The sequence below is a fragment of the Canis aureus genome, chromosome 15, assembly GCF_053574225.1.
Source record: "Canis aureus isolate CA01 chromosome 15, VMU_Caureus_v.1.0, whole genome shotgun sequence".
Lineage (NCBI taxonomy): Eukaryota > Metazoa > Chordata > Mammalia > Carnivora > Canidae > Canis > Canis aureus.
The window spans coordinates 59876045-60357002 of NC_135625.1; the positions used below are offsets into that span (position 1 = coordinate 59876045).

General features: G+C 41.9%; 6 protein-coding genes, 5 long non-coding RNA genes, 1 other non-coding gene and 2 pseudogenes across 39 annotated transcripts; 7 read left to right on the plus strand and 7 right to left on the minus strand.

Moving 5' to 3' along the window:
- Positions 1–1207: 1207 nt before the first annotated feature.
- MKRN1 (makorin ring finger protein 1) lies at positions 1208–23334 on the minus strand. The gene is made up of 8 exons (XM_077850150.1): positions 22994–23334; positions 14950–15078; positions 8874–9103; positions 8198–8424; positions 4896–5110; positions 3994–4104; positions 3303–3441; positions 1208–2937 (listed from the first exon to the last, which is right to left on the minus strand). The coding sequence occupies exons 1-8, from the start codon at positions 23179–23181 to the stop codon at positions 2725–2727; spliced, it is 1452 nt and encodes a 483-aa protein (XP_077706276.1). The 5' UTR covers positions 23182–23334; the 3' UTR covers positions 1208–2724.
- Positions 23335–51682: 28348 nt separating this feature from the next.
- DENND2A (DENN domain containing 2A) lies at positions 51683–155987 on the minus strand. Of its 7 annotated transcripts, none has more exons than XM_077850156.1 (20): positions 155793–155987; positions 125762–125863; positions 121207–122376; positions 111385–111512; positions 110441–110562; positions 99788–99988; positions 96427–96520; positions 95609–95659; positions 94097–94284; positions 87943–88052; positions 86697–86766; positions 84819–84896; positions 80672–80812; positions 79143–79291; positions 66966–67143; positions 65473–65514; positions 57348–57465; positions 56314–56559; positions 54572–54658; positions 51683–53510 (listed from the first exon to the last, which is right to left on the minus strand). In XM_077850156.1, exons 2-20 carry the CDS (start codon positions 125830–125832, stop codon positions 53479–53481), a joined length of 3276 nt encoding a protein of 1091 aa, XP_077706282.1. In that variant the 5' UTR covers positions 125833–125863; positions 155793–155987; the 3' UTR covers positions 51683–53478. The 7 variants fall into 7 exon arrangements, with proteins under 7 accessions (XP_077706282.1, XP_077706283.1, XP_077706279.1 ...); XM_077850157.1 differs by lacking the exon at positions 155793–155987 and adding an exon at positions 154501–154878; XM_077850153.1 differs by lacking the exon at positions 155793–155987 and adding an exon at positions 139888–140026 and having other exon boundaries at positions 99788–99985.
- On the minus strand, positions 62303–62409 carry LOC144285158 (U6 spliceosomal RNA). Its single transcript, XR_013353543.1, has one exon. It is a non-coding gene; the product is annotated as a U6 spliceosomal RNA (small nuclear RNA).
- LOC144284951 (small ribosomal subunit protein eS27 pseudogene) lies at positions 102347–102717 on the plus strand (annotated as a pseudogene).
- Positions 155988–155993: 6 nt separating the features above from the next.
- Positions 155994–159625, plus strand: LOC144284952 (uncharacterized). Of its 2 annotated transcripts, none has more exons than XR_013353336.1 (3): positions 155994–156091; positions 158906–159025; positions 159200–159625. It is a non-coding gene; the product is annotated as an uncharacterized LOC144284952 (long non-coding RNA). The 2 variants fall into 2 exon arrangements; XR_013353334.1 differs by lacking the exon at positions 155994–156091 and adding an exon at positions 156221–156663.
- Positions 159626–168363: 8738 nt separating this feature from the next.
- Positions 168364–186239, plus strand: ADCK2 (aarF domain containing kinase 2). 2 transcript variants are annotated; one of them, XM_077850167.1, is made up of 8 exons: positions 168364–169299; positions 171198–171344; positions 173836–173964; positions 174971–175066; positions 177837–178088; positions 180148–180276; positions 181299–181352; positions 185804–186239. In XM_077850167.1, the coding sequence occupies exons 1-8, from the start codon at positions 168364–168366 to the stop codon at positions 185942–185944; spliced, it is 1884 nt and encodes a 627-aa protein (XP_077706293.1). In that variant the 3' UTR covers positions 185945–186239. The 2 variants fall into 2 exon arrangements, with proteins under 2 accessions (XP_077706293.1, XP_077706294.1); XM_077850168.1 differs by lacking the exon at positions 177837–178088.
- On the minus strand, positions 185787–191438 carry LOC144284957 (uncharacterized). 4 transcript variants are annotated; one of them, XR_013353338.1, is made up of 5 exons: positions 190941–191436; positions 189072–189234; positions 188013–188221; positions 187722–187863; positions 185787–187637 (listed from the first exon to the last, which is right to left on the minus strand). It is a non-coding gene; the product is annotated as an uncharacterized LOC144284957 (long non-coding RNA). The 4 variants fall into 4 exon arrangements; XR_013353340.1 differs by having other exon boundaries at positions 185787–187863; positions 190945–191438; XR_013353339.1 differs by having other exon boundaries at positions 185787–187863; positions 191009–191435.
- On the plus strand, positions 191126–203243 carry NDUFB2 (NADH:ubiquinone oxidoreductase subunit B2). Its single transcript, XM_077850169.1, has 4 exons — positions 191126–191285; positions 199946–200090; positions 201271–201374; positions 203161–203243. Exons 1-3 carry the CDS (start codon positions 191188–191190, stop codon positions 201343–201345), a joined length of 318 nt encoding a protein of 105 aa, XP_077706295.1. The 5' UTR covers positions 191126–191187; the 3' UTR covers positions 201346–201374; positions 203161–203243.
- Positions 203244–212727: 9484 nt separating this feature from the next.
- Positions 212728–225156, plus strand: LOC144284958 (uncharacterized). Of its 6 annotated transcripts, XR_013353343.1 has the most exons (5): positions 216840–217687; positions 219396–219546; positions 220605–221223; positions 224233–224338; positions 224980–225156. It is a non-coding gene; the product is annotated as an uncharacterized LOC144284958 (long non-coding RNA). The 6 variants fall into 6 exon arrangements; XR_013353342.1 differs by having other exon boundaries at positions 219396–221223; XR_013353344.1 differs by lacking the exon at positions 220605–221223 and having other exon boundaries at positions 217179–217687.
- Positions 215455–387218, minus strand: BRAF (B-Raf proto-oncogene, serine/threonine kinase). 7 transcript variants are annotated; one of them, XM_077850161.1, is made up of 21 exons: positions 387042–387167; positions 358872–359024; positions 309930–310031; positions 298785–299048; positions 281737–281840; positions 280811–280913; positions 276341–276489; positions 275288–275407; positions 270205–270364; positions 262833–262869; positions 258877–259013; positions 258515–258632; positions 256164–256248; positions 254785–254961; positions 237410–237456; positions 236475–236593; positions 232768–232899; positions 224941–225075; positions 222270–222320; positions 221039–221192; positions 215455–215624 (listed from the first exon to the last, which is right to left on the minus strand). In XM_077850161.1, exons 3-21 carry the CDS (start codon positions 310011–310013, stop codon positions 215602–215604), a joined length of 2199 nt encoding a protein of 732 aa, XP_077706287.1. In that variant the 5' UTR covers positions 310014–310031; positions 358872–359024; positions 387042–387167; the 3' UTR covers positions 215455–215601. The 7 variants fall into 7 exon arrangements, with proteins under 7 accessions (XP_077706287.1, XP_077706285.1, XP_077706292.1 ...); XM_077850159.1 differs by lacking the exon at positions 358872–359024 and having other exon boundaries at positions 387042–387217; XM_077850166.1 differs by lacking the exons at positions 222270–222320; positions 358872–359024 and adding an exon at positions 261354–261473 and having other exon boundaries at positions 387042–387217.
- On the minus strand, positions 359910–360064 carry LOC144285150 (U2 spliceosomal RNA; annotated as a pseudogene).
- A 307-nt stretch (positions 387219–387525) lies between the features above and the next one.
- LOC144284961 (uncharacterized) lies at positions 387526–447017 on the plus strand. 5 transcript variants are annotated; one of them, XR_013353347.1, is made up of 6 exons: positions 387526–388637; positions 389217–389330; positions 429704–429775; positions 431899–431975; positions 444963–445249; positions 446530–447017. It is a non-coding gene; the product is annotated as an uncharacterized LOC144284961 (long non-coding RNA). The 5 variants fall into 5 exon arrangements; XR_013353348.1 differs by having other exon boundaries at positions 387526–388628; XR_013353349.1 differs by lacking the exon at positions 431899–431975.
- MRPS33 (mitochondrial ribosomal protein S33) lies at positions 440039–449944 on the minus strand. 2 transcript variants are annotated; one of them, XM_077850171.1, is made up of 4 exons: positions 449789–449875; positions 448975–449262; positions 444990–445224; positions 440039–440797 (listed from the first exon to the last, which is right to left on the minus strand). In XM_077850171.1, the coding sequence occupies exons 3-4, from the start codon at positions 445202–445204 to the stop codon at positions 440692–440694; spliced, it is 321 nt and encodes a 106-aa protein (XP_077706297.1). In that variant the 5' UTR covers positions 445205–445224; positions 448975–449262; positions 449789–449875; the 3' UTR covers positions 440039–440691. The 2 variants fall into 2 exon arrangements, with proteins under 2 accessions (XP_077706297.1, XP_077706296.1); XM_077850170.1 differs by lacking the exon at positions 448975–449262 and having other exon boundaries at positions 449789–449944.
- Positions 447420–476336, plus strand: LOC144284962 (uncharacterized). The gene is made up of 7 exons (XR_013353352.1): positions 447420–448788; positions 448923–449031; positions 449170–449299; positions 449464–450072; positions 453861–454089; positions 470456–470642; positions 475994–476336. It is a non-coding gene; the product is annotated as an uncharacterized LOC144284962 (long non-coding RNA).
- Positions 476337–480958: the final 4622 nt, after the last annotated feature.

The window sequence follows — 480958 nt, forward strand, 5'->3', positions numbered from 1 at the left end:
TGCCTCTGCCTATGTCTCTCATGAATAATAGAATCTTTCTCGAAAAAGCGCAGAATGTAATGTTTTTCCTAGTATCTGCATACCAAATACAATTTTATACAATAGTTTGTTGGTTCATGGATACAGCTTACCTAATCTTACAATGCAGCTTTTATTTGATAATCTTGAATAAAGGTGCCGTAATAATACAGCTAACAATTATTTTTAACATCAGAAGCCTTAGTTTTCCTTCTAAAATGATGGTTAAGTTCTTTAAACAGATGGTTTTCAACTGGAGACAGGCCGTTATGCGGTAACCAAAAGGTGACCTTGATCCATATCCTCTACCTCCTCCCTCTCCCAAATCTTGGGTAGTATTTGCTTCACTTTCCCCACCACCACAAGCTTTTCTTAAAAATAGAATTCTGGGTGTTCATAGAACTGCTCCCACATAAACCCAACTTCCCGAAGTAAGTGATTGCCACCACCTGCCTACACCATTCTCCCCACCAACCACTGAGATATGAACAGGGCAATTACTGAGGAGCTGCTTCGTAAGTCCAGACACCAAAAGGCAGAGGCTTTTAAGTCTCTTCACCGCTCAGTGCAGAATACTTCTACTTCCCAGAATGGCCTGATCAGTAACAGCAAGACAAACCTGGAAGGAAGCAGCAGATACTTGAACTTAGGGAACAGACTACTCCTGAACCTCAGGCTACTGCTAGGACTATAGTTAAGTCACAAGACCTACAATTCCTAGAAATGGAAACCTTCTCATCAGCCTAATTCCCAAATACAGATATTTAAACTACGATGTAGTATTTTTACAAATATGCAACGCAAAAATGTCACCACAGAACAGATATTAATGAAAATAGTATTCCTATGTTATAACCTACCTGTTACTTGCAAGCAGGAATCAAGTTCAACTACAGGGACATGTCAGCAGAAAACCAGCAGTGCCTTTGGCCACTAAAGGCGGCCTAAAAAAAAGTCTTACAAATCCTAAAATACAAAATAGTTGGATGATCCCAGCTGTTAAGATTTCCCTTTTTATTGCTCCAACATTTCTCAGCAGGCCAGGTATCTTAGAAAAGCTACCACTTTTCTCAATCAAACCATATCTACAAAACTGATGTACTGATCAGAGCAATTAAAAGAAACAAAGGTTATCCCTTGACATCTGCACATTTCACAACAGCTCATTACACAAAACAGAAAGCCAATATGGTTTTTTTATTCTTTTATTTGGGAAAAGTGCTTCTTACAAAAGGGCAGCTGCAAAATACAGAGACCTCTGCAACAATTACTCGTTTTTTCTTAAAGTGGAAGAATGGGTGGGATCCAAGGATCAAAGCAGAAGATGGACAAATGAGGAGCATCTTCCAAGTTTATTTTAGGACTAGAGAGACAAAACTCAAAGCTAAAATTTCCAATCAAGAATTTCCAATCAAGAAATTCTTCTAACTTAACTTTAGCTCATCTCGTGGATAACCACCCCCGCCCCCCCCCCCTTTACTGGAAAAGCATGACTTAACTCCTGCCAACCAATGACTCCACTACAAGAAACACCTTAAACTTAAGTTAGGAATCACATCTGTCTACCTGCGAAGCTCAGGGATGGAATGAGGCAAATACCCACAAAAACAAACACAAAAACCGGACAACAAAACCTCAAACAAGGACAAACATTTGTCCAAAAGTGCCTGGGCTGGAAAGGCTGGGAGACCATTAAACATTAAATACAACTGTGTATCCAAGCCCTGCTTTTTGTTAATATATGGGACAACCAGACAGTTTTAAACCTCTGTGGCTAAGCCCATTTCTCTCTATATATAGACAGAGCTAGCACTGCTCTATTTACAGCTACCAATATACTGTTTTGTCCTTTACAATCTATTAGCCACACTAGGCTGAAACCACTAACTCGAGTTTTTCCACTAAGGCTAAGAACACAGCATCTATGCAGGGACAAGAAGCTTATCACACATTCACACTCATACACGCCAAGTCTATCAGCCCTTAGAAGTCCACTTCCAGCTCAGCATTTCATTTATGCCACTGTGTCTTATTTTTATGTGTTCTTTCACCAATTTTCCTATCGTGCTAAACACAGTAAAACTCAACACATTCGCACCTGGTTCTGGTTACCCAGTAGTATTACTTCTGTGCAATTAAACAAGAGACCAAAACCACAGAACAAGTGCACAGGTGGGGGTTACGGGGGAAGGAAGAGATAAAAACACAGATGTGCAGATTTCAACAGAAACCTCGAGTATCCACCTTGTGAGTCTGTAGCATGCTACTTGCCACAGTTCTGATCCGTCACTGGTCACCTCTATTCTTGGACCCCAACGTAGGGCCACTGCTGTTATTTATTTTTGAACCTGGGGTCCTCAAAGTTGAGTGTGGAGAGTCCATAAACTACCCTAGAACTAACTGTGTGAATCTGGTTGAAAACAGATGACGCAACAAAACTATGCTAACTGTCTGACAGTTAAATTCATGTTACAAAAACAACTAGCTTTAAGGTTTATTTTTGTAACTTTTTTTTAAACAGAGAAAAACGACACACTCCTTGGGGGAAGGTGAGGGATTGAGAAGACAGGCCCTGGGTAAAAATAATCACGACAGCACCTGGAGTTGATAGGCCTGCCTAGGAGAGACACGGGCACTGCCACACCAGCACAGGGGACAGCTACTGTCTGAAGCTCAGCAGACCAGTTCACACGCCACGCAAAGCTGCTATAGATCCAAGTCATAAAAATCTTCCAGCTCATCATGAAACAAGTCCCACTCGTCTTCAGAGTCTGTCAGGTCGTCGTCCCCACCTGCAGCCAAAAGCATAAGCAACATCTCGCCCAGCTCAAAGGTGACAACCTCCTCTTCTTCGTTGTCAAAGGGGTTGCTGTTCTCTCTTTCCTCAATGAGCTCCCAGAAGTGGTTCCTTCGTTGGGCCTGTAAAAAACAAGGCCATGATAGGGATGGCACTGTCCAGTAGGATCTTGTATTCTGTAGTTTCTAAGGCAAAACGTCCAGCACACCAGAGGGCATGAAGAACCAAGACTTCGTATTTAGGGTTTCGACTTTATCAACTCCTCCCCTCTGTCTGGTTACTTGAGGAAAACGTTTAGGCTAGAGCTGTAAGCGCTCTAGCTGTTCCTCTCCTATCCCTCCCAGTTTCCTGAGGTTGCCGTCCTCCTTTCATCCGCCAGTCTCACTCCCAGACCTGAGTGTTAAGCTCCTTCCCCTACCCCAAATCTGTGAAGGCCTTCACTCATCACGTGGCATTTCCCCTCCTTTAAAAAAACAGCGAGAGTTACCCGGTATCTGCTTGATGTTCCCACTTTCTGTCTCTGTGGCTCCTCTCTACGGCCATCAGGGTACGCATGCTTGTAAAAACAGTTCCCTCCAAATGGGCAGCTCCCACGTCCTTCATCAAAATACCTGCACGCCTTGTTGCTGGAAAGGAAAATATCGCAACCCTTATTCACGGTGGATTTCAGGTCTGTATTTGACTATCATCCGGTATTTCTTTAAAACATGTAGGGATAGAACCACCATGTCTGTTTCCAGCCCTCCCCAAGGTGTGTTCTTAAACGTTGCGTGCTACTGCATGAAACACTCACTACAGAAACAGACTCTGTTCAAGGGTGTGCTGCTTAACAGCTCCAGACTGCAGATCCAGCAGAGAGAGATTTTCTAGGAAGCCCACACACAAGCACATAGGACAACTAGAACATGGACTCAAAGAGATAGGACCCTGCTCATGGGGCATTAGCTAGCAGTACAGACTTCGTTATAACACAGTCCCTCGGCATGCACCCCAAGGACTGCATTATAGCAAGGTACATATGGGTTCAGTGTTATCAGGGGGGACAAAAATAAACCGTACTGGAAGTTCACAGAAAGGGTAGGAAGGAGGTAGGAGTATATAATGCAGCACTGTTCTTTTCAAAGTGAACCCAAGCTATGTTGGGATCTTAGCTTGAGAAAAGGCTGCAGTGCTCATACCTCATTGCCTCCTTGTATTTCTGAATGAGTTTCTGCTTCTCTTCTTTCTCCTCCACCCAGTACTCACTTGGAATGACAAAGTTAGATGTGATCCGGCATTCGGGGCAGGACCTGGGAAACAATGAACAGGCTGCAATGCATATCCCCCTTTACAGGCCCACTCTTCTTCAAGGACACACCCTGGTGTGTCAACTCCATACTTAAAAGACTTTAACTGAAAGCCAAATAGGCATTTCCTGAAAGTGCTCCACACACTGTCACACAACTGACCATTTCTTTTGAGCCGAACAAACTCCTTTATAAATTCAAATCAATGGCTAGCCAGTTCACTCAAAAAATTAACTTCAGTAAAAACAACAACAACAAGAAAAAATAACAAAACAAAAACAAAAAACAAAAAAAAAACAAAAACAAAAGAAGACATTTCACACGGACTCCTTTTTCTTTCGTTTAAATAAATTTATTTCTTGTAACTTTACTCTGTTTAGATTATGTAGTTTTTGTTCAGTTATGAGAACAATCTTTAAAGGATGGTGGATTATTGGCTAGCTTAATGGATGGAATAGGAAAGTGGAAATGTAAAATGTCAAGGAAACATACATTCAGAGCTAGGTAAGTTTGTTCACTGAGCCTAAACTGGCTAATCCATTAAATACAATCTCCTCAGAAAAAACACGAAGATTCTACTAACTGATACATAGGGTTTCCTCATTCAAATAAAAGTAGATATACCAACTAACCTAGAAGCTAGCTGAAATACAAAGAAATCCCAATTAAAGTACCCCAGTTTCAAGAGAAAATGCATGCATTTAAATGCGGTCCATCTGGTTGAAAGTTGGCACAAGATACTAAATTCTTCCCCAAAATAGAAAGCACAAACGAAGATTGGGGAGGAGTCTCACTTTATGATCTTGCTCTCAAATTGCTTAGCACTCCTCCACTTGCGAATACACTTGAGACAGTAAGTGTGGTTGCAGTTGGAGAGAATCCCAAAGCGACGCTCACTGGGGTTGGCTTTCTCATAGACCACCTCCATGCAGATCCCACACACCATGTCCTTACTGCGTTGGACAGCAAATGAGAGCTCCATGTCCTTCTCATGGGCCTCAATGCAAGACTAGAAAAAGTGGAGAGATTAAGGGTTATCAAGTCACGAATAAAGAAAGACTTCAATTTGACAGTTAATGACTTGTGTTCAAAGAATCAATAGTCAACTGAAAAGTTCCCAATGTGACATGAAAAGCAGCTCTTTTCATCATAAAGTGAATACAGGTGGACAGACACTCTGGGTCTTTACATCACGAGAGTCAAACTGTAGGAACTCTAGAAACTGGGGGGGTGGGGGGAGGAGATGGGGTTAGATTTTTTTTAAAAATCTCTCAATTATTTTTACTCTCCATGTTAAGACAGTTTTTCATACTGTTTGATCTTCTGGTTTCCAGATGGAAAAGTAATTAAGATTAAGGTCTTATTTTTAAAAGAGATTAAGGTCTCATTTTACACCTATCAATTAAGGATGAAGGAAACCAACATTAGGTGACAATTATGTGCCAGGAACCTAATTTTCACATAAAAAACAGCTTTGAGATATACTTCACACAATTTCATTTAAAGACTACAACTAAATGGTTTTGATAGATCCAGAGTCGTGCAACCTTCACACCACAATTACTAGAATGTGTTCACTACCAAGATAAACCCACAGCAGTCAATCATTTATTTCCCGGGAAGCCACCCCAGTCCTAGGCAACTACTAAACTCGGTCTGTCGCTTATTCAGGACATTTCGTATTAATGTGCCTTTTGGGACTGGTTTTGTTCACTTACCACGTTTCCACAGTTGTCTAATGTAAAGGGTATCAGTATTCTTTTGATTGCTAAGTAATATTCCATCACATGGACAGACCACAATTTATCCATTCATCAGGTGATGGATATTTTGGTTGTTTCCACTTTGGAGGTAAAGAATTATGTAGCCACCTGGCCAGATCAGTTGAAACAGAGATCAACTCTTGATCTAAGGGTTGGGAGTCAGGAGTCCCATGCTGAATGTATAGATTACTTAAATTTTAAAAAGGAGGGCATCTGGGTGGCTCAATTAGTGGAGCAGCCAACTCTTGAATTCAGGTTAGGTTCAAGCTCTCAGGGTTAAAGGATTAAGCTCCATGTCTGGCTCAATTCTGCGTATGATTTTCTCTCCCCTTATCCCTTCCTCTCAACAAAAAAAATGTTATCTGACTGGCTCAGTGAAGCGTGCAGCTCTTGATATCTGGGAGTTGTGGGTCCCTGCTAGGCATGAATCTACCTAAAGGATGCTACTGCAGGCCCACTGAACATTCATTCATGTACAAATTGTGGATGCCATATACTTTTTTTTAAGGATTTTTTTTAAGATTTTATTTATTCATGAGAAACACAGAGAAGGGCAGAGACACAGGCAGAGGTAGAAGCAGGCTCCCTGCAGGGAGCCCGACGTGGGACTCGATCCCGGGTCTCCATGATCACACCCTGGGCCAAAGGCGGCACCAAATGCTGAGCCACCCGGGCTGCCCGCCATATACTTTTTAATTGAGCTGTAACTGACACATTATAGCAACACAACATACTAATTGTAGGGAATGGAAAAACCAAAAACATCCCTGAATTCCACATAACATCAACACTTTAAATCCTCAGAAAGACACTTAAAAAGATAAATGGATGCTACTATTCCCAATACCCAGCGTAATACCTGAAGACTTGCAAGGATTTAACTTGCTTAAATTCACACAACCAATAAATTGTGAAGGGAGGACTGAAAAATGTCCATCTTGGGACACCTGAGTGGCTACCAGTTGAGAGTCTAGTCTGCCTTTGGCTCAGGGCATGATCCCGTATCCTGGGAGGAGTCCAGAATTTGGCTCCTTCTGAGGATCCGGTTTTTCCCTCTGTGTCTGCCTACTTTCTCTCTCTCTCATATACAAAATCTTAAACTATTATCTGCGAGCACCTGAGTGTCTCAGCTGGTACCTGCCTTCCACTCAGGTCATGATCCTGGGATGGAGCCCTGCATTGGAAATCCTGCTCAGTGCTTCTTCCTCTTCCTGTGATCCTCCCTCTGTTCACTCTCTTTCAAATAAAATCTTTTTAAAAAATCATTTTAAGGGCAGCCCAGGTGACTTCAGCCTTCAGCCGGGGGTGTAATCCTGGAGACCAGGGACTCCCATGTCAGGCTCCCCACAGGGAGCCTGCTTCTCCCTCTGCAGGGGTCTCATTTATATTTTATATATATATATATATAATAAATAAATAATCCATCATTTTAAGTCTGAAATCCTCATCCATTGGGACTTGGAATGTAAAATGGTAGTCCTTGTAAAGTATGGCAGTTGCTCAAAATGTTAGTCAGAGTTACCAGATGACCAACACTACAAGATAAATTAAAACATACCGAAAAGACTTACACATGAATGCTCATGGCACTATTCACAATAGCCAGTGGGTAAAACAATCCAAATGTCCATCAACTGATGGGTGGAAAAAACAAAATGTGGTATATACCTCTACAGTGAATTATTATTCACCCAGAAAAAGGAATAAAGCACTGATGATACACACTGCAACGTAAATAAACCTTGAAAACATTATCCTAGGATGACCTGTGGCTCAGTGGTTGAGTGCCTGCCTTTGGCCCAGGGTATGATCCTGGAGTCCCGGGATAGAGTCCCACTTCAGGGTCCCTGCATGGACCCTGCTTCTCTCTCTGCCTTGGTCTCTGTGTCTCTCATGAATAAATAAATAAAATCTTTAAAAAACATTACGCTAATGTTTGAGCCAGTGACCATAGGATTCCATTCATACCCAATCTCCAGAACAGGTAAATCCAGGAGGGAATGTAGGTGAGGTGTTGCCAGAAGTTGAAAGGGCAAAATAGAGTAATCCAGCTAAGGGGCATAAGGTTTCTTCCGGGAATGATGTAAAGGTCCTAAAATCACAAAATCGTGGCATGGTTGCAGTCTTAATATATTTAAACACCTGTTATTTAAAAAAGAAAAAAGCCCATGGTCTGAGGTTTTGAAAGTATGATTTCTTGATAAAGCATACAAGAAGCCCAGGAAAGAAAACCAATCAATCTACCAAGTATTTTTCTGAAATGAACAGACAATGCTCCAAGAGGGAAAAACATGGTCTCGCACAATTAACATAATACCTCCCTGAAGACTTACTTTTATATGTTGTGATCTCTGGGCGGCATCCATTGGATGGAGGACCTGCAGCCCACACATGTCACACGAGTCTCCGTGGAGATATACACAGTTCTCCCCATACCGGCACTCTCCCACTGCAGCATAGGGGCAAAGCTGCTTCTTGGTTTCCACTGCTGTCTGTTCTTTCTCAGATTCTTCCTTGGTCACAGAGCCCTGTGGGGGTGCTTCAGTGCAGGAAGGGGCAGCTGAAAATGTTTAAGAGGGTAGTAAAGGTCCAAAATGGGTAAGGCAGATATGTGAACCATAAGATAACGGAGAACCTAACTCAACAAGAAAAAAGGAGAACTTCAATTAAAACTCCAAAACAGTCTACTGAACTAATCCCTTTAGTCTTGAAAGAAATCATCTTTTTCTTTCCAGGATTAGGCTTATCTAAAATTTTTTTTCATGTATTTCTGTGCAATTGCACTGCTTAAAGAGGCTTCGGGGTTTTCAAAACATTCTAAAATTACTATTGGGATTCAAAAAGTTTCTTTAACTCCATCGGTAACTCTTAGGTAACCCATTAGGTAATCCAATTTAGAGTATTAAGATCAGGCTATGCAGAGTGAAAGCAGGACAGATGTGAAAACCGGCTACCAGTTGGACTATGGCCTACGGCCCTAAATGTTTTTTAAGTCTTCAGAATACTCACTACGGCCACAGTAGGGCTGCCCGGGAACAAACTCAATGGCATTCACCCAGTCTTCTGAACCTGCACCGACAGTAGCAAAGTTTGAATTTCTGGACTCTGCTTCACCCATATTCATTTCAACAACTGGTCCAACTCCCGATGAGAGACTTGAGGAAGCAGCAAGAGATGATTTTGCAGTTAGATCTGCAGCAGTCACTTCTTCCTGTTTCAATGGCTTGCTATGTTCATATCTAAAATATATACATAAAAAGTCAGCAGTCACTGTAGAGCCAGCAGACCCAAAGGGTATTTATTTATCCCCTGATCCTGTCCTTGGGTGCTTTTCAAACAATTACACCTATGAATCACCTGGGCAATTGTTTAAAGGTAGCTCTGTAATTTCTACGACTGGGACACAGCCCATGATTCTGCATGTGTACCAAGCCACCACAGGATAATCCTGCTGGCCCAAGGACTACACTGAGTACCAAAGTCATAGACCAGGGAAGGTGGTCAGGAAACCTCAGAGCCTTCAGTCATGTTTGGTCTGGGAGTCTGTTTGTCCACCCCTGCAACAGACCATCTACCACCCCTTAAATTCCACTCTACTCTGCAGTCTCATAGTTGCATGGCAACTGATACAGAATTTGTGTATCCAAAATTGAATAAAAGCAAAGCTGACCATAAATTCAACACCAGAAAAACATTTTATCACCTATAGTAGAATATCTACAATAGTAAATGGAAGACACAACATTCACAAAACATACAGTATATATTCTTCCCCTATATCCATTCTCTTGACCTACTTTTATAAAACGCTATTCCCTTCAAGAACCAACTTTCAAAAAAAAAAAAAAAAAAGAATCAACTTTCCAGGGATCCCTGGGTGGTTCAGTGGTTTGGAGCCTGCCTTCGCCACAGGGCATGATCCTGGAGTTCCAGGATTGAGCCCCCCAAGCTTCTCCCCTCTCTCTCTCAGGACATGAATAAAAAGATAAAGAACTAACATTCTGTCCAACAAAATCCCCAAAGCAGACATTCAGATACTATTATGCCTCACGAATGGACTTTAGCTGTTTTTACTTCTAGTTCTTGCAATTAACTGGGCCATCCTGACCATGGGCCAGCTGTTTTACTGGGGTCTGTGTTTACATCTAAAAGATAATGGCTAAACAGAGACCATCCTCCTTACTGCAAACATTTGCTGATATTTATCATTGAATTCTATCAACTCAAACCTTCATACTCCTACTCTTACAGCATTGGGGAACCTACTTAAATTAACTTTGTATTACAAGTAACTGGAGTACCTCGTCATCAGCTACAAAACCCAGACTGCCATCCTGGATCATGCAAGTTTAGAGTACAAACCACTGAGAATTCAATCCATATTTGCTTGCACCACCTCACTTCATTGTCAAACTATCCTAAGTATTCCTTCATCATTTTAGAGAGGACCAGACGATATAAATTTGTCAAGTAAGTGGTGTTCTAGGTCTAACAGGACTCTAAACTGCTCTGTATGATGGCAGCCAATGGCCACATCTAGCTATTCACACTTCTATAAAATGTGAAACCAAGTTCCTTGCCATTTTCAAGTGTTTAACAGGCACATGTAGCTAGTAATTACCGTATTAGACAGACAGGGCTTCTGTCATAGTACAAAGTTTTACTGGATAGCACTTTTCTCAAGTTTATTTTAGAGCCCTGGGGAACCTTACACATCTAGCCCCAAACTCTCACTTTGACTAATTCTGTTTAGAAATTTCAGAAAAACATTTTAATTATTTTCACAGCCTTTATGTTGTTTTCTAAAGATTTTAGTGATTTATTCATGAGAGACACAGAGAGAGAGAGGTAGAGACACAGGCAGAGAGAAGCAGGCTCCATGCAGGAAGCGGGATAGGAGACTCAATCCTGGTCTCCAGGATCAGGCCCTAGGCCAAAGGTGGCGCTAAACCTTAGAGCCACCCGGGGTGCCCCTGGAAAACTTACTTTTAAAATATAATCTGCGTAGATGCCTGGGCGGCTGAGCAGCTGAGTCTGCCTTTGGCTTGGGGCGGGATCCTGGGGTCCTGCATTTGGCTTCCTGCGGGAGAGCCTGCTTCTCTCCCCGCTTGTGTCTCTGCCTCTCTTTCATGAATAAATCTTAAAAAATTAATAAGGGAATCCCTGGATGGCGCAGCGGTTTGGCGCCTGCCTTTGGCCCAGGGCGCGATCCTGGAGACCCGGGATCGAATCCCACGTCGGGCTCCCGGTGCATGGAGCCTGCTTCTCCCTCTGCCTGTGTCTCTGCCTCTCTCTCTCTCTGTGACTATCATAAATAAATAAATACCTTAAAAATTTAAAAAAAATTTTTTTAATAAAATAAAATCTGCCCATTTATACAATGTTACTCATTTTAGTGCAGAAGAAATCTATATAGGGATCCCTGGGTGGCGCAGCGGTTTGGCGCCTGCCTTTAGCCCAGGGCGAGATCCTGGAGACCTGGGATCGAATCCCACATCGGGCTCCTGGTGCATGGAGCCTGCTTCTCCCTCTGCCTATGTCTCTGCCTCTCTCTCGCTCTCTCTCGTGACTATCGTAAATAAAAATTTAAAAAAAATTTTAAGAAATCTATATAGAAAGTAAATAAATAGGGCAGCCCGGGTGGCTCAGCGGTTTAGTGCTGCTTTCAGCCCAGGGTGGGATCCTGGAGACCCAGGATCGAGTCCCACGTCAGTCTCCTTGCAGGGAGCCTGCTTCTCCCTCTGCCTCTGTCTGTGCCTCTCTCTTTCCATGTCTCTCATGAATAAATAAAATCTTTTTTAAAAAGTAAGTAAATAAATAGAAATCTATATAAAAGGTCTCTGAAGGGATCCCTGCGTGGCGCAGCGGTATAGCGCCTGCCTTTGGCCCAGGGCGCGATCCTGGAGACCTGAGATCGAGTCCCATGTCGGGCTCCCGGTGCATGGAGCCTGCTTCTCCCTCTGCCTGGGTCTCTGCCCCACCCCCCCGTGTGACTATAATAAATAAAAATAAAATAATAAATAAAAATAAATAAATAAAAGGTCTCTGAAGTGAAGATTTCCAAGTAAGCACTATGAAACATAAATGTACAAAAAGGTAAAGGACTAAAGCAAAAGAAAAAGACTCATTTTGAAAAATAGGTTTCGATGAACCATGAATAGGTTTCTTTTTTTTTTTTAAGAACTTATTCATGAAAGAGAGGCAGAGACACAAGCAGAGGAGAAGCAGGCTCTTTGCAGGAAGCTTGATGCAGGACTCAACTGGGGTCACATGCCCCAGCTAAAGGCAGATGCTCAACCCCTAAGCCACCCAGAGATCCCAGTAAAATCTCTGGCTAATCTAGAATCAAGCTTTGAATGATTACCTGTTAACAGCCTGTCTCAATTACCACAGTAGCTTCCTTTTCAGGTTTCCCTAAATCCTTTCACTTCAACCAGAGCTCTAAACCCAGTTCAAACCAGGATGATCTCCAAAGGAGTTGCATATTCACTGTAAACTATAAAGAAAAAAGCTGTTCGCCTTGCCATCTGCCTGTGTATCAAGAGCCTCATCAGAAGAGGACACTTTCCTCACTTCTGGGTCTTTAACCTCGGTCTCCCACAAGGAAGCCCACTTATTACATATAGGGTTGTGCTGTAGACGGGCGGCTTCCATGTTTACTCCCAAGGAGAACAGGAAATGCCACTCGGTTCTGGCAAAGCTACCTGAAAAATAAGCTGATTAACAAGTATTGCCTAGGTCTTAGCTTGGATTTCTTCAATTTAACCTTATTTCTTTCTTTCCACCTTTATGGTCAATCAGATGAGTAACCTCTTCAGAAATAAGAGGCTGATCTGTTCACCAGCCATACTTTCCTTCTTCCTATCAGAGCATACTCTCCACTTCCCTCCACTGGACACACCAGAGTCTCATCTCTGCTCTTAACCATTCATTTCCTCTCCCTGAACAGGTTTACAAAGATTCTCAACTGACTACCTATGCAAAGAACCCAGCTCCCCTATAATTAAGTTGGCCTAGAAAACCCACAGACATTATCCTACTAGAAAAGAACTGCTCACTCGCCCGCGCTCTCTCTCTCTATATATATATACATATAAATATATTATTAGTTCCAACCCTCCCCCCCCTACATACTGAGACTGAAAACATTAACATTGGGTTTGGGGAAGGAGTTATTGTGTTATCTCTCCCCTTTCCAGTAATACTACCAAAAATTAGCAGAGGGTGGGGATGCCTGGGTGGCTCAGTGGTTGAGTATCTGCCTTTGTCTCAGGGCAAGATCCTGGAGTCCTAGGAGTCCCACATCAGGCTCTCTGCATGGAGCCTGCTTCTCCCTCTGCCTAGGTCTCTGCCTCTTTATCTCTCTCTCTCATGAATAAATAAATAAAATCTTTATAAAAATTAGTAGAGAGTAAAAGGAGTGACAAACTCAGCCATCAGTGGTTCCATTTCTGAGCTTACAGTCACATGAAAATAATCCATTTTTCTCTATCCTTTACTAGATTTCCTAGTAAAATGCATATGGATGACTGAATATTAATATCCCACCAACCAATCATTCCTTAGTCTTTTGAACTAAGCATGTGAACACAAGGTGACAGAATTCCTTTGATAGAATGCTAAAATTGGCTGACATCCCCCAAATGTCTTACCCTAAATCAATTCTTTGATAGTCCTCATTTCGAAAGGTGGGGCACAATCTCTCTCCTCTTGAACATGGGCTAGACGTAGTGACTTGCTTTTAATATTGTACAGGAGAAGCACATATATGTGGGGCTTCTGGTACTAGGTCATAAAAGGTATTGTGAAGCAGCCTGGGCTGATTAGTGGTTTAGCACCGCCTTCAGCCCAGGGTGTGAACCTGGAGACCTGGGATCAAGTCCCAGGTCCAGCTCCCTGCATGGAGCCTGCTTCTCCCTCTGCCTCTCAGTCTCAAATGAATAAACAAATAAAAACTTAAAAAAATAAAAAAGGCATTGTGTGTCCTTGCTGGCTCAGTTGAATCACTCCAGGGAAAGACAACTACCAAGTATGAGGACTCTGAAGCAGCCCTGGGGAGAGGTCCATGAAGTAAGAACTAAGGTCTTACCTTAGTGTATGAACCACCTTCTCCAGTCCATGGGGAGGGGTCAGATAGTGGCAGCCCAGCCCCAAATTCTAACCAAAATGTCTTGGAATCTCAAAGCTAGAACTATCCAGGGTCAACCATGCCCAGAAATTAGGAGATAATGTACATTACTTAGATAATGAATCTCTATTGGTTCTTTAACGTTCTGAGATGGTTACTAGAGACATTCCTGAAACATTTCCCCTAAATCTAAACTGGTAGTTAGTCTTACAAGCTGAAGGGCTTTAGTAGAGACCTGGAATAAGAAGTTCTCATAACTAATAACCTAATACACTATTCCAAATGCCTATGATCCCATTTTCTCTCCCTGATTAATAGAGATCTGAAAAATAGACTTGTGGTCAAATATGCACATCATTCTTGGTCTTAGAAATGCCAGTTGGAGCACCTGGGTGGCTCAGCGGTTGAGCATCTACCATTGAATTGGCTCAGGACGTCCTGAGGTCCTGGAATCAAGTCCAACATCAGGCTCCCCACATGGAGCCTGCTTTTCCCTCTGCTTGGATCTCTGCCTCTAGGTTTCTCATGAATAAATAAAATATTAAAAAATAAAAAAAGAAAGAAAAGCCAGGGATGCCTGGGTGGCTCAGTGGTTGACCATCTGCCTTTGGCTCAGGCCATGATCCCAGGGTTCAGAGACTGAGTCCCCCATCAGGATCCCTGAGGAGCCACCATCTCCTCCTGCCCCTGCCTCGGCCTCTCTTGGGGGCTCTCATGAATAAATAAAGCCAGATATAAACATACGTTCTCCACACCTTATCCCTAGGCTTACAGATGGGGCTCCTCAGGAAACACACATTTCTTCCAAGCTAGAGATTTAGCAGCATAATAATACTGCTAAGGAGTACTTTTCAAAGCGTTTATCTTAGATTATTTATAAAGTTCTTGGAATTCTGTATTTTCCTGTCACTATCTCCCTCTCCCCCTCTAAAAACCGATCTGCAAACCAATCCTTACCTGCAGCGGTCTCCGTAAATACAGTATCCTCGCTGAAAATACTTGCACACTACACCATAAGGACTGTCAGAGAGGTCATGCGAATAGCGACAGTTATCTCCTTCTTTACAAACCCCGTGCATGAAATACCTGTGAGGAAAAGATCCACAATGTTATATTTAAAAACACTAAAGCCATTCCTAAAATAATTCATGGTCAATGTATTCTACAGTAGCATACTTATAAATACTGTACAGTGTAATTTAACCTAGTACTATATAGCGTAGGTCTTATTCTATGCAAATGTGAAAAATGAACACAAAGCAAGGAGATTATGACCAGTTTATCTGTTATGGTACCATCGGCAGGCTGCCTACATATATGTGCACCAAATTAGATTTCAACTCTGAGGTCATCATAAATTTATCTCTGCAGGTTAAGGTTTTTAAAGATTTTATTTGGGAGAGAGACACAGATAGGGAAAGAGCACAAATAGGGAGGAGAGGGGGAAGCAGGCTCTCCACAGAGGAGTCTGAGGCAGGGCTCCATCCCAGGACCCTGGAACCATGACCTGAGCTGAAGGCAGACACTTAACTGACTGAACTACCCAGGCACCTTTTTTACAGTCCTAGGGAGGTAGCTTGTTTTTTACTCACTTCAGCCATAATGAAATAGCTGTTTAAAAAAAAAAAAAATCATAGATAAAGCAGCAAGAACTAATGTAGACCAGAATGGGTCAGACTACTATAGGTTTCACTACTGTGAGAAGCCATTTTAATTCCTCAAATGTCACTCGTGAATGACTTAGTTGGCTAAGCAACTCTTTCCTTGGCTCAGGAGTCCACCTCAGGGTTGAGTTCAAGACCCACACTGGACTTCACGCTGGGTATGGAGCCTACTTAAAAAAATCAGGGGCACCTGGGTGGCTCAGCGGTTCAGCATCTGCCTCTGGCTCAGGTTTTGATCCAAGATTCCTAGGATGGAGTCCCACCATCAGGCTCCCTGTGTGGGAAGCCTGCTTCTCACTCTGCCTTGGTGTCTCTACCTCTTGGTGTCTCATGAATACACAAAGTCTTTTTTTACATGATTTTTTAAAAAGCCACATGTTAAAATATAAGCAAAATTAGTTTCAAGCTTAGAGGCAAAGGGAAATCACTTTGTCCTTTTGGTTAGCAGACTATTGTTCTTGTGCCTTAAAGGATTACATGTGTACCAAACTAGCAGTTTCCAAAACACCAAATACCAGAGTGTGACTTAGTTCCTAAGGGGACCTGGACTTGCAGCAGCTTCAGGGAATTTTTCTAGAAATGCTAAGGTGGAGAACTTACCTCATACCTATTAAAGAACCTAAGGATGGGGGAAGAAGGAGTAGAGCAAGAAAGCAATCTCTAAGTTAACAACATATCCAAGTAATACGGGTCTGATCATGTAAAGTGATTTCCAACCTCCATGTTCAATCTTCCCAGCACAGACTTCCCCCAGGGTTCTTGAAGATTAATGTATACCCAATGTGGGGTTTGAACCCAAAAGCCTGAGCGTCACATGCTCTACCCACTGAGCCAGCCAGGTGCCCCAGGGCTTATTTTTTAAATTCACTGGCCCCATAACAAAATGTAATATACTATAGAGAATCAAGGTATAATTGCAATTAACCTAACTTCATCTGTTACTAGGTTTCATAATCTAACTCAGGTCTGAACATTTGCTCAACTACAGGACAACTCTGAGTCAAACCACTTGTTTTTCAATAGTAATTGGGGGTAGGGGGATGCGCCTGGGTCGCCCTGTCACTTAAGAGCCCGTCACTGCCTCAAGTCTGGATCTCACAGTGCTGGAATCCAGCTCTGAACCCGGCTACCCACTCAATGGGGAGTGGGCTTCTCCCTCTCCCTCTTCCTCAGCTCTTCCCCCTGCTTGTGCTCTCTCAAAATTGGTCAAAAACTAACTTGGCTGCATAAAAGAAATCCCAGACATCCCCATAACAAGCCAATAATTACATTGTAATCACTACAGTAAAACCATGCTTCAAAGTACATATAAAAAAAAAAGTACATATAAAAGTATCCAGCTGGTAACAGGTCATCCTTTTGAAACAGTGTCAATGTTTGAATACAGTAGTTGCAGGTCCTCCCCAGTGGGAACTTTCACTTTGGGATCAACTTGAAGTCTGAGATATATATTGATAAAATCTCTACCTAGAAATACCAAGCTGGGAAGACAGCACCTAAACCTCCAATACAACTCAAAATTTTAGGTAATTTTTTTAAATGTTATGTAATTTTACATTTGTGCTTAAATCCCACTGTCAAACTTCATTCAATTATTGGCTGCACTTGGGTTTATGGTGCTCTTCACAAAGTCAGATTAGGTCTCCCACCAATCACTACCTGACAGTTGATCTTAAACTGCAGAACCTTAACCAGTTGCTTCAAGAATCTCCACTCCATAATACCTGCATCTTAATTCACTTCCTCAGCACCTCTCCAATACCTTCTCTAGTACTTACTTGTTGATATGCATGATGGGTAAATACTGTTCTTCAGAATCCAAAAGGATAGTGAAAATTTAAGTGAACACTGATTGGCCCTCCTCAGAGCGTGATGTATGGACTATTAGCACTTTCTGGTCAAGAGCACAATACAGCATATAACCAAGAGGGATGATAAAAAAGACAAAGGGGGGAGGGGGAAAGAGACAGAGCTGAATAGTTATGATCAGACTCTGCAGGGCCTTCTAAGCAGAGTTATCTTTTAAGATTTCATTTATCGGGATCCCTGTGTGGCTCTGCAGTTGGGCATCTGCCTTCCGCTCAGGGCGTGATCCCGGGGGTCCTAGGTTCAAGTCCCACATTGGGCTCCCTGCATGGAGCCTGCTTCTCCCTCTGTCTGTGTCTTTGCCACTCTCTCCTCTCTGTGTATTCTCATGAATAAATAAATTTTAAAAATCTAAGAAAATAAAAAATAAACAAAGTTACTACATTAAACTGCCTTCCAAGTGACTGGTACTGACCAACTGATATATTTGCATCTAGGCACTTTAGGCTGATCCCAAGTTTCATGAGCCAGTAGGGAGTGCAACTACTAGAACAGTCAACACAGTCAGGCTACGCTACTAGTAGACTAAAAGGATGGTCTTTTGGGGCACTCTTCTTGACAAAGTGAATACTGCAGAAAGATACATCATATATCTGGTTCAACTTGATGACTCAGAATAAAAACTACGCAGCCATTAAAGTTTGAGGTCCAGTACTAACACTGAAGGAATTCAAGCAGACACAAAATCACCTGATACTGCCGAATCAACAGAAACCCTAGAATACAAGCCCTAGTTACTGCCAAATACTAAGCATTATTTTACAAGGGTGTTTAGTATGTATGTTCTGGGATTTTCGTTTGTTTTTCTTGCCTTTTATCTCTCAGTGACAAGAACACTATTAGTATATTCAGAATTCTGTACAATCCTCACAGTAAAATCCCTCCTGGTCAACCCATCTCTGAGATAACATGATAGGGGAAGGCTATAAAACAGAAAGTGGAAAAAGACAAACCTCTCCTAGAACTTCTTCCCCAAACAAAAATCAAGTGCTTTTATGTTGTTTTTAAATGCCACCACCAAAAAGCCACATCCAAATCCTGATGCCACTGCCTAAATAAAGCTTCCTTTGGTAAAAGGCTGGGCCATGAGATTTTTTTAATTTTTTTAAGATTTTATTTATTTCTTCATGAGAGAGACAGAGACAGAGAGGCAGAGACATAGGCAGAGGGAGAAGCAGGGTCCATGCAAGAAGCCCATCCCAGGTCTCCAGGATCTCACCCTAGGCCAAAAGTGGTGCTAAACTGCTGAGCCACCTGAGCTGCCCAAAATAATTTATTTTAGAGGTAAGTAAGGGGCGGGACAGCAAATCTCAAGCAGACTCCTCGTTGAGCTTTGAGCTGAACGTGGGACTCCACACCTCCACTGAGATCATGACCTGAGCTCAATCAAGAATCAGTGGTCCAGGGATCCCTGGGTGGCGCAGCGGTTTGGCGCCTGCCTTTGGCCCAGGGCGCGATCCTGGAGAACCGGGGTCGAATCCCACATCGGGCTCCCGGTGCATGGAGCCTGCTTCTTCCTCTGCCTGTGTCTCTGCCTCTCTCTCTCTCTCTGTGACTATCATAAATAAATAAAAATTAAAAAAAAAAAAAAAAAGAATCAGTGGTCCAGGGCAGCCCTGGTGGCGCAGCGGTTTAGCGCCGCCTGCAGCCCAGGGCATGATCCTGGAAATCCTGGATGGAGTCCCACATCAGGCTCTCTGCATGGAGCCTGCTTCTCCCTCTGCCTGTGTCTCTGCCTCTTTCTCTGTCTCTATGAATAAATAAATAAAATCTTAAAAAAAAAAAAAAATCAGTGGTCCACCCCAGGTGGCTCTGGGCAATATGATTTCTAAGGTTCCTTCCTCCTAGATTCTAGGTAGGACTCCAGTTCACCTGTTGGCTTAGTCAAGTTAAGCATCTGCCTTTGCATCTGCCTTTGCTTCATCATCTTGAGGGCATCAGATCAAGCCTGGAGCTTGCTCTCCCTCTCCCTCTGATCCTTCCTTCCTATTCATGCTCTCACTGAGAGCTCAACTGAAAAATCTTAGGACTCCAAGCAGACATTATCCAGTAATAAAGACAAATACAGGGGGCAGCCCGGGTGGCTCAACGGTTTAGCACCGCCTTCAACCCAGAAGGAGTCCCACGTCGGGCTCCCTGCACGAAGCCTGCTTCTCCCGTCTGCCTCTGCGCCTCTCTGGGTCTCTCGTGAATAAATAAATAAAAATCTTTAAAATAAATAAGGCAAATAGAACCACCAGAATCTTCATACTGCTCTACCTCCTGAAAACCCAAGCATGTTTGCCAAAATATTACAAAATTCCACTTAGCTTTGAAGACTACAAAAGAACCAAACAATACCCTCAAAGTACCTCTAGGCATAGTAACCTGCCTATGGACTTACAGAAATTACAGAACTTGGCATTTACCACTTAGTTAGCTAGGACATTTATTACTTAAGTATTTAATTTCTCCTGAGTGCATGTACCATTTCCCAGACTAAACTGTAAATTCTTGGTGGCTGAAGACCATGGTTCACTCTGGTTTTTATCTCCTACAATACCTAAGGTTAGCTAAAATTAATTATATGTTTAATGAAAACTGTAGAAGACACCTAGGTGTCATGGCAAATCCTAATGCCAACGGCAAATTAGTTTCTTATTTAATAGGCTGGTCACTTTTTTAATGTTACCCCTTCAACAACAAAAACCTCTATGGGACACCTGGGTGGCTCAGCGGCTGAATCTGCCTTGGACTCAGGGCAGGGAGTCCCAGAATCCAGTCCCATATCAGGCTCCTGCCGGGGAGCCTGCTTCTCCCTCTGCCTGGGTCTCTGCCTCGGTCTCTGTCTCATGAATGAATAAATATGGTCTCATGAATGAATAAATAAATTCAAAAAAAAAGTCTAAATCCAAAATACAGCTTCCAAGTTCTAAGTATTATTTTGCAGAAACATTTTTCATAATATTCCTCCAATAAAATATATGAAAAATGGCCTGGTGGGGGCAGCAGAATACAGTTCCTTGTGAAAGGCCTATGTATTATGTTTTTCTTAATCTGCAGAACAAAATGAGATAGGATTTAGAAATAAAATAGTAAATGAGAAAAGGATTCAACAACTAAAAAATATCCAAACTTCTAACTTCTATGAGGATTATGCCCTAAGTAAAGAAAATGGCCTTATCAAATTAGTTAAGTAGATGTAAGCATTATCTTGAATTCTCCAGGGAGATTTAGCTATCAAACACAATGAAAATATTTATAATACAATGGATTTTTTCATTCCCTTGAACATCTAGTGCAGTCTCATCATAAGCACTACTAATTCATTAGTCCTCAAAAGATACACATGTTCTATTAAGTCCTTTGTCTTTGCTCTATTAAGTCCTAGGTCTTTGCTCTATTCAGTCCTTGGTCTTTGCTAATTTAGAAATTTGTTCTTTTTTTAAATAGCAGAGGAATCTTCAAAGCAGATATTAAAATGGGCAATTTTAAGTGTGGATTTACCAACATCAACTCAAGGTTTTACTAAGTACAGACAATGAAATACCTAAGGGTCCCTGCTCTCAGAAAGCTCAAGGTCTACAATAAATGATCATTTGATATTTGACTCACTATCCAAATTAAATTTTTTATAAAGAATAAGGTCATGTTGGTACCCAGAACTAAAAATGTCAGAAAGACATACTAACCTGTACTTTTTAAAGTAACTTCCTCAAAAGCTACATAGGTTTATACCAAAAAATTAGTGCATCTAAGCTTGGATCTTTCACATAATGCCTTTCTAAAAATATTAGGTTACTGAGCTATGCAAATTTTTAAATAAATAAATCTATTGGCTCATTGGCAAAATATTCCCATCAATCCAAGAACAGTCTAGAATACTGCATTTACTCAAACTCAAAAATCCTAAAAAGCAATGAAATTATTAGTCTGGTAAACTATTTTGAATTCCGATTATATACTGATGAGGAACTAGAAAAGGGGAAATAACAGGGAAAAGTGGCTAACAGGAAAGTGTGAAAGTGACAATGAGCTCTGTGCAATGCCATATAAAGTTGGGTTCAAGTTACAGCTGCAAGATAAAAAGGAGATATATACAGTAATGCCAGGTTGGTGATTGGGTATTCAAGGCTATACTATATGGAGATTGGAGATGGTAGGCTTCAGGAAAAAAGAAAGTCTTTGTATGGAGTTCTTAAAGGAACTCACATATTCAAGAAACACTATTTTCAGAGGTAGATTGGTAGGTACTGCAGTGTGAAGGGCTAAAAGTTCAGAAATAGGAAGGTCACTTTTTTAAGACCCAACTAGCATGTATAAATCAACAGCACCATTTCAGAGAAGCCATCTAACTGGTTTCATTTTTTAAATACTCATTAAGATACCGCACTTGATTCCATTCTTCTGATCTCCAAACAACGGGAGACTACCTAAAACAGCTTTTTTTGCTTCTCCACCCAGCTACTGAAAAATAACTTACTTAAGCTTATTATTCACCCCTTACGTGCTTATTAAAGGCAGAGAATGCCCTTCAATATCGCTGTCAACACCAGGACTTCTGTATACCAAGACTATTGTTGTTCCTATTGCGTGGAAATTATCCCACAGGGGGGTGGCGGGGTGGGGGGGGAAGACTGGTGTTGGCGGTGGATTTCTTTTTGGGGGAAAAAGCTGCCAGTCGCTATTGCTCACTTCTAAAAAAAAATCCAAGTAGAACATCCAATAAAATGCACTCCTGTGTGTACAGGTCCATGGTTTTTTTTTTTGTGTTTTTGTTTTTTTACACACATCCACACCTAAGTATAACCACCATCCCACTATTTTTTTTCAAACTTGCACCTGACCTACCAAATCCAACCCAACCCGCTGTCCTGGGAGAGGGACGAGCTGCTGGGTTTCCTGCTCCTTCAGGAGGAGGATGCGTGTTATTTCCAAGAGGGGACATTTTCGCCGCAGGAGGGAGTACCATCAAGGTCAGGCGCCCCCCAGCCCGGTACTCGGTTCTAAGACAAAGCTCGGGACCATACAAAGAAGTAGTAACAAAAGCTACTCCTCTGGCGGGGGGGGGGGAAGCAGACGTTACCAACGGGTGCCACGGGGCCGCCAGCCAGGCCGCGCTCCCGGGCTCCGCAGGGCTCCGCAGGGCTGCGCAGGGCTCCGCGGGGAGGCTGCGGGGAGGCTGCGGGGAGGCTGCGGCGCCGCAGGCGAGGGATGCGGGACCCGCGACAATGAACAGGGGGGAGGAGCCAGGAGCCAGCCCACCTTGCGCTCTGCGCGGCGCCGGGCCGGCGGGGGGGGGGGGGTTCCGCAGCGGAGGCGCGCGCTCGGGGCCGCGGCGGCGGCGGCGGCGGCGGGGGTTGACGCAGCGCGGGGGGAGGCCGCGGCGGCCGGCGCCGCGCTCCTCCTCCTCCTCCTCCGCCCGCCCCTTCCTCCGCGGCCCCGGCCCCGGCCCCCTCCCCGCGCCGGCGCCCGGCTGCGCAGCGTCTCACCTGCAGGTGACCTGTTTAGTCCAGCCGCCGCCGCCGCCGCCGCCGCCGCCTCCCCCGCCCCCCGCCCCCGAGGACGGGGAGGTGACTGTGGGGATAGGGGTGGGGGAGGCCGCCGCCGCCGCCGCCGCCGCTGCCGCTCCTGCTCCTGATGTTGTGGCTGTTGTTCCGGGAGCTGCAGCCTCCGCCATTACTGTTTATCCCACACAGCAATGGCACCGGAACTTCCGGGATCACATAGTTCCGGTCCGGCTGCGGGAGAAGGCGGCGAGGGGAGGGGAGGGAGGGAGACTGGGGCGCCCGCTCGCTCCCCGCGGCTCCGCGTCGCGTCTCCCGAGCGCTCTCGGCGCTCGCAACAGCCGGCAGCAGCCGCAGCGCCCGCGGCCCGCCCCCAGCGCCCTCTGATTGGCGGACGCGGAAGCTCCGCCCCGTGAGGGCGGGGCGAGGGGCGGGCTCCGCCCCCTGGCCCGCTCCCCCCGGGAGGCACGTCTCGGGATGTCAGTGGGATCTCAGTCCACACCGCGAGCGAGCGTGCTAACCCAGAGGGATACCTGCTCGCAGAGGCTGCTGCAGCGCAGGGCCGGAATGGGGGACCTGGGGTGGAATGCAGGCTTTGCCATTGCCTGGCTCCACCAGATGGGAGCTGAACGAACCGGGGATGCATACCCGTTCTCAGCCCGGTTCTTCAGCTCTCAAATGGGAGGACAGTAGGTCCTCCCCACCCTGACGGGGCAAGAGGAGGCTTATAGGACAAGCCTAGCCATCACTGAGCTTCGTGCCTGCTACACCGTAAACAACTCTCGCCCTACTGCTCCCATCAGGGTGTCCTCTGTGAGCCCAAGAGACTAGCACAGGCTCCGGGGTCCTCCTGTCTCTCCCATTCCTGGCTCTGTGCCTTTGAGCAAGTGAATTTACCTTAGTGCTCCTGCTCTCTGTAAATAAAGTGATAATAATACAGTCCTCCCCACTGGCAATCAGACCGTGATGCACCTAACCAACACAAAGACAGGGACAAAGACAACAGAGAACAAGGTTTCCATCAAGGCCACGCCACAGCTGCCACAGCTGCAAAGCAATCCCTTTTTTTAGGAATAGGTTTTTTAAAAAGGGCCTTCCGGGTCCCACTTCATTGCTCCCTCCAACCTCCCAAAAAGATCACGGGATATCCAGTCCCTAACCTACTCCAACTCATGACAGATCCCCATGCAGAGCTGGTTCCTCTAGTGCTGGTCTCCCTCAGAATCACCCCAAGCCAGCTTCAAACCCCCCCCACTATCCTTCCATGTTGCCAGCCATTTCTTAGCCGCACAGCCTCCCCTGCTGCACCAAGTTCATAAATTTTTTTTTCCAAGTTCATAAATTTTAATAGTTGGACCACAGGTATATTGTCCAAGTCTTACATGTAATAATTTTTTTAAAGATATTATTTACCTATTCATGGGACACAGAGGCAGAGACACAGGCAGAGGGAAGCAGGCTCCATGTAGGGAGTCCGATGTAGGACTGGATCCTGGGACTCCAGGATTTGCATCCTGGGCCGAAGGCAGATGATCAATTGCTGAGCCACCTGGTGTCCAGTCATGTAACAATTCTTAAAAAAGGGAGGTGGAAAAAAAAAGGGAGGTGGAGGGGCACCTGGCTGGTGCACTAGAGCCTGCCCTGCTTGATCTATTCACCCCCATCCCAATGTGGGTTATGCATCTCATTCCTTCATTAAAGGCTCAAAAGCGGGGATCCCTGGTGGCTCAGAGGTTTAGTGCCTGCCTTCGGTCCCAAAGTCCTGGGATAGTGTCCCACATCAGGCTTCCTGCATGGAGCCTGCTTCTTTCTCTGCCTATGTCTCTGCTCCTCTCTGGGTCTCTCATGAATAAGTAAATAAAAATCTTTTAAAAATAAAAAATAAAGGCTCAAAGGCCTCCTGTGTGCCATGAGGTGAGGGTCCCTAGAACCTGCTCATATTAAAAGTGCTGTCTTAGATGCCAACGTCCAGATGGGGATGATCCTGGGCTGGGGAGCCAGGGATCCCTGGGAAGGACTTGCATGGGAGCACTCACTCTATCCACCTCCACTGGGCATCAAGGCCTGTTTAAGAATGCTTGGCTGAAAAAAAAAAAAATGCTTGGCTGACAAAGGAAGGTAAGAATACGCAGGAAAGGGAATGGTGGACATCTTCACAATTCTGTGTAAAGCTATCGTCACTTCCTGATATACTGATCATATTTATTAAAACAAAAATGTTTGTGTGGCTTGACAAGGACATGAGGTGAACTGGTCAAGAAAACAAGCTCAGGGAAACCTGGGTGGGCTCAGTGGTTGAACATCTGCCTTCAGCCCAGGGAATGATCCCATGCTCCTGGGATGGAATCCCACGACAGACTCCCTGCATGGAGCCTGTCTTCTCTGCCTGTCTGTCTCTCATGAGTAAATAAAATCTTAAAAGAAAAAAGGAAAACAGAAGCTTTAAGTCAGGGTTGAGCAGAAAACCCAGGTGACATAGGAATCATGAGAACTTTATGGGAATCCCTGGGTGGCTCAGCGGTTTAGTGCCTGCCTTTGGCCCAGGGCGTGATCCTGGAGTCCTGGGATCGAGTCCCACATCGGGCTCCCTGCATAGAGCCTGCTTCTCCCTCTGCCTGGGTCTCTGCCTCTCTCCCTCTCTCTCAGGAATAAGTAAAACTTTTTAAAAAGGGGGCGGGGGGGGGGATCGAGAACTTTAGTGCCTGGACCTAGTGGTTGTGGGACATCAGGCAAGTTCCTCACTGATGAAATACCTGCCTTATTACGAATTAAATGGGTTAAAATAAGGGCAGCCCTGGGTGGCCCAGCCCTTCGACCCAGGGCCTGATCCTAGAGATCCAGGATAAAATCCCAAGTAGGGCTCCCTGCATGAGGCTTGCTTCTCCCTCTGCCTGTGTCTCTGCCTCTCTTTCTCTCATGAATAAATAAAATCTTAAAAAAAAATAGATGCTCAAAGGACAGTCGCTGGCCTTACTAATTCCTAGATAAAGATTTGCTAGGTTTCCATTGGTGTTGGAATTGGATATTAAAATAGGCTTGTCAAGGGATCCCTGGGTGGCACAGTGGTTTGGTGCCTGCCTTTGGCCCAGGGCGCGATCCTGGAGACCCGGGATCGAATCCCACATCGGGCTCCCGGTGCATGGAACCTGCTTCTCCCTCTGCCTGTGTCTCTGCCTCTCTCTCTCTCTGTGACTATCATAAATAAATAAAAAAATAAATTAAAAAAAATAAAAAATAAAAAATAAATAAAATAGGCTTGTCAAATTTATCAGGAACACAGGATGCCCACTTATATCTGAATTTTATTAAATTTTTTGCTGGGGATCCCTGGGTGGCTCAGCGGTTTAGCGCCTGCCTTTGGCAGGGAGCAGGATCCTAGAGTCCCGGGATCAAGACCCGCGTTGGGCTCCGGGCACGGAGCCTGCTTCTCCCTCCTCCTGTGTGTGTCTCTGCCTCTCTCTCTCTGTGTCTATCATGAATAAATAAATAAATCTTTAAAAAAAATTTTTTTTGCTAAGTAACAACCTCTACGCCCAGTGTAGGGCTTAAACTCCCAGCCTCAAGATCAATAGTTGCATGCTCTGCCAACTGAGCCAGCCAGGCACCCCTATATCTGAATTAAAAATTGGAGGCAGGGGGATCCCTGGGTGGCTCAGCGGTTTGGCGCCTTCCTTTGGCCCAGGGCATGATCCTGCAGTCCTGGGATCGAGTCCCACCTCGTGCTCCCTGCATGGAGCCTGCTTCTCCCTCTGCCTGGGTCTCTGCCTCTCTGGGTCTCTCATGAATACGTTTTTTAAATCTTTAAAAAAAAATGGTTCACTCTTTGTCTGAACTTAAGCATAAAGAGGCCTCCTAGACTTCACCGGACAACCCTAAGTTAGAACCACATGGTTTTCAAAAGTGATCCTAGCAGGCCAGGTGTGGAGGACCCAGAAGGGACCCCACCCCATCCCTACCCCCCTACCCCCAGAAATAGCCAATGAGGGTCCTTGGCTTCATGCCCCATGGAAATCAGAGGTAAGCCAGCAGGGTTTAGGGAGTATCTATACTGACATCAGGGACAGAACAAAGGAGTCCCACGTTGGGCTCCCTGCATGGAGCCTGCTTCTCCCTCTCTTGGACTCTTCATGAATAAATAAAATCTTTATCTTTTTTTTTTAAGATTTTATTAACTCATTCATGAGAGACAGAGAGAGGCAGAAACACAGGCAGAGAGAAACCGGCTCCACGCAGGGAGCCCGATGTGGGACTCGATCCCGGGTTCAGGCCCTGGGCTGAAGGCGACACTAAACCGCTGAGCCACCCAGGCTGTCCAATAAAATCTTTAAAAAATAAAAAAATACTAAACTATCTGCCCAGGGAGCCTCAACCTCACTTGAAGTAGGTTTGAAGTATGTATGGGCCTGTTCCCTTAAGGGGCCGGTAAGGGACACTCAAAAGCCCGCCTGTGCCTGGGAGGGCAGCCTTCCCCTTCTAAATTATTCATCCTAACCCTAAACAAAAGCAATCTATTCATCCTAGGTAGGGAGTCAGATTTGGAAGCCATTCCCCATGATCACTTCACTTGCTGAAAATAAATGTTGTGTGGCAACTCAAACCTGCTAACAAATTGGACTCCACGAGTGAAGGCGCAAAAATCATTCCTCCTGGGATACCTGGGTGGCCTAGTGATTGACTGTCTGCCATTGGCTCAGGGGTCGTGATCCCGAGGGTCTCCCATCTGGCTGCCCACAGGGATCCTGCTTTTCTCTCTGCCAGTCTCAGGAATGAAATCTCTTTAAAAAAAAAAAAAAAAAGATTTTATTTGATTTTATTTATTTATTCATGATAGACATAGAGAGGCAGAGACACAGGCAGAGGAAGCAGGCTCCAAGCAGGGAGCCCGATGTGGGACTCGATCCCAGGTCTCCAGGATCACGCCCTGGGCCAAAATCAGGCACTAAACTGCTGAGCCACCCGGGGATTCCCCAGGAATAAAATCTCTGAAAAAAAAAAAAAATTCTCCTTCCTATTCCTACCTCCTGGCCTACCAGCACCTCGTCCCCCACACCAGCCCCAGCTAACTTTTGTTTTCCATTAATTTGTATATCCTCCCAGATACCTTATGCATATTCAAATAAACATCAATGTACTTTTTCCTTTTTATTTATTTATTTATTTTTTTTTTTTTACTTTTTCCTTTTTAAAATAAACTAGTGGCAGGCTATACACCTGGCTCCCACCCCCATCTAACAAGCAGTATAGTTGTCCCTCTTTCTATGTGGGACCTAAAGGAAATCTGTTGCTTCTTATACATGCATAGTTCTCTGCTGTGTAGATATACCCCATCTTTTATAGGGCTGGCCCCCACTATTAAGGACCAACTGGTATGTTTTATCATTAATTACCAATACTTCAAGTAATCACACTTTATGTATATTTTGCACATTGGAGATTATGTCTGTAGGATAAGCTATAACTGGTATTACTAATGAGAGTATGGATATTAGGCAGGTCAACAGATTTTGAGAAAACATCCCCCTTACAAGCTATTCATGCGTGTCCAATTCCAAAGTATACCAACACCTCTTTGCAAACAACCTCACCAATCCCACAAGCAACGACGTATTTGGCTACTTGCCAATCTGATGAGAAAAGTAACATGTAAGAGTAATTTTTTAAAGACTTTATTTATTCATAAGAGACAGAGAGAGAAAGAGTCAGAGGCAGAGGCAGAGGGTGAAGCAAGCTCCTCGCAGGGAGCCCGATGTGGGATTCGATTCCCGGACTCCAGGATCACGACCTGAGCCGGAGGCAGATGCTCAACCGCTAAGCCACCCCGGCGTCCCAAGACTGATTTTTAAAAGATTTTATTTAAAAATTCAGGAGACAGGGCAGCCTGGGTGGCTCAGCGGTTTAGCGCTGCCTTCAGCCCAGGGTCTAGTCCTGGAGACCCGGGATCGAGTCCCACATCGGGCTCCCTGCGTGGAGCCTGCTTCTCCCTCTGCCTGTGTCTCTGCCTCTCTCTCTCTCTCTGTGTGTCTGTGAGTAAATAAATAAAATCTTGGGAAAAAAATAGAGAAATAAATTCTTTAAAAAAAATACTAAAAATTCATGAGACAGAGAGGCAGAGACCTAGGCAGAGGAAGAAGCAAGCTCTCCATTGGGAGTCCGACATGGGACTCTATCCTGGGACTACAAGATCATACCCTGTGCCGAAGGCAAACGTTCAACCATTGAACTACCCAGGCGTCCTGAAGTGTTAAGTTTTTAAACAGATTTCACTTTATGTGCAATCCCTACACCCAATGAGAGGCTCAAACTCACAATCCTAAAAATCAAGAGTTGCATGGTCCACCAACTGAGCCCTCAAGATGCTCCTTACTTTTGTTTTTCAGAAGTGTTCTTTTAGGGCCCGGGGAGCTCAGTTGGTCAAGCGGCTGCCTTTGGGTCCAGTCATGATCTCAGGGTTCTGGGATCAAGCCCCATGTCGGGCTCCTTCCTTGGTAGGCAAGTCTGCTTCCCCCTTTTCCCCTAGCCCACCACCCCCTCCCCGTTCTCATGCTCTTACAGCCTCTCAAATAAGAGTCTCAAATAAGTAAAAAGAACTGTCCTTTTACAGATAAAAAAGTAAAATCTAATTTTCAAATCCTGTTATTTTTGTTGTTAACATCAAACATTTTGGAGGGACCCTCCTACCTCCCTCTGCACACAATGTCTGGAGCTCAGTCTCTTCAGCATTTTAAATCAAAGCCTATCTCCGGCTAGGGAACCCATGTATTTGTCCAAATAAACAAATGATAAACCAAGGAAGGATGTGGGCATGGGCCAAAATTAGATTTATGGCGCCTTACCTTAGCTCCTAGTTTTTCTTCTTGCTTTTGGTATGGGTTGAAGTGGTGGACTCGGAGCTGATGGCCAAGAAAGAATTCTTAAGAGGTCTTCAGTTCAAAAAAGGTGGTTTTACCAAAACAAAGGGACTGGGTTCTTGGGCTGAAAGAGCTGCGGCCCAGGGATTGCGAGCAGCAGCTGATTAAATACTACGGGGTTGGGTGGAGGAAAAGATAAGGGGAAGTTTCCAAAGGGACTTTCATATGCTAAAGAAGACTCCAGGGGATCCCGGAGGCCTGGCAATTGTCGAGCTAAGGTTGTTTTTCTCTCTAGCAAAGCATTAACATGAAGACAATTGGGAGTTTCCAGGAGGAATGTTCTACTCTGCCGGCCTCAAGTACTTGTCAATGGGCTACAGGTTATAAGGATATTTAATTTTCCCTACATTTCCCTCTGCCTTTGTTCCCCATGGCACTTTGACGACACAGAAACTAAGGTTTTAGGGAGAAGAGTTAGGAAAATTTAGGGGTAACCCAGCACCTCCTCTTTAAATGGCTACCTCAGCTCTTTCATTTCTAAAAGATTTTGTGTTGGCCAGCTAGAGTTTGTTGCTTGAGGACATTCTCTCAGAGAAGGCCAGAAAGGGCCAGTTTCCAACTTACATTATTGCTTTTGCTACTCGTGGTGAAAACAGTTGATAATCTCAAAAAAAAAAAAAAAAAAACAGAACCCACCTGGGGCCACCTGTCTATAGGAAAAAGCTAAACTAGATTCTAGAAAAGGGCTCCTAGTAATCTTTCAAAATACAGAGACTTTGTAGTTAGAAAAATCTTGTCAGCTTTAGCCTTTATTGTCTTGATTTGGGGGGTGGGGGTGGGGGTGGGGAAATAGTTAGAAATTGCAAATGAGGGACGCCTGGGTGGCTCAGCGGTTGGGCATCTGCCTTCAGCTCAGGGCGTGATCCCGGGATCCGGGATCAAGTCCCATATCGGGCTCCTCGTGGGGGTACTGCTTCAGCTTCTCCCTCTGCCTCTGCCTCTCTTCCTCTCTTCCTCTCTGTGTCTCTCATGAATAAATAAATTAATAAAATCTCTTTTTAAAATTGCAAATGAAACTATGAGATCGACAAAGCAGCCTAATTGCCATGGAAATGATCCATCCATTTCAGAGAATCCTGGAGTCCTGACCGAGAAGGAGATGCTGAGAATGACGTTGAGAATTTCCCAGTCTTTGGTTAAAATGCCACATTTTGTCTTTTGAAGAAAAAGCCTCTTCCACCTACAGCCTAAAGGCACCTCAGTTTTAGGGGATAATGGCCTCAGCGAATGCATTCACTGGAGCATTCACTGAGGCGCAGCAGGGAGGTCCTTTCCACATATTTGAACAGAGACCTAAAGGATTCGAAGGAATAAGTCATGTGAAAATCTAAGGGACTAGTAGACGGGACAGAGGGATCAGCAAGTGTACATGCCGTGCATTGAGGCCTTGGGGGATGAGACGCAGGAGCTGTTGGCACTGGTGTGGCTGGAGCCCAGTGAGCCAGGCCCAGTGTGGTGAGAGGCAGGCAGTGGGGAGATGGAAATGATGGGGGAACACGGGGCTAGCTGGGGACAAGGCACGAGCCTGGGACAGCACGTTGACAAGCCCTTGACACAGGCGGAGGGACATTCCTCTACAGACTCAACTGCTTCGATGTTAATACTTTGCTAAGGGGGACAGCCCCTGTGGCTCAGCGGTTTAATGCCGCCTTCAGCCGAGGGCGTGATCCTGGAGACCCGGGATCGAGTCCCAGGTTGGGCTCCCTGCGTGGAGCCTGCTTCTCCCTCTGCCTCATAAAATCTTTAAAGAAAAAAAAAAAAAAAAAAGAACTTTGCGAAGGGCAGAAGGCAATTCTAGTCCGACCCCAGGAGACTGTAAGTCTACTCTAACATATAAAAATTCCTTTAGAAATTTCCCTTTATCTCTAAAGCCCCAAGGTACATGTTGGCAACCACCCCCCAAGCACAAGGCCCACTGATACATATCTGAAGGGTCTCATGACTCAGGTTTTATTAGACGATAATAAGTGACCTTTTCCCGACCACAGCTGGCCCCCTCGACGTCCTGGAAACCTGCTTCCAAAATTCCTTAGAGAGCACGCCACCCTCAACCCTCTCCCAAATCCCAGATCTAGAATCAGCTGCCCCTCAGGGGCCTGGGGCAGCAGGTCTTCCTAAGAAGAGCTTCTTCTTTCTTCTTCAACAGATCCTGTCCCCGGACTTGAATAAAGCCACCACTTTGCACCAAAGACACCTCAAGAATTCTTTCTTGGTCATCAGCTCCCCCGGATCTCACCTATATTCCAAAACTTCAGTAAGAGCTTGTGCCCTGGAGAGCAGATTCCTCCCAACATCTCAGTGAGTTAGGCACAAAGGGTGGCAGGCCATGAAAGCAAACACAAAAATCCCAAAAATGCTGAGGTGTAAGGAAACCAGAGATAAAGGAATAAGCCAGCCCACCCTGCCCTAGGTGTGGGTGGGGAGGGTGTCTTGTTATAACAGCTCCTTGTGACCAACAAAGAATAACCAGACCCCAAAGAAGAAGTGAGCCATTAAAGATGTTATCAATCGTCCTTCCTCAATGGTGATGTCAATAGATAATATTAAGAGGATTTAGGTTCCCTGATTGGGCTCTCAATAAAAGGCCAACCCTACAAGCCCTCACTGGCAACCCTGTCGGGACCCCTCTCAGGTTCGAGAGCTTTCTCTGTATCTTTACTTAATAAACTGCTATCCCTTTACTCACTTTCCTGTGTCCGAGAGACTCATCCTTCGACTCTGTGAGTCAAGAACCCAGCTCTCCCGTGTCATCAGCACACAGCATGCTTCTGTGGCCAGGGTGTGGGGGTGCAAGAACACCCGGGACCAGGGGGTTCCCAAACAGACCAGGTTCGGCCACCCATGCTGACAAGATCCGGAGGCAGAGAGATTGGGGGGAGGGGTGAAACAAGATGGGATTTTATTTCAGAAAGGCCCACATGGGGAAGACAGTAGACTAGGGTCTCAAAGACTCTCTAAGGGCTAAAACTATCCCAGGTTTATGGAAGGAAAATGCGAGGCACAGGAGGGTGGGTACCTGCAGCTGGGCAGCCCAGGTCAGGTGGATCCCTCCTGCCTTGGGGTCAGTCACCCAGGGCCCTGCTGCCTCAGGACAGTCCTTGTTGCTTGAGGGGGCAGTTTCGGTTCTCAGCAGGGGATATCACTTGGGGTATCAGGTGTGACTCTACCAGCCAAGCAGAGGTTATCAAACCTGGGGGCGCCTGAGTGGCTCAGCCCTTGAGCATCTGCCTTTGGCTCAGGGCGTGATCCCGGGTCCTGGGATCGAGTCCTGCATGGGGCTCCCCACAGGGAGCCTGCTTCTCCCTCTGCCTGTGTCTCTGCCTCTCTCTCCCTCTCTCTGTGTATCTCATGAATAAATAAATAAAATCTTTTTAAAAAGAAAGAAAGAAAGAAAGAAAGAAAGAAAGAAAGAAAGAAAGAAAGAAAGTTAGTTCACGGGGCGCCTGGGTGGCTCAGCAGTTAACTGTCTGCCTTTGGCTTAGGGCGTGATCCCAGGGTCCTGGGATCAAGTCCCTTATGGGGTTCCCTGCAGGGAGCCTGCTTCTCTCTCTGCCTGTGTCTCTGCCTCTCTCTCTCTCTGTGTCTCTCAATAAATAAATAAAATCTTTAAAAACAACAACAACAGGGATCCCTGCGTGGCTCAGCAGTTTAGGGCCTGCCTTCGGCCCAGGGGGTGATCCTGGAGACCCAGGATCGAGTCCTGCATCAGGCTCCCCCCATGGAGCCTGCTTCTCGCTCTGCCTGTGTCTCTGCCTCTGTGTGTGTGTGTGTGTGTGCGTGTCTCGTGAATAAATAAATAAAATCTTAAAAAATATAAAAATAAAAACAACAACAACAAAAGAAAGCAAGTTCAGTGTTCTTGTGAAGCAGGTTCGGATGCCAAACTCTAAGGCCTTTCACTACAGGACTCGGCTTCCTACACGTCCTGCAAAGTACAGCACAAAGTCACGCAACCGACGAGAGACATTGAGGGTAAGAAGTCAACCCAGCAAACTGGAAGTGGATCTGCGAGTGGACAGTGGGGGCGAGGCCTCCGCCTGGCCTGGAGGGGGAGGGCTCACCCACTGCTGCTTAAGCTCAGGCAGCGGCCGATCACTACTAGGCTTGGAGGTCCGGAGGACCAGCCTTTGGTTGCGGCTACGGTCACATGTGTCAGTCTGATGCTTGGCTGCAGAAATCTTCCCTTTTTAAAGGAGTTTGTTCGGTCTTCGGCCTTCCGGACTTCTTCTGGTCGGGCGATTATCAGTTCTCAGTCCTTCCAGGCTCTCTTGGTTTTGCTGGTTATCAGTTCTGGATGCTGCCAGTATGTTCTGGTTCTAACGATATCTATTCTCAGCTCATCAGCCTTGGCTGCCTTCCTGATTCATTATGTCATTGCTTGGCATGAGTCACTGCTTGCCATCAGTGACTCCATCTTGTTCTCTACAAAGTGACACAAACCCCTTTTACACCTTTCTTTCTTTTTTTTTTTTTTTAAGATTTTATTTATTTATTCATGAGAAACACACAGAGAGAGGGAGGAAGAGACACAGGCAGGGGGAGAAGCAGGCTCCATGCAGGGAGCCCGACGTGGGACTCGATCTCAGGTCTCCAGGATCACATCCTGGGCTGAAGGCAGGCGCCAAAGCGCTGAGCCACCCCGGCTGCCCTACACCTTTCAATAATCACAAATGTGCAGTATCCAGCTTTCTGACTGCTTTTGCTCCTGGCTTCATACTTATCAGGGAGCTTGGATCTGAAGGATTACAGCAATGCATTCTAGGTTTGGTAGTTATTATACAGGATTATACAGGAAGAAAAAACTTCTCTACCCTGTTAGGTTCAGTAACTGGGGCTTGTGAATTAAATTGACAAAAGACACTAATAGGAGAAAAGAGTTGTTGTTGTTTAAGATTTTATTTATTCATCAGAGACACACAAAAAGAGGCAGACATAGGCAGAGGGAGAAGCAGGCTCCTCGCAGGCAGCCCAATGCGGGACTTGAATCCCGGACCCGGGATCACGCCCTGAGCTGAAGGCAGACGCTCAAGCACTGAGCTACTACTCAGGTATCCCAGAAAAAGTTTATTTCATAAGCATAAGGGGAACCGACAAAAGAAGTAGCTAGCTCCTGGGGTACCTGGCTGGCTCAGTCAGAGGAGCGTGTGACTCTTAATCTTGGGGTTGTAAGTTTGAGACCCACACTATGTGTAGAAATTACTAAAAACAAACAAACAAAAACACTTTTTAAAAAGTAGCTGGCTCCTTATTTTTTTTCTTTAATTTTTATTTATTTATTCATGAGGGACACAGAAAGAGAGGCAGAGACACAGGCAGAGGGAGAAACAGGCTCCATGCAGGGAGCTCGATGTGGGACTCGATCCCGGGACTCCAGGATCACACCCTGAGCTGAAGGCAGGTGCTCAACTGCTGAGCCACCCAGGGATTCCCTAGCTGGCTCTTTAAATGGCTAAAGAGGTCTTGCTGTCCTCTCCAGGGTTGTAAGGGGATTTATAGTAGTTTCATTTTCCAGAAGTTGTTGCTTTTAGTCAATAAGAGAAACACTGAAAAGGTTTTTTTCTTCATCTGTTGAATATCAAATGTCTTCAGTTTAAGATAATCTTTATATCAACTGTGGGGTTCTGAGTAGGTCCCCACATTATCAACATACATCTCACAGAATCCATTTCCCCAAACTGGAAATGCATGTATGATTGGTGGATGAAACCAATGCTCTTGGAAAAGAGTGATGAGCAGAAAATGCTTGCATTTACACATCCTACTAGGACTGGGATCTCAGCTGCCAGAGCTCACTCCCAAAGAGCAGTCCCAGACCACCTGCCCCTTGGCCTGAAGGGGGGACTTGAGCTCGCCTACCCCAGCCTGCCCTGGTGCCTGCAGCCCCCTGCTGCCTCTCACAGCACTGGCCTGGCTCCCAGAGCACTAATTCCCCATAGAGGCACTACCAGCAAGGCCCAGAGGCTGCCTCTGCCTTTCTCTCTTGCTCTTTCTCTCTCTCCCATAGCAACCCAGGGCCCCAAGTCTTGGTCTTTTCGCTGCTGAAATCTACCTCCAATTTGCCCACTTACCCCTAAGCCTCGGCACTGTTGCTACTTGCTGGCCTATTTCAGTGGCCTCATAAGTGGTCTATGGGCATCCACCCTGGTCCAGTCCAGTCCTCTGCATTGCAGGCAGTGATCCTCTAAATCTAAAGATGCTATGGGGGCTCCCTGGGTGACCTCAGCAGTTTAGCGCCTGACTTCAGGCCAGGGCCTGATCCTGGAGTCCCAGGATTGAGTCCCATGTCGGGCTCCCTGCATGGAGCCTGCTTCTCCCTCTGCCTGTATCTTTGCCTCTGTGTGTGTGTGTGTGTGTGTGTGTGTGTCATGAATAAATAAATAAAATATTTTTAAAAAATAGAATACAAAATTTATTTATTTATTTATTTATTTATTTATTTATTTATTTATTTATTTATTATTTATTGGGACACCTGGGTGGCTCAGCAGTTGAGCATCTGCCTTCGGCTGGTGTCATGATCCTGCAGTCTCGGGATCAAATTCCGCATCAGGGGCAGCCCAGGTGGCTTAACGGTTTAAGTGCCTGCCTTCCGCCCAGGGTGTGATCCTGAAGACCTGAGATAGAGTCTGATGTCAGGCTCCCTGCATGGAGTCTGCTTCTCCCTCTGCCTGTGTCTCTGCCTCTCTCTCTCTCTCTCTCTCTCTCTCTCCTCTCTCTGTGTCTATCATGAATAAATAAATAAAATCTTTAAAAAAAAAAATTCTGCATCAGTCTCCCTGTATGGAGCCTGCTCCTCGCTCTGCCTCTGTCTCTGCCTCTCTCTCTTTGTGTCTCTCATGAATCAATAAAATCTTTAAAAAAAAAAAGATTTATTTATTTTTTTGACAGAGAGATGGAGCACAGGCAGGGGGAGCAGCAGAGGGATAAGAGGAAGCAGACTCCCCACTGAGCAGGGAGCCAGATGCAGGATGTGGGCAGGACCTTGGGATCATGACCTGAGCCTAAGCAGACACTTAACCTACTGAGCTACTCAGGTGCCCCTGGAATAAAAATTTTAATTATTAACATCATATTTAGGGGATCCCTAGGTGGCTCAGTGGTTTGGCGCCTACCTTTGGCCCAGGGCATGATCCTGGGGTTCTCAGATCGGGTCCTGCGTCAGGCTCCCTGCATGGAGCCTGCTTCTCCCTCTGCCTGTGTCTCTGCCTTTCTCTCTCTCTCTCTCTTTCTCTCTCTCTCTCTTTGTGTCTCTCATGAATAAATAAATAAAATCTTTAAAAAATAATCTAAAAAAAAGATCATGTTTAGAGCCTTTTGAAGCTTGACCCTATTTTAGACTGAACTGTACGTCTCTCTCCAATTCCTGTGCTGAAGCCCTAACCCTTACTACCTAAAACGTGACTGTATTTGGCAATAGAGCCTTTAAAGGGGTAATTATGGTTGAATGAGGTCATTGGGGTGGCCCCCAATCCAGTGACTGGTCTCCTTATGAGAAGAGGAGCTTTTGACACAAAGATACACAGAGGACAGAATTTGTGAGACACAGAGAAAAGACCTGCAAGCCAAGTCCTGAAAGGACTCAGGAGAAACCAACCCTTGAGCTTCCGCCTCTGGAGCTGGAAGACAATAAATGTCTATGAAGTTACCCAATCTGGAGTACTTTGTTATGGCAGCCCTAGCAAACCAACACAACCCCTACTTACCCCCTCAGGTCCAGGTCTCTACAAAGCTCCCTCTCCTCAGTTTCTAGAACTTGCTTTAATCCTTCCCACCAGGTGGCTGTTCCAAGCCATTTCCAACCTTCTCTCTTTTGCCCACTATGGGAGCCAAATACATACCAGCCTTCTTGGCATCCCTTGCGGCAAAAGATAGCTGAGCTGTGTGGTCAGCTCTGGCCAATGAGCTAGGAGAGCAGACTGCCAGAGGCTTCTGGGAAAGGCATCCCCGGATAGGAAGCCGGCTCCCCCTTGGTCCTCCTGCTTCCCGCCTTGGAAAAACCTCAATCTCTGGAGCTGGGCTGATAAGAGGACTAGCCTGAGAACAAGCCCTCATGCATGAAAGATGGCAAGCAACAAAAAAAAGATGGCAAGCAGAAAGAGGCTGGCTCCTCACTGATTGCATGGAACAATGGGACCAGGCGCCAACAGCCACCACCTCCATACTTCTTGTGCAACAAAATAAACTCCATTGGTTTAAGCCACCAGCAGTCAGATTTTGTGTTTCCTGGAGCCAAACCCATTTCTTTTCTTTTTTAATTTTTTTAAAGACTTTATTTATTTATTTATTTATTTATTTATTTATTTATTTATTTATGAGAGACACAGAGAGAAGACAGAGACACAGGCAGAGGGAGAAGCAGGCTCCATGCAGGGAGCCCGATGTGGGACTCAATCCCTGGACCCCAGGATTACACCCTGAGCAGACGCTCAACCACTGAGCCACCCAGGAAACCTGACCAAACCCATTTCTAGCCAATCTATGATTCAAGGCTTTGCACAGGCAAATCCCTCTTTCTAGAACGCTGTTTCCTGCTCTCCTCAACCTTCAGATCTCAGACAAGTGCCACTTTCTTGGGGAGGTGTTCTCTAAACTCTAACCAAGTCCAGTCTCCTGTGATCTACCCTCAGACTTCCAGTTCCTCATCCTTCTTGGTGCCTCTCATGATGGCAACATTACATTTGCTGGTGCGTGATTATTTGAATGTCTTCTTATCCCCCAGAAGCTCTTGAGACCAGGAGCCATATCTATATTTATTCACTGTGGTATTTCCAATATCTATCGCACTCAATGTGTGTAGAAATGATGAGGGAGCAGGAGGCCAGCTGAGGACAAAGTACAAGCTGACACCCCGCAAACCTCCCGCCACTCCCGGTGGGGGGGATGTGTGTGACATTCCTCAGGCCCTCCTGCCCCCCCTAAAGCTAAGGGAAGGAAAAACAAATGGTTAACTTAAAGAGATAACATTCCTGCAAGACAAGAGCCACCCTCTGTTTACAAATGTCTTAGTGATTTACACGAAAAAGCATTCTTACCCATTACCTGACTTCCAGGAGGAAATGTAGATAAAATTAAATGCCCTTATAATCTGCAGCCCATTGACAAATACTTGAAGCAGACAGAGTGTCAGGTTCCTCCAGGATGCTCCCGACTGCCTTAATGTTGATGCCTTACAAGAGGGAAAATAACCTTAACTTGACAATGGCAAGGCCTCCTGCATCTTGGAGGTCCTCTTTAGCAATGAAAGTTCTTTGGAAGAAAAGAAAGAAAGAAAGAAAAAAGAAAAGAAAGAAAGAAAGAAAGAAAGAAAGAAAGAAAGAAAGAAAGAAAAAGAAAGAAAGAAAGAAAGAAAAAGAAGAAGAAAGAAAGAAAGAAAGAAAGAAAGAAAGAAAGAAAGAAAGAAAGAAAGAAAGAAAGAAAGAAAGAAAGTTCTTTGGAAAACCTCTCTATTCCTGACCTCCCCCAATTCCCAAGTATATAATCAGCCACCCCTCAACAAGCCCGGGGAACAGCAATTTCTGCCCAAGGGTCCTGAGCTCCCACCTCCCCATCCCCACCCCCATCCTGGGCTAAAAACCACCATTTTGCACCAAAGGCATCTCAAGAATTCTTTCTTGGTCCTCCATTCCGGACCTCAACCTCGCCAAACCTCATCTACATTCCAAAACTACATCATAATGAATGAATGCATGAATGAGTGAATGTCAAGAAGGCCCAACATCAAGACATGCATTCAGGGACACCTGGGTGGCTCAGCGCTTGAGCATCTGCCTTCAGCCTAGGGTGTGATCCTAGGGGCCCAGGCTGTGGTCCTGGGGGTTCCTTATCGAGTCCCACATCAGGTTCCCTGCATGGAGCCTACTTCTCTCTCTGCCTGTGTCTCTGCCTCTCTCTCTGTCTGTGTGTGTGTGTGTGTCTCTTATGAATAAATAAATACAATCTAAAAAAAAAAAAGACTTGCATTCCAATTTTTTTTGAATTTTTTTAAGATTGTATTTATTTATTCACAGAGACACACAGAGAGAGAGAGGCAGAGACACAGACAGAGGGAGAAGCAGGCTCCATGCAGGGAGCCTGATGTGGGACTTGATCCGGGGTCTCCAGAATCACACCCCAGGCTGAAGGCGGTGCTAAACCACTGCGCCACCAGGGCTGCCCTGCATTCCAATTAGAATAATGTTTGGCACGTCATCATAGTTCAATAAATATGTCTAATGAGTAAATGAATGGATGGATGGGGGATAAAAGATGCAAAGAAAATAGCACTTGTCTTGGAGGAGCTTAGAACAGAAGAAAGAAGAAACCAAGCAGAACCCAAAGCGGAGCATTTTACTGGGGACTTGGGGAATGTGCAAATACAGAGGCACCAGTAAGGTGCCCTCAGAACTCAGATGCAGCCTGTGAGTTGGACTTGATCAGGAGTGAGGGTAGCAGGTACTTTAGCAGGTACATGAGTGGAGAGTTTTTTTTTTTTTAGATTTTATTTATTTATTCATGAGAGACACACAGAGAGAGAGGCAGAGACACAGGCAGAGGGAGAAGCAAAGGGAGAAGCAGGCTCCATGCAGGGAGCCCAATGTGGGACTCCATCCCGGGTCTCCAGGATCAGAACCTGGGCCGAAAGCCGCACTAAACCGCTGAGCCACCTGGGCTGCCCAGGTAGACAGGTTCTGACCATTCACTGGGACTTTGGCACCTGCCTGGCAGTCTCTCTACCCGAAACCAGATCACAACACTGGGTGTCTTAAAAATCCACAGGGACCACCTTGACCTCTGGTGTTCCACACCCTTAGCCCCAGTGGCCTGCTTTCTCTCCACCCCCTTACCTTTCTTCCTCTTTTCCTTTCTTTCTTTCTGTGGCCCAGACACCATCTCCGGCATCTACACCCAGGTCTCTTCAGCCACTGTCCTTCCTCTATCTCCATCCACTGTTCCTTGCAGCCCATTCTCTGACCACAACCCACACACGTCTCCTCTCTGAAACTCTACATCATCTAGTAGGCCTTTCTGGGACAGTCATCTTATAAGCCTGGGACCTCCAAGAAATGCAGTTTGTGGGACACCTGGGTGGCTCAGCCCAGGACATGATCCTGGAGTCCTGGGATCGAGTCCCATACTGGGCTCCCTGCATGGAGCCTGCTTCTCCCTCTGCCTATGTCTCTGCCTCTCTCTGTGTGTATCTCATGAATAAATAAATAAAATCTTAAAAATAAATAAATAAAAAGAAATTCAGTTTGTTGTAAAATCTTCTTACTTGGTCACCAGATGGTCCCCTAAATCAGTGAGAAGTTGCAGGCTTTACATGTAGAAAGCTGACGGATCCCATGGGAATTCTGTACCAGCACCGCATTTGAAATACAAAAATGTATGGTGTGACCCCAACATCCATCGACAGATCAATGGATAAACCAAACATGGTCTATACATATACTGGCATGAATATTACTCAGCTTAAAATAGAACAAGATTCTTTTTTTTTTTTTTTTAAGATTTTATTTATTTATTCATGAGAGACACTGGCAGAGGGAGAAGCAGGCTCCCTGCAGGGAACCAGATGTGGGACTTGATCCTGGGACTCTGGGATCACGACCTGGGACCAAGGCAGACACATGCCACCCAAGTACCCCGTGATAATGATGAAGTTTTGGAATATAGGTGAGATCTGGGGGAGCCGATGACCAAGAAAGAATTCTTGAGAGTCTTTGGTGGAAAATGGTGGCTGCTGCCCCAGGCCCCTGAGAGGCGGCTGACTCTAGACCTGGGAGTTGGGAGAGGGTGGTGTGCTCTCTAAGGAATTTTGGAAGCAGGTTTCCAGGACGTCGAGGGGGCCAGCTATGGTCGGGAAAAGGTCACTTATTACCGTCTAATAAAACCTGAGTAATGAGACCCTTCAGATGTGTATCAGTGGGCCTTGTGCTTGGGGGGTGGTTGCCAACATGTACCTTGGGGCTTTAGAAATAAAGGGAAAAAAATTTTTTCTAAGATTTTATTTATTTATTCATGAGAGATACACAGAGAGAGGCAGAGACACAGAGAGAGGGAGAAGCAGGCTCCTCACAGGGAGCCCGATGGGGACTTGATCCTGGGTCCCCAGGATCACCCCCTGAGCCAAAGGCAGATGCTGAAAACACTGAGTCACCCAGGCGTCCCTCTAAAGGAATTTTTATATGTTAAAGTAGACTTACAGGCTCCTGGGGGTCTGGCTAAGATTGCCTTCTGCCCTTAGCAGTTGAGTCCCTAGAGGAATGTCACTCTCACTGTTTCAAGGATTTGTCAATGTGCCCAGTCCTCAGCTCCCCCATCAATAACACCTTTAATGGCTTACTTCCTTTTTAGAGTCTGGTAATTTTTTGTTGTTGTCGGACACAAGTAGCTGTGATAACAAGACCCCACCTCTAACACCTAGCACTGGATGGTCTGGTTTGTTTCCTTATCTCTGGTTTCCTTTCACCTCTGCATTTTTGGGATTTTGTGAGCGTGATCCCATGGCCCCCTACCTATCTCTCCCTACCTAGCCCTGTCTGTCTGTACCTCAGGTGCACAATAATGTGACTACAAAAAATCATAATAATAATGTGACTACAGTTAATAGTGCTAACTGTACACTTAGAAATGATGAAGATGGTAAATAAATAAATGAATAAATAAATAAATAAATAAAATTTTAAAAAATGATAAAGATGGTAAATTTTTTTGGTAAAGATTTTATTTATTATATCTGAGAGAAAAAGAGACAGAGAGCATGAGACAGCATAAGCAGGGTGAAAGGGCAGAGGGAGAGGGAGAAGCAGGCTCCTCGCTGGACAGGGAGCCCCATGTGGGGCTCCATCCCCTGATCCTGAGATCATGACCTGAGCGGAAGGGAGATGCTTAACCGACTGAGCCACTCAGGTGCCCCAAGGTGGTAAATTTTATGTTTCTATATACTTTAACACAATTAAAATTAAATTTTAAAAAGATTCTATTTTTAAGAAATCTCTACACCCAACGTGGGGCTCGAACTTAAAACTCTGAGATCAAGAGTCTGTGGGGCACCTGAGTGGGGCACCTGGGTGGCTCAGTAGGTTAAGTGTCTGCCTTTGGCCCAGGTCATGATCCCAGGGTCCTGAGATGGAGCCCTGCGTCGGGCTCCCTGCTCAGTGGGTCTTCTGTTTCTCCCTCTCCCTCTGCCCCTCTACCCACTCATGCTTTCTCTCTCTCAAATAAATTTTTTTAAAAATCTTAAAAAAAAAAAAAAAGCATCACATGCTCTATCAACCAAAGCAACCAAGTACCTCTAAAAACTATTTTAATATGAATGGATTTGGGCAGCCCCGGGTGGCTCAGCAGTTTAGTGCTCGTCTTCAGCCCAGGGTGTGATCCCTGGAGACCTGGGATCGAGTCCCACGTCAGGTTCTCTGCATGGAAACTGCTTCTCCCTCTGCCTGTGTCTCTGCCTCTCTCTCTCTCTCTGTGTGACTATCATAAATAAATAAAATAAAAAAAAATAAAATTTGAAAAAAAAAAAAAAAAAACATGTTTTGAGCTGAAGGCAATTGCGAATCAAAAGAGTTAAAAAGTTCTTATTTACTTCTTAAAGTAAGCTTTAGGCCCCAGGTACAGCTTGAACTCTGGATCTCTAAGATCAGGAGTCACATGCTCCACCTACTGAGCCATCCAGGCACCCAAGTGTTCCGCTCTCTATTTGCCCACCTGGCATCTGGTCAGAGAACTCACCCACCTTCAGGTCAGAAAGACTTTCTCCTGTCTTGGCTTCTGAAATTAGATCTAGACTTTTGATTTTGGTTTTTTGTTTGTTTTTTTATTTTTTTTTAAATTTTTATTTATTTATGATAGTCACAGAGAGAGAGAGAGAGAGGCAGAGACACAGGCAGAGGGAGAAGCAGGCTCCATGCACTGGGAGCCCGACGTGGGATTCGATCCCCGGTCTCCAGGATCGCGCCCTGTGCCAAAGGCAGGCGCCAAACCGCTGCGCCACCCAGGGATCCCAATTTTGTTTTGTTTGAACAAGCTGTTAAGTGGTGCTTACCAATTAATAAACCTTATAAATATTAACTGATTTTAACTTCATAAAAGCTATTTTTTAAAGATTTTATTTATTCATTCACGAGAGATGGGGGGGCGGGGTGCAGAGGGAGAAGCAGGCTCCATGCAGGGAGCCCGACACGGGACTCAATCCCGGGTCTCCGGGATCACGCCTTGGGCCAAAGTTTTGGCACCCAGGCTGCCCATAAAAGCTTTTTTTATTTAAAAAAAAAAAAAAAAAAGCTCTCTTTATTATTTCAATCTTCTAGAGGAGGAAACAGAGACACAGAGACAGACCATCAGTAAGTCACTCTGAGTCCCACAGCTAGTGAGGGGAGCCAGAATTCAAACCCACAGTCTCCAGAATCTGTGACTTGTAGTTGGCACACTTTGTTGGATACCTGGAATTAATCTGTATGCAGGGGCTGAGGTCGGGACCAATTTTCTTCTTTCTCCTTATGGAAAACCACCAGATAACAATGTGATTCAGGGATACTTTTTTTTAATGTTTTATTTTTATTTATTTAAAAAAATTTTTTAAGATTTTATTTATTTATTCATGAGATACACACAGAGAGAGGCAGAGACACAGGCAGAGGGAGCAGCAGGCTCCATGCAGGGAGCCCTATCTCAGGTCTCCAGGATCATGCCCTGGGCTGAAGGCAGCGCCAAACCGCTGAGCCCCCCGGGCTGCCCTGTTTTATTTATTTATCTGAGAGAGAACACTTGTAAGTGCCAGCAGGGGGAGGGGCAGAAGGAGAGGGACAAGGTCCCAGGACCTTGAGATCATGATGGTCCTGGTCTTGCCTTTTCAATATGGTGCAAACACCCCAAACGTCCTCCTCAGCCACAGAGCAGTTAGTGTGGGGAAAAGCATGGAAGAAACATTAAAGGGACACCTGGGGGGCTCAGCAGGTGAGCGCCTGCCTTTGGCCCAGGGTGTGATCCCCGGGTCCTGGGATCAAGTCCCAGGTCGGGCTCCCTGCATGGAGCCTGCTTCTCCCTCTGCCTGTGTCTCTGCCTCTCTCTCTGTGTCCCTCATGAATAAATAAAATCTTTAAGAAGTGAAAACACACGGGCCTTCTCGTGCCCTTCGGGAAGGATGAGGCTGATTGCCCCCAGTCCTGTGTGGAGGGCACGGTCCAGGGTCCACTGCCGCGAGCCTGGCAAGGACGGTGGGGAAGGGGACGGGGCTGCAGAGGAAGGGAGGGTCGGGCCCAGGACAGAATGTTAGAGCCCTTCTGGGTTTCTGGGCTGGAAGCAATGCCAGGATTCAGGGAATGTTCCACGACAGTCCCGGGATGTGGCCCGGGGAAGGGGGCTGATGCAGAGCCGGCGGGAGAGCGCTGCGGGGCTGCCACCGGCTGTTGCAGGGAACACAGGCTTCTGCAACACGCGGTCTTCGCAGTCGTGTGAGGGTCGTGGGGCGCATTGGTGGCAGCCACGCCAGCCCAGCCCCCTGGGCCTCAGAGCAGCGCCCCCCGAGGGGCTGCCGTTCTCCTGATGCTGGCGTGGGGGCTGCGGCCCCGGTGGCCACGGCTCAGCCTATCCCGCTGGCCAAGCCTCAGCCCGCGTGTCCCCCCGTGGCTGGTCTCCACTCACCCTCCATCAGGGACACCCTGTCAGGGCGCACAGCTCGGTAGTCTGCAGAGTGGTCAGGTCGTGCGGCCATCAGCACTATCGAACCCCAGAATAGTCTGGGCCTTCGCAAAGACCTCGGGCCTCTTCTCCACTGCTGTGGGTGGACGCATGGGCCACCCCCTGCTGGAGGGGCACCGGCTCCCCGACACCCGGTCCTTTGTCCACACACTTTAAAGTGGGAGGTTAGGGACCCCTGGGTGGCTCAGCGGTTGAGCATCTGCCTTTGGCTCAGGGCATGATCCTGGAGACTCAGGATCGAGTCCAGTGTCGGGCTCCCTGCATGGGGCCTGTTTCTCCCTCTGCCTCTCTGTGTCCCTCATGAATAAATAAAATCTTTAAAAAATAAATAAAGTGGAGAGGCTTGAGTGTCCCCCCCAAGGCCACTAGTGTGCACGTGTGTGCATGTGTGGGAGTGGGCCCAGGGCAAGCTGCGTTTTGGAGGTTTCGGCGGTAGGGAACCTGTGTGGGTCGTAGGTAGAGTTCGGGGGGAGATGATAAGTCAAGGAGAACATTCGGGACCGCTGCCCACCCCCCACAATCTCGCCGCTCACCACGGATCTCAACTCTGTGACCTGCACTTTTGGGGGCACAGCTCAAGGGTCAGTGGCTGAACTGAAGCCCAAATGCCTCGGAGGGGCCACTGCAACTTGTCACCCAGGTAGCTTGTATCAGGACCCTAAGAGAAGAGGGGAGATTGAACTCTGGGGGCAGGAGGGGAACAAGGGGGCCTGACCTGCCTGCTGCCCACTTACAGAAAGGAGAGGGCACAGGGAAGACCTAGTTTTAGCACAATTCTGTCCCCAGCACAACGCAGGAGCCTTGTCCGAAGGCTCCATTTTTCACCCCGAAACCACAGAGGAGGGCAGGGAAGACGCGCAGTTTCCTGGACCAGCCCTGGAATAGTAAGAAAATAAAGGCTGGGCAGGACCCAGGGTCCCGGTATCAAGTCCCACATTGGGTTCCCTGCAGGGAGCCTGCTTCTCCCTCTGCCTGTGTCTCTGCCTCTCTCATGAATAAATAAATAAAATCTTAAAAAAAAAACAAACAAACTTTAGTCTGAAGATTTGGTAGGATATTGCACGGAGGAAGATATTGATGTTTATCCTATAGAAATATATGTGTGAATGATATATGTCCAAGGTTAAAATAACTACACAAGAATATAAATGCACTGCAACATTATTGCCGTGGGTTTGTGTGTGAGTGTCTTGGAGGGGGTTTAACAGGTAGACAACACTAAATGTATCATTTTAACTGTTTTTAAAGTATACAACTCAGTGGCATTGAGTATTCATGTTGTACAGTCATCGCCTGGTTTTTGGTTTTTATTTTTTATTACATATTTTATTTTGTTATTGTTTTCATTTTTTAAAAGATTTTATTTATTTATTCATGAGAGACACACAGAGAGAGGGAGAAACATAGAGGGAGAAGCAGGCTCCATGCAGGGAGCCTTAAGTGGGACTCAATCCTGGGACTCCAGGATCACGCCCTGGGCTGAAGGCAGGCGCTCAACCGCTGAGCCACCCAGGTGTCCCTATTTTTTATTATATATTTTACAGATTTTATTTATTTATGAGAGAGAGAGAGAGAGAGAGAGGGAGCATAAGCAGGAGAAGGGGCAAAGGGAGAAGCAGACTCTGGGTTGAACTGAGAGCCAGCTCATCCAGGTCCCTGGGATCATGACCCCAGCCAAAGGCATACGCTTAGTTTAGCTCACCAAGCTTAACCAACTGAGACACCCCAGGTGTTTTTATTTATTATTTAACTTTAATTTTTATTATTTTTTAATGATTTTATTTTCTTATTCATGAGAGACACAGAGAGGCAGAAGGAGAAGCAGGCTTCCTGTGGGAAGCTCGACATGGGACTCAATCCCGGGACTCCAGGATCACTCCCTGGGCCGAAGGCAGGTGCTCAACCACTGAGCCACCCAGGCATCCCTTTTTTTTTTTTTTTTTTAAGATTTTATTTATTTCTTCATGAGAGACACACAGAGAGGGGCAGAGACATAGACAGAGGGAGAAGCAAGCTCCAAGCAGGGAGTCCGATGCGGGACTCAATCCCTGGACCCCGGGATCATACCCTGAGCCAAAGGCAGATGCTCAACCGCTGAGCCACCCACTGAGCCATCCAGGCATCCCGGTGTTTGTTCTTAAAGTGCAGTATTTTGACATGGCTAGAAGTGCAGGATGGTGACGAGGGTCCCACTTGGTGTAGCATGGCCCTAACCCCACTCGCTCCCCCAGATGGCAAATGCTCCAGGTCTGGCTGCTTTGAGTGTCACTCTGCCTTCAGGGCACCATCTCCTCACTCCGAAGGGACTATACTAGGCTCGAGGGGCCACCTGGCTGGCTGGAACCAAGGACATGAGGCCAGTGGAGCCCACACTGCTGGGACCCACCTCAGCCCAAATCGCCTTAGCATCTGAGCCCCACTCGGGTGCAGGCTGCTGTGCCAGCTCCTGCTCAGGGCTTTCCCCAGGCTGGATAAAGTAAAGGCGCCATGGGCAGAAGGGTTGCCTGTGCCCTAGGACCCAAGGGAAACTCTAGGTACTGGGGCTCTAGCCTGCTTAGGTTTGTCTGCCGGTCAGACCACCCAGAGCTGCCACCCAGGGCCCCACTGGATCAGCCCTTTCACACCGGAGAGAGTGATGGGAGAGTCCACAGGAATGTGGAGTTCTCTGCCAGAAGGACACCTCAGTCCACATTCTGCCCATGGGGGTAAGGGCAGTAAGTCTATTGTAGGAGGAACAACCTGTGGTGAGGTTTGGGTGCAGGACTTAACTGTGTGCTCTCAGGATGACGGTTGGGGTGGGGCGGGTGATAGTTGCAGGCAGAGGTGAGTAAGAGGGGCAACTGAGGAGCCCAGGGTTGACCAAAGGTGAGACTGCTTGCTTTTTGGCCCATTGCCGGGGAAGCTGGCACCAGGCCTCTCTGTTGATTGTAACCAAAAAGGAGTCAGAGGTTGACAGCTGTACCCCACCCAAGATCTGGGTGGGTGTGGGTGTGGTCACTGGACAAGCTGGGGAGTGAAGTTAATTGGCCTTCACAGGTGCCAGCAGGCCAATGGCCCCTCTCACCTGTCTTTTGCTTTTCTTACCAACCTTTGCTCAGGCTGGAATCTCCCTTTGCTCTGCCTGTTTCACTCAAGTTGGGTTGTGAAGGCAGCTCATGTCAACTCCCGGTGAAGTCTGAGCACCCCTGCTCTCACCCACCTCGCCCTCCTCTGAGCTGACCCTCACAGCTATCTCTTCTTGGGATTTTTTGGGACCTCGTATGTACTGCCTTGGGTTTGCTTTAAGCCTATGCAAGGTAACTTGAGTAACAGGACCTTTTTAAAAAACTAAGTTAAAAAAAACAAAAACAAAAACTAAATTAATCAGGTTTGATATCTCAGACGAGTGTGGGTGGCTCCTTGCAAGCTTATACCCATTTCATTTGTTTTTTATTTCGCAGAGCATTTTAGGAGCTCTTAGGTAATGCTGAACTCAGGACATACATGCAAAAGTCTTATTGCCCGGGGATCCCTGGGTGGCTCAGTGGTTTGGCACCTGCCTTTGGCTCAGAGCCTGATCCTGAAGTCTCGGGATCGAGTCCCACATCAGGCTCCCTGCATGGAGCCTGCTTCTCCCTCTGCCTGTGTCTCTGCCTCTCTCTCTGTCTCTCTGTGTCTCTCATAAATAAATAAATAAAATCTTAAAAAAAAAAAAAAGTCTTATTGCCCAAACTCGGCCCTAAGATGATTCTGTGTCAGTGAAACATAAGGGAGAATTTGCTTATAAGGGAGATCAGTCACCTGAGAAAGTGAGTCACCTAACACAGAGTCCTTGTGAATGTCTGAAGATATTTGGGGAGCTCCTGAACTATGAAGTGTTCTAGGGCTCTAACCAGAGAGGTTAAGGTGGATCCCAGGAATCTGCATTTCAATCCAGTATCCCAGGTGAATCTGATGCAGGAGGTGCCAATCATCCCTGAAAGGCACAGGGTCCTCTGACAGGTGTGGCTGGAAGGCGATGGATATAGCTGAGAAAGCTGGAACCCGTCCAGAGAAAGGGAGCATTGAAAGGTGGGGTGCCCTCATACATGTGGGTGGGAATGAAAACTGGTGCAACCATTGTGGAGCAGTTTGATGGTCCCTCCAAACTGAAATGTACACATTCCTATATGACCCAGCAATGCCACTCCTAGATATATCTACTCAAAGAAACTGAAACAGGTATGAAAATAAAAACATGTGGACACGTTTGCAGCAGTACTGTTCACAACAGTAAAAAGGTAGCAATAAACTGAGTGTCCATTGATGGAAGAATGAATGAACAAAATGTGGTCTATCCATACCCTGTATATCATTCAGCCATAAACAGAAATGAAGTACTGCTTTGTCCTACAGTGTGGATGTACCTCGAGAACATTATACTAAGTGAAAGCAACCAGACATGAAAGGTCACATACTGTGATCCCACTTATGTACAATACCAGAATAGCTAAATCCCTAGAGATGGCAAGAAGCCTGGTGGCTGCCAGGGGCTGGGGGGAGGAGGGGTTTGGGAGTAACTGCTTGATGGGGACAGGGTTTCCTTCTGGGGTGATGAAGATGTTTACTGGTTGTTGCTGACATTGCGAGTGTACTAAATGCCACTGAGTTGTTCACTTAAAATGATTGATTGTGGGATACCTGGGTGGCTCAGCGGTTGAGCATCCACCTTTGGCTCAGGGCATGATCCAGGGATCTGAGATCGAGTCCTGAATCGGGCTCCTTGCAGGGAGCCTTGCTTCTCCTGCTGCCTGTGTCTTGGCCTCTCTGTGTCTCTCATGAAGAAATAAGTAGCATCTTTAAAAAAAAAATTGATTGTATGTTCTGTGAATTTCACCCTGATATTAGAAAAAGGGGAGGAAAGAGACTGGGCAGGTAAGAAGTTAAGTCCCCAGGATCAGGAGGCAGCAGGATTCTCCAGCATGGCATGGGGGGGCAGGGGGGGGGGGCGCAGGTCATGTGATTCTCTGGAACTGAAACCCAATAATGGAGTGCTTCTAAACACATACACATTCTTATGGAAGATGTGTGCTTCTTATTGGCATTAGACGACTGCATTTTTGGACAGATGCTCTGTGTGTGGTGAGACACGAAGGCTGGGGGCAGGGATCTGGTCTAGCCCACTGGGCCTTACAGCCGCACTTTGTTTCTGAACCCAAACCCTGCTATCCATCCAGAATCTGTCCTAAACTGTGAGCTGGGATTACAACTCTGTTTCTCTTGCTTTTGACACTCCCTAGCCTAACTACCACTTTGCAAGTTGTTCACAACTTTTCAGTTGATTTAGTTTAAATGTAAGCAGAGCAGGATGGGAGGAATACTGGAATACTGTAAAGATGGGTAGGTGGGCTCTCCAGGGTCCGATGACAGTCTCTTCTTGACCTGAGTGCTGCTTACACGGGTATGATCATTTGCAAAAGTCTGTTACGTTGTATACTCATGATCTGGGCACTTTTCTGTATGTCTATTTCACTTTAGGCAAAAAATGTAGATAAGGCAATGTACTAAGATGCTTAAACAAAGTTGCTTTTCTATTTTTTAATTTATATTTTATTTACTTATTTTTTAAACATTTTATTTATTTATTTATTTATGAGAGACACACAGAGAGAGGCAGAGACATAGGCAGAGGAGGAGCAGGCTCCATGCAGGGAGCCCGATGCAAGACTCGATCCCAGATCCCTGGATCATGCCCCGAGCCAAAGGCAGATGCTCAACCCCTGAGCCACCCAGGCATCCCCAAAGTTGCTTTTCTCAATGCTCTTTATGGTATTAAAAACTGGAAATAGGGTGCCTCGGTGGCTCAGTGGTTGAGCATCTGCCTTTGGCCCAGGACGTGATCCTGGAGTCCTGGGATCAAGTTCCGCATCAGGCTCCTTGCAGGGAGCCTGCTTCTCCCTCTGCTTATGCCTCTGCCTCTCTCTGTGTCTCTTGTGAATAAATAAATAAAATCTTTAAAAACAAAACAAAACAAACCTGGAAACAGCCTGCATACATAAGAGTAGAGGATTGGTAAAAATAACTTCTAATACGTCTATAAAATAGAGTGTTACAGAGTCATTAGAAATGTTGACAAAATTGTATTTATTTACTTGGAGGTGTTAAGTAAACAATATGAAATAAGTTAGAAAAGAAGGTATATTCCAAAATATTAAAAGTGATCATCTCTGGACAGAATACTGGTATCATAAAATTAACTAATCTGAGGAGCTTGTCAGGTACGAATTCCTGAGCCTCTAACACTCAGATTCCCCCACCCCAGTCTCACCACACATACCTACCCAGGCTAACTGTGATGCACAGCCTGGTTCCAACCATTTTGGGGGCCTTGGACCCCTTTGAGACTCTGATATAAACTACGGATCCTCTCTCCTCAGAAACAAATGGATGCACCAAGTCTTAGCTGTAACTTGCAAGGGGGAGAGGGTCATCCGGGACCCCAGGTAAGACCCTCTACTGTAGAGAGATCAACTGTGCCATCATTTTCCTCCTGTTCTTTTTTCCTCCCCACTTAGAAGACCCCTTGCTCCCAACTCCCTAAAGGAGAGAATCTCTGCCAAGTGGCACAGGCCCTTGGGCCATTGCCCAGGTCAGAGCACATCCCTTTTGTGGGGACCTTTTTGTGGGGACAGCAGGTGTCATCCAGAGGGGATCCGCTGGTGCGATGTGCAAGCAGCGGGGTTGGCCGCAGTGCTGCCCACCTTCTCTTCCTGCATCTTTGCTGCGACCCTTGCAGGACCGGACTTGGGGTGCAGCCTTTTCCCCTACCTCATTGCTTCTGGTCCCAGGGAGGCAAGCCGCCTAGCTGGCACAGTCTGATGAAGGCAACCCCCTGGTAAACATCAACACCGCAAGCCTCTCCATTCATTCTGCACATGTACCATTTCATTTATGCTAGTCTGGGTCCCTACAATGAGATGGGGAACTGTCCATACAATATTAATGGGAATAGGGTCAAGGCTGCGGCTTACATATTTTAAGGACCCCAAGCATATTTTATTAACAGATCTTATGAGGAGATCTCTTTTTTGTGTGTTCCTCCTAAAAGTCACAGACTGCTCCGGCAATGGGTGGATCTATGGCTTCCAAGAGAAAAAAGGCCACCGGGAAGTGTCAGGTCCATCCGGGATAAGAGTGGGTAGCACGAAAAATGGCCTCGGCCACCAGGTGGCATCACTGGCTGGGCCTCGAAGTGGAGCTCTTCCCAGGAAGCCCAAGGCCTCTCGTGTTCCCCTTCTTCCTTCAGACCGATGTAAGGGCACTGCACACACAGGCCAATGCTTTCCCTCGGAGGACTTGCGCCCTGATACCCATGAGCACAAGTGCTGCAGGACCGCCACAGTCCTCCTCCCCTAAACACCTGCGTTTGTCCCCAGCTCTACCCGCAGGAGTGCCTTGTTTCTGGGTCCTTGGTCACTGCTCCCACCCTCCTCCTCTCCTCTTGGCTTCAGAGCCCAGCTGCCAGGCAGGATGAACCAGGGCACAATGGTATAGGGCAGGAGACAGTTTTCTTAGCCCTGGCATAATAAAAAGAAAACCCAAACACTTTTCTTTCTTTTAATACCTAAGATTAAAAATATTTAAAAAAATCCCAAACCCGACAACCCAAACAATCCATTTGAATGTTGGTGACCTGCCTGGTTTCGGGTTCTCTTTCCAGTGCTGTTCTGAAGAAGCTGCCCCCGCTGGGCAGCTCTTGGGCCCTCAGTCCTGGGGAGGCCTGGTGACAGTCAGAAGCCATCCTAGTCTGTAGCCCCACTGGCGACAACCAGGATCCAGCATTTCAGAAAGGCCACTAGGACTGTTTTTTTAAAAATATGGTTGCAACTTGGAGGAAGCTTTTCCTTTAGGCTGAGCTGAAGGTTATTTCTTGTGGAGAAACTTCATCTTATTGCCTAAAAAAAAAGAGAGAAAGAGAACATTTCACTAGGCAGACAAAAGTTAAACCCTACCCTTTCCAGGACGTATGTGGGGAGAATGACTGTGGCCTCTCATGCCACCTCTGGAGCCTTGCCTCATGTACCTCCCCAGCACAAAGGGATCTTCCTCAGATGTGAGGAGGTTTGTTCATTTTTTTCAAATTTATTTATTCATGAGAAACATACAGAGAGAGATGCACAGACATAGAGACAGAAACAAGATTCCTCGCATGGAGCCTGATGCAGGACTCAATCCCAGGACCCCAGGATCACAACCTGAGCCAAAGACAGATGCTCAACCACTGAGCCACCCAGGTGTCCCATGTGGGGAGGTTTGAAAGGAAGAACGTCAGAGCTGTAGAGGAGCATTTGCTCCAGGAAGGTGACACAGGAAGCAATGAATGTAACGTGTCCTTGAGGAGCCACATGAGGAGAAACCCCCAGCAGCACGGGAAGGTAGGAAGGCCTTCTCCAGGAAACCATCTGTCCCATGCAAGGCACGAATACGGCCCACTGACAGCTCCTCCTGTGTTCCTTATCATCCTCAATTAAACCAAAGTCCTTAGTAATTCCTTTGATTTTTTTAAATTTTATTTTTTATAGTAATCTCTACACCTAATGTGGGGCTTGAACTCACAATCCCTGAGATCAAGGTTGCACATTCCACTGACTGAGCCAAAGCCCTTATAATTCTTACATTCCCACTTTTAAGGCTATTTGGAGGCTGGTCCAGGTCTTCCCTGCCAGATACCCCCTTTGGTTCCCCTCAGGCTTAAGCTCAAGTCCCCAGCAGATTTAAGAGTGTGGGAGAGAAGAGTGAAGGAAGATAGCGGGAGGGCCCAGGGGCCAGTGAAGCAGGGAGGGGTCCTCTGTGTCCCTTGTCTATCCTTTGGGGCCGGAGTAGACAGGATGTTAAAATGCCGATGCCACAGTCACAGCCAGCTCTGCATTACTGAGCACCCGCCCAGGTGGAGGGAAGCCACCGGGACTCTGTGGACCAGAGGCTGGTGACGGGGAACGAGACTGCAGGGTCTTACCAAGTCCCTTCAGGAACTTATTGACACCACTGTGTTCTCCACTGGGGAGTGTTTCCAAGTATTCTTGGGCTCGGACCTCAAACAGACCTGTTGGCAAGAGAAATCCCAGCCATTTTAGTTCCTTCTCTCTCCCTCTCTGCTAAACATATTCATTTCCCTACTGCCATAAAAAAAGAAACCTTGCTTCTGAGACGAGCTGCTCCTATAAACATGCTCCGAATCAGAAGGTTTATGAGGGTTTTTATTGCCCTTATAATTGCCCAGCCTTGTGCAATAACTGTCTTTGGAAGACTGTAAAGCTAGCTCGTACATGAAATCCTATTTTTATTCAACAAACACCTTCCAAGTGTCTATACTGTGCCAGGCACGCAGTTTCACAGATGAACCAGACGGCCCTGGCTTTCAGGACTCCTGTAGTCTCCCTTTTCCTCAGTCTCCCCTAAGAGGAACACTGGCCAGGTGGTTGAGCTTCCTGGGAATCCGTCTGCTATCTGTCAGCTCAGGAAGGCCAGACAGGCACCTCAGAGGTGCCTTCAGCTGTTACCAGGGTGTGAGCCTCAGCTACTGTCTTCCTTTCTCCCTCATCTTCCCTGACAGGGGATGCCTTCCATGCTACTTTTAAGCTTTTGTATCTCAACCTTTCCATCAGATAGTGATCTGGAAGCAGATGTTCTCGTAAGCAGAGCAGAGCTTCGATTTCAAGGAATCCTGCCGTCAGCTGTGTGAGCCAGGCTCTAATCAATTTCCGTTTGTCTCTTCAGATACCACTCCTCAGAATAGCTGGAGTGTGGCCAGCCTCTGCTTTTACTTTGCAAAGAGCTCCAGGAATGTAAGGCTTCGGTTCCTTGCCCCAGCCTTTGCCATCACAGCACCGGAGGACCCACACCAAGGCCTGGGGCCAGAGGCTCTCCTGAGACCCTCTCTGCTCTCCCTGCCCACCACGCTGGCTTCTCCCCACACTGTGGTAAGCATCTACCCCACCCAGGTCTAATTCCCATCAGTGCTAGACTTTACCAACATTTCTAGCTTTTCGATTCCCAAAAGGACTTAAGATGATGCAAGAAAGAGAGGGGAGTAATTTGATCCTCCTTCACATATTTCCCCTCCTCCAGCCCTGGAAGTGTGATGGAACCCAGCCAAAGGGGACAGGAAAGGTAAGGAGAGAAGAGTGCAGGAGGGGACCGGGCAGGTTCCCTGGTGAGATGAGCCACAAGCTCCCCAAGTTGGGAGAGTCTCTGCTGTCCTACCTCTGGTGTGGCCAGTCCGGCTGAGTGTGAGGAGGCAGTGACACAGAGTAAGGGGCACAGCCATCCTCTCTCTCCCCGTTCCATTCTAGCCGGCTCCTGCCTAGGGCCACATTCCGGGGAAACCGGGAGGAAAGATGGGAAGAAGGGAGGAAAGGCCTGAGGAGAAGATGAGGGGCCAGCGAGAGATAGGAAAGCGTGTTCTCCAGAGTTGTATCAAGTTGGAAAGATGGAACAAAAGGAGAACCTGCCACCAGAAGCTGGAATGTGGTTCTGGGAGAGGTTGTGAGAAGGGAAAGAGATGGCCAGAGAAGACAGGCAAGACACTGGGGCAGTGTGACCAGCTCCAAGGGGGCAAGAAGGAACCTTCTCTGAAGGGGGCCGGGCTGCTGCTTCCACCTGCGCCCTGGACCCATGACCTTCCTTCTTGCTCCTCTGCCTCTTGGGGCCTGGTATCTCTAGCTGCCTAGGGCCCCCACATAGAAGGTACCCCCTAACCTTTGGCATCCTGCTGGCGTAGCTCTCGCTCCTGGATGAAGCCCCGAAAGGTCTGGGTCTCCATGAAAACCTCCAGGAAGCGGCGGAGGCTCTTGGAGGAGACAGCTTTGCGGAAGGCCTCTCTCTGCAGGGTCCTCTCCTCGCGCTCGCCCGCTGTCAGGAACAAGGAGTAGTGGCCCACGATCTCCACAAAGAAGCGGACAAAGGCCTCGGACACCACCTCATTCAAGGGACTGGACTCCGGGCCTGAGCAGAGTAAGGACGGGTCAGCACTGGTGAGGGCAGAGGGCAGGGGCAGAGCACAGATAGCCCACAGGCACAAGTAACTACTAAAGCGAGTCATAATCTTCCGTGACAAAGGTTACCCAGAGTAATGAAACCATCTCTTCTCCCCACTTTATTTGAGCATTTTAGGGCCAAAATGGGGGAGGTGGGAAACTCTCACAATTCTTTTTTTTCTTTCTTTTTTTTTTTTTTTTTAATTTATTTATGATAGTCACAGAGAGAGAGAGAGAGAGAGAGAGAGGCAGAGACACAGGCAGAGGGAGAAGCAGGCTCCATGCACCAGGAGCCTGATGTGGGATTCAATCCCGGGTCTCCAGGATCGCGCCCTGGGCCAAAGGCAGGCGCCAAACCGCTGCGCCACCCAGGGATCCCCAATTCTTTTTTTTCTAAGATTTTATTTATTTATTCATGAGAGACACGCAGAGAGAGGCAGAGATGTAGGCAGAGGGAGGCTCCCTGCAGGGAGCCTGATGCAGAATTCGATCCCAGGACCCAAGGATCACACCCTGAGCCGAAGGCAGACGCTTAACCAACGAGCCACCCAGGCATCCCTCTTTCTCACAATTAATTGTTAGCATAAGACCCAGACAAAGGGCTCACACACCCAGTTTCTCTCCTTGCACGCCTCTCTGCGACAGTTTTCCTGCTTAACTCCATGCCACGTGGAAGGACTAGTCACCTGCCCATTTGCTGCCCAACTCTAAAGACGGAAGAGTGTTATGCAGTCTGGTAGGCGGCTGACCACTTACCACGCTTGCAGTCCAGGGGTCCTTCATCCTGGTCACTAGCCAGGTCATTCCTCTGCTCCAGAATGTGTTCCAGGGCTACCTGAAGCTTCCTGGGGAGAATGGAATCCTCATCATCCATCTGTAAAGCAGAAAAAAGCAGGTGGGCCAGTGCCCCAGTGCTTCTGGGGATGAGAGTGGCATCCTGGCCAGCAGGTCACACTGGATATGCTGCAGGGCAATCCTGGCAGTTTCTGTTTTAGTGGAAGAAACATGATTTAGAGATAGAGATCTGAGGTTTGAGTCTTGATCCCACATTTTATTTTTTTATTTTTCCACATTTTATTTTTTAAAGATTTTATTTATTTATTCATGACAGACAGAGAGAGAGAGAGGCAGACTCCTTGTTGGGAGCCTGATGCGGGACTCAATCCTGGAACTCCAGAATCACGACCTGACCTGAGCTAAAGGCAGATGCTCAACCACTGAGTCACCCAGGCACCTCCATGATCCCACATTTTAAAAAGGTTTTATTTATTTAAGTAATCTCTACATCCTACGTGAGGCTCACACTCACAACCCTGAGACTGAGTCGCGTGCTCTTTCCACTGAGCCAGCGAGGCGTCCCTCTTGATTTCATTTTTTTACAAGCAATGTGAGCCTCAGTTTCCTCACCTGTAAAATCAGGTACTAATCAATATTTACTTCATTGTAAGGATTAAATGTTATATAGAAGACAGTGATGAAAGAATTTGAAAAATATATAAATAAATGGAAAGATATTCTGTGTTCACGAATTGGAATAATCAGGGCAGCCCGGGTGGCTCAGCGGTTTAGCGCCGCCTTCAGTCCAAGGTGTGGTCCCGGAGACCTGGAATTGAGCCACATCAGGCTCCCTGCATGGAATGGAGCCTGCTTCTCTCTCTCTCTGCCTGTGTCTGTGCCTCTCTCTCCCTGTCTCTCATGAATAAATAAATAATATCTTAAAAAAAAAAAAAAAGAATTGGAAAAATCAACAGCTATCTATCTATAGATTCAGTGCAATCCCTACCAAAATTGCAATGGCTTTTTTTTTTTTTTTTTTTTTTAAAGATTTTTATTTGGGACTCTTGGGTGGCCCAGCAGTTAAGCACCTGCCTTTGGCCCAGGGTGTGATCCTGGAGTCCCGGGGATTGAGCCCCACATTGGACTCCCCGCAGGGAGCCTGCTTCTCCCTCTGCCTGCGTCTCTGCTTCTCTCTCTCACGAATAAATAAATCTTAAAAAACAAACAAACAAACAAACAAGAAACAGTATGGGACTGACATGAAAACAGACACATAGATCAACGAAACAGTCAAGAGCCCAGAAATCAACCCATGCATACACGGTCAACTAATATTTGACAAGGGGGCTAAGAATTTAGTGGGGGTAATGATGGCCTTTTCAACAAATGGCCCCAGGAAATTCATGCAGAGGCATGAAATTGGATCCCTATCTCATACCATTCACAAACTTACACGTGAAACAGATTAAAGAGTTAAAGATAAGACCTGAGGGGGCCTGGGTGGCTCAGTCTTAAATGGCTGCCTTCAGTTCAGGTCATGATTTCATGGTCCTGGGATGGAGCCTGGAGTCAGGCTCCGTGCTCAGTAGGGAGTCTGCTTCTGCCTCTGCTCTCCAAAACCCCCTCATGTGCGCTCTTGCTCTCTCATTCTCTCTCTTTTTTTAAGATTTGTATTTTCCCATTCATGACAGGCAGAGAGAGAGAGAGAGAGAGAGGCAGAGACACAGGCAGACGAAGAAGCAGGTTCCACGCAAGGAGCCCAATGTGGGACACGATTCCGGATCCTGGGATCACGCCCCAAGCTGAAGGCAGATGCTCAACCCCTGAACCACCCAGGCATCTCTCTCTCTCAAATATTAAAAAAAATAAATAAATAAAGATAAGACCTGAAACTGTAAAACTACTAGAAATAAACAGGGAAAAAACTCCTTGACATTGGTCTTGGCAATGCTTTTTGGATATGACACCAAAAGTTACAAGTAACAAAAGCAAAAACAAACAAGGACTACATCATGCTAAAAAGCTTCTGCACAGGATACAAAATCAGTGCACACAAATCAGTGGCATTTCTATACACTAACAATGAGACTAAAGAAAGAGAAATTAAGGAATCAATCCCATTTACAATTGCACCCAAAAGCATAAGATACTAGGAATAAACCTAACCAAAGAGGTAAAGGATCTATACCCTAAAAACTACAGAACACTTCTGAAAGAAATTGAGGAAGACACAAGGAGATGGAAAAAAATTCCATGCTCATGGACTGGAAGAATTAATATTGTGAAAATGTCAATGCTACCCAGGGCAATTTGCACATACAATGCAATCCCTATCAAAATACCATGGACTCTGGCAGCCTGGGTGGCGCGCAGCGGTTTAGCGCCGCCTGCAGCCCAGGGCGTGAACCTGGAGATCCGGGATCGAGTCCCACATCGGGCTCCCTGCATGGAGCCTGCTTCTCCCTCTGCCTCTCTCTCTCCTGCTCTGTATCTCTCATGATTAAATAAAATAAAATCTTAAAAAAAAATACCATGGACTTTCTTCAGAGAGTTGGAACAAATCATCTTAAGATTTGTGTGGAATCAGGGGTCCCTGGGTGGTGCAGCGGTTTGGCGCCTGCCTTTGGCCCAGGGCATGATCCTGGAGACCTGGGATCGAATCCCACGTCGGGCTCCCTGCATGGAGCTTGCTTCTCCCTCTGCCTGTGTCTCTGTCTCTGTCTCTCTCTTTCTCTCTCTGTGTGACTATCATGAATAAATAAATAAAATCTTAAAAAAAAAAAAAAGATTTGTGTGGAATCAGAAAAGACCTAGAATAGCCAGGGGAATACTGAAAAAGAAAACCAGAGCCGGGGGCATCACAATGCCAGATTTCAAGTTGTACTACAAAGCTGTGGTCATCAAGACAGTGTGGTACTGGCACAAAAACAGACACATAGATCAATGGAACAGAATAGAGAACCCAGAAATGGACCCTCAATTCTATGATCAACTAATACCCGGCAAAGCAGGAAAGACTATCCACTGGAAAAAGGACAGTCTCTTCAATAAATGGTGCTGGGAAAATTGGACAGTCACATGCAGAAGAATGAAACTAGACCATTCTCTTACACCAGACACAAAGATAAACTCAAAACGTATGAAAGACCTCAATGTGAGACAAGAATCCATTAAAATCCTAGAGGAGAACACAGGCAACACCCTTTTTGAATTTGGCCATAGCAACTTCTTGCAAGATACATCTATGAAGGCAACAGAAACAAAAGCAAAAATGAACTATTGGGACTTCATCAAGATAAAAGGCTCCTGGGGATCCCTGGGTGGCTCAGCGGTTTAGTGCTTGCCTTCGGCCTGGGGCATGATCCTGGAGTCCTGGGATCCAGTCCCACATCAGGCTCCCTGCATGGAGCCTGCTTCTCCCTCTGCCTGTGTCTCTGCCTCTCTCTTTCTCTCTCTCTCTGTCTCTCATGAATAAATAAATAAAATCTTAAAAAAAAAAAAAAAAGATAAAAAGCTCCTGCACAGCAAAAGAAACAGTCAACAAAACTAAAAGACAACCTCCAGAATGGGAGAAGATATTTGCAAATGACATATCAGATAAAGGGCTAGTATCCAAGATCTATAAAGAACTTATTAAACTCAACAGTAAAGAAACAATCCAATCGTGAAATGGGCAAAAGACATGAGCAGAAATCTCACAGAGGAAGACATACACATGGCCAACAAGCACATGATGAAATGCTCCGCATCACTGGCCATCAGGGAAATACAAATCAACACTACAATGAGATCCCACCTCACACCAGTGAGAATGGGGAAAATTAACAAGACAGGAAACAACAAATGTTGGAGAGGATGTGGAGAAAGGGCAACCCTCTTGCACTGTTGGTGGGAATGCGAACTGGTGCAGCCACTCTGGAAAACTGTGTGGAGGTTCCTCAAAGAGTTAAAAATAGACCTGCCCTACGACCCAGCAATTGCACTGCTGGGGATTTACCCCAAAGATACAGATGCAGCAGTGAAACGGCAGGACACCCGCACCCCAATGTTTATAGCAGCAATGTCCACAATAGCCAAACTGTGGAAGGAGCCCCGGTGTCCATCAAAGGATGAATGGATGAAGAAGATGTGGTCTCTGTATACTATGGAATATTACTCAGCCATCAGAAAGGACGAATACCCACCATTTGCTTCAACGTGGATGTAACTGGAGGGTATTATGCTGGGTGAAATAAGTCAGTTGGAGAAAGACAAACATTACATGGTCTCATTCATTTGAGGAATATAAAAAATAGTGAGAGAGATTAAAGGGGAAAGGAGAGGGGGATCCCTGGGTGGCTCAGCGGTTTAGTGCCCGCCTTCGGCCCAGGGTGTGATCCTGGAGACCTGGCATTGAGTCCTGCATCGGGCTCCCTGCATGGAGCCTGCTTTTCCCTTTGCCTGTGTGTCTGCCTCTCTCTCTGTCTCTCATGAATAAATAAATAAAATATTTTTAAAAAGGGGTGGGGAGAGAGAAAGGAGTGAAAATATCAGTGAGGGTGAACCTAACTCTGGGAAACGAGCAAGGGGTGGTGGAAAGGGAGGTGGGTGGGGGGTTGGGGTGACTGGGTGATGGGCACTGAGTGGGGCACTTGACAGGATGAGCACTGGGTCATATGCTATATGTTGGCAAATCAAACTCCGATACAAAAAAAAAGCTTCTGAACAGTGAGAGAAACCATCAGAAATAGATGTACACTTGTGCACTGTTGGGAGGAATGTGAATTAGTGCAGCGGCTATGGAAAACAGTATGGAGGTTCCGCAAAAAATTAAAAATAGAACTGCCATATGATTTAGTAATCCCACTTCTTGGTATATATCTGAAGGAAATGAAATCATCAATTTTTTAAAAATTTTTTTATTATTTTTTATTTTATTTATTTATTTATTTTTTTAAAATATGGAATGCTTCACGAATTTGTGTGTCATCCTTGTGCAGGGGCCATGCTAATCTTCTCTGTATCGTTCCAATTTTAGTATATGTGCTGCCGAAGCGAGCACTTTTTTTATTATATTTTATTTTATTTATTTTTTTTTTTAATTTTTATTTATTCATGATAGGCACACAGTGAGAGAGAGAGAGAGGCAGAGACACAGGCAGAGGGAGAAGCAGGCTCCATGCACCGGTAGCCCGACGTGGGATTCGATCCCGGATCTCCAGGATCCCGCCCTGGGCCAAAGACAGGCGCCAAACCGCTGCGCCACCCAGGGATCCCTTTTTTTATTATTTTTTAAAGTGGCTCAGCGGTTTAGCGCCTGTCTTCGGCTGAGGGCCTGATCCTGGAGACCAGGGATCAAGTATGGCATTGGGCTCCCTGCACAGAGCCTGCTTTTCCCTCTGCCTGTGTCTCTGCCTCTCTCTCTCTCTCATGAATAAATAAAATCTTTAAAAAAAATTATTAAAAGGCAGATGCTCAACCACTGAGCCACCCAGTGCCTCTTTAGTTTTTTTTTTTTTTTTAGAGAAAGTGCGGGAGGGGAGGGGCAGAGAGAGAGGGAGAGAGAGAATCATAAGCGGGCTCCACACAGAGCTCAATCTCACCACCCTGAGATCATGACCTGAGCTGAAATCAAGAGTCAGACACTTAACTGACTGAGCCACCCAGGCGCCCTGAAATCACTATCTTGAAGACATATCTGCACCTTTATACTCATCACAGCGCTATTTGCAAAGGCTAAGGCATGGAAACAACCTAAGTGTTCATTTGTGGATGAATGAATAAAGAAAATATGATTGTGTGTGTATGTATACACACATGATATATATATATATACATACACATGCACACAATGGAATGCATATACACATATATACACATATAATAGAATTACTAGGCAGTTATAAATAAAAGGAAATCCTTGGGATGCCCGGGTGGCTCAGCGGTTTAGCGTTGCCTTCAGCCCAGGGCGTGATCCCAGAGACCGGGATTGAGTCCCACATCGGGCTCCCCGCAGGGAGCCTGCTTCTCCTTCTGCCTGTGTCTCTGCCTCTCTCTGTGTGTCTCTCATGAATAAATAAACAAAATCTTAAAAAAAAAAACAACCATGAACATGACAGGACTTTCCAGCAGGATGGCAATGCCAAGTTTAAAACCAATTCACCAGAACGCCTGGAAAACCTTTCTGTAATGATTCTTTGCAAGATCTGATAGGATTTAGCCCTCTTTGACAAGTGATAACAAGAAAGTGTATTTTTTTAAAAAAGATTTTAGTTATTTATTCATGAGAGACACAGAGAGAGAGGGGCAGAGACAGAAGTAGACATCCTGTAGGGAGCCTGATGTGGGACTCGATCCAGGGACTCCAGGGTTACACCCAGGGCCAAAGGCAAGGCGCTCAACTGCTGAGCCACCCCGGCATCCCAGAAAATGTATTTTTAAAAAAGATTTTATTTATTTGGAAGAAAGGGGGAGGGAGAGAGAGAGAGAGCAAGCTCAGGAGCATGAGAGCACAAAAGCAGGGGGAAGGGCAGAGGGAGAGGGAGAACTGAGCAGGGAACTCAATGTGGAGCTCAATCCCAGGACCGTGGGATCATGACCTGACCAGAAGGCAGGCGCCCAACTGACTGAACCATCTGATGCCCTGATAATATATGAAAATATTAAAACAATTTAAGATCACTCATTCACTGTCTCCTTTTCAGTCTTCTACCCCAAGACAGCCAACATCCATGTTTTGGTGTTTTCCTCTCAATCTCTTTTATGGATTTTTTTTTAAATTTTTTATTTATTTATGATAGTCACACAGAGAGAGAGAGAGAGAGGCAGAGACACAGGCAGAGAGAGAAGCAGGCTCCATGCACCGGGAGCCCGATGTGGGATTCGATCCCGGGTCTCCAGGATCGTGCCCTGGGCCAAAGGCAGGCGCCAAACCGCTGCGCCACCCAGGGATCCCTCAATCTCTTTTAGAGGCAGGTGCGCACACACACCTGTGCGTGCACACATGTGCACACACACACACACAGTTGACCCTTAAACAACATAGTTTTGAACTGCACAGGTCCAGTTATAGGCAAGTTTTTTTCAATAAATCCAGTACAGTCCTATGAGTTTTTTCTTTCTTATGATTTTCTTTATAGTATTTTCTTTCCTCTAGCTTAACTTACTGTAAGGAGACAGCATATAGTACATATAATATACAAAATATGTGCTGTTATCAATAAAGCTTTTGGCCAAGAGTAGGCTATCGGTAATTAAGTTGTTGGTAAATCAAAAGTTATACAGATTTTTAACTGCAGGGGGTGGTGGGGCACCTGTGTTAAGGGTCAAACTGTTTTTTTTTCTTTACTTTTAATAAAAAATAAGATCAAGACAATAATGTCTATAATCATGTGTCCTGATTTTTTCCACTGATATAAACTTTGTTAACAGATATTTTTAAAAAACATTTTGAAAAAGATAAGCATCTATAGATATAACCTTTACAAAGCTTCTAATTGTTAGAAAACAATTTTGTGGCACAATACACAAAGACTAAATCCTTTGCCTAGCCCTTCCTCTTTGGCCCTTGCCTTCAGTCCTGTTCTCAGCCCAGCCCTGGCCAGGGATCACCCAAGCCCACTGGCCTGTTTTGTAATCCCAGGCCCATCAAGGAAGGAGCCTTTCCAGACCTGGAAACCTGTGTCCCAAATAGCAAAGAGGTGAAAAAAGAGCAGCAGGTTGGAGCTGGCTTTTTTTTTTTTTTTTTATAGATTTTATTTATTTATTCATAAGAGACACACAGAGAGACAGAGAGGGGCAGAGACACAGGCAGAGGGAGAAGCAGGTTCCATGCAAGGAGCCGGATGTGGGACTCAATCCTGGGTCTCCAGGATCACACCCTGGGCTGCAGGCGGCGCTGAACCGCTGCGTCACGAGGGCTGCCCCCCCCTTTTTTTTTTTAAGATTTTATTTATTTATTCATGAGAGACATAGAGGCAGAGACAGGCAGACGGAAAAGCAGGCTCCATGCAGGGAGGCCGATGTGGGACTCGATCCCGGGACTTCAGGACTACACCCTGGGCCGAAGGCAGGGGCCAAACCATTGAGCCACCCAGGGATCCCCGAAGCTGGCCTTTTTACTCACCTGTCTGAGGAAGCGATTATTGACGAGGTCGACCACAAGGACCTGCAAGATGAGGAAAAGGGCTGATTACTGTCACCAGGGCTTCCAGGGTATAGTGATAGACTCTTAGCCTTCTTCCTTCTTGGCATCCAGACAGGCAGCTGGGGTGGAAGGTGGAGTGGCCCATTTGTGGTTTCCTGACGTTGCCACTGTAGCCACAAATGATGAAGAGGGGAGGTAGGGGGTGGAGAAGAGCTTTCCAGAATTGCATGCTTTCAACACTGAAACCACAGGCTGGGCCATGTGTCTACCACAGACTGGACTCCTTGCCCCGTTCCCAGTCTGGCTAAGGCAGAGGCTCTGGGATGGATTTTTAGTGTGTGGGTTTTTAGAGGTGGGCGAAAGATGCTATAGGGCCCATTATTCCATTCCATTCAACTCTGTACTTCCCACTCCTAAGGGTCTCTCTCCTCCCAGCTACCCACTTGGCCTTGTCATTTCTCTTAGTGGGAGAGGAGGAGAGGAACCCAGAGGAGTGGATCCAACTAGAGAGTACAATCAAGCTGCAGGGCCTTAGAGAGGCAAGTCAGGGCTTCTTTCAGGTCTCAGCATGGGCCACTGGCTATGATGGAGGAAGAGCACAGGCCTGCACAGCCACCATGTTTTCACCAACAGCTGGAAACACAGACTGTAATACATCCCAGATGATGTACATATCCAGGAGCTGAGGCAGCTCTCTCCTTTCTTCTCAAACACACACGTGGGGTTAAACTGAGCCATTGCAGGAATCACAGGGTACCCAAACTCCTTGCCGTTCAGAAACACATGCTCAAAGACCTGTATGTGCTGGTGAATACTTTAGGCCTACCTAGGCAATTAGAGGAGCCACATCTGGGGGCTTGGGATGAATTTCAGGGACAGGCGTTCCCCTGGGGATTCAGAAGTTAGTGGTATCATTTAGGCCCCTATGGTTCCCTTGCTGACTGCTGGGAGACATCAGTACATGGGATAGAGATTATTTAGAGGAAGGGACTGGGGCTAAAGACCCACAGAAATGCCAGGTAGGACTTTCCTCATGTGGGTGTAACCTGAAAACCCAGAAGGGGATCATTAAAAACATTTTAGTGACTGTCTTTTTTCACATCAGTGTTTGTAGGGGCGCCATCTTCATCAGCTTTGTTATTAGTCCAAATATAAATTCCAGCAATTGTTAGCTCCTGTGTGCTTTCTTCCTCAGTGTTGGAAAGAGGTGGGAGGGCAGGATAGGGTGGACGGCTACTTACAGATCAAGTGTTTTAACATCTGGCTAAGTTGTGGATTGTTGCCTTTCTCCATGGGTGTTCAGGCCAGTGGGTTCATTTAGAGAAAACTGAATTTGCAGTCACCAAGGATCTACTGAAGCAGGCTTGGGGGTTGTATCCTCTGACGTGGCATGCTTGCGGTGCCTTAGCCAGCACCTCCCCTCTACCCTCTGGTCCCCACCAAAAGGGAATAGGGATGTCCCCAGAGCTCACCTCTTCCAGTGGAAGCTCCCTGAGCAGCGGCAGTGAGCTGGTGAGCAGCCCGATGAGGAAGGGGGTTGGTGAGCAGACGATGTCGATCATGGCAGGTGGCAGCACGGGGATGTAGGTGTGGTGCCAGGTGAAGGGGTAGATGACAGCCACCATGGCGTGGCAGCACTTGGACAGCGTGCTACAGCAGAAGGTAGAGAAGGGGAGATGGGGCAGATTCAGGGAAAGCTCTGGACAGGGCCTGCTCAGCCTCACAGGGTGGGCAGCCTCCGTGGAGGAGGCTGGAGAGAAATGTGGGCACTCCATCCCATAGGCATGTTTGTCAGAAAAGGTGTCATACACGTATTAGGTACATTATGTAACACAGTCCTAACACAGATTATCCAGGCACATGGAGCCTATGTGAGGCTTTAAGACACAGCTAGAAGGATGAATTTCATGCCTCAGCTAATTTTTGCTAGTGTTCCTTCACACGTGAGCTACATTCTTGTGACATTTTGATCATTCACTTCCACCCCTCTTTCCTAAAACCCTTCTATATCAACTAAAGTCTCTTTTCTCATGGATGCTTATGAATTTCTTATGCTTCTATATTCTAACACTAGCTTTCTCTTTGTTCTCTTCCACACATTTGCTCAGCCAAGCATGAACACCTAGGTGCAATCAAAAGAAATGGGGCAACTCTGGTATTTATATGGCAGCAGTCAGCTCCAAGGCTCTGTTGTGTAAAAGTGAAACTCATGTACAGTTACCCCTTACCCAGCATTCAAAACTTAAAAAAATAACAACACTGGGAGTCTCCCTTAAAGAAGAACAATCATGGAACAGCCTTTATTGGCAAGCCCCGAGCTCCTGTGATCCCTATCCCCCGTGCTCTGCGCGGAGCCTGGGTTCATGCATAGATGACTAGCTGGATTACCCGGGACTATCAGCTGGAATGTCAGCCCCACCGTGCCACACACAGGGATGCCCGGCAGCCTCTCCAGGTGAGCAAGAGCTGACTTTCTCTTCTTCCCTGCATTTTCTTGTCACTGGTGAGCCTGCTGAGGGCAGACCCTCTCTGCTCCCATTCTAATATGCTGTTTCTAAAATGCCATGGGATTTAAAACTTCAGAAGCTTGTTAGAAATATCTGTAAGAATAAAATATAGGCAAGGGCCTCCTCTGGGTTCTCCTCTGATTATATTGCATCTTCCGCAGGGCACAGGCCTTGTAACCAGCATTTTGTTTGAGTGTTTGCACCAGTTCTCAGCTCTGCTCTGTTAGGCATAACTGCAAGGGAGCAGAGCCGGATAGATGAATGCTTCCTTACTGGATTCCACTGACGTCAAGCACCTATACAGGCAGGCATACTTTGGAATTCTGTGCCAGAGTGCTGCAATCAAGCAAGTATCTCTATAAAGGCAGTCAAATGACTTTCTTTGTTTCCCAATGCATTTTTCCTAAGGCATCCATTTATCTTTTTTTTTTTTTTTAAAAGATTTCATTTTATTATTTATTCATGAGAGAGAGAGAGAGAGGCAGAGACACAGGCAGAGGGAGAAGCAGGCTCCATGCAGGGAGCCCGACCCGGCCTCCATCCCCAGTCTCCAAGATCACACCCTGGGCTGAAGGCGGCGCTAAACCGCTGAGCCACCCGGCTGCCCGGCATCCCTTTCTCTTAGATATTCTGGAATGTAAATACTGTTAGTGACTTGCTCACCCTTTGTGTTTAATTTCCTTGATCACTGGGACACCTGGGTGGCTCAGCGGTTGAACCTTTCTGCCTTTGGCTCAGGGTGTGATCCTGGGGCACAGGGTTGAATCCCACATCGGGCTCCATGCATGGAGCCTGCTTCTCCCTCTGCCTGTCTCTCTGCCTCTCTGTGTGTCTCTCATGAATAAAATCTTACAAAAATGTTTTTTCTTGATCACTGAATGTGTGGAATTTACCTTGTTCTAAAACTTTTAAATTTTAGGACTAATCTGTCACTGTGTGAGCAGTATACAAAGTTGATCTGCTCGCTCGCATACTACAGTTGTGAGGACACAGCTGAGGAAACTAGGATGTTAAAATAAAAAGGGGATAGTTGGGCTAAAACAGGTCTTCTCAGACTACACCCTGCAGCCCATTACTGAGTCCTGAAATAATTTTAGTGGGCTGTAATCAGCATTAGAAATACCAAAAAAATAGATGAGAAGAGAGTATGCTGCATTTTGTTCCAGGTGTAAGTGACTACCTGTGTGCTTGCATGTGGTGTTTGCATTAAGTCTCAACGTGAGAGGCATTTCTCATGACACGGCCTGCAGTTAAAAGGGTCTGACGTCAACGATTTGGACCATAGAACAGGAGGCTGGAGGCAGGTGGACAGTGATAGTTCAGTTGGAATTCTGGTATGTGGGATGCCTGAGTGGCTCAGTGGTTGAGTGTGTCTGACTTTGGCTCAGGGCATGGTCCCAGAGTCTCAGGATCAAGTCCCAGGACAGAGTCCCATGTCAGGCTCCCTGTATGGAGCCTGCTTTTCCCTCTGCCTATGTCTCTGCTTCTCTGTGTGTCTCTCATGAATAAATAAATAAAATCTTTAAAAAAAAAAGGAATTCTGGTATGTTCCATGTTTTACGAGGATGTTGGCTTTCATCCCCAAGTGACCAGGGGGACTTTAAGGACTGGAAGAAAGAATTCCCTGAATGGAGCCTCATGGATTAAAACCCATCTCTTCTGATAGCACATTTGCTATAAGCTCTTAAATGTGACGTGGAAGAAGTGTGGCTCCCGCGTGGGCTGCGGCGGTGGGAGCTGTCATGTGGAGCCCATGTCAGCAGTCTCTGAAGCTTTTCACTTCCACTTGCTCCCTAACAGAGAATTCAAATGCAGTGCTCACACTGAAGCATTTTCAGAGTTGTGGTTTAAGCACTTTTGACCCCAGGGAAATTATAGGATCACAGAATTTTAGACACAGAGCCACCTTACAGATGGAGTTCATCTTATTTTGAATCTTTTTTTTTTTTTTTTTTTTTTCTTGGAAGCTTTACACCTACTATGGGGCTTGGACTCACAATGCTGAGATCAAGAGTCCCATGCTCTACTGACTAAACTGGCCAGGCACCACCCTTCTTACAAATTTTAATAGCTAAAAAGACCGGGAGGAAGCTGACCTCTGCAATGGGGTGGGGAGAGCCACGAGGAGAGGAATGGAGGCATGAAGAGGCATAGTGTGAAGCCTTTGTGGTTTCCTCAATCACTGAGATAGAAAAATAAATGTGTTTAACTTTTTTTTTCCAACTCAAAGAAAATGCCTTCTGCCCTCTTGCTTTCTTGCAGCCTCATCCCTGGAATGAGAAAGTGTAATCAGTTGCTGGCTTCTCTCTGTGGCCAGAGCACCCTGTGGCTCCTAGGGGAGGCCTAGGCAGTCCAGCAGCTCTGGGAGACTCCCCGCTATCCCTGTTCAGCTGCAGAGTGGGAACCGGCTGGATGAGGAAGGCAGTTGGAACAGGTCAGGAAGAATGATAAGCAATGCCAGCACTAGCCAGATACACACAGTGGATGAATAAATGTTCCAGAAAGATTGAATTCTTTTATGCCACTGGAATGCACTGAATGAAAGGACAAATGAATTCAATATTGATGGGGACCAAAGATGACAACCTAGCTGGGTACGCTGCTGACCACTAGGTAGGTGCTGCCTCTGCTATGTCTCCTAACAAGTGGTTTTTGTTTGTTGGTTTTTAAATCATCTGATGTGCTGTTGCAGCTGGAGCCAAATGTTTCACACCTGGCTATCATTAGCACCTCACTGGCAGGCACATATGGAGCATAGGGCGCTCATGACAACAGGTGGGCAGTGTTTGAGGAGTGGCTCATTCCTCTCGCTTATTAGCCCACATCAATATGCTGGAAAAAAAAACCCACCTCTCCCTCTTGAAACACTAGGAGGAAAGGTCGAATTCTGCAAATTGTATAGTGACAACTGTTCCCCCAAAATAAATGGTAGAGGAGAAAAAGATGGGATTATTTTGAGTGTAGTTTGTGTTTTTCTCAGTCTCTCATGCAAGTGCTAATGGAATTTTATTCCCAGGCTCAAAAAGGCTAGAGGAACCTTCCATGAGGGGTGAGGTGTGGGCACTGCTAGGATGGGTGGTCTCTTAGGAATATGAAAGAACAGGCTTTGGTTTGGGCGACACTGTGGATAACTTTTCAAGTGTGCTTGCCACACAGCTTTCCTGAGCATCTGCTGGCTGGAGGAGAGGCAATGTTTTGGAGGAAGTCCTAGGACCAGAGCCCTCGCAGCTGGCTCTCGTTACTGTGGGGGTAGAGGAAAGCAACACCAGCGTACAGCTGTGATCGATTTGTACAGAAGGAGGGGAGGGAGGTGATGCCCATGTGGGAGGCTGGCTGGGCCACAGGGTTTAAAGAAGCGCACAGAGGAGAAGAGTCAGGTCCCAGAATGCTTTGCTATTTGGTGGTGCCCCATAAGGGCTGAAGCACTAGTCTAGAGCCATCAGGATGCACTTGTGTGTACTGAAGTTCTCCTAGGGAAGACACTTTGGTTCTGGCTGCTAGCAAACCTCTGTTGCTATATGTGGGGTTACTATGCTCAGCAACCTTCCAATTTATCTAGGAACCAGTAAGAACTGAACACAGAGCCTTCTCTAAAATGCTACCAGAAAAGTAAACAATGTGTTTGCTAAGTTAGACTCCCCAGGAATTTGAAGAATGATCCCATCAGCATCTGTTGGTATCCCAAGCAAAGTATCTCTGCTAGTGTATCTATTATTCCCAGGAATATGAGCGAAAGGCAAACTTCAGTCTGGTCTGGTACTTGGGGAGACCTAATGGGAGGTGGATGTCACATGCACCAGCTACCATATTTCCATCACTGTACTTTCACACCTGGAAGTAACATGTTGCCAAACTTTAAAAAAACATAGGCTGGGCCTCAAGAAAATGGGCTCTGCTACCCTCTGTATGATCTCAGGTAAAAGCCCTGAACTTCCTCATCTGTAAAATAAGTAGAGTGGCCTAGATAATTTCTAACTTCCTTCCAGCTTTATTTTTTTTTAAGATTTTATTTATTTATTTGAGAGATTGAGCAAGAGAGAGCATAAGCTAGGGGGAGGGGTAGAGGGGGATGTGAAAGCAGACTCCCCACTGTGCAGGAAGCCCAAGTTGAGGGACTCCACTCAATCCCAAGACCCTGAGATGATGACCTGAGCTGAAGACAGAGGCTTAGCCATTTGAGACACCCACGCATCCTTTCTTCCATGTTTAATGTTTACAAACTACATATCTATGAGAGAGAAAACCAGGCACTAGAAATAGCTGCAAAGTGAAAAGAACCAGGGCCATCAGAAGATAATCCAAGGCTCATTAGTGGAGACAGGACAGAAGAGTAGTGAAGTTGCCTCGGACAAACTAATAGATAAAAGTACCAGAGAGGTTTTGAGTCCTTGCAGTGAGCTCCACATAAAGGTGGCAACACAAAGCAAGCACAGCCTGGGAGCATGTGACCCTGATGGAAGATCTGGAACAAGTTTTTAGCCCAATATTTTGCTAGTGATGGGTCTGAGGTAGAAGACAATTGTGGTTATGCTAGTCTCTAAATCTTGCTCCAGGGACGCCTGAGTGGTTTGGCAGTTAAGTCTTTGGCTCAGGGCTTGATCCTGGAGTCCCCAGATCGAGTCCCACATCAGGCTCCCTGCAGGGAGCCTGCTTCTCCCTCTGCCTATGTCTTTGCCCCTCTCTGTGTCTCTCAGGAATATATATAAAATCTTTAAGAATAAATAAATCTTGCTCCAAATGTTATCTTCTTGCTGTTCATATATTTAATATTTAATCAGACTGATGCCATTATGTTACTAAGTTGTGTTTTGCTTAGGGTTTTGCTGAATTAAATATATGTACCTCTAAGACTGTTAGCCACTCTGAGGACTTCTGAAGTAGTATTTTGGACGTCAGACCACCCTGCAGATAGGCCTTGGGCAGCTGTTCTGCCTAGAGAGGGAATGTTCACAAACTCTACCTTTTCCTTTATTTTAAAGATTATATTTATTTATTTGAGAGAGAGATAGATATGCAGGAGTGGATCCCAGGATTCTGGGATCGTGACCTGAGCCAAAGGCAGACAATTAACCGATGGAGCCACCCAGGTGCCCCTACCCTACCTTTTTCTGAGATGGCAAACATCGCCGAGCACAACTGATTCTAGACAGGACAGGGAATCCCCATTTAGGCTTACAGAAACTGATTTAAAAAAAAAAAGCAAAAAGGAGCACATAAAAAAATGAAGGTGCATAGCTACCTAGGAACTCATCTGTGCAGTTGCTCATGTGCCGAAGCTAAGGGCAAACTCCACTATTTATCAAGATTCGACCACCTAATCCTACTTATCAGTACTCATTTGGCTTACAATCTTCATATACTCTAAATAAAAAGATAAAAAGGAAATTTCTTGAATGTTAAAAATTTTGTGGGGATCCCTAGGTGGCTCAGTGGCTTAGTATCTGCCTTTGGCTCAGGTCATGATCCCAGAGTCCTGGGATTGAGTCCTGCATCGGGCTCCCTGCATGGAGCCTGCTTTTCCCTCTGCCTGTCTCTCTCTCTCTCTCTCTCTTGCTGTGTCTCTCATGAATAAATAAATAAAACCTTTAAAAAATGTTAAAAACTTTGTGCCATAGGGACACCTGGGTAGCTCAGCGGTTGAGCATCTGCCTTTGGCTCAGGTAGTGATCCTGGGGTCCTGGGATTGAGTCCTACATCGGGTTCCCTGTGAGGAGCCTGCTTCTCCCTCTGCCTGTGTCTCTTGTGAATAAATAAATAAAATTAAAAACAACAACAACAAAAACGTTGTTCCATAAAACTTTTGGACAAATTTGTTTATGTGCAGCTCTGACTTTATTATTCGGCCTGGTCTGTAGATTAGTCAGAATGTTGGGAATTGAAATTAATAAAATAAAAAACAAATGTTTATCATTGGGGAAATGAAGAAAGGGGTATAAGAAAATATTTATTTGGGTTGCTATGACAACAGAACGAGCCATCACAACAACATTCTTTCTTTTGCATCTGTCAAACTTTGGCTTGACAGTGCCTTAAGAAACACTCAGTGTCCACCCTGAAGATGAAACGGAGCAAAAATGTTATTCTAAATTTGATAGATTTTTGGCTCGACTTAAAAACCCTTTTATAACTCATTCAGTATTTGCCACAAGTCCCAGCTACTTCCTCTTGCAGTGGGCAGACTGACTAGCAAGGGGTGGGGGTGGGGGAACCACAGGCCAAATGCAGGCTCACGTCCACAATGGCTGCCATGCGGCCACTCACTGAGCTCGTGGCATGTCCTGCACTCATGTGTTCTGCGGTCTCACAAAGGTTGGGGAGAATTAGAAGACTGTGGAGGCTTGTTTTCACTTCTAGCTGAACAGGGCTGGAAATGGGATCACACATGGCATGTGCAGTACTGTGCCTGGTGATGAGGATGAAAGCCCCCATGGGAGCATATGTGGAAGTCTCTCTTGGTAGGCTTTCCCAACTCAGACGACTTGCAGCCAGCCACTGTCCCCCAAGCTCTAGTTTGTCATGGTCTAGCCAAAGAACCCTTCAATTCCTTCTGGCTCTTTGCCGGTAAATCAGACAGCATTAGGTGGATGGAGATTCCTCCTGGAGGGACACCCCAGCAGAGCAGGCTGGAAGAGGGAAGATGGGTTCTGGCTTTTTCACTCATGATGTTCTATGGTGGAGTTTCTGCGCTTTGATCACCAGCTATGTCACTTTCTTTTTTTTTTAAGATTTTATTTTTAAGTAATCTCTACACTAACGTGGGGCTCAAACTTACAACCCTAAGATCAAGAGTCACATGCTCCACTGACTGAGCTCCAGCCATGTCACTTTTTTTCTTTTTTAAGATTTTATTTATTCACTCATAGACACACACACACACACACACACACACACACACACACACACACACAGGCAGAGACACAGGCAGAGGGAGAAGCAGGCTCCATGCAGGGACTGGAGCCTGACATGGGACTCCATCCCGGGTCTCTGGGATCACGCCCTGGACTGAAGGTGGCGCTAAACCGCTGAGCCACCTGGGCTGCCCCTGTGTCACTTTCTTACAGGTGAGCCAGACTACCCTATCAGGGAAGGGGTTACAATTAAAGGTCAGAGAGCCCCAACCCTGAGGCCTCCAGAAGTACAGAGTGTAGGCTGCAAAAGGAGGTGCAGAGGCATCCCGACTTCTGAGCATAGCCTAGAGAGAGGCCTGGGAATCCTGGAAAGGACTCACAACATGGTATTTAACTCTAACCCAAGTCACATGTAGAGGGGCATTAAAGGAGCACACACAGTTACTGGGGCATCACACCAGCTCTGAAGAGTCCAGGATTAGAACCACTCTAAGGGAGGCCACAGTAGCAGGGACAGGCTGCACAGGTGATTTTTACTGAACCAGATGAGGCCAGGAGAAGAGTGAGCCTGGGGAGCATGGGGAGATGTGGGGTGTTAGCACTGACTTTCTCTCAACAGCATGTTCATGGCATCACACAGCATTTGAGTCGGAGGGGTCCTGCAGGAATTAGATAGTCCTCTCCCCCATTGCACAGATGGGCACATGAGGTGGTCATCCCCCAAGTCGTCCCCTGGGACACTCTGGAAAGCACAGGATGCCTGAGGAGGTGGGTCGTGGGGCAGGAATGGGGCCATTAGAAGGTTCTTCCTCAGTTATCAGAGGCCCGGGGCACTCTGGCCCAGGGAGTTGGGAGAATTTCAGAGCTTGGAAAGACTGTGGGGTCGCCCAGCTCCACCTGACTAACTGGGTCCCAGCTGAAGGCCGTAAGGGAGGGAGGTTCTAGGGAGAAAAGCATGGAGGTCTTGGCTTCTTCAGTACACAATACAAGCCTGCCTGCCAAGCACAAATAGGGTCTCAATGGCATGTTTTATTGTTTTATTTTTTTAAGATTTTATTTATTTATTCATAGAGACACACAGAGAGAGAGAGGCAGAGGGAGAAGCAGGCTCCATGCAGGGAGCCTGATGTAGGCCTCGATCCCGGGTCTCCAGGATCACACCCCAGACTGCAGGCAGCGCCAAACCGCTGCGCCACCGGGGCTGCCCTCAATGGCATGTTTTAAAAAAGACTTTCCTTATGTATTCTGTTAAAGGGGTCACAGGCACTGCCCTTCACCCACCCACCCCCACCACGTGACCTGCTCCTCCTCCTCCCTTCTCATCTTCTCTGGAGCCAGGCTGCCTGTGTCCCAACTCTCCCACTAACCACTGGCTGATCAGAGCAAAGTGACTTAACCTCTGTGTGCTCCTTAGTTTCCTAACAATAAATGCTTTCTGACTGAGTTGTCAGGAGCCTGAAAGAACACAAGTCAAACCCTTCCGAGAGCCTGGCCCAGAGGTGACATTCCAGTCCACCTTGTGGTGGCCATGTTGTTACTGTCGGCAGGCTTGCTCATGCTGTTTCTTTCTTTTCCTGCCTCCACTCTGTGGGCCTTTTATTTATTTTTCCACCTCTTCAGGTCTGCCTGGAATGCTTACCGGATGGAAAGAGAATGTACTGGGCAAGAGAGAACCCTTTGAGCCATCTGTCACAAGAAGAGCATGGGCTGCCTTTGGGGACAAGGTGACACAGGAGCCATATCAAGTCTCAGTGATGAGGGGCCTGGGTGCAGATGAGCACTGGTTTCATAAATGAGGAGCCCCAGCGCCCACCACTGAGGACATTCAGGCATCCTCCTTCCTCCTAGGAGCACCCTCAGCCCCTGCGTCCTTTGTGATGAGATGAATGTGCAAGTCTGAAAGCTATAAACACACACACACACACACACACACACGCACACACACACACAGAGTAGTTAACTGCACGGTGGCCTGGCTCTGGACCCAAGGAGAGAACCGAAGTTAGCCCTGTCTGTGCAGCAGCCACAGCCAGCATTTTACCCCTGCTCGTGGGCATCTGCTGTTCCAAGGGACTCAATCTCTAAGAGCAGAATATCAGGCATCATGGAAGGTGGGGCGAGGAGAGACACTCCGAAGTCCCCTCCAGTCAGACAACATCGACGACACCCCAATAAAGCTGCCCCAGGACAGGAGGGGAGGGGCTGGGAGAGCTAACCCAGATGCAGCCACCACTGGGCACAGTCCATTCACAGGGACGGCAGTTTCTTCGCTTTCCTTTGTCTCCTGTTAGAGCAGCTCTGGGGGAGGGGCTTCAGCCTGTCAACCCAGAAATCTGTCCAGGCAGGAGGGAGTGGTGGTCCCTTCCCAGACATCTTTGTAACGAGTGTTTCCTGGTGTCTCAGCACCTGAAGCCTGACTCGTCCCCTCTGGTGTCCTTAAAGGATGCATCTGTCTTTGACCCTTTCTGTTCCCACCTTCTCTCTCATTGTACTTTGACAAGAAAAATAGATGATACTTGGATACTTTGCCAGGGAGGGAAGCCAGGAGAGGGCACGCTCCTCTCCAGCCACGCCCATCTTTCTAGACATTCTCTCAGGCTGCACCTTCCCAAGCTTCCCATCTTCAACCCAGGAAGCAAGCTCCTCGTGGGACTGTTCGGCCCTATCTCCAGTCTGGGCGGGCAGCAGGTTTACATGGCTGGCCTTTACTTCTTGCATGGGCCTTTCTGAGATCCACTACGTTCCCCTCCCCCAGGTTGAGCCTGAGAATTCTACTTCCGGGGGACAAAGTGAGGGCTTCCAGAGAATACAGACAGCATCTAGATGAAATCCGACCCCGGTCACTGAAGGGTTATTACTCATCTTTAGCTTCCAGAGCCCCAACCTTAGAACTCTCCAGTCTGAATTCCCCAGTGCCCAGCACCAGCTGCAGGCTGAGAGTCAGCCTGCTTCCGCAGCGGACCCCAGTGCACAGGGAGTGCAATAAGCATGACAGTAAAAGTGAATAGCTCGCTAAAAACTGGGCTGGGAGCAAGCTGGGAATAGCCAAATGGCTGCTGTCCAAAGAGGAGTATCACTGAGATGACCAGATGGGCTGGAGTGGGAGGAGAGGACTGGATTCCATTTCCTACCATGTTCCTGATGAGCTCCACATTCATACCTTCTGTCCTTTCCATTCTTCTTTCCCTGTTCTTCTTCCTTCCCTTGTGTTTTCCAGATTTGGGAGTCATATTTCCTCTCCAAATCAGAGTTCTTCTACTTTTGTGTTTTTGGTATTTCTTCTTTCCAGATGGACTCCTTGGTTGGCCTCATCTGCTTTCCCTGGTTGTCAGGTCTATCTCTGGCCAGACCCCACATCTCAGCCCTTCCTGGAGTGGCACTCACCACCTGTGCTGCCGTGCCCTTAGTTCCGAAGCAAAGAAGGCTCTGATTCAGTATTGTGAAGTGATGAAAAAGCCAGGAATTCTTTTTATTTTTAAAGTTCATTCACTCCAATGCCTATCTGCATCCCCTCTGGCTCTTCTCTGATTTGGGCTTTGCAAATCATTGAATGTGACCCTTTGGACATGGGGGGCATCCTACCAAGCCATGAGCAGGTGTGTGTGGTTCTATGTAACTTATTTCAACACTGAGAGGAAGGGCTGCCTTTGGGATCCATCTGTGCTGAAGCATGGCCCTGCAACCCTCTGTGAACCTTGGCTCCTTGCCTCCTGCTCTGCCTGCCACTCTGCTTAGCCACCGTGAATGGCTTTCCAGTTTCTGAAGGTGACATGCTCGGCCTCCTGTATCCTTGCCTGTGTATCTCAGCCTGGAGTGTGCTTTCTACTTGCTCTTAGTCTTAGGACTCAGCCAAAACTGGTCTCCTCTGAATGAGAGCCCTCCTTGGTTCTAGAACACACTGCTCTAGTAAGTCTTTACAGCATAGTACCCGGTGTCCTGCTCCCTTCTCTGCCCTCCACCCCCCAACCTCCGGCCCACCGGGACCGAAAACTCTTGAGTACAGCTCTGCTCTTTTACTCTCATCCCTTTAGCGCATAGCAGAGTGCCTAGCACACAGCAGGATGAATGAAAGGCAGCCAGAATATCAGATAAGTAGTGCACAGAAGCACAGGCTTACCTGTGCTTTACAGAACTCGTGTGCCTCTTAAACCTCCAGGCCTTGCAGCCCGCTGACCTGCCCTCTTCCCTCAAGAGGTGTTTCCTTTGTAGTCCCAGGCAGTCACCTGCCCTGCACAATCTAGACAGTTTAAGACTGTCAGGCAGACACTTTAGCAGAAGTAGCCAAGATTGGTACCTGAGCTTGTCTGCGATGAAGATGACCCTCCTCTCCAGAAGCAGGGAGGCGAAAACACAGAGCAGGTGGCGGACGCTGAGAGAGGAGAAGAGGGACTCAAAGTCTACATGTTCCAGCCTGGAGTCCAGGGGGCGGCACAGTTCAATCACCTGCCAGAGAATAGGGCAGCCATGAGGAGGGGCCGCACCCCAGGCCTGTGGCTCTGAGGTCCTCAGGAGAAAAGGGAAAGAAAACAGGGAAGGCCAAAGTGATTGGGGAGAAGAAAGCTTCTAGGACCCTGGGGGGCAGGGGCAGGTAGACTTGGTACGAACTCTGTCTCACAGTGGAGGGTAAGGAAAGTTCAGATGGAGCTGGGGAGACGGGATGGCAGGACCAATGGCCCTGGGCCCCAAAGCTTGGAAGCTCTGCCTGATAGTGATGTGTTGGGACTGCCCCCCTCCCCAGGAGTTCATTATGGTTGATGTCCTATCATTTAGAGTCCCATAGGAAAGTGTCTCTGCCTCACCAGGAATATCACCTGCTGGAATGGAGTCACAGGATCACACAGAAGGACCAACAGATCCAGGCAGCACTTTCAAGATTCATCTCCTCTAGAAGGCATTTCTCAATAAACCCCACCTTATACCAATCCTTCCCTTAGGATGTGTCTTACAGCTTGTACACTTAGTGGGCACATCTTCTCATTCTGTACTTGCTGAAATGTTCTTGAATTTATCTCAAGTCATTGCTCACATGTGTGTTTTTCTCTATAAATAGCTGGCTCCTTCACAGTGAGCAGAGACTGGTGATTTACTCCGAGTATGGCACCTGCCCAGTGCTGTACACATAGTGGGGCTCAATAATGTCAACATCTCCATGGCCAAGCCATCTGCACCTGGCATAAGGATAGTGTAGGGTTCCCCAGCAACATGGAGAACACTTCTTTCTGTTCTGGGAAATTGAATTATTCCAGAATACCCCACTTATTCTTACCCTTCTCCTGTCTCCAGAAGTGACCTGCTTTTTCAAGGGCTCTTGGAACTAGAGACTCGAGGCTGAATGGGATCTGCCTAGTGATATCCACAGAGCCATATAAAGGGAATGGGAAAGATGAAAAAAAAGTTCTGCATTAAATTCCAATCCAGTCAAGGAAGGAGGCGTACCTCAAAGTCCTAAACAGGTGAATCAAAAGTAGTACCTAAGCTTGTCTTCCCTGAAAATAATCTGTTTTACATTATGAAATTATAAGAGGTGACAGAGACCAAAAAGGTAAATAGGTTCCAATACAATCTATGAATGTAATGGGCTAGTAAGAGAAGCTAAGGATGTTCAATGCAGGTCCCTAACTGTAAGGCCAATGCCATGCAAAGAAACACTATGTGCTGCCATGGCATAGCTCTGGGGGTTGCTCTCTGTGACTGAATCGTGGAATGGATGGACAGGACTTAGGGTGGATTTTACGATGTCTAATGTCACATTCAGTGATGTGACAGCCCACTTGGTCTGGGCCGTTCTCTCCTCTAAGAGACAATAGGAGTCTGTTGGCTTACCTCAGTTCCTGATCCTGGCAAGAAGTTCTTGACAATGATGGTTTTGCCCAGTGCTGGGAAAGGAGCTTCCATGACACTCCTCATAAGGGGCTGCACCAGGGCAGGAGAGATGCCTCGCCGTTTCTCCACCTCATCCAAGATCTGCAAGGGGAAGATGCCTATGTCATTGCCTCAAATCTCTTCTCTATGTGCCCACTCCTTTGCCATGTGCCTTTACAGTTCTTCCCACTGAATTTCCTTGACCCCCCTGGACTTTGGGTTTGGCCATGTAACTTACTGGGCTAATATATGCATTCTCATTGGTAGTAATATTGCCCCCGAGGGGATAACTTACTGGGCTAATATATGCATTCTCATTGGTAGTAATATTGCCCCCGAGGGGATTGGGTGTGGTGCTAGAAAAAATAAATATTATAATGGTTTGTAGTCCTTTACAGGCCCACAATATATAAGAAGATCTACAGTGTAACTGTGGAGTTAAAATTTCTCTGGGGGATAGCCATTAGGGAAATGCAAACTGAAACCACAATGAAACACCACTTTATAGCCATTAAGATGGCTAAAACCAAATGATAGACAGTAGCATGTGTTGGCATGGAAGTGGAAAAACTGGAACCCGCATGCACTGCTGGTGGGAACGTGAACTAGTGAAGCCCATTTGCTAAGCAATCTGGCAGTATCTTAAAAGGTTAAACATAGTGTTTCCATATGTCTTAGCAATTATTTTTCTGGTATTTACCCAACAGGAATGAAAACATGTTCACACAAAAACTAGTACATTGGGGTGCTTGGGTGGGGCCATCACTTAACTGCCTGACTCTTGATTTTGGCTCAAGTTATGATCTCAGGGTTGTGAGATTGAGCCCCATGTCAGCCTCTGCACTCGACATAGAATCTGTTTGAGATTTTCTCTCCTTCTCCCTCTGCCCTCCGCACTGTACACTCTCTCTCTCTAAAATAAATAAATAAATCTTAAAAAAAAACAAGAACAAAGATTGTGCATTAATGTTCATAGCAGAATTATTCATGGTAGTCAAAAAGGAACTAGAGACTCGAGGCTGGATGTCCATCAACTGATGAATAGATAAGCAAAATGTGATATTCCATTATATGCCATAATTAGCTGTAAAGAGGAATGAAACACTGATTCATGCTATAACATGGATGAACATTGAAAAGATAAGGCTAAGTCAGTGCTTGCTTCGGCAGCACATATATTCAAATTAGGTTAAGTCAAAGACAACAGCCACAAAAGACCACTTATTATGATTCCACTTGGATAAAATATTCAGAATAGGCAAATCCATAGTCATCAAAAGTAGACTGATAGTTTACTAGGGCTTGGAAGGGAGTGCTCTTGGGTACAGGGGTTGCTTGCAGGGTCATAAAAATGCCCTATAAATGTGGGGATGATCACACAACTGTGTGGATATGTTAAAAGCCACTGAATCCTAGATTTTATTTTATTATTATTATTTTTTAAAGATTTTATTTATTATTTTTAAAGATATTATTTATTTATTCATAAGAGACAGAGAGGCAGAGACATAGGCAGAGGGAGAAGCAGGCTCCATGCAGGGAGCCCGATGTAGGACTCGATCCCAGGACTTCGGGATCATGCCCTGAGCCAAAGGCAGACACTCAACCAATGAGCCACCCAGGCGTCCCAAGATTTTATTTATTGATTTAGAAAGAGAGAAACAGAGATAGTGACAGAGAGCAAGCAGGGAGGAGAGGGAGAAGCAGGCTCCCCACTGAACAGAGAGCCCAATGGATGCAGGGCTCAATTGGGGGCTCTGTGATCATGACCTGAGCAGAGGCTTAACTGACTGAGCCACCCAAGCACCCGTAGAAATACTATTTATAATACCACGTGTACATACTGAACCTTTGAAATATGGCTAGTCTCGGGATGCCTGGGTGGCTCAGTGGTTGAGCATCTGACTTCAGCAGAGGGTGTGTGATCCTGGGATCTGAGATCAAGGCACATACTGGCCTCCCTGCAGGGAGCCTGTTTCTCCCTCTGCCTGTGTCTCTGCCTCTCTTTCTGTCTCTCATGAATAAATAAATAAATAAATAAATAAATAAATAAATAAATAAATAAAAAGGAATATGGCTAGTTTGATTTGAGATGTGTTACAAAATACTCAGATTTCAGAATACAAAATTAAGAATATAAAATATCAAGGACTATATTGAATTATATGTTGAAATAATATTTTGGATTTATGGGTAAAATGAAATATATTATTAAAATTAAAAAGATTATATATATGGTAGTTCCTCAAAAAAAAATTAAATATAGAATTACCATATGATCCAGTAATTCCACACTTATGGGTACATAGCCCAAAGATTTGAAAGCAGGGACTCAGATATCTGAATGGCCATGTTCATAGTAGCATAATTCACAATAACTAAAACGTGGAAACAACACAAACATCCATCTAGAAAAACAGATAAAGAAAATATGACATATACAAACAATACCATGCTATCCAGCCTTAAAAAAGATGCTTCTCCCTCCTCTTGCGTCTGCCTCTCTATGTCTATCATAAATAAATAAATAAATAAATAAATAAATAAATAAATAAATCTTTAAAAAAAAAGGGGGGGGAATCCCTGGGTGGCTCAGCGGTTTGGCGCCTGCCTTTGGCCCAGGGCGCGATCCTGGAGTCCCGGGATTGAGTCCCGCGTCAGGCTCCTGACATGGAGCCTGCTTCTCCCTCCTCCTGTGTCTCTGCCTCTCTCTCTCTCTCTCTCTGTCTATAATAAATAAATAAATAAATAAATAAATAAATAAATAAATAAATCTTTTTTTTTTTAAAAAAAAAAAAGGAAAGAAATTCTGACACATGCTCCAATATGGACGAACCTTGAGGACACATGCTAAGTGATACAAGCCGTTCACAAAAGGATAAAAATTAGATTCCATTTACATGAGTAAATGCAGTAATCAGATTCATTGAGACAGACAGTAGAATGGTGATTGCCAGAGGTCTAGGGGAGAGGGGAATGGTGACTTAGTGTTTAGTGTTGCAGAGTTTTAGTTCAGGGGTATCAAAAGATTCTGGAGGGAGGCCTGGGTGGCTCAGCGGTTAAGTGTCCACCTTCAGCTCAGGGTGTGATCTGGGAGTCCCAGGATCAAGTTCCACATTGGGCTCCCTGCATGGAGCCTGCTTCTCCCTCTGCCTTGTCTCTGCCTCTCTCTCTGTTTTCTCATGAATAAATAAATAAAATCTTAAAAAAAAAAAAAAGATTCTAGAGCTGGATGATGGTGACAGATGACATACAATGTGAATGAACATGTTAATCAACTGTATACTTAAAAGTGGCTAAAATAGGATGCCTGCATGCTCAGTCAGTTAAGTGCCCATGGGTCATGATCCCAGGGTCCTGGGACTGGGTCCCACATCAGGATCCCTGCTCAGCGGGGAAGTCTGCTTCTCCCTCTGCCTGTGTCTCTGCCTAGCTCTCTCTGTGGGTCTCTTATGAATGAATAAAAAAAAATCAATTTATGGATTAGATATTCATGTCTGGTTAAAGTAAGAAATTAATGTTAGATTATATCTAAAATTTTTGAGATTATCATCATACACATTAGTAATTAGCTCTTTTCTATCCACCCAGAATAGTGGGGTGGATTAGACAATTCAGTATGGCAATTCCTAGGTCTTGATACATTGGCTCATCTTCCCAAAAAGAGGGCCAAATTATATAAAGATTTTGATACATTAAGAGTATGACCACAATAATAAATATCTCACACTAACAACACATATGTACATAGACATTTATACAACCATCCATCATAGTGGCCTTTTTGTCATGCAAAAGCGAATATGAGAAAAGTTGATGCTTAGAAGAAAGGAAAACACGAGGAATATTCTGGAAAGATCCTCTGCCCCTTCTGTCCTCTGAAATTATTTTGACTCTCCCCCCACCAGCTGCTTCTGGTCCCTGACCTTCCTCAGCTTTCACTGAGGGTACTAATGATAAAAGGACAGAGGAGGAGATGTGGAGAGGAAGTGGGAAGGAAAATGTTAGGATACGATTACAAAAGTACCAGGAGTCAAGGTGTTTCCTGTATCCTCCTGGGCTCTGCCTTGCCTTCCCTTCCTCCCTTCTCTGAGACCCAAGTCCTTACCTTTGAAAAGAGGCTGAAGCATCCCAGGCGGCTCACAATGCAGTAAACTTCAGGGAGACGCTTCCCTTTGCCACCAGGCTTTTTAGAGTGAAACACAAGGAAATTATGTGTTACTGCTTCAAAGGAGAAGAGAACCCAAACAGTTTTAAGTGCCTATCATGTACCAGATGTTTCCCCACACTGTAGCTTTTGAAAACCCATTTAGGTAAGTAGTTACCAATACCCCATTCTATAGGTGGGAACCACTCTGGTCACGTGGTATATGTATTTATATTCTCCTGAAGGACCAAATCAAGAGTGTTGTGCACACAGTAGGTGCTCAATATGGCCTGTGGGGCCATAAAGTAAGGAAGCTTAACTTGTTTACCCAAATCACTGTGGTTCCTCTTAAGGAGCTACCTTGAAAACAAATTTTATTATAATGATAATTCCAATTCAGAAATCATTTCAGAACATCCTTTTTGGAAACTGCCTTTTAAGTTAATTTTCAAACCTAAATGAAAATCAATCTCCATATGTCAAAGTAATTTTATCAACAAAACTTATTATATCCCACTTAACTTTTTATTTTTTATTTATTTTTTCCACTAACTTTTTAAATTTTTTTTTTTTAAGATTTTATTTATTTATAGAGACACAGAGAGAGAGAGGCAGAGACACAGGCAGAGGGAGAAGCAGGCTCCATGCAGGGACGTGGGACTCGATCCAGGGTTTCCAGGATCACACCCTGGGCTGCAGGCAGTGCTAAACCGCTGCGCCACCGGGGCTGCCCAACTTTTTAAATTGTTATCCACACTGGGATCCCTGGGTGGCGCAGCGGTTTGGCGCCTGCCTTTGGCCCAGGGCGCGATCCTGGAGACCCGGGATCGAATCCCACGTCGGGCTCCCGGTGCATGGAGCCTGCTTCTCCCTCTGCCTGTGTCTCTGCCTCTCTCTCTCTCTCTCTCTGTGACTATCATAAATAAATAAAAATTAAAAAAAAATTGTTATCCACACTTTTTATTCACTAATTAATTCAACAAATATATATATATTTTTAATTCAACAAATATTTATTGAATATCTACCATGTGCTGTGTATTATCTTGACTCTTAATTATATCAGCTTATTTTGAAGATTCAAAATCACTCAGTGGAAAATGATTTGCTCCCACTAAAGATTTTCAAAAGAATGGGTCTCAAAAAGACAAGCTCGGGCAGCCCGGGTGGCTTAGTGGTTTAGTGCCGCCTTTGGCCCAGAGTGTGATCCTGGAGACCCAGGATCAAGTCCCACGTTGGGCTCCAGGCATAGAGTCTGCTTTTCCCTCTGCCTGTGTCTCTGCCTCTCTCTCTCTCTCTCTCTCTCTCTCTCTCTGTCTCTCATGAGTAAATAAATAAAATCTGAAAAAAAAAAAAAAAAAAAAAAGGACAAGCTCTGGGGACACCTGAGTGGCTTAGTGATTGAGTGTCTGCCTTTGGCTCAGGGCGTGATCCTAGGATCCTGGGATCAAGTCCCACATTGGGCTCTCTGCATGGAGCCTGCTTCTCCCTCTGTGTGTCTCTCATGAATAAATAAATAAAATCTTAAAAAAAAATAAAAGGAAGGACAGAAAGGTCTTTTATTTGGCAGGGAAAATACTGGAGGAAGTATTTTCTTTCTAAAGGAGACAAAGTTGTTCCCTTCTACCAGTAAGACTTAGGTGAACCCCCAAATCTTCCATGGTTTTATTTATTTTATTTTATTATTATTATTTTTTTAATCTTCCATGGTTTTAACTCCCCTGATTAACCAGTCACACTTCCCACCTCTTCTCTTGTGGCACATGGTGAAGCCCCAGGAATCCAGCTCTGCCCGGGGCTGCCCAGAGTTCTGGCAGACAGACAGCAGAGTATACTAACCAGTAGTCTTCGGCAGTAACCAAATCTTCTGCTCCCATCTTCTCCAGTTAAGACAAATGAGAAGGTTTCACTGCAGTTGGGGAAACAAAAGTGCATTAAACAGCAAAACAAAACAAAAGACACATGACAGCATTCAGGAGACATTCTGGAGGGGGCCATCAAAAGGGCTGCTCCCTGTCCTGCCCATCCATCTCTGTACAGGGACTCTGTGTCAGGGATAGGGAGACCTAAAGTGTCAACTGCATCCTGAGAGGACAAGCTCTCATAGCATTCTGTCATCTGAGCTGTCCCATCACCCAAAGCATGGCTGGGTAAGTCACTTACAAAGCATCTGCTGGGACTACTGTCCTCCATGAGCTAGGAGATGAGATGGCATCTGCCACTTAAGGGATGTGACTCAGTGAAGGAGCAGCTGAAGAGTGGGGCTGTTCTGTGTCTCTCTTGGAACTGCCCCTGGGGTGACCCTCCCTGAGAACTGTCTCTTTAGAGTTCCTCCGACCTCAACCTCCTGGCCTCGGCTCAAACTGCCCTGGAGAGACTGCTAGGCCAACTTCAAAGAACACAGCATCCCTGAAACACAGGATATGCAGCCCTCTGAGTTTGATCAATTGCTGAAATATCTGATAACAAAAATACTGGTATGTAACAACATGGTTAAAGCAGAAATGTAAACCTATCACAATCTGAGTTAACAACTGAATGGGCTGCTCTTAAAGAAATGTTTCCAGAGCACGGGACAAGGAAGGGTGATAGGCAATGCTCCTCTAGCTTCTCCTAGACTCAAGAATTACTTCTGCCCCTCACAGGGGCTTATGGACCAAATAGGCCCAGATTTAATGGGAGGCCTGGGAATTTGCCTATTTAGCAAGGTGGTTCTTATCTTCAGGGAAGTTTTAAAACACAGGTGGGGAAAATCTCTAGCCAGGGGCCCATCAGGATCGCTCAGCAGGGACTCCTGGGTGGCTCAGTGGTTAAGCATCTGCCTTTGGCTCAGGGCATGATGCTAGGGTCCCAGGATCAAGTCCTGCATTGGGCTTCCTGTATGAGGCCTGCTTCTCCCTTTGCCTGTGCCTCTGCCCCCCTCTCTCTCATTCTCTGTTCTTTCATGAATAAATAAATTCTTAAAAAAAAAGGATCGCTCAGCAGCAGAAAGACTGAACTATGGCCTCTATCCTCTCTGGCACCCCTCCCTGGTTCCTGCCTACATTAGCCTTTGGGGGTAGAGAAGGGAGATGCCAGCACATACCTGGTAAATTGCTGGACAGGTGTCCAATCCTTGGCATCAGGAAAACAGAATTGAGGGATAGCCTTCAGTTGGTCCTCAGCCTCTCTCATGAACTTGAAAGACCTTTCCAACTGTAGGGAGAAAGGTGAGAGAAGATTGGGAATTGAACCCCAGTATGGGAGAGAGAGGCAGACGCTTCGCAAGACCACATCTTCCACACTCCCATAGTTGAGACCACCACCTTAACCTTAGGAAGCGTTTGCAGGTCAGTCTGCTGGGGTCTTTTTTTCCTAGGGCATTATCAACTCTAGCCTTACGGGGAAAGTCAGGAGAAAAAAAAAATTAGTGTGTTTTAGAGAAATAGTTTTCATGTCTAACATTCTGGAATATAACTACTTAATTTTTTTGTATATATATTTTTGGACTATATTTTATTTTATTTTATTTTATTTTATTTTATTTTATTTATTTTTAAAAGATTTTATTTATTTATTCATGAGAAACAGAGAGAGAGAAGCAGAGACATGGGCAGAGAGAGAAGCAGGCTCCATGATGTGGGACTCAATCCCAGGACTCCAGGATCATGCCCTGAGCCAAAGGCCAATGCTCAACCACTGAGCCACCAGGCATCCCAGACTATAACTATTTTAATCAATAAGGAAAAAGTGTCAAAGTTATCCTCTTCAAATACGAAACTCATAGATCTGCAAGGTGGAGCTGCGAATCTGGTCTTCTAATCTCTGGGCCGATGGAAGATGCCCTTCCTTGATCCAGGCAGACATTTTATAACACTTCTTAGCGAATACAACCAGTTAAATTACATCATACAGTAAACTTTAATTAATTTCAATGTCCTTGGGACACCTGGGTGGCTTAGTGGTTAAGTGTCTGCCTTTAGCTCAGGATGTGATCCCAGGGTCCTGGGATTGAGTCCCACATCAGGCTCCCTGCAGGGAGCCTGCTTCTCCCTCTGTCTATGTCTCTGCCTCTCTCATGAATAAATAAACAAAATATTTTAAGAAAAATAATTTCAATGCCCTTGAATGTCAGAACCAAAAGGAAACTAGACATCATCCAGTCTCACATTCCTATTTTAGAGATAAGGAAGTAAGCCCTGACATGTTAAATGATTTATCCATGGTCACACAACTAGTGTGGAATCTAGTAGGAATTTTAATTTTTTAACTTTTTTTTTTTCTTTTTTTAATTTTTTAACTTTCATTTATTTTTTTTTTAAGAGAGAGAGTGTGGGGAGGAGCAGAAGGAGAGAGACAAGTAGACTCTGCTGAACATGGAGCCTGATGCAGGGCTCCATCCTATGACCCTGAGATCATGACCTGAGCTGAAATCAAGAGACGAATGCTCAGCTGACTGACCCACCTAGAAGCTCCTTTAGCTAGGAATCTTCATCTTTAGTGTCTCTCTCTCTCTCTTTGATTTGACATCACAGACTGGATGAATATCCTCTTGTTAAAAAACAACAAATTTACAAAGTTTGATTAGAGATTGTATTTATTTATTATTATTTTTAAAGATTTTATTTATTTACTCATGAGAAACACAGAGAGGAGAGAGAGGCAGAGACACAGGCAGAGGGAGAAGTAGGCTCCATGCGGGGAGCCCGACCTGGGACTCAATCTCGGGTCTCCGGGATCATGCCCTGGGCTGAAGGCGGCGCTAAACCGCTGAGCCACCCGGGCTGCCCTCACTTCTGTTCTTATTGATAAATTTATATTCAGCTTTTGTTTATAAAGAGGTTTTTAAAAATGATTTTACTTATTTACTCATGAGAGACACAGAGAGAGAGACAGGCAGAGGGAGAGGCAGGCTCTATGCAGGGAGACTGATGTGGGACTCATCCCAGGACTCCAGGATCACACCCTGGGCCAAAGGCAGGCACTTCCCGCTGAGTCAATGGGGAAACAATGGATCCCCATTGTTTATAAAGAGTTAAAGAAAAATTATGCTCAAGTTACCTTCAGTAATTTGATGTACCAAGTATTTTAAGTGGAGAATGAAATTTCTTTTTTTTATAGTATTATCAACTTTAATATTTGTATTTAGCCTTATAAACAGAACAATTAATATTTAGTAGCATTTAGATTAATATCACTTGTATTTAACACTGTTGCTTTTTTTTTTTTAAATAAATTTATTTTTTATTGGTGTTCAATTTACCAACATACAGAATAACACCCAGTGCTCATCCCGTCAAGTGCCCCCCTTCAGTGCACGTCACCCATTCACCCCCACCCCCCGCCCTCCTCCCCTTTCACCACCCCTAGTTCATTTCCCAGAGTTAGGAGTCTTTATGTTCTGTCTCCCTTTCTGATACTTCCCACACATTTCTTCTCCCTTCCCTTATATTCCCTTTCACTATTATTTATATTCCCCAAATGAATGAGAACATACACTGTTTGTCCTTCTCCAATTGACTTACTTCACTCAGCGAGAATGAAATTTCTGAAGTTAGAAAACTATAATGTCTAACCTAAATTCTTTCTGTAATATTTTCCATCAATTTCTTATTTTGTCCCTCAGAGCTTGCTATTGACCTCCACCTCAAACCAGCTTTGCAGACAGCTTCTGAAGTCTGCAGACCAGCAGCTCTGTTGAATGCATCCCAGAGGATCTGCAAGCTATCTCAGGACACCAAATCAGAGAGGGGAGGTCTCTAAAGAGAGTGTCCAAAGGAAGAGAGCACCAGGCTGATTATTTTTTTTCAACTTAAAAACCTACTTCTAGTATGCTTCCCCTTAGGTTAGAGCAAATATAATTAAAACTGTTATTAATATTAATGGTTTAAACAACTATCAATGATTAAACAGCTACCATTTATAGACTTAAAGCCAATTATTAATTGTCCTTTGGTTTTCCTTCTTTGAAATCAGTAGTCACTGTCTCTTTTCTATATAATGATTCTCTCTTTCATCCATGGCCCAGAAGATACAAACTGATCCTGGAGCAGTTTTTGAGTTGGTAATTCACTAGCTTGGACTGTTGCCAAAGCAATAATTTTCATTACCCTTGGACAGTCTCACAGAGAAGCAAATATCAGTTGGATGTAGTTGTTGGAAGGGGTCATTAATCACCACAGAGTGAAAGGCCATAAACTATATTAGAAAACTGAAGAGCGGGCCTTGTAGGTAGGCAAGTTCCAGCACTTTTCGATATAGCCCATCCGTTTGGGTGTACCCACCCTCAGATCACATACATGACACACGCAAATATGTGTGTTCACACATGTGCCTACACATGCTGTCATCAACATAGGAGTTATCAACACATATGTGCACATATGCTCATTTACAGGAAGTGAGACATGGAGATATCTCTCGCAAATACAAGCCATCAGAGACGCCTGGGTGGCTCAGCAGTTGAGCATCTGCCTTCGGCTCAGGGTGTGATCCCAGAGTACCAAAGTACCAGAGTACCGGGATTGAGTCCCACATCAGGCTCCCTGCATGGAGCCTGCTTCTCTCTCTGCCTGTGTCTCTGCCTCTCTCTGTCTGTCTGTCTGTCTCTCTCATGAATAAATAAATCTTAAATCTTAAAGAAAACCCAAAACAAATACAAGCAATCATAAATGGCTGGAAAATTTCCCGATGTCCATGAATTGTCATAAAGATAATTACATGATATTGAGCATTTTAATGGAACATGGCAGACATGATCTTTAGTGTGCAAATATGGAAGGTAAGTCTTGGTCAAGGTGACTATAGAAGTGGGGAATAAAACTCATGAGAAAGAGAAAGGAGGAGAAAGAAGAAGATCCTTCTGATAGAGAAAAAGAGCAAAGGCAAGAAGATACAGACTGATCTGCAAACATGCGTCTATAAAATGATCACATAACATTCAAAATATATATCTAAAGAAACACAGACAACAAGATACATTTCCAGCAGAAAGAGACCAATTAAACAGATTAGGGCATACCCACATAACAGAGCTTTATATGATTTAAAAAATAATGTTCTAGACCTTGTATTAAATATGTTTCTAAATAATGATATGTTTAAAAAACATGATGCAAAAATTATACAATGTACAACACCAGCTTTGTCAGAAAATTATACTATGAGAAAAGATAAAATGCTAATAGCAATGATCTCTGTGAAGTAAGAGTATAGATGACTTTTTCTTGATTCATTCCCAGGTCAGTCCCCTTTCCAACAATGATTATACAAGTTTCCACTCAAAAGAAGCGTATTTCTTTTAAGATTTATTTATTTGAAAGAGAGCAAGAGTGAGAAAACAGAGGGAGAGGGAGAAGCAGCCTCCATGCAGGGAGCCTGACGTGGGACTCGATCCAGGGTCTCCAGGATCATACCCTGGGCTGCAGGCGACGCCAAAGCGCTGCGCCACCGGGGCTGCCCTGTTTTTTAAAATATCTTTTTTATTATTTTATTATTTTAAAAAATATTTTATTTATTTATTCATGAGGGAGAGAGAGAGAGAGAGAGAGAGAGAGGCGCAGAGATACAGGCAGAGGGAGAAGCAGGCTCCATGCAGGAGCCTGATGCGGGACTCGATCTGGGGACTCCAGGATCACACCCTTGGCCAAAGGCAGGCGCTAAACCGCTGAGCCACCCAGGGATTCCCTTTTTTTTTTTTTAAGATTTTACTTATTTATTCATGAAAGACAGAGAGAGAGGCAGGGACACAGGCAGAGGGAGAAGCAGGCTTCATGCAGAGAGCCCGATGTGGGACTTGTGGGACTCCATCCCAGGTCTCCAGGACCACAACCTGGGCCGAAGGTGGCGCTACACTGCTGAGCCACCAGGGCTGCCCATGAAGACAGGGCTTGATTGCTGTACTGGACCACAGTGGGCAGGACAGAAAGAAGCTGGCCAGGATACAAGGGAACCTTGGCCTTGGTGCATGGTGGGATTACCCGTGGGTAGTGGCAGAAGAGAGGCTCTGAGGAGAGGTGGATTCATACTCCCTACCCTCTTCCTGCCTCTGAGCACCTTCATTAAAATGTGTGTGCAACCTCACGTTCTACCTCAGGAGTCTTTGTATGCTTATCTTTTGCCCTTCTGTCAGGGTGTGAGTTTCTTGAGAACAGGAAACACATTCTGCTCATCTTTGTAATAACATGGTGTCAAGCAGAAAACAGCTTGAATGTACTAGGGTCTCAGTAAATTCTGGTTGGATTGAATTAGAACCTCTTTAATACTGCTGTCAAAGTCTAAAAATAGGGGATCCCTGGGTAGCTCAGTGGTTTCACGCCTGCCTTTGGCCCAGGGTGCGATCCTGGAGTCCCGGGATGGAGTCCCGCATCAGGCTCCCGGCATGGAGCCTGCTTCTCCCTCTGCCTGTGTCTCTGCCTCTCTCTCTCTCTCTCTCTATCATAAATAAATAAATAAATAAATCTTTAAAAAAAAAGTCTAAAAATAATTTATACATTGTTGGTGTTGCCATTTGAGGCTTTACTGAGGCCATTTCATTTTAGGTATCTAATTTAATGTATGGTATAGCCAAATCCACAGGGGCATCTGGGTGGCTCAGTCCATTAAGCACCTGCCTTTGGCTAGGGTCATGATCCCAGGGTCCTGGGATCGAGCCCCATGGTGGACTCTGCTCATCAGAGAGTCGGCTTCTCTGTCTCTTTCTCTCTCACTCTCCCGTCCCATTACTCATGTTCTCTCTCTCTTCCTCTCTTAAATTAAAAAAAAAAAAAAAAAGCCAAATCTGCATAGCCATGAGCCATGTTAGAATAGAATAGGATTCCAGTGCATATATCCAGAGGTATGCAGTGCATATACAGATATTTAGCATGGACACAAACACAATACTCCCTGGGGAGAGGTGTGGGGTTGATGGGAAAAAAGGCTTCTAGGTAGCCTGGGAAGAGATGTGGGTGGATAAGGAGATGGGGAGGATGACGAGGCTGGCACGGTCAGCATAGTCACCATAGGAGGTGAGAAAGTGTTTTTGTCGGTACTTTTGAATCTTTGAATCTCTCACCTGCTGGGACCTCCCAAATTCTCCAGGGGCAGCTTTTTTCATTTGATATACCCTAATTAGGACTCATTTCCCAAATTTCTAGACATGGAGCACTCCTCAGACTTCCACATCTCCAGGGAACCATGAGTCCCAACAAGATGTTGGCAAGAACGCCACAGTCCCTCTGCAGGCCACAGAGGCCACAGAAGCCAAGCCTACCCCGTACCTTGAGCGGGAACTGCTGCGTGAGTTCTGGCACATAGGCAGCCCCAGCCTGCTTCTTGTGCAGTGACACAACCACAAAGTACTCGAACAGCTGCCTCTGCTGGTACTCCATAAGCTCCCGGTCAAGGGATGGGTATCTGGGAGCATGCTTCAGGCGGGACTTCACATTGACCAGGCGCTGGCTGTGAGCTGGGGAGAGAGGGAGAGTGAGTGCCTGGGCTCAACTCGCTTTCCAACATGGAACCACAAAGAGAGATGATAGCTTATGTAGTTCTCAGCTCAGAGTACTCCTTCCAAACCTAAAAAAGTGTTCCCACATTTAACACATTAGTATGAAACTCTTTGTTTGGGGTCCCTGCCAGACTCTGGGGAGCAACACTGGACAGGCTGCCAGGCTAAACAGGGTGCAGGAGGGTGGACTGCAGGGCTCTGCTCTGCCAGGGGTTTGCTGTGTGGACTTGGGGCAGTGGTTTGAGTGATCCTTGAGTCTCTCCGTCAGGGGGGGTGGGGACACTGACTCCTCCCCTCACACATTTCCCTCAACTTTCAGTTTGTAGGATGTGATAAAATCCAGACCACAGAACTTTGGGAGCGAGGAACTCTGTAATCTTTTGCCTGACAGAATGGGCAGAGCCAAGACTAACTCAGGAGCTCCCACCCACCTTCCCTCCTGCCACTGTTCTGTGTGATGGAAACAGGCTCAACTTTATTCTAGAGGTGGGTCAGGGAGCAGCTGGGCATGAGAGAGGAGTGAGGCTGGGCCATTGGCCGGATAGGCCCCATTACCTCACTCAGTAGCCCTGGACTATGGCTTTCTTTGGCTTCCCCCTGGGGTCTGAGAAATCATGGAAAACTCACTAAAGCCTGGACCAAAGTCACCAAACTTAGATCTACAGAGACCAATTATTGCAGTGACTTCATTTGACAGATGAGGAACTAGAGGCCCTGAGATCTTTTTTTTTTTTAAAGATTTTATTTATTTATTCATGAGAGACACAGAGAGAGAGAGAGAGAGAGAGAGGCACAGACACAGGCAGAGGGAGAGGCAGGCTCCATGCAGGGAGCCCGACGTGGGATTCGATCCTGGGTCTCCAGGATCACACCCTGGGCTGAAGGCGGTGCTAAACCGCTGAGCCACCCGGGCTGCCCCAGGCCCTGAGATCTTAAGTGATTTCCTCCTGACCTTCTAGCAATTTTCATGGGAATCGGACAAGAGGCTCTGGAATCCCAGGCCAACAGTGCTGTGCCCTACAGCTGTGGAAAGCACCAAGAAGGGGGGCCACTGTAGTTGTAGCCACCCTGGATCTCTGGAGCCACATGCTCAGCCACCAAACAGGCCTGTACTCAGCACTGACCACGCCCCAATGAACCCTGCAGGTCCCCTATGCCCTCAGATGTTCACATCTTGCCCTAATAAGGTTGTGCAAGTACGCTTTGTGCCATCCCTCACATTAAGCAGGAAGGACCATCTTGGTAGCTCCCCAGCCCCCTGCATGGCAACCAGTCACCTCACCTTTCAGCTTCTCCTCCGTGTCACTGTCAGACTCACTGTTCTCATCCGTCACTAGAAAGAAAAACAAGCAACAAACAAACAAAAAGTCAATGAGAAGAAAGTTACACATGTGAGTTTTTCTAATACAGGAAACTTTCTGTGTGAAGTGACACAAATCCAAGATTTCTACTTCAGAGGGGCTATTTTCTTTTTGTCCATAGAAATGTTAATGGACAAACTAGGTCTCTGTTCAACTAAATATATTTCCAAATTAATGTGGCTCTGGTTCAGATGGTACCTATATCCAATAATATAGCAGAAACTGGCTCCTTTAATGCATGCTGAGCAAAGACGGCGGCTCCCAGGGTGAGAGTTTGCAGTGCTGGGCTTGCTTGACCAATGGACAATGAAATAGGACAGAAGAGGGATCCCTAGGTGGCGCAGCGGTTTGGCGCCTGCCTTTGGCCTAGGGCGCGATCCTGGAGACCCAGGATTGAGTCCCACATCAGGCTCCCAGTGCATGGAGCCTGCTTCTCCCTCTGCCTGTGTCTCTGTCTCTCTCTCTCTGTGACTATCATAAAAAAAAAAAGAAAAAAAAAAAAAAAAGAAATAGGACAGAAGACCCACCACCAGGCTGAGCTCCTTCCTGGCTCTTCGGCTCTTTGGCTCTTTGGCTCTTTGCTGTCCCAAGGACAGGAGGTATTTACAAAGCACCAGTTTGTTTTCCTCTGTGGTGAGCAACCCGAAACAACAGGAAGCCTCTTTTAGGAAGAGTCTGTTTTCACATTGTTGGGGGAGAAGGGACGTGGCAGGTGGTGGTGATGGCGGGGGAGTCCTACCTTTTCCTGAGTTGCTCTCCTGAGACTGGGACAGCCTCTTCACACGTTTCTTTCCTCTCCGGGCCTCATAAATGGCATTGATTCGCAACACCAGCTGCCAGACACGGGGGAAAAGAAAAGCCAGTGTTAGCAACTTCCTCCCCATGTGCAGCTGGGATTCCTTTGCTGCTCATTCTCTTCTGGGATTATGGAAGGCCGGGGAAAGAAGGAGGGAGGGACTGCTTCCTACTGGTCCACTGGCATCTTTCAACTCCTCTTTTATACCAGACAAGAACATGACCTTCGAGAACACTAGAGGAGGCTGCCATCCTCACGGATGTATGAACAGCTGATGTCTAAATATACTGATGCAGCCAGCGGAAACACAGGGAGACAATCTCATTGGCTAATTATGTGATGGCTGCGCCCCCTTCGATGCCAGGATGTTACTGTGGTTTGGGAGCAGGCTTTGCCCCCTCAGGAAAAAACAAAACAAAACAAAAAAAGTAAGAGACAGCAAAAATAAAAAGCCTCCCAGGCAGGGCCCCTTTTGTAGGAACCATGCCAAAGACCATCTGAGCAGCACTGGGCAGCGAGAAGGCCGGGATTACCTCCACTTGCTATCCAAAATTAGCCAGAAGACAGCTACAATACAGTTAACATCCTTCCACTTGTTAAAATACAGTGAACATTAGGATGTAAGCTCCATGCAGGTGGGAATTTTTGTCACTTTTGTTTGCTGCTGTAACAGTGCCTCTATGGGGTGGAACAGTGCCTGGCACCTAGTAGGTACTCAGCAAGTATTTGTTGATTGTGAATTTGTTGGATGACTACTAAGCATCTCCTATGTACAAAGGGTTTTGCTAGGAGCTGTGAGGGATAAAAAGATATAAGACATGGCATCCGTTCCTGGGGAGTTCACAAGCTAATAGCAAGGACCAAGATGCATTCACAGCTATCAAACAATTCATGAGTGCCTTGTGAGTAGAATGAACGACGTGACAGAGAGTTTTTCTCACTTTAAATCAGGTAGTAGAATAAATGGAAGCCATATATACTTCAATCAATAAACCTCTGTTCCTTTTTATTGAAAAACTTTTCCCCAGAGAGAAAAACTTTAAACATGCTCTCACATAACTGTATTTTTTTAAAGATTTTATTTATTTATTCATGAGATACCCAGAGAGAGAGAGAGAGGCAGAGACACAGACAGAGGGAGAAGCAGGCTCCATGCAGGGAGCCCGACGTGGGACTCGATCCTGGGTCTCCAGGATCATGCCCTGGGCTGCAGGCAGCACTAAACCACTGCACCACTGGGGCTGCCCATAACTGTATTTTTTAAAAAGATTTTATTTATTTATTCATGAGAGACACAGAGATAGAGAGAGGCAGAGATACAAGCAGAGGGAGAAGCAGGCTCCATGCAGGGAGCCCAATATGGGACTCGATCCCGGGTCTCTAGGATCAGGCCCTGCGCTGAAGGTGGCGCTAAACCGCTGAGCCACCCAGGCTGCCCCAAGTTTTGTTGTTTTATTTTTTTTTAATTTTTATTTTTTTATTTATTTATGATAGTCACAGAGAGAGAGAGAGAGGCAGAGACACAGGCAGAGGGAGAAGCAGGCTCCATGCACTGGGAGCCTGACGTGGGATTCGATCCCGGGTCTCCAGGATCGCGCCCTAGGCCGAAGGCAGGCGCCAAACCGCTGCGCCACCTAGGGATCCCGTTTTGTTGTTTTAAAAGTGTTCTGTACTAGGGGGCACCTGGGTGGCTCAGTCAATTAGATGTCAGCTCTTGATTTTGGGTCAGGTCATGATCTCAAGGTCATGGGATGGAGCCCTGAGCTGGGCTCTGTGCTCAGCAGGGAGTATGTTTAGGATTTTTCCTCTTCCTCTACCCCTCCCCCCCTAATAAATAAATAAACTCTTTAAAAAAAAAAGAATCACATACTCACATACTCATGTAAATTTAGAGCTGTGTTAAAGGTCTTTTAACCCAACAGCTAATCCATTTTTCTCCGTTTAATTTGCTAAAATAATGATGAGGCTGGCAGTATAGATGTTAATAGCTACTTTTAATTATTCCACAACTGTAGGATTTTGACATTATGGATACCTATGAATGGTGCCAGAACAAGCAGAAGGGCAGTTAAGGGAGTGGCTAGGGAGGCCACACTTCGGGAGCCCCTGGAGCAGCTATCATGATGGCACAGGACAGTGACTCTGGAGGGCAGTGGGTGGGAGGCACCTGAGTTAATCTGTGCTGAAAGAGACTGGGATCCACATGTTAGTAGAGCTCATTCAGGAAGCATCAAATAATCAATATGCAACCTGCTCCAAGCCCTGGACCCTGGGCAGGACAAGGCCAAACCTAGAAGGCATAAAGGCCCGCCTGGGCCTTCTGCCTGCCTTCATGAGCAAAAAAAAAGCAAGGTGCCTTTTCTTCTGTTCCACCTGCAACCCCCCTCCAACCAGGCTGCAGGTTATAGGTCTTTTTCTCAACCATCTGACCCTAGCTGCCCTTACTCTTCAGAAGTGACTCAACTTCACCTGAATGAGAAAGTTGAGGATAGGTGTGGTAGGAGTGAAATTACAATTAACCAAACTGCCGGGAGGAACCAGCTTGTAAATGTCCCATGACTTTCAGGTCAATGCACCACTTTGAGAAATCTGATGAAATCTATAGATAATCCTCTCCTCTCTATCCCTCCAAACTCCCCAAAGCCTTCTATAATTTCATGATCCCTAAGTCCCATCCATCCATCCATCCATCCATGTACTCAAAAATGAAGAATCTCTACTCTAAAAGTTCCCATAGGAAGTTGGTACCAAAGCAGCCAATGAAGAGGGACCAGCATGGAGGGCTGGAAGAGAGCAAAAGGGAATTGAATCAATAGCAGCCGCATTAGGGTGCATATGTGCCACTGGGTACATTTTACCTTTGGGGTTGAAAAGAGCAAGGAAAGATGTAGTTTTGACAAGTGCCGCCTCAGAGCACAGGCTCCACATGGTACTGCCTCTGCAGCTGGTGTTGACCAAAGTGTGACTCAGAGCATGATGAATACAGCTCTACTTTTTCAGGCTGTGAAGGAGGAGGAAGTGGCCTTTTGAGACCAGGCTTTGGAAACATGATCTGGGATCATGAGTATAGGCTCCTGAGAGTTTAGGCTGGGAGAGGAAATGGCTAAGGGGAAGGCTACAGGACCACAGTAATTATTATGACAAAAGCCCAGATAGCCCAGTCTGCTAGTTTCACGGCAGTGTCTACCTGGCCTGTGATGAAGCAGGTAGAAGAGAGTTGTTCTTTGCCCAGACTCCTCTGAAGCCTTTCTCAGTAGTGAAGGGCAAGTGTGTATCTGTACACAAAGCTTGTTGCAAGTCTTACCTTGGGTATCTTTTTCTTCTTCCTGCCATTCTGCGGGTCTCCAAGGTTAAAGAAAGTGTCATCAGGGCTGCTGGGGGTGGAGGGAGGGCTAATTTTGGAAGGCGACCCATATCCATCCCGACTCAGCTTCCTGGTGTCCAGCAGTTTGAAGTTCCTCCTCTCTGAATTTTGCCGGAAAAAAGCAGGTTTGGCCAATGACTGCTGGGAAGGGAAAAGAGAAAAGAAGAGCAAATAAATACAACGGGCCTAACCGGGAGATAAGTGGGGGTGCCAGTGATACAGACCACGAGATGGAGAGAGAAAGCTGGTCTCTCTTCCCAGGATATAATGAGTTTGTCTATGACAATGGATGCAAAGCCAATCCAGTCCCTCTTTTTAAATAAGTGAGAATTAGGGCAGCCTGGGTGGCTCAGTGGTTTAGCGCCGTCTTCAGCCCAGTGCCTGATCCTAGAGACCCAGGATCGAGTACCACGTCAGGCTCCCTGCATGGAGCCTGCTTCTCCCTCTGCCTGCGTCTCTGCCTCTCTCTGTGTCTCTCATAAGTAAATACATAAAATTTAAAAATAAATAAATAAGTGACAATTCACTGGCTCAATCCCTTACCTGTACAAATTGGGTATTCTGAGAACAAGACTCACTGTACTTCGAGGGAGGAGACCTAAGCCCAGCTTTGACCCTGCCCTTGATAAGGTGAGTGCCTCCTATACAAGGAGTTTCACTCCCTAAGGCTCAGAGTCTTATTTCTAAAAACGAGCCACTTTAATGTCAAAGGCAAAAAAAAAAAAAAAAAAAAAAAAAAACCTGGCAAAACACAAAAGAACAAAAAAAGCCACAGAAAATCCTGCAACTTGGAGAATTTATTTTTCTAAAAATACTACAAATTAATGAAAAGACAAACGGGTAAAAATAAGCCTGGAAAACATTTTTTTTTAAAGATTTTATTTATTGGGACACCTGGATGGCTCAGCAGTTAAGCTCTGCTTTCATGATCAGGGTGTGATCCTGGAGTTCAGGGATCCAGTCCCACACTGGGCTCCCTGAGGGGAGCCTGCTTCTCCCTCTGCCTATGTCTCTGCCTCTTTCTCTCTCTCTGTGTCTCTCATGAATAAATAAATAAAATCTTTGAAAAAAAAAAAAAGAGGGACTCAATCACAGGACCCTGGGATCACAACCTGAGCCAAAGGCAGACAGACACTCAGCCACTGAGCTACCCAGGCACCCCAGGATTGGAAAATTTATAGGAAAAGAAATACAATGATGCTTAGATATAGAAAAGATTCTTAGTTTCATTCATAAAATTAAAATTCATAGAGACATTTTTCACTAAAGATTAGCAAAGGTAAATCTGATAACTCACTGGATTGGTGAAAGTGAGGGAAATAGTCCCTTTCACACTTTCATAAAATTTTGGTGGGACTGGAAATTGGTACAGTTCTATGGAGGGCAATCAAGCAGTGTCAACAAAATTACAAATGCATATACCCTTTCACTCTGCAATTCTACCTGTGGGAATGGGACCTACTGATACATACTTGTGTAAAGTTACATTGTATGAGGCAAGCTACATTGTGTAAAGTAAACTGTACACTGTGAAAAAAAAAATGGTTTGCAAACACAAAATACTGGAAACAATCTAGATGTCTATCAGCAGATGCTGGTCAAGTAAGTTATGGTCCTCCACATCATGAAATACAAGGCAGGTGTACGGATCCCTGGGTGGTGCAGCGGTTTGGCACCTGCCTTTGGCCCAGGGCGCCATCCTGGAGACCCGGGATCGAATCCCACGTCGGGCTCCCGGTGCATGGAGCCTGCTTCTCCCTCTGCCTGTGTCTCTGCCTCTCTCTCTTTCTCTCTCTATGACTATCATAAATAAATAAAAATAAAAAAAAAACAACAACAAGGCAGGTGTAAAAAATCTGAATGTACTGATACAGAAGGTTCTGACAGATGCATATCATTAGGCATAACAAGCAAGGTGTAGGAGAGCCAGCATACCATGCTGATATTTGTGTGTGTTTTCAGGAGCTATCCTACTGGTGTATGCATAGAATAGTTCTGAAGGATACATAAACTAACAGTGGTTGTTCTGCAGGACAGAAATGGAAGGTCAGGGGCGAGAGGAAGATTTTTCACTGTATATCTTTCATACTCCTTAAATTTTGAACCATATGAATATATTAACATGGAAATAAAAAATAGATAAAATTTTAAAATTTCTGGACTATCCATTTCCTTAAAGAACTTCCAGGATGCACACTGTATGATACTATAATTATAACTGCAAAGTCTCTTTTTAAAAATGAATTAATGAATTATATGGGGAAAAGGTATTTAAGCACCGGGCAAAATACCAGATACACAACAGCCATTCAATATATGTTTTTCTCTTATGACATGGACATTTTTTCATACTTTAATATGCTAACTGCTTTTTTATTTATTATACTATTTATGTTCTTTGCCTTCTTTTGGGATCCCAGTGTTTTTCTTATTAATGTGGATGAGCTTTAAGCTATGAACTATATGCCTTTCTGATAGTGATGACCTTCCCACAAGAACATGCCCCTCGTGAAGGACCTCTTGTACCTGTCCCCAGAAGAGAAGAGGAGGAAATACAAGAAGAAGCACCTGGTGCAGAGCCCCAACTCCTACTTCATGGATGTGAATGAAGTGCCTGGGATGCTACTAAATCACCACCACCTTCAGCCACGCACAGACCGTAGTTCTGTGTGTCGCCCACTCCACAGTCCTCTGCCAGCCCACGGGAGGAAAAGCAAGGCTTACAGAAGGATGCTCTTTCAGGCAGAAGCAGCACTAAAAGCTCCCTGAATCAAGAAGAGTGGGACGCTATCCCAATAAACAGATTTTGGATTAAAAAAAACAAAACAAAACTATGAACTATTTGTCAATTTTGCTGCAAGTGTTTTGGGTTTTTTTGTGGGGGGTTATGTGAAATTTTTATATGTGAAATCTGTTCAACTTTTCCTTTGTGACTGATTTAATCTTGTCTCTCTTAGCCTAGAAAATCTGTATCTTAAAAAAAAAAAAGAAAAAAAAAGAAAATCTGTATCTTTTTAGACATTTAATATGTATTTGATTTCATTTTCTTTTGGATTTTCTTAGTTTATTTTAAACTTATTTTATTCATTAATCCATCAATAATTTATTTTATTGCTTGTAGTCTAAACTGATTTTTTTCTCCAAGCTAAGTTAACCCTATTCCATTTAATAAACAAGGCTTTCTTTTGTTATCATTTTTAAAAAAATATTATTTATTTGAGAGAGAAAGAAAGCACAAGCTGGGGTGGGGATGGGGAGGGGTAGAGGGAGAGGGAGAAAAGACTCCCTGCTAAGCAGGGAGACCTACATGGGGCTCCATCCCAGGACTCTGGGATCATGACCAGAGCCAAAGGCAGACACTTAATCAATAGAGCCTCCCAGGTGCCCCTTTTGCTATCAGTTTACAAGGCCACATTTACTATATCTTAAACTCTTATAGAACAGTCTTATTCTGTTCCATTGATTTCTCAATTCTTGTACAGTTCCAAATAGTATGTAACAATAATTCTAGAACCTTTTCTTTTTAAAGATTTCTGGGAATAAAGACTCCTAGCTTGGGCAGCCCTGGTGGTGCAGCGGTTTAGTGCTGCCTGAAGCCCAGGGTGTGATCCTGGAGACCCGGGATTGGGTCCCACGTCAGGCTCCCTACATGGAGCCCGCTTCTCCCTCTCCCTCTGCCTGTGTCTCTGCCTCTCTCTCTGTGTGTGTCTCTCATGAATAAATAAATAAAATTCTTAAAAATAAGTAAATAAATAAATAAATTAATTAATTAAATTAAAAAATAAAAGACTCCTAGCTTTCCTAAGTGGCCTGCTCTAATGTTTGTATCATGAGTCTATGGGGAGCAATCAATTGCTTGGCAACACAAGCCCTGAGTAGAAAAAGCCAGTATGGTTTGCTCACTGTGGGCATCTTAATAATTAAACTAGCACAAAGAAGAAGTATAATAACAAGCTTTCTTATAGACCAAGTTCCATCTGCAGTGAAATCCAAGGAAATGGCCCCAATTCTTTCACTGCATTAGAATCACGTATCAAATTGTTGGCAAAGGGCAACCCTGGTGGCTCAGCAGTTTAGCACTGGCTTCAGCCCAGAGTGTGATCCTGGGGACCGGGGATTGAGTCCCGTGTTGGGCTTCCTGCGTGGAGCCTGCTTCTCCCTCTGCCTGTGCCTCTCTCTTTCTCTCTCTCTGTCTCTCGTGATTAAATAAATAAAATCTTAAAAAAACAAAACAAAACAAATTGTTGGCAAAAAGCAGGTATCTGTTTTCATTAGACTTTTAGGTTGTGATAGTATTTGTTCAAAGATTTGACCTCTGAAAAGGTCTGAGAAGAAAGACAACAGAAAGATATCAAAACATGGCATGTAGCTCTCTAAAGGGTATCAAGAGACCTGGTGGAGCCTATGTGGGCTGCATCCCCCAGTGGTGACACTGCCAGAAAAAGGGGCCCTGGTATGCCCCCCTGAGCACCCAGAATCAGCCCCCAAATGTCCAAGGAGCTTTCATGAGGGGTAGGATTTCAGCTGCTACTTCATTGTTTACAGAGAACCTAGTGGGCTCTGGGGTATAGCATTCGTTCTCAGGTAGACAGCACACTCTCAGAAGAGGCACAGAAATGAGGAGGAGCAAATTCGACCAGAGAGTGCTCATGGCTCAGAATGAGTACAGCGGAACAGATGGAAGATATCATACACCAATGATGACATCAAAGTGTCTGTGGAAGGCCTCTGAAAGTGAGGGTGTGAATCTTGGACTTAGCAAGGGGCAGCAAGCTTTTTCTTAAAGGACAAACTAAATATATTAGGCTTTGTCACAACTACTCAACTCCACCATTGCAGTGCAAAAGCACCATATGCAATATGTGCATGAATGAGCATGGCCATTTTCCAGAAACACATTATTTACAAAACCAGTCAACCAGTGGTAGCTGCCAAATCTGAACTATAGTATAAAAGGAAAGATACTGTAGAACCCAAGGGATGACTGTCAGGTTGTGGCCCAGAGAAGATTGCAGGTTTTGATCAGAAAGCCTCACACCAACATGCCCTAATGATAATATGCCCATTCCCATTGTGTCTCTGTGGAGTAAACTTGGGGGAGGGGCCTAGCCCTGTTACAGAGGCACACAGACTCTCCAATCTTATAAATATTGGATTCACAGTGGATCCAGCAAAAGATCCGTGGTGTCCAAGAAAGAAAAGCAGACAAGAACTCTGTTGAAACTCCATGAGTTATTTTGGGGAATTGAGTGATGGGCCCTGGCCAGGGGGCTTCCTGGTGGGGAGGAGGGGGAAACTATGTACCTCCCTAGAGGGAGCTGACCTGGACTTGAGCCAGGGTTCACTCACCCTTCTGCCTGCAAATGGTGGCTGATGGCTTAACTCCTTCCTGCCCTCCATTGTCCCTGTCTTACTGCTTCAGGAAACAGTGGTGTAAGCAAACTATAAGGGTCCTTGGGGCAGCCCAGGTGGCTCAGCGGTTTAGCGCCACCTTCAGCCCAGGGCCTGATCCTGGAGATGGGGGATCAAGTCCCACGTCTGGCTCCCTGCATGGAGCCTGCTTCTCCCTCTGCCTGTGTCTCTGCTTCTCTGTGTGTGTGTCTCTCATGAATAAATAAATAAAATCTTTAAAAAAATAAAAGGGTCCTTGATACAAAATATCCCAAAATATCTTTCTTACCTATCTCAACCTCATTCCTTCTCTCTTTAATAGAGACCTCCTCCAAGGACTCAGGTGTCAGTCTTACAAACACACACATTTGTTCATATACACCCTCAGGTACATGTATTTCCATGAATACATGGATACTTCCTTAAATATACACACACAGAAATACATAGGAAGGCATATATGCACATTTCAACAATTAGGACATTATACTAATGTAAAGACAGACATTACATTTAAACAATGGAATGCCAGGCAGGCAATAAAAATTGTTTTTAGAAAGAAATTAACGATGTGGGAAAATGCTCAGGATAAATATAAAAGACCAGCAAAAGTATATATACATCATCCCAATTCTTTTTTTTTTTAATTTTATTTATTTATTCACAAAAGACACACAGAGAGAGAGGCAGACACACGGGCAGAAGGAGAAGCAGGCTCCATGCAGGGAGCCTGATGTGGGACTCGATCCTGACACTCCAGGATCACACCCTGACAGATGCTCAATCGTTGAGCCACCCAGGCATCCCCATCCCAAGTCTTCTTTATGTACACACACATACACACACACATATGCACACTAATAATTATAGAAAAAAAGATCCTTAACTATGGATGAGTTTTATATTCATTACACTTTTCAGTATTTAAACATTTTTTTGTGGGGTATCTGGGTGGCTTAGTCAGTTAAGCATTTGCCTTTGGCTCAGGTCATGATCCCAGGGTGCTGGGATCAAGTCCCACATCAGGCTCCCTTCTCTGCGAGGAGTCTGCTTCTCTCTCTCCCTCTACCCCTCCTCCCCGCCCGTGTGCTCTCTAATAAATAAATAAAATCTTTAAAGATAATAATAAATTTTTGTGATGAGATGAAGTTATTGTTTTTAAGATTTTATTTATTTATTCATGAGAGACACGCAGAGAGAGAGAGAGGCAGAGACATAGGTAGAGGGAGAAGCAGGCTCCATGCAGGGAGCCCAATGTGGGACTTGATCCCGGTACTCCAGAATCACATCCTGGGCCGAAGGCAGATGCTCAATCACTGAGCCACCCAGGCGTCCCGAAATTAAGTTATTTTTAAAAATAACTTTATACTTATTAAAAAAATAATAACTTTAAAGGCATCCCGGTGGGGGGCCCAGGTGGCTCAGCGGTTTAGTGCCGCCTTCAGCCCAGGGCCTGATCCTGGAGACCTGGCATCGAGTCCCACGCCAGGCTCCCTGCATGGAGCCTGCCTCTCCCTCTGCCTGTGTCTCTGCCTCTCTCTCTCTCTCTCTGTGTCTCTCATGAGTAAGTAAATAAAATCTTTATTTTTTTAAAAATATTTTAAACATTTTTTAAAAATTTTTATTTATTTATGATAGAGAGAGAGAGAGGCAGAGACACAGGCAGAGGGAGAAGCAGGCTCCATGCACCGAGAGCCCAATGTGGGACTTGATCCCGGGTCTCCAGGATCGCGCCCTGGGCCAAAGGCAGGCGCCAAACCGCTGCGCCACCCAGGGATCCCTAAATAAAATCTTTAAAAAAAATAATAATAATAAAAAAAAAACAGACTCTAAGCCCAGGTCTTGATCTCAGTGTCTTGAGTTCAAACCCCACATTGAGGTCCACACTAGGCACGGAGCCTACTTGAAAAAAAAAATTGTCCTATTAGCTTAGATTTCCTTTATTATAAAAATTAGTTCCTAGCACATTTACTGTGCTACTCTAGGTGTGGGAATGGTGGGTAACACATAGCAAGAAAAGAAAATGGTCCCTTCTCAGGAGCTTGCGTTGTGTTGAAAAAGCATCAGCACCTGCCCCAACTACACAATTGCTTCTTTCTGTCTGTCCAGCTGACCCTGACCTCTGTACTGGGACTGGGCACAATCTTATTAAATGAAAATCCCAAAAGATTTCATAGTACCTTTCAGAGGTTGACAGAGGAGAGTGCCACAGAGAGGCTGCTTCTGTAAGTTCTAAGGTCCCAGATGCAGCCCAGATGCGGCAGATGCTCCATGAATATCTGATGAGCTAAACAGAGGAAGTGGTGAAGTCTGCAGCTGTCCCCCAGGAGGGGGGCACCAACCAGACACCCAGATGTGGGAGAGCAGAGGAATGAGTATGGACATGGAGTCCTGCTGATGATTTGCAAAGGGCTGAAAGCAGCCTGCAAGTATTGGTGGCAATCAGACACATACACTGGGCAACTGGATTATCCTTCTGCAGGACAGCTGCATCTGGACTTCAAACTCTTGTTGACGTGATTACCTACTGTGTTTGGCTGTTCTGGTGACAGAGGACCTGGGTTTTCTCCAGGCTGGCAAAAAGGAGAAGAAAAGGGCTGTTAAGTCCTTATTTTCTGACATTTGGGAGGAGCACCCGGCTCTGACTGCACAGAGGCTTTGGGCAGATGTTGTTCACTGTTCCTAAGAGGTGAGCAGCACATTCCTGGCATGAAGAGGAGAGTAGGGGAGAGCCAGGTGGAACACAAAAGGACAGACCAAGTCGTGATAGCTTTTCTTCTGTTAAGCCAGGTTTATCCACTGTGGGAAATGCAAGATTTCCTGAATGTTGAAGGCTTCTATATCCAATGGAAATACATGTTAGGGGGATGCCTGGGTAGCTCAGTGGTTTTGCGCCTGCCTTCAGTCCAGCGTATGATCCCGGAGTCCTGGGATCGAGTCCCACATTGGGCTCCCTGCATGGAGCCTGCTTCTCCCTCTGCTTGTGTCTCTGCCTCTCTCTCTCTCTGTCTCTCATGAATGAATGAATAAAATTTAAAAAATAAAATAAAATAAAATAAAATACATGTCAGAGGCAAGTAGGAGCTGTCTACTTATTATCTGTTGTGCTGGATTATTCACGAGAATGCTCTCCCATAGGAAGAACAAAATAGCAGTTAACTGGCTTCGGCAAGGACAGTAATCAGTTTGGTTAGGTGAGATCCACCCTTAAGGATGGATTCTGCCTTTAACTCTCCTCAGGAAGACTGGTGGCAGAAAGACTCCCTGTGTGAGCACTGGGCACAAAAGACATGCCTCATGTGTAGACCCCCCACCCGTCTGCAAATGCCGTCCTTGTACGGGACCCAGAGAGGAAGATGGCTTTTTTCCTTAGGCTGGAAGTAGATCCTTGCAATGGATTTGCAGTGACACTCGCAGCCTAGATTTGGCCTTCCTTTACCTAATTTCTTGAACAACTACACATTGTACAACTACTTACAGGGGACACAAAGAGAATACTGAGGAGCTTGAGGAATTCATAATGCAGCCGGGAAGATGTTTTTAAGATACATTACACCACTTAAATCAGATTTCAAATCATCAAAATAAGGGATCTCATAATGCGATATACACAGTTTGGTATAAAATGAATACTTTAGCCCACTGAGTAAGAGGGGAAGAAGTTCCAGGGGTTGGAATGGCCTAGAAGCTTCCTGAAGGAGGAATGATTGATCTGGGCCTTAGAGGATGGGGAGAGAAAGGCAAGAACCAAGGGCAGATGTAGAAATGACCTAGCACAGGGCTGGGCAAAATACAACTTGGTCCACCATCTGTTTCTATATAGGGCATGACCTAAGAATAGTTCTTACATTTTTTATTTTTTTAAAGATTTTATTTATTTATTCATGAGAGACAGAGAGAGAGAGAGAGAGAGAGAGAGAGGCAGAGACAAAGGCAGAGGGAGAAGCAGGCTCCATGCAGGGAGCCCGATGTGGGACTTGATCCCAGGACCCTGGGATCATGCCCTGGGCCGAAGGCAGACGCTCAAACACTGAGCCACCCAGGCATCCCAGTTCTTACATTTTTATTTATTTTTTTAAAAGATTTTATTTATTTATTCATCAGAGAGAGAGAGAGACAGAGACAGAGACAGAGACACAGGCAGAGGGAGAAGCCGGCTCCACACAGGGAGCCCGACGCGGGATTTGATCCAGGACTCCAGGATCATGCCCTGGGCCAAAGGCAGGCACTAAACCACTGAGCCACCCAGGGATCACCCCAGTTCTTACATTTTTAAATGGTCGGAAAATAAGTAGTATTTCATGCCATGTGAAAATTAATTAAAATTCAAATTTTGATGTTCATAATTAAAATTTTATTGATACAGTGCACATTCATTTGTTTGCATATTGTCTGTGGTTGCTCTACACTACAATGGCAGCACTGGGTAATTACAACAGAGATTCTGTATTTACTTTCTGGTCCTTTAGAGGAAACATTTGCCAATCCTGAGCCTTTAATATCAGAGGAGCAATTAATAGGCTTTTGCTGGAGGGAAGCTTCTGTATGTAGGAAATTAGGTAAGAATTGGTGCCCAGGGATCAATTATGAAGGATTATTTTAACGCCAAGCTAAGGAATAGGAATTCAGTCCTGTAGGCAATGTGTTGAAATGATTATGTACGTGAGTATGTTATATTATCTGTATGTACATAGTACAGAATTCCACAGTGTTGAAAGGAATATTCTGTAGAAAATGTCAAGTTTTCTACCTTGACCTCTCAAGACAACTCCACAGATGTATCCATTTTCTGATGCTCATATGATCTTGCATATATGTATATTTATCTATTTAAAACCCCACAAATGGTAGCACGCTATAAAAGTACTGTTTCTGCACCAGAACATTCAGTCTCGTATTTCAGAGTTTGCTTTACGGCAGGACATTCTTCTTTACAGTTGTATAATATGGGCATACTATCTTATTTACCCAATTTGGGGAGAATTTTGACCCAGAAGCTAAAATAGTATTTTAGAATGTTTGGTCGAGCAGAGGGGTTCCAGGAAAACTAGAAACAGGAGAGCAGGCAGGCAGCTAATATGCACATCCAGGAGCCCAGCAGCAAGGTGACCTGGCATCCCTGGATAACTCAGAACTCCAGGCTGCTCAGGGCCATAGCATTGGGTACTCCTTGCCCCACACTGCTCTCCTGGGGACTCATACCTTGGAGGGTGTGTCAGGAATGGAAGAAGTAGGAGAAGCAGGAAAGTTCAAAACACATTTCTTCCCCAGGCAGCGACCATGTAACTCAACATCCTCATAAGGGTTTTCCTTCATTGGCGGATCTGTGATCAAAAGCAACAAATCAGGAACAGAACATTAAGGAGTTTTCCTCCTCAGATATCTACCCAATATCTTAAGTCTCTCCTTGTGGGGACGTCTGATGTCTTGGTATCCATTCACTCCCTTCCTCTTGGACCCTGATTGTCACAGGGGAAACTTGCCATGTCCTCATTCTTAGGTGCAGACTCATTCTTAGGTGTAGATTCCATTCTGAGTCACCAAGGTTTAGCTCCATTTTAGAATTTAAAAGAATTAAGGCCAAAGGTTTTTTTTTTTTTCATAGTGGACATTCGTTTTCATCTGAATTTTGATGCCCTGTTACTGCTCACTTCCACAGATGGAGGAAGAGGGTAGTGGCCTGAGTTTTCTTTCATTTGGTAATCCTACAGTTTACTGGGCAAAATACATTACATTTCATTTTCTCTGATCCTCTACCCTACCAGGTAGTTGTCATCTTTATCATATGGATGAGAGAACTGAAGTTCAGAGAAGTTGAGTCCCCAGCTCACTGTCATACAGCTAATCTAGCAGAGCCGAGGTTCAATCATGGCTACTGAGACTCCAGTCTCCGATGTGTCCCACCATCATGCTGCCTCTGTGGCCTTTCATCACCAGCCTTTCCACTCCCCTTCCAGCTCCAGGCTCTCATACATCCCTCCATGGGTCACTCTCCCACACGCCTACCGGCTCCCACATTCATCTGAGTACACATATTTCTTCGAGACTGTGTGTGCATGTATGTGTGCGTTTCAAGCCCTCAGCCCCATCTCTCTCTCCCCTTTCACACAAAGTCATCCCCATTCACAGGCATGTGGGCCTCTTACCTACAATGTCTTCATAGACATTCTCCTCTGATAAAGTGCGTGTGAGCCCCAACTTAGTCTGTGCATACCAGTCCACCCTGCTGTTCTCAGAGGAAGACTGCAACAAGTCTTCAAACTCATAGGACTTTCTGGTTTGTACAAGATGGGAGAAAAACAAACAAGAACTTGAATCAAATTAGGCTGGTCCAGAGATTATACACCAATTTTATTCCTACAAAAATTCCTATTACTGAAATCAACTCTGTTTCTTTTAAGAAGGTATGAAAAACCCTAAATAAAAGGTACAGCTTCTATGTGAGAGAATGTTTACGCTGCTACGCTGAGTAAAGTACAATCCCAACTTTGAAAGCAAATATATACATAGAAAAGAAAAAGAAGGAAAGCAAATGAAATATACTATCTCAGGACTGACGAATGGCTTGTGACTTCTCTTCACTTTTACTTTTCTGGACTTTTTAAATATTCTGCCATGTTTATAGAGCACAAACTCATGATCAGAAAGGAGTGGCAATGTCCAGTTCAGAGCAGACCAGAGAGGCCTGGGCACCTCCCCACTTCTCTCATTTGAGTGGTTATTATCAGAATGAAACCCAGAGGCCAGCTGAGACATCCTATCCCACCCTGCCCCTCAGAGATCTGTGCAAATGTGGCTGGGTCTCTGTCTGTGGCCCAGCTCACTCTGTGTTATTGCCCCACCTACATTCACAGGGGCTGTCCCTGGCCTGCTGGTGCTGACCTAAATGCAAAGTTCAGCCCCTGCTCTTGCTCTCTCTCTCTCTCTCTCTCTCTCACACACACACACACACACACACAGCTGCTCACCTTGAGTTTCTATGACTTCTGTAGCTTTACGGAACATTTGGGAGGTCCTGAAGGAGGTAGACCATATTGTGAAATATACAAAACCTCAGCCATGTTACCGGTTCAGTCTACCTCCTCTTTTTTCTCTTCTCTCCCTATCCTTCTCCAAAGTAACCCACAACTTCCCCGAGTTGGAGCAGAACAGCACTGCCCACTCAGGCTCTGGAGGCTCATCTTCTACTTCCAGCAGACTCGTCATTAATTTGTGTTGAACACACTCGGGCCTTCCTTGAATGGAATTTAGGTGAACATGTAGTTTCATCACTCATCAGGGCACATCCCCCAGCTGGCCATGACTGGGTCCTAGACCTTCACTTCTCCTGGTATAGGACAGTCACAACCCTCCCACGGCTCAGGAGTCATGGCTCTTCTCTCTTACTCTGGGCACACATGTCTAGCCCAGTGTCCTACACATGCTTAATGGTGAACTTCAGCTGACTACTTAGAAATGTATCATGTCTTCACTTCTTTACCCACAATTCCAATCTCTCTGGCCCCTGGGGATTATTATTTTTTTTTTATTTTTAAAAGATTTTATTTATTTATTCATGAGACACAGAGAGAGTGAGGCAGAGACACAGGAAGAGGGAGAAGCAGGCTCCAAGCAGGGAGCCCAATGTGGGACTCAATCCCCGGGTCTCTAGGATCACACCCTGGCTGAAGGCTGCACTAAACCGCTGAGCCACCTGGGCTGCCCTGGCCCCTGGGGATTAAACAAATTTGCATACAGATCCCAGATCCTTCATTCACAAGCCTTTTAATCTCAGACAAACCACTTAACTGGGCTGAAACTCACTGTCTTGATTTGAAAAACAGTAATTATCTCTTAAGATTGTCCAAAGAATAGAAAAGAGAACGTTTGTAAAGTCCTTAGCACCTAACCAACACGCAACAAATGTTAGCTATTACTATTACCACTGTAGTGCTAGTGATTATTTATGTAGCAAATGTTTTATGTTGAACATTTACTGGGAAGAAGCACTGTACCCAGGGTTCAATAAATAAGGAGTGACTAAAACAGTGCCCTCCAAGAGCTTATGTTCCAGGGAGGAAGAGAGATGTTCAACCAGCGCATGCACAAATAAACAGAATAATAAACTGTGTTAAGAAGCTCAATGATGGGGCAGCCCGGGTGGCTCAGGCTCAGCGGTTTAGTGCTGCCTTCAGCCCAGGGTGTGATCCTGGAATCCCGGGATGGAGTCCCACATCGGGCTCCCTGCATGGAGCCTGCTTCTTCCTCTGCCTGTGTCTCTGCCTCTTTCTCTCTCTCTCTCTCTCTCTCTCTCTGATCTCTCATGAATAAAACCTTTAAAAAATAAAAAGAAAAGAAACTCAATGATGGAAAAGAATGGGGCTACAAGTAAGACTATCAAGGAGGTTGGGGATGCATCAGGGAAGACCACGCTGACAAAGCCACTCATTAAAGCTGAGACCTGGAGGATAGAAAAAAACGTCAGCCTGGGAAACAGTGTTCCAAGAAGAGGAAAGGGCACCTGTGAAGGTCCTGTGTCCACAGGGAACTTGGTGCATTTGTAGAGAGAACATACAGACATTCAACAAGGCTGTGCTGCAGGGATAAGGTAGTGAGTGCTGTATGAGACGGCAGAGCCAGGCAGGGGCCATTTGCCGCTTTCTAAGCTTTGGGAATTTCTTGCATTTTATTTATTCATTTATTTTGAAAGATTTTTTATTTGTTTATTAGACACACACACACACAGAGAGAGAGAGAGAGAGAGAGAGAGAGAGAAACAGGCAGAGGGAGAAGCAGGCTCCATGCAGGGAGCCCGACGTGGGACTCGATCCCAGGTCTCCAGGATCACGCCCTGGGTGGAAGGCAGCGCTAAACCGCTAAGCCACCAGGGCTGCCCACATTTTATTTATTTAAAAAAATTTTTTTAAAGTGGGCTCCATGCCCAGGGTGGAGCCCATTGCAGGCCTCAAACTCATAATCTAAAGACCAAGACCTGAGCTGAGACCAAGAGTCAGAAGCTCAACTGATCAATGACTGAGCTACCCAGGAGCCCCTGGGGATTTCTTGCATTTTAAATCTTTCCCTCTAGTCAAGCCTCTTTCCCCCTTTAAACATGCATGGGTTTCCTCTAGAAATTTTCATTGAAAGAAAAGACCGCTGTGGTTCTGTGATTTGTCACCTTCTTTGCCAACAATTTTAAACTGGCATGGGTTGGTGGGCTGGGCAGAGGAGGGAACAGCTGGCGCAGTCTGACTACTCCTTTACTAGAGCTCACTGGTTTTATTTCCCTTTATCTTCCCACCCTGGCACCTGCTTACATCCCTTTTCTGAAACTGCTCCCTGAAGGTCACCAGTTAGTTTCCTGTAAACCCTAACTACTTCCTGGGGCCTTTCTTTACACGAGGCCACTTGGTTTCCACAGCATCAGGGAGCAGTGCTCAAGGTGCAATCTGTGGGCCAGGGCTGGTGTGCCAGTGAGATAGGTATAGAAATTGAGAATAACTGTGTGGAGGTTCCTCAAAGAGTTAAAAATAGACCTGCCCTAAGACCCAAAGATTCAGATGCAATGAAACGCCGGGACACCTGCACCCCGATGTTTCTAGCAGCAATGTCCACAATAGCCAAACTGTGGAAGGAGCCTCGGTGTCCATCGAAAGATGAATGGATAAAGAAGATGTGGTTTATGTGTACAATGGAATATTCCTCAGCCATTAGAAATGACAAATACCCACCATTTGCTTCAACGTGGATGGAACTGGAGGGTATTATGCTGAGTGAAGTAAGTCAATCGGAGAAGGACAAACAGTGTATGTTCTCATTCATTTGGGGAATATAAATAATAGTGAAAGGGAATACAAGGGAAGGGAGAAGAAATGTGTGGGAAATATCAGAAAGGGAGACAGAACATAAAGACTCCTAACTCTGGGAAACGAACTAGGGGTGGTGGAAGGGGAGGAGGGCGGGGGGTGGGGGTGAGTGGGTGACGGGCACTGAGGGAGACACTTGACGGGATGAGCACTGGGTGTTATTCTGTATGTTGGTAAATTGAACACCAATAAAAAATTAATTTATTAAAATAAAAAAAAGAAAAAAAGAAATTGAGAATACGTGTTTAGAAACTTTCTAAAAATTTCTTTTTTTAAAAAATATTTTATTTATTTATTCATGAGAGACACAGAGAGATACAGAGAGAGAGACAGAGACACAGGCAGAGGGAGAAGCAGGCTCCATGCAGGGAGCCCGACGTGGGACTCGATCCTGGGTCTCCAGGATCACGCCCTGGGCTGAAGGCTGCGCTAAACCGCTGAGTCACCCGGGCTGTGCTCTCTCTCTCTCTCTTTTTTTTTTTTTTTTTAAAGCAATCTCTATACTCAACATGGGGCTTGAACTCACCACCCCAAGATCAAGAGTCGCATGCTCTACAGACTGAATCAGCCAGCTGTCCCTGTGTAGGGAAACTTTTAAAGCAATTTGGCAGAATAATTCTTTTTTTTTTTTTTTCCGAATAAATTTTTAAAAGACAACCGAAGCTTGTAGAATGCTGTCTTTTTCATGTCATTTCTCTAGCCATTCTTTTCTATTGTATTTTACGGAAGTATTAGTTCAGCAAAGGATTGCAAACACAGGCACGCAGGTCCCCACCAGGGTTTGAGGAACTGAGTGCAAGGCTGCCTGCCTGCTACTTCCCCTCTCAGACAACTTCCTGTGCCTTCACTGGTAGCCTTCTTCCTGGTCTTCTCCCTCTAGCTGGGCTGTAGGCGTTTCCCAAGGTTTTTTATTTTTATTTTATTTTATTTTATTTTATTTTATTTTATTTTATTTTATTTTATATTTTATTTTATTTTATTTTATTTTATTTTATTTTATTTTATTTTATTTTATTTTATTTTATTTTTTTGGTTTTTCTTTTTTAGATTCTAAACTTCCTATTTCTGGGGGATCCCTGGGACCTAGCTACCACTTAAAACACCACTCAGATAGGCTAGAAACTGTAAAAACCATCCTCTAATTTCCTCATCCACCTTGAGCTGCCACAGACTCTCTTCTTACCTCCATCCCCAGTGACCACACGCAGCTCTTTCCCATGTCCCACCACACCCTCAGGAAGGGCATTCATGCCACCAGGTGATCAGAGTAGGGGGCCAAGAGGGAGAATGCTTATGTTAGCTCAGCTCACACTCTTATTGGTGACCCCCCTCCTTTGATTGCTACTCCTACTCAGGGGTTTCTGCTTATCTCTATCCTGAATCACAAACAGAAATGTCAGAAGAAAAACTATCTCTATCCACAATTATGTCTAACATCTAACCATTTCCACTTCCAATGGGAAAGAAGACATGATAGTCACTGCTCTATTGTAGAATAACAACTGTCCTCTATTCTCAGCTCTTTGTTTTCTAATGCAACCACCATTAAAATAAATGAACTTACAAAATTAAAATTTTCTAATGCTTTCAGGTATCTTTTGCTCTAAGTCTCTAAGGCATTCCTGCCTGATGTGGGACTCGATCCCAGGAGTCTGGGATCACATCCTGAGCCAAAGGCAGATGCTCAACCACTGAGTTACCCAGTAGTCCCTGGACACAAAAATCTTAAATTAATCTAACAATTTTCCCCTTTGAAGATTTTAAGCACTCGAGTTTTTTTTTTTTTAATATTTATTTATCTGAGAGAGAGAGAGGAAGGGAGGGGCAGAAGGAGAGAGAGAGAGAGGGAGAGAATCTCAAGCAACTTCCTGCTGAGCATAGAGCCCCACACAGGGCTCAATCCCATGACCCTGAGATCATGACCTGAGCTGAAACCAAGATTAGGACATTTAACTGACTGAGTCACCCAGGCGCCCCCTAAACACTCTGTTTTTAGACATGGCAGTTAGAGTCGCCTCACATCACGTTGACTGGGACAGACTCATAATGACAGGGACAGACTGCAGCGTGGCTGGTAAGTTAACCTAGCCACTAAGTGGGTAATAGCGGAGGGTTGCTGTCTGCCAGATGACTCTGGGGATCCCTGTCAGTCCTACAGAAGATAGAAATTATTGAATCAATAATAGCAGGCATGTGATTTGGCAGCTATATAATGACCAAGATTTCACATTCTCCAAAAGTTGCAAGTTGTACGCTAAAGCTCCAAGAAAAGGCTGAATCCATACAATGCCAAAATAATCAGTTGAAAAGCTGAAATTCTGGTCAACATTGTTATTTGGTTTCATAAAGATATAAAAACTGTCATAGGATCAACTTAAACTAAAATTAAAAATCTGCATTCCAGTTCAAACATTTGGGGCATATAGATACATGGGAATTCAGGACACTGCTTACACTTACAAAGTTGCAACTTTCCTTGTTAAATATTGGCCTTAAGGCATTCCTGCCAGAGTTATTCAATGCATGCCACAGAACATACACAACCAAGTGCTGCTGTAGGGACCTTATCTTTGGAATTTCCTGGCATTTAAGGGTTTCTCATTTCCCATTTTAGGATCGAAGGCACAAGTCCTTAAATTTAATTTCCTGGAGCTTTAGAGAAATGAAGAAAAGAGAAAGGGATGAAACGAGGAAGAGAAGAGAACACAGAAAAAGGGAAGAGAAGGAAAAGAGAAAGAAGACATTTTCTCAAACTGAAAATCTGAGTCCACTGGTTTGGCTCCTGCAGAAGTGGACTCATCGGCCTATGAAAATAAGCTGAATACGTTCTCTGAAGTGTGCAGCCTGGCCATGTAATTCTAAACCCTCCCAACCTCTAAATCCTTAATCATTTTCTTTCTTCAGCCTTGGCTTGGCTCTCCTGCCTCAGAGAGGGCGGTAAGTCTGCCAAATTCTGAGTTGAGCCTCTTCTTTTTGTTAAGAGATAGGAGCACAATAAAAAGTACACTTTATTATTTTTTTTAAGTAGAAAGTGAACATCTTGCCCTAATCACCCCCATTGTACTATTTTAAACAAAAGGAAAAATCCAAAGCCAAAATTCTTAAAACACAGCTGATGCAACCATATTCAAACCAGCCAAGAAAAATTTCATCTTTGGACTGAAAACTAAGTAACTTTAGCTGGTTTTAAAGAGAATGCTGGAAGACTGCAAAGAGCAGATGGTAGCTACGAGAGAAAAGATAATGGGAATAACTGTTCACCAGGTTAATCTGTCTGCCCAGCAATGACACAGGAAAGACTGATTTTCCAGAACCAACCCGCCCCTATGAGAGGGGCCTTCCTGGAAAAACAGTGCAGAAATGGCATGGAAGAACTGCCATCATGACACATGGGGGTCATGAGCAGAAAGGTCATCCCAGTACTTAGGCACCTAGGCTTTGGCACTGGTTTGGGAAAGGATTTAGACTGCAGATGGATACAAGCTTTCTCAGAACATAATGAAGCCTCTAAATTCTTCCATAGACCCTACACACCACTGCTACCGAGGCCTGGTAAAGACAGTACAATAAAAGCCAAGTAAAGATCAGTCCCATTTCTGGAATATGGACACAGAAGTATTTTTTCCAAAAATTTTATTTATTTATTCATGAAAGACTCAGAGAGAGGCAGAGACACAGGCAGAGGGAGAAGCAGGCTCCATGCAGGGAGCCTGACGTGGGACTCGATCCCAGGACCCCAGGATCACATCCTGAGCCAAAGTCAAGACACTCAATTGCTGAGCCACCCAGGTGTCCCTGGACACAAAAATCTTTTTTTAAAAATTAATTAATTATTTATTTATTTTTAAAGATTTATTTATTTATGATAGACATAGAGAGAGAGAGAGAGAGGCAGAGACACAGGAGGAGGGAGAAGCAGGCTCCATGCAGGGAGCCTGACGCGGGACTCGATCCTGGGACTCCAGGATCACGCCCTGGGCCAAAGGCAGGCGCCAAACTGCTGAGCCACCCAGGGATCCCCTAGACACAAAAATCTTAAATAAAATATTAGCAAACAGAATTCTGCAGTATCTTAAAAGAGTAACAAACCAGGACCAAATGGGAGTTCATTCCCAAAATGTAAGAATGGGTTAATATTAGGATATAAAGTCATTATTCATAGCTCAAAAGATAGGAATGATACGATCATACAAGGCTTACTGAAGGGGATCCCTGGGTGGCTCAGTGGTTTAGTGCCTGCCTTTGGCCCAGGGCGTGATCCTGGAGTCCGGGGTCGAGTCCTTTATCGGGATCCCTGCATGGAGCCTGCTTCTCCCTCTGCCTGTGTCTCTGCCTCTCTCTCTCTCTCTCTCTCATGAATAAATAAAATCTTAAAAAAATAAAAAAAGCTTATTGAAAAGCAACTTCACAAAATCTAACATTCAATCCTAATTTTTATTTATTTATTTATTTTTTAAATTTTTAAAAAATTTTTATTTATGTATGATAGTCACACAGAGAGAGAGAGAGGCAGAAACATAGGCAGAGGGAGAAGCAGGCTCCATGCACCGGGAGCTCGACGTGGGATTCGATCCCAGGTCTCCAGGATCGCGCCCTGGGCCAAAGGCAGGCGCCAAACCGCTGTGCCACCCAGGGATCCCATCAATACTAATTTTTAAAACTCTTAGTAAGGATGGGCAGCCCGGGTGGCTCAGTGGTTTAGCGCCGCCTTCAGCACAGGGCCTGATCCTGGAGACCCAGGATCGAGTCCCATGTCGGGCTCCCTGCATGGAGCCTGCTTCTCCCTCTGCCTGTGTCTCTGCCTCTCTCTATCTCTGTGTCTCTCATGAATAAATAAAATCTTTAGAAAAACCAAACTCGTAGTAAGGGATGCCTGGGTGGCTCAGTGGTAGAGTGTCTGACTTTTGGCTCAGGACATGATCCTGGAGTTCCGGGATCAAGTTCCACATGGGCTCCTTGCAGCGAGCCTGCTTCTCCCATTGCCTGTGTCTCTGCCTCTCTCTTTTCCTCTGTGTGTGTGTGTGTGTGTGTGTGTGTGTGTCTCATGAATAAATAAAATCTTTTTAAAAACCCAAAAACAAAAAAATAAAGCCACGGGAATGAATGAGATCATTTAGGGAGTGAGAGTAGATGGAGGAGAGAGGTGCCTGCTCTGATGCCAGGATGGTGTGTTGGGGGGTGTTATTCTGACACTCATAGGGAGAGGAGGATGGAACAGGAGCAAGATGTGAAGCAGGACCCCCAGGAAAGCAGATGACCTAGAAGTCCAGTGACTGCAGTGGGTCAGGGAGTGAAGTGTTCCTCCAAGGCCAAGAGATGTCACATAAGAACAGAACAGAAAACTGGCACTTGGATTTAGTGAGATTGGGGGGTCACAGGTGGCCTTGGGTCAAGAGCAAGTTCAGGACAAGTGGCAAAAGCCCAACTGCAGTGAGTCAAAGGAAAAACAGAGGGTGCAGAATTGGTGACCATACTAGAGACACAGTTTTGAGTTTTGGTCTGTGGCTGGTTTCCAGATCAGCAGGTATCAATTAGTGCATCACAGAAATGGGCTAGAAATTTAGTTGTCGAAGCAGAAAGGAAATGGTTTTCCAAAGCACAGATTTGATATTCCAGCGTTCGCATGCTTTACCAACATACTATTTTAACATTATAAAATATTTAGGGAGTGCATCTTTATGTACAAATGAGGAAATAGAGGCTTTGGGAGGTCGAACAACTTGCTCAAGGTCATATGGATAGACTGTGGCAGGGCCAAGGTAGACCCAGGCTGTGTGAGACAGGTGGATTCAAAGCAGCATGTCCTAGTTGGGGATCATAGTGGCAGGATGAGTGTCAATTAGCACCAGTTAGTTGACTGTCAGAGTTAACCCAAGTTTTTGGTTTAGCTCTAGGTTAGCGTCAGAAATAGAGGTACTTATCACATCCAAAAGGTAATTTTTCAAAGCAAATACTCATTTTGTATCACTTATCACATCTCCAGCTTTCATCAATAAACTGTCCCAGGCTATGAAGAGTCTCAACTAACTACAAGATCCGTCCATTTGATAAAACCAATAGTTCGTCTGAGAGCAGCTACGATGCAGCATCAGCTACTGGAGCAGACAGTCAGCAGTCACCTACCTGTGGTCAGCACTGGGTTTCGGTCTCCCGGTCCACAGTCTTCTATTCACGGAGGAGGGTGGGGGAGAGGAGGGCAGGGGCGGGGGAGGTAGAGAAGGCAGAGGAGGCAGATGCCTTCTATCCTTTGGGAAGCTGATGCCTGGGTTCCCGTCCTTGTCCCCTTCTCCATCGTGTTTGAACGTTCTCCGAGGTTTGGGCAGGGGGTTGATAAAGGGTTTCGTGGAGGAGTTCTCTGAGCCCCTGTCCATACCCTCCAGGCTCTGATCGCAGGGCCTCCAGCAGGACCCTTTCCTTTCCTCTGCAGCCTCAGAGGTGGGATCCCTGGCCTCCAGGTCCCAGTGGTGGGACCTGAATTCAGAGCCACGCCTGCCCCCACGGTTCTCAGGAAGGACAGGCCCCTCCTCAGCCTTGTCTGGCAGGCAGTGTGGGGAATAACAGGTCCCTGGTAACTGGGGATCCAACCCTGCTGACCCATCCTTCAGAGCCTGCTCCAGTTTCTTGACCTGCCTCAGCACAGAGAGGCTATCGTTCGGAAAGCGCTGTTTGCCCAGCCTGGGCTCTCGGCCTCTGCCCAAGCCAGGAGCTAGCTGCCCAGCTGGCTGGCTGAGGTCTTGCCTCGGCTCTGCATCCTGACCCCCAACTTTCACGACCCCTTTATTCCTCTCATTCTCCTTGCTCTCTGTTTCCGGCCTGGTTCCATCCTGAACCTCTGTGACCCACGCTCTCACACCATCACTGCTTCTCCTCCCCATTACACAGGATGTCAGGTAGTCCTCTGGCCCATCTGCTTTCCTGCCAGGTGCAAGAGTAGGAGTGGGCAACTCCCTCTTTCCTTCCCATTCAGATATCTTGTCCTTTATGCTGAGGGGCTTGTGCCGAGCTCCGCCTTGGGCAGGAGGGCAAGGGTTCTGAACACCACTGAGCTGCCTCTTGCCAGCCTTGTTGGCTTCTTTAATGCTGAGATCTGAAGCTGGGTCGCTGATAATCATATTTGAACTGAACATGTTCTGCTGAAAACAGTCCACTTTTGACTCTAGCATCAGGTTATTGAGACTTTCCAAAAAGCTTCTTCTGGGGGGTGAATCCTGATAAGTCTCTGGGAAAGGAATGGGGGACCTAAATGGCAGCCTTCGAGGGTCTTCGCCAGCCTTTGGACCTTCCACCTTGACCCTGAACAAGAAAGACAAACATTGGGTGATGGACTCTTTCGGTCATTGTTCTCAACTGGTCATAGAGACTGACTAGAAATTAGACATAAATGTTATATGCTAGTTTAAGTCTCAAACATTGAAACTACCGCTTTAAGAAATCACTTTGTGGGAGCACCTGGGTGGCTCAGTGGTTGAGTTTCTGCCTTCAGTTCAGGTCGTGATCCTGGAGTCCTGGGATGGAGTCCCACATCAGGCTCCTTGCAGGGAGACTGCTTTTCGGTCTGCCTCTCTCATTCTCTGTCACTCGTGAATAAATAAAATCTTTAAAAGAAAATCACTTTGCTTTTCTTGGGAAGACAATATTGTGGAATGAGAGGAACTACCAGATTTAGGAATGCAGTAAGCCTGAGTTTATTTTTTTTATTTTTATTTTTAAAAAGATTTTATTTATTCATGAGAATACAGAGAGAGAGAGGCAGAGACACAGGCCGGGGGAGAAGCAGGCTCTATGCAGGGAGCCTGACGTGGGACTCGATCCCGGGACTCCAGGATCACACCCTGGGCTGAAGGCGGTGCTAAACCCCTGAGCCACCCAGGTTGCCCTAAACCTGAGTTTAAAGCCTAGGTCAAACACTGACCAGCTGTGTGACCTTGGATAAGCTGCGTCACTTCTCTAAACCTAAGCGTCCTCATCTGTGATACAGGAATAATAATAATACATATCTACCAGAGTAGCCAAAAACATTTAATAAAGCAGACCACATTAAGCATCTAGCATGTAGTGAGTATATAATAAAAATTATTATAATTATTGTTAGCTTGTTTCCCTGATGAAAATAGGGAACACTTCCTGAGGTAAGAGCTTACAGAGTCCAGATATCCTCTGCTTCTGGAATCAACAGATGGGTCTTTGTGAGGACTACTTAAAAATTAGAATAAGGCTGTAAGTCATAAACGTTTTGCAAATTCTGGGCTTGAGAAGTTGTCCTGACTTGAATAGGAAAGCCACAATTATTGGCTACATTTGAACTGGACCTCCTTTAGAATATAAGCCCTATGAGACTGGTTTCTCTATGTGGACAGGGATTGCTCCTTTTTGTTGGATTACTTTGAATTTTGGCCTATTTGGGCCACTGCTGCAATCCCAGCATCCAGAACAATGGCAGAGTAGTAGAACATGGTACTCATTAGCCACATGTGACATCCACATTGGATGGAGCAAAAGAATATTTCCATCATCGCTGAAAGTTCTGGCCTAGAATGTACATGTGGGGAGATGTGCCTCCAAATGTGATTTTAGATTAGTCAGTGCCCTGAAGATGTTAAAAGTTCTTTTGAAAGAAAACCAGAAAAACATTTTTAAGCTAGTCTAATGAGAATGGGAGTATCTGTGGTTTTGAATGCAAAACATTCTTCCATCAGCAAAGGTCATAACTAAGCAGAGTGACCTTGGACGTGCCAAGATTAGCAAGGACACACGGACCAAGTTCATGATGCACATTTTTTGAATATACAGATCTGACTATGTGGGAATTCTGAAATTCCAGTTAAGGTTCACAGTGAGGGATAAATAATTAGCAATTTCATGCATCCTGTTACTATTTAGCTTTCTGTTCTGAAGACTAATAATTGTTTACATAAAGACTTCTCACTCCACTGGGACATTAACACGCAAATTGTGTCGCTATTTGTGGTTGCACAGCATAAATTAGAAACTTGTGAATATGCAAATACATCTTCCTATTTTAAATATGGTTATCAAAGCAGAATTCCTTATTTAAATAAACAATTAACATGCATAACAGAGGGCTTACAAAAGAGAAACACATTTTTTAATTGTCCTGTCACCACTGAGGACATTAAAATGAATTCAGATTTTAGTCAGAAGCAGAAGCAGATCAGTTTGTTGATATTTCACTGAGAGTGCAAACAGCAGAAGGTAAAGCCCTCATTCTCACAGTGCTAGAAGCAAGATGAAGAGACAGGACAGACACCATAAAACTACAATTTACATTAGTTCATGCTTAATGACAATAGATGATATAATAATAATCATAAATATCATATGTCTTGGGTTTTTTTTTAAAGATCTATTTATTTTAGAGACAGAGTGTGGTGCAAGAGGGGAGAAGGGCAGAAGAAGAGCGAGAATCTTAAGCAGACTCCCACTGAGTAAGAATCTCCATGTGGGGCTTGATGACCCATGAGATCATGACCTGAGCCAAAATCACGAGTCACTTAACCAACTGAGCCACCCAGTTGTCCTGTGTACTGTTAAACAATTCTGACAGCAGATAAATACAGCTTTCAAGTCAGAGGGACCTCAGTTTGAATCTTGGCTCCATGTTTTTTCATTTTAAAATAAGAACTCTTAGGGAGCCTGTGTAGCTCAGTCAGTTAGGGGCCAAATCCTTAATTTCAGCTCAGGTCATGATCTCAGGGTCCTGAGACTGAGTGCCACAATGGCCTCTTCACTGAGCATTGAGCCTGCTCAAGATTCTCTCTCTCCCTCTTCCTCTGGCCCTCAACCCTCTAAAAAAAATAGATAAATAAGAACTCTTTCCTTTCTCTGGACTGGAACTTGCCAAGACCAAATTTTTCTTGTTTGCTGTGCCTAGTACACAGTAGGTAGTCAATAAACACATAAAATGCATGAGTGGATGAGTCAATATATGTAATGTTCCCAGAGTACAACACATATTATAATTCTTGTATTACTAAATGGCAAGGAGTCTTACTGCAATGATTACAATTGCTGTCTAATATCCCAGACATCTGGGGTGACCTCACAACCATGGAGGCCCTGTGTGAAAACTGTAAGGGAAGGATGGCTTGCTTAAAGTCCACGGATTTATGAAGCTCATGTGAAATCAGACGCAGAGTGCCCTCTCCATACAGTTGCTGCACTCAAAGGTTTTTCCAGGTCCTGTTTACAGGACGCTCCGGCCCCAAGAGGGACCAAGGGCTGGGGTGCAGAGCTGTGACTGCCAAGTCCACTGCAGAGTGTGGGAGAAAACAGCACTGCTGAGACAGGACAGGCAAAGCTGGCTTTGCAGACAGATGCAGTGGTACAGATTTAAGGCTCAAGGATAATTAAAAGACCCACGCATCCTAGTCATTAGAAAATAAATCCTGGGCTGGAATGGGAAGAGGGCCTGAAGCTGCCATGGGCCCATCTTCTCAACAACTGCACTCTACGCAGACCTTCCATCGACCCCTGTGGTCTCAGGTTCTGCAGCACGTGGGGATGACTTCTGGGAGGTGCATCTCGATGACTCGGAAAAGAATCCATCCTCAGTCCAAAGAAGTGGGATCAGAGTGGAGACTGGGAGGGGGTTGCAGAGAAAGTAAGGAGGTGGAGAACCTGGGCCAACTTGTACACTCTCTGGGGAGAAAGCTCTTACTTGTCAGCGAGTCTGGAGCTCAGGGTTTCACTCAGGCTGGGGCTGCTCTGGGCCGGCCTGCGCACAGTCATCACGTCAGCAGCAGAAGGAGCTCCAAGGCGCCTGGGGGAAGAGGGGTGCACCCTCAGTGAGTCATGACAGCAAATCTGGGGCCTACACTCCAAACTATATATCCCTGAGAGAGTCCACCTGGGGGCAGCGCAGGTGACTGGCACATACCCTTCAGAACCCCTGACCCAGGAGAGGGGGCCAGGGCACAGAATCCTGAGATTCCTCCTGAATTCACACGCCATAACAACTTCTTCTCATTCAGACCCTGTGCCAATCTCGTGTGTGCACACACAAGTATGTGAGAGCAAAAGAGAAATACCAGCACAACCTGACCCTTTTTCAGGCTTTCTAAGAACCCATGAGGAGGTAACAGTCCCCAAAGAAGACATGAGTTGTTCCTTTACTGGAAACAAGAAATAAACCACCTGCCAAAGCAGGAACATCTACACAGAGGTACTCCTGCGCAGGCCCTCATGGCAGGCATGGATGCATCTTGTCCTTGGCTTTGGAGCCCTGCACAAAGAACCTCTCCGAGGGGCTGTACACCCAGGGGAGGAAAGGTGTAGGCACTAGGTCATCTGTCTGGTCTAGGAAAAACCAGGTGGTTCTGGCAAACCCAGGAATCCCATGGGGCACCTCAAAGCTGACAAATAATGACCATGCAGATGCCAAAGCAGCTGCCTCGGCCGCAGTAGTGGTTTTACGACACGCCCGTGCCTGACATTCAAATTAACTGAAGTAGCTGATTAAAATGTATGATTTTAATAGCAAGGCCCCTCTGTGTCTCTCACCATGAGGACAAATGGCCATTGCTCGGGTGGATGTGACTAGGAAGGTGAGACCCGTTGGAGAATGCCAACCGGATGGGCAATGCAAGTCTTCTGTAAAGTATGAACGCCGTGTGACTAGTCCCTCTTGATGGGGACCAGGTAACTCTTTGACTAGAGGTTCAAGGAGTACTGAGGTGCTGGCGATTCACATTTCTTTTCCACTAACACTCCACGGAATCCCTCTCTTGAATCCCTCTCTTGAATCCCTCTCAAGTTCCAAGATTCCCATCCCCTCTCCCAGGAGAGTTTTCCTGCCAGGTGACAGAGTAGCTGCCCAAACACCTGGTCTGGGCATCTCCTTCCTGCAAGAAATCAAAGGGTTGGGCTTCAAGCCATGCATATAACTCCTGGGAACAAGGAGAGGGAGGCCAGAAGCAGGAAGAGAAAAAGAAAAGGAGAGTGAGCGTGTGTAGTAACAAGTTAAAAAGAAGGGAGATGGGGGATCCCTGAGTGGCGCAGCGGTCTGGCGCCTGCCTTTGGCCCAGGGCGTGATCCCGGAGACCCGGGATCAAATCCCACGTCGGGCTCCCAGTGCGTGGAGCCTGCTTCTCCCTCTGCCTCTCTCTCTCACTGTGTGCCTATCATAAAAAATTAAAAAAAAAAAAAAAAAGAAAAGAAAAGAAAATTATAAAAAAAAAAAAAAAAAAAAGAAGGGAGGATGGGACTGCTGAGCTGAAAAGACAGGAAGGGAAGAGACTGGTCCAAGAAGGGGTGAGTTTGGGGAGAGCGACAGAGCTTAAGTCTGTTCATGGAGCTCAGCTGCCCCTTACCCAGTCACATGGCACCCTACATTTTGGGGTATGGCAGTGCTGAAAGCAAGCCCAGCTCTGTAAAGAAGTCAGGTCCAGTGCTCTCCCCTCCCGTTATAGAAGCGAGCCCTGAAGGGCCTTGCAGAACAGGAAGGAATTCACTGCCCCTCTCATAACGTTCCACAAAGCTTCTGATCAACTACACTTCAATAATACAAATTAAAAAAAAAAAAAAAAGCTTCTGGAGCCTCTCCATTTGGCTGGACTGAAAGACACTGCCCTTCTGTCCTGCATCTGGCAGAGAGCCCTGCTGGATGTCAAGGATATGGCCACTCCCCACCGCCCCTCTCATGCCTGTGCTCTGCATCCAACACAGACCAACCAACCACAGGGATGCAGCCTTGTCCTGCGTTAGCAGCAACTTTCTGCACCCACCTTCTCTCAAGCAGGTGTACCTCTCTCCCTGGCATTATGACCAGATGCCAGGCTCTGTGCAGGATGCACTGTGGCCTCAAGGATGAGCAAAACACGGCATCTGCCTTCAGGGGAACACCCAGGATTGTACTTGGGGCACTAGCAGCCCTGGCATCCGGCTTTCCCCAAAAGAGAACAATTTCCCTATACTTTCCAGAAAGCCAGAGCTTTTCCAAAAGGGACAAAGGCCATTGTGTCTCACGCATGGAGGACCATGTAAGGACTCTAAAGTTGAAGGTCATAAGAAGCACTTCAACAATATGGTACTAAGTGAACTCGATCCCCATCAGACTCTAATAACTTTAAGTCCTAAAACCACAGTCTCTAGAGAAATAGCCGATGCCCAAATCTGAGAAGTAAATTCAAGTGGGCTTCAGGGAACCCCCTGCCACGCAGCAATCAGCCCGCGAGCATTTCCAAATTCAGAGAGGAACAGAAAACCTACTGAACACCACCCAGGTGCCCCTCTTAACCACAGAGGAACAGAAAATGCTGGCCCCACAAAACCACGACCCTTCCCTTTTCATCTGTGATGTTTAAGAGTCATTAATTAGGTGACAAGCCAAGCCTAATTTGCTGATTGGAAGTACCCTGTCACTTACATTACCATAACTTCGCCATCACTTTGGAGGTTTGGGATTGCAAGATGGAGCTACTTCCCCAAGTGTGGTCCATTGGGAATCTGTTCCAGTCCAGATGGATGGGGGGGGCGGGGGGGGACCTGGACAGACAGGTAGATCCTTGGGCACCACTCCAACGTGCCAAAACCCACTGTCTGGACACTGGCCTGGAAGCTGCATTTAAATATGGTAAATCAGAGATGGCTGGGTGGCTCAGCAGTTTAGCGCCTGCCTTCAGCCCAGAGCATGATCCTGGAGTCCCCAGATCGAGTCCCACGTCAGGCTCCCTCCTGCATGGAGCCTGCTGCTCCCTCTGCCTGTGTCTCTGCCTGTGTCTCTGGGTCTCTCACGAATAAATAAATAAATAAAATCTTTAAAAAAATACATTATATGCATTTTCAATGAAAATAAAAATAAGAAATTTGGGCAGGGGAAGGAAATGGAATGAGGAATAAAACACACACAATTATAATTTTCCAGGGCTCTTTACTGCTCCAAGGTTGGTATGTTAATTCTGGAATATAGGTAAATACACATTATGTTCATTTGATTTATAAAATGGTCACATTTGACATACTAAGTGAAAAACTACAATTTATATCACAAATGATGCATACTAGTAAAACTCAATTTTAAATGGTTTTTCCTTGTGTTGTAGATAAAGCTCTAAGTTGTCAGCTTTAATGATTCTAATAACTGTTATTTTTATCAGCTTATAAACAGCACACACAAAATTGAGAAGAAGCCACCACAATTACTGTAGAACAAAAATAGTTATTTTTCTCAACTGAGCATTCTTCTTCACAGCAAGCATAAATGGAAGGTGTTTGTTTTCAGCAACTATGTTGAGAAGGAAGAAAAACAGCACAGTCACAACCACACAGCTCTGGCGGTGTCTAGCTGCTCTGTGAAGCTCACTCCCTGCCTCTGGATGCTTCAGTCTCGTCTTCTTCAAACAAGACAGTTAAAAAAAATTTTTTTAAATGGATTACTCTAGTATTTTACATAAAAGCTTTTTTTTTTTTTTTTCGTATTTTCAAAAGCAAACCAAATTTTTTCACATTTGGAAGAAGATGGAAGACTGAAGCAGGTGAGGAACAAGAGAAGCCAAAGGCTATGCACAGCCTCAGAACAGCACCCAGGGGGCCATTTTGGCAGAATTGGGGCCTGCATTCTTGAACCAAATGCTTAAACCACACCTGCACAAAAACACCACACACCACCACCAGAAACCAGGTCCTCAGAGCACCACTCTAGGCAAAGACTGTGGTGGTGCAAAGTAATGATTTTTCTGCTGATGACCACCAAAGTCTTCCTGTTTCTAGGAGTTCTGCTCTTGAGCCCAGAAGATTCCTCCATCAAATAAGAGTGTTCAGGATCCCTGGGTGTTGCAGTGGTTTGGCGCCTGCCTTTGGCCCAGGGCGCGATCCTGGAGACCTGGGATCGAATCCCACATTGGGCTCCCGGTGCATGGAGCCTGCTTCTCCCTCTGCCTCTGTCTCTGCCTCTCTCTCTCTCTCTATGTGACTATCATAAATAAATAAAAATTAAAAAAAAATAAGAGTGTTCAAGTAGGGTTCTACTGAAGAAACAAACACATACCATTTTCTTGTATTTACCATATCTGTCAACAGATGACTGGATAAACATGTGGTCTAGACTTAGAGTGGAATATTATTCGGCCATATGAAGGAATGAAGGACTCACACATGCTATGCCGTGGGTGAACCTTGAAAACACCATGCTAGGGGTGCCTGGGTGGCTCAGTCAGTTAAGTGTCTGCCTTTGGCTCAGGTCATGATCCTGGGGTACTGCGATCGAGCCCTGAGCCCTGCATCAGGCTCCCTGCTCAGTTGGGAGCCTGCTTCTCCCTCTCCCTCTGCCTGCCACTCCCCCTGTTTGTGTTCTCACTCTGTCAAATAGATAAATAAAATCTGTAAAAAAAAAAAAAAAAAAACAGTGACAAAAGACCACCCATCTGATATGATTCCAGTTATATGAAATGTGTAGGACAGGCAACACAAAAGAGACAGAATTCAGATTAGTGGTGGGGGAGATGGGGTGACTGGGTGATGGACACTGAGGAGGGCACGGGATGTAATGAGCACTGGGTGAGGAGATCCCTGGGTGGCTCAGCAGTTTAGCACCTGCCTTCAGCCCAGGGTGTGATCCTGGAGTCCCAGGATCGAGTCCCACATTAGGCTTCTGCATGGAGCCTGCTTCTCCCTCTGCCTGTGTCTCTGCCTCTCTGTGTCTCTTGTCAATAAATAAATAAAATATTTAAAAAAAAATGAGCACTGGGTGATAGATGCCTCTGATGAATCACTGAACTCTACCTTTGAAATTAATAATAATAAAAAAAAGCAGATTAGTGGTTGCCAGGGCTTGGGACAGGGTAGGGGAAAGAGACCTGCTAATAGGTACAGGTTTTGTGGGGAGGGGTGATGAAAATGTTCTAAATTAGGTAGTGGTGATGGTTGCACCAGTGAATATGCTTAAGAGCATGTGATGGTACACTTTAAAAAGGGTGAGTTTTATGGTATGTGAACTGTATCTTAATAAAGCTGTTATTAAAAAGGAAAAGCAAAAAAAAAAAAAAAAAAAAAAACCAAAAAAACAAAAGAAAGAAAGAAGGAAAGAGCGAGCGAGCAGGAAGCACTGCTGAATGGAGGAGTCCTGGCCCCACCCCAGACTCAGAGAATCAGACTGCCAGAAGGCCCCAGGAATATGAATTTCTAAACTCCCCAGGGAATTCATGCCGCAGTCTAAGAGCTGAGAAGCCATTCTTGTTTTCCTACCCGTGTGTCGTCAGTTGGCAACAGAAACACTGTCCTATGCCGTCTCTTTTGGCAGGCGGTCTTATTCCAGCACGTCTGTCTGCTCCTACGGCGGAGCACCTCTAACATCTGACGGCAGAGTTATCAGCACACAGTGAGTAGCTCCTGTCCCTAGGACCCAGGGGTGAATGCTCCAAGTGCTGTGTCCCCGCATGGACTTTGATACCTTGATACCAAGGCTTGTTTTCATTCTAAAGGAGGCCTCAGGACCAAAAGTATAATCTGAATAATTGTAATACTTTCTGTTGGTATGAAAATTCAGTTACTGACAACAATATTTTCTTTTTCTTTTTTTTTTTTTAACAATATTTTCTTGTAACAAGTTGGTCAGTATTTTCCTGACCTACATCTGTCAGTTTGTCTGACAAATTAAGCCACTGGGAATCTGTGGCTAGAGTAGCCCAACACTGCAGGCCGGACCACACTTTGTGATGCTCCTGAGGCCAGAGGCAGCTGAAGACTTTTATTCTTCTCACTGTCATAAACCCAGGCTTCACACCTGCAGAACATTCCTATGTGCAGAGATGTATTTGGCCACCTTCATAGAATGGAAACACATTTTCACTTGACAGTATTTGCAAACCATGCTTTTTCAGTCACTCACTTGCACTGCAGAAATACTTCCATATGTTGCCTTTAGGCTGTTCCATTTTGTAGAAGGTAAAAAGAGAACAAGTACAATTCGGTGGCCATCTTGCCTACGAGCACCAAGCTACAGTGCGTATAAGGTTTTAATGCTTATGTCAGCCCTCATGAGTGAATGCTTGTAACTACTGGTGTCACCTCTCTGGAAAAAGTTATTATGAGTTTGCACAGATCATCAAAGTATGAGCTATGGAAGTTATGAAATATGTTCAGACTGCCAAAAATATGGCTTAAGAATCTGAATTCTGGTAAATATATTTTCTTTTAAGCAAAAAAGTACAGGGGCTCCAGCTGGCTCAGTTGGTAGAGTGACTCTTGATGTGGGGGTTGTGAGTTCAAGCCCCACGTTGAGCATAGAGCCTACTAAAAAAATAATAATAATAAAAAATAAAAATAAAAAATAAATCTGCATTGCAGTACTATTATCCTCATAAAAAAAAAAAAGTTAAAAAGTATACTTCCTTTTTTTTAAAATTTATTATAGGTCACCAAACTGGGAGGACTCAGGTTCTAACTTCTTTTAATCCCAAATACTTAAACCTGCTCTTCTTTGTCTCTGTTCTGGGAGATCCAGAAACCACTTCTTATTTCTAACATCAACAGAGGTCAACGCCAATGCGCCTACTATTTTTCTGCTGAGGAAGTAGATCTAGCCTCAATTAGGTTAGGTCACTTGTTCAAGTTTGTACAACCCATAGCCATAGAGCCAGAAATGAGTTTAGGTTTAAAACCCAAGTCTGGTGTTTTGTTTTTTGTTTTTTTTTAAGATATATATATATATATGTCTTTATTTAAGAGAACGCGAGAGCATGTGCCACAAGCTGGGGCAGGGACAGAGGCAACCCAATGTAGGGAAGGATCCCAGGACCCTGGGGTCATGACCTGAGTGGAAGACACACTCTTAACCCACTAAGTCACCCAGGTCCCCTAAGTCTGGTGCTTCTTTTTTTTTTTTTTTTAAAGTCTGGTGCTTCTTATACAATAGCACCATGGTCTTATATTACCTAATCTAGAGTAGAAAAATACCCTAGCTGATTATTTTCAGGGTCTGTTTTGTTCAGTTCTTCAAAATCAGTAATTTTTTTTTAAGATTTTATTTATTTATTCATGAGAGACACACAGAGAGAGAGGTAGAGACACAGGCAAAGGGAGAAGCAGGCTCCATGCAGGGAGCCCGACATGGGACTCGATCCCTGGTCTCCAGGATCACACCCCAGGCTGCAGGCGGCGCCAAACCGCTGCGCCACTGGAGCTCCCCAGTAATTGTTTTATACTTCTTTTATGCCATGCTGAATTTCAGCAACACTTGCTAATGGAGTGAGCTGGGAGGGAGCTTGAGTGTTTTTTTGTAGGTCTCTCTCTTTTTTTTTTATGGGCTATTATTTATAACGTTGCAAATTTATTTTATTTTTTTTAAGATTTTATTTATTTATTTATTTATTTTTATTTATTTATTTTTTTAATTTTTATTTATTTATGATAGTCACAGAGAGAGAGAGAGAGGCAGAGACACAGGCAGAGGGAGAAGCAGGCTCCCTGCACCGGGAGCCCGACGTGGGATTCGATCCTGAGTCTTCAGGATCGCGCCCTGGGCCAAAGGCAGGCGCCAAACCGCTGCGCCACCTAGGGATCCATTATTTATTTATTCATGAGACACACAGAGAGAGAGAGAGAGAGAGAGAGAGAGAGAGGCAAAGATACAGGCAGAGGGAGAAGCAGGCTCCATGCAGGGAGCCCGACGTGGGACTCCATCCCGGGTCTCCAGGATCATGCCCTGGGCAGAAGGCAGGTGCTAAACCGCTGAGCCACCCAGGGATCCCCGAACATTGCGAATTTTAAAGTAATTTAAATGTCAAACATTATAATGGTAACATAAACTTATGATATAGTTATTTGATGTAATATTATAGAGTATATTAAATTATGTTTAAAGAGAGATGCCTGACTGGCATCTCTTGATCTTGAGGTTGTAAGTTTGAGTCCCACATTGGGTATAGAAATTACTTAAAAAAAAAAAAAAAAATCTTAAAAAAAAATTATGTTTAAGGAGACTATAATTCTTTTTTTAAAGACATATTTATTTATTTGAGAGAGCAAACGCGAGCTAGCACACAGAGGGAGAGGGAGAAGTAGACTTCCCAGTGAGTAGGGAGCCCAATGTGGGGCTCGATCCCAGGACCCTGAGATCATGACCTAAGCCAAAGGCAGACACTTAACCGACTGAGCTACCCAGGTGCCCCTAAGGCGACTGCAATTCTGTAAGGACAGAAAGAAGATCAGTGGTTGCCTAGGCCAACAGTGGGTAGAGAAAGAAAAATGGGAGTAATTTCTAATGAGAATGGGGTTTCTTTCTGAGGTGGTGAAAATGTTCTAAAATTGATTGTGGTGATGGCTGCACAACTCTGTAAACATGCTAAAAACCATTAAACTGGGACGCCTGGGTAGCTCAGTGATTAAGCATCTGCCTTTGGCTCCGGGCATGATCCTGGGATCTGGGATGAGTCCCACATCGGGCCCCCTGCATGGAGCCTGCTCTCTGCCTCTCCCTCTGTGTCTCTCATGAATAAATTTTAAAAATGTTTTTAAAAAAAAACCATTAAACTGTACCCTTTAAGTGGGTGAATTGTACTGTATGAGAAATACATTTCAATAAAGCTCTTATTTAAAAAAATTAAAAAGTCAAACTGAAAAAAAGACTACTATTAAATGGGAAAAATGCTGGACTCAAGATCCAAAACCTTGTGTCAAATATGAATAAAATAATTGTAAAAAAAAAAAAAAAAAGAGCAGGAATCTATTCCTACTCAAAACTGTAAGGAAATTACTGGAAATAAATGTAATAAATGTAGTTGTCAGTGGGTAAGAAGCTTGGGATGATTTTTTTCCCCCATTCTCTCTACTTCTCTATAGTTCAACAACAAAAAAACCAGATTTCCAAATTTTCTATAATAAGCACCCACTATTATTAACTTTACAAATAATGGGGAAAGTGCAGACTGCTGTTTCTGTGGGTATCCGGGTCTGCCCTGTGGCTCCCCTAGCAGGCCCTTGGTTGCCTTGCAGCCACAACCGATAGCTCCCCTGGCCCCACCAGTCCACTGCTTGCTTTGCTATGCCACAGCAATCTCCTAAATGACAAGGTAAGTGACACTGTATTCTCATTACCTCCTTTCCCTTAGCTGACCACCAAGACTTATATTCTGGCCTCCCACCTCCCAGCACAGATGTTTCTTTGGGTCCAAAGAGAGATTATATGGAAACCTACAGCTAAGAGGAAAATAATCATATAATTCATTCTTCCAACTAACAGTTGTGTCTACTTTGCAAAGGGAGCTGAGTGAAGCCCAGGAGAAATATGAAATAAAGACACTGATTTGCCCTCTGAGAGTTTTCATTCTTGTTCATGATCCACATGTATTATACACTTGAAAGTTGCTAAGGGAGTAAATCTTAAATGTTCTCACTCCATATACACACAAGTTAACTGTGTGAGGCAATAGATGTGTTAACCGACCCTCACAATGTATATGTATATTATATCATCGTGTTGTCTACTTTAAACTCACACAATGTTATGTCAATTATATCTCAATAAAGCTGGAGGGGAAAGGTGCACACAAGTATCTCCCAAACAAAACACAGTATGATAAGCAAAACAGTGAAAGCAAGCTCCCTTTGTGGATCGGAACTTGAAGGATGGGTTGAATTTCCTTTGGGGTATAAGGGTGAAAGGCATAGATGTTTGCATAATCTCAGGCCGACCAGACCAAACACTCAAAGAAGCACAGACCACTGAATGAAAAGCAGCACCAATTCCATAAGGAGATTACACTGAACTGAGTGGCTGGATTCCTTTCAGGGGTCAATCAACATGTGAACCAACACAGAATCTGTGAACACAATTTGTGTTGATTTTCTGAAAGCTTTTACCAATTTGTTACTGTAAGCATAACGACTTTATATATTTTTTTACTTAGAAATGATTTCAGGTTTGCAGTACACTTGCTAGAATATTACAGAAAACTCTTCTAAACTCTTTCTCCAAATTTACCAAGTTTTAATATTCTCTCAATGGAAGACTGCTTTACATTGCTGTTTTTGGGGCGCCTGGGTGGCTCAGGTCAGGATCCCAGGATCAAGCCCCACATCAGGCTTCCTGCTAGGGGCAGAGAGGGTAGTCTGCTTCGCCTCTCCCACTCCCCCTGCTTGTGCTCTTTCTCTCTCTGTCAAATTGTCAAATAAGTAAATAAAATCTTTTTAAAAAATAAAGTAAATAAAATAAAATGCTGTTTTGGAGGCTTAGGGAAAATAAGTTCTACCCTGGCACTAGAAGTTAAGTGCTCATGAATCCGAAAGAAAACAGAATCTTCCAAAAGCAGTTTACTGAAGTAAGCACAGCCAGGTCCAAAAGACAACTCAACTGCCAACCTACCCCGACCCTCCACCAGGACCTTCCAGGAAGACACTGAAAACTTTAAAATCAGAATATCAGGGATGCCTGGGTGGCTCAGCAGTAAGGGTGCCTGCCTTCCGCCCAGGGCATGATCCTGGAGTCCCAGGATCAAGTCCCACATCGGGCTCCGTGCCCAGAGCCTGCTTCTCCTTCTCAATGTGTCTCTGCCTCTCTCTCTCTCGTGAATAAATAAATTAAATTTTAAAAAATTAAAATAAAATAAAATAAAACAAAACAAAACAAAACCAGGGCAGCCCAGGTGGCTCAGCAGTTTAGCGCCGCCTTCAGCCCAGGGCATGATCTTGGAGTCCCAGGATTGAGTCCCACATCGGCTTCCCTACATGGAGCCTGCTTCTCCCTCTGCCTGTGTCTCTGCCTCTCTGTGAGTCTCTCATGAATAAATAAATAAAATCTTTTAAAAAGTAAAATAAAACCAGAATATCAGACATACAAGAAGAGCTAGGAAAACACTGAAAAATAAAAAAGAATGTGTATCTCAGGGGAGGGGCAGGGAGGTTGGGGGCCACCACCATATATTAAAACATACTATAAAGCCTCTATAATTAAAACACTGTGGTACTGCCACAAGAATAGATAAACAGACTGGTAAAATAAAATAGAAAGCCTAGACCCAACTACATATAGAACTTTATATATGATAAAGGTAGCAACTTAAATCACTAGGGCAAGGATGGGCTTTTATAAATGATGCTGGAATAACCAAATAGCCCAAAGATGTTCAAGTAAGATCACCAGGCAAATCTTGGGGCGCCTGACTGGCTCAGTCTGTAGAGCATGTGACTCTTGGTCTCAGGGTAGTGAGTTCACATCCCACATTGGGCATAGAGCCTATTTAAAAAAAAAAGAAAATCTGATATGCCTGTAGTTCTGGTCAACTATGGATAACCCATGTTTTTCTCAGAGCCAGAAAACCAGCAGCAGGCAAGAACTAGTTTCACAAGGGGGCTGCAGCCTTGAGGGGTTAACAAGAGGCCCTGAAGGATCTGAGCAGTGCCTGCCATAACTCCTGCCGGGCCCCAACTTCTCTCAGAACCCACTGTGATTTCAATGGAGTTTTCAAGTCTGGTTCTTTTTCTAGGGCAGCCCTAGAGCTTAAAATACATGTGTGCAGCACCTGATTTCCATACTATACACACATTATAACATACATAAGCCTCCTCCCTCCCACCATTTTCCAGGCATGTTATTGTTATCCTCATTTTGAAGGTGAGAAGATCAAGTTTCAAAGACTCGCCCAGGATCACAACTGTTTAAGAGACAGAATGGGGGGCGCATGGGTGGATCAGTTGGTTAAGTTTCTGACTCCTGATTTCAGCTCAGGTCATGATCTTAGGGTCCTGGGATCCAGCCCTGAGTTGAGCCCCATGTCAGGCTCCATGCTCCATGTCTGCTAGATGTTCTCTTCCTCCTCTGCCCCTCCCATCATGTTTGCTCTCTCTCTCAAAATAAATAAATAAAATATTTAAAAAGAGAGAGAATAAGGAAATCGTAACTCTCCAAATTCTGTATTTTGGCCCTCAGACCTCCTTATCTGCTCTCTCAGTACCTTTAACTAGAACCACCCTGGATTGACACCTCTCACAACCTGATGCAAGAATCTGCTAATTGGTGATGGGGGGAGGGGAGCAGTAACCTCAGAGTCTGACCCACAGGGGTCAGGCTCTTTAGGGAAGCCTGACTTTCTTCTAAGGGCAGCAAGCAGGAAATAGCTTTCATTCATAACCTTTGGGAAGGTCAGGGTAAAGAAATTAGCACTGTTCCATCCTGTGATCTGTCAGGCATTGATTTAAGCACTTTACAAACATAATTCTAGAAATAATGCATCACCCAAGACAAATGAAAGCATGCCCACAACTGTTCTTTTTTTTCACATCTGTTCTCCTACAGGAACACTCACAGCAGCGTTATTCATAATGCCCATAAAGTGGAAATAATCTGAACGCCATCAACTGATGAAGACATAACCAGGGGATCCCTGGGTGGCACAGCGGTTTAGCGCCTGCCTTTGGCCCAGGGCGCGATCCTGGAGACCCGGGATCGAGTCCCACGTCTGGCTCCCGGTGCCTGGAGCCTGCTTGTGTCTCTGCCTCTCTCTCTCTCTCGATCTCTGTGTGTGACTATCATGAATAAAAAAAAAAAAAAAAAAGGACATAACCAGAACATGGTACGCCCATTCCATGGAACATACTTCAGCCATAAAAGCAATGGGGTAGTGATACACGCTCCCACGTCACCCTTGAAAACATTATGCTAAATGAACAGAAGCAGGTCACAAAAGCCCCTATATTGGGACGCCTGGCTGGCTCAGTGGTTGGGCGCCTGCCTTCGGCCCAGGGCTTGATCCCGGAGTTCCAGAATCGAGTCCCGTATCCGGCTCCCTGCATGGAGCCTGCTTCTCCCTCTGCCTGTGTCTCTCATGAATAAATAAATAAAATCTTAAAAAAAAAAAAAAAAAAGCCCCTCTATTGTAGAAGTCCATTTATGTGAAATGTCTAGAACCGGGGAAGCCATAGAGACAGAAAGTAGGTAAGTGGTTGTTCAGGGATCAGGGGAAAGGAGAGGGTGATGGTATGTATGGGTTTCTCCTTCCCTGTGATGAAAATGTTCAAAACCACTGTGGTGGTGGTACTTGCACAACTCTGTGAATATACTAAAAACCATTAAACTGTATGCTTTAGGGATCCCTGGGTGGCGCAGCGGTTTAGCGCCTGCCTTCGGCCCAGGGCGGGATCCTGGAGATCCAGGATCGAGTCCCACGTCGGGCTCCCTGCATGGGGCCTGCTTCTCCCTCTGCCTGTGTCTCTGCCTCTCTCTCTCTCTATGTCTATAATGAATAAAATCTTAAAAAATAAATACAGGGATCCCTGGGTGGCGCAGTGGTTTGGCGCCTGCCTTTGGCCCAGGGCGCGATCCTGGAGACCCGGGATCGAATCCCACATCGGGCTCCCGGTGCATGGAGCCTGCTTCTCCCTCTGCCTGTGTCTCTGCCTCTCTCTCTCTCTCTCTGTGACTATCATAAATAAATAAAAATTAAAAAAAAAATAAAAAAAATAAATAAATACATAAATTGTATGCTTTACATGAGTGAATTCGGGCAGCCCCGGTGGCCCGGCGGTTCAGCACTGCCTTCGGCCTAGGGCGTGATCCTGGAGACCCGGGATCGAGTCCCACGTCGGGCTCCCTGCATGGAGCCTGCTTCTCCCTCTGCCTGAGTCTCTGTCTCTATGTCTCTCATGAATAAATAAATTAAATCTTTAAAAAAAAAAAAAAGAGCAATGGCTAGCCCGCCACCGCCTCCCTCACAAGCAGGACCTCTGACGAAGCACTTGGCCACCGAACCGAAGAAACCAGGATACTTATGAATACGGCGGTAGACTAACACAGAATGGTCACAGAAACGCAACGCGGGTGGCGGATCCACGAGGCGCTAAGCGGAGCCGGCCTACCTCACAGGCGGATCCATTTCTCCACAGAGCATCCCGTCCCCTCGACCGCGGAGTCCCAGGCTCTCTCCGGCAGCCATGTTGGAGTGAAGAGCCCACCCCCGCCCACAGCTGATTGGCTCTCGAGGAGGCCTGACTCACGTCGGGCCAATCAGATTCCAGTCGTCGGGAGCGGCGCCGAGCGCGTGGCCGGAACACGGAACCGCGAGGCTGCGGTTTCCCTCCCTGTGGAGTAAGGGGCGGAGAGGGCGGGGCACCCCCTGGGCCCAGTGCCCCCCAGGCTAGGCCCACGCCACACGCCTTCATACCTTCGTTTAAGCAACCCAAAGAGCAACCCAAAGAATACCCCCTCGACGCGTAGTGTCATGTTCAGTCTGTGTTCATCTGCTTTGTTCAACTGACTTTCCCAAAGGGACAAAGTAAAGCCACCTGGGTGACCTGGGTAGCTCGGTGGTTGAGCATCTGGCTTTGGCTCAGGGCGTGATCCCGGGGTCCTAGGATCAAGTCCCACATCGGGGTCCCTGCAGGAGCCTGCTTTTCCTTCTCTCTCTGTGTGTCTCATGCATAAATATATTAAAAAAAAGAAAAAAGAAAAAGAAAGGTACTGTATGTTTTAAGCGTGAATCTGCATCCGTATTGCTGAAGCTGAGTAAGTTTCTGGTTTTTTTTAGGATATAAAAAGCGTCTTTCGTAAGGATGGGGTGGATGGGTAGGGAGAGGTGTTTATTTTGTTATTTTTGGATATAAAAAGGGTCTTTGGTAAGGATAAATTTCTGTTGTTAAGGAACCTAAAGCCCCCATGGGTTTGCCTCCAGCCTGGCATAGAGGTTGGGTGCGATGTGATCATTCCTGGGACAGACTGAAGAGCAGAAGAGCAGCTGTCAAGAAGTCCCTTTCCCTCCCGGAGATGCTTCATGACACTGGAGGTGCTACAAACTTCTTAGTAGAGCTCTCATGAGACCTAACCTTTCTAAGGACCTTAAGAGCAAAAAAAAAAAAAAAAAAAAAAGGACCTTAAGAGCATACTGTAAGCATCACAGGGGAGAGCTGCTGACCTCTTGGATGAACCCTTAAATAAGAGATGATCTCAGAAGGTGAATATTCTCCTTCCTTCCTTCCTTCCCAATAAAAACCACTGGAAAAAAAATCCTAGCTCTATACTGGAATGGACTAATGAGAGGTTACTGTGGGTAAACAAATAAAAGGCATGCATCCCTTCTTCAGTTCATATTTTAGATCTACAATATATACACAAGAAAGCAGATAACCACATCTCTCTCTCACACACACACACTGGCAGGGACATATTTGACTGAAAAATACTTCTGAGAGTTCGCATAGTCTAGACACGAGAAGGAAGAGCTGAGTTGACAGGAGGGAAGGGATGGACGGGTCCTTTTCCCATCCCTCTATTTATGGGAGTCATTTCCCTTCAGGAAATGCTGAGCCCCTTCTCCCAGGACCCTGTTCCCTGTTGGGAATGACGCCTGCACCGGCTGACCCAGCCTTCCACATCCTCCTCCTGGCCTCAGCAATTCTCCCCTCGTGACCCAGTCAGTACTGGGAACCCAGCCTGTAAACGACAGTGCTTTTAGAGGCCCCAGTCCAGTGAGGAAACTCAAAAAGGGCGGGTGGGAGAGACCCATGATGAAGCCACAAAAGCCTGTGGGGGGTGGAGAAGCTTCTAAATCTGAACACAGAAAGGGGATGGATCAGTACCAAGTTGGGGCTGGAAATGAGGATGGCTCCCCTCCCCCTCCTTTTCAGGCTCCCTAGCTACTCGATTTCTGTGGCCCAAGAAATTAGTGGCTCATCTAACTTTGGTCACCTGGCTGGTGGTGGCAGAGACAGGAGCAGGACCCAGGGTTCCTGTCGCCCCACCGAGGGCTCATTCACCAGCTCCATACTCTTCCCTTCCCCAGAGGACTCATGTTGCAGTGGAAAACTGTCCTAGGGGAACCTGGGTCTACTGGTTATGTGTTCTTGATGAAGGTGGCTCTCTTCTCTTCTCGGTCTTCTCTTTTTGGTCAGCTGAGGAGCCAGCCCACCTCTTCAGAAATCCAGACAAATTTCTGAGGTCTGTGCGGTTTGGGGTTATTGGGTTTTTTTTTTTTTTTGGTCTTGTTTTGTTTTTTAAGAAATGAGAAGTGTCCTTTGTTATTAGGACATTGAGGGATTTTTGAAAAGTGACAAAACCCAAAAACATTTGCCCCACAGGCACCAAGTAATATTAGCTGTTGGCTCCCAGGTTCTTCTATTTAAAAAAATTTTATTGAATATAGTGTTCAGAGCTTCCGGGCCATATACCAGGGAGGAAGAGCGACTTAGTGTTAGCAGGTAAAAGGAAATGAACTGGAGATTGAGGGTAAGACAGAAAAGTAGAGACAGAGAATCAGAAAGAAAGACAAAGGCTGAAAACCAAAGAATCAGGGATAGAATGGCAGTGAAACACGGGGAGGAAGAACCCACCAAAAAACCGCCAAGGCAGACTAAGGGGGGGCTACGTTAGGTCATATCCAGGTGCCTCTTCATCGGATGCAGCAACCCGGCGATCAACTTTTTTTGCAGCTAAAATGGACATAAAGGAAAAACCTCGCCCAAGGGTATATCCCAAGAGTATATCGTGGGCAAGAGAATAGCTAGTATGTCCTATTGGCAAACACCCTCGTGCTTCAGTGAATTAGAATTTTCCCAGCTCCACACTTCTGTTCATATCCTTGCCCTCAGTTGTCATCCTCCCTTCTCCTTGCTCTAATAGTCCCACCTACCCTTCAAAACCTAGTTTAAATCCTAACTGCTCCATAAAGTCTATTCTGGTCATCCCAAACTGAAGTTCTTCCCCACTCTTCTGAATTTCCAGAGCAGTTATTAACTTATCTACTCTTGATAGTCTAACTTTGTGTAACCTTATGTTCTCTCATCTAAGGCTGGCTTCAACTGTTACGGAAATACGTTTTACCTGGGGCCCTTGGGTGGCTACAGTCGATTGGGTGGTTGAGTGCCATTGGACTCTATTTTGGCTCAGGTCATGATCTCAGGGTCATGAGATCCAGCCCCTCTCTGCTCCCTCCCACCCCTGCAATCAGGTTCAAGCGCATGCTCTCTCTCTCTCTTTCTCTGAATAAAATATTTTTAAAAATTAAAAATAAAAAATACATCTTATTGAAGGTTCAACATATTTATGTGCAATAATGAATGGCTTCAAGCTGCAGTAATGAATGAGTAACATTTATAGAGTATTTGCTGTTCTCCAGGTGAGATTCTACATAGATTCTTTTTTTTTTTTTAAGATTTTATTTATTTATACATGAGAGACACAGAGAGAGAAGCAGAGGGAGAAGCAGGCTCCCCGAGGCAGGACTCAATCCCAGGACCCTGGGATCATGACCTGAGTCAAAGGCATATTCTCAACCGTTGAGCCACCCAGGTGCCCCTTCTTCATGGATTCTTTCATTGAATCCTCATGCCAACTTTACAACCGTCTCCCCTTTACGGATGTGGAGACTGAGGTCTAGAGGAATAACTCTCTCCAAGGCCACATGGATGCTGAATGTGTCTGGGTTGTCAGATTCAAGAGTCCAGTGCCTAGCACTCAAAGAAATGTTTTGTCCCAGAGTACAGGCCTTCCCTTCCTGAGTACAAAGTAGCTACTCGATAAATTGTTATGATTGGATTTTATTCCAAGTACCCAGTACCCACCCCTCTCTCCCCTCCCCTCCATTCCTGTCCTATCCACCGCGAACACCCTGGCACCAAGGCACTGCCTGGCCATCCCTTCCACTCCCAGAGGCTGCCCTCAAGCTGCCATTTTGTGACTTTTTCTTGCTCCTGAATGCTATCCTTACGTTCCTTTTAACCTGACCTCACCAAACGGTAATACCAAGGGGAGGGGAGGTAGTGCCCCACCCCCAGCCCGCTGGGTCAGTCGTGGCCCACGAGCACCTGGAGAGCCCCAGGGCCTGTGCCTGCCAGCCCTGGAGGCTCACCCCACACCATGAGGTAGGCACTTGAAGGGATGCACCTGAAGGCCACGTTTTGTTTGCTTCTTGACACCCATCTCTGGCTGCAGCTGAGCTGCTCCAAACTCCTCACTTTCCTGCCTCCTCCTCTCTCCCTAATTCCTGTCCTCCTCTTCCTTTCCTCTCCCTCACACCCTTTCCCACCCTCTTTTGCTGGCTTCTGTTCTCTTTCTTTCCATGAGCAGAGAGTTTCCAGCTTGGCTCCCGGCCAGCACATTTGGACAAAAGGCAGCAATCTTCAAGGAAGACGTCATCTCGCATCCCCCTTCCTGGGGCCAGGGAGGGAGGAGGGGGCCCAGGCTGCTCTGCCGGGGCTCCTTGTTCTGGGAAAGGCCTCGAGAGACGGGGTTAAAAAGCAAAGAATTTGCCAACAGACCCAGGTTCAAATTCCAGCTCTGCCACTGGAGCTGTGGGACCTGGGACAAGTTTTCAAAGACGCAGTTCTCTCCTCTGTGAAACTATGGTGACTGTAGCACCTACTTTGGAAGAATGCAGTAAGGATTAGATGAGAATGCACCTGTAAAGCACTCAGCACAGCACACATGTCCCATAAAAAGGGCTCAACACTTGTCTTCTGCAAGAAAGGGTGCTTAACTCTGCCAAATAATAAAATAGGAGCAATCATATGGGAGCTCATATTAATAACAATATCACCTCCTAGGCTCATCTGCAGGGCTGTTGATCTTGCCTCAGTTGTTTCCAAGTTGGGAAAGCTGCAAAACACTCTCAAACATGGAATTGCCATTGCAGTGTAATCTGTACAAGTTGGTTTTGAAATTGGAAGGGGAGCTGACCCCCTTTTCCTTTTCGGTAGAGACCAGGACGTGCTCAAGCTCAGCTTCAGCCTGGATGTGGAAGTAGGAGGAGCCCACCCTTGATCAGCACAGCGGGCTCATCCTGATTCCCCACCCCTCCCCTCCCCTCCCCCTCCTTTTCAGGCTCCCTGAACTCTGAGGTCCTGTTTCCGTTTGTTTACTATCCGTGCCTGGTGTTTGGTACTTGGAAGTTGTGCGATGCCTGGGAACGTGTTCCTTTTATTTAGCTAGGTTTTTAGATATGGGAAATGGTCTTTCCCCCACGATTTTATTTAGTTCATCTGGGCCGGCATGGATGGATTTGAATTTAATCAGTAAAATTAACCAAAGAGCGAATACAGGAGTTCGCATGAGGTGCCATTGGGAAATATGCAAATATACAAATATAGGGGATGGTCCCTGCCTCTTAGAGCTAGGGATAACAGCTGTAAGCCCAATTAACCGAATGGCAGTTAAAGATTGCAATTGTTCAAGACAAAAAGACGGTTGAGCACCTGCCTTCAGCTCAGGGTGTGAACCTAGAGTCCCAGGATCTGATCGAGTCCCACATGGGGCTCCCTGCATGGAGCCTGCTTCTCCGCCTCTCTGTCTCTAATGAATAAATAAATAAAATCTTAAAAAAAAAATAAGACAGGATCAGTCCAGGGAATGCCTGACACATATTTCAAAGAAGTCATAATAGGAGATTGGTTCAAGGACAAAATCTGAACTACATTGGTGAAGGTTATGAAACAAATATAAACTAGAGGAATGTAGAGGTGGGCAATGAGAGAGGAGTCACAGACGGCCTCAAAGCAGTCGGATCTGGTGGTCCTTAAGACTAGATTGGGTGCCTGGAGGTGCCTGGACACCTGGACTCGGGATGGAAGCCCCTGAGTGATGAGAACCAGGAGAAGATGAAGTGGGTTGGTGGCTTACACTTGGGCATGTCCTGAAAGGAAGGAGGACGAGTTAAGATTGGCTACCCTGGTTAAATAAAAATACACAATGAAGGTATGCACTCTATTGGACATGATAGAGTTAAAATGACACATTTAAGAGGACCCTCCTGGAGTAGGCAGTCAGAGGTGAAGATCTAAGGGTCTGGCAAAAGAAGCCCCCCAGGTGTAAATCTGGGAAGGAGCCCCTGAACCTGTAAGCAGGAATGACCTGAGGGACAAGTGCAAACAAAGAGAATGAAGAAACTGGCATGGGGCGCTCTAACATATAGCCCTTGCTACTGAGCTTGCCTCAGCTTCTTTTTCTTTCTTTATCTGGGCCTTCCAACTAGATGGTGCAGTCTGATGGTGGTACACAGGCTTCTTTTTATTCCTCTACAGTGTCTAACCCACAGTTGGTCTACTAGGAGTGAGGCACAACTGCTTGTTGGAGAAGAAAAAGAAAATGAATTGGTGGAGATCTCTCTTTCTAAAGACAATGAGGATAACCAAAGACTATGGTGTCTCAGGGAAGGAGGCACTTGAGTACTTACCAAAGGTGGCTGGGCCACCAGCCAATCAGAATGGCCTCACTGTTAACCCTGTAATGGCTGGATCTGGGGAGGTTGGGGTTCCCGGGAATGTGGGTGACTGGACGCTCAGGGCAGTGAGTGTTTACCAAGCAGTTCAGAAGCAGTCAGCATTTTGACAAGTGGACAGATATATCAGAGCACATCAGTTCTACGTCAACCTTGACCTGGGGTGGGGGAGTGGACACGTACATTAGGGAGGTAAAGAACAGTTAACTGGCCACAGGATGCATCATTAATAACTTCAGATAAGGTCCCAGCAGACGGTTAGGGAAGGAAGCAAGATTCCAGGGCCTCGGGGAGGAGCTGGTGGGCCTGCCTCAGGGGCTCCATCTCCCCAGCCTGGAAGCAGCATCCTCCTCTTTTCCTTCAAGCAGCTGGCAGCCTGAGCCTGGAGCTGTGTGTGTATCAGAAGCTGCTTGTCTTTGACCCTTTCCCTGGCTCTCTCCTCTCTGCCCCAGGCTGGCAATCTTGGCTGTCCTGTATTCAGGGGAGACCAGAGCCTTTCTTGGCCCTTTAGAAGTGCTGGGACCTCCAAGTCTCACTGTTTTGGGAGGCATCAAGGAGGTTACTTTTCTCTGAGATTTTTTCACCCCATTAGATGCATCAGATCAGCAAAGAGGGTAAACAGAAAGCACTGGTTGCTTTTTGATGTCCTGGGAGCTTGTGTATGTTTGTTGATTGTCACCAACACAGACAATGACATGGACCAGATGTAAAGGATGACAGGGGCCACAAGATGCTGGGGAGTTTTACTAGGGGTTGCATGATCACATACTTCATTCCAAAACTGAGCCACTCTCTCCTACAACTCACAGTCTTAAGTAGAGAACCCCTCCTGAGCCCCCAGAGAGCTGGAGACATTTTCTGGCATAGAAGCCCAGAGCACCTGCAAGCTGCTTTTAGAATCTCCTCTGCATCTTCCTGGTCACCACCCCTGACCAAGTCTGCGGCTGAGAAACTGGCCCACTGGCCCATCCAGCTGCAGGGGATGCAAGTTCTAAATCTCAGGCCACCCCATCACCCCTGCCCAGTGATCAAATTGGCCCTCTATGCCTTCTCCCCCAGCTAACTTCTCCCTTGACCATGCAAGGGCAGTTTTAATCCTGATGGGCTGCATGATCCCATCCAAGTGCCTTTGCCTGGTCATCTGGGGGTGACTGAGCCTGTAACTCCCAGAGACATGAAAAGCACAGATAAAATTACAGCTGCTTAAAGAAAAAAAAAATTACAGCTGCTTTAGTGTTTCCAAATTGCTGAAAAAAGGTTGTCGGTTATTATTTTTCTCATGGTGAGCTGGGGGTTGGCAGGGGCAGTAGTATCCATCTCCTCTGACTCCTTTTGGGGGAAAAAGTTCATGTGTAGCACCTGACTGACCCCTCCTCTTTCCCTGGGCTGAGGGCTCTACTCTGGGGGAGTTAAAAAAGGCTGGGGGGCAGAGGGACAATACAAACTCATGTCTGCTTATGTCAGTGCACCAGGACCAGCAGGGAAAATGGGCACCACGGCCAAATCTCCTCCTTTCCCAGGGCGGCTGTGAGTTGCAGTTTCCAAGGACAGTCCCAACATAGATCTGTTGTAGACCAATTAACAATTTATCTTAGGGACACCTGGGTGGCTCAGTGGTTGAATGTCTGCCTTGGGCTCAGGTCGTGATCCCGGGGTCCTGGGATCCAGTCCCACATTGGGCTCCCTGCAGGGAGGCTGCTCCTCCCTCTGTCTGTGTCTCTGCCTCGCTCTCTGTGTCTCTCATGAATAAATAAAATCTTTAAAAAAAAATTTATCTTAAGTGCTCACTTTTTACTTTCAAAGTGTCCCAGTCTGTATATACGGTTGCCCTATCCACAACCCAAAGTGGATTTCCAGAATACTTGGTGCTAAGTCAAACGCAACCCTACCGTATCTCTTTTTGAGAAGCAAGGAAGGGATCCCTGGGTGGCGCAGCGGTTTGGCGCCTGCCTTTGGCCCAGGGCGCGATCCTGGAGACCCAGGATCGAATCCCACATCGGGCTCCCGGTGCATGGAGCCTGCTTCTCCCTCTGCCTGTGTCTCTGCGCCTCTCTCTCTCCCTCTGTGACTATCATAAATAAATAAAAATTAAAAAAAAAAAAAAAAAGAGAAGCAAGGAAGTATGAGGGAGAAAGGGGAGGCACTTTGGATTATTGCACTGGGATGACTCGTGTATAACCTACCCCACCCATCCCACGTTTCCGCCTACACAATATGTAGACTCATGGTTATGTGGGATCAAGGTTATTGGAACACGAAACCAACAGTCAGAGACAAATTAAATCAGTTTGCTGGATATCAACCTACAAAATATAATAAACTTCTTATAAATTATAATTTTAATATGCTGCCTATTTTAATAAAACTCAAAATAGTAGATTCCCTTTATGAATGTACCACACTGTGAATTTTAATTTTTGTATTAACTTAAATAGAAACTCATAGTAAATTCGGTGGGGAACCGGGGTGGGAACACTTGGGGTAAGAGAGAGAGAGGTTGGGGCACCTGGGTGGCTCAGTTGATTAAGCATCTGCCTTCGGTTCAGGTCATGATCCCAGGATGCTGGAATCAGTCAGGCTCCTTGCTCAGTGGGGAGTCTGCTTCTGCCTCTGCTCCTCACCCTGCTCCTGCACACACTTTCTCAAATAAATAAAATCTTTTAAAATGAGAGAGAGAGAGGTATAATATAATAATATATTTTATAATTTTTTTTAAGATTGAGCATCAGAATCTCATTTTTGGGATGTCCATCACTGGGCCCAAATATATTCAATATGCATTTGGCTTTGAAATCTTTTTTTTTTTTTAAGATTTTATTTATTTATTCATGAGAGACACAGAGAGAGAGGCAGAGACATAGGCAGAGGGAGAAGCAGGCTCCATGCAGGGAGCCCAATGTGGAACTCAATCCCAGGACCCTGGGATCACACCCTGGGCTGAAGGCAGACGCTCAACTACTGAGCCACTCAGGCGTCCCTGAAATCTATGTTTTTTTAAAGATTTTATTTATTTAGGAGAGAGAGAGAGAGAGACGCAGAGAGAGAAGCAGGCTCCATGCAGGGAGCCTGACATGGGACTCGATCCTAGGTCTCCAGGATCACGCCCTGGGCCGAAGGTGGAGCTAAACCGCTAAACCACCGGGGCTGCCCCCCCACCCCCCGAAATCTATTTTAATCTAGCGATTATACTTATAAGAATTTATCTTATAGAAATACTGGAACAAGTGCCAGAGAGTGTTTGTAGTGGCTAAAATCAGAAACAACCCAGGGTTCATCAACAGGTAACGTGTTAAACTAATAAAGGCAATCCACACTGAAGGAACACCAAGCGGCTGCAGAGAAGAATGGCACGATGTACGTCCCACATGGACTTATTTTCACAAACTGCTGTTCAATTATGACAGTATGCACCCATTTCCGTAAGCAAACATATTACATACAAAGAAAAGAAAGGTCGGGGGGGATCTGGGATATATACCACACACTGATTGCCTCAGGGAGGGAGACAGTATGTGGTTAACTTTCATTTTTTTTCGTTTTATTCTTTATGTATTGCTTAAATGTTTTCCAACAAGCAGAACTTTCACAGTTTACACAGAAAGATATATGTATAAATAAAAGTATGTGTATAAAAGTCAACTAACGGGGATCCCTGGGTGGCTCAGCGATTTGGCGCCTGCCTTTGGCCCAGGGCGTGATCTTGGGGGTCCCGGGATCGAGTCCCACATCGGGCTCCCTGCGTGGAGCCTGCTTCTCCCTCTGCCTGTGTTTCTGCCTCTATCTATCTCTCTCATAAATAAATAAATAAATAAAATCTTAAAAAAAAAAGTCAACTCACAATTTTCAAGTACGCTTTTTAAGAAAACAAAATCAGCAAAGGAAATGCAGCTGATACTGTGCTTGCACTGGTGTGACAAGCCCTCCTGATAAGACACACAGCCCTGGGGTACCCTGGAAAGATGGTCATGGCCACAACTTCCCGTCCTGGCCCTGCTCAACAGCTCGATCCTGCTCTCATTTCCTTCTGAAGGGGAGCCTGGAGCCTCTTGGTTCCCACCACTGAGGGAAGCCTACCTCTTCCCTGAGCTTGCCACGAAGGTGACTCACCCCTTCCTTCCCTAAGGCCAGGGGGAAAAAGATAACAGTTTTTGGCAGTTCAGCCTGTGAGAAAAGAGGGTCTGGGGCTCACCTCTCTTCCAGGCGACTGCAGACCAAGGATGGATGCGTCCAAGAGAAGCCAAAGACAAAGCAATTCTGGGCTGCAGATGGCAAAGGGCTTAGCTTCTATGCAAGCGGAGAGTCGACAGGATACGTTTTTGCTCAGATCAGACAATGATCTTAGCACAAGGGTAAAAGATGGTCTGACTCTGGCTTCTCAACATACTCTGTCTTTGGACATCAAATGTAGAAAACTGAGGCATGCGCTCACCTCATTTTCAGGTGACTGAAATATAATTAAAAGGGCAGATGCGCCTGTCAACCCCGATGGGTAGCCAACACAGGGTTTCTTGTTGTTGTTTTGTTTAGATTTTATTTATTTATTCATGAGAGACACATAGAGAGAGGCAGGGACATAGGTAGAGGGAGAAGCAGGCTCCCTATGGGGAGCCCGATGCAGAACTCAATCCCAGGCCCCCAGGACCCTGGGATCATGACCTGAGCCCAAGGCAGAAGCTCAACCACTGAGCCACCGAGGTGTCCCTGTAGAGGGGTTTAAAGACAGCCTGCGGTACCTGTGGAGGCCATCTGGCTCTGTGGAGGAATAAGGCTCCATGGCTGGACACAGGAGACTGGGCATGACACAACGCTGGTCACTCATGAGTACCTGTGAGACATTCCACAGGCCCCCAAGAAGCAAAAAAGATGGGGCTGGGATTCCAGAGAGTAAAGGAAGCTGAGCCAACTTTGCCCACTGCCAGAGAAACGAATGCCTACAAGGTATATTTGAATGTTGTTGGGAAAGTCATCCAGCCTCAGAATTTCCCTTTATTAACCTGTCAGAGTTGCGGAATTCAACCCTTAGAGATTCATTCTTTTTGATTGAGACTTTATGGATGTTCAATTGCAAACTAATTCTCTGTTTCTTTCCCATACAGAAGACATGGGTCAGAAAACAAATACACTTGAATATCAGGAGGCAAGGAGAATCCAGAACTCAGAGGCTCAGCACTCAAGAAAAGCAGACTTATGTGGGTTCCAGGCAGAGACAATGGTGCCAAAGTTTCTCAGTTTGGGCTAAGGTGCAGCACTAAACAGAACAGGATCAGGGAAATCTAACTGCAGAAGCCTTGTGATTATGCTTTTAGAATTTCTATTTTTAAAAAATACTTCACATACATACTTAGTTTCACACGAATGTGTCTGCCACCAGCCTTTTTATGTGTATCTGTTCAGGTTGGCTTTAAACCCTGATGTTGATGGCTGCTCAGCCATTTGATTCCATAATGAGTAAGAGGCTTCCTAATCTTAAAGTTTATGGGGTCCTTGCTTTTGGAATCTGTCACCCACTGTGATGAACCCTTTATGTGACTGTTAAAGCAGCAGCTCTCACCTTTGGCTGCACCTTAAGATCACCTGTGACCTTTCAAAAATACTGATGCCCACGGGATCCTGGGTGGCGCAGCAGTTTAGCGCCTGCCTTTGGATCAGGGCGTGATCCTGGAGACCTGGGATCGAATCCCACGTCAGGCTCCCGGTGCATGGAGCCTGCTTCTCCCTCTGCCTGTGTCTCTGCCTCTCTCTCTCTCTGTGACTATCATAAATAAATTAAAAAAAAATTTAATCCATCTAGGGTGGGGCTCAGGCATCTGTTGCTTAAAAAAAAAAAAATGCTCCCCCAGGACATTTAAATGCGTGTGTGGTTTTTTTTTTTTTAAGATTGTATTTATTTACTTGAGAGAGAGCAAGAGAGAGCGAGAGAGAAAGAAAGAGAGAGAGAGAGAGCATGCAAGCCCAAACAGGGAGAGGCAGAGGGAGAAGCAGAGTCCCCACTGAGCAGGGAGCCTGATGCGGGGCTCGATTCCAGGACCTTGGGATCATGACCTGAACTGAAGGCAGATGCTTAACCAACTGAGCCCCCCAGGCGCCCCTAAATGTGTATTCCAAAGTGCACCCTGAGTTATAAATGTTAAAAAAACATGATGGGGGTGGGGAGTAGAAATCGGATACCTACTCAATGCTAATATAAGACATCTAAAATTAGCAAAAAGACGGTTTAAACAGTAGCAATGCACTGACCTAAATGCTGCAGGTTCTATTCCTTCCACAGAAAGCAAAGGGAAGGACCCAACCAGGAGATTTGTGACGGAGTCTGCAGACCTGCCCAGCTCACCTGTCCTCTCAGTTCACACTCCCTGTTGTCCTGCGACATTCCTTGTGTTTCAGCAAACACGGTTCCCAACCTCCCAGGCCCAGGCCGCTCTCAGAATCTCTGGTCTCTGGAGTCGCACCCTTTCCCCACCGCCAGGAGCAGGCTTAAAACATCAGGTCTGAGGGTAGAAAGGCTGGGACCATGGTAGGGGAAGTGGACTTGCCCATCTGAAAGGACTCCTCAAACTCTGCTCCCACTCCCCACCTTCCTTTGGTCGGGATTTCTGGGTGCTCACTGCCCTAGCAGACCCGAGTCTGGTCTGGACCATACTATGACTTGCCTGCTTCCCCATCACGGTGGGAACCCGGGGTGCTCTGCAGGTCACATTCATCAGAGCGGGTGTCATCTCTTCCTACACTTAAGAAAATGGGCTCCTCCACCCCGAATTCCCCTGGCCCCAGCTGCCTGCGCTGCGGCTGCCCCCAGGCCTGAGCTGACTCTCAGCAGTCCACAGAAATGCAGTAAGTTCCCAAGTCATCACAGGAAGATGCTATAGGAAGATAGTCATGTGGAATTTTATCTTCCCATCTTTTGTAATACTGACAATGAAGATTTTTTTTTTCTATGTCACTCTTTAGTCTTTACACAAAGTTCCTCATGACAAATTCCCTGTTGAGTTAATTCCAGGAAAAAATTTTGTTCCGAAAATTAATTTGCAAGCTTTCTGTTGTCAGAAATCCAAAACTGTGCAATCCAGTGTATTTTTGTTTGTCTCTAAGCTGCCAGAAAACTTAGAGCCAGATTCATTGTCCAAGTGTTGTAATCTGCTCCACTCAGGCCATTCAAAATATCCACTCCTTGTGCTTTGCTTTGTTTTCTCCTGAGCTTTGGGGCATTTGGTTTTGGTCTAAGTTACCTCACCTGCGCCTGAAGCCTGTCATCAAGTCCTACCTCTATCTCTTGGATCCTTCCATCATACCTCAGCATTGCCAATCATCTGTGCGTCAGTAACTCTGGCCTGGGCCCTGCACGGCCTTGGTCTCCATCCCATCCTCCTCCAGACCTCCACCCAACAACCAGAGCAGGCTTTCTAGGACACCCAGCTGAAGCCATCACTTCAGCTTCCTTCCCTGGGGGCACACCGTGAATTCTACCCACATTTGCCTCTCCCTCCCTCCCTTTCGGTGCACGGTGTGTGCTTACTTGCCCTTTCCTCAGGCTGGAACAACCTTCCCTACTTTGTTTTCTCAATGAAGAGGTTTTCCAGGGTTCAGTCCCAGCATTACCAACTCTGCCGGGCCTCCCCAGAGCTGGGCCACCCAGCTCTGGGTGCCGCTACTTGCAGCACTCACAGCCAGGGCAGCCTATGACTGGTTTGCCTTTTTTTTTTTTTTTTTTGTCTTTTAAATTTTATTTATGTATTTGCATTTTTAAAAAGATTTTAAAGTGATCTCTATACCCAGTGTGGGGCTTGAACTCACAAACCCCAGTATCAAGAATCCCATGTGCTACCAAATGAGTCAGCCAGGTGCCCCTGGTTTTAATTTTTTGACTACCCCAATCAATGGTAGGTTCTGGAAAGCAGAGAGCTATTTTATTCACCCCTAACGCCTAGCACAGAGTAATCAAGTGAATGATTACACAACACAGGGAGCCTTCAAGTCTTCCCAGTAAAAGGACTGAAGGCCATCCTCCTCCGCCAGCATTTTCACTTAGACTCCCCCTGCCCAAAAAAAAGGAGTCACCGTTTGCCGTTGACTTCTCACAGAACTCACCCCACCAAAGCAGCCCACCCCAAAGACTTTCTACTCCACTCCTTCGGTGTGTTCAATATTTGACGATGCAGACAGAAAAGACTGTTCTTTTATGTCCTAACCACCAAGGGTGTTAAGAGCTTAATAACAAAATTACAGTAGAGTGCCCGCTACAAACCTGGGGCCCGGGGGCCATCGTTACCTGAGTCCTTGGGGGCATCAGAGAAGTCCCATCCCCGCCGCACATGTCCACACCAGCTAGAGTTCCACATTCACACCAGCTAGCGGTCCGCTTGCTCCTGCCCCAGCACCAGCTGCAGAGAGCACAGTCGCCGCACCTCCCGGCCGGCCCGGGCCGAGCCCGCGGCGCACCCCGCTTCCCCGCCGGGGCCCCTCCGCCGAGGTCCGGCTCCCTCAGTGGTTTCAGACCAGCTCTCTCTGATCCCTCCTAAATATTATCGTGTCTCGTGTCGAGAGACTCCCCCACTGGGCTCCGTCTGCTCCCAAGTCCACTCTTAGGGGGAAAGTGGGAGAAATACGATCATTTAATCATCTTTACCAGCCTGCTTTCCCAAGACTGCAAATGTGACCACAGTGGGGCGGGGTGGGATCTGGCTGCTGAGCCCCACTCGGTTCTTTCTCTACACTCACTCTCACACTCACGCCCCCTGGAACCCGGCCCGCCAGGGGGCCGGGGCTCGGCCCAGTTCCTGCAGGTTTCCGGGGCGCTGGACAGCCGCTTCCCCCACCCCCGGCCCCGAGGCGCCCCGATGACCCCGCGCCCCCGGGGGCCGTCTGGCCAGCCCTCTGCTCCAGCCCCGCAGGTCCCGCACGTCGCACACGGGAAGCCCGCAGTCGGGGCTGCAGAGGGGCGGCTCCCAGCTCCGGGGGGGGGGGGCCGGCTCCCAGCTCCGGGGGGGGCAGCGGCTCCCAGCTCGGGGGGGGGGGGGGGGGGGGGGCGGCTCCCAGCTCCGGGGAGGGGCAGCGGCTCCCAGCTCCGGGGGGGGGCAGCGGCTCCCAGCTCGGGGGGGGGGGGGGGGGGGCGGCTCCCAGCTCGGGGGGGGGGCGGCTCCCAGCTCCGGGGGGGGGGCCGGCTCCCAGCTCCGGGGGGGGCAGCGGCTCCCAGCTCGGGGGGGGGGGGGGGGCGGCTCCCAGCTCCGGGGAGGGGCAGCGGCTCCCAGCTCCGGGGGGGGGCAGCGGCTCCCAGCTCGGGGGGGGGGGGGGGCGGCTCCCAGCTCGGGGGGGGGGCGGCTCCCAGCTCCGGGGGGGGCAGCTCCCAGCTCCGGGGGGGGCGGCTCCCAGCTCCGGGGGGGGCAGCTCCCAGCTCCGGGGGGGGCGGCTCCCAGCTCCGGGGGGGGGCAGCGGCTCCCAGCTCCGGGGGGGCGGCTCCCAGCTCCGGGGGGGCGGCGGCTCCCAGCTCCGGGGGGGGCGGCTCCCCCCCACCCCCCCGCGCCCCGCGCATCCCCTCCTCCGCTCCCCCGGCCCCGGCCCTACCTCCCGGCCGGCCGCGGCTCCGCGGGCTCCGAGGCGCAGCTCGGGGGCGCCCGGGCGGGCGGGGGCGGCGGGCGGCGGGGACCCGGGGCGCCATGGCCCGCAGCCCCGCGCCCTGCAGTCGGCCGGGCCTCTCCCCGCGCCCTCCGCTCGCGTGCCCGCCGCCCGGCCGCCGCCGTGGGCGAGTGCAGGGCTGCCGCGTCCCCCCGCCCCGCCCGGTGAGCTCATCCGCAGCTGGCGGGCGCCAGGCCGGTTGCCACGGCAACGCCTCTCCCAGGGCCGCGCGGACTCGAGCGGCTCCGGTAAACAGGACCTTCTGCCGGACTCTTCCCCTCGCCGTGGGGTGGGGGGGGGGGTCTGGCGGCTTAACCCCTTCCGTGCTGGAGAGCCAGCGGCGCGGCTGCGGGCGCGGGGCGCAGGCGCGGGAGGGCGACAGCCCCGGCACCCCCACCTCCGTGCGCTCGGGGCGCCCCAGGCCACCCTGGCGGGCTGCAGTCCGGCCCCGGCCCCCAGGATCCGCGCAGCGACAGCCCCGGGCGCCCCGGGCGCTGGCCACGGGGGTCCCCGAGCCGCGCGGGGAGGGGAGTCCGGAGGCGGCCCCCGGAGGGGCGGTGACTCACGGAGGACCAGCCCCCGCCTCGGGGCACACAGATCGCGGACTTAGGGCCGCCCAAGAACACGCGCCCAAGTGCTCGGGGCTCCTTAGCTGAGGACAACGGGGGCCACGCAAGGTTTTTGAGCGGAGGAGTTCCCCGGCGAAAGGGCGATGGAGCCGAGCGTGGTGATTTATGGGCGCGGGGGGAAAACCCCAGGCTCGTCTCTGCACCGGAGGAAAGTCACTCTCGTCTTTGGCTCGGGGCCCCCTAAAGCTCAGGCAAGGAGGGGGAGCAGAGATAGAGGTTTAGCATATAAATCCACGAAGGGGGTGTGCAGGAGAGAGGAAAGCAAAGAAAGGATCTCGGAACGTGGGGAACATTGCATGCCGTCTGGGCAGTCCCTGTGGACCCGGGGCCCAAGATTTGAGGGACTGATTTAGACGTCAGTGTGTGTGGGGGGGACTCTGTCTCCTTCTTAGCTGAGGGTTTCCTTCCTCTGTGAGATCTTTGAAGCTTTTCTAGAGCTTCTTAAAGCTTCCTAAACTCCAGCATGCCATACCCATTTCAACTAGCCACCATAAACTTTCAGAATACAAATTTGCAAGCATTTTATTAAAAAGGTATAAGCATTTATGTATGTATTTTTAAAGATTTTATTTATTTATTTATTTATTTATTTATTTATTTATTTATGAGGGAGATAGAGGGATGCCTGGGTGGCTCTGTGGTTGAGCGTCTGTCTGCCTTGCGCTCAGGTGTGATCCCAGGGTCTTGGGATCCAGTCGGCTTCAGACTCCCTGCAGGGAGCCTGCTTCTTCCTCTGCCTGTGTCTCTTCCTCTCTCTGTGTGGGTCTCTCATGAATAAATAAATAAAATATTTAAAAAAGGGGGGGGGATAGAGAGTGAGCAAGTTGGGGAAGGAGTAGAGGGAGAGGAAAATGGAGAGAATCTCAGCTGACTCTTCGATTCTTCGCTGAGCTTGGAGCCCTTTGCAGGGCTTGATCCCAAGACCCTGATATCAGGACCTGACCCCAAATCAAGAGATACACACTCAATGGATTGAGCCACCCAGGCACCCCAAAAGTATAAGCATTTGTATTATTTTGTTTGCTGAAGCATCATTTAATACATTTTCGCTTCCTTTTTTTTTTTTTAAGATTTTATTTATTTATTCACAGAGAGAGGCAGAAACATAGGCAGAAGGAGAAGCAGCTCCCTGTGGGGAGCCTGATGAGGGACTCCATCCGAGGACCTCGGATCATGACCTGAGCCAAAAGTAGACACACAACCTCTGAGCCACCTAGGCTCCCCCATTTCACTTCCTAAAAAAAGACTAGAAATTTGGCTTCTTAAGGGTTGGGGGTTCGGGGGTATCAGGAGGCAAACTGGCAAAACAGAGCAAATAGCAAATGGAGAACAACTGAGCTGAGAGCCCACCTGGCTGCCTCCCCCAACCCAGTGCACAAAGCAGGCCAGTCACTTATGATTTTGTGGCTTCCAAATTGCCAGGGGCAGGTCAGGTGGACAAACCAGAGAGGAGGCTGGGGAGCTCCTTAGTGGCAACACCTTGGTAGTGGCTGCCACTCTATCTGCTCCATGGTCTTCGAGTTCTAGACACTAATTTGTTTTAGAAGAATCCCCTGCCTCAGTTCATTGGGTCAGACTCTGTTGAGGGATGCTGGGGTCTGTGCTTTGCAAGTTCCCATCCCTGCCTGCCTGTCACAGCCCCCGACCTCAGACCTCATGGCTGTTCCTGTCCCTGGGCTATCCAGTGGCTCTGTGGCCATGGCACGGTCCCTCCTTTCCTATGCAGTCCTGCCCCTGCCACTCCCTAGAGCTGTCCCAGCTGATGTTACCTCTGGTGCATCCCAAGCCCTGGTTCGCCAGCTCCAGAGGTCAGGGTACTCATCCAAGGTGGAGATGAAGGGCAGCCCAGGTGGCCCAGCAGTTTAGCACTGCCTTCAGCCCAGGGGTGATCCTAGAGACCTGGGACTGAGTCCCTCGTCCGGCTCCCTGCATGGAGCCTGCTTCTCCCTCTGCCTGTGTCTCTACCTCTCTCTCTCTCTCTCTCTCATGAATAAATAAAAAAAAATATTTAAAAAATATATTAAAACAAACCAACAAACAAGGTGGGGATGGACCATCCAACTGTGCCCCCAGCCTTCCCTGTCTATCCTCAGCTTCTCTCCCTGTTGGAAAATAGGCCTAGGGTAGGAGACAGTGCCTGGCCTCAGGTCAGGAAAGGTGTGGATGCAAGGAGGGAGACAGAGTTGATTTTTATTTTTTTAAAATTTTTAAAATTTTTATTTATTTATTTATGATAGTCACAGAGAGAGAGAGAGAGGCAGAGACATAGGCAGAGGGAGAAGCAGGCTCCATGCACCGGGAGCCCGATGTGGGATTTGATCCCGGGTCTCCAGGATCGCGCCCTGGGCCAAAGGCAGGCGCCAAACCGCTGCGCCACCCAGGGATCCCAGAGTTGATTTTTCTTGATCTTGAATCTTGCTTTTTTCCACCTAGAACAAGCATGGAGCACTGCAGAACCCTCTTACCCCTCCCTCCTCTTCCTTCAGCATCCTGTTGAGGAGCGAAGGCTCTGGAGCAGACTGCTTTGCCCCTCTCAGGATCTCCATCCAGAAGGTGGAAATAGGAACAGTTATAACCAACTTCATCCCCTTGAGGGGATTAAAGCAGATTAACAAGCAAAGGGAGTAGTGCTGGGCCTGGCCCATTGGGGGCACTCCCCGTTACCTCCCATCTGTTACTTTCCTAATCTCTCTCTCTCTCTTTTTTTTTTTTTTTTTTTTTTTGCAGGAGCACAAAAGTATTCAGAGTTCAGCAGAAGGGATACCCTGATACTCCTGATACAGGAGTAGTCCTGTATCAGAGTTGAGCTTCCCCCCACCTCTTTAGGGCCACAGCACAGAGTCTGCTTCTTCTCACCTATAAACCAAGTGAAGGATGACCCAGGGCTGGAAAAAGGCTAGCCTGAAGCCGGAGAGAGAGACTGACCAGGAACCTCCCTCAAATTGTTTAACTTCCCTTCAAATTCCCTTCGGCTGGCTCAGTCAGTGAAGCATCTGCTTTGGGCTCAGGTCATGATCCCACGTTCCTGGGATCGAGTTCTGCATCAGGCTCCCTGCTCGGCGGGGTGTCTGCTTCTCCCTCTCCCTCTGCCCCTCCTTGTGCTCATGCTCTCTCTCTCAAATAAATAAATAAAATCTTTAAAAAAAGATCTGGGCAGCCCGGGTGGCTCAGCAGTTTGGTGCCACCTTCAGCCCAAGGTGTGATCCTGGAGACCCGGGATCGAGTCCCACGTCGGGCTCCCTACATAGAGCCTGCTTCTCCCTCTGCCTGTGTGTTTCTGCCTCTCTCTCTCTCTCTCTCTGTCTTTCATGAATAAATAAATAAAATCTTAAAAAAAAAAATCTTAGGGACACCTGGGTGGCTTGGTGGTTGAGCGTCTGCCTTTGGCTCAGGGTGTGATCCTGGAGTCCTGGGATCAAGTGCCACATCGGGGTCCCTACATGGAGCCTGCTTCTTCTCTGTCTATGTCTCTGCCTCTCTCTCTGTCTCTCATGAATAAATAAAATCTTTTTAAAAAATTAAAAATAAATAAAAAATTTAAAAAATCTTTTAAAAAATCCTCTTTGGCTGCTAAACATTTACTGAGAGTCTTTCTTTCCAGCAACTTCACATGTGTCATGTCACATAATCCTCCCCACCCCTTTTTTTTTTTTCCTCCCCACCCTTCATAGCAATCCAATATCACCCCTAATGTTTTATGGACAGGAAATCTGTGTTCCAAGAGGCTCTGTGCCTTATTGGAGTTCACACTAGCCTAGGCCTGCCTGGCTCACGCCATGCCCATTGGTACACCAGCTCGCCTGAGAGCAGTGGCTCTGCCCTATGCCAGCCACCGTGGATGGAGATTTCTGGATCAGCATTAATCCACAATCCCGGTTATGCTTCCTGTCTGGAAGGCACAGGCAATGCAGCTCCTCCAGGAGTCTCTGACACCCCTCCTTAGAGCCTGGCTGTCCCCTGCTTGGATCACTGGGACCCATTCCTTCTCAGTCTTTGAGTGACAGCAACCCCTCCTCTGTGTTCCAGCTACCTGCCTGCCAGTGAGTAATGGAAAGGTAGACACACAGCAGATAACAGATGAGAGGTTTGGGTGTTGTTATTTTATTTTTAAAAATTGTATTTAAAATACATTTTTTCTTTTTCTTTTATTTAAGATTATTTATTTGTTTATTCATGAGACACACAGAGAGAGAGGCAGAGACACAGGCAGAGGGAGAAGCAGGCTCCCTGCTTGCGGGGAGCCCCATGTAGGACTTGATTCCAGGACCCCAGGATCATGACCTGGCAGATGCTCAACCACTGAGCCACCCAGGCGCCCACGTTGTTATTTTCTGCAGAAAGCCAGTGTGGGGGAGCAGTCGTTCTCTTATGCTTAGGCTCTCGACGTTTGGATGCCACAGAGCAAGGAAGGAACTTGAGGCGCAGGAGAAAGGCACAGCCTCACCTCGTAGGCCTTTGGCAAAGCTCCTCCACATGGCTCCCATGGCCCACCTGAGCCCCTAGCAGCAGGGCTCCCCGCTCCTGCCCTCCTGAGGGAGCCTCCCCTTCTTGTTCCAACGCCAGCCCATCCTTGGCCATTCTCCCCAGCCTACAGACAGCTGGACGCGGGCGCCTTCCTGGCCGCCCCAACCCTCTTCTGAGGAAGCAAAAGCGAGCCATCCATCTCACCCAAACCTCACACCTGGGTTTGGTTTGTTCTTCCCAATCAAATGTCATCCAGGAGGTGTGGGAAGGCAAGGGCCGCGTGGAGGCCACCCGGGACGGGGGTGAGTGGCCCGGAGGGGGGCTCTTTGGCCGGTGGGCGCTCCCTTCCTCTGAGGGCTCTGCAGCCTTCTCTCTCCCGCGGCAGCTGCAGGGGGGGCCCCTGACGTTTGTCAGGGTACCACTGGGCATCCCAAAGAATCACTGAATCGGCAAGTCACACAATGACACAGTTTTTGCCTGACAACCATCTGCTGCCCTTCCATGACCCTAGCTTTGGAGGGTCACTCTCTTCCCGCCACAAAGAATTAAGGCTTTCATAGCTGGACAAGGATTAGTGTGTTTAGGACGGAGCAGGGAACCAAGTGACGGCGTTCACCACCGGGCGGCCGCAAATGCTAGGCCTGCCATGCCCTCTCTCATACTCTTTTCTGTTCCTTTCGGGAGACCCAGCTGAGCCTCAGGGAAGGGAACAAGAGTGTGGTGATTTCCATTCTCTTTTTCTGGAGTCACAGATTTCTGCGTCTGAGCAGCTCTAGCTCCTCCTGTTCTCTCTGATTCCAGAACACGCTAGGACAGTCGGACCAGCTCTGTACCCGGCTCTCGCCGCTTGCTTCTCAGAGCTTTCCCTGACCTACTTCCCTGCCAGCTAGACAGTCTCCTCAAACCCGAGGGGAGGGGGTTGCTGGGAATCCCTCCTAACATTTTGATCACACAACATAGTGAGCTGAGAGCTGCACGCACGGACTCAAAACCCGCCAGCTCGTGGCGCCTGGCTAACGTCCCCCCAAGCCCTGATCTCGGCTTTTATTTATTTATTTATTTTTAATTTTAATTTTTCCTGATCTCAGCTTTTAGACCTCCGAATAACCTATATGCACTGGACTGCCTCTCAGAGGCCACACCTCACTTAAAGGAACATGTTTCTGAGAAGCCCCTAATATCTGATCCACTTCTCTGTGTCTCTCAGGTCAACATAGAGGAAAAGATATTGCCCCAAAGGCGAGCCAGGTGACATCTGACTCCCCTAGATAGCAGTGTGACCTTGGGCGTGGTAACTCCCTTTGGTGGGTCTCAGGTGTCTGGGGAGATCAGGCCAGCTGGCCCTCAGCCGTACCCAGCTCCTGCCTTCTTGAATAGGCAAAAAAAAAAAAAAAAAAAAAAGGCACTAAACAGCTGCCAGTTCTCATTCTTTCTGTTCTTTCCTGCCTGGCTGAGCGTGGGCCAGCTAATGCTAAGGCTTTGCAGGGATCACCCAGGAGGTAGCTTCTAACATCAGCCTCTTTTATCAGTGAAGAAACAGCCCAAAAGAGGTGGGCGCCTTGCCTAAGGCCACTGCGAATGAGCCTGGAAGGGCCCAGCAGTCTGACCAGGCACAACCTTGCTGCTTTACCAGGAGGACTGCAGGCAGGAGCTACTGTTCTCAGGTGCCTGGCTTGACAGTAGAGACGTGGAAGGCTGGGGAACGGAAGTAGAGGTGGTATTGGCTTATGTGGGTGACCCAGGGCCAGAATTTTCATGCCAGGGTCCAATTCTCTTAGGAGCTGATTGCAGGACCTGGGGCGTGAGGGTGGGGGAGTATAGAGTCAGTCCTGGAACTTTTTTTTTTTGTAAAGATTTTATTTATTTATTCTTAAGGGACATAGAAAGAGGGAGAAGCAGCTCCATGCAGGGAGCCTGATGTGGGACTTGATCCCAGGATTCCAGGATCACACCCTGGGCCCAAGGTAGGCTCTAAACCGCTGAGCCACCCCGGGATCCCCAGCCCTGGAACTTTTTAATTGCGTGACAATTCCCTTGGTTTAGGGTGGGTGGGCGAGGGGAAGCCAATCTAATCTTCCCCACAGGGATCCTCCTGCTGAGGGGCTGGGGTGGCGCCCAGGGATTGCAGTTTTACAAGCACCCCAAGTGTGTTTGGTGGAGGTGGCTCAAGTCCCCACGGGAGACACACTGGGGTCGAGTCTACAGTAGACAAGATCAGGGGCTTCCTTTCCCTGACACCCTGGTCCGAAGGAAATGAGTGCGTGTGTGTTGGGGTGGGAATTGCTAAAAGGGTCTCAACAGAGAGCTGTCCTTCACAGGAGCTAAGCCCGGTGGTTCTCACCTAGGGGCAGCTCTGCTCCCCAGGAGACATTTGGCAACATTGGAAGACATACTTTAAAGTCAATCGGCAAAGGGGGGGGGGGTTGCTGGCATTAAGTGAGTAGAGGCCAGAGAGGCTGCTAAGCATCCTACAAAGCACAGCTCAGCTTCCCCTCCCCCTCGGCGCCCTCCCGTCCAACAAAGAATTATCCTGCCCCAGATTTGAAACGCGTAGAGGTTGACAACTATTGGTTGCTGAGCCCATTCCCCATCTCTATCCCCTTCCTAGGAGTCTTGAACAAGGACTTGCTCTGCATCACATCTGCGCTATAACCACGTTACGTTGGGAAATGCGAAAATCAGTCGTTCGGATCCTGTGAAAAGCTAAGCACCGCCAGGTGGGCCTTTGCAGTTCTTTCCACGCCCACCCCATCCTCCTCCGTGGGGTCGGGGCCGGCGGAGGCGGAGGCGGCTGCGGCGCGCTTCACGGGAGAATGGTGCCCCCTAGCGGTAGCAGAGCTAACTGCATCGGCAGGAACCGCTCCCCGACCTGGTGAGCGGGCTTAGCCGTGAAGAAACTTTGGGTGGTGGTAAAAAAGGGAGACCATCCAAATGAGAACAAATAGAGGTTATTTATTCAGAGATTTTAAAAAAGATTATTTATTTATTCATGAGAGACATACAGAGAGAGGCAGAGAAACAGGCAGAGGGAGAAGCAGGCTCCCTGCAGGGGAGCCCGATGCGGGACTCGATCCCCCAGATCCCCCAGACTCGGGGGTCACGCCCTGAGCCGAAAGCACTCGCTCAACGCAGAGCCACCCAGGCGTCCCGGATTCAGAGATTTCTATAGCAGGGAAGGCAGCCACCATCACCTGCACGCGGCAGAGACTCAAATACAAGTGGAGACTCAAAAAAAACAAAAACAAACAAACAAACTAACAAACAAAAAACAAAAAAACAAATGGAGACTCAAATGTTAGTGGGACAGGGTTTTTTTTTTTTTTTTTAAGATTTTATTTATTTATTGACAGAGAGGCAGAGACACAGGCAGAGGAAGAGGGAGAGAAGCAGGCTCCATGCACCGGGAGCCCCACGTGGGACTCAATCCCGGGTCTACCAGGATCACACCCCAGGGTGCAGGCAGCGCCAAACTGCTGCGCCACTGGGGCTGCCCCTTGGACAGGTTTATAGAGGACAAAAAGGCTTCAGCTGTGCCCTAGTTGGAGGTTGCTGGCACAGCGTAGCTGAGGCCTGGGCATCTTCTGTGGTCAGGTTTTTTTTTTTTTTTTTTTCTTCATGTGATCAGTTTGGAGAGGATATTTGGCTTTCCCTGTTTGGTCCTGAGATGGACGTTGGGGATGAAAATTAGAAAAGCTCAGAGGCATTGACCAAGCCCTGACTGTCCAGGGCCCTTTACTGCCGAGGCTGCGGGTTAGAGTTCTAATGTCACCTACCTGGCCAGGGTCTGTTTGTAGATTTAGTCTCTTAATTCAGTAATCATCCCAAATACATTTCCTGCTGTTACTAATCCTGAACCAGATTACATAAAATGATCTATGTGTGAGAAGCTGCTTGCTTACAAATCAACATAAGCGATTTTTATTTTTTAATTTTTTTTTTTAAGATTTTATTTATTTATTCATGAGAGACACACAGAGAGAGAGGCAGAGACACAGGCAGAGGGAGAAGCAGGCTCCCTGCAGGGAGCTGTTCGTGGGATTCAATACAGGGTCTCCAGGATCACCCCCTGGGCTGAAGTCAGCGCTAAACCACCGCTGGGCCACCTGGGCTGCCCCAACATCTGTGATTTTTAAAGGCTGCCCTCACAAATTCTGATTTAGAGTTCATATTTGATAGAATTGTGTGATTTGGGGGCCCATGAGCCTTAATATGGATGACATCATTCTCCTCATTGACATTCACATGGGCCCCAGGAATCCCTCAACTTCATCTGCTTGGGTGACTGTAGCTCCTTGAGAAATTGCACCTTCACCACCACCATCAGTACCCCCTCTACCTCCACCACTACCTCTAGCACCATCACCACCATCACCTCTACCATCTCTATCACCACCATCAACAGCACCAGCACCTCTACCTGCATTACTACCTTTAACATCATGACTGCCGCTACCAATACCAACACCACTTCTGCTACCACCAATGCCACCCACCTCTACCTCTACCACCACAACCACCACCACCACTTCTACTACCACCAGTACCACCATCACTGTCACTACCTCTACTTCTACCACCACCACCACTACCAACACCAATACCATCATCACCAGCTCTACCACCATTAGGGACCCCATTACCCCCGCCATCACTGTGTTTCTCTCTACCTTGCTGTCTAGAGCCATATGACCTTCCTTTGCTTCTTCCAGGTTAAACACACCCCTCCCTCAAGTCCTCACACTTAACTCCTTCCTCTTGAGGGCTTTATTCTTTACATGTCTGAACTGTTGTGCCCAAGATTGCGGATCCACCAAGGAGCCGACACCGATGCAAGTGCACTAGGGTTTATTAGCAAGCTCGAACTTGGGTCCAAGTATACCCGACACAGCAGAGCAGGGATTTGGACCGCAAGAGGGTTACTGCTGGGTTTTTTATAGGCTGGTCTAGGGGATTTTCAGAAGGGATGGAAGAATTTCTCAAGTTCTGTTTACATTTTGATATGGGGCTTTTAAGGGCATTGAGCTCTGTTCTCATTCTAATATGGGACTTTCTACCACAGATGTGGGCTCTGTTGTCTTTCTGATACAGGATTCTCTGCCAAGGGCAATTCTGAGCTCTGTTGTCTTTCTGATATGGGATTACCTGCTGAGGACCTTGAGGACATTCTGCAGTTTTTCCTATAAAGTTCAGCTCTTATTCACAGGGGCCTAAGATGGCTGTACTTGTGCTAATGCTAAACTTGAGGTGGAATGGCCTTGATTTTTCTCGGCCTCCACATGAGCACCCTCCCACCCTTCCTCTCCAAAGTAGCCACCATCCTTTGGGTTCTCCCAATTTTCCATTTCTTTCATGCTCTTGCCACACTTTGAAGTTGCACATTATGGGTTCCTCTGTCCCTCATCAGCAGTCAGCTGGTAAGGGTAGGATGTGTCTCCATGTCCCGGGGCCTAGCATGATACCTAGCTCAATACATATTATGGAGCCTTGATAATATTAGATTCTGCTTAAGAAATAACTATTCCCACCGGGGAAGCCCGGGTGGCTCAGCGGTTTAGCGCCTGACTTCAGCCCAGGGCGTGATCCTGGAGTCCCCGGATCGAGTCCTACGTCAGGCTCTCGGCATGGAGCCTGCTTCTCCCTCTGCCTGTGTCTCTGCTTCTCTCTCTCTCTCTCATTAATAATAAATAAATAAAATCTTAAAAACAAAGAAATATCTATTGGGCTCAAAAACTATTGGTTGCATGAATAAGCATGGTCTTTCAGGAGCCACTCCTCAAGGTCCAAACACATTCCCCAAATCACTGCAGCCTGGTGCTCTAGGTCCTGGGATGACCTCCCCCCATCCCACCCCCCGTCCTGCTTAGCTGAAACCCCAACCAGTGTGCAGAACGGGCTCTCCAGTCACGGCGCGTCTCGGCGTTTCCACGCTATTTGGAAGGAAAGCTACGAAGACGTCGGTGGAGACACAGGCACGGGGAGGGGAGGGCACACAGGGCGCCTCTGCGTTTTGCGTTAAATCTGCTTGTGGAACCCGGGACCTGAGGGCCAGGCGGGCTGCGGGCGTCCCCGCGGCTTCCGCTTTAAGGGGCGGGGCGGGGCGGGGCGGGGCGCGGGCGGCGGGGGGGGGCGGGGCGCGGGCGGCGGGGGGGGGCGGGGCGCGGGCGGCGGGGGGGGCGGGGGGGCGGGGCGCGGGCGGCGGGGGGGGCGGGGGGGGCGGGGCGCGGGCGGCGGGGGGGGCGGGGCGCTCCCGGAAGACGCGGGCGCGGCGTCCTCGGCGCCGGATCCCGGCCTCCGCGTGCCCTCCGCGGCCTCCGGACGGCACCCCTGCCCGCTCCCCTCGCCCCTCCCCGGCCCCTCCCCCGCCCTCCCGTCCCGGTCGCCGGCTCTCCGCGCCCCTCCCCCCGGCCCCGCTCCTCCCCACCCCGTACCCCGCGCGGTCTTGGGCGGTGCGCGCTGCCCCCGGCCCCCCACCCTCTGTCCCGGCTGGGCCTCCCTCCCTCCCTCCCTCCCTCCTTTCACCTCCGGCCCCTCCAGCCCCGCCCCTCCCGCTCTGGCCCGGGCAGGTGATCTGCCCTGCAGGTCGCGTCCCCGCCCCGGGCCTGGCCCGGCGTCTGGCTCGGCCCCTCCCGCTCGGCCCCTCCCGCTCCACGGTCGCTGCGGCCCTGAAAGCCCCCGAAGGCGCAGCCGGCCTGGGCCTGGGTGGGTGAGGTGCCCGGAGGGAGTGGGGTGTGGACCCGGGACGCAGGGCGGGCTGCGCGGCCTCGGGGGCGCGCCCTGCAGGGCAGGACTGGGAGCCGACTACGCGGAGCCTGCACGCGGGTCGGAGCCTGCACGCGGGGTCGGAGGCTGCACGCGGGTCGGAGCCTGCACGCGGGTCGGAGCCTGCACGCGGGGTCGGAGGCTGCACGCGGGTCGGAGCCTGCACGCGGGTCGGAGCCTGCACGCGGGGTCGGAGGCTGCACGCGGGTCGGAGCCTGCACGCGGGGTCGGAGGCTGCACGCGGGTCGGAGCCTGCACGCGGGTCGGAGGCTGCACGCGGGTCGGAGGCTGCACGCGGGTCGGAGCCTGCACGCGGGGTCGGAGCCAGCACGCGGGTCGGAAGCTGCACGCGGGTCGGAGCCTGCACGCGGGGTCGGAGGCTGCACGCGGGTCGGAGCCAGCACGCTGGGTCGGAGCCTGAACGCGGGTCGGAACCTGCACGCGGGGTCGGAGCCTGCACGCGGGGTCGGAGCCAGCACGCGGGTCGGAAGCTGCACGCGGGTCGGAGCCAGTGCGCAGGGTCTGAACGCGGCCGGATTCGGCTACGACCGCAGGTGTGGCATCCTCAGCAGTGGCCTTCGACTCGGGTCAGCCTTGCCTGACGGGTGAACGTAGATGGGTGCCCATTAAGACGAGAGCAGGCAGCCTAGGCCGGAGACCCTTGGGAGATGATGGTGACTCCCTGGCGCTTGTCCATCAGGGTCTGCTTGTCGCACCTAAGGGGTTTTGAGCTCAGAAAAGAACTCGGCCTTTTAAGATCATCTGGGAGCTCCCGTAATACCAGACTCTGTTGGCTTCTGCTTGGCACTTTACCCAAACTCATCTCAGCCTCTGGGGACACGGGTGAAGGGGCCCCTGAGGGCGGGCGCCATCGAAGAGTTGACTGGAGTGACCTGGCCGAAAATGGGCCACTGCACAGCGTCTCCCAAGAGGGGCGGCTGGGATGCCTCTTTCTGCACCTTCGTATGTGGCTCCGGGCTGGGGCTCTCTTGATGAAATTTTTCCCGCTCCTTCTCTTCTACCCCCTCACCTACCTGGCTCCCAGCGTCTCCGGCCTCTGGCTCTACCTGCTTCTGAAAGCCACCGAGACCTCAGGCCCAACATACATCAAACTGGGCCAGTGGGCCAGCACCCGGCGTGATCTCTTCTCTGAGGCCTTCTGTGCCCAGTTCTCCAAGCTGCACGTCCGGGTGACCCCACACTCTTGGACTCACACCGAGCACTTCCTGCGCCAGGCATTTGGGGAGGATTGGGGGAGGGTCCTCCACTTTGAGAAGAAGGAGCCTGTGGGTTCGGGCTGTGTGGCCCAGGTGTATAAAGCGCGTGCCAATCCTGCCTTCCTGGAGGATGACAGCGTCCAGAGACTTGCGAAGGCCTCCTGCCTGCAGCCTTCTTCAGAAGCTGGGGCAGTCGGGAGGCTGGGGGAGCTCTTCGGACATCTGGGGAAGGGGTGGAGGTTTCAAGGAAGTCTTGCTGACCAGTCACTTCTAGAAAGGCTGCTCCTTCCTAAATCTGACCCGCTTGGATCAAATGCAGTCATGTCTCAGGCTTCAGTGCCTGCCGACCAACCTAAGCCAGATCACCTCATCCCCGTGGCAGTGAAGGTAAGTGCTCTGATGTCTCAGCTGGCCCTTCCTGTCTCTAGAATGTCACTGACCCCACAGCGCTGTCTCCGCTCAGGAACCCCCATTTGCAGATCACTCCACTTCACCTGGGACTCCAGAATTGCAGCCTGGGCCAAAGGCGGGCACCAAACCGCTGAGCCACCCAGGGATCCCCATGGGCTCCATCATTTTTGTCTCCACACTTGTCCCTCCCCATTCAGCATGATCCCATGACCCCTGAAGCAGGTACCTCTGATGCTCTCTCATACCTCGGAAACAACCCTCAGTTCACACCTACTGAATCATACTTTGCAAGGGAGGAGCCTGAGGCCTGCGTTTTTATAAATGCTTCAAGTGATTCCCATGATCAGGCGTGTTTGGGGAACACTGGACCAAAATATTCTCTGCTCTGTGGAAGGCAAAAGGAGTAAATGCCAGCTGTGTACCAGTCATGGTAGGTGCATTTAGTCTGTACTAGCTGCCTTTGAGGTAGGCATTTGCTTAACTTGTGTCTATTTATTTTTATTTATTTTAAATATTTATTTATTCATGAGAGACCCACACAGAGAGAGGCAGAGACACAGGCAGAGGGAGAAGCAGGCTCCGTGCAGGGAGCCCTACGTGGGACTCGATCCCAGGTCTCCAGGATCAAGCCCTGGACCAAAGGTGGTGCTAATCCGCTGAGCCACCTGGGCTGCCCTATTTTTATTTATTTATATTCCTGAAAGGATGCGCGGGGCAAGGACTATTATCTTCATGGGATTTTTTTGTTGCTCTTGTTTTTAGATTTTATTTGTTTGAGAGAGAGAGAGAGCTTGAGGGGTGTGGAGGGGTAAAGGGAGAGGGAGAAGTAGGCTCCCCATAGAGCAGGGAGCCCGATGAGGGGCTGGATCCCAGGACCCCAAGATCATGATCTGAGCTGAAGGCAGACCCTTAACTGGTCGAGCCCCCCAGGCGCCCCTATCTCCATGTTTTATTTATTTTTTTTTTTAAAGATTTTATTTATTTATTCATAATAGTCACACAGAGAGAGAGAGAGAGAGAGAGGCAGAGACACAGGCAGAGGGAGAAGCAGGCTCCATGCACCGGGAGCCCGACGTGGGATTCGATCCCGGGTCTCCAGGATCGCGCCCTGGGCCAAAGGCAGGCGCCAAACCGCTGCGCCACCCGGGGATCCCTATCTCCATGTTTTAAAAAGTGGAAGAGGAGGCTGAGAAGTTGAGTAGCTTGGCCAGTTTCAGACTGAGAATGAGTTGTAGGAGGAAAAAGCATTTGAAAGCAGACTCTTTCCATCCCACCTCAGTGCATCCTTGCTGGGATGCTGTGACTCTAGATCCTTCTCTGACTCAGGCTTTGGATTACCTGACTCAGTTACCTGGGGTGCTCAGTGAAATGCAGATTCCTGTTTCCAACCCCACAATCAGTGATTCAATAGGTCTTGGTGGAGGCCTGGCCGACCACATCTTCACCAGGCACTCGATGGTCACTTTGATGCACGCTAGTGTTTGGGAACCACTGACCTAAACTCACTGTATTTTTTTTTTAAGGATTTATTTATTTATTCATGGGAGACACAGGCAGGAGAAGCAGGCTCCATGCCGGGAGCCGGACATGGGACTCGATCCTGGGTCTCCAGGATCACGCCCTGGGCTGAAGGCGGTGCTAAACCGCTGAGCCACCCGGGCTGCCCTAAACTCACTGTATTTGAAAGGAAAAGCCCACTTCTTCCCAGCAAAGCTAAGTGCAGCGCAGAGACGCTGGCCCTGGCATTTCCTCAGCAATGAGGGAGCAGGAGCAGAGCATTCTGTTCTGCTGAGGAGCTGGCTTGGGCGGCAGTCCTGTCGGGGTGAACGTGCCCTCCTGATCGCTCCCTGTCTCACTGTGCCTCCTCCTGGCAGGTGCTGCACCCCGGCTTGCTGTCCCAGGTGCAGATGGACCTGCTGCTGATGAAGATGGGCAGCCGAGTCCTTGCGCTTTTGCCAGGAATCAAGTGGCTTAGCTTGCCTGAGATTGTGGAGGAGTTTGAGAAGCTCATGGTCCATCAGGTAAAGTCCTCTTCCTTCAGTTGCAAACTGTGTCTTACATAGTTCTTGCTGTTAGCTGTTTAGCAAATGCCGGACCAATGAGTAGTTTCCTAGTAGGTCGTGGCTAGTGTGGCATGGTAGTCAGGGTTAGGTGATCTCAGAGGCTGAATGCCATCAGGTTGTTTCTTGCTTATATCAAAGTTCCCTGCAGGTGATCCAAAGAAGAGGGAGGGAGCTCTACTCCATAGTGATTCAGGGACCCAGTTTCCTCCCAAGTTAGGCACTGAAATCTTCAACATGTGTCATCTAGGGTCAGTGTGGCTTGGGGAGGAGACTGTGGACAATCTCCTAAGAGATCTCGAGCCTTCTTAGTCTACAGGCCAGAGCTTAACCTACAGGCTCTGGGCTCAATGTAACTGCAGGTGTGCTTGGGAAATTGCCTTCCTTAGTACCTGGCAGGGAAGTGCTGAGACTGTGCTGGGGCCTGCAGCATTACCTGTGCCACACGCAGGAGCCGCCCAACTCCAGGGTCAGGAGAATTAGCGAAGTTGCACACTGTGCCTTTGCTTCATTTCCAGGGCTTTTTTTTTTTTTTTTTTTTTTTTAAGATTTTATTTATTCATGAGAGAGAGGCAGAGACACAGGCAGAGGGAGAAGCAGGCTCCATGCAGGGAGCCCAATGTGGGACTCAATCCTACGTCCCCAGGATCATGCCCTGGGCTGAAGGCAGGCACTAAACCGCTGAGCCACCCAGGGATCCCCATTTCCAGGGCTTTTGAGTAGACAAGGACCTCCTCCCTGTCCAGGACCCTTGGAACACTTGTCGAAGTAGCCAGACTTGGTGAGCACACTTGGGCCAGTCACAGCTCCAAGAAGACAAACCCCGATGGCTTACTGTGCAGAAATTACACTGTATTGGGACAGTGCAGAAATTGGCTATCTTTCAGAAGCAATGTGCTAAGTTCTCATTTATGTCCTCTGATGTAAGGTTTTAGGTCCCAGAGATGCATTTTAATGTTTAGAAAGTTTTGCTGGATGCTATTCAGTAATGTTTCGATAACAAAGGATTAAAAGTGAGATAAGAGATTCTATTCCCACAACCATCTCTGCATTACTCAAGTCCTACCCATCTGAGCTTCAATTCCCCTTCTAGAAGTCTGATAGACATCATGGGGTGATGAACGAGATTTTCTCATCCATAAGGAAGGTGTAGTGGGCAGAGGGGGACTGACGTGTAAACATTTGCAGTGTATCCTGGAGATACTCCTGGAGGAGTCTCTGCAGGTTCAGTTGGGTTCAGCTGGGGCCCAAGACAGGAAGAGGTCATCTATCCTGAGGGCCAAGGCTCCCCAAGCTCACGCTGAGTCTTGGAAGGTGTGTGGTGTTGGACCAAGTAGGGGAAAAACATTCCCATCAGAGGGAATAAGGAAGGCCAAGGACAGGGGGAGGGTCGGGCAGGCTGGGATGTTCAGCACTATGCAGACTGGGTGAAGCTAGAGTTCTGGGCCATGGAAGATATGGGAGGCACAAGAGATGGATCTGAGAGAGAGCCACCGTGGATGTCACCCCCATGAATTTAGACTTCATGCTGCAGGTAGTAGGGGGGCACCAGCAGATGGCTTAGAGGGAAGATGGGGGTCAGGGAGCCCCAGTCAGGTGCCTCTGGGAGGGTCCGGGGGACTGGTGGTGAGTCACCGTGGGAGTCCAGTGGGGTGGAGTGGGGAAAGGATCTGAGAGTGGGGAGGCTGCAGCCCTGGTGGTCCAGTGTGGAGGCCAAGAGACAAGAAGTAATCTGCAGTGACTCCCAGGGCACTGGCTGCAAGGGTTGGGGGCGGGGTGCATTCTGTTTAGACTCGGAGTTTAGGGGGCTCTGGGCTGCTGTGAAGTGACAGCTTGAAGAGAAGTGTGGAGCTGGTAGCGGGGTCTGGCCATGGTTCTTTCACGAGGTCCTATGATGAGGAGATGCTAGCTGAGGACAGGAGGGCATGGGGGGGAAGCGCAGGCTGGCGAAGGCCAGCAGCATCAGCACGAGTGGGGCACACAGGAGGAAGGCCCAGAGACCAGACCAAGACGGAGTGGTTGGAGGCAGGGGAGGATCATGGGGGGGAGTGAATGGCAGGTGCTGGGAGAAGAGCTGTTGGGGAAGAAGGGGTTCTCCATGGCACCAGTACCAGAGGTCATTAGGATAAAGACGGGAGTGGTCCCTTGAGTCTGGCAAGCAGAGGGCTTGGTGGGTTTAGAGGGCAGGGGCCACTGCAGAGCACTGGAGCAAAGCCCCTGGGCCGGAGTGGGGGTGAGTGGAGAGGGAATAGGGGGAGGCAGCTCGGCCCAGGTGCCACCAGGGGGTCTGCAGCTGTAGCTTCCAGGAGTTGACTTAGGCAGCACCTCGCCCGGGTCTCCTGAGGCCTTCTGCAGGGAGGCGGGGGGAAGGCGCGTGGACATGGCAGTCCCGATGCTGCCATCCCTGGGCCCCCATCATTACCCGGCATCCTTTCTCCCCACATCCCTCTAGATCGACCTGCGTTATGAAGCTCGGAATCTAGAACACTTCCAGTGCAACTTCCTGAATGTGAATTCCGTCAAATTCCCCACCCCTCTGCGTCCCTTTGTCACCAGGGATGTCTTGGTGGAAACATACGAGGTGAGTGAGGGCTTCCTCCGGCCGTGCCCTTCGCTCACAGCTGGGCCATCTGCACCTGAAGGCTTCCATCTGAAAAGACAAGAGCCAGGGGAGCATGGGATTACTGTCTATACAGTGGAGGGGAGTTGGGATATGACTCCAGGTGGGCAGGTAGTGTAGGGAGGTGCCCAGCAGCCTGGATGTGGCCTCAGACTTCCTGGACTTGGAAGTCTTTCCATTTTACTTGCTGGCGACTTCAGTTCCCTCATGTACAACAGCGGGCGCCTGTCCCTGTCTCACAGGGTTGTCCCAGGAGTCAGTGACATTGGATGGAAAAATGCCTTCAGTAGAGTTTGCACAGAGAAAGTGTCTGACAAGTGTTGGTGTCACATCACTGGCCTTAGCTGTTGCCTGGTCCGGCCTCTTATAAAACTGGTAATGTGAGATCCAGGGAAGTGACATGAATGACCCAACGTTACTGGCGGTGACCTTGAGCAAGTTATCTAAACTCTCTGGGCTTTAGTTCTTCTATTTGCTGCTGAGGAATAACAAGATCTATTGCAATGGGCGCTCTGCCTAATAACTGACCTGTACGAAATGTTTACTTACTTTCCTCTTTCTCCTTTTTCTCCCCTTTTTTTCCTTTCCATTTTCCTGTTCGAGGTCACAGAGCTCATTCGTGTCCTTGTTGGCTGATTCTTGATCAGAAACTAGCTCTCCTGGGGCCTGCTCCCGTTTTCTCTCATGACGTTAGAACATCTCTTACCTGTGGGTGGCAGAGGCACAGGTTTCCTCTGTAATAAACCTATAGGACTTGTTTTCATTCGAGAAGTGTTACAGAAGGGAGAAGCAAATAGGTTAAAAGTAACTTGTGGGTGACAGATTCACAGGGATTATAAGGAAGGAAAACCTCTTTGGGAAGAGTAGGGATGGGAAGGCAGCACCAGTGTGTCACGGGGGGATGAGGAGCAGAGCATTGGGCCGGCCACCCGGGGTAAAGCTGTCTCTTCCCTAACCTTCCTTAAAGGAAAGTGTGCCTGTGTCCAGTTACCAGCAGGCGGGGATTCCTGTTGACTTGAAGAAGAAGATTGCCCGGCTGGGGATCAACATGCTCCTGAAGATGGTGAGCTCATGGGCTTGGAGAGGGTGCTCTGGCCCCGTGTGTGGTTGAATTTGCATGTGGGGAGATGCAGAGATGCTGGTCAGCTGCCATGGGTGGGAGGGTAAGCAAAGCAGCCAGCCACCACGTTGAGAATCTGGTGCAGGGACGCCTGGGTGGCTCAGTGTCTGCCTTTGTTTTTTTGTTTTGTTTTAAGATTTTATTTATTTATTCATGAGAGACACAGAGAGAGAGAGAGAGAAAAGCAGAGACACAACAGAGGGAGAAGCAGGATCCATGCAGGGAGCCCGACGTGGGACTGGATCCCAGGACTCCAGGATCACGCCCTGGGCCAAAGGCAGGTACTCAACCACTGAGCCACCCAGGCGTCCCTGAGTGTCTGCCTTTGGCTGAAGTCGTGATCCTGGGATCCGGGATCGAGTCTCGCATTGGGCTCTCCTCGAGGAGTCTGCTTCTCCCTCTGCCTAGGTCTCTGCCATTCTCTCTCTATGTCTCTCAAGAATAAATAAGTAAAATCTTAAAAGAAAAGAGATTCTGCTCCAGAAATAGCCAAACCTACCAAAACGCCCCTTCATTCTGTAGCTTTCTGTTAAACCCTGTCTTGGTGGCATGCCCTCTGTCACTGTGCCAGGTGCTGTGGGAAGAGTGGGGGGCAAGACTCAGGCCGTGCCCACGTTGCCCAAAGTTTAGACAAAGAGCCAAAGATATCGCATGTTCAGTGGTACTTGATTCATTCATTCAGCAGTGTTTATTGAGTACCTGTTCTGTGCCAGGCACTCTATTAAGTGTTAGATTTGCGGTAGTGAGCAATGAAAATGACACTCGTAAAAGGACATAGTGAGGGGATCCCTGGGTGACTCAGCAGTTTAGTGCTGCCTTCGGCCCAGGGCATGGTCTTGGAGTCCTGGGATGGAGTCCCATGCTTCTCCCTCTGCCTGTGTCTCTGCCTCTCTGTCTCTGTCTCTCTCTCTCTCTCTCTCTCTGTGTGTCTCTCATGAATAAATAAATAAAATCTTAAAAAAAAAAAAGGGGCAGCCCGGATGGCTCAGTGGTTTAGCGCTGCCTTCAGCCCAGGCGTGATCCTGGAGTCCCGGGATCGAGTCCCACATCAGGCTCCCTGCATGGAGCCTGCTTATCCCTCTGCCTGTGTCTCTGCCTCTCTCTCTTCTTTGTCTCTCATGAATAAATAAATAAAATCTTTAAAAAAAAGAAACTTTAAATAAAAAAAAAAGGACATAGTGAACTCTTGGCAGTGTTAGCTTTCACTATCATCACTGGTGGTAATAGTAGCAACCCAGCATTGATAGCAGCTCCCGTGTAGGCGTAAAGAAAGAAGATAGGGAGGTTGTGTGGGGATGGATGGCACATTGTAGGCAGGAGAGAGCATGAGTGTGCAAAATCTGGGTAAGAAGGAACCGGGTGTGTGGTAAGAGTGGGAGGAAAGAACCCACGTGACTGACATGGAGCTGTGGGGGCCGAGGCTGGTGGCCAGAGCGGGGCAGAGGTGAGAGTAGGGGCTCCTGGAGCAGTGGGATTGTCTGAGGAGAGCTGGGTGTTCACTTGGTCAGTACAGTGGGAATTCAGTGGGGAAAAGATTTTGTCCCCAGCCCCAGGGCTCCAAGGGCACCCTGGGCCAGAGAGGAGACTGCAGCCAGGGCAGCTAGTGGAGAAGCAGCATCCAGGACTGAGGAGATGATGACGGTTTCCAGCTCACAGGATCACGGATGAGGGGGCACACAGCCACGTGCCAGGATGTTTGGCCCTGGAGCCAGCGGTCAGCCAGCCTTGCGTACCCACATCCTGCGGGTGTGCCAGCCCTGACTTCTCTAGTTGTTAGCATTTTCACCAGAGCAGCAGCCTCTCTTACCTCCTTTGGAGCCAGAACCTGGACCAGGAGGGTCCCTCTGGCCTGGTCTGCAGCCTGCACCAGTAGGAGGAGTCCCCAGCGAGCCTCCGTTCCAGCAGCTCTCTGCCTTACCCCTGGGGCTCTTCTCCTTCCCCTTTAGAAGGACTGCTGGTGCTTTCTTTAAGATTTTATTTATTTATTCATGAGAGACACAGAGAGAGAGAGAGGCAGAGACACAGGCAGAGGCAGAAGCAGGCTCCATGCAGGGAGCCCCACGTGAGACTCGATCACGGGACTCCAGGATCACGCTCTGGGCTGAAGGCAGGCGCTTAAACCGCTGAGCCACCTGGGCTGCCCTGTGGATAATTATTCTTAATTAGAATATTAATTGCTCAAATCACAGAATAAAAATAAGTCCTTTGTGGGGCACTTGGGTGGCTCAGTTGGTTAAGCATCTAACTCTTGGTTTTGGCTCAGGTCATGGTCTCAGGGTTGTGAGATCAGGCCCCACAATAGGCTCCATACTCAGCACAGAGTCTGCTTGACTCTCTCCCACCCCCTGTGTTTCTCCCCCTACTCACACTCTCTCACTCTCTTTCGCTCTAAAATAAATAAAATCTTTAAAAAAAGTAAGTCCTTTGAAATGCGGTTTGGCCTTCGATTTTTCATGTTCCCTTATAATCGTTTAAAAATGTTCTTTACTTCGAAATTAACTTTTCTCTTAAAAATGTTAACCTGGCCTGTCCCGTACAAATTCTGAGTGGCTCACATAAGCAGTGAGGCTTTATGAAATGTGCACCTCTCTGCCATAGTACTCAATCACTGGGAACTTACTGTCACCTTGGAAGTTTTTTTGCGTATGGCCTGGTGGTGGCGATGGCCTGGCGAGGGTTGACTCTGCCTTGAATAGCACTGTTCTCCTTCCAGATATTTGTGGACAACTTCGTCCATGCAGACCTCCACCCTGGGAACATCCTGGTCCAGGGTGCTGACGGTCTTTCCAGGAGTCAGGAGGCACAGCTGCAGCAGATGGATGTCTGTGACACGCTGGTGGCAACCATGGCACCTGCCCGCTGCCCACTGCGCCTGGTGCTGCTGGATGCCGGCATCGTGGCTGAGCTGCAGGCCACTGACCTGAGCAACTTCCGGGCCGTTTTCTTGGCTGTGGCAATGGGGCAGGTGAGACCCGCTGGGCCTGCAGGAGTTGGGGATGATCTTTTAGGCCCTTGGAAACCATGGGGCTCCTCGGCCCTTGTCAGCCTTGTAAGTGCCCATGTTTGCCATGGGTGCTCCTGATGGACACGAGTTGGGTGGAGTGAGAGGGGAAGGATTGGGAAGGAGGTGGGGAGAGGAAATGAAGCCACCCAGGGCATCCTCAGTCAGAAGGTGCCGAGATGCCCATGTGTGACACCTGTTCTGAGCAGCTCATGGTTTGGGACTAGGGGAGGAAATGGCTCTACCCTAAATGCTGTTTCCTACTTGTAGCTTCTATTCCCTCACCAGTAGGTATATGGGTGGACACTGGGAACACTAGTTTCTTGTCTAGATAATGGCTGGCCTGGCCCGTGCCATTTGCTGCAAGACAGCAGGCTAATGAGAAGCAGCAGCCCAGAGGACTTCCTCTCCAAGTATGGGAAGATCCCTTGGAATCTGGAGTGGGTTTTTTGGTTGTTTTTATTTTTACTTTTTTTTATTTTTAAAGATTTTAATTATTTAATCATGAGAGACACACAGAGAAAGAGAGAGGCAGACACACAGGCAGAGGGAGAAGCAGGCTCCACGCAGGGAACCCGACATGGGACCTGATCCCAGGTCTCCAGGATCATGCCCTGGGCTGAAGGCGGTGTTAAACTCCTAAGCCACCCAGGCTGCCTTATTTTTATTTTTTTAAGATTATATTTATTTATTCATGAGAGACACAGAGAGAGAGGCAGAGACACAGGCAGAAGGAGAAGCAGGCTCCTCCCAGGGAGCCCGATGTAGGACTCGATCCTGGGACCACAGGATCATGTCCTGAGCCAAAGGCAGACGCCCAACCGCTGAGCCACTCAGGTGTCCCTGTGGAGTGGTTTTTAACTCCTGACCCTGTGGCTACGAGGGGCTCAAGTTGTTAGGAATTACTACTTACGGAAAGGGGTGGAGCCCAATCTGTACCAGGTCAACTTAAAGTACTATATCTAGAGTGACAATGAAGAAACCCTCTCACCAACCGGTGTGGAAATTTCCAGCAAGAAAGACCCTGGCAAGGGGAGAACTTTTTTTTTTTTTTTTTAAAGGCAGAATTCAAAAAATAAAAAATAAAAATAAAGGCAGAATTCAGGGGAGCCTTTGTTTATCTGGGAGCCTTCTGAGGGGACAAACCAAAGGCTTGAGCCTGAGACAGTATGAAAGTGTCCTGTGAGCTGAGGTTAAACACGGAGGCGCAGTGGAGGGTGGGGGGATGTTCCCCTGTGCAGGGTTGGGTGAAGGAAGGTCACAGCCAGAGAGAAAGAGCTTGGCTTCTGGGGTAGCGCTGCAGGAGGTGAAAGGCTCTGGCAGGGACCGCTTGGGTGTTTGGGGGCATTGGGAGGATCTGGTCAGAGGGCACCCTGGGGGGGAAGGGTTGGAGGGTAGGGGCACAGAAACTGGGTCATCTCAGCCAGAAAGAGAGCCCACAAGGAGAGTGGCTGGTCCAGTCCAGTGGCAGGTCCTGGTGACTCTGGGGACAGGCTGGTCAGCAGTGCCTCGTGGAGCATGTGCGGCAGGACACCAGCTTTGCCACCATGCCCTGTGTGGCCGTTTAAGGTGAAGATGAGCACAGCTCTTTGTCCTGGTGCATTAGCACAGGTAGGCTCCCATCCACCAACAGAAACTTTTTTTTTTTTTTTTTATGATAGTCACAGAGAGAGAGAGAGAGAGAGAGAGAGAGAGAGGCAGAGACACAGGCAAAGGGAGAAGCAGGCTCCATGCATCGGGAGCCCGACGTGGGATTCAATCCTGGGTCTCCAGGATCATGCCCTGGGCCAAAGGCAGGCGCCAAACTGCTGCGCCACCCAGGGATCCCCCAACAGAGACTTTGAAAGTCCTTTTGAAAGGCTCCAGCTGTTCTGGAGGGGGACAATTAAGCAAGGACGGGTGGTCAAATGCAGGATGGTAGAAAACTTGGGTGGAAGCAACTAGGATATGAAGAAATCCAGGCAGAGCGTCTAGGTTTTGGGCTTCTTGACTCTACCAAGTTCCTTTCTCTCACATCTTGTAGGGCCAGAGAGTGGCTGAGCTCATCCTGCATCATGCCCGGGCCAGCGAGTGCAGGGACGTGGAGGGCTTCAAGGCTGAGATGGCCACGCTGGTGACCCAGGCCAGGAAGGACACCATCACCCTGGAAAAGGTGAGCAGGCCGCTCGAGGGGCAGAGGCTGCGGGGTGTCCACTGCCCTGGCCCTTGGACAGAGTGACAGTCGAAGGGAGACCTCTTGACGGGGAGAGGTCTCGAGGGGGGTTGAGTTTTAAGGCAGATAAAGAGCAAACCTTTCCTCTGCCGGCATCTTCCAGGTGTGAGGCACCTCCCTGGAATCCCTGGCTCCTGGGCCTGGTTCTCCTGGGTGGCTGCCGGGGCAGTGACATTTATAGTGCCAGAGCCCCTCTCTGTCTGGGGTGTAGCCATTCTGCTGCTTCACCTGTATCTGGAGCTCAACTGAGCATGGAGGGAGGGAGGATTAAGGCCCCTGAGCAGCCAAAGGACACAGCTAATGTCCATGTCCTTTATTTACACCTGAGCCAAAGCCAGCTTTGTGTTTTATTTTTTTAAAGATTTTATTTATTTATTTATTCATGAGAGAGAGAGAGACAGGCTCCATGCAGGGAGCATGATGTGGGACTTGATCCCAGGTCTCCAGGATCACACGCTGGGTCGAAGGCAGGCGCTAAACCGCTGAGCCACCCAGGGATCCCCTTCTTTGTGTTTTAGACACAGTGCTAACTTGTTTTCTCAACGAGTTCATGGTCTACACTAGCAGGAGTGAGTCAGAAAGAGGAATAGCCCCCTGGTAGTGAGGAGCGGCAGCTGGCACCCCGCCCTCCCCATCCGATGGATTCAGATGTGATTGCTGTGTGGACTGGGAGTAGACAAGCCTCGAGGCTTGACTCCGGCAGGGGTCTCTGAACTCACTTGTGCGATGGGAGTCGCGCTTGTGTGTATGCGGTCCTTTCTGGAATTTGTCTGACAGCCCCCTTTCCTGACAGCGTGTGTGTGTGTGTGGGGGGGGGGGCGATGGTATGGTGGTGGAGAGTGTGGATGTGAGTGTATGTTGGGGGAGGGTGGGTGTGGGCAGTAGGCCAGGCCGGCCTGGAGGCCTGGGAGGGAGGGGGGCGGTTGAGGGGGCTCTGCAGTCGGTTTTCTTCTGTTTTCCAGCTTCAAGTTGCCAGCCTCCTGTCGAATGTCTTTAAGTTACTGATGACTCACAAGGTGAGGCCCCTGGTGGAGCGGAGCCTCTGCTGGGCCAGGCGGGTGGGGCGGCATCTGGGAAGCGGGTAGGCGGCCACCGGGCGCAGAGAGGTACTTCTACACGGGATCTCAGGCTTGCAAACATTTTCGTCCCAGTCTGTTTGTGTGAGGAGTGGTGCTTCCGTGTCCTGACACAGTCGTGGGGGGATCTCTTCCTCACCAGGGCCAGTCTGAGAGTCTGTCCGTCCAGCATTCTACTACTTAGTCTCTCTCGCTCTTTTTTTTTTTTTTTAAGATTTTATTTATTCATTCATGAGGGACACACAGAGAGGCAGAGACATAGGCAGAGGGAGAAGCAGACTCCCTGCAGGAAGCCCAATGTGGGACTCGATCCTGGGACCCCGGGATCACGCCCTGAGCCAAAGGTAGATGTTCAACCACTGAGCCACCCAGGCATCCCTTTATTTTTTATTTTCATTTTTAAAGATTTTATTTATTTATGGGTCTGGTGTTCTTGACCTTTTTTTTAACCTCCAACATCCCTTTGTCTAGATGTTGGGATTTAATCTTTGTACCTGCTTATTGATAGGGCTCAAGGTGCTGGCGCTGGCTGAACTGTTTTGATTTTAAGGACCACTCAGCTGTTTATGTCTAGGAGTGTCCTTAACAGTAATCCCTTCTCAATGGCCATCCCACAGAGGGGCATCCGTTTGTACACCCTCCCACCATGTCTGAGGGTACCTGTTTGTTCACTCTCTCACACTATTTATAAAATGTACTCATTAATAATTGATTAGTTCATGAAGTAAGCTCTGCACCCAGTGTGGGGCTTGAACTCATGACCTTGAAATCCCCGGGACCCCGGGATCATGACCTGAGCTAAAGCCAGATGCTCAACCATGGAGCCATCCAGACGTCCCTAATGATGCTTAGTCTTCATGGAAGTCATACTTAGTTCTTTCCTGGGGCCAGAGGCGGCCCAGGAGGAGGTTCTTGTCCCAGTGTGTTTGGAGGCCCCAGCAGGGCTGTCCTGGCCTTCGCTGCCTGCCCTGGCTCCAAGGCGGGAGGGGGCTTCACGGCTCTTCACTTTGGCCTTTCCCTTGGGCTTCATTGCCGTGTGGTCTTGGGCCAGTCTTCAGAGTCAAGCTGCCAGCCAGGGGTGTCAGGTGTTGAGGGCAGCGACGGGAAGGTTCTCCTTTGAGGATGGCCTTTCCCATTGTTTTTCTTGAGTTCTGCAATCTGGATAATGAAACACACCATGGGAAAGGCAGCTATTTGACGAGGATCGTTAACACAACTGAGAGTCAGAAAGTTGTCTGGCCTAGCGCCTTCGTCTTACAGACGGTGCCATGACACAGGGTGGCCTCCTTGGGCCTCATGGGCAGAGCACGAGACACGCATGGAAAGGTTAGGTGACTCCCCACGTCCCGTCCGTCGGCTTTGCATGGGCAGAGCCACTGTCTGCATCCGTCTTGGACTCTATAGAGTTGGCTCTGTTGGTGAGGTTTTGGGGAAAAGCTTTATGCTTTCCAGAATTCTTGACAAGTTCTGTTTAAAAAACAACTTAAATATTATCGTGGGATTGGGCAAAGCTTTAATCTTTGCTAGGGAGTTGGGCTGGAGAGGAACAGGAATGAACATAGACTCCTGGGGGCTCAGGTGCACACATTGTGGAGCAGGTCTCCGAGGCTCACAGTCCGCAACCCTGATCTGCTAATGCCTGAGCCCACAGGGCCACCGCAAGGACCGGCTGGGCGGTCAGGGCAGTGTCCGGGGAGCGTGGCCTCTGCACCCTGTAGCACCTCATTTCGCTGTGTCAGCGAAATGTTTTCAGTATCCCACTTAGACCACTCAACATTCCTCAAGGCCAGGCACCTATGCCAAGAGGCCTGGCAACAGACCCACGGCCACATGGCCTGTGGCAGTGCCAGGACCCTGCTGCCGGCAGTCTGACCACAGAGCCCGACTCTCATTGCTTCGTCCTCCTGTCTCCTGTGTTCTGCCTGGAGAGATGGCCTTCCATACCCCCTGCATGGGACACAGTGGGCTAAAGCTCCTGAGATGTTTGCTGTTAGGGCTACCATTCCCAGGATGGAAGGGCAGAGAGTGTCTAGTACAAGTACTGCATTCTAGGTTCTTCTCTAAGTATTTAATTTTTATTTATTTATTTATTTTAAAGATTTTATTTATTCATGAGAGACACACAGAGAGAGGCAGAGACACAGGCAGAGGGAGAAGCAGGCTTCCCGCTGGGAAGCAGATGCTCAACCACTGAGCCACCTAGGTGTCCCTAAGTGTTTAATTAAAAAAAAAAAACCTCAAAGCTTAAAAATGTTTAATTATAGTTAAAAATACACATATGAAATATACCCTAACCATTTCCAGTGGATAGTTCTGCACTGTCAACCATATTCATGCTGTTGTGTAACAAATCTCTAGAACTTTCTCAAATTGGAAAACGGAAACTGTATCCATTGAACAGCTCCCAATTAATTTCCCCCTCCTCTCAGCCCCTGGCAACTACCATATTCCACTTTCTGTTTCCATGATTTGGGAATAGTTATCTCATATAAGTGGAATTGTGCAGTATTTGCCCTTTTGTGACTGGCTAATTTCACTCAACACACTGCCCTCGGGGTTCATCCATATTATAGCATGTCATAGGATTTCTTTTTCAAGACTGAGTAATATTCCATTTTGGTATATACCATATTTTCTCTATTTGTTCATCCATCAGTGGACATTTGGGCTGGGTCCACTAGGCTCTTAGGAATAATGATGCTGCAGTGAACATGGATGTGCAAATATTTCTTTGAGGTCCTACTTTCAGTTCTTTTGTATATTTACCCTTAGGTGGGACTGTGAAATCAGATGGTACTTTTTTTCATTTTTGAGGAAGCACAATACCACTTTCCCACACATGACTTTACGTTCGTTCCCACCACCAGTATACAGAGGATCCAGTTTTCTTTCTTTTCTTAAGATTTTATTTATTTATTCATGAGAGACACAGACACAGGCAGAGGATCATGCCCTGGGTTGAAGGCGGTGCTAAACTGCTGAGCCACCTGGGCTGCCCAAGGATTCAGTTTTCCACAGCCTCACCAACACTTGTTATTCTGTTTTTTGATCATGGCCATCCCTAATGGGTGTGAGGTGGTATCTTATATGGTTTTGGTTGCATTTTTCTAATGATTGGTGATGTTCAGCATCTACTCATATACTTGTTAGCCACTTGGATGTCTTCTGTGGAGAAATGTCTATTCATGTGGCACTTAATTTTTTAATAAAATATTTGCCAGAGGGATCCCTGGGTGGCGCAGCGGTTTGGCGCCTGCCTTTGGCCCAGGGCGCGATCCTGGAGACCCGGGATCGAATCCCACGTCGGGCTCCCGGTGCATGAAGCCTGCTTCTCCTTCTGCCTATGTCTCTGCCTCTCTCTCTCTCTCTGTGTGACTATCATAAATAAATAAAAAAAAAAAATTAAAATATTTGCCAGAAACATAGAGGTAGAAAGAATACAATAAATACTGAAGAATTCACCACACAGCTTCCAAATGAAAGCATTCTTGGCGATGTTAAAGCACCATCTGACTCCCCAGACTACTTTCAGGGCTTAACTGAGACACACACCCTTTACTTTTAACAAAGATTATATCCCCCAAGTCAGCCTTCAATTTCCTGACTTTTCTGTCCACTTGAGAAACAGATTTTTGTTCTTCTAGGTTTAAATCCTGGCTCTACTCTACCTTACACAGTGGCCTTGAGCAAGTCACTTGACCACCCTGTGCCTGAGCTTCCTTTCTCTACAACAAGGATAATAGTACTTTGGAGGATTAGTGGAGTAATTCACTTAAATTGCTATTACTATTAACCTGGCTCCAAAGGGGAAGAAGCTCTGCTATGTTTGAGCAGAAGCCTCTTGTGTGTGGTCTCAGAAAGCCTACTGCAGATCTTAAAGAATGACTTTTGTGTAGATTTAGTTTGTGGTAAAGCCATGGAATATTCAGTGTATTATTTTTTTAAAAAGATTTTATTTACTTATTCATAAGAGACACAGAAAGAGAGAGAGAGAGAGGCAGAGACACAGAGGGAGAAGCAGGCTCCATGCAGGGAGCCCGACATGAGACTCGATCCCGGATCTCCAGGATCACACCCTGGGCTGAAGGCGGCACTAAACCACTGGGCCACCGGGGCTGCCCAGTGTGTTTTATTTTTAAGTCATTCAAACACAGGCACAGGCACACACATACCCTCCCTTAGAGAAGTACATGTGGCATCCCTCAGACTTTCTGTTCATATTTCTAGTAAATGGGAGGTTGGGTGAGTAGATGAGATGGAGGGGAAAATGATGGGGTAGGGGAAAGAGTGTTAGGTAGACGGTAGAAATCCCAGTAGGCCTGAGTGGACAGTTATATGGATACTCTCTAGATCACTGGGCGTTGGAAAGAACCACTGTTTTTCTGTTTCAGGTAAAGCTAGAGAGCAACTTTGCCTCCATTGTGTTTGCCATCATGGTGTTGGAGGGGCTTGGCCGCTCACTGGACCCCAAACTGGACATCCTGGAGGCAGCAAAGCCCTTCCTTCTGAAAGGACCAGGTCTCTCCCGCTGACTGCAGCAGTGGGCATGCAGCGGGTGTTCATCTCAGAACTGAAGGCCAATCCCGACAGCCTCTGCTGTGGCAGCTTGAACATTGTTAAAATTGGGATGCATGGAAGACATACCAATATTTTTCACTCTGACTTGGTTTCAGGCATCTGTTTGAAAAGCTTTGGGTTATTTGGGGAAGTAAAGGGAGGGAAAAGTCCTCTATCCATTTACTTGTGGAAGCTAGACCTGGTGTCGGGGAGACTATTTCAGAGGAAATGTTCTGTGGAGGAGGACAAATAAACTTATTATTTTGTTTTCTCGTTTTTCTCTCCTCTTTTTAACCCTCTCTACTTCCTGATCAGGTGGGTCCTGCCAGGTATTCTAGGACTCTGAGATTTAAGTTGGAAGATGTTACAGAATCCTGTAGACCCACGGCTTCCAAAGGTTTTGATGTATTATATTGATGGAATAGATCTACTTACATATATGCATGCACATGTATAACTTATTTATAGGTTTTATAGAAGGGCTACCACCACTCACAAATCTCTGGAGGCACAACGTATACCTCGGGAAAACTTTGCTGTACTTCTAATTAACTTCTTGGTAATTTTTAATGTTTTTTGATGACCTCCTGCTCAATTTTATTAGAAGGTAACATGATTAATGCAGATGGGAGCAGAATCAACTCTGCCATTTTCTTGATGCTCTCCTCTGCTCATGTTAGCATTCAGACTACACTTTCCTTTTTTTTTTTTTAGAAAATATTTTTTTTTAAGATTTATTTATTTATTCAGAGAGAGAGAGGCAGAGACACAGGCTGAGGAAGAAGCAGGCTCCATGCAGGGAGCCTGACATGGGACTCGATCCCGGGTCTCCAGGATCACACCCCAGGCTGCAGGTGGCACTAAACCGCTGCGCCACCAAACCGCTGCACCACCAGGGCTGCCGCCTTTTTTTTTATTTTTTCATTTATTTATTTATTTTTATTTTTTTTAATTTTTATTTATTTATTTATTTTTAAATCCATTCTCTTTCTCTCTCTTTTTTTTTTTTTTTTTTTTTTTTTTAAGATTTTACTTATTGGGATGCCTGGGTGGCTCAGTGGTTGAGCGTCTGCCTTTGGCCCAGGGCATGATCCTGGAGTCCAGGGATTGAGTCTCGCATCAGGCTCCCTGCATGGAGCCTGCTTCTTCCTCTGCCTGTGTCTCTGCCTCTCTCTTGGTGTCTCTCATGAATAAATAAATAAAATCTTAAAAAAAAAAAAAGTTAAGGATAATTTTTTTTCCCCTCCTGGGGATCCCTGGGTGGCTCAGTGGTTTAGCGCCTGCCTTTGGCCCAGGGTGCAATCCTGGAGACCCCAGATCAAGACCTGTATCGGGCTCCCTGCATGGAGCCTGCTTCTCCCTCTGCCTGTGTCTCTGCCTCTCTCTCTCTCTCTCTCCCTGTGTCTCATGAATAAATAAAATCTTTTTTTTTTTTTTAATAAATAAAATCTTTAAAAAAAATTCCTCCTTTATTTATTTATTTTTAAAGACTCTTTATTCGAGAAAGAGCACAAGCAGGGGGGAACAGCAGAGGGAGAAGTGGACTCCCCACTGAGCAGGGAGCCCGATGCAGACTCTGCAGACTCGATCCCAGGACCCCAGGATCATGACCTGAGGCGATGGCAGACACTTCATTGATGGAGCCACCCAGGTGCCCCGCCTTTCTGTCTTTTGGTAAGGAATTAAGGTTTAGTCGGACAGAGGTTCATTGGGGACAGTTTTTTCTAAGAGAGAGATGTTATTTCTACTTACCAAGTCCTGAGGGGAGGCCGTTCTAGTCCGGCACTGAGGGGCTGGGGTGGCTCTAGGTAGCTGGGAAGGGGTGGTGGCACCGTTGGCTCTCCTCACGGGCACTCCGGCCAGACACAGGGCTGTCGTGTCAGGTGCACACACACTAAGGTAAGGGAGGTACAAGCACAGAGCAGGGGCTGCCCTGAGCCCACACCAGCACTACTGACCTTTGCCTGCAAGCCCATTGGTTGAATCTAACCATTTGTGGAATGTATTAGTGATGTACCAAAACAACAAAACTTAGTAGCTCACAGTGTCTGCAAGTCAGAAATCTGGGTGCTGCTTCCCAGGGTTCCCTGCTCAGGGTTTTGCAAGGGCTGTAGGCATCTTGAAGCTCCATAGGGTGGGTCTGATCCCAAGCTCATTCACATGGTGGTTGGCACGATTCAGTTCTTCATGGACTGCTGGACTGAGGGCCTCGGGTCCTCAGGAAATTTTACAGCAGCAACAGAAAATGAACACTATTGAAGAGGAGAAAAATGGCAACAGATACACTTTACTATGGGTTGTTTGCTGATTTTTTTTTTAATTTTTATTTATTTATGATAGTCACACAGAGAGAGAGAGAGGCAGAGACACAGGCAGAGGGAGAAGCAGGCTCCATGCACTGGGAGCCCGATGTGGGATTCTATCCCGGGTCTCCAGGATCGCGCCCTGGGCCAAAGGCAGGCGCCAAACCGCTGCGCCACCCAGGGATCCCGTTTGCTGATTTTTAAATTAAGCATCTTAAAAAGGTGAAAATGGATTTATAAAGTCATTTTCTTAAGTAGAAAAGGCTATGGCTACTTATTTGGATATAAGTTAAAGATTTTGTTTATTTATTCATGACAGAGAGAGAGGCAAAGACAGGCAGAGGGAGAGGCAGGCTCCATGCTGGGAGCCTAGTGTGGGACTCAATCCCAGGTCTCCGGGATCACACCCTGGATCGAAGGTGGCACTAAATCGCTGAGCCACCAGGGCTGCCCTCTTAATTCCTTTTGAAGTAGAAAGTACAAGTTCACTTCTGTGTCACTACAACTACTGGAGAAATGAATTCCTTTCTTCTTTCTAAGACTCATAGAGAAAGGGAGAGCAAGCAAGCCCTGAAAAGTAGGAAATTAAATGAACATGAAGTAAACAAAAGTTGTCCTCCTGCCCCTCACCTCCTTGCTTTGTTTTCTATTTCCAGCTGTGGAATAGGTGTTTGATTTGGGGTTAGATGCTATATGTAAAATCATGTAAAGTCTGTTCACAATTTGTTAACACTTGACTGGGAATTTATCATGTAGCAGCTGAGAGCTCAGGGTCAGGGCTTGGCATCCTTCCTCTCACCTTCTAAAATGCATTCTCTCAAGGGACACCTGGGTGGCTCAGCGGTTGGGCGTCTGCCTTCGGCTCAGGTCGTGATCCCAGGATCCAGGATTGAGTCCTGCATCAGGCTCCCTGCGAGAAGCCTGCTTCTCCCTCTGCCCGTGTCTCTGCCTCTCTCTGTCTCCTGAATAAGTAAATAAAATCTTTTTTAAAAAATGAAATGGATCATTTGCTAAACCCTGAACACTTGACACTCAAAGTCATAAGCATGAAAATTTATAGGATACTTAATGGACAGAAACGTAGACCTAGGGTGCCTGGGTAGCTCAGTCGGTTAAGCGTCTGCCTTCAGGTCCGTGGTGATCCTGGGATTCTGGGATCCAGCCCCACATCAGGCTCTCTGCTCAGTGGGGAGGCTGCTTCTCCCTCTCCCTTTGCTCCTCCCCCTGCTCTCAACTAAATGAATCTTAAAAAAAGAAGAAAAGAAATGTAGACCTAAATACAGGGATTTGAGTGCCTTGAGTATAGCTGACACCCATCCTTCTGTGCCAAGATATATGGTTCTCCATGTGCCCTGTAGCCTTTTTTTTTTTTTTAAAGATTTTATTTATTTACTTATTTTATTCATAAGAGAGAGGCAGAGACACAGGGAGCCCGACGTGGAACTCGATCCCAGGACCCCGGGTTCATGCCCTGGGCTGAAAGCGGTGCTAAACCGCTGAGCCACCCGGGCTGCCCATCCCTGTACCTTCTGAATAGCCTATATCTCGAGTTGAAACCTCAGTACTGCCAGTTAATAACTCTATGAACTTGGACAAGTCACTTTACTTCTCTTGAGCATCAGTGGCCCCATCTGAGTGGGAGTCCTCCAAAAGAATACCTGGCCCACAGCACATGCTCAGGAAATATTTACTGTAATTCCTTTCCTTCCTAGCAGCAAAAACCTGTTCCGGTGAATTACAATTCATCCACTCTCCCCATGTTTCTTGCTGAATTACAAAACAAGTTTTAACTTCAGTGCTTTCTTGTACTTAAGCAGTATTGTTTTTATTTTTTATTTATTTATTTTTTTTTAGTATTGTTTTTATAGACCATTTGTCAGGTCCTTAGCTTTGTCTTGCACGATAAATTGATTTTTTTTTTTTTACTATAGAAAATTTAGGGTCCCAATCAGTAAACTATTTTGACTGTGTAGCAGTGATATGTATTTTTTTGGCAGACATGCTTTAGGAATTCCAAGGGCAAACGTCCCTTACTGCTTTTTGCAGGTTGCATGTTGGCACTGAAGGGCTGGGATAACTCCTTTTGGGTTCTGAGATGAGTGCCCTATTTGAGAGGATGCATTTTATTTTTTTTAAATATATATATTTTTAATTTATTCACGAGACACACACGGGGGGGGGGAGGGGGCAGAGACTCAGGCAGAGGGAGAAGCAGGCTCCATGTACGGGGCCCAATGCAGGACTCGATCCCCGGTCTCTAGGGTCATGCCCTGAGCTGAAGGCGGCGCTAAACCGTTGGGCCACTGGGGCTGCCCCAAATGATCCATTTCAAACCGAAATCTCCAAGGTGTGAGGCTGGCAGGCTAACTCTATAATTTAACCAAACAGAGAACTTTTTAGGAAAACTCTAAAGCCCTAAGTGAAGACGCTAAGAATCTGCGGGAGTGGGGCTTGCGAGGGTGTCCAGAGCAGCTCCGGGCCCATCCGGGATCTCGCAGGAGGGAATACTACGAGACAAAAGCCGAGGAGCCAGCGCTTGGCTCAGGACCAGGGGATGGCAGCGCCGCAGAACCCGGAGGCCACGCCAACAGGCAGCTTCCCGGGCTCCACCTCGGCCTGAAGAGCCTGGGGCTCGGGTCCTCGGGTGGGTGTGCCGCCCCCAGCCCACCTACTGATACTCGGGAACCACTGGCGCAGGCTCGTGGTCGAGTTTGCAGAACAACAAACAACGAAGACCTGAAAGAAGCCGTCGGGAAGTTGTCGCAGGAGCGGAGGGAGGCGGCAGGCGAGGCGGGAGAACACCGCCCCCATACGTCACCGGCGGGGCGACGCCGTGACGTCACGGGCCGGGGCGCCGGCGGAAGTGACGCGGAAGGCGGGGCGGCCTGAGAGGGGCTCTCCGGACGCCGGCTGGCATGTCGGCTCTGACGCGCTTGGCGCTTTTCGTTCGCGTTGGAGGCCAGCTGTTCAGAGGCCCCGGCCCGCGGGCGGCTGGAGGCGGTGGAGTCCGTCAGTGAGTGTTGGCCGGGGGGAGGGGCCTCGCCTGCGTCTAACGGGAAACGCCGGTCTTCGGGACGCCCTCACCTTGACGCCGGGCACCCGGGCCGGCCCGGCAGCGACCTCCGCCCCGCGGCATGCTGGGACTTGGAGTCCGGCTCCGCGACGCGGGGGCGGGGGCGGGGGCGGGGCGGGGGCGCCGGGGCGGAGTTGTCTTGGCGGGTGTTAAACCGTGTGTCGGGCCGCTCCGGCCGCAGGGGAGCCTGCCCTCGGGAAATTCCGTTGAACGTGGAGGCTAGCTGGAGCTAATCCGGGAGCGAGAGCGGAAGTCGGGGAGGAGAGGGCGTGCTCGACGGAGGAAACCACCTGTACCGTGTGTCTCCAAGCGCCGGCTGGGAGGCAAGGAGAGGCACAGAGCTGCCCCGGAAGACCTAGGTGTTATTTTTTATTTTGTTTATTTTTTTAAAGATTTTAGTTTTTTATTCATGAGAGAAACAAAGAGAGGGGCAGAGACCTAGGCAGACAGAGAAGCAGGCTCCCTGCGGGGGGCCTGATGTGGGACTCGATCCCGGGACCCCGGGGTCACGACCTGAGCCGAAGGCAGACGCCCAACCGCAGAGCCACCCAGGTGCCCCCGGCCTAGATGTTATTTTTTAGAGCAGTGTTAGGTTCACAGCACAATTGACCGGAAGGTACAGAGATTTCCCACAAGTGCATAGCCTCCCCCATAATCACATTCCCCGTGAGAGTGTTCCATTTGGTAGAAGTGATGGACACGTTGTCACCCAAATGCCATAACTTGTATCAGGGTTCACGTTCGCGTGAACAAGAACTGAGAGTGAGCAAAAGAGGAGTGACCTGTGAAGTAGCCCAAAAATTCTACTGGAGAGCATAGCGCTGGGATGCCAAGGGTCAAATCTGCCAAAACCAAATTGGTAGTGCAGAGAGAGTCAGTAAGAGCAGGATAGAAAATAGAACATTTGATTTTTACAGGTGATGTTGCAGCCCCTTAGATCAGGATCTACGTATTCCCCAAGAGGCAGTGCAAGGTAGTGGTTAAAAGCAGGATTCTGGCCCCAAACTGCCTCATTTCAAGTCTCACCTTTGCTACAGTTGAGCTATTTGCCCTTGAAACAGTTTCTTTCTCACTTTCTTTTTTTTAAAGATTTAATTTATTTATTCATGAGAAACAGAGAGAGAGGCAGAGACACGGGCAAAAGGAGAAGCAGGCTCCAAGCAGGGAGCCTGACGTGGGACTTAATCCGGTGTCTCCAGGGCCACAACCTGGGCGGAAGGTGGCACTAAGCCACCCAGCTGCCCCCCACCCTTTTTTTTTTTTGAAGATTCCGTTTCTTGGGGCAGCCCCAGTGTCGCAGCGGTTTAGCATGGCCTGCGGCCTGATCCTGGAGACCCGGGATCGAGTCCCACGTCGGGCTCGAGCCCGCTTCTCCCTCTGCCTATGTCTCTGTCTCTCTCTGTGTCTCTATGAATAAATAAATTTTAAAAATCTTAAAAAAAAATAAAGATTCTGTTTCTTGATTGCCTTCATTTTCTCACTCATATGATGGAGATCATAATTTCAGTTTCCAGGGAACTGAGTGAATAACAATTCTGTGAAGTACCTTAAGACAGTTGCTGCTGCCTAGTAAGGACTTTATGAGTATTGCTTAACTGTTACCAGAGAACTGGGATTTGGGGAAATTAGAGTGACTTGCCTAAAGTTACATATCTGTTAAGCCTATGGAGCTGGGACAGGTGTGGGGTGAAAAGAAGGAAAAGGCCTGAGTGACCCAAACAAGGACAGTGATGGAGAGCCTCCAGCTGTTGCCCTTGACCCTGCATGGGAAAACTGGGAGCACTGCTCTTCACCAGGGCTTTAGAACTTCTGTAACACTTTTTATCTCACAGATTATGTGATAATAAAGTGAATAAGTATGGAGACTCTTCCAGATGCCAGGATACTTTCTAGGTTGTAGGGATAGAGCAGAATACAAGAAAGATAAGGGAGCTTACGTCGAGAGGACACAAGTAGGAGAGAGCATGTTTAGATACTGCTAAGTTAAATGAAGAATTAGAGCAGGGGATTAATCTAGAGAGCACCTGGGCTGGGGCTAGATGGGATGTTGTGCATAGGATGATGTGGCAATGCAGGCCTGATGGTGCTTTGAACTAGGAGCTGAGTGATAAGTCAGGCAAGCAAAGATGCCCGACAGGGCCTCTGATGAGATAGCAAGTGTCGAGGCTCTGAGTGCTGATGATGGACAAGCAAGCCCAGGAGGCTGGAATGGGCTGAGCGGAGGGGAGAGTGGTAGAGGTGAGGTCAGGGAGGGGTGGGGGCAGGCTAGTGATGGCCCTGTTAGGATTTTACTTTAAGAATCATGGGATGTGGGATCCCTGGGTGGCACAGCGGTTTAGCGCCTGCCTTTGGCCCAGGGCGCGATCCTGGAGACCCGGGATCCAATCCCACGTCGGGCTCCCGGTGCATGGAGCCTGCTTCTCCCTCTGCCTATGTCTTTGCCTCTCTCTCTCTCTCTCTGTGTGACTATCATAAATAAATAAAAATTAAAAAAAAAAAAAGAATCATGGGATGCCATTGGAGACTTTGAAGCAGGAAAGTGGTATGATCTGGTTTCATTTTTTTTTAAGTTTATGAAATTTTTTTAGTAATCTCTGTACCCAGCGTGGGGCTTGAACCCATGACTCGGAGATCAAGAGTCACATGCTTTTTTTTTTTTTTTTTTAAGATTTTATTTATTTATTCATGAGAGAGAGAGAGAGAGACAGGCAGAGAAGCAGGCTCCGACGCGGGACTAGACAGGCAAAGGGAGAAGCAGGCCCCATGCAGGGAGCCTGACGTGGGACTCGATAACCCGGTCTCCAGGATCATGCCCTGGACTGAAGGCGGCGCTAAATTCCTGAGCCACCAGGGCTGCCCTGGTTTATGTTTTAAAAGTGTAACTTTCATAGAGAGTTATAATGCATTTTTGTGTTTAAACTTGACACTTGTGAATCCTGGGTTGGAATAGCCATTATTTCTTGGGATATTGTTTCTTCCCCATTCTATTTTCTTCTTCTGGCACATGAATTGGGCATATGTCAGGTTTTCTCATGTTCCTAACCTCAACTGCATTTTTTATTTCTAGAAATTGTTTGCTTTTTTTTTTTTAAGATTTTATTTATTTATTTATTTATTTATTTATTTATTTATTTATTTATTTAAAGATTTTATTTATTTATTCATGAGACACAGAGAGAGAGAGAGAGAGAGAGGCAGAGACACAGGCAGAGGGAGAAGCAGGCATCATACAGAGAGCCTGACTTGGGACTCGATCCAGGGTCTCCAGGATCACGCCCTGGGCTGCAGGTGGTGCTAAACCGCTGCGCCACCGGGGCTGCCCTCCAAGATCATTTTAAATTAAATTGTTGGCTTGAGGGTGTTTTGAACCTTAGAGGTCCAGCTCAGGTAGTGTGAATTTGGGTGCAAACCCACCTGAGGATTGGCTCCTGGTAACAAATGTCTGCCTGTTCCTTTCTTCGTAACGGGTTTATCTCTCATTCTCTGTAATACTGTGGGGCTGCAGCTTTATTCAGGGGTCTCATAATTAATAGATTCCTCATCTTGCATGGGCCTGAGGCTTCTTCCCCTGCTTCTGACACCCATGTAGTTGTCCCATGTAGAGGTTCAAGGACCCCAGGAATAGCAGAAATTGGGGGATCCCTGGGTGGCTCAGCGGTTTAGCATAGTTTTCCAGGCTGTGTGTTTACTTGGATTTTACCCTTGATAGATTCTTTCTTTACTTTTGTGCCTGGTCAGTTACGTATTAAAAAGGTTTTTTTTTTTTTTTTTTTAATTCCATCTAACATTGTAGTTGTTTCAATTTGGTGGGTTGTTCAGTATATTTAGTTTGCCATTGTGCCGTAGTAACCTAGTTAGGAACATGACATAGTCAATTAGACACTTGTGGAATCTTTATATTCCTTAATCATGGCAATTCTTATGTCATCCATTCCTTTCTATAACTGCAGCATTTCAAATCTTTGTTAAAAAATTAAGGTTTCCACCTTGGGGTGCCTGGGTGGCTCAGTTGGTTAAGGGTCAACTCTTGATTTCAACTCAGGTCATGATCTCCTCAGGGTCCTGGGATTGAGCATTGTTGGGCCCCCTGCTCTATGGGCTTAGGATTGTTTAGGATTCCCTTCCTTCTCCTCCTGCTTGTGTGCTCCCTGTCTCTAAAATAAATAAAATCTTAAAAAGATTCTCTCTCTGCTCCTCCCCTTTCTAAAAAGATTTTATTTTTATTATTTTTTTAAGATTTTATTTTGTTTATTCATAAGAGACACACAGGGAGAGAGGCAGAGACACAGACAGAGGGAGATGCAGGCTCCATGTGGGGACTGGATCCCAGGACCCTGGATCATGACCTGAGCAGAAGGCAGATGCTCAACCACGGAGCCACCCAGGTGCCCCTCTAAAAATCTTTTTAAAAATAATCTACCTTGCAGTCAATGACCCACTTCTTTCTTTTCTTTATTTAGAGAGAGAAAGAGTACAGGAGGAGGGGCAGAGGAAGAGAGGGAGAGAGACTCTCAGGTGGACTCCATGTTGAGTGTGGAGCCCGATGTGGTGCTCTGTGCTACAATCTGGAGATCATGACCTGAGCCAAAATCAAGAGTCAGTTGTTCAACCTATTGAGCCACCCAGGTGTCCCTCTTTTTTTTTTTTTAAGATTTTATTTATTTATTTATTTATTTATTTATTTATTTATTTATTTTTAATACAATTCAAGTTTTTTTTTCTTTTTTTCTTTTTTTTTAATTTTTATTTATTTATGATAGTCACACAGAGAGAGAGAGAGAGGGGCAGAGACACAGGCAGAGGGAGAAACAGGCTCCATGCACCAGGAGCCTGACATGGGATTCGATCCAGGGTCTCCCAGATCACGCCCTGGGCCAAAGGCAGGCGCCAAACCACTGCGCCACCCAGGGATCCCAGATTTTATTTATTTATTCATGAGAGACACACAGAGCGAGAGAGAGGCAGAGACACAGGCAGAGGGAGAAGCCGGCTCCATGCAGGGAGCCTGATGCGGGACTCAGTCCTGGGGCTCCAGGATCACACCTTGAGCCAAAGGCAGGCACCAAACTGCTGAGCCACCCAGGGATGCCCCGCCCCCCCCCTTTTTAAAGTAATTTATCTACCCAACATGGGGCTGGAACTCAAAACCTGGAGACCAAGAGTTGCATGCTCTACCAACTGAGCCAGCCAGGTGTCCAATGACCCATTTGTTTCAAGGAATAGTTAATACAACATGTCACTCTAACAATAATGAGATGTGTAGAGTTCCTGGTAGTGGGTTTGAACTAGAATTCTCAAATATTATTTTAATGAATTTAACTGATAGGCCCTTATAATTAGATTATACTAAAACCTACTAAAGAGGAGGAAGCCTCTTGTTACAGTGTATTGAATTACCATCCCCATGGTTTGTTTGTATAATGCAATATCTATATGCACAGATAGATCCTGAATAAATACTGTTAAATAAAATTGGCATATGATGGCATTACAGAAACAGTGTGATATATTCTTCAGGTTGTAAAGCAATAATTCTTGAGGGAGCCTTTTAAAGTAATACATGGCCAGGGACACCTGGGTGGTTCACTTGGTTAAGCATCTGACTTTGGCTCAGGTCATGACCTCAAGGTCCTGGGATTGAGCCCCACATTGGGCTCCCCACTCAGCGGGGAGTCTGCTTGTCCCTCTGCCCTCCCCTTCACCATGCTTAAAGAAAGATACATAATACTCAGCTATAAAAAAGAATCAGGGGATCCCTGGGTGGCTCAGCGGTTTGGCGCCTGCCTTTGGCCCAGGGCGCGATCCTGGAGTCCCAGGATCGAGTCCCGTGTCAGGCTCCCAGCATGAAGTCTGCTTTTCCCTCCTCCTGTGTCTCTGCCTCTCTCTCTCTCTTGGTCTATCATGAATGAATGAATGAATGAATGAATGAATGAAGAAAGAAAGAAAGAAAGAAAGAAAGAAAGAAAGAAAGAAAGAAAGAAAGAATCAAATCTTGCAACCACCACATGGATGGAGCTAGACAGTATTATGCTAAACAAAGTAAGCCAGAGGAAAACATGATTTCACTTATATGTGGAATTTAAGAAAACAAACGAATAAAGGGGGGAAAAAAGGCAAATGAAGAAACAGACTTCTAGCTACAAAGAACAAACTGATGGTCACCAGAGGGGAGGTGTGGGGGAATGGAGGAAATAGATGATGGGCATTAAGGAGGGCATTTGCTGTGATGAGCACTGGGTGTGTATGTAAGTGATGAATCACTAAATTCTATTACTGGAACTAATATTACACTGTATTGTAACTAACTGGAATTTATATAAAAACTTAAAAAAATACATACAGAAAACCCCACGTTCATACCTATGGAAAAATAAAAACCATCTCATACCACTCATAGCTAATTATCAATATTTCATGTAGAGTTTTCCAGATAAAAGTGTTAATATATTGGATAAATACTTACATAAAAATGAAACTATCACTTCAATATGGTATCATGCTGATGGGAATTCTAGTTAACTGTGTCTTCAGTTCATAAAATGAGAAAATTATTAATATTGTTTGTTTATAGGCAGCATATAAGAACTTAGGCTTTGCCTTCAAATAATACCCCAGTGTTTTCATTTGCAAACATTAATAACCATACAATCTATCTCATAGGGTTATGAAAATAAATGATTGCATTTAAAATGGTTCAGGCGGTGTCTGGCACATGGAAGACAGTAAATGATAACTGTTAATAACCTTTTTTTTTTTTTTTTAAAGATTTTATTTATTTATTCCTGAGAGACAGAGAGAGAGAGGCAGAGACACAGGCTCCATGCAGGGAGCCCGATGCGGGACTCGATCCCGGGTCTCCAGGATCAGGCCCTGGGCTGAAGGCGGCGCTAAACCGCTGAACTACCAGGGCTGCCTGTTAATAACCTTTAAGAACGGGACAGGATACTACAAAGGGGAGTAGGTAATACGTATTAGGGACCCATAGATTTTTTAATGTTCACAAATCTACAGCGCATTTTGAAGAAAGTGCAGTTTTGGTAGTTTTTGCTGGATTGAAGAGCATGTTGTTTTCTTTCTTTTTTTTTTTTTTTTTAAGATTTTATTTATTTATTTGTGAGAGAGACAGAGAGAGGGAGGCAGAGACACAGGCAGAGGGAGAAGCAGGCTCCACACAGGGAGCCCGACGCGGGACTCGATCCCAGGTCCCCAGGATCACGCCCCTGGACGAAGACAGTGCTAAACTGCTGAGCCACCCGGGCTGCCTGAGCATGTTGTTTTCCAAGCTGGTTCTTACCTGAAATGAAATTTGTGAATACATTTTATATAGAAATTCTCTTTAAATTCTATATCCCATTTTTGTATAGTAGAATATGTATAGCTGCTAAATGGAACTTGACAGTAACATCATGAAGTACAAATTTTATTATTTGAGTTAGATTCAGGGATCCCTGGGTGGCTCAGCGGTTGAGTTGTCTGCCTTTGGCTCAGGGCATGATCCCGGGGTCTGGGGACTGGGGATTGAGTCCCACATTGGGGTCCCCCCAGGGAGCCTGCTTCTCCCCCTGTCTATGTCTCTGCTTCTCTGTGTCTCTCATGAATAAATAAATAAATCTTTAAACAAACAAAGTTAGATTCTTTTTTTTTTTTTTTTTTTCTTTATTTATTTATGATAGTCACAGAGAGAGAGAGAGAGGCAGAGACACAGGCAGAGGGAGAAGCAGGCTCCATGCACCGGGAGCCCGACGTGGGACTCGATCCTGGGTCTCCAGGATCCTGCCCTGGGCCAAAGGCAGGCGCCAAACCGCTGCGCCACCCAGGGATCCCCAACCAATAATAATTATAATCTAAGTGAACAAAATGCCTGCAGACCTTATGGATTGTGTCCCACAATTTGTCAACAGAATCTAAATGAAAAAAAAAAAATCCCAAAAGTTGTTCATACTTACTGTTTGAGGCTCTTTGCTTTGTTCAGAACTATTAGCTTATTAAAAAGGATTTGCTGATGTGCATGGCTGGCTCAGTCCATAGAGCATGTGACTCTTGATCTCAGGGTCATGAGTTTGAGCCCCACATTGGGTGTAGAGATAACTGAAAAAAAAAGAAAAATAAAAATAAAAAAATAAAAAAAAAGATTTGCTGAGTCCTTTTTCCCATATAGTGTTCTTTATTAGCAAAGACTGTAATAGAGCAGAAGGCATAATTTGCCTTGGAAATAGATGGCTAAACAGAACAAGATTACTTTGCTGATGTGTTTTTTCGGATAAGCTAAGTGACCTACTACTGTAGGTTCACATTTCTTGACTGAAACTTTGGGGCCAGCACCCTGTTATTAACACGTTCCTATTTCTGCTGTAAAATCCCTGTATAATCAGTAAAGGGAAACAGTCTTTCATCAGTGCAGGCCAGTTTTTGTTGCCAAACAAGTTTAAAAGCAAGCGTATGAAAAATGAGTTTTGAGGTATTATGGAGCTCTGTCAACCTGTATTTCATGGAGGAGATGAGAACTGTTAGATTTTGTTTCTAGATGTAACTCAAAGTTTTAGATGACTTCATGCTTTGAAGGGGTACCAAGTTGCATGACATTTTGTTTCGTCCTGTAGTGCTGGTGGCGATGTGCATATTGAGCCCCGGTATAGACAGTTTCCCCAGCTGACCAGGTCCCAGGTGATCCAGGCCGAGTTCTTCAGTGGCACCATGTGGTTCTGGATTCTCTGGCGTTTTTGGCATGATTCAGATGCTGTGCTGGTAAGTGCAGGAGAATAATTCTAATATATTAATAGAATATTATAATTTAATTAGATTATTATTACTAATATATTAATAGCTCTGCTTTTTTTTTTTTTTCTCCCTCCTTCCTGTATGTAGACCGTTTTCCTACCTGGTTATATCCCTTTACCATGTTGTCTTTGTGTATGCAGGAATCCTGTTATTTACAGAAATACATTCTCTCTGACCTTTCCTCCTCACAGGTGTACATGTGGGTAGTCCATCTCTTACGGTTTCTGTTAGGTTGTCATATTTGGAAGGAAGACTTGAAACTAATTCTGAACCAGGGTTCCTAAGTGGGGTTAAGTTTCACACCAAATGTCTTTAAATGCTGACTCATCTCGTCTGTCTAGAGGCCCCGGGCAGCCAGATCGGGGTGGGAGAGATGTGGGCTAATTTGTCTTAAGGGAAGAAGTTAGATCATGGTAACTTTCTGACATGCCATTAGCCTTGGCTAAGCTTTTATCACTTTTACACAGACCCTGTTCCCTGGGAAATTATACCTTGAAGCCATTGAAATCTGCGCTCGGTGATCCAAACAGGATGGGAAAAAAATCTTCAGTGTACAAAGTCTCAGGCGCTTCAGATTGATTCATGTCCTATTCTCTTTGAGTTTATCTGTGCCCGTGTCACCCAGGAGGGAGCTGCTTAGTGTCTGAGTTGGCAGCACAGAGTCACCCCTAACTCACTGTAGGTCAGCTGTCAGGAGTCTGTGTGGCTGCTTGGCCTGATCCAACGATGCCACCACAGACTAGGACTGAAGACGCATGAGGCTCCCAGGTTTCTCCCAGGTCGGCAGTAATGACAGGACACTTTGAGATGTTACGTTTCACCGCAGCTTCAACACATTGTCAAGATGCAAGATATCTTTGCAATCTGTTGTCTCCCTTCTGCCTACCGTCCATCACAGACACACTGAAATGCTGGCTCAGGCTGTGGCTCCAGAATGGGTCGGCTTTTACAGTTCGGGCCATAGCCCATCTTGAACAGATTGAAGAACAGTTGGATCATCAGATAGTTAAAGTAGTAATTTGTTTATGTGGCTTTTCAAGGGCTGTGCATATGACAGCCTTACCATATTTGTTTATCTTTTGAATTTAATTCATCATATGGAATATAGAGTCTTTACTTTTTTTTTTTTTTTAATGGTTGTCACCAGGGTCACTTTCCATATCCGGATCCTTCCCAGTGGACAGATGAGGAACTAGGTATCCTTCCCGATGATGAAGACTGAAAATAAAAGATTGAACTCTTTGCAAGCAGGTATGCCCCTGGTTCCTTTTTAAAGTTGTTTATAGGGCAGCCCCGGTGGCTTAGCAGTTTAGCCCTGCCTTCAGCCTGGGGCATGGTCCTGGAGTCCCCAGATTGAGTCCCACGTCAGGCTCCCTGCATGGAGCCTGCTTCTCCCTTTGCCTGTGTCTTTGCCTCTCTCTCTCTCATGAATAAATAAATAAAATCTTTAAAAATAAATAAAATAAATTCATGAGATACACACAGGGAGAGAGAGAGGCGGAGACACAGGCAGACAGAGAAGCAGGCTCTATGCAGGAAGCCTGATGGGGGACTCGATCCCGGGACTCCAGGACCACGCCCTGGGCCAAGCAGCCTCTAAACGGCTGAGCCACCAGGAATCCCCCTGAGACTTTTTTTTTTAAAGTACCAACTGTGCACAGAGATTGCAGTGCTAGATAAGATAGGTACGGAGCTTACAGTTAGGTTGCAGGAATACTGTGTTCCACCCTGAGTGATTGAATGGAAAGTACCAGCATATGGGAATGTTATGATATGGACTTATGTGGAAATTAACCCTAAAAAGTAAAAGGTAATGGCCCTTTCATTTTTCCAAATTATGAATCAGAGTTTTTCTTCTTTCAAAAGGAAAGGTACACTGGGAGTAGGTACTAGGAAGAGGAGTCTTTTCTCCCACAGACCCATTAGGAGTTAAGACATTCTCAAAAAAAAAAAAAAAAAATCTCATGTAATGTGTTTTTAAATTAGTCCTTGCACATAAATAATTGCCATCACTCAAAATGCCTTGAAAATTATTTATTTTTGTGAATTGTTTGAAAGGCTGGGAAGCATTAAAATGAAAAAAATGGGGAATCCCTGGGTGGTGCAGTGGTTTAGTGCCGCCTGCAGCGCAGGGTGTGATCCTGGAGACCCGGGATTCAGTCTCGCATCGGGCTCCCTGCATGGAGCCTGCTTCTTCCTCTGCCTGTGTCTCTGCCTCTCTCTCTCTCTCTGTCTCATGAATAAATAAAATCTTAAAAAAAAAAGTAGCTTATTAACATGAAAATTACAGTTTTGGGGTATGTAAGGGAGAAAGGGAATAGGAAAACCTGTCACCAAAGGGCAGGCAGGTCAGCTGTCTCACAGCCGTGTCCTGTGTCTGGATTTACTCTGGGTAAGTCAGAGGTCCTAGTCCTTACCAGCATCCTGCTTCCCTGTGGTAATGTGCCTGCCAGCACTAACCTCCTCTTCTTTTCTGTGGATTTATTAAGATTTTATTTATTCATGAGACACAGAGAGAGACAGAGGCAGAGACTCAGGCAGAGGGAGAAGTGGGCTCCCTGCGCGGAGCCCGATGTGGGACTCGATCCCAGGACCCCAGGATCATGCCCTGGGCCGAAGGCAGATGCTCAACTGCTGAACCACCCAGGCGTCCTAACATTTTATTTTATTTTTTAATATTTTATTTATTTATTCATGAGAGACACAGAGAGAGAGAGAGGCAGAGACACAGGCAGAGAGAGAAGCAGGCTCCATGCAGGGAACCGGATGTGGGACTCGATCCTGGGACTCCAGGATCACGCCCTGGGCCAAAGGCAGGCGCTAAACTGCTGAGCCACCCAGGGATCCCGTGTCCCAACATTTTAAAGATGAGACTGTAAACCTCTGAGAAAGCAAGGTGACTTTGCTTCTCTATAAGACTAACTACTCACGTAATTGATGTTCAGTGAATGCTTGAATAATTGAATGAGTCAAAATTATGAATTTGAATTATTGAAAATAAAAGTACTTAAAGCTTTCTACTTTTGTTTCCCTGCAGGAGCCAGGTGAGAATTTCAAGCAATTACGGACTTCATATTGTACATGAAAGTTGTAAAATTAAAGTGTTTTGGTCAACAGTGAGGAACTGGGTCATGGATGTTTCTGATAATGACAACTACCCCTCTGGATTATTTCCTGTGTTCCCACCTGCTGTCCTGACAGGTTCCAGGCCCTTTCAGTGGATCCTCTGGGGTACCCCACGGTGTAGACAGACATTAGCTCCACTTCTCAGGCAGTTCAGGCTCAAGGAGATGAAGTAGCTTTGCCTGAGGGTCACACGTTGATGGGCAGCGACGTTAGGAGTTGTTACCAGCACTTACCTGCAGTGCCGTGCAGCCTTCTTCCGGTGGATGTCTTAGTCACATGTATGTGGACAGCGTGAAAACTCTTGCTGTTTCTCTGCTGCTGGTGTTGTCTTGCCCTGATACACAGAGGTTAAGAGGTCCGTGTGGTCCATTTCTTGTATTTATGTATCTCTTGTGGGCTGGGTGTTGTGCTCCATGGCCATTTGTGGACCTAAGACACGTGTCCAACTAGTAATTCTTAGGGCTGGAGGAATGGGAGATATGGGGGAAATAGGATATTCCACTTTCTCTAAAATGTCTTTCAAAGTACTTTTGAACTTTCTGTAGCGTAGCAGTTCTGAGTAGGTAGGACGGAATTTTCTGTTATCCATAGATAAAAATCTGCAGTGTAGAGTGGCTTAAGGACTTGCCCAGAAGAACTATTCATATTTTTATTTTTTTATTTTATTTATTTTTTATTCATATTTTTAATTTAGGTTTTTGACCACTGAAGTGTTGGGAATATAATGCTAAATATGGCAGATGAGAGGATTCAGTTATTTTTTTAAAGATATTATTCACAAGAGACCAAGAGAGAGGCAGAGACACAGGCAGAGGGAGAAGCAGACTCCGTGCAGGGAGCCAGATGTGGGACTCGATTCTGGACCCCCAGTATCACGCCCTGGGCCAAAAGCAGACGCTCAACCACTGAGCCACCCAGGAGTCCCAAGGATTCAGTTCTTAAGGAACCTAGAGTTTAGGAAGGGGAGACAGACAGTGAGATTTACTAAGTGCCCTGAAGGAAGTAACGGGTGATGTGCTAGAGAGAGGCGGGTACTGATCTTTTGGGTGGGTGGGACCTGAACAAGTGGGAGGAACCAGTTGTGTGAGGGTCTAAGGGGAAGGGAGAGTGCTTCGGGGACAGGGAACAGTGAGAACCAAGGTCTAGGTTGGGACCAGGGTCACTGAGGAACACAAAGTCCAGTGGGGTTCTAGCAGGTGAGGCGATGGGGACTAGATGAGGTTGGTAGGTCATAGCCACAGGTTTAGGTTTTATGTCAAGTGAGAAGCCTCTGGCAGGCTCTGAACAGGGCTTCCTGATCCTTGGGTTCCCAGGCCCCCACTGGTTCTCCTCAGGTGTCAATGGACACAGTGACAGCAAGGTTGATGCACCGTGAACAGGTCCTCCCACTCCACTGCCAGCTCAGCAGTCGGGCCCGGTGCAGCGGTGCGGAGACACTTCTCTGTTTTGTGTTCACTCACGTGGGTAAGAGTAAGCGCGCTCAGCTCAGCTGAAAATAGGGCAGATCTTTAAAAGGCCATCTCTTTCCTGTACTTTTTAGGTCTAAGTTTTGTTGTCTCCTTCCCGCCAACAAAGCGTTTTACTCATGTGTACTCACTGCAACTGTGAACTCAGGTAGGATAATCCCGCTAGCTCTTTTCCTTAGAAACCTTTCAGAGTTGCTTGATTTGAATTAAAGGTAACTTTAAAAACCGCAGTCTTTTTTAAACTCAGCCAGTGTGGTCTCCACATACTGGATCCTCCTTTTCATATTTGAGCTGATGCGGGAGTCGTCTCCAGCCTTCTCTCCAGGTGACGACCTCCATCCTGTCACATTTGACTTGAAGCACCAGAGTTTGGGGTGCCAGCCCCGAGCAGTCGCAAGTCCAGATACCACTTTTGGCTCCCCCCCAAAACCTTACAGCTTACTGCTGACTGGAAGCCTTATTGAGAACATACACAGAGGGATTCCTGGGTGGCACAGCGGTTTAGCGCCTGCCTTTGGCCCAGGGCGCGATCCTGGAGACCCGGGATCGAATCCCACATCGGGCTCCCGGTGCATGGAGCCTGCTTCTCCCTCTGCCTGTGTCTCTGCCTCTCTCTCTCTCTCTGTGACTATCATGAATAAATAAATAAAATCTTTAAAAAAAAAAAAAAAAAAAAAAAGAACATACACAGAGACTCAACCTGTTTTGTACATTATATGTATTATATACTTAGTTCTCTTAAAGCCAGAGAACAATTCGTAAGGAACAGGAAATACATCTACAGGACTGTACTACATTTATCAAAAACAGTCATGTATAAGTGGACCGGCACAGCTCAAACCCATGGTCGAGGGTCCGCTGTACAGCTTATGGGAAAATAAAGTGGGAGAGGGCCCCAAAAAGATGTTAAGTATATTTGATTGACGGTTATATATAGTCGAATAGAGAACACTCTGGGCTTACATGGGCCTGGTACTGTGGTAAACACTTTGCATGTGTTAATTCTAATTAAGTGTACATTCTTCCCACTTTTTTATTTTAAAGATTGTATTTGACAGCACAAGCAGAGGGAGAGGGAGAAGCAGGCTCCCTGCTCTGCAGGGAGCCTGATTTGGGGCTTGATCCCAGGACCCCGGGATCATGACCTGAGCTGAAGGCAGGTGCTTAACCAACTGAGCCCCCCAGGCGCCCCTCTTCCCCTTCGATAGATAAGGATGCTGAGCTGTAGATGGATGACTTGCCCAACCAAGTCATACAGGTAGGGTTGAGGTTCAGAGCTGATCTGGTTGGCTGGCTCTGGGCAAGTCAGATTATCCGAGTCCGTACAGCGTATGTAAACCTCTGATCATGACCTACTCACAAATAATTTTACATTTTGACCTAGAGTCCATGCCTTTGTGTATGTATATAATCCAAAAGTTTCATGAAACAGTATTTAGCTGTGATACACACTGATACTTTCTCTTACTCTGGTCTACTTACAAAATGCCTGAGACGGATTCTACTACCCACTAATAGGACTCAACCTGCAGTTTGAAAATCTGGCACAGTGCTTAAAGAATCCAGGCTCTGGAGTCTGACTTGCTGGATCTGACTCATTGCTTTACCATTTACTTGGTGGGACTTCTCGGGCAGATTACTTACTTGATCTCTTCAACTTCCTGATTTGTAAAAGGGATTAGATTAAATGCATTATTAGCCTGTAAAGCCCTCAGAACCACACCTGCTACGAAGGAAATACTCTCTAAATGGAAGCAACCGTTACTTCGTTGCTAGACCACTTAGAAGCTAAGTTTATAGTGACCCTTGAATCTGTGGCTGATTTTTACGGAAAAGCCCCAGACTAAGCACGTGAACATACTCCAGCAGATGCAGTGCTGCCCGTCTCCACTGCCAAACAACACACTTAGAATGTCTCGTGCTCCAGTAAATAAATGCTAGGTGTGGCCTGACAGATGGCGAGCAGAGCCCTACCCTCTCAAATGGAAAGGCAGGTGGTGAAGAAATTACCCATGGCAACAGAGCTCAAACCTCACATTTTAACACTTAAAACTTTGTTTCCTATGGAACCTTGAGTGCAAATAACAGGGGAGGCACGATATAAGGAACACCTGGTTGTGTGCGTGTTCCAGGAAGGTACAGAAGTCATCGTGGCTCTGCTTGCCCCCAGGACTGTTCTGTGGAAGAGGGTGACCTGGTTGCCCACTGCCACCACCTCGGAAGCGTCAGTGGGACCAGTGTAGGTAGCGGAGGACACCAGAGCAGCCTGGGCTGGAACGCACCTGCCTCAGCAGCTAGGCCCTTGCCTTTTGTCACTTACCTGCGCAGGGGCGAGTGGAGAATGCCTGGCACCACATTCGTTTCCAGCTATGGACTCAGTGCCATGGAGTCAACTCATTTCTATCCATATTTTGTTATAGCCACTACAACCATAACAATTATAAATAGGTATATTTCATATACACTTTGCTTATGTATGGTAAATCCATAGCGCATACAACTGATGTTGAAAACAGCAGTCCTGAGTCTTGGCTACATGAGCTAGGAAGTCATCCCTGGGGATTCCCAGTCAGTGACTGACAGTGAGGGGACTTGGACCAGAATGTCCTTAAGGATTCCTTCTGCACACACATTTTATGAGCCTAGGACTGTAGAACCCAGGGAGCAGATTTTATCACAGCTCCTGACAAAATTTCAGAATAAATAATGTGCTGTCCTGAAGACTTTTCTGTCCTTCCTGTTCTTGGACGTATGGTTTCCAGATGAAGTTTTAAAATGATTTACTCCTGGGGCGCCTGGGTGGCTCAGTGGTTGAGCATCTGCCTTTGGTTCAGGGTATGATCCCGGAGTCCCGGGATCGAGTCCCACATCAGGCTCCCTGGAGGGAGCCTGCTTCTCCCTCTGCCTGTGTCTGCCTGTCTCTCATGAATGAAAATAAATAAAATAGGGGTTTACTCCTCTTCTAGAAACTGCCCGGTTATCTGACATAGCTTGAAGTTATTCTAGGGCTCTTTCAAACTTCAGAAATCACACAGACACAACTCATTGGGATAACTAGCATTTTTAAAAAAGTGTAAAATACAAGTGCACAGTTTCAAATATTTACGTCTGTGAACATTCTGTGTTCCTACAGCAAATGTATTAGAAATTGTGTCAAAAAAGCGTGGAAAGATACAATTTTAAGGGTAACTTCAGACAAGACTCCTTCAGTGACTCAATTAGGGCAAACACTTGAGCTGAGCCCCCTGCAGGGGTGCAGTCAGGTCACAGCAGGAGAGAGAATTTGAAGGGCGTCACCAACACTGGAAAGAAGGCTGTCCCCACCACAGGAGTGCATACAACATAGCAGGCTCTCATCTCGACAACTTAAAAGAATATTTAAAAAAAAAATTTTTTTTTTCCATACAAGTAACTTCTACCCAAAAAGCAGTAAGTGACATATATGAAACAGATTTCTCGTCTCCACATTGCCTGGAAGAACTGTCAGGATCCTGACTACTGACACTGTTGAATGTGATGGTGCTAGAAGAAGAATCTTAATAAAGCCTTCTCCATGCAGTCAATCTTTATTATAGCAGTATTCGCATATTCACATCAAGTACATAGAACTTTTTGCCTTTTATATAATACAGAGTTTTTAAATAACTTTACACAGAAATAAATCTCTTCAATCTGAATTTCAGCTATCTTTTTTTAATTCTCCATGCTTTCTATCCAAACTGAACAATATTTTCCATTGTACAAATTTACATGAGAAAAACTCCAAAGTACAAATGAAGGGACCTGAGCAGGAAAGAACCAAAGTATCAAGAAGTGGGTAGGGGGAGGAATTAAGGGGAAAAAAAAAAAAAGATTCAAGCAAACATTGAGGGTTAAGAAAGGGACAACAGGGAGACATCATCCATTTGACTGAAAATAAATGTCTTTTTTTTATGAATTGAAAAATAAGCTTTAAAAATAGTTACTCCATTGTAATTTTTGCAAAGCAGGTATAAAGAGGTCTGTGGACAATTTAAAAGTCCCCATTTTTTTTTCACTGGGCACACCCCAGACTCCATGAGAATCTTTTCAATGCTCGAGTGGAACTGAAGTGAACTAAACCCAAACCTTTGGCAGCGAGAGAGAGAGAGGAATGTATATATGTGAATTGCCATTAGGTTTGGAGTGGGAAACCAGGAGACATTAATTCACTGTGGTTAAAACATGAAGGATTTCCCTTTCCTCTCCCTTACAGAAGAATTGTCCTCAAACCAAGAAGTAAATGAAAATGGGGGGAGGGTGTTTTCCTTTTTTCTTGGTTTAAACCAAAGAGCAATCCTAAGTACTGAACTAGAATTCAAAGGGACCTATATTGAGGAATGGTCAGATTTGAGCCCCTGATCAGCTGTGGGCTCCTAAGGCGGCAACCGCTGAGTGAGGAAGGGTCCGAGTGTACAACCAACAGAGGAGATCACCACAAAAACGTATCACTGTGATAAGAGTCCTTGAAATCAGGCAGGATCATGAAGGCCAAGTCAAGACCATAATCTGTGGCACGGCCAAAGGAAGAACAAGAGGACCCATTGAATTCATTTCCAGATGAAGGAGGGAAAGGGTACAGCGCACGCGCGCGCACACACCCACACGTGGACAGACATGCACGCACGCACACTCCCGTATGTAAACTAATGTAACATGAAGATAAATAAGACATAAAGTTTAGCCACTCATGTTGGTAATTAACAAGAATAAAAAGGGATTCTATGTTTACATAGCTGGTTTTAATCAGCTATGGAACATACACAAATGTATTAGGAAGGAATGTTCGTTTTTTAAACTGTTCACAGCTTAGATAAAAAGCACACTTATTGCACTCTTACATTTATTTCAGGTAATTATAGTTTATTTCCCACCATCACATCAGTTCTTCCCTAGCCCCAGACTTACTCCCACACCCCCCACCCCAGCCCATTTTGGTCCACTTTCTCTACATTTGTGCCTACTCTGTAAGCTTTGCTGTTTATGCTAATCTGAAGTTTATTCCACCAAGATACATGTGGGTTAAAAAAGGCTTAACACACAAATGCAACACAGAATAATTTTCAACACAAAGCTGGTACTAATAAGCAACTTAGAACCCCCATCCACAACGCACCACTGTAAATGAAGCCCTTCCCCTGCTGCATCTCTTCAGCCAACTTCCTGCCCAATTCCCTACAGCCTGTGACGAGAGCCAGCTGCTCGGGAGTGCTGGACAAGACGCTCAGCCTGCCGGAGAGGCAGATGGTTTGCACAAATCTTGTTTTTGATACTAACACAAATAAACATTTCAGTTGTTTGCCAAGAGTACTTCAATCTACAAAATTCTTAGAAAACAAACTCATCACACACACACACACACACACACACACACACACACACCCCAGATACATTGGCTGTGTCCTCATGCATAACTGGTTACATCACTGTAATTAGTCAAAACAGAATTTTGTTAAATAAAATTATACATTTTAATAAAATTAAACATTTTAATAAAACTAATTTAGTAATTACTAAAACTAAACAGTTGGGTAAAGTGAGTCAAAGGGTAAAAAAAAATTAAATAAAAAAGGATTAAAATATTAACAGCTTGAGAGTTGTGGATGTTGAAATAAAAGATCTACTTAATCACTTTGAGGTGAGGATGAACCATCCCTGTGCACGTTGAGGCAGTGTTATCTTAAATATTTTAAGACTTCATGTTTCTGTCCTCGTCTACCTTAAAAATCCCGATAGAAACTGTTAATTACCCTTTCTGCCACTGGCAAAATTTAGAACTAAATTTCAGTTTCAATGTCTTTGCTTGAAGAGAAGTGAAAATAAGTTATCTGAAAAGATATGAGCCTAGGAGAACTAAGACAAAACAAAGCTTACTCTCTAGTGTGCTGATGAAACAAAAACCTTACCAGTATTTTCAATTTTACCAGACCTAGCAATACTGGCCACTTCATTCTCCCCTGGCCAATATACAAATCAGGCAGAGATGCTACTGCACTCCTTGGGTGCTCAACAACCTATGGCCATCAGTAATACAACTTAGTAAAACATCCGGGAACTTGCTGGACAGTGCACTACCTTTACCTGGGGATGGCAAGAAATGCAAGGTACAAAAAGCACACCATGATGTGTGTCTAATTCACGCCCACCAGCCATGTCATTAACTATTCCAATGCCCCCCTGAAAAGGGGTCCCCCCACCCACCTGGTTCCTACAGCACCCTGAACACCAGCAGGACCGTTCCACATAATTTGCAAACATGTCCTGGGAGGCAAGTTTACATTTTAAAATCTGAAAAATCACTGTTTGGGTTGGCAGCAGTACTCTGGAAACTGATAAATTCAATTCCTGTCCTCTATGTTAGCTTCCTCCTTCTTACGCTTGAGAAGTGTTTGCTGCCCAACATATAGCACTTCTGACGCCCAAACTACACCAATTCCTTAAAATGTCTGTCCAACATTTCTGTTATATAAAAGTTCCATGCTTTGAAGAACCTATGGAGTAGAAAAAGTTTCTCTAGAAATGTCACTGAACTATAATTTTCAACCTAGTTGCTCTATGTGATAAATATATCTGACTCTACTAGGGATTATGTGCTTTAAAAAAATAATTTTGTTCACTGAAAATTTACCTGTGTTTTCTCATTTTTTAAATGATTTTGGCTATAAACCCTTTAGTGCATGTCTCTGCAGTCTAAATTGCGCTCTAAAAAATATTAACACAGCTGAGTTGGACTAGAGTGGCTGCTCTCTTCACAAATCACTGATTTCTGCTAAAATTTTAGCTTTTTTTTTTAATTTTTTATTGCATCGTGAAGGCACAGTAAAGATCATTTGGCAAATTGTCAAGGTATTTTTCTAGAGCCTCACCTACACCATGTCAATGTATGACCTGTAAGCTATTTGCTGTTTATACTCAGTAAACTTTCCATGTATGGTTACTTTTTTTTTTTTTTTTTAATAGCCTATTGGTTGAAATCTGCTAGTCCCAAGGTACTGATTTTCTAGTGCTAAAACTGCCAACCTTAGACAAAGAAGAGAATCATGGGGAATCATCTATCTTTTTAGCTGGGCAGTCTCTCAATAGAAGTATCTGTGCATGTGATGAAGTTGTGGCTAACTCATCATGAAGATGTATTATCTTGCCAAGCCTACTGAAAATTAAAATTGTACCACTGTTAGTGAACTGTTACTGTAACTACTTAATTTCATGCAACTGACTTAAGGTGAAGATTCTGAAACATACCCCGAAACAGATGCTGGCACCACTTGCAACAACATTCAGAAACTCAGAGCTCCATTTTTCAGTTATTACTGCCGAAACGCACAATGCCCTTTAGGACCGAATGAGAGTGATCAAATAACAAGGACACGCCAAAGTTAAAATCTTAAATCATCTTCATGTTCTAGAGCTCCTGACTTTTCATATTTTAAAATAAATAACTATTCATTACCTCATCCTGAGGAGGTAGTTTTTTGAAGAGGTCACCCGAACCCTGCAGTGTGCTTCAAGCTGACGCCAGATGGGGTGGACCCTAGGCTGGGGAGAGGTGCCTGGGGGGTCCTGTGCAGCACTCCCAGCTGACTGGAGGAGAGCCTTGTGTGCTCAGAGAGCTGGAACTGCACCAAAGGAGAATTGAGGAAATATTTACAGTTTCCAGTGGACACTGCTCAAGTCTCCATCACCTCTTTATAACTATGTCATGCTCTTTCTCTTCTAACAGCAACAAAAATATAGTATGTATGTATCATACGGCATTTTATCTCCTAGGATGCCCCAGCGTATCCTACAAGATCGTAAGTGCAACCAGGGACTGGATGTTCAGGAACCAGAATTTGACAGATAGAATCTTCTTTAAAGGTGCAGTGAAGTACAGATGATCACACCGGATTTTCTATTCACAAATCCCTTTTATAAACTACTTTTTGGTCAATGTTATTTCAGCGGCAAAAGTCTAGACCCTAGACTCTAGTTTGATGACAAAAAAGTCCATCAGGAATACTACATATTCTGAAACAATCTTCTGTGTTTGCTCTCAAATTCTTCAGAAGGCTTCACCTCTTCTTACCCAAAATAAAATACACCATAGAAGGCACTGCAGCCACTTTACGGAAAAGACAGGCAACTACAATCTTTCAGGACAGTCAGTGATGCAGCCACACTCTATCTATACAAATGACTCATAAAGTGCTTTGCACAAACAAGGAGTTCTTCCTTGTATCTTCTTAGGAGCTCAACAAGTCTATCTGTAGTCTAAACATCAAAAAAATAAGAGGAAACCCCTTTATCATGTCATTTGTAAACTAGAGAAAAAACTACTTGATGGAAAAAAGGGGATAAGAAATACTAAAATTTTATTTTTATTTTTTAAGGGCTCTATAAAAATCTCCCAAGAATACCCTGAGCCTGGCTTCTGGCTGGACACAGCTTCATTTGAGACCAAGTCTGTTCCCTGCTTTCAAGGGAGAGCAATCTCTTCTAAAGAGGATGGAAGAAAACAACGTGTCACCTTTCCAATGCTATGCTCCCCTCCGTCATCCTCTACCCCTGCCTGTGCTGGCCTCTGCCCCTTGGGTGGGGGTGGAGGTGTCCTGCAGCCAAGCGGCCAGCTGCTCCCCAGGACACGCTGCTTTTCAAACCGAGCTCTCTCCAATCTTGGTAAAGGGAACAAAACCACCAGTTTAAAAGCATGTATGGGGACATATGTAAAAAGATGCTTTTAAAAGAGAAGCAGCATTATGCACACAAGATGCTCTTCCAATCAGCATGAATCTTCGCAATTTCTGAATTGTCTCTGCTCATGTAGGACTTAAGAACACACTGCTTTTCAAACTCTAACGACTTTAGGATGTTTTCCATTTTACTAGGATAATCTTTCACAAGCCTGTAGAATTTTCAGTAGGCTTTCCTCTGGATACAGTTATTTTAGCAAAAAGCATCGAACAGCAGTGAGCTTAATGGCTAAAAGATAGTGGGCTCAGTTACAATTTGAGATTTTTAAAAAACAACTTCTAATTCCCTGATTTATTTTATAGGTTCTGTCTAGTATCTTTAAGGTCCTTGGCTACATTGCTTGGTTGGGGTAAGTACATTTGATTTGATTTACATTCCTAAATCCTCGCAAGAGATTCTATAGACTCATGATGAGGGAGGTATTTGTCATTAATTTGCCATTAATACATCCAGAGTCACTTTCTTTGTGACTACTGCAATTTATGCCACCCTTTAGTAAAGGCCAATGAAGCTATAACTGGGTTCTAATTTCCACTTATGCAAAGAAAAAGAATGACGTTTTTAATACCTGCACAGCAGCTCTTTCTATAAAAACAACTGATGTTAGGTTCTAAACACCCTTCCTCAGACCCAATACACTAAAATTGCGCTATTCTAAAAAATAAAAATAAAAATAAAATTGCACTATTCTCTACCCGGGGAACTCAGCTGCCACATTACTCAACCTTTTGAAGACCAGGCTTGGGGGAAAAAGGAAGAAGGAGAATGAATGGAGACACCACCATTTTTATTTTAGGTTGCATATTCTAGATAAAAGACTGGAAAGAGGATGGAGGATGTAGTGTAGGAGTAAGTTGGAGGAAAACATGAGATATTAGCAAAGATGTTAGTGTGGATCCAGCAAGTACCATTAATTTAAAAATTATAAATATCTGTCATTATGCTAAGACTCCCCATATTTAGGTAGAGAATAGGATAATGATCTTTCTTTAAAAGTTGTTTATATAACAAAAATACAATTTTCCAGGATATATAATTCTGGTGGGAAGTATTATTTTATTCCAATTCAATTAAATCTGAAAATTATTTTCTTTTTAATAAAAATATAATAGAGAAACTCAGAAATTAAAACTTGTACCTTACATTTAAATTACATAAATGTCTCACACATTCAAAACTGTTATCAAGCAGTTTTGTAGGCTTTTAATTGGATACCGCCATGGCATTTTGTGCCCTGGACAAAGTAGCCACATAAGTACTTGATGACTGGAAGAGCTTAGGAGGAAGATATTAACTGTATTTTCCTGAGAACTTGCTACATTGTGGAGGGCAAAAAAAAAATCCCCAACACTTGTCTTCATTGCTGGACCCAGTGAGAAGAGAAGGCAATGTGTGCCAGCACTTTCCAGCCTGCGTGGTTATAGGCAGACACCCTCAGTGAGCAAGGAAACCAAGGCCAGAAACCCAGTGGGTCAGGAAAAAGATGCAGCATTCCCTTTGCCCCTACACCAAAACGTGATCCCCCCCCCCTCGCCTCTCATTCTCCATTTAAATACAAGAGCTTCACTTGATAAAAATTTGTCAAAGACCGGACATGCACCACACAGAAAGGCCATGCTGCATTTTTGTTCCATCCCTCAGAAATGAACCGGTGGTGACTAGGGGGAAAGAGCTCCACGACAAAATCCCAGGACAGGAAAGAGAACGATGCTTGGCGATTGCAGCTGCCCTGTCAGGTGACCAGCCACACACTCATCTGGCGGTTAGAAGGGCAGAGCTGACGGGCAGGCTCTCCACAGCCAATCTCCCAAGCTGTAGCAGCAGTTTCTTTCCATCATGCCTGACCATCAAAAGGTCAGAACTCAGGCTCTCCTCTTCCTTCCTGGGAGTGGGCAGACTTGTATGCACGTGGTATTTGTGTTGAAGAAGAAACACTGGCAGCAGAGAATTCTGGTTCCTAAAACATTCTTCCCTCTTTTGTTGGATGGGAAATTCCATTCTGTTCCACACCAGCTTATGCATTGAAAATTCTGTATCTTTAAAAAAAGATTTGAGGAACAGAACTGTGTTTTGATGTTAACAAATTGTACGAACACAAGACTTAAGAAATAAGAGTAGTTGTTGCCATGATGGTGTGGCTACTTGAAGGCTGCAAATTCTCCTGTAGAGGGAGGACAAGAGCTAATTTTAAAAAAGTTATCTCAAATAACCAAGAGATCTAGAAAAGCCTCACTGAAACCTCACTGAAAGGGGACTCGCTAACTATTACAAAGCTAGCAACATCATCACTGATTTAAAAGCAAAAATGGCCGAAATCCATAAAAGAAGATAATTTATAGTATATAGACTATGCTTCAGTTTTGCCAATTAAATATTGAGTCTACAGGTAATTTCCCATTTGGATTTGACATGCTATGGTTCTAATCAAGCTGAAAAACCATTCCAATGAACAAAATTTCTCAGATATGGATTGTAAAATAGTAAGGTTGATTTGTTGAAGACTTTCCCCCAATTATCAACTCATTTCCATTATTATAATGATGCAAGTCCAAGCAGTCACTGACACCAACACAGGATTTCATCTAGGAGTGACCTGTCCACTCTCTGACTGCCAACTGGCTACTACAGGACACTGGTATGTCCTCCCCCAACAACAACAGATTGCTAATGATTGGCTGACTGAACCCCCAGATCACAGGCTGATAATATTAGCAACCATCTGAGTACCTGTTATACGCCAGGTGCCTCACTGAATGCTTTATATTTGCATCTAAGCCTCATAATCACTATAAGGCAAGTGCTATTACTTCTCTAAACTTACAAAGGAGCAAGCGTGGGTTTAGAATGGTGGAGTAATTTGCCTGATATCTCACAGCTAGAAAATGGCACTGTTATGATGCAAGTCTGGGGGTGGGGGTGGTCTTAACAATGAATATACCCTGAAATAATTTTCAATAATAATTTATTTTCCCACTCTGAGTATTAATACTAATTGGATTGCAGATGGTGATACTATCTCTTTTCTATTTAAGGATTCCTTTCACCAAGCAAGTAACCACAGTATTGTGAGTCAAAAGATCAAGGAAGGATAAAAGAATCATTACCTCATATTTATTTATTTATTTTTTTTTAAGATTTTATTTATTTATTCATGAGAGACACACACACACACAGAGAGAGAGAGAGAGGGAGGCACAGACATAGGCAGAGGGAGAAGCAGGCTCCATGCAGGGAGCCCGATGTGGGACTCGATCCCAGGTCTCCAGGATCACACCCTGGGCAGAAGGTGGCGCTAAACCACTGAGCCACTGGGGCTGCCCCATTACCTCATATTTAAAGTTAAGACTAGGGAGGAAGTATGGCATTGATTAAAAAAAAAAAAAAAAGCCAAGTCACTAAGACCACAGAGAGCCAAGTATGAAGAATATAACCACAGAAGACTATTTTGTGAACAGAGACTAGAAATCTATAAACATTCACACTACCTTTGCTTATGGTTTAAGTACACTGTGGCTTGAAGGTTGCTATTTTTTCTAGTATTTTCATATATTTCTTTAAGGTAATTTTCAACATTCTAATTAGTAGTCACTGTATCCTGCAGAATCTGAATCTCATTAAAGGAAGTCAATGTGAAAATAGGATTTACTTGCAAATCTTTATTTTTTAAAAAAAATCTTCCAGTTTTTAAAATATGGCTAGACTTTAATCTATTAAGTGAGAATATCAAAAGTGATAAAATTCTATGTCAGATCTTATATACCACATTAAAAAATAACTTTAAAAAATCATGTGCTTCCAATTATGATAATTAGACATCCCACTTTGAACAGTGTTCTACTCTACAAACTTAAAAGGTTAGCCTTTAAAAAAAAAAAAATCACAAAACAGTCTCCCAAAGTACAAACTCGTACCAACAAACTCCAAATCAGATACTAATAAAGCAAACACTGAAGACCATCTTACCATTGTCTACTGCTTCTAACGGAATGCAGTTATTATTTCATAAGCAGACTTTAGATCCAGGAATAAAAAAAGACAAAAAGAACTCAAGAGTTTATGGATCAATAAAATAAAACTCTTTCTATATATGTCCTGAAATCACGGAGAAATTTAAGGAAAGATGGGCATAACAGGCAATGGATCTGCTTTTGGGGAAAAAGGCATACTCCTTCTTGCATATCCAGAAATCTCTATCATTCCACTTCCTATCCTATTTTATTTGAGGTAAGAATTACTTGAAGTGAAATATCCAGGATACTACATGACTTTTTGAAAATTTTGGTATGTTAATTATTGCCTGAAAAATCAGAGGCCAAAATGAAAAAAAAAATTTTTTTTTAACCTTTCTGGTTGAGAATAACCTAAGTTCTGTTTTCCATTTGACTTTATTTAAGATTAAGGTAGAGAACATTTGGGAAGGCCCTGTGATTTAGAATAACTCAAATATTAAGATTCGTTTATTTGAAATCTAAGGATTTTACTAACTAGTTTTAAGATATTACATAATTACCTTTTATTCCTGAATTGAATGTATTTCAGTGGCTATTATACATGTAATTTGCTATATACTTCTTCAAGATAAAATATGCTGTGAAAAATCAATTTGCACAGAAATCGATCACTGTTTTAGATGTAGGGGGGCATTCATTTGAAACCAGAGTAATTCTCATTCTTTCTTTGTGGTGACCTTTTACGAAGTTTCAAAAATATGACAAACATTCTGGCTCAGACACACTGGACTTCTTAAATTTTAAGAGAAATTACCACAGGAGCGATGAAATATGGAGTAAAATAAAAAGTACTCTAGAAATGCTTAATAATTCTCAATCTAATAGGACTGTAACTGACAGTGTTTTAGTCTGAAGTACCCATTTCATAATATTAAAAAAAAAAAGCAGCTCATTTCCTTAAATTGAGGGACTCACTTGAGAGAGGCCATTTAAGCTGGTGTGTTAGTCACTATTTAAAGAGAATGATTTTAACTAATGCTTAGAATGTAAATGGCTAATACAACATTTAATACCTGAAAATAACCTAAAGCATTTATGTGCTGTGATCCCTAAACTACTTAAAATCAAGAAGAAAAATCTTAGTTCCCGTCACTGACCAGTAAAACTTCTAAACTATAAAACAAATTTTACAAAAAAGGGTGCCTGCTGAAAAAGGAAATCAACTTTAATAAAAAAATCTGTGGGCTGAGGTTTTAGGAATAAAAGCAATCAGTCATAAGAGAATGAACGTCTTTCTGTTTCAATTACGTAGTCAGAAAGGTTAACTCTACATATGGTTAGGAAAATGATATTTTTATTTGGAGAATATATCTAAAATGCAGTATAAAACAAACAACAGAAACGGAGACTACCGTATGTCTAGAATATGCTCCCTACTTCTCTGCATCCATGTTACTTAATGAACATCTTGCCCTACCAGACTGCTCATGTCCTTCCACCAACACTCCTAGTGAGCTCAGTTTGGAAAGAAAACTGCTAGGTGGCCCTTTGAAGGCCACTGAAACTTGCAAGGTGGCATAAAGGAATTTCTGAGCTGTTCTAAGATTCTAAGAGCCCAGCAATGCCTTCTGCAAAGGAGACTGAAAAGAGTCAAATGCAGAGAGTGGGGGGTTGGCAGTGGTCCGTGTGGGGAATTGTAGGGGCAGAAAAAAGGAGTGAGCAAAGAAAGGACAATACGAGTGAAGCAAGTATACTGAGGAACTATAGAAAGAGTTCGATCAGTAAAAAGATCCTTTGACTCTTGTGCCTTAGAATGTCCAAACCTTTGTGCATTCCAGTGACCAATGTAAAAACTTTGTTAGCTACATGCTTGCTATTCAATTCGTAATGGACAAAACTCTATTTAGTAATTACTATCATATCTTTAATATCACTAGAGGATTTAGAAATCCTGCACTAATTTAGAATCTTTTTTCCAACAGGTTCCATTCTTTCATGCCTTTCTCTTTCTTATTTTTGAAAACACGAGAGAGGTTCTTTTCCACTACTCTTGCCTAATTGAAAGGCATGAATCAATTTTGAGCAACATGAATGGCATTACTTATTTCAAACTACCCAAATGAGAGGCAAAAGGTATGCCATGCTTCTTCTCACTGACTAGTTTTCCTGTATGAAATCTCATCCATTCAAATTAATAAAGTATTTTAAAAACTTATTTGTGATATTTAAAAACTAAATTATCACTAAAGTCTTCCCAATTTTCTTATTGGCTTCAAAGGATGATATTAAACACAGATGTTGTCTATGTGCCTGTATAGCCCCGAACCACCAGTTATATTTAAAAATCACCACAGTTCTAAATTAAATAAATGAAAATGTATTTAAGTGGCTGGCTTTTGGTGCTGACTCTGAAGTAGACATGATAATTTCTTTGGTAAGATGACAGTGATACTGCTCCTTTCACTTTTGATTCCCAGTAAGATTCTGGCTCATAGTAAGAGTATACTGACTGCCACAGTACAGTCATTTTCTACACAAGAAAAGGTAAATATTAGCACTAATAAATACTTCACACAGTAGGCTACATAGGCTACAGAAAAAAAAAAAAAAGAATAGCATTCATTCATAAGAACCCTGCTGGGCAAAGAATATAAGGAGCACAAGAATTTTATGACACATGGATAAGGTGATTGTTAAAACAGGTATCATGAGAGGTATGTACAATCTAAAGTAATAATAATTTTTAAGAAGTCCACTACTTGGTTGTTTGGTAACTAAAGGTATCTAAACAAACAAACCCCAAACTTCTCACAGAATTCTATGAAGCTTTTCTGGGGGAGGAGGAAACAATGCATCTGTAAAGAAATTCAACTTCTATGTGTATAAGACATCCTTAATGTATGGGAAAATATTATTTAAAAAGAACTCCAATTTTTAACATTCGTCACTAAAAATCCAAAGTTCAAGCATATTACTCATGTCAAATATGTCATTCCTAAGCAATATCTTTGGTTACCTGCACTCGTAATTTGTAAAAAGAAATTCAGTCTACTGCTTTGAGGAATAAAGGACATCCATATTTTCCAAATTATAATAAAAAGTTATAGAAAATAATATTAAGAATAAAAATAACTTATTCAACTCTCATAAGTTTTTAATTAGATCTGTTTGGATTGCCTTGCCTAACACAGGCTAATCTACTGTCACCGTCCACCTGCAAATCCATGCACAGGAGTGGTGCTGTTCTTGGGACTCCCTTGGACATGTGATAGCCAACAACAAAAGGTGCATGAGAAAAGTTTAAATGAAGTTTAATAATTAGAATAAGCCCATAAACAGATGTGGAACAGGAAGTAAAGCCTCTGAAAGAGGTACTACAAATGTTCAGCCATGTCTTGTGCATTTTATAAAATGCTTGGATGCTGAAAATCCAATGCTAAATTTACATTTTAGATTTGGAAATAATGATACCTAGTCTTTAAAAACCTATTCATTCTTTGGCTCATCGTTTTTAAAAAAGATCTTATTCAATTTAGCAAATATATAAACAAACATATTTTTATTCCATGGTCCCTATGCCCTATACTCGCACACTCTAATTTGTTTCAGTGGACAGGAAACGCACCGTATCCCCCTGCCTGGATGGGTGTTTTTGGAGAAGCGCAAGCATAGAGACTAAAATCCTCTGTTTGGAAGCCAGCCCGATTCAAGGAGGGTTCTGATGCACTGCGGTGAATTTTTGGCAATGAGCGGGCCAGCAGCTCAATAGAGGCGAGAATCTAAAAAAGGAAAAGGAAAAAAAGAAAAAAGGTAGAATGAAAATCTAGGTGTTATTAATCTTTAAAATCCCCATCATACTTTACAAGAAAGCACCTGAAATCTTACATTGTTTTTGGTTTATCCTAAATGCCTGAAAAAATACTTAAGAAACTGGTATTTTTCCTTACAAAGAAAAGAGAACGACCAAACTCCTATAATTTTAATCTTGTAAAATGAATGGGGAAAATAACCTATAGTTAGCTTTTATTTACATTTTAGATCATTTGCCAGCCTTGGAACAGTAAATAATAATAAGTTTTTTTTTTTTTTAAAGATTTTTTATTTATTTATTCATAGAGACACAGCTAGAGAGAGAGGCAGAGACACAGGCAGAGGGAGCAGCAGGCACCATGCAGGGAGCCCGACGTGGGACTCGATCCTGGGTCTCCAGGATCACGCCCTGGGCTGCAGGCGGCGCTAAACCGCTGCGCCACGGGGGCTGCCCTGAGTTTTAAACCGATTATATACCTATTTCTCCCAGACCGCAGTCCCTTTTGGGAAGATGAAGCATCAATCAGTAAAGCAGTGGGTGACTTCACAAACACAATCATCAGAGCAACTCATTCTTTAAGAAACTTAATAATGGGGGAATGTCTTCCACAACATAATTAAAAGTAGGACCTGATGACCCACACTGCTAGTGGCATAGGAGTGAGAAGTGACAGGTGACAATCCAAGAGTGGAAAAGACAGGCAAACGACAAATAGACACCAACACACAAAACGTAGAAACTCCACATAGTTTAAGGTACAGAGAAACGGGTTATGACTCTTGAAGGCAGACAGTAAAATGGATGTTCATAATCATGAGACATACGTGTAGGCTTGGCACAATGCCTGGCATATAGTAAGAACTCAATAAAACTTTAGCAGCCATTACTATTATTATGTTTCTGAGCTACCAAAACTTTTTAAAAAGTTAAACTGTAATCTGTATGATTAGTATAAGGCAAAGAAGCAATGTTACAAAACATCTTCAATTACAAGCATAACACACAAATAAAAATTCAAATAATACAGAAAAAGTATAAGTCCTACCTTCCAGGGGTAACCACTGTTAAAGAGTCTATACTTTCTTCTGGACCTTTCCTATGCATAAACATGCACATATGAAAACAGAGCCCATCCCCACCCTCACCACCATCCAAGTGGTATCATACTACACATATTTTTCTGTGTTGCTTTTCTTTCCCCTCGCTAACTTCCATGCCATCTAGAGAGCTACCTTGATCTCTATGTCTTTAATTTTTCCTATTATGGTAAGCATTCTTGTATGTATCTGAGCACTTGTGGAAGCAGGTTCTGTAGTATACGTTTTTAAGAGTGGAATTACCAGAGCAAAATGTATGTATATTTGGAGTTTATGAATTGTACCAAGTCCTTTGAAGAGACCAAACCAATTTACAATCCCAACAATACTGTTAAAAAATTTATAAGGAGGGCCCGGCCCTTCTTACTTCCCAACACGGTTCCCAATGCTGGATACTGCCAATCTGAGAGAGAAAATCAAAACGTGTTTCACTGTTACTCTGCATTTTATTGACTGTCTCAGAACTTTTAACATCCTAAGCTCATTCACCATTTGTATTTCTGTGTGAATCACCAGTTCATATGCTTTGCTCATTTTCTGTTATCTTTTTTACTTATTGATTTGTAGGAGGCATTTACATAATACCAGTATTTATGCTTTGTTATACATGCTATAATTATTTTTTGTGTTTACTTTTCAATAGTATTTTTATTACACAGAATTTTAAAAACTTTTAAGGTGGTCAGACTTGCTGATCTTTCCTTTATCATTTCTGGATTTTCGCTTCTTGCTTATTATTATTAGGAAAGCCTTTCCTACCTGAAGGTCAATAAAAATGACTTCTTATAGTTATGTTTTTCACATATATAAATCTTTAGCCATCTGAAATTTGTGTTTCTGTGTAGTGTGAAAAGAGATCTTGTAATGAAAAGTTAAAAATAATACTTAAAACGAGCATCCTCAGCAATCTGAAAAATTCAGATATCCATTTCATTTTCAGATACCACACAAAGAATTTATATTTAGAAGTATAAACATTTTGTCCCCTTTAATACCACTTAAAAAGAAGGACTATAAGGGCTGCCTGGCTGGCTCAGTTGATAGGGTGTGCAACTCTTATCTTGGGGTTGTAAGTTTGAGCCCAAATCCGGGTGTAGAGATTACTTAAAAAAATAAAATCTTAAAATAAAAAAGTGGGCCTGTGGATATAATTTACATTATTAATATACATCAAGCATGTTAAACAGGAAACTCTAGTACCTGGACTATGAAAACAGAATGTGATACCAGGGTCCTGCTGATATTGGCCAACAACACTGGTCCTTTTACTTTGATAGTTTTAAACAACCAGCAGTTTTCTGGGTTGAAAAAAAAAAAAAAAAAAAACTCTTCCTCGAAGAAATAGTAACTTAGAATTCTAATATGTAAAACATGTATCTACCCACTCTGAGATAGCCCCTTAGAGACTTGTTAAAACACAAATTCAATCTTTAATGTGTTAGATGGGAATAACAGATTCATGTATTCCTGTAACAGTGACTTTTGTCTTAGGAGATTCAGCTAGGAGTGGGTATTTAAAAGCATAATAAGGTTCAAGAAAGACCAACTCAGTAATTATGGTAGCTAGTAATTACAGAGTCAGTCCTACCCCTCTGAAAATTGTACTGATTTATCAAGACTTGTTTATACAGCGCTATCAGAACTTCCTGAGCATCACAAAAAACTGAATTTATATTACAATATCTTCCATATCGAAACTTTCTCAGCTTCTTCATGTACTTAGTTGCAGTTTGTGAGGCTTATTAAAGATTGTTAACGTAAGGGCTTTAGCCTTATGCCATGAAAAGATAAAAAGCGATGGTAATTTTCCAAGAATCAGAGAAAGGCAGACAGTGCCAATAGGTGGCACTTTTTGCCCTATTTGAAAATGCTCCTCCAACAGACTCAGTGTTTTTTTTTTTTTTTTTTCAGACTCAGTATTAAAGGGAAGCTGGGAATGTTTTACCACCAGGAGGAACTGAAGCAGCAGTTCTCAAAGTGTAATATGTAGAAAAACTATGTTCATAATAACAGCAAGGTATTATTGCCTTTTTACTGTCATTATTTTGCAAGTGTAAGTGGAGTTTTCAGAGGCTACATCATGCAAAATATTGCAACATCACAAATGCAGAGAATCCAGATGTCTTTTTTTTGCAGAGATTTGCAAAAAAGGTAAAACGATGCCATTCTTTTCATTAATTCTGTTGTCTGGGAAAATACAGTTGTTTTACAAAAGTGTTATTTAACATGTAATGGTTTTATTATGTTTAATTAAACTTATAAATATTTTTAAAACTTAGTTTCAATTTCTAAAATGGCAATTATTACTTATATAAACAAAAGTTCTTTGGGGGTTTTCAATAATTTTTAAGTGTGTAAATGGATTGTGAGACCAAAAAAGTCTGAGAACTGCTAGACAAAATCAAAGTCTTTCTTAATATTTTGTACTGAGATTCCAAATTTCTAGACGTACCACCATTCAAATTCATAAAATCATCTTTATGTGATTACTTATCTGCTGCCTGCACATAATCACATGGAATCCAAATTCACAAAATACAAACTGTATGCTCTAGAAACTATTTAAAAATCTACATCTGAGTATTAGCCTATCCTCTTAGGTAACATAAAGCTTCTTACTTGGGGAAAGAGTGGCCTCTCATCTCTTTTCTTTTTTAGGCACTCTGCCATCAATCTCTTCATGGCTTTTGGACAGTTACTCCGTACCTTACTGAGATCTGGAGAAAGATATCCTCGTCCCACCATAAAAATTATCTGGGCAAGGGAAAAAAAAACAATAAATCATACAACCTTGTTGATGAACTGAAAAATACATAAACATAGAAAATTCAACAAGCAGCGCATTTTTGTGTACTCTTCTGCATGTACACTGTACTTCAATAAAAAGAAACACAATGCATCCCAAAATCATAAATCATATTGTGGGCTGTAAGCTGAAATCTTCAGGACCTCTAGACTACTGTAAAGTTCTTATTGCTCTCCAGGCTTCCAGTCTGTCCTTATCCATTTCCCACTGCCAGGGTAATCAGATTGGACTGTGCCTCTATTTTACTTAAAGTAATTTATTGAGTATTTATTGAGTACTTGTTGGGCATCACAAGTCCTCTCTATATATATGTAGCAAGAACCAAAAAAGCTAAGCTTTTTAGCAGTTGTTTTGGCAACAAATTCGTTTGTTGAGGAAATGTTAGAAATGGGGCATGTAGTAATGTAGGTCTGAGAATCAGAGCCTCCTCCGAAGAAAAAGAAGATAAACCACCTTGGGAATTAAGTTTTCTCTTTAATAAAGTAAAAAGTCTTGTCTTCCCTAGGTGCAGAGATGAACACTGTTTCTGATTTAATTTTCTCATTTTTGCCTGTTTTGAGAACGGACAGAAACAGACATCAGGCGTCTTGGGACTCTGTGAAGAGAGGGGATTTTGATCTTAGAGGGAACAGGTCATACAGGCACAGACTAGAGGGTAGGTGGAGAGAGCCTGTAAGAAATCCTGTTACACACACACACACACACACACACACACACAAGAAATCCTGTTACATACAGGGCAGAGTTTATAAACTTTAGAAACAGTCAAGTCTGATACCCTAACTTTATATTATTTCCTGTTTGGTGCAAACTTTTAACTATAAGCTGATTTGCCCAAGAGCCACTAAAGTGGAGGTATATATCCTCCTTTCCCATCTCCCCTCTATAACTGCCCTTTTCCTACTTTATAAAAGGCACACCTTTTTTACCCAACATAAAATTTAACTATAGTACACATTGTTCCAAGAGGTAAAACTGCTGGGTACCAAGCGGACACTTAACGGATACTGGTATTTTACTAGGCTCTAATGAATGGGTAACAAATCCCTTTGCAAGACAGCCGGTTTCCAATTCTTTGCTTGCAGCAAGATTAATTGAATTGTCAGCTAATTATAAAATTTACTGACAAATTATTATGTAATTTTGGGTACATTGTAGAAGTGAGTTCAAATAACTGAGTGATATACTTTATAGTAAAGAATTAATCTTGCCCAGAGGGAGGGCTGGCTTTTGCCTTTGGCTCCTGGGAAGTAATCCCTATACGTCTGGAATGCCCTGCCTGATAAGAGTCCTTTTGTTTACCTGGAGGCCTTTGGCTATGCTGGATGGTCTATGCCATAAATGTGATTTATAGAAGGGACATTGAGCTTGACCTCCAGAGGGGCTAAAAACTAAGGTCAGCCACAGAGGTGGTCAACCATATTTACCTGACCCCGAGCCCTGGTGATAACTCTGGACTTTCAAGTTTCTGTGTTTGGCAATACTCTACACGTTGTCACACAATGCTGCCAGAAGAATTCAGATGCTGTCCACAATTACGTTGAGAGAAGAACACTAGGACCTACACACATGGAATGTTCTTCAATTCTGTCCTATGTGCCTCTTCCCTTGACTGTTATAATAAACAGTAACTTTAAGTACTAACAACTTGGAGGGAGTTCTGAGACTTACTGAATGGCTGAATCTGAGTATGGTCTTGGGGACCACTGAACTGTGCATGTGGGTACAACAAACGCCTGACTTTCTCATCTTTGTATCTAATTGAACAGGAGTTTTCAGTGCTTACTTCCTTAAAAATAAAACAAGGAAAGGAACTGATGCTAAGTCCTACCTCACTTTAGCAAAACCCTATTTACCCACAAATATATAAATGAACTGATGAGAAAAACCCATGTTGTTCATTAAGAAATATTTTCTTTTTTAAAAAATTTGTAAATGTAACTATTTTTTTTTAAAGATTTTATTTATTTATTCATGAGAGACAGAGAGAGGGAGACAGAGACACAGGCAGAGGGAGAAGCAAGCTCCCTGTTGGGGAGCCCGATGCAGGACTCGATCCTGGGACTTCGCGATCATGCCCTGAGACAAAGGCAGATGCTCAACCACTGAGCCACCTAGGAGTCCCAGGAAATATATATATTTTTTAATTTTAAATTTAAATCCTTATTTTTGTTGCAGAGATATAAATAACTTGAGTGATCAATAAAAGCCTTGAAAGCATAAAAATGTTTCTTCAAAGAGAAAAACTTCCAAAAGTTATCGAATCTGTTTTTTTACACAGATGGTAGGTATCAAGTCAGGATGGCTTTTAGATTTCATTGGATACATTTAAAAGAAGCTTTAACAGCTTTATTTTGAAATGTTAATAAAATATAAAGGAAATCACAATCTTTACAATTACTTAAAGGGAAGACTTACCCTGATAATTCATGTATACTAGATTTAAGTAGCATGGACATGATAAAATCAGCAGCTCAATTTGAAATTCTGGGACTGACTGGCTAATTTCATGCTCAACCCACATTTAGCCCTCCTGGCATCTCTGCACCTTCATTCACTCCTGTCTTACCAGGACACAGTGTCTGCTCATCCTCAATATCGCCCCCTATACTGCCTCAGTAGACTGGTGAATTCCAGTGACAGCACGGCCTGTGTTTTTATTCATCTTTGTCACCCTCGATATCACATAGTGCTTTAAAAATTTTTTATTAAAATAATTTGCGTGTTGATAAAACACTGGTACTTTCATTTCCTATCGCTTATCTCTTGAGATCTTATGTTTTAGAACCAGCCACCAGGGGAAGAAAAAGAACCCAGCCACCAGCCTGTAACCAAGTCCACGCTTTCTTTGAACAAAATCTCCACAGAAAGGCCCATGTGGAGAACTGAAGCCCCCTGCCCTTGGCCCTGGACAGCTAGCACCACACCTTGTAGAATGTGTGGATGAGCCATTTTGGAAGTGGAGCCTTTAACACCCAATTAATGTATCTTAGGCAATACCATATGACACAGAAAATAAACCTTCCTTACTGACAGCAGCTTGAACTGCAGATTCATAATCTGCTTAAGCCACTATGTTTAGGGTGGTTTATTATACAACAATACTACTGAAATATACTTAAAATGAGACAGAAGTTTCTGTTATTTTCTTCAAGATGACATAGCACTTCTGCTCTAAGGAAAGAAAATCATGATGATAGAGTGTCAATATACCTAGTTCATATGAATGCATTATTAATCCCAACTTAGCAAAACTGCACTGGAAGAGGGAAGAACAGGGTGATTATTATTATTATTTTTTTAAATTTTATTTATTTATTCATGAGAGACACAGAGAGGCAGAGACACAGGCAGAGGGAGAAGCAGGCTCCATGCAGGGAGCCCAATGTGGGACTCGATCCCTGGTCTCCAGGATCATGCCCTGGGCTGAAGGCAGCGCTAAATCGCTGAGCCACCTGGGCTGCCCAGAACAGGGTGATTAGAGAGCGAAATGGAAGGATAAAGAGGGGGAAAAAATGACACCAATTTCTTAGACCTCAGCATCGGGTAAGGTAAACAAAAGGCATACTGTTCTGCAAAGTAACAAGGATGTCCATCCCCTGAAGAGCTAAGAGATGTGCTTTAGTAAAGAATATGATCTTTGTAAACACAAGGAATTCTTTAGTCTGATTTGTTTTCTTTTTTTAAGATTTTATTTATTTGAGAAAGAGCGCGCACGCACGCACAAGCTGGGGAAGCAGACTCCTTGCTGAGCCTGGAGCGGGATGTGGGGCTGGATCCCAGGAGGCTAGGATCATGACCTGAGCAGAAGGCAGATGCTTAACTGACTGAACCACCCTGGCGTCCCTCTTTAGTATAATTTCTTATTTTTATAAATGAAAGGGAAGAAAATACAGACACTTGAGGAAGTAAAGTGACCAGGTCATGCAGGTCACAAGTCCAAGGTTGGCCTTTATACCGAGCTGCTTAACCAGAGTCCTACTTTAAATTTATAGGCAAAAGCTACCATTTCAGAATATGGGGGTGAGAGCGCACAGGAGTGGTTCCTATAGTGCAGAGTAAAAAAGTAGTCCTATCTCCCATGAATAAGAGTACTCCTAAATTTTCAAACAGAAGTCCAATCTGAGAGCCATGGAGATCAAAGTAAAAGAGGAAAAGAAAAATCAAATCAAGGGGGTAGATGGAGCAAAGCCTGGGATTACTTCATTGAACATAACTAGAGTTACTGATTCCCAAGAGGGAGTTCCGTGGAAAGTGCCATTTGAGGAAAGCAGACTAAGAAGTAATGAATTAGACTAGGGGTGATAGGAAGAGTGTATCATTCTTCTACCTTCTTTTTCTTCATCAAACACAATTCACATTGGCAAATTCCAGAAGGCTCTCACTATACTACCAGAAAGAATTAACTAGCAAAGCCCTTACCCTTCTGTTGGTCACTCACTTATTTCTCTTATGGAGAGAAAGCCCTTGCCACGTTATTTATTATATTCGCATGGAAGATAAAGCACCTAAAATGCTAAGACGTGGATGAGTATAGAACTCTGGGATGTTTTTATCTGTATTTTGGAGATAATAATACCCATTTCCATAACAGAATTTTATTATTTTATTAAAACAAAGATATTCACTGGATTTCATCCAGATCTTTGATTCATATTTATGGTGTCTCTGATAAATCAACTAAAACTAAACTAAAATTCTCTTGTAATTCCTATAGAAAAGAAATATGCAGGGTGCCTAAGCAGCTCAGTTGGTTAAGTGTCTGCCCTGATTCTGGCTCAGGTCATGATCTCAGGGTCGTAGGGTCGAACCAAGTGTTGGGCTCCGAACCAAGTGTTGGGCTCCGTGCTGAGCGAGAGTATGCTTGAGACGCTCCCTCTCCCTCCCCTTACCCCCATTCATGCTCTCATTCCCTCTAAAAATAAATTTAAAAATCTTAAAAAAAAAAGTAATATGCAAAGGAAAAGTGAACATGGCACAGAGTATTATGTCATATAGTCTAGTTAATGAGACTATAAAAGGCAGAGTACAGGAAGCTTGCAAATTAGAAACAATCCTGCTCTTCAGACTGCCATCATCAAATCTATCATCTCAGTTACCCAGGATCTGTCACAAGTCCAGTTAATTGCAATGTTTCTACTATGTTCCTTAGTAGTAGCTTGGTCTATCCTGAATCTAAATTTCATGCAGGCTTAAAATATCAGGTAATTAGGAACCAGGTCACAGATTTTTTAACACTCAAAAGTAGGATTCAACATTCTAAAGCTGTGTAGTGATTAGGAAGACCAAACAGAAACCAACCAATTAGCTCTGTACTGACTTGGATAGAAGCAGTCTTTTTTTTTTTTTAAGATTTTATTTATTAATGAGAGAGAGAGAGAGAGAGAGAGAGAGAGAGGCAGAGACACGGGCAGAGGAAGAAGCAGGCTCTGTGGGGAGCTTGATGCGAGACTTGATTCCAGGACCCCAGGAGCAGGACCTGAGCCAAAGGTAGACGCTCAACCACTGAGCCACTCAGGTGCCCCGAAACATAGTCATTTAGGAAAAATTCTTTAACTACAAAATTAGGACCACTCTGGGTAAGGGACCATATGGTGATTCAGTAAGTATATATGATGTACATGACAACTGAGATTATTTCTCTGAAACCATATGATAGCTGATGTTCTTAGTAAGAAAGATACTTAGAGCTTATTTCCAAAAAGACTGAGATTTGAGCTGATGACCAAAACACACACACTACTTAAATGAAGTAACATATTCATACATTAAAAACTATAATTTCATTAGTTTATGATAAAACACAAAACATTTACAGTTTTTTTAAAGATTTTTATTTATTTACCTCATGAGAGACACAGAGACAGAGAGAGAAGCAGAGACACAGGCAGAGAGAGAAGCAGGCTCCACGTAGGGAGCCTGATGCGGGCCGGGATTCCAGGATCAGGCCCCGGGCCAAAGGCAGGCACTAAACTGCCGAGCCACCCAGGGATCCCTACTGTATTTTTTTTTTTTTTAAGATTTTATTTATTAATTCATGAGAGACACACACAGAGAGGCAGAGACACAGGCAGAGGGAGAAGCAGACTCCCTGCAGGGAGCCTGACATTTGAGACTTGATCCCAGGAACCCAGGACCACCACCTGAGCCCAAGGCAGACACTCAACCAATGAGCCACCCAGGTGCCCCATTTATAGTTTTTTTTAATTCCTTGGTGATTTTTAACTTTGGTATATACCAAAATCACCTGGGAAACTTATTAAAAATGTAAATGCTTGGATCTCACTCCATGGAATCAAAATCTACTCTAGGATATATATATATATATATATATACAGACACACACACATATATATGTATGTATGTATGTATGTATGTATGTATGTATTTATTTATTTATTTATTTATTTATTTATTTATGAGAGAGGGAGAGAGATCCTAAGCAGATTCCACTCTCAGCATGGAGCCTGATGTGGGGCTTGATCTCATGACACCGTGATCATGATCTGAGCTGAAATCAAGAGTCAGATGCTTAACAGACTGAGCCACCTAGGCACCTCTCTTTTAGTTTTAGACAAAATCTCCAGTGTTTTTTTTTTTTTTTTTTTAATTTTTATTTATTTATGATAGTCACACACACACACAGAGAGAGAGAGAGGCAGAGACACAGGCAGAGGGAGAAGCAGGCTCCATGCACCGGGAGCCCGACGTGGGATTCGATCCCGGGTCTCCAGGATCGCGCCCTGGGCCAAAGGCAGGCGCCAAACCGCTGCGCCACCCAGGGATCCCAAAATCTCCAGTTTTAAGCAAATTCCCCAGGTAAAACTGATGCAAGCCACAGTATAAAATATAAATATTATTTAACCACAGTTTATATGGTTGATCATTGTTTTCTAATATATGAAGAGTGGAACTGCTGCAATGTCTCTATAACCCCCACCCCCACCCCACCCTACACTTTTAAAATCTTGAGGTATACAATATAATGTCAGTAAAGACAATTCCTTTTTCTTAGTCAGTGTTAAGGTCCTGGTGAACTCAACGTGGATGGGATAGAAAAGGCAAAATGCTGCATGAGGCTCTGTCAGGAACTTTGGGGAAGGACAGAGAACAGGAATTTAGAAAGAAGGAAGTAAAAAAAATTCCCTCCTATTGAAAGCCTTAGTATAGAAAAGTGAAAGCATGATACAATGGTCTTTCCATTTACCTAGTTTTAAAAACTTTAAAAAAATGGAGAAAGCTTACTAATACTTTCCAAAGAAATGGATATAAAGAAGCACATAGCTGAGTGCCTGCTCAGCACAACCTATGACAGAATAAAAGGCACAAAAGCTCAGATGCCATGGCAGCAGAGCTCCTTCTGGTTGTGTGTGGTCAGGAAACATGGGCGCTCTCCACTGTGGCAGCTCTGGTTTCTAGTCAGACCATCAGCAACTGCATTCCGTGACAACACTGACATTTCAAGGAAAGGCCTTACATGCTGCTATCACTGCCAACAGTCCACCAAAGGTTTCCAAAACTGGTAACAAAGATTAAGATATCCATCCTTTATGCCTACTCTGGACTCAATACTTTTCTACAACAAACTGGAGTCTTTATACAAACAGTAAAATAAACCCCAAGAGATGGTAAATATTTACCTGGTCCCTGTTGTTGATGTTTGAATAAGGTAACTGCCCTGTCATCAATTCATATAGAACAATCCCAAATGCGTATACATCTGACTGGAAGCTATATGGGTTTTTGTCTTGCATTCGGATCACTTCTGGTGCCTATTAGAACACAAAAAGAAAAATATTCTTGTTTATTCTTCAACTAAAAAGACTGAAAAGCAAATGATTACAATTCCCAGAACAATGCTTTCGTCATTAAATAATCCATCTAATTAATATGCAATCAATTCTCTTATTAAGGGGCAAAGAAATAAAACTGATTAATAAGAAAAAAAAAATGCTCAGTAAGCCCTGAAAGAGGCAGTATTACCTGAGATTCCACATGTATTATGAAGATTTTATAATTTTATCAGCCATCCTCTTTCTGTACAAAATACTGCCATTGCTATTTGAATCCTTCCCAGGATTAGCTCTATCAAGAATCAATTCCAATTTCCATTCCTGATTCAGTAAAGAAATAAAAGACCTGCAGTCCTAAAATGTTTGGAAGTAGCATAACCACTACGTTAATAATTGCCTTAGAGTTTAAGTTTTCCCATTAGTACAATGATTCTCGCCTCAGGGCACCTTAGACAATACTGGTAAAACATCGACACTGACAAACTCAAACCCCTTTCCTGCCTCCAAAAGCATTATCAATATGCCATGGGTGCTTTATTAACAGAAGCAAGAGATAGGAGGTCAATTTAGAAGATGGCATAAAGAATGCTGGCTGTTTGCTTCTTGGGAAAAGATACAGACCAAATCATATTTGCTACATTTTTTACACATTTTACTCTCCATTGTACTCTACCACTTAATTTCTTAATTGGCTGTGTTCATGAAATACAATAAATGGTTGGTTAAATATACGCTTAAAAGAGTTCTTTCCCTTGCATCTTCTGTACTGTTTCATTTGGAAGAATTGTTTCTAAAGACACTGCAGAGTGTAAATAAAAGTTCCATGAAAGCATTATTTTGATACCAAAACCTGAACTAACTGCATAAATGGGTGGAGGACCCGGGACAGGATTCCTGGTCACTGGTCTATCTCAAAAAGCAGGCAATGGCACTAAGCCTTACTTGCAAATCACAATCAACTGTGTAGACTTTTTAACCTCTCAATGTCCAGACTACATACCAGGCCAATAATATAACAACAGAATCTGGGGATGGGATCCAAACATTGCTGGTTTTTACAGCTCCCCAGATGATTTTAATGTCCAATTAAGGTTGAGAACCACTGACAGAAGACGTATGGGAGATCCTGATGAAGGATGGGAGGTGAAGGAGAAGATGGGGTCTGCTTACTTTTTTTGTCAAACATTTTATTGCTAGCTGCTTTTAGTAATACAGTACAAAATAAACCACATACAACTGTGATGTGATGAACAAGCTAGAATACTGAGAGGCTGGTTATGATATAGGCATAATTTTAGAAGCCAGAATACAATTTTGCGAGGGACAGAATAATAAATCAGTTGAGGAACTAACCATCTTTTTAAAACTTAGTTTTACCTCTACTGTTGTTGGTAGATGGCTTGATGAAATTTATTTGGACAAGAAATGCATGATTGATCCTCAACTAATTTAGTGATTTAATCTGTAAAAATTTTCACAAAGGTTTCTTTCCCCTCTAAGATAAATAGAACAAGGTTGAGAAGAATTCAGAGAATTACATAATCTTAGTTCTGACCAAACTCTTCTCTACTAGTACACAGATGCTCCGCATTTGTTTCTGAAGGCAATTATCAACTCAAAAGGATTTATTCAACACGTAAGTGTACTACTAGCTAATCTCTTACATGAAAGCTCAGCTTGATAGAATAAAGGATGAACCAATCTACCTATGTATCAACAAAAAATAAATTAGAATATAAAACTTTGGGTATAATAATCTAGGTTTTAGAAAAAGGACAAACCTGGAGTTTAACTGAGCATCTCCCCCACACTAGTTAAAATAGATACACCTTTAAAACATGTATTGTTTCTTTTTAATTTGAGGTTTTACAGTCTCACACTTAGTGTGTGCTAGCCTGCTGCATCCTAGAATCCACTGCTATCTTATAGCAAGGTGTGTGCCTTAAAGGTGCATGAGATCCCAATTACAATGACTAATAAGCCTCCTATTTATACAATGATTTATTAAAACAATTAAAATATATTAAAGAAACAAACCTAGTTAGCTCTAATTACTGAATCTTAGGAACAAAAAAGGCGTTAGAAATCCACTAGTCCGACCAACATTAAAGATGGAGAGACATGGAGGTTAGGAAATGTGCAGGTTGAGAGTTAAACAGAGGACTATAGAGTACAGATCTCCTAGGTCCATTGTACCCCTTCCACCTTACCACTTGTCTTCACTCCAGTTATTTTTATAAGAAAGCATAGCTGAATTTAACCCTAAGTTTATTTGACTAATTCAGACATCTATCCTGGAATTCCCCTATTGGAGGCTCTTACAGATAGTTCAGGGAATTTATGCAAACATGGCTTCAAGAGCCCCTGCAGCTTCTTTGTTTCCAGCAGAGTGTCCCAAAGCCTTAGTGCAGATTCAATTATTTAAAGCTTCAAATTGCACTACTGGTTAGGGACATCCGGCATTCAGCTGAGAGCAGCGGTTCTCAAACTTTTTGATCTCAAAACTCTTTTAGTCTTGAAAATTACTGAAGACCCCAAGGAACTTTTATGTGGATTATATCTATGGGTATTTCTCATATTTAAACATAACTGGGAAACTGTTAAAATATTTAGTAATTTCATAAGTAATAGCCATTAGATGTTAACAAAGATTACCCATTTTTAATGAAAAGTGTATTTTCAAATCCAAAAAAAAGTTCAGTGAGAAGAGTACTGCAATTCTTTTTGACTGGTTTAAGAGCAGCCAGCTATAGTCACATATTTTGGTTCTGGCATTCGATCTGTTGTGATGTGTTGTTCTGGTTCAAGACTATAAAGAAACATCTGGTCTCATACAGGGATGACCTTGGGGACTTCCAAAAGGGTATTAGGGCCCCTTTTGAGAACTGCTAGCTTAGAGGATGATTCCTATACCTGCCCTTTTCACAGCCTGCTGAAAGTAATGGCACAGAAGTTTTCATTCCCTTCTTTTACACAAAGCAGAAATAGGAATAAAGAAAAAGCAACAAAGAGCTATGCAGGGCAGCACATGGCTATGTTAAAATTCTTTTTTTTTTTTTGTCTTTTCTTTCCCAGCTGCCCCATAATTATGGGTTCTTTCTAGTCTAAAGGAAGTAACTTTCCAATTTAGGCTTAAATAACATCATGAAACAGCCTCTCTTAAAAGGAGTAGTTCTCTTAGTAAAACCTTAAGAAATACTGCAGATCGTACCTGCTGAAACTGCACACTTGTTTTTTTCTTTTTGAAACCGGGCACACAGAACATTTTGAACACAAAATATTTTAAAGAGACAATTCTGGATAAAATTTCAACAGTTGTTTATAAAATACTATTTTTTTGTTTGAAGTATACTGAAACTGATTTCATAATACTCTTTTTAAGGATAAAGAAAAAAGTTAAATTTTATTTACATAAAAAATAAGATCAACATTGATTTTTGTGAATACTGGGAATTATGAAAATACTAGTCGAAACCTTCAAAGATTTTCTAGTCACTCAGTAGCACCTCAGGGTCCAAAAATTTAATTAATGGAGAAATAGCCTCAATTCTTACCATCCACAAAATGGATCCAGACAACTGTTCAAACTGATGGGACCCACTCCATCGAGATTTCACTGTGGCTAGACCAAAATCACCTATTTTTACTGTGAGGTCTTCATGAAGAAAAATATCTGAGGTGTAGTAAGTAAAGGAAAACAATAGATCTCATTTTCCTAGCAAAGCAAGCATTACAAAAATGTTAGGTAAGAGATCTAATTTCTGTAATTCTATAATATGATTTTTTTGGTAAAATTGATATTTCTTTAAAAAGTATAGTACTTCCTATTTCCTCTTAAAGTTAATGAATATGTTTTTAAAAATATGGTTCTATTTGGCATATGTGACCTGCTTCTAAGATTTTGGGGGCTTGAAATATGATGGGATGAGGTGAGATGCTTTCCAACCTATGTTTATGGGAAACCCTGAAATGTTCCCGTTAGATTTTAGTAACATGGACCCAGATATGCTTTAGCATTTAGGAAAGCTACAAAGGTTCTTCATTGGAATGAAGTTGGTTGACGGCTAGGATCTTGATCTGGGTTTATGGAAGAAGAAAAATTTTGTTTTTTCTCACCTCCTTGTTATGCAAGTTAGAACCTTCAGTTACATTTCAACTACTGCAGAGTAGCATCAGAGCACTGAAAGAAATGGGTAGATAGCTACCTGTTTTATGGGTGTTGACAGAATGTAAGCACACAATCATAAAAGAGTCCTACTATTATAAAGACTTGGTGGATTTTTTTTTTTATAACACTCAAATGTTCAGAAACCAAAAGCATGTTGCAGTACCCTGCTTTATACTATGCTCTCATGCAAACCCATTTATTAATTCTCTTTACATTTTTTGAACTTAGCATGAAAACTGTTTTTACATAATGTGAAGACAAAATGCAGAAGAAAAAGTCAGGATGTTTTCAAACTTCGCAGACAAGTTTCAGGAAGGATACTATTACTCTTGAGGTCTCTGTGGATGATTGACTTGGCGTGTAAGTAACTGAAAAACAAAACATCATTTCAACCTGAGTAGGGGTAAAGACTCTGGCCTCAAAATCTATAGAACATATTTAGGGATGTAAATAAAGACTTATTCAAAATCATGACACAATTGCAAACTGTACATTGTGATAACCTCTTTATGTAAGAAATCTTAAACTGTAAATGAATTTAGGATTATAGAAACATATTACTATTATGGTAGAGCCCAAATCTTGTATTCTATTAAAAGACTTTGCTTTATACTTTACTATTTACCAATACAAACCTTTCATTCCAGTCAAACCTATTTATTTATCCGTGTCCTTTAAATACACCCTGATATTTAATCCCACCTGTGATCAATACTTCCCTTCCAAACCCATCCCCAAATTAACTTTCATTCTATTCTCCACCTATTCATACCTATCCTTTAAGATTGAATATACATTCTAACTTCTGAATAAAGCTTTGCTATGACTAACTCAACCAAAAGTAATCTTTCACTGTTGAGTTATATCGTAATTACTGTAATAGCTTGATTCATGTATTCTTTTTCCTGTGCCTATGGTTCCCTTTTCAGAATGTAAACTCCACTAGAATATAAAATCTGATTGATAATTAAAAAAATTTTTTTAAAGATTTTTATTTATTTATTCATGAGAGACAGAGAGAGAGAGGCAGAGACACAAGCAGAGGGAGAAGCAGGCTCCATGCAGGGAGCCCGACATGGGACTCGATCCCAGGCCCCCAGGATCAGGCCCCGGGTTGAAGGCGGCGCTAAACCGCTGAGCCATCCGGGCTGCCCCTGATTGTTAATTTTAAAGGTAGTATTATACATTCTTAAAATAACTTCTTAAAAATACGGAGCTTTATCACACATGTTAATCATTTAGTCTTAAAATTAGTTAATAATGGCCACAGTGAATAACTCCATTGTTGATTAGTTTAAAATAGCATATAAGAGAAAATAATGCAGAATAAAATTTCTAAACAAAAATAGTGAGGAGCAAACCTGCTACATAATATCCACAGTGCATCTATCTTATAGTCAATGGTAAGTTTAAATTACCTATGTGAGCCCTAAAAACTGGTTTAGTTGGGTTCACTGAGGGTAAGGGCTGTGCCTCCTTTATTTCTGTTTCAATCTCCAGTGCCTAGCACAGAGCCTGGCATGTGGTAAGTGTTCAACATGTCTGTTGAATCAACTACAACGAAATGCATATAATATCCTAGTCAAAGCTATTTTTCTTCATTTAAAACTGGAAAGAATAGATATATGAGACTTCTAAAATTTGACAATGACCATTAATTAGGAAGTAAATTTTGCTTTAAAGTGACACTTTCAAAGTCCAAATAGTATATAATCAAAATTATGTAATAAACACTGTTAAAAATTGAAGATTCATAACAATTAAACTTTATTTATGCTTTCTCTTCTTCATTTATACTTCCTCATTCTCCCAGAGATCAAGATTTTGAAGCTTTCTTCTCAGATAAAATTTTCATTTCAAATGATTTATACAAAGGAACCCCTTCTCCTCCAATTACTCTTACTTCTCTGTTTATTTCCTCCATAGTATTTACCACACTCTTGTCCCACTACATCACATGGTCTCTCTTACATTGGAAGAAAATGTGATGTCTGTTATAGGTGTCATTTGCTTAAAAATTTTTCTGCAATGACACAGAATGATACAGATGGAGAACAGGAGCCTCAACCACAAGCTTTTTCAAGATAGGGAGACCTTGTCTCCACTAGAGAGGAAGGGTAACAAATGGTGATGCTGTTCAGTGGTGGAGCTTGGTGCTTTGGTCTGAGACCTGGTACTTAGTGCACATAATAGGTGTTAGTCTTTGACAAAAGATTCTGTCTCCTTTGAAATTAAAAACAACAAATAGGTGGTAGATATGAATATGTGGAGGCATGATGAAGTTATAAGGGAAGATAAAGGTGTTCTTGATGGTATCAATCTTTTCAACAAATCTGATACAAAGAAATATATCAAGAATAAGGTAGACAGAAATCAACTAGAGGGTGAGGAGAAAAAATTTCTCACCAGGAAAGTACTAGATAATTAGCAAGATATGAGTACAATTACTGAGCTAGTGATAGAACCCTACTGGAAGGTAGATAGCATAAATTTATTATAGGCTAAAGTTGTATACAGCTGCAACTTGAAATAGCACCATCTTATCCTTGTGTAATCTTATCTTTTATTGTTTACAAGCTGCTTTCTTAACTTCTATCTCATGTAATGATTCTCCTTCTGTAACATCTCTGCCACAAAACCAGTGAAAAGGCAGAAATCCAGGTCTATATAATGGATGGTTTGAAAAAAAAAAAAAAAAAGGTACTCAAATTCCCCAGATGGAAAAATGGAATGAGTATTATACCCCATATCTCTACATGATATAATGTTCCAGAGTAATTACTACTCTATATAATTCTACATAGGCTGACACTAAAACATAATTTCTAAGCAACAATGAGTTATAATCAAAGATGCCAAAAGACACATAACTGAGGGTATGGAAGGAAGGGAACAATAAGAAATTAACTCATATGATACAGAAGTATACCCATTATTTAAGGAAATTAAATAGGACCCCCTTCTTAACTTTTCTAAGATGTTAAAGAGAACCTTATAGATTTATAAAAGTAGCAGTAAGAAAAAACATGCTATAGGGATGCCTGGGTGGCTCAGCGGTTTGGCACCTGCCTTGGTCCCAAGGCATGACCCCAGAGTCCCGGGATCAAGTCACACGTCGGGCTCTCTGCATGGAGCCTGCTTCTCCCTCTGCCTATGTCTCTGTCTGTCTTTCCTGAATAAATAAATAAAATCTTAAAAAAAAAAAAAGAGAGAGAAAACATGCTATAAACCAAATGAATATATCCTCTCGATAGGTTTATCTTAGGAGTGTCTTTCCTTGAAAAACAACAAAAAAAAAGTATCCACCTAGAGAATCATTTAATCTGAAAGCTGGGCAATCATCTAGTAAAATCTGTTCTCTCTGCTTCTTTCAAGGTATTATCCAATATTTAGCTTTCTTTTTTTTTAATATTTTATTTATTCACTTGACAAGGGAGATGGTGTGCGCACAAGCAAATGGAGTGGCAGGCAGAGGGTGCCTCACATGGAGGTTGATCCCAGGACCCTGGGATCATGACCTGAGTGGAAAGCAGAACCGCTTAATCCTCTGAACCAACTAGATGCCCCCAAGATTCAGCTTTTTAACATTCTTTTAAGAGCTTAATATGATGTCCCAAGAGTGAAGATAATACTCTAGATCTGATCTGATCAACATAAACTAGAGTAACTCTCATCTTAATTTTCTCCTTGAACACCTGAAACCATAAAACTCCTAGAAAAAAAAAAAACAGGGGTAGCAAGATCTTTTTTTTTTTTTTTAAGATTTTATTTATTCATGAGAGAGAGAGAGAGAGAGAGAGAGACAGAGAGAGAGAGAGAGAGGCAGTGACATAGGCAGGGGGAAAAGCAGGCTCCCTGTGGGAAGCCTGATGCGGGACTCAAGACCAAGACCCCAAGACCCTGAAGCCAAAGGCACTGAACACCCCAGGTGTCCAGGTAGCAAGCTCTTTGACACTGGTCTTGGTAATGATTTTTTTTTTTTTTTTTGATACCAAAAGCAAAGGCAACAAAAGAAAAATAAACAAGCAGGATTACATCAAACTAAAAAGCTTCTGCACAGCAAAGGACACAAACCACCAACAAAATGAAAAGGCAACCTATCAAATGGGAGAAAATATTTGCACATCATATATCTAATAAGAGGATATCCAAAAAATATAAAAAACTTGTCCAATTCACTATCAAAACCCCCAAACAATCTGATTAAAAAACAGACATTTTCCCAAGGAACGCATACAGATGGCCAAAAGGTGTCCAGCATCACTCACTACCTATCACAGAAATGCAAATCAAAACCACAATGAGATACTGCTTAACACCTGTTAGCATGGCTCTTATCAAAAAGACAAGAAATAGCAAATGGTGGCAAGAATGTAGAGAAAAGGGAACTCCGTGCACTGTTGAAGGGAACATAAATTAGTACAACCATTACGGAAAATAATTCCTCAAGAAACTTAAAAAACAGGATTACAATATGATCCAGCAATCCCATTCTGGGTATATATCCAAAAGAATTTAAATCAGGATCTAAAGAGACATCTGCGCTTCACATTTATTGCAGCATTATTCACAATAGCAAAGACATGGCAACAACCCAGTGCCCATGAATGAATAAAGAAAATGTCATTCACACACTCACACACACAAATATCAGGCAGCCATAAAATAGGATATTTTGCTACTTGCAACAACACGGATGGACCCTGAGAGCATTATACATAATGAAATAAGCCAGAGAAATGCAAATACCATATGATCACCCTTACATGTGGAGTCCAAAAACAAGACAAAAATAAAATTTATCTTCATCTTCCTCATGGTGGGTTAAAAAAATTTTTATCGCCCATTATTGTGATTATCATGGCAGCCACAGTCACTCTACTAACTCCTACTAAAATTACATTCAGTTACAACCCTACTGAGTTGTTCTTGCATTACTCTTACAAAACAGTTTCCCCATCCTCTATTTGTATTTCTCTCTTTTTTGGACTTGGATGTCCTATTTTGTAGACATGGCCTATAGCTCCAGCTTATTAAAATTTTAGTTCTCACTAAAAAATGTTTTAAAAGACCAGTGTACTAATGAAGCCCTTATCTATTTGTAAATATGCTAGTCTTACTCAAGAGAAGAATGAAACAAAAATCTCCTAGCTTAACAACTTCAGGTATGATCAATATACAGTTATAAATCCAGTTGAATTCTCCATGCATGTTGTATCTCTTGATCTTATCCTCACCAATATCATGAGAAGTATCAAATGCCTTGCTATAACTCAAATATTATGGCTACATTTGCCATAGTCAAATGTTTATCAGTCTTGTCTATTTACAACAGTTCCAAGTGTCTCGCACTTAAGTTTACTGTTATTTTCTTGTATTTTCAACTATTTTTAAAAGCAGAGAACTGGTTCACATAGACACTAGTATTTCAGTCCTCTTTCACTAATACTACACAATTTCAAAAAGTTTATCAGACTTCACACAGAAAGTTCAATCTCTCCTCAGACACTACAGAGAATATAACAGCCAACTGGACTGATATGCATGATGGTAGTGACAAGATGATATTTGATCCAAACAGTTTCAATTACAGTCTCCCTTCTACTTTGATGCCCTCCACTCCCCTCATAATCGCAATGTAGAAAGTGAGGAAGATTGAAGGGAATGATATTCTGCTATGCCTCTGCTGTCAATATAATTTAAAATGGTTAAAATCCGTAAGACATGAAGTACACACATTTTCCAGTTGTGTTCCAAAGTGGCCCAAATTCTATTTTTACTTAAAGTTTTCAGTTTCTTTTACTTTAAAAAAAAAAAACAAACTAATTTATTGAGGTATAACATGTATATAACATAAAATGCACCCAATTTTATGTATAGTTTTGAGTTTTGACAAACATACACAGTAATGAGCAGCCACAACCAACAAGAAGAATATCTATCACCCACAAAATTTTCTTCACGTATTTCTGCAATTACTAACACCCTCCTTGGTTCAGGCAACCATGGATAATAAAGTTCTGTTACTATACATCAGTTTTGTCTTTTCTAGAATTTCATATAAACAAAAATCCATGGCTTCTTTTGCTCAGCCTGATGATTCTTTTTTTTTTTTTTTTTTAATTTATGATAGACATATATAGAGAGAGACAGAGAGGCAGAGACACAGGCAGAGGGAGAGGCAGCCCACATGTCGGGAGCCTGATGCGGGACTCGATCCAGGGACTCGATCCAGGGACTCCAGGACTTGGAGTTCAAAGGCAGGCGCGAAACCACTGAGCCACCCACGGATCCCCAGGCCTAATGATTCTAAGATTCACACACTGGCTGCATGTGGTATTACAGGGTATGGATATACCACAATTTAACCACTGACCTGTTGGACATTTGGGTTGTTCCTTGCTTCTGGCAATTATAGTAAGATACCACAAACATTCAAGTATAAGTCTCTTTTGTTGATGTATGTTTTCATTTCTTTTGGGTAAATAAATAAGATTAGAATTGCTCACGTGATAATTTTAACTTTAAAAGAAACTGCCAAAGTGTTTGTCTCATTTAAGATCCTACTAGTAATGTGTAAGAGTTCTTGTCGCCCTGCATCCTTGCCAATACTTGGTATACTTGGTTTTGATTAAAAGCATTCTAGTGGGTGTGTTGTGGTGTCTTGTAGTTTTAATTTGCCTTTCCCTAATGTCTAATGATGGTGAACATCTTTGCATGTGCTCATTTGCCATTCTTATGCCTTTTCAATAAAGTACTCCAATCTTCTGTCCATTTTCTTGTTGGGTAGTTTTTATTACTGAGTTGTACAAGTTCTTATATAGTTCAGATATAAGTCTTTTAAACAGATAATGTATCTTGCAAACATTTTCTTCAAATCTGTGGTTTGTCCTTTATTCTTTTTTTTATTTTTTTTTTAACAGTGTCTTTCAAAAAGCAACTAAATTTTGATGAAGTCCAACTTACCTTACCTTTTGTGTCCTAAGAAATCTTTGCCTTTCTTTAGGGTACAAAGATTTTCTCATATGTTTCTTCTAGAAGTTTTAGATTTTCAGCTTTTAATCTTCAACCCATCTCAAGTTAATACTAATGTCTTGTGTTGGCTAAGGGCAAATTGTTTGCTTATTTATTCTATATGTATGTCCAGTTGTTGTAGTAATATGCGTCGAAAGGACTACCTTTTCTGTGTGAATTGTGCCTTGGTATCTTGTAAAAAAAAAAAAAAAGAAAGAAAAACCAACTGACCGTAGATCTAATGGATATATTTCTAGGCTTTCTATTCTGTTTTTTGATTTATATGCCTATTCTTATGCCAATATCACATGGTCTTGATTACAGTAGCTTCATACAAAGTTTTGAATTCTAAGACTAGAAGTCCTTCAATTTTTAAAAAATTGTCTTGACTACTCTAGCCATTGCATTTCCATATACATTTTATGATCAACTTGTCAATTTCTACAAAAAAGCCTGCTAAAATTTTGACTGGACTCAACAATAAGTCTATAGATCAATTTGGGAAGGATGACATCCTAACAATATTGAATCTTCTAATTAACAAATATGATATTTCTATGTATTTTTTTGTTTCCTAGCTGGGACCTGCATTATAGAGGGTATAATCCCTCTTTGGAAAATTAGACCTTCTAAAGTAAAATAGTGACCTAAAAAAATAAAAGAAAATGTATTTTAAACATGAAATATCAAAAACCATGTAATTAATTTTTAAAAATTCATCTCAAACATTCACAAGTCCAAAACCAGAAGCATAATATTTATTTATTTATAAGAGCAAGATAGCTCTATGGAGGAAAGAATAGTCATTTCAACGAATATCATTGGGATATTCACATGGGGAAAAAATCTTCAGCCCTTACCTCACACCACACACAAAAACCAATCTGAAGTGGATTTAAGACCTTAAACTAAAAGCAAAAATTATGAAACTTCTAAAAGAAAAAAATTTCCACCACCCTCATGTACACATACAGCATTTTAAAGTTTTTAGGATATTTTTGCATTAGTAAGTTTCTTAACTTTCATGTTTCTTTGTGAGGCAAGCAAAAAGGTAATAATGCTACTTATGCTGATGGGAAAACCAGAGCCCAGAAGACTTAAGTGACATAACAAAGAGGCGTAGTGGAAAGGGCATGGGTTTTGAGCACAGGAGACTGGGATTCGAATTCCAACTGTTATCACTTACTAGCCATATGATCTTGGGTACAATATTACATAATCCTTCTTAGCTTTAGATTCCTAACCTAAAAAATGGAGGTAATAATGATCTTGAAGGGATACTTTCTTTTAACACATGTTTAGTGAAAGTCCACTGTGTACTAAGCAACAACTGTTCTAAGTTTTGGAGATAAAGCAGAAAATCCCTACCTCGAGGTCCTTACATTTCAGGATAGAAGAGAGAAAAGAAAAAGATGTATCAGTAGAATATATAGTATTCTGTAAGTAGGGGACAAGAAATACTGAGTTGCAGGGGGCTATAATTTTAGGATAGGGAGGGCCTCTTTTCAAAGGATCTTTTGATTAAAGGCAGGAGAGAGGGGAGTCATGCCTATATGGGATAAGACCATAGCAGGCAAAGGAAGTAGCAATGGCAAGGCCCTAAGGCAGGGCCCATATTCTAATAATGGCAAGAGGCCAAACTGGTTTGGAAGAGAGGAAGCAAGAGGGAAAAGAGAAGGAAATGAATTGGGAGAGGTAATAAGAAAGGAGGGAGGGTCGTGGTGGTGGTTACTTTGAGGAAGTGCTATTGTAAGGACTCTTTCTTTCTTTTTTTTTTTTTTTTTTTTTTTTAAGATTTTATTTATTTATTCATGAGAGACACAGAGAGAGAGAAAGGGAGGCAGAGACACGGGCAGAAGGAGAAGCAGGCTCCATGCAGGGAGCCCGACGTGGGACTCGATCCCGGGTCTCCAGGATCGCGCCCTGGGCTGAAGGCGGCGCTAAACCGCTGAGCCACCCGGGCTGCCCAAGGACTCTTTCTTTCTGAGTGAAATGTGAAACACTGTAAGGGGTGAGGAGTAACATAATGTAAGTCCCCAAACATTCTGGGTGCTATGTAAGGATGGAACCAGGGCACTAATCCAGGCAAGAAATAATGATGGCTTCCATCAGGGTGAATAGCACAATAGGTGATGAAAACTTGTAAGATTCTGATATACTTTAAAAGATGGAGTGGATAGGAGTTGATATTAGATTGGTTGTATGGTATAAGAAAGAGAGGACCCAAAGAAAACTACAAAATGTAGATATAAGCAGCTGACAGAACAGAGTTGCTAGCGACTGAGATAAAAGGAATATACGAAGATCTAGCTTGAGGAAAAGGTCAGGTCCTCAGTAGGAGACATACTAAAATTGAGATATCCATTAGACAATCAAGTAATCTGGAGGAGACAGTTGGATATGACAGCTTGGAGGTCAAAGGAAATGATGTGGCTGGAGATTGGCATATAAATGGCAATTGAATGGTATTTCAAGCCATGAAACTGGATGAGATCACCAAGGCAATGGAGATTCCGGATGTTTCCAACATTTAGAGAGGTTAAAAGCTGAGGAAGAATTAGCCAAGAAAGAGCAGTGAGTAGAAGGAAAATCAGGAGAATACATACTAAAGCAGTGCTTCTCAACTTTTAATATGCATACAAACCATTTAGGGATTTTGTTAAAATATAGTTTCCAATTCAGTAGATCTGGGGTGGTACCTAAAACTCAGCATTTCTAAAAGTATCCCAGGTGGTACAGATGCTATACCAGATTCTGAGTAGCAAAGGATTAAGGATGGGTTTCACTGGAGAAGGATGTGATCAACTGCCATACAAACAGATGGAGGACTGTGAATCCAACCACTGGATCTACTAAGAGGTTTCGGTGGAGTATCGGGGCAAAAGCCTGACTGGAATAGGCTTGTAAAAGGGGAGAGAAGAGAAGAGAAATTAGAGTGAATATCAACAACTATTCTGAAAAGTTTTTTTTAAGATCTTATTTATCTTATTTATTTATATTTATTATATATTCATTTATATTTATCATTTATTTATATATCCTGGAGCCAAAGTGTCAGGGGCAAGTTATGTGATCTAAACCCTAGTTTCTAAAACAACAACAACAAAACAACAAAAAACAAATAAAAAACAAACAAACAAAAAAACACCCTAGTTTCTTCTTAAGTAAATGGGGATAATAATGGGATGTACCTCATAGGGCTGCTGAGGATTACGTAAGGTAGGATACATAAAGGACAATGCCTGGCAAATAGTAAGTACCTGCTACATTCATTACCGCGTTATATTAAAAACACCAGTGTCTTCTGGTGGTATAAAAAACAGAGGAAGAGTGTGTTACTAGTATGTATGTAGCAGAGGTGCGGGATCACAATATATTTATTGACCAATAAAGATATTTAAATAAGAGTGAAAAAGGTAAAACCAATGAATTCCATACTTAAAGCAGTAATAACCCACTGTGAATGTATTAAAATACAGAATTCTGAAAGGATACACACTATGTATCAGAATATTAATGGTGATTCTCTCTGCAGATTACTGGTACTTATTTATGTTTACATTTTGAGTGTTCTATGATGACCATATATTTTTCTATAACAACTTTTATTTTGAAATTAAGAAAAACCGTATCAAAGACAATCACTGTAGCCATCTCTGATATTTCTCACCATAATCAATCCTGTTAAAATTTTTACGCATTGGCCTGTCTTTTTTCAAAATTTATACTTATGAAAAAGTTTTGAAAGTAAAATACAGCTGTGAAGTCTTGTTTATTAAAAGATGGAAACAAACAGAATGTTATAGGTAAAACTAAAGGCCTTCTCTCCTTGATAGCGGACTCCATCCTGACCCCTTCTGCCATTCTGGCAGACAACCACTACTGAATTTGGTGTGTGTCTGCTAATCCTTATTTTGATACCTTTGCATACATATGTATATCACTCCTAAAAAAAAATGCAACCAAATATACAAATTTGTTTTTAAAAATTTAAGTGGTCTCATGTTGTAGCTTGCTTTTCTCACTTGATACCATATTTTAAAGCTGATATTGATACATATGTAATTATTTTTGATATATTTTCTTTCAAGTCCTCTGATGGACATTTAGGTTTCCAATTTTTCACTACTGTATATTTTCCTGTGATGCATCTCTTCCTATACACATCATTTTAGAACAAAAGCTGGTGTTTCTTGGGGGTAAGTCAGGTATTTTCCATTTTAACAGATACTTTTTTAAAAAAATATTTTATTTATTTAAGAGAGACACACACAGAGAGAGAGAAAAGCAGGTTCCATGCAGGGAGCCTGACGTGGGACTCGATCCTCGGTCTCCAGGATCACGCCCTGGGCTGAAGATGGCACTGAACCACTAAGCCATCCAGGCTGCCCCTTAACAGATACTTCTGAAATGCCATCAGCATGGTTGTCTGCATCAAGTATGTACCAGTAAACAATTCCCCAATCTTTACCAACACATGATTTTGTCAGAATTTAGGTATTTTGCCCATTTAAGTGGTACTTCTTTTAGTTTGTATTTTTCTGATTATCAGTATCCCCTCTTTTCTGTTACTGTTCTTATCCACTGGAAAATAATGTTCACTATAATTATTCTTTGGTCAATTGAAATTGTTTTCAATCATTAGTACATGTTCACCATCTTTTCAGCTTTAATCTATCCTTTCTTTCAATTAGGTTTATTTTTAATTAAGGAAGGCATACTCTTTCATTATTTAAAAGAAGTAAATCATGAGGATTTATCTCCATTTTTTATTCTCTTTCTTCAGATTATAACCCCTGTCTGTAACAGATCACAACTTTGTCTTGATTTGAGATTTAGTATATTTTCTGACAAAGCTAAATTAAAAATTATACAATATTATACTGAAATTAAAAGTTCTGCAAAAAAAATGGCATGACAAGTTGATCATTACTGAAATATGTTTTTTTGAAATTTCTTTAGTATTTCTTTATTCTATTCTTAGAATACCTTGGCCCTTAGGCTGAATCAATGACTGTCAGGTAAGAAGATGATAAACATACCATACTGACCCTGATTCCTAAAGAGTGGGGCTCTCATTATCTACCATGAGAATAGTTCTGCTCTCTACAGGGAAACCGAGGAATCAGAAATGATCCTTCATTGAGTAAAGACAACAAAACCACAACGAAAAGATGTCACCCATCTCCCTATATTCTGTAATCCAATATAAAAGACACATTTCAAGTCCTAATGATTCAACTTTCCTAATTACTGAAGGTATTACACCTATGAATGACTGTAACCCCAGCACCTTATACAATGAGTTAGTATGCTCTTATTCTGACTTCAAAATATAGTTTATTTTTTTCTTTTTTCAAAATATATTCTAGAAAGGAGTCAGAAAAGATCAAGAACATCTGGAAAACATGCAAGGGGCAGGCTATTTTGAATGAGGGCTTCATAAAAAAGTACATTATTAGGAAGCTATTTAGATAGTCTAAGGACTCAGTGGTTAGGTACCTCTCACTTGCTGTCTTCTGTGAAATGATGGTGGAGGACAAGGAAGGAGGGATCAGACATTTAGAATTAAATAGCTGCAAAGCACATAATTTGCACTGGATTACAATTTCAACATTTTAACACTGTTGATGTTGTTATTATCCAAATGTTCCTTATAAACCATTTGTTCTTGCTTCATGAATAAAAACTCTTATCTCTGAGCAAACGGACAGGTTTTTGGGGGAGAGGGCATCCCCTCTCCTTGCACTGTGTTTGTTTATTGCTAGTTACCTTTTTTTTTTTAATTTTTATTTATTTATGATAGTCACACAGAGGGGGGGGCGGGCAGAGACACAGGCAGAGGGAGAAGCAGGCTCCATGCACCGGGAGCCCGACGTGGGATTCGATCCCGGGTCTCCAGGATCGCGCCCTGGGCCAAAGGCAGGCGCCAAACCGCTGCGCCACCCAGGGATCCCCCTAGTTACCTTTTTAACTCCCATTTGTTTTGGTCTCTGTCACTGGCATTTGAGATTTTACATCTAAGGTTTGATGATCCAGAGACAATTTGTCTTACTCAGACTAAGTGAAGGTTCAACAAAGTGCCTGAAAGGTTTGAGTGTATAGATGGGCTTCTTGTTTTTCAACTTCCCTGTACAGTGATCTAGGTGGAATCCCTGATGTTGCTACCTCTGGGTCTTTCCCCTTGGCTGGTAAATTTCCTCAGAGAAGGCTTTCCCAATCTCCTGCCTGAAAGGGAAGGTCTGACTGCCAGCATTCTGGGAATTATTGAAAAGAGAGTGCTTGAGTAACTCTCCATGCATCCTTTAGGAAGGAGTCACTCAATCCTGTTTCTGGTAAAATATCCATGTCTGTGTCCCCCATTTGGACATAACTGGTTTTCCTCTCTCTAAAAGAGTATCAGTCTACTGCCAGGGAAGGGATGAAGCAGTCATCCAGTCAAAGAGAGCAGCAGACATGATTCAGAGATTTTCAGATATGCTTTCTCACTTATGTACGTACCTTCCCTCTTCTTTTTTTTTTTTTACCTTCCCTCTTCTGAAGATACCTGGCACTGCCAATTTCTGAGACTTTTGAGGAATTTGTGGTATAAATCAGGTTGATTTTCATTTCTCCATTGCTAACTAAGAATTTAGCTTTTTTAGGTATATTAAGTTCATTACCACTTCTCCATCTGCTTTCTGGCTTTCAAAATGTTGTTTGTGTCTCCTTCCTCTCTGTTGTCTCTGTCCTTATATGTTCATGCTTAAAAAAATTCCTTGATTATAGTTTTAGTGGAATTTTAAAGATAGCAAAAATCTGTCACCTTAACTGAAAACCCACATCTGCCAAAGCCCTTTGGAAACTAAAAATGTGTTAGTTTATTTAACCACTGCATTGTATGTTATTGTCTTATTATGAACAGAAAGGAAAAATAGGAACTGTATCTTCTTTGGTTAAGACTGGTAATATAAGAACTCTTGCTAGAAGGCTTAAAATTTACAATTAATACTTTTTTTAGCTATTAAAATCTAGGATAAGCTGATAGGATGATCTGCATTCATAACAAGGTATACTCATTATATAGTCAGTTACCGAAAAATGTGAGCCAAGTTAAAAAAAAAAAGTGAGCCAAGTATTTTGGAATAGATAGACATCAAGGTCATGCTTACAGAATTAACACTGTAAAGCAATAGGAACATACTGCCTCTTAACTGACTATTCCCCAGACTATAGAACTACTCCAATTTGATAATGTTCTCTCTATGGTCACTTCTTGTCTTTATCAATACTGGCACTTCACTGCCTCATCACTGTTTCTTTCTTTTTTTAAGATTTTATTTATTTATTTCACGGGGGGGGGGGGCACGGAGAGAGAAACACAAGCAGGGGAACAGGAGAGGGAAAGCAGGCTCCCCACTGAGCAGGGAGGCCGGCTAAATCCCAGAACCTTGGGATCATGACCTGAGTGGAAGGCAGATGCTTAACCAACTAAGCCACCCAGTCACCCCTCCATCACTGTTTCTGGTGTTTTTTTTTTTTTTTTAAGATTTTATTTATTTATTCATGAGAGACACACAGAGAGAGGCAGAGACACAAGCAGAGGGAGAAGCAGGCTCCCTGTGGGAAGCGTGATGTGGCACTGCATCCCAGGACCCCAGGATCATGACCTAAGCCAAAGGCAGACCCTCAACCACTGAGCCACCCAGGTGCTTCCCCCTCCATCACTGTTTCTAAAAACAGTTTTTTTTTTAAAGATTTTATTTATTTATTCATGATAGACTTAGAGAGAGAGAGAGAGAGAGAGAGAGAGAGAGAGAGAGAGGCAGAGACACAGGCAGAGGGAGAAGCAGGCTCCATGCCGGGAGCCCAACGCGGGACTTGATCCTGGGACTCCAGGATTGCGTCCTGGGCCAAAGGCAGGCGCTAAACAGCTGAGCCATCCAGGGATCCCCCTAAAAACAATTTCTAATACTGTCTTTTGTTCTTGCCTCTATTTATAGCCAAAGCTTTTCCCCTTTCGTTATTCTTTTATTATTCTTTGACTATTTTTCCTTTCCTTACTGTTTGTTTTTGATTTTAAAGATTTTACTTAATTATTTGATATCTGACACACAGAGAGATATAGAGCATTAAGTGGGGGAAGGAGCAAAGGGAGAAAAAGACTTCCCACTGAGCAAGGAGCCCAACATGGGACTTGATCCCAGGTCCCTGAGATCATGACCTGAGACAAAAGCAGACGCTTAACCAACTGAGCCACCTAGGTGCCTCAACATTTCAGTTTTTGTTTTTTTTAAAGATTTTATTTATTTATTCATGAGACACAGAGATAGAGAGAGAGAGAGGGAGATAGAGAGAAGCAGAGACACAGGCAGAGGGAGAAGCAGGCTCCATGCAGGGAGCCTGACATGGGACTTGATCCCAGGTCTCCAGGATCAGGCCCTGAGCCAAAGGTGGCGCTGAACCGCTGAGCCACCCAGGCTACCCATCATTTCAGTTTTGATGAGAAAGATTTGGCTTCTCTCTCTTCCAGAATGTAAACCTACCAATATATATGACTATGTGTAATCATTCTTTCATTTTTTGCATTTAATAGATATGTATTGAGTACCTATTATAGGCCAGGCCCTGTTCTAACCATTAGGGATAAAACAATGAACAAACAAAGCCCCTCATCTCATATAAACTGTATGCCAGTGGGGGTGACAGACAATAAACAACTATATCACAAAGAGCTGGGTCTTAAAAAAAAAAAAAAAAAAAAAAAAAAAAAAAAAGGAGAGGGATGTGGAAAATGACATAGGTAGGGTAGGAACATTAGTTATATAAGTGATGACAGAAGGCTTCTTTTATTTTTTCAAGCCCCACCGTGGGGCTTGAGTTCATGACTCTGAGGTTAAGACCTGAGCTGAGATCAAAAGCCAGACACTTAACCAACTGAGCCATCCAGATGCCTTGAGAAGGCTTGTTTTAAAATGTGCCATTTGAACAGAGACATAAGGAAGATGCTCTATGGATAGTTCTGAACTAAGTATCTCAAAGAAAAAAAGAACAGTACAAAGGCTATGAGGAGGGAGCAGGCTTGACTTGGTGAAGAAACAGCAAAGAGGGATCCCTGGGTGGCGCAGCGGTTTGGTGCCTGCCTTTGGCCCGGGGCGCGATCCTGGAGATCCGGGATCGAATCCCACGTCAGGCTCCCGGTGCATGGAGCCTGCTTCTCCCTCTGCCTGTGTCTCTGCCTCTCTCTCTCTCTCTGTGTGCCTATCATAAATAAATAAAAATTTAAAAAATAAAAAAAAAGAAACAGCAAAGAAACTGGTGGGATGGGAGCAGAATAAGCTTTTTCCCTATTAAAGTTTACTATTTTTGCCATAGTTTATTTTCTATAAGAGTTTAGTATACCTTTCAGATTTGAACAGATTCAGATTCTAACTTATATTAAAGGCTGAGATTGTTTTAAGTCTAGTGGATAAATGGAAATGTTACTGAATAGGTATCATTTGCTGCAATAAGCATTTTTGGCTGAACACAGGCTTGTAAACAATCTAAATTACACATATACTGTCCTGTTTGGAGACAGAGAGGGTGATAGTTTAGTGGGAAGATACAAGAGCCAGATTTTATTTTGAGTCCTGGTTCTATGCTTACTTGCTTTAACTGATCTTAAGTCAGAGCTCTAGGTGTCAAATACATAGGTATACTTTTACCCTTTTATTCTATTATTTTTATTTTTTAATTCTAATTTTAAAATATAAGAGTAGCATAGTGAATATGGGGAAAGAATAATGCCTTGGACTCACATTCTGAGTTTGATACTTTTGCTGTGCTTATTAAATGTTCAATCTTAGTCATTTAAAATTCTGTTTCCTTATCTATAAAAGCAAATAAAAATATGTACTTTATAAATGACATAATTATTTATGCATGTAAGCTACGTGTATACTATAAAATGTAAATGTAATATACATTCATATTTTTAAACTACCCATAGAGCTTTCAAACTTGTATTTCACTCACTTAAAATTTTTCATCTAAGCGCTTTCAAAATTTATTAAGTTTTACTTCTTGGTTCATTTCTGCATTTGTACTTAAGAGTTGTATGCAAAATTTATCCTTCCCAATTAGTTCCCTATTTTGACTGACAATAAATTCTACTCAAGTAATCTTTGAGCTTTTTAATTATATAGCAAAATTCAATGGCTATGAAAAACTCAGCTTGAAACCCACCAAAAAGATCAGAATGCAGATTTTCCATTTAACTTTATTTCATTCAGATGACCATTTTGTAATAAAAAATATGGGTACATGGAGAAAATAATCTGAAAGGATAACTTAACAATCATTTTGTACACTTCAGTAACTGTTAATGACTTTTCTTTTTTTTTTTTTGTTAATGACTTTTCAATAGGTTTTTTTTTTTTGCCTGTTTTGTTTTCTGAACCTTCACTGTTAAATCACTGCATGCTAAAAAAATTTGTAGTCACGCATTTGCAATTAAGTACTTGATATATGTTTTTGAAGACTATACTAGAGAGATATTATTTCCTAATATCATACTGCTAGCCATTAGTTAAAATGTGTCCTTATGTTACTAGACAAGTAATTTTAAAAAGCAACCCAAAAGAATATTAGCTAAAACCTTTAAAATACCATCAGTGGTCTTCAAAAATAATTTATAAGAGATTTAACAGAATGGAACTTACTCCATGCCCTGTGCAGTCTGCCGTGCAATATCTATAAGCTTTATCATCTCAAATTTGGTCTCAATGATGTGGAGATGGTGATATAAGCTGGAGCCCTCACACCACTGGGTAACAATAGCCAGTTGGGGCTTTGTTGAATAGCCCATAAAGAGTAGGATATTCACATGTCGAGTTTTCCTGTAAAAAGAAGAAGATCGGTAAATAGTAAAGGTCAATAAACTTCAGCACATCTTTAAAAAGTGGGCCAAAGCTGACTAATTATCAGTAAGACATTGTTAGAAAAAAGTATTTTAAAAAAGACAATGGAGGGGCGCGTGGGTGGCTCAGTTGGTTAAGCGACCTACTCTTGGTTTTAGCTCACATGACCTCAAGGTGTTGAGATGGAGCCTTGTCTCCCACTCTGTGCTCAGTGGGCTCCATGCCCAGCAGGGAGTCTGTTTGAGATTCTCACCCTCTGCCTTTCCTCCCACTCATGTCTGCATGTTTGTGTACTCCCTCTCCCTCTAAAATAAATAAATAAGTAAATCATAAAAAAAAAAAAAAAAAGACAATGGAAAGATAAATTTAGAAATGATTTTAGGAATTGTATGGTCTAACATCCTACCCCTTTCAGAAAGGTCTTACATTTTAATACACCTCACAGATAGGCAACTGGAAGTTGCTTAAATACCTTCAATTATGCGAAGCTCATCACTGAGATGTAGCTTATTTCCCTCACTCCACCTCCACCCCCCACACTCTTTTTTTTTTTTGTCTCTTAAGTAGTTCTAGTCTTAGAAAGTGCTTTGGGGTTGAGAAAAAAATCATTTCCCCTCCACTTCCACCACTGGCTTTCCTGCTCTGCTTTCTGGAATAAAACAAAGTTTGTATACCCTCTTGAACATAATGGCCTTCAATGGGCCCAAATATCCTCGGTTCTGTTGACTTTTATCCTCCTAAGTTATAGTTCCAGAATTCTCCTCATCTAAGTTGTCCAAGCCTGGATATACTCTAGTTTGTTAATATTCCTCAACTTTCAGGGTTTGATGCAGTCTTTAAATGTGTTCTGGTAAGGTTAGAATTTTGAGAGTATTATTTTACTAAGTGGTGGTATGATTTCCCATGATCAGAATACTGTATTTCTATTAATTCATTCTAGGATTAATTTTGCCATCAGTTATACCAATATATATGTGTATATACACTATATATATACACACACACTATATGCACACACACACTACAGTATTGCATACCACTTACAGAATATGGTTAAAGACAAAATATACTCATACAAGCTTTGTTTTATCCATTTTTAGTAAATCTGTAAAGCCACCAGCAGCTATCATTGGGAAAAAGAAGATAATTTCTCTGAAAAACAGTAATTCACACAGGCTCACCTGAGTACTCCTACTTCATTTTTGAAGGCCTGTAACTGCTGAGGTGTGGGTGCTGTCACATTCAACATTTTCACTGCCACGTCACCTAAAAAAAATTGTCATTCCAAATGTCATTTCAATATTTTAAACTTTAAAGTACAAATAAATGATATCTTAACTTCCTAAACTGCATTAATTTTCTAAGGATAAAAACTAAATGAACAATGATACTCCTATACTAGTATTTCAAAACACCAATTCAAAAAAATACCCAGCATTGTTTTTCCTGTGGAAATTTAGTTTAACCAATTACATTCCCATGGTATTTTCTTGGTTATTTAACAATATTAAACTAGATGATTTTACTAACTGAATGTTAAATTTACCAATGACAGACCCAGTGAAACTTGGCTGAAAGAGAAAACTACAAAATTTCTTCATCAGAGAAAGAAAAAATATGTTAAGTGAGTACTTAACATATTTTTCAAATCCATGGATCACCTGCTTTTGCTTAGGAAAATTATTATTAATTTTAAAGATTTTATTTATTTATTCATGAGAGACACAGGGAGAGAGAGAGAGGCAGAGACACAGGCAGAGGGAGAAGCAGGCTCCATGCAGGGAGCCTGATGTGGGACTCGATCCCTGGACTCCAGGATCATGCGCTGGGCTGAAGGCAGGCACTAAACTGCTGAGCCACTCAGGGATCCCCTGGAAAATTACTTAAATTATAATTTAAAACCCCCACAATTTTCATGTGAAACAGGCAGAACTCTTCTACATAGCTAGTAGATGTGTAAAATGGTACAACCAGTTGAAACACTTGGCAGCAATTACTAAAACTGAACATATGTAAATCCAGTGGTCCCACAATTCTTTCCCTGACACACACCCAGCAAAAATGAAACATATGTTCACCAAACAACATGTACTAAGAATATTCATAGCAGCAGTATTCATAATAGCTCCAAAGTGGAAACTATTCAAATGCTCATCATACAGTAGAGATCGAAAACTAAATCATATTATAATCACACAATGAATATTACATAGAGAATGACCTACAACCACACACAATAATACAGAAGAATCTCGCACTTTTTTGCAGGTATGTTATACTCTGATATAAATACAGATTTTTCCTGATTATCAAAGTAATAAATACAGAGCTCCTAGTGAAAAACATTTTAAAAGTATAAAGAAAAAAATTAAAATCTCTTATAATCATGTCACTCAGAAATGATCAGTTAACATACTGATACACATCCTATTAGGCTTTTGTATGTATACAATGTGAATACTTACAAATACATATGAAAGATAACCTAAAAGATACATACTAAAATACTGACAGTCATTTTAAATTTTATGTTATATATTTATTTTTAGGTACCATAATATGAAATATTACACATGCTGCTTTGTAAAATTTAAAAACCACGGACACCTTTCTATATCAATAAGTATAGATCTACACTATTTCATGTCTATATAATCATATATGGAGGTTATCAATTTATCCTGCCTTCTGTTAATGAACATTTTTCATTAAGTCTCTAATGAATGTACTTGCATACACGTCTGTTTGCTTCTGTCCCATTAGTTGGTAGTTCTACAAATCGACTTGTTGGCTTAACATACATATTGATAAATTGCCCTCCAGAAAATTTGTAACTATTTTCCTACCAGCAGTATTACAAACACAGCTATAAACACCATCAATTAAAAAAAAAAATCTGTCCACTTGAGAGACAAATGATTTCTAGTTTTTTATTTTGTAATTCTTTGATATCTAACGAGACTAGACATTTTAAGTTTCCTGGCTATTTCCTCCTTTGGTAAGTACATTTTTAATGTTTACTTGTGGTTTATAATACAAATAAAATCACAAAAAGACTTCTTAGGGAAAAAAATCTTGGAGTATAGCTCACTTAGAAAATTGTCATCTTTAAAAATTATTACACTAATGATAAGAGTCCTCGTTGCTGTGAATCCAGTTTTTATTTCCCATGATTTTTGTTAGAAACCCTTTGGAAGACTCTTGAATCTGATCAAAATAGCTTAATGATGCAAATAGGGAATATTCCCTTTGATATTTTTTTTTTAATAGAAGTTGTTAAACATGCCCTGGTTTTTTTTTTTTTTTTTTTTTTTTTTTTTTTTTTTTAAGATTTTATTCATTTATTCATGAGAGAGAGAGAGGCAGAGACACAGGCAGAGGGATAAGCAGGCTCCATGCAGGGAGCCCAATGTGGGACTCGATCCTGGGACTCCAGGATCACGCCCTGGGCCGAAGGCAGGCGCTAAACCGCTGAGCCACCCAGGGATCCGCTACATAGGGGATCCTGTGTATCACTGTATTACATACATACCATGCCACTTTCCCTTGTAGACTGTCCCAAATGACCCGGATCCAATTCTCTGTCCCACTGTGATCTGCCCATCAGGTATCTCCCAATCATCACTTGAATCCCGTCTACCAAGTGTTTTCTTGAGAATAATTGTGTAAAAGTCAAGCCAAAGCAAAAAAAGAAGAGAGGAAAAAAAAAAAATCAGTATGTGGGAATGTTTTAAGCAAAAAACTATCAGCTCTTATATTTATTTCATTAAGTGAATACTGTGTCACATACTGACAAATTATATATATCATACAATCTAAAAGGTGACATTACATATAGCTATGATATGTAAAACAAAAGAACTCAAGAAGAAAAAAGATATTATATACCCTTACCATTCGATTCCTATCTTCTGAGGATGAAGATGATTTTCTTTCCCGCTGAGGTCCTGGAGATTTCTGTAATGCTTTTACATTAGTGAGTGAGCCAGGCAATGAGGCAGGGGGGGTGGCAGACAAACCTGTGGTTGATCCTAAATTAGTGAAATGAAAAATATATCTTTTAAAGGAGGATCAAGTATATTAATTTATTGGGGCAGAGGGTGGGGAGAAATTTAAGACTTCTTTAAAAATGCAGTGTATGTTTAAATATACAGCGTTTAGAAATGAAAGGCCGAAATCGGCCTCATTTGGTGATTTGCACTATAATTTCTTTTAGTTTTCTGGTCAACTTAATGACTTTTAAAATATCAAGTTACAGATACAAACTTTACTGATTAGTACAGAGTCCAGAATAAAAATAATGCTTCTAAACTAAGAGAGGAATACTGAAACAATACTCCCAAGTTTTTGTTTCTTTGATTAAAAAAAGTGAAATCAATTTAAAAGCTTATATGTATTTAAAAAAAGCGTATAACTATTTTGTGTCACCTAAACAGCCAATCGATATAAAAACAGATGGAAACTCCCAAAAGTAAACATATAATAAAAATGGCCTTAATGTTAAAAATATCTGGCTCTATCATTTTAGCCACTAAAACTTTAAAAATCCTATTACTATTTAACTATATACTATTTAACAAATAGTTAGAAATATTGCTCAGTTCACTGGTTCCTGGTTTCCTATCCCACTAAACAAAAATTATTTATTACTTGTATAACAAAGTTAAAGTAAACAAAGCCAAGCAGGTTTCTCAAGACTTTCTGAAAAACTGCTACTCATATAAAGGAAGAGCAAAGTGCGTGTGCGTGTTATGGCCTCCTGTCAAGTTACTACAAATGGAAATATCCTATCAGCCAAGTGAGCCCATAGGATACACTGAAAGTAGACTCAGCTGGCCGGGCTGCATACTTTTCCAAATGCTGACTAAGCAGAAATCCTAAATTCATTTACCTGATTTAGAGGGGTTCAAGCTAAGGACTCCTAGTATGGCCTGAGTATAGATAGCTAAGTAGAACTGAGATATCCAGTAATATCTGCATATACAACAAAAAGACCTCCAGAGAATCTTTGTTTTTTGGAAAGAAGATTACTATTTGGGGGTAGCTATCACTAATCTTTCAAAGAATAAGGATACAACTGTCTACATTTCAATGTTAAAACTGTATAGAATTGGGATCCCTGGGTGGCGCAGCAGTTTGGCCCCTGCCTTTGGCCCAGGGTGCGATCCTGGAGACCCGGGATCGAATCCCACATCGGGCTCCCGGTGCATGGAGCCTGCTTCTCCCTCTGCCTGTGTCTCTGCCTCTCTCTCTCTCTCTCCCCCTCTGTGACTATCATAAATTAAAAAAAAAAAAAAAACTGTATAGAATTTTATCATTAGTATATTACATGTGTCATCATGTAGAATTTCCATGATCCAACATGCAATTTTCGAAAAGAAAATGGTATCTGGAATGTTTGTAACTAGAGCATAATCCATTTCTGATGATAACTTTCAACATTCTAAAGCCTAAACTGCTTGCTCAGGCTTCATAATCCTCAGGACTGTACTGTACTACTTACTTCAGTTATACTACTCAGCACCATAGGACTTCTAGCCCATTCTATGGATTTTATGAGAAACAGCCTGGCTGAGAGAGCAAAAATCTGAAACACCACCACTACATTCACTACAGTCACTAGCAAAACCCAGTAAATCCAATTCTTTAAATCTTTAAAAATCAGTTTAACTACTAATTAAAGTAAGGCAAGATAAAACAGGAGGGTGAAATTATACTGTTAGCTTTCCACTTGTATTAGGGCATAATTGAGAGTGTCAACCCTCAAATTTTCTAAAGTGTGCTGAAGGACCCCAAATATATTACAAACCTTTTCTAAGGCTCCCTAATTTTGATATAATATAAAATGTACATGTCCTACATTTAAAAAAACAACACTGCTATTACAGAAAAATAAAGCCAAAAGTCTAGCAAAATCTCCTAATTGTGATTTCCATTTTTAGTTTTTTAAAACCACACAAATTGGTAATAAATATTAATAGTCAAGAAGGCTACCACCTAAATGGATTAAAATAAAAGTAATGCAGATTGAAGGACAACTCCCTCCATATATATATATAAAATTTATTGCCACCCACTGAGTTTAAGAAGTTATCAAGACCAAAAAGTAAGTCACATAACAAAAAACAAGATGGGACATCTTAGCTCGGAATTTTCTTGCTTTTAAAAATTTACAACAGGATAGCATACAGAAAGCTTGTGGTAGTATGTGTGAGAAGCACATTCAGAGCATTCCAGCCAGGCCAAGCAGAAATTTAGTACTGAAAACTCTCACACTTACAAACACACACTGTGAGGGTGAGGCACAAACAGTATCTGTAGTTTATATTTAGTTTGCTTTGGGTAAAAACAAGAAAGAAGAGCCCAACTACCTCTGAACACTGGGCCAGGCTCAAAATCAAACACTATTTCACTGGGGACAGAATGTAGGAGGGGACTGGGAGTCCGGGATTGGCATTTCCGAAGACAGCGCATCAGGTGGTTCAAAGGGGCTGTTAGAAGAGAAAGAGAGGGGCAGGCAAACACAGGAAGACAGACACACAGAAGAACTGAAAGAAATCATGGGAGTAAATGAGCTGAAGCCTGCTTCACAAAATCATTCTGGATGTCTAAAAAATTCTGCTTGTTTTCATAAAATCCAAATGAGTTTTATAAAGTGACTCATAAAAAGGACAAGAAATGCCATTTGATTTTTGGTACTAAGCAGGCAGTTTTTATGACTAAGTTAACTCTGTGATGCTAACATGACGGCAACATTTAAATGCTGGATGTACTGGGCAAAATCATCAAAAGCCACAGTTATTAAGACATATGAAAGTCAAACTGGCAGCAACATTAATTGGCAGGTTTATGGAATAACAAATGGAAAAAACCCACAACTTTTTAAACTACATGCTACTGTGAATACTAAATCCAATATATAAGGTAGGGTTATCATTCTGGCAGGTTCACAAGTATACAGAAACATAACAAAAGACAGTTTTTACAATGTTTTTCAATATAAAATATCTTTAAGTCTGGGCTTAGATATTTTGAAGATAAAGCAGGTCACAGTGAAGAGACTAACTCTCAATAAGATAAATGGGTTTTGCAGGTCTTCCTTATTAGAAGACAGCTTAAAAAGTAAGCATGGAAGACCATCTGGACGGAATATTCAAGATAGATTCAAATATCATTTCTGGGAAAACATTATATAGGGGTAATCTTACTTTAAAAGTACTTTCTTAAGCAATGCTTTATGTCCCCAATTTTCACAGAGTGCTAGAGTGAATATCTGATAAAAATTCTGTAAGAAATTTCAACCCAATTTTTCATTTACTTATTTAATTTACTGGACTATTAAGAGGACATAAAGGCTTTCTATTAGGGTCCATTCCAAATCCTTCTAGAAAGCCAATTCTAACAAACTGAAAATTTGTGACAGGCAATCTAAGGGATTCTCCCTAAGAATGATTTAGGAAAATCAGGATTTAACTGATTCTAAGCACAATCGTTAAATATTACTGGTACTGTGAAGACTCCTGGATTTAGCGTCTTGAGTTATGAAGACAGGAATCCATAAAGCATGTAAAATAATTCAGGCTCTCTCTTTGATGATAACAGCATTTTAAAATTATATAGTACAGGTAAGACTCCCTTTTATATCCTTTTTCTCTATTCATCTTATAAATCAGTTAAAATTATATTAGACATAAATGATAAATAATAAGAAAACCAAAAAATATTTGGGGCTTTTCTCTACGCATTTTTCTCTGTGTCTGTGTTTCATGAAAGAAGCAAATATAAAGGAGACAAGCAGCAAAGCAAATGCATTTTTCTGAGGTTTTTTTAAAATTGAAATCACTACTTACCTCCATCACTACGAAACCCTTGGTCTCTAATCAAGTCCTACAAACAAACAGGAATGGATGTTTATTCAAAGCATATGGTAAGAAAGTAATAACAACACTCAACTTTTCACTAGACATTAACAGAAAGGTTAATTCAAAATACCTATCTAGGGCAGCCAGGGTGGTTCAGCGGTTTAGTGCTGCCTTCAGCCCAGGGCCTGATTCTGGAGACCCGGGATCTAGTCCCACACTGGGCTCCCTGCATGGAGCCTGCTTCTCCCTCTGCCTGTGTCTCTGCCTCTCTCTCTGTCTCTCATGAATAAATAAAAAAAATCTTAAAACAAAAAACAAAAAACAAAATACCTGTCTAATGATGATTTCACAAAACAGAAAGAATGTGAAGTTAGCTGGTAAACATGATAAAATAAACATTTTGAAGCACTTGCCAACCTAATCCTATATTGAAGAGATTATTAGTCCTGATCAAATATTGAAATTCCTATCAGCCCATTCAAAACCAATGGCTGCACCAATTCTTAAAAAAAAAATTCTGGCACATATTAAGAGCCATAAAATGTTCATACCCTTCGATCCTATAATTCCACTTCTGGGAATTATTCCTAAGGAAATAATTCAGAAGAAAAAATGATATGCACAAAGATGTCCAGTGCAGCATTATCCATCATACTAACAATTATTTCCCTATTATAGACCTATTGACATTTGGGTTAAGTAAATTATGGTGCATCAATATAATAAGTATTGTTCAGCTACTGAAATAGCTAGGAAGCTTGTATTGGGAAACATATTTACAGTATGATAAAAAATAAAATTAAATGTACATTGATTGCAATTATAAAAATACAGATGTATAAGGAATCACTAGAAGCAAAATCAAAATGGCTCAAACAAGAGTTTTGTTAAAATCTACCTTTATGATTCTTTTTACAATAGATAATATTGGGGAGTGGGGAGGGAAAAGTCTACTGGCAATAAGGCAATTTGGACCTTAATAGGTAGAACTTAGGTTTTTATCCAGTTTAACTTAAATATAAGGGACTGAATGGCCACAAATGTCTCTAAACAGACTCAAAGGCTCTTTCTAAATATGTAACTTTTCTTTTATAGGCTAAGACCCAGAGTAAATTTTTTACAGATGATTTCTATCATGTTTAATGTATTATATAAAGCCTTCAACAGAATAACCAATAAATACTCTTAATATCTAGCAAACAACGTGCTAGGTATTAGGGGTTGTGTGACTACCAATAAATATAAAATCCTGGTGGTATCACTAACTTTCTGTATTCTTGAGAGCTTTTTTTTTTTTAAGATTTTATTTATTTATTCATGAGAAACACACACAGAGAGAGAGGCAGAAACACAGACAGAGGGAGAAGCAGGCTCCATGCAGGGAGCCTGACGCAGAACTAAATCCCGGGTCTCTAGAACCACGCCGTGAGCAGAAGGCAGTGCCAAACCACTGAGCCACCGGGGCTGCCCAAAAGCTTTTAATCTAAGTGGAAGAGATGCACATACGGAAATAAATGATACAAGAAAAATAGCTTAAGAAAACAATAAAAGAGGTACCAAAGATGCTTAGTTAACTGCCAAATAAATAGTATGTGTGAAAAGATTCTTAGTGCTACACAAGTTCAAAGGATAAATAACTTTAAGACCTGATCATAGGTAAAGCATTTCAAGAGATGAGCTATGAGTTGGGGCTTAAGGGATAGATAGGAATGCAAGGGGAAGAGGGAAGCAAAGGACCTTTTGAACAGAAAGAACAAGACAAAGGCAGAAAGGCCACATCCCTTTCCTTTTTGCTGCACCAAACTTGTGACTCCCCATAACCAGGGATCAGCCAATTTTGGCTTTCTCCACTCTTATTTGGCTTTCTCCACTCTTACTGCACCACATACTTCCAGTTTTGAATCTGTTCTTTTTTTTTTTTTTTTTTAAGATTTTTTATTTATTCATGAGAGACATAGAGAGAGAGGCAGAGACACAGGCAGAGGAAGAAGCAGGATCCATGCAGGAAGCCTGATGTGAGACTCGATCCCAGAACTCAAGGATCACGCCCTGAGCCGAAGGCAGATGCTCAACCACTGAGTCACCCAGGCGTCCCTCAATCCATTCTTAAAGCTCTTTGACATTCTTCTTATTTATTCTAGGTTAAAGAAGATCTTCTATTATTCTAATACTAGCTACTTCAAATTCTTCCTCATCTCCTGTAGTTCCTTTCTTACTTGTATCTCTTCCATTTAGCATGAAAGAGAAAACAGAAGCCATCAAAAAAATTCTGTTCTGTCCTTATACCTATATTTGCACAGTCATGTTAACTATAAATTCTAAATTCTTACTATGTGCAAGGCATAATAATCATTCTTAATCCACTGTAAGAGGTAGACACTACTAGCTTCAAGGTTAAGTTATGTGTCCTAGATTATAGAGCCTGTAAAGAGCTGCAGAGCTCTAGCTATGTCCACTTTTAATATAGCCTCTGAGGAACATTGTTTCCACGATAAGGGAACTTTACTATATCACTTATTGCCTATCCTGTTATTTTCAACCTCTCTCTTCAACTTGTTTTTTTCCCTCAAGTTACAAATATGCTGAAGACTCTCACATTAAAAACTGTCCCTCAACTCTGCTTTAATCTACAGCACCTTCATTATTCCTTTACAGCCAAGCTTCTCAAAACTGACACTTAACCCACATCTTCACCTGCCTTGCTCTCCTCCACCAGCCCTCTAAAACAGGTCTTAATGAAGTTACAATGACAAAATGACATAGTCCAATAGTCATTTTCAGTCCTTATCATTGGAATCTCACTGGCAACTGACATCAACTACTTGAGCATTCCTGAAGTCCCTTTTCTCCTGTTGGCTTCTGCAACACTACTTTCTCTTACTTAGCTGAAATTAGACTTAGGAAGAGGAGACCACAAAAGAGACAGAACAACAGTCTCTGTCTCAATATTAATAATATTCAATGGGGCTGCATATTCTACCCTCTCAGCAATTTACACAAACTCTTTGAGTAGTATCATTTACATTCATATTTTAACTGACAAATATGATAATTACTCCAAAAGCTGTATGTCTATTCAAGGTTATATAAGATATTCAACTGCTACTGGACCTCTAAACCAGTAAAGTCCCTCAGATATCTTAATGTCAGTATCGTCAAAATAATAGTTACCAGTTTCATTTTTATAAGTACTGTTCTTCCATCGGTACTTCCTATCCTAACGACTGGAATGGATACTATCTATACATCCAAGCCAGAGAAATCTGGGCATTATATTCTACCCCTCATCTCTTTCACCTCTTTCATCTATGACTCTACAGAACATAGAAGAAATAAGCAAGAAAGGGCAGATTTTACACCCCGTTTCAATCATTTATCAGTAGTGTGATCTCGGAAAGTTTCTTAACCTCCTCAAAATCTAATTTTTTCAATAGTAAAATAAGAATAAAAATAGTACTAACCCATGACTGTTTATGGGGACAGAGTAAGAAAATTTATGTAAAGCTCTTAGTACAGTACTTCTCATAGAGTAAGCATTCATAAACAGTAGCCATTTTCGGTATCATTCCTAACAGTCTTGCCTACAAATATCTCATTAATTCAAAAGATTCTTCCAGAACATAGAGCTGACCACTTTATCTACCACTTAAAAATTTTCAAACTCCCGACTACCAGGTCCTACAGAGACCTTAAAGCAGATACAGGTAGGGTGTATGCGGGCAGAGTATGGACTCTACCTATCTAGTTTTGTCTTCTACCATTTCCTACCCTTCTCCTGAGCCCTAAACTCCTACAATATCAACTATTAATTACATCCAATGTAAAGGTACTTCCATACTTCTGCATATACTATTTCCTTAACAAATGTCTTTTCTTCCTAAAACCCTCACCAAGTGTGCTCAATCAACTCCTACACATTCATCTTTTACAATATGACTTAAATATTGTCCTTTCTCTATTAAGTATTCCTATATAGAACAAGGTAAAAGTTTTTTACCCTCTTTTATAAATTACCACTATATATTTTTGTGTCTATTTATTTATATGTCTGATTCATCCATTAAACTCTGACCTCTTTTAGGCCAAAGATCATATACTAATTTACCCTTAATCTCCAATTATGTCATAATGCCTATTCCAGTGTCAATATTGTCATGTCAAAAAAAAAAAAAAAAGTAAAAAAAAAATCTTGTTTACTAAAATAATAAATGATAAGTAATTATTGGAGGGAGCTGAATGAAATGACTGAAATTGAATGAATATGCTGAAGAATTTATATATTATCTTATAATCAGTGGGAAGTCCATGAAATTTTTGGAACAAGGAACAGATGATGACAGAGGACAGTACCATAAAGAATGGAAATGGAAGGCAGCCCCGGTGGCGCAGCGGTTTAGCGCCGCCTGCAGCCCAGGGCGTGATCCTGGAGTCCCGGGATCGAGTCCCACGTCAGGCTCCCTGCATGGAGCCTGCTTCTCCCTCTGCCTGTGTCTCTGCCTCTCCCCCCCTCCCCTGCATCTCTATGAATAAATAAAATCTTAAAAAAAAAAAGAATGGATAGAAATGGATAGAGAAACCAATGGCAGGAAATCTATTTAGGAAATTAATGTAATAAGTAATTCAAGGGAAGAAATATGGGCCCAGAGGGTAGAAATAATAAGGACAAATTGGAGATGAGTTATCAAAAGGAAGAACTGATACCCTTTGACTATCTGGTTAAAAAACGAGGACAAAAAGGCAAAATATTAAAATGACACCGGGATCCCTGGGTGGCGCAGCGGTTTGGCGCCTGTCTTTGGCCCAGGGCGCGATCCTGAAGACCCGGGATCGAATCCCACATCGGGCTCCCGGTGCATGGAGCCTGCTTCTCCCTCTGCCTGTGTCTCTGCCTCTCTCTCTCTGTGACTATCATAAATAAATAAAAAATTAAAAAAAAAATAAAATAAAAATGACACCGACATATTCAAGCCTCATAAAACAAGAGAACATTGGTAACACTGAGAGGAAAAGTCTAGAAGGAAATAGTCTAACAGGATGTTAGTATTGAAAGTAACACAGCTACAATTTTGAACATAATGAGAATAGATCTAACTCAGAAGTAAGATTTGATTTCTTATTTCATAATCTCATTATTCCCATATTTCCCTCTTCTACTTTTTTCTTCCTTTGTATTCAGATCTGTTAGCTAGAGGAAAAACTAGTTTCAAGCCCCTCAGCGGAGTTTCCCTCTGTCTCTGCCCAGTTCCCTGCCCATCCTCTCCCCCTTTCTCATAAATAAATAAATAAATAAATAAATAAATAAATAAATAAATCTTTATAAAAATTTTAGAGGGCTTCATCAGTTCCCTGAAGGTACTCTATCAATCCTTTAATACTCAAGTCATTTTCATTTGGAGAGCCTATTATATTGTCATCTCTGTGGATCTTTTCTATTGTTAATTAGACTAATTTAATTCTACTGTATTCCTTTTTTTCAATGGCTTTTTACAATTTTAGTAGTTCTCCAAAGTCCCTTTTCGTCTTCATAAAACCCTTAAAATCTCTTCTTTCTTTCTTCTTTTTGCCAGACTTGCAATCAATCTGCATTGTTTTCATTGAAATGTTGGATAATGATGTATGGAGATTGGAATGCAAACTGGCATTAGATGGGGAAGAATGTTTGTATGGGGACTAACATTAGTCTGTTAATAAGTGAACATTTTCCTGTTAGTACAATTTTTGCTTCTCTAACTCAACCTTATAACTATGAGGACTCACATAAGGAATGCTCATATAATGAGAAGAATTCCTATCTTCTAACACACAAAAAACCACCTCACTAATTCTAGTACCCTGCTTATTTGGGGAAACAGTTCGAACTTCCATTTTATTTTTACTTTATTTTAATTAATTAATTAATTGATTGATTTTAACTCCTTCTTAATATAATTACTTTCCAAGGCAAACAAGCTTGGTGAGTTTCCTGTTTTGTTGCTTATTACAGAGATTAAAGATAACCTATACTCTTTATTTGAAAGCACAAATTCTGGGAGTAGGACACCTAATTCTAGATAGGGATTCCTAGCCCACCACAGCTCAGGTAGCAGAGCACATTATTCTCTTCTGTAGTTCAATTACCAGATTATTTTGTAAATAAAGTTTTACGGAAATAAAGCCACATCCATTTGTTTATACTGTGTTCTCTCTGGCTGCCTTCACACTACAATGACAAAATTCAATAGCTGTCATTAGAGGTCATATGACCCATAAGTCTAAAATATCCTATCTGGCCCTTCAAGTTTGTGATCTTTGGTCTATAATATGGGAAATTTCCTGTTTCTTCTTCTAACCTGTTTACTGAAACAAATATTTTTTGATGACCAACTATGTATTTCATTCTAAGATAGGTATCAAGTGAACTAATGTTAGGAATGGTTTCTGCTGGGGATCCCTGGGTGGTTCAGTTTAGTGCCTGCCTTTGGCCAAGGCCGTGATCTTAGAGTCCCGGGATTGAGTCCCACATCAGGCTCCCTGCATGGAGCCTGCTTCTCCCTCTGCCTGTGTCTCTGCCTCTCTCTGTCTCTCATGAATAAATAAATAAAATCTTAAAAAAAAAAAAAAAAAAGGAATGGTTTCTGCTGCCAAGAAGATCTAATTGAAGAAGCAACACTAAGGTACATAATTAAGTTACAGTGTGCAAAATAAACTGAAAAAGTAAAAACATCAAGAGTGACCAGCCAGGAGGTGCCTAAATTAATTGAAGAGATGAGATTACAATACAGGATGATTATATTATATAAGATACATTTTTTTAAATGAATAAAACTTAATGAGAAACTTTACAAAAAAGAATATACAAAAATTCACGATATGTAGAAAGATGGAATACAGTGTTATAGTCAAAAAAGGAAGGAAGGTAAAAGGTAGTTTTGCATGTCTTGTACATAAAGTAATGACTGGTTGTTAAGAGTTATTTAGCTCAAAGTTCTACTTTTAGAAATCTAGATAAAGATTGAAAATCTTCTACTTTTTGAAATCTAGATAAAGACTTAAAATCTTTAAAGATAAAGATTGAAAACCTGCAACTGTATTCTTATTTACTATAAAATGGCCAAGGGATTATCTGTTAAATAAATGAACATAAGACTTTTGCAGAAAAAATGTCGTAAGGAAAAATATCAGAACAACTTCACAATTTGGCACCAGTTAAGTATTTAATACCAGAAGAGAAGATGACCAGGCTTTTCTGATCAGTAATTCAGGAAAAGTCTATCACTAATAATAGCTACGATACACAATTCTCATCTGTATTACAGATGTAGCAGAAAAATAAATACACCCAATTTTTTTTTTTTTAGTTCTAATAATGCTGGATGCTTACATCAATGTTGACGGGTTCTATTGTGTTTATATGCACATTTGGAGCTGATGAGGACCGGTCTCGTTGTCCAAACTGATTTCGATGATCTTCATCTGCTGGTCGGAAAGGCTGTGGAATTGGAATGGATTTTGAAGGAGACGGACTGGTCAGAATTGGGGGCCTGGAAAAATCAAGTCATTGAAAGATAAGATTCAGGGCAACTTTATATAGATAATAACATTTTAAAAAGGATGATATAAAGATTTCCTTATAAAACATTAAAAACCCAGGAGTAACTGCGCTTAACAAATACTTAGTTTTTTAAGCGTTCCAAAAAATCTTTATAGTGTCAATCTCTCATATTCAAAAATGTTTACCATGTCTAATAACTAAGCAACACAAGACAATCATATATTAAGCATTAAAGTAAATCTTTTAAAAAATTGCTTTTTGAGGGATGCCTGGGTAGCTCAGCAGTTGAGTGTCTGCCTTCGGCTTAGGTCATGATCCCAGAGTCCTGGGATCAAGTCCTGCATCAGGCACCCTGCAGGGAGCCTGCTTCTCCCTCTGCCTATGTCTCTGCCTATGTCTCTGCCTCTCTGTGTGTCTCTCATGAATAAATAAATAAATAAAAATTAAAAAAATATATATTGCTTTTTGATAAGATCATCAAAATAGGTGACAGAATGATCTATTTTGGTACTGTAGATAAATAACAAATTCTATGATGTCTCGCTGCACTGAAATAAACCGAGAACTCACAGAATACAATAAAGTTCTGTGAAAAGATTGTAAACCTCTGTGAGGAGTCTAATGCCCTCAGAAAGGATATCCAAGGGAAGTGGGAAGGGAGTATCACGTAATAGAGGAAGTATGGTTGTCTTGGTGAGCTCCATCAAGACCAATGAATGACACAGTGCTAACAGCCTCTCTAAAGAGATAGGTTATCATTCTATTCCATTTTATGCAAACTCTGTAATAATCTGTATTATTTAGTGGCTATTAAGACACACCCAGAAAGACAATTGTGGAGGGAATAAAAAGATATTTTGGGAGGGGACAGAGTTTAGAAAGGAATGGGAAGTAAATATAGTACAAAAAGGAATAGAAGGAGGTTTGAAGAGCCAAAGAAGCCAAATAGTGACAAAAGGCTTTTTTTTTTTTTTTTTTTTTTTTAAAGGTTCTGCATAAAGCATGTTAACAAAATCTGAACCAGACCGGTTTATAGTTTTACTCTTTGAAGCATGCTCTAAACGGTAGGGAAAGAAATTTTGAGCTCATTTGTTCATATTAATGGAGTCCACTTAGAACTGAAATAAAAATAATGCTATGTACTTTAAATACTTAGTATCATACAATGAGAATTACAGGCTAAAACTGATGGACCTGGCCTTTAGAAAAATTACCACACTCCACTTGTTCTTTTTATTCTATTAATTATTGAAAAAATTTTAGTTTGTGAAAGAGCTATCTTTATTTTTGCTTTAGGCAGCCAATATATGCCTTTTGCTAAGGGATTTTGGGAACAGGTAAAAGAATGAAAAAATTACCAAAAAACATTGTTTTAAAGATTTTATTTATTCATGAGAGAAACAGAGAAGGGGGGGCAGAGACACAGAAAGAGGGAAAAGCAGGCTCCATGCAGGAAGCCCGATGTGGGACTCGATCCCGGGTCTCCAGAATCACGCCTTGGGCTGAAGACAGGTTGTAAACCACTGAGCCACCTGGGCTGCCTGACAAAATTGGTTTTTAAAAAAAGTTTTGGAAAATACATCTACTTTTAAAAAACTATAGGCTGATTTAAAGTCTCAAGTCAATAGCGTGATTTGAGTTAGGACTTAGAAGTGGAAAAAGCTTGAATTAACTACAGTTGTATAGGGCAGTCTAATAAACATAATCGGTCTAGTACAGGCATAAGAGAGAGCAAGTCATTTTTGAAAGTTACTGAATTGGACTATGATCGCAAAATGTAGTTTATAACAAAGCAGAACGTATATTCAAAGAGCATTGGTCTAGAAGGAGGAAAAACAAAAACTGGGATTTGATATGATAAATTTTATTACCTAAAGAAATGAATGGATATTTAAGAAGTGAGGTTACACAAAATCAGAAAGACTATATTTGGCAGTTGGTATCTACCATTACCCAGTAGAAGGCATCTGTTGGCCCATAAAGTCAATTTACCTAGACTTGACAGCAAGAATGTAACTTTGGAGAAAACTTTAAGTAATTATATCCTGGTATCATAAAACATCTGAGTAATGTCCTAATCCCATGCTTAACAAAAGCAATCTTTAGATTATAATTTGGTTTCTCATAAATATCTTCTACAAGTAGACTGAGTGCTGGCCCATCCAACATAAGAACTTTGGTCTACAATAACAGCTCTATTTCTCTTGGAAATTAATTACCTGGAGTTCTGATTCAGTCTTTTCTAATTCTGGTCACTGTAAATCAGTGTATTTCTAATAACTCTCATCATTTCTAGGGATTGATAAAATTCAGTTTCCATACTGGGATGTATTTACCTGGACCAAGGCAGTTTATACCCTGTGAAGTATGTTGGTAGCCAGCAAACTGGGTTTCTCCTGATGATACCTTTACTTATCTTGCTGCAAACCTCTTTAAAACAGTATTAGATTAAAAATAAAAAGAATTTTACCTCTAAAACCCTTTGGCAAATTACTAGTTAGTTTAGATCTAATTTTTAACTAGAATACTAAAAGGTTTTTTTTTTTCTAATTTATTCATGAGAGACACATAGAGAGAGGCAGAGACATAGGCAGAGAAAGAAATAGGCTCTCTGCAGGGAGCCCGATGTGGGACTTGATCCCAGGACCCTGGGATCACGCCCTGGGCCAAAGGCACATGCTCAATCATTGAGACATCCAGGTGCCTCTAGAATATTAAAAGTTTTTTTTAAAGAATATTGAGTTTGAAGCAAAGTGACTACTTCTGTTCAGCAGTATGGAAATTTTAAAATGTTGACTTTTCAGACATTCATACATTCCCCAGCATTTTTAAAAAGCAGAAAAGGAGGTACCTCTAACTTTTGTTTGAAAATTAGTCAATGTATCACTTCCCCAATATGTCTTGGTTACATTCATTATTATATGCATTTTATGACCACTGTAATTGTCATAAGGACTATTAACAAAATGCAAAGAAACAGCAGTATAGAATAAGACTGGCTTCTATCTTTTCATAGGCACATATAGACACATGACATAAAAGCATAAGGAAAACAAAAGTTTGAACATCTTTCTTAACATTTGCTCAAGACCAGAATGTACACTTCAGTTTAGTTATAAATAAAATACTCATGGCATAGGCAAATGGTTTTGTAATTTTAAGACAGCATCCCTTCAGTGGAAGGTAACTGTCCTGGATCATTACCATTATAAACCTTCAGAGAGACCAAGTTAATTTCATTGTGGTGTTCTGTAACTCTGCTCACAGAATTGGGACCTGCCATTAGAAAGGCATCATGGTCTTACAGAACCTGTCAGGAGTAAATGCCATAGCCAAAAGATTAATTAAAAATCAAAACAAACAATTACAAGACTTTGAGCGCCTGCCTAAGAACGACCTAGGTGCATAAAACTAACAATAAAGACAGCAGGAATGAAAGGATTCCACCAGAGCAGGTAACTATTACAACCTGACCACTGCAGCCCCCACCCCAAATTTAATGGTTCCATTTTCTAGTGTTCCAAAGTAGATAGAAACATCTAGTCCTTAATACAAATCTTTTCTAGATTTTGTAGCCTATGAGACCTCTAGAAAGGTTGGTTTTGTAAAATTCGACGTCTTGGAATTATCCATTTTTTTTTTTTTTGTCTCTAGGTGGAAAAGATAACATTACATTGTGAAGAGAGGAAGGAAGTAGAGTTCAAACTGACAATAAATATTTCTGATCTTAACTAATTATCTCTGGAATATTATAGAACAGAATGCCATGTGAGGACTTTTTTTAAACCACATGCTTCCAAATACAGCTTAATTTATTCTGCCTCAAATCCAAAAGGGAAAGAGTATGTAGACCTATGTAAGAAATTCTCCACAACACTAATATCTGTTAAACTCATCATCTTTTTTTCCCTACTATGAAGCTTGAATATATGATGCCTTTGGATCATCTTTAAAGTCAGTTTTCTCCTTTATCCTCCACAACTAATAAACACTATAAATATTTTCTTTACACTTTATATATACCCATCCCTTCTCCACACTGCTACCATCCCAGTTCAAGTCTTTATTGCCTCTCATGGTCTTCACTATGAACAGCATCTGAATTAGCCTTCTTCACTCTAGATATTTGTCCATTAATCTATCTGTGTATCACCGGTAGTGCTTCTTTCTTCAAAACCATTTTCACCAGATTAGTCCTCTGCTCAAAAACTTTTACTCCCCCCCACCTCTATTAAGTCTAAATTCCAACTTGAAACCCAACACTTTTCATAATCTGGTCTCATACATGCCACGTCTCAACTTAAGATTAGCCTCTGTTCACCACCTCTCAACTCTACCATTCCATTCCCTTTGTTTATGCTATTTCTCCCCTACCATCCCATCATTCATCACCATGCTTTTTATTCCCTGGGCTCATTAAAATTCTGAATTCTTGAAGGTCCAGTTCAAATCTTCATTAAATGTTATTAACTACTCTCACTATTCCCCGTCTATAGTATACATGATACTATTTATGTCCTCACATTGTTTAAAATACCATGTCAGAATTTGCAAACTAATTATACACTATTTTTAAAATGTTTGCCATTGTCTCATGGGTCAATGCTACTTTTCTAAATAGGAATCATAAACTTTTATATTTGATATTACCTAATACAGTGATGAGCACAAGCCAGGGACTCTAAATGATATTACTTGATTTTTTTAAGACTGGTCCAGAAGCAGTCTATGTTAGTTTTAATCTTAGGTATCTTACCAAATGGATGTACATATTTGCCTATGGGATAAGTTACCCAAAGAAAAATCCTTAATTCAATAATCCAAGTGTTGGAAAGGTTTATAATTAACCAACAAATCCAAAAGAAACCAGCTCAAATAGCATTGTCATTGAACAGCAGGAGTCAAATCATACCCAGGAGAATCGGAGGGGGGAGCAGAAGGGGATGATCCAGACGTAAGGGCAGTCTCTGCTATGGAGGCCTCCTCCTGTGGTATTGGGTGGTGTTCAAAGAACTTGGAGACAAACAGCAAACTGTGAGGCAAAAACAAAAACAAAACAAAACAAACCTAACTTGTGCAAAACCCAGAAGCTGCATACACCAGAATACATATAGAGTTAAAAGAAATATTTGAGATCAAATTCCACTTTCAGAAATGATTGTTAAATTCAATTAGTTGTATTTTTGCCTAAAGGCTTATTTTTTAAAAATTACATTGTACTTTTAGAGGCAAGCTCATAATCTAAAACTAATTCTCTATACAGCAAATTTCTACATATTAGAGGGGGTAAATCATGCTTTATGGTTACGGAATTAGAAGAAAATTTATCTACCATCTCAGTTAGATGATGTCATTATAATATACTTCATAGAGTTAAATTCTCTTTGCTCAAGTGATTAAGAAAAGTTTTAAGACCTTAATAGCAGCAGCAGCAGCAGCAACAACAAAAGATTACAACAGACTCAGTCTTAACTCTTAGAGAAACTCTGGCATAAAGCAAATAGAAATTTTAGAAAGAGATACATTGGGCACAAAGATTTTATATCTTACTTTTAAATAAACTGGGCAGGGAAGGTTGAAGGAGAGAGAAAGAGAGAGAGAATATATATAATTTATAAAATAGTGACAGAACCAGAATCCCTGATCTGTGATCCAAAAATATAATGGTTAACTTAATTAAAATCACACCCATTCTCCTCCCAAAACCATCTAAAAATGATGTCTATGGGCAAGGGATCTTTATTAATTAAAAGAAGATATAAGACATAAATGAAATGTATAGCTGAATCAGAATTACAGTTTGGGAGAGTAGTACTGGCTATACTACACAGTATTCTCTAGCCATCCTTTCTAAATTCTCTGTAATTCTACTGCACAGAAAATTCCCAGACCCTAAGATAAGCTAGTTTTACATCAAGAAAAGTAAAATGTAGACAGAAAAGAGATTTTTTTTTTGATTACTTACTCAAGTTGGTCATAATTAACACACATCAGTGGAACCTCTGTACTACAACGCTGGTGAAATTTATAACCACATGTTTGACAGCGAAAACCCTGGAAAAGCAGCTTTCGACAAAAGTCACAAAATGCTAAGGTGAAAAAAGTTTTCCGTACCTGCAAAGTAGAAAACATCATAGAGAATTTCAAAAACTTGTAAGAATCTTTTTAGAAATCAACTTATTTACTCTCCTGGTTAAAATAACAAATCTTTAATTATGTTCCTATCACAAGAACCGTTTTACACACTAAGATACTAATATGAAAACCAGGGGGTTCAAGACAATAGACTATATGTTTTTACCTCCCACCTAATATACGATTAAAAAAGAAGCAAAAAAGATGGGAAGTTAATAAAAAACTAGAAACTATTTTCAAGCTTGACTCCATGAAAGTTAAAGAGATGATAAACAGAAGGAGGGAGTAGGAGTGAACGGAAGGTAAGGGCACACTTTAACAACTGCACAAGGAAAGGAGTTAAGAAATGCTTACTGGTGTTGACAGAACAAGAAACAATGGTATATTATTTAAAGTTACAAAGGTATCCAATACAGGAACCTGCCCAAAAAACAAACCAACAACAACAACAACAACAACAAAAAAAAACCCCAAAAATCACCTGAAGGAGGGGAAGGAGGAAGAAGAAAGATTGTAAAGCTACAAATGAGCTAATTTCCTTTGGTAACAGAAGTTACCAAATGGTAAATGGTAACAGCAGTTGATAAAGTAAGGAACTGTAGCTTAAAGTTACCATTTGGTAATAATGAGATAATCACCAAAGAGCTTTAAAACAGAAATTAACTAGGATAAGGGACAGGAAAATCAATATGAACACCTTTTACAAATTATCAGTTTGTTAGAGGATCCAAACATCTAAATTTGTGAACATTGCTCTACAAGAAACTTAAAAGGCACCATGAAAGAACCCTAGGTCAGAAGGCAAATGATCTACTCAGGGGTTACACTGGGGAAAAAAAAAACCCAAAAACATGTTAGGGAGGCTCCATCCTGGTAACTACTGAAGCCAGAAATTATTTTTAGAGTATTTGTTTTGAATAAGCAGAAAACATAAGAAAAATACCAAAATGTTAACAGTGGCTATTTCAGAGTGGTTAGGGCACAGGTGACTCTATTTTGTCCTTTGTCTTTGTTGTGTATATTCTCAATTCATTTCTGTTTCCCAGACAGTTTAAATCATGAACAATAGTAAGAAATACACGTTATATTATGACCGAGAACATACCTATATTCATTTAACAGTACCCCGACTATAATGTACACCAGGACTTTCTATTATATGTCTTTGCTCTCATGATTCGTTAGGTTGATTTCAATAGCCACAACTTACCAAACTCTTTACAATAAACATGCATTTAACAGGATAAAAAGTTATTTAAAAATAATGTCTCATCAAGAAAATGGTATCTTGGCAATTCATGCTTTCTAGCTTTTTGAGAACATTCAGGTAATTTTTAAAAGTGGCTCTTGTTTTCTTCACCTTTTGGTTTATGTATCACTTTCTAGAGGACATAAAAGCCAAATTCCTTGTTTTTTAGCTTTGTGGCTTTTCCGTTTGTCTTTGGACATACAAGATAGTAGAGTAATTTAACATTTATGTGGCCGGTATTTGCCAAAGCAAGCGTTTTTTACATTTCTCAGAGAATCTCAGAAAATAGAGCACAGAAAAATACAAAACATGTTCACAAGAATCAGCATTTATCATCGCTTGATTCTCTTTGCTAACTAACCCTTTCTCACTCACCTAATAATCTGAGTTTCATGAAGCTCTAATTTCTCTTTTCATTCATCTACTCATTTGCAGTCTTTCTTCCTGCTACTGACTTCTAAAACTCTACGTACCAGACTGTTTGTGTATGTAAAGGAGGAAAAAAACAAACAAAAAAACCCCAGACAGTGCAGGAGGGGAAGAGAGAAGAAAACAGAGAGGAGTGGAAATGAGGAGAAGCAAATGTGGGAATGTATTTGAGAATAAATTGTGACATATAATTGTTTCTGGGAATATATCTTTGTCAATACAAGTGAGTACAGGAAGGTATACTTTCTTATTTTTCTGCTTTTCCTGCTGCCTTCACCCTGCCAGTTCCCAGGGACTCCTGGAATGTAGGCAAATATCTAAGGAACTGCTTTTAATAATGGACTCTAGGAAACTGGGAGACATAAGCAGCATTTCTGAAGTAGCCACCAAACCCAGCACAGAGAAAGAGAGAAGTTCTCTCCCTTTCTTAAGCAGAACACATGCATTTACTCTTGCCTCAACATGACACTCAGAGCAACTGTTCTAAGACACAAATCCAATCACGTCTCTCCTGCTTACAATTAATTTCCAATTTTTTAAAGAGAAGTCCAAATCTTTAACAAGCCTTACAAGGACTTCTAGGAGCTGGATTCTTCTTATTCTAACCATAATTCTTGCTACACTATAACAATCTCCTCTACAACTTTATACCATCCCCCCTGACATTCTTTCAAAACTGAAAAGTAGTCTGCGCTTTCTGTTTCCTCTCTTCTCTTCACTCCATCTGCTATTCCCTCATCCATCAGGCCTTAGCTTAGAGAGTTCTTCCTTTGGGAAAACTTCCTGACTCCTCCAAGCCCAGGTTAGGAGTTTCTACTCTGTGCATCTACTGTACTTTATCCATACACAGTAATTAAGAGTGTTTATGAAATGTTCTTATCAAAACATCTCTCTCTCTACTCTAAGGCAGGGATATTGTTTTTCTTATTCATTGTTATAGTCCCAGATCAGACACAGTGTTGGCAAATGGAAAGTTCTTAATAAATATTTACTGGCAGGTCTCCAACTGTGTTGTGAGGATTTCCATACTCTGGAACTAGGCTGCAGCTTGTTTTCATTATCCTCTTGTGGCAAGGACCTTCCTGAGGCACTACTCTAACACCATTTTATGGTTAACAACTTAGGTTTTCTTACCTCCTTTTAACTACTTTTTAGCCAAGAAAAATAGTAATCTTCATGAAATGTAAGCTCTACCATTTTTGGATTTCTAAAAACTTAAAATTATCTTCAGATTTATCCACTTGAAATTCTACAAATTAAAAAATCTATAGTAATGAACTTGCTGGGTCATTATTTCAAAACTATCTGCTACATAGTAAATCTGATTGACAACACTCACTGAAAAGATGCCTTACTGAAGCACAAATTATTCACCATTATTCACCACTAATGGAGCACTGAAAGCACAAACCCCCAAGGAAATCAGCTCATTATTCATCTGCTTTAGGAGTCCAGCTGTACTGATCACCAAAACACACGGGAGAGCACCTGATACCAAAGGGGTAGCAATAACTATCCATCTAGAAAAAATAAACTATGCTCAAAATTCCATATATGATAGAAAGTAAGAAATGCATTCCTGTCTTCTAGATCATTCTACTCCTGGCTTCTGCAGGTTCTCAAGCTCTGGGCACTATACTCTCATCACTGAGGTAAAGATGACCCTTGTTCCAGTTATCATGCTGGTGACACTTAGCCTAGGCTAGGTTCCAGCAAATGCAAAAACCAGATGAAGGGAGAGGTCCTCGTGGAGAGTTATTTCACTTCCATTAACTCATCCTTCAGAAACACACAAGTGTATTATGATGAATGCAAGATTCTGTTTAGTCCTTCGTACAAGAGAGATTTTTTAAAAACTTAGATGTCTATATTAGTAGAGGATGGTTAAGTATATTGAATTTATGTTCTTATGGACCATTATGCAATCTCTGTAAATATGAAACCAGGTGTACTGATGTGGAAAGATGTCCATGATACACTGTTCATTTTTTTTCTTTTTTAAAAGATGAAGACTATCACACAGAACAGGAATGTTCTTTTTTGGTTTAAGGAAAGAAATGGAAATTAAAGGAAGGGAGGAAAAAGAGAATGGAGAGAGCTCTTGGCTCCCGGGTATAAGCACACATTTGTATAAGTAGAAGGAGTTTGGAAGACTACACTTGATATACTTTTGTACTATTCAGATTATCTTTTCAGTTCCTTTTATTGAAAAACATATATTGTTTTTTCCAAATTAAGAAGAAAATAAAACTCTTTATTTAAATATAAGCTTTTTTTTTTTTTAAATTTATGATAGTCACACACACACACACACACACACACACAGAGAGAGAGAGGCAGAGGCACAGGCAGAGGGAGAAGCAGGCTCCATGCACTGGGAGCCCGACATGGGATTCGATCCTGGGTCTCCAGGATCACGCCCTGGGCCAAAGGCAGGCGCTAAACCGCTACACCACCCAGGGATCCCTAAATATAAGCTTTTTAAAGAACAGAATGGATTTTCAACTTAGGTAAAATACCAACCCCAAAATTATTCATCCATATTTCATATTCCCTAAGTAAAAATTCATGTGCAAGAACTTGTACATTTTTGACATTTGGAAAAAATGTAAAAGTACATACAAAGTTGTGTGTGGTAAGCGGAACATTTTCCAACACTTCTACATGCAATTCCTCTCCAGTGAGCCAGGAAATATCAGTGTCCCAGCCAATCGGTTTCTTCTCTCTGAAAAGTGTAGACACAGCCTTTCTTGGTTATCACACCTAAAAATCTTCATATACCTCATGCTGAAGACATGAAAATTGGTTATTGAGGGGCTAGTAATGGTGAGGGAGGTTTGGCTCCCTAGTCTTCCATCGTTAGAAATTTAAATGGCAATAAATTAATTTTTAAGTTTACCCCAAATAAATGTATCACTCTTGGACAAACAGCAGGGTAAAGAGATGTACTCTTTTCTTCAAGCCAGCTCCAGAAAAGACCTACAACAGCAGAAAATTGATTGTTCCTAAGGTCCCCCCTCCAAAAAAAAAAAAAAAAAAGAATCACAGCTACGGATTTATCTATCCATTAAAAAAAAAAAAAGAGTACTCAAGGGACAACAATATCCAAAAGGATATTTTTTTTAAAAACAGGATTCAAAATTTGGGGGGTCCTGGCACAATTTTAGATACTTTTCTGAAAGAAAAATAGCTTAAAATATTAATTTTGATAAGCCTTTTGTGAAACTATGAGTTTATATTAAAAATATGGGCATGGGGGAAGAGTCCATTATTCAAATAAGCCACATTTTAAATGGTTCAAAAATTATAAGAATCTCAGACTCCAAATAGTCATTTCATCAGAATAACACTATCATCACACAAAATACCTAATGTTCACTCCTCAAAAGGCCTACAAGGTTTTCTTTAGGCTAACTTAATATATTTTTCTAAAGTTAAATTTCAATACCTTGGGTTTGGGTAAAGATGCTACAGAAAACCCAAAGTTTAAGGTCTGAGGGTTTTTTTTTCCTTTTTAAACAAAATTTCACATCACATACAAACCATACCCATCCTGAATTCTGTAAACAGCACAGCACTCTGGGATTAGACCTCTCATCATCAGAGCTTTCTTTAGACTGTCCCGGACTGTAACTCCACATCTTGCGGGTACCTATGGTATCATATATATATATATCCATATATATATATATATATATATATATAATATGAGATAAAGGGAATAAATTATATATTTTTCCACAACATTTAAAAAAGGTCAATACTTTACAATACCTTTAAAATGTCATATGATCACCCTGTCAGATAATAACATCATTTGTAAAGCTAACTTGATACTAAAGGAAAATTATGACTGAAGTATCTATTATTCACCAACTTAAAGCAAAATTGATTTTGCTTATTAAAATTATGAAATATTTTAACATATAAAAAGACAACCGGTTCCTATATACCCACCATTAAGAATTAACATGTCAACATTTAAAGCAAAATCAATTTAAAAATTTTTTTAAATTTGAATATAGTTGACACACATCGTATCAGTTTCAGGTATACCACATGATACAACTTCTCTATACAATACTCTATGCTCACAAGTATAGCTAGTATCTGTCACCATATAACATTATAATAATATCACTGATTACACTCCCTTTGCCTTTCATCCTTATGACTTATTAATTCCAAAACTGGAAGCCCACGTCTACTACTTCCCTTCATCCATTTTGCCTATCCCTCTATTCTCTTCCCTTCTGGGGAATAGAATATCCCTAGTTTGATCTCTGTAGCTGTAGGTCGGATTCTGTTTTTTGTTTGTTTTTCTATTTTTATTTTTCTGAGGAAGTTCCATACTGTTTTCCAGTGACTGTGCCAATTTGTAGTCTCATCAATAGCATATGGTAACTCTTTTTTCTCTACATTCTACATCCTCGCTGACGCTTTTGATTTTAGCAATTCTGACCAGCATAAGGTGTTATCTCATTGTTTTTCTTTTTTTTTTTAATAGGTTTTATTTTTAAGTTACAATCCCAAGATCAAGAGTTGCATACCCAGGGCACCTGGGTGGCTCAGTGGTTGAGCATTTACTTTCAGCTCAGGTCATGATCCCAGGGTCCTGGGACCGAGCCTCGCACTGGGCTCCCCACGGGGAGTCCTGCTTCTCCCTCTGCCTGTGTCTCTGCCTCTCTGTGTCTCCCATGAATAAATGAATTTTAAAAATCTTAAAAAAAAAAAAAAAGTCACATACTCTACTGACTGAGCCAGCCAGGCAACCCTCACTGTGGTTTTGATTTGCATTTTCCTAACGATTAGCAATGTTGAACATCTTTTCCTGTGTCTGTTGGCCATCTGTAGGTCTACTTTGGAAAAATATCTATTCAGGTCCTCTGCCTAATTTTTAATTAGATTATTTGGAATTTTTGGTGTTGAGCTGTATGTTCTTTATGTATTGTGAATATTAACCCCTTATCAGACATATCATTTGCAAATATCTTCTCTTACTTCAGTAGGTTGCCTTGTTCCTTTTGTTGTGTAAAAGCCTTTTATTTTGGTATAGTCCCAATAATTTTTGCTTTTGTTTTTCTTGAGGAGGAAGAATTAGATCAGCTAAGGAGATATCAAATATGTTTGATGAAATGATGATATGAAAACTATGTTTCTTCTAGGAGTTTTATGGTTTCAGGCATTATACTTAGGTCTTTAATCCATTTTGAATTTATTTTTGTATATGGTATAAGAAAGTGGTCCAGTTTCATTGTTTTGCATATAGCTGTTCAGTTTTCCCAACACCATTTATTAAAGAGACTATCTTTTCCCCATTGTTCGTGCTTGCATCCTTTGTCATAGGTTAATTTACCATATAAACATGGGCTTATAGCTAGGCTCTCTATTCTGTTCCATTGATCTACATGTCTATTTTTTTTTTAAAGATTTCATTTATTTATTCATGAGACACATGGAGACAGAGAGAGAGAGAGAGAGGCAGAGACACAGGCAGAGGGAGAAGCAGGCTCTATGCAGGGAGTCCGATGTGGGACTCAATCCCGGGTCTCCAGGATCACACCCTGGGCTGAAGGTGGTGCTAATCCACTAAGCCACCGGGGCTGCCCTACGTGTCTATTTTTCTGCCAGTACTACATACATGGTATGATTACTATAGCTTTACAGTACATCTTGAATTCTAGAATTTGATATCTTCAGCTTTGTTCTTCCTTCTCAAGATTCCTTTAGCTATTTGGGGATCTTCCATGGTTTCATACAAATTTTAGGATTATTTGTTCCACTTCTGTCAAAAATGTTGTTTGTATTTTGATAGGCTCTGCTACTTATATTTTGCATACTTTATGCAAAAACTTCTTGATTAGCAACCCTATATTTATTTATTTTTTTAAAGATTTTATTTATTTATGATAGTCACAGAGAGAGAGAGAGAGAGGCAGAGACACAGGCAGAGGGAGAAGCAGGCTCCATGCAGGGAGCCCGACGTGGGACTCGATCCCGGGTCTCCAAGATCGCGCCCTGGGCCAAAGGCAGGCGCCAAACCGCTGCGCCACCCAGGGATCCCAGCAACCCTATCTTTAGTTTTAAACCCTATTCCATGTAACCAGAGGAATCTTTCTAAAAAAGGTATTTTTAACTTGTGTGTGTATGTCAAAGACTTCTGAGAATTTGGAGTGCCTGGGAGGGCTCAGTCAGTTAAGCTTCTGACTCTTTTGACTCAGGTCATGATCTCAAGGTCGTAAGACTGAGCCCTGAACACTGGGCTCCACACTGGGCATGGAGCCTGCTTAAAAGTCTCTCCTGACATGATACTCTATGTGGAAAACCCAAAAGACTCTACCCTAAAATTGCTAGAACTTGCACAGGAATTCAGCAAAGTGGCAGGATATAAAGCCAATGCCCAGAAGTTACCTGCATTTCTATACACTAACAATGAGATGGAAAAAAAGAAAATAAGCAATCAATCCCATTTACAATTGCACCAAAACCCATTAGATACCTGGGAATAAACCTAACCAAAGAGGCAAATGAATTGTACTGAAAACTATAGGACACCTAGAAATAGAGGATTGCACAAAGAAACAGAAAAACGTTCCATGCTCATGGACGTCGGGGTGGCTCAGCGGTTGAGTGTCTGTCTGCCTTTGGCTCAGGGAATGATCCCGGTGTTCCAGGATTGAGTCCCACAGCAGGCTCTATGCATGAAGCCTGCTTCTTCTTCTGCCTGTGTCTCTGCTTCTCTCTCTGCGTGTGTCTCTCATGAATAAATAAAATCTTTCAAAAAAGTTAATTTCATTTAAATAAAAAAATTTAAAAAGATTCTCTCTCCTCCCTCTGCCCCTCCCCCACCTAAAAAAAAGACTTCTGAGATTCTGGTCTTAGATGCTCTGACACATAAAATTTCAGGGGTCCATAGAACCTGAAGCTCATGTATAGACTGTTGAGAAGCCCACTGAATTCAGATTTAGAACTTCATTCTAAAATGTAATTTTAGGGGATCCCCGGGTGGCTCAGCAGTTTAACGCCTGCCTTCAGCCCAGGGTGTGATCCTGGAGTTCCAGGATCGAGTCCCACATCAGGCTCCCTGCATGGAGCCTGCTTCCTCCTCTGCCTATGTCTCTGCCTCTCTCTCTCTCTCATGAATAAATAAAATCTTTAAAAAAAATGTAATTTTATATTTCATTAGTCTGCTCCAATTTTTCATAATTTATGGGGCAAAATTCAAGTTCCTACAATTTTCCAGTTCTTATAGGGGAAATTTCAAATACCATAACAAGGCATATAAGGTTACAAGTGAACCATGGCTATCTACTACCCCTTAGTTCCTTTGGTAATTTCCCTTATGCAATCCTGTCATGTATCTTCTAATTACGCTTAATTCCAAAGTATATGTCTATTTCATCAGCAGGCAAAAATATGCCTTTCCACTCTTAGCAATAAGGGAAAGTGATAAGTCTTTCATTTCACTACTGTAGGCTGATTTTTTGTAACTATTTGCTCCTTAATTGATAGAGCCAGTTCAATAGGCTGACAGACTAATGGAACAGAATAAAAAGACAAAAACAGACTCTAATACATAAAGGAAATTAGAATAAAATTAAGGCAGCATCTGAAATAGGGTAAAGATGTCCATACTGAGACAACTGGAACCAATCTAGTTAAAAAGTTCATCCGTATTTCATACTGTAGACTAGGGAAAACTCCAAATAAGTAAAAAATTTAAATGTTGAAAAAAAGGAAGGAAAAGACAAACCATAAAATACTGGAAGAAAACATGGCAAAATCCTTTACAACCTCTAGTTAAGAAGGCCTTTATAACTATGATGCAAAATCTGCCATAAAAGAAACTGCATAAAACTAAAAATCTTTTAGATGGCAAAACAAATTATAAGCAGTCTAAAGACATATACAAACTATGAAAAATATATTTGTAACTTATGAGCATAGTCAAAAGACAAAAGCAAACTGATAAAAAATATCTGTAACTCCTATAACATGCATGTAATCTTCCTAATATATAAAGAGCTAAAAATATGAGATAAAGACTAACAACCCAATAGAAAAATGGGAAAGGACATGAAAGTTCAAACATGAAAAGATGTTCAGTATCACTAGGAGTAAACTCAAACTTGCCAAAATATTTTTGTTTAATTATCAGACTGGCAAAAACCCAAAAGCTTGACAACATGTTCTATCATATTAGGCTATGGTAAACAAGTATCTCATATATTGCAGGTAGCAATGCAAAATTAAGCAAGACCTATAAAGCAAAAAAAAATTTTTTTTAAGATTTATTTATTCATGAGAAAGACACACACACACACACAGAGAGGCAGAGACATAGGCAGAGGAAGAAGCAGGCTTCCCACAGGGAGACTGATGTGGAATTTGATCCTGGATCCCAGGACTACGCCCTGAGCCAGCCAAAGGCAGATGCTCAACTGCAGAGCCACCCAGGCATCCCTCAAAATTTCAAAGTATCTATTATCAAAATTACATATATAAATTTCCTTTTGATCCAGGCAAGCACACTTTTTGGTATAACTATAGTATTCTGATAAACATCTATACACTGAAATCTATAGCTGTAAAAAAAAATAATACTTAAAATTTCTCTGTATATGGCAACGGAGCATTTCCAGGGTCTATGTAAATATTAAAAACAAAATACAGAATGATATATATAATATGATAGCTTGTGTATACAAAGAGAAGTGGAAAAATAAGAATACATCTTTGTATTTGCTTGTAGCTACATTAAAAAGCAACCGCAAAGGGACGCCTGGGTGGCTCAGCTGTTGAGTGTCTGCCTTTGGCTCAGGCGTGATCCAGACAGGAGTACCAGGATCGAGTCCCACATCAGGCTCCCACATGGAGCCTGCTTCTCTCTCTGCCTGTGTCTTTGCCTCTCTCTCTCCATGTCTCTCATGAATAAATAAATTCTTTAAAGAAAAACAAAAACCCATAACATCCCAGAAAATACACATATACCTCCCAAATAAAAATAGTTACCTAAAAGTTTCAGAGGAAACTGGATGTATAGAAAGATTATAGAAACATGGGAGGGCACAAGATTTCTTTATATAATTACCACAGGAAAGAATTATATGATCGAAAATGGGAGGAGTGATTTGTCTCATATTTAAAGGCTGACAGGACTGAAAAGATACTTTCAAAAGAATCAGGTTTATGCATGGAATTCTTCAAATTCCAAAATTAAATGTCCTTGATTAGGCTATCAAAGGAGAAATAATTTTTTTCTACAAAAATTTTTAAAACAAGCATCCCATCTTAATAAAGAGCTAGAGTCAATGTAACTGCCTGAATATTTTTGCAAAGGATAATTTGGACCAGAACAAAATGTATTAGTCTAAACTTTCACATATTAGTTTTTATTTTATTTTATTTTATTTATTTAATTTATGATAGGCACACAGTGAGAGAGAGAGAGAGAGAGAGAGGCAGAGACATAGGCAGAGGGAGAAGCAGGCTCCATGCACCGGGAGCCCGACGTGGGATTCGATCCCGGGTCTCCAGGATTGCACCCTGGGCCAAAGGCAGGCGCTAAACCACTGCGCCACCCAGGGATCCCCACATATTAGTTTTTAAAGTGAATATAAACCATCTTTTATCAATGGGTTCATGATGGCTCACTACACTACTCCTTTTGTGTACACTTAAAAATTTCCATAATGAAATGTTTTCTTAAAACTTAAAAGACCTTCCTAAAGTAATGGCCATCAAATTGTAACATATTATTTGAGCTAGCAGATTAATTTGGTAGTTTAAATTCTTTGCAATGCAGTCTTCACTATATACTTTAAATAAACTGCATGATACCCTGAGATCTCCTTGCATAAACTGGCACAAAATATACATGCCAATGTATGGGTTTTGAATATAAATCTAAATTTGTGGCTTCCTGATTTTATGATAATGTATCCTGATGTCAAGTCCTTTTTCAGGACTGTTACAATCATTAGGTTTTGAAGGAAAAACTTCATGTAATCTGCTTACAACATGGTCTTACTAAAGTAAAAAGAGGCTGACTACGCTACAAAAACTTCATAATGTAAAAGCAATTTTAGAATTAAGTAGTATGTCTTTAGGTCAAGATAGACAGATATATAGATATAGGTATTTTTTAAAGTAGGTCTCACGCCCAGTGTGGAGCCCAACTCAGGGCTTGAACTCATGACCCTGAAATCGAGACCTGAGCTGAGATCGAGAGTCAGACACTTAACTGACTGAGCCACCCAGACATCCTGGTCAAATTGTATTTAACAAAGAACCAGTGGTCACAGGACTTACAAACATCCTAAGTTTTTACCAGTAAAATGCTATAAAAGTAAATCAAATCAAAGATCAAAACTAAAGTTAATCAGTTACTTCATTAATTAGTACTGCACAGGGAGGTACTTAACTAGTAACAGAAAAAGAAGTCCTTTCACTGTTGGTGAAAGCGAACAGAATTTACCAGGATTCAAGAATGTCCTAGGTTCCACAGCCACATAATATTATTAATATCAAACTGTAACTGAAATATCAACATAATCTAATACTGCTCTCTACAGTATTTTGCTTCACAAACCGTGAGAGGATGTGAGTGCATTTTCACAAACTGTAAACCACTATGCCATGGGTACTATTATTCCTTCTGTCTATAAAGAAATAGAACCTAACACCCTCCCCACTCTCTTTCCTCACTTGTGTAGATCTTAGGTTTCTGCTTTTGCTAAAAATAGAGGGATGGGTATTCTGTGGGGGTACTACCACTTACTCCTATCTAGTGATGACCCTTGACTCAATCTATTTCATTAAAACTACTTATTTGTGCTATTAAGAAAGTTAAAAGTTTTGCTGTTGTTTTTTTCTTTTTCATTTTTCTTAAAGTGTTTTTATGTATTCTTCATGTTTCCTCCCAAACTGGCTAAAGCAAGAACATAGCTTCTCCTTATCCCTTCCATTCCACAAATATTTCCTGCTTTAATTACAGCACAATGAAGGAATACTTTTGAAACATCCAGTGTCTGCTTTCAGCCCAGGTCATTATCCTAGGGTCCTGGGATCGAGTCCAGCTTCGGCTCGTGGTTCCCTGATCAACGGGGAGTCTGCTTTTCCCTTTGCCCCTCCCCCTGCTCATGCTTTGCTCTCTTTCTCTGAAATAAATAAAATCTTTAAACACCCCCCCCAAAGACTCATCCCTTCTAAAATATTTACAGACCACCTACTAAATGTTAGTCACTGATAAGCTGCTCTCAGAACTTCCATTCCACAGATGCTAAAATTAACTTAGTAGCTTTAGATATTTTTCCAGATTCCTTGTTCTTTTACAACCTTTGAATCAAATCTGCCTATCCCGTGCCCCAGGAATCTACTTCCACTTTTACAACTTAGAAATACCTTGTTACTTGTATACAAAGAATCCTGTATAAGATGTTCGTATTTTAGGCTTTAGTAATAACAAAAAAAATTAAACATAATCTACATGTCCATCATAGGGAAATGGATAAACTGTGGTATATTCAGAAGCTGGAAGTCTCCATAGTAGTTAAATTCAAAGAATAAGACCTATATGTATCAACATATACATACGTATACCTTGAAATTATAATTTTAAATCTAAAAGGCAAGGTACTGAATATTGTATATAGTATCATACTATCATAAATTTAAAAAATACTTATAGATACATATATTTAGTAAAGTATAAAATTTTGGAATTAATTTTATTTATCAGAGTGGCTGCTTCTTGGGAAACAGTGGGACAGCAGATTTTCAGGAGAGTAATGGGACGGGTAAAGGGAACCACATTTGGGGCAGCCTGGGTGGCTCAGCGGTTTAGCGCCACCTTCAGCTCAGGGCATGATCCTGGAGACCTGGGATCGAGTCCTGTGTCAGGCTCCTTGCATGGAGCCTGTTTCTCCTTCTGCCTGTGTCTCTGCCTCTCTCCCTCTCTGATCTCTTATGAATAAATAAATAAAATCTTAAAAAAAAAAAAAAAAGGGAACCACATTTGCATATGTGTTATAAAATTAGGAAAGGAAAAATGACAAAAATTCCTATTTGTTCATTGGAAGTGACTAAACAGATTTTAATATACTGTCCATTATAATTTTCTATATAAACACATTTTCTAAATAAAAAGGTTTTAAAAAACCTTATGAACATTCTTTTCTAAATGCTAAATTGGTGACTCAAAGTCATCAATTAAATACCTTGCTTTGCAAAATGATATAAAATTTTCAAGCATGGTTTTTTGTTTAGTACTGGTTTTAGAGTCATAAAAAAACACTTCTAGGGGCTAGCTACTATCATATTCCTAGAATTATAATGCTTTCATTTAGTCTACCTTACTTTTACTTTCTAATCTCAGGCTTATTCGTCTTCTACAATTCTTTTTGGATCTAAAACACATTAAGTTTTATTCCTATAATTTCTATTCTTTCTCCTTCTGAAATATATATAGTCTTAGAACTTGTACCTTTTGCCATCTGTAGAAGAAATAATCCTAGCCATTTACATCCCATTTCTATTATTAGAGCAGTGCTCATCAGTTCTTATAATTTTTCTTATCTCAGACCTATGGTATTTTATTTTTGTCTATGCATGCCATAGAAAACTATTTATATAAAAGGAAATTCTTTCTCCAAAACAGATATATGAAAGCCAATAAGCACATGAAAGGATGCTTGATATCATCAGCCTATCAGGGAAATGCAAATCAAAGCCATAATGAAACACCACTTCAAACACACTAGGATGGCTGTAATCAAAAAGACAATAAATACCCTGGCGAGGAGATGGAAAAACTAAAACCCTCACACAGTACTGGTGAGAAAGTAAAATGCTACAGCTGTTTTGGAATACATTCTGGCTGTTCCTCAAAAGATTACTAGAGACATTTATCCAATAAAAAACGAAAACATATGTCCACACAAAAAAACTTGTACATGGAATGCTCATAGCAGCATTATTCACAATAGCCAAAAAGTGGAAACAACACTCAGGATGGATAAATACAATGGAGTATATACAAATAATAGGATATGAGTCAACCATAAAATAAGGCATGAAGGACTGAATCACACTGTAACATGGAAGAACACTGGAAACTCACTAAATCAAAGAAGCCAGTCACAAAAGACCACACACTCCAAGATTCCATTTATATGGTATGTCCAGGAATAGGCAAATCTATAGAGATAAAAGGAAGTAAGTAGTTGCCTAGGGCTGGGAAGGTTGGGGAGAAATGGTAAGTGACTACTAATGCATATAGGGTTTCTTTTTTGGAATACTGAGAAAGTTTTTTTTTTTTTTTAAAGATTTTATTTATTTATTCATGAGAGAGAGAGGGAGGGAGAGAGAGAGAGAGAGTGTGTGAGAGAGATAGAGAGAGGCAGAGACACAGGCAGAGGGAGAAGCAGGCTCCATGCAAGGAGCCTGACGTGGGACTTGATCCCAGGCCTCTGGGATCAGGCCCTGGGCTGAAGGCGGCGCTAAACCACTGAGCCCCCGGGGCTGCCCTGGAATGTTGAGAAAATTCTTAAATTGATTGTGGTAACATCTGTATAACTGTGAACAGACTAAAAATCACTGGAGTGCACCCTTTGAGTGAACTGTACGTGAGTTAAGTCTTAATCTATAAAAAATTCTTTTAAATTATGAATTCAAAAAGACAGGCTTAGGACAAGTTGTGTTTCGGGATACTTGGATGAGTCTAATACTTTCCTTAACTTTTTGTTGTTGTATGACTTATGTATTGAAAAGTATACATGAATGAGTGTATCTTAGGCCTGAAATACTTTAAATTTTAGTAGATCAATAATATCTTCTAAATTTTAACATTCCGTATTGGCCAGGGTCTCACGGTAAAAGTAAGCCTCATACACTATTAAGAATGTATACCTTACCCAATAATTATTTGTAGATATCTAACATAAAAATATTCCCACAATGTTTCAGGATATATGTATTTAAATGTATATTATAATATTACTTAACTATCCATCATGAAAAATAGCTAAATAAAATAGATATAATCACTCTAAGCAATAATTTTAAGCATCACAAAGAAACAGCTCTGTGGAAGAAGGGTTTAAGTATAAAGTAAAAGGTAATCCTTTTCTCCTGCCAGAGCATGACCCTCATCCTTAACACTTCTTTCTCTTCTTAAAGTATATTTCACGTAATAGATAAATAACACTACCAATTTTCTTTTCATTACTAACAACTCGTCATTACTTTTTATTCTTTTTAAGTTTTATTTAAGTAATCTCTATACCCAACATGGGGCTCAAACTCATAACCCTGAGTCACATATTCTTCCAACTAAAGCCAGGTAGATGTCCCTTTTCATTCCTTTTTTTAAAAAAACAGATTTGAGGTTTAACTGATCTACAATAAACTACATTAATTTAGGTATATTGTCTGATACATTTTGACATTATGTATATACTAATGAATTATCACCACATTCAAGATAATTAATGTACTCTATTACACCTCAAAGTTTCCTTGAGCTCCTATGTAATTCCTCCCTCCAGTCCAGGCCCACACAAATACGGATCTAAAACTGTCACTAGGCGTGTCTGAGTGGCTCAGTCAGTGAAGTGTCTACTTTTAGCTCAGGTCATGATCCCAGGATCCTGGGATGGAGCCCTGCCTTGGGCTCCCTGCTTGGCAGAGGGCCTGCTTCTCCTTCTCCCTCTGTTGCTCCCCGTGCTTTTACACTTGCTCGATCAGATAAACACAATCTTAAAAAAACAAAAACCTGTCAGTAGAGAACAGTTTGCATGTTCTAGAATTTTATATAACTAGAGGTGTAAAATACATTTTCATTTTTGTCTGGCTACTTTCACTTAGCATGATTATTTTGAGATTGACTATGTTGTTGTGTCTACCAGTAATGCACTCTTTGTCCACATGGTATTCCATTTTATGGATATACCACAGCCTGCTTAACCATCTGTTGATGAACATTTGGCTTGTACTCAGCTTGAGGGTATTACAAATAAAGCAACTAAGAACAATTGTGTATAAATCTTTGTATGGACATATGCTTTCTCTTTGGTAAATATCTAGAAGTAGAATGAATGGCTGGATCATATACTAGGTGTATGCTTAACTTTTTACAAAATTGCCAAACTATTTTTTTTTAATTGTGGCAGAATACATATAACATAAAATTTAACATCTTAAGTGCTTTAAAGTATACAGTTAGCTATGTTAAATACATGGACACTGTTTCATAACCAGTCTCCATGACAGTTTTCATTTTGAAAAAAATGAAACTCTATAACCATTAAAGAACAATTCTCCACCCCCTTATAACCACTATCCTATTTTCTGTTTTTATGAAATTGACTATTCTAGGTACCTCATATATGTGGAATAATACAGTATGTCTTCCTGTGACTGGCTCGAGATTCATCAATGCTGTAGAATGTGTCAGAATTTCCTTTTGAAGGTTGAATAATATTCCACTGTATGCATATATCACATTTCGTTTATTCATGCATCTGTCGATGGACACTTGGGTTGACTACACATTTTTGGTTATTGTGAATAATGCTGCTATAATTATGGGTGTATAAATAACCTCTTTGAAGCCCTTTCAATTAATTTGTGTATATATCCAGAAGCAGAAATGCAGGATAATATAATTCTTTTCTTAGTTTTTCAGGAATCCTCAAACATTTTCTATAGTGGTCACACCATTGTATATCCCCACTAGCAATGCACAAGGGTTCCAATTTCTCCATATCCTTGCCAACATGCTATTCATTCTTTTTTTAAAAAATATTTTATTTACTTATTCATGAGAGAGACAGACAGAGACAGAGAGAGAGAGAGAGAGAGAGAGAGAGAGAGAGGCAAAGACACAGGCAGAGGGAGAAGCAGGCTCCATGCAGGGAGCCTGACGTGGGAATTGATCCTGGGTCTCCAGGATCTTGCCCTGGGCTGAAGGCGGCGCTAAACCACCGAGCCACCAGGGCTGGCTCATTTTTTTTTTTTTTTCTTTTTGATAGTAGCCATTCTAATGGGTGTGAGGTGGTAGCTCATTGTGGCTTTGATTTGCATATTCCTAATGATTACTCTTGAGCATCTTTTCATGTGTTTTTGGCCATTTGTAAATCTCTTTGGAGAAATGTCTACTCACCTCCCCTCTCCTTTCTTAATTGGGTTGTTTAAGGTGTTCTTTTTTTATTGAGTTGTAGGAGTTTTCAAAAATACATTCTGAGTATTAACCCTTTATCACATATATCATTTGCAAATATTTATTCTGCATTGTCTTTTCACTCAGATGATTGTGTTCTTTGATTCAGTGTTTCTAATTTTGTGAGGTATAACAAAATACTTCTCTATTTTTACCTATGTTGCCTATGCTTTGGTGTCAGAGCTAAGAAACTACTGCCAAATCCAGCGTTGTGAGGCTTTTCCTCTATGTTTCATTCTAAGGGTTTTATAGTTTCAGCTCTTACATTTATGTCTTTGATCCATTCTGAGAGGACTTTGTATGTGGTGTAAGGCAAGGGTCCAACTTCATTGTTTTGCATGTGCACATCCAGTTTTGCCAGCATCATTTGTGGAAGAGACTGTCCTTTCCCCACTGAGGGGTTGTGATACCTTTGTCAAATATCCTTTGACCATATACATAATAATATATTTCTGGACTCTTTATTTCATTGATCTTTATGTCTGTATATCTATGCCCTTCTGTAGGTTTGTAGTAAGTTTTGAGATCAGGAAGTGTGAGACCTCCAACTTTACTCTTTTCCAAGATTGCTTGGTTCTTCAGGATTCCTTAAGCTTCCACATTAATTACAGGATAGATTTTTCCTTTTCTGCAAAAAACACTGTTGGGATTTTAAAAGGAATTGTATTAAATAAAACTATCAAATTGTTTTAAAAAGTGTATATGTACCATATACCAGCAGTGAATGAAAATTCCAGTTATTCCACATCCTTGCCACTAGTTGGCATTGCCACTCTTTCATTTTAGCCATTCTTGTAGATGTGTAGTGTTATCTTGTGCCTTTAAATTTGCATTTCTCCAGTGACTAATGACATCTGGCATCTTCTCATTTATTTATTCACTATCTATATATTTTCCTTGGTGAAATGTCTGTTCAAAACTTTTATCTATTTTTTTGAGGTGTTTGTGTTTTCATTATTGAGTTCTAAGAGCTCTTTGTATGCTCTGGATACACGTCCTTAATCACATATGTGTTTTTGCAAAGACTAGTCCATGGTTTGTCTTTGTACTCTTAGCACTGTCTTTTCAAAAAGCATAGTTTTTGGGGTGCCTGAGTGGCTCAGTTGGTTAGGTGCCTGCCTTTGGTTCAGGTCACGATCCTGGGCCCCAGGATCAAGGCCCTCATTGGGCTCCCTGCTCTGAGGGGAGCCTGCTTCTCTCTCTCCCTCTTCCGTTCCCCATCCCCTGCTTGTGTTCTCTCTCTTCTCTCTCAAATAAATAAAATCTTTAAAAAAAGCATAAATTTTATATTTCAATGAAATCCAATTTATGAATATGTTCATTATGTATTGTACTTTTGTCATATTTACAAAATCATTGCCCAATTCCAGGTTACTAAGATTAATTCTTACTTTTCATTCCTTTCTCTGTATTCAACTTTATTTATTATATTTAAATTCAATTAGCCAACATAGAGTACATCATTAGTTTCTGACGTAGTTTTGAATAATTCATCAGTTGCATAAAACATCTGTGCTCACCACACCATGTGCCCTCCTTAATATATTCAACTGTTTTTCTAAAGTAATTTTTGGGTAGGTCCATCAAGCAGAGCCTGGCAAAGGTAAATTCTCATCTGGAAAGGCCTCTATTATACCTTCAACTCATATTTTAGCTAAGCAAATTACAGGCATTTCTCAGCATTCTGATTACTCTATTGTCTTCTGGCTTCTACAGCTGCTATGATGAAAAATTTTTGATAATCTAATTGTGATTTTTTTAAAGATAATTTTTTTTCCTCAATGGTTTGAAAAAACTATTCTTTCATTTTGTTATATCTAATAATTATGGACTGAAATTTATTTATACACTTCAGAGCCTTTGTTTCCCAAATCTTTAGATTCATCTTTCACAAATGTTAGCCATCATTTCTTTGAATTTTGCTCTACTTTATTTCTCTTCTTTCTGGAACTCCTCTGAGGCATATAATGAAACTGTTCATTCCATCTTTCATATCTCTTATCCTCTCTTTTATAGTTTGAGTCTCTTTTCTTGCTTTCTAGAGTTTAATAATTCTTTTAACCTACTTTTTACTTCATCCACTTAGTTTTTTAAAAATATCCTTTTTTACTTAGCATTTTGATACTTCTTCTGTAATATGCTGTAATTACTTGACATACTGAAAGTTTATTTAAAGTTACCTTGCTACTTCCTCAAATCAGTATCAATTTATGTTCATTAGTTTTTTTCTCTAGTGACAAATGCTTCCTTTGAACCTTCTGTTTCTCCTTTCGTCTAAGTTGTTTGAATTTTTCCATCTCTATTGTAAAAAATTTCACTCGCAGAAAATTAGAAGGAGTAATATAATTAACATCCAAATTCTCTCTGCTTAGATTCTAAATGTTTTTTCATATTTATTTTCTCTAACATTTTGTTTTCTATCTTACCATTTGAAATGAAGTTCCAAATTGATTGACTGAGATAGAAGTAAGAATAGTGATTACTCTTGGAGGTGATTACTGAGTTGGAGGGGGCATGGGAGAACCCTTCTCAAGTTGCACTAGAAATGTTCTGTATCTTCACCTGCGTGGCAGTTACACATGTATAAGGTCACTCTGTTGTACATTTGAGATTTGTATATTCTACTCTGTGTAAGTTTTATTTCAAAAAAGAAGGTGGAAAAAGTTGTAGGTGTCATGACAATTTACCCCTAAATTAAAAAAAAAAGTATTTTCTAAGAATAAAGATATTCCACTACATAATTACATTCCTGTTATCATTTTCAGGAAAATTATCAATTCCATAACATAGTTAATCAACATTTGCCATTTCCCATAAAAAAATGCCTTTTATAGCTCATCCCTATCCTAGTCCCAAGCTAGGATCACATATTGCATTTGTTTACATCTCTTTAGTCTTATTTAGTGTAGAATAATCCCCAATTTGTTTTTTGTTCTCTGTGACAGTGACTCAGGCCATCTGTATTACAGAATGTCCAAATTCTGAATTTGTCCATTTCCTCATGGTACTTAACTTTTTCTTTTATCCCGTATTTCTTGTAAAATGCAAAGTTCAGAAGCTTAACAACACAAATCATCTTTAGCAAGGATACTTTATAGATACTGTCATCCACTGAGTTTAAAATTTTAGGACCACCTAGCAGTTCTATTTGGTTCCTTCTAGGAGTCTTGTTGTTCTTAAATCTTCTAATGCACATAAGCTCTTTCCTTGTTTATTTTGTAACATGGGATTTTGAGTTTATCAATAGGCATTATCTCTGTGGATTCCACGAGACCTAGACAGGCCAAAGAGGTTTTACATTTGCTCCTGCCTAGTGCCTCTCCAGGACCAGTTGTTGGGTTGAAAGATCCTGGACACCACCCACACCATGATGAGAACAGGTCTATAATGAAGAATTCAAGGGAAACTTTAACCTTTATCTGGACAGCTGAGGAAAACAGGTAAGTTTTATTGTTATTTATGTATGCTGAGTAAATAGATTTTTCTTCTAGTTCACCCTTTTTCTGAGGGTAAATCTCTTCAAAGGCTCAGCTTTATGTGAGGATCTGAGATCCAACTACCTTGTGACACAGGCTCAAGACCTAATCTTACATCCCCACACACTGACACTTACATCCCTTTGTTTTAAAGGTACAAACTGACCTTGCTGGAGGCCACTGCAGCACAGGTCAAACTTATTCCATGAAAATCCAGCATTACTACTAATGCTGTGTGAGGGAAAAAAAATTAAAACTATTTTGACTTCACTTGAATTTGGAAAAGGCTTTTTATTAATTTCAAAAATAACCACATACATTTTTTAAAGTAGTGATGTAGACAGGTGCATTATTATTAAATCCAATGACAGTACTTGTTGCACTCAAGGCTTATAGACCACCCATAAAATTGTGCAGATTTCCCTGCTTTAAATGTTACTTACAGAGTACTCTGTTCCAGTGGTAACACTAATGATCAACAAAAGTTATATATATAGAGAAAAAAAAAATCAAACACGCTAAAAATCCAACATTTGATAGTAAGTCCAAATAGGGGTTTCTCCAGGGCCAAGAATAAACTTACCTGACATATGATAGACAACAAACAAGCTCAAATCTTGAAATTCTTTTTGATTCTAAACTAGAACCACACTCCAGTCTAAGTACAAGTTTGGAAGATAGTTAAAATGTCAAATCTGACACTAAACAAAATGTAATTTGTTCCACTTAAGAAATACAGACATTGGCACCAAATAATTATGTCTTTTCCACTCCTGGTTGAAATGGATGCTTCCATTTACATGACCACAGAGAGTGGAGTGGTATCATATTTCAGTTTCAACAACTACTCTTTCTGAAAAACACAACGAAAAAGCAATGATGATATTAAAAGTTGACTCACCACCGTCCTCTGTTTATTGGGCAGGAAGACTCTAACGATAGGTTTTTGTGGTGACTTGGGATTGCTCCGTGATATATCTGTGGGATTTTGAAAAACTGAAAGAGATGAAGGTAGCACTGAAAGGCTAGAAGAGGAAGAAGATGTAACGGTGTCCGTTGATGCAGAGCTAGAAACAGAAAAATCAGTTCCATTCCCCAGGGATTCCAATAACTGTTGTTCTCGCTGTTGGAGGGCATCTAGTTTGCTGGTGTATTCTTCATAGGCCTATAAAATAAAGTAGACTTACGTTAAATCTGGATTTTTTTCCTGACAGTAACAAAAGGAAATAAGAAATTTAAGTCTGATTATAATCTCTTTATAATCTAGCTAACAAGGTTTTAAATTAGAAATTACAAAATAAATGCTACAAGTATTGTAAATTAACTTCTACTCTTAATATGATAAATCTTTCGGATGCCTGGGTAGCTCAGTGGTTGAATGTCTGCCTTTGGCTCAGGGCATGATCCTGGAGTCCCGGGATCAAGTTCCACATCAGGCTTCCTGCATGAAGCCTGCTTCTCCCTCTGCCTATGTCTCTGCCTCTCTCTCTCTCTCTCTCTCTCTCTCTGTGTGTCTCTCATGAATAAATAAATAAAAGCTTTTTAAAAAATTGATAAATCTTGTGTGATAAGATACTACACTGCACTGAGAAACTGACAAAACATAAATGTCCAGAATATCCATGAATGTTAATTTAAAATTGCAATATTTAGAATGTTCTGGTCATATTGCAAATTACCTTCTAAACTGCATATCTTACATAAGATAAAAATACTATAGACTACATCAAGGGACGTACAATATTAAAATTTTATTTTTTTCAGAAAACTTACAGGCATGTAAAGTTTCATACCTTTCTCCCCTCCAAAGAACAACAGAAAGACAGGCTGAAAAGGAGATGAGGTCTTAAAAAAGAGATTTGTCAAAAAATAAGACTCAGGTACTGTGTCAGATCTCACCATTACTATCAAAATCTTAATAGAACTTAAAAGATGTATAATCTCCATCTTCTTTCTGAAATAGCTATTAGTTAAAATACTTTATTCTCTTCACTATGGATCGCTGATGATCCTATCAAATACTGCTTAGAAAATAAAATTTTATCTGATAAAGTGGTTTATACCCTATAGTCAAGAAATTTGGGGGCCATTATCCCATCAGTTTTTTTTTCTACAAGTTTCATTTGACTAAAGCTACGAAGTCAAATGACCACATAAGATATCCTATTCTAGAAGTAAAGAATTTTGAAAATAGAGTGATACTGAAAGTAAAGAAATGGAATGAACTGGAATATATATGCTCATGGTTCTTTAAGGCAGTGGTAATCACTCTCCCCCACACCCCAGTTCACCATTTCTGTCTACCACCATACATAGATGCAATAACTACAAACATTTATAAAAGGCTACAAGAGAGAATCAAAGATTTTAAAATGGCACTTCCCATCACTCAGAACTTACTATTGGGCTGCAGAGAAGCAGGTAGATGTATTTTTATTTAAGTGTTATACATGAGAAACAAAGAACATTCTTGATACAAGGTGACAATGAGGAAGGAAAGGGCCTTAAAATGTTAGCATTTAGATAGATGGAGTTAAGTGGGGGAGAAGAGAGTACTGTGTACAGGAAAATTCTGCCCCAAAATAAAGAGGTAGGAAATTTCAAGGCACAGAAGGAAAACGACAGACTAATATAATTGAATCCCATTCAATATTTGGGACATAGCAAGGGATCAATATATGCTTGTGGAATTTAAATGAAAAATCGCAATACAAGGAAACAATAAGACTGGTAAGGTACGTGAGAGACTAGCTTGTAGAAGGTGTAAATATCATGCTATGAAGTCTGAACTCCATTCCACAAGCAAGGGAGAATTATGAAAGGTTGAGGAGAATGAAGGAGAAATTTTATTTTAATAAAGACCACTGCACTTGCTATGCTAGATCTTAGAAAAAATACTAAACTGAGCAACTGAGGTAAATATGAGCCTAAAGTATATCAAAATTGCCTCTCCTTTATAGCCTACTAGCTGCCCTACTGATCCCAGAAACATTTCATAGCATCAGGGCATTACAACCAAGTCAATCCAAAATTTTCTAAGCTGTATTTTGATTTAGCTTTCAGTTCCAAGATCTAAGGCCATCTCTTTCAATATGATCCACTTTTTGAGCCTTTAAAAATCTGTCAATTAAGGGATGCCCAGGTGGCTCAGTCAATTAAGTATCCACTCTTGATTTCTGTTCAAGTCATGATCTCAGAGTCTTGAGATTAAACCCTACCTTTGGCTCTGCCGAGCATGGAGCTTACTTAAGATTTCCTCTCTTCCTGTCCTCTCCCCCTGCACTCATACTCTCGTTCTCAAAAAAAAAAATCAGTAAATTAATATACACTGAAAACACACGTGCCTGGCACTGTTTGGGGCTCAAACTACAAAAATAAAGACTGACACTTGGTAGAACATAAACATGCAGTCTACAAGATAAAAATTACCTCCTGCATAGATCAAATCTTACTATCATCTAGGCTAGTACATTTACAATACAAAGTTAGCCTTAGGAAAAGTAATACATGTAAACAAATTCACAGAAAGTTATCAAAATGTTAGTTAATTTGAATTTTTGAAAATATACTATTAATTTTTGAAAATATACTATTTCCTCCATTGTGGATTACAAGTTATTTTATTGCATTTATCAATAGCTCTTCTTTTCCCCAAGTACAAAGCATTTACTTAATTCCACCTTCCTCCATCCTCACAGCCACAATCAAGTCACTTGTCTGCCTTCTGTACATGGCTGGGCTCATTTCTTTCCATTATCTTTACTGCATTCAATGTGGATTTTAACATTCCTGCCTTGAAGTTCTCTAAATCTCTTATGTCTTACAGTATTTATTTTTCACTCTACCTTCCAGATCCAGGAGTTCCAAATGATGAGAAGATCTCAATTTGGAATTTCTCCTGTCCCTGAGCACATCTTCTTCTTCTTCTTTTTTTTTTTTTTTTTTTTTTAAGATTTACTTATCTATTCATGATAGACACAGAGAGAGAGAGGCAGAGACACAGGCAGAGGGAGAAGCAGGCTCCATGGCGGGAGCCCGATGTGGGACTCAATCCCAGGACCCCAGGACCGTGCTCTGGGCCAAAGGCAGAAGCCAAACTGCTGAGCCACCCAGGGATCCCCGTGAGCACATCTTCTTAAGTTTCCATCTCACTACATTAATCTGTGCATGAACAACATTAATCCTTTCAAGTTTCTTAGAACTGAGCCTTCACTGTCTTAACTCCCCTACTTTGTGGCTCACCATTTCAATAATGCCACCAATAACATCTCTGATTCTCTGGCTAATTCTTATTCTTTTACCAAATTGCTTGTCAAATCCTAACATTCAATTACTCCATTCTTTCTTTCAGGTTAGTAAGAAATTAGTAAGACAAAGCCAATTAATTCCATCATCAATTCATGGAAATTAGTCCTTCACGCTACTACCTGAAAAATTTTACTTATTTTTCAGTATCATGATATTACATTTTTCACTATAATTACTCTAACCTCTTCTGTGCTTCTTTGGCTCCCTTCCTTCATCCTCCAATTTTTACTTTACTAAGGAAAGAGCAATAAATAGCATAATAGCTTTATTTGTGATAGCCAAAAAAGAGGGAACTCAAACATCCAACAATTGATAAATGGATAAGCGAAATTTGTATATGCATACAATGGAACAAAAAAGAATGAATGCTACATGCTACAACATGGATGAATTTTGAAAACATGTTAAATGAAAACAGCCTGTCACAAAATGCCACATCATGTATGATTCCATTACATGAACTGTCCGAAAAGGCAAATCTACAGAAATATAAAGCAGATTAGTGGTTGCCAGGGGCTGAAAGGAATGACTGCTAATGGGTAAAGGGTCTCTTTTTGGGGTAATAAAAATATTTTGGGGGCAACTGGGTGGCTCAGTGGTTGAGCATTTGCCTTTGGCTCAGGTTGTGATCCCGGGGTCCTGGGATTGAGTCCTGCATCAGGCTTCCTGCGGGGAGCCTGCTTCTCCTTCCACTATGTCTCTGTCTCTGTGTCTCTCATGAATAAATAAATAAATCTTTTTTAAAAAAGAAAATATTTTGGAATTAGTGATGGAATTGGTGATGACTGCACAACTCTGTGCACATATTAAAAAACTGGGATGCCTGAGTGGCTCAGCAGTTGAGTGTCTGCCTTTGACTCAGGGCCTGATCCCGGGGTCCCTGGATCAAGTCCCACATTGGGCTTGCTGCACAGAGCCTGCTTCTCCCTCTGCCTGTGTCTGTTTCTCTCTGTATCTCTCATGAATAAATAAAATCTTAACAAATAAATAAATAAATAAAACCACTGAATGGTATACTTCAAAAAAGTGAATCTTATGGTATGTGAAGCATTTCTCAATTAAAAATGGGAGGAAAGGGGATCCCTGGGTGGCGCAGCGGTTTGGCGCCTGCCTTTGCCCCAGGGCGCGATCCTGGAGACCCGGGATCGAATCCCACATCGGGCTCCCGGTGCATGGAGCCTGCTTCTCCCTCTGCCTGTGTCTCTGCGCCTCTCTCTCTCTCTGTGACTATCATAAATAAATAAAAATAAAAAAAAAATAAAGATCAGAAACGGAGCCGCCCCTCCCAAAATGAGTGGCCCTGCCACCACCATTTGGAAAAAAAAAAAGGGGGGGAGGAAAACTAAGGATCTACTTTAAACAAATAGGAAAAAGAAGTAAAATAAAAAAAAATTTTATCATTAGTTCATTAAATTTATTCTTACTAACCTTCATCTCACAAGATACAATGAAATCTTGCAGACTACCCAAAAATGCTATTTAATGAACTGCTCTGCATTCCACAGGAAGCACCTTGCTTCTAGGATTCTTTCGTTTTAATAAAATTTCTCTGCATTATCCTGGATTCTACACAGATTAAAGATCAAAAAAGCTGTCAGCATCATAATGATATAGAAGTTAAGAGCAGACTCTGAATTCAGAATGTCTAGATTCAGAGTTTGGCTATATACTAATTGTGTAGCCTTAGCCAGTTATTGAACTGCTATGCGCCTGAGTTTCCTCATCTTTATAAAATGAAAATAAGAAGTGTAACTCTTAGGGTAGGTTAAAGACTAAAGAATCTACTATATGCTTGGAACAGTCCCGGTATATAGCAGGAATTCCATAAATGTTAGGAGTTACTACTGTTTTCATCTATCTGTCTTCAGGGAACCCTGGTAGGTTGGTAGGTAGGTAGGTAGGTAGGTAGGTAGGTAGGTAGATAGATAGATTGATTGATTCTGTGGAAGCTAGGACTCCGTATGTAACACTAGATAAGCAGGGTGACTCCCAAAAACACTATTACTTTACTTCTGGAATTCAATATATATCAGGTCCAAATAAAGAATTTACTACTAGAAGAGCATCTAACATTGTATCTTATAAACAGAAGGGATTCAAATAATTTGTTGGATAAGTGAAGAGACAACAATTGGGAGAAAAACAAAAAATTCTGGGAAATGACTTATCTTTTCCTCATGATAATTTAAAAAGGGAACCAAATATTAAAAAGACAAATTTGAAATTCTTTTTTTTTTTTAATTTGAAATTCTTTAGAGCACTATAGCTCATTTCACTATAGTTATCATCAAGGGAATCAACAGAATTTTAATTATTATTCATGTCGGTAGGAGAAAATCTAGAACAACTTAAAAGCTTAAATAAACTTAAAAGTTTTTAAATTAAATTAGTACAAGGAGAAAAAGAAAAGAGGATTTCTGATCGTGATGTAGCTCAATTCACTCTGTTCTGTTTAAAGGAAGAGATGCTGGGATAGGTTAAGATGTATCCTCCTGTGGAAACATCAAACAAATAGGAAACACTATTTCTCATGTTAAAATGGTATGGAATGAAATAACTAGCATAACTTCTACTTGCCAGTGCTCAAACTAATCTGAAGCCAAATTGTGAACACTGGAAAAACTTCCACTTTTTAGCCTCTTATTTCAAGAAATGTACACAGTACTGGTGTAGGGATGTATGGGACTCCATTCCAGCTGATGAGATGTAAAGGAAAAGGCTTACAGGGGATTTGGAGGGAAAAACTTCCTCCTTGAAAGAGCTCAGAACACAAGAGAGCCTCTCTGATCCCGGGTTGCTGCTCTGAGGTGTCCTATGAAAGCATACAGATCTGCTGCAGTCATGACAGAAAAGCCAAAAGGATTGCAGAGCTCCACCCCAGCATATGACACCTTTGAGCTGTAGGACCAATGTTAAAATAATTTACTCCATGCTTCTTGTTATAGGAGAGGAAAATAAAATTCCTACTTGTTTGGGCAACTTGTGATTAGGTGTTCTTTTCTTTTCTTTTCTTTTCTTTTCTTTTCTTTTCTTTCCTTCCTTTCTTTCTTTTTTTTTTTTTTTTTTAAGATTTTATCCATTTATTCATGAGAGACACAGAGAGAGAAGCAGAGACATAGGCAGAGAGAAAAGCAGGCTCCCTACAGGGAAGTACTCAATCCCGGGTCCCCAGGATCATGTCCTGATGTCCTGGGCCAAAGGCAGGCACTCAACAGCTGAGCCACCCAGGTGTCCTTTTTTTTTTTTTTTTTTTTTCCCCCTCCTTTGGTATTTTGTTTTTTTGTAGCTAAAAACAGCTGTAATTCTTATAGATCTCCTAGATTTATTCTCTAATTTTTCTCATCTTCCTCTTATATTTTCCATCTTTGTTCTTATTTGCCTTTCTAGAGATTTCTTCATCTTACAACACTTACTTATATGTAGAGACAAACATACACATATATATTTACATTTTCTACTTACTATTTTACTATTTTAATTATTTTAATACCAAAAGCTCTATCTTGTGCTCGATTAAGACTTTTGTACAGTCGTGAAACAAAAATGGACTGTCTTATCTCTGTAAATTATAGTCATTTTCAGGTTTTCATCTGTTCTCTGCACTGCTTCTGAGTTCCTTTTGGCCATTTTTACTATTCCTATTAGAAGCTTTCTTCCAATATTTGGTTATTCTTTATCTATCTATCTATCTATCTATCTATCTATCTATCTGATTTTACTTATTCATGAGAGACATAGAGAGAGGCAGAGACACAGGCAGAGGGAGAAGCAGGATCTGTAAAGGGAGTGTGATGCGGGACTCTATCCCAGGACCCCAGGACCATGACCTGTGCCAAAGGCAGATGCTCAACCATGGAGCCACTCAGGTGTCCCTTAGCTATCCATTTATATTTAAGACTTAAGAACTCCTAAGATGTCAAATACTATCCAAAGCAATCTATGAATTCAATCTCCATCAAAATCCCAAAGTGTTTCAGAAATAGAAAAATGTACCCTGAAATTAATATGAAATCTCAAGGGATACTGAATAGCCAAAACAATCCTAAAAAGGAAAACAAAGGGGATCCCTGGGTGGCTCAGCAGTTTGGCGTCTGCCTTTAGCCCAAGGCATGATCCTGGAGTCCCAGAATCGAGTCCTGTGTCGGGCTCCCTGCATGGAGCCTGGTTCTCCCTCTGCCTGTGTGTCTCTGCCTCTCTCTCTCTCTGTCTCTCATGAATAAATAAAATCTTAAAAAAAAAAAAAAAGTAAAACAAAGTTAGAGGTCTCACACTTCCTGATTCCAAAACTTATTACAAAGCTACAGTAATCAAATCAGTATAGTATAAATTGGCATAAAGTTGGACATAAATACCAGTGGAAAAGAAAAGAGCCCAGAAACAAATTCTCACATACATGGTCAAATGATTTTTGACAAGGGCACATATCAAAAGTTTCTATACAATGGGAAAGGACGGTCTTTTCAGCAAATGGGGCTGGGAAAACTGGATATATACATGCAAAAGAATGAAGCTGAACCTTTACCTTATACCATACAGAAAAATTAACTCAAAATGGATCAGAAACCTCAATATAAGGGCTAATTATAATTATGAATCTTAGAGGGCAACAGAAAAAAAGTTTCATGACACTAGATCTGGTAATGATTTCTGGGATATGATACCAAAAGCACAGGCAACAAGACGAAAAAATAAGTAAGCTAGACATCATCAAAATAAAAACTTTTGCACAAAGGATATAATCAACAGAGTGAAAAGGGAATCCGTAGAATAGAAAAAAATATCTGCAAATCATGTAATCATGTATCTAATTAGGACTGATACTTGAAGTACATAAAGAACTCCCACAACTCAACAACAAAACAAACAACCCAATTAAAAAATGGGTAAGACTTAGACATTTCTCCACAGAATAGGAATGGCCAATAAGCACATGAAAAGATGCTCAACATTAGTCATGGGGAAATGCAAATCAAAACCATGAAATACCATTTCACACTCATTAGGATAGCTATTATATAAACACACACAGAAAGTGTCAGCAAGGATGAAGAGTAAAGGGAGCTCCTGTGTACTGCTAATAGGAATGTAAAAGACTGCTGATATGGAAAACAGTATGGCAATTGTTTAAAAAATGAAATACAGAATTACCACATGATTTAGTAAGTCCACTTCTGGGTTTATAGTCAAAAGGAGTAATATCAGCATTAATCATGATAACAGAAAGGTAGAAACGATCAACCACTAGTATCCACTGATAGATGAACAGATAACAAAATGTGCAATATTATTTAGCCTTATTTAGCAAGGAAATTTTGACCTATACTACAACATGGATGGACCTTGAAGACATTATGCTAAATAAGCTTGTCACAAAAGGACAAATGTTGTAGAATTCCATTTATTTGAGGTTCCTAGCGCAATCAGACTCCTAGAGAAAGAAAGCAGAATGGTGGGTTTCAGTGGATAATGAGGAGACTTGGTTTCTCACTGAAGGGCCTTTAAGTATCAGTACCCAAAGGTCTTTCCTCTGGTCAACTTTCCCCAGGGAAAAATACTGTCATCTCCAGGCAGGCTCCTCTTCATAGTGTATCAAATGGTGTAAGTTCAATGTTTATTGCCTGTAATGTCATCCCCTGATAAAAATACAACCTGCTTAAAGACAAAGTGGTTTTTCTGCTATATTCCTAAAGCCTAGAAAAGCATAAATATAAACAAGTACTCAATAAATATTTGAATGAATGAATCAAAAAATTATGGAGCACAATATGTCAAGAAGATGTTATTTTGCAATTATAAACTTAAGTAAACCCTAAATTACTACATGTATGACAGTACTCCAATTTTACCAATGAGGTGAGGTACAGGAAGGTTAGGTAACCTATCTGTATAAACTAAGGCACAGCTAGGATTCAAACAAAGGGCCTGTGTAACTCCAAGGTCACTTATATATTATAGCACCTTCTACAGAGAAATTGTGTAGTGTTTGTCACTGAGAATAAGGCTCTACATGCTCATGATATAATCTATGAGGTATGGTTTGCTGTATGTTGTCCTCACCAAATGTAATTTCAAGAGTAAAAAGCCTGAAAGAGGGATCCCTGGGTGGCGCAGCGGTTTGGCGCCTGCCTTTGGCCCAGGGCGTGATCTTGGAGACCCAGGATCGAATCCCACGTCAGGCTCCCGGTGCACGGAGCCTGCTTCTCCCTCTGCCTATGTCTCTGCCTCTCTCTCTCTCTCCCTGTGTGACTATCATAAATAAATAAAAGTTTAAAAAAAAAAATAAATAAATAAAAGCCTGAAAGAGTGAGTTTGGAGGGGGAAGTGAATCTTTGCTATACTCAAAACACAGGTACTGATGTAAATGTATTACAACTAAGCAGGAGGAAAATCTCCCAAGACAAAGAAATGGCTGGCAGAAAAACAGCTGGTTAAGTTGTCTAATTCTAATTAACAAAGAATTACTATTTTCACCAGGACTCTGCCTCTTTATGACTCCTGTACTTACACTCCTCAGACATAAAAGTAAATCAGCAAGGAATATTAGAAAGTACACTAACTAGTCTTTAGAGGTATGAATTCGAGTCCTAGTACTGATATCTGGCAGTATGCTCTGGGATAAGCCATATGAAGAAGACAATAGTTTATTAATGGTTATTATCAAACTTCCAAATTTATTTTAGAAATGCAAACTTAACTTTTAAGATTTAATGTACCCTTTAAAAGCAAGTAGATTACGAATTTAGAAATTTAGTTTAGGAGTCTATCAAAATACATGCCTAAAAAACTGGCATTTGAAAGCAAATGGTAACCTGCCCATTTGTAATTTAGGGCTAGATTCCTGTATGATTAGTGATTACAGCTGAAGCTAGCTTTTACAGAGACAGGCACTATATGCAGTGGTGAGCAGCATAGGCTGTGAAGCCCGACTACTAGATTTCCTACTGGCATGTTCATCATGGAACCTGAGTGACTTACATGAGGAAACTGATGCCAGTAGTAACTACTACGTCATAGTATTAAGAACAATTACTAACTACTCTCTAAATTTTACAATGATGCTCAAGGCTTGATACAAAAGCCTAAAGGCACTATTAAAACAGTACAGCTAAGCAACTTTGAACTATTTATTTATTAAAGATTTTATTTATTTATTCATGAGAGACACAGAGAAAGAGGCAGAGACATAGCAGAGGGAGAAGCAGGCTCCCCACCGGGGTGGGGGGAGGTGCGATGGGGGATTCAATCCCAGGGCCCTGGGATCACTGCCCTGAGCCAAAGGCAGATGCTCAACCACTGAGCCACCCAGACTTCCCTGAGCTATTTAAGTATTATAAATTATTATTAAGAAAGCAAAAACCAATCTGGGGGGTGGGGGTTGTTCTGGAAAAAAGATATTTATAAATTTCACCCCATATCCTAATATGGTAACTAGTTTCCTAACCTCCACAACTAAATGTTTTCCCTCTCTCTCTTTTTAAAATAAGTTTTTTATCAGAGTAGTATTTTTAAGTTTATACACCTCTTTTCCTTTATTCTGGATATTTTCCAACTTACAAAATACCACATATTACTGTAACAAGTGAAACAAAATTAAGAAGTATAATAAAGACAAATGTAATTCACCTTCCCCTTTCTCATCTCATCCTCTAAGAGAAACAATATTACCAGTACAAATGCTCATGATACATTCATGTTTTTATTCTCAAAATTATAACAGATATGATACTCAAAAGCTTACCTCCAGATATATTGATGGTGGATTATGCTCCCCACCAAACTTGTCCAATAGGGCTTCTATATGTTCCTGTGTCAACTTAATCATTTGTTTGATATTCCACACCTGAAAAATATTTTAAAAGAATATTTTAAAAAATCATTTAGGATATGAATTAGAATATTTTTATTAAAATATTACAGTAACTGCCAATGTTCCTTGAAATTTAGGGCTTAGAGACCTGTGAGATCATTTAATATAGTAATTTTTCCTATTTATTATTAAACATCTTAAAACTCTTTTCTATACTAGAAATACAATAAATTCTCAACTGTAAAAATTCAAATAATACATAAGTATTCAGAATAAATGATGAAAATCTCTTTTTACCTACCCCATGTTCCTGGGCCCCTTGCCAAAAACTTAAGTGCTATTTTTTTTTAGTGCTATTTTTTTTTAATTAGGATGTTTGTTATGCATCTTTTCCACATTTTATTTCCTTTTTATTTAAGTAAATATCATAATTCATACATATATAAAATCTACAAATACATATATACAAATTTATTATATGTAAAAAATATTTTTAACATTTGCTTTTTTCACTGAACAACATGCCTCAAAAATTCTTTCAATGTCAATACATACATATTTTACTTCTTTAAAATGACTGTTAAAGGAAAAAATAATAAAGTGGTTAAGTACAGATACATTCATTTGGTAATATTACGACACTGCTTATTTTGATGATCTTCAAACTTCAACAGCAATCTAATAGTGGGTGGACATAGATGATTTTAGGAGAAACAATTTCCAGATTCTCAAAGTCTTTATATATTCTTCCTAACTGATCTGTTTGAAAATTAGTTCTCTTTTTCTCCTTTCCCTTTAAAATCACATTATAATTCTCCACTCTATATAAGAAAGGCAAAATTCTTAACCATCTCAAATCCTACTAAGGTGCATTGTTCTGAGACATATAAACTTCAAAGTAACTGACAAACAAGAGGGAAAAATCGTTTGAGAGAAAAGAAGAGGGGAGGGGTAGGTAGTAATTAAAATCAAGACTTTATCAATGAAACAAATTCTTGGCAGGATTCCAAGCCTCATCCATTTACTTATCCAGCCAGCCAGCCTAGAATTCAGAAGTTGAATGGTTATAGAGTATAGGCACATATTACATGTTTCTTTTATAAGTCAGGTTTTTTTTCCTTTGGTGAAGAATGAGTCCCAATTTATCTGAGTGGTTAGAGAACATGTTTTCCAATTACACTACACACTAGATACTCTATGAGCTGCATAGAGTATGCGTTTAGATTCCAAATCTAAATCTGGAATCCTAAGGTATGACCAAAAATGAACAGCATAAATATAATATATACTAGAAATTATGGCCTTTTAAACTACTGCTATAATTTAAAAATGTACTAGAGAGTAGATAGGTGAACAAGGGGGCTTCAAGACGTTTGGTTTAATAATTCTCTTACTAGAGGAGATTTAGTTTATTCCATTTTTCTCCACTTCCAACAATGTTTCAATGAATAGTCCTGAGCTGCCTTTCTGGGCAAGGGTACAAGTTTCTCTTTTAGATATCAAGGCACAGGATTCCTGAACTCAAAGTTACGTGCCCTAAAATATTTAATAAATGTGTCAAATCGTCTTTCAAAAGAAGAAAAGTGGGCAGCCCCAGTGGCGCAGCGGTTTAGCGCCGCCTGCAGCCCAGGGCGTGATCCTGAAGACCCTGGATCGAGTCCCACGTCAGGCTCTCTGTATGATGCCTGCTTCTCCCTCTGCCTGTGTCTCTGACTCTCTCTCTCTGTCTCTATGAATAAATAAAATCTTAAAAAAAAAAAAAAAAACAAAAGAAGAAAAGTACTAAGCCACACTCCCATTAAGAAGGTGTAAGTCATCCTTATGCCCTTTTCCTCATAATTCCACCAACACTGCATAATACCAAAAGTTGAAACTTTTGCCAATCTGAAGGGGAAAAGGTGATCTTGTTGTTTACATTTCTATTTTCCAGAAAACTGAACATTTTTCATTTTCATTGGACATTTACATTTCTCTTTGGAAAATTCCCTATCCATATTTTTTATTCTATTTTTTTCTTGCTAATTCATAGGTACCCTTTTACTCTAGATATTTTAGATTATTAGTCTTTATTCTCCTCTAAATGTTACAATCTTTTATTGCTTTTCACTTTATGTCTCATTTGTCATACAAAATCTAGCTACTCAAAGTTTGGTCTATAGACGATTAGCAGCATAATCTTCGGGAAGAATGTTAGAAGCCCCATTTCAGACATACTAAACTTCGACAAAATGATTCATATTAAAATCTGAGAAGCAATGATAGAAATTTTCCTTTTCTTTCTATGGTCAGAGATCACAACATTTTCCTTTATGACTCCATGGCTAACTTTTCATATTCCCCCAAAAGTGTTAGATGCCTTCTTTTCTGTAGCTATGCTTATTCCCCAGGTGATCTTATTCTATCTTGTGGTTTCATATGTCAAATATGAACTGATGAAGCCCAAATTTTTAAAGCCAGCTCTGTCCTCTCAACTCCAGATTCTTTTTGTCCAAATGCCTACTGAACATCTCTACTAAGAAAACGAAAAGACATCTCAAACTTAACATGTTCAAAGACTAACTTCTGATCTAACCCGCAATACCCTATTTTTTTCCTGTAGTCTCTTTATCTCAGAAAATGATAAACTCTTTTTTTTTAATGATAAACTCTTTATGATGAGTTCATTGCCTACCTAGGCAGAACTGCTTTTGATATCCTAAAATTGATTATGTTTTTTCATGTCTATTAGCTGCTTTAAGATCAGAAACATGCTCTATTCATCTTTTGTTTCCTTGTCATCACTTATCTTGGGTCTTACTCATAAAAAGTATTCAATTAGTGTTGAAGCTAAGATTCAAGCTGTCTCTTTAGGGTAAGAGAGAAAAAACTAATCCTAGTTTAGTGATTCTTTCCAGGCCAGCAAATTGAAGACTTTATAATCCATAGCTCTGCCCCCCCCCCCTTTTAAAGTTCCATAGATAAAACTCATGTGCAGTTAGTGTAAAGAATCACTCCCTCAAGGGATGGAAGAGAAAAAGGAAAAAAAATTGGATTAGAGAAGGAGAATGAGCATGAGAGAAATGAGGGAATAGAGTTGACTAAAACTGATGAAAATAAATTTTTTTTGCATGGGAATAGAAAATGATAGGTTTAGTGAGAAGGCAAGGTGAGATCATTAACATCCAGAAATAAGATTTCTTACCTCTTCAAACAAAAGTAATTTAATATCCAAAAAACGAAGAAAAATCACTATTAGGTCTGGTTGAAATTAGAGAAGATGAGTCTGGGAGAAAAAATTATTTCAGATTTCCCCAGAAGATTAAGAGAAAGAACTTTGATGATACTTATAAAATAGAAATACATTAAAAAGTAGAATAAGGGGCACCTAAGTGGTTCAGTCGGTTCAGCATCCAATTCTTGATTTTGGCTCAGGTCATAATCTCAAGGTACTGAGACTGAGTCCTGCAACGGGCGCTGTGCTCAGAGGGTGTCTGCTTGGGATTCTCTCTCTCCCTCTCTTTTGCCCCCCTCCCCTCACTGTACTCGTGTGTGTATACCCATGTGTTCACTCTCTAAAAATAAATTTTTTAAAAAGGTAGCATAAGATATTGTAAAACTAAGAGGAGATCCATAGTTTTGGCTTTAAAATGTTTTCTTGGAAAAAACTGAAGAAAATCTGTTTCAACAAATTAAAAACAAAAACAATTCAAGAAACGTACTAGAAGGGACGCCTGGGTGGCTCAGTGGTTTGGCGCCTGCCTTCAGCTCAGGGCATGATCCTGGAGTCCTGGGATCGAGTCCCACATTGGGCTCCCTGCATGGAACCTGCTTCTCCCTCTGCCTGTGTCTCTGCCTCTCTCTCTCTGCGTCTCCCATGAATAAATAAATAAAATCTTTAAAAAAGGAGGGAGGGATACTAGAAGATCTCCTGTCCTATTTCATCTCTTTAGTGGACCACAGCAATTAAAACCATGTAATCGGGCAGCTCGGGTGGCCCAGCGGTTTATCACTGCCTGCAGCCCGGGGTATGATCCTGGAGACCCGGGATCAAGTTCCATGTCGAGCTCCCCACAGGGGGCCTGCTTCTCCCTCTGCCTGTGTCTCTGCCTCTCTCTCTTTCTCTATGAATAAATAAATAAATAAATAAATCGTTAAAAAAAAATAAAACCACGTAATCTTAGTAAACAATTGACCATTTCTAGGGACTTTTATTATCATTTTATTATTATTATTTTATTATTATCAACAGGTGATAGCATATAAAAAAGGAAAGTCTCCCAAATTCATTTTATGAAACTAGAATCTAGATGTCCAAACTTGACATAGAAAATATACAAAGAAAAAAAAGAACACAATAATCCAACCTGTGAGGATAGAAAAAACTTTTTTTTTTTTAAGAGAGGGAGAGAGACAGAGAAAGAGGCAGAGGGAGAGAGAGGGGCAGGGCAAGGGGAGAGGAAGACAGAGAATATTAAGCAGGTTCTATGCCCAGCACAGAGCCCAATGCCAGGCCTGATCTCACAACCCTGAGATCATGACCTGAGCTGAAATCAAGAGTCGAACCCTTAAAAAAAAAAAAAAAAATCAGACGCTTAAGTAACTGAGCCTCCCAGGCGGCCTGGATAGAAAAACTCTTGTTTTTTCCTTTTCCTATCCCTCCCTGTCTCCCTCTTGCTCTTTCTCTCAAATTAATGCTAGTCATTCATCAGGAATCCAGTAAAATAATACTTTTAACAAATCAAAGGAGAAAATTACAGGACTAGTCTAATAGATGCCAAAAAAACAAATGACTATTATCAAAGATAAATAATTCAATAATTGAAAATTAATAATTCAAACAGAGAAAAATGGGGATGCCTAGGTACCTCAGTGGTTGAGCGTTTGCCTTTGGCCCAGGGCATGATATTAGAGTCCTGGTATTGAGTCCCATATCAGGCTTCCTGCATGGAGCCTGCTTCTCCCTCTGCCTATGTCTCTGCTTCTCTCTCTCTCTCTCTCTCTCTCTCACGAATAAAATCTTTAAAAAAAGAGAGAGAGACATGGTTCTAAAGTTTCAGAAAAATTGCTACAAGAATCATTGTACTAGAAGCAAGAAGGCTACAACATCATTTAGTGGAAAAGATTTGGAGTAATTCCTCTAAAATAAAAAACAAATACACCATCAGCTTGAGAAAGAAATCAAAGCTAATAAATCGTAGACCAAAATACAAAAAGAAGTTTCTATTGAGATGAGTCTAGAATATCTCAAAGCTTTAAGACAACACATAAAAAAGGAAGCATAAAAATGATAAAGATCTGAATTTTTAATCATATAGTCATTAAAATAAAACTTCAGTTGAAATAAACAGATTAGAGCTGAAGAAAGAATTAAAGAACTAGAAGAGAATTTAAGAGAAAATTAGCCAAAAGGTAGAGAAAAGTGAATGGAAAACATGAAAGACAACAGAATTAGTAAGTTCAGAAGGTAAATAGACAATGGGAGAGATGTCTGAAGAGAAGATGGCTGTAATTTCCCAAAACAACTGAAAATAAAAAATACTCAAGAACAGCACAACGAGTCCTATGTCCTGGCTATGACAGATAAAACTAAATCCACAACCATGCGGGTTGAAGTCAAAGCGCATAAAAGTTCTTAAAGTCAACCAGAGAGAAAAGAAAAATAAATTGGATAGCATATTTCATAACTTCTGGCTACTTAAAGAAGCCAGAGAATAATGAAATGACGTCAAGATGCAAATGAAAATAGCTGACAACCTAGAAAAAGGAAATTGAATCCAGAATAATGTAAAAGAAAGAATGGCATGGCAGCCTGATCAACAACTCCCCAAATATGTACATTCTAAACCTCAAAACCCATACACATTACCTTATATACAAAAATAATTTTGCAGATGTAATTAAGTATCTCTTTATTTTTTTCCAATTAAGTATCTTGAGTTAGGGAGACTATCTTGGATGGGCCCTAAATGTTATTACAAGCATCCTTATAAAATGGAATTGGAGAAAGATTTTATTACAGAGGGTTAGGTAATGTGAAGCTCTACCAGAGAGATTCGAAGATGCTACACTGCTAGCCCTGAAGTTGATTCCATGAATCAAGGAATCCAAGGAATGCAATTCTAGAAGCTGGAAAAGGCTAGGAAATGTACTGTAGAGGGAGAACACTGTTTCTGACACCCTGATTTTGGTCCAGTGAAACCCACTTTGGACCTCAGACCTTCAGAATCATTAAGAAAATACAGTTGCAGTATTATAAAACACCAGGTTTGTGATCATTTGATACAGCAGCCACAGGAAATTAACATAAATGGGGAACCTAGAAACTAATAAACACAAGGGTAAATCTAAATAAGCACAGACTATTAACAACAAAAACAATGGTAACAACTACTGAGGGTAAATGGCCTACACTAAAGCATTCTAAGACCCACCTATTATTCAAGAAGAGGGATCCTGGAACATCATGTGCCAGACAGATGTCAAAATAACACAGGAGTCAGCTTAAAAGGCCTCCTATTGGCTAAATTTGGAAGATTATCAGCAAAAATAGTAAAAACTATAATTAGCTACACTAGATTGCATGCATAAAATCTCACTAGTCCATAAATGTAAGAAGTGTGTATTGGGTGACATTTGCTACCACTGTACGTGACTGTTACATCTTTAGAAAATTAAAAAACAAAAGAATGAAAGAAAAAGAAAATTAAACATTAATGGAAAAGAATTATGTACTTATTTTTTTTCAGGAAAAATTCTACTTATTCCTATTTGGGAAGCTCTTTTTGCAAAAAAAATCCCAGCTAATAGAAAATCAGGAAAGGATCACAGGAGGCTATTAGTTGAGAAGTTGATGAAGAAGAGGATATTCATATAGCGTCAAAGCATTTCCACAGATTAAAGACAAAGGGAAACACACACCTTTACAAGGAGATGTGGCTTAGAATCATTAGTAGAGGGACAACCCAAAAAGTCCTCTTAATGTGATGCGACATAAATGACACATTATCTATCACTCATGAAGTATACAAAAAAAAAAAAAGCAAAACATTTATATAGAATTAAACCAAACTTTTATACTTAGCTTCTAGTTTAGAATAAATAACTAGGATAAAAAAAATATGCTAAAAGCACCACATTCAAATAATCAGGGAATTAGAATATGGGACATTCTAGAGAACATTAACCTTTCTCTCAGAAAGTCAAAGCCATAACATTCAAAGAAATTCAAAATGTGGGACATTGCAGAACAAGGGTCCTGGTATCTTTAATAAATCATGTCACGGGAAACAAAACTGTCAGTTGAAGACTCTAAGATAACTAAAAGATAACAACTAATTCAACACATGTTCAGGGATGGAGGATAAAAGTCATTCTGAGGAAAAGTGTGGAAATTTAAATATGTACTACATGTGATTATGGAATTGTCAATCTCCCTAAATATAATATTTTAGACAGGTGAAATAATTTTCCAGGACCTATAAATGTAGCAAAATGTTAATAACTGTCAAAACTAGTTAGTGTAGGTATTATCCATGTAAATGTTTATTGTACTGTTATTTCCACTTTTCTGTAGGTTTGAGTTTTTCCCTACTTTTTTTCCCCTTTAATTCTCCCCAACAATGCTTTTTCTTTTAAAGTCTATTTTATTTTTTATTTTTTTAAAGATTTATTTATTTATTTATGATGGGGGGGTGGAGCAGAGACACAGGAGGAGGGAGAAGCAGGCTCCATGCTGGGAGCCCGACGTGGGACTCGATCCCGGGACTCCAGGATCACGCCCTGGGCCAAAGGCAGGCGCTAAACCACTGAGCCATCCAGGGATCCCCTAAAGTCTATTTTATGATACAAACCTACCTACACCAGCATTTTATCACTATTTGCCTTTTTACCTTTCTTTTTCTTTCTTTTTTTTTTTTAATTAAGTAGACTCCACACCTAGCATGGAGCCCAAAATGGGGCTTGAACTTACAAAACTGAGCTTGAGACCTGAGCCAAAATCAAGTCAGACACTTAACTGACTGAGCCACCCACGTACCCCTCATCCTTTAACTTTCAACCATGGGTATCTACTATAAATGAATTATGTATCTTTCTTTTTTTTTTGCTAGCTTGTTCTGTTTAAACATATTTATCTGTATTTTAATTAGAGAATTTAGCACATTGATATTTTCATACCTGATTTATTTCTACCATCTTATGTGCTTTCCTGCTTTTTCTTAATTTTCTGACTTCTATGGAACTGATCAAGTTTTGTTATTCTTTCTTTTTATCTCTATGTAACAGTTATATTCTAGGCCATAACATACCTCATAAATACAGAAAACTATTACCAGACAAACCATATTTCTTTATCATGATGCAATTAATTTAGAAATTAGTATCAAAATTTGAATATTTTGAAAAGCTCAACATTCACTTATTCTTAAAATCTCAGAATAATAGAAATAGGGATCTTTTAACTTAATAAAGTATATCTACAGGAAACCTGCAGCAAAATATCACGTGAAAGGTCACGTGTAAGACAAGGGTACCTATATCACTGATACTATACACAGGAGGTTAAATAGTATGAAGATAAGAAAAAGGACATAAGAACTGGAACAGTAGAGATAAAAATTATTTGTAGGAAACATGGTATCTATAGAAAAACCCAAGAGAACCTAGAAAATATCAGGGCTAAAAACTAGTATCTATAAAGACTAATAATGTAAGAGTTTAGCAGGAGAGCTGGATATAAGATCAAGGATACAAACCCTATATAGTATTCCATTGCCAGACCCAATTAAAAAAAATGATGCCCTTCGGGGTGTCTGGGTGGACCAGTTAGTGTCTGACTCTTGACATTGGCCAAGGTCAAGATCTCAGGGTTCTGAGATCAAGCCCCGAGTTGGGCTCTGCACTGGGCATGGAGCCTGCTTATGATTCTCTCTTTCCTCGCCTCCCTCCCTAAATAAACAAACAAACATATAAACAATAAAATAAATAAATAAATAAATAAACAAATAAATAAATAAGTAAGTAAGTAAGTAAGTAAGTAAGTAAGAAAAACATGCCCCTCATAACAGCAACAAAAACTGTTAGGAATCTAGGAATAAATTCTTTTTAAAAATTACTTATTTCAAAGTAATCTCTACATCCAATGTGGGGGCTCAAACTCACAACCCCAAGATCAAGAGTCGCATGCTCTAACAACTGAGCCAACCAGGTGTCCCTGAGAATCAATCTAATAAAAGATCTGCAAGACCTCTGTGGAAGGAGCAACAAAATAATATGAAGTGTATAAAAGATGATGGAGAAGAGAAACTCAGATGATTCCAGAGGTTTATTTCTTCCTCTTGGTAGCCTATCAATAAGCTGACTCAGCAGGTCTGGGTTTACTCAATCCAAGAAAAGACTGATGAGAGACAGAGAGCTCCCCTTTCTATTTTTTTTTTTAAGATTTTTATTTATTTATTCATTCATGAGAGACACAGAGAGAGAGAGAGGCAGAAACACGGCAAAGGGAGAAGCAGGCTCCCTGCAGGGAGCCTGATGTGGGACTCCATCCTGGGACTCCAGAATCACACCCTGGGCCAAAGGCAGGCACTAAACTGCTGAGCCACCCAGGGATCCCCAGAACTCCCCTTTCTAATAAAACCATTTCATCAACCTCCAATTATTACTTAGGAGCCCTTTCCCTGGCATATTTTTCAAAATTTTTTTTCCCCTGGCATATTAATTCTAGTTATGTCTACCCTAAGTACACATCTATGTAAAGATACTAGAATTCAGGGGATTGTGGATGCTCTGGCATGTACTTACTGTTTCCCACTAAATCCTACTTCAAATTTATACCATGTAATATGTGTACGTAAATGCCCTAACCCTTCACTTGATAAAGACTAACATAAATGCTCTTTAATGTGAAGACATGATATCGTAATAATCTCCATTTTCCCCAAATTAATTCAGTGCAAGACAATGAACAAATTCCTGAGATTTTTTCATGGAATTCGGCAAACTGATTCTAAAAAAAATTTTTTTTATTTTAAAGGTTTTTTTTTTTAAATTTATTTATTCATGAGAGACACACAGAGAGAGGCAGAGACATAGGCAGAGTGAGATGCAAGCTCCTTGTAGGGAGCCCAATGCGGGACTTGATCCCGGAACCTTGGGATCATGTCCTGAGCTGAAGGCAGATGTACGACCGCTGAGCCACCCAGGTGTCCCTGATTCTAAAATTCTTAACAAAGTACTGTAAAATGATATTAGCCTTTTAACTGTTTTAAATAATAAAGAGAGTAAGACTGTACTATATATACAATAAGACTGCCCATGTATTATGGATCATATAATAAATAATGCTGGGGTAACTGGTTATCCTTATGGAAAATGTCAATTAATCCAAAAGAAAAATGGGCAAAAGATATATGAACAGGTAGTTGAACTAAAGAGAATTCAGACTATCCAAAAGACACATGATAAAATAAATGACTTCATGGAGCGCGTGGGTGGCTCAGTCAGTTAAATGGCCGCTTTCAGCTCAGGTTGGGATGGAGCCCCATGTACGGCTCCCTGTTCAATAGGAAGACTGCTTCTTTTTCTCCCTCTGTCCCTCCTCCTGTTTGTGTTCGCTCTCTCTCCTCATTTCAAATACATAAAATCTTAAAAATAAATAAATAAATAATCTCATTAAGTAATCAAAGAAATGCAAATAATAAATAATTTCACAAGCATGAGACTGGCAAAAAAATTTAGGTCTAACCATATAAAGCAATAGGTGCTTTTCTATTCTACATGTGGATAGAATATAAATGCATGAGAGCAAACTGGAAATATCCAGTACAACTGGTAATTGGCATTATACTATCATCTATTACAATATTAACATGTATAAGAAGTATTCACTGCAGCCATTTTATAATAGCAAAATACCAGAATCAACTAAAATACTCCCTAAGAGACTGACAAATCACTGACCTCCACCTTAAACTAGTAATACATGTTAAATAACTGAATTTAAACAAATAAATAGTAAATAAACAAATCAAAACTACTAAACTCTGATTTTTTAAAATATTTTTGGTGAGAAAAAAATAAACAAAACACTAAGAAAAACAGACCAAAAAAGGGGAAATACTATATATAAGTCAAAATGAAGAACAAGAGCTAAATATATCAACTTGGATACATCTCAAAAACATAATATTGAATTAAAAAACCAAATTCCAAGATAAATGCAGCTTTAAAACATGTAATTAATAGTTTAAAGATATACACCCATGGTGAAAATTTAGAAGCAAGGGGAGGTGCATGGAAGAATGGGGTAATTGGGTATTGGGCAGAAGGAGGACACTTGATATAATGAGGACTGGGTGTTATATACAAGTAATGAATCACTAAATCTACCCTGAAATTAATACTACACTATATGTTAACTAAGTTGAATTTATTTATTTAAAGATTTTATTTATTTACTCTAGAGTACGAAGAGGGGGCTATGTGGAGCAGAGACAGAGGAACAAACAGATCCTGCACTAAGCACAGAGCTGGGTGTCAGGCCAGATCCCACAATCCTAAAATCATGACCTGAGCTGAAATCAAGAGTCAGACACTGAACCAACTGAGCCACCCAGGCACCCCTTAACTAAACTGAATTTAAATTAAAAAAATTTTTTTTTAAATTTAGAAGCATGCATGGGTATGATAAACACTAAATTCAAGATAATGGGTATCACTGAAGATGAAGAAAATGGAATAGGGTCAAAGGATAAGCTTTATCTTTGATGATCTATAAAGTGCTTTATCTGTGCCTAATTCTTGTTTAAAAAAATCTGAAGTAAATATGATAATAGACATGATTCAACAAAATTGGGTTATTAAGTACATGGATAATCAATTTTATTATTCTCTATACTTTTCTTAGATGCTTGAAAAAGGAAAGAAGAGAATGAAGGAAATTGAGGTGGTAAGTTGGTTAACTCCTTCTATACTAGAAGCTGTCCTTACATTTATAATTAGGGTAGCCCAAAACCTGTCGACTTCAATCCCTGTGCTCTAGAGAAAAAAAAAAACAACAACAAATAAAAACACAAAACTTAGAGAACTCAAAGACTTCCCATTTAGAAGTCTAGACCTGTGTAATTACAAAACTCTTTACTGTAATCAACTTAGTCCTTTGTTCATGAATATGAATACAGTCAAGAATCACAAGATATGAATAGCATGGTGAGTAATAGTTAATGATATTGTACTATATATTTGAAAATTTCTTTCTTTTTTTAAAGATTTTATTTATTTATTCATGAGACACAGAGAGGCAGAGGCAGAGACAGAGGGTAAAGCAGGTTCCTTGCATGGAGCCCGATGCAGAACTCGATCCCGGACCCAGGATCATGCCCTAAGCTGAAGGCAGACAGATGCTCAACTGCTGAGCCACCCAGGCATCCCTCAAAATTTCTTTTTTTTTTTAAAAAAAAAAAAAAAATTTCTTTTTTTTTTAAAAAAAAAAAAAAATTTCTTTTTTTTTTTCCCTCAAAATTTCTAAGAGAGTAAATCTTAAGAGTTCTCATCTCAAGAAAAAAAATTATGACCATGTGTGGTGACAGATGTTACCTAAACTTATTGTGGTGATGATTTCTCAAAATATACAAATAGCAGATCATGTTACATACCTAAAACTAATATAGTATCTCCATTTTATCTCAATTTAAAAAAGAAGGGGCATCTGGCTGGCTCAGTTGGTAAAAGCATGTGACTCTTAATCTCGGGATCCTGAGTTTAAGCCCCACATTGAGTACAGAGCCAACTTAAAAAATAAATGAAAGAAAAAAGAGAAGAAAGAAAGAAGAAGGAAGGAAGGAAGGAAGGAAGGAAGGAAGGAAGGAAGACAATCTCTGTCTTTAAAAAAGAGAAAGAGAGAGAGAGAGAAAATAACAAGACACCATGAAAATCCAATAGAAGCAAAGTGAAAGTTCACAACAAACAACAATGACTAGACAAGGAGAAAGTAGAAATATGTTATCAGGAAAACATTTAAGAAAGGGTTAAATAGCAGAATAAGCATTGGTAAACACCATGGTAGTGATCTGCAATATAAAGAAAAAATAGTTAAAGAAAATTCCCAGAGACTAGAACAAAACAAAAAACAGAGATGGATAATGTAGGTAAAAAATTGATATGTTAAAGAACATTATCTGGGAGGATCAAAATTCATTTAATAAGAGTTCTAGGGGGATCCCTGGGTGGCGCAGTGGTTTGGCGCCTGCCTTTGGCCCAGGGCGCGATCCTGGAGTCCTGGGATCGAATCCCATGTCGGGCTCCCGGTGCATGGAGCCTGCTTCTCCCTCTGCCTGTGTCTCTGCCTCTCTCTCTCTCTCTCTGTGTGACTATCATAAATAAATAAAGAAAAAAAAAAAAACAAAAAAAAGAGTTCTAAATACCTAGGAGGGTGTTGTGCTAAGTGAAACAAGTCAGAGAATGACAAATACCATGATTTCACTTCTATGAACAATCTAAAAACAAAACAAATGAACAAACAAAAAAGCAGAAACCGGGACACCTGGGTGGCTCAGCAGTTAAGCATCTGTCTTCAGCCCAGGGTGTGATACTGGAGTCCCCAGATTGAGTCCCACATCGGGCTCCCTGCATGGAAGCTGCTTCTCCCTCTGCCTATGTCTCTGGCTCTCTCTCTCTGTGACTCTCATGAATAAATAAAATCTTTAAAAAAAAAAAAAAAGGGCAGAAACAGACACATAAGTACAGAGAACTGGTGGTTGTCAGAGGGGAGGGGGTGGGTAGATGGGCAAAATGGGTGGAGAGGAGTAAGAGGTTTGGGCTTCCAGTTTTGGAATAAATAAGTCATTGGGATAAAAGATACAGCACAGGGCATACAGTCAATAGAACGGCAATGTCTGTATGTTGACAGACGGTAGCTATACCTGTGGTGAGCAAATATAACACACACAGTTGTGAGTCACTATGTTGCACACCTGAAACTAATGTAATGAAGTGTGTTAACTACACTTCAATAAAAAAAAGTTTTTAATTAAAAATAAATTATTCTGAATCTGGAATTTTATATACAGGCAAAACTACAAGTATGAGGGTAAAACGTAAATCTTTCTGGATATGTAAAGTCTCAAAAACTTACTTCAATAGAAATCATAGGTTTAAAAACATTTCTATCATTTCACTTAGCAATTCCACTTCAAAGAATTTTACAAATCTCCCACAAAATTGGAAAAATGTAGTAGGTCCCTGGTCCTAGCACTTAAAATGATAAGTTACCAGTTTAAAAAACACCAACTAATTTTTTTAAATGGCACTATCTTTACGTACAACAAACAAACACAAAACAAGAACATGAATAAACTGGTCTTAAAAAAAAAAAAAAAGGAAAATATATCCCATCAAAAGTTGTGTTTCAGAGTAAAGGGTTAAAAGCCCCGAATAATAAGTGTGGTAAGTATGGTAAACAAGAGACACTTAAAAACAAAAGGTGGTCAGAAAAATTATGCAAGAAGCCAGATTATGAAGAGTCCTGACAGCCACGGTAAGTAGTTTGGTTTTACTCTAAATGCAATAAGAATCCAAACCAGGTGTGTGTGTGTGTGTGTGTGTGTGTGAGAGATATAATCTGATTGATATCTCATTATTACTGACAATTATCATTCCGTTTTCTAGATGAGAATATTGTGGCACAGAGGTATTAAGTATTCTGCTCAAATCCACAGAGCTGGTAAACAAGAAAGAGCCAGAATTTAATTCTACATAATGTAAATCTAGAGCAGTTAATATTATAATGCCTCTAAGTACCACTCCAGTGAAGAATGGATGATAGGGAGGCAAGAGTGCATGCAGAGAAGACCAATTGAGACTATGGTTATAGGCTCAGCAAGAGAGAGTCGACTTTTTGGACTAAGGTAGAAGCAGCAGTAGGGATGGAGATAAATTGGTGAATCTGGGATATATTTTAGAAGTAGAGAATATAAGACTTGTTAATGGATTAGACATGGGGAAGAGGTGAGACAAAAATAAGAGTTAATAGCCAAAATTTCAGTAGAAGCAACAGGACGGACAGTGATGCCATTTACTCAAGTGGGAGAATCAAGCAGGAGAGAAAGCAAGCATTATGCCATCAACAAGAGAGGTGAATAAAATGATCAAGGAGGCAAGCTGGCCACACGTTTTAGAACTCAGGAAGAGAGAGAAAGCAGCAGATATATTTAGGTGTCACAGCATACTAATAAGCACACTTCTAAGAGTGTGTAGGCAAAGACTCAACCCTAAGGCCTACCAATATTTAGAGGACTAGTAAAAAAGAGACCACAAAGAGTTGAGAAGAAACAGGCACTGAGGTAGGAGAAAAACTATTCAGAGAAGAAAATTTATTGGATAAAAACTGGAACAAGAATAGTGGACAGAAGACACTAAAAGAAGGATAGAATTTTATATATCTGGTCATCACATTTACACACGTTTGCATATATTCCAGGGCTGGGAGATTACACAGCATATTTGTAGACTTAAAGGAAAATCTAACAGGGAGAAATTGATGATGTGAAAGAGATACTCACTACAGGAAAGAAGCCCCAGAGACCTTAAGACTTAAGAGATGGACCTTAGTCACAAAAAAGGAAACAAACTGTCAGGGAAGGTGTGTGATAACAAATGAAAGGAAGACAGAAAACACACACAGCCTAATGGAGATAGATTTGTAGATATTTGGTGGTGAGATGTGAGCTGCATCTTACTTCTCAATAAAGTTCGAGGTGAAGTCTACAGATGAAGAGTGGGAGCTGAGAGAGGTTTGCAATGAGTGGAAATGAAGTCTTAATAGGGAAAGTGAAGCAGCAGCAGCACTGCCAGCAAACACTGGTGAAGGCCTGTTGAGGTTTATGGCATAAATTTATAGTGGTACATTCAACTGCCTGAATGTGGGCAGAGAGATGATGCACAGTTGGTATTTTGTTAGGCCTCTAAAATGAAAGGGGAGAGAGTCAAGGATATTAGTAATTGTTATAGTCATTCCTCAGTCCTAAAGTCAGTGGGCTGTGAAGACAATTTCACTTAAGAAGGCTGAAGAAGAAAAAAAAAAGAAGGCTGAAGAAGTGCGATAATCAGGGGCCAGACAGGTGTCTGGAATCTTTTTTTTTTTTTTAATTTTTTTTTAATAATTTATTTATGATAGTCACACACACACACACACAGAGAGAGAGAGGCAGAGACACAGGCAGAGGGAGAAGCAGGCTCCATCCACTGGGAGCCCGACATGGGATTCGATCCCGGGTCTCCAGGATTGCGCCCTGGGCCAAAGGCAGGCGCCAAACCGCTGCGCCACCCAGGGATCCCATCCGGAATCTTTTTAAGATTAAAAAAGAGGTTGAGGATTTAAAAGTTTATTGATCATAGTTCCACAATAACTTTGGGCAGGTAGAGTGGAAATACAAATAGGGAAATGGTATTCATGAAATCAATAAGCAGAAAATATCTGGACTTTTGAGTTAAACTTGGAAATTAATCTAAAATTATCCCAAATGGAATAAAAGGAGGGGAGATTTTTTTCTGCAAATTTACATCAGGTAGATCTTATCATTTCAGGGATCCTGGAAAAACAAAACAACACAACACAAAAATAAACTTTTATTATCATTATTTTTAAAAGATTTTATTTTTAAGTAGTCTCTACACCCAACATGGGGCTCAACTCACAACCCTAAGATCAAGAGTTGCATGCTCCACTGACTAAGCCAGCCAGGTGCCCCCCAAAATGAACTATTTAAAACTGTCCATAAGACCATGCACTAAATTTATGTAACTATAAAAAGTCACTCTCAGTTCTCCAAAATCCTAGAACACCATTCCAGAACACTGTGCCTTACAATTCTACAATAAAAGGTGTGTGGGTAAACATAAATAAGTAACTAGGGCATAATGACGTATTAGGACTGTAAGCTCAGTGAAGGTAAGATCTATACCATATTGAACACTATTTTATTCTTAGCACCAAAGAGAACTAGCATGAAGCAGGTAGTTTACAGATCAGAGAAGTAGCGCCACCTTAGTCAAGATATTTTCCTTTTTTCTCAAGTGGAGGTCCAGGAGAGAATTAAGTCCTCATGCACCAATGTGAGTCCAATGTATCAAGGATGATGCTTATACAACTCTCAAAAGACAGAGTTAAAATATATGTTCACTAATTTTAGGTATTTTTTAGTAAATCCTAAAATAACCAACAATATTTTGTGAAGAGCACTTGATGGTATGTGAATGTTTTCAGATACAACGTTACCACACACATATTGGAAAAATATCACCTATTTCTTTTACTTCCTGGGCTTTTCCTCTTCCAAAAAAAAATACTGTCCAGTTTTCAACAATCTTGTAATTTCTCCTCAGTATAAGATCTCTCCAGCTTCTAGTTCCATTTTCCCTGTGCCATGTACTTTAATAACAAGTGAGCTATAGATATATTATGCCAGAATTATACTTTTCTAGCACTTACTTTGAACCAGACCCTGTTTATATACTTTGCATTCATCAAACTGGTTCAAATCCTCTCAACAACTCAAGTAGTTTGGAACTATTATTATCCTTACTTTATACAAGAGGAAACAGGTGAAAAAAATAAACCTGGTCCTGGTCAGAGAGCTAATGAGTGGTAGAACAATTCTGATGTACTATATGTCTATGAGAAGGACAGTGCCTCCCTCCACCCCACCCTACCCCGCCCCCCCCACCCCCCCGCCGATCTGCCAGGTCACTTCCCCCAGTTTCAGTTACCTACGGTTGACCATGGCCTGCAAAGAGCTGATCCTCTCCTCCTGATAGAATGTCAGAAGGTCATTAGTGGCCTAATGCTACATAATAGTGCCTATGTCATTCACTTCATCTCACCATATTGGCATTTTATCATCTCACATCATCACCATGATAAATACAGTACAATAAGATACTGTGAGAGAGAGAGAGAAAGACAACACATAATTTTTATTACAGTATTTTGTTATAATTAACAACTTAACTAATAAAACCATCTCTTCCTGCACCTAATTTATAAATTTAACTTTATCACAGGCATGTAGGTACAGGAAAAAACAGAGTTAATATAGGGTTCAGCACTATTCACAGTTCCAGGCATCCACTAGGGGTCTTAGAATATATCCTATCCCCCCATGGATAAGGGGAAGTGTACTACTAGAAGAAAAATTCCATCATCAGATAATTAGACCAAAATCCTTGACCTCATAGAGCATACACTGTAGTTGAGAAAAGACAAGCATAAAACAAACATAATATGTCAGATCGTGATAAAAAAGTTATAAAGAAAAATGTATCTGGAAAGCATGGGGGGTGGCTATTAATTCTATATAATAGTCAGAGTTGAGGGACTCACTGATAAGTTAATACATGAAGACCTGTGGAAGTGAGGGAGCAAACTTACCATGCAGGTATAGAAAAACAAGACAACATGGAAAACAAATGCAAGGCATTAAGATAGGAGAAAAACTGGTGACAGGCTGACTGTATTCATGACCCCAATTAATGGCTTCCCTGTAGGCATACCTTCTCTCCAATAATTTACAATCCCTTTCCACTCTAATCCTAGGCTTCTCCAAGTGACTTGCTTTAGGCAACAGGATATTAGGAAACGCGACCCAAGCAGAAGCTTAAAATGCAAACCCAAGCTTCTAGTTTTCCTGCACAATTGAACTTGCTTGCTCATATATCTGTGCCTCGCTATGAAACATGTTTGGGCTAGCCTCCTAGAACCAACTTGTGTCATTCAAGGTCATCCTAGACCAGGTAGCATACCTAGAACCACCAGTTTGGTCAGAGACATAAGAAAGCCTAGCCAAGGTTAAATTAGTTAGTTTGGCCCAGAATAGCCTGTTCACAGACACATAATGGTTGTTTGAAGCACTAAGATTTGCAGTGGCTTGTTACACCACAAAGAATTAATACACTGTGCTACAAGAATAGCATAACATATAATAGAACATACAAAAATGTGTACATTAATCTTTAGAGATGCATTATGCACAATAACCAAAAAAGGGGAAACAACCACAACCACTCATCAACTAATGAATAAATAAAATGTGGTATACCCATTCAATGGAATATTACTTGGCAATAAAAATAAAATACTGATACATGCTATAATAGGAACCTTGAAAATGTACTTTGTGAAAGACGACAATCACAAAGGATCACATATTGAGTAATTCCATTTATATGAAATGTCCAGATTAGGGAAATCATAGAGACAGAAATTAGTGATTGCCTAGGACTGAGGAGAAAAAAGAGATTGAGGGATGATGGTTACAGGGTATGCTGTTTCTTCTTTGGAGTGATAACAATATTCTAAAACTGATTTTGGTGATGGCTGTTGCACAACTTTATGAACATTGAATTGCACATAAATGGGTGATTTGTATGATACATGCACTCTATCTCAATAAAGATTTTTTTTTTTTTAAAGAAAGTAACATGATCACTTAGATATTTTAAAATAGCTGCTTTAATTAAAATGAACCATAGTGGGATCAAGAGTTGATGCCTCGAAACCAGATGGGAAATGAGTGTCAAATGAAAGAAGATGGGGTCTTCTACTAAACTAATACAGGCAGAGGTGGTAAGATGTGTCACAGCCTGGATCTATTATACAGTCAATAGGTTTGCTGATGAAATGAAAGCAGGATATGATAGAGGGTGTCACCTTTAACTCTACAGTTTTTAAACTATATAAACCAACAAACATAAGAGCTTCAAATCCAAAGACTCCAGAAGGAAGACGAGAGGTGGGACTGGGAGACAGCATAACGAATAAAAAATTTTCTTTAAAACAACCTGAGACACCTGTTAAACAATAAGAGTGGAGAACTTAAATAGTATGAGATATCTACATCTGGAACTAAATTAAAAGGTCTGGGCTGGGGCAGCCCGGGTGGCTCAGTGGTTTAGCGCCACCTTCAGCCTAGGGTGTGATCCTGGAGACCCAGGATCGAGTCTCACATAAGGCACCCTGCATGGAGCCTGCTTCTCTCTCTGCCTTTGTCTCTGCCTCTCTCTCTCTCTGCGTCTCTCACGAATAAGTAAAATCTTAAAAAAAGAAAAAGAGAGAGAAAGAGAGAAAGAGAGAGAGAGAGAGAGAAAGAAAGAAAGAAAGAAAGAAAGAAAGAAAGAAAGAAAGAAAGAAAGAAAGAAAGAAAAGAAAAGAAAAGAAAAGAAAAGAAAAGAAAAGAAAGAAAAAGGTCTGGGCTGGAGATACAGATTTTGAAGTTGAGAAGCAACATGTTTTTCACTCATTCTCAAAGACACTTTTTCTTTTACATTATAACAGAAATCAGAATGCACCTTACAATTGATGACATCTTAAAATTGCTGTTGTCCAGATGGTGAGCATGATGTAGTTCTCACTGCCTGCACATGCAGAACTTGATGCATTTTATTCAGACTATTGTTAGTAAACTAACTTATGAACATCCTTGGCATTACATATGTTGACATTAACTGCCACTGTAAAATACATTCAGAAAGTTTATGTTTCTCCATTGAAACAAAAGTTATTATGTATGAAGAAAGACATAAAACAAGAGATGGCTGAGCATAAATTTAATGTGGGTGGAGAAAGTAAGTCTAAAAAGTGAAAATACGCACTGAAATAGTTAAATTATTTTTGGGTGGTACATAAAACAACACTGCATCTTAAAATGAACTGTATTTTTGATTCAGTGAAAAAAGAGAGATGATATTTAAAACCTTAAGATGAATAAAAACACCCAGGGAATGAAAGCAGATAGAGAAAAGAAAAGATAGAAAAGATAGTGCAGGATCCTAACTCATCAAAGCTCTTCCCTCATAGGAGAAATGCAATAATTTAGTGAGATATTTATAAAGCATTATGCAGACTCCCTAAGACACGATTAAAAACTCAACTATTGGGGTCCCTGGGTGGCACAGCGGTTTAGTGCCTGCCTTTGGCCCAGGGCGCGATCCTGGAGACCCAGGATCGAATCCCACGTCGGGCTCCCGGTGCATGGAGCCTGCTTCTCCCTCTGCCTATGTCTCTGCCTCTCTCTGTGTGTGTGTGTGTGTGACTATCATAAATAAATAAATAAACAAACAAATAAAATAAACAAACAAACAAACTCAACTATTAGGGCGGCCCCAGTGGTGCAGCGGTTTAGCGCCACCTGCAGCCCAGGGTGTGATCCTGGAGACCCGGGATCAAGTCCCACGTGGGGCTCCCTGCATGGAGCCTGCTTCTCCCTCTGCCTGTGTCTCTGCCTCTCTCTCTCTCTCTCTCTCTCTCTCTTTGTGTCTCTCATGAATAAATAAAATCTTTAAAAAAATAACTTAAAAAAGAAACTCAACTATTAGGTACTGATAACATCATTAAATGTTCAAAGGCCCACAACAAAAGTTCTATCAAATAGGCAGTTTCCAAAGAAAGTGTACTAGCTAGGTAGGCTACATTATATTGTGTTAAGAATCCCTAATATCTATGGCTTAAAACAAAAAAAATATTTCTCATTCATGCTACTGTCCATTTCAGAGAAGCAGGGAAGCCCTGATTACTGTATCTGATTACTACAGTCATTCAGGGATTCAAACTGAAACAGCAGCCACCATTTTGAATAATGCCAATCACCAGGCTGGAAAGAAGGGGAAGGAATGCGGGAAACTCTGGAGGATCTAACACTGGTAATTAGACATAAGACATGAGGTGATGCAAGACGTTGCTGTTCATAACATACTGAACAAAACTAGTCACATGGCCTTCTGTGTGATCTAAGTAGGAAAACTGGATACGTGTAAGAAGCACAAATAACTATCACAGAAGATTAATTTATCTAAAAATCTATATACAAGAAAACTATAGAAAGACAACCTGATACTTTGGCTTAAACAGAATGTTTACTAGATGCCATGGAAGAAAGAAGGAAGTATATTAAATCTACTAACCAACATCCGTATTTAATGGCCTTTGCCCCTTCTGCCAGAATTTTTTCTCTTAACTTTAAAAATTTTTAGTATAGTTAACAGTGTTGTACGGGTTTTGGATGTACAACATTATGATTCCACAATTCTATAAATTACTCAGTGCTCATCATAATGAGTGTACAATTAATCCCCTTCATCTTTTCACCCATTCACCCACCCAATTCCCCTCTGGTCACCTTCAGGTTGCTCCCTTAGAGGAGTCTGTTTTTTTGGTTTGTCTCTCATTTTTTTTGTTTGGTTTCTTAAATTTCACACACGAGTGAAATCACATGGTATTTGTCTTTCTCTGACGTATTTCACTTAGATTATGCTCTCTGGATCCATCCATGTTGTTGCAAATGGCAAGATTTCATTCCTTTTATAACTACCCATTCATCTATCGTTGGCCACTTGGGCTGCTTCCATAATTTGGCTACTGTAAAAAATGCCGCAATAAACAGAGATGCAAATATTTTCATGTGTTTTCATATTCTTTGGGTAAATACCTAGTACTGGAATTAGTGGATCACATGGTAATTCTTTAAAAAATTTTAAGGAACCTCCATTGTCTTTTCCACAGTGGCTGTACTAGTTTGCATGCTCACCAATGGTGTACAATGATTCTTTTTTCTCTAGATCCTTGTCAACACTTGTTTCTTGTATTTTTTATTTTAGTCATTCTGACAGGTGTGAGGTATTTATATCTCACTGTAGTTTTGATTTGCATTTTCCTGATGATCAGTGATGTTGACCAACTTTCTATATGTCTGTTGTCCATCTCTATGTCTTTTTAAGATTTTATTTATTTATTCATGAGAGACACAAAGAGAGAGAGAGGTAGAGACACAGGCAGAGGGAGAAGCAGGCTCCATGCAGGGAGCCCGACGTGGGACTCGATCCTGGGTCTCCAGGATCAGGCCCTGGGCTGAAGACGGCGCTAAACCGCTGAGTCACCCGGGCTGCCCCATCTCTATGTCTTCTCTGAAGAAATGCCTATTCATGTCTTCCACTCACTTAACTGGATTTTTTTTTTTTTTTTGCTGTTGACTAGTATAAATTCCTTATATATTTTGGATATTAAACTGTTTTCTCATATATCATTTGCAAATATCTTCCCCCATTTGGCAGGTTGTCTTTTAGTTTTGATGACTGTTTCCTTCACTGTGCAGAGCTGTGTGTATGTGTGTATGTGCATTCAGAGCTTTTTATCTTGATATAGTCTCCACAATTTATTTTCACTTTTGTTTCCCTACCCTCAGGACACATATCTAGAAAAATGTTGCTATGGCCACCATTAGAGAAACTGCTGCCTGTGCTCTTTTTGAGGATTTATATGGTTTAAAGTTTCACATTTACATCTTTGATCCGTGTTGAGTTTGTATATGGCATAAAAAAGTGGTCCAGTTTCATTCTTTTGCATGTAGCTGTGCAGTTTTCCCCATACCATTTTTTGAAGAGAATGTCTTTTTCCTATTGTCTATTTTTGCCTCTTCTGTCAAAGGTTAATTGACCATTATTCCTGGGCTCTCTATTCGGTTCCATTGATCTGTGTCTATTTTTGTGCTAATACCATACCATTTTGATTAATACAGCTTTGTAGTATACCTTGAAATCAGTGATAGTGATACTTCCAATTTTGTCATTCTTTTTCAAGACTGCTTTGGCTATTCAGGGTCTTTGTAGTTCCATACTAATTTTAAAATTATTTGTTCTGGTTCTGTGTTTAAGGATACCAATACCAAATGCTGTTGGTATTTTGATAGGGATTGTGTTCAATTTGTAGACTGCTTTGGTAGCGTGGAAAACTGAACAATATTTGTTCTTCTAATACACAAGCATGATAGAACAAATGAGTATCTTTCCATTTGTTCGTGTTATCTTCAATTTCTTTCATCAGTATTGTATACTTTTCAGAGTACAGGTCTGAACATCCTTGGCTAAGTTTATTCCCAGGAATTTTATTATTTTTGGTGCAATTATAAATGGGATTGTTTTCTTAATTTCTCTTTATGCTACTTCACTATTAGTGTGTAGAAATGGAATGGACTTGTGTATACTGATTTTGTATTATGCAACCTTAATGAATTCATTTATCAGTTCTAGTAGTCTTCTGGTGGAGTCTTTGGGGTTTTCTATGTATAGTATTGTGTCATCTCCAAATAGTGAAAGCTTTACTTCCTACTAATTCAGATTCCTTTTATTTCTTTTTCTTCTCTGTTGTGGCTAGGTAAGACTTCCAGTACTATCTGAATAAAAGTGGTAAGAGCGGACATCCTTGTCTTATTCCTGACCTTAGGAGAAAAGCTCAGTAGTTTTTCTCCGAGTATGATCTTAGATGTGAGTTTTTCACATGTGGTCTTTATTATGTTGAGGTACGTTCCTTATAAGCCTACTTTGTTGAGGATTTCTATTATGAATGGATGTTTTACTTTGTCAAATACTTTTTCTGCAGCTTTTGAAATTATCATGAGGTTTTATTGTCTCTTGTTAATGTGATGTATCACACTGGCTGATTTGTGAATACTGAACCATACAGCATTCCGGAAATAAATTCCACTTGATAGGTGGTGAATGATTTTTTCAATGTGTTGTTGGATTCAGTTTGCATATGTTTTGTTGAGAATTTTTGCATCTATGTTCGTAAGAGATATCAGCCTGTAGCGGCACCCTTTTTATGAGGTCTTGAACTGGTTTTGGTATCAGGATAATGCTGGCTATATAGAATGAATTTGGAAGCTTCCTTTCTCTTCTATTTTTTGGAAAAGTTTGAGAATGGGTATCGACTCTTCATTAAATGTTGGGTAGGATTCCCCTGTGAAGCTGTCTAGTCCCAGACATTTGTTAATTGGGAACTTTTTGATTATTGATTCAATTTTATGCTGTTCTGTTTTTGCAGAAAAAATTGTTTCTGTTTAAATTTTCTATTTCTGCTTCAGTTTGGGGAAGTTATTTGTTTCTAGGAACTTACCCATTTCTTCGAGGTAACCCATTTGCTGCCATGTAATTTTTCATAATATTCTCTTACAATCCATTCTATTTCCATGGTATTGGTTATGATTTCTTCTCTTTCATTTGTGATTTTGAGTTCTTTCTCTCTCTCCTTTTTTTATGAGTCTGGCTAGAGGTTCATAAATTTGGTTGATTTCAAAGAACCAGTTCCTGCTATTACTGATCTTAGTTTCTATAACATTTATTTCTGCTCTGATCTTTGTTATTGACTTCCTTCTTCTGGATTTTGGGGGTTTTTTTTCCTAGCTTCTTGAGGTAGGCCTGTGTTGCTATAAACTTCCCTCTTTTAAAAAAAAAGACTTATTCATGAGAGACACAGAGAAAGCAGCAGAGACACAGGCAGAAAAAGGCTCCCTAAGGGAGCCTGCAGGGGCCTGATGCAGGACTCGACCCAAGGACCCCGACCAGAGCCAAAGGCAGATGCCTAACCACTGAGCCAGCTAAGTGCCCCTATAAAATTCCCTCTTAGAACTACTTTTGCTTCATCCCAAGCATTTTGGACTCTCCTGTTTTCATTTTATTTCTCTACACACGATTTTTAAATTTCTTCTTTGATTTCTTGGTTGATCCATTCATTGTTTTGTACTATGGTATCTGACCTCCATGTATTTCTGGTCTTTCCAAACTTTTTTTCTTGTGGTTGATTTCTAGTTACATAGCATTGTGGTCAGAAAAGATGATGACTTTGAGTGGCTAAAGTCATCATCTTTTTAATTTGTTGAGACTTGTTTTGTAGCCTAATATTCTGTGCTTGATTGAAAAGAACGTGTATTCTGCTGTTTTAGGATGGAATGTTCTGAGTACATCTGTTAAACCCATCTGGTCCAGTGTGTCATTCAAAGCCTCTGTCTTCTTGTTGACTTTCTGTTTGGATAATGTGTCCATTGATGTAAGGGGTGTAAAAGTCCCCTACTATTATTGTATTACTACTGATTACTTCCTTTATGTTATTAGCTACTCTATGTATTTGGGTGCTCTCACGTTGTTGCACAAATATTTACAATTGTTTTATCTTCTTTTTAGACTACTTCCTTTACTTATTATGTAGTATTCTTCTTTGTCTTTTGTTACATCTTGTGTTTTTTTAAGATTTTATTTATTTGAGAGAGAGACTGTGAGCAAGAAAGAGCATAAGCCAGGAGGAGAGGCAGAGGGAAGGCAGAAGCAGATTCCCCACTGAGCATGGGGATCAATCCCAGGATCCAGGGATCATGACCTGAGCCAAAGGCAGACACTGAACCAACTAAGCCACCAAGTCATCTTATAGTCTTTGTTTTATTTATTTTTTAAAGATTTTATTTATTTATTCATGAGAGGCAGAGACACAGGGAGAGGGAGAAGCAGCCTCCATGCAGGAAGCCCGATGTGGGACTCAATTCCTGGACCCCAGGATCACACCCTGAGCCAAAGGCAGATGCTCAACCACACTGAGCTACCCAGGTGTCCATAGTCTTTCTTTGTTTTAATGTCCATTTTGTCCAAATATAAGTACTGCCACCCTGGCTTTCTTTTGACATTTATTTATACAATAAATGTTTTTCCGCCCTCTCAATCTGTATGTCTTAGGTCACAAATGAGTGTCTTATAGGCAGCATACAGATAGGTCTTGTTCTTTTTTCTTTTAATCCATTCCTATGTCTTTTGATTGGAGCCTTTAGTCCATTTACATTCAAAATAATTATTGATAGGGGTGTGACTGAGCATGTGACTCTTGATTTCAGCTTGGGTCGTGATTTCAGGGTTCTGGAACTGGGCTCCAGGATGGCCTCTGCACTTCTGCTTGTGGGATTCTCTCCCTCTCCCTCTGCCCCACTTTCCACATACAGACATGCAGTTAGATATATAAACCTTTAAAAATATATATATTCAAAGAAATCATCACCATTTTTATACTTGTTTTGTGTTTTTGTAGTTCTTCTCTAATCCTTTCTGCTCTTGCTCTTTTTCATGATTTGCTAGCTTTCTATAGTGTTATCTTTGGATTCCTTTCTCTTTATTTTTTGCATATTTGTTACTGGTTTTTGATTTGTGGTTACCATTAGGTTTATATGGTAAACATCTATATAACATCTATTTATAACATCTTCTGCATATAAGACTGTATTAAGTTGATGTTCACTTAAGTCTGAATAAATGGAACTCTTCATCCCCCACCCCTCGACCTTTTAGGTATATGGTGTCTTATTTTACATCATTTTATTTTGTGAATCCCTTGCCTGATTTTTTTTTTTTAAACAGATATACTTATTTTACTGCTTTTGTGTTTCCTATTTTTCTTACTCTTGCTTATCATATTTCCTTTCCACTCAGAGTCCCTTTTATCATTTCTTGTAAGGCTGGTTAAGTGGCCATGAACTCCTTTAGCTTTTGCAGTCTGAGAAACTCTCTCTTCTTCTGTTCTAAGTGATAGCCTTGCTGAATAAAGTATTCATGGCTTTTTAAAAATTGTTCAACATTTTGAGTCAATCAGGCCACTGCCTTCTGGCCTTCAAGTTTCTGCTGAAAAATCCACCCATAGCCTTCTGGGTTTTCCTATGTATGTAACATTCTTCTCTTGCACTTTTAAAATTCTCTCACTACTTTTTGCCATTTTAATTACTATGCATCTTGGTATGGACCTCCTTGGGTTGACTTTGTTGGAGGAATCTCTGCCTCCTGATCTGGATATGTTTTCTTCCCCAGTTTAGAGCAGTTTTCAGCTATTATTTCTTCAAGTAAATTTTCTGCCCCTTTTCTCTTTCTTCTTCTTCTGGGATCCCTATAATGTGAATATTATTACAACTGATGGAGTCACTTAGTTCCCTAATATTCATTTTCATTTTGTGTTTTTTTTCCTCTCACCTGCACGGCCTCTACTTTCCATTATACGGTCTTCTAGATTGTTAATGTGCTCCTCTTTCCTCTAGCTTCTATTTATTCTATCCAGTGTATTTTTTATTTCACTGTGTTTTTCATCTCTGATTGTTTCTTTTTTTTTTTTTTTTTTATCTCTTTAAGGGTCTCATGTCCTCTACTCTTTTCTCAAGTCTAATATCAGATATATTACTTATAACCATTTGGTTTAGCTCTTGTTCTGTGATTCTGTCCTGTTTATTTGGGAAATATTCCTGGGTCTCCTCACTTTGTCTAACTCTTTGTGTATCTGTTTCTGTGTGTTAGAAGTCAGCTTTGCCTCCTGCTCTTGGAAGTAATGGCCTTATGATGAAGAGGTCCTACAGTGCTGTTCAGTGCAATGTCCCCTGTCCACCAAAAACTGACACTTTAGGGGGTGTCTCCTATGTATGTTGCCCATGCCCTGCTCTTTTGTCCCGGTCACTTTTTTCCTTCAGTCCAGTCATCTGCAGAGGTTCTCTTTGCCTGCTGTGGGCAGTGTTTAATCCCCAGCTGAGGTAGTACACAGTTTTAACAAGTTGTACATTGGTCTGCTTGCAAAATGAGACCTGCTACAGCTGCCACCCCCACCCAGGATGAGGCGCTGGTCTGGGCAGATATGCAAAGTGGATAAGGATGCAATTTTAACAATGTGCACCTAGGGCTTCAGTAAGGCGTCCCACACTGCCTACCAAGACCAAGGCCCTACAAAACTTCTAGGTTAGGAGATGCAGAGTTTGCAAGGTTTGCACTGGTCTCCTGGGGGAAGGGACCCATAGTGCTAGGACTGAAGTGAGGGAGCTGAGGTAAGTGTGATTGGAAAGGCAAATCCACTGAACTATGGGGGATGGGGACCGTGTAAGCAGGTTAGAAAGTGAATGTTGGGAGCAGTGCTGATTCACACAGGTGGCAGTATGTTTATGCTGGGGAGGGAGATGGTGCCTGCCAGCTCCTTTGTTCCTAGAAAGAACCCTTAGCAATCACTGTGTCTCAGGAACACTCTACAAAATAAGTAAAGTACTCTACCTCCCAATATATCCCATGTGTTTTTCAAACTGTTGCTTCTACACTGTAACTCTTAAAGTCCTGCTAATTCTTTAAGGGTAGGGATTCAGCTTCCTATCACCCTCCAGGCTCTCTCGGAGTCAAGCTCACTGATTTTTAACATTCCAGGCTTTAATTCCTACTGGTTGCATGAACTTATACAGTTTGGCTCCTTTCTTTCAACACCCAATGTTAAAGGGATTTGTCTTTACCCATGTGATATTCTACTTTTCCCCATTCTCTTAGCTGTTGGCTCCCTGCCCCTATGGATGGCCACACTCCATTTAGCTTCCCACTGCCTCTCTCCCCTTCTACCCTCTTCATTGTAGCCTCTTCTCTACCTTTAATTGTGGAGTTTGTTCTACCATTTTCAACTCATTTTCTGGGTTATTTATGCTGGTGTGAGAGTTATTTTGTTGTATTAGTAGAATGAGCTTAGGGTTCTCTTACATGTTCTCAGCCTCTCCTGCATACCACAAACTATTTGGTTGTTTTTAGTTTTTATTTGAATTCCAGTTAGTTAAAGAACAATGTGATATTAGTCTCAGGTGTACAATATAGCAGTTTAACATACTTTTAAGATAATGTTCTTCAATCAAAAAATGAAGTTAATTATTCCTTCCTCTATGGGCACCTGGGTGGCTCAGTCAGTTGAGCATCCAACTCCTGGTGTCAGCTCAGGTCATAATCTCAGGGTTGTTAGATTGAGTTCCATGTCAGGCTGTGCTCAACAAAGAATCTGCCTGAGATTCTCTTTCTCCTTCTTTGCCCCTCCCCCATGTATAAAGTAAATAAATCTTTTTAAAAAGCAATAATTCTTTCCTGTATATATCTAAAGTAATCTATTGTGATAACCAAAAAACAGTATGCCCTGTGCCTGCTTCCGCAGCACATACACACACACAAAAAAATATGCTCTCTTCTATGAGCTATTATATGGAGATGTACATCCTTATTTTATATTAACTTTTAAGAAGTTTAAAATAGAAACATTTCAAAAATGCTAGTACAAACTATATTTTAAAATATGCTAAAACTTTAAAGAAAAGTCATTTCTGCACTATTTTATTAATTTTAGCTTATTTCTGAGAGTTCTTAATTCTTCATAGTATTTTCTTAATACTAAAAAGCCCTACCTGAAGAGTTTGCATAGTTACAAGGTTCCGGGGGGGGGGGGGGTATTTTAAAGATTCATTTATTTATTTATTCATGAGAGACACAGAGGCAGAGACATAGACAGAGGGAGAAGCAGGTTCCCTGTGGTAAGCCTAATATGGGACTCATTATCAGGACCCTGAGCCAAAGACAGATGCCCAAACACTGAGCCACACAGGCCTCCCGGTTCCAGAAAAATCTTAGTATCGTTAAGTCCTTACAGACAGTTCTCTTTATATCCAAATCTCTGGTGAGTTCATCCTTCTGACTCAAGTAAGGTTTTAACCTATTTTCCAACTAGCCCACTCTAAGTTTTTGCTTTCCTGAACAAAAAGGAGGAGGAGGAGGAGAAGAAGGAGAAGAAGAAGAAGAAGAAAACTGCAATCAACATTTCTACATCTCAGTGTGAACCTTAATGACTGTCATTTCTTAGTCATTTTAATTCTCTTAACAACATTCAAAATGTCCAGGAAACAATTCAAAATTATTCAACAAAAAAACAGGAAAATCTCCAACTCGCATGGAAAAGACAACTAAATGATACTAACTAGCCCCAAGATGACCCAGATGTTCAAGTTATCAAACAAAAATTTTATTTTTTTTAAGAATTTATGTATTTATTGAACAGAGAAAGAGAGCACAGGCCCAAGCACAAGCAGAGGACTGGCTGAAGGAGAGGGAGAAGTAGGCTCCCCAGCAAACAGGGAGCCTGACTCAGAGCTTGATCTCAGGGATCATGACGTGGGCTGAAGGCACCTGCTTAACTGATTAAGCCACCCAAGTGTCCCTCTGTTAGCAATTCTTATACAGCAGTTCTATTACCTAGTTGCTGAAAGCTATTTTCACTTTCACTGGATGTAGAATTCTAGGTTGTCAGGTTTTTTCTTTCAGATCTTGAATATATGCTACTGTCTTCTAGTCTTCATGATTGATGATGAGAAGTCTGCCCCTCCCCCCACTCTCTTGCACTCTAAAATATTTTTAAAAATCTGAAGAAATAATGGTTGAAACCTTCTCAAATTGGACAAAATATGTAAAACTAAAGATTCCTCTCTCTGCTCATGCATGCACACACACTCTTTCTCTCTCAAATAAATATTTTTAAAAAGAATTGCTAAGATAGAAATAGTATAGATAGAAATTGTATAGATAGAAATCTATACAGGGGTAACATTTCCAATAATCCACTTAAGAGGATAAAAAACTTATTCCAAATAAACTGTATAGATTTCTATCTTCCTGCCTCCCTTTTTGTTATTGTTGACTTGGATGTTACATTTCTCTTCATCAAAGCACCATTAGGCAATGTTATATTTTCACTTTAATATGTATCTTATACTCTCGTGAGCAATCACTGAAGAAACTATACAGACACAAGATTACCATACTAAGGAATTTTAAAGTGGTATACTAAACAATGTATAAATAACCCCAAAGACAGAAAAGGGGAAAGAGAATAATGAAAAACAGAAAACTAACACAAAACAAATTACTGAACTAGTAAACCTAAATCCAAACATATCAATAATGACAATAAATGTAAATGGTCTATAGATACTAATGAAGAGATAGACTGTCTGAAAAGATTTTAAAAATCCAATTATATGGTGTCTACAAATAACTCACTTTAAATATAATGACATGGGTAGCATAAAAGGATAAGAAAATATCTATCAAAAAAAAAAAAGAAAATATCTATCATGCAAACTAATAAAAAAAGCTTTGCTGACTATGTTAATATCAGATAAAGTAGACTTTAAGGGAAAAAAGAGAGAGAGACAAAGTGATATTACACTATGATAAAAGGGTCAATTTACTAAGACACAAGTATCCCAATGTGCACCTACTAACAGAGCTTTAAAATACATGTAATGAAAATTCACAGAACATGAAAGGAAAACAGACAAATTACAATTATACTTGATGACTTCAACACTCTTCTTTAAGTAACAGAACTAGTAGAAGGACTAGTAAGGATATAGAAGAAACAGACATCTTCAACCCACTGGATCAAATTATATTTACACAACACTCTACTTAACAGTAGAATACAAATCCTTGTCAAATGAACACAGAACATTTACAAAAATAGGTCATATACTAAATCATAAAACAAACCTTGACAAATTTAAAAGAACACAAACTATGTTCTCTGACCATAACAGAATTATTATTTTTTTAAGATTTATTTATTAATGAGAGACAGAGAGAGAAAGAGGAAGAGACACAGACAGAGGGAGAAGCAGGCTCCATGCAGGGAGCCTGACATGGGACTCGATCCTGGGCCTCCAGGATCATACCCCGGGCTGAAGACAGAGCCAAACCGCTGGGCCATCAGGGCTGCCCTAACCATAACAGAATTAAACTAGAAATGAAGATTACTGGAAAATCTCCAAATACCTAGAAATTAAACAATATACCTGTAAGCAGGGAGGAAAATATACTTTAAAAATTAAACTGTCAAAAAAAAAAAAAACCAACATGGGGTGCCTAGGTGGCTCAGTTGGTTAAGCATCTGCCTTCAGCTCAGGTCATGATCCCAAGGTCCTAAGACTGAGCCCCACATCAGGCTCCCTGCTCAGTGGGGAGCCAGCTTCTCCCTCTCCCTCTGCCACTCCTCCTGCTGCTTCCCCTACTTGTGCATATGCACTCTGCCTCTCTCTCAAATAAATAAAATCTTAAAAAAAAAAAAAAAGACAACAGGCTCAAAGTGGAATCACTTGTGCTAAACCCACATCACCAAACCAAGACTTAATACCAGTCTAGCTGCAGTTTTGGTTTTCCCCCAGGAATATAACCTTAACCAGTCAGCCTCGATTACCTAGTCTGTAATTTGCCTGATAGACCCCTGCTGTTCCCCTCCCACCCCATCCCTGCCGTTGCTGCCAAAGAAAGGTAACCTTGCCTGCAAAAAACCCAGCTCTTAGCTAGGATAACTTCCTTGTCCTATCTCCTTCTGCCAGTAAAAGTCTTCCCTTTTGCACAGCCATTTGTAGCTCCTTTCTATTAGATACAATACTGCCCAATTCATGAATTGTTGAATAAAGCTAATAAAATCTTTAAAATTTACCAGTTGAATTTTGTTTTTTTAACAAACCAAAGCTAGGTTTTTGAAAACATAAATAAAACTTATAAATCTCTAGTGAGAATGACAAAGAAAAAAGGGAAGACACAAATTGCCAACATTAGTAATCAAAGAATAAACTACAGCCCCTCAAAGACATTTAGAAGTTGATAAGATAATATTATGAAAAACTCAAAAGGTACATAAATTCAAAAATTGAGAGGAAATAAACCAATTCCTCAAAAATCACACACACACACACACACACACACACACACTCACAAAATATCTCCCACAAGGTGAAAGAGACAATCTCAATGTTCCTAAAACCATCAAGGAAATAGAATATTTTTAAAACTGTCCTAAAAAGATATCTCTACATCCAAATTATTTCAGTGACAAATTCTACAACATGTTTAAAGATGTAAGAAATGAAAACCAACTCTACACAATGTCCTCCAAAAACAATAGGAGGGAATACTTTCCAACTCACTTTATGGAGCTAGCATTACCCTTATAAGACTATCATGAAAGAGGGGATCCCTGGGTGGTGCAGCGGTTTGGCGCCTGCCTTTGGCCCAGGGCGCGATCCTGGAGACCGGGGATCGAATCCCACATCGGGCTCCCTGTGCATGGAGCCTGCTTCTCCCTCTGCCTATGTCTCTGCCTCTCTCTGTGACTATCATAAATAAAAATAAAAATTAAAAAAAAAAAAAGACTATCATGAAAGACCAAACAAAAAGAAAACCGCACCCCAATATCCTTTTTTTTCCCCAATATCCTTTTTGAATATAGATGAAAGTCAAAGAAGAAATAACAAGGGACATTAGAAAATACTTTTAGAGAAATGAAAATGAAAACACAACATTAGAACTTATGGGATATAGCAAAAGCAGTGCTCAATAGGAAATTTTCACTGTGAATGCCCCCTCCACCTCACACCATATATACAAATTAATTCAAAATGTATAAATGACCTAAACAAAAGAGCTAAAACTATAAACTCTTAGAAGAAAACAAGGTAAATCTTAATGACTTTGGATTTGACAATGGATTCGTAGTTATGACACCAAAAGCACAAAAGAAAAAAACTGGATTTCAACAAAATCAAAAACATTTATGCAAAGAACGTTATCAAGAAAGTAAAACAACAACAACAACAACAACAACAACAACAAAAAGAGAGTAAAACAACTACAGAAGGGAAGAAAGTATATGCAAATCCTGTAACTGATAAAGGTCTGGTATCCAGAAGATATAAAGAACTGTTGCAATTCAACAACAAAGATCACCCAATTAAAAAAATGGGGAAAGAACTTTAACAGACATTTCTTCAAAGATATATAAAGAAAAAGCCAATAAGCACATAAAAAAGATGCTCATAAACATTAGTCATTAGGAAAATAAAAATCACAATGAGTTACCTCCCACCTACTGGGAGGGCTATTATTTATTTATTATTTTTTTAGGAGGGCTATTATTAAACACACACACAGAAAATAACAAGTGTTGGGGAGAATATGAAGACACTCTCATGCATTGCTGGTGAGAATGTAAAATGATGCAGCTGCTGTACCAAGTTTGCTAGTTCTTTAAAAGAATAAACAACTACAAAGAATTATCATATGACCTGACAATTCCACTCCTAGGTATACACACAAAAGAAATGAAAACAGGTACCCGAATACTTGTACACCAATATTCCGAGCAGCACTATTTACAATAGCCAAAAGTTACAAGTAACCCCCAAATGTCCATCAATGGATGAATGGATAAATAAATTGCGGTATACAAAGGCAATGTAAAAGACAACAGATACAGCGATCCCTGGGTGGCGCAGCGGTTTGGCGCCTGCCTTTGGCCCAGGGCGCGATCCTGGAGACCCGGGATCGAATCCCACGTCGGGCTCCCGGTTCATGGAGCCTGCTTCTCCCTCTGCCTGTGTCTCTGCCTCTCCCTCTCTCTCTCTGTGACTATCATAAATAATAAAATAAAAATTTTTAAAAATATATTTAAAAAAAAAAAGACAACAGATACAAAACAGGGATTTAAGTCTAGAGTTTGGGTGCAAAACTGCCTGAATGTATGTGCAAGATTTTTTACTGAAGTTAGAGAACTCCAGCCATGTGGCATCTGTAGACATTGGAGGAAGTTAAGATGGCATCTGTTATCCCTCATCCCTTTAAAAAGAAAAGGGATATTAAAACCTTAGGCTTTGGGCTATGGGGGTGGCTCAGTGGTTTAGTGCCTGCCTTTGTTGTGATCCCGGGATCCTGGGATCGAGTCCTGCATCAGGCTCCCCAGAGCGAGCCTGCTTCTCCCTCTGCCTAGGTCTCTATGTCTCTCACGAATAAATAAATAAAATCTTAAAAAACAAAACAAAACAAAACCTCAGGCCTTTATATTATTTTGATATACCTTTGACAAACTTTTAGTTTCTTTACAGGATTGTTACTGATTAGGGTTTCCAAGTTTTCTTGAGTTGATTTTGGCAACTTAGATTTTCATATAATTGTCTATTGCAACTAAATTTTCAAATCCCCTTTTTGACTAAAGGAGTTAACAAAATACCTGTATTCATATACTTCCTATCCTACATACACACAACACAGAAAAGAATCAACAAATGAACAGATTGAAATGGCACATTAATGGACTGAAAAATGTCCAATTTTCTTTCTACCTTCACAGAAGAGGATAAATGTCAATTTCCCTAATAAATCAAAATATTTAAAGGAAAGCAGAATTTTTGCTTTTTCTATTATTATTTTTCATTTATTTGAGAGAACTCCTGTGCATATTCTCTCTTGGAAAGAAGTAAAATCTCTTTTAAAAAATTAAAAAATAGGGATGCCTGGGTGGCTCAGTGGTTTAGCGCCTGCCTTTGGCCCAGGACGTGATTCTGGAGTCCCAGGATAGAGTCCCACATCGGGCTGCCTGCATGGAGCCTGCCTCTCCCTCTGATTGTGTCTCTGCCTCTCTTCTCTCTGTGTCTCTCATGAACAAATAAATTTTTTAAAAAAAAATTAAAAAATAAAAAACAAAACCCAAAAGGTTCTCTATATCAAAAATATTCTGGGCACTGATTAAATGTTCTTTATTTTTTCCCAATATAAAGAATATAGCCAATACAACTTACATATCAATACAGCAAAAATTTATATAATTTTTAAAAATGACAGCAAAAGAACTCAACAGCTCAAATGGCCAGATTCACTTTTCTGCTTATCTTTGATTATTTCCAGCCTCAACTTATTTAATGGGCATTAAACACAGCTGGAGAGAAATAAAATGGAAGACAGTGTCAGCAGCATGACAACTCTGTGAACAAATTAAACTCTACTATCATACACTTTTTTTTTAAGATTTTATTTATTTATTCATGAGAGACAGAGAGAGAGAGAGAGGCAGAGACACAGGCAGAGGGAGAAGCAGGCTCCATGCAAGGAGCCTGATGTGGGACTCGATCCTGGGTCTCCAGAATCACACCCTGGGCTGAAGGTGGCGCTAAACCACTGATCCACCAGGGCTGCCCTATCATACACTTTAAAATGACTTTTTATATTAGTCATTTTAAAGTCCACCAATAGTTGGCTAACATGAACAAATTCAGAAATAATACACAGAATCTATTGATAGTGGTTACAAATGAGAAACAAGGTCTGTCAGAATGGAAGTTAAAATTACCCTTCCTTGTACATGATTTTGTATTTTTTAAGACTTTGGGCAGTTTTCAATAAAAAAACTAGTTATAAATTTTTAAAATTATATTATGAAGTTAAAATAATGATTGATTGATAAATAAATAAATAAATAAATAAATAAATAAATAAATAAATAAATAAATAAAGTGTGATGAGTCCATGTAGTCACTCTATTAAGTTTTGTGGTGGAGTTTTTGGTTTTTTGTTTTGCATAACAAGACCAAGTTTTAACCAGGTAAAGAATTTATCTCATTAAAGCTAACTTTATATGATTAAAGCCATATTCAGGGATGCCTGGGTGGCTCAGCAGTTGAGTGGCTGCCTTTGGCTCAGGGCATGGTCCTAGAGCCCAGGGATCGAGTCCCACATCGGGCTTCCTGCATGGAGCCTGCTTCTCCCTCTCTCTCTCTCTGTCTCTCATGAATAAATAAAATTTTTTTAAAAGCTATATTCAAATATAAAGGTTAAAGATAAAATCTGCTTACTGAAGTTTTATTTAAGTAAGACTTTAAGAAAGTAATATTTCTAAAGAAATAGTCACATATCAGATAAATCTGATTCTTCTAGAATATTTTGTAAGTTATTCTTGGTGGATCCAGTTTATGTCATCCTGCTTTAAAATTTAAGGAAAATTTTCAATACTAATACACCCTTCCGTGTATTTTATGATCTTATGCATATTTTAGAAATAAACCAGGTAACTATGGATCGCCCAACAAAAAAACAGCCCCAAATGAAGATGTTTTGACATTTATAAGGATCCACCCATCACTCTACATCTAACATTCTAAACTTAAGTTTTCTATTTTGCAAGCAAAATACTGGTACTAAACCAATCCAGCCCGATTTCATCCACAGAATTCACACACACACACACACACACACACACGAGTCAAATATAGACATAAAAAAAAAATCAGTTTGCTACTTTCCCTTCCTCCTTTCCCCAATATGATTACTCCCAAGTAATCAATGTTAACACTTTGAGTCACGTTCTTCCGTATTTTTCTCTCTGCCTTTCTTATGTTCTTTTTAAAAACAAAACCGGTATTATATTTGATATATTATTACTTGGCAACTATCATTGTTTTGGTAATTTTGTGTTCAAGTTTGCTCAACCATGTATTAAGACATTTATATTCTGGTTGTTGGCACATTTTGCTCAACAATGCAGCAGTACACAATAGTTATACACTTACACATTTACCGGGGCTTTTATTTTTGTGGGATTGATTCCCTGAAGGGCAATTGCTGAATCAAAAATGTGGACACAAACACACAGTTTTTAGAATTTCAGACTTTATTTATTCATTCATGAGAGACATACAAAGAGAGGCAGAGACAAAGGCAAAGGGAAAAAGCAGGCTTCTCAATCCCTGGACCCGGGATCATGTCCTGAGCTGAAGGCAGATGCTCAAATGCTGAGCCACCCAGGCATCCTTAAAATTTCTAATAAATATTAACATATACTTTTACAAAAAGGCTTTAGAAATTCTCAATCTTCTCTCTCTTTTTTTTTTTTTTAAGTAGCCTCCAGGTCCAACATTTGGGGCTTGAACTCCACATCCTAAGATGAAGACCTGGGTGGAGATTAATAGTTGGAGGCATAACTAACTGAGCCAGCCATTGAGCATTCCTAGAAATTCTCAATCTTTAATCAGTACCTGTATCTCAGTCCTACCAGTAACTCAGTCTTATTCCCAAACAGGTGTTGATAGCATACTGATTTTCTTATATTTTAGCTAGCACATTTTTTTTTTTTTTTTTGCTATCACACCAATGGAAAAACAATAATCTTGCTGTCAATACTAACTTTCTTATGAGATTATCTACTCAGATATTATGAATCTGCAATGTCTCCTTTTATGAATTATAGGTTTATATCATTTGTCCATTTTTATTTTTTATGTTTTTACAAAATATTTTATTTATTTATTCACGAGAGACACAGAGACAGAGGCAGGAGAAGCAGGCTCCCTGCAGGGAGCCCCATGTGGAACTTGATCCCAAGACCCCCAGGATCATAACTTGAACCAAAGGCAGATGCTCAATCACTGAGTCACCCAGGTGCCCCATCTTTAGTCCATTTTCAATGTAGTGTCATTTTCTTATCAATTTGTGAGAGCTCTCTGTATATTAGAATTGTTAATCCTTTGTTAAGTGTCAGTTTCTCCATTGCATATCACATTTTTTCCTTTTATGTGCACTGTTTTCTTACAAAAATCCTTAATTTTTATATATTCAACTGTGTCAATCTTTTCCTTTACACTTTTTGGATTTCCTAACTTGCTTATTAGTTCTACTCCATCCCCCAAATTGAGAAAAGCACTAGAGCTTCCTAGTGGCAAAAAGAGCATGGACTTTGTGGTCATAATACTTTGGATTAAATCTTATTTCACCACTAACTAGTTGTGAATACACGGGCAAGTTTCTTTTTTTTTTTTTTTAATTTTTATTTATTTATGATAGTTACAGAGAGAGAGAGAGGCAGAGACACAGGCAGAGGGAGAAGCAGGCTCCATGCACCGGGAGCCCGATGTGGGATTCGATCCCGGGTCTCCAGGATCGCACCCTGGGCAAAAGGCAGGCGCCAAACCGCTGTACCACCCAGGGATCCCCACGGGCAAGTTTCTAATTTGTTTCCTCAACTACAGAATGGGAATGATGACAGAACCTACTTAAAAAGGTGAGTTAGGTGAGAGATTAATAGATGTCAAAACATTAGAACATATAGAATTACTCAAAATGGTTGGAATTACTATTTTAATTTGGATCTAGAATTAACAATTGTCCTCAAACTTTAACATGCACAGAATCACTAAAACAGCTTGGTAAAATATAGATCGGAGAGCCTCATGCTCAGAGTTTCTAATTAAGTCTGTAGTAGGGTCCGCATTTTTAAAATAGGGTTCCAGGCAATGCTGATGCTGCTGGTTGTGGCCACCTCACTTTCAGAACCACTTATTTAGAATTAAAAGAATGTTTCTTAATCTCTAAAAAGTTAATATTACAGCATATGGGCTTAGTTTCCTATAGATGTTGATTTCCAATTTTATATAATTACATCTCCTTTATGTACAGATAATGTACATGGGATATACATCTATTTTGGTTCATGTCTGAAAATACCTTGGCCTGGTATGGGATTCTTAAACACATATTTTCCTCCATGTTGCTATGCTAATGTTGACTTATCTTTCCTTTCTATTCTGTTTATAAGTTTCTGTCATCTGTATCCCTGATATTTAAGAATCTCATGAGGAAATGTATCTTTTGCTTGTTATTAGGTCTTTCTTCCACTCAGAGATATAGTTACCTATTAACTTTTTACTTTTCTATCTGCTTTCTTCCTTCTAGAAATCCCTTAATTCATGTATTAGATTTCTTGAGTATATTCTAACTCACATTTTTACTGATGAATTCCATATCTGTGTATTTTTCCTCTTTTCATTGTCAAATACTGGTTCATCACTATGTACCCACCACTATTCTAGGCTCTAGCCACATAGCAGTGAAAAAAATCCCTGCCCTCGCAGAGTATATACATTCCGCAGAGTAGATACATTCCGATAGGGAACAAATAGGAAAACAAATATACCACTTAATTTCCAACAGTAAGTGCTTTGAAGAAAATTCAATCTAGATAAGGGAGAGAGGGTAGGGGAGAGGCTCTTTTGGAAAAAGCAGTTTGTGGTCAAGAAAGGTCTCAGTGGTGACATTTTAACAGATAAGAGAATGACTTCAGGAAGCTTGGGAGAATACCCCTCAGGCAGAGAAAAAAATAGCAACTACTGAGAAAAGTCCTAGGTCAGAAGTACACTTGGAGATCACAAAAAAAAAAAAAAAAAAAACAGGAAAGCCAATGTAGCTGGTGTTAAGAAAATGCACTTAGTGCAAAACAACAGTTCGCAAACTTTCTGGAATCGCTTTACACTCTTAAAAATTCTTGACGATCTCTCTAAAAGCTTTAGGTTATGTAGGTTATATCTATGGATATTTGCCATAGTAGAAAATAACATGCAGAAACTATCAAAATTTAACAAATCCATTATGTAATATTTTTAAAGTACATTGTCCAAAACAAACAAAAAAATGTAGTGAGAAGAATGACACTGTTTTACATCTTTACAATTATTTTTAATGACTAGCTTAATAGAAGATAGTTGGACTCTCCTATTTCTGCATTAATCTGTAGCAATAACACACATCAATGAACAACTGGAAACTCCTTTTTACACTGATTAAAATTCAACTGAAAAACAACATCTTGGTATATTTATAAAAATAGTTTTGGCCTTGTGGATCCTCTGAAAGAGCCTGGGGGGCCTTTAGCTATCCCCACATTTTGAGAATCACTGCTTTAGAAGATAAAGGACAGAGGCTGCAAGGACCAGATTTATACAGGCCTTGAAAACGATAGTTAAGTCTAAGTTCCATTTTAAATGTGCTTCTTTCTTTTTCTTTTTTTTTTTTTTTTTTAAGATTTTATTTGTTTGAGAGAGAGAGAGCACACGTGGGGGTGTGTACGGGGCAGAAGGAGAGGGAGAAGCTGACATGGCTCGATCCCAGGACCCTGGGATCATGATCTGAGCTGAAGGCAGATGTTTAACCAACTTGACCCAGCCACCCAGGCATCCCTTAGATGTGGTTTTCTAAGCAAAGAAGTAACATAAATTACATCTTAAATGATCACTCCCATTACTATGTAGAAAACAGAATGTAAGGAAGTTATTACAATAACCAGGGAGATGAAGTAGCTAAGACTGATGTGGTGGCAATGGAGTAGTGAGAAGTGGTACAGTTGAAGATGTATTTTAAAGGTAGTGCCAATGGAACTCATTAGAAGATTAGATTTTGGATATGAAGAAAAAAGATCTTATTTGATCTTGTACAACACAAAATCTGTTCTTAGCATTGATTTTTCAGTTTGTCTCTGAAATTTATACATTTGAGAATTAGTTCAAGAGAAAATTCTCCTGGCTCTATGTTTGAAATAGATCCTGTATCACCTCTTACCACTTGCCCTACTATCACCTTGGTTCAAGGGACCATCATCTCTCCTCTAGAATCTCCAATGATTTGTTCAATGAACTCACAGATGATTCGTGTAAAAAGGAAACTGGATAATGCATTTTAAGTATGGTTGACACATGCAAAAACATATGGAACTCCATTAACACTCCATGTTAATCTGACAAAAAAGGCTTTGGTCCTATATCATAATAAAGGCATGGGAAAATATATTTTTTTTTATTTTTTTTAATTCAGCAATTTTTTAAAAAGATTTTATTTATTTACTTATGAGAGACAGAGAGAGAGAGAGAGAGAGGCAGGCAGAGACATAGGCAGAGGGAGAAGCAGACTCCATGCAGGGAGCCCGATGTGGGACTTGATCCTGGGACCCCCAGGATCATGCCCTGGGTGGAAGGCAGATGCTTAACTGCTGAGCCACCCAGGCGTCCCTATTTTTTGTTTTAAATTAAAATATGATATTTATATTTAATTTCCTTAAAAATTTTTCCACATTAACCACCTTCAATTCACAACCAACTGCTGGGGTAGCCCTGGTGGCGCAGCAGTTTAGCGCCGCCTGCAGCCCAGGGCATGATCCTGGAGACCCTGGATCGAGTCCCATGTCAGGCTCTCTGCATGGAGCCTGCTTCTCCCTCTGCCTGTGTCTCTGCCTCTCTCTCTCTGTCGCTATGAATAAATAAATAAAATCTTTAAAAAAAAGAAAAAAAAAACAACTGCTGGTACTGATTGTATAATACAAGTGCATCTATTTAAATAGCAAATGCAAATAGCACCATATTTTTCATTTGTTCTTAATACAAACAACATCTCAAGTTCAAAGATCACAGTTGTGGAGGTAATACACATTAATAATCTATGAAAATCCAAATAAACCTTAAACTGATAAAAATATTCAAACAAGAAAGATATGAGATAATTATACATGTAATTCCCATAAAGCTTTCTAGTTGTAAAAAGAACAGAATGTCTACAGCCTTTTCTATTTCAAATAGAAGCAAGTTCTAGATCCAAACCTCTGTGTTTAGTCGACTCTGTTGATTTTTATCTCAAATAAAGAACAGCAGTATTACTTGTTCTTTAATTTTTTTCAGTATATTTGACACACTATGTTACATTAGTTGCAGGTATAAAACATAGCAATTTGACAAGTTTATACATTATGCTATGTTCACAAATATAACTACCATCTGTCACCATACTGTTTTTTTCTTTCTTTTAAGCACAATGGAACTACCTGCCTCAAAAAAGAACACATAAAAGGATAATTTTCCTATAGCTCTCTCCTATGAAAAGCAAAGCAGTCACTTGATCTTATTTTGTTGCCATCTCCTTGGCAAACTTTCTGCACTCTGATTTTAAGGAGTTAAGATTTTAACCACTAAATTTGGAATCCACCACAATATGCCCTCTGTCCTATCTTATTAGATCCTGTTTAGTCACACCTTATAACACCACATGTTATCCCCCCAGGGCAATTCTGTTTTTCCTCCAGGTTCCTTTATTTACTTCTCCTCCACGTGAGATATTTAAGACCTGACCTTTAAACTATAGTACATTTTTTTTCAAGGCTTCTAAAAATGTTTTTAGGTATTTCTAGCTATTTAACATTGTTTAAATATTCAGTAAATCTGAGGCACTGTTGGGAGTGCCAGACATATAAAACTCCGTTCCTATCCTTACAATGTACTGGAGTTACTTTTATTTAAACTATACTAAGCCCACATTTTGTTTCAGTTCCCTTTTCTAAAGATGAATAATCACACAATGCATTATTTCGGTTTTCTCCCTTCCTGATAAACTATTACATATACTTAAATGATGATTATTTAATTATATACTGATTTATCCACAGATCTCTTTGCCCACTAACTAGAACTAAGCCAAATATGCTATGTATGTAAAATAAAAAGTTAACCATTTTATTACATGTCCTGTGCCAGTCAGGTTATATACATTGGCTCATTTAATCATTACTGCATAGTAAAATAATATGTATTCCACTTTATAGATGAGTGGTAAGGTTCATCAAAGTTAAATAACTTGCCTAAATTCACACCAAGCGGGATTTGAGTCCAGATCCATCTTGCACAGTAATAAGAAATAAAGATAGTATCTTCAATAAAGGCTTCAAACAAATCACAAATCCAGTGACCATCCACAGTAGAGCCTGGCAATAAAATATGATTTAACCTATCCACTATGTGCAAATAACTATAGGCTTTGGAGACACCTAAAAATTAGAGCCTGGTTATGTCCATAACAGTTTAAAAGGAGACAGAAGCTATCTTCTACTTCTCTAGAACACCCCAATTTAAGTCAGGTCCCTATCACAGAAATTCGTAAACTTCCTAGTTTGTTTTTCTCTCTTTAAGATTTTATTTTTCAGGGCAGCCCTGGTGGCCCAGCGGTTTGGCGCCACCTTTGGCCAGGGTGTGATCCTGGAGACCCAGGATCGAGTCCCACATCAGGCTCCCTGCATGGAGCCTGCTTCTCCCTCTGCCTGTGTCTCTGCCTCTCCTTCTCTGTGTGTCTCTCATGAATAGATAAATAAAATCTTTATAAATAAATAAATAAATAAATAAATAAATAAATAAATAAATAAGTGTGTGTGTGTGTGTGTGTGTATATATATATATATATATTATTTTTCAGTAATCTCTACACCCAACAGGTGGTTCCATACTACAATTACAAGATCAAGTTGCATGCTCTACTGATTGGGCCAGCCAGAAGCCCCCTTAAACTTCCTGGTTTCAGGAAGTTTAAAGATTACTGAGGACCTCTCTCAGAGCTTTTATTCACATAGGTTATAGTTTTTAATGTTTATATATTAAAAATTATAACCAAGAAATTTTTATATTTATTTAAAAATTACACACAAACCCATTGAGTTAATGATCTATTTTTAATGAAAAAAATAACATTTTCCAAAACAAAATAATGAAGAGAAAATGGTATTTCTTACATTTTTTACAATAATTAATATGTCTTAATAGAAGACATTTGGATTCTCATACCTTCTGCATTCAATCTATTGCACTATTACACATTATATCACTGGATCCTTGTGTGAGAATGAGAGTGAAAAGGCAAACAATGTCTTAGTATTGTTATGAAACAGTTTTGACTCAAGGACCCTGCAAGGCATCCTTTACTATTCCTTCATAGCACTTTTTGAAATTTATAATTAATTTGTGGGCACAGATTTTGTTCAAGGTCTGTGTTATCTCTAGACTACAGGTTCCATAGTGACTATCTACTGTTGTACATGATTATGTCCACAATGTCTACACATTGTGCCCAACACACAGTTGTCACACAAGTGTCTACTGAATTAACATACAATAATAATATAAAGAAACCACTGTGGTTAAAAGAGGGTAAACGGACACAATATGTCTGGAGGCAAATTTGGACGGCTTCCTAGTTGACCTGGATCCTAAAGGATAATTAGAATTTTGTTAAATATGTAGGTGTAAGAGTATTCCAGCCGCAGTAAATACTCGTCAGTGGCATCTAGTACAAGTTATGTTCATAATAACTACTATAATAGTATGGTTTGGCTACAGCATTGGTAAGTAAGAGTTTAGGAGGAGACAGAGGTAATAAAAGTAAGCCGAAAAGTCTTCAGTGAAGTTTGGCTTTTGTATTACCGACAAAAAGTCAAATGGTCAACATCTATGGTTTAAACTCCTTATATCACTATTTAGTAGATGGGCTTAAGAGGTTTATTCCAAATCTTATTCTGCTCATACTTCACAGGGCTATTGTAATGGTATTATGAGATCATAATTTTATGTGTTACTTTGTTTACTGTCATTACTCTAAACTATTATCCTTTCTCCCTGAACTACTACTTTACAAAGGCATCTATAAAAAAAAAAAAAAAAGAAGAAGATTTATCTGAGAGAGAAAGAATGCAGGGGTGGGGGTGAAGGAGGGAGAAGCAGAGAGAGAGAGGGATAAGGAGACTCCATGCCACGCTTAGACTCAGATGCAGAGCTCAATTTTATGACCTCAGAATCATGAACTGAGCCAAAAATCAAGAATTAGAGCTTAACCGTCTGAGCCACCCAGGCACCTCTATTTACAAAGGTATCTTAACTAGCTTCCCCATTTGTTTTGTCCTACTTCCATTCTCTCCTTCATTCTCCATAGTTAAGAGTAAAATCCCTAAAACACAAATCTGATCACATCACTCCCCCTTTAATGACTCCCTAGCGAGCCATTAAACTTCTTACCACAGATTAGAAGATCCTAAATGACGCTGCCCTGCCTACCTCCTGCCTTATCAGGCACTATTCTCCCTAACCCTTACTCAATAAACTAAACCACATTGACCTTCCAGCAGGAAAGTCTTTACACAAGCTATTTTTTCTTCTTGGAAAACTCTGCCCAGCACTTTTCCAAATAAGCACAGCTTCTCCAGATAGAAGAGATCTTCAGATCTCACTTCCTCAGAGAGGCCTTTCCTAATTACTCTTCCCCAGTCTATACTAGATACACATTAAACTCCAAAGTATTGGTATTTTTTCCTCTGGGCACATAATCGCAACTCAGAATTTGTATATTTGTGTGTGTGTGTGTGTTTAAATAATAATTTATTTAATGGACATCTCCTGATTATAAAGACCACATCTAAGCTAGCACATATAGTAATTAAAAAAAAAAAAACCTGCAGTTTTTATTGTTATAAATGGCTTTTGATCTGATTAGACATATATTTTAGATGTTTACTCTGGCAACAATGTTTAGGTTAACTAACAAGCCAGAGAAGCACTGGAGGCCAAGAGTACCATTAAAAGCATGCCACAATTATAGGCAAGAAGTAATGAGAGTCTGAATTACTGTTGATAGATTTAATATCCTCACAATAATCCTGTAAGTAGCAAGAAGCAAGCTAAGGTTGTTCTGAGAAAGTAAATGGTCATTCCATCAGGCAAAGTTTTAAAACTTTTTGTATAATTATATAGCCATGACTTTAGATGACCAGAAAAGTAGGATGCTGAAACTGTAATCCCAGCTTCACAAACTAAATCATCACAATTTTAATACTGAAGTGGGTACAAAAGAAACTCTTTTATTCAGTGTAATAAAGTCTGGTGGTCGGTTAACTGAAAAGGTTCGTTAGTTAAATCAGAGAATCATAACCAATGGTAAAATCTTAAACATTTTATTTTACTTAAAATTGTATAATGAACACTCATTTTCCAATCCTTGATATAGAGCAGAGGATCTTCTTTTAAATATAACCCACACCGAGACACCTGGGTGGCTCAGCGGTTTGAGAGTCTTCCTTTGGCTTGGGTCGTGATCCCAGGGTCTGGGGATTGAGTCCTGCATGGGGCTCCCCTGCGAAGAGCCTGCTTCTCCCTCTGTCTATGCCTATGTCTCTGCCTTTCTCTGTGTCTCTCATGAAGAAATAAATAAAATATTTTAAATAAATAAATAAATAAATAAATAAATAAATAAATAAATAAATAAATCCCACACCTAATCTGATGGCAAATATTTTTTTTAAATGGGAACTATCTATTAATCTGATGAGTTGGTTAAGTGTAAGTCAGTTAAGAGAACTTAAACTAGTTCCCCCTTTTGAGTACTACAGTTGAAATGATGTAAACTGAATAGTAGTTTACAATGTGGTGGCCACATGCATGACTTAGACCTATGAGGGCATGCAAGAGACTCTATTAGGGTTGTAGGCAGACAACATTATTTAGTAATAAATTTATCAAGAAAATTAATAAAAATTCAGACTTTTCATATTTAATATTTACAGAGCCACCCTCAGTTAGGGGTAATAGATATATCACATACAGTTAAGAGGTATGTGGAAGAACTGGCACTCCACACTGCAGAGTGCTTGACAGTGGAATTCTCGCTCTTCTTTGCACATCTGTAATATTGTGACACACTACAGCTTACGGTTATTATCTAGTTGTTAACCAAAGTAAACCTTACGAATTAGACAGGAGGCTTGAAAGGAATTCCTACCAAAAAATCTCAAACCTCCTATTGAAGTTAACACTAGTGCTGGCTAGAGGAAAAGGCAAAGCTGGCACGTTGTGTGCTCCTACTACAAGCTATTTGGCAGCCACAATACAAGATTAAAACAATGATCTAATCCAGTGGTTTTCAACAAGCAGTGACTCGACTCTTAGCAGTGTCTGAAGATATTTTGATTGTTAAAATTGAGGGAAGGGTACTACTGGCACCTACTAGTAGGCAGAGACCAGGGATGCTGCTTAACATGATACAATCAAAGAACAGCCCCCCAAGCCAAGAATTATCCAGATCAAAACGTCAACAGTGCCCAGTTTGAGAAATCCTGACCTTATCATATCTGACAAGAAACTAGCCAACTGGGACACCTGGGTGGCTCAGTGGTTGAGTGTCTGTCTTTGGGTCAGGGTGTGATCCTGGAGTGCCGGGATGGAGTCCCACTCAGGCTCTCTGCGGGGAGCCTGCCTCTCCCTCTGCCTATGTCTCTGCGTCTCTCATGAATAAGTAAAATCTTAAGAGAAAAAGAAAATGGCCAATTTTTAAAAATTACCCAGGTTATTCAAACTATGGATTGTATCCACTATTGTAAATAATGAACCTTGCTGTAAGGGTGTAATGTCCTGAGATATTAGCTAGAGACAAAATCATCAAAATTCCTTCCATGTGTAGCTTAGCTTTTAAAAATTTATTTTTGTACAGTAAAACACATGTGATTTAAGAGTATGATGGACATGCAGTGGGGATAATAAACTCAAATTTTACTGACATTACAAAATTTTTTAAAATCTGAAGATTCAAACAATGAAAGCTAATAAAAGAGCTTATCAATACATTGACATATGTAGAGTTTATCAAAATTCTAATTTAAATTCCTAGCTAAAAGGAAAGAATCTGGTAAAGAAATGTTTTATTCTCAAGCACAATCCAGTTATTAAACAGATTCAAGATAATCTAGATTGAAAAGCATCAGTTGGAAACCAGGCAAGGGACCAAAAGTATAAAGAGAACAACACGAGCTGTCAATTGTGGTTAACTCACAAGAAAATTAACTGTACATGATACAGTAGTAAGTAGGGAGGATCCAAAAACACGATGGTTACAAGCATGTCCTCTGTAAACACAGTGCCTTGGTCTAAATCCCAGATCTTCCACTTAAGCAATTTGCATTACTTTTCTAAACCTCTTCTTCACCTATAAAATGAGAATTACAATATTTAATTCTTATGGCTCTTATGAAAATGTATGGTATATAGCATAATAGTTTAGAGCACCAACCTTAAAATCAGAATTTCAGCTGACACATTACCTCTATAATTTTGGACAGAGTACTTAACTCCCAAGCACCAGTTTCTTCATCTATCAAACATATTTAAATTAAAATATGATAAATTTTATTATATAATTATGTACAGAAGAGTTTACAAACCTTATCTATAGTTTTTTTTTTTTTTAAGATTTTATTTATTTATTCATGAAAGACAGAGAGAGAGGCAAAGACACAGGCAGAGGGAGAAGCAGGCTCCATGCAGGGAGCCTGATGTGGGACTTGATCCCAGGTCTCCAGGATCGTACCCTGGGCCAAAGACAGACACTAAACCGCTGAGCCACCCGGGTATTCCCCCTTATCTATAGTTTAAAGAATAACTGTAAAGTTAAGAAACAGCACTGCTGGGCAGCTGGAGTGGCTCCGCAGTTTGGTACCCGCCTTTGGCTCAGAGTGTCATCATGGAGACCCAGGATTGAGTTCCACATTGGGCTCCCTGCACAGAGCCTGCTTCTTCCTCTGCCTGTGTCTCTGCCTCTCTGTCTCTCTCATGAATAAATAAATAAGACCTTAAAAAAAAAAAAAAAAAGAAAAAAGAAACAGCACTGCCAGTACCTTAAAATCTTCCCACATATCCCTCCTCAATTGCATCCATTGTTTGCCCTTCCTGGGGTACTACTCTTTACTTTTGTGATAATTATTCTCTTGATTTTCCTTGTAATTCTGTATCTCTACTTTCATTCTTGAACAATACAGTTAATTCCATGTCTTGGAACTTTTTATAAATAGAACCATGTTGCATTTAATTTTTTGTGACTTCTAATTTTTTGACTAATATTATGTTTGTGGGATCATACATATTAGTGCCAGAGCTGTTTTTTTCCCCTGGTCTACTTGAACTAAGTTTTTATTAAACTAATAAGAACAGATATTATACTTGATCTTAGCCAAAAGACCAAGAAGCTATGAACCAAGTTTTTATTCTGTAAGTGAATACACCATAATTTACCTATATAATCTGCTGCTATGGATATTTGAATTTTTTCTTTGTATTTTGGAGTTAAAATGAATAATGCTACTATGAATAGTCATATTCATACACCTCCTCATCCACATATTCATATATTTCTCAAGGGCAATGGTTGGTTCTCAAATTATGATTCCTAGACCAGCAGCACCAGCATCACCTGGGAACTTGTTAGATATATGAACTGTCAGGCTCCACCCCATTCTTACTGAATCAGAAATTCTGGAGGTGGGGCCCAGCAGTATGTTTTAACAATCCCTCCAGGGGATTTTGATGCACACTCAAGTTTGACAGCCACCGGTCTAGGTTAAATGCTCAGGAGTGGTATTGCTGGTTGTAAAATACCCTATTATTTTCCAAAGTGATTCTTCTAATTCATACTCCCACCAGTAGTAGAAGAGCTCCCACTGCTCCATATCCTCACCAATGCTTGATACTATTTAAATGTTTAATTTCTGCCAATTTAGTCTGTATAAAATGGTTTCTCATGGTTTTAATTTCCATTTCCCTAATTGTTAATGAGATTTAATGATCTTTTACTTACTGGTCATCTAAAAATTTTTTTGACTCAAATGCCTGCTCAGGTTTTTTGCCCTTTTTTCTATTTGGTGTCTTTGTCTTAGTGATTTGTACTTCTTTAGGTATATACTTCATACCAGTTGCCCATTCGCTATATGTTGTAATAGGTAACAAGATTAAGTTATTTGTGCTAGAAAGTCTCTCACTCTCTTTTGGATTTTTTACTCTGGAAAAAAAACAGCTGCCACTCTGTGAGGTGACCCTATTTAGAGGCTCATGTGGTGAATTTGGAAGTGGATCTTTTGAAGCCCTGCCACAACCACATGAGGGAGCAGAGAGATTCTCCCTCAGTCCAGCCTTGAGACAACTACTGACCTGACACCTTCACTTAAACCTCTTGAGAGACCATGAGCCAGAACCACCCAGCTAAGCTGCTCTCAGATTCCTGACCCACAGAAACTGTAATATAAATGTTTACTGTTTTCAGCTGCTAAGTTTTGGGATCACTTATTACACAGCCATAGGTAATTAATACATGTATATTACAAGTACCTTCTATTCTGTACCTTAGTCTTTTCAACCTCTTAAGGGGATCTTAATAAACAGAAGTTTCTATTTCATTTTTTTTAAGATTTTATTTATTTATTCATAAGAGAGACAGAGAGCAGCAACATGGACAGAGAAGCAGGCTCCCTGTGGGGAGCCTGATATGGGACTGGATTCCTAGATTGGGATCATGCCCTGAGCTGAAGGCAGATGCTCAACTGCTGAGCCACCTAGGCATCCCAGAAGTTTCTATCTCAATGTAGCCAAATTAATAAATTTTTATGCTTTTCAGGGTTTTAAAAAAGGTTTGTTTATTTGAGAGAGAGCACACACACACATGGATAGAGGAGGAGCAGGGGGAGAGAAAGAAACCAAGAGTTGTATGTTCAACCAACTGAGCACCCAAGCTCCCCTGGTGTTTTCAATCTTAAGAAAGCCTTCCATGCTTTGAGCTCATAAAAGTACGCTCCTTTATTTAAAAATAATAATAATAAATAATAAAAGAAAAAGCTTTCTGGGGGCACGTGGGTGGCTCAGTTAAATGTCCAACTCTTGGTTTCAGCTCAGGTTATGATATTTTGGGGTCTTGGAATCAAGCCCCCCATTGGGCTCCTTACTCAATGGGGAGTCTGCTTGTCTCCCTCTGTCTCTGCTACTCCCTCCCTCTCTCTCTAATAAATATATAAATTTTTTAAAAATTAAAATACAAATTAAAAAAACGCTTTCTGAGTTTGTCTTTTTGTATTTAACCTTCATTCTACGAGGAATTGATTTCTGTGCACAGTAAGAGAGGGTTCAGTTTCATTTAAGTGTTCCAAACAAGTATATCCTTTCGCAACTAATTCACCAGCTCATATTCACCCACGTACCTCCACATAAGCATATAAAATTCATTAGCAATCCCTACCTATTTCAGTTCACCTGTCATTTTGTTATTCATCTTCCCTTTTCCTTTTGTAGGCTCCTCAGACACTTGACACCTAGGCTAGGCTTCAAAACCCAGGCCTATGGAACCCTCAAAGTCACCTTCCCTTATTCACTCTCAGGTCATATCATTGCTCCAGACATCATTCAAAAGCAGATCCTCCCTCCCTTTCTAACAAGTCTGTAATCCAATTGACATTCTTAAGGATCTATTTAAAGTAAAACCTCCTACTTCTAAGCTCCTATTGTTAAAAGAAATTAAAACTAATAAAAGAAAATGTAAAGAAAAAACATACACAACTGGGATTTTTTTTTTTTGAGTAGGCTCCATGCCCAGCATGGAGCCCAATGAGGGGCTTGAACTCACAACCTTGCAATCAAGAGTCAGACATTTAACCAACTGAGCCATTGAGGCACCCCATATCCAGGAAAGATTTTAAATATAAAAAGCAGATAATAAAATTACCTTTCTAAGTTTGTTGGTAATCCTGGAACTCACCTTATATTCTACGAAGTGGTTTATTTAAAATCTTAGATATCACTAGAAATGGATTTGAATGTGATCTTTGGTTAAGTCATGTCTTGTATTCACTATGGTAATAAGGGGCCCAGTAGTGCCTCACATGTAGCAAGCATTCAAATTTCTTGACCAAAAAAACGGATTAAGGAAGTCTTATCTTATTGTTCTTTAATAATAACTTGTCAATTCTTGCCTCTTTTCACTTCCACAGAAACTGTTAATCAAGTTGTCAAGTTCCACAGAAGAACTTACAGGCATTTGGATTTCAATTCAGCTACTAATCAATTTGCTAAAAACTGACATTTTTACCATATTTAGTCTTCCTAATTCATTCTTAGTACACAATATGTACCCTCCATTTATTTAGGTCTTCCTTTATGTCTCTGAATAAAGTATAATTACCCTTTCTTATAAAGGCTTGCACATCTTAAATATTTAAAATTCACTTTAAGTACCTCTCTTCCTAGGAAATCTTTGTTCTCCATGCCTTAAACCCATTTTGAATTATGTGCTCCTTTTCTGTGATTTCTCTGTACCTGGGGCACACTTAATTCTTGACTTATTTGCTCCTACCACTAGATGTAACCTCTTTGAGGACAGAGATGATACATTTCTGTGTCACAGCACCTAGCACACAACCAGCACAAAGGAGCTCAGTATTTATTTTTAAACTTTAAGCAAATGAATAAATGTAATCAATGAATGTAAAGTACAAACTGTCTTACAAAGAAAAGGACTACCATTTATTGAGTACCTTCTATGTGTTGGGCACAATACTACACTGAATGCTTACATGCATTATCATCTAATTCTAAAAGTAAATCGCCTTTTCGACATATATTTTGTAAAAGCCTAATAATACTGTGACATGATGTAAATGGGCATCAGGAATCCTGTAGTGATAGACCTTACTGACCTTGAGGTCAGAATCTCATAAGCCTCAATAAGAATAGCAGTAGAATAGCAGTGGTCTTCATTCATTTGGGCTGTTATAAAAATAATACCATGAATTGAGTGGCTTACAAACAAATGTCACAGTTCTGGAGACTGGGAAGTCCAAGATCAAGGTGCCGGCAGATCTGGTGTCTGGTGAGGACCCATTTTGTGGTTCATAGATGGTGCTTTCTAGATGTAATCTTATAGGTAGGAAAGGATGAGCTAGCACTTTGAGGTCTCTTATAGGAACAGGAATCCCAATCATGAGGGCTCTGGTGACTGCACAGGAAAAGTAAAAAGGAGAAATGAAAGATGCTCTGGGGTTTCAAGTATAAATTATGATAAGAGGAGAAGATTATAAGATGGCAAGAAGTAATTTAGATGGAAAAATAACATTCAGTTCAGGACTAGCTGTCTTTGTGATGTCAGTAAGACATTAAGGTAAAATACTCAAGAGACCCTTGGAAATACGGGACAGACTAGCTCAGAGGTTAGCTTGACTATTAAGGGTGCATAGGGGCCTCTGAAAGAACAGATTCAGTTGTGCAGTAAAAAAATGGAAGACTGACTTTCAAGAAGTAAGGTCTGAATGCCTAAGGTGGGCAGTCAATGACTAGAAAGGAAAAACAAAAACTCAAGGGGGTACCAGAGTTGAAGAAGGTATTTTTGGTTTTAGATAGGATGACCTGAAAAAAAAAAAAAAAAAAAAAAAAAGATAGGATGACCTGGATACATTTGAAGGTATACATCAAGTAACCAGTGTTAAAGAAATGTCTAAGGGGGTATGTGTGTGCATGCCAAATACTGAGAAGGTGGGGATATGAGATAAAAGGAAGAGACAGATTGTCCTGTGCTGTTCCAAAGGACTAAACTAGGATGATGTTGGAACCTAGAGACAAAAGTTCAAGAATGTATATCTGAACTTCACATTATGAGTATCGTCATTAATAATAAAGATATTTCAGGGTGTCTGGGTGGCTCAGTTGACTTAGCATCTGCCTTTGGCTCAGGTTATGATCCCAGGGTCCTGAGACGGAGCCCCGCATCAGGCTCCCTGCTCAATGGGCAGTCTGCTTCTCCCTCTGCCCCTCCCCCATGCTTGTGCTCTCTCACGCACATGCTTGCTTGCTCTTAAATAAAATCTTTAAAAATGATAATAATAATAATAAAGACATCTGGGGCATTTGGGTGGTTCAGATGATTATAAGCATCTGCCTTCAGTTTAGGTCACGATCCCAGTGTCCTGGGATTGAGCCTTGCGTCAGGCTTCCTGCTCAGTGGGGAGTCTGCTTCTCCTTCTCCCTCTGCCCCCCCCCACCGTGCTCGTGCTCTCTATGGCATGCTCTCTCACTCAAATAAATAAAATCTTTAATAATAATAATAATAATAAAGATATTTACCAAAGGAACAAACTGCCTTACGACTAAGAATAATCAAGGAATGCTTAATCTTTTGTCAGAGATGCTACAGAAGAAATTTTGTACCATGTGAGAGTTAGGATAGGTTCCTTTGACTATAAATTCTGGCCTTTCTCATATTAAGCAGTAATTTCCATTCCCCCTCCTCCCAGCCCCTGGTAACTTCTCTTCTACTTTCCGCCTCTATGAATTTGCCTATTCAAGATATTTTATGTAAGTGTAATTATACAATAGTTGTCCTTTTGTGTCTGGCTTTTTTCATTTACCATGTTTTCAAGGTTTTCCCGTCTTATACCATGTATCAGAACTTTTTTTTTCTTGTTTTGTCTTTAAGTATTAGGCTCCATGCCCAACATGGGGCTTGAAAACACAACCCTGAGATCAAGAATCACATGCCCTACTGACTGAGCCAGCCAGGCACCCCAAAACTTCTTTTCTTTGTATGACCAATAATCCATTGTATGTATATACTACATTTTATCTATTCATCTATTGATGGACACTTGGGTTGTTTCCACCATTTCTCTATTATAAATAATGCTGCTGCTATTACCACCTCCCTTCCTCCCTCCCTCTCTCTCTCTCTCTCTCGCTCTCTCTCTCTCTCTATATATATATATATATAATTTTCACAAAGCTGGTATTAAACACTGGCATCTCAGTCCAGTGTTTTCACCTCAACTCCTTCTATTCATTCAAATCTCACAACTTTGCTAACCACCAAGCAGCAGCAAAGACAAGTTTCCCTGTCCTCTTTGCCTTCCAAATTGTGGGAATTCATCTAGTAGAGAGAACCTAAGTTGTATCCACACTTGACAGAAAGTAGTTCAGGAAATGCACTGTGTTTCATCACTTGCAAGATGTTAAAGTATTTAAAAAGTAAAAATTGGGTGCAGGGGGATCCCTGGGTGGCTCGGTGGTTTAGCGCCTGCCTTTGGCCAGGGAGTGGTCCTGGAGTCCCTGGATCGAGTCCCACATCGGGCTCCTGGCATAGAGCCTGCTTCTCTCTCTGCCTCTCTCTATCTCTCTATGTCCATTATGAATAAATAAATAAAATCTTTAAAAAAAATAAAATAAAAATTGGGTGCATTTATTTTACAATCAATAGCATATCATAGTTAACCGGCAATATTTTATTTTAGAAATACAAAATAATGGTGAATCTTAGAATTTGTGCCATCATAAATTTAACAAAAAATGTTAATTTTAGTCTTCTAATTAAAAAACTCTAAAAGCTTTCTAAATAGGGGCACCTGACTGGCTCAGTCAGTGAAACATGGAACTTGATCTCAGGGCTATAGGTCTGAGCCCCATGTTGGGTGTAGAGATTACTTAAAAATAAAATCTTAGAGGTGCCTGGGTGCTCAGCTGGTTGGGCCACTGACTCTTGATTGTGGCTCAGGTCATCTCAGAGTTGTGAGATCGAGCCCTCAGTTGGGATCCACACTCTGTGCATAGTCCACTTGAGATTTCTCTCTCTCCCTCTGCCCCCCTCCCATCATGCTTATTCTCTGTAAAATAAATAAAATCTTTAAAATAAAATAAGGGGGGATCCCTGGGTGGCGCAGCAGTTTGGCGCCTGCCTTTGGCCCAGGGCACGATCCTGGAGACCCGGGATCGAGTCCCACATCGGGCTCCCGGTGCATGGAGCCTGCTTCTCCCTCTGCCTGTGTCTCTGCCTCTCTCTCTCTCTCTCTCTCTCTGTGACTATCATAAATAAATAAATAAAAATTAAAAATAAAATAAAAAATAAAATAAAATAAAATAAATCTCTAAAAGAAACCCTCTAAATAAAAACATGTTCTCCTCTTATCTTCTAAAAGCTTTATATTTTTTGCATTTCATATCCAGGCATTTAATGTACCCAGAATTTGTGATCATTTTGACATTAAAGTTCCAATTATTTTTCCCAGCACCATTTATTGAAAGGGGCATTCTTTTCTCACTAATTACTGACATATTTGTCATATATTAAGTAACCTGTATCTGTCATTCATCAAGTAACCTATAGTTATAGATTTTCTTCTGTTTTGTTTCACTGGTCTATCACTAGACTACTCATGACCGTGTCTTAATTACTATACTTTATAATAAGTCTCAATAACTGGTAAAATAAGTCCTCCCATATTGTCCTCTTTGAGAGCATCTGAGCTACTTTGGCCCTTTATTGATTTTCCAGAGAATTTTAGAATCTGTTTTAGTTTCACCTGAACAACAACAAAACAAAACAAACAAAAAACAAAACCAACCAACCAAAATAAAATGCCTTGATTGGAATTATATTAACATATAACTCCATTTGGAGAATAATGCCTTAGAATATGGAGTCTATCAATCCATGTACATGGTATTTTGCCCCACTAGGTCTTCTCTGATTTATTTCAATAGGCTCTTTACTCTTCATTCCATCTTTATCTGGAATCTCTCCACCTAAAGTACATCCTTCATAATTTCCTTTAGAAAGGGTTGATGGAGTTTGTTAAACTAAACTTTTACCTTCATCTTTGAGGAATATTTTTGCTAAGTAAGTATATATCAGCAATTATTTTGAAAATATGTATACTTTTCTGTTGAGAAGTTAGTTGTCAGTCCATAGCTCCTCCTTTAAAAGACCTCTTTTCTTCCTCAGGCTGCTTTTAAGATTTTTTTCTTTGTGTTTGGGTTTATGCCATTTCACTGATTTGTCTGGGCACAGATTTTTTTACTTATACTATTAGAAATTCATTGAGCTTCCTAAATCTATCAACTGGTTTCTCATCAGAACTAGAAATTTTTCAGCCAGAAAAATCACTTTAAATACTACCTCTGTATCATTCTCTTTCCTGTCTTTATGAAGCTTTGATTAAATATGTTAGATCTCACTCTTTCTCATCATGCAACCTCTCTTCAATATTTTCCATTGTTTTGACTCTCATTAGTGCAGTTGGGAAAGTTTCTCCTGCCTTATCTTCCAGGTAACTAATTCTTTTTCAGTTAGAAATAATCTGCTCAATCTTTCCCTTAGGTATACTAGGCGTTTCATTTCTGCATTTTCTATTTGGATTTTTCAAGTCTACTAAGTAAGTTTATAACAGTTATACAGTCTCTTGTTCTCTGCTTGTCTTCAAATTTGTGTTTCATTCTCTAAACATAACACATAGCAATTGTTTTAAACCCATCTTATATTTGAGAATTTTTTTGGATCTGTTTCGTATTCACAGTGCCATTTCCATGTGTGTTATTATGTTCTTTTTTTTTATGTTTTTCTTTTTAAAAAACTTATTTTGAGGTACATGTACATAAACCAAACTATAGTTATATGTCATTTACATCCCAATAACAAAAACTAAGCAAATCTTATAGTACTCGAATTTTATTTACATATATCATGTAATTTTAACTTGTGTTTTTTCACTATACTTGGTTACTTGTGACAGTGTAATGATTACTGTCCTTGAAAAATTATTAGTGACAATCCCCTTCAAGATGAAGGGCCTTTCTCCAAATAATTTGCCTTTCCTTCTAACAGGCTTTGTGAGTACTACCAGTCTAAAACCAGGAACTACGGGATCCCTGGGTGGCGCAGCGGTTTGGCGCCTGCCTTTGGCCCGGGGCGTGATCCTGGAGACCCGGGATCGAATCCCACGTCGGGCTCCCGGTGCATGGAGCCTGCTTCTCCCTCTGCCTGTGTCTCTGCCTCTCTCTCTCTCTCTCTGTGACTATCATGAATAAATAAATAAAATTTAAAAAAAAATAAAATAAAAATAAAAAAAATAAAACCAGGAACTATGACAAATGGTTTGAGAGTCCCTAGACTACCCAGGCAGGACAAATCTAAGCTGCTAATCAGTGTGAAAGCTAAAACTGTGTTCACAACTTGAAGGATTTTTCTTAATTTCCCTTTTCTTCCCTTGCTACAAATCTATAATCCCCTACATATGAGAGTAGGTAGACAGTTTAGTTCTGTTTCATTCTTAACCTAATGATGGAGTCCTTGGAATATCATCTTAAAACAGAGTCATTCTCCATTTTGACTCACTTTGGACAAACTGTAGGCCTTGACTCTCTTCATCCTATAAAGTACACCAAAACCAAAGCCTAAATCTAAACAGATTGGCAACTACTCTTAAACCAAAAGCTACTTCATCCTCTACTTATTGCTCCAAGTCCTGTCTTTTTCCTAGAATTTGGCCTCGCAGCTGTCTACTTACTACCTCTTCAGTTTTTTAATTTCCTTAAAATATTTTAAAATAACGTTTCCAAGATTTTTAGTTGTTTTCATCAAAATGGTTAATCTGAAATAACCCAACCTGCCATTACTGAAAACAGAAATCAATTTCCCCTTTTTGTGACAACTATTTTGTAACACCTCCTTTACTATCCTAAAATTAAATTCAGAGTTAGCCTGCCTAAGTGAAAATTTAAAGTCAGTAACACCCTAACTGTACTTTCAATCATATGAAATAAATTAGCAATAAAATATTTTTTCAAAATGTGCAGGCAATATTAAAACAAACATAATAAGGGTATCAGATGCTTATATCTACATGGAGAATCACTACAACTGTAGTGGTCACAACTATAGACTGAGAGGCAAAATATCGGAGTCACCCAATAGTGTGCAGGGGGCCCTGCCATCAATTATGTGATTTTCTAAAGTGGTGAAGAACTCCTGATAAAGTTCTGATAAAATTTTTAATATTCTTCCAAAATATGTGATCATTAAATTCCTATGACTTTTTGTGTACATTAAAACAATGCCTCATATCTAAAACAAAGTTAGTTTTTTTTTTAATTTTTTTTTAAATGTATTTATGATAGTCATAGAGAGAGAGAGAGAGAGAGAGAGAGAGAGAGGCAGAGACATAGGCAGAGGGAGAAGCAGGCTCCATGCACTGGGAGCCTGACGTGGGATTCGATCCCAGGTCTCCAGGATCACGCCCTGGGCCAAAGGCAGGCACCAAACCACTGCGCCACCCAGGGATCCCAACAAAGTTAGTTTCTAAGCTCAGGTCATTATTACCACTTTTTTCACCCACAAAGTCCTACATATCACTCTATGTCATGTGGTTATTCAAGCAATTCTTAAATGTACAGACTGTCCTGAACACTGAAAGAGATATAGGACTTCCCTGGTCCTTGCTCATTAAAGGCTAATGCTAAAAAAATAAAAATAAAAATAAAAATAAAGGCTAATGCTGCCCTCTTCCCCTATATTCTTTTTTTTTTTCTTCCCCTATATTCTTAACAACCAAAATACACTGACCTCTGGGGAAGAACTGACCACAGGCAGACCACTGTCTGTATAAGTCACAGAGATGCATGATCCAGTTCCCCCTTCATGGAAGGAGGGACAGCTATGAGGACAGTCAACAGACAGCTTCCAAATTTTACCTCCTTCAAAGTCCACCTGAACTGCAGCCCACAGCCAGTGACCAAGCAAGGAGGGGTAAAAAGGCTCAGCAAGCTGGCTCAATTCCCTCTCAATTCCTCACTTCAGAGCTCTAATTAGTGATCACACTAATAGGCAAAGGTTTTGTGAGGCATGCATCACAATCCAACTTCATCCTGTGTCCAATCCAATATCTTGCCTCTTTCTTTCATAGGTGTTGATTTCTAATAAATATCGTGCACTGCAAACTGTCTCAGTATCTACCATCAAACCCAAGCTTCAACAATGACATAGTACATCTTCCTGCTAAGTCTTTCTCTACATATTTTTGGTTGTTTGACCTTTTCCCACCTTGAATCTACTCTACAAACCCTTACCAATTCAATTATTCTTAAACACTACTTTTATCATTTATTTTAAACCACTTTCACCCCACTACATATAAAGTTAAATTTTTTTCAGTGTAGGGGCATCTGGGTGGCTGAGTCAGTTAAGTGTGCCTTCAGTTCAGGTCATGATCTCAGTGTCCTCGGATCAATCAACGCATCGGGCTCCCAGTTCAGCAGGGATCCTGCTTCTCCCTCTCCCTGTCTTCTCCCCCCAACCTCATGCTCTCTCACTCCACTCATAAATAAATAAATATATTTTAAAAATTAAAAAAAAAAATTCAGTCTACAACTATTATCTAAAGTGCAATCCTGGGCAACCCAGGTGGCTCAGCAGTTTAGTGCCGCCTTCAGCCCAGGGCATGATCCTGGAGACCCAGGATCAAGTCCCACATTAGGCTCCCTGCATGGGGCCTGCTTCTCCCTCTGCCTGTGTCTCTGCCTCTCTCTCTCTCTCTCTCTCTCTCTCATGAATAAATATTTTTTAATTAAAAAATAAAAAAATAATAAACATAAAGTGCAATCCTGTCTAACATAGCCAAGTTCTATTTCAGACAAGTCACTCAACTATAAACATGAAAATTCTGTTCCTTAAACAAAACTACCATATGTATTACTAACTTCAGTTCTTTGTAAAGTCTATGCCCACTACCTATTACATCTTTTTTCCTTCCTTCTGTCAAGGTTAAACACTAATTTCCATCAAGTCCTCATTAGCTCATAATAACATTCCATTTCTGAACTCCTCCATCATCCACTCTGGCACTTACTCACATACTGCCATGGATGTCTTGCTTCCTACATCAAGAGTATCATCTTAAAAAAAAAAAAAAAAAAGAGTATCATCTTTTAGGGATGCCTTGGGTGGCTCAGTCGATTAGCATCCGGCTCAGGTCATGATCTCATGGGTTGTGGGATCAAGGCCCATGCTGGGCTTCACATTCAGTAGGTAGTCTGCTTGAGATTCCCTCCTCCCCATCCCCACATACTAAATAAACAAACAAACAAGTTTAAAAAAACATAGTGTTATCTTTTAGAAGCCTTTTTTCCTTCCATATGAAATCTCAAGCATAATTTCAATAAAATACTTATGAAGTGGATCTACTTTGGTTGAAGCAGAAATTGCCTCCCTATCCTCCAGGGCCCACTGAGTCTCTTCCTTGCTACTCACAACCCTCAGAAATTCCTTGAGGTAACCTCACAGCACCCAGCTTTTCCAGGCCAAGAGAGAAAAAAAAAAAAAAGAAAAAACAGCAGCAAAAACCCTAGCTTTATAGTACTAAAGAACTTATCGCTGCATAAATCGACGTAATCTGAAAACAAACCACAAAGCTATGGTTAAGAACAGAAGTAGAGGAGTAAGCTGCCAGATTCTAGATGAGTGATAACTATTTGGGCTACGACTACTAAGAAAGAACATAGTAATTTAAGTAGCAGTAAGTACTGCTATGCAATAAAAAATAAGTATGAATTCCACATAAGCCTTGACTTTAAAAAGCTCTAGAGTGGCACTGATCAAAGTAGCCAATAGCCACACAATTTAAAATTTAAAATATTTAAATTATTTAAATTTAATCAGATAAATTTTAAAATCCAACTCTTCAGTCCTATACATATTTTAAGTGCATAGGAGCTATCCATGGATATACTAGACAGCACAGAACATTTCAATCATGACAGAAATTTTGACTGAGTGACATTGGTCTAAAGGGCATGGACAGATACCAATAAAAACTATAATACAGTTAAATGATACCAACTATATGAGATACCATGAAAGCACAAAGTAGACGCCTAGAAAGACTAGGCCTAGTAGACTAGGCCTCAGAAAGAGGTTAAGGAAGGCTTCCTGCAATAAGTGAGCTAAGCCTGAAAGGTTTAGATAGGGTGAGGACAGGGGAAGGAATTTATATTTTGGGGAGTAGGAAAAACCTGAGCAAAAGACAAGTCAGACTTGGAGAGTGTTTGAAAGAAAGTAACAGGACAGCAAGTGCCTCACGGTAGTTTAAAAATTAAACTGCAATGAAGATGCTATTCTATATAGAAAAATATTCAATATGATTTCAACATAGGAAGAATCAAAAAGGGATCCCTGGGTGGCTCAGCAGTTTAGCGCCTGCCTTCAGCCCAGGGCATGATCTTGGAGTCCCAGGATCAAGTCCCACTTTGGGCTCCCTGCATGGAGCCTGCTTCCCTCTGCCTGTGTCTCTGCCTCAATCTCTGTCTCTCTCATGAATAAATAAATAAAATCTTAAAAAAAAAAAAAAAAGAAAGAATCAAAGAATTGTTTTTGAAAAGAAAAATTAGTAATCAGACCTCTCCTAATTTACCTTAAATTTATGGTATGATAACGGCAGGTACTTCATGAAGAAGTAATAATTCATGTCCTATTTCCCAACAATTCCATGTCTGTGCATCAAAATGAGAATGACTCATACAAATAAATAAATAGTCTTGGCAGTTATTAATAAAATTACATTTAACTTAGATCTGAAGCCCTGCACCAAAAAGTGAGAAGTCAAGTCACACAATACGTGTCTGGATAACTGGTAAAATAACTTAATATTATCAGTTTTACTATTTGTCCCTAGTTCATTCACTCATGTGCTCCTCAACAACTTCAAGACCTTCACCTCTTTCCTTAATGCACAAAACTCTCTGTCAGCTGATAACCTCAAGTCTTAATGAAGCAATCGGAAGAGAACACAGACTCGTAACATCACATCTACCCACCTATCAACATTTGTGTCTACACAGTCTGCCTTACCAACTGTTATCATAAAATATCCATACTCCTATTGAGTCAATCCTTCCACTGTACACTAAATCCCTTTCCCTCTTTCCTCTTTAGAGAGATTACTCCAGCAATATCCCTCTCATCCTTGTCCTTCCCTTCTTCCTCCAGAAACCATTAATGTTTTACTCTCTAAGGATTCATTTCTATCACTATATGCTCTTATATTTTTTATCACTAAAAAAATTCCATGACCCAACTTCCCTCACTGGCTATTTATTGCTCCATTTCTCTGTTCCCCTTTCTAGGAAAATTCTTCACTATCTTCACTTCCCCTTCTATTCTCCCTTAAAATCACTCAATCAGAATATCTCCCCTGGAACCTCATCTCAGGGCTTTATTCTTGTGTAGATCACAATACCTCTACTTTGTTAACTCCAATGATGAATTCTTAGTCTGTATTTTACTACCTCCTATCTTACTGGTTGCTCCTTCTCAGGCTCTTCCTCTTTTTTCCAACCTTGGCTCTCTTTTTTTCCTATCTATGTTCATTCCCTTGATAACTACATCAATTTCACAGCTTCATTTTTTTTTAAGATTTCATTTATTTATTCATGAAAGACACACAGAGAGGCAGAGACACAGGCAGAGGGAGAAGCAGGCTCCATGCAGGAAGCCCAATGTAGGACTCGATCTCAGGACTCCGGGATCACACCCTGAGCCAAAGGCAGACACTAAACCACTAAACCACCAAGGTGTCCCAATTTCACAGCTTTAAATACCATCCAAATTCCAAATTCAGAGTTGGCTAACTACTATAACTGTTATAACAAATATACTCAAGAGGCATAAGGACTCAAATACAATGAAAGTTTATTTCTTATCCATCTAATAATACTAGGTTGTTGAACAGGTTAGCAAGGTGGTCTTTATCCATGCAGTGTTCAGAAACCTAGGCTAATGGCCAATCTACCATTTACAACATAGGGCTTCCAACTTACCCTTGGGATCATCACAGTTCAACCAACTAGAAGGGAAAAACAGGAAGGAAGCTGTTTGTATGGACCAGACCTAGAATTAGTGTTATATCACATGTGCTCATATTACATTAGCCAGAACTTAATCATATGACCACACCTAAATACTAAGAAGTATCTAAGTATATACTCAAGAAGAAAGGAAGACAGATACAGCAACAGTTCTGTCACTAGGCCTTGCTCCAAACTCCAGACTCATAATAGCTTATTCAACATCTTTAACATCTAATAGGTATTTCAAACTTAACATACCCCAAACTGAATTCTTAATCTGTGCCCTCTTCTTTCCTCTTGACACCTCTCTTTCTTGCACATCTTGAATTTAATCTATCAACAAATCCTGTTGGCTCTACTTTAAAAACATCCAGAATCTGATCATTTCTCAATACTTCTACTGCTTCTGATCTGGTCTAAACCATTGTCTCGATAATTCCAAAAGCCTCCTCCCTGGTTACCCTACACCTACCCTAACCCCTTTACAGTCTATTCTCTACATAATAATTAGAACATTTCTGTTAAAAAGTAACTCCTGTGACTCCATTCTGACTTCTCAAACTCTGAATGGCTACCCATTTCACTTAAAGCAAAAGTCAATGGCCTTTGGTTCCCATTCCTACCCCCAACAACTCTCAGATTTCACCTCCTATTACTCCCTCCCCTCTTTAAGCCACTGCAGCAATTTTGACCTCCTTGCTGTTTCTCAAATAGGCAAGGCACATTCCTGACTCAGAACCTGTGAATTTGGTTCTTCTACCTGAAATGCCTTTCCTTTACCTCCTTAAATCTTTGCTCAATACCAACCTTCTCAACTAAAGCCCTATTCAAATCTCTGTATTTTAAATTGCAAATCGTGTCCTGTTCTTTCATTTCCATAGTACTTGTTACTTTCAAACATACTATATATAATTTTTGTGTCTGCCCATCCCCCACTACATACACATACTTCCACCAGCATATAATTGAGATCTTTTTTTTTTTTTTAAAGATTTTATTTGTCTATTCATGAGAGACACAGAGAGAAGGCAGAGACATGGGCAGAGGGAGAAGCAGGCTCCTTGCAGGGAGCCCGATGTGGAACTCGATCTCAGAACTCTGGGATCACATCCTGAACCAGGTGTCCCTAATTGGGATCTTGTTTTGTTTCCAAACATATTCCTAACCACCTAGAGTACTACTTGGTATACTGTAGGCACTCAAATATTTATTGAATACTTGAATACTTTTTGGCCTACAAAATGACTTAATACAAAAGTCATCAATGTAGTTTTAGAAGGATGACAAGGAAAATGGTGGATCATACCTTTAAAAATATCAAAACACATGTCTTCAGGCTTACCATTTTTCCTAAAGCCAGGAGACATAGTCTCTGTACTATCATACTAATACATTTTACCTCTTTCCCATGAAATGCTTAGCAAAAGTATCAATGTTGGCACTTTGTGTTTAAACCACTCAGTAGTGGTTTAAAGATAATACTGAATGTAATCAACATTCCAACAGTTCTATCAACAGCCAATCAACATTCAAGCAGTCCTACCAAACAGTCCACCAACAATCTAATATTAAGAACTGCCGAGGGACACCTGGGTGAAAAAAAAAAGAAAAAAAAAAGAGAGGTGAAGGATCCTACGGGCCCCAATGAAAAAGGCAGAAATATGACCAACAGCCATCATATACTTTATCCTTAGTAAAAACAATTTATTGATGACTCTAAGATTAATAAAATTACTAATTCTGTAAGATCACAGAACAGGACATAGGCGTCAAATGGAAGAATTTTTATAATGAAGATGGAGAATAACAATATAAACTAGCATCTTCCACAAGCTGACATTTTCAGTTACTATGGTAAATAAACATCTTAATATATTCACTTTCACCCCTAAGTATCTTGATTATAATATTTTTGCAATATGGTAAAAAGGACATTATTGACTTTTTTTTGTGCAACCTACCGAAACATCCCCTTCATTTTTTTTAAAGATTTATTTATTCATAAGAGACACAGAGAGCGAGGAAGAGACATAGACAGAGGGAGAAGCAGGCTCCTCATAGGGAGCCCTATGTGGGACTCAATCCCAGATCCTGGGATTACACCCCAAACTGAAGGCAGATGCTCAATCGCGGAGCCGCCCACGTGTTCCCCCCTTCATTTCTTATAAAGAAATTTTGAATGAAACAAGTTTTCTTTACCTGCCATTTCTCATGAACCTAACCCAAATAATTCAAGATAAGTGTGCACTAATTATATACAGCAGTGAGTCTTAAGCTTTTTAGGGGTAGAAAAGACCTTTGAGATTAAGAAAATTAGGGACCTTTTCCTTCCAAAAGTACAGTTAACACAAGAAATTCAAAAAACAAATTTTAAAGTTCTAAAAATCCTAAGAATTGGATCTACCCAATTTTAAGACTTAACTATAGTTACAGTAATCAAGATAGTGTGGTACTAACCAAAGAAGAGAAAAAAAAAAAAAAAGAAAAAAAAAAAACAAAGAAGAGACACATAGGTCAATAAAACAGACTACAAAACTCACATAATCAGTTAATTTCAATAAAGGTGCCAAGGTAACCTGGCAGATAGAATAGTTTATTGGGCAGCCTGGGCGGCTCAGCGATTTAGTGCCGCCTTCAGCCCAGGGAGTGATCCTGGAGGCTCCTCCCATGAAGCCTGCTTCTCCCTCTGCCTGTCTCTCTCTATCTCTCATGAATAAATAAATAAAATCTTAAAAAAAAAAAAAGAAAGAAAAAAGTTTCTTCAACACCTATGAAACTGGATACCATATGAAAAAGGATGAACTTCAACCACTACCTCACAACATATACAAAAATTAACTTCAAACGGATCACAGACCTAAAAGTAACAGCTAAAATCATAACATTTCTAGCATAAAAACATGGGAGAAAATTTATGATCTTAGGTTAGACAAAGATTTACTGAATAAGACACAAAAAGCAGGAAATTTATAAGAAATGATCAACTGGACTTTATCAAAAATAAAACTTCTACTCTTCAAAAGACAATGAAGAAAACAAAAAAGACAAGTCACAGACTGGGAGGCACGTGCAAAACACATATCTGATATAAATGACTTATATCCAGAATATAAATATGGCACTCTTACAACTCTACAAGAAGATAAATTCTGAATAAAAAGTTTTTTTCTTAGAGAGAGAGAGAGGTAGAGACATAGGGAGAGGAAGAAGCAGGTTCCCTCTGGGGAGCCTGACATGAGACTCAATCCCAGGACCCCAGGATCACTACCTGAGCTGAAGGCAGATATTCAACCACTGAGTCATCCAGGTGCCCTTGAATAAAAAGATTTAAATGAGAATTTTCTTTTCACCTAAAAAAATAAATCGATAGTAAATAAGCATATAAAACATGTCCAACATTGGTCATTAGAAAAATACAAATCACACAATAAGCAACTACTACTTATCTACTAGAACGGTTAGAACTAAGGAGGAGGACAACACCAAATGCTGACAAGAGTAGAGAATAAATGGAACACTCATTCACTGTGGGTAACAATACAAAATGGTATTGCTGGTTTTGCATTTTTTTAATTCCAGTGTAATTAACATGCATTGATATATTAGTATCAAGCATACAATGGAGTGATTCAACAATTTCAAATATTACTTAGTGTTCATCAAGATATGTGGACTCTTAATTCCCTTCACCTATTTCACCCATCACTCTACTCACCTCCTCTATGGTAACCATGTTTGTTATCTACAGTTAAGAGTCTGGTTTTTCGGGGATCCCTGGGTAGCTCAGCGGTTTAGTGCCTGCCTTTGGCCTGGGGCATGATCCTGGAGTCCCGGGATCGATTCCCACATCGGGCTTAAATCTTAAAAAAATCTTAAATCTTAAAAAAAAAAAAAAAAAGAGTATGGTTTTTGGTTTGTCTTTTTCCTTTGTTCATTTATTTCTTAAATACAACACATGAGTGGAATCATATGGTATTTGTCTTTCTCTGATTAACTTCAATTATCGTTATACCCCCTAAATCCATCCATGTTTTTGCAAATGGCAAGATTTCATTCTTTCTTACAGCTAATATTCCTATATATGCACATATAAACAAATATACACATATATATACTTCTTCATTCATCAGTCAATGGATAGTTAGGCTGCTACCATAGCTTGCCTATTTACTGTAAATAATGTTGCAATAAACAAAAGGGTGCATCTATCCCTTCAAATTAGTGTTTCTATATTCTTTGGGTAAATACCCAGTAGTGTGATTAGTGGATCATAGGGTAGTTCTATTTTTTTTATCCATGTCTTCCACCAGCAGCTACACCAGTTTGCATTCCCACAAACAGTGTATGAGGGTTCCTTTTACTCCACATCCTCGCTAACACTTGTTTCTTAGGTTTTTGATTTTAGCCATTCTGACGGGTGTGATGTGATATACCTCATTGTGCTTTTGATTTGCATTTCCCTGATGATGAGTGATGTTAGGCATCTTTTCATGTGTCTGTTGGCCATCTCTTGGTCATCTGCTGAGATATGTTTGTTCATGTCCTCTGCCCATTTTTTTTTAAGATTTTATTTATTTATTCATGAGAGACACAGAGACCGAGAGAGAGAGGCAGAAACACAGACAGAGGGAGAAGCAGGATCCAATCACCGAGCCCGATGTGGGACTTGATCCCGGGCCTCCAGGATCACACCCTGGGCTGAAGGCGGCACTAAACCGCTGAGCTACCTGGGCTGCCCATCTCTGCCCATTTTTTAATTGGATTGGCAATTTCTTATAAAGTTAAATACTTACCACACAACCCATCAATCCAATTCTAGGTCCTTACTCAGAGAAATGAAAGCTCATATCCATACAAAAACCTAAACTGGAAAGTTTATAGCAATCTTTATTATAATTGCTGAAAAGTAAAAAACAAAACAAAACAAAACAAACACTACTATCCATTAACTGATAACTATATAAATAAATAGGGATGCAGGGCAGCCTGCAATTTATTTTTACCACCACTGAGATCTCATTTATTGCCACAGATGCACAAAATAAATAACCCAACATCACAAAATGTGTTTAATATGGGCCCATTTATACATATGTGGAAAGATGTGAAGCTATATACAAGGATGAGTTTGGGGGTCTGGGCCATTCCCAGGTGGAGGAAAGGAGTGGTAGCACCATTTGTTCCTTACTATGAGCATGTGCAGGAGGAGCCCTAACAAGGTCCCAAAGTGGAAAAGACTATGAGCATAGGAAGCAGTCACCATGGAGTAGGGCTGGCCTATCCCCTCCTAGAAGACACAAGCCAGGGCAGAAGCTGGAGCCCTAGAGCTGTGGAGGAGGACCAGGCCCATCTGGAGAGGAGGCAAGGTGGGGGCCGGTAGTAAACTGCTGCGGGTACCCATCCTGTCTACCTGGTGGCCAGGGCTGGTGTGCTGGGTAGGGATCAGGTGGGAAGGAGGGTGGGGACAGGTGGATGTGCTCCCAGGAGGAAGGGGGGCTCCCTGGCGCAGGAGGAAGCCTCCCCGTGGTGGGGTGATGGGGTGGTGGGGTGGACTCAGCCTTCGGCTGGCACAATGCAGAGTGTGGCGTGGGCATGGCGGGTGCAGAGCAGCGAGAAAAACGCGCTCCCCCAGGGGGCCCGGCCCCTGGAAGGGGAAGAGTAGGTCTAGGGAGTGGCCATCATAGAAGGCTACGCAGCCCCGCGCCCAGTCAAGGTCTATGCGGATGCACCGTGGCAGGGGCCTGGCACCACCCAGTGGGGTGGGGTCAGGGGTGGTGAGGGCCCACAGGCAGCCCTCAGAGTGGCTCAATATGCAGAAACTAATTGCTGATACACGCAACATGGGTGAATCTCAAAAACATCAAACTAAATGAAAGAAGCCAAATACATAAACCCCATACTGTACAATTTCGTTCATGTAACTTTCTGGAAAAGGTAAAACTAGAGATCAGGCCAGTGTCTGCCAGGAACTGAGGGTCAGAATGGAGTTCTGAATGCAGAAGAATTAGGAACTTTTTGAGATGATGGAAATGTTTTGGGTCGTGATTGTGGCAGTCATTGCAGGACTATGTACATTTGTCAAAACTCATCAAACTGTACAGTTGAAATGGTACATTACAGTACATGTAAATTATAACCAAATAAACCTGATTTTTCTCAAAAAGCAATTATTAACTTTATAGATCTCTAACCCACACCTTAATTTCAAAACTTACAATGATATAATCAGTCTCCCTTAGACCAGAAGTCCGAAAACTGGCCCACAGACTAAATGTAGGCCATCATCTATTTTAAAACAGCCCATAAGACTAGTTTTTACATTTCTAAATGATCGAAAAAAAATCAAGAGTATCTCACAACACATGAAAATTACATGAAATTCAAATTTCAGTGTCCGTGAGTTTTACTGGAATACACTCAGGCTCATTTGCTTACACAGTCTATCAGTTGCTTTTGTGCTACAACACCAACACCACTGTTGGGTCTGTTGAGTTATTTTTAGAAAGTCAAAATAGGCCTATGGTGCCTAAAATTTTACTATTTAACCCTTTACAAAAAAAGTTTGCTGACCACGGTCTTAGACACATGTTAAAATTTTCTACATAGATTATTACAATTAAGAAGATTCATGCCAGTACATATCTTTCATAAGAGGAGCTCTACAATTTTCACAGCCATAAAACCCTTTTCTTTGCAAGGAAACCAACGTGTAAAGCAGATAAATGAAGAACTTCAAGAATTAAGGTGTAGGGGGACTAAATAGAGCCTTTAAGTAACCTCTGAAGGCGGTCCTTGAAACCCTCAAAACAATGTTTTCCAAAATGCTTGTTGCAACCAATTGGTCATCAATCTAGTAAACTGATTTATAAGCAGCATTTAAAAAGAGAATGAAAAGTACAGAAAAACAGAGTATCAAATCACTGTTTTTCTCATTAAATAGCTAAGTACCAATGTACCAGATACTGTTGCAAAAGGTGAAGATTTTTTTTTTTAAAAAAATGTACAAAACAGAAAAAAACTGTTTCTCCTAGGTATGTATTAGGGTAAATTAAAATTTGAATTTCTTACAGTGATTTTTTTTTTTTTTTTGATTGTCCTAGAGCTCTACAGTAATTTGAAAACTACCATCCTATGGTACATTTGTCCCAAAAGTGCTGTCAATAACTGCAGCCACATTACAAGAATAAAAATGATGTTTCATTTGATGTTACAGAGCTTCCAGAAGACATAAAGTTAATTGAGTTCAGAGCAATTTTTATATTCTATATTGAGGGCATTCCCAAGACCCAGAAAGGAATGTAACGTTAACGGAGATATGGCATCAATTTCCCTCTCTATGCATAGTCTTGATACGGGAAGAAACAAGACTAATAGTTTTAAGCCCAAGAGAAAACATGGAAACCAAAATAATCTCAGAGGGTAGAAAAAAATAATTGCTTAATGTTAGGGTGTAGGCTGTATTAAGAGTTTCTTCTACCATGCTAATTATGTATGATAGTAAATTAGGTTGGTATCCAAAAGAAACTAAAAAATAAAGACTACCTCCCAGAACACGTCAATGCCTCCAGCAAATATTTAACAAAAGAATGGAACAATTGAGACTATCTTTTTGGTTCTTATATTGTGTTATCTATAACATTATGACTATAAAGGCGCTGCTTAACTTGAAAAAACAGAAAAGCTCCTAAACAGGCTCACCTATTTTGAATTCAGTTCTCTACTATTGCTGATCCTCATCTCACAGAAAAACCAACGTAGGAGAAATAAAGAACAGAACACGTAAAGGACTCAATTCAACTTCTGAGGAAGAAAAAAATCCTGTAAGAGCTACTGACAAGAAAGGCTTATTGTAATGACAACTTGAGGCAGAAATATAGGAAGCATAGCAACATACAGCATTTCCTAAAACAAGGTGATTGTGACACAAAATGTTCACTAAGCACTCAGCTAAATTAATATCAAGGTGCCTAAGAAAACAAAATGCATTTTGCAATTCTTAAAGAGAAAATAACTTTATGATTGGGAAAAAGAAAGAAAACTAAGCAGCTGCCTCATTCTTCAACATGTAGGCATCAGGTCTTAGATAATGCTAAAAAACAATGTAGCCTGCTCCTTTCCTTTCTTCTCCACCATTCACAAAACATAGGTTTCCAGTTGTTATAAGAGTTTCCTATTCATCCTTTATCAGGAAAGCAAGGGACAGGGAATTGAGAAAAGTCAAACTTCTCTAGCCAGTTATCCAAATATAATTTTTCTGGCCTATTACCCAGATAAGATTAAATCAAGTTTGCTCTTAGGTTTACTATATTCAAAGATTCAAGCATCCAGTACCAACATTCTTTTCTTATCTGTTTACTGATAAATGATTCCTTTAACAGCCAGCATATGTAAGTGACTGATATCAGATAAATAAAAGTGAGTGGATGCCTAAAGGAGGGAGGGGTACAGAAGGAATATATACAAAGAGACCACTAGAAATACTGAAGACAAACAGCTATTTCAAAGTTATGCCTAACAGGCATGTTTTGTCTACCTTCAAAAATACCTAGACAAATATTAGCAGCAATACAAGAACTATACAAGCACACAGTACCCTAACAGGACTACCTCTTTTTAAGAGTATGAGGTAATTCAACCTGGTTTCACATGGCTCACACAGATGTGTTTTAATACAGTGGGCCACACTGAATCCATCCCAGAATATTGCTTAGTCAATGCATTATTATAATTACACAACTTAGGCTGGTGATAGATCTTGAAAAACAATATAATTTTAATTGTAATGCAATTGTAAGAAGTTCTTTCTACAGAAACACAGAAGAATAAATAAATATCACACCCTGGTATAACACATTTTTTTAAAATAAATGTATTTATTATACCATATGGTCATGTTATCCCATATTATACCATATGGTCACGGAAAGAAACATTGGGGAAATATAAATGGCCAGAAGTAAAGGTTTAATGCCAAAAGTATAAGCACATTCATTTCATAATATATAACAAGCTCCTGTCCTTTACCAGAATATCCTATTTTGACGTCTACAAAGTAATACTTACAAATACAGGACATGAAATTTGTTCAATTCCCAACACAATTTAAAAACTAAAATCTACTTCTATGTTCAAGATGTTTGATAACAAGCAATAAAAAAAAATCTCTAATATCCAAGAAAAACGATCAGTTTTAAAAAAAAAATCACAGTATTACCTAATGATATGTAAAATATTTTGCTCTATTAAGTTTAAAAATATTATAAAATTACATACATTGTATATACAAACATTAAAAAGTTTTGGATACACACCAAAATGTTTATATACTAATTATATCCTAGTGGCAAAACTACAGATTTTTTTTTCCTTTTTTGTACTTATAGCTTTCTAATTTTTCAATAATGAATGTGCTTTCCCTCTATAGTCGGAAATTTTAATGCAGCTCAAATTTCCCTCTGAGAAACTTTAAAAACAAAAACAAAAAACTCTGTTTTACTGTCAGGCAAGGGAATTCTTTAGAATAAAATGTATCATTTTACACAAGTAGAACTTTTCCTTTCTTTCCATGCGCTTGGCAATTATACCTCTTGAAGTATACATAAGGAAGACAGTTAAAAGACCAGTACATATTAGCTTCCACTGAATTAACGATATTAACTTCAAATTTTAAATTATTTTTGGAGGAATTTATTCTGCCATCTCTTAACACTAATATCTATATTCAAAAGAGACTCACTCTTAATCATTTATTCCCCACCTCCCCCATGCAAATACCTTTATTATCAGCTCCTACAAGAAATAATAGAGGGAAAACTACTCATCACTAAACATGAAAACCTGAGTGGAGGAGGCAGTGCAAAACACTTCTAATTAAATTTAGTTAGGAGTGTCCTCTCGCAGTTTCAGGAGATACCAATATGCTTTCCAATGATAGGCAATTCAAACTTAAATTCATTAGGTAGTGGTTCTCAAGCATTGTTACATGAGATCTGCCCTGGAAATGTGCCAAATACTGACACTGACAGAAGAACTCTCACCTACTGAATCAGAATCTTCAGAGGGTTGAACTCAAACAATTTGGCCCTTTCAAATAAGATAGGGGAGATTGGACTTAACAAAAGATTATCATTGCAAACTGTCCTACTAAGTCTTAAAGTTCTCTTTTTTAAAAATAATATTATGATTTTTTAAAGATTATTTATTCATGAGAGACAGGCAGAGACACAGACAGAGGGAGAAGCAGGCTCCATGCAGGGAGCCCGACACTGGACTGGATCCCAGGTCTCCAGGATCATGCCCCTGGGCGGAAGGCAGGCGCTCAACTGCTGAGCCACCCAGGGATCCCCAGTCTTATTAAAGTTTTCAATGTAAATAATGTTATAATCAGAGAATTACAAGTTCACGATCCATACCAATTAATTTATCCACTCTTCTACTCTGTAATAGTCTTCAAAGTTACAATTCAACAAAACCACAGCGATACTACAGAGTAAAGCAAGCCTAGAGACACCTGTGCCTGGTAAGACAAAGGCATATCCGATTCATGGAAAAAATAGACAGCAGATGTGACCCCTAGTATTTATCCATCAAAAACAATGTATCCTAAAAATAAATTTCCATGTCAACGGAACAAAGCTGTTTATAAATAAGAAGGAATGTGGAGGTGTGGGGAAGACAAGAGGAAGCTTCAGCGAGTTAAGAACCAAAGGCCAGGAAACAAGACCAAATGAATGGTAACTGGGGACAAGGAAATCAGAATAAACTAGGAAATGGAAGAAGGAAAGGGCTCTAACCTTAGAATCCAAGAAGTTGCGGAAGATGAACAGATGTTAGAGGAAAACTCATCTGAACAGAAATGCAAACTAAAAATTAAATGGAAAGTCATGCAAGTCAAGAAAGAAGATATTAGAATGTTAGATCAAATGATGGTATAGAACACATCATGGGCGTAGATGGAAATGACATAAGAGGCTGAAAAATAATTGCTACTGTGAACTGATACTAGAGCAAGCATATGGGGTGAATTTCCAAAGTAAAGATGATGAAGCAGGAAAAGGAGCATTGCACAGACAGAAGAAAGAATGAGACGTTGAGAATTGGGAAACCAAATGCAGGCAGTAAGAAGGAAAGAGAACTTTGAGCAAAGTCAACAGAATGTCACATTATCTAATCAATCACAAAGCATAGTTATCATACCAAATATTATCTCATTACTTGCAAAGTATAATCAAGTGTTTTGTTTCATAAGGTACAACGCCAAATACTAAATGGAATAAATTTTCCTTAAAAACCGGATGTAAATAATTTAACATGGTGGTAAGAGGCCGAATAATGCAAAAAACAGGCTGAGAGAAGCAGAAGCCAAAGAGGGGGGAAAAAAAGTGAAAGGTAAAAACTGGGACAAAAAGGAGGACAACAGAAAGAAATCAATCAAATCTATTTAAAAATGGGCAGGAAAAAAATAAAGAGGTGTGAATGCACAATGGAAGAGTAACCAAAAAGTGCCAAAGAGTGCAAGGGAAACCTGATGGAATCCTGACAGCTCCGGAGTTCAGAAAGTAAGGAAGGAGGTCCAAAGCGCCCAGACGAATTGGTGAAAATAACAAGATAACAATGCTATTAGGGAGCAGCAGAATGATCCAGACGGCCTAGATAAGAGAAGTGCAAAAATGGTCTCGGGTAGAAACTGAGGCTTAGAAAGCTGGCAGGTCCGACAATCGGCCAAAGAACGGGAGCGGCAGATGGGAACAGGATTGGGGGGGTTGGGGGGGGGGTGATGGTTTACCACTCAGCGACAGAGCATCAGACAGAAGAACTGGGGGACCCGACACCGGGATGGGAAGGAGGACGCAAACAGCGGTATTTAAGGCTGAAAAAAAAAGTAAAGGTTACATCAAAAGCATCTGCTGGGTAAAACAGGTTGAAGAGAAATCCTCAAACAAGTAGAAAAGTGGAGGGAAGGGCAGCGTCCTGAAAAGGGGGGGTGGGGGGGGACAGTGGCGGGGAACGATGCGCCCCAGCATCCCCAGGGCCATGCAGGCAGCAATCACAGCAGCCACTCGGGCTGGGGTCTAACCTGCATCCGTTCACCTGGATGCCGCCACCCTTCTCCCCCCCCCCCCCAAATAATGAAAACACCGAAGCGAGGAGAGCCTGGCTACCCTTCAGGCGGCCGTGACCTTCTCGGACCAACCCTGAGTCTCGCCCCCTGCTGCTAAGCCTCCCGCCCGGCCGACGCCGCCCGAATCCCCCCAGCGGGGCGCGCGTCCGGGAAACCCCCCTGGGCCGCCGTGTGTGTTTACGTAGCGAGGAGCCGCATGACGGAGAGGGACGAGGCGGGGATGCCCAGCTCCCACCCCGCAGTCCCCGAAGACGGGGGTGGCTGACGGCAGCAGGGCCCCCACCGCCACCTCTTTCCCACCTTTCCCACCACCACCCGCCTCCCCCTCCCCCCCCCAAAAAAACAAAACAAAAACCCACCCCAGCCAGCCGAGCCCAGAGCCCGAGGGGCGCAGGGCGCGCCGGCACTCACCTCCTCGGGAATGGCAGGGTCCGCAGCCGAAGAGGCCGCGGCGCCGGCGCCGGCCTCGGGCTCCATGTCCCCGTTGAACAGAGCCTGGCCCTGCTCCGCGCCGCCGCCGCCGCTCAGCGCCGCCATCTTATAACCGAGCGCCGGGGCCCGAGCGACCGCTGCTGGGCGGGGAGGGGGAAGGGAGGCGGAGGGCGGGGGGGTGGGGAGGCGGAGGCGGAGGGCGGGGGGCGGCGGGGAGGGCCGGCCGGGGCGGCGCCGGCGGCGGGAGGGCGCCTGGGCCACCTCAGGAACCGGCCCGCGGCCCCCGGCGCAGCCGAGCCTGAGGGGACTGGGGGAAGGACGCTAGGCGGGAGGGAGGGGGGGCGGAGGAGGGGGCGGAGACGACTACAAGTCGCCGCGGCAACGGCGTCACCCGCGTGTCACGGCCGTGACGTCACCCGGGTGCGTGACGTCATCCGAGGAGCGCCCTCGCGCCGTCGTCAGGGGAGGGTTCCTTCCCCGGCCCGCGTGCCCGCCCTCGCGCGCGCACGTTTCCTCCGCTCCGCGGTTGCCATGGCTGCGATTTCCGACTCGGTTCTTCTTCGGTCCTAAACGTGCCCTGGAACGTGGGGTTTTACTAGAAGAGCACGGGCGGTGCTGTTCGAGGAGACGTTGGAATCCTAGAGGGAGGAAGGCGGGGAAGCCCCGTACCACCTGCGTGTGTCCCAGGACGGCGAGGGTCTCTCTGTGTCGTAAAAATAAGACTTGAAGCCCCGAGGTGGGAACAGTCCAGCCCAACCTGATAGAAATATATTTAGGGACAGCTAAAATAATCAGAGTGATTTTTGCATCCGTCTCGTTGATGAACCTGGCCTGTGAAAGTGGATCTAAGTGGGAGTCTAAAAAAGCTTCTCCCCATCGTTGAGGAATAAAACCTTTAAGTTTTTCCTTCTCCAGATGCAATCAACAAATGCAAATGGGAGACTTTCCCACACGCGAGGGCCTGCACAAGGCACAGCATTCTAGACATCTGACGCATCAAAACTTTGATTTTTTTATTTTCAAGATAACTTCAAAACCCCTTAAGTGCTTAATTAAACAGAATAGAACGTTCCAAGGCGTTATCTGTGCAAACTAGGCATGGAAACAAAGAGGAGAGTTGGATTCCCTTGGTGAGGCCCAATTACAGAACGAAATTAAGGAAACCCAGTTCATTATTAAAAAATGCATTTATCTTGAAACGGGAATATTCAGGGAGGGAAAAAAAATGTAAGGAACGGAGAAAAAGGAGTGAGAAACATAATGGAAGCTACTGTGGGTTCCTGGTGGTGGAGAGTTCTAATCACCAGAGTAACCTAAACATCAAGTCATGAGAAGCTTTGAGTGAACTACAGTTTTTTACTGCCCATGAGGAGGGAATTCACCAGTTATCTCCTTACAGTATTCACCGTGATTAAAGAAATGGAAGGTGTACTACTGACTTCTGAAGCGGGATGTCTGCATATTGAGTCACTATGAGTCCAGGAGCTGACCCTTACTTGAGGCTGCTTGATTAATCAGAATTCTCCTATTCCTCTTCAATGAAAAATGGGAAGTACCGTCTATCAAGTAGGCATGGTAGTTTTCTTAGCTTCATTGTACTTTCTCCTCCAAGTAAAAAGTCTTCCTTGAACTAAATTTAAATCAAACTTGTAAATCAATCAATCAATCAACCAATCAAAAGTGGTTTGGCAAAAGTAAATGAAAATTATCATAAGGGATAATGTCATCAAGCTATATTAGTCTGAAGCACCCTTCTTTACTGTAAGGACATACTTCCGAAGTGACTAAAATAGCACCATTAGCCAGTCATGGCACCGTTTACCCTTAATTTTATTAAACACACACACACAACACGCAGCACTTTTTTCCTTTAACAGTCCTATTTCGTTTTTTAAAAAATCAGACCCTAAGAAAATTATATCATTATGCTATTTCTTCATAACACTCAAAGTTCTGACATTTGTTTTCTTTGGTTCCATTATAAATTATAGCCTTCTTTATCAGCAGCAATCTGTAAATCAGATCTTACATAGTTATTTCTCCACAGGTTGACTGATCTCATCCATTTAATATTGATTCTTGTTAGCTTCTATTCACTCAATATTTTCTGACCTTGTCTTTAAATTCTGGATATATCTTGCTTGATTTCCCTAGGTTATTCTAAAGCCCCCATAGGATCCAGATGGGAAAATATACAAAGAGCATAAACTTTGGGATACAAAGATCAGAATCAGCATGCCACATCTGGGCTGTATAATCTGAAAGAAGGTAAGTTTGAATCCCTGTTTGTTGTTATTTTAATCTGTAAGAGGAAGGTGGTAATAATGCTAGCCCAACCTGCCTAACTGCTTTATTGTAAGGATCACATAGATTTTCCCTTAAAAATAAAAAATATGAAGTACCTTCTCAGTCAATTCAGACAAGGCAGAGCAGAGATGGCTGTCTCTGCTCCATGATGTCTGGGACCCTCAGCTGAGAAGGCTCAGTGCCTGGAGGTGTCCCAATGGGTGGGGACTGGAATAATCTAGAGGAATATTTCCTCCTATGCCTGGTAGTTGAAGCTGGTACCTCAGCTGGGGCAGTCAGCCACAATACCCAAACATACTTTCCTCATGTGGCCTGAGCTTCCTCATAGCATGACTGCTTCAGAATAGTTAGACTTCTTACAAGGTGGCTGAGGGCTCCAGACGCTAGTGTTTCTATAACCAAGGTGAAAGCTGCATTGCATTTTATGACCTTCCCTCCAGAGTCGCACAGTATCATTTCTGTTGCATTTTATTTTATTTTTATTTCTACTGCATTGTATTGGATTAGAGTCAAGTCCTTAGGTCTAGGCTAAATTCAAGGAAAAGGCATATAAATCCTACCTCTCAATAGAAGAAGGGTCAAAGAATTTACAATTGTGTTTAATTTACAGGCAGGTTGTATTTAGATTAATGAACTAGCTATTCTAGAAATAGTCACCTTTACCTTCTCCAGAGGAGGCTCTGCACTCAAATCCTCCCCCTTTTATTACTGGGGACATTACCAAGACATATCTCAGTATACTAATGAAGAAGCCCTTACCTTCTTTCTGTAGCTTCTTACCACTACAGGCAAAAATAAATGCAGGTCCTTGGCCATAGAACACAGCCTGTCGTCTCCTCTTGGGCACTTCTCCCCCAAATCTCAATACTGCCATTGGCAGCATGCTGTGCTGAAACTCACTACCCAAAAGTATGGCTCTGTGTTCTTGGAGCATGTAATGAGCCAAGCCAGTTTGTGATCTGCACAAAAACAGAAAAAACACCTCCACATGTCCTCCTTTTTTTTTTTTTTTTTAAGTTTTTATTTATTTGAGAGAGTGAAAGAGAGAGCATGATTGGGGGGAGGAGCAGAGGGAGAGGAAGAAGCAGACTTCCCACTGAGCAGGGAGCCTGACTCGGGACTTGATCCCAGGATCCCAGGATCATGACCTGAGCCCAAGGTTAAAAATCTGTTTAACCAACTGAGGCACCCAGGCACCCTCAAAACACCTCATTCTTGTGCTGTAGTGTGTCATATGGGCATCAAAGAAGTATTATCTTGGGCAGCCTGGGTGGCTCAGCGGTTTAGCGCTGCCTTCAGCCCAGGGCCTGATCCTGGAGACCTGGGATCAAGTCCCATGTCAGGCTCCCTGCATGGAGCCTGCTTCTCCCTCTGCCTGTGTCTCTGCCTCTCTCTCTCTCTCTCTCTCTCTCTCTCTCATGAATAAATAAAAATCTTTTTAAAAAAAAGTATTATCTTGCATTCTAAAGTCTTAACAGTTTAGTCAATGTGGTTCTTTTAGGTTTTATTTACAGTCTCTTTATGCCCTAAGGCATTCATGTATTCACAGGAAACTGGAAAACACATCTAGGTGAGGATCATTCCTCAGATCTTTGCTGTAGTTAATGTCTACAACACTAAGCAATCTTGCTGATATGTCTGACCCTCTCTTCCAGTTTCTTTCCAGCTGGTCTTTCTATCTTGAATCTTGCATTTGAATAGACTTTGGATAGTCCCACTCATCAGCTGGACCTGCCCAACCAGGTCTGATCCACATTAATGTGGGCAACTACTAGAAAACAAATAAGCAGCTTCTAGGAAGCTTCTACAGTTCCAACCACATTCAATGATACATAGCTGATTGTAATTTAGTGTTTTCTTTATGAATCAAGGTCATTATATTGTGAATAACACATCTTGTATTAATAGAAGGCTACTCTCAGAAGCTATTTAGGTATGAATAGAAAATAGAATCATAGAGTTGATTCAGGGCAGCCTTCCTGCTGAGAGATACTTGGAATCTTCTCAGTGGAATTCTAGACTCTATCCAAATGTGATGGGGACCTCACTGAAATAGTACATTCAATGGTAAATTTTTTTCTCCTGAAATTGTATTGAAACCCTCCTCTTTATGTTATCTATATTCTGGTCTGTTTTGCCTTCTAGAGGAACACAGGACAAGTCTATTTCTTATCCTGTGTAACTGCTTTCAAATATTTGAAGGGAGTTCTGTTTCTTTAGTTTTTTCCTCAAAGCATTTTCTCAGCTTTCTGTGTACTGTTCAATTTTCCTCTTAAAACATCCCATGCGTTGTACATCATTCCAATTGGATCCAACTAACAAAAAAATAGAACCTCTGATTGCATGCTTTTGTTAATATAATAAAAAATCAGGAGATCTCTGGGTGGCTCAGCAGTTTAGCGCCCGCCTTCGGCCCAGGGTGTGATCCTGGAGTCCTGGGATTGAGTCCCACATCGGGCTCCCTGCAGGGATCCTGCTTCCCTCTGCCTGTGTCTCTGCTTCTCGCTCTCTCTGTGTCTCTCATGAATAAGTAAATAAAAAAATCTTTAAAAAAAATCATATAAGCAACTGCACATCATTGTTGATATGTATGAAGCTTGGAGTCAACAAAAAAAACTTTATTTTTGTTTTTGTTTTAATAAAATGATATTGTATCAAGTCTAGGTTTTCTCTCTGTCCTTCCCTGTTGTCATGTCATGAATTAGGCACTCTTGTCATCCCCTCAACTGAACTTACATTTCTCAAACTTTTTAATTCTTTTTTTTTTTAATTTTTATTTATTTATGATAGGCACACAGTGAGAGAGAGAGAGGCAGAGACACAGACAGAGGGAGAAGCAGGCTCCATGCACCGGGAGCCCGACGTGGGATTCCATCCCGGGTCTCCAGGATCGCGCCCTGGGCCAAAGGCAGGCGCTAAACTGCTGCGCCACCCAAGGATCCCAAACTTTTTAATTCTTGAAGGAAGACCTTGCTTTTAGATTCATGAAATGTATTAGATATTATATTTCTCTTTTTTTAATTTTTAAATAACAGCTTTATTGAGATATAATCCATATATCATATGGATTTAAAGTAGATAACTCATGGAGTACCTGAATGGCTCAGTCAGTTAAATGCCTGACCCTTGATCTCAGCTCAGGTCTTAATCACAGAGTCGTGAGTTCAAGGCCTGTGGAGCCTACTTAAAAAATAAGGTAGACAATTCACTGATTTTTTTTTCATTTTTTTAAATTTAAATTCAATTAATTAACATATAATGTATTATTAGTTTCAGAGGTAGAGGTGGGCAATTCATCAGTCTTATGTAATATCCAGTGCTCATTACATCACATTCCCTCTTTAATGTCCATCACCCAGTAACCCCACCCCCCAATCCCCTCTCCTCCAACAACCCTGTTTGTTTCCCATGATCAAGAGTCTCTTGTAGTTTGTATCCCTCTCTGATTTCATCTTGTTTTATTTTTTCCTCCCTTCCCCTATGTTTCTCTATTTTGTTTCTTAAATTCTACACATGAGTAAAATTAAATGATAGACAATTCACTGATTTTTAGTATATCCATAGTGTCAGGCAACCATCATCACAATAAGTTTTAGAACATCTTCAGTACTCCAAAAGTACCCTAGATATTATATTTTTAACATTTACCAAAGGATATTTATATCAGTATGTTCTTTCATCTTATAACATCCTGCTTATACTACCTCTTATACTACCTCTCACAAGAAATATTCTTCGTGAATTCGGTAATTTGGAGTGTTAAATTTTCTTAGGTTTGCTTTTATTTCATGGTGCAGTAGACTATATGCAGTATGCTACCTTTTGGCAAGAAGCAAAGAGAAACTGCATATATAATGAAAATGGCACCTGATAAAGGATGAGTAAGAACAGGGTGTAGGAGATAGGAAGAGAATAAGACTTCTCTGAGTATATATTTTATTTATTTTTTATTTTTAAAGATTTTATTTATTTATTCATGAGAGACACAGAGAGAGAGAGAGGCAGAGACACAGGCAGAGGGAGAAGCAGGCTCCATGCAGGGAGCCCGACGTGGGACTTGATCCTGGGACTCCAGGATCATGCCCTGGGCCAAAGGCAAATGCTTAACTGCTGAGCCACCCAGGGATCCCTCAAGTGGCTTTTGAATATCATTTTCTTCCTACAGACTAAAATGAACTTATGCCATGTTAAATTAGCTAAACTGGAACTATTTGCCAGAATCATTTTCCATCTTGTAAGACCTGCTCACCCACTCCAAAGTATATCCCCTGAGATGGTCCAGAGCAAACTCTCCTCACCAACGCTGTAAGAAATACATTTGTGAGGGTAACTCTTAGAGTTCTCTGCTGGCTCTCATCCATATGCCAGAAATGACAACAATTGCTACCATTTCTGTGGGATGAATGTTTAACTCTGTAATGACAGGCTTCTCCTGCAGGACTCCCATTACAGCCCTGTTATGAAAGCCCAGTGACAGTCTGACTCGTGTTGCAGTCCTTCCTTGAAGCTTCTAGCTCAACATTACCGATTTCGTTTTTATCTTGCTTCTCCCACTTCACCTCCGTTTTTCCTTCCTGCTGTCTGGCTGAGGATTTGGGGATCCAGCAGCAGACCCAGAAACAACAGCCTCACCTCGATGGTTTTTTTTTTTTTTTTTAAGATTTTATTTATTTATTCATGGAAGACACACACAGAGAGAGAGGCAAAGACACAGTCAGAGGGAAAAGCAGACTCTATGCAGGGAGCCTGATGTGGGACTCGATCCCAGGACCCTGGGATCATGCCCTGGGCCGAAGGCGGTGCTAAACTGCTGAGCCACCCAGGCTGCCCACCTAGACTGTTTAAACAGCTCCATGCTTGCCTAAGACCAAATCTCTGTAATACATTCCTATTATTTATGTTCCTAGCGCTTCTGCTTCTGATTAAGTACTGACTGGAATAGATTCAAAGAACAAAATGCACTACTAATGAATCTTGAACTTTATACGGAAGGCTTATTATTGGTAGTGATATTGGTTTTGTAATTATGAAACATTTGTATTTATTATGGGTAGAGCAAATGATCACATATGATGGTGTTGGGAATCTAGGTTCTTACTGTGAAAAAAACACATTGTGAACAGAAGTTGAAGAACCCTGTGGTGCTGGATTTGAATTGGAATAACTATTAATGTAGGATTTAGAGAAAAATAATGTGTCTGTGAACATGTGTATATGTATAATTTTAGAAGAATGTATACTAGTTATTATACAGAGAAGAAATGATAGAATTAGGAAAGTACATATATTATGTAATACATATAATGTAAGCATATATATTTGTAAATGCTTATATAATGTGTATCTGTATATTTATGCCTGCATATAGTATATATGTGTATTTATATACCCCTATTTATATGTAATGTGTGTGTATATATGTATATACACACATATATATAAATGTACAGGCATAGGTATAGATTCATATATTCTTAGCTCTGTGCACTGAAAGAGGTACCTGGGAGTATCAATAGGTATACCTAGTACCTAGATCTTGATTTTGAAATGCCATTCTACATTCTACATAATAAGGGCTCCTTTGAGAAATGGCAGATTCCAGATCTGGGGCAGGAAATGTATAAAGTGAGCTTGTGAGTATGCACCTTGGTATACTCCAGAGCAAGGGCATGATAGAATTAGAAAAAAAAAATCATTTTGCCACCACCAGTGTAATAATTGTTCCAGGTTAGGACCATGAATAGTTGCTGAAAGTCTTACTGAGTAAGAAACTGTCGGAGATCAGGGCAGTCCTACGGTTTTGTAATGCTACCACACAGACCTCTCACTAATTACAAAGGGGGAAGTATATGTTTGCAATAGCAGTCCCTCCATTAGCCAACCTATTAAACTCAGCATCCCCAATAGGAGGATAATTCAACATTATGTAACAAATCCTGATGTGGTGCATGGTCTATGTAGTATTGGGGCCAAAAAATGTTTAACTTGAACGTACCCATGAGGAAACCATCAAATCCAGAATGTGGGAGATTAGATAAGACAAACAAATCTAACTCTTCAAAAATGTAATTTTATGCAGGTGCTTAATGATTCATTTGGTCAATCATCCAACTCTTGATTTTGGCTCGGGTCATGATCTTGGGGTCATGCGATCAAGCCCCACATCAGTTTCTGCACTGGGTTGTGGAACCCCTTGTTCCTCTTCCTCTGCTCCTCCCTGCCCTCCATCTCTAAAATAAATAAATAAAATCTTTTTTTAAAAAAGATTGTTAAAAATTCAATACTATGAAAAACAAGTCAAGGGCAGAAAGTCAAAGAGACTATCCTACATTAAAAGAGATTACAGAGAAAAGAGATTAAAGAGCTTTAGCAACCAAATGCAATACATGAAATTTAACTGAATACTGGATAAGACAATAAACTATGAGAGACTTTTTTGGGGCAATTGGGGAACTTAAATGTGTGCTATATATTAAATAATAATTTTGAATGAATGTGAATTAATGATAATATCCTTACTGTTATAAGATGAAAGGTGAAGTATTTAAGGCTGAAATAGCATTATATCTGCAATTTACTTTAAAATGATTCAGAAAGAAATGGAGATAAAGAAAAGGCAACAATTTATTAACAGGGAATCTGGATAAAGGATATGGTCATTTGTTTGTAGTACTATTTTGACATTTCTGTATATTTGAGATTAAAAAAAAATATTAAAGAGTGTGCCTGGCTGGCTCAGTTAATACAGAATACAGCTCTTGATCTCAGAGTTGTGAGTTTGAGTCCCACACTGGGTATAGAGATTACTTAAAAATAAAATCTTTAGGGGTGCCCAGTGACTGAGTCTATTAAGTGTCTGACTCTTGATTTCGGCTCAGGTTATCTTAGGGTCATTAGATCCAGCCCCATGTCGGGCTCCATGCTCAGTGTGGAGTCTGCTTGAGATTTTCTCTCTCCCCCTTACTCTGCCTGCTTTACGCTTCCCCCATGCTCTCACCCTCCCCCCATGCTCTCACCCTGCCCAAATAAGTTAATAAATCTTAAAAAGATAAAATCTTGGGATCCCTGGGTGGCGCAGCGGTTTGGCGCCTGCCTTTGGCCCAGGGCGTGATCCTAGAGACCTGGGATCGAATCCCATGTCGGGCTCCTGGTGCATGGAGCCTGCATCTCCCTCTGCCTGTGTCTCTGCCTCTCTCTCTCTCTCTCTGTGTGACTATCATAAATAAATTTTAAAAAATTAAAAAAAAAAAGATAAAATCTTTTTAAATGTTGGAGGAAATTTCTCTTTTATTATATAAAAGCAGTGCATACTTATGATAAAGCATTGTCATAAGTTTCCAAAGGAATGTTTTTTCAGACAATTAAAAACTTGCTAGTCATGTACTACTATTAATATTACATTATGTCTTACCTTCTTCTTACATTTACTGTCTTCTTACATAGGATCAATTCCTGATTAGTCTAGTTTTATAATTCTTTTATTTTCTGATAGTGGGATTAAACCTTTTTTGTGTCATGATTCATAGTAAGAGTCCATGAGATAAAATTTTTGCTGTGTTTCACTCAAGTTTTATTTTTTTTAAAAGATTCTATTTATTTATTCATAAGAAACACAGAGAGAGGCAGAGATATAGGCAGAGGGAGAAGCAGGCTCCATTCAGGGAGCCTGATGTAGGACTCCATTCTGAGACCGCCGAATCACACCCTGAGCCAAAGCCAGGTGCTCAATCACTGAGCTACCCAGGTGCCCCTCATTCTAGTTTTAATAAGACCCTGTGATGTACTCTTCATATCAAATAGAGATCTCTTATCGTAAATGCTGTTACATTATTTTAAGTATATATTTGTAATGCACTTTTATTGTAAATACTTATAGCAAAACCTGTTCTGGTAACTTGTTCTTAAGATATATTTATGGTGTCTTATGGTTCATTTCTTCACTTCTTTCATTCATTCAACAAATATTTATTATATAGCTACTGAGTACCAGAAACTGTACTAGGCTTTTATGTAATCTGAACAATACTTAGAGTCTCAGATTTTTTGTTTGTTCTAACACTTACCATTGCTCTGGGAGAGCCTTGTATACAGTAGACTGTTCCTTGTGGTTTGTTGTTGTTGTTGTTTTGTTTTTGTTAAAAGCAAGTTGATTATTTTTTATTTATTTATTTTTTAGAGAGAGAGTGCATGAGAGAGCGGGGGGAGGGGCAGAGGGAGAAAGAGAAAGAGAATCCTAAGCAGGCCCAGTGCCCAGCGCAGAGCCCAACACGAGGCTGGATCCTACGACCCTGAGATCATAACCTGAGCCTAAATCAAGAGTCAGTGCTTACATGGACTAAGCCACCAGGCGCCTCCACAGTAGACTGATAAAGAGCAAACATTTAATAGTACTCAACATCACAGATATTACTGGTTCATATTTAATGTCTCTAATAGTGATTTTCAAATTCATCTTTTGCTTTATGCCTTTCTCTGAGACACAGAAACCTTTCTGTGAGATCTTGCTTCCTACATCACAGAGAAAATAGAGGCATAAAGACATGAACTCTAATGCTTCTAATGCCCCCAAGTACAAACTTGCATTGCAAACATGCATTTTTTTAACGAATTCTTATCGCCCTGCTTCATAGTATGAGATGTTGCTCCTCTTTCTGTATTTGATACTGTGAGCTGTTTACTTTTTCTGGAAAATCTCTATTGCCTTAGATTTCATGACTCCACACACTCCCAGTTCTTCTCAAAAAAGGTCAGTTCTTTCTTGGCTTCCTTTTTAGGGTCAATTTTCACAATTGGAAATAACCTGGGGAAAAAGGACTCCATCCTTTCCCATTTTCTTTCCTCACAAAACTCCTTTTACCCTCATATCCATTCCATAGGTTTTATTTAGAATGATGACTTCTAAATGTGTGTATTACAGTCTACATGTCTTTACCTGGACTCAACCTTTAGTATTCAACAACCTACTTCATTTCTGTACCTACTTCATGTCTGTACATAAATATGTCACAGGCGTTGCAAACTCCACAAATCCGAGACTGAGCCCTACATTCCCCACTTTATGCTCTAACAGCTGCTCAACCTGTATTTTTTAAAAATCTCAGTTGGTGCCACCACCTTTTGACTTTCTTATTGAAAGATAAATATGGTGGTGCCTGGGTGACTCGGTTAAGTGTTAACTCTTGCTTTCGACTTAAGATTCTCTGCCCCTCTGACTCTCTCTCTCTTTCTCAAAAAAAAAAAAAAAAAAAAGTTAAAAATAAATAAATACTAGTCCCTCTCCCCTGCCTGCCGAAAGCAAGAGGACAACAAGAAATCTTTTGGAGGTGGTGGATATGTTTATTACCTTGTTTGCAATGATCATATCCCAGGTGTATGCCTATGTCTAAACTCATCAAAATATGCATATTAAATATGTACAACTTTTTCTATATTAAGTTTACCTCAATAAACTTTTTTAAAAATTAAAGAAAAAGGGGGACACCTGGGTGGCTCAGCCATTGAGCGTCTGCCTTTGGCTCAGGGCGTGATCCTGGAGTCCCAGGATAGAGTCCCACTTCAGACCCCCTGCAGCCTGCTTCTCCCTCTGCCTACGTCTCTGCCTCTCTCTCTGTGTCTCTCATGAATAAATGAATAAAATCTTTTTAAAAAAAATAAAGAAAAAGATAAATACTAATTCCATATTCTGTTACTGATGTAACAAAAATCTTTGAGTTAATCCTTGTAATCTTTTAATATTTGAATCCAGTTACTTTTGAAGTTTTTCAACAACAGATTAGTAAATATATGTCTTTTATCTTCACATCTTTTTCACATTGGATGCCCTCCTCTGAAGGAAAATCTAAATTTTTTCCCTTTTAAAACTCTTTTATTTATTACTTGGATACTTTTTTAGCTGTCTTTTTTCTACTGGATCTTAGTTTCTGGTTTTGGCATCTGCCAGGATTACATCCCTGCTTGTTATTATGATGACTCAATATTGGATTTAACCAAATGTTAATTTAACAATTTTATAAATATATTTGATTTAGATTGCTAGTGTACATGTTGATTAGAGTTTATGTATTGTATATATTAAAGTAACAATAGCTTTGAGAGGCAAATATCCTAATTATGCAAATCCTTCGATCTATATATTGACATCTCTTTCACACTAAAATTAGCATGGTTCTCTAGGTGGCACTTTCAAGAAGTTTTCTTGCCTGAATATAAACATATCTTCCCTGATATCATAGAGGACAATAATTCACTCTCTAGGAGGTGTTATTAGTTGTTAAAATTATGGAAGAAAGTTAGATATTTGGAAATTAAGAGGCCAAAAACTCTGTTTTTTAATGAGAAGTTTAAACACTTTATCATGTTTACCTTTCACATTATTTAAAACATTTCAAACATAAGTGCAGTGGATTGTCCTGGATGAGAGTAGGCCCAAGGATTTTTGAAATGCTGAAGAGAAGATGTACCATTTAAAGGTTACAAGCAGAAGCTTGTGGGTGGGAGCAGGGCCATAGTGATGGCAGACAGCCAGGCTGGACTCAATCAGTACGACTCAGCAATTGCACTGCTGGGGATTTACCCCAAAGATACAGATGCAGTGAAACTCCGGGACACCTGCACCCCAATGTTTCTAGCAGCAATGTCCACAATAGCCAAACTGTGGAAGGAGCCTCGGTGTCCATCAAAAGATGAATGGATAAAGAAGATGTGGTCTATGTGTACAATGGAATATTCCTCAGCCATTAGAAACGACAAATACCCACCATTTGCTTCGACGTGGATGGAACTGGAGGGTATTATGCTGAGTGAAATGTCAATCGGAGGACAAACATTATATGGTCTCATTCATTGGGGGAATATAAAAAATAGTGAAAGGGAATAAAGGGGAAAGGAGAAAAAATGAGTGGGAAATATCAGAAAGGGAGACAGAACATGAAAGACTCCTAACTCTGGGAAATGAACTAGGGGTGGTGGAAGGGGAGGTGGGCGGGGGGTGGGGGTGACTGGGTGACAGGCACTGAGGTGGGCACTTGACGGGATGAGCACTGGGTGTTATTCTATATGTTGGCAAATTGAACACAAATAAAAAATAAATTTATATAAAAAAATGAAGTTGAATGTTACTGCTCCTGATTGACAAAAGATTAATAATGCAGGGCAGCCCCCTGGTAGCTCAGCGGTTTAGCGCCGCCTTCAGCCCAGGGTGTGATCCTGGAGACCCCGGATCAAGTCCCATGTCGGGCTCCCTGCATGGAGCCTGCTTCTCCCTCTGCCTGTGTCTCTGCCTCTCTCTGCCTCTCTCTGTGTCTATGAATAAATAAAATAAAATCTTAAAAAAAAAGATTAATAATGCAGACAGCAGCTTCATAATATTACTCCACCTTCAGAAGTTTTTCAATATATAGATCAAGACTGAAACTCCCAACCTGATATGGAAACATGCTTAGAGATGTCTCTAGCTAAAAATGAATAAGCTAAAGGCAAAATGGACACAATAAGGACATTTAAAACCCTTCTGTTTCAAGAACTGATAGCTAAGTATTGAAGTATTCAAGGTGAGGATTACCTGTCATCGTAACTAGCTTATTCTTCCTGGGTCTGAAAGTCTCTACTCCCTTCATGGAATTGACATGCCTGTTACAAGGTTTTTGTGAGCAATAAACGATATTAAAGGTTTCTTCTTAATGTGGAACTGGACCAATTACTTCAAGGCCATTATAATCTCCTCAAGACACTTGTCCTTGTAATTTGACCTTGCTAGATGGAAACTTGAAGTTATGGGAGGTATAAAACCAGTTTTCCTTTCCCTTCCCCTGAAGATTTATTTCACTGGCAAGTTTACAGCCTAGAGTTAATCACACATCTTTGGGTATGATTGATTTAATTATTCTCTGTGGGAATGAAAAATTCAAAGTTACAAAGTTTTATTTCTAGAATGGATCTAGGTATAAAGCAAGTACCCCATTTTTTGCTCTCAATATATTACATTACATACACACATATATACATATATAAAGTCGCAATTAAAATAGCCACAAATGTTAAGTATTCTGATTTAGATATATGGCTCCTGGGGATCCCTGGGTGGCTCAGCGGTTTGGTGCCTGCCTTTGGCCCAGGGCGTGATCCTGGAGTCCCGGGATCAGGTCCCATGTCGGGCTCCCTGCATGGAGCCTGCTTCTCCCTCTGCCTGTATTTCTGCCTCGCCCCCATCTCTCACGAATAAATAAATAAAATCTAAAAAAAATAGATATATGCTTCCTTGTCCTTTGGGGTTTTTTTTTAAGATTTTATTTATTTATTCATGAGAGACAAAGAGAGAGAGACAGAGAGAGAGGCAGGGACACAGGCAGAGGGAGAAGCAGGCTCCATGCAGGGAGCCTGACGTGGGACTGGATCCCTGGTCTCCGGGCTGAGCCGCCCGGACTGCCCTTCTTTGTCCTTTTGGATGGAGGTGGGAAAAGATACATGGAGATGTTGGTGCATTATGTATTGAGACAAATTATACCTACTGCTTGCTTATTTCTGTGGCAAAGAAGGATTTAGTTGGTTCGGGATACTGCTGAGAGATGCTTGCAGGAGATGGAGAATGAATGGAGAGAAGAATCTGATGGGACACTTTGGTAAGGGTCTTTGTGTGGTCCTGGGCTGGAGTAACTGGGAAGCAAAGTGCCATGGATGTAGAGAGCAAGCCTTTCTCCCTATATCTGCACAGAACCCAGCTTGTTTTGGCAATGTGCAGGCAGTGACTCTGGAATTACCAGGGGGCTGCATCTTTGGCATGAGTAGTGGAGAGCCTGCAAAGAGCACCCTCAACGTAGCATCAGTGGTTCTCCTTCAGACAATGTCAAGGACAGTGGAACAGAAGAGAGAGAGCATAGTAGAACCTGAGTGGGAATTGGTTTGTAAACCAATGTCATAGGGTCAATGTTACATTATTCCATGGACACCATTCACATGTTATTTAGTGTAAATCTCAGTTGTGCTCCAGGGAGTAACATTCACCCAGGACACAGTATCAATCACGTCCCCTGGAATTGGGCAATGTGGCTGCCTGGTCCTGGGAAGCATTCCTTTTGGAGACTCCCAGAAATAATTACAGCCTGTTTTACATGGACTGCTGAAGTTCAAACTACCAGTTGATAGTTTAGCTTAAGTCCCTATAAGCCATTGTGATTTTGAGTTTTCAGTAAATATATCTTCATTTCATTCATATGGTCTAATAACATCTGGAAATCTTGGCTTAGTTTTATACTGTTCCTGTCAGATATTGTACTGTTCTCTTAAAGCATGGGCCCAGCTGGAGTCTAAGCACTGTTCCAGATTCAAATATATTTGTTTTTGTTTTAAAGATTTTATTTATGTATTTATGAGAGACACAGAGAGAAAAAGAGAGAGAGGCAGAGACACAGGCAGAGGGAGAAGCAGGCTCCATGCAGGGAGCCTGATGTGGGACTTGATCCCAGGACTTCAGGATCACACCCTGGGCCGAAGACAGGCGCTAAACTGCTGAGCTACCCAGGGATCCCCTAGAATTCCTATTATTGAACCACCTCAAAAAAAACTGATTACATTACTATATTAGATATAATTGTTTGGAATCATGTATCTATATTCATAAGCTAGGAAATATGTATCTATACTCATAAATGAGACTGGTCTACAATAAGTAAATTAGTGGCTTTTCTGTCTTTTCATTAATAGCCTGGAATAATTTAAATCACATTGAAATTTTATGCTCTTTAAAGAACAAATAAAAATCATATAGCACCTTGCTGGCTCAGTCAGTAGAGCAATCAGCTCTTGATCTTGGGTTTGTGAGATAGAGCCCCATGTTGAGTATACAGAAGAAAGAGAGAGAGAGAGAGAGAAAAGAAATCAATCAATCAGGTAGGTTTGGTGCATTTTACAATGTTAGAATTGAACACTTCTTCAATTCAATCTATAGTAATTGTTTTGTTTCGTATGCCGTCTTTCATGGGTCAGTTTTGTTTATGCAAAATCATCTATTTATCCTATTTCTCAAATTGGTTGACATAAAACTGTATGTAGTATTCTCTTAGAATTATTTTAATCACTCTGTCTCTGATATGTCTCCTGTCTCATTCCTAATTCTGTATATTTTTATTCTCTTTATTTGTTCCTAATTAGACTAATAAAGGTTTATTATTCTTTATGAAGAAAGTGTTTTATGAAAAAAAAGAAAGTGTTTTACGTTATTAAGAAAGAATAATAGAAATTATAAGACATCATACATTTCTCAATTGTTTTTGATGATGAGAAGTGATGTATTTCTCCAGGAAAAATATTAAAGAAACTTTTTTAAAAAGCCACAAAAATAGGCAAAGCAGACATTTATATGGCAGACAGAAAATAATGGGGAGAAAAGTGAGAAATAAATATGAATTAACTATAATCATCTCCATTGTCATTAATGGACTCAAAGTAAAACTTTAAAAATAAATGCCCTTCCCTTTAACAAATAGATATGTACACTTAAGCATATGTACCTTGCAAAGACTACTCTGGGGGAGAAGTGCAAACTTCTACTGAAAAAATGTTATCTCATTTATCAAGGTGTCTTTTCTCAGTGTATTACAGGGTATAGTGTTTGGCTCTTCTTATTTTGTTGTCAAAGACAGTTTTTAAATTAAAATACCATCAGCAGGGGCAGCCCGGGTGGCTCAGCAGTTGAGCGCCTGCCTACAGCCCAGGGCCTGATCCTGGAGACCCGGGATCTGATCCCGCATCCGGCTCCTTGCGTGGAGCCTGCTTCTCCCTCTGCCTGTGTCTCTGCCTCTCTCTGTGTATCTCTCATGAATAAATAAAATTAAAAATAATAATAATAATAAATAAATAAAATACCATCAGCAGGTAAGTAGATTGCCTCGGGATGCCTGGGTGGCTCAGTGGTTGGGCGTTTGCTTTGGGCCCAGGGCATGATCCCAGGATCTAGTATCGAGTGCCACATCGAGCTCCTTGCATTGAGCCTGCTTCTCCCTCGGCCTGTGTCTCTGCCTCTGTCTCTCTGTGTCTCTCATGAATAAATAAATAAAATCTTTCAAAAAAATGTAGATTGCCTCTGTTAACACATTTATTTTATATATTTATTTATTTTAGAATATAAAAATTTAAATAGTTGTATTGGTTCTTTTTTTTTTAATTTAAATTCAATTAGCCAACATTTAGTACATCATTAGTTTCAGATGTAGTTTTCAGTAATTCACCAGTTGCATATAACACACAGTGCTCATCACATCACATGCCCTCCTTAATGCCCATCACCCAGTTACCCCATCCCCCGACCCACCTCCCCTACAGCAACCCTCAGTTTGTTTCACAAGATTTCTCTCTCTCTCTGATTTTTTCCCATTCAGTTTTCCCTCCTTTCCCTTATGGTCCTCTGCATTTCTTATATTCCTCTTATGAGTGAAACCATATGATAATTGTCTTTCTTCAATTGACTTATTTCATTTAGCATAATATCCTCCAGTTCCATCCATGTTGATGTAAATGGTAGATACTCATCGTTTCTAGTCACTGTGTAAAATTCTGTTGTACCACATCTTCTTCATCCATTCATCTGTCAAAGGACATTTTGGTTCCTTCCACAGTTTGGCTATTGCAGACATTGCTGCTATAAACATTGGGGTTAAGGTTCCCCTTCATTTCACTACATCTGTATCTTTGGGGAAATACCCAGTAGTCCAATTGCTGGGTCGTAGGGCAGATCTATTTTTAATTTCTTGGGGAACCTCCACACTTTTCCAGACTGGCAATACCAGCTTGCATTCCTACAACAGTGTAAAGAGGGTTCCCCTTTCTCCACATGCTTACCAACATTTGTTGTTTCCTGTCTTGTTAATTTTTGCCATTCTGACGGGTATAAAGTGGTATCTCATTGTGGTTTTGATTTGTATTTCCCTCATGTCAAGTAATGTTGAGCATTTTTTCATATGTCTGTTGGCCATTTATTTGTATATCTTCTTTGGAGAAATATCTGTTCTGTCTTATGCCCATTTCTTGACTGGATTATTTTGTTATTTGTTTAATAAGTTCTTTATAGATCTTGGATATTAGCCCTTTATCTGATATGTCATTTGCAAATATCTTCTCCCATTCTGTAGGTTGCTTTTTAGTTTTGTTGACTGTTTCCTTTGCTGTGCTTTTTAAAAAGCTTCTGTACAACACATTTTATTTTATTTTATTTTATTTTATTTTATTTTATTTTATTTTAAAGATTTTGTTTATTTATTCTTGAGACACAGAGGAAGAGAGGCAAAGACACAGGCAGAGAGAGAAGCAGGCTCCATGCAGGGAGCCTGATGTGGGACTCCATCCCGGGACTCCAGGATCACCCCTGGGCCGAAGGCAGGTGCTAAACCGCTGAGCCACCCAGGGATCCCCAACACTTTTATTTTATTTTATTTTATTTTATTTTATTTTATTTTATTTTATTTTATTTTATTTTATTTATTTATTTATGTTAACATTTTTATTTTAAACCAAAATAACAAATCTATAAAATTTCTGTTTTTTAAAATATTTTATTTATTTATTCATGAGAAACACAGAGAGAGAGGCAGAGACATAGGCAGAGGAAGAATCAGGCTCCCATGAGGAGCCCAATGTGAGACTCAACCCCAGGTCCTGAGCTGAAGGCAGACGCTCGACCACTGAGCCACCCAGGTCCCCCTATATAAAATTTCTAATAAGGTTGAAAACATTTTTGATCAAAAAAAAAAGAAAGAATGTAGAAGAAATGGAAACCAGGAGTAATTCAAATAAGGCAACCCTTGTTTGGTGTCCTTAGTTTTTTTTTTTTACTTTGTTTTTGTTTTTCTTTCATTGATTTAAGAGTATTGAAAAGTACTATGTATGACAGTTTATAAAATAATTATATTTGGGAAATAATAATTTTAAGTATCACTAATTAAAATAATTCCCCTTCAGAGTGCCTGGCTGGCTTAGTCAGTGGAGCATTTGACTTTTGTTCTTGGGGCTGTGAGTTCGAGCTCTAAGTTGGGTGTAGAGATTACTTTTTAAAAAATCTTAAAATAATTCCATTTCACTTAGCTATTTACAGTTTTCTTATAAATAACACAAGCTGCAAGTCTTTAAGGAATCTGGCATTTTTCATTGCTGCAATCTTATGAAACAAAGGTAAAAATGACATACATACAGTAAACTATATGTTTCTGTAGACAGTACCAATTTTGGAGAGAAGCAACTGAGAGAACAGACCTCAGAATAATTAAATGTACCTCCTAACATATTGCTGTTATCGGCATTAATTTATGTTAATGCTGATCTTTTATTTTTGACATTTAATAATTATAATTTATTAATAGATTAACTATATGCCAAACAGTAAAATAAATGATAGTCATCTTATTTAATTTTCCTACCAACACTGTAAATATGTATTCTAAGTATCTTGCCTAACATCTACTTATTCATTGATTAGAATACCTATAATGTTTCTCAGGACCCAGTGGATTAATGAAACAAATTTAGTGCCCGTCACAGTCAAAATATATCATTTGTTCCTGAAGAGTAGCTTGATTATGCTATGTGCCAGTGGGCTTTCACCGTATTCCTAATGCAGAATCGAAAAGTACACAACTCTTTCTACATATACACACATACCATACTCTTCTACCTTTGACACATCCTTCTTGCCCCTCAGCTCCTGCCACTCTCTCCTTGTCCTCCTCCTCTTCTTCTCCCAACCCTATCTCCCATCCTTGAAGTCATCTTTTGTTTAGTTTCTCAGTGTGAGAGTCACATATCTTGTTTATCAACATGCAAGACACATCTGAGCACATTCAACTTAATTACAACTATGATGACTTCTCCTGTGCAGTTCAGGGTCTAGGCCTGTTCTCTACATGAATTTCCAGTAAGCTTACCCAACCCCCCAAACTGGTTCCTCTCCTCTCCTAGTTTTAAACATCTCAGCAAATGAAGGAATGTAATTGAGCAATCTTCTACCCAGTTATTCAAACCATAAACTTAGAAATCATCTTTCTTAAAAAATATTTCATTTATTCATGAGACATACAGAGCAAGAGAGAGAGAGGCAGAGACACAGGCAGAGGGAGAAGCAGGCTCCATGCAGGGAGCCCGATGTGGGACTCAATCCCGGGTCTCCAGGATCACAACCTGGGCCGAAGGCAGGTGCTCAATCGCTGAGCCACTCGGGCGTCCCTAGAAATCATCTTTGATTCCCCTCTTTTTACCTCTCCTCAGCACTCCAACCATTACCTCTACCTCCAAATCTTTACTCCCAAAACATATCCTGAATCTACTTCTCCCCTTTGTCACTTCTGCCACAATTGTCTAAGTGATCATAATCTCCTACTTAGATACTTATAATGCCATTCCAAATATCTCTCTGCTTCTCCTCTTGCCACTTTATGTTCCAGAGTTTACCTGGCATCCAGTTGATCTTCTAAAAATGTAAATTATTTGATCTCGCTTTCCTGCTCAAAACTATCCAGTGGCTTTAATTTAATTTAATTTAATTTAATTTAATTTAAGAGGGAGATTAAAAGAGAGAGAAAGAGAGAGAGAGAAAGCCCAAGAGCAGAGGGTGGGAGAAGTGGACTCCCCCTGGGCAGGGAGCCTGACATGGGGCTTGATCCTAGGACCCTGGGATCATGACCTGAGCCTAAGGCAGATGCCCAACCAACTAAACCACCCAGGTACCTCTATCCAGTGACTTCTTAATGCATTTAGCATAAAACCTAAATGAGAGCATCCCGGGTGGCTCAGCGGTTTAGTGCTGCCTTCAGCCCAGGGCCTGATCCTGTAGACCTGGGATCGAGTCCCACATCAGGCTCCCTGCATGGAGACTGCTTCTCCCTCTGCCTGTGTCTCTTCCCCTCTCTCTGTGTATGTCTGTCATGAATGGATATCCATAAAAATCAATCAATCAATCAATCAATCAATCTCGAATGATATACCTTGGCCTAAAAGGCTATGTATGAACCAGACTTGAATTTATCTCCAATCTCATCTTCTCATCTTCCATCCCATTCTCTAGTGTGTTTTCTTAATAGTTTTTTTTTACTTGATTACTTGTGCTAATATGTGTGTAAGCTTTATGATTTACACACTATCTAATAATCCAGACAAATATGTATCTATTATAGAGGGGAAACCTCTTTGGACAGTTGGCCTATTAAAAACCAACAGGCAACCCACACATCTGTGGTCAATTGATTTTGGACAAAGATGTTAAGACCGTGGAATTGGGAAAGAATAATCTTTTCAACAGATGGTGCTGAGACAATTGGATATCTATCTACACACAAAAGAATGAATTTGGACCCCTACCTCACATCATATACAAAAAATATCTCAAAATATATCACAGGCATAAATATAAGTGTTAAACTATGAATCTTGTAGATGGAAACGTAGGAGTGAATATTCATGACTTTAGATTACACAAGAGCTTTTAAAACACAAGAAACCAAAAGAAAAAATAGAAAATTGGACTTCATCAACATTAAAAGCTTTAATGTGCCAAAGGACACTACCAAGAAGGTGAAGGACAAGTCACTGAATGGGAAAAATATTTGCAAATCATATATTTAGTAAGAGTCTAGTATACAGAATATGTAGGCAACTTTTACAATTTTTAAAAAATATTTTATTTATTCATGAGAGAGACAGAGAGAGAGGCAGAGACACAGGCAGAGGGAGGAGCAGGCTCCCTGTGGGGAACCCCGATGTGGGACTCGATCCCCAGTCTCCAGGATCATGCCCTGGACTGAAGGCAGCACTAAACCGCTGAGCCACGCAGGCTGCCCAACTTTTACAATTAATAAAAAAGTAACCCAATTAAAAAGTGAGCAAAGAATTTGAATAGCTATTTCCGTCCAGAGTAGATAACCAAATGACCAATGAATTTCCAGTAAGCTGGAACATATGCAAAGATGCTCAACGTTGCTAGCCATCAGGAAAATGTGAATTAAACAGCAGTGACATACTAACTCATACCCACCCTGTGGCTACAATGAAGAAAATAACAGATATTAACAAATTTGGGCAAGAATGTGGAGACAATGGAGCTCTCATATATTGCTGATGAGAATGTAAAATGCTGCAGCCATGGTGGAAAACAATTTGGCCATTCCTAAAAATGTTCAATAGAGTTACCCAACAATTCCACTCCTAGGTATATACCCAGGAGGATTGAAAATATATGTTCAGGAGTGGCTGTGTGGCTTGCTTTTGTTTAAGCATTTATTAGTTTCAGTTCAGGTCATAATCTCAGGGTCTTGAGATCAAGCCCCATGTCAAGACCCACGTCAGGCTCCATACTCAGCAGGGAGTATGCTTAACATTCTCTCTCTTTCCCTCTCCCTCTGCCCTTCCCCTCTCTCTAAAATAAATAGATAAATCTTTTAAAAAATCATATGTTCATACAAAAGCTTGTACATGAATGTTCATAGTGGAACTATTTATAATAGCCAGTGATCTTCTAAAAATGTAAATTATTTTGCATTTATAATATTTATAATAGCCAAAACCATGGGACACCTGGGTGGCTCAGTGGTTAAGCGTGTCTGCCTTTGGCTCAGGGCATGATCCCGGAGTACCAGGATTGAGTCCTGCATCGGGTTTCCCCACATGGAGCCTGCTTCTCTGTATGCCTATGTCTCTGCCTCTCTCTGTGTGTCTCTCATGAATAAATAAATTAAAAAAAAGAAAGAACAAGTAAATATCAATACAGAAAAAAATGAACCTTAACACCTATCTCATATAATATCCAAACATTAATTCTGGACATATCATCGACCTAACATAAAAGCTAAATCCAGGGATCCCTGGGTGGCGCAGCGGTTTGGCGCCTGCCTTTGGCCCAGGGCGCGATCCTGGAGACCCAGGATCAAATCCCACGTCGGGCTCCCGGTGCATGGAGCCTGCTTCTCCCTCTGCCTCTCTCTCTCTCTCTCTCTCTCTCTCTCTCTCTGTGACTATCATAAATAAATAAAAATTAAAAAAAAAAAAAAAAAAAAAAAGCTAAATCCATGGGGCACCTGGGTGGTTCAGTGGTTGAGAATCTGCCTTCGGCTCAGGGCATGATCCCAAGGTCTTGGGATCAACTCGCACGTTGGACTCCTGGCAGGGAGCCTGCCTCTCCCTCTCCCTGTGTCTCTGCCCTCTCTCTCTCATGAATAAACAAATAAAATCTTAAAAAAAAAAAAAAAAAAAAAAGCAGGATGCCTGGGTGGCTCAGTGGTTGAGCATCTGCCTTTGGCCCAGGGCGTGATCCTGGAGTCACAGGATCGAGTCCCACATCAGGCTCCCTGCATGGGGCTTGCTTCTCTGCCTGTATCTGCCTCTCTCTGTGTGTCTCTCATGAATAAATAAGTAAAATCTTAAAAAAAAAAATAGCTAAATCCCCTCCCCCCCCCAAAAAAAGCTAAATCTGTGAAGCATCTGAAAAGATTGGAAAATATCTTCATGATTTGTAGATAAGGACAGTTTCTTAGAATACAGGCTCATCCAGCCATAGAAGAATATCTTAGAAAAGGAGAGATTGAACACAGGGTACAAACTTTTAGTTATAAAATGAATAAGTTCTGGAGATGTAATTTACAGTACTGTGACCATGTTTAATTATCATGTATAACTAGAAATTCTGGAAATGAAAAATACACTAACTGAAATTAAAATTCACTCACAGTTCAACATCAGATTTGAGCATACGGAAGAATTATGAACTCTAAAGTTAGCTAAATTGAGATTATTCAGCGTGAGGAATAGAAAGAAAAAAACAAACAAACAAAGACAAACGAATAGAGTACCAGAAGTCTCTCCACTGAACAAGTAGGAATAGATGAAACTGAATTGGAGGTCAATAAACTTGTTTTGTACTTGCAGGTCTGTGCAGTCCTGTGCCCTCAGTATCTACCAGTGCTGGCACATTGCAAGGTGGTTAAGAAGGAGGCCTCTGGGATCCCTGGGTGGCACAGCGGTTTGGCGCCTGCCTTTGGCCCAGGGAGCGATCCTGGAGACCCGGGATCAAATCCCACGTCGGGCTCCCGGTGCATGGAGCCTGCTTGTGTCTCTGCCCCCCTCTCTCTCTCTCTCTCTCTCTCTCTGTATGACTATCATAAATTAAAAAAAAAAAAGAAGGAGGCCTCTGGAAGTACTCTACTTAGGTCTGCACCATAGCCCCACCACATAGCCTGTGACTCACCTTGGTTTCCTCATTTGTGATATAGTCACTAATAATACTACCTACTGCAAAGTAATGTTGTGAAGGTGCAATGAGATTATTCACACAAAGTTCTGAGCATAGTACCTGGAACATGGCACAAAATAGATGTTAGTTATTACCAGGTTTGTTGACTAAAGACTTGCATCTCGGGATCCCTGGGTGGCGCAGTGGTTTAGCGCCTGCCTTTGGCCCAGGGCGCGATCCTGGAGACCCGGGATCGAATCCCACGTCAGGCTCCCGGTGCATGGAGCCTGCTTCTCCCTCTGCCTGTGTCTCTGCCTCTCTCTCTCTCTGTGACTATCATAAATAAAAAAAAAAAAAAAAAAAAAAAAAGACTTGCATCTGAAAATCTTCCCCGGGGTACATTCATGCCCCAGGTACTCTGGGGCCCAAGTAAGTTTAGCATCAAAGGCTTTTCTTCTTCTCTCTGATCTAGCAAATCACAGAAGAAATACATGGGGATAATTAAGTGGACCACAGACAGTGGTTTGTAGCACTTACGCAGCATTTGAACTAACAGCATTTGAAGTCCTATTGTCCTTTTCCCGACCAGTGTGTTTCTCCCCATTTGCCTCCTTGTATCTGTTTTTCTTTTTTAGGTTACCTTGCTCTTGTTCTACTATTTGCCTTGAATTTCTTGATTTACTTTTCTACAAATTCCACCTTTTAAAATTGTGAAATACTACCAACTCAGAGAAAAATAGAATAATAAATCACCAGGGTACCCATCACCAGGTTTTATCAAATATTGCCATTTAACCTATTTATTTCAAATTTGCATTAAAGAAAAAGACACAGTTGAATCCCTGAAACTATTAAGCTGTAATCACTCTCTCCTTCTCCAGAGGTGACCACTTCCTGAATTTCATATTCTCATGCATTTTATTTTTTTAAAGATTTATTTATTTATTTATTTACTTACTTACTTACTTATTTATTCATTTATGTTGGATATATATATAGAGAGAGGCAGAGACACAGGAGGAGGGAGAAGCAGGCCCCATGCCGGGAGCCCAACGCGGAACTCCATCCCAGGACTCCAGGATCGCGCCCTGGGCCAAAGGCAGGTGCCAAACCACTGAGCCACCCAGGGATTCCCTCTCATGCATTTTATATTTGCATTTTATATATATACATATATATACATATATGCACACACTTATGTACACAATATATACATATACACACATGTATATCCATGAGCAAGATATAGATTTATCTGACAGTTTAAAAAATTTTGCACAAATGATATACTGCGGTTATTACTTTGTAACTTGCTTTTTTGGGTCAACATTGTGTTTTTGAGATTTATACATATTGATTTATGAAGCTCTAGTTCATCCATTTTAATTATCATATGAATATAATAACATTTATCTATTTATCCTTTTGTTAATAGGCATTTAAGTCTCCCCTTTCCTTCTTTCTTCTATTACAAACAATGCTGCAATGAATATGGGGGTCCACATCTCCTGTGCACAAGTGCAAGGGACCCTTGGACTCCACAGACCACATATTAAATAGCAAGTGTCAAGGGATTATAACTAGAAGGGAATTGTTATGCCCATCCTCAACTACACTAGCATTTTCCAAGTTGCTTCTCAAAGTGGCTGCACCAATTTACCCTTCAGCAGCGACATATAAAAATACATGTTTTGTGGGCATCTGGGTGGCTCAGTTAAGCCTCCCAACTCTTGATTTCAGCTCAGGTCATGATCTCAGGGTCGTGAGATCGGGCCCCATGTTGGGCTCCGCACTTGAGACTGGTTAGGATTCTCTGTTGGTTGAGCATCCAACTCTTGAATTTTGGCTCAGTATAATCTCAGCGTCATGGGATTGAACCCTGGGTAGGGCTCAATGCCCAATGGGGAGTCTGCTTCTCTCCTTCCTTTCCCTTTCCTTCTGCCCCTCTCCAAGCTCATGCTCTCTCTCAAAAATAAATAAATAAATAAACAAATAAATAAATAAATAAATAAATAATTTTTTTTTTTTTTTTTTTTAAAGAAAGTTACCCTCCTTGTACCAGGATAATAGAAAGCAACCTATCATCAGACACGGGGAACTTAGGGCCAAAAAGACTGTAAAAAGAAGCCCTTACTTCTTCCCCATTTTACTATCCTTAGCCAAACTCTTGTCAATTCTTCACAAGTCTATTGTTTCTTTGTCTAAAAAATATATAAGCTTCTTGCTCTGGCTGCTTCTTTGAGTCTCGTATCTGTGGGGCTCCTGTATGTATGTACATAACTCAAGTTTTCTCCTCCTAATCTTTGAGGGGGGTTATCTCAACCAAGAATCTAGAAAAGTGGGCAGCCCAGGTGGCTTAGCGGTTTAGCGCCGCCTTCAGCCCAGGGTGTGATCCTGGAGACCCGGGATTGAGTCCCAGGTCAGGCTCCCAGCATGGAGCCTGCTTCTCTCTCTCTCTCTCTCTGTATTGTAAATAAATAAATAAATAAATAAATATTTTTTAAAAAAGAGTCTAGAAAAGTAAAAGGAAAATTATTTTCCTCCCTGCAATAGTCACCTTAGTATCAAAGATGATCAGAAATAGCTTTCCAGCCTCTATAGTACAGCAGACAAAAGATAAAGGGGTTAGAGGTTGAGACTGGGTCACACTACCTGCATTTGCTACCTCACATCTTTCTGTACACACCCTTCTTACATGGAGAATGTCTGCATCATCTAAGGGTGACAACTGCAAAGTTTTATCCACAAACCAGACAGCTGGACATCCCTGACAGATCTCTGGAAGAGTACCACTCTCTCCTTTAGGTATGCACTTAGGTTTATACTCCTGCAGCCCATAAACTTAAAGATCAAGTTGCTCATGATCACAACACCTAATATACAGTGGTAGGAAAGATGGGTATAACTGCAATGAAAACTCCCAGTCATAGAAGGAGGAAAATGGGAAATTACAGTAGTTGCTGATCTTTAGAAATTATTAAATCCTTCTAGACAATGACTAAATCTTACTATGCAGTGAAGATTCCCTTGCCCTGGTAGGAAAAAAGTTTCTGGATGAGCCAATCTGGCTGCTACCAGTCTTCTCCCTGGGATAAACCCGTGCCCATTATCCCCTCCATCATTGAAGTTTAAACCCTTCTCTTTCTGATAGTCCTATTTGGGGACCCAGAGATTGCTTTAGTGTTCAACAGCCACAGGCTGTTACCACACTGGTTTTTGTTTGTTTGTTTGTTTGTTTTTAATAAACACAGTTCTCTCTTAAACCTAGTAGTTTTATTGGATTATCTTTTCCCAGTTAATTCAGCATGCAAGTAAACACAGCCAAGATTTTTTTCTAGATAGTCTTTGAGCCTGAGAATTTTTGGCTCTTGGGTGGCATTAGTGCTCTGCCAATCCCCCACTCCCAGAAATTAATGGCCCCAGCCTTGAGGCAATTTTTAAGAATAGGCAGGAAGACAACACCCTTAATCCCATCTTCTTCCACTGGCATTCCTTCTTTGTTGAGCAGAGAATTCTAAAAGTGAAAGTACTGAGTAAAGTTCTGGACATCTAGTCTTCTGTTTTGCTGAGCTTGTTGCTTCACAGCTCCATTCCCTGGGCCTCAGAGTGAGATTTTGGATCAAAGCAGTTCACTATTAGTCTCACCAGGCTCCTAAGTCCAGGACTGCAAGCTTACTGCAGAGAGAACCTCTCCTAGTCCTGCAGTCATCCACATTCCCTTCCCTTTCTGCGTGCATTCTGGCTTGCTTGAGTCTCAGATCACACCTGTTTTGTTGACCTCTGCTCCAAGTGGCAAGACATCTGGCTTCCCAGAACACTCAGAGTAAAAGCCAAGGTTTTTACAGTGCCCCAAAGGCCTGCATGTTCTTGTTCCCCTCCCCACCACACACGTCTGTCACTTTTTACTATCCTCTTCTTTTTGTCTCCTTATTCTTCCACGCACACCCTGAGGATGCTCCTGCTTAGTGTCATCCAGGTAGTCTCATGGTTCCCTCCCTCACTTCCTTTGGGTCCTTGCTCACCTGTCACATCCTTGGAATGCAAAACACATCCTTGGAAATTCCTGTCTCCCTTACTCGGCTACTTTCCCCCTACAGTCCTTTATAGGTTATAGATTGTATATGTATGTGTTTATTATCTGTTTCCGCCACTAGTGTTGTGCCCAAGATTGCGAATCCAAGATACCACCAAGGAGCCGACACTGATGCAAACACACGAGGGTTTATTTACAAGCTCGAGCTTGGGTCCAAGTATACCCGACACAGCGGAGCAGGGACTTGGACCCCGAAGTGGGTTACAGCTGACTTTTTTATAGGCTGGTCTAGGGGATTTTCAGAAGGGATGGAGGAATTTCTCAAGTTCTGTTTACATTTTGATATGGGGCTTTCAAGGGCATTGAGCTCTGTTCTCATTCTAATATGGGACTTTCTACCACGGGTGTGGGCTCTGTTGTCTTTCTGATATGGGATTCTCTGCCAAGGGCAATTCTGAGCTCTGTTGTCTTTCTGATATGAGATTACCTGCTGAGGACATTGAGGACATTCTGCAGTTTTTCCCATAAAGTTCAGCTCTTATTCACAGGGGCCTAAGATGGCTGTACTTGCACTAATGCTAAACTTTAGGTGGGATGGCTTCAATTTTTCTCGGCCTCCACACTAGAATACAAACTCCTTGAGGGCAATGACTTTTTTCACTTTTACTCATGTAAATGAGATACTACTGTATCTCATGTTTTAGAATAATGCCACCCTCTCCTGCACATAGTAGTGGTAGCACATGGTAGAAATTCATACTAACTTAAAAAAAAAAAAAACACTCTGCATATGTCAGCATTCTAAAAGTTCCTTGTAATTCACCAACAGATAAAAGCCATGGTAAGCATGTAGTATATATTCTAAGATATGACAGGTGACATTCTGCCGCAATATTTCATCACTGCACATCATTTCACCACACACAGATTTGACCTGCTTTTCAGTCTAAAATGGTTATTGATTCCTTGGTACCTTCTGGCCACTTCCTCTTAGCTAATTCCATAATTAAGTTTCTTTTTTTTTTTTAAGATTTTATTTATTTATTCATGAGAGACACACAGAGAGAGGCAGAGACATAGGGAGAAGGAGAAAGAAGCAGGCTCCCCTCAGGGAAGCCTGATGTGGGACTCAATCCCTGAACTTCAGGATCAGGCCCTGAGCCGAAAGCAGAGCTTAACTGCTGAGCCATCCAGGCGTCCCGAAATATCCAGCATTTTAATTTTTATCTGCGTGGCCAGAACTATGTCACATGGGCATTTCAATATGCAAGGAAATCTGAGAAAGTGAGTGTTTTTAGCTGGAAACATTGCTACCTGAAACAAAATCTGGGGGTCTGTTAATAAGGTAAACCACAGAAAAGTATCACTGTTTTCCTCCTGTGTGAATTGCTGTTTGTACATTTTATCTGTTTTTAATTAGGTTATTTAGCATCATCTCATTAATTTTTAGGGGTCTATTGTATAATTAGGATAATTCTTTGTTGATTTTATACATAACAAATTGTTTCTACCATTCACTTATTCATGCTTTTTATTTTTTTTTATTTTTTATTTTTTTATTATTCATGCTTTTTAAAAGAAATTGTAGTAAAATAAACATAAAATTTACAATCTTTACTATTTTTTTTTTTTTACGATAGTCGCACAGACAGAGAGAGAGAGAGAGGCAGAGATACAGGAAGAGGGAGAAGCAGGCTCCATGCACCAGGAGCCAGACATGGGATTCGATCCCTGGTCTCCAGGATCGTACCCTGGGCCAAATACAGGCGCTAAACCGCTGCGCCACCCAGGGATCCCCAATCTTAACTATTTTTAAGTGTACCATTCAGTAGCATTAGGTACATCCACACTGTTGTTACCACCCATCCTTAGAAGTCTTTAAAACCTGCAAAATGGGGGATCCCTGGGTGGCGCAGCGGTTTGGCGCCTGCCTTTGGCCCAGGGTATGATCCTGGAGATGGGGGATCGAATCCCACATCGGGCTCCCAGAGCATGGAGCCTGCTTCTCCCTCTGCCTGTGTCTCTGCCTTTCTCTCTCTCTCTCTCTCTCTGTGTGACTATCATAAATAAATAAAAATTAAAAAAAAATATTAAACCTGCAAAATGGAAACCTGGTGCCTAATGACTAGTAACTCCATAAATTCATCATTCCTTTTTTTTTTTTTTATAAGCCATAGGCCAAATATGGGGCTTCAACTCATGAGCCTGGGATCAAGACTCACATGCTCTACTGACTGAGCCAGCTAGGCGCCCCCATCATTCATTCATTCTTAAATTCATTCACTGAGATTAGAAAGCTGTTTGTTGCCACAGCATAGAATAGCCTATTCTGACTAACATGGATGGCAAGAGTAAAAGCAAAGAGACAAGATAGAGAGCTGTTTTAATGGTTGAGATGATAGCTGGAAGAAGCTAGAATAATGGGATTCATGATAAGTTCTGAGTTCCTCAGAGATGGAATGTCAAGCTCACTGAGGGTGACTCACAGGCCTTTGGCTTGAACAACTGGCAGTATTATCAGCTGAGAGAGGGCACAGTAACTGTGTAGGAGACTCTTGGTTGCCTAATCCAAAGAGAAAGATCCTCCTTCTCCTTAGTAATTGAATCCTGCATTTTCACCAGACACATTACTGTCCAGAATAAAAGGTTGCAGTTTTCTAGCACTCCTTGCAACTATTTAAGGCCATGTGAAAAATGCTATGTATTTTGCTGAATTTCTAGTTGTCTTTTCTTTCTTTCTTTCTTTCTTTCTTTCTTTCTTTCTTTCTTTCTTTCTTTCTTTCTTATTTCTAGTTCTTTAAAGGGAGGGGAACATGACCTTCTCCTGTCCTTTCTTCTTCCTGCTCCCTAAATCTTGAGCAGTCATCTTGGACCAAGGGACCATGCATGCAAACAGCAAAACACCAAGAGAGAAGAAGCTGTGGAGCTATCATATGAGTGAAAAATAAACCTCAGTGTTGTTGAAACCATTTGCATAACTGAAAGTTTGTGCCCCTGGACCAACATCTCTCCAGCCCCTGGCAAACACCATTTACTATCCTCCTCCAGCCCCTGGCAACCACCATTTACTTTCTACTTCTATAAACTTGAGTATTTTACATTCCATTCTTCTCCTGCTTTTATGAATGCAATTCCCTCTAGCTGAGGCATTCTTTCACTGCAGCTTCACACGACACAATTTTATTGTTTCTGCCCCACTTAGGTCTGCTGTCACCTTCCTAAACTGCCTATTGGTGGGGGTGGGGGGTGGGGGGTAGGGGGTGCTTTCCTTCTGGGCTCCAGGGCAGTAACCACTGGCAGATACCTCTATATCTCTACCATAAGGCTTGTTGGCTGTTTGCCTCTGTCTCCTAAAGGATTCAGTCCTGTTTTCCAAGCATATTGGAAGTATTCAATAATATTCGCTGAACTTATAGATGAGGTACTGTGGCTAACAGAATATTTTCCCAAGCTTAGTATGTGGAAGAGCCAGGTGTAGGTAGAACTCTGGCCTTTGACTTCCAATCCCAAATTCTTACACAACATTATACTGGAGGTTTCTCTCTCTATCCCCAATGGAAGTCCCCACTGCCAGGCATTTGTGTGATTTTGTTTTGAAGCTGGTGTGTAACTTCATGTGACCAGTACATTGAACAAGCAAACCTTATGGGAATGTAATTGGAGAGTGCATCTTTATTTTTGCCTCCTACTATTCCTCTCCTCCAGCTAAGACCATCTGTACATGGAAAGCTTTCTTCACCTTATGCTTCCACCCTCCATCTTGCTAAGCAAGGTTCCTAGGCTCTCTGACTTTGAAGGTGGTGAAAAAAGAAGGAAAAACTGAGCTGAAAACCAGGGCTGGCAGGAAGGCACTTGCCTCAAGTGCAAAATTTAAAGGGCCTCAATAATCAAGATAAATATTAATGCAGTATTTTTAAAAGTCTCATGCAAAAAAAAAAAAAACACAAAAAACCCAGATGGCAACATACCAAAAATGTAAATAATGACAGGCCATCATTTTTTGTTTGTTTTATGACCTTGAGTTATTGTGCAATGAGAACAGTGTTTCTAATCAGCCTGTAGTTCAAGGGCCACCGGGTCATTGTGTCCCTCTATGGGTGTGTTTATGAGTCTTTACAATGGTGTGAGAAACAGATTGGGCAACTCGGGATTTCATATGTAATCATGGTTTTTGATTATAGAGCCTTTATTAGCTTTTCCACTTGGTTCAACATAGGAGAGGATATTTTGGAAAACACATATAGGGGTACAGATTTTTTTCTGCGGCCTCAGGCTCCAATATGGCTTGGCACGGCACTGCAGAAAATTCTTAATTTACTCTTGTGCTTGGAAGGGGGCTTTACAGCTCTGGGTCTGGCGAATGTTTAAAGCTGTTTAAATGTTTATTCTCATGGGACTCTTCTGGGGTTCTTTGGAGGCAGCCCTCTGGGCAATTTTGGCTGCATTTTCTGTGATACAGGAGAAGAGTCTTCCATGGGCTCGCCGGCCCATTTCCCTATTTTTTTTTCCTTCTTGTGGTCCTCTGGGGCAGGATTTTAAAACATTCCAGTCTGGCTCTCCACTGAGAGGGCCACAGTGATCTTTAAAATGCTCAAGCAGGGGTGCCTGGCTGGCTCAGTTGGTGGAGCAGGCAACTCTTGATCTTGGGGTCGTGAGTTCAAGCCCCACATTGGGGATGAAGCCTACTTAAAAAAAAATTAAAAAGGAAAAAGTCCTCAAGAGTCTTTTGCTTTGACACATTCTTGGAGCACAGACCAACCAGAGCAGCTACCCACCTTTTGCTCCCACCCTCTTTATCTAGCTTCTAAATCTAATGCCAGCCCTTGTCTGGCTTTGAGGTTTTCCAGGTGGGAGTCAGGACCAGTCCATCGTGTGCCTTCTTTTCTCACTTGATATAAACTGAGAAGAACTTTCCACACTTGCCCTGATAGGTAGGGAGACTTGCAATACAGTTTTCTGCAAGTAAATTTTGACATAAATTCTTTTCATTTTTCAATGATGTGCTCTGTTTATGCTCAATGTGGGCAAAGGGTTTTAAGAACCATGCCACCAACTTTCAAATACCTACTGAAAAATTCCTTGAGTATGGTCTATCTTGAAACTCCCTTTGGTATCAGGTATCGATATCCTTGGGGTCTCAGCTGAAAATTCCATTTAACATTCTACTATTATAATGAAGGGACATTTTCTCTAAAGATTTGGACATGGTAAGAGAAAAGAGGTGGTAAATTAAGATTCCACAGCTCTATTCTTTTTTCTTTTTAAAAAGACTTTATTTATTCATGAGAGACACAGAGAGGGAAGGGCAGAGACATATGCAGAGGGAGAGGCAAGCTCCCTGGGGGTAGCCCGATACGGGACTCGATCCCAGAACTGTGGGATCATGACCTGAGCCAAAAGCAGACACTCAACTACTGAGCCACCCCGGTGTCCCCAAAGCTCTATTCTTAAAGCCAGAAATCTGCTGGAGTGTCTGAGCAGCTCAGTTGGCTAAGCATCTGACTCTTGATTTTGGCTTAGGTCATGATTTCAGGCTTGTGAGATTGAGCCCTGCAAAGAGCTCTGTGCTAGGTGTGGAGACTGGTTGGGATTCTCTTTCTCCCTCTGCCCAGTGCCCCCCTCTATCTCTTAAAAAAAAAAAAAAAAAAAAAAGAGACGAGGTTTTTTTTTTTTTAAGATTTTGTTTTACTTTTTAAGTCATCTCTACACCTAACATGGAGCTTGAACTTACAACACCAAGATAAGTGTTGCATTCTCTACTACTCACTGAGCCAGCCAGGTGCCCCAGGAATCTGCATTAACGCCCCCCCCCCCAAAAAAACATAATATTTCAAACTAGATCGGATGGAGTTCTTGTAAATGGTGTGACAATGGAGTCAATACTTGGGACATCACCTAAAGTTTGCTTGAAACAAGGCCAAATTACTTGTTTCAGATGGGATAGTCATTCATCAAATCTCATTTCCTCTAATACATCCTACTGAGAATGGCTAAAACTCAACAGGTAGAGAGCCATAAGGTAGAAGTAGCTACAGTGTCATTATCAGATCAGATGTTCTATGTGAAAGACTTATAAACTTTGAAGAGCTATTTAAAGGCTCGTAGTTATTATTAATTTTCTCTGGAAATCTAATTCTCTGTATGCAGCGTCAACGTACAGGCCAGCCAAGTTTCTAAGTGAGTAATTCACAGATTCAAAATTAGCAGAATTCAATTAAATGAGGTTTGACTGTGACTGTCTTTATTCTACAAAATGAATATAATGCCAGTCTTTTTAGATGTTGCTATGGAAGTTAGCAGCCAGGCTCAGGCCAATTTGTCTGTGTTGTCTCTGGTAGCACTCCTTATAAAATTTAGCTTATCTGAGAAAACCCTAATCCTAGTAAGTGTTTGTTCTTGAGTCTATTATAAATTGAAGTGGGACAATCCTGCAGAATAAGAAATTATGTACATTATGTCAGATCGATCTGACATTCATTCATCAGGTTTAATATCATTTCTTCCAAGAAGCTTTTGGAACGTTGAAGTACCTTAATATGATACAAAATTCATGAAGGCAGGGACTGTGTGTATCTTGCCCACTGCTGTGTCTCCACAACCTAGCACAACACTAGAACAGAGCAGATACAGAAATCATTCATTCAATGAATGTACTCATTTATTCAATAAGATGTGATAGGCTCAGTGTTTGGTACTGGGATATAAAGAGGAAAAAATGAGGTTCCTGCCCTCGAACAGCCTATCCCTGGTGGGGAAACTGACAATCACCATACAGTATGGAAACACTTTGGTGGAGTATGTCAAAATTGTGTGGGAGCACAGAGGAGGGATATGTAACCTAGTCTTGGGAAGGGCGGGTGGAAGGTGGGAGAGCTCAGAGAAAGCGTGAAGTGGTGTTGTTTGAATTGAGTGTTTGAAGACAAGTAGAACTTAGACAGATCAGAGTCACAAAAAGAAACTGCGTATTCAAAAGGAAAGAAGCCAAAGTGTGTGTGTGTGTATCAGCACTGCACTAAGGCCCTGGTGTGTGTGTTTGTGTGTGTATCTCTGTGTGTGTGTTAATTGTCTGTGAGGCTATGGTGAGAAGGCCAACTGGTCCTCAATTATTTCCCTCCCAGAGTTTCCTCCAAGACCCACAGCTCTATTTCTAAATAATGCATGAGGCTGAAACACTTTTTTTTTTTTTTTACTTCTGCCTATACTTGGCCTTGCACCCACTTCCATCCTTCTCCCCTAAATTAGTTGGTTGTCCTTGATGCTAGTCTCTACCTAGCCAAGGCTCTTCCTCTTTCTTGCCCTTGTGTGAGTGTAAGTGCCTCATTTCAAAGGTGAGCAGTTCTCAATACAAAGACTGTCTTTGAATCAGCCCCAAGATAGTCATCCCAGAATAATGAGACTCTCCCACATTACAAATGGTGATTGTGCTTCCTGTAGAATTATTCAGTTATTTGTCTTAATTTTCTATTTTTCTTTGCATTCAAAGAAAAAGTCTTGATATTCAAATCTTAGTATTCTATTTGGGAAAATCAGTCAAGGATATCATACTGCTAAAGCAATGGAACCTTAACAATGGAATACAAGTTCAGAGAAGTAGGCTCCAGTAAAACCAGTACCACCTATTCACGTAACACCTCGGAAAAGTGGGTTTCTCGTGTTTACAACAATAGATGAACTAATACTAGACCCATCCTAGGACAATCCCATTTGGATTCTTGTCCAGCAGAAAAAAAATATTTGGCCTTATAAGAAAGACAGGGGGAAGCTACTATTGATATTGTTGATATTGAACAGAAGCAGTAGTAGTTGCAACTTTCTCTCTCTCTCTCTCTCTCTCTCTCTCATACACACACACACACACACACACACGCACACTTGATGGGAACATTTCAGTTAAAGGAAATCAGCTTAACAGAAACCCAGCAGTGGGTGTAAGGTTAGCATTCTCCATAAATGTTTTGATAATTGTACAGCTGTAATTAAGTTCTGCTTGAGAAAATTGGTTCTCACGGTGCAACCTGAGAAGTTCCTTCATTGCTTATTCAACTCCAAAGCTATGGGTCTCTAAAATTCTACCAGCCACTAATGTAGGTGGTTGTCCTAAAGTCCAAAGTACTACGATACCACTGATAGATGGTATCAGCTACCTGACTTCTGACCAATATGTGATGGAGATTGGTGATCTCTCTATATATTTTTTTAAAAAGGACAATGTTTATATTTACATTCTGAAGACTATCTTCCCATCTAAAGGAGAGCTAATTACACTGTTTTTCTTCATGGGGGTAGTTGTTTCTGAATTTCGAGCATTGTGTGTGCATGCATATGTGTGTGTACCTGTCTCAAATAAAGTAACAATTCCAGTTTGGCCACCCCCTAATTGCAAGGATTGCTAAAAAGATTATTATGCATGTTATTGCAGAGAACTCAGCACCCTATAAAGTCATGTGGTAGGAACTAGGGCATTTCTCAATTTACCACATTAACATTGCAATAAACCAGCTCCTCTCTGTAAACATCAAGTCAGGAGCACTACCTGGAGGGTGGAATTGTAGGGTCTTCTCAAAAAACTTTGTTGTTGTGGGAAGGTAGGAAAATCTCAATCATTTTGTTAATTAATCTTGTTCCTTAACTTTTATCCTTTTATTCCTTTTTTTCTTATTAGAAAAGTAATACATGCTGCATGTAGAATGTTTGTAAAATGCATAAAAGGATAAAGCAGCAGAAATAAAATTAACTGAAATCCCACCTCTTAGTTACAACCCTTGTTAACCTTTAGAAATACTCCCCTCCAGTCTTTATACTTATGCATTTAAAAAGTAGTTATGCCTTGCTTTTTAAAAAAAGATTTTATTTATTTATTTATTTATTTGAGAGAGAGAGAGCAGCAGGTGAGGGAGAGGGGCAGAGGGAGAGGGATAAACAGATTTGCCGCTGAGCAGGGAGCCAGATGCAAGGCTCAATCCCAGGACCCCCAGATCATGACCTGAGCCGAAGGCAGACACTTAACTGACTGAGCCACCCAGGTGCTCTTGCTTTTTACATAATATTACAGACACTTTTCTTAATTTAAAAAAAAAAAGTATTTCAATGGAATATTACTCAGCCATTAGAAATGACAAATACGATTTGCTTTGACGTGGATGGAACTGGAGGGTATTATGCTGAGTGAAATAAGTCAATCGGAGAAGGACAAACATTAGATGGTCTCATTCATTTGGGGAATATAAAAAATAGTGAAAGGGAATAAAGGGGGAAGGAGCAAAAATGAGAGGGAAATATCAGAAAGGGAGACAGAACATGAGAGACTCCTAACTCTGGGAAACGAACAAGGGGTGGTGGAAAGGGAGGTGGGCAGGGGGTGGGGGTGGGGGTAACTGGGTGGCAGGCACTGGGGGGGGCACTTGGTGGGATGAGCACTGGGTGTTATGCTATATGTTGGCAAATTGAACTCCAATTATAAAAAAGAAAAGTATTGATAACCATCATTTGTAATGGCTACCTAGTATGTCATTTATGGAATTTGCCTTAGCAGAACAGACTTCTATCATTAGATGTTGAGTGCCAGTTTTTTACTTGCATAAAAATGCTGCAAGATCATCTTAATTTCAAAATATTTACACATATTTTGGATTACTTCTTTATTCTAAGTTATTAAAGATGGAATTACAGGGTCAAAAATGAGAGCATTTTAAAGCATCCTTAAATATATTGTGAAATTGCTCTTCAGAAAAGTTGTATTAATTTTTATTCTTACTGTCAACAATATGTGAAAGGACCCACTTCAGCACAACTTTATCAGTTGGGGGGTTCATATTTCAATACATTTTTGTTAAATCAGTAGGTAGGTAAAATATCACATATTTGTAATTTTAATTCTGTTATTTGATTTCGATGAAGTCGATCATTTTACTGAATGTTTATCATCCAGTGGATGTGCATTGGAACAAGAACCATTCTTGTTCTTTGTCCATTGTCTACTGAGAATTTAGAGAGGTTTTGTTTTACTTATTTGTATGAGCTCATTTAATCCTTAGCCCATAATGTTGCAGTTTTTCTTTCAAATAATTAGCTTGTATTTCAAGCCTACACATATCTTTTTATTTATTTTATTTTACTTATTTATTCATGAGAGACACAGAGAGAGAGAGGCAGAGTCAGAGGCAGAGGGAGAAGCAGGCTCCCTGAGGGAAGCCCAGTGCAGGACTTGATTCCAGGACCCCGTGACCATGCAGGACCTGAGCCAAAGGCAGATGCTCAACCACTGAGCTACCCAGGTGCCCCTACATAAATGATTTTATTTATTTATTTTACATAAATGATTTTAAAGGCAAAACCCACACCCCAAAGTCTGGGATATCTCCATGAACTGAAGGAGAGCAAAAGTAACAATTCATGAAGTTAAAGCTGGCCTCTCTTGGGCACCCACGACTGTCCCCGAGTAGCTGACCAGGAAGGGTGGAGGTGCGTGGGAGGAGCCTTCTGACTGGAAAGATGGACTTTCATAATGATCTTGAGACCTCTTCATGTTCTCCATTCTCTTCTTTTTCTGAGTTTCTAGAAGCAATGTGTAGCAACTGTGGACTCAAGGAATGAGAGCTTGAGACCTTTCCTATGGCTGACAGATAGGGTTGCAGAATGTACACTTCCTCATTTTCAATGGGAACTGAGAGAAATGGAAGAGTTAGGGAACTGGAGGAGAGCTGAGTGGGAGTGCCCATGAGTTTCCCATAGGGAGGTTATGACAAACAAAAATGGGTAGGCACATGTCGAACTGAAGTCCCAAGGTGCGGAAGGTGAACCCTGTGCAGACGTGAAGTCTCAGTGGAAGTTGGGAGGAATGTCAGAATTAGATTAGCATTCATATGGTTTGAAATTCAGTGTGAGAAGGGCAGATATTTGGACTTCATAAAATTTTAATCGACACTGTAGACCTGCTTATTTTTTCTTACTATTGTGGATTATTTAAATATTTGTATTGGTTAGAAATTCGACAAGCATATTTATTTTTTAGTTGAAATTATAATGTATGTCTTCATAATCATTTTCATTTGCAAAAAGCCTAAGTGACTGGTCCAACAGCTAGTAACTAGAGTATATTCTTTAACGTGTCTGAAGACAGACTAATATTATTCCTTTATGTAATTAATTGCCTAAGCAGTATCTCTAGGCTGTCTCTTTGACTTTATGGTGTTGTTTCTTTTATATTATTTTTATTTTTTCTGTTTTGTCTTCTTAATCTTAGTATATAAGAAATATCTACCATATTCAATTAAGTTCAGAGATTTTAATAAAGACTTAAAACGTCACAAAGTATAAAACCATACTTCTCTCAACACATTAGAACACCTCGCCACAAAATTCTTACTGTTCCAATAACTAGGCAATGACTGAGGCACTACTGTCACCTGGTGGCATATCGTCTAATTACAGGAAAAATATCTAAAGGAAAGTCAATTTTTTGAATGAGTGAAAATTTTTTTAAAAGATTTTATTTTTTATTCATGAGAGTCAGAGAGAGAGAGAGAGAGAGAGAGAGAAAGAGGCAGAGACACAGGTAGAGGGAGAAGCAGGCTCCATGAAGGGAGCCCAATGTGGGACCCCAGGATCAGGACCTGAGCCGAAGGCACATACTCAACCACTGAGCCACCCAGGCATCCCTGAATGAGTGAAATTAAAAGGTAAACAAATATTGTAGTTTTAAACAAGCCTCTGAAATTTATATTTAATAAATAAGGCAACCATGGGGCATCTGGGTGGCTCAGTTGGTTAAGTGTCCAACTCCTGATTTCGGCTTGATCTTGATCTCAGGGTTGTGAGTTCGATCCCTGTGTTGGGTTCCACACTGGGTGTGGAGCCTACTTAAAAAAAAAACAAAAACATATGTCTTTAAATAGATAAAGACATTATAATGTACTAGTAACCAGTTGAACCTAAAGTCATACATCATTGACTGTTAAATTTTTGCATCTGTGCCCTAGGGAAGGAAAAATTCACTTTTTTCATGTGTTCCAGCAGCTTTCATTTATTATTCTTTAAACATTTTTAATTAAACATGTATGTTGATTGTAGAAAAATTAGAAAATTCAAAGAAGCAAGATTATGAAAGTCACTTACAATGGAATCACCTCAGAGTAAACACTTAACTTTTAGCTTCTTCTTCTTCCCCTTCTCCTCCTCCTCCTCCTCCTTCTTCTTCTTCTTCTTCTTTTTTGTTACACTAGTACAGGTTGATTTGTGAGGTAACTTTTGGCATATTCTTTTTAAAAATATTTTATTTTAATTTATTAATGAGAGACAGAGAGAGAGAGAGAGCGCAGCAGAGACACAGGCAGGGGGAGAAGCAGGCTCCATGCAGGGAGCCCAACATGGGACTCGATCCTGGGTCTCCAGGATCAGGCCCTGGGCTGAAGGCAGCGCTAAACCGCTGAGCCACCTGGGCTGCCCCAACTTTTGGCATGTTCTTAAGGTCACTTTTTTCCTACATCTTTTTTTTTTTTTCTTATTTATTCACTCATAGAGACAGAGAGAGAGGCAGAGACACAGGCAGAGGGAGAAGCAGGCATCATACAGAGAGACTGATGTGGGACTCGATCCAGGGTCTCCAGGATCACGCCCTGGGCTGCAGGCAGCGATAAACCGCTGCACCATCGGGGCTACCCTTCTACATCGTTTTTAATGGTGGGATAATAATATTAATAACAGCTAACCCCTACAAATAATTTTTAAGGAGGTTCATACTGGAATACTATGATAGTATGTTCTGTTACTTGATTTTAACGGGCTCCCTGCATGGAGCCTGCTTCTCCTTCTGCCTATGTCTCTGCCTCTCTCTCTGTATCTCTCTGTGTCTCTCATGAATAAATAAATACAATCTTAAAAAAACCCTGTATAATATCCAAGGTATGGACTTAATTTATTTAGTAATTTAGTATTGTTGAACATAAAGATTGTTTCCTATTTTTTCTGTAAAAACTTCAGTGAAAGTTTTTATGCATTTGTATCTACATTTCTATGCTCTAGACATGTGGGATCCTCGAGTCAAAGGATATTCATACTTAATCTCTTGATAAATATTGCAAGGGCCACTTTAGAAAACAAAAGCCCACCTAAACAGTGTCTTTTAATTACCACTGCCAGAACCATACATTCAGAATAAATGTGAACCATGACTAAGACCAATTTGTGGGCCATTTGGATGAATCTTATGGACCATGAGCTGCTCGTAGCTGTGCACTGCTGACCAGCACTGAGCAGTGATAATTGCTCATTGTATATTACCAGTGAACATCTCAGGCTGTGTGTTATCTCATGCAGGCTGGTACATGACTACATACAGTCTTTCAAGAGATCATTGTTAACCTGAGGCCTTATGCCAACTCTGTAAGTGCCCCATAATTACCTGCATGTTTTCTGGTGTGTTTAAGAACACAGCTACTAATTATTGGGCCTCTTGGATCACTACTTATTTTCTACCTTATTTTCTAACCTTTTCTGTTTTCTTGTCTTTCACTCACAACTCATCCAGTAATATCAGTTTTATATCTGCAAGAAAATATTGGAGGTATCAAGACAGGCTTTTTTAAAAAATATATATATTTTAAGATTTTATTTATTTATTCATGAGAGACAGACAGACAGACAGAGAGAGGCAGAGACACAGGCAGAGGGAGAAGCAGGCTCCATGGAGGGAGCCCAACGTAGGACTCGATCCTGGGTCTCCAGGATCAGGCCCTGGGTTGAAGGCGGCACTAAACCGCTGAGCCACCCAGGCTGCGCAAGATAGGCTTTTTTTTTTTTTTTTTTTTTTTTAATTTATTTGAGAGAGAGAGCACAAGTGTATGAACGGTTGGAAGGGGAAGAGGGAGAGGGAGAGAGAGAATCTTAAGTAGGCTCCATGCTGAATGGGAAGCCAGACACAGGGCTTGATTCCATGACCCTGAGATCACAACCTGAGCCGGAATCGAGAGTTGGACGCTTAATAAAATTCACACCCAGGCGCCCCTCAAGACAAGCTTAATACAAATGAAGAAATACAATAATTCCTTTTATTATACCACATCCTATCCCCCCTAAAAATATCTACTCTATAATTTGGTTTTTCAGCAATGGATATGTTATCTTGTGGGAGAGGAGTGTGTGCAAGGGAAAGGAAGCAGAAATCTATCCCAATGTAAGGTAGGTCCAATGTAAGATTGTTTCTAGGCCAATGGAAATGTCTTTGAATAATCACTGTAAATTAGCTACCAAAGATATAAGAAAGGTTTTTAAAGGACACAAAGTTATAATGTGAAAAATCTTCAAGTGGTGGAGTAAGATTTACTATTATCTGACTAAAACAATGGAAGAAAAGATCAAAAGGTAGTTTTCATGTAATATTTATTGAGCCTCTGTTTCAAGTTCTGGGCTAGGTGCTAGAGAACATAGATGAATAAAATATGTTCTTTTTTTTTAATTTTATTATTTATGATAGTCATACAGAGAGAGAGAGAGAGAGAGAGAGAGGCAGAGACACAGGCAGAGGGAGAAGCAGGCTCCATGCACCGGGAGCCCGATGTGGGATTCCATCCAGGGTCTCCAGGATCGCACCCCGGGCCAAAGGCAGGCGCCAAACCGCTGCGCCACCCAGGGATCCCAAAATATGTTCTTTTTCCTGAGTAATTCACATTCTTATAGGGGACACAGACTGAGAGCATATACTTATAATATGGCATGCAGACTCTATAATATTGGTATATATTGGATGTAATAGATGTAATGTGTCAAGGGAGCACAGAAGGGACGCCTGAGTGGCTCAGCGGTTGAGCGTCTGCCTTTGGTTCAGGGTGTGATACAGGGTCTGGGGATCAAGTCCCATATCAGTCTCCCTGGGAGGAACCTTCTTCTCCCTCTGTGTCTCTGCCTCTCTCTGTGTATCTCATGAATAAATAAATAAAATCTTTTTAAAGGGAGAGTGGAGCACGAATGATTAGTTTTTGTCTTTTTATTTATTTATTTATTTATTTATTTATTTATTTATTTATTTATTTATTTATTTATTTATTTATTTAAGTAGGCTCCACACCCAGCATGGAGCCCAACACAGGGCTTGACCTCAAGACCCTGAGATCAAGACCAGAGCAGAGGGGCATCTGGGTGGCTCAATTGATTATGCATCTGCCTTTGGCTCAGGTCATGATCCCAGGGTTCTGGGGATCAAGCCCATGTTGTAGGGGGGGTGTCCTTTCTCAGTGGGGAGTCTGTTCCTCCCTCTCCCTCTGCTCTCTCTCTCACTCACTCACTCTTTTTCTCACATAAATAAATAAAATCTTTAAAAAAAAAAAAAAAAAGGCCTGAGCAGAAGCCAAGAGTCAGATGCTTCACCAACTGAGCCACCCAGGTGCTCTGGGGAGTAACTGGTTTTGACTCAGGGTATCAGGAGGGTTTCAGTGAGGATGCAATCTTTGGTCTGGGCCTTGAAGAATGAGTAGGAGTTGGCCAGGTTGATAAGCTACGACGGAAGGGATTTCCAGGCAGAGAGAATGGACTGCATGAGTAAGGGCAGGAAGAGACTATGTTTGGGTCCCCAGTACACCTGTGACCTCTAAAAAAACTGCAGGTTGACACATATCTAAACCAGCGCCTCTCTTCAGGTGCGTGCAAGCCACCTGGGGATCTTGTTAACATGCAGATCCTGACTCCAAAGGTTTGGGGAAGGCCTGAAGTTGTGCATGGCTAATGAGCTCCCAGGGGCGCCTGGCTGCAATCTTTGGGTAAAGAGGCTCCAACACCCTGAACTATGGTCTGCTTCAGCTGAGCCTCCTAGTTGGTGCAACCTAAGAGCAAGATGGTCAGCACTCATTTGCCTTCTACCGGGAACAGTTAATAAAAAGTATTTAGAAGCCTCTCTTTTGAGACTTTGGCATTTCAGAAACAGATTCCTCTTGTACCTGAACCAGCCTGGGGTGTATGAGGGTGACTCATCCTGTTGAGGTGACAGAGGGGCAGCACTGCACTTTAGACCTGAAGGGGAGGGGAGAGGTTCTGGCTGCCCGTGGATCTAGGGAGGCAGCAGGGCAATGGTGACCTCCTTGGTCTGAGCACTTTAGACCTGAAGGGGAGGGGAGAGGTTCTGGCTGCCCGTGGATCTAGGGAGGCAGCAGGGCAATGGTGACCTCCTTGGTCTGAGGGGCTTTGGTGGGGGATAAAAAAGAAAGCAGGACGTAGAGGATTTGCACAAGTTTTCAACTGATTGGTGCTCCTGAAGAATAACAGCAATTAGAAACACATAACTCAAAATTGCCAGTTTGATGCTTTCTCAGGTGCCTCATTTTTAGTAAGAACATAGCTGCAACGTCAGCATGCTGTACGAGGAATTCGTGACACTACTTTCTAAAAGGTAACTTTTGGGGGAATCATTGGAGTAATACTTGTTCTTTGCAAAACATTTGACAATAAACCAGGTTTTGGGGTGGTCTTAGTTGAGTAGATGATCTGGCCTAATTTTCTTTACTCCTATTTTCTGTACATCGCCCAGTCACCCCGCCCTCCTCAGGGAGCTGGTGCCTGAGTGGTTTTGTGATGTGGCAAACAGAATCGTGGAGAGCCCACACAAGACAGACTGTGATCTGCAAAGGAGATCACTGAGCTTTTCTTCACTTTCATCTTCCCTACTATTTTTGCTGGTTATGAATGCAATAGGAGACTTCATAGGACTAATAAAAGAGGGGGAAAAATCAAGTGATTATTTTTCACAGGAAGAATAATTCTGGTTATGCCTTCCTTTCTGTGATGAAGTTTACAACCTGCACAGATGGTCTGGAACAGCCCACGTGCCTGGAATTGAGCATCCAGGGATTGGGATAGCCTCTGTTACCTTGAACATGCCTTCACAAAAACCACTGTGGAGATAAGGTCATTCTAGATCATACTAGAAGGATGAGCAACTATTAATGCTAAGGACTTGCTAGGAATAAAATCAGACAGACATGTGTGCTCGTTGGAGAGAATGATAAAAGCAGAAGCTGAAGGAGGCCAGTGATGAGGAAATTACAGTTTGAGGTTGATTCAAGACATCGTGATTCATTTACAAGCACGAGGTCATTTGGATGCCTCCACCCTGTGGCTCACTACATATCTTGGAACCACAGTTTCTCTCTTTAAGTTTTCAGGAGTTCCTTTTTTTTTTTTTTTAATTTTTATTTATTTATGATAGTCACACACAGAGAGAGAGAGAGAGAGGCGGAGACATAGGCAGAGAGAGAAGCAGGCTCCATGCACCAGGAGCTCGATATGGGATTCGATCCCAGGTCTCCAGGATCGCGTCCTGGGCCAAAGGCAGGCGCTAAACTGCTGCGCCACCCAGGGATCCCAAGTTTTCAGGAGTTCCATCGGGAATCCCAAAGCAAAGATTCTCATGCTTTCAATTGTATTTTAATCACCTGGAAGGGCTTGTTGGAAATGCAGATGCCTAGGCTGCATCCCAGCCTGCTGATTCAGGAGCTCTGGTGGTGATCCTGCTGCAGGTGCGCTGAGCCATCCTCTGAGCCTTAAGGAATCACACGGATTGACTGGGATAGGTCTTGTGCCACTGGGAAGGACAGACATGCTTTTACTCCTACTGGTCTCCCACCAAAAGCTGAGTGAAGGGCAAAGAAAGATAGAATGCCCAAAGAAAGCAGTGAATAGGCAAATCCCAATTTTTATATTTTATGTGTATTTCTAAAAGGTCATGTACACATCAGATTTATGTGAGTTAATTTTTACTTTCACTTTACTGAATCCTAACATTTTATATCCACATTTGATATTCCTATGGAAGTGACTGTGCCACCCTAACTGTATTTTACAGCTCCAAATAGCCTTTCCACCATGAATTTAACTACCTGTGAATGAAATAAGTGCAATAAGCACTGGTAGTTACCTGCTTTCATAGGCTCCTGCTCCTTGGAGCCCCCTCATCACACTGGTGGCTGCTGCCCGTCCTTCTCTGTCAGGGGGTCACCTTGCTGCTGTTTTCCTGCATCCTGTGTGGGATTTGCACTCTGAGGCCTTGCCTCTATCTGTGCTCTGCCCACCAGCCACCTTGGTGCTCCCTGGCTGACTTAGTTAAGTGGCTAGAGTCCCAGAAGGACCTAGCCCTTCCTACTCCTTCAGGATTTGCCACCTGTCAGACCAGTTGCCCCAGTCAGCAGGTCACCAGGCTGGTTCCATCCTGTTTTAAGCCAGTGATTCTATTTTATTTTATTTTTAAAAAGATTTTTTAATTTTACTTGAGAGAGAGCGCATGCATGCACAAGTGGCAGGGAGGGACAGAGGAAGAAGGAGAGAGGGAGATTCCCCTGCTGAACAGGGAGCCTGACATGGGGCTCGATCCCAAGACCCAGAGATCATGACCTGAACTGAAGGTAGATGCTTAGCCAGCTGAGCCACCCAGGTACCTCTAAGCCAGTGATTCTTAACTTCGGCTGCATAAAGAGCTACCCGAGGACCTTTTCAAAAATACCAATACTTGGGGTGCCTGGGTGGCTCAGTCTGTTAAGCATCGACTCTTGATCTCAGCACAGGTCTTGATTTCAGGGTTCTGGGTTCAGACTTCGAGTTGGGCTCCATGCTGGGCATGGAGCCTACTTAAAAACAAGTATAAAAACAATGCTTAAGTAACTTCTCTCCCTGCCCCAACTCGGGTTGGTCTGGAGCAGAACCCAGCAAGAGTTCTAACCTCCCCCAGTGGATTCTAATGCATGGCCACAGCTGGGAAGCACAGCTGTAAACTTCAGTTCACCTATTGAATGGGGAAGAGAATACTCAGTTCACAGAGCTGTTGTAAGAATTAAGTGGTATAACTTACAGACTTACACACAGTTCCTAGCAAATGGGAAAACACTGGGGAAATGGCATTGTCATAATCATCTTCAGACTCCGAAAGATCACTGCTACACTGCCAGGTCATAAAAGGACACTGGGAACTTTAGGGTTCATTAGGTTATGGCTCTGAAGTGGCAAGGCCGTGCTCATTATAGCTCTTGTCAACCAGAGTTCTACAGTTTGTGGGTCTTTGCACATGCAATTTGCTGTAACCCTCTCTGCTTGTGAGGATCCCACCTGTACCAGTGTGGTGATTGGTGGTACAGGCTTTGAAGTCAAGTGACTCCGATTTAAACTTCAGTCTTGGGATCCCTGGGTGGCGCAGCGGTTTGGCGCCTGCCTTTGGCCCAGGGTGTGATCCCGGAGACCCGGGATCGAATCCCACGTCGGGCTCCCGGTGCATGGAGCCTGCTTGTGTCTCTGCCTCTCTCTCTCTCTGTAACTATCATAAATTAAAAAAAAAAAAAAAAAAACAAAACAACTTCAGTCTTACACTTTAGACCTGCATTATCCTGGGCAGAAGACCTAAGCCTCACTTTTCTCAACTGTAAAATGGGATACTTACCATACAGAAGTTACATGAGGCCTACAAAGTGCAATGCTGGGCATGTGTTAGTGCTCCAAAAATGCTGACATTACTTGCATTCATTGTTTTCACTGCTTGTGAGGTCATTCTTGGTGATTCCATTGCATTAATCTCTACAACTTTATTAAACATTTATATTTAATTTTTTAAAAAATATTATTTATTTATTCATGAGAGACACAGAGAGAGAAAGAGAGAGGCAGAGACACAGGCAGAGAAGTCTATGAAGCAGGCTCCACGAAGGGAGCCCGACGTGGGACTCGATCCCGGGTCTCCAGGATCACTCCCTAGGCCAAAGGTGGCGTTAAACCGCTAAGCCACTCGGGCTGCCCTTATATTTAATTTGTTTGGTGTTTAATGCACTGGTCTGTTCTCATACTAGATATACTCAGACTTTTAGATTTGGCCTGTGTCCTAAGACTTTCAGTTTGTTGAGAATGTTCTTTTTATGCTACATGCAATAGGTCGGTTAGTTTTGTGGCTCTTTTAGGAAGATATTTTGGACTAACCACCAATTTAGATGGTCAATAAGGAGCTCCTGTAATAGACATAGAAAACTCTCCATCAATGAATCTATCCTGTCTCAGAAAACACATGTAGGGCAGCCCGGGTGGCTCAGCGGTTTAGCGCCGCCTTCAGCCCAGGGCGTGATCCTGGAGACCTGGGATTCAGTCCTACGTCAGGCTCCCTGCACGGAGCCTGCTTCTCCCTCTGCCTGTGTCTCTGCCTCTCTCTCTCTCACTGTGTGCCTATCATAAATAAATAAAAATTAAAAACAAAACAAAACAAAAAAAAACATTTCAGTTCTAAGTTCAGCATAAATGTTTTACTGGTTTTCTAGTTCTTAATACCTTGGGCTTTACTGTTTATTTCCTTTTTACTAAGTCTTCTTATGTTTTACTGTTTGTTTTATTGATTCCATCTTTTTTTTTTTAAGAAATGCTTTCTTTTGAACTTATAAATGAGTAGTTAAGAAAAAGGACTATGAAGATGGAGTTGGCAGTTTAAAAGACATTTCCCTCGATCTATTTCCTTTGAAGTTTGTTCCTGCCTCTAAATCTCTAAAATTAGGCACTTAGAAGCTTTGGGGGAAATGTGTGAAGAAAAAAGGAAAGGGTGAAGAGGGTGGAATGTTCAATTCTCAACTTATCCTTTTTCAGAAGGTGCTTTACAAGTAAAAGCATTATGTTTATATGCTTATATGTATTTGTATACACACACACACACATATATATGATGCTTTTTTTTAAAGACTTTAAAAAATTTATTCATTCATGAGAGACACAGGCAGAGAGAGAAGCAGGTTCCCTGCAGGGAGCCCGATGTGGGACTCAATCCCAGGACTCTAGGATTACGCCATGGGCTGAAGTCAGGTGCTCAACCACTGAGCCACCCAGGCTTCCCTATATGATGCTTTTTAAAAAGTGAGTTTCTGGAACTCATGATTATGTAAATAATAAAATGCCTCTCCCATATACTGCTTTCTGAACCTGTCGTGTTGCTTGTAGATGCAGAGAATTTTATATTTTTTGCATGTATTTGTCAACAGTACCTCAGAAGAATCTACTGGGAAGACATGCTAACTCTTACTTGGTTGCTCTTTTACTATTCCCATGATACTTTTCACAAATCTTAATATTTCGTGAATCTAGTGAAGCATTACTATGATTTTACAGAGACAGAAGGAGATGCAGTGAAGGTTATGTAGCTGAAGGTCACAAGGCCAGTGAGGAGAACTACATCTCAACCTGTGACCTTGGAATTGCAAACCCAGTCTGTTTTACCAGGGCTACATTGAAATCAAGGGCAAAATCCTTCATGCACACCAAACAGCAAACATTCGAGGGAAAACACAAATAGTTTTGGTCTTGACCAGAAAAATCCAGTTAAACATCTGGCTAGCCTACACCTGCAGTGAAAGGTGTATTTTTTCTGATTGCACTCAGTCCTCATCTTAAAGGTCAGTGTCCTGAAACATGTTACTTTTATGGCATCAAGACTTACCTCCTGGGATCCCTGGGTGGCGCAGTGGTTTAGCGCCTGCCTTTGGCCCAGGGCGTGATCCTGGAGACCCGGGATTGAGTCCCATGTTGGGCTCCTGGTGCATGGAGCCTGCCTCTCTCTCTCTCTCTCTCTGTCTGTGACTATCATAAATAAATAAAAATGAAAAAAAAAAAAAAAAGACTTACCTCCTCTTTCTGATCCTCTGTGTTCCATCTGGTCCACCACATTCAGTACAGGCTATTTTAAGTGAGGTAGCATTTGCTGTGTCAGATGGGTTTCAGGGCACACCTTATATACAAATAAATTTTAGTTATAGTTTCTGATTTTCAGCAGTGGCGTACTAATCTACTGTGAAGTTGTCTACAGACTTCCCTATCGATCAGTGCTAAGGTTCCCTGTGCATTCAGGGGCCGGCAGCAAACTAACACACAGATTCTTTGCTTGTTTTCTGACTCAGGTCATCTATTGGTGTCTGATTCAGTTTCCCTTTAAAATATTCTTCCAATTCTTCCAAGCTCCTTCCATTCAAGCCTTCTCCACAAGTTGGAGATGGTATAACTCAAAACATCCACTGGGTTGTTCTACACTGTGCTCAGGCCGAGAGCCTTTCTCAGCAGGACGTCCTGGGTTAATCTTCCACCCACCTGGCTCAGCTGCACTGGCCAAGAATAACAAAGTGTGCACTTTTGTGAGCAAATCCCTGGGATCTTGCCAATGCCTTAAAACACACAACTGTCCTTCACACAATCTTAGGACAAGTCTACTTGTCTGTGTCCTCTAGAACTAGCATGTGGCAGGCACATGGAAAGTGCTCAGGAAAAAGTTCTCAGTGACCGGATGGATCCTCGGTCCCCTGCTGAAGTTATGTCGGTCAGACACAAAGTACCCAATTTTAAGTAGTTTTTAAGACAATAATATGGGCCCTAGCCATACCATCTGCAGCATGTATCTTTAAAAATAATAATTTATCAAAACATATATAATGGGACTCTTACTAATTCAGGAATTATTGGCAGGGCAATTATTGCCTGTACTTCTAATGTTACAGGAAGAGAAAATCATAGCTTCAGTAGCTGTTTGTCCTCTTGCCTGTGCACTTTGCTCTTTTCCTGAGAGGCAGAAACAGGGTTAAAAAGTACTTTAGCAGGACAACGTGCATGTGGTTAACACTACTGTACTATTTGCTTAAAAGTGCTTAAGATGGTAAATTATACAACAGAAAAGTTTTTTTTTTTGAAGTTCAATTTGCCAACATATACTATAACACCTAGTGGTCATCCCATCACAGAAAAGTACTTTAAAATAAAAAATGTACTAGACGGGGGTAGATCTTTGGAACTTGAAACAAACAACAACAACAAAAAATCAGAGAAGCCCTCACAACCTCATTGGAAACTGTTAGAATACAGTTAATTGAGGAGCTATTTTTGTGTATACAAAAGTCTCTCTCAAAGGAGTAACACCTCACACACTGGCCAAGTTGGTTAAGTCCAGGCTTTTTCACAGAACTTGCAAAGCCCTGAGGGGCCCTGGGTGGCTTAGTCAGTTAGCATCTAACTTTTTTTTTTTTTTTTTTAAGATTTTATTTATTTATTCATGAGAGACACACAGAGAGACAGGCAGAGACACAGGCAGGGGGAGAAGCAGGCTCCATGCTGGGAGCCAGACATGGGACTCGATCCTGGGTTTCCAGGATCACGCCCTGGGCCAAAGGCAGACGCTCATCCACTGAGCCACCCAGGCGTCCCAGCATCTAACTCTTGATATTAGCTCAGGTCATGATCTCAGGGTCATGGGATCAAGTCCTGCATCATGACCATCAGGCTATGTGCTCAGAACAGAGACTGTTTATCCCTCTCCCTCAGCTCTTTTCGCCACTTGCATTATATGCATGACTGCACTCTTTCTCTCAAATAATAAAATCTTAAAAAAAAAAAAAAAAGAGGGACACCTGGGTAGCTCAGCAGTTGAGCGTTTGCCTTTGGCCCAGGGCATGATCCTGGAGTCCCAGGATCGAGTCCCACATTGGGCTCCCTTCATGGAGCCTGCTTCTCTCTCTGCCTGTGTCTCTGCCTTTATATCTCATGAATAAATAACATTAAAAAAAAAAAAAAAGAACTTGCAAAATCCTTCAGGGTCTGGCCTGTTTCTGGGTGAAACCCGTAGTCAGTGCTCTGTTTCAGTTCCTTGAACAGGATGCTTTCTTGTGCACTTTTCCCATCATTTTTATCTTTAAAATTTTTAAAAAATTATTTAAGATTTTTAATGTCTTTTTTTTCCTTTTTAAAGATTTTATTTATTCATGAGAGACACAGAGAGAGAGAGGGAGGCAGAGACACAGGCAGAGGGAGAAGCAGGCTCCATGCAGGAAGCCCGACATGGGACTCGATCCTGGGTCTCCAGGATCATGCCCTGGACTGAAGGCGGCGCTAAACTGCTGAGCCACCTGGGCTGCCCCATTATTAATTTCTATACCCAGTATGGGGCTTGAACTCAACCCTGAGACCAAGATTTGTATGCTCCTCTGACTAGACCAGCTAGGCACTCCAGTAATTTTGTGTGTGTGTGTGTGTGTGTGTGTGTGTGTGTAAGCCCTATACTCAAAGTTGGGCTTGAACTCACAACCTGGAGATCAAGAGTCACATGTTCTACTACTGAGCCAGGCAGGCACCCCCTCTTGTCTCATTCATCCTTAAGAGCTCAGCTTAAACACCATCTCTTTAGGGAGGCCTTCCTTAAACTTCCCAGGTTTGGGCTTCTTGCTATCTCTGGATTGAGCCATCGCTTGGTCCATGCTCTCACAAAAGTCTAGATTTTTCCTTTGTAGCATTTTTTTTTAAAGATTTTATTTATTTATTCATGAGAGACAGAGAGGCAGAGACACAGGCAGAGGGAGAAGAGGCTCCATGCAGGGAGCCTGATGTGGGACTTGATCCTGGGACTCCAGGATGACACCCTGGGCCGAAGGCAGGTGCTAAACTGCTGAGCCACCTAGGGATCCTCTGTAGCATTTAAACAATTTTATTTATGTAATGATATTAATCTTTCACACAAGCCTCAAAGTTCCATGAAGTAGGGACTGTTTTCTCTTGCTAACCATGGTATTACTAGGGCCCCAGTACCTTATGTACAGCAGGTAGTGTACACTCAGTACTCTCTTAGCAGGTACAGCCTTTCCCCCAAATCTAGCTCAGTAGATACTACTCTCTAAGGAGATGTGGATGGTTCAGAAACTTTGTGAGCTTGGTGGTAGAGACGGTGGTTGAAGGGCCAGAGGGATGGCAGAGGTAAGGGCTGGTGTAATGGGATCCTGGGGAGATGAAACGATGCTCATTTAACGAGTCTCCTCCCATGATCCCAACCTTCCATTCCCACCCCAAATGAGTCTGTCTTCAACCACCTATGCATTCATTTCTCCAGAGAAAGAGGTAAACCTCACAGTATAAAACCAAAGCCAGAATAAGTTTGCAGAATTAGAAAGTGTCCAAGGAACCAGTTACAACTCGACTGAATTGGACTTCAACACAGAAATGATCGTGTTCCTTCAAATACTCTTCAGTCTTGGAAGCTCACACTCCTCCAGCAAGTAGAAAGATAAATACACCTTCTTCTGTGGTCAGCTGCTGAGGAAGAACTTTTCTCTTCTGATGGACCAGCACTATTTCTTTTTTGTGGCTCTTTTCCCTTCTCCTTTCCTAGGTTTTCCTTTGCCACGAAGCTTCTTGAGACGCAGCTGCTCATCCTTGAAGTCCTGATGCTCATCTCTGAGTGGAGAAGGGAAAATAATCAGCTAGTATATCTACCTGATGGGAAAAGCAGACCCGTCTAGCATGGTTCCCTTTAGCTGTTCTGGTTACTGGGCCTTGACTTCTGCAGGCTCAGCCTGGGGAACAGAAAGGACAAGGAGTCCCCAGCATACACAGGGGCTGTGTTCTAAAAGTTCATTTCCAAATCACAGTGTCCCCTCCTAGAAACAATGCCTCACAAGCAACTGACATTCCCAGGCCAGCCCATGTGAGTCTATGCAACTATGACACAACGTTAATCACCCCAAATTTCCCTAGAATGGTTAAGACTGAACATAGGGAAGCAGAAAGTGGATCTCAGCTTCAACAGCTACACAGAGACCCTGAGAGCCCCAGGAATTTGCATCTACCACAAGGGGGAAGAGGTCTGAAGGAAGCTGCCTTCATGGCTGTGGACAATCCACACAAAAAGGCTGCTGGGGAAAGGCTCGGAAGGAAGCCAAATCAAAAGACAGGTGCTCTAGAGATGCCCTGTCTGAACATCCGGATGGGGGTAAGCTGAAGACTGCCTAAGATTAAATACCTAAAACAGAGTAGCATTTAAATATGTAAGGTCTGGAGCCCATTTCAACCTGGGTTCAAATCACAGCTCCATCTCCCATTGAGTGGCTGTGTGTCCTTGGATATGTGACCTGCCCTCTCTGTATCTTAGTTTCCTCACCTGTCAAGTGTGGATAGTAATGGCATACAAATTAAATAAGAGGGGATGTGCTGGGCCCAACTGTTAACTCCTTAGGTAGTTTTAAAACAGACTGGTTTTGTAGGGTACACTGTTCATTCCATGAACATGATGGATACAGCTGACCTCTTTGGAATTAGCTATGATTGCCCCCAAATCATCCATTCTCAACAGAGCAGCCAGAGTAATGCTTCTAAATTATAAGTGAGATCACATCACCCCTCTGCTCACAGGCCCACAGACGGTTCCCCCATTTCACCCAGAGCCAAGACCTTGTCATGGCCCTCAGAGCCTTTCACGATCTGCCTGTGGCCCTACCACTCTCTTTGCCGCCTATGCTAGTCCTGAAGACGTCAGAACTCCCACCTCAGGGCCTTTGCTCTGCTCTTGCCTCTGCCTAAACAGTTCTTCCCCAGATCCCACCTGTCTCACTCACCACCTTCAAGCCTCTGCTTAGACCTCACCTTCTGAAAGAGGCTGACCTTGACTGTCCTGGTCAATACTGTGACCCATCCTCTTCCCACCCACCATGTGCCCTGGGAGTATTCTTCATCCTGCTCAGATGGCTTTCCTATTTTTTCCCCACAGCACACTCAGCTTCATGGCATATCCATCATTTATTCCTCCACTATGTTTGTTCTCTTCTTCACCCCCCTCCTCCATTCCCATCAACCCTCAACCAGGGGGACAGCTCCAAAGCTAGGAGTCTTTGTCTTTGTGATGATAAAACCCAACCACCTGTGTGACTGAGTGTTCAGGAGAACCTGTGCCTCCCTCCCTTATTTGCAGGTCTGAGAGTAATATTTTCTCTACTAAAGACTGTCTAGTTTCATCCTGCCTGATGCCACAGGAGGCCTTCCATTAGAGGCACCATTTACCATAACTAGTGACTAAATACATGAAAATAATTGTGCTTTTCCATGGAAAACTAAATGCTACCCCATCCCCAAAGATAGTCAAGGTTTTATCTTTCAAACAAATGGAGAGTGGCACCAAACCGGTAAATTAAAATAGCTGAATGTGATTTTGTTATGGGTTATAATTTCTACTCAGGAGATCTGCTTTCTAGTGATATTTTATTCTGGATCATAATAAAATTAATTTATTTTCTGAGCCCAGACTAATAGTGAGAAAGCCCCAGAGCAATTCCAGAAATTCAAAATATGTCATGGATTCTAATCTCGATTATATTAAGAAGATCTATTCTAGGGCAGCCCGGGTGGCTCAGCGGTTTAGTGCCGCCTTCAGCCCAGGGCCTGGTCCTGGAGACCCGGGATTGAGTCCCACGTCAGGCTCCCTGCATGGAGCCTGCCTCTCCCTCTGCCTGTGTCTCTGCCTGCCTCTCTCTCTCTGTCTCCCATGAATAAATAAAATCTTCAAAAAAAAAAAATCTATTCTATTTTGCTCAACTGTTCCCCTAGTGCTCAGATAAGTGTCCATACACAGAAGGTACTTAAGAAATATATCTTAAAAATATATCCACAGAAGGGCACCTGGGTGGCTCAGTTTTAAGTGTCTGCCTTCAGCTCAGGTCATGATCTCAGGGTCCTGGGATGGAGCCCCACATTGGGCTCCCTGTTTAGTAGGGAGCCTGTGTTTCCCCCTTTCCCTCTCCCGGCCCCTCCCCCTGCTAGTTAGTGCATGTTCTGTCACATAAATAAAATCTTTAAATATAAATATATATCCATTGGATAGATGAAAGTACCAATTTTTAGCTACATGGAATGAACTATCAATTTTATTATACTACAGTGAATAGTCCCAAATTAACTTTGGTATTGCTGTCCTAAGACAAGTCCAATTCAGGGATCCCTGGGTGGCACAGCGGTTTGGCGCCTGCCTTTGGCCCAGGGCGCGATCCTGGAGACCCAGGATCGAATCCCACATTGGGCTCCCGGTGCATGGAGCCTGCTTCTCCCTCTGCCTGTGTCTCTGCCTCTCTCTCTCTGTAACTATCATAAATAAATTTAAAAAAATAATAAATCTAAGACAAGTCCAATTCAAACATGTTACATTTTCTCAAAAAGTAGATTTCTATTTTTTATTTTATTTTATTTTTAAACATTTTATTTTTATTTTAACCTGAGTCTTTTTTTTTTTTAATTTTTTTTTTTTATTTATGATAGGCACACAGTGAGAGAGAGAGAGAGAGGCAGAGACACAGGCAGAGGGAGAAGCAGGCTCCATGCACCAGGAGCCCGACGTGGGATTCGATCCCGGGTCTCCAGGATCGTGCCCTGGGCCAAAGGCAGGCACTAAACCGCTGCGCCACCCAGGGATCCCGATTTCTATTTTTTAAAAGATTTTATTTACTTATTCATTAGAGACACAGAGAGGGGCAGAGATACAAGCAGAGAGAGAAGCAGGCTCCATGCAGGGAGCCTGATGTAGGACTTGATCCTGACACTCCAGGATTATGCCTCTCAACCACTGAGCCACCACCCAGTGGTCTTTTATTTTTAAGTAACCTCTACATCCAATGTGGGGCTCAAACTGATAACCCTGAGATCAAGAGTCATAAGCTCTACCGACTTAGCCAGCCAGGCACCCCAAAAAGTAGATTTATTTTAACTTTACACTATTATGCAGTTTGAATTCTTTTATGATGGGCATGTATTACTATGGTAATTAAGACTTCTTTTAAAGAAAATGACCGTGTAGGTATTTGATCTTTTTTCTTTCTAGAGCAGTAGTCCTGAGCACCATTTCCTATACATACACAAACATATCACATGGTGTGAAGAACCTATGTGATCTATGTATTACTCTTTTTAATTTTTTCTTTTAAGTAGGCACCACACCCAGTGTGGAACCCAAGGCAGGGCTTGAACTCAGGAGCCTGAGGTCAAGACCTGAGCTGAGGTCGAGCCTGGTACTCAATTGACTGAGCTACTCTGGTGCCCGCTCGTATTACTATTAAAGCTGAACTACAACTCGTTTAGACTAAGTTAATATATCAGAAAGGGTACATACTAAATGCCAGAAAAAGGTAGAAGGAAATAGGAACTCCAACAAAACTGCCATTAGGAGAGAAAGGAGTCTCCCAGAAACCGACTAGGAAGGAGATTGGCTTTGGGGCAGGGACTCTCCTCATCTGACCAATGAGGACCTGCTGCTCTGGCAGCCTGTGGGGACAAAGCAGGGATGGGTGGGGTCCAGGTTTTCCTCTGCATCCCTTTAGAGTGCCTTTAAATTAATAAATAAATAAACATATCTGTAGCTCAGTCTCTAGTCAATGTTAGTCCAGTTTTAGACATAATTAAAATATGTCTTCCACTTCCTTTTTTGTTTCAGTGTGTCCATTATGAGTATTTTAAAAGCCTTTCCCCCTCAAAACTGTGCCTTTGAACCTGAACCAACTGGGCTTGAATATAAGAACCACAAAACTGTAAGGATAAAAAAGGCTTTTTCCTTCTCTAATCTACTGGAAAAAATCTCTTACAGGTTACTATTTGTGTTCTTTGCCATTACCTATAGAGGCCAAGGAAACGTAGTGTCCCCATGAGTGCAAAATAAGTGTTGTGATTTGGATACCAGTCATAAGTCTCCTTCCTCTTGGCCAAAGGCTGCTCACTAAACAGTTTCACCACTTTCATTGATTTGGAGTCAGTAGGCCTGGCAATTTCACCAAACAGCCGGGCACTCAGACGAGTCATGCGCAAGGCATATTCTGAAAGGGAAGACATTTTCTGAGCAGCAAGAGGCCCTACAGGAAATGAGAAGATAAACAGGTTAGTATATGAAATTCCAAGATTATCTAATGAACACTTTAGAAATAAAAACAGCCAGCCACATGTGAATCAGTCTTGTGACGGGCAGGGCATGCCTTGGAATGGAGAAATATCCACAGTCCAAATGGTTGTTTCCTTTACATGCTTTCCATTTCTAATTTTTACATTTGATGTTCCCATCCTATTGCCTTGCTGTGCTGCCCTTTTTACAGCGAACCATTCTATTATTTACTGATAGTTTACCCATTTGTAGGCTAGATGAGGATGGGCAAATGAGTTATCCAACCACAGCATTATTATACCTTTAGAAAACACCCATCTCAGCAATCTGTAGAATAAAAATGCTGACTGCTTGCCATCTAAAGGTTTAATCATGGCAGAGAAATAATTATCCTGTTGTCTTTATTATCAGCCCTTTGAACACTGTTCTCCTGGAGGGCTCCAGATGGCTCTGAGAACTGCTAATGAGTTATGAGGTCATTTAGCCTCTAGGTTGCTGGATTGAATTCTGCCTAGAGACTGAGAGCCGTTTGGGAAAAACAAAACAGAGATAGCTCAGCAGCTCTTTAAGATTCATTTTATTCCTGAATAGAAGGACTTATAGGTTATAAGGTTATCTTCCATCTTCTATATTGTCTTAATGCATACTAGCTAAGTCATTAGCTAAAAACAGTAACTTTTTCTTTAGAGGCACAGAATGTTGAAATAAGTACAAGAATAATATGTCATATGCAGAAATTACAGCTAATATATATAAAAAATTATATGGGCGATACATGAAAATCAGGAATGCTGTTGGTGAAATAACTGTCTCATTCCATTCCAGACCAGATGTAGAGGTCACCTCTGGCAGGATATGCTAATTTATGTGAAATTTTGTAGTGAGATGAGAACCTTTGAGATGAGAGACCATCTTTGGGGGCAGTTCTGTGGGGATGAAAAGGAACTGATAAACAGAAAAAAAGGCATAGACCTATCTTGAAAGAACAATGGGAGAAATATACAAAAACAAACAAAAAAACTGAAAAACAAAAAAACCGACCCTCTAGGGCACCCGGCTGACTCGGTCAGTAAAGCACGTGATTCTTGATCTTGGGGTCATGAGTTCAAGCCCCATGTTGGGCGCAGAGTTTACTATTAACAACAACAACAAAATCTTAAAACCCAAACAAGAATGAGGCCAAGTAAATTTCAAAATAACTCTTGTAAGGAAAAAAAAAAACAACAAACAAACCCAAAACCTGTGTTTAAATTAAGGAATTTTTCATGTCTATTTCTAGATGCATTGAAAGAACAGAGGCTGACCTCCAACTAATCGCAGAATGTCAATCTCAAACCATTTAACAATCTGAACACCAACCAAATGAGCCAATAGTGCCATCTGAAGGCCAGCAATGGGAAAACTGTCGGATCCAGGGTCTCTTCCCTGTCCCTCCAAACTGGAGATCACCTGCAAGCCTTGCTTCCTCCTTTTCCTTTCAGCACTCCCATTCTCAGATTCACTTCCTTCTCAACTCTAGCTCCATTGTGTGGGCAGGAGTGGGCTGGGCTGCCTCCTTAGGGGTAGGGTTATAGTTTCATCAATGAGAAAAAAAGGGCATTAACAGTTTAATGTATAAATAGGAAATAGTAACAAATCAGTGCCTTGCAGATACCTGCAAGTTGCCTTTAGAGGCTACAGTGTCTTTGCATGCTTTACTTTTTCTCTCCCTTCAGTGAAAGTTATCTTTTTTCAAACATGAGATTAAAAAAACAAAACTAAAAATAATGGTTTCTTAGTCAACTTTGCTTTGTTTTTGCTTAATTGCTATAATGGCATTTAAATAGATTTCTGTTGCAAGTGCACAGTTTTTCACAGTCAGTTATTTGGTGGTCAGGAACTATTGTTTTGTTGCAGTGTTCTCACTTATGTGTTCAGAATTCCTTCACCTTATATTTTTAAATGAAGAGGCAGCATGGAGTCCTGAGGCCTGGGTTTGCATCCTGGCTCTGCCATTTATTGGCTGGGTTAAAGTTAGTGGTTTTCTAAATCTGACTTTCCTTTTTGGGAAACAAAGCTTGTGGAAATAAGTTAGAAATAAGAGGGATAAGTTAGTTAAAGCCGTCGCACTCCGTAAAGGGTAACTTAAGAAAAAAACCTAAACGTGTTTTTAAGTTTGGGGTTCATAGGATCTAGTCGGGCACAGTTATTTATTCCTTTTCCTTATTTATTTTTTAAAAATACATCTTTAAAAAGATTTTTATTTATTTGAGAGAGAGAGCATGAGCAGGGGCAGAGGGAGAAGCAGGCCCCCCACTGAGCAGGGAGCCCCATGTGCAGCTCAATCCCAGGACCCTGGGATCGTGACCCTGAGCCGAAGTCAGACACTTAACTCACTGAGCCACCCAGGTGCCCCCTATTCCTTGTCTTCATCTAATCTCATCAGGAGAAACACACTCCTGCAGCTAAACCTCTAAATCCCTGGAATGACATCTTTACTTATAAAAACTGACAGCCAGAGAAACACAAGGGAGGGGACCAGCAGCTTGGTAACTTGACAGACAGCAAAGAGGAAGGGACTCCTTGGGAAAGTAAGTGGTCACTGAAACCACCACAGGATGTTAACTTCTGTGCAGGCCCACTTTGCAATGTAGCAAATTACTGGGACATTGAGAAGTAACGAGGTCTCATTAGAATCCACTGGGACGTGGTTATACCACAAAATCCAAGTCCTAAAACTTTTATGATGGAGAAAGGAAATAAGCCTCTTCAAACCTGAATCCCTTACTAGTAATAAAGATCCATTTGCCAAACAGAAGAAAATTGAAAATGATTATAACAATTACAAAGGAGACTTTGTAGTCTCCTTCCACAGACCAGACATATATCTCTGACGAAGAAAGGCATAGGAGCTTCGTATGCTTTTCTTTTAACACAGACTAAAACAGCTAAACAGTTCTGTTGTCCGTAAATACTGGTCCTAAGACTATCAGATGGTCACTTTTTACTATCTTAAATTCTTTTTTTTAATTGGGGAGAGAGCCTTACTTAGGATTTTTCAGGACCCAGTGTGCATCCTTACACAATCTTCCAATTTTATCTTTAAAATAAAAGAATGATTATGTTCAAGACATTAAAGGCAAATAATTTACATCAGTGAATTTTCATTGTACAAGACAGTCACTTAAAAACGTCATTTTTCCTTAAATGTGATCTTAAGAAAACAGAATAAAGAAAAATTAACTGGAGTGGGAAATGCTAAGCAAAAATAAATAAAACACACACACACACACACACATCTATTTTCAAATGTGCTGGGCTGGAGAAAGACATGTTAAGCCCACACAAGAAAATGCATTTTTTTTTTTTTTTTTTTTTTTACTTTGGCATAAAAGGGTAAGTTTCTTTGATTTTTAGGATAGATTTGGTGCATTTGAAAGTTCAAGTTTTGGCTCTGGATTAGTTTTGCCTTTTTCCTTTGAAAAGGGCAGCTGAAGAGCTGGAGTTCCTAACCTGGGTATCCCTGAGCGCGGCGAATCCCTTGCAACTTTTTAAAACGGTACGAAGCGTGCCTGTGTGTGTGTGTGTGTGTGTGTGTGTGTGTGCGCAAATTATGCGGGGGGAGAGCTTTCTCCAGTTTCTCAGAAAACCACTGGTTAGCGGAAAGCACCAGCTCTGGACTCTTGCGCTTAGATGGCGACGTCGTGTTTGCAGCAGTGACGGTCCTTTACATGGGCTTCCTCACCTCCCACCTGAGAACAAGTAGACGCCTCCCTGCGTGGACGCTGACCTCAAAACTCAGGTGCATGGTGGGTGCGCTCCTACTCCTCAGGCCTCGGGGAACCCACACCTTCTGCACACGTAGCTCACAGAAAAACAACCTAAACGTGATGTTGTATTATTCTTAAAGTCTGGTACTAATCGATCCACTGGGTCGTAGGGACGTGAACGGCTCTGAACCTCTGCCCGCTGGACTCAGTCCGACGACAACGCCTCCGATCCCCTGCAACTGACCGGATCCCGCTTGCCTGTGCTGGAAGCAGGTGTCAAGTCAGCCGGCGCTCGCCTCGGTACGGCATTCTATTTATTTATTTTTTATGATCTCTACACCCAAGGTGGGGCTCGAAGGCCCCGAGGTCGAGTCGCACGCTTTACCCATCGAGCCAGCCAGGCACCCGCAAATATTTTTTTTTCCAACTGGCAACAAAATTAATTTGCATCTCCTCTCCCCCAGCTACGGTGCAGAAATGCCGTGTGATGAGCTGAGGAACCGAGCCGTGCACGCTTCCTAACCAGGAGAGAGGAACTGCGCCGGGGAGGAAGCTACGCTAGCGCCCTGCGTTCGGTAAAGTCCCCAATTTACGCAGGAAAGGGTCACCCTGCTTGCAGGGTGGTGTGAAACCTCCGAGCTGGTTGATGACGAACTCGCCTCTTCTTATTCTTGGGGACTCTAGACGGTCGGAGACCCTTGCAGGACCTCCCCAACGACCGCCCGTCTCTCATGGCAGACCCCCCACCCTCGTCACCCCCGTCACCCCCAAGCTCTCGGACACCCTTACCTACTCGCGACCTTCCTCTCCCACGCGCACGCGCCCCTCTCCCGGAAGGCCCGCCCCCCGGCCCGGCTCCACGCTCCCGCGGGAGGGAGCCTACCACCGAGAGCAGCGGAGAAGCGGAAGCTTGCGGCTAGAGCGGAGCGCGGGGGAACCCGGAACTACTAGCGCTCTCGCTCGGAGGCCTCAGAGGTCATCCCTGGCGCCTGCGCAGTGAGGGGCGTGCGCCGCGTAGGCGGAGCGCGAAGGTGGTTTACGGAGATCGTCGCCCTACGGGAACGTCTTGCAGGGTTTGCTGAATGTATTTTGTTGGGAAATGCCTACGGTGCTGCCTTCCACAGTGGTTATGCGCGTGCCACGTAGTGAAGGAGGAAGGCACCCCCCCCCTTCCTCCTTCCTGTTTTCTTTCCCTTTGCATCCAGCTGAGGCCTCGACGCGCCCCGGGGACGCTGCCTGACTTGGGGCCGAAGGGTCTCGCGGCCCATCGGGGAGGCCGTTGCCCTCCCGTTCCCCTTCCCGCTCCTCCTCTAGTGGACCGTTAGTACCATCTGTAGAAGGCCATTCTCGACTCCCTTTCGCAGGATTAGGGTAGATTTGGGCTGCCTGCGGGTCTCCCCGCTGGCCCGGAAGCTTCTTCAGGGAGGAGGGATGGGGTATTTGTCTGACTCCGCCGCAGATCGTAGAATTCCTGTATTTCCCTCCGTGCTAAACCGGCTGTCAGGCAGGCCACACCGCCTGGGCCTTGTACGAAGCATTTATCGACTGAGAGTTGGGCTGGGAACACTATTTTCTGAGCGTTCTTCGAGGCTTTTCATAAAGACTGTAACATGTACCCTGGAAATAGGGCTCATGAGCAGCCAGCCCTATACCTGGAGGGCATCCTATTGACACTCTCTTCCCTCCTATAGAGCAGACGCTCAACCCCTGAGCCGCCCAGGTGCCCCGAGTGGCTACTCTTGAAGCTGCTTCTGTCTTTCTGGCCAACCTAATAGTCTTGAAGCTTTAGCAACCACCCCTAGCCCATGTGATTGATTAATGAAACCTTTTTTTTTTTTTTTTTTTTTCTTTTTTAAATCTTAAGATCATGCATTCTTTCCTAGAAAAGAATAGAGCCCTTCTGCATGTCTGGAAACAGAAACCAGACCCTTTGCACGTGCCGGCAACCTCAGTGCCCCACACTAAGGAGCCAGACTCCCTTGCACAGCCTCTGTGTGCTGTGAAAACCTCTGTAGCTGGCACCATTAAGTCTGCACAGTACAAGAAATGTTATGGACCACGGCACTCCCTTTACTGATTAACCACCCTGAACCCCTTTAAAAAATCCTTGGCCCCACAGAAGCCTCGGAGTTGGTCTTAGGACAAGAGTCTGCCTTCTCCCAGGTTGCTGGCCTCCTGTATAAAGATCAATATTCTTTTCTGGGCAGCCCAGGTGGTTCAGCGGTTTAGCCCCGCCTTTGGCCCAGGGGTGATCCTGGAGACCCTGGATCGAGTCCCACCTCGGGCTCCCTGCATGGAGCCTGCTTCTCCCTCTGCCTGTGTCTTTGCCTCTCTCTGTGTCTCTCATGAGTAAATAAATAACATCTTAAAAGAGAAAAAAAAAGCTCATATTCCTTTCCAATCAAAACTTGTTTCTTGAGTATTGTCTTTATGAGTGACAGGCAGCTAAACTTGGATTTTGGTAACACTCTGGGCACTTTGCAATATGACTCTCATTAAGAAGCTTTTGGAGTTCCTATTAATTTCCTGAGCCTGATGTAACAACATACCACAAACCTTGGGGCTTAAAACATCAGAACTTTATTCTCTCACGGTTCTGGAGGCCAGAAGTCCAAAGACAGTGTCACTGGGCCAAAATCAAAGTGTTGACAGGACCACACGCCCTCCAGAGGCTCTAGGATAGAATCATTTCTTTGATTCTCCCAACTTTTTTTTTTTTTAATTTAAGATTTTATTTGTTCATGAGAGACAGAGAGAGGCAGAGACACAGGCAGAGGGAGAAGCAGGCTCCACGCAGGGAGCCCGATGTGGGACTTGATCTCGGAACTCTAGGATCTCGCCCTGATCCAAAGGCAGACGCTCAACCTCTGAAACACCCAGGTGTCCCTATAGATTTCTTTTTAAAAAAAGTTTTATTTATTTTTCATGAGAGACACACAGAGAGAGAGGCAGAGACATAGGCAGAGGGAGAAGCAGGCTCCATGCAGGGAGCCCGATGTGGGATTCCATCCCAGGTCTCCAGGATCACGCCCTGAGCCAAAGGCAGATGCTCAACTGCTGAGACACCCAGGCATCCCTCATTATAAATTTCTATACCTATTGCTCAACGTTTTAAAATTGTAGCTATGAGGGGCGCCTGGGTGGCTCAGTGAGTTAAGCGTCTGCCTTCAGCTCAGGTCATGATCTCAGGGTCCTGGGATGGATCTTCCTTGTGACAGGGTCTCTGCTCAGTGGGGAGCCTGCTTTTCCCTCCTTCTGCTCCTCCACCCTCCTCATGCTCTTTCTCTCTAATAAATAAATAAAATGTCTAAAAAAATAGAATTGTGGGCTATGAATCATTAGTTGGTCATGAAATCAATTTAGTAGGTTCTGAGCAGCATTAAAAGACATTAGAATGGGACTATCAGAGTGCATCACATGTAATGAGGGTAATTATTGTTTCATGAAACAATATGCATGTATCGGATCATAATGTAAAATATGCTTCCTACTCTAGGTTGTGGTAAAATGGAAAGCCTCTCACGTACACAGTTTCATTACTCATCATATTCTATGGCAAATATTCCTTGCCATTAGACACAGCAAGAATTAAAACTCACATCATCTTTTTTTTTTTTTTTAAAGATTTTGTTTACTTATTCATGAGAGAGACACACAGAGAGAGGCAGAGACACAGGCAGAGGGAGAAGCAGACCCCTTGCAGGGAGCCCGATGTGGACTCCATCCTGGGACTGGAATCACGACCTGAGCCAAAGGCAGACACTCAACCACTGAGCCACTCAGGCGTCCCCAAAACTCACATCATCTTCAGGTTCTTATTGTGTGACATAGTAGAAAGGTTAGGTGGATACTTATTCCTTTAAGTAAATTAACTTACAGATTCCCTATTGTATAAATACTCATTCCTCACGTCATATAAGTTCTTTTCTCTTACTTCTGCATTTACAATAATTCTTTTCTTACTTTATTTAAAAAAAAAAAAAAAAGGTGTATCCCTCACCCCAGAGTATAAAACCCTCTTGGATGACAAAGGAACAATTTAATATGTTTTGGGTGAAGCTTTCTTTCGTGACCAATCAAGGCACCGTAAACCCTTCTTAGGCTTCCTGCCTCTTCTTGTCTGATGTACATTCCAGGTAAGGATCAAGTATGGCTGTTAGAAATACAGTAATAGGATATTTGTTGTGATTTTCTGAAATCAGATATACTCTGTGAGTGTGAATGGCAGGAGTGATAGTAAAATCTCCTTTAATCATCAACCTCTGTAGCTCAGAAGTGCATAGTTATTGAAGGATAGTCGGGTGAAAGCAGAGCCAAGGCATTAAAGAATATTGAACCCTCAATTTTTTCCCACATGTTTAAACATAAGTAATTCTTTTCAGCTATTCTTTTTTTTTTTTTTTTTTCTTTTCAGCTATTCTTAATTCTTATCTGTACGACATGTCATTATCTGGAAAGGAAAGCAAGTTTGAAGCTGAAGGAATAGAGGTTTTTTTTTTTTTTTTTTTTTTTTTGGAATAGAGGTTTAATGACATTGATTATTTTATTGATTAATATAGAATGGATTATTTTAAGGAACCTTCATATTTTTCACATCACACTGGGATAATGTGCAAAAGAGTCATAATTTTATTTTAGATTTGGTATGTGTTATTCAATAAAGATTAAAACATCCTGAGGGGGTGCTGTGCCTGGCTGGCTCAGTCTGTGGAGCATGTGACTTGATCTCAGGGTCGTGAGTTCAAGCTTCATGTTGGGCCTAGAGCTTACTTAAAAACAAAACAAAACCCCAAACCAAAAAGCCATGCTGTGAAATCACTGATACAGTTTACTGACTATTTACCATTCCTCCCCTTTCCAGGCATCAGGTAGGAGTGCATCTCGTGGCAATCTTGGGATCCCATAAAGCCATATGTCTATTTCTGGCCGATGAGTTGTGAATAGAAGTGAAGCATCACCTTCACTCATATGGAACTCTCCAGAGGCCTCTTCTGTCTGGTGTAAAGGGTCCTTGCTCTGTCAGTGTAGTCCTCTGAGTGGTTATGAGAAGTGGATCCTGCTCTGTCAGCCACAACGTGCACATAGCTTAGGTGAGAAATGAGCTTTCGTTGTTTTAAGTCGTACAATTTTATTGTTTGTTACTGCAGCAGGACCCAGGCTGTCCTATCTGATATACTTATTCTATAAAATTCCATAATGGAAGTGATGTGGCATGGGGAGCAAATGGTCAAGAAAAAATTCTTGAGGTATTTTTAGTGCAAAAAATGCTTTTATTATAGCATGTGGACAGGACTCGTGCAGAAAGAGCTGCCCTTTTGTTGTACGAAGCTGGTGGATATTTGCTTATTGTTCAAGGGGGAGGGGGTGTGCAGGGAGTAGTAGATCATAAATGTCTTCTGTTGTGCAAATCCGAGAAACCACCAAGGAGCCGACACTGATGCAAACACACGAGGGTTTATTTACAAGCTCGAGCTTGGGTCCAAGTGCACCCAACACAGTGGAGCAGGGACTTGGACCCTAAGACTAAGAGGCGTAGCAGCTTTATAGGGGCCAGCGGCCAATGGGATTGTAACATACGCAGAAATTTGCAGTGATGTCTGTCCACACGCAGGTGGCCGATTGAATTACATTTTACCCTATAGTATCCATTTGAGCTGGCCTATTACTTTGGTCAGAATTAGCTCGCAGTTTTGGCGGGCACAAGGTGGGGTTACATTGTTATGAGCCGATTTCCAATAAGGGTGTACCCAGCCGCTTGACTAGGGTGGGGCAGCGCCTTAAGCATAAGCAAGTCATGTGGGGGTCATACAGGAGGTGGTGGGTGCAGCACAAAATGGAGTTAGTCCTGCTCTGCTTGTCCAGGGGTAGGGGATTTTTGTTAAATTTCCTGGGTCCCACACTTCTTCAAATTACTACTTTTAAAACTACTTTCACAAGATTCCTTTGGTGCTTATCATTCAGCTCCATATTAACTATTGGTGAGATGTACCGGCAGTCATGAGACCCTTTAAAAATGTAGTAACCAGGACGTATTTGATCCTTATTGGAACTATGTGGGCTATAGGTCAGCCTTCTGGGTTAATGGTGAACATTTTTCTACTTCTATCCATCATCAGAAGCGTATAAATACAGGGCACCTGGGTGGCTCAGTGGTTGAGCATCTGCCTTTGGCTCAGGGCATGACCCTGGGTCCTGGGATCGAGTCCCACATCAAGTCCCACTCCCTGCATGGAGCCCATTTCTCCCTCTGCCTGTGTCTCTGCCTCTCTCTCTCTGTGTTTCTCGTGAATAAATAAATAAAATCTTCCCCAAAAAGGTATATATAAATACTACAATCCTGAACCTTTTGTCACCTTTTAACATGTTTAATATTATCTGCCCCTTATTATCAAAAAGTGAAATTATGTGCCAGCTGCTGGACTGATTAATTTTTAATGGCATATACTTTTATTCTTCATTATATATATAGGAAAATATTTTATTGTGATTTCAAATGAACTGATTATGAAAGAGGACTTCACCCCCATTTTCTCCTCAGTCTTTATTTATTTATTTTTTAAAGATTTTATTTATTTATTCATGAGAGACAGAGAAAGAGAGAGAGAGAGAGAGGCAGAGATACAGGCAGAGGCAGAAGCAGGCCCCATGCAGGGAGCCTGATGTGGGACTTGATCCCGGGGCTCCAGGATCATGCCCTGGACCAAAGGCAGGTGCTAAACCACTGAGCCACCCAGGGATTCCCCTCAGTCTTTACTTTAAAATAAATTTAGTTAGGGGCTCCTGGGTGGCACAGTCAGCTAAGCATCCTACCCTTGGTTTTGGCTCAGGTCATGATCTCAGGGCTGTGATATCCAACCCCAAGTCAGGCTTTGCGCTCAGCACAAAGTTTGCTTGGGATTCTTTCTCCCTCTGCCTGTCGCTTGTGCTCTCTCAAAATAAATACATCTTTTAAAAAATATTTATTTTAAATAATTTCTACATGTAATGCGGAGCTCAAACTCATGACCCCGAGATCAAGAGTCACACGCTTCTCTGAATGAGGCAGCCAGGTGTTCTAGTCTGTACTTTCTAATTATGTTCTTCTTTCCAGCCTATTTCTTAACTCAGGCAAAAGACCCTGTGGGCAAGGCACCTGTCTGGCTCACAGGGTAGAGCATGTGACTCTCGATTTCAGGGTTGTGACTTCAAGCCCCATGTTGGGTGTAGAACCTACTTAATTTAAAATAAAAAACAAAAAACAAAAAAACAAAAAACTGCCAGCGGGCAAAGCATCCCATGATAGGAACTGAAACTAACCCCTCAAGCAATAAGAACTGCCCTGAGCCAGCAAGACCCTGCATGACTGACTCCAACACAATGATTCACTTGACCTTTACTGCCTACCTGCACATACCCACTCACCTTTGTCCCACAATTTCCTTATATAAACCTAGAAGTATTTTCAGCACTTTGGAGACAGTCTTTGAAATGGTAGTCCGCTGTCTTCCCAGTGTGGGCCTCACTGAAATAAATCCCTTTCTTGTTTCACCACCACTTGTCTCTCTGCCTTTGGATTTTGTCAGCAGTGAGTGGCTGAACCTGGTCTGCTTGGGACACCCCCAGCCAGGTGTTCCTGTACTCCTGCGCCCTGGTTGCAAATTTGAGCTATTACAGAATTTTTATTTATTTATTTATTTATATATTTTTTCTATTACAGAATTTTTTTTTATTACAGAATTTTTATATGTGATTCTTATTTAGTTAGTTTTGAAAGGTGAAAGCCAAAGTTCAGTACACATTACTATACCCTCATTCATAAATAATATTTATTTATTATGTTTAACTATTATGAATTAAATAATGCGAAAAACCATATAGCTTTATTCTTATAAAAATGTTTAAGCTAATTTTATTAGTTCCTATATCATTTTAATCTTGATTGCTTGATTCAAATTTTGGCACTGCCTTTTATTAGCTTTGTGACCTTGGGCAAGTTACTCAACCTCTCTGTGCCTAAACCTTGGGAATGTTATTTTACCTCTTTGTGCCCTAATTTCCTCATCTTTCAAATTGCCTCTTGCTAGTACCTGTCTCAGGGTTATTCTGAGGAATAAATATAGCATTATATTAAAAGCACTTAGAAGAGTTCCTGACAAATAATTAACACTTAGTAAAAGCTGATTACAATTATAGTTATGTTGCCGTTTCCTTTCTTATAATGTCCTGTCCTCTCCTTTTTTTAAAGATAGATTTATTTATTTATTTATTTATTTATTCATTCATTCATTCATTCATTCATTCATTCATTCATTCATTCATGAGAGACACAGAGAGAGAGAGGCGGAGACACAGACATAGGGAGAAGCAGGCTCCCCGGAAGGAGCCCGATGTGGGACTCGATCCCCGAACCCAAGATCATGCCCTGAGCCAAAGGCAGAGGCTCAACCGCTGAGCCACCCAGCCTCTCCTTTTTGTGTAATCTATTCAAAAGGCTCGGATTAAGTTTCATGTCTAATCCGAAACCATCCTATTTTGGCTTCTTTTAAAAAAATTTTATTTTAATTCCAATATAGTTATTATACAGTAGTAAATTTGTTTCAGATGTACAATATGATTCAACGATTCTATGTATTACTCAGTGCTCATCAAGATAAGTGGACTCTTAATCCCCTTCACCTATTTCACCCATCTCTCCCCCTCACCTCCCCTCTGGTAACCATCTGTTTGTTCTATATAGTTAAGAGTCTGTTTTTCAGTTTGTCTCTCTTTTTTTCCCTTTGTTTCGTTTGATTCTTAATTTCTACACATGAATGAAATTATATGGTATTTGTTTTTCTCTGACTTATTTTCCTTAGTATTTTACTCTCTAAGTACATCCATGTTGTTGCAAATGGCCAGATTTCATTCTTTTTCATGGCTAAATAACATTCATTTTGTATATATATATAACTTTTTCTTTATCCATTCATCTATCAATGGACAGACATTTGGGCTGCTTCCATAATTTGGCTATTGTAAATAATTGCTACAACAAACATATGGGTGTATGTATCCTTTTGGATTAGTGTTTTTATGTTCTTTGGTTAAATCCCCAGTAGTGTGATTATTGGATCATATGGTAATTCTACCTTTAATTTTTTGATGAACCTTTGTACTGTTTCCCACAGTGGCTGCATCAGTTTGCATTCCCACCAGCAGTGCATGAAGGTTCCTTTTTCTCCACATCCTCGCCAACAGTTGTTGTTTCTTGTGTTGTTGACTTTAGCCATTCTGACAGGTGATATCTCATCATGGTTTTGATTTGCGTTTCCCTGATGATGAGTGACTTTGAGCATCTTTTCATGCATCTGTTTGCTATCTGGATGTCTTCTTTGGAGAAATGTCTGTTATGTCTTCTACCCATTTTTCATTGGATTGTTTCATTTTTAGGGTGTTGGGTTGTATAAGTTCTTTTTTTTTTTAAAAGATTTTATTTATTTATTAATGAGAGACACAGAGAGAGAGAGGCAGAGACACAGGCTCCATGCAGGGAGCCCGACGTGGGACTTGATCCAGGGTCTCCAGGATCATGCCCTGGGCTGAAGGCGGTGCTAAGCCACTAAGCCACCTGGGCTGCCCTTATAAGTTCTTTATATATTTTGGATGCTAACCCTTTGTCAGATATGTCATTTGCAAATATCTTTTCTCATTCGGTAGGTTGTCTTTTAGTTTTGTTGATTGTTTCCTTTGCTGTTCAGAAGCTTTTTATTTTGATATGGTCTCAATAGTTTATTTTTGCTTTTGTTGCCCTTGCCTCAGGGGACATATCTGGAAAAATGCTGCTATGGGTGATGTCAGAGAGATTACTGCCTGTGCTCTCTTTTAGAATTTTTATGGTTTCAGTGCTCACATTTAGATCTTTGTATTTTTGTTCTTACTGATGTTCCCTTTGCATTCGTATGGTGCATATAATGTGATCCACATCATTTAACCTAAGTAGATATTAAAATCTTTTAGCCTTCCCCTCCCCCAGCTGCAGTGACTTCTCTGAGAGCAGGGAGTGTCTCTTGTTTGAACTCTCTTTGAGTCAAATAATAGTAGGCATCCCTACTATTTTTTTTTTTAATTTTATTTATTGGAATGCCTGGGTGGCTCCATGATTGAGCGTCTGCCTTTGGCTCAGGGTGTGATTGCAGAGTCCCGCATCAGACTCCCTGCATGGATTCTGCTTCTCCTTCTGCCTGGGTCTCTGCCTCTCTCTCTGTGTTTCTCATGAATAAGTAAATAAATAATCTTTAAAAAAATAAAATAAATTGAAAAATAAAATGTTATTTCTTTAAGTAGTCTTTACACTCTATGTAGAGCTCAAACTCATGAACCTGAGATCAAGAGTCACATGCTCTTCCAACTGAGCAAGCTAGGTGCCCCAGCTATTTATTTTAATTTAATTTAATTTAACTTAATTTATTTTATTTATTTTTATTTTCTTTAAAAATATTTTAATACATTTATTTTTTATTGGTGTTCAATTCGTCAACATACAAAATAACACCCAGTGCTCATGCCATCAAGTGCCCACCTCAGTGCCCGCCCAGCTATTTATTTTAGACAAACATTTCACTTCCATGTCTCTAGTCAGAAGTCCTTTGACTTCTATGTGCCTTGGCCAACTGGAGAATGGAATCATCTAACTCATCCCCCCTGCAAATGGCCCCAGAGATAGCAGAGGTTTCAGGTTGACTGTCCATGACCTTATCAGCCTTGGCCATGTTCTGGATGGCTGCAGTGGTCTGTGGTGCTGATGATAGAGAATCATCAGTGGGGGAGAGCTTCTACTGCACTTGCAAGTCCACAAACCTGCCCGTGTCTCTGTGCAGGTTGAGGCTATGCCTGATGCCACCAGGAAGGACATGAGCAGAGAATACACTTCTTTTTCTTTTTAACCTTTCCATGGTGAATTATAACATATACAGAGAAATGGACATAATATACATAGCTCAGTGGTTTATCATAAACCTTATCAAAGCATAGTATAACTGCCTCCCAATTTGACCTCCTCTATTTTTAAAATATTTTATTTATTTATTTGAGAGAGGAGAGTGCATGCACACAAGCAGGGGGAAGCAGGAAAAGCAGGCTCACTGCTAAGCAGGGAGCTTGATGTGAGGTTCAATCCCAGGACCCTGGGCAGACGCTTAACCAATTGAGCCACCCAGGCACCCTTGACCTCCTTTTTTGACAAATATAATGTTGCCAAAACTCCAGAAGTCTCTTTCGTGCCCTATCCTGATCATTACACTTTAATTTCTCCACTCGTGGTAATCAATAAGCTAATTTTAATAAAATCTCTTTCTTAGCTTTCTTTATAGTTTTACTACATAAATACATATCTCTAAACACTGTGGAATTTTGTCCATTTATTGAAACTTATGTAGCATCATTCAGTATGTTCATTTGTGTCTGGCTTCTTTCACTCAGTCTTATTATTATTATTATTATATTTTTGCATGTAGCTATAGTGCATTTGTTTTAGTTGATATGTGGGATTCCATTGTATGACTATACCATTTGCCCTAGATCCATTTATTGAAAACACTATCCATTTTCCTCTATTGATCTACATATACCTTTATTGTAAGTCAAATGTCAAAATATGCATGGGTTTGATTTTGAACTCTATTTTATTTTAGTGGGCCTTCAGTTCATTCTTGAATCAATTTGAACCTGTTTTGAACCTGATCTTTAAGAGGGAGTCTCAGCTTTCCGCCATTAAATATAATGCTTGAGGTTTACTACACACATCATTTATCAGATTATATTTTTTGCCTTTATTTTGACTTTCTTAAGAGCTTTTTTTAAAATCATGAATCTATGTTGAAAGCTATCAAGTATTTTTAGGCATTTGTTGACATCATACTATTTTTTATTTATTTTTTTTATATTATTTTTAAAAAATCCTTTTTTTCTTATAATGTAGTAAATTACACTAATTGATTTTACTTTCATTCCTGGAATAAATTCAACTTGGTTATGGCACACAGTTCTTTTTTTGTGTTTTCTGTATTTCTTTTCTTTTTTTTTTTTTTAAGAATTCATTTATTTATTCATGAAAGACACACAGAGAGAGACACACAGGCAGAGACAGGCAGAGGGAGAAGCAGGCTCCATGCAAGGAGCCCGATGTGGGACTCGATCCCAGGTCTCTAGGATCACACCTGGGGCTGCAGGCGGCGCTAAACCGCTGTGCCACCGGGTCTGCCCTGTTTTCTGTATTTCTGTATTAAGCTTACAAATATTTTGGTTAAGAATTTTGCCCCTATGGGCCACCTAGGTGGCTCGGTTCATTAAGCATCTGACTCTTGATCTCAGCTCAGGTCCGCATCTCAGGTCATGAGATCAAGCTACACCCAGAGTGGAGCCTACTTAAAAACAACAACAGCTTTGTGTCTATATTGATGAGTGTAATTAGATTATATTTTTTCTTCTTAAAATGTATGTGAGGTTTTGGTATTAAGTTATTGTAGCTCATAATACAACACAGAGTTTTGTTTCCTCGTTCTCTATTCCCTGGAAGATTTTTAAGATTGGCATTATTTCTTCTGCAGATGTTTGGTAGAATTTGCTGGTGAGGTCATCTGGGCCTGGGGTTCTCTTTGTGGAAAAGTTTTAAATTACAGGTTTTTGATCATCATTATTCTTTTTATTTTTTAAAGATTTTATTTATTTATTCATGAGAGACAGAGAGAGAGAGAGAGAGGGGCAGAGACACAGGCAGAGGGAAAAGCAGGCTCCATGCAGGGAGCCCAATGTGGGACTCGATCCCGGGTCTCCAGGATCATGCCCTGGACCGAAGCCAGGCACCAAACCGCTGAGTCACCCAGGGATCCCCGATCATCATTATTCTTAAGTTATTCTTTGAAATTTCACTCATTGGCTATCTGATGCAAGACTCTAGATTTTTCTTTATTCTTATTTAATTTTGATAAGTTGTGTATTTTCTAGAAAGTTGTCTATGTTGGGTTATCAGTTTTCAAAGAAATAATTTTTGGCTTAGGTAATTTCTTTATCATATATTTTCTATTTTATCTTTTCCATCTCGATTATCTTTTTTTCTACTCTATTTAGGTTGAGTTTGCTCGAATTTTTTCAATTTATTAATGTGGATACTTAATACATTGATTTTCAGCCTGTTTTTCTTTTCAATTATGTGTTTTAAAGAAATGATGACTTTTGGGGCACTTGGCTGGCTCAGTCGGTGGAACATAGGACTCTTGATCTGAAGTTGAGAGTTCACCATGTTGGGTGTAGAGATTATTTAAAAACAAAATCTTCTTCTTTTTTAAAGATTTTATTTATTTATGAGAGACAAAGAGAGAGGCAGAGACACCGGCAGAGGGAGAAGCAGGGTCCATGCAGGGAGCCCGACGTGGGTATTGATTCTGGGTCTCCAGGATCACGCCCTGGGCTGAAGGCAGCGCTAAACCTCTGAGCCACCCGGGCTGCCCCAAAAACAAAATATTTATTTATTATTTTTTAAAAAGATTTTATTTATTTATTCATGATAGACATAGAGATAGAGAGGCAGAAACACAGGCAGAGAGAGAAACAGGCTCCCTGCCTGGAGCCCAACGTGGGACTCGATCCGGGGACTCCAGGATCGCGCCCTGGGCCAAAGGCAGGCTCTGAACCACTGAGCCACCCAGGGATCCCCGCAAAATCTTAAAAGAAAAAAGAAATGATGACTTTTGAGGAGGGTAAGGATTTCTTTGGGCTGGAGTAGCTAGAGAAAGAATCACAGAGAAGATGGGAACTGAATTTTCAAAAAGAAAAAGGCAAGTGCATAGCAGGCTGAAAGAAAGTTAAAACTTGGTGGTGACAATGTACTTAAAATGTTCTTATCATAAAAAAATGTTATTATAGAAAATTTCAAACATATACACACAAGTAGAGAGAGAGAGAGAGAGAGATACAAAGAAACTCTATGTGCTCCCACACCCCATTTCAACTAATACTGACTGGTGGCCCATCTTCCTGTCCTCCAATATTATTTTGAAGCAAATCCTGGACATCATATAATTCATCTGCAAATATTTCAGTATACATGTCTAAAAGATTGGGATTCACTTTTGTTTAAAATAAAAGCAGCCTGTTTGGGACCATGTAATGAAGTGCTAATAAACAGTGACATCATTACAATAGTTTGGCCTGAGAATTCATGAATCTATAAATCTGTGGTGAGATGGGCTTCTTACTCCTAAATCCAAACTCAAATCTTGGAACTTACAGTAGAACAAACTAATAGAACAAAAAGTCACAGTTGTCAATGTCACAGAAAAAGGGTCCAGATATGTTGAGGTCATTGAAAGGATAACCCCATCAGTGTCCAGCAATCTTATCATCTAGATCACTTGGGTAGGCGGCAGTGCTCCAGAAATCAACACAGCCTAGAATGGCAATGGACCAGTTAGAAGGGCTCTTTTTTTTTTGTAAAAAAAAAAAAAAGATTTTTAAGATTTACTTATCCATGAGAGACACACAGAAAGAGGCAGAGACATAGGTAGAGGGAGAAGCAGGTTCCCTGTAGGGAGCCTGATGTGGGATTCAATCTCAGGACCCCAGGATCATGACCTGACCCGAAGGCAGGTGGTCAACTACTGAGCCTAGAATGGCAATGGACCAGATAGAAGAACTCTTTTTTTTTTTTTTTTTTTAAGACCTCACTTATTGGGACGCCTGGGTGGCTCGGTGGTTGGGCACCTGCCTTTGGCTCAGGTCGTTATCCCCGGATCCGGGATCGAGTCCCACATTGGGCTCCCTGCGAGGAGCCTGCTTCTCCCTCTGCCTGTGTCTCTGCCTCTCCTCTCAATCTGTGTCTCTCATGAATAAATAAATAAATCTTTAAAAAAAAAAAGACCTCACTTCTTTATTAATGAGAGACACAGAACATGAGAGAGTGGCAGAGGGAGAAGCAGGCTCCCTGAAGGGAGCCCAACGTGGGACTTGATCCCGGGACTCCAGGATCAGGCCCTGGGCTGAAGGCAGTGCTAAACCACCGAGCCACCTGGGCTGCCCAGGACTCTTTTTAAGGGTGTGATACCTTGTGTAAATTACAGGCATACACTCTCCTGGTAGGTTGGCCCAGTCTTTTCTGCCCTGACTGACTCCTTCTCTCATCCTGGCTTTTGGTATTTCATCTTCATATCCTGCAATTGGTGTAGATTTTGTGATCCTAGGAGAGACAAACTTTTTCTGCTCTGGGGGGGGAAGCATTGTTAGGAAAAAAAAAAGTGATCTTTGGAATCGCATAGAACTAGGTGTGAATCCTATCTCCCCTGCCAGAGAGACCTAGATACTCTTTTAGCCATTTTCTCAACAGTAAAATAGGTTGATAATGGCTACAGAACAAGGAAGTTGTGAGAACTAACAAAGAGAATCTGTGAACTACATGGTGTTTGCTATTCAACTCATTCCTATCAGTTTATTAAGGTCTAACATACCCTCCTTGGAGTTACCACAATCTTAATGTCACTGGACTTGGTCAACAGGAATTCCATAAATTAATTTCTGTGTTGAAGATTTAGCACCATCAGGTCAGACTCCCTGAGTTGTCTGCTCTTCAAATGTTTTCTATATTTTAAAATTTCTGAATCCAAAAGTTCTCTCAAAGTTCCCAGTTTCTTCACTCCTCTGCCCTGGGGGGCAGGAGTTCATCTTTAGCTACACATCAGAATGTTGGAAACTCTTATTTAATGGACATGTCCTGTCTTTGAACTGCCCACTGCCCGCATTAGCATTCTTAGAACTCTACATTTATATTGCATCGTATCCTCTCTAATCCATTCTGAGTTCTCAACTGAGTCGTAATAGTTTGGAGACAATATATTATTTTCCAATAGTACCCTGGGGGCATCAGCGTTACTAGGATGAGAGAAAAGTGTTTGCAAGAGAGTTTGGAAACCTGAAAGGAAATATGCATTTGGTTCACAAATTTTCCTGTAGTTCCCTTTCCCATTAAGTAGACTGAGCCCCTTCCCTGGAGCAGCTGAGGATCTATTTAGTCTGTGGCTTGGTTTTCCCATCTTCAAAGTGATAGATAATGGTGTCAGTGGTCAGTATCCACTGAATGGATTCTGAATAAATATTTATGTGATTTATTAATAATAATAGCAACATAATACCTACACCACAGAGTCAGGGAGATTGGAAAGTACTGTGGTTAAACACAAGAGTTTTAGAGCCCGGCAGCCTGGGTTTGAAGCCCAGATTGACTACTTACTACTCATAGGATGTTTGGCAAGTTACTTAAGCTTTTAAAACTTCGTTTTCTTCATCTGTAAAATGGCCATAATGACCGCATCTACTTTGTAGGGCTGTTAGAGAATTAAATGAAGTAGTTTCTGGTATTTAAGTGCTCTGTAAAAATCTCTTTTGATTGTTCTTAAAAAGTACTAATGGTGATTAAAGTATTGAAATAAGTAGGTGTGAAAGCCCCAGCGCAATAGGTGCTTAATAAATATGAGAAGTTGATAATTATTTCTCTCTTTTAACATTTCCTTCTCTATCAACCAAACAGCAAAGATGGAAATTAAATGGCTGGGGTGCCTGGCTGGCTCAGTTGGTACAGTATAAGACTCTTGATCTTGAGGTCCTGAGTTTGAGCCCCACGTTGGGTGTAGAGTTTACTTTAAAAAATGAAATGGAAAAAAAAAAAAAAAAAGAAATGGCAAAGTGGTTAAGGACTTGGATTCTAGAATCAGACTCTTGGGGTTCAAATCCTAAATCTAATGTTTCCTAGCTGTGCAACTTTCAGAAAGCTACTTAACTTCTCTGTGCCTCCCTTTCCTCATCTATAAAGTTAGGATAATAATAGAACCTACCTTGGGATGCCTGAGTGGTTCAGCGATTGAGCGCCTGCCTTTGGCTGGGGGCGTGATCCCGGATTCCTGGGTTCGAGTCCTGCATTGGGCTCCTGGCATGGAGCCTGCTTCTCCCTCTGCCTGTGTCTCTGCCTCTCTCTTTCTCTCTCTCATAAATAAAATCTTTATTTTTTTTTAAATTTATTTATTCATCGGGCAGCCCCGGTGGCACAGTGGTTTAGCGCCGCCTACATTACAGCCTGGGGTGTGATCCTGGAGATCCGGGATCGAGTCCCAGTTCGGGCTCCCTGCATGGAGCCTGCTTCTCCCTCTGCCTGTGTCCCAGCCATTCTCTCTCTCTCTCTCAATAAATAAATAAATAAATAAAATCTAAAAAAAAAACTTAAAAAAGTAAAAAAAAAAATATTTATTCATGAGAAACACAGAGAGGAGAGAGAGAGAGAGAGGCAGAGACACAGGCAGAGGGAGAAGCAGGCTCCATGCAGGGAGCCCGACACGGGACTCGATGTCTGGTCCTCAGGATCACGCCCTGGGTTGAAGGTGGCGCTAAACTGCCGAGCCACCCGGGCTGCCCAATAAAATCTTAAAAAAAAAAAAAAAATAGAACCTACCTCATAAAATGATCATGAGGATTAAATGAGCTAATATTAGTAAAGCTATTTAATTACAACCTCCACTCACAGAGACATATACATTGTATTAAATAAAAGATATTTTATTTGTTAATTTTTAATCTCAAATTCCAGGGATGCAGTAAGTCCTCATTATGTAAAAACATATGGTGAACGATTGACATATTGTGGTTGGGTGAACTGTGGTTTAGTTATATTGTAACACTAAAGTTTGAAAACTAAGGAAAGAGAAATACAGAAGCCAAGAATATACAGACTGACTCCAATTAGGATTTTTCACCTTATGATAGTGTGGAAGTGACATGCATTCAGTGGAAACTGTACTTGGAATTTTGGACTTGGGTCTTTTCCTGGACTGCTGATATGTGGGATGATCCTCTCTGGATGCTGAGCGCCTGCAGCTCCCAGTCAGCCATGTGATCACAAGGGTCAACAGATGATACACTTAAAATTATTTTATACTCATTCAGCCATTCTGTTTTTCACTTTCAGTACAGTAGCCAATAAATTAGATGATGATCCAACACTTTATTATAACTTAGGCTTGTGTTAAACTAAAAGATGACCTACGGAATGGGAGAAGATATTTGCAAATGACATATCTGACACCGGGTTAAGATCCAAAATATATAAAGAATTGATGCAACTCAACACACCCAAAATGAAATAATCCAATTAAAAATGGGCAGAAGACATGGAATAAACATTTTTTCCAAAGAAGACATCCAGATTGCCAACAGACACATGAAAAGATGCTCAACATCACTCATCATCAGGGAAATGCAAATGAAAACCAAAATGAGCTAGCACTCACACCTATCAGAATGACGAAAATCAACAACGCAAGAAACAACAGATGCTGGTGAGGATGTAGGGTCAGGGGAATTGTATTGCATTGTTGATGGAAATGCAAACTGGTGCGGCCACTGTGGAAGACAGTATGGAGTTTCCTCAGATACTTAAAAATAGAACTATCCAATGTATGATCCAGCAGTTACACTACTAGGTATTTACCCGAAGAATACTAATTGAAAGGGATACACACACCCCAATGTTTATTGCAATATTATTCACAATAGCCAAACTATGGAAAGAGCCCAAATGTCCATCAACTGATGAATGGATAAGGAAGAGGTGGTATATGTATGCAATGGAATATTACTCAGCTATAAAAAAGAATGAAATCTTGCCATTTGCAACAACATGGATGGAACTAGAGGGTATTATGCTAAATGAAATAAGTCAGTCAGAGAAAGACAAATACCATATAATTTTACTCATATGTGGAATCTAAAAAAAAAACCCCAGATGAGCAAAGGGAAAAAAAGAAAGAGAGACAAACCAAGAAACAGACTTTTAGCTACAGGGAACTAATAGTTACTGGAAGGGAAGTGATTGGGGGGATGGGTATAATAGGTGATGGGGTTAAAGAGGGCACTTGTGATAAGCACCAGGTGAAGTGTTGAATCACTACATTGTATACCTGAAACTAATATTACACTGTGTCAACTAACTGGAATTATAGAACTTAAAAAAAAAAATGAATCAGGCTTGAGTTTGATGATTTTGCCCAACTTTAGGCTACTGTAAGTGTTCTGAGCATGTTTCAGGTAAGCTAGGCTAACCTATGATGTTCAGTAGGTTTATAGGGATGTTAATACCATCCTAAGTTGTATACCTGTACAGGTATAACATTAATAAGAAATTAAGACTTACTACATATATCACTGATTTATATGCTTGACATGAATTTTCTTGTTGAACAGTTACCACAGTCCTTTGGGGTAGCAGTTATTTTATCCCTATGTTACAGATGAGAGAAATGAGGCTGAGACACTGTAATTTGCCTAATGTCACAGAGTAGAGCTGGGTAAATGCCAAGTCTGTCTCCACAGCCCCAGCTGCCATTATCATGTCCTAGGCCTCCCCAGTGAAATGAGCAAAATGGTACCCTGCGGCTCATAGGGTTAGGCCAGTGGTTCTTCACACTTTAAGTCATAGACCCCTCTGAGATACAAATAGACTCTCAGAAAAAAAGGCATATACGCAGTTCAGTTTCTCTGGTTAAGGAAGGGATGATGAAAGCACAGGTCGGTCTCCTACATAGTCTAGTGCTAGTCTCAAATTCAAATAATAGAAAAAAGTTTTTCCTTTAAAATTTGGCTGTTTATAGAGCACAAAAATGAACATGTATTAAGCATAGGGACTCCTGGGTCTTCTATTATATCAAAAATAAATGCATTAATGAATACATTTGGATGAACTTAAGGCTGGCTTGGTGAAAAGTACGGTCATCAATTCAGACACACACAATGCAGGGATGACAGCGGATTTCTCTGACAATTATATTAATAGTTATGTCTCTGAAATAGGCAACAGATACTAGGGGGTGTTAGTATATTTTTCTTGAGGAAGTCACAGAACAACTACACTTTGCCATGGAACACTAGAACACTTGCCTTTGCCAGAGCTCTCAGCCTTCCCTTGCTTCCCAGAGAGAATTTCATACTGACACTCCAGTTGTTCAGGATCCAACACTCACACACAGAAACCACAGATTACTTCAGTTTTATCTTAAACATCTACTGTTTTGGTCATCCTTCATTTATTCTTCTTCTGGGTCAGGATGACCTTGGCTTTCCTTTGGCGAACCATTTTTCTATGACTTAATCCATATGGATTGTGGACTGGGTGGAGCTCCTTTGTTTCCCCTATGTTCCCCCTTGGGGGTGGAACATATGACCCAGAACTGACTAATCAAGAGTGGCTAGTGATCCAAACTGATTCAATTAGTGTGAATGCAGGGAGTCATAAGGAGGTATTAGGAAAAGGTGCTTTCTTTTGTGCTGGAATACCACCTGGGAGGATGAGGGCCTGGAGAGCCTCTGAGTGGACAATGAGAATGAAGCCAACACAGTGAGAGCAGAACTTAGGGAGAGAAAGAAACTGCATCCTGATAACATCATCTGGGCTCCTGGATCAAGTCATGTCTGAAAACCATCTGAGACTTTTTTTTTTTTTAAAAAGAGGGAGAGCACGTGATTAAGTGGGATTGAGGAGGGGCAGAGGGAGGAGAGAGAATCTTAAGTGCGGAGTCCAGCAAGGGACTTGATCTCAGGACCCTGAGATCACGACCTGAGCCAAAATCAAGAGTTGGATGCTTAGCTGACTAAGCCACCGAGGTTCCCCCATCCTGAGACTTTTCAATGACAAACCAAAACCCTTTGCTGATGCCAGTTTGAGTTGCCCTCCCCCAGTGCCCTGTTCACGCTTGCACTCTCTCAAAGTAATAATATTCTTGACAGTCAAGCAACCCAAAGAGGAAATACTATGAGGGAGTAAGATGCATGGCTGTGTATAGAATATGACAATGAGTCTGTATGAAGTCAAATTTCCAAATTGGAAAACATCTCTTTCCAGAGACCAGACATGGGGTTGGCACAGTTCAAGGAAAATAAGGCTGGTTTAGGCTTTAACAGAACTATATAGCACTATTTGTAAATCTGAAAAACAAACAAACTAGATTGATCAGAGTAAATCTAGTGTAAACACCTATAGTTTGAGTCTTCAGCACTGTAGTTAAATGTATGTGTGTGCACACATGTATATGACTGATTTGTACAAGTTCACTTGTTTAGGTTGACATTAAAGATCCAAAAACAACTGATCTCTATCGATGACAGCAATGACCAGGGCTTATATGAAATGAGACTAGGGAGAAGAGATGGGGATGCATTTCTATGCTGCTCTGTTGTCTGCATCTTGCCTGCAGTTTGGAAATGCCAAATCTGGCCACTTGAGCACTCTACCAGGGGAAGCTCATTCCAGTTGCCAATTTCACCCCCATCAACTGGGCACTAGAAAACTTATGACCTCATCCCCTTTAGCTGTGATCTTTTAACAAGTGTTTCTAGTAGTGGACTCTTGCCAAATCAATAAAAGTGTTTTGTCCTTTTGTTTTTGTGTGTTTTTGTTTGTTGTTTTTTTAGAGGGAGAGAGTATGTGCACACATGTGCACTAGGGAAGAGCAGAGGGAGAGAGAATTTTAAGCAGCCTCCCCACCGAGTGCAGAGCTGTTCGTGAGGCTCCATTTCACAACCCTGAGATCAGGACCTGAGCTAAAATCAGACTTGGCAGCTTAACCAACTGAGCCACCAGGGAAATCCATCCATAAAGGTTTGTTTTTTTTTTTAATCTTTTTTTTTTTTTTTTTTTAAATTTATGATAGTCACAGAGAGAGAGAGAGGGGGGAGGGCAGAGACATAGGCAGAGGGAGAAGCAGGCTCCATGCACCGGGAGCCCGACGTGGGATTCGATCCCGGGTCTCCAGGATCATGCCCTGAGCCAAAAGCGGGCGCCAAACCGCTGCGCCACCCAGGGATCCCCCATAAAGGTTTTTTTTTTTTTAATTTTTATTTATTTACTTATGATAGTCACAGAGAGAGAGAGAGAGGCAGAGACACAGGCAGAGGGAGAAGCAGGCTCCATGCACCGGGAGCCTGATATGGGATTCGATGCCGGGTCTCCAGGATCGCGCCCCGGGCCAAAGGCAGGCGCCAAACCGCTGCGCCACCCAGGGATCCCCCCCATAAAGGTTTTTAAAGTCATGGTTAGTGGGCAGCCCCGGTGGCTCAGAGGTTTGGCGCCGCCTTCGGCTCTGGGTTGATCCTGGAGACCCCGTATCAAGTCCCGCGTTGGGTTCCCTGCGTGGAGCCTGCTTCTCCCTCTGCCTGTGTCTCTGCCTCTCTCTCTCTCTCTCTCTCTCTCTCTCCCTCTCTGTGTGTGTCTCTCATGAATAAGTGGGTGAAATCTTTAAAAAAAAAATAGTCATGGTTAGTGCTCTTTTCTAGAAAATTTTACAGAAAACTTCGCTTTCAGAGAAGCGAAAAGAAAACTCATCTGTCAGAATTTTGCTGTATAGACTTTAGATGTACAAAAGCAGACATTTACAAGGAGATACATATAAAAATCATTCTCCATGTACTATTTTGTCAAATGCTTTCTCTACATCTACTGATATGATTGGATGATTTTTCTACTGAATAAATCCTGTGTGACTGATGTATATACTTCGTTTTACATATTGTCAGATTTGATTTGTTAATATTTTGTTGAGGATTTTTGCATCAATGTTCATGAGAGATTTCAGACTGTAGTTTTCTCCTAAGTCTTTGTCTGGTCTTGCTTTTAGGGTAATACCGGCCTCATAGAGTAAGTTAGGAAGTGTCCCCTCTGCCTCTATTGTCTCAAAGAAATTGTAGAGGGTTGACATTATTTCTTTCTTAAATGTTTGGGAGAATTCACCAGTGAATCCAATTGGTGCTTTCTATTTTGGAAGGTTATGAATCACTGATTCAATTTCTTTCCTAGATAAAGGCGAAAGCAGATGATCTTTTCTTGAATGAATTTTGATAGATTCAGGGATGTGGTCTATTTCATCTAGATGATCAAATTTGTAAACATAGAATTACTCAAAATATTCCCTTTCTCTCCCTTTTTTTTTTTTTAAAGATTTATTTATTTATTTGAGAGAGAGAGAGTGTTTGTGTGTTGGGGGGAGAAGCAGGGAAGAGGGAGAGAGAGAATCTCAAGCAGACGCAACACTGAGTGCGGAGCCCAGTGTGGGACTCAGTTTCACCACCCCGAGATGACATTCTGAGCCAAAATCAAGAGTCGGATGCCTAACCAACCAAGCCACCCAGGTGCCCATTTCTGTCTTTTTCTCATCGCTTGGCTAGAAGCTCATCAATGTTTATTGATGTTTTCAAAGAATGTTTTTATTTCATTTATTTCCTGTTTTCAATTTCATTGATTTCTGCTCTAATTTTCTTTTCTTCTGCTTACTTTATATTTAATTTGTCCTTTTTTCTTAGTTTCCTAAAATAGCTTAGATTATTGATTTTCACTTATTTTGCTTTTCTAACATATGCATTCAATGCTATACATTTTCCTCTAAGCAGAGCTTCTACTGCATACCACAAATTTCAAAATGTTATATTTTCAGTTTCATTTAGTTCAAAATATTTCTTTTTTTTTCTAAAGATTTTATTTATTTATTCATGTGAGACACACACAGAGAGAGGCAGAGACACAGGCAGAGGGAGAAGCAGGTCCATGCAGGGAGCCCGATGCAGAACTTGATCCTGGGATTCCAGGATCACGCCTGGAGCTGAAGGCAGATGGCCAACCGCTGAGCCACCCAGGTGTCCCCAAAATATTTCTTAATTTCTTGTAAGACTTCTTTTTTGGCCCATGTGTTATTGAGAAGTATATTGTTCAAACTCCTAACATTTCAGGATTTCCTAGTTGTCTTTTTGTTACTGATTTTTAGTTTAATTCCTGTGTGGACCGAGAGGAGACACTGTATGAAGTCTGAATTTTTTTTATGGGCTAAGGTGTTTCCGTGGCCCAGGACGTGGTCCTTACAGTGAGCATTCTGTGTGACCCTGAGGAAAAAGTGTGTTCTCCTGTGGTTAGATGAAGTGTGTTAGATGAAGTAGTCTATACATGTCAATTATGTCATGTTGACTGATGATGCTGTCCATTTCAACTATGTCCTGGCTGATTTTCTGCTAATTACTAATAGATGGGTGTTGAAGTCTCCAAGTACAATAGTGTATTCATCTGTTTCTCCTTGTAGCCCTAACAGTTTTGCTGCATGTATTTTAATACTCTGTTGTTGGATACATGTACATTAAGGGCTATTATGTCTTCTTGGTGACTTGGTCCCTTTATTATTATAATGTCTCACATTATCCCTGTTAATTTTCTTTGCTCTGAAATCTGCTTCTCTGGAATTAATATTACTATTCCAGCTTTCTTTTGATTAGTGTTAGCACGGTATATCTTTTTCTTTTTAAATCTCTTTACTTTTTTAAAAAAAGCTGTCTTTACTTTTAATGTATCTTTTCATCTATCCACTTTATGTTTAGAGTGGGTTTCTGGGGCACCTGAGTGGCTCAGTCAGTTAAGTGTCTGCCTTCAGCTCCCCTGTGATCGAGTCCCATGTCAGGCTTCCTACTCAGCGAGGAGTCTGCTGCTCCCTTCCCCTGCTCTTGAGTGCATGTTTTCTCTCTCCCTCTCAAATAAATAAATAAAATACTTAAAAAAAAAAAAGGAAAATAAAGTGGGTTTCTTGTAGACAACATATAGTTGGGTCTTGTTTTTTTTTTTAATCCACTCAGACTGTGTTTTTTTAAAAATATTTTATTTATTTATTCAGAAGAGGCACACAGAGAGAGGCAGAGATACAGGCAGAGGGAGAAGCAGACTCCGTGCAGGGAGGGAGCCTGACGTGGGACTTGATCCCGGGTCTCCAGGATCATACCCCGGGCTGTGCCACTGCGCCAAGAACCTCTTTTAAAGTGAAGGTAACTGGGTTGGGTTCCTGGATGGTTCAGGTAGATAAGCAGCTCAGGTTGTGATCTCGTGGGTCCTAGGATAGAGCCTCACATCTGGCTCCCTGCCCAGCAGGGAGTCCGCTTCTCTCTCTGCCTCTCCTACTACCCCTTGGCCCTGCTCATATTTGCTCTCTCTCCCATATAAATAAATAAAATATTAAAAAAAAAGAAGAAGAAGAAAATGAAGAAGGTGGGTCTACTGGCAACAGGCTAGGTCTACTGGCAGCAAATCCCCAACTACTACTAAACAAGCCACCATTGACTGAGCAAATTTCTTAACTCCTCTTTTTCCTTGGCTTACACAAATGTTAAATCATCTTCAACTATTTTTCCTGCTCTGAAATCGTAGAATTCTAAGTAAAATTTTATATATTAAGTCAAACAGCTTACTTGGTAGGGCAACTATTAATAGGAAACATAGAGGAAGCTTTGTTAAAAGTGAAAAATCTTTTTTTAAATATACATAATCACTCTCTCAAATAGTCATTTCATAAATCTTACTTCTTAAATACCAGCTTCTCTTAAACTGAAACCCATTTAAATGTCTCTGCTTTTCCTGTTTCAGTAAATACAAAAAATGTAAAATGTAAAGGTCAATAAACTGTGGACTTTAGGGAAAGAGTAAATGTTTGTTTTAAAGTAAACAAGGAGCTGGAATGTTTCCAATATTTTCATTTTGCTTAGTGGCTACCAAATGTATTTGGACCCAAAATTCCTCAAGAGCATGGATGTTAGATATGAAGGCTTTTGAAGAAAAAAAATCTGACTTATGAAATGGAAGGAAAATGAAACAAATTGCAGTTGGACAAATTACCAAAGTAAGGCAATAGAGTTAATCCTTGGCATTGGGAATTTAATATTCAAGGTTTTGTTTACTTTTTAATGGTTTTGCAGTCTGCATCATGTAATAATAGATAATTTTGCCAAAAATGTTAATTTTCAGAATCCTATGCCCCAAGTGGCTGGAGCATGATCCCAGCATCCAATTTCCATGGCAGCTTCTTCTGTCCTTGCTTGATTGTTATGAATGTGTACACACTCTTAAGCACTACTCAGCATTTGGGAATGCAATACATACAACAATGGCAATTGATTGTTAGGAATCTGTGGAGGTCTTTAGAAGTTTTCAAAAATCATTAAAATTTACTATATTTTAGGGGCACCTGTATGGTTCAGTCCATAGAGCATGTGACTCTTAATCTCAGGATTGTGAGTTCAAGCCCCATTTTGAGCATAGAGCCTATTTTAAAAAAAATCCAGAAAACCCATTGAAAAAAAAATTACCATATTTTATTTTTTAAAGATCTTATTGATTTATTTTAGAGAGAGAGAGTGCGAGGGAAGGGGCAGAGGGAGAGAGAGAATCTTAAGCAGGGTCCATGCCCAGCACAGAGCCCAACGTGGGGCTTGATCTCACAACCCTGAGATCATGACCTGATCCAACTCTTGAGTTAGACGCTTAATCGACTGAACGATCCAGGTTCTCTTACCATGGGTCTCCACCTCTGAGCCTAAGAAATCACCTTCCTTTCCATTGTCTCTTACGTCTAGGGTCTATGGCAGATTCACAGTGCCAAGAAATTGGCATTTGGAGTTAGCTGTATCTAAATTTAAATCCTCCAATATTTACCAGCTAGATAAACTTTAGCAAATCACTCTCTGAGTGGCTCCCTTCATCTAATAAATGTGGATAATACTGGTTTATGGAACTGTCATGATGATTAAATCAAATGTCCTGTTGATATCTGTTGGCATGAAGTAAGCAGCCAACAGATAGGGGCCGAATCCTCATAGCTATTCGTCTGACTGGTCCTCCTTCCAGTTATCTGAGTTGATTCTAGAGGTTTTCCTGATAGGATTATCATCACTGTGGTCCAGAATCTTGCTTTTAATACACAGTTCCTGCTTCTTCTCTGCCTATTTGTCCTCTCTCATTTTGTGGACATTTTAAGTTCCATTATCTTAATTCTGCATTCTGTTCTTGTGATTCTAGCTCTGGATGGTGACTCACCCTCTCTACCACACCCACTTGGCTCAGAGCCCCACCTGTCGGGTCCTTCCACAGTTGGCCTTGTAAACTTGGCAAAACCATTTAAAGTCCTGTACCACATCTGTGCTTCTTTACAGTGCATGCCTGCCGGACCAAAACATAATGATCCAGTTGAGGGAGGAGATGGCTTTTTGCTTGCATATGTCATAAAAAGATGGAAAATTTAAAGCAACGAGGAGAGTACCCTGGAAAAACCATGACTTTTTTTCCTCCTGAAAACAATCTTCACTGTCAAGAAGAGTAAGGCAAAAATATACAGTTCAAAGCCCTTAGAGGCAGAATTATCTCTAAGGAGAACACTTTTAATTTTGGATGTCAGTGATTCTTTCATAGATATTGTGCTTTTGAATGAATTGTTCAGTTGGAACCTAGGGAATCCTGGCTGCATGGGGAATTAATCATACACATAAAAGTTTGAGCATGAGTAACTTTATTATCTTAATATAGCTATTGTTTTTAGACAATTAAGTAATACATGTTCATTATATAAAACCTAGAAAATACAAAATATTTATTTTTTTAAAGATTTTATTTATTTGAGAGACGAGTGAGAGAGCGGAGTGGGGGAAGGGGCATAGGGAGAGGGAGAAGCAGACGTCCTGCTGAGCAGGGAGCTCACCTCAGACCCAGGGCTTGACAGTGGGCTCTACAGCAGGGCTCAATCCCAGGACCCTGGGATCCTGACCTTAGCCAAAGGCAGACGCTTAACCAACTGAGTCACCCAGGTGCTCTGGAAATACAAAACCCTTAAAAGAGAATAATCTCCAAATAATCCTAACATTTTGGTATATTTCCTTGTTACTGATTTTTATTTATAAAATTTGGATCTTATTTCATCCATAGTTTTATATCCTACTCTTTGCACCTATTGGTATCTCTTGAGTGTTTTTCTACCTTCTCTAATCCTCCTATACTTATTTCTTAAAGTTTTATTTAAGTAATTTCTGCACCCCATGAGGGCTCAAACCCATGACCCCGAGATCAAGAGTCACATGCTTTTCCTACTGTGCCAGCCACGTAACCCCCTAAATACTCCTTTAAAATGCTATTTTTATGGCTTTTTATTGTTCCATTGAATCACTGCATTATGATTTATTCATCTAACCCCTGTTGTTGGAGATTTTTGAATCCTATTACAAATAGTACTTCAATGTAAATATTTGAACCTTCATTTTTGAGTACTTATCCAATCATACCCTTAAAATAGGTTCTTTCTGCATTTCACATTGCCAAGGTCCTCTGGTTGTTTGTGGAGCTGATTGCTGTTCATGCTGCACCATTGGGGTCAACTGCAATGGGGCTAAATGACCACAGATGCTTTGGGTGGATGATTCTCCCTGGCAGGACTATTTTTATTCCCTTCTAGAAGAGGGCTCCTCCCAGTGAGTTTAGTTGCTTGGCACATAGGAAATGGTAAACTTGACAAAGGCTTTCTGACTTGTTATAAATGAGCTTCTTTCTGTGTCTGTGTCAGCTACTGCAGGCTGTGGGAGCACCCTGCAGTGAGGTGCCCTGGCAGTGCCTCCAAGTCTTGCGTAGGCCTCTGTTGGCAAGTAATTCCCTTTCTAAAGTCAGGTGCTTGCAGGGCATCTGTGGAAAGTGGTGGAGGAATAGGAATTTGTACACTTGAAGCTCCCTTTGGTAAAACTGGTCTGCGATGCCAACCTGGTGTCTGGAGTTGGGTGGATAAGCCCTGGCTGTGCTGTGGTGAGCCAGGGTGTGTTTGTTGGTGTGTGCATGTGTGTGTGTGTGTGAGAGAGAGAGAAAGAGATGTAGGTAAATCAGCTTTTCAGCCCCTGAAATTCTCTGGCAGCCGCCAAAGACTATACAAGTTTCTCTGTTTTATGAGATGATTCATCTTTGTATTAGTCTCCGAGGTGCCGTAACAAAATACCATACACTGGGTGCTTTAAACAACAAAACCTTATGTTCGGGATCCCTGGGTGGTGCAGTGGTTTGGCGCCTGCCTTTAGCCCAGGGCGCGATCCTGGAGACCCGGGATCGAGTCCCGCGTCGGGCTCCCGGTGCATGGAGCCTGCTTCTCCCTCTGCCTGTGTCTCTGCCTCTCTCTCTCTCTCACTGTGTGCCTATCATAAATAAAAAAAAAATTAAAAAAAAAAAAACAAAAAAAAACCTTATGTTCTCACAGCTCTGGAGGCTGTAAGTTCAAGATCAAGGTGTAGGTCGGTTAGGTTCCTGATAAAGACTCTTCCTGGCTTATAGATGGCTGTCTTTGTCCTCAAATGGCCTATCCTCTGTGACCAAGAGAAAAGAAAGATTGAGAGAGAGAGAGAGAGAAAGAGAGAGAGAGAGAGAGAGAGAGAGAGAGACCTTCTCCTTTTCCTTCTCTTCCCCTTCCCCTTCTCCTTCTTCTTTTTTAATGAGACCACCAGACCTATTAGACTAGGGTGCGATTCTTATGACTTTATTTAAACTCTTATCTCCTAAAGATCCTATCTTTAAATACAGTCCTGTTGAGGCTTGAGACTTCAACTTATGAATTTTGGGGGTATGTAGACATTCAGTCCATAAAACTCTTACCCACTGCTCTATTGTCTTCCTCTACCATTTATCATCTACAGTACTACATGACTTATTTATTCAATCGGTTATTATTTGTCTCCCACTACTAGACTATAAGCTCCATGAGGTCAGGGATCTTTCTTTGTTTTTCACTGGCATCTCTAAGCACCTAGAAGAGTGCTCACACATGAAATGTGGAAAAAATGACTGAGGTCAGCAACCATGGCTATTATGGTGGGAAAAGAGACAGTGAGAGCTAGAACTGCTGGTAATAAACAGAAAATCCCAGGAAATAGCAATATCTAGGAAGGGAAATTGGGGCCCCCCTACCCCAGGACCACTAATACCTTGTCCTACAACATGCGGATCATTACACTTGATCAGGTATGATGTAGTAAAGACACTCCACATTGTGGTTCAAACTTGTGATCCTTTGAGTTGCTATGGGGATTATGATGTTTTAATCTGCTTGGGCTACCATAACAAAATACCATCAACTGGGTGGCTTAAACAATAGAAATTTCTCGCAAATTCTATAGGCTGGACATCCAAGATCTCTGTGTTGCAATGATCCAGTTCTTACGAGAGCTCTCTTCCTGGCTTACAGATGGCCACCTTCTCTCTGTGTCCTCATATGGCAGAGAGAGAGAGGAGAGCAAGCTTTCTGATGTCTAATCCTGTCATGGAGATACCATCTTTAGGACTTCATCTAAACCTAATTTCCTCCCAAAGGTCCATCTCCAGATACTATCACGTTGGGGGTTAGGGATTCAACATGGGGATTTTTGGGGGACACAAACATTCCAACTTCCAGATGATGTAGCTGGTGATCAAGGACTTACAAGATCCAGACTCATGAGATGTCAGGTCAGGGAGTACAACAAGATGCTGTCCACATAGATCATGAATCATCAACCCAGGAGGCCAAGGCTTGGAAAACGTTCAGAGTATCACATTAGCCAAATGTCCTCACAGTGCACCCATATTGGTCAAAGCCTGCTTGGGAGGCTGTGATACACTCATCATATTTCCAGATTTTGTGGACCTGTAGCCCTTAAGAGGTCTAATTTCATACAAATCATGATTTTTGGTGAATGATTAGATTGGGTTCCTTATTCTCTTCACTTATAAAAAAATTCTTGTGCCTTTTGTGGAGCAAGTGCAGGGTCTGAGAAGTGGATATCTTACTGTTTAAATATTGTGGCTTTAAAAACATAGTTTAATACTTAAGAGCAAGAAATTATCAGGTAAAAAATATCTTAGCTATTCCCACTACTAGCTTTCTGCAGATGAGCTTTAGAATTATTCTCCAAGTTCTAATAAAACCTAAGATTTTGATTGGAACCATGTTAATCTATGAATGATTTTGTAAAACATTGACATTTTTATAGTATTGAGTTGTTTCATTTAGGAATATGGCGAGTTTCTACATCTTTTCGGTCATTTGTGTCTCTTGATAAAATTTGGTAGTTTGTGTCATATAAAGCCTTTGCTTTCTTTGTAACTATTATTTATATATATATTATAGAGGTTTTTGTTGTTGTTGTATATGGGATGGTTTTCCAGTATATTTTCTAACAATTAATTGCTATTATATTGGAATGTATTGATTCTTGAGTATTTTTAGTTTGTTCTTTTGAGTTTTCAGTTCTACTATCCACATATAATATTCATTTTGCATTCTCCTTGGCAATTGTTGTAACTCTTAATTTCTGTAGCCCGCTCTACCCTTGACCCCCAGAATACTAAACAGTGATGGTAGAGAGAGCACATTTCTCTTGTCCTGACTATGAGAATATCTACTGTGTGTCAGCCCGTTCTGGCCTGTATACCCTCAGATTTGTTCCTTGATTTTCACTGCTCTGTTCTACTACAAGGGACTGAAATTTCCAGGCTGTACATCCCAAGGCTTCTGTGTCAGCTGATATTCATCTGGGTTCAGTCTACGGGAGGTTCTGGCAAAAGGTTGATGAGTCAAAGACAGAGAGAAGTCTGGGTATTTCTCCTCTAGTCTCTGCCATGGGTGGCAACTCCAGCACCAGTTGTCTGTGTTTCATGGCTCCAGCTCTGGCCAGACAGATGTTTGTTAGTTTCAGCTTCTGTTGGGTGAACCCCAGGCTCAGGCAAAACTCTTTGCTCTTTTTATTCCTTCAGCGAGGCTGCCCTCAGTCCCAGCAAGAGGGTCCCTGCCCTAGACTGTTTTACAGGGCCTGCATATCACAAATACACACATAATAGTCTTGGAGTACTCATGGTTGCCCCTATGTCTTGGGATCCTGCATCAGTGAGTACTGGCACATATGGCTTATGAGCTTAAAAAAGTGCTCTTCTGGTTAATGTAGTACAGGACCCAAGGAAATGCTTTTCTAAACCTCTTGCCCTGTGTCCTCAGAACAAAAGACAACTGCATCTAAGTTATGTGGGTTGTGTTGCTGCTGATGTTGGTGTTAGATTCTGCTTTGGAGCATGGAAAGGGCCTGAGGGTGGAGGCACTTTGATAAAAGAAAAGATAAAATTAT

Excerpts from the sequence above, each read along its gene's own strand:
- MKRN1 (XM_077850150.1), bottom strand. The coding sequence starts at position 23,181 with ATGGCGGAGGCTGCAGCTCCCGGAACAACAGCCACAACATCAGGAGCA. Across the intron at positions 8,425-8,873 it reads GCAGCCCTACTGTGGCCGTA|CTGCCCCTTCCTGCACTGAA; the intron begins GTGAGTATTCTG and ends AAACATTTTCAG. Across the intron at positions 4,105-4,895 it reads TTTGAGAGCAAGATCATAAA|GTCCTGCCCCGAATGCCGGA; the intron begins GTGAGACTCCTC and ends ATTGTTTCCCAG.
- DENND2A (XM_077850152.1), bottom strand. The coding sequence starts at position 139,964 with ATGGCTGCCGGAGAGAGCCTGGGACTCCGCGGTCGAGGGGACGGGATG. Across the intron at positions 99,989-110,440 it reads TTCCTGACACACCCTCCAAG|CAGTCATTGGCCAAACCTGC; the intron begins GTATGAGTCCCC and ends TTCCCTTCCCAG. Across the intron at positions 88,053-94,096 it reads CGCAGCAGTTCCCGCTCAAG|TTGGAAAGGTCTTTCAAGTT; the intron begins GTACGGGGTAGG and ends TTCTCCCTACAG.
- ADCK2 (XM_077850167.1), top strand. The coding sequence starts at position 168,364 with ATGATGGTGACTCCCTGGCGCTTGTCCATCAGGGTCTGCTTGTCGCAC. Across the intron at positions 169,300-171,197 it reads TCATCCCCGTGGCAGTGAAG|GTGCTGCACCCCGGCTTGCT; the intron begins GTAAGTGCTCTG and ends TCCTCCTGGCAG. Across the intron at positions 180,277-181,298 it reads ACACCATCACCCTGGAAAAG|CTTCAAGTTGCCAGCCTCCT; the intron begins GTGAGCAGGCCG and ends TCTGTTTTCCAG.
- NDUFB2 (XM_077850169.1), top strand. The coding sequence starts at position 191,188 with ATGTCGGCTCTGACGCGCTTGGCGCTTTTCGTTCGCGTTGGAGGCCAG. Across the intron at positions 191,286-199,945 it reads GGAGGCGGTGGAGTCCGTCA|TGCTGGTGGCGATGTGCATA; the intron begins GTGAGTGTTGGC and ends TTCGTCCTGTAG. Across the intron at positions 200,091-201,270 it reads ATGATTCAGATGCTGTGCTG|GGTCACTTTCCATATCCGGA; the intron begins GTAAGTGCAGGA and ends GGTTGTCACCAG.
- BRAF (XM_077850166.1), bottom strand. The coding sequence starts at position 387,167 with ATGGCGGCGCTGAGCGGCGGCGGCGGCGCGGAGCAGGGCCAGGCTCTG. Across the intron at positions 270,365-275,287 it reads CCCCCCTCCGATTCTCCTGG|GCCCCCAATTCTGACCAGTC; the intron begins GTATGATTTGAC and ends TGATTTTTCCAG. Across the intron at positions 236,594-237,409 it reads CAGAGACCTCAAGAGTAATA|ATATTTTTCTTCATGAAGAC; the intron begins GTATCCTTCCTG and ends ACTACACCTCAG.
- MRPS33 (XM_077850170.1), bottom strand. The coding sequence starts at position 445,204 with ATGTCTTCCCTTTCAGAATATGCCTTGCGCATGACTCGTCTGAGTGCC. Across the intron at positions 440,798-444,989 it reads CGTTTCCTTGGCCTCTATAG|AGATGAGCATCAGGACTTCA; the intron begins GTAATGGCAAAG and ends TTCTCCACTCAG.